The sequence below is a fragment of the Schistocerca americana genome, chromosome 5, assembly GCF_021461395.2.
Source record: "Schistocerca americana isolate TAMUIC-IGC-003095 chromosome 5, iqSchAmer2.1, whole genome shotgun sequence".
Taxonomy (NCBI): domain Eukaryota; kingdom Metazoa; phylum Arthropoda; class Insecta; order Orthoptera; family Acrididae; genus Schistocerca; species Schistocerca americana.
This window is the reverse complement of record NC_060123.1, coordinates 133,738,506-134,315,221: the sequence shown is the minus strand read 5'-3', so window position 1 is coordinate 134,315,221 and position 576,716 is coordinate 133,738,506. Positions and strand designations below refer to the sequence as shown.

General features: G+C 41.2%; 3 protein-coding genes and 1 pseudogene across 3 annotated transcripts in view; 2 read left to right on the top strand and 2 right to left on the bottom strand.

Annotated features, from left to right (window-relative positions):
* LOC124616748 (drosulfakinins-like) overlaps positions 1-17,691 on the top strand; it is a 19,341-nt gene extending 1,650 nt beyond the window's left edge. Inside the window, exon 2 of the mRNA XM_047145115.1 lies at positions 17,089-17,691. Within this exon, the coding sequence (XP_047001071.1) occupies positions 17,094-17,429 (336 nt within the window). The 5' untranslated portion in view covers positions 17,089-17,093 and the 3' untranslated portion in view covers positions 17,430-17,691. The remainder of the gene's footprint in view (positions 1-17,088) is intronic.
* A 42,263-nt stretch (positions 17,692-59,954) lies between these two features.
* Positions 59,955-60,072, bottom strand: LOC124617450 (annotated as a pseudogene).
* A 70,686-nt stretch (positions 60,073-130,758) lies between these two features.
* Positions 130,759-399,676, top strand: LOC124615301 (NFX1-type zinc finger-containing protein 1-like). The gene is made up of 15 exons (XM_047143088.1): positions 130,759-130,921; positions 175,985-179,561; positions 190,638-190,721; positions 204,887-205,158; positions 222,898-223,041; positions 246,831-247,020; positions 249,953-250,232; positions 256,689-257,010; positions 272,790-273,047; positions 284,387-284,615; positions 289,772-289,934; positions 326,240-326,351; positions 334,006-334,223; positions 350,097-350,368; positions 397,404-399,676. The coding sequence occupies exons 2-15, from the start codon at positions 176,021-176,023 to the stop codon at positions 398,099-398,101; spliced, it is 6,783 nt and encodes a 2,260-aa protein (XP_046999044.1). The 5' UTR covers positions 130,759-130,921; positions 175,985-176,020; the 3' UTR covers positions 398,102-399,676.
* Positions 399,677-467,863: 68,187 nt separating this feature from the next.
* On the bottom strand, positions 467,864-494,587 carry LOC124616238 (spermatogenesis-associated protein 17). Its single transcript, XM_047144542.1, has 3 exons — positions 494,566-494,587; positions 472,881-473,504; positions 467,864-467,937 (listed from the first exon to the last, which is right to left on the bottom strand). Exons 1-3 carry the CDS (start codon positions 494,585-494,587, stop codon positions 467,864-467,866), a joined length of 720 nt encoding a protein of 239 aa, XP_047000498.1.
* Between the last annotated feature and the right edge of the window lie 82,129 nt (positions 494,588-576,716).

Here is a 576,716-nt window from a genome sequence, read left to right as displayed (position 1 = left end):
AGACTAACCACTTACAGGCTACGTATTCCAAACATCCCCTATATTTCACACATTCACTGCTTCCTACATTAACAAACTGACTGATCCTAGATGACAAGATTTCAGTCCATCCTTTCGACTAGTCACATTTTCCTTCAGTCAACTTTCCCCACTTATCCTGGTTAACAATTTGTCTTATCGTATTCTGTCCATCTTGAGTTTTAACACCGTTCTACAACATTTCATATGTCCGCCCCAGTAGCTGAGTGGTCAGCGTGACGGATTGCCGTCCTCTGGGCCCGGGTTCGATTCCCGGCTGGGTCGGAGATTTTCTCCGCTCAGGGACTGGGTGTTGTGTTGTGTTCATCATCATTTCATCCCCATCCGGCGTGCAGGTCGCCCAATGTGGCGCCGAATGTAATAAGACCTGCGATATGGCGGCCGGACCTGCCCCGCGAGGGGCCTCCCGGCCAATGACGCCAAACGCTCATTTCCAACATTTCATATACCTTCAATTGTAATTTTCGCAGACTTTCCTCTCGTCATACTCTTTAATATCGCATTTCTTCAAATGGGTCAATTATCTAACTTCTGTCTTCCATACGTCTTCATTATTTGCTACCAGTAGAACGTTTCTTTCCCCTAAGCAAACTTTTTTTATTTGTAACATTCTGCTTTTAATATTTCCGTGTCGTAAGTCGTCGTTTATAACTTTACATCATAATCCATAACATTTCTTTATCTCTTCTGGCATATGCTCTTCAACGCAAATAATTAGTGTACTGTTATTCCTTGACCTACTCTATTTGTGTATATCCTACAGCAAAATTCTACGTTAGGTATCCTATACAACCTATTTTCTAATTCTTCTAAGTTCCTCTAACATTAGGTTGAAAGGACTGCCAGCTATAAACCTGAAAAACCGGACCACTTCTTCATGCGCCATTACACCTATTTAGGAATCGCTCGTCTCCCGACTGACAGAACTCTATTTTCAAATGTACTCAAAGGTTCTCAGAAAGTATTCATTGCACCATCAGGTCTACGAAATCAGTATTGATAGGTGATCTGAGACGAACTTCTTATCGAACTGTCGGGAGATAGCCCTGGCATTCGGCTGCTTCAAAGAAGGGAGGCTAATTACCGTGGGAGAAAGATTAGGGAAATCCAATGTTGTGCTCGTTACGAAACGTAAAACCGACGCACCCTTTGACAACATTTAATGCGCTACACATAAAAGTCAGCTATCATTCAAATATTTGGAAATAAAAGTGTATTGAGACATAACGAGGAACTACAACATAGGCTCAGATGCAGCGAAAGCAAGTCTATGTACGATTCATTAGAAATATAATGGGAAATTGCAATTGTTCTACAAAAGAGATTACATACGAAACAATTGTACGGTCCGTACTTAGGAAACTTCAAGTACCTTCCTTCCGGGCATTAACTCACCCCCCTTCCCCTCTTATTATCTGTGCAATAGAGAGACGTAATTAGGCAAGTAAGTGCTCGCTCAGAGGCGTACAAGCAGCCATCATACCACGGTCTATCCGTAAATGGAACAGGAAGAAATCGCAATAAGTTGCACAGTAAAAAATATTCTCTGCCACGCACTTCACGGCGATTGAGTGAATGTAGTAGAATTCAAAATTCCGTTGACGATGCCATTAGAGACGGGGCACAAGATCGGACTGGGGAAGGATGCAACCGCCGTATCTTTTTCAAAGCAGCCGTCCAGGCATTTAACTTTAGGGATTTAAGAGAAACTACGGAAAACGTGAATCTAGATGGCCGGTTGGGATTCGAACCCTGGATGTTCAAAAGCGAGTCCAGTGTCTTAAACACTGTCCCGCCCCGCTCGCTGACGAACTACGAATTCAGTCGGAAAGTAGAAAACAGCTTTTGTTTTAGGTAAAGTAAGTATTTACTTTTCTATAAGGATTAAGGTGTAATGTTTCGTCGACGAGGGGATCTTTAAAGAGAGATCACGAACTCGGACAGAGAAAAAGAAATCGGCCGTGACCTTTTGTAAGGGGCCATCCCGGGATTTGGCTTCAGTGGTTTAGGAAAACCATGAAAAATCGGGTTTAATGTTTGATACTCTTGAAGAATTACAAGTACGTTAACGATTACAGGCGAAGTTATAAAGGGTCAATTAAATAAACAGAAGGAAAAGACCAAAGATCAGTGCGGGTTTTCCTCCCACCCAATCGCTTTAGAGCCAGCTTGGTGTGATTCTTCCAGGAATCAGGTGAAAGCTCGCAAAGGGTAAGATTACAGTAGAAACTCGCACACCATTAAGCTTGTAGTCCAGTTAACCACTAACACGTCGTTCTTCGTTGGGTTTTCTGGAATTGGTTCAAATGGCTCTGAGCACTATACGACTTAACTTCTGAGGTCATCAGCTCCCTAGAACTTAGAACTACTTAAACCTAACTAACCTAAGGACATCACACACATCCATGCCCGAGACAGGATTGGAACATGCGACCGTAGCGGTCGCGTGGTTCCAGACTGTAGCGCCTAGAGCCGCTCGGCCACCCCGGCCGGCTTTCTGGTAATCTGAAACTAAAATTTTATCCCGTGGTCTCCTTAAGTATTGGTTGAAAAATCATAAAACGATCGGAAGAGACTTTCAGGGCGCGCCCTCCAAAAGTGAAAATACTACTCAGTAACTAAGTTTCCCATTTTCGTGAATTTATCCCCCTACGTCTTTCAGAAAATCTTGCATTTGTTCTTCTTAAGGCAGACCGTGCATTCTACTCCGGCTAAACACTGTTAATTTTTAATAAATAAATAAATTCTCATCGCACTTTCACCATTGCCTAGATTGCATCCCCGAAGCGCCATTTTGAAAAGCGTGAAAAGTGCCCATCTCAGACTATTACAGGCTCTTCACTGGACATAAAACATTTTCCAGCCACAAATTTTCTTGATTATGGAAACAGATGAAAGGCAGGGGGTGCGAAATGTCCTGAATAGAGTGAGTGAATCATAAATTTGTACTTCAGATCTCTATTTTTTTTTCATTCCCAAGGCTGATTTTGCTGATAAATCATGGTTTTCAAAACGCGACTGGTCCAAAATGTCTAGCGCAGGATTCGGCAGTTGTTTTTTTTTCTACCCTTTACAAAGTAATCGATAAGAAGAAGTTCTTTCAATACTAGAAAGCAGTGGCCACATCGTTTCCGGCAGATGAAATCGACCTCCCCGGTTTTGGTACAGAGCCATCAGCCTCTGACCACTGCTTTCTTTGTTCTTTCGTTTCTGGAGTCAGGTGGTGACCCCACGCCTCGTCCATAATTGAAGACAGGCGCACAGCTACACTTGCATTCTTTTGGGGTGGCTGTAGACTCCTTATAAACCACCATAAATTTCGAATTAATTTCCGTTAGCGATAAATAGCCAAAACTAAGAATTTTATGACGGTAAGGAATTCTAGTTCCGAACAATATTTCACTAAACATCTACCGTAAAATGTTGTATCAACAAAAACTATTTAGGGGAATAAGTTGGCATTTTACTTACGTTATGCTCCCCATGCACAAAATTAAAAATATGTTGATACGGACGACATTTTTTTGTCTCAGACGGTAATTTTTCACCTGTTCGTCATACAGCTAAATACTCGATGTCCTCCGCGTAGGAGTCATGTTCGCTGATATGACTGCACCTCTATGGAGGCGAAAGAACGGGATCAACTACCTGATAACATTAGTTCATTATATCGCCCTGCTACCCGTTGTAGTAACCGGAACACTAGTGAACATTCCTAATACATTGCCGTTTACGTTATCTAACTAACTGTTCGTAGCGTTCGTTTTGTTCTGTGTTCTTTCGTGTTGTAACTGTTTGTGGGTTGTATTTCTGAGGCGAAGAGAGGGAAATCGACGAAAACACTCTCAGACTGTCTGCTGTATCAATACACTGGTCATTATTTATGCACGCGAATTAGATCAGAGATTGGTCCACCTCCCTACCTCGCAAGCCAGCGGTCTGCGCTATACTGAACATACGAGCAGAGCGACTGGACCGTAATATTTTGACAGCCTAACGTTCCTTATTTAAACAATGGAACGAGTCATTATCCTCTTGATAAACACTGGGTACATCACTGCTTTGAAAGAGCCACTTCTTATTTTGCGACTTGGTTGACACATCATGGTGATAAAACCTGGTTCATCGCCTCAGATAATGCTATGTAAGTAGCGAAATTTGCCACTTTCGCTACAGGTGATACGAAGTGTCATTTGCTACCCGTTAAAGGAATATCATTCCCAGAAATAAAGAAGCTTCTTCAGTTTATATGGCCTTGCAGATTGGTTTTGATTATAGATGCAGACGGGCCTCAGTATTCCGTTCTTCTCTGGCTTTTCCATCAATAGCTTTGGTACTGTCGCAACATTCCCTTCAATTGGCGACGATGATGATGGATCTGAGTAGCTGAAGTTACTGCTCTGGAGCTAATTAAGCCGTCTAAGTTTGGTAAGGCCATGTTTATAGCCCTCTCCAAGCTGTAGAGGTAGCTCGAATCAACGCCAAACTGCCAGACACGAGAAGAGCTGTTCTTCGTAACTGCTCGCCACTATATTCCCATCTACTAAAAGATCTTTCGATCACAGCTAGTCCACAGTATGGGGATGCTGACAGGTAATAGCTCCAGTTCTTGGCTACAGTGCATGCATGAACATGTTTGTAGCCGACTGCCCGTACTGAATATCATGTTCGCAGACGCAGTAAATGCAGGCCGTTGTGTTGTATGGAGTGAGTGGAACTTTGCGGTCTCGTCAGCTTGTGGAGATAATTTCGACTGCTGGCGGAGAGGCTCAGCAGGGCAAAAAGTGCCGCACCGAATCTAGAGTGCCAATGCGTCAAAAAACAGAATTTATCTCTCCGTCGAAAGTCGGTGAAAACAGACAGTCTTGGAGGCTGCGCAGTCAAAGCCCGCAATACAGTACGCGATGCATTCCGTCTGGAGCTCTAGAACTTTCTTGCTGTAGCGTAGTGCCCATTAAAAAACTATGACACTCAAAGCAGCGCCTGGCATAATGACTGTGTATGGATGACACCTAGGTTAGACGCAGAAGCGGGAGTGGAGAAACTGCAGGCGACCATCGCGAAAGAACAGTCCTGCACTTCTGCCAGGCGACCGACGGCAACTGTACCAAAACATCCGCACCTACATCTACACTCCGCAAGCCACCCTATGGGGTTTAGCGAAAGGCACTTCTAATACCACACTCATCTCCTCTGATCCATGTTCCGTTCGTGAACCTGTGACGAAAGGAGCCGCTCTTCTTTAGATTTTCTCTGTCGCCTCTATTAATATTACATGATAAGGCTCCTGCTCTCATGAACAATACTCAAGAATCAGTTCATAGAGTGTCCTGTAAGCTATCTCTTTCGCGGATGAGCTACATTTCCTCTTCCTCACAGAGGGCGTTCTGCTCGACCTGGGCTATCCTGCGCTGCTCCAGAGCTGCTCGTACGGCCGGTGACAAGCGGTTTTCGGCCGCTCGAATCCGGTGTTCGTCCGAATGCTTGGCGAAACGGCGTCGAATAGAGTCCCAGGGTGACGTCCATCTTTGTCATGGTCTTCAGAATTGCTGGATACCCTTCGTTGAAGCTGCTCACTGCCAGCAAAGCCGCAGTCTCCACAGTCTTCGCACCAGAATGCAAATGAAATTACAATGAAATGAACACCCTTAGCTGCTTACAGGCGTTGACATACGGGGACAGATGAAAATATGTGCCCCGACCGGGAATCGAACCCGGCATCTCCTGCTTACATGGCAGACGCTCTATCCATTCTTTTTTTTTTAATTCTTTGTTGATCTCATTTTGTTCTAATTTGTTCGTTGTATATGTTCGGGGCGGACGTCTCAGGACATCCCTTCAGGTTGTTCGTTGATCCATTCACTCAGTTTTTTTATTACAGTGTGTAGCTAACCCTCTGACTGAACACGCTGAGCTACCGTGCCGGCTATCCATCTGAGCCACCGAGGACACAGAGGATAGCGCGACTGCAGGGATTTATCTCTGGCACGCCTCCCGCGAAACCCACATTCTCAACGTATTGTCCCGCACTACATTCGTAGTGCCCCCGCCCATTATACTCATTACTCGTGGCGCGTTGCCGATTCCCGTAAGAGTTCGGGCACTGTTTGTGCATTCGCACAGAAGAAGAAGATGGTCAAGTGGCCGGTGAGCCTTAACTTTCGGACATGTCCGAAAGAACAGATACCATCTTAGTAAATATATAGAATGCAAATGCTTGGGGGCTAACTTCCAAGCACACGCGTTCAAACTTTCATTTGAACTTTGTGTGTTTCCTCCCACTGATGACCACAGCTGTTAAGTCCCATAGTGCTCAGAGCCATTTAACATCCCACCGGTGACTGTCACCAGGGGCTGCTCGAACAGGACAAGAATGGACAAGGGAATAGGCTGTCTTCTTCTCACAGAAACCAGCCCGGTATTCCCTCAATCGATTTAAGGAAACCGCAGAAGACCGAAATCTGGTTGATGGACGAGTATTTACCGATTGTGTATCCTCTGGTGCCTTAACCACCGGTCACACTTCCCTTTGTGGAGAATTATTTTGCTAGAATCGCCGGAGAGTTTGTCGTTTAAACATTTTTATATTCAAAAGGCAGGTTAAAAGGTGATGCCAACTACATTCATACTAGTGAATTTTGACCCCTGGGCTTACCCTTATCTCAAAGCTTCATCGTCTGCATTTATTCGAACGTGTAAACGACTATTCGCTCGTCAGGCGAACTTTTCTGTGTGACAAAATACTGTCGGATTAGAATTGCTGATCACCGCGACACTAATGATAGGCGATCAGTGGTTGAGTCCACAGCTGGTAGATAATATCTGTACGTGTTTGTCGTACACTTTTTTGCCTGTGAGGTTGTCTACTAACGTGGCCACATGCGCGTGATTGTTACGAACTGACTGTGTGTAAAGTTATAAATTTGACTGGTAGCCTTACGACACAGGCCATGTCTTTGGCGATACCCTTACTTGTGAGACGGGCGGATCCCAGAAAGCATTAGTATGAAATCGTCTTTAAATGAAATACGACGCTACGGTCGGTAAGATCTCCCGACAGGCGGCTTTCCATTGTCTTCGCAGTACGTAAACCTCTCTTCCGACGTCTGTAAAACCACTTTCGAGAAAACCTGAAATTCGTTCAAAAATGGTTCAAATGGCTCTGAGCACTATGGGACATAACATCGTAGGTCATCAGTCCCCTAGAACTTAGAACTACTTAAACCTAACTAACCTAAGGACATCACACACATCCATGCCCGAGGCAGGATTCGAACCTGCGACCGTAGCAGTCCCGCGGTTCCGGATTGCAGCGCCTAGAACCGCATGGCCACCGCGGCCGGCCTGAAATTCGTGTAGCGTGGGAAACGCCTTTAGATAGGACGTTGATTCCGATGTCATTGTGAAGAGCTTGCGCAGCACACCTAGGACTCAAAGTAAGACAATAAAAATATTCACCGGAGTATATGGGAAAATCGGTATTAAGCTGAAAATTAAAAGATAATCAAAGATGTCGTGTCACGCGAGACGTAAATATACTCGGAATTATAGAAAACGCAAGTCGGAAGAAAGCTCGTGTCGAAAGGAATCCAAGAAGCCGGAAAAAGTCCAGGGCCGGGCGACGGTGAGAACTACGGCGGCATCGAAAAGGAAAAGGCGGAACGGCGCGAAGCGATTACGTAGCTGGCGCATCCGGCTTACGTAGCTGGCCCATCCGGCATACAGCCTCTAGCGACAGCCCGAACTTGGGATTTACTCGTACCTGTTCTGTGTTTGATAATTAAAGTACACATTAACACAAAACAGGTGTTACGATTTTATCCTTACTTTTGTCGAAAATTCTACGGCGCGGACAAGAACTACAGGTACAGAATTTTTTCCCTTCAAGTTCTTGTTCTGCCCGCAGTGCAGTCTGCTAATTGTAGGCAGTCGATCACCCAAAATTTGGTAATTAATTTTAATTCAATTTTGCGACCAGATGCCCTTCTTTTGCCGTAGGCTCGCTACCGGCTGCGTCGGAGTCAACCCAGATCCTAAGCTCAGGGGGGGGGGGAGGGGGGGGGAGGGGGGGGGGGAAATAGCACCAAACGGCGGAATAGTTCTGAGATTTCGCTATAGATGGTGCTGGGTACACTTCTTACCAGTTCAGAGTCCATGACGTGATCCTGCAGGTGCCTTTTCTCACTTATGCTCTTACGTACTTCGGATTTCTGACTTAATTCTGCAGCATTTCAAATACACTACTGGCCATTAAAATTGCTACACCAAGAAAAAATGCAGATGATAAACAGGTATTCATTGTACAAATATATTATACTAGAACTGACATGTGATTACATTTTCACGCAATTTGGGTGGATAGATCCCGAGAAATCAGTACCCAGAACAACCACCTCTGGCCGTAATAACGGCCTTCATACGCCTGACTATTGAGTCAAACAGAGATTGGATGGCGTGTACAGGTACAGCTGCCCATGCAGCTTCAACACGATACCACAGTTCATAAAGAGTAGTGACTGGCGTATTGTGACGAGCCAGTTGCTCGGCCACCATTGACCATACGTTTTCAATTGGTGAGAGATCTGGAGAATGTGCTGGCCAGGGCAGCAGTCGAACATTTTCTGTATCCAGAAAGGACCGTACAGGACATGCAACATGCGGTCGTGCATTATCCTGCTGAAATGTAGGGTTTCGGAGGGATCGAATGAAGGATAGAGCCACGGGTCGTAACACATCTGAAATGTAACGTCCACTGTTCAAAGTGGCGTCAATGCAAACAAGAGGTGACCGAGACGTGTAACCAATGGCACCCCATACCATCACGCCGGGTGATACGCCAGTATGGCGATGAGGAATACACGCTTACAATGTGCGTTCACCACGATATCGCCAAACACAGTTGCGACCATCATGATGCTGTAAACAGAACCTGGATTCATCCGAAAAATGACGTTTTGCCATACGTGCACACAGGTTCGTCGTTGAGTACACCATCGCAGGCGCTCCTGTCTGTGATGCAGCGTCGAGGGTAACCTCAGCCATGGTCTCCGACTGGTAGTCCATGCTGCTGCAAACGTCGTCGAACTGTTCGTGCAGATGGTTGTTGTTTTGCAAACGTCCCCATCTGTTGAATCAGAGATCGAGACGTGGCTGCACGATCCGTTACAGCCATGCGGATAAGATGCCTGTCATCTCGACTGCTGGTGATACGAGGCCGTTGGGATCCAGCACGGCGTTCCGTATTAACCTCCTGAACCCACCGATTCCATATTCTGCTAACAGTCATTGGATCTCGAGCAACGCGAACAGCAATGTCGCGATATGATAAACCGCAATCACGATGGCTACAATCCGACCTTTTTCAAAGTCGGAAACGTGAAGGTACGCATTTCTCCTCCTTAGACGAGGCATCACAACAACGTTTCATCAGGCAACGCCAGTCAACTGCTGTTTGTGTATGAGAGAAACTGATTGGAAACTTTCCTCATGTCAGCACGTTGCAGGTGTCGCTACCGGCTCCAACCTTGTGTGAATGCTCTGAAAAGCTAATCATTTGCATAAAACAGCATCTTCTTCCTGTCTCCTCTGGTTAAGTCACTTCGAATAATATTAAGTCCGAACCCTAAATCATCTCCCATTCTTTTAGTGCTCTTCCGTTTATCCTTAACCAAATAAAATTTCCATTCCACTTAAAAGAGTTACTACGTCTATTCTAAGGTTTAGCTGAAAGAACGTTGTCACCTAAAAATAGCAACACACACCGTGTCTCTAATCACTTTCATTCATATCTACAATCTTCTCGAGTTCCCGGTCGATTCATTGTTAAATGAGGTCACAACGCTGCCAGAAAAATTCCTCGCTTCATCAGGTACAACAAGAACGTCGTTACATGATTTACTGGTGCGGCTCCCAATGAGTCATGGCATTCGCATCTTACGAGCATGCACTTTGGAAGACTAACGGCACAGGCCTAGTCTTTGTCATACCCTTACTAGTGAGACGGTCGGATGCTAGAACGCATTGACGTGCAAACGTATTTCAATGAAATACGACGCTACGGTCGGGGAGATCTCCCGACAAGCGACTTCCAGTAAGCAAGCCTCTGTTTCCGACGTCTGTAAAACCACTTTCGTGAAAACCTCAAATTCATCCTAATATTCTTTTTCCTAACTGTCCTGTGCCACGTCTTGCCAGATTAACTTATGTAGTAATGCAAATGAATGGAGTTTCTGCACCATCATCGCCCGCCGAAACGCGTGCTGCCTGTGGGAAACAGAAGGCAGTTCAAGGTGATGTGCTGTGGCATTTCTGAGCGTGATTCAGCAAACTGCGGGAAGTCCGGTTCTGCCTGCTACTGGCTTTCAGACACGGCCAAGGTCGGCAGCCCGACAAGACGCTCTCTCTTTCTGATGACTGGCTGCAACAACGTGGGACGCTCTAGTGTCTAGACTATTACAAAAACCTACAACTTGAAGGAAAGTTATCTAGGAGTCGCTAGTTAACGTCCCGAGACCATTCTACCATGCTAGAAACTATCCTGAATGACCATACACGTAAGCGTGCTGTGCAAACCGCTTTTAAGACCACGCCTTGTAATTATTTATGTCTACATGGACTAAATTCACGTATGCCTCTCACTACCTCGTAGGTCTGGCACAAATTCTAAAGTAACACAGACATTCATCTTGAGTGCGACAAAAAGGAACTTTGAGTGAGTTGCACACAATACGGTAAAAACGTACTATTAACACATACTGTCGGACGTCATATTCGTTATTTCTGAGGATGGTTAATTCAAAGGGCTGTTAATTCAGAGGCTAGACAACTGCACACCGATACGTTACCTCCGTCCACTAGACCTCAAGTCTCGTCTGTGGCAGAGTTCAGTGCGTGTGAAATGTTCCTGTTACGACGCGAGGATCGCCTAAGACTACAGTATTTGTTGATACTAGACTGCTGGGTATGCTGGCTTGTTTAGTGTCAGTGCTGACCCGGAAATCCTTTCCGTCATGTTTCAGCAAGACATAGTCGAATGGTTGCTTTTGGAAGGTAATACAGCAGCGATTCTACGTGGCACAGATTCGATAAGTCCTTGCTGCGTTTCCGGAGATGTGTAGCAGCAGATGTCTACACACAGGTCACGCAATTCACGTAAATCACTGGCCGGTGGTTTGTGCGCGCAGAGCTCGCGATAGCGTCCCAGGTAGATTCCCCAGAGTTCGGATGCGGCGAACTGGGAAGCCAAGGCATCGACGCGACTTCACTACTATGCTCCACGATTCTGGCTTTGTGACAGGACTGGAAGATTCCATCGTTGACAGGGAATTCATCAAGCACAAAAGGATTCAGGTGGTCCAGAGCAATGTTGACGTAGTCCACACCTGTCATGATGCCTTCGATTACTACAACAGGTCCCTTTTAAGCCCAGCTGAACGCCCTCCACAGAATTGTACCGCCCCCCACCGCTTGCATCCGCGGCGCGGAGCATGATTCGAGCAGGGTGACGGCGTATCTTGACGATAGACCTGGTGTAACATGCAGCGTGATTCATCCGACCAGACGACTCGTTCCCATTGATCTACGGCGCATCTCGGTGGTCCCCTGCACACTGCAATCGTAATTGTTGTCGTTGGTTGACCATGGGAACACGTAGGCGTCGTCTGCGGTAGAGTCGCATGTTCATCAATGGGTGCTCGACAGTGTGCTCCGAGACGCTTGTGCCTGCACCAGCATTGTACTCTGTCGCTAGATCTGCCATTGATCGCCGCCAACCCTGACTTTTAGAGCGGAAAAATCTTCGACCACCACGTTCTGTGATCAGAAGTGGACGTCCAACACCTTGTCGGCTACTTGTGGTTTCACCATCCTTCGACCACTTTTCATGCATGCACACGTAGGTAGCCCGCGAACAGGAGACCAATTTCGCCTTTCCCAGGTGTTTGTTAGCAGGCAACGGGCCATAACAATCTACCCGCGAGATGACTGGGTGTTGTGTGATGTCCTTAGGTTAGTTAGGTTTAAGTAGTTCTAAGTTCTAGGGGACTGATGACCATAGATGTTAAGTCCCATAGTGCTCAGAGCCATTTGAACCAATCTACCCGTTTCAAAACACAATTATGTCGTGGACTTCCCCCTTTAGTGGCCCGTATCGTGGGTAGACTGATTCCATTAGTCCGTGCTCCGCTTGCAGAGTGTCCCAGGAGGAATGCTCAATATTCGGGGATATAATGGGAACGATCATCCAAAGCAAACAATTCTAGTAAACATGGGCTCTACAATGAATACTTTAAGAGCTATGAGGACTTCTTCATCTTCGATAATGTGCTTTCCATATTTTGAGAGGTGATATCATCATCATCATCTGTCCGCAGCTCGTGCTCGTGCGGTAGCGTTCTCGCTTCCCACGCTCGGGTTCCCGGGTTCGATTCCCGGCCGGGTCAGGGATTTTCTCTGCCTCGTGATGACTGGGTGTTGTGTGATGTCCTTAGGTTAGTTAGGTTTAAGTAGTTCTAAGTTCTAGGGGACTGATGACCATAGATGTTAAGTCCCATAGTGCTCAGAGCCATTTGAACCATCATCATCATCATCAGGATTTCCTTCCAGCGAGCAGGGTATGAACTTTGTGAACGATGTGCCTCCATTGGTTTCTGTCCTGGTCTAGCTTTTCCCTCTCCACTACATCCCATGTTACTCCTCTCCTCTTGCGATCTTCTTTAACCTGGTCTGTCCATCTCTTTCTAGGCCGCCCAATTGGTCTTCTTCCTGGTACCTAAATCTCCAAATACTGGCATGGTGTTTGAGTTGAGTGCATTCGCTTCACATGACTGAACCACTACAGTCTCAAAGCACTCATCCTCTGCTGTGTAGTCAATATCACCTGCAGGTCTCTCCTTACATATTCATTCCTGACTCAGTCTATCCTAGGTTCTTGTAGAGCTGACCTAAGGAACTTCACTTCACACGCTTGTATTTGACTCTCTTCTCTCTTATTGTCCGCAGCTCGTGGTCTTGCGGTAGCGTTCTTGCTCACGGGGTCCCGGGTTCGATTCCCGGCAGGGTCAGGGATTTTTCCTGCCCCGTGATGACTGGATGTTGTTGTGTCTCTTCATCATCATCATTATTCATCCCCATTACGGTCTGAGGAAGGCAATGGCAAACCACCTCTACTAGGACCTTGCCTAGTACGGCGGTGCGGGTCTCCCGCTTCGTCCCCTACGCTCCTCGGAGTGTGGGACCTTATCGTCATCTCTCTTATCTATGACACGGGCTTCTAGACTATACATCATGATTGGCAGGAGATAAGTTTTATACATGGTCTGTTTGGCTCTTTGAGGGACTTCCTTGTTCCAGATTAAATTTCGTACTTGGCGGAAGAAGCTAGATCCTTTCGTTATTGTGTTTAAGACTTCTAGTTTGGAACTTCCATTGCGTGATATGGTGCTATCCAGATAATTGAAGCTTAGCACACATTCATCCTTCTCCCCCTCCAGTATGATCTGACAAGGTGTGGCTGTCCTGCTCATCTTCATTGCCACTGCCTTGTTCCTACTCATAGTTAAATTGAATTTTTTTTAAATCTTGTGTTCCAGTAATCTAGTCTCCTCTGAATCTCCATTTCCGTGTCTCCAGTATGATGTGGCAAGGTGTGGGTGTCCTGATCATTTTCATTGCCATTGTCTTGTTCCTACTCAAAGTTAACTTGATTTTTTTAAATTTTGTGTTCCAGTAATCTAGTCTCCCCTGAACCACCATTTCCGTATCTCCCCAAATGGAAAAGTGTAATGAAGAGTAAAGGGGAGAGCGAACTGCCATGCTGAACACCTCTCTTTGTCTTAAACCATTTTGATCTTGCACATCCTGCTTGCACACTGCTCTCACAATCATCGTACAGCATCTGGACCTTTTTAATTAATGAATCAGGAACATTATGGTTTCCCAAGCATTCCCAGATTTTATCCCTTGGTACACTGTCATATACTTTTTCCACATCCACGAATACTACTACCCAATGCTTCTCCATTAACTGACGAAGGGAGAAAATGAGATCTATTGTTCCCCTATTACTTCTGAACCCACACTGTTGTTTCTCTAATTGGTGTTCTAGAATTTTCCACAATCTTTTTTCTATGACCTTTTCCATTATCTTAAGGCAGTGTGATTACAGTGTGGTGCCTCGGTAGTTGGTGCATTTCATTCTACTACCTTTCTTGAATAATGGTGTTGTAATTCCTTTTTTTCCATTCATACGGCACTTTGTTTTCCTTCCATATCACCCCCCAGCACCCGGTGTAACCATTGTATAACATGGATTCCTGCGGATTTAATCATATCCGCTGTCAGCTCATCTACTCCAGCCGCCTTCGCACTTTTCATCTGTTTCAGGGAATTCTCAGTTCCTAACCAAGAGATAGTATGGACCAAAACAAGAAAAAATGTTCAGTGAACATGGGCTCTAAAGTGGGCCTAAGAGCTATGAGCAGGTTTTCTTCTTCGGTACTGCGAAACACATCTGTTCTACTGAACAAGTGCTCGTAGCTCTTAACATATGCACTTCAGAGCCCACGTTTACTGGAAATTTTTTTCTTGCTTTGGTCCATATTATCACCTCTCAAAAGAGTGGCGCATTTCGTCACGGGATGCGTTAGTTGGCGTGAGAGCTTTACAGAGGCGTGTAACAAACTCCAGTGGTAGATGCTACAAAAGAGAGAAGTTATGCGTCGCGGAGACGTTTGCTATTCAAATTGAAAGAGAATACTTTCTGGGGAGAGTGAGACAACATATTGCTTCCTCCCATATACATCTCACGAGATGACCACGACGAGGGAATTCGAGAAATTTGAATACAGAGGCTTATCGACAATCATTCTTCCCAAGTGCCTTACGTGAGTGGAACAGTGAAGGGGGATCAGTTATTGGTAGCAGACGTACACACTGCCACACAGTATCATGTGGCTTGCGGAGTGCTTATGCTGATACTGATGTTGAATACGGAAAGCAAAGAGCTTGTAGTAGAAGAGACTGGTTTCAAGACGTGCTCACAGCTTTTAAGGTGTGTATCTTAGAACCCATATTTACCAGACTTTTTTTGCTGCGAACAATCGTTCTTGTCATCACCGTTATCATATACAGTTTTGGTCTAGGCGTCCTTCCCTGTTCCAATTTCAAGCAGATTGCAGCTGATCTTTCCATCTCTTCCTAGGACGCCCCACACTCCTTTCTCCTTTAGGTTTATGTTTGCATATTGTTGTAAGTATCCATTCTTCCGACATCCCTTGAACGTGCTCATGCCATTTCTTTCTGCACTCTTCTGTTTTCTACAGTAGGCGTTTGACACCCAGTTCAGTCCTTATTTCACTATTTTTTATCCGATCTATGAGCTTGTAATCAACTAGATGTCTTAGGAGTCTCATCCCTGCTGCCCCAATCCTCCTCCTCAGACTGGCGGTTAGAGTCCAAGTCTCCGACCCTTACATCAGAACTGGCACTCCCATCACATTATAAAGTTTTAGTACTGTCTCCTTTCTAGCTTTATTGAGGTGAGTGCGATTTATAGTAGCTACCAACTGCTTGAATTTTTGCTGTCTGCATTCAAAAATGGTTCAAATGGCTCTGAGCACTATGGGACTCAACTGCTGTGGTCATAAGTCCCCTAGAACTTAGAACTACTTAAACCTAACTAACCTAAGGACATCACACACATCCATGCCCGAGGCAGGATTCGAACCTGCGACCGTAGCGGTCGTGCGGTTCCAGACTGTAGCGCCTTTAACCGCTCTGCCACTCCGGCCGGCTTGTCTGCATTCTTGATCATAGTGTGCGACATATGAGACCTCGCATCTCAGGAATTTAAAAGTGTTTATTTGTTATCATCAATTATTATTTTTGTTCTTAAATGCTACTTAGCATGGACTGCCATTATCTTGATTTTACTTTAGTTATTGTCATATTATAATCTTTTGCCACCTTGGGCAGCAACCAAATTGTTCTCTGTAATTTATCTTTTGGGTCCGCTATGATTAGCGGAGTACGAATTAAAATCTATGGTGAATAAATAAAGACTTTGAGGTTTGTCGATGACATTGTAATTCTATCAGAGACAGCAAAGGAACTGGAGGAGCAGCTGAACGGAATGGACGGTGTCTTGAAAGTAGGATATAAGATGAACATCAACAAAATCAAAACGAGGATAATGGAATGTAGTCGAATTAAGTCGGGTGATGCTGAGGGAATTAGATTAGGAAATGAGACACTTAAAGTAGTAAAGGAGTTTTGCTATTTGGGGAGCAAAATAACTGATGATGGTCGAAGTAGAGAGGATATAAAATGTAGACTGGCAATGGCAAGGAAAGCGTTTCTGAAGAAGAGAAATTTGTTAACATCGAGTATAGATTTACGTGTCAGGAAGTCGTTTCTGAAAGTGTTTGTGTCGAGTGTAGCCATGTATGGAAGTGAAACATGGACAATAAATAGCTGGGACAAGAAGAGAACAGAAGCTTTCGAAATGTGGTGCTACAGAAGAATGCTGAAGATTAGATGGGTAGATCACATAACTAATGAGGAGGTATTGAATAGTATGGGGGAGAAGAGGAGTTTGTGGCACAACTTGACTAGGAGAAGAGATCGGTTGGTAGGGCATATTCTGAGATATCAAGGGATCACCAATTTAGTATTGAAGGGCAGCGTGGAGGGTAAAAATCGTAGAGGGAGACCAAGAGATGAATACACTAAACAGATTCAGGATGATGTAGGTTGCAGTAGGTACTGGGAGATGAAGAAGCTCGCACAGGATACAGTAGCATGGAGAGCTGCATCAAACCAGTCTCTGGACTGAAGACCACAACAACAACATGATTATCTTCTGAGTCATATTCCTGAATACAAATCATTCCTTCTGGAAAGCCGTGTGTGCTTTCTCTACTTGCAACTCGACCAGGCTCCATTCGGTCTCACAGTGGACAGTGGTCACAATGTTTCCGCTGCGCTTGCAGTTGTAGACGTGCTAGCGGCTGCTCAGCTGCGTTACCGAGGTGTGGATCCGCTGTGTCGCAGGCGAGATGAGCAGCCGCGCCGTGCTTCTGATGGTGGCCGTGACACTGGGAGCGTGGCTGAGCGGCGCCGCCCCCTCCGCCTCCGGCGCCGCCGCCTCGGCCGCCGCCCCCGGGGGCGCGCGCCGCCTCGAGGAGCTGCTGCTGTCCGCCCCCTACGACGACCCCGCGCTCGTCGACGACCTGTTGGAGGCGGCCTCCAAGAGGCAGCTCGCCAGCGACGACTACGGCCACATGCGCTTCGGCAAGCGGCAGCCCGCCGCCCCCGCCGCCGCCCCCGTCCCCGTGGCACCGCGCTTCGACGACTACGGACACTTCCGCTTCGGCAAGAGGAGGCCGCAGTGACGCGCCTGCCAGCGGCGCGTGGCAGCGGCCGCCAGCCCTGCTGTCGCTGCCTGCTGCTCGTCCCTTCGTGGCTCCACATGTTAAACAACCCTCCGTTCCACGTTCTCCTCTCTCGGCGGCGGAACATTCAGACCCGAATTCACAGAAAAGTTCCTCTAAGTTAACTTCCGTACAGTACTGATGATTCTTTCGTTGTCTGTCATCAAAACCTTTGGACTATGTTACCTAAGTTTGTTGTAAATAAATTACGTTTTTACCAAAATCTTAAGACTTTTCTCGTAATTTTTCTTGCAGTACTACTGTTCCTACTTGTTCCAGTCTCTTACCAGTGCTACTATGAGGACGAACTACGCGCTTCTCTGCATCGTTGTTCCCTATTTTTCAGTTGATACTTGCTGTCTTTATTTTCCAAAAGTATTTGCTCCATTCTTATGAGGAATCTATTCTTGCCTGACACGAACAGAATAAAGAAGTTTGGGTATTGAGGAAGTCAAATCAGTAGGAAAGACCGGGTAATTATTCAGAAAAAAACACAAAAGCATAGATAAGTGTTTACACTAAAACTACCGAGGATTTAAAAATACCAGAAAACAGAAAGAGAAATAAGTCATAGTTTTGTACGAGAAAACAAGTATATTAGCACACGAACATTTGCAATCGGCGCAGTACAGCTACGTTTATGTTTGTACAGGTTACTTTTACACTACTGGCCATTAAAATTGCTACACCAAGAAGAAATGCAGATTATAACGAGTAGTCATTGGACAAATATATTATACTAGAACTGACATGTGATCACATTTTCACGCAATTTGGGTGCATAGATCCTGAGAAATCAGTACCCAGAACAACCACCTCTGGCCGTAATAACGGCCTTGATACGCCTGGCCATTGAGTCAAACAGAGCTTGGATGGCGTGTACAGGTACAGCTGCCCATCCAGCTTCAACACGATACCACAGTTCATCAAGAGTAGTGACTGGCGTATTGTGACGAGCCAGTTGCTCGGCCACCATTGACCAGATGTTTTCAATTGGTGAGAGATCTGGAGAATGTGCTGGCCAGGGCAGCAGTCGAACATTTTCTGTATCCAGAAGGGCCCGTACAGGACCTGCAACATGCGGTCGTGCATTATCCTGCTGAAATGTAGGGTTTCGGAGGGATCGAATAAAGGGTAGAGCCACGGGTCGTAACACATCTGAAATGTAACGTCCACTGTTCAAAGTGGCGTCAATGCAAACAAGAGGTGACCGAGACGTGTAACCAATGGCACCCCATACAATCACGCCGGGTGATACGCCAGTGTGGCGATGAGGAATACACGCTTACAATGTGCGTTCACCGCGATGTCGCCAAACACGGATGCGACCATCATGATGCTGTAAACAGAACCTGGATTCATCCGAAAAAGTGACGTTTTACCATTCGTGCACCCAAGTTCGTCGTTGACTACAGCATCACAGGCGTTCCTCTCTGCGATGCAACGTCAAGGTTAACCGCAGCCATGGTCTCCGAGCTGGTAGTCCATGCTGCTGCAAACGTCGTCGAACTGTTCGTGCAGATGGTTGTTGTCATGCAAACGCCCCCATCTGCTGACTCAGGATTCGAGACGTGGCTGCACGATCCGTTACAGCCATGCGGATAAGATGCCTGTCATCTCGACTGCTCGTGATACGAGGCCGTTCGGATCCAGCACGGCGTTCCGTATTACGCTCCTGAACCCATAGATTCCATATTCTGCTAACAGTCATTGGATCTCGACCAACACGAGCAGCAATGTCGCGATACGATAAACCGCAATCGCGATAGGCTAGAATCCGACCTTTATCAAAGTCGGAAACGTGATGGTACGCATTTCTCCTCCTTAGACGAGGCATCACAACAACGTTTCACCAGGCAACGCTGGTCAACTGCTGTTTGTATATGAGAAATCGGTTGGAAACTTTCCTCATGTCAGCACGTTGTAGGTGTTGCCACCGGCGCTAACCTTGTGTGAATGAAAGCTAATCATTTGCATGTCACAGCATCTTCTTCCCGTCGGTTAAATTTCGCGTCTGTAGCACGTCATCTTCGTGGTGTAGCAATTTTAATGGCCAGTAGTGTACATTTGACGTGGTGACGTACATTGATCTTTATGGCAGTGGGAGGCACATGTTCAACGTTATGCGACATGTAACACTGATTGATGATATATCGAAAAATTGAAAAGTGTAAGATCCGATGAAGACAGCATACCTCTGTCGAAACCGGTCATTTGCTAAAATGATTATTAGCGATCTTGGGAGTACAGCTTAGTAATAAATTTAACTGAGAAAGGGAGGGTGAGGGGGATCGCGTACCACAGAACTGCCGATGCACCTAAACAAATCTCTCTTTGCTGTACGAATGTTGTCAGACATTGGTGACATAAAAAAATCTAGCGTACTATGCTTACTTTCATTCCATAATGTCATATGAGATTATTTTCTGGGGTAACTCACCCAGCCAAGCGAAAAATTTCCGAGCCCAAAAACGTGCAGTACGAATTATTTGTGGCGTGAACTCAAGAACGTCCTGCAGTGGGCTGATTAAGGAACTAGTTATACTAACTACCGCTTCACAATATATTTATTCCTTAATGAAATTTGTCATTTAAAACATTTTTTTTGTTTAAAACCAACAGCTCAGTTCACGGAATCAATACTATACTCTGATCAAAATACCGTAATTGTTGACACTTCAGGTGTTGGAGCTGGTTTCCTCCAGAGCTCACGCCCGAACCGTTCGCCGTTGCCAAACTGCCACAACAGTTGGTCAGCTCACTTCCAATTCCTTGTCCGCCATTCCTTCGGAGTGTAAACGGATCTCGAATCATAGGTCTGGCACTTTATTTCGAATTTCATCACACATGACAACCACACTATACACAAACACAGACACACGCACATACAAAACGATGCTTAATATACACACTTTTCATACAATCAATAACCAAACACTGCTGAATACTTACGCACAAGATGCGATTCAACGTCACATACTGCTACCATAATCACAGGACTTGGGTCATATTAGGTGAGCTTCGCACGACATTGCGTGAAGCCGAATTTCTGAAGGCTACAATTTCTCGCGGTGACTGTGTGAGCCCACAGTAATAAACAGGTCTACATAAAGCATCGTTGTAGCGTAGCGCAATGGATGGCGTAGTAACCTGATGTGTTGAGGGACGTAGGTTCGAATGTCATTAGACAAAGCGCATTATTTTATTTCTAAATCCAATCAAAATAGTTTGATTATTATTTTTATTCATTTAGTTGGTTTACATCTATTTTTTTATTTCTTATTCTTTGCTACAACATTTTCATCATGGTACTGACTTCTTTATTTCCTATTAGTTCTCTTCCTATCATTCTGCTTTAGTTTGGGATCTGTCTGTGTCGCTTATCGTCTGCAACCACGTGCCAATGTGGATTGCCCATCGGTTGGTAACGCAGCAGGATTGTTTCAGATAACCGATGACAGCAAGAAATTACAGTTGGCTTTTAGTGCTGAAACATTTTTTTTTTTCCTGTCTTGAGTGTGCTCGCAGTAGTTAGCTGTATTCGCCGTGAATAAAGCGGTCATGATTTTAGTTCTGCTGCAGGCTAATGACCGCCATTTTGTTAGATACAATGCACATCACGAGGTTGTGGTTAGCTTAGGGCTACAATATACGTCGAGCGGTTCTAGGCGCTACAGTCTGGAACCGCGCGACCGCTACCGTCGCAGGTTCGAATCCTGCCTCGGGCATGGATGTGTGTGATGTCCTTAGGTTAGTTAGGTTTAAGTAGTACTAAGTTCTAGGGGAATCATGACCTCAGAAGTTAAGTACCATAGTGCTCAGAGCCATTTGAACCATTTACAATATACGTCGTCTGCTGCAGTTCAGTCATTGCTGACTTGAACTCAGCCATCGCCGGAGTACTTCGCATTTCCGACGTACCTCTCAGCGGCCACTTCAACATTGCTCCGCGTTACACATCAACAGCATTTGTAAAGTGCCCAGCTGTCTTTGTGTGTCGCCTATAACCGAGCGGAAACCGGCGGCCGATGTGGCAGCACTGTAGCGGCAAGTGACAGACGTCAACTATCAAGTAAGTTTAATCGGATTATAGACATAAGAATAACTTTCACAAAGTTTTAAAGTCACTTATTTTGGTTCAGAAAGGTGCCCACTATTCAGCAACACATACTTTCAATAACTTGCCAGCAGCCATAAAAAGTTCAACCAATAATTCTGGAATAATAATAAAGTCCACTTTGAGCAGAGTCTAAAGAATTTATTAGTGGCCAACTCCTTCTAAGCCATTGATGAATTTCTTACTAGAATGGATTGATGCGTGTATATTTTTAATAATATTGCAAAATGTGAATATTGTGTACACTCTGGCTTCAATACAAATTTTTTTGCATCAATGCGAATTTTGTATTAAGTGTACCTCTAGTAACCGCACTTTCTCGTTGTGATCATTTCGCGAGATGCTGTAATCAGTCAAGAAGGTTCTTTTGTAAGCCGCTTCTTTTGTGGGTGATGAATCGCATTGCCTTAAGATTCTTCGAGCGGACCTCAACAGGGCATCTGACTCACTTACAAGTTGTATTATGTAATCATTCAGCATTGGCTCGGTCTGGACGGTTACTCCTAGGTATTGTGTGCTTCTTACTGATTCCAGTGGCTTCTCACTAATACCGTAATCGAAGAGAAATGGACCTTCTCGCCTCTTTATACAACATATGCTACATTTATTTACAGCCAGTCCCTTTACGAAGCGTTGATCCTATGCAGTTGTCCTTTGCGCAATTCGTTATTGCCGTCTTATAGACAACTGCATCGTCTGTGAGCATCCTACATCTACATCGAAACAAATACCTCGCAAACGCCTGCACAGTACATGGCGGAAGGCACATCGTAGAGGATTAATCGCTTTTCTTTCCACTCTGACCTACTGATCGAGGAAAACCTGACTGTGTATATGTCTCTGTTCAAATCTCTGTTACCTTTTATGACCGCGATGCTGGATATATGATGGGGGCTACGTAGTAGTCTAACAGTCTCCGTTGAATGCAGTTTCTCTAAATTCGCCCAGTAGTGTTTCGTGAAAGATACGTCGTCTTTTCTTCGAGTTTTTCCTGTTACATATTCGAATAGAGTTACCAACCTAATGCGGTCCTAACAGTGCCATAGAGCTTCTGACACTGTCTACTGGATCGTTTACACTTATCCGACTGCTTCATAAGTCAGACACAACCAATCACACAACACCATTTTACCAGTAGTGCTGTTTTGTAAACCATTTCCTTCGCGATTGAATTACATTTGTCTCAGCCCAGTATCCCATTTTGCTCTACGTGTTAACTGCACTTTTTAGATCGGTTGCTGCTAGGTATTTCACATTGGCTACTGTTTCCAGCAGTAGTGTAATAGTACAGTACAGAATTTCTTCTCCTATGTAAGCACAATATCTGAAGACCTGTGGAATAACCATATTTGTGAGGAGAGTAACAGTTTATGGTGGTTTTCCTTGAGAGTTATAGAATAACGAGATGTAGAGCACACCACAAATTCTCCGACACAACTAGGCGGTAATAGCATTCTCAATACATTTATTTAAACAAATATAGTAAGACAAAGATTTAGGTACCAGGTTTTAAATTGTAAGACATTTCCAGGGGCAGATGTGGACTCTGACCACAATCGATTGCTTATGAACTGTAGATTAAAACCGAAGAAACTGCAAAAAGGTGAGAATTTAAGGGGATGGGACCTGGATAAACTGACTAAACCAGAGGTTGTACAGAGTTTCAGGGAAAGCATAAGGGAACAATGGACAGGGATGGGGGAAAGAAATACAGTATAAGAAGAATGGGTAACTTTGAGGGATGAAGTAGTGAAGGCAGCAGAGGATCAAGTAGGTAAAAAGACGAGAGCTAGCAGAAGTCCTTGGGTAACAGAAGAAATATTGAATTTAATTGACGAAAGGAGAAAATTTAAAAATGCAGTAAATAAGCAGTCAAAAAGGAGTACAAATATCTCAAAAATGATATCGACAGGAAGTGCAAATATGGCTAAGCAGGGATGGCTAGAAGACAAATGTAAGGAGGTAGAGGCTTATCTCACTAGGGGTAAGATAGATACTTCCTACAGGAAAATTAAAGAGACCTTTGGAGAAAAGAGAACCACTTGTACGAATATCAAGAGCTCAGGTGGAAGCCCAGTTCTAAGCAAAGCAGGGAAAGCAGAAAGGTGGAAGGAGTATATAGAGGGCCTAACAAGGGCGATGTACTTGAGGACAGTGTTATGGAAATGGAAGAGGATGTAGATGAAGATGAAATGGGAGATATGATACTGCGTGAAGAGTTTGACAGAGCACTGAAAGACCTAAGTCGAAACAAGGCCCCGGGAGTAGACAACATTCCATTAGAACTACTGACGGCCTTGGGAGAGCCAGTCCTGACAAAACTCTACCATCTGGTGAGCAAGATGTACGAGACAGGCGAAATACCCTGAGACTTCAAGAAGAATATAATAATTCCAATCCCAAAGAAAGCAGGTGTTGACAGATGTGAGAATTATCGAACTATCAGTTTCATAAGTCACAACGGCAAACTACTAACGCGAATTCTTTACAGACGGATGGAAAAACTGGTAGAAGCCGACCTCGGGGAAGATCACTTTCGATTCCGTAGAAATATTGGAACACGTGAGGTAATACTGACCCTACGACTTATCTTAGAAGATAGATTAAGGAAAGGCAAACCTACGTTTCTAGTATTTGTAGACTTAGAGAAAACCGGCCGGAGTGGCCGTGCGGTTCTAGGCGCTACAGTCTGGAACCGAGCGACCGCTACGGTCGCAGGTTCGAATCCTGCCTCGGGCATGGATGTGTGTGATGTCCTTAGGTTAGTTAGGTTTAATTAGTTCTAAGTTCTAGGAGACTGATGACCTCAGAAGTTAAGTCGCATAGTGCTCCGAGCCATTTCAACCATTTGAACTTAGAGAAAGCTTTTGACAATGTTGACTGGAATACTCTCTTTCAAATTCTGAAGGTGGCAGGGGTAAAATACAGTGAGCGAAAGGCTATTTACAATTAAAAGGAAACCAGATGGCAGTTATAAGAGTCGAGGGGCATGAAAGGGAAGCAGTGGTGGGAAAGGGAGTGAGACGGGGTTGTAGCCTCTCTCCGATGTTGTTCAATCTGTATACTGAGCAAGCAGTAAAGGAAACAAAAGAAAAATTCGGAGTAGGTATTAAAATTCATGGAGAAGAAGTAAAAACTTTGAGGTTTGCCGATGCCATTGTAATTCTGTCAGAGACAGCAAAGGATGTGGAAGAGAAGTTGAACGGAATGGGCAGTGTCTTGAAAGGAGGATATAAGATGAACATCAACAAAAACAAAACGAGGATAAAAGTGTCAGGAAGTCGTTTCTGAAAGTATTTGTATGGAGTGTAGCCATGTGTGGAAGTGAAACATGGACGATAAACAGTTTGGACAAGAAGAGAATAGAAGCTTTCGAAATGTGGTGCTACAGAAGAATGCTGAAGATTAGATGGGTAGATCATGTAACTAATGAGGAGGTAATGAATGGAATTGGGGAGAAGAGGAGTTTATGGCACAACTTGAGTAGAAGAAGGGATCGGTTGGTAGGGCATATTCTGAGGCATCAAGGGATCACCAACTTAGTATTGCAGGGCAGCCTGGAGGGTAAAAATCATAGAGGGAGACCAAGGGATGAATACACTAAGCAGATTCAGATGGATGTGGGATGCAGTAGGTACTGGGAGATGAAGGAGCATGCACAAGATAGAGTAGCATGGAGAGCTGCATCAAACCAGTCTCAGGACTGAAGACCAGAACAAAAACAGTTTTAATGGAACATTTGTCAATGGCGAGAATATAGTAAAAGGTGGATTATTCTCCAGCGCATTGCTAAAAAAGACGAAACAACTTCATCCCTGATTATACATCACTTTCACGTGTTTCCTAATACGGAACCGAATTGTAGTCTAGAGTTTCTAGGTGACTTTCTACCATTTTCCTGTTACACGTAGGTCGACCTGAGAGTTTTTCGAACATCCACAGCTTTTCTTCCAGACAACGCTAGTTCTACACCCAAAAATCAGATGCGTAAGACTGTCACGCTACATTACGTTACGTGGTGGAAAGTACTTCTGATATTTAATCTGCGACTGTGGTCCATTGAAATGGGAAGAACGACTATTGGGAAAAACCTGTATTAGCTCTAATTCCTCCTTGAAGAATGAAGTATTTTATTGCCCACGAAATACGCCCTCCGATTTTTGCAACGGTACAGTTCCCCACGATACACAATGCATCTCTTCGAGCAACCACCACTGGGATCTGTTGAGCATCTTCATGACGACCTACCACGAAACGTGCTGCTCATCACTGCATCTTGTCTATTTCTTTTATTAATCCAGTCTCATAAAGGTACCAAGCTGACGAGCAGTACCAAGAAAATTAGCCGAATAAGTATTTGGTGAGTCGTTTTTTTAGTGAATAAGTTTCCCATCAGCAACTTTTCCTATCTGTCTTACTTGCTCATTACAGTGTAGGTCGATCCGCCAGTCGCAGCTGTTACGGCCGCCGGCGATTTACCGCCAAAAGTGTAACAGACCAGTTGTGGGTCTCTTCGCCTATTTATATGCAGTATGTTACATTTACTTGCGTCCAGGTCCGTATAGCAACCACCCATCCTCTGCAATTTGCTCTCTTCTTGTAGACGGCCACATCATCTACGACCTTGCATAGTAAAGTGATATATTCTCCAAAAGCTCAATCTAGCTGCAACGGTTTCAGTGCCTGTGATACCACACACGAATAATTGACTGACTGGTGAAATGCTCTGATGCCTCCTTAGAGATACATACCCCCAGCTAATCCACTCTATATGGGTTAACCTCCCTCTTATACGTCTAGGACAGTAACGTCCCCTTAGAAAATTATGAATGGCTGTGCTGGTAAACTTCTACGTTATTTGATTTTCAAACAGTTGAGCAAAACTGAACGTACTCAGACATTTCTCTCTTTACTTATTCTGATCATCACTAAACTAACACACACAATATTTTTTTAGCGCAAAGCAATCTGACTATTAATAATCCCAACAAAAGAATGGCCCTGACTAACAATAACCTGTACCTTTCATGAATCACTTCCACACAAAAATCTTCGTTATTCGGGCTACTACAATACAGCGAGCGCCAATACTGCCAGCTAAATAAAAGATTCTAACTACTGAAGGCACTAACTACTGATAGGCATTGATAGGCATAGTTAGCAAATGAAAGATGTTGATGGACAACAAACAATGTATTTACCTTAATGGTGTTCAAATCCACCACTGCTGGCGGCTCACCTCCAACTGCCCAACGATATGCGCTGTTCGCATCCAACTGCCCAACACTACAATAGCGAATATTCCAACAATGCCAACCAGCCACAGACTGCACACAGCACAGTCAGTGATTTTCATACAGAGCGCTACGTGGCGTTACCAACACAAAAATCCAAACAGCCTACTTACAGTACTTACACGAGGGGCTTTGAATGCGTAATGCAACACCTTTTTTTTCTGAAAGCAGGTTAGTTGTTTTATTCGGGATTACAATCGTCGCCGGCTGATACTCGTATCTGAGTTTTCATTTCTCTCCTGAGATTTCCTTTGTCACGGTTCAGGCGTGGAAGTGTCGTTGATGGCTTAGCAATCCAATCCTAGCGTGGAACACGCGGCCACAGACATTACAGCTGATGGAAGGTGGAGGACGTGGCTGAGCCTGGAGGAGTTTACGTCTTCGGCGTTTGTCATTCTCCATTCTCCGACGTTCCAGCTCAAAGTTTTGAAGAGCATTTGAGGTAACTGAGCGCCAGCGACTTCGATCGTCTGCTATTGTGGACCAGTTACTCGGATCGATGTTCACGTTTTTCAGATAGATTTTTCTTGTACTGATCCTTATAACGTTTGAGAGAGGCACCCCGTGGCCTTTTACCTGTGCTCACTTCGCTGTACAGCATTTGGCGTGGAAGTCTGTCATTTTTCATCCGCTGGACATGTCCAACCCATCTAAGTTGATGCCCAATGATAAGAGCTTCCATGGTATACATTTTTGCTTTCTCAAGAACAGCCGTGTTGGATATGAAGTCATCCCATTTCAGGTTCATGATATATCTTAGCTTCTGTTGGTTGAAGCGTTCTAGTTTCTTCAGATCACAGCAATATAACGTCCAGGTTTCGCAACCATATAGCAGGGTGGAAATGACTACTGCTTTGTACACCATCAGTTTGGTGTACGGTGTTAGGTCTTTATTCAGGAACACACGTCCAAATGCTACATGGGCAGCACGTAATCTATTTCCAGATGAGCAGTTAGATGGCAGTATGCTACCTAGATAGAGGAAATGGTCCACTTGTTCCAAGGGTGGGGATTACAATATATCATATTATTCCCCATTCTTTTGGCTACAAAATTTTCCAACGTAATATCAGTTCAACGCGACTGCCTTACGCCATCTTACTAGGAGGGCCTGTATGCCCGCATGGTACCACACTACTGGTGCAAGTAGCGGACAGAAGCCGTATGGTGCGAGATTGGGGTTGTAGGGAGGATGAGGAAGCACAGTCCAATGAAGTACTGTGAGCTCCTCTCGGGTGCGCAGACTTCTGTGAAGTTCGTTTGCATTTTTATGGCGACGAACACTGGTGAATTCGCTTCTTCAGTTTCCTGAGGGTAGCACAACACACTTCAAGGTTGATCGTTGCACCACGAAGGAGGACATCAAACAGAATAACTCCTTCACAGTCTCGGAAGGCGATCGCCTTGGCTTCAGAGGATGGACGTTTCCTCCGGAAGAGGCGATGACGACAGACACCTCACCCAACGTCTAGCTGTGCTTTTGTTCACTCTCAGGTCTCCGTAGACATTGTGCAAGCGCATATGAACATCTGCGATGCTCTGGTTTTTCGCCAAAAGAAACACAATGACAGCTCTCTGCTTGGAACCCACTTCCGTTACAAAAGCCATTTTGAAGGCTACTTATAGCGCGTATCAGAACTTCATGAAACTATAGCGGTTATAGCTGGAATATTACACAATGTCCCACAAAAAATTCCGCGTTTTTTCAACAGCAACTGGCCGAGTAAAACTGTTTTCTCATTGAACGACTCTCGAATTACGGCTCGCAGTTTCTGTCGCAAATTCCGATTACTTCCTATGTATACTGCTTTTTTCTCAGTACATCTAAAATGATTGTAATATGACATACGGGTGTAGGTGACGAATTGTTACTGCAATGTTCTCGGTGTTAATGGAATCGAATATTTTTCCATACAATACACCCCATCCCAATTAGCAGGTGTACAAGTTGCCTCTGGTATTGTACTCCCAGAATCGCGTTGCACACTTGCTAACGGATGGTACTGAGCTGTTCAACACAGTTCGCAGACACAACAGTGAGCTGACACCATCGTAACCTGCAGTGACTACATCTGTTTTAATCCATTACAACTATTGAAGGAAATTTCATTTGAATCGATTAAACTGAATTATTTTCGCGTAATCAACGTTCGATGATTGCTTAGATTTTGTGTTAAGAAACAGAAGGACAAACGTAAACAAATCAAAACGGTCCACTGTCGAACAGCGCGTGGGAAAAGTGAACATCTGAATCTACGTGTGAGCTATGATTCCTCTTATTTTATTCCGATGGTCATCTGGGAATCAACAAAATATTTTCGCATTTGAAATAAAAAGATGGTGACAACACTTTTTTTAAAAATATCTCACCACAACGAAAAACGCCTTTGTTTTACATGATTACCGCTCTCCCCCCCTTGCCCCACCTCGACTCGCGGGTTATATGAACGACACTCTCTTCTCTATTTTGAGATAATCCACGAAACGAGTTGTTTTTCTTTGAAATTTTTCGATTTTCTCCGTCAGTCCTATTCCATACCACTTTCTCCACAACTTTTTCTATGTAATCGTTTCAGTTAAAATTGTTCGTAATCATAATCCCTAGATATTCAGTTAATCGACAGTCTTTAAATTTGTATTATTCATCGTGTAACAGAAATTCCTTACATTCTTCTTAGTACACATATGGTGGAGCTGTAACCCATAGGCCGGGAACACACTTGGCGTTTTTGTCCGATCGGAATTGTTATCGTCGTCGCCGTATCAATAGTGGCGCATGGGATAGAACTGCGAGGCACACATTGTGTGGAAAAATGGACGATCGGACTATTTAACGCCGACGGCAGCAATGCAGCCGCCCACTGCCACTACAATCGACGGATTTTTTACCGTCTCCGCCGACGTGACTAAATGCGCGGTTACACACTCATCGTCCAGTCTGCCCCCGACCGCTGTTGTGTACACGTTGAGAGTGGCGTAATGGTGTGATTTAATCATGGCCGAAGTGGTTGTAATTGACAATGAGTTGTTGTTGTTGTTGTTGTGGTCTTCAATCCTGAGACTGGTTTGATGCAGCTCCCCATGCCACTCTATCCTGTGCAAATTCCTTCATCTCCCAGTACCTACTGCAACCTACATCCTTCTGAATCTGCTTAGTGTATTCATCTCTTGGTCTCCCTCTACGATTTTTACCCTCCACGCTGCCCTCCAATACTAAATTGGTGATCCCTTGATGCCTCAGAATGTGTCCTACCAACCGATCCCTTCTCCTAGTGAAGTTGTGCCGCAAACTCCTCTTCTCCCCAATACTATTCAATACCTCCTCATTAGTTATGTGATATATCCATCTAATCTTCAGCATTCTTCTGTAGCACCACATTCCGAAAGCTTCTATTCTCTTCTTGTCCAAACTATTTATCGTCCATGTTTCACTTCCGTACATGGCTACACTCCATACAAATACTTTCAGAAACGACTAACTCGCACTTAAATCTATACTCGATGTTAACAAATTTCTCTTCTTCAGAAACGCTTTCCTTGCCATTGCCAGACTACATTTTATATCCTCTCTACTTCGACCATCATCAGTTATTTTGCTCCCCAAATAGCAAAACTCCTTTACTACTTTAAGTGTCTCATTTCCTAATCTAATTTCCTCAGCATCACCCGACTTAATTCGACTACATTCCATTATCCTCGTTTTGCTTTTGTTGATGTTCATCTTATATCCTACTTTCAAGACACCGTCCATTCCGTTCAGCTGCTCTTCCAGGTCCTTTGCTGTCTATGACAGAATTACAATGTCATCGGCGAACCTCAAAGTTTTTATTTCTTCTCCGTCGATTTTGATACCTACTCCGAATTTTTCTTTTGTTTCTTTTGCTGCTTGCTCAATATACAGATTGAATAACATCAGGGACAGGCTACAACACTGTCGTACTCCCTTTCCAACCATCGCTTCTCTTTCATGTCCCTTGACTCTTATAACTGCCATCTGGTTTCTGTATAAATTGTAAATAGCCTTTCGCTCCCTGTATTTTACCCCTGCCACCTTTAGAATTTGAAAGAGAGTATTCCAGTCAACATTGTCAAAAGCTTTCTCCAAGTCTACAAATGCTAGAAACGTAGGTTTGCCTTTCCTTAATCTTTCTTCTAAGCTAAGTCTTAGGGTCAGTATTGCCTAACGTGTTCCAACATTTCCACGGAATCCAAACTGATCTTCCCCGAGGTCGGCTTCTACCAGGTTTTTCATTCGTCTGTAAAGAATTCGCGTTAGTGCTTTCCAGCTGTGACTTATTAAACTGACAGTTCGGTAATTTTCACATCTGTCAACGCCTGCTTTCTTTGGGATTGGAATTATTATATTCTTCTTGAAGTCTGAGGGTATTTCGCCTTTATTAATTCATTTTGTACAAGAAAGGCCTGTGCTCTGGGACAAAACCTTGGACATTTTTAAAGATAGGGACGCCACAAGGAGTGCGTAGCATGAAGTTTGTCTTCAACTCAGAAATGATTTTGGTAAGCTGGAAGACAGCGAAAGGAATGACCTTGGTAAGTACAAATAATTTTATCTATTTATTTTATAATGTTATTGAATTGCCCTTAACAGTCTTAAATTTATTTATTTCTTATTTGCAATTTTAAACTTACTAACAAATGCAAAGAATCAAAATTTTAGAAACAAATAAAAAACACCGTACATTACACAAAAAGGAAAACAAGACACTAAAGCATAATTACAAACCAACAAAGATCTTACAATAATACCAGCAGATAAGGGGACGGTCATAGTAGTAAGGAATCAATTACACTATCATCATCGTTTGAAACAAGGCTTGATAAAGATATTCTCAATTTCGAAATGTCGCCGGAGCAAAAGTAATAAAAGCAATTAACAAATCATTTCTATTATATTAAATAGATGTAAGACTATTAATGTCAGTTAAATAGCATTTCAACTATTAATTAATAGTCTTTAAATTATTTTTCAATGTCATTGCATTTATTTTACATTTTTATAGTTTCAATGCACATAGTACCTGTCATATGTCGAATTGTACTGATCAGTGTGACTGGAGTTATTTTTTATGCCAAGCGGTGTCAAATCTGTCCACAATGTGTGTGGTTATGCTTATGTTTCCTGGTTTCACCTATCTGGTCCTTACATTCTGACATCTACCAGGGAATGCTTTCAACACATGACACAAAGTACTTGCACGGAATGCTTCTCACGTTGTTGGCTTTCAAACCTCCTCTTGTACAGCACGCTATTCGGATGTTTTCAAGTCCTGTAATTGGCGTAGCATCCTCAGCTACGTACCCATCTCTATCTCTTAACACAATTGTGAAGCACAATACAGGCCTTGACAATACCAGTAGTAAAATCAGGTTGTACATTCAAGGGACGACGAAAAATTCGGCATTTGTTACTGAGTATTCCGAAAGCGCACTCTATGTACCTTCTTGCTCTACACAGTCTGTAGTTAAATAGCCTCTTTTCAACAGTCAAGTGAGTACCAGCGTAAGGTCTCAACAAATGTTTATGTAAGACAAATGCAGCGTCAGCAACAAAGAAATACGGTACTTCCGGGCTTTCTGTTCCTGGTAGGCACATCTCTTCCGGTAGATTATGTGAACCACGTTCAATTGATTTCCACAACCATTAAAACAACTGAATAATAATCTTTATAATTGAAGAACATAGAGCCACTTCTCGCTAGACACACGAGACGGATGTGCTTTGCATCTATGGTACCTATACAATGAGGTAAATTTGCTATTGATTCAAATCCCTTTGCTGATTCCTCCCAGATTTCTTTAGTGGTTGGTGGTATGCACTCACTTTGCAAAACTAGCCACAGAGAGTGACAGACCTCTGTAACAATCAATCTTGCTGTAGATATTCCAGTTCTGTACGAATAATGGAGGTCGGTAAAAGTGCATCCACTGGCCAAATACCTAAAAGTAAAACATTATTTTAGCGTCAATGCTACACATATATTATAGTTAACAATTCGTACTTTTTCGATATACTTCCTTATTTCGCCTTACAAATATTTTATTTTCGGATAGAGAAGTCATGAAAAGGTGGAAACACTTACGTGATGCTTTTATCAAATCACAAAAAAAATGCAAAGAATCAAAAAGCAAGTGGTTCACATGCCTCCAAGAAAAAAAGGTACATATTCAACAATGAGCTACAGTTTCTGCGAAAAATATACGAGAAAAGAGAAACAGAAGAAAGTTATAACAAAGGAGATGCAGACTACCATAGTGAAGAGCTAAGTGCTCCACCAGTACCTCCGGCAGTGACTACAGTTGAAGGAACAGCTGAAACATTTGCTTCAAAAGCAAAACCATCTACAAGGCAACATAAAAAAATGGGTGAAGTCAACTTAAAAATTTTACAGACATTACAGAAAAGAGAATCTGAGAAAAAAACGACAAACTGTCATTCTTCGAAAGTTTGTTGCCTCATGTAGACAAGTTTGATGACGCTCAGTGGCTTCAATGCCAAATGGAATTTCTTCAAGTCATTTCGAAAATTATAAATACATACCCCTCCATACCTCAAACCCATAATGTATACAACCAATCTACTTCCCAGATCCAGTAGTTTAATCAGCCATCAAATATTAAGTTTACACAACTTTTCAATGTTCCGCAGATGCCTCAACAAGTATTTACGACTACCATGCATTCTTCGTAGTTTACAAGTACTCCAGTTCCATTACAATAAATGACCTGCTCTCCAATCACAACTTTCCAGCCAATTCCAAATGTACCTCAGCATTACGAAAATTATTCTCAAAATTATCAGGGATGATAATATACAGTCTCGCAGCCCTTCAGTAACTTCACTATCTTCAACGAATGTCCTGCGAAACACTGATTTTGCTGAACTGTAATTCGTAATGATCAAATATTGCCAAACAAATAATAAAATGCTATAGCTTATTCTGTACAGAAGTATAAGGTTTTGTAATCTAAAAATTGTGGTGAATTAACTCCCAACTCTCAATTTTACTTACCTTAAAGTTATTGCCAGCATTTCCACCGGTTGAATATAACTCCTCAGTCTAGTATTTTTCCACTGAATATGATTTTTCAGCAGGTTGTGCAGTTCGTCGAGTGACGAGATTGACATCCTAGAATAATTGAAAAACTTTTCTTCGTCGTTTCTTAAATTAGGAAACAAAGCGTAGAAGGCTCCAACTTCCGTCTCCTTTCATTAATCGGGTGAAACCAAGTAAGTCTATTTTTTCGCTTCCTCTTCAATCGACGATATAACAATAATGCAAAAAGTTGTTCTCTATTCATGTTGTACACAACACTATTTATAATATGATAATACAATTAAATAGACACTTGTTGCACGGTGGTCAGTGATCGACTGATGTGGTGTCGGTATTTTTACCGCTCAGTGTGTGAACTCTACATTAATGTTATAGCGGCGACGGTCGAAATTCCGATCTGACAAAAACGCCCAGTGTGTTCCCGGCTATAGAAACGTGGCGAAGCTGCAACGGCTGTTCCGTCCAGTTCCAAACACAAAGAAAGGGATCAAAATAGAATTAATTCTGTAATTTCAGTGACATAAAAGTGTTGCTTACTAAAGTCCGAGTTGATAGATACCATTCATGGGTCTGTCAGTTAATTAATTAAAAGGGTATCAAATTAAATTAACCATTTTGTATACCAAGGCTGTTTTTCTCCGACCAACAGACCTCGCCAATAGTTTGCCTGCACAGAGACCTATCGGTTGCAGGGGATACAGTAATTTTCCAATTCTTCAATTAATTAATCTACTAGATTGAAACGTCCCCTTAGAAAAATTGTGCTGGTAAACCCCTTACGTTATTTGATTTTCAAACAGCTGAGCAAAACTGAACGTACTCAGACATTTCTCTCTTTACTTACTCTGATCATCACTAAACTGACACTCAATATTTTTAGCGCAACGCAATCTGACTTTTAATAATCCCAACGAAAGAATGGCCCTGACTAACAATAACGTATACCTTTCATGAAACACTTACCTCACAAAAATCTTCGTTACTCGAACTACTGCAATACAGCGAGCGCCAATACTGCCAGCTAAATAAAAGACTCTAACTAATGAAGTCACTAACTACTGATAGGCATAGTTAGCTAATGAAAGATTTTGATAGAGAACAAACAATGTGTTTACCTTAATAGTGTTCAAAAGTCATTATATATATATATATATAATGACATGACATCCAGTCTTACAAATTTACTATCTCTGATGGACACACGTCCAGATCATCCGCTCTCAAAACTCCGCCATCTCTCTCCCCACATCCACCACTGCTGGCGGCTCACCTCCAACTGCGCAACGCCACGCGCTGTTGACAGCCCACTGCCCAACACTACAATAGCAACTATTTCAACAATGCAAACCAGCCAGCCACAGACTGCACACAGCACAGCCAGTGATTTTCATACAGAGCGCTAGGTGACGTTAACAACACAAAAACCTAAACAGCCTACTTACAAGATATACAAGATACCTCCAAGTTTGGAGCCATTACATTCAATCAGTAGTGGCCATGTCGATACCTACGAAAAATATCCCAACTTAAACTTCTAATAGCCACACCACCCTAAACATTACCTCCCCCATCCATGGTTATGTTGGTTGTGGGGACCTTTTCGCCACCTGAGGGAGGTCACTTCAGGGTGGGGCGCGCAGCTTACAAAAGGGCTGGGAGATGTCCTCCGGGCTCCCACTGGAGTAGAGAGCCTGCATAGGGATACTGGCTCTCTACACTGGAGTGCAATCGGTTGGAGATGTTAGACGTATCTCTACGCGGATAGCAGAATGGCAGTTAGCAGCAACTACAGTGGTTGCTGCCTTGCAATGGAGAATGTTTTACTTTGTCGATGAAGCCACACCTCGCCTTTGGTTGCACCGCTTCAACCTATCAAAGTGAGCTCTCTGAGGGTTTCTTTAAGTTCGCACGGGGCCAAGTCGGGACTGCACGGAGGATGATCGATCGCAGTGAACCCAGGGCGTCGGACTGCTGCAGATGTCGCAGCGCCCGTTATAAAGTCTGGCATTGTGATGCTGAAGGCGGGGTGAGCCAAGTGTAGACCAACTCGCATTCGAAACTCGATGTCAGCCCGCTGTTTCTCACGTATCGACATAGTTACTAGCTACAATTCGTAGTCGTGTAGCGGCAGAGGGCTGCAAATGTGGAGACATGAAGAGAAAGATGCAGAATGTTTCTAGAATGAAATTTTCACTCTACAGCGGAGTGTGCGCTGATATGAAACTTCCTGGCAGATTAAAACTGTGTGCCGGACCGAGACTCGAACTCGGGACCTTTGCCTTTCGCGGGCAAGTGCTCTACCGACTGAGCTACCCAAGCACGACACACGCCCAGTCCTCACAGCTTTAATTCCGCCAGTACCTCGTCTCCTACCTTCCAAACTTCACAGAAGCTCTCCTGCGAACTTGCAGAACTAGCACTCCTGGAAGAAAGGATATTGCGGATACAGGGCTTAGCCACAGCCTGGGGGATGTTTCTAGAGTGAAGTTTGGAAGGTAGGAGATGAGGTACTGGCGGTATTAAAGCTGTGAGGACGGGGCGTGAGTCGTGCTTGGGTAGCTCAGTGGGTAGATCACTTGCCCGCGAAAGGCAAAGGTCCCGAGTTCGAGTCTCGGTCCGGCACACAGTTTTAATCTGCCAGGAAGTTTCATATCAGCGCACACTCCGCTGTAGAGTGAAAATTTCATTCTAGAAACTTCCCCCAGGCTGTGGCTAAGCCATGTCTCCGCAATATCCTTTCATCCAGGAGTGCAAGTTCTGCAGGTTCGCAGGAGAGCTTCTGTGAAGTTTGGACGGTAGGAGACGAGGTACTGGCGGAATTAAAGCTGTGAGGACGGGGCGTGAGTCGTGCTTGGGTAGCTCAGTCGGTAGAGCACTTGCCCGCGAAAGGCAAAGGTCCTGAGTTCGAGTCACAGTTTTAATCTGCCAGGAAGTTTCATGCAGAATGTGAGTGGCGTTTGTTTTATTTTAAAAGCTGTAAGTGTTTTCACATAAAAAATTCAGAGGCATTAGTTGTCAGCGCGCCCTCGTACTTGGAAACTAACTGGCTTTCAGTTTCTTAGCCAATCTTCAAGTGACAACTGAATGTCGCAAAGAAAGATAAATAGACACGCGACTTCCACAAGTAAGATTTACGCAGAAAATACTGAAGATACAAAAGTGACGGCATATAGAGTATTTACATAGGAAAATGTTAGATTTTTTATCACAAAAAATAGTTATGTTAACTGAAAAAGGAAACAAAATTTTTATGAGAAGAAACATTTAATAGTTGATGAAACACAAAGCTGAATTTACAACTTCAATCTAGTGTTTGTAATTAAAACTTAATTTGACAGAAGGGGGAACAAGGAAATTCGGTTTAGTCATTTAATACTAAGATGGCATTCTGAGTCATATGTTTGTTGATTCCCAATATTTCCAGCAGGGTCTCTGATATTCTTAACAGAATGTAAAACTTCGTTATTCTAAATAGTATGAGTAGTTTTCTGTTAAAAAAATGCTGGACAAAGACTGAACCTTTCTTTCTTACTCTCCAGCTTCTCTCGAGATAACCTAACTGCCACAGTTCAGTCTGATTGTACAATACGTACTTGTCCCCGGAGCTTGTATGTTTTTTTTTTTTTTTTTGTACACAGCACTGTGTGCCAATGGTTCAAATCGCTCTGATCACTATGGGACTTAATTTCTGAGGTCATCAGTCACCTAGAACTTAGAACTACTTAAACCTAACTAACCTAAGGACATCACACACATCCATGCCCGAGGCAGGATTCGAACCTGCGACCGTAGCGTTCGCGCGGTTCCAGACTGTAGCGCCTAGAACCGCTCGGCCACCTCGGCCGGCGTGTTTACTACTGAACAAAAATTTTGATATGCTGTTGGTATTATAAAATGGAGGTCTGCAGTCGCTAGACTTTAACTTTTTTGCAAGGTTATCTGGAATTTTGCCTGTATGTGATATGATGCATCGGTTTCTGTAACTACTGACTGGTTTCTGTTAGTCCGCGTACAAAGTGGCGTCATTTTACATCTTTTTTCGTATGTATTATCAGGACAGAGCTGGTGCCGTTATTGGAAATGTGTATCTGACTGTCTGTAGTTCTGTTTGAAAGGTAGATCCAGATAACTGAACATACATGAGGCGGTGCAACATCGAACAGAAAGCTGCATGTTTGTGGGTGTTTGGGTGCTCCGACGAGAAGTTTTCGCGTGGCTCTCTTTCCGCTGCAGCAGGAAAGGCCTCGAGCGCAGTGCGCTTGCCTGCGGTGGATGGCGGAAGGGATACGTCACGGGGCAGCGGCGTAGATGTCCTTCAGCCATAGCGAGGTCGCATTACACTATCTATAGCACAGCTGGCGCTGAGCGGCGCATCAGCCGTCCAACCGTCAGTGGGAAAAACAAGGCGGCAGCAGTGCCATGTTGCCGTCGGTTTCGCTTCGGAGACTGATTTGAGGCAGTTCTTCGTCCTCCTCTATCCCATACAACTTTCTTCTTCTCTAGATAGCTACTGCAACATTACCACGTATGTGAGAAAAGTACTGAGTCTGTCTTTTTTTATCTACAAATTCGACATATAATCCTCACGTTTATTCATGATGTTTTAAAAATAAGTCACATAAGATTTTATGTATACCGATGTATAACCCTTGTGTATGTAATTCGATGTGTAATTCTCATGTTTATATATGATGGTTTAAGAATAAGTCACGTAAGATTTTATTGCAGACTTCATAATTGTGCAACGAGGACATACTCTTGGCTTCCTAGTACAGTCGTTGGACTGTTCAATGGCGCTCCACACATATCAAAACAATGTCTGTAATCCGTTTACGAGCCAAAACGGTTATTAGTAGCCTGGAAACAGTAGTCTGCACCTGTAGTCTAATGAATTTGTGTCTAGTGATGGTTTAACGAACATGAGCACTCACAGATTATGTGGTTTTACGAAGTTTGAATACGTGTGTTCACACTGTGTAACAATGTCACGAGTGTATTTAACAGTATTGACAACGACATACAAACTACCTCTTGTATACGGCTGATATGCCCAAGCTACCCCCACCGGTCCACCTTCTTCAGTATGCTGATGACACCGCCGTCCTGGCTCTCTGTCCTACCCTTCAATGGTCCCAACGCACCCTCCAAACCCACCTTGACCAGTTCACCACTTGGTGTAACCAGTGGTTCCTTCGACTCAATGCCTTCAAAACCCAGGCAATCATCATAGGCTGCACCACCCACTCCTTCGTCTCCACAATTTCTACCTCACCCTTTATGGTCGTCCCATCCAGCTCACCCCCACCCTGAGATACCTTCGCCTCACCCTCGACCGTCACCTCACCTGGGCCCCTCACCTCCTGACCATCCAGCAGAAAGCCCATTCCCACCTCCACCTCCTGAAACTCCAGTCTGGCCAAACATGGGGATTTCATCCTTCCATCATCCTCCACACCTACAAATCCCTCATCTGTCCAATTCTCTGTTATGCTAGTGTTTCCTGGATCTCTGCACCCACTCACTTTTACAAGGCCCTCCACATCCTCGAACGCCATGCACTCCTCCTTGCCTTCCGTATCCGCCTTCCTTCCCCCACACCGCTCCTGTATGAACTGATCTCCTTCCCCCACCTCCTCCTTGTCATCCAACATCTCTACATCCTTTACACTGTCTGCAGTCTCGATCCCCCCACCCCCTGGTTTGCTCCTTCTTCTCCACCCCCCGCCCGTTGCTGCGGCTTTATCACTATATCCCTGCTCTCTCCACCTCCACACCCTCCATCTCCTTCTTCAGGGCAATTTCCATTGCCTCCCCCTCCCGGATGATGAACTTCACCGTGACATATACCCTTCCTTCCAACTGTAACCTGACCTTGTTCCCCCCTCCCCAGGGCCCCCTTTTTCCTCACCCCTCCTCCCAGAGCGGATTTTCCGATTTTCCTCCTTCGCTCCCGGAGTCCGTGCACCCGCTCCTCAGCTGTTTCCCTCTGCCCTCCCTTCCCTTCCCAGCCCTCCTTTTGCGCGCCCCACCTCATCCCCCTTTCTCTCCCCTCCTCCTCGCCTCCTTCCCCTTCTTCCCATTTCCCTTGTCGCCCCCTCCCATGCGGATCCTCCCAGGTTTTCATTTGGTATCGGTGTGCTACGTTAGTGTTGTGTTTCAGTGTCACTCTACATTGTCATCTAGTGATGTGGGTTTTAATTGTTTGCTCCACCTGTTTATTGTCCATGACAGTTCCTTGCTACACTGCCCGTCATGTGGCTGTTGTTCTATGGACTTTTGTGCTCTGGCCGTACTTTGCCTGGTGCCGTTTGATGTAGAGCGTGGTTCTTTTTTTTTTGTTTTTGTTCTTTTGTGTAACATACTTTATTAGATTTTGATCTCCGATTTACAGTCACCGCTTTGTATGTCTTATTTGCTTCTGTTCCGCCTTTTTTGTTTCTATATTCCGCCATGTTAACTCCTTTACATTGTTTTTAAATGTCTTCCTGTCTATTTATGTCTCTTGGCTGAAGAGCAGCTTTAACGTTTTTAAATGTTCAGATAATAAGTTGCCGTCTCTTTATCTAAGAATAGATGATGAATGCAGCTAGCCGCTATCTCTGTGTAATGTCTTGTCTGTATAGACACCTTCACACATAAATATATACAGTAAAGTAAGGCCCTCCCCGTTCTTGGCTGATCCGTGATAAGACAGGCGAAAAATTAGACTAATGGAGGATTATTAGTATTATCTCTATTTTCATTAGCTCCCTCTCTTTCTCTCCTTTATGTATGTACAGTTTTTAATATAATATTTCATTACGTGAAATCAGCCAAATAGGATCTTTGGTGGAGTCCTTCATCTTGGTAATCAGTGGCTGGCTTGCTTTAAGAGATCTTTACATTTATTATTACTGTTAAACACTGCAGTCAGTCGGGAGAATCAATCGTTTGGACAATTTGTTCCTTTTACGAAAGATTGCGAATTCCAGATGTGTACGAAGCCTTTTTGGACGATTTAACACAGACTCAGTGATTGCAGGCTCTCTTCGACACAGCTGAAACTTACCCACTAATTACAAGGCCAACATGATCATCAAATGATTCAGAAAAAAACTCATTCGTTCATTCACTCCAGAACAAAAAAGTCACGAACCTTATTTATGATGGAAATTGTGTATTAAATCCATCTCCATTACATATCCAGATCTCCAGTGATTCCACGCCTTAATTATTTTCCTTTTACGGTCTCTTTCTCCTCAAACAAATCGCTAGCGGCACAAATGTTAATTGGCTCGCTTTAGTGAGAAGAAAAGCAGAATATGTATTTCTCAGAAACACGTAAATCCCTCAACAGATACTCCAGAAGCTGTCCTAGTTACCACTCTAACAACCATGGAGAATGCATATATGCATCTCTGTTATTTCAAAGAATAAACGTACTAGAAAATACTGTAGCTTCGTCGAGCTGTCGCCGTATATATTACGAGAAAATCAGATCAGATAACTTTTCCAAAGTGAATGAATGTAAATGATTTGATTGAAAATGATTAATTGGTGCGTGGTAGAGGGTATTTTCTGTGGGGACATTACACAGCGATTATGCTGCTGCCAGCCTGCCCCTGATGGGGAATGGAAATGACAATAAAGGGAAAAAAAAGACATACAAATCCACCTGGAATTCCGCCCCTCCCACCTACTACAAGTCCCTCCAAATCCTCGAACGCCATGCACTCCGCCTCGCCTATTGCATCCGTCTCCCATCCCCCACGCAGATCCTATATGACTTGATTCCCTTCCCGCACCTCCTCCTTTTCGTCACCTACATCTACATCTACATACCATACGGTTCGTGGCGGAGGGTACCTCGTACCACAACTAGCATCTTCTCTCCCTGTTCCACTCCTAAACAGAACGAGAGAAAAATGACTGCTTATATGCCTCTGTACGAGCTCTGATCTCTCTTATCTTATCTTCGTGGTCTTTCCGCGAAATATAAGTTGGTGGCAGTAAAACTGTACTGCAGTCAGCCTCAAATGCTGGTTCTCTAAATTTCCTCAGTAGCGATTCACGAAAAGAACGCCTCCTTTCCTCCAGAGACTCCAACCCGAGTTCCTGAAGCATTTCCGTAACACTCGCGTGATGATCAAACCTACCAGTAACAAATCTAGCAGCCCGCTTCTGAATTGCTTCTATGTCCTCCCTCAATCCGACCTGATAGGGCTCACAAACGCTCGAGCAGTACTCAAGAATAGGTCATATTAGTGTTTTATAAGCGGTCTTCTTTACAGGTGAACCACATCTTCCCAAAATTCTACCAATGAACCGAAGACGACTATCTGCCTTCCCCACAGCTGCCATTACATGCTTCTCCCACTTCATAACGCTCTGCAATGTTACGCCCAAACATTTAATCGACATGACTGTGTCAAGCGCTACACTACTAATGGAGTATTCAAATATTACAGGATTCTTTTTCCTGTTCATCTGCATTAATTTACATTTATCTATATTTAGAGTTAGCTTCCTCAAATGGATACAGATCCTTTACACCTCCTGTAAGCTTGATCCTCCCCACCTGCTTGTCTCTCTCATCCTCTCCCACCCCACCCCGCTGCTGCGTCTGTACCATTGCATCCCACCTGCTCTCCATCTGCTGTCCACTGTGGCCGAGCAGTTCTAGGTGCTTCAGTCCGGAACCACGCGGTTACTACGGTCGCAGGTTCGAATCCTGCACTGGGCATGGATGTGTGCTGTCCTTAGGTAAGTTAGGTTTAAGTAGTTCTAAGTCTAGGGGACTGATGACCTCAGATGTTAAGTCCCATAGTGCTTAGAGACATTTTTTTGCTCTCCATCTTAACACTCTCCATACCCTTGCACAGTGTGGCTTCCACCAACTCCCCCTCCCTGCTGATGTCCTCATTCCTTCCATATACCCCTCCTACCACATCTAATCCTCCCCTTCCTCTCCCCCTTCCCCCCTTTCCTCCAGGGCTCCCTCTCTCTTCTTTCTCACCATCCTTTCTTCCTCCCCCTCCCCTCTCCCATTTTTCCCCTTCCTCCCCCCTCTCCAACCTTCCACACCTCACCCTTCCCTCTCCCCTCCTCTCTCCCTTCTTTTCTCCCACTGGCTTCTTCCCCATCCCTTCCTTCCCACCCCCCTCGCCTGTCCCCTACACCCAGTGGCAGCCCCCCCTCCTCCACCTCATCAAGTGTGTTCAGTGTTTTCTGTGCCGAAGGTCGTCGCCAGCGTTTAGTGCAATGGTGTTTTCTTCAGTTCTGTGTGTCAGTGTTATCTCGGTGTGCTCCTTCGTTCGAGTATCATACTGATTAGCTTCGTTTGTGTGCACTGTGGACCTTGTTTCTGAAACCAGTGCCTTCCAACGAACGCCTTCATCACTATTCTTGTGTGCGTCTTCTGTTTTTGACATTCATGTATTTCTGTTTCTATGTTTGCATGTTAGTTATATGTTTTTCCTGTCGGCCAAAGAGCGGCATCTGTACACAGCTGCTGGCTCACCTTTGTATAAAGGGAAAATACAATAAAGAAAAAAAAGACATACAAATGTGTCAGCTTACATTACGTTGACATGGCTTAAAGCCATAATATGTAAGTAACATGGCTACATAGTTAAAATGTCTTGTCTAATCGGCACGACGTCGAGATACATAATGCATCTGTAAAATAATTTTTTAAACACTCTGTATTTTTCAACAGCACTTGATAATGGCCTAATGCCAAAATTGCAATAGTGTAATAAAAACTTATAACAGTCACTGGAGTAAAGATGATATCCTTCAAAAACCACTTTAATATGTTTTAATGGACTATTTTTAGATCTAGCAAGTAAGCTAAATTGCTATTTCATTACCGACTACTGGTGATATTTTATATCGACAAAACGAAACGAGTTTGGTGACATAAATATGTACTTTTTTGGTCGCACAGACGAATTCAAATTAGTCTTCGTAATTATACAAATTAGTTCGGCGGCTGTTATCAAACTTTCCCCTGGACAGTGGTTCGCCTTTCCGCGCACTGCATCGTACTGCACCAAACACCAGTCGCACGCCTGCAAGTTCCTTTATCGGCTAATACTGCACCTTTGACACGAACTGTCAATCGCTGTGAAATTTACCGTGAACCCATTTGTTTGTTTTGAAGAACAAGCATTTTGCAAGCACGAATAACCTCTTCATTTTACTACTGTCGTTTTAGCTGCGCGTGCTGCGAAGTGTTGACAGTTCTGCTATTGGTTGTTTAAGACGTACGAGCGGTGTAACAGACAGGCAACGCTCGCCCAAAATCTAGCTAGTCCTTTTTGAAGTGTTCATTCTCGGCCACTGGATTCTATTCTGGAAAGATTCAGTTTAGGATCCTTTGGATTCAGACACTTCATAGCATCAGCAACAAGCCGTCAGCTTGGTCACAGTGCGTCAAATCCCCTTCGTCTTTTTTGGCGGGGTGAAGGAAGTTAGTTTAGGTTAAATCTATTTTGGATATGAAGTAGGCTAGGTTTTAGCCTCCTAGAGTGGGATCGATCCTACGGCGCCTCTATGCTTGGACATGAGTGCTGCATTGCGGCTTTTGCTATCAAAAAGACACCGACTGCTTGTGAATGAGCTATAGCTGCATCGAAAAGAACGCGGCGAATATTGAACACTATGTCAGTTAACGGAACAATCAGACACGTTTTATGAATATATGAGATGACGGGAGAAACGTCCTGGTACATACTCGAGAGGGTTCATGGTGACCTTGAACAGCAAGATTACACACTGTTTTGCCATGCCTATGTCAGTTATTGACTACTTCGAGTGAAAGACAAGCGTCAAGTTTAGAGTAACATACCGTACTCTGAACACCTAAAGCACCGAAAAGTGTAAACACATAACACACTACATTTGCAAACCACTTAATGTAACAGCATCACCACCTTAATGACATACAAACGCAAGTAAGCAGAAATTATAAACTGTAAACAGCTAATACCCACCTACTGCATCACAGAAAAGATCCTTGGTCCATAGCACGCTAACACGACAGTGCTGGCGAGCCCCTGCAACACAGCTACTACTGGTAACCCTAGATGCTCGACCAGCCGAAAAACAGGCAACCGCAGGGAAACCGTACTGTACACAGCACGCAAACCAACCACACACACCCCCTACACTGTCTGTGAGCCGATCTATCACCGATCGCACACTAATGTGTAACGACCTTTAACTGTTGCAAGGACGCAACAACTGCAGCAAGCCCCGCAACGAGCTCCAGCAACGACAAAGGTAACGATGCACGATACCTCGCACTAACATAACCACACCTTGTATGCACTGTCGCAGATAGCAACCCGCTACTGACCTTACTACCTGTCCTACTGTCGCAGAGTTTTTTTCTCTTGGCGCTTGCCTTGGCACTTTTTTTCCTCTGCCCTTACAACCGCTACCCTTCGAACGCTTTCGTCCACTTTCTATCTCCTGATGGACCAGGTTAATGAGTAATCTTACCCACACGCATGGATAACATCACAGCCCGCATCCTGTGACTCCTGATTCAAAAACTAACATGTTATACGGAGGTGACAGCAGAACTTTTGGTTTGGTCACCACGTTGGTGTGGGCGTGGAGGGGCCCCATCCTATATAAAAGTAACTATGAGCAGAAGATATTCACACTTCTCACTTGAAAAAATTATTATTTGAGGTTATAATTTACGCCTAAAATTTCCGATAAAGATTTTGCCTCCTTGTAGTTTCCAGTAAACCTACGAATCCATCCACAGATTGCGAACTATAGATCATGATAGTTTTCATCGTCAGGACGCCACAAATTCATTCTTTCTCGATAATTTCTCACAGCAAATATTTCGTGTGTGAGAACATCGGTCGATTTCACCGAAAAAAACAAACTGACTTGAATTTCACCGACTGTCGTCGGAAGTCTCGGACGACGAGATCGGCCGCGCACGTAGTGGCATCCTGATTTGAAAAGTTGAGCGGAATCCACCGACATCGGTGGCACTGTGATCGCAGCCCAAGACTCTGATCTGAACAGGGTAAATGACTCGGTTAACAAATGAATATACTCCTCTTCCTGTCTCTTTAGTTATCGACGACTTGATCGTATCTCTTTCCTTTACCGGTTTGACAGTTCTCGATTTTCGCATCATCTGCGCATTTAAGCTTCGCAGCTTTAAAACTGATCACGCCTTAAATCATTGTAATTGTTACTGGCCGAGACTACAATTCTGAACATCCAACTGACTGCACTCATTACTAACCGCAGCACAGTATGGAAAGTGTCCCGGCGTTCTGTCACAAGGCACAGGAATTATTTCCCTTGACGTGTCATCAAGTTCGGTGCACACATGAACATGTGCACTTTGTGCGCATTGTGCCGGTAGGCCAGTCATACCCGTTAATCGATGTCGAGAGGTATGCGTTTAAGGATTTTGATGGACAAACAGCTTTACCATGGGATCATAACGGGGATTTTTGCACAGTCAATATAAAACATAATTTAGAACTACAGAAAGGAAACTTCAACAGCGATTCATGCATCTAAATACTAACGCCAGTGATAACTGCAGCGCCCAGAAAAAATGGCTACAGTGAATTCGGTTTGATGGTTCAAATGGTTCAAATGGCTCTGAGCACTATGGGACTCAACTTCTGAGGTCATCAGTCCCCTAGAACTTAGAACTACTTGAACCTAACTAACCTGAGGACATCACACACATCCGTGCCCGAGGCAGGATTCGAACCTGCGACCGTAGCGGTCTCGCGGTTCCAGACTGTAGCGCCTAGAACCGCACGGCCATTCCGGCCGGCATTCGGTTTGAGCGGTGTGTAAAACAGCGTATTAGCAACCATCGTAAATGGCTGTTTCTCATCCACTGCTAGCTGTGGGTCTCTTCCAGACTTCTCCCTACACTACGATCTTTAACATTTGCCCTGTTGTTTCTTTTTTTTCTTTCACGTAGTCAATCCATTACCTCGTCCTCTAGCTCCCTTCTTTTCTCTCACCAACCCAGAAAATTCCTTTGTCCCTCGCACATCATTTTGTCTCGCTATGTACACGACCCATCTTCGTTTCAGTTTCGTAACAGGCACTTCTACAGCCTCCTAACACCATGTTGAACCTCATTTGCCGGACGCAGTGCAGCAACTCGAAGTGGCTTGGACTCAGAAACTGTTGGAAGTCCCCTGCACAAATACTGGGCGATGCTGCCTCCGTAGCCGTCCAAGATTGCGAAAGTGTTGTCAGTGCAGGATTTTGTCCACAAACTGACCTCTTGTTTATGGACCATAAATGTTCGATAGGATTCATGTCGGGTGATCTGGATGGCCAAATCATTCGCTCGAATTCTCCAGAATGCTCTTCAAACCGATCGTGAACAACTGTGGCTCAGTGACATGGCGCATTTGTCGTTCATAAAAATTCCTTTGTTGTTTGGGAACATAAAATCCATAAATGGTTGTATATGGTCTCCGATTATTCCGACACAATCATTTCCAGTAAACGATCGGTCCAGCTGGGCCAGAGGATCCAGTCCACTCCATGTAGATGCAGCCCACACCATTATGGAACCATCGCCAGCTTCCACAGTGTCTTGTTGACAACTTAAGACCATGAGTTCGTGGTGGTTTCACCACACTGGAACCCTACCATTGGCTCATACCAGCCGAAATCAGGATTCATCCGACCAGATCATGGGTTTCCAGTCGTCTAGGATCCACTGGATATTGTCACGAGCTCAAGAGAGGCGCTGCAGGCAATGCCATGCTATTAGCAAAGGCATATGCGTCTGTTGTCTGCTGCCATAGCCCATTATCACCCACTTTCGCCGCACTCTCCTACCAAATACTTTCACTGTACGTCCCACATTGATTTCTGCGGTCATTTCAAGCAGTGTTGTTCGTCTGTTAGCACAGCTCTACGAAAACGCTGCTGCTCTCTGTCTTTAAGTGAAGCCTTCGGCCACTGCATAGTCCGTCATGAGAGGTAATACCCGAAATTTGGTATTCTCAGCACACTCTTGATGCTGCAGATCTCGAAATATTGATTTCCTTAACGATTTCCGAAATTAAATGAGTACTGGGACAACCTATGTGTCACTCCACATTGCATTGTTGCCAAATTTGTTCAAGATGGCGGATCCAAGAAGGCAGCGATACATGTGACAATGTTGCAGTGACATAATGGCGGGTAGTTCAAATTTTGGCGGGAAAATCGGTCAAGTGGGTTACCTCCACTAATCTAATCCCTCTCCCCACACCCCTTTCCCTCCCCCAGAAAATGGCGGGGAGTTCATATTTTGACAGGGAAAAAAGAACACTTGAGCTACCTGCACTAATCTAATAAAATAGCAGGAAAATAGGTCATTTGGGCTACCTCCACTAACCTAAGTCATCCGACCACTACCTGTTCCTTGGAATTGATGGGAAAAGGACTCAGCCTCTGCTGGGCTGCTGGATAGGATGGATGTAAGTCTTTATTTTGCATGCAGTATTTATTTAAACAATTTGAGTTGTCATAGGCAATAGCTCCATCCAGTGTGTTCATCATGAGGTCTGGAGTCCAACTGATATAGTACACAGTACTGCCACCAGAGGGTGCTGTCGTCCCATGGCAGTCTGGGGAAGAATTGCGGGAAAAGGACTGAGTCTTTGTCCAGCTGCTGGACAGAGGAACTAGTGCACTTTATTTATTTTGGAACAATTGATTTAGGGATGGGTCTCTCATAGTTTATTTATTACACTGATACAAAACACTCGCCCTGATGTGCTTGGGGTCGCAGTAAATAGCCTACAGACCTGCAAACTACTCGTAAATCACCGAAATAATGCAGTACACTGATGTGCAGACACATAAACAATTCGTAAATTGTCAAAATAATGCATTTATAACGGTCTGCAGACCCACTCACTAATTGTAAACTGTCGAAATAATGCATTTCACAGCCCACTGACCTACAAACTACTCGTAAACCATCGAAATAATGCATTGCACAATCTATAGACACAGAAACTACTCGTAAATCGTCAAAATAACGCTTGTAAAACGCTATGCAAACACGCACACTAATTATAAACTGTTGAAATAATGCATTGTAAAGCCTACAGACCAGCAAACTACTCTTAAAGTTCCGAAATACAGTATCCTGATGTACAGACGCGCAGACAACTCGTAAATTGTCAAAAGAATGCTTGTAAAATGCTATGCAGACGTGCTCACTAATTATAAACTGCTGAAATAATGCACTGCACAGCCCACAGACATGTTCACAAAATAATGCAACAGACACATGCACTACTTGTGAAATTGTCAAAAAATAATGCATGTATAACACTCTGCAAAGACGCTCACAATGCTTAAACAGCCGAAAATAATGCAGTGCACAAACACTCATCGCATGCAAAAATGCCTTCAAACTATTGTCAACTGCAACATATCAGTGAACTGTTCCCCACAGAGGTTCCAAGGCATGCATGCCAGGGTGGTGCGAGCACTTCAGTTCATCCAGCAGGGCGCCTCTGGGCTGCGCACATGTGTTTACCATTGCTGGCACGATGATGCATAGCCTCTGTACCCGTGGTCCAGCGAAGACCTAACTGCCGAGTGACTCACCATAGCAAGTGCAACTAAAAGATTCTCAATGTTGTACTGACATCACATGCATATGTAAATAAGAGCCAAGTCTTCCTCTGGATGTGCTATAGAAATCATTTGCAGTGCTCCCCACAATAACACAGGATGCATTGTTCCTAGTGATGCTAATGGGACAAGAGAGATCTGTCTAGCCACATACGTGTTTATCGTGGCTGATGCATAGCTTTTGTACCTGCAGTCCAACAAAGACCTAATTGCCAAGCTAGAGATTTCTGCGTAGCGACTCACCCGTGCAGCTAATGGGCTATCAGTGTTATACTGAGGTCTCATATCTATGTAAGTAACAGCCAAGTCTCCCTCTGGATGCACTATAGAAATCTTCTGCAATGCTTTCAGGAACTGTTATTGAAAATAGTCCAAGATGACACCGAATGCATTCTTCCTGATGCCCCTAATGGCAGAGCGGGTCCATCACATATCAGCCCCTCAAGGAAACCGTTAAGGAGTTTTCGTGATGTCTCAGCTTGTCTGCATGGAAATTCGTGCCCTAACAGGAGCCGTTTACGAAAACAGCCCAGAATAACACCGAATGCATTCTTGCTGAAGGTCCTAACGAGACATCCTGTGTTACCCTTCCTGGAAATCATGGAGTCCTGCTTTCAAGAAACATCTCCGAAACAGCAAACGTTCTCACCGCTATGTAGAGGCTCCCATGTCCCAGCACAAAGGAGGTCTTGTGAATGAATGGAGCATTCTGACTGGCTCTTACCGAATTTACCTGCCAAATTACTGACGCTGCCGGTGTGGAAGCACTGTCTGCCTTTTTGTTTCTCTAGGCGAGACTTTCAGTGGCAAAACTATTTGTACAGATTGCTATATTGCACTGACAGTCAAACCCCACAAAAGTGCCCCACAGATCGTCAAATACAGAAACACTCTTTCAATTACACTGCTCTGCAACTGAGGACGGAAGCTTGAATATTTCAGCATGAAACCGATCTCCATGTACCATACCAATGTAGTAAACATACAATTCGTATCCTGCGCCATACAAAATCGCCCCTTCTGCATAATGCATATACCTATCGACTGCCAGACACTTGTACACGTACCGCGAAGACATATAGCATAAGCACATGCACTGTATATCCTCCTCGCAGCACTAGATATTTCCTGGAAGTTGGGTGGTCATCTGCCACAGCCGACGGTCACAAGTCATCTGCCGTCACACACACTGAACTGACTGTCCGCACTGTTATACAAAGTCGGGGTCGGTTCCTCTCAGCACAAAGGAGTTACTGTTTCTTGCCCAGACCTTCTTGCTTGCTTGCTTGCTTTCCACACCCATCTCCAGAATAGCACCGAATGCATTCTTCCTGATGGTTCTAACGAGACATCCTGTATTACCACTCCTGGAAATCGTGAAGTCCTGCTTTCAACAAACATCTCCGAAATGGCAGACGTTCTCACCACTATGTAGTGGCTCCTATGTACCAGTATAACATATGTAATTTCACATGGTTCGCCAGAATATTGTACCATTTTCGCAATACTTCTCGATATAAAGCACATAGCAATACCGCTTGCATAGCAGTGTCGCTTGTGCAGTGTAATTTCAAAAATATAGACTGGAAATTATTTCTCTAGAAACCCGAAACTTTAATGGGGTGAAGCGTGCTGTAAACCACTGAGTAACTAGAAACTTTTCTTGCCTACAAAAGCCTTTATGTGAAAACTCGAAAAAAATAGAGGAAACATATTTCCACTCTCAAATACCGATGTCGGTGATATAACAGATTCTGAATCATTCTTATAATTTACAAAGTAAACCAAGGTGTTTCTCACGTCTATAGAACCAGCAAATGTGTCCTTCACCTGAAACTTACTGGCAGATAGGCAAAGGTCCCGAGTTCGAGTCTCGGTCGGGCACACAGTTTTAATCTGCCAGTAAGTTTGATATCAGCGCACACTTCGCTGCAGAGTGAAAATCTCATTCTGTCCTTCATCTGTCTTTCACCTGCTAGATGTACACAACACACACCACAATCGATGTTCTCTCAACCCAATAAAGACAGGAAATGCGCAGAAGCAGTCAACTAGACAATTTACATGGGAGAGAATAATGGTCCAGTGCAAGCACACGTCATTGTTGAATCTTCTCGAGTTTCCATGTGGAACACACACAATCATGAAGACTGTACAACACTTACTTGTATTAGTTCGCTATTCGGCCGTCTAGAAGACGACACAGTTAGGTCAGGTACATTCCTGCATCTCAACAGGACTTTCCATTTGGACAGCTCCTGCTGTTAGCCGGAAACGTGAATCATTCCTGCCACAAGCCACCACCGCCGCGCGTCACGCACCCTGAGACAGAACAGTCCTAGGAAATAGGCTACATATATATTTTATCACTGTACTTACAATTAAATATTACGATCGCGGTCTCAATTGGACGACATTCGACAATGAGTGAAGTATCGTTAATACACCCTGCTGACGGCTGTGGCTCTGGAAATAGAAATATCTGTACCATTCTTATGACTTGAGATACTTTTCCCTTTGCTTTCACAGTATTCTACGCCAAATCCATGCCTCGCTTACGACTGGACATAGTCATTTTCATTGCACATGTCAGAACACATGCACACATACTTTATAAGCCTGATGCTCAAGATGAACCTATCACACATCCCCTACTGCTATGTATAATACTTCGCCTGTAACTGATTGCTGCCAACACGAAACAATACTAGGCGAAAATCAGCGATCGGTGGATGTGGTTAATAAGTTTTTCTTGCAACTGGTACCACAGTGACTTAGAAAGAGAAACGTAACTGTCTTACAAGCTGCCAGATGTTAAAAACGCGATCGCAACAACTATGTTACTGTCACAGGCGGTCTTGGTTCTACAGGTGCTCACTAGTATCACTAACCATATCCATGTCAAAAACTATGAAAGCCTTGTAAATCGAGATATGGCATTATCTCTAAACGAAGTAGTTTTTCCAGACAAACACCGCAACACTGAATATAGACGGCGATCACTGGAGTGTATATTACCAGACCAACAGTGCCGTTACGTGTCGCCGACAGGTTTAAGCACATAATAAAATCATCAAATTTAGAAAGTGATTCGGCTAAGGAACATGGTATGAAGCCGGTATTTGCAACTACCTCGTGCTGCCATTATATATTTCTCCAATATTTATAATGCATTCTGCCACGATGCCATGTCAGAGGTTCTGCGATATGTCCACTGGGTAATAGGTGATGGTTGATTGAGAAGAATCACAAACAGTAAATGGTATGCTCATTGAGATCGTAAAAAATGTACACTAGCTTTTCAGATCTCTAGTACTATGCTTTCCAGTAGAAATGATGTCTGTGATTTGGAATCAAGTCTTTCCATTCAACCACATGCCTGCATTGGATCCTATGGAGAAGTATTCTAATGATTACAGCCACTAGTGAATCACATTTCTGGCATTCTCATATCTCGAAACGAGTCACCTTTTTCGAACCTATCTGCTACAGTAAAATTTTATATAGTCCCTATGCATCTTGCAACTGCCACTCACTCAGACTCTGCACTGCCACCCTGCAGCCTTGTGCATGTGATAGTTCCAATTTAAGTCAGAACTGAGCAGACGTTGGAGTGAGCTATATCTACCACATTCTGAAGCCCATGTGACCCGAGTTAGTGCGACAGGACCGTGTATTGACCATTTGATGGAAATGTGAACGTGTTGTCGTAGCTATGCCAATAGCATATGATGTGTAAGATCAGTGCCAAAGGAAACCCGCTCCTGCAACTTAAGGTAGTATAAAGACAGTACGAGCAGTTACGGTGGTGTTTCACATCAGGAAAATTAGGAAGACTCAACATCATACAGGTACTGCAGACCGAAGCAGATCCACACCCCTCAGGGTCCATTCACGTCTATCACCCCAACATTCTATCATCGTTATTTCATACTACCAAACAGAGAAAAATTACGAACTATAAAAGCTCTGCTCTATTCATCCGGTACAGAACTCGACAACATTTTTAGCACATCTCTCTCTTCCCATACATTGAAAACAAATTCCGTATGCATGCTGGAATCGAGCGCATGTAACGATCCTATTAAATATACAGGTATTGATCCACTGGAGCAGGTGGCCAGTAATCGAAGTTGCTTGCTCAGATATGTGTAAAGTATCAACGACCATACTGTAGGAAGATGACCAAATTCCGCAGATTGTACTATCAGTCGCATGAGAGGCTCCCTATGACACTGTGTCGTTGTTTCTTCTTCTGCTGTAATACGCTTTTTACACAGCCATACTTTTTTTTTTACCGCAATGACTTCGAGATCTGTGTCAGGTTCTAAACTGACATTAGCACGTTGTAATCCATTGCCTGGCCGCAGCTCGTGGTCGTGCGGTAGCGTTATCGCTTCCCGCGCCCGGGTTCCCGGGTTCGATTCCCGGCGGGGTCAGGGATTTTCTCTGCCTCGTGATGCCTGGGTGTTGTGTGATGTCCTTAGGTTAGTTAGGTTTAAGTAGTTCTAAGTTCTAGGGGACTGATGACCATAGATGTTAAGTCCCATAGTGCTCGGAGCCATTTGAACCATTTAATCCATTGCCTCTCACAGAAAACTAGACATCGCACAGTGTAAATCATGTTGTTGCTGTTGCTACCACAACACACACTGGATGATTTTAAATAAAAGACAGTCATAACATAAGGAAACTGGAAGAGTTTTGCGGTGTTGAGGAAGTTTCCAAACTGCTAACTGAAGGTGATTGACGACCTTTACATATAAACTCATCTGTCACAGCAATAGAACAGCTGTTAACTCTGTGTTCCATTTCGATTGATTCCTCATATTGCAGTCATGTACGTGATCACTGTTTCGGTGCTAGCCACCCCGAGAAGGTGTTGCCCTTCCACCAAGACTCTTCCTCCATCTCAAACAAGTGATGTCAGTCAATCAATATGTGGCAATCAACTGCATACCAGTGAACGGATGGGATAGAAAAGATGTCGTTGATGTACTGTAATAATAAGCCTCACAGTTGATACTGCGAACAATTTTAGCAATTTTACAGTAATTTTAACACCGACCAATGATGTGATAGCATGCTTCTCAAATTCAGTATCGTCGCTAAACCGCCCCTTTTCTACTTTGCGAGTACCATTGCAAATGTAGATAGATGACTGTACAGTATATCCATTCATTGTTAATTCTCGAACATATACATCATCAAAATATACCCGACAGCGATGTACATATTTCTAGCACCTCGAGCATAGTGCATAATTTACGATCAATCTCTATGCGAATGAGAGTCACAGGGCATTCTCGCAGTCTTAGGATAGAGTTAGAGACTGAAAGATCCCTTTACACTGTCTTTGACCAACCCGCCCTGCAGCACCGTTACTGATTTAATCTGCAGCTGACCAGGAGTAGACCACTACATTCCACATCTCGTGAACGAGTGGAGCTTGCTGAGTCCACGCCCATCCAGGTGCACAAGATTTCTCCAGATCCGCGATGTCGAGGAGGTAGCACCTCTTATCGGTGTACAGTAGTAGATTTGAAAGTGTTGTGATGTAATAGCAGGTGGTTAAGAAGAACAAGAAACATGTGGTTTTTATGCATGATGGAGCTCCAGACGGATGGAGTTCGAAGCATTTTACATAAATCAACTACACTATCAATTTTAGTGTCTGGGGTCAGTACCAGGAGAGTATTGGTAAGAGAGAACATAAACACACGCACTCTTAAGGCTACACGGTTCTGCACTTAAAACAGGATATAATGTTAGATCTCATCAGTTTCCGACCTGTTAGTCATGTGGAATGCAGCGCTTTTAATATTCCAATGTAAGAAATATATTTCCGGCGCATGACATGCATCTTCTTGCAGGTTTCTCTACGATAAACTACGGTAAAATAAAATAAAAACTACTTCCTCGAAAGATCGATTCTCTGTGATACACAATATAGCTTTCCAGAGATGTATGGCGTCCACTGTTCGCATCTTATCATGGTTCAGAAATTACAGCCCCTTATAAAATGATCTTTAGTAAAGGAGAATACGTCTTTCAAAGAACGGCGTTCGACATGTGAAATTACACGTCATGCTGCCACTAACTCTGTAATCAGAACATCTGTCAAGCAGCTGTATACACGGGGATTGCAGTGCCTTACAAACACCTATCGCTAACTTAGAATAATTTTAGTTATGAAACTTACTCTTGATTTTATACCCAAGATGCGACAGGGGTATGGGGTACATGTCATAAATCTTCGTTTGTTTAGAGAAATGTGTCGCAACAGGATGGTCAGGTTTCATCACACATGAGATAGAAGTCCTCTGATGACCGAAAAGTTTGCTGTTAATGATCACAAGCACACAGTGCTCTAAGTCGCACATAGAACACATGGTTGTATACGAGTCGAATCCAAGCTGTGTCACACAACTGATGCATACTGACAGAACAACGGAAAAAATGGCCAAATGACCTGTAGAAACATCTCCCTCCCTCGCCAGAATGCATCAACAGTCCACCATTAAACTGTACCTCGTTACAGCTCCATCTCAACCGATCACTCCATCCACTCTCGGTTATCCTTTAATGCAGATGCATGTAAGTTTAGAGACAGATGGTTCTCTGTTTTACTGGAAAGCGTCAAATACTGTAGTCAACACATGTGTATGACAATTAGCTCAATAGACATACAGTAGAATGCAGCATCGATGAAAATAAAATTATAGTTTACCTGGTTCCCAATGCTTAAATGTCAACGTTTTCTCGTTTTCCTCTTGCTGTCACATACTCGTTCCCTAGTACAAGAATTCTTCTGCACCAGCGAGAAGACACGCAAGTACATCCTCAATTTCCCCGCTTTTCGGTGTATTTTTGCTCAAGTCATTTTTCGTAACTTTATCGATTTTATGTCATTTCTGTCCATGCGACCATAACATCATGTCTCGTTCCGTGTTCTAAAATTGCTGGTAAACGTGGTACAGCTGCCAACACCTAGTGTAAATGTACTGTTTTTCTGGTCGAATGGCGTAGAATAGCACTGTACTCGAATGCATCCAGCCACCTCCAGCCACACACTCTACACTTGCAGCGCGCATGTGCACCCGGGACCCACGGTAGACCTGAGTTAGTGTTCGAGTGTGGATCCGAAGCCTGTTATATCCAGAGCGATGTTGGAATGCGGATCCACAATATGCCACATCCGGGATAGGGTCTGAAGGTGGATCCACCACGCATAATGTACGGAATGATGTTGGGATGCGGATCCACAATATACCACATCTGAGTTAATGTTCGAGTGTGGATCTGCCACACAATTATACGTCCAGAGCGATGTTCAGAGGCGTATCCACCACACATTACATCTGGGATAGGGTTCGCAGGTGGACCAACCGCACGTTACGCAGAGTGCCGTTGGAAGTGGTCGCCGTGGGGTATGACGGAAGTGGGAGATGCTCTGTTGTCATCTGATTTTAAGTGACCAATGACTGAACTGCAGCAGACGATGTGTGTTGTAGCCCTGAATTTAAACTCGTGTGCTAACCTAAGCACATCCTTGTAATGTGCAACGCATCCAAAAAAACGTGATCAATAATCTGCAGCCACTTTACCCGTGGCTTTTAATACTAACCTCTGAGCGCAAACTGAAGACAGAAAATTTTCACAATATACTTATTGGCATAGCTATCTTCTGCAGCAAAATTTCAGTATTAGCAGTGAAACCAAATTGTAATTACTCATTGTCGTTGATTATTATCCTCACACTAGCTACACGTGGTGCCATATTACCAACTGATGAGCTGTCCTGGTTGGCATTTGGTTGCAGATTATAGACGACACAAGCAGATTCCAAACGAAAAAAGAATGATAGGAAGAAAAATAAGAGTAGACAAGAAAGTAAATACAATGATGAAAATGAGGGGGCGAAGTATTAGAACTTTAAAAAAAATTATATTTGCACCAATAAACTGAATAAACATGGTAATCAAAGTATTTTGATTATATTTAGAAAAACAAAAAAATTTGCTGCATTTGACGAGATTTGAACCTTCTATCTTCTACATATCAATGTTGATACGCTAAACACTACGTTTAGGCCACTACACTGCAAATGGACATCATATTTTTGACTCTGGTGTCCCTGCTGCAATGATTAATTGACAGCCTTCAAAAACAGGGCTTCACCCAACGTCGTGCGAAGCATATCTAATGCAAGTCGTTCTCTGTGATAAAATAATAACTGTATAAATGACTATGAATCGCGTCTCGTGCGGAAGGATCCAGTAGTGTTTGGTTAGTGCTGTGTTTGAAAGGTGTGTACCTCGTTAGCATCGTTGTATGTACGTGTGTGCGTGTTGCTTTTGATGTGGTTATCATATGTGATGAAATACGAAATAAAAAGGGCAGGCTCAGGATTCGGCATCCGAATGCATCATCATCAACAACAAAAAAGCCGGACAAGGAAATGGAAGTGAACTAATTGATGTGACAGTCTGGCTACGGCGACTGGTTCGGGCGTGACGTTGAGCGCTCTGATTGGAGGAAACCAGCTACAACGCGTGAAGTGTCAACTACTAAGTAATTTTAATTGAACTATAGGCATCTTTACGTGCTCACTGCATGCTCAGAACTGACAGACACTGTCCTGCACATCAGTGCAAAGCTTCATTGAATTTTCGCTATGGTTTCCATTTCACAGCCGATCGGACCGTAATAATCGAGTAGCCCTCGTATAAGTACAAATTACACTCTTAGGAATGAAAAAAGATAAAAAGTATTTTAATGCAAAGATAAGCCAAAAAGTGATAACGACCTGATTAATAGTGTATTGCTAATACAGTAGCGATTATCCGTGGCATGGATTCGACAGATCCCTTGAAGGTTTCTGGAGGTATGAGGCGCCAGATGTCTACGTACAGATCACGCAAATCCCGTAAGTTACAGGGCACTGGTTTGTGGGAGTGGGCTGGTGCCTTATAGCATCCCAGACGTGTTCCATCGGGTTCACATCACGTGAATTTGGTGGCCAAGGCATCAACGCGATTCCGGTCTTGTGAGACGGACTGTTATCTTGCTGGAATGTGCCATTGACGTCAGATAAGACGACAAGCCTGAAGGGCTTGAGGTAATCTGTAATAATGTTGCCGTACTCTGCAGCTGTCGTGGTGCCTTCGATTACTACCGTAGATCCAATGGAAGCCCAGCTGAATGACCCAATGGCATAGTAAAACCGTCCCACACCGTCCTGTGTCAGTGGCGCAGTGCATGTTTCACCTGGATGAGGGCTTGTGCAGACACGACCATCGACCTGGTCCAACAAGAAACGTGATTCACCCGACCAGGTGACGCATATCCATTGATCAATGGTTCTATATCCATTATCTCGTGCCCAATGCAACCGGAGCTGACAGTGTCGATGGGTCAACACGGAAACACACAAGGGCCGTCTGGTTCGGAGCCCTATGTCCAACAATGAGCATTAAACTTGCAAGTAGGACTGCTGAAATTTTTTTTAAAAAATCGGGATTCCGATATATCAGAAATTTAAAACGTATCACTTTGGTCTTCGACACATCGAAAAATTTGTTGGTATGCTGGATATATAGGCGGAGAAATATCTATGTACGGGCCAAAAACAAATATATGGTGCACATTGTAAATAGACTGCCAGTTTTAGTATTTCAGCACTGATTTATTATAAGAAATTCTGTACATCAACAAGCTAGAAGCATGCTTATCCCCCTTAGAGGAAGAACTGAAAGGAAAACGATGCACTTCATGCTCGGCGATAGCTACTTTGCTAACAATGGTAACTGCATCTAAGTGGCGCAATAATGGGTGTCTGATGGGTACGTCGTTCGGATTTGTTTGTAACACTTCATGTCGACTTCCCTGTTTTTTTCATTTCTGCAAATACCAGCGAACTAGCAGTCGTAGTGTCAAAATTGTGTGATGAAGGTAAACGTTGCAGTTTCTGCTGCTAGCACCGAGCACCGGTATTTGCCCTCACATGTCTCCACCCAGCGCAAAGACCAGTCTTGTCATTTAGATTTTTGTTGATCGGTTTCAGAAACTGTTTTTGAATAACACCGATGTGAAGAAATTGCTCGCTAGTTACGCTAAAAATTGTTTTTTTTTTTTAACGCAACTGGTGTACAATTTCTTCACACTCCGTCGTCAGGCCACGAGTGGCCTACCGGGACCATCCGACCGCCGTGTCATCCTCAGTGGAGGATGCGGATAGGAGGGGCGTGGGGTCAGCACACCGCTCTCCCGGTCGTTACGATGGTATTCTTGACCGAAGCCGCTACTATTCGGTCGAGTAGCTCCTCAATTGGCATCACGAGGCTGAGTGCACCGCGAAAAATGGCAACAGCGCATGGTGGTCTGGATGGTCTCCCATTCAAGTGCCGACCACGCCCGACAGCGCTTAACTTCGGTGATCCCACGGGAACCGGTGTATCCACTGCGGCAAGGCCGTTGTCGTACAACTTCTTCACATCGGAAATTTTGTTATTACATTCACCCCCCCCCCCCCCCCCCCCCCCAGTGCAATCGGACATCTTCTTGCTTCACACAGTCAATGAGAAAGATTGGACGTGATGAAAGCTGAAAAGTAATGACTCTTCCACCCAGTGAAAGTAATATAATCTACCACAGTTTCAAGAGAACAGTTTTCAATTATTTACTGAAAACTGCGAAAAAAATATAATATCAAAGAAAAATATCGGCTATTTCGAAATCGATATTTTGGTTGAAAAAAATACCGCCGATATGTATTGATATATTTTGGAATAATATCGATACATCGATATTTTATCAACAGCCCTACTTGGGAGTACACAGCATTGTACTGTGGCCATCACATCTGCCACAGATCGTCGCATTACTTATTCTACGGAGTGGGCAAGGCTCTAACCCCTACATTCAGTGATGAGGCGTGGATGTCCTACAGCAACTCGCCAACTGGTGGTTTCATCAACCTTCAACCTTGTTCCATAGATAGTAACGACAGAAGCACGCAGACTGCTTGTATAAATCCCATAGCGCATCCCTGCAATTCCACCAGGAGGCATTCATCTCGTGGTGGTGACTGGTCATGTTTTGTTTTCTTTATTTATATATTTTTTAACCTGATCTGATGAGGACCATCGAGCCCTCTACTATATCGGACCAGGGTTTCACACATGAAGTAATTTTTTACGACACAGTTACCTAAGAAATAACAATTTTGATATGACAGATGGTATTAAAATGCACATTTCTCTTGGCGGGACATCCACAACTGTTATTCATCCTCAACGATAAAATCCGCTACAGTTGAAAAAACTATTTCTTTCTAAAAGGGAAAGCACAGCCCGGTATAACTGAGGTTAAAATACTCGTAGGTTAAACATATAATAGGTTTAACATATTTTAACCTCAGTTATGCATCCAGTGTGGACTTACATTTTAATATGCATCTTAAGATGGGACAGGTGTTTCATTTAAGAAAGAGAAAAAACTACCAGCACGTGTCCTGGTTGACTACGCAGGGTCGTAGCCTATCGCGACTGTGGTTTAGCGTTCACAAATATCGCTGCTCAGGTTTGTCGGGAACTCACGACTCTCATACGAAAATGCAATCAGTGAGTTCAGGAGCGCCAAATTCATCATCATGCGGGATCTCACATGGCCCTAAGAGACTAGCGCCCGAGAGGGCAGACATTACTCTGACCTTCAGGATCGTAAAGCAACACCACGTACGTAGAGTCAAAAAATGGGCCTGCTCGCAGTAAGACACACAGACAGTGCCATGAGAACGAAGTCTTCCGCGACGGCAGTGTTGTATAAAACATTCTCGGAATTCTTACCATGTCAGTTCAGGGTGAAACCTGGAGCTTTCGACGATTTCCACCGTCTTTGTCAGGAGCAACTGACTGTCAAAATTGCTGCTATGGTAGCCTTATATAGCTCAAAGACGGCTTCTGATTGGTCGGTGAGCCGTGCTGCGGCTCGTGTTGGTGCCGTTTGTAGGTTTCCGCCCTCTATTGGAGGCCAGACGGTATCGTTTAGTTGGCATGATTGCGGTTGTTTGTCTTCTTCTCTTGTTGACTGGCGCCACTCGGATTCGCAAACGTTGCCTGTCCGCTAGTGGAAGCAACTGTGGTTATCGATATGTAGTAGCTGTTGCCCTATCTTTGGGGCGACGTCGTTGTTTTTCCGAGTCGTGTGAGTGGCCCAGTTCGGTTGGGGACTCAGGATGAGCCAGGTCCTCGCAGTGCCAGAACACTCCAGGACAGCTGGCAGCGCGCATGAACTGCCGGATGGAAGGGCTGTGGTCATGAGGGTGCACGACCTCGTCGTAAACCGGATCCAGCAAACTTTAAGAAGAGTGGATTTCAATCCAAATAGTGAAACCTCCACTATTGTGACATCTCGCGATTCTCCAGTGACTTGGGTTCGTGTTGCTGGTCGTAGTGTCGCCGAGGTGAAGAGCAGCGAGTCGAGTGCTTGGGGAAGGCGGATCTGGTTAGCTTTCCTCGACTTCTTGTTACTATTTAATGCGTTCAAATGGTTACGATTTGTTAAGTTCAACTAGCGGTAAATTTTTTTGCCTGGTGACCGCTAACATCCCAGATACCTGCCCTGGGGGTTAGTGTATGTAAGCGCAGTGTACGTTTCCTCGCCTTGCCGTTGCTGTCCGGTAAGGCGTGTAGTTTTGACAGCTTTCTTGTTTGTATGCCGGTTGGTGATTCTTCTACTCTGGTGGTAGTGATTCCCTTCTCGTTCCGAGCGCTCAAAACACAGTATTCTGGGGATGCAGTGCAGACCGCCGGTTCCGGCTTTGGCGTATTGTTCCATCGTTGCATTTGGTTTATCGGACGTCAGGTAGCTTCAGCAAGATTATCATTAGTCATTCGTTAGACTGCCACTAGTCTGAGTTACCATCTTGTGAAGTGATTGCAACTCTTGGCTGGCAGTCTCATCGCTCGCGAAAGTGTTTGTTGCCGGACCTTCTCAGAGGTCGATTCCTGGAGCATCGTCTGTGGCTCCTTCGTTCTTATAAGGCATGTGTGTTCTAAAAGGAGGTCTGATGGCCAGTAGATCGGTGTAACGCTCCTTCAGTCCACGCCTTCGGTGGGTATAATCTGCCTCACTATCCTTTAAGGAACTTATGTACTGGTCCTTGTATTTTACTATTGTACTTTTTATTACAATACCTTGTAATGCCTACATTAAAGGTTATATATGTCTAGTTAATAGTTATGGTCGCCTTCTGGAATAAATCTAGCAGTGTAGTGTTCAGTGGATGTTACGGGTTGTGTTACAAAGTTTACCATCATCTTCTTTCACCGGTTTGGAGATCAGTTGCTTCTCTTTTTAATTAACCTTTGCTATTTTATTTGCTGTTTTACAGCAGGTTTCTGAATTTTTTTTAAATTTACTGTTATTCTTGGCGTGTAAGGCCTTCAGCCGTGATTGCGATCACTTGCTTTAAAATTCTAATTTGATATTTGTATTTACCCAGTAAGCCTTAAAACCTTATTTACTGCCATTCCTGGCGTCTGATGCCTTCTGCTGTGTTTATGGCGACTTGCCTTTAATATTTCAATACCTAATTTGCAAGTTGCAGCGAGTTTTAAACAATTCTTAATTTATTGCCATTCCTGGCGTGTAAGGCCTTCTGCCCAGATCACAGAGTCTTGCTTTTAAAATATTATCTGCTGTATCTGTATTTAATGGTGACATGCTAAATTGTAACTCACTGAAAACATTATTATTTACACAGTTGTTTATTTCTTCATTAATAAAGTGTGGTATTGTTATTTATTGTTGAGTGTGGATTTACTGGTTTAAAATAAATTGTGTGTAACTGTAAAAGGCAACCAATAGTAACTGATTACGACCCCGTCCACAATCGCAACCGAATCCTGGCTTCCCTTGACTACCAGGTTCCAGTCGGTAGTTACGTCATGCTGTCGCAGATGGTGTCAAAGGCAGCGTTTGTGGCGCCACTGCTCCCGCCGTAGCATAAACATTCCGACGAAACCTCTGGCTCTTCTCTGCGTCGAGAGTTCGCTTCTATGCACCGCTAAGATTATATGCGCCGTCGTGTTTAAAGGTTTTCTCCCAACATCCTTATTTCTGCAGTCTCTTTCATTATAGAGCCTGTATATAGTATGCGGGTCCCTGGGACCGAACTTTTATTTTACTCATTCAGTATTTTATGCTTGTGAGGCTGTGCTCAGCAAGCGCGGATATCTCCAGTTCTCGATTTTGAATATGACGCTGATGTTTTGCACAGCGGTCGGAAACGGCATGGGTGGACTGACCGATGTAATTGCTACCGCACTCACAATGGATGTTGCAAATTCCAGGGATCCTGAGGGCGAGACTGGATTCTGAAATTAATGATCTGAACTATGCGTTCAGAAAGAACAGCTATGTATTATGTGGTACCAAGTCAACGTTCTCCAAGAAAAGAAAACGTGAAAGTATTGAATATCCACGTGAAGAGCCACCGACTGCATTCCTTCCCCTCTGCGGCCCTACATCCAGCGAAATAGGCAGAGTACTGGAAAGACGAGGCATTCGATATATTTTCCGACCTCCTAAAAGAAGACAAAGCAGACCCTACGCCCTGTTAAGGACAGTCTCCGCCTCAGGATTCCTGGGATTTACAACATCCCATTTGAGTGCGGAAGCCATTACATGGGTCAGTCCATCTGCGTCGTTTCCGACCGCTGTGCAGGACATCAAAGTCATATTAAAAGTCGAGAATTGGAGATATCCGCAGTTGCTGAGTGCAGGCTCACAATCAAACATAAAATACTGTGTGATGAAACAAAAGTTTTGTCCAAGGCTGGAACTCTGTAATTAAAGAGGTTGTAGAAATAAGAATGTGTGAGACAATCTTGAACCGTGGCGGCGGATACGAGGGTTGTCCAGAAAGTAATTTCCGATCGGTCGCGAAATGAAAACCGCAGTGAAAACCAGAAACGTTTTATTTGCAACAGTTAGGTACACCCTCCACCTACTTCTCTACATAGTTGCGGCTCCAACTTCGAGTTTTGTTTTCCAGTATCCTCGTCATAGGAAGCAGCCGCCTTTGCTTTCAGCCATTTATCTGCACTGGTCTGCAGCTCGTTGTTTGTGGAAAAACTTTTTCTTCATAGCCAGCGATTCTTGTGAACAGAGATGAGCCTCAGGGGGAGCCAATTACGGACAGTATCGTGGGTGATCAAAAAAACTTGAAGAAGATGTGAAGAGCAATAAGAAAATGTTCTATAAAGCGATGAAAAATAAAAGAAAGGCTTCTGAAGTACCAGTAAAGATGGAAACAGAGGATGGTACTGCGATTGAAGATCCAGGGAATATAAAAGATCTCTGGAAAGAACATTTTAAGAAACTCTTAAACGCTGAGAGCAGGTACACGAGGAAACAACAAATGATGGAGAAACTGAGAGAAGTTGGGAAGCAGAATTAGGGCAAATTACACAGGAAGAAATGGAAATAGCTGTGAAGAAGATGAATGGGGGGAAAGCCCCAGGACCTGATGAAGTGTCAGTGGACATGATAAGAGCGGCAGGTCCAATGGGAATGCAATGACCGTATAGAGTACTATCAAGTGTGTGGAGAAATAGTACAATAATTGACGATTGGAGAAGAGGAGACATTGTTCCCAACTTCAAAAAAGACAATAAAAGACTTTGTAAAAACTACAGAGGAATAACCCTTATGAGTCATACAGCCAAGATTTTTGAAAGAATTTTACTAAATCGAATAAGTCAAAAGATAGAAAAGGAGCTGAGTGAAGGACAGCATTGGTTTAGGAAAGGAAGAAGCACAGTCGATCCTGATATTTTCTATCCGCCAATTGATGGAAAAAAAGTTGGGAGTATAACAAAAGGGTGATAATGGTTTTTCTAGACATAGAAAAGGCACATAACTCAGTTAACGGGGAAGGACTCTGGGAAGAAATGAAGAAAATAGATATAGAAGATGGATACATTAATGTAATAAAGACAATGTACAAAGGACACAATTGTAGAATTAGAACGCCATTGGGGAACTCTGAATACTTCGAAATAAGACAAGGACTTAAACAAGGAAGTATTCTATCTCCTGCACTTTTCAATGTTGTGATGGAGGGAATGGATAGGACAGTTAAAGATACAGTAAAAGAAAAAGACAAAAAGATGATTTTTATGGGGCGATAAAGAGGTAGTGTACAGTTACAACTTGTTGCGTGGAAGGAAATAATGAAAAGGCATGGATTAAAAATAAATAAAGATAAGAGTGAAGTAATGGTATTTGGAAGAGACAAAGGGATCAACGGAAATATTACTTTGAATGGAGAACCCCTCAAAGTAGTAGACAGTTGCACTTATTTAAGGAGTGAAATATCTAGCGATGGAAGAATAATCAACGAAATTAATAGGAGGTTACAGAAGGGAGGCAATTTCTATCAAACAATAAAACACCTGATTTGGAATAAGAGAGTTTCAGAAAAAGCAAAACTCCTTATGTATGAGTTATTACTTCCCTATTGTCACCTATGGAGGAGAAACATGGACAATGACAGAAAGGGACTGGAGCAGACTGCAAGCAGGGGAAATGAAATTTCTCAGAGCAGTTAAGGGAAAAACAAGAATGGACAAAGTAAGGAACGTAGATATCAGAAAGGACCTTAAATAAGAAAGTATGAGAGAAGAAATTGAAAAAAAGAGATTAGGATGATACGAGCATGTTAAGAGGATGTGTGGGCAGAGACTCCCCAAAATTATGGAAGAATTAAAAATGGATGGAAAAAGACCTAGAGGGCGCGCAAGAATACGGTGGAAAACGGGAGTAAGAATATCTGTGGAAAGGAGAGGTGTGACCTGGCAGCAAGTAGAGGAAGAAAAGTGGTGGGAGGACCGAGCCAAATGGAGAGGACTCGTCAGGACTCAGACCTGGCAGTAGCTGGAGCGCGGTCCGGATATAGATAGATTGTGGCTGATCAAACACTCCCCCCATCGGAACAGCTGCAGGAGCGTCTTCATTGCCCCTGCAGTGTGCGGCCGAGAATAGGCATGAAGAAGGAACTGCTCGACAGTTGTGTTATGTGAACTGCATGACACAGGTGAAATCTCTAACCGGGCCCTCATACTTGGCGGGAGACGCTATTCCCTACGCATCTTTACGCGCTCACTGTTCACTCAAAACTGAAAAGAGTGACGCGACACGATCGACGGGCATATTAGAGACACTGCCCAACACATCTGTACAAAGCTTTACCGGGTGATCCCAGCGGTTTCCATTTCGCGACCGATCGGAACTTACTTTCTGGACAACCCCCGTATAATTGTAGCAATGCATGGAAGGGAGCTCTCGATGTGGAGAAGAGCAAGAGATATTCGTTGCAATGTTTGCGCAGCGGCAGGAGCGGTAACGAGCAGTCAGAAGCCGTCTTTGGGCTATGTAAGGCCACCACAGCAGTGATTTTGACAGTCAGTTGCTCCTGACGAATACGATGGTGGAAATCGTCCAGAGCTCGAGACTTTACCCTGAACTGACGCGGCAAGGAGTCCAAGAATGGTTTATACGAGGGCAGTTCAATAAGTAAAGCAACACAATTTTTTTCTGAAACAGGGGTTGTTTTATTCAGCATTGAAATACACCAGGTTATTCCCCAATCTTTTAGCTACACAACACTATTTTTCAACGTAATCTCCATTCAATGCTACGGCCTTACGCCACCTTGAAATGAGGGCCTGTATGCCTGCACGGTACCATTCCACTGGTCGATGTCGGAGCCAACGTTGTACTGCATCAATAACTTCTTCATCATCCGCGTAGTGCCTCCCACGGATTGCGTCCTTCATTGGGCCAAACATATGGAAATCCGACGGTGCGAGATCGGGGCTGTAGGGTGCATGAGGAAGAACAGTCCACTGAAGTTTTGTGAGCTCCTCTCGGGTGCGAAGACTTGTGTGAGGTCTTGTGTTGTCATGAAGAAGGAGAAGTTCGTTCAGATTTTCGTGCCTACGAACACGCTGAAGTCGTTTCTTCAATTTCTGAAGAGTAGCACAATACACTTCAGAGTTGATCGTTTGACCATGGGGAAGGACATCGAACAGCATAACCCCTTCAGCGTCCCAGAAGACTGTAAACATGACTTTACCGGCTGAGGGTATGGCTTTAAACTTTTTCTTGGTAGGGGAGTGGGTGTGGCGCCACTCCATTGATTGCCGTTTTGTTTCAGGTTCGAAGTGATGAACCCATGTTTCATCGCCTGTAACAATCTTTGACAAGAAATTGTCACCCTCAGCCACATGACGAGCAAGCAATTCCGCACAGATGGTTCTCCTTTGCTCTTTATCGTGTTCGGTTAGACAACGAGGGACCCAGCGGGAACAAACCTCTGAATATCCCAACTGGTGAACAATTGTGACAGCACTACCAACAGAGATGTCAAGTTGAGCACTGAGTTGTTTGATGGTGATCCGTCGATCATCTCGAACGAGTGTGTTCGCACGCTCCGCCATTGCAGGAGTCACAGCTGTGCACGGCCGGCCCGCACGCAGGAGATCAGACAGTCTTGCTTGACCTTGAGGCGATGATGACACACGCTTTGCCCAACGACTCACCGTGATTTTGTCCACTGCCAGATCACCGTAGACATTCTGCAAGCGCCTATGAATATCTGAGATACCCTGGTTTTCCACCAAAAGAAACTCGATCACTGCCCGTTGTTTGCAACGCACAGCTCCGTACATCGCTGCCACCTGTCGGAAGTCAATGAAACTATACGAGACAAAGCGGGAATGTTTGAAAATATTCCACAAGAAATTTCCGGTTTTCTCAACCAAAATTGGCCGAGAAAAAAAATGTGTTGCATTACTTATTGAACTGCCCTCGTACATAAAAACAGTGCGACGTCGTCTGGACCACGGCGACCATTGTTATGGCTTCTCTTCACTGACTGCAGAGAAGTGTGGCGATAATGGTGCCTCCAACAACACTGGACACAGCAGTGGTACTAAGTCGCCTTTTCAGACGAGTCCCAGTTCTGCGTGCAGCATCAAAACAAAATGGTTCAAATGGCTCTGAGCACTATGGGACTTAACTTCTGAGGTCATCAGTCCCCTAGACTTAGAACTACTTAAACCTAACCTAACCTAAGGACATACACACATCCATGCCGAGGCAGGATTTGAACCTGCGACCGTAGCGGTCGTGCGGTTCCAGACTGTAGCGCCTAGAAACGCTCGGCCACCCCGGCCGGCGCGCACCATCACAACGAACAAGTGAGAGTGCGGAAGCTCCAAGGGAAAAGAACGTTTCCAGACTGCATTCGTCGTCATCATACAAGCCCACACCTAGCACAATGGTCTGAGGTGCCATTGGATTCACATGATGACCACCTATGCTTAACATATCATTAATTAGGACAGCAGGTGTTACATTTCTGACTTGTTAATGTCTGTGGTTGTGCTGTATCGGTGAGGTATCTGTGACGTTCAACAAGATAATGCAGGGCCGCATGTTGCCTGCATAGTTCCGATCCACCTCTATAGAGAGCCAAGACATTCCCCCAGATCTCTCACCCAGTGAAACATCTGGTCATAGGTTGTCGAGAGATTGGCATTCCAGCACTCACCAGCCAATATCACTGATGAACTCTGCCATAGAACTGAAGCAGCACGGTATGACATATCAGTGTCTGCCATCCACGCTCAGTTCGGATAAGTTCTCAGCTGTGCTAAATCCACTGCTGCTTCCAGAGGTGGCAGCTCTACTAAATCGCACATGCTATATACATGCAGATCACCTGTAAATACCCTGGCTGTCAGTTGGTAAGGGCCCGCATCTCGTGGTCGTGCGGTAGCGTTCTCGCTTCCCACGCCCGGGTTCCCGGGTTCGATTCCCGGCGGGGTCAGGGATTTTCTCTGCCTCGTGATGGCTGGGTGTTGTGTGATGTCCTTAGGTTAGTTAGGTTTAAGTAGTTCTAAGTTCTAGGGGACTGATGACCATAGATGTTAAGTCCCATAGTGCTCAGAGCCATTTGAACCATTTGAGTTGGTAAGGAACAGAGACACTGTTGGACAGGAATAATCACAGACGATGATGAAACAAAGCACATACGTAATAGTGGTAGAGTGGTACATTTATAAAAGAAAAATGGTACAGATTTCATCACATGGGAAAGCGGGATAACAGACATAAATAACGGTCATATTTGAGCCAACATAAAGGTCAACATCGGACTCTCAGTAACGAATAGGCGCTCCTCAGGCACTAAATCACATTTTGTACCTATTATTCACGCAGTCTACCAAACTGTTCAGGAGACTTCGGAGATACTGTCACCATTACTATCTCAAGGCGATTTTCACTTCCTGCGCCGTTCAGGGAGGGTGTGTCCGTTGAGAGACATGCTCTATACAGGTTTAGATCCGCGGAGTACGTAGGCCATGCGTTCAGTGTCTTCACTTTCGAGCGCATCCAACACCTCAGCGGTCCTGTGTGCGCGGGCATTGCCGTCCGCTAACAGAAAGTCGGGACCTGCAGCACGGAGCCCCGCAATACCGTTGTGCTGTAACGGGACCTCGAGCGAAGATATGCCTGCCCACACCGCAACGCCTAGGCCATACCGATGATATTCGTGAATATTCTGTGGTGTGTAACGCGTTCCCCCCTCTCTCCACACTAACTGGTGGCCAGAATCACTTTCCACAGTGAAGCGGAATTCGCCGGAGACTATCACTCGGAACCACTGTTTCTGACCCTAGCCAACATGCTCCCTACACCGACAAACTCCTTCTCGAAGATGGCGTGGTCGATGTGGGCTGTGTAGTGGTTAATAATAATAAAAAAAGAGAATAAAAGAAAAGGAAAAAAGGTTGAAAATGTGGGAAGAAATGGTGAATAAAAAGGGGGTTTTAAAATCGTAAATGACCGTGCAAAAAGGAAAGAATGAAATGCAAATCGGACTTTGTATTACAGAAAAGCTATCGGACTTCGTTATTCGGAAAAGCTATTGTTGGGGTGGTCCGTGTGGCGTTTTTGAGCAAAAGTTAAACCAGTTTTCACTACAAAAGTTATTGAAAAGAAACAGAGAATAACAGAATGTAACTGACAGGGGGAAGTGGCGTAGACGAGAGATCATCCTTTACCAGATTAACTTATCTCCTTTCGGGCGGCGTCCACGTCTTCAAAAATCTCTTTCATTTCAGCGTGAAAAAATCTGCTCCGAAATCTTGCAATAGTCCAGGGATCACTAATTTATACCAATTAAAATCATCTTGATACTGTATGCAATTTAATTCACTTTGCTACTTCCATCCACCGAATTTCTTAATAACTTCCACAATGTCTACACATTACAATCAGATCAAGATTAGCCATTAAGTTTTTACGTCAGCATCCGATCACGCCTGCCTTAAGCTACGGCTATCAAGAGACAATTGAAACGAAATAAAAAAAACAAAAAAAGTTAACAATTTTAGTAGTTTCTCTGCCGTCGAGCGCTCATACCGCTGCGACGAGACATTTTTTATCTGAGGGAACGAGTGTAGCGCGGCGAAATTCAAAGTCCCGCTACATCGCCCCCTCGACTGTCACGCTAAAACATTTAGTGTGGCAGGCTAGTAAACCTAAAAGTCAATATATGCATATTTTCATTGGAAAGGCCACGTGCATCCATAGGGGATAATCTTTCCCAACACTTACTTTCTAAACCTATATACTAAATACAATTATTACAGTTTGGATCCTTTTTACTCAATTAATATATATGTACATACAGTTTGTGTGAACGAGCTGTTCGCCAGAGCAGTTAATGTTGTGTGCTCCCAGCGTTGGTTTCCCAATGCATCTCTGGCAGCACGTAGTCTTTGCGCATGCGCAGTAGCATCACTGAATTTCGCGTGCGGCAGTTTCAAAATCGCTGTGTTATGACAGTCTTCAACAGTATTCACTCTCACATAGTGTTCATTACAAGTTGTTATTCCAGCATAAATGGCGTGTTAAGTTCGGTGACACCATAAGATTGAGCGTGTGCGTGATCTGAAGCAACGTCCATGTCTTCTGTTACGACACAACGCTCCAGGTCCTTGTGCGTTTTCATGACTATTGTTCCCGGGGCATATATGGTCGATGTAGTTTTTAGCCTCCATATCGCCTACGACAGGTGCTGAGTTTATTGTCTCCAAGCATCTGAAGGCCGGCCAGGAACAACGGCGTCGATGTTCGCAAAGGTAGGTGTTTCACCACATTGTTTACACTTGCCAACAAACGTTCATTTGCAGTGTGAAAATCCTCATTATCGTCGAAGTAAATTGCAGTTTATATCGATTTAGAAACAGTTATTTGGTTTACGCGCCATAAGTTTCACAAACAACACAAAATTCGTCGTTTATAACGTTCACTGTTTAACACAGTTTGCAACACTTTTTGCCACATTTACATTTTAACAGTTCACTTTGTCCAAGCGTGTTTACATCGTTAATTATGAAAGCTTACATTTCGTGGTCACGTTTCAAAATATGTTATTTCTTTCTTTCTTTTGATTCCATATCTTGGCTGGCTAGTGGTTAACCAGGCTTGTAATGCCATTAATATTCATGTCCTTTTATTCATACCTGAAAGTTTACTGTCACACATTATATTCTTACATTCCATAAACAAACAATACCCAGCTGCAGTATGTGGTAACATAATGGAGAAAGAAAGAAAGATAGACTGGAAGAAACTATTCACTACCTAAAAACTGCCAAATCTTACTGCTAATACAAAAAAAAAGAGAACATAATACATTATAACGTTTGCATCACCTTCAAGGGGTGTGTGAAAGGAGGTCCTTACAATTTACCAAATCATGGGTAAATGTAAGTGTCCTTACGTCAAGTCTGTGTAGTGTAACATCATGACAGATTCTCTGTTTGTGTTCTGACTGTTCATATGACTTTAGTGTATTATACCTTAACAAATCCTTGCATGAGTGAATCGCATATCTGCTCAGTACTTCCTCAATATCTCCACTTCTTGTGGATACCGTCTATACAAATGGAAAATGTATCTCAGAGATTGTCTCTCTCATAATGTGTATTATATGATAACATATCAAATTTCCTCTCAAGAGTTCAACCATGAACTTTCTTCTACTTTAGTGAAGGTTAAACATCATGTATGTGGTGTATATATATCATTTCTTTCTATAAATCATAAATAAAGAACATAGTATTATAATTGACAGTAAAATGTCTCTTTCTCAGTGTCCGTTGCTTGACGTCGGCTGCACTGATGGTCACTGCTCCTTTGCACTTACCTTGCATAGCCTGAAAAGTCATATGTCTTTAATGTAGATGTAATTTTGTCATCTCTTCGCTTAAGTGGAGGTGTTGTACGAATCGCTAAACGGCCTTAATAACTCTATCTTTTGCTTCCTCAGGGTTTTCTGTCTTGTGTAAAAAAAAATTTTTTCTATACAAATGTATTCACATGAGGGCTGCGTAAAAACTATATTTCAACTTAAGTTCCTTAAAATATCATCTCCTGTCTGAACACGAAATATAAATGTTTTCTTCCACACAGTGGCTTAACAAAACTTAACAAAAGGTTACCAAGTTACACTTCTGAAATAAATTAAAGTAATGTGTTTCCAAGTTACCTTCTTATTACATTTCTTTCAACAGCTGTAATCATCATTATGTTCACTCTGCTTTTCTTGCATTCGTTCATTTTCAATGGCACTGTAAATAGATTCACCATTAACGCCTTGTACTCACGTGTTCTAACTCATCACAAATGTTTTCTTTCAAACTGAAATTCTTACGTAATCTTAAAGATGTAGACTGTTTACTCACTTCTCTATGTAGCACAATATTACCAAACATTGTCACTCATTCCTTACTCACATATTCATCATAATTATTATTATTATTATTACTGGTGTTTTGCCCTTAAAGAGCGCATTTGGACTAAACTACATGGCCAGTTCCTTTTGCTGCCTTCCTTGCTGCCCAAACTTCCCTCATTCGCTCGCTGTGTTTCTGTTTCCGGTCCTCTGTCCATGCTTCTTGTCGGCTTCGTGGCTTCGGCTTCATCTTGATTGCCTTTTTGGTTGCCCATATTTCTTTCATCTTCTGGCTGTGATCTTGCTTGCGTTCTTCGGTCCATTTTATGCCTGTTCGTTTGTCGCATTGTATCTCATGTAGTTTACTTTTCTTAATGATGTTTCTGAACTTTATTCTGTCGTTTATTGTGTCTGCTGTTATGTTGAGCTGGTTCAGGTCGTTTTCTACCTCTGCCACCCATTTGTTGTTTCTAGTGGTTACCCAGTCAAAGACTGTTTGGTCAGCCTGTGTGATGGCATTCTGTATAGGTGTCCATAGAATTGTAGTCTGCGTTTTCTAATCTTTTCTGTGATTGTCTCTGTATGTTTGTACAGTTCCTCTGTAGGTTTCTTGATCCACATTCCATTGTTGTTAGTTGCGCCAAATATTTTCCTAAGTATTTTCCGTTCTACTTTTTCTAATTGTCTGATACGTGTATGCCCTCGGATTAGTGTGGTCTCTGCTGCATATAGTGCCTCGGGGAGCACCACCGTGTCGTAATGGCGTAATTTGGCTTTTTGTGAGATAGATTTCTTGTTGTAATGATTCCACACTACTTTGTATGCCTTGTCCAGTTTAGTCTTTCTTTCTTCATTTGAGTCTCTGTTATGTCCACTCATTTGTAGTGTTTCACCGAGGTATTTGAAGTTTGCTGTTTTGTAAATCGTGCCATACTTTGTGTTCAGAGATGAGAGTTTCTTTGTGCTCATAAACTGTGTCTTTTCGTAAGAGATCTGTAGTCCAGTTTTGGAAGCGATTTCGTGCAGTTTTTCAATAGCGTCTTTTGTTTCCTTTATACCTTTCGTGACAATCGCCAAATCGTCTGCAAAAGCCAGGCATTTAATCTGTAGGTTTCCTAAGGTTATCCCCTGTTGTGATGTTTCCCATTCTTTTATGAACTTATCTAACACCAGATTGAAAAGGAGAGGTGAGAGGCCATCGCCTTGTCGGACACCTGTGCGAATTTCAAAGGGCTCTGATAGTACCCCACAGAACTTTACTTTGGAGGTCGTGTTGGTTAAAGTTTGCTCTATGATAGCCCGTGTTTTGTTGTCTACTTTGTATTCTGCTAGAATTTTGAAGAGAGTTTTCCGGTCGATAGAGTCGTACGCCTTTTTGAAGTCAACAAAGGTAATGATCAGGTTCCGTTTGTGTTGTAAAATCATTTTCAGGTTCCAAATTTGTTCCGCACAAGACCGCCCTTTACGGAAGCCTGCTTGGTATTCCCCAATCAAGTGGTCGGTTTGGCATTCTAGTCTGTTCAGTAAAGCTTTAGAGAGGATCTTGTATGTGACCGGTAGTAGGGATATTCCTCTGTAGTTGTTCGGGTTAGTCTTGTCACCTTTTTTGTGTAGTGGGTGTATCAGGGCAGTTTTCCAGTCGTCAGGAATTTTCATGGTCTTCCAGATGTCTTCCAAGATCCTGTGGATGTCTTTGGTGAGTTCTGGGTCTTGTAACTTCCAGATTTCCGCGATGATGCCATCTTCTCCTGGTGCTCTACGATTCTTGAGTGACTTTATTATTTCTTTAACTTCTTCTAGAGTTGGAGGTTCACTATCTGTATTGTATGTGCTCGTTTCTGTCATCATTTCTTCCATGGGGGGGTCCGTGTTGAGCAGTTTTTCAAAGTACTTTGCCAGAATGTCACAATTGTTTTTGGTATTGGTTTCTAGGGTTCCATCCGGTCTTCTGAAGCACAAGTTGGGTGGTTGATATCCAGTCATATTTTCTCTGAACGTTCTGTAGAAGTTTCTTGTATTGTTCTTCATGAAGTCTGATTCGATCTCTGTCAGCCGCCGTTTGTCATACTGTCGTTTTTCACTGCGAATGATTTTGCTTGATTGCTTCTGTGTTTTCAAGAAGTTCATCCAATTCTCTTGGGATTTATGACAACTAAATTTTTTCCATGCACTGATTCGTTGGTCAATAGCTTGGTCACATGTGTGGTACCACCAACGGTGTTTCCGTGTTCGTGGTGCTTGTGTTAGTTTCATGGCCTCTCGGATTCTTCGTGAAAGTTGTGTCCAGTCTGTCGTTTTCTCCATTTTAATTTTGTGTAATATTTGTGTCTGGTTTAAAGTAACGTATTCTGGATCTGGTCTAACAATTTTGTTCTTCTGGAGCTTTTTCTTGGGCAAAGGACGAATCCTGATCTGTAGTAGGTGGTGGTCTGAGTCGAAGTAGCCTTTACGGGTGTCTATGTTCAAAATTTCTTTTTGTGAGTCTTTCTGCACTATTACGTGGTCGATTTGTAGTTCTTGCTTTCCGCTGGGTAATTTCCATGTGGTAAGTTTTCGTGTTGGTTTCTTGAATTTTGTTGACATAATGGCGAGGTCGTGGCTTTTGCAAAAGTCTATCAGATGTTTTCCGTTTTTGTTGGTGTCCTTGTGTGGAGTATGTTTTCCTGTGATATGTCTGTATATCTTTTCTTTTCCGAGTTTGGCGTTGAAGTCTCCCAGTATTATTTTGACTCTATGTGCAGGAATTTTTCTGATAGTTTCTTCCATTGTCGTCCAGAAGTCATCAATTTCGTCCGGGTTTTTCCTGTTGTAGTCATTAGTTGGTGCATGTGCGTTGATTATTGTGTAGGATTTATTGGCTGATTTAGATTAGATTAGATTAGATTAATACTAGTTCCATGGATCATGAATACGATATTTCGTAATGATGTGGAACGAGTCGAATTTTCCAATACATGACATAATTAGGCTAATTTAACAACATACTTAAGTTAATATAACAACTTTATTTTTTTTGTGTTTTTTTTTGTTTTTCTCTATTTTTTATTTTATTTTTTTATTTTTTTAATACTTTTGTTTTTTTTCTTTTTTTTCTTAATTTATATCTAAAAATTCCTCTATGGAGTAGAAGGAGTTGTCATTCAGAAATTCTTTTAATTTCTTCTTAAATACTTGTTGGTTATCTGTCAGACTTTTGATACTATTTGGTAAGTGACCAAAGACTTTAGTGCCAGTATAATTCACCCCTTTCTGTGCCAAAGTTAGATTTAATCTTGAGTAGTGAAGATCGTCCTTTCTCCTAGTATTGTAGTTATGCACACTGCTATTACTTTTGAATTGGGTTTGGTTGTTAATAACAAATTTCATAAGAGAGTATATATACTGAGAAGCTACTGTGAATATCCCTAGATCCTTAAATAAATGTCTGCAGGATGATCTTGGGTGGACTCCAGCTATTATTCTGATTACACGCTTTTGTGCAATAAATACTTTATTCCTCAGTGATGAATTACCCCAAAATATGATGCCATATGAAAGCAATGAGTGAAAATAGGCGTAGTAAGCTAATTTACTAAGATGTTTATCACCAAAATTTGCAATGACCCTTATTGCATAAGTAGCTGAACTCAAACGTTTCAGCAGATCATCAATGTGTTTCTTCGAATTTAATCTCTCATCAATGGACATACCTAAAAATTTGGAATATTCTACCCTAGCTATATGCTTCTGATTAAGGTCTATATTTATTAATGGTGTCATACCATTCACTGTACGGAACTGTATGTACTGTGTCTTATCAAAATTCAGTGAGAGTCCGTTTACAAGGAACCACTTAGTAATTTTCTGAAAGACAGTATTGACAATTTCATCAGTTAATTCTTGTTTCTCAGGTGTGATTACTATACTTGTATCATCAGCGAAGAGAACTAACTTTGCCTCTTCATGAATATAGAATGGCAAGTCATTAATATATAATAAGAACAACAAAGGACCCAAGACTGACCCTTGTGGAACCGCATTCTTGATAGTTCCCCAGTTTGAGGAATGTGCTGATCTTTGCATGTTACGAGAACTACTTATTTCAACTTTCTGCACTCTTCCAGTTAGGTACGAATTAAACCATTTGTGCACTGTCCCACTCATGCCACAATACTTGAGCTTGTCTAGCAGAATTTCATGATTTACACAATCAAAGGCCTTTGAGAGATCACAAAAAATCCCAATGGGTGGTGTTCGGTTATTCAGATCATTCAAAATTTGACTGGTGAAAGCATATATGGCATTTTCTGTTGAAAAACCTTTCTGGAAACCGAACTGACATTTTGTTAGTACTTCATTTTTACAGATATGTGAAGCTACTCTTGAATACATTACTTTCTCAAAAATTTTGGATAAAGCTGTTAGAAGGGAGATTGGACGGTAATTGTTGACATCAGATCTATCCCCCTTTTTATGCAAAGGTATAACAATAGCATATTTCAGTCTATCAGGGAAAATTCCCTGTTCCAGAGAGCTATTACACAGGTGGCTGAGAATCTTACTTATCTGTTGAGAACAAGCTTTTAGTATTTTGCTGGAAATGCCATCAATTCCATGTGAGTTTTTGCTTTTAAGCAAGTTTCCTAATTTCAGAGGGAGAAGTGGGTGAGATTTCAATTGTATCAAATTGCATAGGTATGCCCTCTTCCATTAACAGCCTAGCATCTTCTAATGAACACCTGGATCCTACTATATCCACAACATTTAGAAAATGATTATTAAAAATATTTTCAACTTCTGACTTTTTGTTTGTTAAGTTTTCATTCAATTTGATGCTAATACTGTCTTCCTCTGCTCTTGGTTGACCTGTTTCTCTTTTAATAATATTCCAAATTGTTTTAATTTTATTATCAGAGTTGCTGATTTCAGACATGATACACATACTCCTGGATTTTTTAATAACTTTTCTTAATATAACACAGTAGTTTTTATAATTTTTGATAGTTTCTGGGTCACTACTCTTTCTTGCTGTCAGATACATTTCCCTTTTCCGGTTACAAGATATTTTTATACCCTTAGTAAGCCATGGTTTGTTACAAGGTTTCTTACGAGTATATTTAACTATTTTCTTGGGGAAGCAGTTTTCAAATGCATTTACAAAAATGTCATGAAATAAATTATATTTTAAATTGGCATCAGGTTCACGGTACACCTCATCCCAGTCTAACTGCTGTAGGCTTTCCCTGAAATTTGCAATTGTTCACTGTGATGGTGCTGATTCTTTCGTTTGGTGACGAAAAGTCGATTATGCTGTCCGTGATGGACCTGTGTACTGCAAATCCTGTGCCAAAAAGCCTTAGGTTTTTCAGTTGTCTCGATGGTTTTCCGTTGTATATTCTGAAATTCTCCGTGTTGAAATGGTCTTCGTCTGTGAATCGTGTTTCTTGCAGTGCACATATTTTGATTTGAAATTTTTCGAGAGTGTCTGTCAGTTGTTTCATCTTTCCTGTCTTCATCAGTGTGTTCACGTTGAGTGTGCCGATGTAGTGTTTGCGTTTGGTCTTGAGGGAGTTTGAGAAGCTCCGATTCTTCTCATGATGTCCGTGAGCCCCCGGAATCCGATGCTCACGACAATCCCAGTCTATTGACTGGAGCCCGGGGTAATGAGATTTTTCTCGTTGTACCGTCATGATGTTTAGTAGTTGGATGTATGGCATGCTGCCGAGTACAACCTGACTTTCCAGATCAGGAGGTTGGTTGAGGCCGCCACTGACATGTGGAGCAGACGCCTTTTGTAGCCGCCCACTCTGGGAACAGACGCTACTAGTAGTTTTGGTCCGCCCCGAGTATTTCATTTCCTCGGTACCACCTATATCTAGGAGGCATTCCCCTATCCGCCACCTGGGGAGGCGCTCGGTTGCGGGTCTACTAACCGCCCCGAGATATTCATCATAATATATATATATCCTTATACATTAAACAGATTCCTCATCAAACATTAATATATCACATGCGTGGGGCCATTTGGCACTTCCATTCTCATAAAACTCCAATAATATTTTCCTCAAATAATCTGTCTCCATCAACTACTTCACAGTAACTTATCTTCTTATATTAACTTAAATATTAACTCATTCATACTGATCATTCATTCTTACATCCTCATTCATTCTGCTACATACCTATGTCATTACTGATTTCAACAGCTATTATCTCCTGTCATTAGAGTGCCTTGAAATAACTAATTGTTGATTCACCTTATAATTTACAATTAACAACAAATGTAACCTGTGTAGATCTCATTCCTATATGAATATCTTTTCTCATTTAGTAAGTGTACTCGCCTGGGTTTACCTTCTCTTCATAATTATGTGTACAAGTGTAACTGCAGTATATAATTTCCATAAATGAATGTTTGTGTTCTTAGGCTGTATAACTTAATGTTCGTGTATTCAGTACAAATATTTATGATCTCGTTTTCACAGCAACTTGCTCATGTTCAACTTAGTTATCATTATATTATATTGTTTTAGTGCACAAAGGGTTTCAAATGTCTGTGGGGATGCAGCCCCCTCGGCTTGTGAGATAACGGGTATTCTAGGGAGTAACAACCTGGGTGAGGTATGCTTGCTATTCTGAAAGGACCTGAATATAATAGCTGCCATTTTCTGTTCAGTTGTTTTAATTTTGTAGACTTGGGATGTGAACGCAAAAGAGCAAGGTCATCAACCTGATAGGTTTGTTAATTCCTGTTTTGCTGTCATTTTGTCATCGTACCTGAGGAAACAAACCGTCTCAGCCGTTGCGCTCTTACAACACCTCACGACCGAAGCACAAGCGCTTAGCTCGGTCGTCGACTGTTTTCCGTCGTCTGCTGTGTTTGGCCGGGTTCATTGACCAGCTCCACTATGTTTACATTCCGGCCGGTTGGCGCCCACGCGTCAGCTGATGGCGCGCCGCAATTGTTATTGCTACTTCGTGGCGGGGAGTGCATAACTGTACTGGGGAACGGGGGCGGATTCCGTGGAGGGATATGATTTGTCATGCGTGAATTTTGTGTGTTCCACATATTCTGTCGATGATTGTTGGGATTGTTATTGTTTTGGTGGTAATTATGTCTTTTATATGTCATGTTCCTGTCAAAGTAGCCCGGGTTGTACCAGTTATTCTCACGTCTCCTATTGTTGTTGTTGTTGTACTGTCTGTAATTTTCATTTTGCTTGTAGTTACCATTTTGATATGGGTGATAATTATTGCTATTATCATTATTATTATTATTCCACGAATTTCTGCGGTTGTTCCTACTGTCATACACGTTTCCATTTGAATATGTTTCGCGCGCAGGCATCGTATTGTGTCGCGGCGCGGACGGATGGTTCCACCAACCACCGTCACTACGGTTCCTTTGGGGTGGGTGCTGATTTTGGTTACTAATATGAGTAAAATTTGAATGGCGTGAATCGCCTCTGTAAACTACGTCCATTTGATCTAAGAAGTTTAAGAAAGTCTTAACGTCATTCTCCGGTGCTCCTATTAATCTGTCTCGGTATGGAAAGGGTAAGTGGCTCTTTAAAGTGTCAATTATCGCTGGCAAGTCGGCTGGTTTGGACCAGTACAGTGTCTTGTCTAGGTACCTCTCAAAGTATTGTCTTAATGTCTCGTTTTTAGGGTCATAGGCCTCGGGGTTGCACACTTCTCTCCTTAGACTCTGTTGCTCATTCTCGGACCAGAATTCGTCCAAGAAGGCTTGTTCGAACTGTTCAAACGTAAGGCACCGCCGCTTCATAGCGGCACCCCTCTTAGCTGCTCGTCCTCTCATGAGATTGGTGACGTATCTGATTTTATCGACTTCTGACCAACTACGTGGAAAAACACCGTCAAATGATCTAATAAACACAATAGGGTGGACTTTGTACTTGTCCTCACTGGAAAATGTCTGGAAATGCCCATGTCTTACAAACGTGTCATCGGCCATGCTGGTTGGCATAACTGTATTGACGTAGTTTGTGTCACTTGCTACTCTAGGTGTCGTATCGTAATATTGCTCGTTTGGTGGAAAAGAAGGCGGCACATCGTAATTTTGATTGGAAATAGGTGATTCCACAATAGGTGTTCTGTCTGTGTCAATAGCCATGGTTTTAGCTGTTTTGTCGTTTCTTAGCGATGCGTTTGCACCAATCGAAACGCACCAATCGCCAAACACGGCACAACATTGTCTCGTAATTTTGTCACTTCGTCTTCTGTGTGTTTTGTCTCATCTTTAACATGTGTCTTTGCTTTTGAAAGTATGTCCTGTGTAATTGTTTCAAGTTTTTTGTCCAGATAGTCGTCACACAATTTACATTCATGTACAATTCTTTCAGCCATGTTGGTGTCGTTGTTTAGTGACGCGAGGTCCGCTCGGTCTTCTAATTTTTCTATCTTTTCTTTGAGGTGGGTCTGTTCAAGATCTACCATTGTGAGTTGTTGGGTAATATTTCCCACTTCTTCAGTCAGCTTTTCTTGGGTGGAGCTAGCTGAAGTGTGGGCCTGAGCTAACTCTTCCACACGAGTGTTCACTTCCTGCTGCACATTAACTATTTGAGTTAACTGATTCTCACATCGGGTGATATTGTTTTTTGTTTCGTGTGTGAATGTAACCAAAGTTTTTTCCTGTTTAGTGACTCGGTCGGACAATGTCTCAAATCGCTGGCTGAGCTGTAGAGTGGTGTTATTTAATTCTGTCATCTGTTTTGTCGTCCGTTCAAAATGTTCGGTCATAGTATGGTTTAATATGTCAATTTTCTGACTAACGTCTCGTTTCATGTCTGCAAATAACTCTAAAAGTCGGTCCAGTTTGTCAGTTTCCTGTGTCCAGTTTGTGTCACATTGCTGAATTTGTCTCATATTCGGTTCTGACATTGATGTTAACAATGGCGCTGACGATCTAGTCTCGCGTCCATTCCACATTTCGTCATTTAAGGTCGCCATCTGTGTATTATCACAAATGTTGCGAGTTTGAGGCAAAATCATTGCATTGATCTGTGAACTCGTCCATGGAGGGAAACGCGGACTTTTTTGTTGGTTGAAAGATGAATCTACTTCACTTAACTCATCTGCCGAAACTATCTCTACCTTACCACGTTCCATTGTAATAGGATGTATAATAGTAAGTCAAAAAGGGAATAATATAAGTCTGATTAATAAAGATTTGACTCAAATTTAGGTTGAAATATTTTCTCGTCAATGTAAATGATTGCTCTATTGCAAACAATGGTTGTGAAAGATGCAGCAGGGCGGACAAAATTTTTCGTAACAAATGACTGTTTGGCGGTCAAATTCACGATCTTCATATGCTACAACAGTACTATAATTACCACAAACTACAATAGAGATAAATAATTTTGGAAAAATCTAGAAGAAAACTACAGGATGTGTGGAAAGGGAAAAATGGATTCTGCAGTTGGCTATTGAATGCTTGAATGAAACATAGTTGTGTGACTCACCATTAAATTTTCTGTCCTGCAGCGGCTGGTCAATCACTTCTGCGTAAGTCGTATTTGTCAAAATATGGATTTTCTTAATACATCTCCATCGGATAATCACCAAAAGGTCTCAAAATAACAGTTTTGCATCAATATATGCCCATGTAAAGAAAAACAGATTGAATTAGTTACAAAAATTCTTTACAATATTGTTGCATGATCATTTGCTTAGGTACAATAAAGTTGGTGTTTTAGTTACCCTTTAAAGTTCAGGATTTTTGGATATTCTGTGTTGGGAAAAAAAAATACAAATTAAACTTTCAAATTTGCTCAAAAACGACACATCCGAAAATTGCGTCCTGTCATGGTCGCCAGTTGTAGTGGTTAATAATAAAAAAAAGAGAATAAAAGAAAAGGAAAAAAAGGTTGAAAATGTGGGAAGAAATGGTGAATAAAAAGGGGGTTTTAAAATCGTAAATGACCGTGCAAAAAGGAAAGAATGAAATGCAAATCGGACTCTGTATTACAGAAAAGCTATCGGACTTCGTTATTCGTAAAAGCTATTGTTGGGGTGGTCCGTGTGGCGTTTTTGAGCAAAAGTTAAACCAATTTTCACTACAAAAGTTATTGAAAAGAAACAGAGAATAACAGAATGTAACTGACAGGGGGAAGTGGCGTAGACGAGAGATCATCCTTTACCAGATTAACTTATCTTCTTTCGGGCGGCGTCCACGTCTTCAAAAATCTCTTTCATTTCAGCGTGAAAAAATCTGCTCCGAAATCTTGTAATAGTCCAAGGAATACTAATTTACACCAATTAAAATCATCTTGATACTGTATGCAATTTAATTCACTTTGCTACTTCCATCCACCGAATTTCTTAATAACTTCCACAATGTCTACACATTACAATCAGATCAAGATTAGCCATTAAGTTTTTACGTCAGCATCCGATCACGCCTGCCTTAAGCTACGGCTGTCAAGAGACAATTGAAACGGAATAAATAAAAAAACAAAAAACAAAAAAAGTTAACAATTTTAGTAGTTTCTCTGCCGTCGAGCGCTCATACCGCTGCGACGAGATATTTTTTATCTGAGGGAACGAGTGTAGCGCGGCGAAATTCAAAGTCCCGCTACATCTGCATTTAACAGGCTTCAGAGCATACAAACCAGCCTTACTTTATCTCCGAGAAATAGTTCTGGCACAGACAAGTGTACCGTTAGTGGTTGCAAGGTCTGCAGTGATCTGCCTGGGAGTGAAATGTTAGTTTCTTTTCGCCGCTAGGGCTACGCATCGATCCTCCTGCAGTGTGGCGATCCGTCTACGACCTCCGGCCTGCTTTGGCATAGCATTTACACCTTCAGCGAGAGTTCTCAATCACGAGAGGACACTTCTCGACACACCTGTCACTGTGGCCACACTTGACCGGTTTCGAGCCGTCCAACTGCTCTTTCACGATCGTAAGCACTCAAATGATGTCTTGCAGACAAGTTGCCGTGCCACACGAAATGTTGCGCTCATCGGTTCACACAACCTTCTTCAAATACCGTACTGCATGAACTGTCTAACATATACAGAGAGTTCCAGCACAGGCTTATTTGCAGTTAACTCCTCCTGCCCTCTACATTTGCTTTTACTATTATTGGTCAGCTGTTCCGTAGCAATTGTCGGTTGTTCCGTCGCGTTTGGCAAATGTTCCTTAGCAAGTGTCAGTTGTTCTTCAGCAATTGTCAAACGGTGTATAATCATTATCACCAGATGGCAGTTATAAGAGTCGAGGGACATGAAAGGGAAGCAGTGGTTTGGAAGGGAGTGAGACAGGGTTGTAGCCTCTCCCCGATGTTATTCAATCTCTATATTGAGCAAGCAGTAAAGGACACAAAAGAAAAGTTCGGAGTAGGCGTTGAAATCCATGGAGAAGAAATAAAAACTTTGAGGTTCACCGATGACATTGTAATTCTGTCAGAGACAGCAAACGACTTGCAAGAGCAGTTGAACAGAATGGACAGTGTCTTGCAAGGAGGGTATAAGATGAATATCACAAAAGCAAAACGAGGATAATGGAATGTAGTCGACTTACGTCGGGTGATGCTGAGGGAATTAGATTAGAAAATGAGACACTTAAAGTAGTAAAGGAGTTTTGCTATTTGGGAAGCAAAATAACTAGTGATGGTCGAAGTAGAGAGGATATAAAATGTAGACTGGCAATGGCAAGGAAGGCATTTCTGAAGAAGAGATTTAAGTGTCAGGAAGTCGTTTCTGAAAGTATTTGTATGGAGTGTAGCCATGTATGGAAGTGAAACATGGACGATAAATAGTATAGACAAGAAGAGAATAGAAGCTTTCGAAATGTGGTGCTACAGAAGAATGCTGAAGATAGATGGGTAGATCACATAACTAATGAGGAGGTACTGAATAGGATTGGGGAGGAGTATGTGGTACAACTTGACTAGAAGAAGGGATCGGTTGGTAGGACATGTTCTCAGGCATCAAGGGATCACCAATTTAGTACTGGAGGGCAACGTGGAGAGTAAAAATCGTAGAGGGAGACCAAGAAATGAATACACTAAGCAGATTCAGAAGGATGTAGGCTGCTGTAGGTACTGGGAAATGAAGAAGCTTGCACAGGATAGAGTAGCATGGAGAGTTGCATCAATCCAGTCTCAGGACTGAAGACCACAACAACAACAACAACAACTATAACGTATACGCACGATCAGTAAAATTTCGTTATTTGCTATCTTTCCTAATTTTGTAAATTTATTGGTCACCTGTGTACTACATTTATATGTGGGAGACGAGCCTACGGGTTGGGTTGTTTAGGGGGAAGAGACCAAACTGCGAGGTCATCGGTCTCATAGGATTAGAGAAGGATGGGGAAGGAATTCGGCCGTACCATTTCAAAGGAACCATCCCGGTATTTGCCTGGAGCAATTTAGGGAAATCAAGGAAAACCTAAATCAGGATGGGCGGAATCGGGATTGAATCGTCGTCCTTCCGAATGCGAGTCCAGTATGCTAACCACTGCGCCACCTCTCTTTTCGCTCGGCTGGAGACGAGCCCGTATCTGTGTGTGCGTGTGTGTGTGTGTGTGTGTGTGTGTGTGTGCGTGCACGCGCGCGCGCGCGCGTTCGTGCGCACTCATAGCTTAAGATGCGTCTGCCAAGATATTTTCAGTTCGTCTTCATACAAACACAGGCTGAAGACGCGAGCTGCTCAGACAAACACATTGCCTTTATCTGGGGTCAGAACACGGCCGTCTGAACGACACACAGACAGAAAGATAAACAAACTGCGCAGGCACGCTGTTGGACGCCGTTAGCTGGAGTCTCGCTCCTGAAGCAGACGAACTCTCTTTGGGAAACCAGCTAATACTTAGCGGAAGACCACGGATTACTCTACGAATACGGGAGTCTTGCAGGACAAATAGGAACTTTATGCGTCAGGAGCAGCCCTGATGTTACAAGAAGTACTACAGAATACTGAATAATACATATGTATAATCAAATTAATAATCGCTGTCCCACAGCCACATCAAGAAACAAAGTAAAACAAAAGTATAGGATTATTGTGAAGGAGGAGTAAATTGGTAACAGATTTGTCTACTGTGAAAAGAGACCGAAATACGATTTCACATGCATAAAGTTAAAAATGGGAGATTGTTTTCTTTATTCAGGTAGTTATTGTCACGGAAATGATGCGATCTATTTCATTTTATATCTCTTTGAAAATAAACGCAGAGTGTCTGTACGACAGACAGGAAAGTAATTTTGATTTGTGTCCCCGCCATATTAATGTCGTTGCTCTTCAGTTACACTACCAAATCTGGAGATTGTATTTACAGATGTTATAAATATTGTAACAATCAATAAATCATGAATAGTTTTATAAAACCTGCTTGGAAAAGGTACATGGATATTAATAAGTGATTGATCCATTTATTGTCATCAAACATTGGAAAAAAGTCGCTGTATTCAATTTGGAGTGCAAAAGAGGTTTGTATCCAGTATACGCGTTGAATATTAACCCTTGCAGATGTGGATTTTTTTTCTGGAGGAAGAAAAGTTTTTCTTTGTTTGGTAATGCTCTTACCTGATTTTTCAATGATTTTAGATACAAGATTTATACAAAAATATGTACCCATTTTCAAAACATACTTTGTACACTGGGCTTCATTTTATGGACTAAAATAACTAATTACGAAAGATTTTCTACTGCTATAAACAGAAAAATTATCATTCAAAAAATACTATGCAGAATAACAATAGCAATATTCAATTATACCGTGGAATATTCAATTATATCGTGGAATATAGTGAACCAACCACATCTGTGTTCTCTGGTGCTCACGAGCTGCTGCTGAGTGTCACATTGGCTTGCTGATATTTTCACAGTAGTGTCCGACAATTGGCAACATTTGTGCGTGTTGGAAAGACTGAACGTTGATAAACGTGTTCCTCAGGTTTCCATTGGGAGAAATGCTTTTGTTGACGCTAAAACACAGTACACAATTGTAGCTAGAGTGCCTGACAGGGTTAAGACGTGGAGATGGAGGAGGTTGGGTCCTTTCAATCTTAGGACTACAATTTGATTGTAAGTTAACCGTGAACAGTACTTCAACAAGCTGTTGAAATGTCTAAATAAATATTTTTTCCACGCAAATGCTTCACCAATAATTTTCCGTGCATATGACCAAGGCATCGTGTTATGATATTAACCAACGTTGTTTTGGGCACTGTTGCCAGTACCGCTTATCACAGCGGTGTACAGTATCTAAAACAAATATTTAATACACCACATTACTATAATCTTGTGCAACAGTGGGCGGAATGTTTCTCAATACCACAACATGGCAAGATCACATATGCGAGACAACTCTATTGAGTGACAATAGCTTTCAAAACATATGAGGAGAAAAAAATAGAAAAGCTAATATACTATGTTACTTTCTAACTATAGTATGACATACTATCACAATTTTCACTGGGTCCAGAAAGGAATAATGCTGATTACTTGTGCTCCAACAGGCTGTCAAAGAACTGGGAATACTAACTACCATCTCACAGTATATTTATTCACAAATGAAAATTTTTGTACGTACTGTATTAAATCCTTCTTTTGTCAATAGATAGCTGAGGTCACTAAATTAATATTGTTACCAAAAGCAATTGACATAAAGACTTAAAGGCAGTGAATACGGAGTTTAGGAATAGGCATTTTCATTGCCTTAGTGCCAGTAAGCCAAAATACAATATACTAGGAAGTAATCTCCAAACGTAAAAGGAAATATCCTGACTAACTGACTGTCTCATCATCGCCCAGCCCAGACTGCTAAGGATAGAAACTTGAAACTTGGAGAGGGTTTTGATCTTATACTACAGGCATCGTTTAAGAAGGGCTTCTTAGAAATTCCACCCCTAAGGGGATGAAATAAGAGGTGAAAAGTTTTTTGAAAATACGTCGCTATTAAGGCAATTTTAAAGCTAGAACTACAAAAATTGGTATTTGGTTTCTTGATCACAAATAAAAAAATACGTGCTTCAGCATTTTTGGAAATTTAACCACTATGGGGCTGAAATAGTGGGTGAAAGTTTTGTTTTTAAATAAATCATTATTAAAGTACTACCCACTAAAGCATTTTTAAAGTTACATCTATAAAAATTGCTATTTGACTTCTTAGTTGGTAATTTAAAAACATTCGGGTTTTAATGCTTATGGAAATTCAACTTGTAAGGGGGAAGTAGGTGATAAAAAATCTCGATTAGAAATAAAAGAAAACAAAAACGTGTTTCAGTATTTTTAGAAATCCAATCCCTAAGTTGATAAAATAGGGGATAAAAGTTGTTACGGAAATGTTTAATTATTAAAGAATTTTTAAACTAAGTCTGTGAAAACTGGCTACTCGGTTAGAAATAAGAAGATAAGTGTTTCAGTATTTTTTCGGATCTGAACCTCTAAGGGAATGAAATAGGGGATGAAAGTTTTATGAAAATATTTCATTGTATTACCACATTTTTAAAGCTAAATCTATGAAAATTGGTATTTGGCTTCTGAAGAAATATATGTTAGGGGACGAGAGTTTGTGTTGAAACAACACCAGAAGAGCTTAGAAGTCAAGAATAACAAAGAGATCCGAATCCAGCGACAAGAATCGCTATTTGATCAGAAGTATATCCAGAAGAAATCATGTTTCTAAGGCGTTAATTAGCGTCAAAATTTAAAAGATCTTGCAATTTGTGAACAACATAAAAATTCGATTAAATAAAAACAAAAGAACTCTGTGTACAAGAACGAAACAGCGGGTGCTAAGCTAGTATTTACGTATTTGTGAGAGCTGTTTTCTTAATCTTTAAATGAAAATAGTTTTTATGTTTTGTATCTGATTCATATTATGACACACGTAAGTTATGAGTCATTGCAAGTGACAGTTCTTAAATTTCGCAAGTAGGGCCCTTTGCTCTGTAAATGAGTATTCCACATGTTCTGTATTTAGGATTGCCTGCACTCTTTCTATGGGGTTTTCTTCGCGCGCTATATTTAGGATTCCCGGCTCTCTATGAGTTCCCTGCGCTCTGTATTTAGAAATCCCTGCGCTTTGTGTGAGATGGTTCCCCACACTATGTATTTAGGATTCCTGGCGCTCTGTGCATGGTGGTTCCCCGCACTCTTTACGATTTCAAGCACTCTTTGTGTACGGGTTTCCCCACACTCTGTATTTAGGATTCCGTGCATCTCTATGTACGGGGACTCCCCATACTTCGTATTACGGATTCCCTGCGCTCTGTGTTTGGGGGTTCTGCGTGCTACGTATTTGGGGCTGTGTTTGTAACTTACTTGTAGCATAGTCCTTGGAACAGTGGAAGAAGCTTTTTGCAGAATGGTTAGTCATGTGAAATTCGTGGTGTTTTGTGCAGACGGTGAATTCTGTGTAGAGGAGTTGCTGAACTGAGACCACTTATGAACGCGTTTTCGTGCATAGTCCACATACTGAAGTGACACTTTGGATTGGGACTTTTCATGTATCATCCTAGCATTGCACATGTCTATAAAACAAGAGCCATTGGATACTGGTTTCAAGAAACTCTTAACGGATCTGCTTAGATGTATTAAACTTCACAGGACAGGAGCCGTAAATGAAATGTCGATCTCCAGTCTCTTATTCGTAGTGTGCAAGAAGTCCACTAAAATTATCACCAACCACTTAGAAAACTCAACAGATTTTAACCAGTAAAAGGGATAAGCATGTTTCAATAGTGGATACAGTACAACGGATCATGAACTGTTGAAACGTCCCCTTTGAACAATTCTACACGAGACTGTGCTTAACCTGACACACAATATTTTGTTAGCGCAACGCAATCTGACTTTCAAAATTCCCTACTAAAGAATGGCCCTGACTAACATTAAACTATACCTTTCACAAATCACTTACCTCACAAAAATCTTCGCTGCTCAAGCTACTGCAATACAGCAAGCGCCACTACTGCCAGCTAAATAAAAGATTCAAACTACTGAAGGCACTAACTACTGATAGGGATAGTTAGCAAATGAAAGATATTAATAGAGAACAAACAATGTATTTACCTTAATATCATCACAAGTCATAATATATATATATATCAGTTCATGACAAATTGCAAACCTCCGCCATCTCTCACCCCACATCCACCACTGCTGGCGGCTCACCTCCAACTGCGCAACGCTACGCGCTGTTCACATCCAGCTGCCGCTGCCCAACACTACAATGGCAGACAACAATGCAAACTAGCCACAGACTGCACACAGCACAGCCAGTGATTTTCATATTGAGCGCTACGTAACGTTGCCAATAAGAAAACATAAACAGCCTACTTCCATAGAGAAAACATAAACAGCCTACTTCCATAGAGAAAACATAAACAGCCTACTTACATAGCCCCCATGCTCCCCACAAAAAATTTTACAAATTTTTTTTGGGCAGTGGCCAATAATGATTTGATAAAATTTTTCATAATTACAATAACAAAGAAATCAAAAGCACACACTTATTGATATTATGTTGGTCAAAAGCTCAAATTTTCTCACAATCTATAAAGACAGTTCTGATCATTCATCACAGTGAAACTGCCGTTTCTTTTCTCAAAGTCTGAGCAGTAAAAGACAATGCACATGGAAGTAGTGGATTTCCATGCCGTCTTGAAGAAGTAGTGTTGTCCTTCCAACGGAAAGACAGTGCTGACTCTTGACATGCTGACAGGTAATGTGCCACAACAGAGTAAACCCACAGCAGAGTCAGTCGACGTTTTGAAGAATATTGGTGGTCAGGTCATCACAGAGCAGACCCACTGTAGTCCTGGTAGAGATTGTGGTATTGGTGGGCCACCAGAGGTGCAGACCCACTGCAGTCCTTGTAGAAATAATGGTATTGATGGATCATCAAGGATGTAGACCCACTGTAGTCCTTGTAGAGATAGCCAGCAGCCATCTGTTGTGACTGTGCAGGTGCACAATCACCATTGAAGAGTCTTGCGGATAATATAGCAAGTCCATAAACCACCACTTGTGCACTCACAAAGTTTTTGAAATTGTCCTTAGAACCAGCAATGCTGTTATCCAGTCCCTTGCTGAGTTATTAACACACGTGCAAACACTAACAGTCCCTACTTCTCACATATTGTCCATATACTATGACCAACAGAAACGTGTGCAGTGAAATGTAACTAACAAGTTAATAATGTCATGAACTGGTGACAATTACAATTTTATAACATAAGAATACAATAACAAAGGTACACAATACATCATTAAAAACATAATAGTACAGATAACATTTGTAGTAATAGGGGCTTTACAAAAGAATAGAAATAACATATACATCAGTGTTACAGGAATTATGACATAAGTGAATATATAAAATAATGAGAATAGTTTTCGAAACATTAATTTCACACATGAGCATTAAATCAGAACAGAATAAATAATGTCTAAACATCTTTACAAAGAAAATAACATAGTATTTGAAAAATTCTACAACATAAATCTTATTAGCTAAACACATAAAGACAGGAAAAAGACAAATACACAAGGGTACACAAACATATAGAGGGATGACACCAAAGGAAAGGACAGGGATTGTTTTACTGCAGTATTTTGCATGGAGATCTCCCTTCTTTCATCATTATTCCCAAAAAGTCCTATCTAAGCCTGCTTTCTGTATTCTGTTCACATCCTCTGTCAAAAATAGTTTTTCTCCACTGTACAGTATCCTTTTTATTTTGCCAGACCATTTTCTGATAGCTTCTCAATGCATTTCTTATAAATTTATAATAGTTAGTTTCTTATATAGTCTACCCCCTTTTAGGCTAACTTAAATCTACTGAGCTCAGATGCTAAACTAAGGGACGAGGCAATGCAGCAGCACATAAAACAATTAATATAAACAGCAATAAAAAAAAATGGAAAATCGCAAAGCAAGCTACAGTAAATCTAAATTACCAAGCAATTCAACATTACAACTAATATGAGGCAATGCGCAGCTAGCAGAGTAACACAAATTAAAGTTCAGTAGCACTATGCCTGGCAAACAGCAGCTTATCTAAACATGACATAGCTCAAGCAGAAAGAAATATTACACTAAAAATGGCCATGTCTAATACCTATGTCACATCTTAACACTAGAGTGATGCATCACAATTTATTCTACAAAAGAAATTACCAAGTACTTGAAAAGAAAATTATGAATGCAGTTCCTGTGAAGATAAATGTCGCTTTGTGCTCCCTCATTTTTTTGAAAAAAATTATTATATACTCGATCTGTAGACAGAAAATTTTTATATTAGTACATCTATAAAATTTTATTTTAACCAATGCTGCAGTGCAGCTAGAAACTAGATATCAAATGAAATAAGCAACTATGTACAAAGCAAAGCGTAAGAACATCGTTCAATAGTCATGTGGCATTTCATAAGTAGTAAAAAAATCTCTCATCTAGAAAGACAGTAGTCATAGTCAGGTGTGTAGACAAACTATTTCTTGTCATTTCATTAGGCATTTCAGTAAATATCAGAAAGTACGATATGTTTCCAAGTAATCAGCGTGTCGGATTTGCGATGCTTTCTCTAAAGGAATGACAATGGCCAGGATAATGGCCTCCCTTTTTTTTTTCCTGTGCTCTGAAAGGCACGCGCTAATGGCTTTTTCTCCAGGCGTCTGACACAGCTGGGTGCCCACGACGCATTACGTGCAGGTGGTCACTTAATTTTCTTACGGAAATATTTACGACAACAGTTTCCGCTACAGTGGCAGTCTCATATAAAAATATTTCACAGGTCAAGAATTAGCGTTGCAAATCTGTAGAAAGAAAATCCTATAAATATAAGTGTCCAAATAAAATATTCGTCAGCATTGTGATACAGTCACGCATTTACGCACATTTCATAACTCTTAAAGTACGATTCTTGGTTTCCAACATACTTCTTATTCCTCATATACGGTAGCATCATCTTATTGATCATAAACATATCTCAACAGCATAGTACACATCGTCGTCGTAATAATAACATCATAACACCTCAGTCAAATCTCAAAAACGTCGTAGCTTTCTGTAATAATTTCAAAACCTAAAAAAAAATTCTCTGCTCATTTCAATAGTGTCATCTACCTCAAACGTACTTTAAAAATCATGAATCCATACCAAATATATCATTCAAAGCTCTCATAGTATCACAATGATTCCGAAAAAATATGAACAGTTTACAAAGTACAGACAAAATACAGTTTCATAAGTGTGAAGTTACCCAACTGTGTATTGCGTAAACATGTGTCACTGATGTAGTAAAAAAATGTTTATCTCTCAGTTAAATGATCAGATAGCTGTGTAATTTGTGCGTTAGAGAAATATGGTACCGATGTGTAAAGTTGTATAAGCAAATACCATATTAGCTAGGGTTCCTTGTGGTTGCCACACACATGGAACACAAAGTAAGCGTCTACCCCCCTGAGGATTAATGTAATTATACCCTCAGGTGTTACAGATTACAGCAATGGAATGAAATGTATCACGGAAAACTTTTGTATCATTGTCCTTGAAATATCTTTAAAAATAAATGATTTAAGTACGAAATTAATCACTCAAACACATGTACTGTAGCGCTAAATGTGCGTCTTGCTGTAAGATAATATCTGTGAAAGTGTCGTAGTTATTGTCCTCTGAAAGCTAAGTTCTGCAGAAGTCAATGTACTTACCTCATGATAAACAAAAGTGAAATGCTTTATGTATAGATATCTTAGTTATTATGCTTATTGGCGTGATGAAGAAAGTACTGTACAGTAACGTAATGTTGTGCCACGAAAAAGGCTGTCTCATTGTTGCTATACCACAAAAGTTACTACTAAAACATGTTTTTCTTTCCAGAAGAATTCAGAAAACTGTGCAGATATAAAACAGATACACCGCAAAAGCAACATTGTAAATTGTCACTCATTAGTAGCGTCGTGATATTATATGGCAAAGACAAAGTTAAAAGGCAGATTATCTGTCAATAAATGGTTTTACATGAGAAATGTGGTGCAATCCTTTACTCTTCCTAGTACGCAGACTTTCAACTTCAAAGCAATTATCATGTTGTTTACATCGGTAAAGAATGCTAAATCTTTTCTCAAGGCTAGCGTCTTTGTTATTTTTCCCTGAGCCAGCGGCCGCACGCAGCTGCCTGCTGTGCTAGTCATTGTCTGTCTCTTTGTTGGCGCGCGCCGTTATTGGGATTTGGAGACCTAACTTCTACAAATTCACCGTGACGAGAGGGCCCTGCTCTGTTTGAATCCCGCCAATTCTGATGCAATTCAGGTCTGTCGTTACGATCATATCGTCTGTCGTCATGTCGGTAGATTCCATAGTTTCTTTCTTGTCGGTCACGTGGTGGAGAATTTCTCCCTGAATCGTAACTGTGCGCCGAACTGTTGCGTCTGAAGTTATTCTGTCTCCCTTGATAATAATAGTTCTGGTTACCATATTGTCTGTTTCTATGGTTATCTCTGTCGTATTCATTACTACGGAAATGCGATCTTTCTCTGTAACTATTATTCTGCCACCGGTTGTCATAAGGGTGGTGTCTGTTTTGGTCACGATTTGTGTTGTAAGAATAGACTTGTCGTGTCCAGTTATTGTTTCTGTCGTCACGGAATTGTGACGGATGTGACCTGTAGTGATTGTTGTGTTCCTGTTTCCGCATTCTCCGACTGTCTGTGTCAATTTCCAGTTCTTGTAACAGTCCCTGAAAAGCCTCAATGTCTTCTTTGCAACGTCCTGCTAAAATAATATGTCGTAAACGCTCAGGCAATTTGAGTAAGCAAATGCGGATGAGTTCTGAGGGGCTGTATGGGTTTGAAAGATACTGATTATTATGCAACATGTCTTCAAAATATTTCACAAGACTGGAAAATTCAGATTGTTCGAAATGTTTCATCATTATGATACCATGTTTTACGCGATCTTGTGTGGCTTGAGACCAATATGCTGAGAGGAAGGCATGGTAAAATTCTCCTTCACTGTGGCAATCGTGAATGACCGATCGCATTCTTACAGCTGGTTCATTCTCCAAGTAGCCACACATAAATTCTAATCTGTGTTCTAACGACCAGTTGGGAGGAAAACAATGCGAGAATTGATGGAGCCATGCTTGTGGATGAATGTCGTTGCCAGAATTCTTAAATGTTTTGAATTTACGTGTAGTAATGAACAGCAAATAGTCAAAATCATCATGTCGGCGAGTCGCATATCGGTCATTGTTAGGTCGTGTCGGCCGTTCCATCTCAAAATTCGGTGCACATTGCCAATTTCTTTCATAACTTCCGAAATGCCCTGTGTTATTATTTTGTGTTTGTTCCGTATTTCTATGTCCCTCTTCCCGTATTGGAGCGCGAGTATCCTCTGAAATACGTAATTCTTGTATTACCTGTGTCAGCTGATCTTGTACTTCCCGGATTTCTCTTTGGTGTTGCGTATTAATGTGATTCTGATTTTGTTTGAATTTCCTAATTTGTTCGCACTCTTCAGTGTCAGTGAAGGCTACAGGTCTTGTGTCATTCAGATCATCATCTACCTTTGTAGATAAGTTAGTGACCTGATCCGAAAGTTCGGCTACTTTCCCCGATAGTGAACACATTTCCTCAGTGTGTTTTTCTGAACCAAGTTTCAGAGTGTCCATTTGTGTTGAAATCGAATCTACTGTGTCCTTTAAGTTTTCCTGAGTTATTGCAAGTTGCGTAACCGAATCGGTAGATGCAACTGAGTCAATTTTAGCCCACAAGGTCTCATGATTTTCATGAACAATGGCTTGCAGTTCTTTTATGGCTGCTTCGTGATTCTGTAATGCATTTTCATGCCGCGAAAAAATAGGTTGAAAATGCTCACAAATTTGTGTTTTTACGTCATTACAGACTTTTTGACATTTCGATTCAATGTTATGTAACTCAGTAGTTAAATCTTCACGTGTTTGTTCAAGCGTGGTGTGAAGATTTTGTTCCATTGCGTCTAACTGTTGCTGTGTTTGTCTCTGGTGTTGTTCCATTGTGTCTAACTTTTTAAGATTTTGTTCCACTGTGTCTAACTTTTGGAGCTTTTGCTGTGTTTGTCCCATTTGTTGTATTAATTGCAATAATAATGTATTGGTTTCTGGAATCTGTTTCTCTATGCCTTTTTGCAATGCATTTTCACCGGCAACATTCACATTTTGACAAGCAGAAAATGTGTCTTGACTCATTTGAGAAAACGGTGAGAACCCAAAACCTGAGTCTGCAGTATTTGCAAGATCGTGTCGTGTCATTTCGGCTTCCTGAGGCGAGCTATTGCCGACCGGTCGATCGATAATGCTTCCCTCTTCACTAATTGTTTCACTGTCCTCGCCATTGTTTGACGCCCGCTCCATTTCCCTGTGCACAGTTACCAAATTACTACTTTGAACATTAGTAAATTCATTACTCGGCGGCACTGATAAGCTACGCTCCTCATCACTATTATTTCTCAGTTTAGTTTGGAGCCTAGTGTTACGTTTTTCACACGCCATTATTGTCACAGTATTTCACACGACAACACAGAAAAACACAATTTGAAGATCAAAAATAAGAGAACACATTAACATAGCACTGAAAATAATATCTAGTTAATTGCAAGCGCAGCTGCGAAATACTTGGTGCAAATCTACATGCATGCCACAACTGTTTTACTATACAACAATGAAAGACTGCAACTACAAAGGAAGTTCTCTCTACAATTACGCGCTAGCAATAAACAAAAGCTACACTAAATACACAAACTACAAGAAAAAATCAGAAGATTCCAGTGAGGTATCCTAGGCTAAGGGTCGACATATGAAACGTCCCCTTTGAACAATTCTACACGAGACTGTGCTTAACCTGACACACAATATTTTGTTAGCGCAACGCAATCTGACTTTCAAAATTCCCTACTAAAGAATGGCCCTGACTAACATTAAACTATACCTTTCACAAATCACTTACCTCACAAAAATCTTCGCTGCTCAAGCTACTGCAATACAGCAAGCGCCACTACTGCCAGCTAAATAAAAGATTCAAACTACTGAAGGCACTAACTACTGATAGGGATAGTTAGCAAATGAAAGATATTAATAGAGAACAAACAATGTATTTACCTTAATATCATCACAAGTCATAATATATATATATATCAGTTCATGACAAATTGCAAACCTCCGCCATCTCTCACCCCACATCCACCACTGCTGGCGGCTCACCTCCAACTGCGCAACGCTACGCGCTGTTCACATCCAGCTGCCGCTGCCCAACACTACAATGGCAGACAACAATGCAAACTAGCCACAGACTGCACACAGCACAGCCAGTGATTTTCATATTGAGCGCTACGTAACGTTGCCAATAAGAAAACATAAACAGCCTACTTCCATAGAGAAAACATAAACAGCCTACTTCCATAGAGAAAACATAAACAGCCTACTTACACTGTTAAGTCGGGAACGATCACTTAAAACAGAGCAATGAGTACGATTTACTGCTTTGACTAGTACGATAGGATTTGAGATAGTTTTTGATTTGGTCTGAAAAAACTCTGTACTAACATTACTTAAGACCTTTCAAATACTTTTCTGCAGCTGCTAAAACTGCGTATTTATGTTGTCACTCACGTTTAGTTTTATTCATTTGGAACATCATCAGTGCTCTGGAATAAAACATATTTACAATTTTTTAGTTTTTGTTCTAAATTTCAAAACAGTTCGTGTCATAAGCTATTGAAGTGTGGGTTTTACTTACTGCATTTTGCAAAACCGAAGTGAAACTAGGCGAAAAGAAACAGCGTGAAACGCAGGAATACCTGAAAAAATGTGCACACAGGCAACACTTGCCGATGAAGGCGGAACCAGTTGAAAATGCAGTAACTGAACGTCACACCTCACTCGACTGTGGGACTGTTTTTACATCTTGAAACAAACGCGAAGTTGTAAACGTGTTTTGTTCCAGGCCACTGACGATGACGACGTCTTGCATGAGTGTATGGTAAAATAAAAAGTAAACTTTAGTACTTGCAAAGACGAATTTGAAATACATGAATTAATTCTACAGCATCAATGGACGCCGTGGCCAAAAATACAAGAATCTGTTCTGACAACCCTGAGGATCATGACCTTGATTCAACCTACGTTAGTGTACCAAAGGACATTTAGATCACTGCTATGCCTTCCGCAAGGTATAAACAGAAAAGTGGGAAATTCGGTACTTATAGAAGAGGCAAGATTTCACATCAAATCACTAAAACAATTACGCCCAGGGACGTATTTAAAATACGGTCTTTATGTGTCACACAACAGAAGTTAAAAGTTTCTTGCCCTTATACCGTGGCGCGCGCCCTTGTATAACCGTAAATGGCGTGCAACCAATTACGTTGTACGGGTTCATTCAGCTGTTTTTAGTGGACAGCCGGCCGCGGTGGCCGAGCGGTTCTAGGCGCTTCAGTCAGGAACCGCGTGACTGCTACTGTCGCAGGTTTGAATCCTGCCTCGAGCATGGATGTGTGTGACGACCTTCGGTTAGGTTTAAGTAGTTCTAAGTTCTAGGGGACTGATAACCTCCGATGCTAAGTGCCATAGTGCTCAGAGCCATTTGAACCATTTTTTAGTGGACAGCTGACACGAATTAAGCCAGCAGCTTCATCGCTCAAACCCCGTGTTCCCTTGCATTTAAACACCAGTGACGGGCGGGCGGTGAAACTTACGGGGGGGGGGAGGACGTCAAACGGGCCGACTTGGGGCAGAAGAGGCACCACAGGACATTTTATTTTCCACTGTCTATACTTTTACAAATAAATTCGTAAAACTTTGAAAGCATGATCAGGAACGATTCAAGATTCATACTCATAACAGTGGAAGCTCAAAAACGTAACAAAATACATTTTTTTACATGTGAAATTTCATCATTTTTCACTTACTACTGGCTGCATTTATTGCTATAGGTACACTTTTCTTCATAAGTAAGAGAGATTCTTCGATGAATTTTGTACAGCATACAAACTATAGTTACATGTGTATGAAACTCTAGAGTTAATTTAATTTATGAAAAAATGAATGAACTGTCACATTTTAAACTTCAGGTTAAAAAAAACTCAAATTTTATAGTTAATTATCTCGATTTTTACCACTGTTTTTAATAGATTTGGAAAATTCTAGAGTTTCATACACCCGTAAGTACTGCTTGTATGCTGTGTAAAATTCATCGAAGAATCTCTCTTACTTAGGAAGAAAAGTGTACCTACAGAAACAAATGCAGCCAGTAGATAAGTGAAGAAAAGATGAAATTTCACATGTAAAAAAAAGGTATTTTGCTACGTTTTTGAACTTCCACTGCTACGAGTGTGAGTCCTAAATGCTTCCTGGTCATACTGACAAAGTTTTATGAATTTATTTGTAAAAGTATAGACAGTAGAAATTAAAATGTCCTGTGGTGCCTCTCCTGCTCCAAGTCGGCCCGTTTGACTCCTACCCCCCCTTGAAAGGGCTGTTAAAGGAATTTTGGCGGTTTGAAGTGATTTCGATTTCGCAGAAAGCTCGTTTCTTTCATACATGATTTCATGAAAACCAGGACACATACCGTTCTTTTCTTTTCTTTGCGATGCCGGAAGCAGATTTTTGTGTTCTGAAGTTGGAGAAAACTATTTCCGGATAAATTTATTCGTTTACGAGATATTTCGCGAAATTTACAAGGATGACACTCGTCATGCACATGACTCCCGCTCAATTTTGTCTGACAGGGCAGGATTGAGATCGCGCCATTTTCAGCACCTTTCTGTTAATTCTCCAGCAGTTAGCTCCAATCATTGTTGGCTTTCAGTTTCGAAAGATACATTGTTTCTGAAATATTATTGTAGTCTGGTGGACACTAGTCATCCACGCGAGCACTGGTGCCACAGTCTGAAACAACCTAAGTCTGTATTACTTTATTGCTTTCCTAGATTCAATCGATCTTTCTTGTTCGTAAATTTGGACTAATTGAAACTGACTGCAGTTACCTTCCGTGTTACGTAGTATTCTCTTCATTTTTAGATTGTGGAAGAAATGTCAAAAGCAAAAAAAAAAAAAAAAAAAAAAAAAAACTCGGACAGAGTTTAGTAGAGATCCTAGTGCATGGTTGGAATGGTTCAATGAGCTGAGTGATGAAGATGCTCACAGTGATAGCGCCGAATGGTCGAACTGTTTCAAACGTTAGAATATATAACGCTGTGTACGAATAGTAAATGTATTATATTTAGATTTAATAAAAAACATAAAATCATTCATAAAGACCGTTCAAAGTATACAAATAGACCGTTTGCTTTGTGGATGACACCTGTCATCCACGCGAGTGACCATGTCACGAATTTTCGCGCGAGTAACGGAGGGTTAACAATGTACAGTGTCCGACAAGGCGATATACTGACTCGTGAAGTCACGTGACCCACCACGAGTGTTCAGCGGGAAATTTAAAAATCAAATGAACTATACCTACATGTGCATCCAACGCTCGTCTCCGCTCTCTGTGAGTTAGGACTTTTATACGACCCCTGTTCTCACGGACGATATGTGGACAGTCTGCATTGATACATCAACAAATCGGGCAACTTCATTCACGGTGTGGCAGTGGACACGTCGAAATACGACTGCTCCTTCCTTCCATTTTGTCACACCTCTATCATGGATGGAAAAAACCGACCATTTAAAACCGAAATCGGTATTTTAGTTCTGAATAACCGACATTTTTCGGTATTCGTTTGGTCTCAGTTACAATAGGCGTTTTTTTTTATTTTTTACTAATAACCGGGTAAAAAATTTTAGGTTTTCAAATAAACTTTTTAAAAAAACGGTTAAGTTGTACTCGTAAGACCTCCTTTGCTTTGAAATATTGTATTATTGTAGAAAATGGGGTCCGCAGCTCGTGGTCTTGCGGTAGCGTTCTCGCTTCCCGCGCCCGGGTTCCCCGGATCGATTCCCGGCGGGGTCAGGGGTTTTCTCTGCCCCGTGATGACTGGGTGTTGTGTGATGTCCTTAGGTTAGTTAGGTTTAAGTAGTTCTAAGTTCTAGGGGACTGATGACCATAGATGTTAAGTCCCATAGTGCTCAGAGCCATTTGAACCATTTTTAAAAAATGGGAACAGCGATCAGTGCTATTTTAATAACAATGCCGACAGAAACGAGCGACAAACACATAGTATAGGAACTGGTACAGCATTGCTGAGCGAATAACGTACTTGTTACCACCTGGCGTGCACTATTACATGGTACAGGTGTACACGCAACGTGCTGGACTTGTCCCATCTTGTCTTCATGGTAGTTTCTCGCTTTTGCTGGAGGACATCTATTGTGTCTCAGAATGGCACCATCGCTCGTCTGGAAGTATTTTACAAAGTGCGGTGCCAATGAAGTACAGTGCCCCATTTTCTTAGAAGATTAAGAGCGGGAGGAGCTACAACAAACCTGAGACATCACCTAAGGGGAAAGCCTGTGTCTACATAATGTGCTTTTATCTGCTTGTGGCATTCGAAAATGTAGAAATTAACATGTAAAATGGAGTTCTTCGATCTCAGTTTTCACCCGTTAGCCCAGACTATTCGTAATGCCCAAACGGTGATTACGATCCTCGATTACGACATGATGTTTTAAGCAGAGTTTCAAAAAATTAGAACAATAGGAGAATATTGATGATTTTTTGCATTATTTAACCACTTATCACTTCGAGAAAAGCAGCGAACGGCGGACGGACGAAGTTTTCTTTTATTTGCCTGTTTAATATTTTGTTTCTACGTATCTTGAAGCTGAAGGAGTCAAAATTTTTCATGCTTTGTTTATTACGGGAAATAACAGGAATAAAAAACCGAAAAGAAGTTATTCTAGAAACTGGTTATTAGTAGTGGTTTCAACACTCAGGTTAACGTGGCGTTGAAAAAACCGGTATAACCGAAAACCGGTTGTTGTAGCGATAACCGCCATCCTAGTGTTTACTAGAGCGCTGCATCCGCGTGCTGAGCCCGTGTCAGCGCCTTGTTCTTCATGAGTCACTTTGCACGTAGTGCGGGGACACAGGGCTGCCAGTTCGCTCCTTCGCCATCACGCGGGTGCGCACGCGCAGAACGGTGGGCAACGGTAGAGTGGCCCGGTCTATCGACGTTCGTCAGCGTTGCCAACTATACGATGAATTATCGCGATATACGATAATTACAACGTGAACACGATATACGATAGTACATTGCTGATAATTGCGGAATCTACGATAATTTTTGTGAAGATTTAAGATGAAAATAAATTGATACTTGTAGTAGTAAAGCAGGAGTAGGTTTAATAATGAATAAAAAAAATAGGAGTGCGGGTAAGCTACTACAAACAGCATAGTGAACGTATTATAGTGCCCAAGATAGACACGAAGCCCATGCCTGCGACAGTAGCACAAGTTTATATGCCAACTAGCTCTGCAGATGACGAAGAAATTGAAGAAATGTATGATGAGATAAAAGAAATTATTCAGGTAGTGAAGGGAGATGAAAATTTAATAGTCATGGGTGACTGGAATTCGACAGTAGGAAAAGGGAGAGAAGGAAACATAGTAGGTGAATATGGATTGGGGCTAAGAAATGAAAGAGGAAGCCGTCTGTTAGAATTCTGCACAGAGCATAACTTAATCATAGCTAACATTTGGTTCAAGAATCATAAAAAAACGTTGTATACATGGAAAAATCCTGGAGATACTAAAAGGTATCAGATAGATTATATAATGGTAAGACAGAAATTTAGGAACCAGATTTTAAATTGTAGGACATTTCCAGGGGCAGATGTGAACTCTGACCACAATCTATTGGTTATGAACTGTAGATTAAAACTGAAGAAACTGCAAAAAGGTTGGAATTTAAGGAGATGGGACCTGTATAAACTGAAAGAACCATAGGTTGTACAGAGTTTCAGGGAGAGCATAAGGGAACAATTGACAGGAATGTGGGAAAGAAATACAGTATAAGAACAATGGGTAGCTCTGAGGGATGAAGTAGTGAAGGCAGCAGAGGATCAAATAGATAAAAAGACGAGGGCTAGTAGAAATCCTTGGGTAACAGAAGAAATATTGAATTTAATTGATGAAAGGAGAAAATAGAAAAATGCAGTAAATGAAGTAGGCAAAAAGGAATACAAACGTCTCAAAAATGAGATCGACAGGAAGTGCAAAATGGCTAAGCAGGGATGGCTAGAGGGCAAATGTAAGGATGTGGAGGCTTATCTCGCTAGGGGTAAGATAGATACAACCTACAGGAAAATTAGAGAGACCTTTGGAGAAAAGAGAGCCACTTGCATGAATATCAAGAGCTCAGATGGAAACCCAGTTCTAAGCAAAGAAGGGAAAGCAGAAAGGTGGAAGGAGTATACAGAGGGTCTATACAAGGGCGATGTACTTGAGGACAATATTATGGAAATGGAAGAGGATGTAGATGAAGATGGAGTGGGAGATAGGATACTGCATGAAGAGTTTGACAGAGCACTGAAAGACCTGAGTCGAAACAAGGCCCCGGGAGTAGACAACATTCCATTAGAACTACTGACAGCCTTGGGAGAGCCAGTCCTGACAAAACTCTTCCATCTGGTGAGCAAGATGTACGAGACAGGCGAAATACCCTCAGACTTCAAGAAAAATATAATAATTCCAATCCCAAAGAAAGCAGGTGTTGACAGATGTGAAAATTACCGAACTATCAGTTTAATAAGTCACAGCTGCAAAATACTAACACGAATTATTTACAGGCGAATGGAAAAACTGATAGACGCCGACCTTGGGGAAGATCAGTTTGGCTTCCGTAGAAATGTTGGAACACGTGAGGCAATACTGACCTTACGACTTATCTTAGAAGAAAGATTAAGGAAAGGCAAACCTACGTTTCTAGCATTTGTAGACTTAGAGAAAGCTTTTGACAATGTTGACTGGAATACTCTCTTTCAAATTCTAATGGTGGCAGGGGTTAAATACAGGGAGCGAAAGGCTATTTACAATTTGTACAGAAACCAGAAGGCAGTTATAAGAGTCGAGGGACATGAAAGGGAAGCAGAGGTTGGGAAGGGAGTAAGACAGGGTTGTAGCCTCTCCCCGATGTTATTCAATCTGTATATTGAGCAAGCAGTAAAGGAAACAAAAGAAAATTTTGGAGTAGGTATTAAAATCCAGGGAGAAGAAATAAAAACTTTGAGGTTCGCCGATGACATTGTAATTCTGTCAGAGACAGCAAAGGACTTGGTAGAGCAGTTGAATGGAATGGACAGTGTCTTGAAAGGAGGATATAAGATGAAAATCAACAAAAGTAAAACGAGGATAATAGAATCTAGTCGAATTAAGTCGGATGATGCTGAGGTAATTAGATTAGGAAATGAGACGCTTAAAGTAATAAAGGAGTTTTGCTATTGGGGGAGCAAAATAACTCATGATGGTCGAAGTAGCGAGGATATAAAATGTAGACTGGCAATGGCAAGGAAAGCGTTTCTGAAGAGGAGAAATTTGTTAACATCAAGTATTGATTTAAGTGTCAGGAAGTCGTTTCTGAAAGTATTTGTATGGAGTGTAGCCATGTATGAAAGTGAAACATGGACAATAAATAGTCTGGACAAGAAGAGAATAGAAGCTTTCGAAATGTGGTGCTACGGAAGAATGTTGAAGATTAGGTGGGTAGATCACGTAACTAATGAGGAGGTATTGAATAGGATTGGGGAGAAGAGAAGTTTGTGGCACAACTTGACTAGAAGAAGGGATCGGCTGGTAGGACATGTGTTGAGGCATCAAGGGATCACAAATTTAGCATTGGAGAGCAGCGTGGAGGGTAAAAATCGTAGAGGGAGACCAAGTGATGAATACACTAAGCAGATTCAGAAGGATGTAGGTTGCAGTAAGTACTGGGAGATGAAGAAGCTTGCACAGGATAGATTAGCATGGAGAGCTGCATCAAACCAGTCTCAGGACTGAAGACCACAACAACAACAGTAGTTAATAATCTGTTTTCATATATTTAAGTCCATACTCCATTCAATATAAACAATTTCGTCTTTTTCTCTCGTCCACTCCCCACAACAGTCCAACGACTCTTAGCACTGTATATTCGCTTCCGGGGAATACCCTTACCGTCTAACAAATATTGTTTCACAACAATATGGGCTATTAGGGCTATGCCATCGCTATCAGTTGCTGGTGAAATTGGGACTTGAATCCACGGGTAGTTGTCTTTGTGCTCTTAAAAGAATATTAAGTTTTTGTTCTTAAAGGAAATTAAAGTTTGGTGTTCTTTAAATAAATACTGTAGTAGTGTACTCAAATATAAATAATGGAAAGTGACAACAGTGATGTAGATTCGCCGCGGACCCCACAGAAGAAATTGTGGCTGCGTGGTGAGCTGAAATTAAAACGTTTGAAACAAAAGTTGAGAAAGGATTGGTTGAGTGATTTATCTTTCAAGGATTGGCTACAACCCGATAGTTATGATGCATATAAAGCTCGGTGTAAAGTTTGTAGATGTGAATTCAGTGCTGAGTTGACTGTAGTGAAAAATCACGCTTAAGGGAAAAAACACTTAAAGTGCCATAAAATGTGTCGGGCCTCTACAAAAGAAACTTGACTTTTCATCACAATCAAAATCGTCTGATACATTTGATAAGCAGGGCAAGAGGGCTGAAATATTGCTATGTGGATTTTTGGCAGACCATAACATCTCTATTAATACAGCCAATCACTTAACATATGTAATTAAAAGTGCCTTTCCCGATTCTAAAATAGTTGAGAACTTGCAGTTGGGTAGAACAAAAGCCACAGGGGTGATAAAGAATGTCATAGGTAAATGTCATTTGGATGAACTGAAAGAAGTTTTACGGAGACTAAAGTTAAGTTTCATAATTGATGAATCTACCGACATTTCCGCTACGAAAAATTTGTGTATTTGTGTGCAGTATTTTGATGAAGATAGCTCCAAAATACATACTAAATTTTGGCAGTTGTTACAGCTGTCTGACGAGAAAAATGCAGAGGCCGCTCATGAAGATGCCACTGCTAATCGTTTGTACGATCTCGTACGTAAAGCCTTGTCAGTACATAATATTCCTCCTGAAAATTTAGTAGGATTTGCTTCGGATGGGTGCAACACAATGATGGGGAAAGATAATTCTGTTGCTAGTCGAATAATTAGAGATTTTCCTGATATTTTTATACAGAAATGTATATGTCATTCATTGCACCTATGTACAAGTGAGGCTTGCAAACAATTACCAAGACTATGTGAAGACACAGCAAGGGATACATATTCATTCTTTAAGCGTAGTTCAAAAAGAATAGCCCAGTTTGTGGAATTCCAACAGTTTTGTAATGTCGAACCTCACAAGATACTGCATCAGTCTCAAACAAGATGGTTATCTTTGTTAACTGTTGTTTCACGTATTCTAGAACAATGGAATGTATTGCAATTATTTTTCACTTGTAAGCGGGAAGAAGAAAGACTGTATGCAGCTGAACAGTTAGCAAAGGCATTCAGGGACAACTTTGTACGTGTACTTTTTATATTTCTCGAGTGGATTCTACCGAAATTTGTTTCTCTGAATCAATATTTTCAAAGCGAGAAATTAGTAATTTGCTCTTTGCATGATAGAATGTCTCCTGATTATATCAATAAAACTGATTTGACAGACATAGTTCCAGCAAACCCAGCCCAACTTGTGCCTTATACGCAAATGTATTTAGGTGTAGGTGTGATGGATTTCATGAGCCAATCTGAAAACATCTCACAAAAATCTAAAGTGACTGATTTCTACTACAGAGTGCAACAGTTTCTTGTAGTATCTTGTTGTGAGATAAAAAAGCGGTATGATTTAAACAATTCTGTTCTAAAAATGTTGAGTTGGTTAACACCAGAAATAGCATTGTCAAAAAGTGCTGCAAGGCTGTCAACGCTTGTTCCACGTATAAAGTCGGTTCAGAGGACTTCTCCAAAAGACAAAAGGCTTATGCAAATGATTGATGATCAGTGGGGAGCATTGCCACATGCAAAATTTCCCGAAAATCTACGGTCTACAGAGGTGGACGAATTTTGGGTGTTCATAAAGAACGCTAGGGATCTTCATGGTAACCAAGAGTTCCTCCAAATAGGAATCTTTGTGCTAGATATATTAGTTTTACGAAATTGTAGTGCTGATTGTGAGCGGGTCTTTTAAAAAATGAATCTAGTGAAGACACCATTGAGAAATAAGTTACATTCGTGTACAGTCAGCGCAGTAATGCTCACTTCCCAGCGTGTGAAGAATTGTGTACAGTTCGAACCAACCAGTGCAAAGATTGCATCAATGAACACGTCGAACATTTATGCCGAGAAGAAGGAATCTCATCGGGATAGTGACGCCGATGTGGAGTTCGACAACGATGCTTATTAGGTTGAGTTTAATTATATTATTATTTTTAATTATATTACGTACACAGTGCTACTTTTCGATCGGGGTTAGCGAATTTTCCTTGCATAAAATGCTTTGGACACTTCCAGGTTTATCTGGTTCTGAACGTATTTTTCGTACGTAGCATTGCGATTAGAGACGTTTTGGTTCGTAATTAGGAGGTTTTATGGATAAAAATTTTAAAAGATGAGAAGACTTTGCCATTCGCGATTGAAAACAAATATTGTGTACGTCATATTATCAGCATCATTGTTTTTGTTTTTTTAAGATTATCAATATACGATAATTTTAGATAAAAAACGATAATTTTAAATACAAAATGCCATAATTTTATCTTCTGGGGTTGGCAACGCTGACGTTCGTTAACATTCGATGCTGGGTGGTTGGGGAACGCCATACTGGATTCCGTAGTTTCGTATCGTAACTTGCGTTTTATGAAAGTATGTCGTTTCAGGGCAATGGCACATTTGAAAACACGTCATCCTTATTGCTATAACCGTTATAATTAAAAGTTACGTAATGAAATATTGACAGTTAAAGTCTTCATGAGGTCTAAGTTACAGTAAAAAGACAAGATTTCGCTAATTCATCGTAATATTCGATATTATGTAAATATAAGTGCCGGCACGGTAGCTCAGCGTGTTCGGTCAGATAACTGGCTGGTTCTTTTTTTTTAAAAAGAAAAAAAAAAACTTTATTGTAGGTTCGGATCCTGCCGTATCTGAAACCTTTTTTTTTTCATTTTCACTTTTCTGAAACCTTATTAAGTTAACAAAAGTATGTTTTGTAATACATTCAAACCTCGATATAACGAATTTCATGGGTCCATGAAAATTAAATTGTTGTACCATGGTTATTGTTATAATAAGGTTTTGTCATCGTGACTCAGAGCAAGGAGCCATGTTTTCGTGGCTGAGAAGTACATTACTGTAGTACTTTGCTCATAAAAAATAACATTAAAAGACAAATAGTGAAACACATTTCGTTCACTTCATTTATTAATACTGTACCAGTAGAATGTCTTACTTTTGTGTACATAAAATTCATTTACTTTCTTTTATTCTTTTTTCTTAAAGATTCTCTAGTGAATATTGTCACCTCTATGCAATCATTTGCTGCATTGAAACACTGGGGATTGAAGATGCTAGTTGCTGAATGGTTTCCAACTGACCTATTAGCTCCATCAGAGGAGGGGGATTCGCACTCATCACATCACTGTCATCGTCATCGTCAGAGTCTTCAGCAGGTGAATTACCCTTTTAACTCCTCGGTGATACATTCGTCGGTATATGCTTCAAACACCAACGCCTCATAATCCACTGACAAGTAGTCAACTACTGAAGCATCTATGGTTTTACCGTTAACTGCCGAATAAATCTCCAGATCACTTGGAATATCAGCACAGTGGGTTTCGCGATCGTCAGATCACCAGTGGTGTTAATTTATGTGTCCCTGACACGTTGCTGCAGAGAAGAACAGTTAGGCGTACTTTAGACTGCTTCCCTCCTTTACACTTTTCTTCTCTAAAGGCCATCGTCTCCTCTGGCATCAGTTGATAAAACTACCCCCTCTCATCTGCGCTGTACAAGTTTTCAGGACTGTATTTTTCCAACAGTTTATATAAGGTGTTTTTCCTCTAAAATTCTGCATCGCCTAAAGGTGCTGATTTTTCTTCTCCTGAAACCACTTTAAAAATTATCCTATGCCTGTCCTTAAATCTTTGCCTTATAATTACAATCGCCAAGCAACTTAGCGCAATCTAATGCTTTTCGACATATCAACGAACCATTAATTGGTACATTCTGCGCACGCCTCTCATTAAACCACCGCAGCGGAGTCCTGACCACATCGTCAGCAGAGACGTCTTCATACTTTTTCTTGAAGGGTTACATTTACCATCTACAAAACTTTCTTCAATTCCTTTTCGTTTTTTAAGGAATGTAGCTAACGTTGATTGTGCAAGTCCGTGTTTCCTCGCCACGTCTACTTGTTTCATTCCGTTATCAATGTCTTTGAAAATCTCCATTTTTGTCTCCAACCTTATTTGTTTCCGAGCTCCAGCCATTGTCCAAATCTTAGCAAATTCCAAAGCGTTTACATCAACTAAAAACATTCACAGATTGCTAAAAATCACACAAATAAGCTGCGTGTGAGCCCAACAAAACACTTCTGTCTGTCACTGAAGCTCAACAATGGACAAACTAAACACTCGTTCAAACAAAGGAGCTCTTTGACGTTTGCCGCTCAGCGCAGCCTGCCCGCGGCTGTATGCTATTCTCTTTACCGCTAGAATAAATATAGTACTGTAGCATCTAGCAAAGCTTCTGGAAATAAAGCGTCGAAAGTCTAGTATCTTAATAAACAATACCTACCGCTATAGTCAGCTTCTTGGAAGTAGGGAATGGTAAATTCCTCGAAATTTTGTCTTTGTTATAACAGGGCGTTGCTAAATTTACTTCATCGTTGTAAGGAGGGAGTAATTAACGTAGTATATATAGGAAATCATCCGGGGCCAAATAAGATTATCGCTGTACCCGGGTTTATCGTTGTATTGGTAATCGTTATACGGAGGTTTGACTGTATTCTATATTATGTAAATATAAGAGTGCTCTCTCCTCCGTCCCCGTCCCCCCTAATCACTCTCTCTCTGTCTCCCTCTCAAGAGTGAATTGGCATCGTAAGTAATTTACAAATTAATCTGGAAGCAAGCAAATGCGAATACATATTCAAAACACGTTGGCATGTGGTAAAACAAACTACCATTCAGAATAAAAAGCATACAAAAGACTGACACATTTGCAAATGTATTAAAAGGTAACTTAGTCTTAGCCTTCTATAACGTAAAAAGAAAATTGCTTGGATTGACAGTTCCGTCGGTTCTTAGTAGAAACCGATTCGTTAAATAAATGATAAATACTGTAGAAAGTTACGCCAGTGTTGTGTTTGCTTTCGTTCATAATGTGTAAAAGAAAATTTGCGCACTAGTTCTTTTAGCACACTTCTTCGCCAAACAAAAATGTCTTCAGTTAAAGTACGTCTTAAAACCACCAATATAACGTTATTCGTAATTTTGGTACAACAGATTTTAGCGATGTGTTTTCGAGAGACCTTGAATGTGTTGGTGTTTTGAAACAGCATTAATTCATTGTATATAAGATAAATGAGTTGCTGCTTTACTTAGTCTGGCAGAATGGCTGCCCATCCTTTCTAATTACAGAACAACTCCTGAAACTAGTTTCTAAAAATATTTTGTTGAGACACCTTAATGAACGCTGTGGAATATAAACGCTGGATTCAGCATTTTTTTAAAATTCTTTACACTTTGAGGGCTGATGAAGGAATATTAGGAAAAATAGCACAGCTTCTTGACACTTTATTTTAGATATTTATAAACGGCGTAACTTCGAGGCTAACGTACCCTGCAGTAGCGGAAAAGCGTAACCTTCAGTTCTTTCTACTTGAGATGAATGTTATTGTTTTGAAAGTCACGTTCGTTTCGCCTGTTACGAACCGAACGATCACGGAAATTGATAGTCAGCTCTTTTCGTCTTCGACACAGCGCGTGATGTCAAAATGGGGTCACCCTCTGCGAAGTGTTGTTAACTGTAACTTAGTCGCGCGACGCGGAACAGCGCAGATGGAGTAGTGTGTTCGTGAAGGTGATAGCCAAAATAATGTGAACACCTGTACTTATTTAGGAATGGTTTATTAATAAGGGGTTGGACCCCGATTTGCCTGTAGTACAAATGGTTCAAATGGCTCTGAGCACTATGGGACTTAACATCTATGGTCATCAGTCCCCTAGAACTTAGAACTACTTAAACCTAACTAACCTAAGGACAGCACACAACACCCAGCCATCACGAGGCAGAGAAAATCCCTGACCCCGCCGGGAATCGAACCCGGGAACCCGGGCGTGGGAAGCGAGAACGCTACCGCACGACCACGAGATGCGGGCCTTGTAGTACAGCTACGATTCTTCTTGGAATACTGGCATATAATGATTGCATAGTGTCCCGTGGAATGTTATGCCACTCTTCAATCAGAACCCCTTCTACCTCCTGTAGTAAGAGGGGAGGCGGAAATCTACTCCGGAGTCTGCGCTCCAATACCGCCCACAAGGGTTCGATAATGTTCAAGTCCGTGGACTGTGCTGGCCAGGGAGCACACTGCAGTTTAGTCGCATGCTCCTTATACCACGATTGTACTGTCGTGTGCCCGCATCTCGTGGTCGTGCGGTAGCGTTCTCGCTTCCCACGCCCGGGTTCCCGGGTTCGATTCCCGGCGGGGTCAGGGATTTTCTCTGCCTCGTGATGGCTGGGTGTTGTGTGCTGTCCTTAGGTTAGTTAGGTTTAAGTAGTTCTAAGTTCTAGGGGACTTATGACCACAGCAGTTGAGTCCCATAGTGCTCAGAGCCATTTGAACCATTTGTACTGTCGTGGCTGTGTGAATGGGTGCAGTATCGTCTTGAAATAATGCATCATTGTTGGGGAACAACATCTGAATCACCTGATCACCTAAAATGTTCACATAATCGTTGGCTGTAACACGGCCTTTGAGAGTAATGATGGGACCAGCGGAATACCATAATATGACTGTCCACACCATCGCACTTCCACCTCCATGCTTAACCGTTAGAATCAAGCAAACAGGATTGTAGGCTTCTTTTTGCGCTCTCCAGACGTAAACCCGACCCGGTGTTAGAAATAACAAAAACGTTGACTCGTCGGACCATATGACGTGTTTCCACTGCCCCTGACACCATGTTTTACGTATCTTTGTATGGGTCGTCGTCACTTTTAGTTTCGGAATAGCAGCCCGTCCATGAATATTCGCTTTGTGGAGTACTCGGCGGACAGTGCTAAGATACGGGGTCTCGAAGACGGCTATTAAGCTCTGCAGTAGTTTTGCATTGTTTTGACACAGTTCGTGTTTCTTCCCGTGTTGTCCATGTTTTACTGCTGGCGGCATGCTTCGTCCCACGCTTCGGTGTGGGTAGGCACATATTTTTCCACGCTTGTTACCTGTGTTTTACGTTCTGTTTTATCTTATTGTTCTAAGTCTTTTCTTGACATCCGTCTCAATCTGTTACTGAGCGGGCGCTGAAGACCTTGCCGTCGTGCGCCCATACAACCCTCTCCATCCATCCATCCAGCTCTCTGTCATTTAGTTTTGATTTACGCCCACTATTGCGTTTACGCGATGATGTCTTTCCATGTTTTGTGTAGGCTGTCATGACTGTTGAAACAGTTGCTCTTGAAACATTAAAGAAGTTGGCTGTCTTGGTTGCTGATGCACCAGCTAATCGGGCCTCCACAATCTGTTCTCGTATAACTCTGTCAGGTCTTTCATTGCACGTCGACCACGGCCTCTGAATGCAAATACGAAGTGTTCACTACGCGTAAACAACCAGCACTGACGCCTAGTCTGTACTGAACACGCAGAGTCTAGCGCGACACATGCCCTACCTCCGTTGTTGACCGTCAAACACAACCGTCCCATTGTGTATTGAACCGGGGACCTAGAAACGACGGAGAGGCTTCGTCCTGCCGTAGCCCTCAGTGGTACACAACCCAAGAACAGGCCACAGCAGTCCATCCACCCCAACGCCGCCCCACACCGAACCTAGGGTTATTGTGCGGTTCGGCCCCCAGAGGACCCCCCCCCCCCCCAGTTATTATGGTGTACGCGTCCGTGGAGACAGTGTTTGCACAACAATCGCCGACACACTGTAGCTGAGGCGGAATAAGGGGAACTAGCCCGCATTCTCCGAGGCTGATGGAAAACCTGCTTAAAACCATCCACAAGCGGAGGATACTAAGTTCACCCAACCTGGATATGATGTGACGTCATTATACAAAATTGTTAAGGCTTTCGTGGCCACTTGTTGACAAACTGCCTATTGGCTTCTGTCTCGGGTTCTTCGGCCGACGTTCGCCTAATGATTTTTCTGACGTTTCGCCAGCACGAGTGGCTGGCATTGTCAAAGCCTCACCCTCCATTGCCGGTGGTGAACTGGAGCCGAGCTCGCGGCCGCAGACTGTATGTACCTGGCGCGCCAACGTCCGAAGCCTTCTCCGCGGTCATTTCCGGTGCGGTTCTCCTCTTGCTACCTGCGACGGTCGTTCGCTGCAGTACGGGAAGCCAGGATCCGTTTACCTTAAGGCTTTCCTCTTTCTTGTTGAAACTGTTCACGTGTTTTTGTATTTCTACAGCTTCTCTAAACAAGCGCGTGTGATAGTGCTTCTCTACAGCCAGAACTTCCGTGTCGGCGAATTTTATTACGTGGTCGGTCTCATTCAGTGCGTGCTCTGCCACGGCCGATTTCTCCACCTGCCCCAACCTGCAGTGTCGCTTATGCTCTTTGATCCTGCTGTTAATGGTTCGTCCAGTCATTCCGACATAAACTTTTCCGCATGTGCATGGTATACGGTATACTCCCGACATTGCAAGTGGGTCTCTTTTCTCCTTCGCCGATCTAAGACACTCTTTGATCTTCCTTGTCGGTTTGAAAGTCGTCTTTACGCCATGTTTGCGCAATATACGGCCGATTCTGTCCGTCACTCTGGGAATGTATGGCAGAAAGGCCGTATCCGACATTTCTTTTTCTGGTTCCTTACTTCGCCGAGTGTTTGGCTCTGTTACACTTCTAATGTAATTTGTGGAGTACCCATTGCTCCGCAGAACAGTTTCCAGGTGTTGCATTTCTCGTTTGAGGTGTTGCGGCTCACATATTCGTCCTGCTCTCGTTACGAGCGTACTAATCATGCCTCTTTTCGGCTCGGGTGGTGGTTTGACAGTTTGTGCAGGTATCGGTCCGTGTGTGTCGGTTTTCGATACACGCTGTGTCCCGGGTTTTCGCCGTCCCTTATGACCAGCACATCTAGAAATGGCAGTTTCTTGTCTTTTTCTACTTCCATGGTAAATGTTATGTTGGCATGGAGGCTGTTCAAGTGCCTTAGGAAGTCACCGAGCTGTTCTTCACCATGGCTCCACACCACGAAAGTATCATCGACGTACCTGTACCACACCTTAGGTTTGCAAGTCGCCGAGTCCAGTGCCTGTGCTTCGAATTGTTCCATGAAGAAGTTGGCCACCACTGGACTGAGAGGACTACCCATGGCGACGCCTTCCAGCTGTTCGTAGAAATCACCATTCCACGTGAAATAGCTCGTGGTAAGACATGCATGAAAGAGCTTTTTGATGTCTTGCGGGAACATGGAACCGATGTGCTCCAGAGCGTAAATAACGAAAGAACATCAAAGCTGACCAGTATGTCGTTTGGTGCAAGTTTCAGTTCCTTCAGCTTCTCAATGAAATGTCCTGAGTCCTTAATGTATGTGTCGGTCTTCCCCACGTGTGGCTGGAGCAGAGAGGCCAAGTGTTTTGCCAGTTTATACGTTGGTGAGCCAGGAGCGCTAACGATCGGTCTCAGTGGAACGTTGTTCTTATGGATCTTGGGTAATCCATACAGCCGAGGTGGTAGGGCTTCTGTGTTGCGCAGGTTTCTCTGTATGTCCGCTGGCAGAGAAGACGCCTTGATTAATCGATTCGTATTCCGAGTGATACGCTGCGTCGGATCTGCACTTAGTTTTCGGTACGTCGTCGGATCTAATAGGTCTCGGATCTTTTGCTCATAATCTTCGGTCTTCATTACGACGGTCGCATTCCCCTTATCGGCAGGCAGTACCAAAATACTCTTGTCGGCGTTGAGATTTCTAATGGCTTGTACCTCTTCTTTCTTCAGGTTGCAAGCTGGTGGTTTTGCTCGGCGCAGTATCCTGGCTGTTTCAGTGTGTATTTGCTCTGCCCTTTCACAAGGAAGGGTCCGAATGGCTGCTTCGGTGTTGGCAATGATGTCCTCCATGGGTATAGTTCTCGGGACGATAGCGAAATTCCCTCCTTTTTGAAGAACAGACACTTCCTCTTCGGTCAATTGTCGTTCAGTGAGTCATTATGACGTATATACGCTTTAGTCGATTAACACACCTATCGACTTTTACGAACGTTCGAGATTCTAAACTGTCGTCAGCTAGTGGTTTGTTTTGACACGTGCGATTCTGATAACAACTCAGTGTGGCAGCATATATGTATTTCGCCAAAATAAAAGTAAAAGAGCTGGATATTAATAGAAATATTCCTGACCGTGGCCTTGAAAACACCACGGACAACACGTTTCGTAAAAAAGTGAAGTCTTCTTATGTCCCGACCAGATTAGATTGTGTGATTGTTGTATTGAACGCTTACGCCGAAAATAATATTTATTTATTATCAATACTTTAGTATGGTTTCATACAATTGGTCTTGCCAGTACATATTAGATTGTAGCAGCATACTCTTGCTGACTTTTTTTTCTTAATTTATATAGCTGAAAGAGAACGCGTGCAAGTTTGTTAGCTAAGTAATTTATATGTCCATCCCAAGATAGTCTTTTATCAACCATAATTCCAAGTAATTTTACACTCGGACCGCAGAGACAGGTACCTTAGTGTCCAGTGATGACTGGTGTGCAGAATGATTGAATTTCGAACTTAAAAAGAAAAATATGAGGCATTGTTGAAGAAAAATCGTCGACCGGAGATGAAATACGTGGGGAAGTGGATTTCTCAATGTAATCTTAACCAAAGGTTAGTGTCTTGACGCATCTAATGATTTTGGCTGCTGAGTGCTTCTTCTCACCGAGTACGAATAACCGACGCACTTCAGCTGGGTCAGAAGTACATCAATATCTGCTTGAGATTCACAATAACCACGCAATTGCCCGTCGTCATCGATGCTGAACTCTTTCAGCTTTTCTCTCATTAGTCTCTCGAATGCTGAACACATAATTAGAGACGAGCAAACGAGAAACAACGCACAGGACACAAACACAGTACAATACACGATTTAAACGCAAGGAAAGCAAAACACATTTAAACGAATGGCGCAGAGCACAGCGCCACCCTGTCACAAACTCTCGAAAGTTCACAAAAGTCGAATAGTCGATATACGGTTTCTATCGTTTTCGATGTAGCGTGTATACGTCATAATGACGTCACATCGTATCCAAGTCCGGTGAACTTAGCATCCTCCTCCACAAGCTGGCCGGCACACCGGACCTCGACACTAATCCGCCGGGCGGATTCGTGCCAGGGACCGGCACGCCTTCCCGCTCGGGAAGCAGTGCGTTAGACCGCACGGCTAGCCGGGCGGGTTGCCATCCCGTTACTACCACCGTTCACATTACTTTGCCTATCCCCTGTGGATTCGCAGCGATGTTCCAATGTGCACGCGCGCTCTTCAGTAACAATGGTAAACGAGAAACGCGGTCCGAACAGAGTCGCGCACGAACGAACCATTTCCTTTGATGTACCGACAAGCGCAGAACCTCTTCGCTGTTGCGCAGAACTTTGTGCTTGACGTCCACAGCGGACCTCTTTTTCTTGGTTTTGCGTGACGCAGCGCGGCAGGTGTGGATGCGGCTTAAGGAAACGGGAAACGTGGACTCTTTTCAGCTTTGGCAACATAGCGGCGCTAATGGGCCGGACATGCATCGAAATGCATTTCGAATTAGAATTTCTGTTTGCTGTCGATTTCCCATGCGTTCCGTAGAAAAAGTGTATCCTGTATTCCTGAGATTCATTGAGTAATATCACAGTTAGTGTAGTTATGTACAATGAAAAATGGTTCAAATGGCTCTGAGCACTATGGGACTTAACTTCTGAGGTCATCAGTCCCCTAGAACTTAGAACTACTTAAACCTAACTAACCTAAGGACATCACACACATCCATGCCCGAGGCAGCATTCGAACCTGCGACGGTAGCGGTCGCGCGGTTCCAGACTGTAGCGCCTAGAACCGGTCGGTCACAGCGGCCGGCTGTACAACGAAAATTAAAGTGATAATCGAATAGTGAATGTTATTGAACGTCACTGATTTAGCTGTGGAACAGTAGATTTGCGTGATAAATACCCGATGAAAGAATGCTCGCATTCAGTCTGTCGCTAAAATTCTTTAACGTTGAGACATATTTGGTCGGCCAGGGTGGCCGAACGGTTCTAGGCGCTACAGACTGGAACCGCGCGACCGCTACAGTCGCAGGTTCGAATCCTGCTTCGGGCATGGATGTGTGTGATGCCCTTAGGTTAGTTAGGTTTAAGTAGTTCTAAGTTCTAGGGGACTGATGACCTCAGATGTTAAGCCCCATAGTGCTCAGAGCCATTTTTTGAGACATATTTGGACAGAACAAATAAAAAAGCTTTACGCCGAGGAACCTTACGAGTGATTATTAATTGTCAACATTTTTAGAATTACCAAAAAGCTTCAGTCCAGCTACACAGTAGGCCCTTGTGAGTAAATCGAGCAAATCAAACAATTAGACACGTTACTGTCGATAAAGCTAACTGCAGTGACCGGAAAGAGAAGTAACTGCAAGGTGTACTGGTGAGGAAAACGTATTTTGTGTGGGAGCTCATTATCAGGTATGACAAGAGGCAGTGAAACGTGGCATTTTATCGTGAAAAGCACTGAAAAGCTGAAGGTTGATCAGTGAGGAATGGAGACACATATTTCAGTAACTGGGAAAGACAAAAAGTAAACAAATGTATTAGATAACAAATTGGACTGGAAGATATAACTGTAGATAAGGGAAAAAAGTAGCCAGGGCAAAACATCGATTATGAGAAACGAAAGGAACAATATACGGTAGACGAACAATGGAAGTTCTTTGATGGTTTCGAAGAGGACTACCTAATAGAAAACCTTGTGAAACTCAACTAGCTCTTTACTCGCGCGAAGTGTTGAGTGCTATTGACAAGGGAGTTCAAATTGATTCCGTATTTCTGGATTTCCGGAAGCCTATTAGACACTGTACCACACAAGTAGCTTGTAGTGAAATTGTGTGCTTACGAAATATCGTCTCAGTTATGTTACTGGATTCATGATTTCGTGTCAGAGAGGTCACAGTTCGTAGTTATTGACGGACAGTCATCGAGTAAAACAGGAGTGATTTCTGGCGTTCCCTAAGGTAGTGTTATAGGCCCTTTGCTGTTGCTTATCTATATAAACGATTTGGGAGACAATCTGAGCAGCCGTCTTAGGTTGTTTGCAGATGACGCTGTCTCTTGTCGCCTAGTAAAGTCATCAGAAGATCAAAACAAATTGCAAAACGATTTAGATATCTGTATACTGCAAAAATTGACAATTGACCATAAGTACCGAAAAGCGTGAGGTCATCCACATGAGTGCTAAAAGAAATCCGCTAACTTCGGTTACACGATAAATCAGTCAAATCTAAAGGCCGTAAATTCAACTAAATACCTAGGAATTACAATTACGAACAATTTAAATGGGAAAGTGTTGTGGGGAAGGCTAACTAAAGACTGCGTTTTATTGGCAGGACACTTAGAAAATGTAACAGATCTACCAAAGAAACTGCCTACACGACGGTTGTTCGTTCTCTTTTGGAATACTGCTGCGCGGTGTGGGATCCTTACCAGATAGGATTGACGGAGTACATCGAAAAAGTTCAAAGAAGGGCAGCACGTTTTGTATTATTGCGAAACGGTGGATAGAGTGTCACTGAAATGATACACGATTGGGGGTGGACATCATCAAAATAAAGGCGTTTTTAGTTTCGGCGGACTCTTCTCACAAAATTCGAATCACCAACTCTGTCCTCCGCATGCGAAAATATTTTGCTGACGCCGACCAACATAGGAAGAAACGATCTCAATAATAAAATAATGGAAATCAGAGCTCGTACGGAAAGATATGGGTGTTCGTTCTTTCTGCGTACTATACGAGATTGGAATAATGGAGAATTGTGAAGGTGGTTCGATGAACCCTCTGCCAGGCACTTAAATGTGATTAGCAGAGTATCCATGTCGATGTAGATGTGGAAGGGGGTTGATGAAAGAGCGTCATGGGTGCATACGCTGAAACCATAACCCATAGAACAGTCTGGAGGGCAGATATATCCAGCAGGAGTCATCGAATGATTACGAAGATGATGATCATGATCGTGAGTATCTTAATGAGGTCGTACACGCTTTCTGTTGCATATCTGGGGTTCTTGCATCGTACAGAGATGGCTGTTCGAACACTTTAGTTCACGTGGAATGAATTATCCGTTCTTGTCGCCACTACACCGCACATGTCTCAGTGGTCCAGTCATTCACCTTAACACACATTGCTGTGGTGCATTTCGATCGACCGTCTGCAAAGTTTCTAGTAGCGACGTTCCACGAAAACAGCTACAGCCGTATTGGCACGTGCCTCACTTATCAGCTCAGTAGATAAGGCACGCTGGCGGGGAACAAAGTGCGCTGCATGTCGCGAGTCTTTTCCAGCAGCTTCACTTCCACTCCTTTCCTCTGCATTTTATCTCTCTAGTACTTTGAGGTGTCTGCTTCCCCCTCATTGCATACACCGTGCAGCCGCAATAGTTTTCCACAGTCCGCCTGAAAGGGCTCTTTGTGATGTTCGGCTGTACTGAGCGTGCCGCGTACTCTCACGTTTGGCTAGGTGGTGTATTTTTTCTTCCGCCTGTGATTATCTTTGAGCTGCCGCATGGCTAGCACGCGTTCGGGTATCGACGTCGTGGGACGAACACTTGGGTGTGGCTGTATTGAAGAAAGGAATCTACGTACTTAGCGGTTTAATGGACTACGGCCGATGTATATGAGAGCTGCGAAACGAATCGCGAGTATTTTCATCATGATTTGATCACTGGGCATAGTTTGTAGCACGATGAATTCTAGTGCACCAGGATTCCATTAATTATTAAGAATAGGCCAAGTTTCTGTGGATTTAATAGTTATTTCTCATCGACAAGTGTACGTTTGTAATGGCTGCACGATATCTGTCGAACGTATGAACATTACGGGTAGAGTTTTATGATCACAAGTGAGAGGAGCAGTAAACCAAATTCACGTTAAATTAAATTTGGGAGGGCTAATCAACTATTCAGAAAGAGACAATGTGTCAAACAGATTGCATGTGCATGACTTCGAGTGGATAGGCATTAACTAACTATTTGAAAATTAACTCAAACTGTAGTGAAATTCAATGAAAAGACTGCCCTCCTTTTAAGATTTTCTTTCGTTAGTAATATACAATTTCATTCAAACTTTGATCGTATTTGCTAGAGGAAATTGTCATTTTTAACTTTACTCTGCAACGTAGGGTCAAAATAACCCGAGAGCGACAAACACGCGCGTGTATCAAACGGAGGTGGTGGAGGACAAGTATGTATTTAAAAATATTATGCATTCCTAAAATGTTGAAAATGACACATTGCACGTAAAAATGAGTTGGGTCAGAAATAATCGACATTGTAGAACATGTCCTGTCATTTCGCGTTGTTCACCGAAGGTTAACAACAAATATGATCAATTTCCGAGCCCCAATCAGTTCGTTACCTAAAGTTAACAAACCACAATGAAAAAAACTGCATAGCGAGCTTATTCTATTCATATATATGTACCAACGTCTGGACACAATTTAAAAATGTCATACTCACGTTTTCTGCCAGAATTATTCGATAGGGCGACACAGTGAGTTCGAAATGGTCGTAACTGTAGAGGGCCCGCATTTTGGTGGGGTTGATATTAGTGTTCCTTCTTTCCGATCAAGGTACGGAACCCGAAAAGAAGATGACAGTTGAGGCATCATGGTCAGAGATGCAATCACTACTGGTTACTCATTTATATCCTTGATGTTCACCTAAAATGTTGTTTATTAGTGTACTAATCTGCCGTGAAATAGTAGTGGGAAAATTAACAACGAAACACATGTTCCAAGCGCTAAGTAACATTTCCAAATCATTTCTTGTACGATTTTAATAAACACGCTACTACTCATTCTGTGCCTAGGACCTCAAATTCATTGGTAAGAGCTGCGTACACTATTCTCCGGGCGCTCATTGTGCTAGTGCGACTTTTTGTATATCCGTCCAGTGAAAGTTGTGTAGAAGTTCTTTTGACAAGATTTCTATTTGTTTTCGAGAATACTGAATCCGAATTTTCGACGTTCCACCAAATCTCTACCCGAGAATAGGTCAAAAATGGGAAAAAACCACGAGAAATGGGACGTTTCCGGGGGTTTTCACTTATAACGTGGAAACAACTCTGTTTTAGACAAAAATGACTATTTATGAAAATAAAAATGATACAATTTCTGCCAGCCGTTGTGGCCGAGAGGTTCTAGGCGCTTCAGTCCGGAACCGCGCTGCTGCTACGATCGCAGGTTCGAATCCTGCCTCGGTCATGGACGTGTGTGATGTCCTTAGGTTAGCTAGGTTTAAGTAGTTCTAAGTGTAGGGGACTGATGACCTCAGATGTTAAGTCCCATAGTGCTCAGAGCCATTTGAACCATTCTGATACATTCCCACAAAGAAGGTCTGAGTGACTTTTTTTGTCAGACCACGTGTAAGACGTTAAGCGCGTGTTGAAGTAAGCTCGATTTCAAATCTGAAGAGATGCGCCGTCTGAGCACGTGCCCCCCCCCCCCCCCCCGTCCCCTCCCCCCACGCCTTTACCATAAATTTGTTGCACATCCACTGTCGAGTCCCATCCTCCGGTACTGTTACAATGTTATTGGAGTGGTTGGTAGTTTATACTTGCCGGAGGGGTAAGATGTTTTTGAGAGGGCACTGACATCCCATTCCTGACGAAGAGAAAGCCAGTGCTGTGTGTTGACCTGCGTCAGCAGGTGCGTACGATTTCCCCTCGGTTGGTTGTTTGGAGCGTATTTACGAACCGTAAATGCTGTTTAAATGTATGAAATAATCGTACATAAAAAAGTCGTACTGGGAAAAATGCATCATCACTTAAGGCTGGAAAAGGGTTTGAAGAATGTTTTTGAAGCAAGTAAGAAGAGGAAGGATGGGACAGCTGCCCTTCTGAACGGCAAAATTGTGGGTAAGGCACACAAAAGAAGACTTAATAGCTGCTCAGACTAAGAGGGTTGCAGCTGGTTGCAACCGAAAAGAAACTCGGTCTAAAAAATGGTTCAAATGGCTCTGACCACTATGGGACTTAACTTCTAAGGTCATCAGTCCCCTAGAACTTAGAACTACTTAAACCTAACTAACCTAAGGACAGCACACACATCCATGCCCGAGGCAGGATTCGAACCTGCGACCGCAGCGGTCGCGCGGTCCCAGACTGTAGCGCCTAGAACCGCTCGGCCACCAGGGCCGTCAAACTCGGTCTGCTCAATCGGATTTTTGATTTCAAAACAAACTATTTTTGTGTGTATCCGCTGTTACGCCAAAATTTCTGACGCAACAAAACCGGCTCCCAGGCAGTCGACGGAACCTAGTGTAGTGAGTGTACAAGCTGGTGCTGCGAGAGACTTCAGAAACTTACTGAGAACGCTCAGTAATACGTCGCACCGAAAAAAAAGCGAGGTACACGTGCCGCTGAACTGACGTCAAGAATGTGAAAGCTCAACTGTTGAAAAAGTATGGAAGTGATATAGTGACTGCCCGATCTGCGAAGTAATCAACTGTTGTTTGTTTTAGAAACAATGTGTACAAAATTTACAGATTGTTGGTATCGCTCAAAAATCTCCAAAGGAAGAGCGTCGACGTGTGGCCAACTTGTTGAAGATATTCAGTCGCGGACTTACATACCACAAAATCTCTCTCCAGACCAGTCTCTTACAGAGAACGAGGTCCTCGTCCCGATGTCGAAGTAAGCTTGTTGTTAAAAATATTGTTCCAATAATTACACGAAGTCGAACGCGGTCCTCGTCCCTGATACTGTCCAAATCGACTAGGGATGAAGAAGATGCGGGGAAACGCGAATAAATGAAAACCAAAAGTATGGTCATAGTGCACAGCATGGCGGCAACTGTCAGACCCAACCCATCCTTGTCACCATTGTAATTTGGCGTAGCCACATTAATCTAAAAGAAGTACGGCTCTCGGAAACTAGTTGATGTACTTTCTGCTTTAGGATGCAGTGCTTCCTACGCAAATGCAGTACGTTTAGAGCTGTCAGCAATGATGGCAAAGGGATTGGAATTGGGCCCATTTCAGTTTGTCTTTGACAATGCTGCCTACAACTTGCAAATTCTTGATGGAAACAACGTTTGCATGAAATAGGGAGAATTCAGTGCACCACACCAAAGAGTGATGCATTTCCACAGGACCCTATAACACGACTAGTAAAAATAACTTCAGCAGAGGTGACTGGACAGTTCGGCTCTGCTGAAAAAAATGCTAATCTCCCAAGCTTTGAAATCGGGCTGACTTCAACAAGCGCTACGTGTCGTACGGTTGGTCTGACGAAAAACGCCACTCGGACCTATTCTGTGGCAAATTTTATCCTCTTCATTTACATACCGAGTCAGCTTTGCCGAAAATTGCGTTATTCTAGATTTATAGGTGGAAAACCTAAAAAAAAGTTCCATTTTTCGCGGTTTCTTTCATTTTTGATCCATTTCCGGGTCGAAATTTTGGTGGGACTTTGAAAATTCAGATTCAGCACCCTCGAAAACATATAGAAACCTTGTCAGAAAAGTTTCTACGGAACTTACCACTAAGAATCATCATTTCACGGACTCTTCTGTCCACGAATCAGTACGGGTTTTGAAAGCATCGCCCGTGCGAAACTCAACTCGCCCGTTTCTCACATGTTATACTGCACACTATGGATGAAGGGCAACAGGCAGGTTCCATATTCCTAGATTTCCGAAAAGCATTTGACACTGTGCTCCATGGCAGACTGGAATATGTTCCCAGATATGCGAGCGGGTCGAAGACTTCTTAAGTAACAGAACCCAGTACGTTGTCCTCCAGGGCGAGTGTTCATCAGAGACAGGAGTGTCGTCAGGAGTCCCCCAGCGATGTGTGATAGAATCGCTATTGGGATATAAGATGACTTGACACAGTTCCTTGTTAGTATGATGGCAGGAAAAGCGAACCGGTAGTGTTCGAATACAGCATTAGTAGTGTGCCGCGTGACAGAATCACGTTATTTAAATATCTGTGCGTAACGTTGCAAAGCGCTAAGAAATGGGACGAGCATGTAAGGGTTATAGTAGGGAAGGGAATGGTCGATTTCGGTTTATTTGGAGAATTTTGGAAAGTGTGATTCATCGGTGAAGGAGACCACATTTCGAACACTAGTGCAACTTGTTGTTGAATACTGTTGTACTGTTTGGAATCCGCACCAGGTCGGATTAAAGGAAGACACCGATGCAATTCAGAGACGGCTGCTAGATGTACACTATTGGCCATTAAAATGGCTACACCAAGAAGAAATGCAGATGATAAACGGGTATTCATTATACAAACATATTATACTAGAACTGACATGTGATTACATTTTCACGCAATTTGCGTGCATAGATCCTGAGAAATCAGTACCCAGAGCAACCACCTCTGGCCGTAATAACGGCCTTGATACGCCTGGGCATTGAGCGTATAGGTACAGGTGCCCATGCAGCTTCAACACGATACCACAGTTCATCAAGAGTAGCGACTGGCGTATTGTGACGAGCCAGTTGCTCGGGCACCATTGACCAGACGTCTTCAGTTGGTGAGAGATCTGGAGAATGTGCTGTCCAGGGCAGCGGTCGAACATTTTCTGTATCCAGAAACGCCCGTACAGGACCTGCAACATGCGGTCGTGCATTATCCTGCTGAAATGTAGGGTTTCGCAGGGATCGAATGAAGGGTAGAGCCACGGGTCGTAACACATCTGAAATGTAAAGTCCACCGTTCAAAGTACCGTCCGTGCGAACAAGAGGTGACCGAGACGTGTAACCAGTGGCACCCTATACCATCACGCCGCGTGATACGCCAGTATGGCGATGACGAGTACACGCTTCCAATGCGCGTTCACCGCGATGTCGCCAAGCACAGTTGCGACCATCATGATGCTGTAAACAGAACCTGGATTCATCTGAAAAAATGACGTTTTGCCATTCGTGCACCCAGGTTCGTCGTCGAGTGCACCATCGCAGGCGCTCCTGTCTGTGAAGCAGCGTCAAGGGTAACCGCAGCCATGGTCTCTGAGCTGATGGTCCATGCTGCTGCAAACGTCGTGAAACTGTTCGTGCAGACGGTTGTCGTCTTGCAAACGTGCCCATCTGTTGACACAGGGATCGAGAAGTGGCTGCACGGTCCGTTACAGCCATGCGGATAAGATGCCTGTCATCTCGACTGCTAGTGATACGAGGCCGTTGGGATCCAGCACGGCGTTCCGTATTAAGCTCCTGAACCCACCGATTCCATATTCTGCTAACAGTCATTGGATCTCGACCAACGCGAGCAGCAATGTCGCGATACGATAAACCGCAATCGCGATAGGCTACAATCCGACCTTTATCAAAGTCGGAAAGGTGATGTTACGCATTTCTCCTCCTTACAGGAGGCATCACAACAACGTTTCACCAGGCAACGCCTGTCAACTGCTGTTTGTGTATGAGAAATCGGTTCGAAACTTTCCTCATGTCACCACGTTATAGGTGTCGCCACCGGCGCTAACCTTGTGTGAATGCTCTGAAAAGCTAATCGTTTGCATATCACAGCATCTTCTGCATGTCGGTTAAATTTCGCGTCTTTAGCACGTCATCTTCGTGTCGTAGCAATTTTAATGGCCAGTAGTGTATTACCGGTAGGTTCGAACAACACGCAGGTATTATGGAGATGCTTCGGGAACCCAAATGGGAATGCCGGAGCGAAGGTGACGTTCTTTTCGAGAAACACAACTGAGAAAATTTAGAGAACTGGCATTTGAAACTGACTGCAGAACGGGTCTACTGCAGTCAACATACATTCCGAGTGAGGACTCCGAAGATAAGAGAAATTATGGCTCGTACGGAGCAATATAGATAGTCGTCCCTCTATTTGTGAGTGGAACAGGAAAGGAAATGGCTAATACAGGGTACCATCCGCGGAGTATGTGTGTAGATGTAGATATCCCATAAAACAGGATTTTTCTGTAACAGAGGAATTAGTGAGCTGTTCCGATTTCATCATAAATTTTTCCACAGAAGTACACACAGTAAACACACAATGTAGCAACTGTTTGCCGTCTGGTTGTCGCCGCATTCTCCGAAGACGAGACGGGATCCGTGGGATAAGAGGGGCGGGATCCTGCCCTCCCACTCCCTAAGAAATTTTTTCAAAGTAAAGGCGTTTACAGGTCCACGTACCGGTGTATTAGTTTCCATTTCTCAGCTAATTTCCGGAAAATAAAGTATCACAGGGCCAAAGAGTCTCTAAAATGGCACGGAATTAAAAAAAAATTACGACCTACCCTAAAGCAAGACACTTCTCTTTCAAAGACGTTGCTAGGTGTTCTGCTGCCCTAGGCGAGAAACGAAAAATTAACGCCTCCTCCTCTTTACTGCCACCGGTCTCCCCGATATCCCCTCCCCCGCCCCCCTCCCAGTGACTACCAACATCAAAAAGGCACAACAATGCAAACCTCCTATTATTCTTTTAATCATTAAACTAAGGTGACCAGACATCCTGATTTTCTGGGGATAGACCTCAATTTTCATGTTTTGCCCTCAATTTCTTTAAAACAGATGGAGGGAAACAAATGTCCTCAGTTTCTTATTTTTGGTCCTCAATTTTTGGAACTTCCAAAAATACAGTAGAGCGTCGATTATCCGAACGTCGGTCAACCGAACGACCACTTAACCGAACTGAGTACTCGCTCGCACCTGTTACTCTCCCACCCTACCATCCACCATCCCCCTCACTCCCAAATCAAGCAATAGATTGCCACGAATGTGATGAAGAAGACGTTCATGACTGGATGAATATCGATGATGCAGATCCAGGACACCAAATCATGCAGGACAGCGAGATTGTAAACATCGTCACTGATAAAGATGATGCCGCCAGCATCTCATCAATCAGTGCTCCAGAAAGTGAAGATGAAAGTATACCAATAGCTTCTGAGGCGTTCACTTGTTTAGATACTGCCTTGCGATGGTCTGAATCCGAAGAGGAAAGTGACCAGTTTCAGATATCTGCAATGAAAAAAGTACGCGACTTAGCTGCTCGTAAGCGTGTAGGCTTGCTTAGACAGACCAAAATAAAGGATTTTTTTAAACGTTAATTTTGTATACTGTGTGTATTGTTCATGCAAAATGCGTATGTAATATGTATATATTTTTGTTTAATAAACTGTGCCACATACTATATATTCCTACTGAAGTTGCCTTTGTATGTTACTTTGTAATACTAAAAGAAATGCCTGTTTTTATGAATAAATTTACTGTACAGTACTTCTTTTTGGCAAATAAACATGTGCAGTTCGATTATCCGAACAAACCAGTTTTCCAAACACCCATGTCCCCCAATTACTTCGGATAATCGACGCTCTACTGTAATTGAAATAGGAAGAATGTGTTGAACGTTTTAAAACAGAACTAAGCCGAGTATACCAGTGCAACAAAACTTGGCATCAGTTATTTAATTGGAAGAAATGGACTATATATGCATAAAACTATTTTCTGGTGCGAATAAATTTTTCCCTGAATTTAGCGCTATACTGATGGAAGACATGCCGAAGCATCAGACTAGGTTCTCTGGATAGTCGTAGTATTATATCGTTTCTGTTTTAATTGAAATAATTTTAGAATGAGGAATAAATCTCATCTTATTCAGCATCCACTTTCTAGCGATTAAACAAATAAATGACGCTTTGTTTGCATTTTCTGTTGAGACTTATACAAATTTTATTGGTCGACTCGATGGCACAGTGGTCTAAGCGATTGGCTTCGGATCATTCTTCCGAGATGGGTCCGTGTTTGAATCTAGGTGAGGCATGGATGTTGTGTTTGTCTAAATGTACTGGTTCTTTCCCTTCCCTGGTTCCCTGGAGTCAGTGGCCCGAAATTAGTAACAGGTGATTGCTTATAGCCCATTGAGTTGCTCACGGTGCTAGTCAAACTGTAAAAAAAAAAAAAAAAAAAAAAAAAAAAAAAAAAAAAAAAAAAAAAAACCTTTGTTAAGTACAAAGTTGTTTCTTCAAGCGAAGTTACTGGACTTTGAGTATGCCTTCTTCTGTGCAGTAAGTGTTTGAGTAAGCCGGCACGGTAGCTCAGCGTGTTCGGTCAGAAGGTTAGCTCCCTCTGTAATAAAAAAAAAACTGAGTTAAACGATCAACAACGAACTTAAACGGATGTCTTAAAAAAATGTTGTGAATTGGATTCGCGGACATGCCATTAACTATCTATTTGGACAAACTGTAGACTCTGTACTCGATTTTTGGACATACCTCAATGGCCGTCATTATGTCGTTGTTCGTCACCCAAAATATAGACAATATTTCTCGAACTTCCTTGGGAGTGCTTTCCACGACCCCTCTCGCAGCTGGAATGTGTTAAGCCAAGAGAGAAGAAGGTTTCCTGTTTGAACCAATGAACAATTCTGAACAATTGAACGGAACACATGAATTTCGAGAAGACGTCACTCAACATATTACCAGGGGCGCAGAAGGCCTCTGATCAATTACACAACAAAAATAAACAAAAAAAAAAAATTGAGAAAAAGGAAGATTTTGTTTTGTTTGTAAGGATAGCCCTAGCCTTGATTTCCCATATTTCCCCTGGTATATAGGCAGCTCTCTGGGGTAGGTTTAGTCAGGAGCCAACGCCTGAAGTGGACCAGATTTTTTTGTTATAGGATGAAAAGTTGCGGTGGCACTTAGGTTTTTTTTTAGTTCCATTTTCCTAAGGGGCTTTAAAATAAGAGAGGAAAATATACACTAAGGGGAAAAAAACAAAAAAAATTGAGTGGTAGTCAAACTGTAAAAAACCCTTTGTTAAGTACAAAGTTGTTTCTTCAAGCGAAGTTACTGGACTTTGAGTATGCCTTCTTCTGTGCAGTAAGTTTTTGGGTTGAGATTTTTTTCTTGTGCGGAATCACAACGAAATTTCAGTACGAAATGAAAACGTAACTTGGTTTTTATGTGCTGCCCCCTATGAACATCATTTAAAAATTTTCAGAAGGATGATAGTATTTTTTTCTTATTTTACACTTATTTCACATTAAAAGTATCACTCAGAATTATTGTACGTTTACTGGACAATCGGTTCCTTGCTCTAATTTTTGGCAACACAGAGCACTTGCCCCGCTCCAGCGCTCGACAGAAATGAATCGAGGTTCCGTTTCGGACTCTATAGCGGCCGGCTTAAGTTTTGAGATAGGTAGAGACAATGTGTTTACTTGCGTCAACGTGAGCAAAGACTTAAGCAACTGTTCCCTATACTTTTGAAAACAAATCCGTGTTCTAATTTTTTCTCCTCATTTGCTCAGTTTTTTGCTGTTTAATTTGAGATTAATTTTTTACGCCCCTAAAATTTTGCCAACTTAAGGCGGCCGCCGTGTCTTGCTTTGGTAGAAACGGCCCTGTTCTCAGTTGCTTGCGTTTCAGCCTCTACATGTGAATGGATTTCCGGCCTCATTGTCAGAAGAGAACATTCCTGCCAAGTAAAGTCGCCGATTATTTGTGCCCGCTCCCAGAACTGAACTCTGAACACTATCTGTTAGCGGACTGTGCCGCTGCGTCACACAAACAACAGACCACTGCTGGCCTCCGTAGTCGCAAGGAAAGCTAGCTGTTGTGCTCCGGCCACTCCATGTAGCGTGTGGAAACTCCCATATAACGCTGCAAAGTAACGAAAAGCCAGCGATTTGTCTTACGGGGAGAACATTGTGTATGAAATAACTATTCAGCATCGCGTGGTACTGTCTTAAGATCGATTGCGTTGCTTGTGAGCCAATAATACCGACCTTATTACCGTGTTCACCTTTTTATGTTGAACAAAATCAATAAAGTTGAAATAAGTAAGCCGGTGTATAGAGTTATGAAAAGTGGATAAAAAATTGTGGAACGCTTTTTTTGTGCGTTGCGTAATAACTGCGTTTCAGCGTAGCGGTACGTCATTGCTGTACTTCCCCTACTTCGTTAAGTTCGTCTCCATCTCGAGGCGATGTGTGTTGCAGCCGCAGTGTTGTGTTTGTGGTCGAACAGAGCGGTTACAGTGCAGTGTGCTCAGAGTGAAACAAATGGGCAGTTCTGATTATTCCAGTACAGCAAAAGAAATACGATATCAGTACACAAGAGTTTGATGTTATCGTAGTTAAATCCTAGCCTACTGCAGGTAAGAAAATTTGCATTTGTTGATTGATTACCTCCACTGCGAACATTCTCAGTGTACTGTACTTTATTAGCATAATTTAACATTCATACTTCGAGAGTCGATTTTATAGATACTGCCTTTGTTTCTGTATAAACCTTACTTGTTAGAGAACAAAGTATCCTGATTTCTCTTTCGGAAATACGTTTCATATTGTAGGCAGGCAACATGACCTTGGTTTGCACGTGTATCTGAGTGTTGTAACATGTAATGAAGGACATTGCCTATAGTAGGTAAACAAGAACCAGTGCTGTACGTTTGTTCTATCGTACCGGTATTCGTTTGTGTTTCTTTACAAATGACACTTTTGTTTCTAATCTGAACATTGCTGTGATCACTGACAGTCCCCTCTCAGGCTTTCGGGAACGAACAGTATACTTAATCAAATCTTATGTTTTTATACAAACGCTGTAGTTTACCAAATGATTACGTAACATTATCATGCTTAACGTAAAGTGTAGTCTCTACGAAAGAAACTTGTCTTTGTGTTATTTTTGTGTATACCAGTATTAGCAGACATTATTTCAATACATTATTACATGTTTGCAAGTTACCAATTATTTCAGTAGATTATTATATGTTTGCAAATTACTTGTACTTAGCGTCGAGTATGTGTAACAGGTTGTTTTACATTGTGCATCGTGATATCGTACTTGAATATTGCAGTAATGATTACTACTTTATTTGAAAAATGAATTACGGTACGAATCAGATTTTTCTTTGCTGATTTAGAAATTGTGGTTATGCTTCGGGAATGAAATTGACATCTACGCATCAAGAATATAGTACCTAGTACCAGTAAATTCATAGGGAAGTGGCAATGTCATTTTTTATAAAAAACATAGCTTAATGTGTCATCAATTGTCATTAAGTTAGTAATTTTGTAGTCTCGTTTATCATTTTTTTCTATGCAATGTTCCCATATTCATTCACTTCATGTAGTAGCTCATGTTCTGTTTATGGCTTGTTTTTCAGTAGTGTCTACTGGCAGTTTAGTATCAATGTCAGCTACACATGATGATGTAGTAATATGTTAATTCATTCATACATTATACTGCACATATCCCACCATGGAGTACAACCTTAGGGATAGTTACTTGCATGTTAAAGTGGGTCATGATTGGGATCTGAATATTATGTGAAACATGTTTGTTTACAGATGATGTACATTTTCTCAGTGAAACTGGCAGACCATTTGCTTGATTGTATATTACATTAATCGTGAGGTGCTCATAATTTTTGATACTGTGATTTGTTTTTCACTAGCTTAAATATTTAGAAATCATTGTGTGGGGCTGGAGTAGTTGTCAAACATGCATCAAACAAGTTAAGGTATAAATTTAAGAGGGAGTTGCAGCTATTAAATGGTTCAAGTGTGGTATTGGAATGCCCTGGGAGTCTTGGTTTTGGTGACAGTCTGATATGTACCACAGCCTGAGGTGAATGTTAGGTTGAAAGGTGACAGTTTGGTTCCAGGTTGGTGAAGCTAGTGTATGTGAAAGGTTAACAAAGGTTGTGGTAACAAATTGACAGGTAGAACATGGTGAAGCTAGTGTATGTGAAAGGTTAACAAAGGTTGTGGTAACAAATTGACAGGTAGAACAGCCTGATGTTTATTTCTGTATACTTTATATTCTGAATCATTACTATATGGGTAGGTAGGCACACTACATAAATTCAGACATGCTGAAATTGACAGGAAAACTTTGAAATAGGTACTGCTTCCTTAGTTATATGAGAGGCTGTCCATCCTTTATTACTAACTTGATATTTTATTTCAGTACAGTACATTGTTATTCATCACAGAACATCTTCAAAGCCATAAACATAAAGACCTGTTTAGTATGGGCATTATTACCTGAATTATCATGAAAGTGATTATTGTATTCCTAAAAAACAGGTGATTTGTTTCAAGAGTGGCTAATAAAGCAAAACTTCAGTTTTATTTTGACTTTTCCAATTTTTTGTTTGTTGGTAGCCGGTTAGAGACCATCTCACCAGTTTGCAGAATCTCACTTTGTACCCTAGACAACGAGGTGAAGGCTAAATGAAATGAATTTTTTGTCATTTATTAAAAGATTTTTAATTTTAGCTACATATGCCATGGAGAGTAAAGGTACAAGAAAGTGCTTGTAATAATTCCTAGGTCTAGCCTGTACAAGGTGTAAAGTTATTTACTTTACACCATGTAAAGTTATGTACTTTAAACTATATTCTGTAAACTCTTTGACGGAGTGAGCATTGAGCCATTGGGGGACATAAAAAAAAGTGAAAATTTGCTAGCTTTTCAAACAACTCTCTTAAACTAGCAAGTTTTTATTCTCCTTTTGTGGTCTGCCTGTGTGTGTGTGTGTGTGTGTGTGTGTGTGTGTGAGTGAGAGAGAGAGAGAGAGAGAGAGAGAGAGAGAGAGAGAGACTCAGTGCTTCTACTATTGAGTGAGTGATCTCCTTTACTCCTAAATTATTTACATTCTATCAGAACATTCCTTCCCACATTTACGCTATGTTCTTATTGCTGATGCTCACTGAATAAGTACTTCATTTACTTGTTCTGCATTGTGTACCAAATTTTATGAAATATTCAAATTCTTGTGTGGTAGCTAGCTAATATAATAAGAGGTGACCGAATTTGACATTCACATTGGTGAATTGCATGGAGGGCAGAAAACAATCAAATATATGCATACTCATAATTCTTCATGGTTGTCCAGCATGAATGAGAGTAAAAATATTCTACACCCACAATAACAGTGGCAGTTATCTGTTCGTGATCCTGGCTGTGGTGCCAATTTTATTGGATTCTGTTAGAGGACTTTGAATTGAATTGAATTTATTTGATCCTGTAAGATTACATTGTGTACAGTAAATGTACGTGTAATATAGGATATGTCAAAGTATTAACATTCTTTATCACTTATTTTTCTACACCTTTAGCTTACATTTTTACGTCACTGATAATGAGTAACAATATACACAAATTTAATGGCATAAGTATTCTGCAACACGGTAAAACTCTTTTTCAATGAGATAGTCTTTAAGTTTCTTTGGAAAGTCATTGTGAAGTACACTATCTTGCAGGTTTTTGGGCAGACTTCTTAGTAGTCTGATACCAGAGTACTGGGGTCCTTTCTCTAGCATTGCCAGTCAGTGGGGTATGCTCCGTACTTCATTGTTCCTTCTTGTATTGTGGGTGTGTACACTAGCATTTGTAATCCAGTCCTCACTACCTTTTGTGATGTACATTATTGTTTTGTACATATACAACGATGAAAAAGTTAAGATACCTAAATTCTTGAAATAGTTTCTGCACGTTTCAGAGGTCTTTCTTCTTAAAATGGTCCTAATTGCTTGTTTTTGTAATGTGAACACTTGGTTTGTCTCTTGTTTGTTTGAGTTTTCCCACACAGTCACTCCATACTGTAAGTATGGTTCGAAAAGTCCACTGTACTAATGTGGATCAGTGAAGTTATTCTCTCATGCATTTGCAGCAAATATAAGAAAAGTCTAGGATGTATTTAACCAATCAGTAGATATTAAATCTTAGCACACCACATTATTTGAAAATTTGTTTAAACTATAAAAACTGTATTTGTCTTCCGGACCACACATTCAAACAATGGAAACTCTTGGATGGAATGTAACAGTTGTTAGATCATACATTCAAGTGGAAATGGATACATGAAGTGTAACTAGTTATGTACTAGCCACAGTTTCTGTGCTCATAGTGACAAACTATATTTTATTACAAAGTGGTTTTAATTAAACTTTTGCTATGTATTGTATGGGTGCCCAACTTTATATATATGATGTTCACGCTGTGTGCTGCAGGACTTGAGTTGTTCGTGTGTTAGTGCCAGGACTGGTCGTAAGGTACTTTTATGGTGACATAGGGTTGAAACACAAATCTCAGGTTGCAGACAGTCTACATGGGTGTGGACAAGATGAGGAGGAATTTACTCATAAAGCTGTTTAATCAAAACAACAGCAGTACTGCTGCTCCACTTAAACAAGTATTGATGCGTAAAGGAATATGATGAGGTCTTCTTTCTGCACTGGGCATGAAGAAAATGATTCAGAAGTTCAAAAACTAACTGACCCAGAGAGAGGCCGACAGCCAATCGTGCCACAAATTGTTGATGGTCTGTTGCCATGACTGAGAATGCTGGATGCAGTGTACGATCTGCAAGCAGCACGCGAGCTGTATTAAGACAGCCAACATCCTACCTGAGATATTTTGAGCTGCAGTAGAGCAATCTGTAGTGTGGTTCCAGGCTGTCATGGGTACAGATTGCCATCATATTGACACTGCTTGTAACATGAAGTGTAAACACAATATGCACTTAACAAACATTACACTTCTGTGTGGAAATTAAAAGGCATTTCTTTCAATGGTTTATTCATTATTTCTCTTTCACATTCCTTACAAATGTTTCCACAAAGTTTCATTGTTCTTGTTCTATGACGACGTGTTTTTCATGGGGCCCCTACGATAACTACCTTGTATTTTATCTGGTGCAATGTGTACAACATATGAACACAAGCAGATCAAAGAGGTTGACAGCATGTTAAATTTCTGGGCTTACAACTTGATAGTAAATTCAGTTGGGAAGAGCATACCACAGAATTGCTGAAGCACTTAAACAAGTCTGTATTTGCAATGTAAATTATATTAGGTATGGGAGATATAAAAAAACTTCCATACTTTGCTTACTTTCAATCTATTGTAACATATGCAATCATATTCTGGGGTAACTCATCAAACCGAGCAAATGTTTTTAGAGTGCAAAAAGCACGTAATAAGTCTCCATTGTGGTGTAAATTCAGGAACATAATGGAGAAACCTGTTCAAGGAACAGGGTATTCTAGCCACTGCTTCTCAGTATATTTATTCCTTAATGAAATTTGTTCAAAGTAATGTCCATTTCCAACCAGTAGCTCAACACATAGTATCAGTACTAGGAATGAGAACGATCTGCATAAAGACCTAAAATCATTTACCTTGGTCCATAAAGGGGTCCACTATGTAGGACACACATTTTCAATAAATTTCCAGCAAACATTAAAAGCTTGGTTTCAGATAAAGCACTGTTTAAACAGAGTTTGAAAGACATCTATCAACTCCTCCTACTCTATGGATGAGTACCGTAACAGGGACTGTAAGACCAGAATACCACATTGAGTAAAGATGACTGTTATATTTCAGTTTTGATGCACCTTGATCATGGCAGTCAAGATTGTATTTTGTGTATGATAAATTTATTAAAAGTGCATAACTGTGTTTCATTATGACAGTGTATTAATTCTGTACATATTAATAGTTCCAGTTTACTATAGCTAATGTATTCACATATTTTGAAGGTCTCCTGACAAATGATCAGGGAAGTGAGTTTATATTAGATGTTATGTATTTTTTATTTTGTAGGCCTTCTTTCTGACAAGTTCCACACTCTCAAGAATCATTACATTGTTGGGTCTTTGGATTGAAAACTGAAGCTAATCTAATCTAAATTGTGTATGATCAAGAGAACATTGTACCATAGACCATCCTAAAGACAGCACAATGTAAGACACTGACCTCACATTGGGGAGGATGGGAGTTAACTCTGTCTACATTCTGGTGCAGGCTATGTGTGGTTTTCCTAAATCCTTTCAGGCAGATGCTGGTGGTATGTTTCCTTCAGCAAGTCCACTGCTGACCACCTGTCCTATTCTTGTAAAAGCATATTTACACATTATATTTGAATGTATATTCTGAGCTATCTTTTTTTCATTTTATTGTGCTGAAAAATCCTTTTATCATTGAGAGACGATTCCTGGATCAGTAAATAAAATAAATCTGAAGACTGCAGGAGTTACAAAATTAGTAATTCTAAGAAAGTGTACAACATTATCCTAGCTTTCAGTAATAGTTTTATTTTTTTTCTCACGGAGGTTTGGGGAATGTTAGAAAGATAGGCAGAACACTCCATCCTCAAGGCGAGAGGGTCCCACATGTGAGCAGTTGACCTTTGTGGAGTTGTGAAGCCTGCTGTGTTTGCGCCACTGCTTATCATCATGGTATGATGTCTGAAGGTGGTCAAAAACTGACTGAAACTGTTAACTACAAAAATAAAGGTTTCTTGCAGTTGAAACTGTTTATGTTCATTTTAATGAATTCAATATATTGTGTTTTATGCAGTGATTTCTTCTACTTCTTGCCATTTTGCCTAGTTGCTCTTGTCCTTCCTTCACTATTTCATTCCTCTCTTAATTCTCCCTTTCAAGACATAGAAATTCCAGATTGGAACATCAACAATATTAGGAAAACTATAAATAGCTATTCACCTTGAAGACGACATGTTGAGTCGGAGACAGGCACAATGAAAAGACTGTTATAGATTATTTCTTTTGGCCAATGCTTTCTGTGGCATAGAAAATACACACACATTCACACAAGCAAGCAAACTTTGTGCACACATGACCGCTACTACCGGCAGCTCTGACTGGAATGCCCCCTTTCAAAACCCTTCACAACCATTGAGCCTTTCAATTTATCTGTGTCCATGTCCATAATTTTCTACCTTTCTGTAACTTTTCAAGCTCTTAATGTGAAGCTCATAAGCAATAAATTAATTAAAGCTCATAAGCAGCTGAAAAGCTGGTTTTGAAATCTGTCTTACTTTAAAATAATCAGTCTGAAACCTTTCAGTGTCTCTAGGTCTTTTATACATATAAAACTGCCTTCCGCGATTCTTAAACCAAGTGTTGGCAAGTATTAAGTTATGCGCTGTTCAGAATTTTACTGGGTGTCTTCCCCTATCATTCCTTCCTCCAGTCATTGATCTACTACTTTTCCTTCTCTTAATTTTATCAAATGAGAGTACACCATCACAATTGAATTTTCAACTTCTTTAAGTGTCTAAATAATATAATTGCCCCATTCTTTCAATATCTTTATCATCTGTGGATCTAGTAGGCACATAAACTACTATTATTGTGGTTGGTGATGACTTCTTGTCTGCATTGGCTATGATAATGTGTTCAGTATGTTGTTCATAGTAACTCGCCCACATTCCTATTTTCTTATTCATTATTAGATCTACTCCTATTTGATTTTTTATTTACAGCTGCACACAACTGACCACCTTCCACCTCACTTCACTAATTTGCACTACATCAAAATTCAAGCTAACCCTCTCATTTTTAAATTCTCGAGCCTGCCTCTCAGATTAAGGGATTTAATATTTCATCCTCTAACCCGGAGAATGTCACTTTTATTCCTCCCCAGGCACATAAACTACTATTATTGTGGTTGGTGATGACTTCTTGTCTGCATTGGCTATGATAATGTGTTCAGTATGTTGTTCATAGTAACTCGCCCACATTCCTATTTTCTTATTCATTATTAGATCTACTCCTATTTGATTTTTTATTTACAGCTGCACACAACTGACCACCTTCCACCTCACTTCACTAATTTGCACTACATCAAAATTCAAGCTAACCCTCTCATTTTTAAATTCTCGAGCCTGCCTCTCAGATTAAGGGATTTAATATTTCATCCTCTAACCCGGAGAATGTCACTTTTATTCCTCCTGATGACGACATCATCCTGAGTAATCCCTGCCAGTGATCTGAGTGTGGGTCTATCTTACGTAAGAGTTTGCCGTCATCCAAGATATTAATTATGGTTGTAGTGAGATATGCACCTGCCAAGACGGCTGGTGGAAAGGGGGCACTAACTGTCCAGAAAAAAGACATTTTCAGTGTCATTTCTACAGTATCATTTTGTCCAAGTAGCAACATAAAGAAATGACTGCTAGCGAACAGACACCTATCGTTAATGTGGTTTATGTGGTAAAAAGTACTCGGTTGACACAACTGCCCCGTACACAATTGGCTTATCTTCAACAGTAGAGTTCTTGCAGTTATTTCCCTATGATATGTGGGGTCTCAAAGGTCGATGAGTGGGTGCTGAAGCAAATATGCTGTTTGACTGAAGGGTTCCAGTTTTCATCAATTTATGATGATTGAGAACTGCAGCAAGATGTCATGGTGGCGAAAGCTAGCAAGAAAGGAGGAGAGACTATGTAATTTACTTGCACCACCAGCCATTACTTTTTCTGCTCCCAATTTTAGGTTGGTTCGATTTGCTGTGTGTATAAAAAATAATTAAAGGATCAGCCTTCTGTGGCTGATTAATGATAGTGTGGGAATTGCAGTCAGGCACAATGAAGACACACAGGCCTTCAGTCACAGTCTTCTTCAGAAAAATAAACACACATCATTTGTTCATAAAAGCAATGACACTTCAGGTGCACGTGATCACCAACTGCAGCAGCTCGGACCAGATAAGTTTGTTTTAATTCCATAGACCCAAAAAATGAGATCTGTGGAACAAAACCTGAATATAATCTCCAAAAATTGTGCCTGTCTGCAACTTAAAATGGGCCATCTTTATGGTAAGTAGCAATCTGCATTTTCCTACAATGTTGATATCCCAACCTAAAGTTTCCATTGTTTGATGTTGCTGGAATTGTTAGTTGTCATCCCTATAAAGAGCTCAAGTTCACTCTCCTGCTGATCATTGCCTGCACTGCTGAAGCATCTGCCTATGTGTGTGTGAGTAAAAAATTGCAGAAAGGAAATGGTAATTGTAAGGGGGGGGGGGGGGGGTTGCAGCATCTGCAGTTGTGCCAGGGTCATAGGATCATCTCAGAATGGGCTACCATCATATTACAATAGAGCTGCATGCCATATGGAAAAATAGCAGCTGTAATTTCCCCTTGTTTTCAGCCCTTCACAGTACCAACATAGTAAGATTGTTTTGGATAATGTTGCAAGGCCATTTCAGTCAATCATCCAGGCTGTTGTCGCTGCAGCAATTGAAAAGGTTGTAGCTCCGCTTTAGGAATCGTACATTACTCTGGCTGCCCAAAATACTCCTCCATGTGGTTGTGCCAATGGTAAAGCCATATGTATCAATGAGGCACACAAATTACCATAATGTTGCAATATTCATGGTTTCTACATATTTTAAGCAGTCTGAGAACACTTCCATCTTACATGATTACAATACTCATGTTTCACAGTTCTGCACACTTATGTTCCTTCCTTGTTTACCATTGGGCACAGTTTTATTGATCCTCTAAATCACTCTGTCATAATCCCAAAGAAAATGTCTTGGACTGCCAATTTTGTGCAGTTGTCCTGAAATAGTAATTATTTGCATATCTAGGCCTGTAACAGACTTCATGCAAATTTCAATATTTATTGTATGCTTTCTTCAGGGTGTTGTAATTTTAATGGGTTGCGTTGTATTTACTTTTTGATTTTATGTAAAGATTCATGTAATTGAAGTGGCATATACATGTCCATTGTGTGTACAACACATAAGTCTGAAACAGACTGCCAGTGCTCTGAATTTTATTTGTAATGCAAATATTTAAAACAGTGCCATACATGTGAGCATAGTTTGCATATGGGGTAGTGCAGCACAATATACGTGAAGATTGGGCACTTTTGTAATGCTGTGGATTACCCCTGTCACTACATAATAGTAGTAGTAAAAGAGTAGAATCTCAAAGCTTTGAGTTGATTAGCAGTAGTTGATTGGTGTTATGTTTCAGTCAGATAACATAATACATAGTCCACCAATGAAATAATGCAAAGGTGCAACACAGTTGCAGCCATGGTTTATCACTATAAATTAAAATGTTCCCATGATTCATAAGTTATCAACAGCAGAGACACACAGATATCAGAGGGTGAACAGTACTGACTGCAAAATTTTCCAGTAATGGTTCTTGCATACACGGAAACAATGAGGGCAAAACTGCAAGTTTCCAGGTCTGCACAGCATAGATAAACAGGAAAGTGCAAATCCACAGAACTCCATATGACGACACTGTCGATACGGCAGTGTGATTGCCTCTACCCAAGGAGTGACAAGTCGGATCTTGGTAAAAACATAATTAATGGTTGAAGGAACCACTGCACGTGAAAACCCAAGTGTGATGACATCTTGCTGCACTCCTCCTGTCCGACCTCACATCACAACGTCGTGCTGGCTTGTTTCAAATTCTCTGAGCGAGTGATCATCTACGAAAACTGCAAGTTAAATTTGTATTGCCTGTCAGGGCATCAGTGAAAGAAGGCACTGGGCAGACAGAGATAAAATGAACTGGAGTCTCCAGGGCTCAATAGTGCACCTGCGCGAAATGTGCAGATTCTGATTTTTGATCTCGGTACAGCACACTGTTTTAATCTGCCAGCAAGGCCCCTGCAGGTCCGGGGGTTAGATTAGGTCGGAGGTATTACTGCCTGTCATAAGAGGCGACTAAAAGGAGTCTCAAACGTTTCAGCCTTTACGTGATGGTCCCCTGTAGGGTTTTGACCTCAATTTTTCAAAATTTTCCCGAAGAGCAAGCCAATCGGGGAAGGGTGCCTTACACGGTGCATCGTGTCCATCATGCACTGAGACCTGTCGCACCCTTCGTCAACGAGGATCTGCACTTCGGCTCATTCTCCAACTGTTGGGCGAGGTCACCCTCCTGGGTGCATATTTTTCCATCAACTGTGGAGTATCGTTTTCTATGCTGATGATGATAATGGACTTGTTTGCTTGGTTGCACTTGATATCCAGCACGGTAGCCAGTCTGTTGTGGTGGGGCCACCGTGTACCCTGTTGGTTGTAGTCCACTGAGCACATGGAGATCTCTCTACTGATGCCTGCGCTGTTAACTCCCCACAATGCCGAGGAGTAGATGTCAGCCACCCCGGGGCATCGGGACTCGCAGCAATGGCCATCCTGCCAGGTGGCCTGTGCTACAGCTGGGTGGTGCCTGTGGGGAGGGCCCCTGGTCGGAGTGGGTGGCGTCAGGGCAGATGGCACGCCATGAAGCGTAGTACGTCATCTTGCTGGTGGTCCACTGTCAGCAGTCTCTAAGTGGGCAAAGTCTAACTTTAATGCTACAAAATATGACCCCAAGTCGTTCCCCTCCTGGCCACACCATGGGAGGAACGCCACGCTAAGGATGGCAGCGGACCTTATTCGCCCCGGTACGTTCAAGACCTGATGGAGAATATTTCATGATGAAGAAGCCTCTGTTTTTTGTTGAGTAGAGGTGGCAAAAAATAACGTAACTGATAGAAATAACCGGTTACTGAGAAGTAACGGTTACTGCGATAACCGTTCCTCTGATTCTGGCAGTTATTTCAATAACTGTTTAGTGTCAACAGTGCCTCGCGCCATCTGTTGACCGAAGATCGTACTGCGCATTTAGAGGCGTTCTATAGACCATGGGAATAACTGTGAGACTGCGCGCCATCTGTTGATAAGAACTGTGTACTATTTCGTGGGCCTTCGTTACTTTTAGCATAAACAATTAAATAAAGTTAATGTCCGAGCCGTGGCTGATAGGAGCTGCAGTACAGGCATTAACAAGTACGGTCGTTCCCTTAAGTCACCGCCTTACGTGTTAATTTAGCTTGGACGGGTAGTACAAGGAAAGTTACTAAGGAATTCGAGCGACTATGGAAATAACTGTCAGAGCCGGTATTCTCCTCTGGCAGTTATCGTTATTGGCTCGTAGTTCTAGTTCTCTGGTTGTTATCGGGCTACCACCACAGATAACCTGGAAGCTGGTAACGGAATAACTGTGTGTCTAGACGTTCCTGACTCGGTGACTCCAGTTAAAGGTCGTAGTTCCAGGTGATATTTCCAGAGAGGATAGTAACTGGAGCGAACAAATATTTTCGTACTGCTACGGAAATAGCCGCTGGCCATCACGAATGACAAATAACATGTCAGAAAGTATAACATAACACAGTGGAATATAATAATTATTATCCTCATCATTTGTCAGGAGATTGTCAAAATACGTGAATATATCACAGTAACTGCTAATATTTACAGAATTGGTACACTGACAGAATAAAACACAGTTACATACTTTTAATAAATTTATCGTACACAGAATACCCGATCTTGACTGTTGCAACCAAGTGCTGTCAAAACTGAAATATAGCAGAATTTTTACCTAAGCTGGTCCATCAGTCTCTGTTACGATATTCATCTACAGAGTAGAAGGAGGGGTCACTGGAAGCGTCTGATTCCACCCGTCTGCTTCGACGTCAAGGTGTCGTGGTGTGTGAATGTCATTACGGCACGGTGTTTATGAGTTGGTTTTTGTGTGTGTGTGTGTGGGGGGGGGGGGGGGGGCTGTCGATCTAGGTTGCAGTGCCGGAATTTGCTGGTGGTAATTAATTTTTTTTTTTTCTAGCTGTGATGTTTTGTGTATTTATGAAGTATTGAATGTGATTTAATTTATGTAGGGATGATTGATTTGTGGACTTTTGGGATTGTGGTTTTATTTTTCGCAGTTGTAGGTGTTGATCTTTTGGCATCAGTAGCTGTGGTGGACCTATATAGGTCACCGGATAATGACCGATTCCCATTTTCATAATTGTGTGTGTTGATGTTTTAGTATCGTCATCTGAGGTTGACCTATGTAGGTCAAGGGAAATGTCTGATTCCAATTTTCGTACTTTTAGTTGTGGGTATTGGTGTTTTGGTATGGTCACCTATAGTTGACCTATATTGTTCAAGGGAAGTGTCCGATTCCTGCAGATTTTTGTTGGTGTAGCAGAATGCTGTATTTTTTTTCATTTTGTTCTTCATTTTGTGTTTTGGGATCATGGTGTGTTTTTTTTACTAGCTTGTCCTCACCCTAAAACCCCCAACTTCCCGCAGTTGTCCCATTGGTTTGATTGTATTTTTGGTGGGAAATGTTATTGTATTATTTATATGTATCTTCGTGTTTGTTGCCATGTATATGTAGTGGCGTCATAGACACACTTAAAATAGACATTTCCGGCATATTGATGATGGGTGGAATCAGACACTTATGTATCAAATAGTCATTCAAACACACTGTAAACCGTGCCTTATCTGAAACCAAGTTTTTAATGGTTGCTGACTTGCTGGCAGCTTATTGAAAATGCATGTTCCTGAATATTGGACCCCTTTTGGACCAAGGTAAGTAATTTTAGGTCTTTATGTAGATTGCTGTTCCCATTTCTAGTACTGATATTATGTATTAAGCTATTGGTTGGAAATACTTGTAACAAATTTCATTAAGGAATAAATATACTAGGAAGCAGTGGTTAGAATACAAAGTCCCTTGAACAGGTTCCTACATGATGTTCCTGAATTGATGCCACAAACGATTTTTATTACACGCTTTTACATGCGAAAAACTTTTGCTACGTTTGATGAGTTACCACAGAATATGTTCCCTTATGAAATAATAGAATGAAAAAATGTGGTATGCCCTTCCCAACTGAATTTATTATCGAGTTGTAGTCCCAGAAATGTAACACTGTCAACCTTTTCGATCTGCATGTCTTCATATGTTATAAACATGCTGTCGCTGGAGAAATCGAGCAGTTTGCAAATCTGACATAAAACTTGGATTAGCGTACTCACACTTTCCCCAATAGGACTAGCTTTTACAGCACAGGAGTAAACGAATCTGTCACATTACGTATATTTTTTGTTGTATTACAAGGCTGTACACTTTATTCTATTATGTGAGCAGCACAAGAAATTAAGCTTCGAATTTAACCTACAGTACTCAGTTTACATATTACTTCATACTTAAAAACGCACGTTGTTAACATTTTACTTAAACATTGCTTTGGCGAAGTTCCGCGTACTTTCTGTCGCAGCTGCGAAGATAATATTTCTAATTGCGACCGATAACCTACAAACATCGAATCTGAAACACTAATAATCGTTCTAACATCAACTAAAATGTACCCGGAGTTAATAAGCTGAGGTTATGACACGATTCATACGACATTCCTGCTATTTCACACTATTCGCAGTTATACTGATAACTAAACTGATGGATTCCAACTATGTCGTTATTTAACTGTCGGAGTTATCGGTATTCGCTAGCGAAAAATAACTTGGCAGTTATTAATAACCGTTAACGATAACGGTTATCAAAGAATAACTGGAACTGTGATAACGGTTACTCCAGAATAACCGTTTGGCCCACCTCTATTGTTGAGCATTTAAAGAACAAGTTTGGGGATGTTGAGGGCTTGTCCAAAATGAAATCTGGGTCAATTTTGATCAAATCGGCGTCCTCTGTCCCAGTCACAGGTGTTACTCCCTTGTGACAAGCGGGGGGACATTTCTGTAACCATCACGCCCCATAAGAGCTTAAGTATGGTCCAGGGTATAATATTTCACAGGGACCTTCTTTTGCAGAGTGACAGAGCTGCGCATCAATTTAGAACAGTGAAGTTTACATTTCACACGTTGTGTCCACCGGTGTCCAAGGGAAAATCAGGTTGCCATCGGTGCCTTCATCTTGGCCTTTGAGGGTGATACATTACCCGAGAAGGTCAAGGTGATGGTCTACCGCTGTGATGTAAAGCCCTATATCCCTCCCCCAATTCGGTGCCTTAAATGCTGGAAGTTCGGCCATATTCTTCCCGCTGTCACATGTCGAGATTGCAGATGCCCATCACATCCCAATACTCCATGTGCCCCGCCTACCATCAGTGTCAACTGCGGAGAGCACCATTCACATTGCTTATCTGACTGCAGGATTCTCCAGAAAGAAAGGAAAATCGTGGAGTACAAGACCCTGGACGGAGTGACCTTCAGTGAGGGCGCCACTACAACAGTTCTGGCACCATCAGCTCTGCCAACCCCAGTCACCTCTCAGAACTGGAAGACTACACCTGCCCCCTTGATGGTGGGGTGCCCTGTAGCTCCTGCACCACCTACTACAGGAGCAACACCTCCTCCCCTCCCCCTCCAACCATTGGGGTTATCAGTCCCCACTTCTGCACTGGAGAAGCGTAAGTCTTCTTTGATCCTCTCACTAGGAAGGGGTCCCATGGGCCTTGGGTCACTCCCTTCCTAGGTTTATGCTAGTGAGAAATATGATTATAGTTCTTTACGCACATGCTCAGTCCTGGAGACTGAATCAGTGAAGTCCTCTCAGCCAGGGAAACCCAAGGAGCAGCCAGATAAATCCAAAAAGAAGTTCGCCAAGACCAAGGGAATTGCAGTGGCACCCACACCACCGCCACCTACAAGCTCTGCATCTGCCGATTAGGTGGAGATTCTGGCGTCTGCTGAGGACCTAGATCTCGCTGGACCCTCAGACACAATGGATATAGACTGCTCAGGCAATAAGATGGTGGCAGCAGGTGACCCTGAAGCGTAAACTGTCTCATTGACTGTTCCATGCCTTCCCAGTCTCAAGATGATGCCATCCTCCAGTGGAATTGTGACATTTTTTTCCGCCATCTGGCTGAGCTACAGCAACTTTTAAGCTTTATACCTGCTTTTTGCATTGCCCTCCAGGAAACCTGGCTCCCAGCAATGCGGACCCCTGCCCTCCGCGGCTATAATGGATATTACAGGAACCATAGTGACTATAATCGAGTGTCAGATGGAGTTTGCGTTTACGTTCTAAACTCAGTCTGTAGTGACACTGCCCCTTCAAACCCCTCTTGAAACTGTGGCTGTCAGAATAAGGATGACGCGGGGAATAACTGTCTGCAATGTATATCTTCCTCCAGATGGTGCAGTACCCCTGAATGTAGTATCTGCACTGATTGATCAATTCCTTAAACCTTTCCTACCTTTGGGAGATTTTAACACTCATAACCCCTTGTGGGGTGGCACTGTGCTTACTGGCCCAGGCAGAGATGTCAAAACTTTACTGCCTCAGTTTGACCTTTGTCTCGTAAATACTGGGGCCACCACACATTTCAGTGTGGCTTATGATAGTTACTCGGCCATTGATTTATCAATTTGCAGCCCAGGACTTGTCGCATCTATCCACTGGAAAGCACATGACGACCTGTGTGGTAGTGACCATTTCCCCATCTTCCTGCCACTGCCCCTCCATCAGGCCCATGGATACCTGCCCAGATAGGCTTTAAACAAGGCGGACTGGGGAACTTTCACCTCTGCTGTCACCGTTGAGTATCCCCCACACGGGAATGTCGTTGTGATGGTTGTGCAGGTGTCTACAACAATCCTTCCTGTGGCAGAAAATGCAGTCACTCGCTCTTTCGGGTGCCCCCAGCAAAAGGCAGTCCCTTGTGGTCGCCGGAAGTCACTGAAGCAATTAAGGAGCGTCGGTGAGCTCTACAGCGGCATAAGCGGCACCCTTCCCTGGAGCACCTCATAGCCTTTAAACGGCTCCATGCCCGCTTTCACCAACTTATCAAACGACGGAAACAAGAGTGCTGGGAGAGATACATCTTGACCATTGAGTGCCGTATGTCACCTTCCCAAGTCTGGGCGAGGGTCAGACGTGTTTTCAGGTTCCAGATCTCAACATGTTATCCCAGTGTTAACATAAATGGCATGTTATCTACCGACGCAAACTCAATTGGTGAGCACTTTGCTCGAGCCTCTGCATCTGAGAATTATTCCCAGCCTTTCGCACTCTCAAATGGCGGCTGGAACAGAAAGTCCTCTTGTTCAATACACACCATAGTGAATCCTATAACTACCCATTTACAGAGTGAGAGCTCCTCAGTGTCCTTGCACATTGCCCCAATGCTGCTCCTGAGCCAGATCGGATCCACAGTCAGATGATTAAACATATCTCATCTGACTACAAGCAACATCTCCTCGTCATCTTCAACCGGACCTGGTGTGATGGTGGCCTTCCATTGCAATGGTAGGAGAGCACCATCATTCTGTTGCTCAAACCCCGTAAAAACCTGCTTGATGTGGATAGCTATCACCAATCAGGCTCACCAACGTTCTTTGTAAGCTGCTGGAACGTATGGTGTGTCAGCAGTTGGGTTGGGTCCTGGAGTCACGTGGCCTATTATATGAGTGGGGTCTCCAAGGCCTGCTTTCGATTTTTATCCAAAATTTCCTGTCGCTTCGTACTTTCTGTGTCCAAGTTGGTGCCTACGATAGTCCCCCCATATCCAGGAGAATGGGGTCCCACTGGGCTCTGTGTTGAATGTATCTCTATTTCTAGTGGCCATTAATGGTCTAGCAGCAGCTGTAGGGCCGTCCGTCTCACCTTCTCTGCATGCAGACGACTTCTGCATTTCGTACTGCTCCTCCAGTACTGGTGTTGCTGAGCAGCGTGTACAGGGAGCCATCTACAAGGCGCAGCCATGGGCTCTTGCTGAGCGGCGTGTACAGGGAGCCATCCACAAGGCGCAGTCATGGGCTCTAGCCCACAGTTTTCAGTTTTCGGGGCAAAGTCATGTGTTACGCACTTCTGTTGGTGTCGTGTCGTTTATCCGGACCCAGAACTTTACCTTAATGATGATCCACTCACTATAGTGGCGACGTATTGATTCTTAGGACTGGTTTTTGATGCCCGATTAACTTTGCTACCTCACCTTCATCAGCTTAAGTGGAAATGCTGGCAGCTCCTCAGTGCTCTACGCTGCCTGAGCAACACCAACTGGGGTGCAGATCGCTCTTCACTGCTGCAGCTCTATGGAGCCCTTGTTCGATCCTGCCTTAACTATGGGAGTGTGGTTTATGGTTTGGCGGCGCCCTCAGTGTTGCATTTACTCGACCCAGTGCACCACTGTGGCATTCGCCTAGCGACAGGAACTTCTAGGATGAGTCTGGTGACCAGAGTCCCGGCGGAGGCCGGAGTCCCTCCATTGCAGGTTAGGTGTGCAGAACTGCTGCCCAGTTTTGTTGCACACATTCGTAGTTCTCCTGAACATCCGAATTACCGTCTCCTTTTCCCACCCACGGCGGTTCATCTCCTACATCAGTGACCCAGTTCAGGGCCTTCATTTGCAGTTCGTGTCCAATCCCTTCTTTCCGAACTGGAGTCCTTGCCTTTACCTCCTATACTCAAGGTCCATTCATGTACACCTTCATGGTGTACACCTAGACCGCGGCTTTGCCTGGACCTTTCACATGTCCCTAATGACTCAATTAACCCTGCGGCTCTCGATTCTTGACATGTACCGCGGCCATGAAGTGGTTTACACTGACGTCTCGATGGCTGATGATCACGTTGGCTTCGCATATGTCCATGGAGGACATATTGAACAGCATTCCTTGCCCAGTGGCTGCAGTGTTTTCACTGTTGAGCTGGTGGCTCTATCTCGTGCTCTTGAGACTATCTGTTTGTGCCCTGGTGAGTCGTTTCTTCTGTGTACTGACTCTTTAAGCCACCTACAAGCTATTGACCAGTGCTACCCTCATCATCCTTTGGTAGCGACCATCCAGGAGTCCATCTATGCCCTGGAACGGTCCACTCGTTCAGTGGTGTTTGTCTGGACCCCAGGTCAGGTTGGAACCCCAGGCAATGAACTTGCCAATAGGCTAACCAAACAGGCTATGCGGAAACTGCTTATGGAGCTCGGCTTCTCTGCAACTGATCTGCGTTTAATACTACATCGCAAGGTTTTTGCAGCTTTGGGAGACGGAATGGCATAACCTCAGCACTCACAACAAACTGCGTGCCATTAAGGAGACTAAGATTGTGTGGAAGACCTCCACATGGGCCTCTCACAGGGACTCTGTGGTTCTCTGCCGGCTCCGCATTGGCCACGCTGGGATGACAGACGGCTACCTCCTGCGCCGTGATGACCCACCTCAGTGTTGGTGTGGTGCCTGGCTGACAGTGGTCCATATCTTGGTGAGCTGTCCTTCTTTGGCTGCCCTGCGATGGACTCAGTTATGTGGCTCGTTGCCATTAATTTTAGCTGACAACGCCTCATTGGCTAATTTAGTTTTACGTTTTATACGAGATGGTGGGTTTTATCATTCTGTATAAGTTTTTCCACATGTCCTTTGTCCCTTTGTGTTCTGTACTCTAATGTTTGTAGGCTGGGTGTTTTAATGTGTTGCTGAGTGGCTGGCTTTTCCGTTTTATTCTCGTGGTCTACCTGTTTCTTGCTTCTCTTTGTGGTTTTCTTTTCTTTTTTGTCCAAAGTAGTGTTGGTTGTCGTGTCGTTCTTCTGGTTCTTCCATTCTCCTGTTATTGTGCTGTACATCTCCTTTCTTTTCTTTTTGCCCTTGTGTAATTATTTTACCAGGAACAAGGGACCGATGACTCACAGATTGGTCCCCCCCTCCCCCGCCCCCCCCTCCTCTAAACCAACCAATGTGCTGGCAAGTTTCAACATCATACGTAATTTAGCACATAAATATCTTACAAATGTAAATGTAAATACATTTGGGAAAACGGTAAAGCTGGAGGGTAACATGTTGACATCAGGTAGTAGTTATAAAAATTGTCATTAAGGATCCAGTTAGTTCCAGATAAACCTGGTTAGTATGTTTTTACTGTAGAGTTTAGCTCCAGTTTGAAGTATCGTTTATTATCCAGGGCCACTGGGTTCTAATTTTTTTCCATTTAATATTTGTGAGTAATATTCTGCAGCTTTAAAGCTAACTTTTGACAGTTTGACCATGCATCCCCGTAGGGCTCACCACTCTTCGGTGAGCACATGCTTGGCTACTACGGGCCCCGAACCTTTGCAGCATTACTTCCTCTTTCTGTGCTGCGAACCCCACTAGGGGGCTCACCACTCATCGTGAGCACATGCTTGGCTACAACAGTCCCCCAGCCTTTCTGTGCTGCAAACCTACAATTAGACTATCACTTTCTCTGACTTTTCATCGGATTGTCCTTTTGGTGCAGATTTGGCTTGGACTTGGTTCACAATTTTGGTCTTGATTTCTAGTTTCACTTCTGGCTGTATCTTCACCGTCCATGAATGATTATATGGTTCCCATCATTTGGTTTGCCCTGCTATCTTGTCCGAATTTTTCGGAAGTGCGTGCTGTGCAGGGAAGGTCACCAGCTGTGGTGTATACTCCGCATCTTTGCCCTTCAACCCTATTACACTTCTTTCCTGTTGTAGTACACCCAAAACTGAGCACAACAGCCATCCCGTTGTGGGGTTGTCATCGAATACCTGCACAATGGTGGCCCCCTGACCACACAGGGATCTTACAGGGATCTTACTGCTGGTGTCTGCACTGCACACTCCAAACGTATGCCGTAGAGTGTATGCCCATCATCACTGGGGCCCAGGGACCCTCGGCAACAGATTACTGGCCAGGTAGCTGTTGCTGTGGCTGGGTGGTGCCTGTGAGGACAGTCTTGTTTGGAGTGAGTGGCATTGAGGTGGATATTTCGCGTATGAAGTGACGTAAGCTCCCTCCTGCTGGTGGTCAATCAGCCACAACAGTCTCTTCAGATGGAAAGGTCATATACAATTCAACAAACTAGGCCCCAATGCGTTCCTTTCCCTTGCCACATCGTGAGAGGAATGCAGGAGCAAAAATATTTCCCAAATGCCTGCTCTGTACCAGGACTGACAAGGACACCTCTTTGGTGACAAAGCCCTAATTTTTGTTGGAAACATCGAGAAAATGCAGGCATCTGTTAAGATGAAGAGCGGTTCCCTCCTCATTAAAACGCCATCTCCTGCCTAGTCACAAGGCACTGCTCTCTTATGAGAAGTTGGGTGACATTCCTGTGACGGTCACTCCCCACAAGACTCTCAGTGCGGTCCAGGGTGTTATCTTTCACTGTGATCTTCTGCAATCTGATGATGTGCTGCGGTCCATCTTAGAGCGATGGGCTATGCACCTCATTTATCGTGTGCGTATGGGGCCAAGGAATAACAGACTTGCTACTGGGGTCTTCATCTTGGCTTTCTAGGGTGATACGTAGCCTGAGAAGTTAAGGGTGATTGTCTACCGGTGTGAAACGCTACATTCTTCCTCCTCTGAGATGCTTTAAGTGTGTGAAGTTTGTACGTATGTCTTTCCGTTGCACCGCCGCCTGTGTTCGCAGTTGAACGTTCCTTGTGCCCCTCTCCCCATCTGTGTAAACTGCAGTGAGCTCCTTTTTCTCTGCTCAGCATATTGCTCCGTTTTTAAGTGTGAGAAGGAAATCCAAGATTATCAGACCCTGGACAAACTCACATATCTAGAGACCAGAAAAAAGTTTGAGTATCTAAATCCCAGACAAATGATATGATCTTATGCTATAGCTGCAAAGTAGTCGTCTTCTGTTCTTATGCCTCTTACAGTGGGCCCTTCTTCTGCTTGCACTGCACCCACTTCCGGAGCATTGGCTCCCCACCTAGCGGGGACATCAGTCCGTATCCCCCAGCCTGAGGCAGCTCATCCTCCTGCTTCTCTAGCTAGGAAGAGGTCCCTTGTGACTCTACCTTCCACAGTTCGTGCTGCTCCACAGCCAGATGCCAGCCGATGGCCAAAAGAACAACAGCTGCTGGGTGTCGAACTTCTCATTCCTCCTCTGTACCTGAAACCAATTCAGGGAAATGTTCTCAGTCCTTGTCTTCAAAGGAGAAGAAGACCAAAAAGAAGTCCTGCAAGGCAAAGGAAACTCCAGTGGCCCCCACACAACTGGGCACTGCATGTACTCCTGTTGTGCCTGAGGTGGAGAGCTCAGTGGTCCCTGAGGGACCAGATCTCCCCAGGCAATGTCTCATAGAACCTGTGTCAGTGGATCCCCTGACATCTCAGCCGGTGGCAGTACATGATCTTGTGTTATAACCTGCACCCCTCGCCCCGGTCGCTTTGTATCCGCACGCTATTCGGATAGTCTTATTCTCCAGTGGGATTGTAACAGATTTTTTCAGTGCCTGGCTGAGCTATGGCTGCTTTTAAGCACATAAGTTTCATTATGTGTTGCCAACCAGGAAACAGGGTTTTCAGCAACTCGGTCTCCTACCCTTCGTGGCTACTGAGATTATTTTAAGAATCAAACTGACCATGAGAGGTGGACTCTATATACAGTGATCTTGTGCCTCTTGATATTCCATTGGAGAGTGTGGCTGTTTGGGTACGGGCACTATACACAGTGACCTTGTGCCTCTTGATATTCCATTGGAGAGTGTGGCTGTTTGGGTCCGGGCACAGCAGAATTTTACGATCTGCAATGTTTATTTACGTCAGGATGATGATGATGTGTCCCACAGTGTACTATCTGCTTAACTCTCTCAGACTCCCATCATTCTTAATCATTGGTGACTTCAATGCCCATAACCTATTGTGAGATAAAACAGTGAACACTGGCTGTGGTAGACATTAAAACTTTACTGGCACAACTAGATCTTTGCCTATTGAATCTGGTGCCCCCAAACACTTCAGTGGGCACATGGCCATTGATCTTTCCTTTTGTGGTCCTGGACTTTTACCAGCTATCCACTGGAGGGCCCACAATGAGAAATGTGGTTCTGACTGCTTCCTGAGCTTCCTGTCCCTCCCTCAGCATTGCTTCCCTGGATACCCAAATGGGTTCTCCATAATCCTGACTGGGATGGATTCATCTCTGCTCTCCATCACAAGGCAGTATCAATGCAGCTGTTGAGCATACAATGGCAGCCATTCTTTTGGAGTCAACCAGGCTATCCCCCCTTCCTCGGGATCCCGCTGTCAGAAGACAGTGCCCTGGTGGACCCCAGATATTGCTGCAGCCATTGCAGGTTGTAGGTGGGCTTTCCCACGCCATAAGTGGCACCTTTCACTGGAGTACTTCATTGCTTTTAAACAGCTTTGTGCCCATGTCTGCTACCACATAAAATGACAAAAGCAAGAATCCTGGGAATGGTATGTTTCCACCATGGGATTACGTACTTCTCCATCACAGGTATGGGCAAAGATCAGACGATTCTATGATTTTCAGTCCCTGCTGGTGTACTAAGTATCTCCTTAGGTAGCACCATTTATACTTATACAGACACTGTCACCGAGAATTTTGTTTATCATTATGCTTGTGCATCTGTGTTTGGGAACTGCCATCCCACCTTTTGGCTCATAAAACAGCAGGAGGAGCAAATGCACTTATCTTTTGCTACCCACCACCTGGAGCCATATAATGCTCCATTCAGTGAATGGGAACTACCCTGTGTCCTAGCCCACTGTCCACGCATGGTCCCAGGGCGAGACTGCATGTAAACCAAATGCTGAAAATGTTGTGGACTGGCAAGACAGCCAATCCACAGTGACGGGTAACCGAAAGGCACGCGCTTATACTCACGCAGGCTGGCGTGAGGTCTGAAACAGGATACGTAATGAATACTATAAAGAAAAGTACGTAGCTGCTGGAATACTTAACTTTAATCCACAATTGGTGAACATTGGTCTTGTTGATACAGTATATGCGTCATTAGATACATAGCAAAGGATAAATGGCGCCTTGCTAGGTCGTAGCAATTGACTTAGCTGAAGGCTATGCTAACTATCGTCTCGGCAATTGAGAGCGTAATTCTCAGTGAACCATGGCTAGCAACGTCGGCTGTACAACTGGGGCGGGTGCTAGGAAGTCTCTCTAGACCTGCCGTGTGGCGCCACTCGGTCTGCAATCACTGATAGTGGCGACACGCGGGTCCGACGTATACTAGCGGACCGCGGCAGATTTAAAAGCTACCACCTAGCAAGTGTGGTGTCTGGTGGTGACACCACAGAAACATCTCTCAGTGGATTGTCAGTGTCACATCCTTCCCCTCTTTAAGTATCTGGAATGAGGGTGACTGCCCATCTAAGTAGTGAGAAAGTGCAATAGTTCTGATACTGAAACTGGGTAAGAACAGTAAGATGGACAGCTACTGCTCAATCAGCCTTGCCAATGTTCTCTGTAAGTTGCTTGAACGTATGGTGAGCAAGCGACTGTGTTGGATCCTTGAGTCTTGGGACCTTCTGGCTGCATCTCAGACAGTTTTCGCAGAGGCCGAGGCCGCTACACTGTTGATATTTTCGTTCACTTGGAGTACACCATCTGGATGGCCTTTGCACCTCGTCAACATCTCACTGCTGTCTTTTTTGACCTACAGAAGGCTTATGACACGACATGATCCCCCTCTTTCTGGTGGCCACCCATGGTGTAGCGGTGGCTGTGAGGTCTTCGGCATTGTCCTCCTTATATGCTAACAATTTTTGCTTTTATTATCGTTCCTCCAGTACGGTTGCTGCTGAGCATCGCCTACAGGGTGCCATATGAAAAGTGGAGTCACGGACTCTCACCCATGGCTTTCTGTTTTCAGCCACCAAGACTCATGTTGTGCACAACTGTCATCATCGTACTGCCCGCCCACACCCAGAGCTTTATCTAGATAATCAGTTACTTCTTGTATTGACACACACCACTTTCTGGGACTAGTTTTCATTTTCCAGTTGAGGTGGCTTCCCCACCTCGCCAACTTAAGCGAAAGTGCAGGCAACACCTCAATAAACTTCACTGCCTCAGTAACACTAGCTAGGGTTCAGATCACCCTTTTGTGCCTCTACAAAGCTCTGATTCTTTCCCGTCTTGATTATGGGAGTCTTGCATAAGTTTTAGAATCACCCTCAGCGTTGCGGATACTAGACCACATTCATCATTGTGGGGTTTGACTTTTGACAAGAGCCTTCTGAACTGACGTGTGAACAGCCTACTAGTCAAGACTGAAGTCCATCCATTACCTGTCAGGCTGAATTACGCTATACGCCTTTGTAGCTTCCCTGAGCATCCCAACTACTATGTCCTCTTTCCTGGGAGGAGCTTCACCTCTCCCAAGGGTAAGCCAGAACAGGGTTTACAATTGCTGATTGCCTCCAGTGTCCTTGTTTGGAACTGCAACTTCCTCCACTGTCGCCTCTGGTCAGGGAGACACATCTGCCCCCACGGCTCTTGCCCCGACTTCAAGATTTGCCTCGGAAGTCTCCTCTTTGGTCAAAAAGATTCTGTCGACCCCATGATTTTTTGCCGCCTGTTCTTGGCTGTCCTTGAGAAATATCCGGTTTGGGAAGCGGTATTCACTGATGGCTCAACAGTCGACAGATAAACAGCTTTGCGTACACACACGCACAGTGTAGTGAACTTCACTCTCTTACAGGTGGCTGCAATGTCTTCACTGCAGAATTGATGGATATTAAATTAGCCCAAGGCCATGTTCGTTCTTGCACTGGCAAGAGCATCACTACTCTGTAGTGAATCCCTTAGCAGCCTTCAGGCTAAAGACTGGTGCTGCTCTCCTCACCTACTGGTTACGGCTATCCAGGATTTTCTCTCAGACCTCCATGAAGCTTGGTGGCCAGTGGTTTTCAGTTGGACCCACAGGAAATGAACAAGCTGACCAGTTAGCTAAGCTAGGCACCAGAAAGCCTATTCTGGAACTGGTGGCCCCAGAACCAGACCTTCGGTCATTTGCACCTTTTGATTGCTGGAAATGTGGAACTCAGAATGGGGTGCCCTGATCTCCTCAAAGGAGTACAATTAATGACACCATGACCATGAGGAAGTCTTCCCTGCATGATTCTCGCAGGGAATCTGTCATCCTCTGTAGACTCCTCATTGGCCATACTTGGCTGACCCACGGCCACATTCTCAGATGTGAGGATCCCCCTCACTGTTGATACGAAGCCCGCCTGATGGTGGCCTACTTACTCATAGACTGCCCTAATTTGGCTGCTTAGAGGCGACATTTCGATCTTCATGGTGGGCAAAATGTAACACCAGGTCAGCCTAGTTGGTGTCATCTGCTAGCATCAGAGGGCATCAAGCTTTTGACCTCCATGTCTGTGGTGGCTCCATCCATATCTTTGTCAATATAAAGCTCGCTAACCATCGACAGTACTTGCTTGTTGACAGCTGTCATCTCTTACAGTGTTCCCATATGGTCTGGTTGTGGTGGCACCACCTGCTTTTTATTTTCTCATTTCGTTTGTCCTCAGTTTCAATGTACTGCATTGCTACACTGTCCAAAAATATGGTTTGTGGATTCTGTCACTGACTGCTTTAAATGATGTAGCTGACATATGCACAGTTACATTTTACAGTACTTTAATTTCACTGATGACAACCCCCTAATAATACATAGTTGTATGGCCAGTGCACTGTTCTTTAACTTTTGATAAGCCTCATCAATAGTTAGCAGGCGAAACTCCACATACTGCTACAATATTTTCCTGTTGAACATCTACGAGCAGCAAAACCTAACCACAAAGTTCACAGTTCTGGAACATTAATGAGGTAGATATGGAGCAGACACTCTCCCTGTTTTTACACACAGCCAAATTTTTTTACACTTGATCCACAGTTAATTTGAAGCATTGTTGTTGTTCTAACCAGCACAGGTTACTCGTCTGAAACTCGGCCATGAACTGACTGTCTCGTGATAAAAAATCGGGTCCTTACGTATCATCACAGTAATCCGTATTGAAACTACACATTGTTCTCAGTTAAATTTACAGAAATTACAATTAAAATTTGACCCGTTAAATTAACTGAACACTTTGAAAGGTTCATTCCTTTTAACAGTTTCTCCTACTACAAGGGTTAAGCTGAATTATTTGTTTAAATCATGAAATTAACCAATATAGTTATGTAAACAATACTCCTGACAAAACTGTTAATTACTTTGGAATTAATTAAGGGCTGGCTTTGCTAACATGTTTTCGAATAGAGCCAAATAGATACTTTAATATTACTAGCATTTCATCTTCCAAATGTTTACAATTATTACAGAACTTATTTGTTTATACATCAACAGAAGAATTGTATTTGTTTATACATCAACAGTAGAATTGTAAGTTACGAAACAATCACTGATTTTGTCCTATAACAAAAGATACTAACTAGGAATAGCCAAAATAAATTAGAAAATAAATTACATGCATAAAACTAAACACAAAATTAGATCGGGTGTTATTTACCTTATAACTGAGGGCCAATCTTTCTCTTTTATGAAAATGCAGATTATGCTCACGTATGTTTATAGTAATTACTCAAAAGTAACAAAATGAATTTAAGGAGGCAGATGGCAAAACAAGAGGTGAATTAAAATTATCCCAGCTTGCTTCATCACATGGTCACCTTTAGGTGACTTACCTGCAGTGATGAAAATTGCTGCACCCAGTACGCTGAAGATCTCCCAAAGGTCTTCACAGACAGGCATTATCACCAAAACATAGTCCACAATCTTCACACACGCCAAATCTAACTGCAAAGGAGCATCTCCCCATCATCCAATATAATTCTGGACTGGAGCCACAGAATCATTTCTTTTGCTATGCCTTCGATTATTTTTTTATTCTGCCCCAAATGAGAGGCATCGTATCCACAGTCCTTCTCAACTCTCCTAAATTGGTATTATGCCACCCACCCAGCTTTCACAACATCCTATGCTGCTACCACTGCCCACACATTGCAGTGTTGCCATATCTCTATTTAAGACCCAGGTGCTGGAGCTGCCCAATTCACCCACCCAGGACATTCTAGTCTAGTCCTATCAGAGACAGTGCCACTAGTGTAAGCAACCATGTCTTGTACCGGCTCTGCTGCAATTTCTGCACAGCATTGTGTGTGTCCATGACTGCCAACTGGCTGTCCATACAAATAAATGGCTACTGCTATGCTGTGGCCAAGAGGAGAGTTGACAACCCAGTGATGGAACACACCAGTGAGCAACACATGCTAGAGTTAATATAGCTGCACATACCTGTGTGTGTGTGTGTGTGTGTGTGTGTGTGATTGGGCCCCCCAGACACTTTTAGAGCTGAATCTGCGTACAGGCTTGGGTATGACTTCAAATGAACATTAATTCATTCTCACATTATGTTCCATAAATCTCACCTTGAAGAAGAGCCTCAAGGGATGTAAACTGATTCCCATTATATTTTAACAGGTAGAAGCAGCTGCAGCAAACTATTTCTGTAAAACATAGTCAAGCAGCCACTGCAGAGTACTTCTGTTAAACGTAGTTGTACTAACAATAAATTATGATTGCTGCTAATCAACTCAGCATGTCAGTTACATGAAATTACTTTTAGATTATTGTCTGAATCCATGATGAATACACACTAATGACCACATGCTAAATATCATACTAATCCACCATGGGAATTGCATTCGTGCAATATGTCGATGCTGCTTGGCATGGATGTAACAAGTTGTCGGTTGGTTTCTGGATGTATTTGGCACCAGATGTCTAGGCACAGATCGTGTTACTCCCGTAAATTATGAGTCAGTAGTTTGTGGGTGCAGAGCTGTTGCCTGGTAGTGTCCCATAGGTGTTCGGTCAGGTTCATATCAGGCAAAGTTGGTGAGTTGACTGCTGTGCACCTCAAATCACTGTAGTACAATTCTGGCCTTGAGACATTGATAATTAGTTTGCTGGAAGGTGCGATTACTGTCAGGGAAGATGCCAAGCATAAAGGATGCAAGTGATCTGCAGTAATGTTCCGATAGTCACAGCTATGATGTTGCTATAGATTACGGCCACATGTTGCGTGGAAGCCCAGGTTAATGTTCTCCCAAGACACAATACTGCCCCTACTGGGCTCTGCCTGTGGTGGTATGAATGTTTTGAGTAGTGTACAGTGGCATATCCGGACGTGGCCATTGACCTGGTGTAACGAGAAATGTGATTCATCCAACCAGGCAACATGTTTCCATTGATCCATGCTCTAGTCTTAATCATCCCAAGCTCACCACAATCTTAATTGACAGTGTTTTTGGGTGCTGAAGGATAGTGTGGTATTGTTGCACAATCAGTACCACACAGGGGGCCATCATCAACAAAGACTCCGAAGATGGTAGCACAAGTGCAGCAGCTGTCCACCAACGGTTGCAACTGCAATGGGCACCATCCAACACAGAGCGACACCAGACCAACGCCCCCTGTGCGGCAGCACCACCAGGGTTCAAGACTTGGACCACGTATAGAGGCAGTATCTGCGATGGGGGTTCCAGTTGCTCGCCAGTGACACCCCAGTTATTCTTCGGGGCTCAGCAGGTGTAGTCCACGATTATGCCAGTGGAGCCACTTCGCAGTGCAGTGACATACATCGCTATTCGATGTTTATCTCACCTCATAGATTTTAAGTCACAACTTGGACAGTTAGCTTCGTGGAACTTCTAACTTTGGTCAGGCACAATAAAACTTGGTACAGAGACTTAAAATTGTGCATCTCAACACTGTCCACTGCACTACATGCGGATCTTCCGTTTATAAGTCGAGCATGCTCAATATAACTATTTTACAGTGATGTTTGTTGTTCATTCCATGTATGATTTATTGCTCGAGTTTCCATGCACCTTCCTGAACAGAACTGTACTTTGTGCATGTGTCTACTACTTGGACACACATTGTTTGGCTCCAGTGTTAAGCGCCATAAGGAATAGGTTTCTTCAAGAGTCCCGTGTTCAACAGTGTCTGTTGGTGTGCTCTGTACTCTGTCATCCGATCTACCACAGATTGCTGTGTATATTGGTTTATGGAGCAGGCAAAGCTCTGTACTCCACGTTACCTGATGAAACGTGGACATCCAACACAAGTGCCTCCTGTATGTAGGAGGGTAAAAGAACAGATCTGCAAAATAACGTCAGTCTGCTGCAGAATTCTAGAACATATTCTGAGTTCGATTATAAAAAAGAAAATTTCTGGCAAGAGAAAATTTTTGATCTAGAAGTCAATATGAATTTTGAAAGCATTGCTCATTCAAAACTTGACCTTTACTTGCATGACAGTGTGTGAACATTGGATGAAGGGCAACAGACAGATTCCATATTCTTTTCTTTCCGGAAAGTGTTTGACATAGTGCCACACTGCAGACTGTATGTGAAGGTCCAAGCTTGTGGAATAGAGTCTCAGATATGAGAGTGGCTTGAAGACTTTTTCGACAATAGAAACCAGTATACTTGCTGGGGGGGGGGGGGGGGGGGCAAGTGTTCATTGGAGACAAAGGTATTGTCAAGTGTGCTCCAGAAAAAGTGTGACACCACCACTCTTGTTCTGTATGTACTTCAACATTATGCTGGACTAGGTGAACAGCAGTCTGCGACTGTTCGCTGATGGTGCTGTAGTGGACGGGAAAGTGTTGTCATTGAGTGAGTGTAGGAAAACACGATAACTTGGATAGAATTTGTATTTAGCATGACGAGTGGCAGCTTGTTCTAAATGTGAAAAAATATAAGGAAGGGGAAACTAAATCAGGTCAGGTTACACGGAGTAACCAGTGTTCCTATGTAAAAATCAATTCCCTATGCCAAAAGAAACCAATGGAAATTTGCAATGCCTTGTGAAAGGTGCAAGGGACTGGTTTCGTATCATGGTAGTCCCCTTTTTTCCGTGATATTTGGTTTTGCACTGAGGACAACCCAAGAAGTGGATTGCCATCAACTGCAACAGACTACACCTCTCAGGTTATTGTTAAAGACATTTTTAGAGAGGTTAGATGAAAAAAAAGAGGAAATTGTATAAGTGGCCAGACTGACTATCACTTCAGTTTACAGAATCGTAACTGAAAATTTAAGGGTACAAGTTGTTGCCAGATGGGTTCCACACGCTCTGAGCAAAGAGCAGAAAGCACATTGCAAAAGAATCACAGAGGAATTGCTTCATTGTTATCAAATAGGAGAACAGATTCTGAAAGGGATTATTGCACTTCATGAAACCTGGATATGAGATGTTGAGCCAGAACTGATGTCTCAATCACCACACTAGGAAAATTAAGACTCTCCAGATGCCCAAAAAATTCTGCTACCAGCAATCAAAGGTGAAACTGATTAGGGTCTTTGCGTATGACATGAATGAAGTCATAGTTCAAATAGAGTGCCCCAGGAGGATGTTTATAACAGGCGCATACTACAAGCTGTTTCTGCAAAATATTTTGCACCAGAAAATTCGTCAAAGAAGGTCTGACATGCATGCAGCTGGTGACCTCATTTTGCATGATAATTAAAGACCTCATATTTCCCTAGCAGTGAGAGAAACGCTTGACAAATATGGATGGACAATACTTCCCCACCCACTATACAGTTCTGATATGAGCCCAGGAGACTTCGACTTGTTCCCAAATTGAAAGAGCAACTTCATGGAAAATGTTTTGATACAATTGACGAAACTTCCAGTGAGGTGTCCTGAGTAATCGGGCAACTCAATAGTGTAGGTGTGCTATTCGAAATACAGGAGTTGCCAAAACGTTTGAAGCTGTTGTAATAAAGAATGGAGATTATATGGAAGGCTTGTAAAAGTATTGTGTGGAAGGCTTGTAAAGATATTTTGTAAAATAAATTATTTTCTTCAGTTCTATCTTACAGTGTGCAGAACTTTCTAAATGACCATCATAGATGAGTGGGAAAGGATTCTGCAATGTTTGAAAGCATTGATGATAGTGTGCTGCCTGACACTGTCATGTCAGTTAAATATGCAGGCATAATGTTGCAAGGCGATATGAAGTGGAAAGAACATGTAAGCTCGATTGCAGGGAAGGCTCTGATTTATTTGGAAAATTCTAGGTCATAGTAGCTCATCAGGAGACTGCATACAGAATACTAGTGTGACCCATTCTGGAGTACTGTTAAGAGGATGTATGATTTCCAGCATATCAGACTGAAGGAAGACATCAAAACAGTGCAGAGGCATGCTGTTAAATTCATTACCAGTAGATTCGATAAACATGCAAGTATCATGGAAATGCTGCATGGACTCAAAAGGAAATCCCTGGAGTGCAGAAAACATTCTTTTTGCTAAGCACTATGGAGAAAATTTAGAGAACTAGCATTGGCAACAGATAGCAGTAAGATCGTACTGTCTCCAGCCTAACATCTCATATAAACACCGTAAGACAAGGTAACAGTAATGGAGGCTTGTATGGAAGGATATAGACACTTGTTTTTTCCCTCGCTCTATTTGCAAGTGGAACAGGAAAGGGAATGACTAACAGCAGTACAAGGTACCCTCCGCTACACACTATATGGTGGATTGTGAAGTATGCATGTAGATGTAAATATAGACCTAGTCACCTGCATGTGGTTTTACTACCCTTCATCAGCCGTTTTCCTTAGACGCTCATGACAGTAGAACGCATAACTATTGCCATTCAGCTTCACCATTTCCAAGACGCTCATTCCATGGCAGTCGGCTGTAACAATAAGCCCTTCTTCTATATTGCTTATGTCAGTGGATTTACCCATTTGTGACACACATCATCTGTAGAATGATTCCCTGTTTGTCTCTGGTCCACTTAAATACTTGACGTACTGCTTGTCACATATTCACAATACCAATGTGTGTATCTTCAGTAATATTAGCCACACAAATATCAAAGAATGATGCGAAGAGCACAGAAACACACATTTTGACACTGACCAAGCATTGTATCTCAATAACTGTTTGTTAATATTTTTGTTTAGAGGGGGTAGTCATAACATTTTAATTACCACTTCAGAAATATAGTTAACTGATGTAATTATCTTTTTTTGTTGATAGTTAAAACTTTATGACCATTGAATCATAAATTTATTTTGTTTGTGAACCATGTCCCACAAGTGTGAATTTTTTGTGGATGTTGGTTTAGTATCCTTGACTTTTTCTAAATGGTACATTTCAGATATTCCCCGGCTGTTTGGAAAGCTTTTTATTTTCAGAAGCAGCTGTGGACATTTAACTTTGCTTCCTTTGTATTGAATGTTAGAACTTTTATAGTGGGGCTCAAGCTGTCTGTAAATCATTAGCAAGTGTGAAGAATTTTCTGGAAGACCACTGAATGTCAGTGAACATATTATTATGGAATGATTTGGAGTTACAGTGAACATGGTTCTGGTGGCATACATGAATACTTTGTTATTGTTTACCTATCTCCTTCACAATTATTTTTGTCTCTCTCAAACATGCAGTGAACAGATGGTTAGAAATGGTGATCTGAACTTTCTTTTCAAATGAATGAACATTGATTTAAAGTCATTGCGTGTTACCAATCATCATACACAATATGACCCTGCAGCCTTAAATTAGTTATTTCAGGTAGGAGCAAGACAACACTGACTGAAATTCAGGGTGCAGTGTGGCAATATGTGATCATCCTCGTAGTTTGTGAGCCATTGTGTGTGACATTGTACCACCATTAGGAGAACAGAGAACTTTAATTAACAGGGTTGCAGTGTAACCCAATTATTCCCCTCTTGGGTTCTTCTTGCTGTCTCTTCCCTGTAACTTATTTTGCAAAATAGATTAGTCTGTGACTTTTAGGCTTGAGTCTCCTCTTGTTTCTCCTAATTGTTGACAATAATGTGAGCTGTTTGTGGAAGGAAACCTTAGATTCCACAATACACATAATATACAAAGATATCTTGCACCACCTCACTCTGTGGACAATTACTCCAGCCAAAAAGCCAACACGGGAACCAAACTGTTGTGGCGACGTCACTATATATTCCCTTGTCTTTAGTCTGTTACGCTGGGTTGCTACAGCCATCAATTTCTTATTCCTGCATCTCCCCAGAATCCTTGCATGCAAGTTAGCATTTCTAAACACCAAAGTGGGAAATTCTACTTGGAGACTTCCAAAATGTTTTTATTTTCAGGGTTCTGATAGGTAACAAGTGCTGAGAGTTATGTTCTTTTACCAGTATTGTGCTTAAATTTTTAATCATACTTTGTACTGCTGTGCAGAACAGTCATTACTCAATGATAATGCTTATATAAACACTGTCAAGAGTATTTTTAAATCTCTTGAAGCTACAAATAAACTTCCATTTCATCCCAATATTTACACTCAATGACTAAAGTAAAAAGTTATCATCATTATACTGAAATACTTAGCAGTATTGACAGTTTTACAGTAATATGAACCTCAGCAGTTCACATTCCATCACTTCAAACAATGCTGTGTTACTCTGTTACAAATAAATGATAATAAGGAGTTGCTGAATGCTAGAATGATACTCCTATCACACTGTTTAAGAACATTCTGCTACTTCAGAAAGTATGTATGTACTTAGTTGAAGACTAAGCCCATTATTCTGGCATGACACTGACTTTCCACGTAAATAAACAAACAGACTCGAGATGTGTGCTGTCGAACGAACCAGAGCAGTATGGGAGCAGATCTACCTACCAGCAGTTGCCAATCGTAGGCGACAATGAGGGAAGTGGCATAGTGCAAGAAAGTTAAATGGCTTTTAAATTTTGTAACTTAAACATAAGCTGGCATGACAATGTGCAAGTAGTGTGGGGGTGCTGCACGAATTTTTGTAAGTGATAACGTTTTCATCTGTGACCATGACAATGTTGCAGTACACACATATAGTTCTTGAACATAGTTCATCACACAAAACAGTTGTTTACCCATTCTGCTTCAGTTGTCAGACTGGAGTTCTCATAAACAAATTACATTATTTTGGGACTCAGTCACATAACATATGATGTCTCTTGTGATGCTGTCATAAAGAGAGATCCATCTAGAGACTGCAGACAAGTGTGGCACAATATGGGGCAGAAACATGGACACTGAGTTGAGAGGATGAAAAAAAATGTTGTAAGCATTTGAGATATGGATGTGGAGGAGAATGGAGAGAATAAGCTGGATGGAAAGAGTGAGTAATGAAAGAGTATTGAAAAGGTTTGGTGAGAGTTGATATCTGCTGAAGGTTGTAAGAGAAAGGAAAAAGAACTGGTTGGGACATTTGTTAAGTAGGGAGTGCTTGCTAGCAGATACTTTGGAAGGATTGGTTTGTGGGAGAAGACTGAGAGGAAGGAGGAGATACAAGATGATAGACAACATGAAGGGAAGAGGAAATTGTGCAGACCTGAAGAGGATGGCAGAAGACCGGACAGCCTGGAGAACTACCGTAGCCGGCCGCTGTGGCCGTGCTGTTCTAGGCACTTCAGTCCGAAACCGCGGGACTGCTACGGTCGCAGGTTCGAATCCTGCCTCGGGCATGGATGTGTGTGATGTCCTTAGGTTAGTTAGGTTTAAGTAGTTTTTAAGTTCTAGGGGACTGATGACCTAAGATGTTAAGTCCCATACTGCTCAGAGCCATTTTTAGAACTACCGTGTGAAGACCTGCCTTTTGGCAGAACACATGATGATGATGATGAAGTTCGACATTTTCTTCTTTAGCATTGTTCATTAGGATCCATTGAATGTACTGTTGGGCATATTCCTTTGAGCTGTGGTTGGCAACAAGGTCTTTCTGCTCTTGCTCTTGCTCTTGCTCTTGCTGGTGCTCTGATGTCATATCACTGGCTGCTGCACACAGCGCCACCTGTAACCCAACAAATACCTCAAGCAGAGTGTACACAAAAACAAACAGAGATAAATATCTTTAATACATAAGTGAAACATGAGTTTTCAGAATAACATCATATAACACGAATCAGTACCAGAAATAATGCTACAACTCTACGTGTTTGCTCACTCATACATGTTATCAAGGGAGTAGTAGAAATTTTTGTGTGATTCATGCATATTTCAGAATTTTAAGTCTCAAAATTTCTGCATCCTTTTATCCGCTGTCCTTATGAATGAGTGAGTATAAGTAATTCTATATTTATAAAATTACATAAACCGTTGCATACTTTATACATTTCTTTTTTTCATATATACGTGACACCTCTGTTGCTAGATTGACAGTCTGTTTAAAGAAACAGATCAAAGAATCCTCTTTCAGTGTGATATTAACATAAAATTATTCTCTTTTTTATAGCTATAATTAAAGTGTTCACCTTAACAATGTGTCTGTAATGTCTTGCCGATTGAGTTAGTTAAATTATGGTATAGAATAATGACATCTTCGTCAAAAGATCCATGTCAATTATTACAATTAACTGCTGAGGGGTTCTTGATCCAAATGTCCAGTGTCCTGCAAGTATGTGACAGCTATTTGTTATTGTAGACTGACAAATTGTCTGTGAGAAACTTTAGGAGATCATGAGGGCCTCACACACTAATTATCCATAGGCATACATCATCTTGGCTAATGAGTGTGAGTAAATTCGCTGCTACTTTTTTCTTATCCTTTTACTCATATAAAGTAGTAATACTATATAAATGCATCTGATATTCACCATATAGACTGTAAGTCAGCTGGTGATATTACACTACCAAACTTACATTTACTGTGGCTGCCCTGTAGAAAATATAAACGTCATATATGTAGATAATAAAGCAAATATACCCCCTAGAGAACTTATCGTACTAGAGCATGAAACTAAAAAGTTGTATGCAAATTTTAGTTCAGAAAAGTTACCTAAATTCTGAACATTACGTTAAGAAAGGACATTGTTACATTAGAACATGGCTTACATAGGAGAGAGACTTGAGAAGAATTTATGCTTCTTTCAATCTTTTAGTAATAACATTGACAAATTGTCCCAACAGCAGTGGCTATGTGAGTTGTTATCCCAAAAAACAGAGTTTCTTGTCATAAGGGATACTTCCTAGTTCCTTACATAAGTACTAAACGATACACTGGTTTCCAGAATGTGAACACACTGTCTGAGCTGTCACTTCCATACATCTCTTATACACAAACCATAAAACACCTCCATCAGAGCTAAACCCTTTTAAAGGTAATAAAGTAGATTAGTTCATTGATCATCCTTAAACTCCATGTTAAGATTAACTCTGGACCTCCACACCCATGTATATCATGCTGTATCACTCTTATTGCCACCCCTTAGCCAGGGCACATGCATACAGTATTCTCCTACCAACAACAAACAATGGTATTAGAAATTAAGTGCAATATTCTCTCTCTCACCATGTGTAAGCATATGTCGGAGCTTGTCTCATAATCTCCAAAAATGTCAGCTATGCATTATTTTTACCTTTTTCATCTACAAAAAGGCCTATATGTTATCCATCCATATGTCCAGTATGTCTTCAGAAGTTTAAATTGAAATTTCCTTTAATGTACATTTTGAAGTTTGTAAATCAACTTGAGCTTCGATTTACTTGGGTATGAACAACTTCATCTCCTGAATACTGTACATCCCTTTCTTCTTCTGCAAAATTACTTTCGTAGTTACAACTGCCTTAGGATGAGGCATACTTATGATAACGAATGGTCCCACATATAAAGAATAGAATTTCTTTGTTACTTTTGCTTTTTAAACTTAGTTTGAGGCTTCTCACCAAAAATGGCGTAATCACAAGGAAAGTGGTCCAGACTGTATGGAGGATTGCCGACAACCTCCCATTTGAATTTCTGCAGGAGTGCCACGACTGTGTTGGCCGTATGAGGCTTTGCATTTTCGTGGAGCAGAACGACCTCACGTGTGAGATTGCCTGGTTGTTTTGATTTGATCGCTTGGCGAAGGGTGGTCAAGGTTTGCTAGTAACGCTGGACATTTTTTGTTGTCCCATGCTGCAGGGAGTGAATCAGAAGGGGGCCATTTTTGGTCTCCTGAAAAAGGCTCTGAGGGGCAAACGATTCACCTCGGACGATGACGTGCAGATGTACGTGCAGAACTGGTTAACATCGCAGTCCCGGGAATTTTGTGAGACAGCCATTCACTGCTTTGTGTCACAGTAGGACAAGTGTGTCAATAACCAGGGTCAATACTGCTAACATACAGGTACTGGTTTCTGTAATTATGCCTCCGGCTCATTTCTTTTTGAATGCCCCTTATATAAGCTTTCGCTACTCTCTGTCATTCGCCAAGTCTCAGTTTCTGAAGCAGGAAAACTGCATAATCTCTTCTAATGAAATGTCATATCTTTCTGTTAGTCCACACAAAAGTTAATGTTAATACATACTATGCTGCATTGTAGGTACACATTAAATAGAGAAAACTGTATGTCATCATTACTGATATTGCCTGTTTGTAAAGAAAATCCATGCGTCTGTTTTTCAATCACGCAGATGTCTCGATCACTCTATGATTGAAGTCTTTATTATGATTCACAAACTTTTTCTTAGTTGCAGGCATTGCCAGTGCCAAAAGCCTGTTCTCTGTCATTGTGTTTCAAAGAAAGATTTTTATCCTTCTTCATTGTTGAGAAAAAATGTTCAGGTTCAATTGTTGGATGAGGTGTTGTTACAATTATCCTCATTAGTTCACTAACTGTGGAAATGTGTCTAGATTCCAGTTGTTGTGTAGTAGATGCTGCAGCATTGTAACAGTACCACTTGCTCGTTGAAAACTTTTTCTGCTTTAGAGTACTTCTAGCTCTGTTCTCAGTTGCGCTTTCGATGACCATGGGTACGTTTCAGCAATAATGTTAAGTTCTCCCACATGAAAATTGGTCAAAAATAGCGAAAATGAGCTCACCTCTAACAATTCTGTCGCAAGGTGATTAGTGAATGAAAATCTTCCATTCTTACGACTTATTATGGCGTCACAAACTTCCTTCACACCTGCTACTTTATTTTCTGATTTTCTTTTCTTCTGAATCTGTTGTTCAGAAGATGACAAAATTTCTTAAATGGCTGTATTTCTTATTCCTGTAATAACATCTTCAGTGTCCAATAATATTGTTTAGCGGTTATTGCTTCAAGATTCCAAGTTGTAGTTTTGTGAAGAGTATGTCTCCATGTGGCATAATCCCACAAAAAAAAATTTCTAGCCAAAATAAGAACTCAGGGTCTTTCAAATTGGAGGGGAGGTTGTAACTTTTCGTCTGGTTTTTGTCATCTGCATGATCAGGGAGGGTAATTTCTTCTAAACACTTGATGAGACTTTCCTTGTTCTCTTTAACTGTGTTGACTACCAGAATGTTAAACATCCATCTTGTAGCTCCTATCTGTGGTAGTCTAGTTTGCACAACTCTGTCTAGCACACTTGTTCCGTGGGGCGACTGGAAGAAAAAAGCTGGAAAGCTGGAGAGATCGGGCAAAAAAAAAAAAAAAAAGAAAAAAAAATTAATAAATAAATTAGCAGATTTGTTTATAGATACAGCTTTTTGCAGGACCAGATTAAATTGATTAGCATAGCAGTGAACCTAATAAGCCCTACCATATACCTGCTTAATCCTTGCCTGAACACCGTTAATGCCTCCGCTCATAACAACAGCTCATCATAGCATTGTGCAATCACAGCCGATTCACTGTTTCCTGTCTGTACTGTCACCCACACAGTACACAAGCAACTACAACACAGACTGTCATTTCTGGAAATGATTGAATTCAGGTAGTAATGGCTACCAACAGAGTCACCTGATTACAGGTAAATGAAACCAACTAAACTGGTGCACTCTCCTGTTAGGAAAAGAAAAGGATTACTGTATGATAAAATCCAAAACTTAGTATACTACAAGTAATTCAGAAGCCCACAAAATAGATTTTCCTGCCAGTACAACTATAACATATACTGACGTCCAATTTAATTTGGGTCAACAGAAGCATCCGATTCCATCCGTCTGCTTTGACCCATGCCGTAAGGGTGTTATGGTGTGTGACGTCATTACGTCACGGTGTTTGAGTTGGTTGTGTTTGTAGATGTCGTCTTGTTGTGTTTCATGGTGCCCTCTGAAGATGTGTGTATGTGCTGAGTACAATGTGTGGTATTGGGTTCATTTGAGCCTTGGTGTTGAATGTGTGAAGTCGTTGGCAGTGTTTGTAATTCCAGACGTAAGGTTTGAAAGTTTTTTAAATGAGTTATAAATTATTATTATTATTTTTTTTTTTTTTTTTTTTTTTCGTTTGGTGTTATTGGTTTGTTGTTTGTAATGTGGTAAGATGTTTAATTTGTGCGCATGTGTGGTGGGGGTTGGGGTGGAGAGGGGGGTGTGTGTGGCTGACCTAGTTTGCAGTGCCAGAATTTGTTGGTGGTAAGCAATTTTTTTTTTTTTTGTCTATTCTCGAGTTATGATGTTTAGTGTATTTATGGTTTACTGAATGTGTTTAATTTATGTAGGGATGTTTTATTTGTGAATTTTTGATGTTTTGGTTTTGGTTTTATTTTTCATAGTTGTAGGTGTTGGGTTTTTTTGGTATGAATAGTTGTGGTCAGGGTCATGATGTTTAGTGTATTTATGGTTTACTGAATGTGCTTTAATTTATGTAGGGATGTTTTATTTGTGAATTTTTGATGTTTTGGTTTTGGTTTTATTTTTCATAGTTGTAGGTGTTGGGTTTTTTGGTATGAATAATTGTGATCAGGGTCAGTGGAAATGACCGATTCCAATTTTCGTAGTTCTAGTTGTAACTGTTGGTGTTTAGGTATCATCACCCATATAGGTCAAGGGAAATATCTGATTTCAATTTTCGTAGTTTTATTTGTAGGTTTTAGTGTTTTGGTATCGTCACCTGTGGTAGGGCTATATAGGTCAAGGGAAGTATCCGATTCCTGCAGATTTTGTTGGTGTAGCGGATTGTAATTTTTTTCTCTTTTCTTTTTGTTCGTCATTTTATCTTTTATGATCATGGTTTTTTTTAGCTTGTCCTCACCCTAAAACCCCCAATTCACGCGGTTGTCCTGTTAGTTTGATTGAATTTTTGGATGGAGATTATTGTCTTATTTATACATATTTTTGTGTTTGTTGCTGTGTGTATGTAGTGACGTCATAGGTGCCGTATTGGAGAAGCTTAGAATACCCATTTTGCATGTTGATGATGTCATGGGTCAAAGCAGACAGGTGGAATCTGACACTTCCGTAATCCCTTTAATTTCACCATTTCTCGAGGGAATTGGCATATTTGACGAGTGTGCTACCATCTAATGGGATTTATGCCAGTGGCCAAGTGAATGGAGTGTGGTACCATCTAGTGCAGGCTGTTCCAGCTCGTGGGCTCCGCTGTGAGCCGCGGAGCGCTCCCTGCTCCAGGGAGCCGCGTCGCTCGCTGTGACCAGTCAAGTGGGCCGGCACGTGGCACGGCTGGCTGAGGCAGGCGGCAAGGCAAGGGTTTTGATGTGCCAGCTGCATCTTACAAGATCGAAAACCTCGCACTCTTATCTGCTAAGACGTGGTGACGTGCTACACCAGGAAATACGATCTTCAGGAAATAAATAAGAAACAAATGTTTTACAAGAAATTGCATACTAAATTTATTGGGCCTCTGTAGTTTGAAAATTTCTTTTCATTGCAAGATCGGAAATATCAGGCGTCAAAGTGTTCGCAGCGTTAATGCGGAGGATGGCCTTCATTGTTGCATCCTGAAGAAGCGATCGTTCCTTACTTTATAACTGTTTTCATTGCTCAGAAAAGCTGCTCACATCAAAACATAAATCCAAACATGCATATGATCTGAGCGACATTGTTGTGAAGTTTGGGAAATGTTTTTTCTGTAATGAACACTACCATCGTGACAAATACAACGTGATGTAGTACCTCTCTTTCAACAAAGTTGAATTTTGCAAATCAATAATCTCCAATTGAAGCGACGATGACAAGTCATCGGTGGAAACTGAAAAAGGAGTGCTGAATACCTTAAGTTCCATTTCCAAACTAGTGAGGTCTCGGAATCGTGTTTCAAACGACGTGATGAGCTGCTTTAACTTTGCTTGGTAATCGCAGAAAGTAGTACCATCAGGTAGTTTTAAAGAAGCAAGATGATTGAAGAACGTTAGATGTCCATTACTCATCTGTCTCTCAAATAAACGTAACTTTTCCATGAACATTTTGATCTGGTCGTGTATGTCAATGATTAGCTGCCCTTTGCCCTGCAATGACAGATTTAAATTATTCAGATGCATAGTTATGTCATCTAGGAACGCCAGGTCTGATATCCATTTTATATCTTTCAGACAGCGCATTTCTTCCCTTTTCATTTCGAGAAAATGGGTATTTCCTCACTAATGGCAAAGAAAACATCAAGAACTTTTTCCCGACTCAGCCAACGAACTGTATTGTGATAAGATATATCCCCATACTCCGCTTCCACATCTTTCAGGAATCCTTTGACGACGCACAAAATTCACACAGTTCACGACATCTTTCATTACACCACCTAGCTCTACTGTTTCAGCACACAGTGCCTCTTGGTGCATTACAGAACACGAACTATGTTTCATGTTTTGAATACCCTCCGTATTACGAATCCGTTTTTAAACATACATCTACTGGTATGTCGTTCTTAAGCCTGGCTACCAGTTCTCTGCGTGCAACGCCTTCTACCTGACTGTATTTAATTCTGTATATTGTACCTCTTCGCAGAATTAAATACTTTATGACATACAAAACACTGCGGTCGGCCATCCCTCTCAATGAATAGAAAGGTATCCTCCAATAGAGGTACAGAGCTCCCGCGGCTAGTCATAGCTGTCATTGAGCACGGATTATTACGGCTGCATGCGGCCAGGGGGCAGTGAGTTCGCTTTCCCCCTCCACGCGGGCTCCGAGCTGCCGCAGTGAGCGCTCCGGCTCCCTGGAGCTCAGTTGGAACAGCCTGATCTAGTGGGATTGATGTAGACTTGTGATTGAGTGGTAAGGCCTAGCTGTGCACGCCATAACCCAAACACATTGTTTATGTGATCCACATGTATTTGAGCCATAAGGGAATTAAATCATGCCAGTTGTGCATGCGCAGAAGTTCCTTAAAATGTCACAACCGACAGTGTGCTTATGCTTCTGATGCCAAGTTTCGTGGAGTCTAGGGGGATAGCACTGTGGCAAGCATTTTAGATTTAAGTGACATATATTTCAGATTACAGCATTTAAATTATGTTTAACAGCATTCAAAGAAAAATAGCCAGTAAACCTGCAAAAAGTATCAAAAGTTTCGGTGTTCATGTGCTCTTACACAGCAGCTGCTGCTGCTTCTAGGGGTGAATGATTAGATTAGATTAGATTAATTATTCATTCCATAGACCCATAAAAGAGGGAATCCTCCTGGGTGTGGAACATGTCAGATAAAAACACATTACAAAAATGTAATTAGAAAAACTTGTTTAAATAATTTTAATGATCCTCAGTAAATAAACAGTAAAATTATGTATATGAATTAAATTTAAACTTTTAATATTTACAGGTTTAATACTTACATCTGCTTTCATTAAATCCACCATTGAGATATTTGCTAGTTTCTTGGCTATTACAACCAAGCATTGTCAAAAATTAAAGTAAATTATTAATTTCAGTGATCCTCAGTTAAGAACTGTCAGATTATGTACAAGATTTAAAATTAAACTTCCCTATTTACATACTTAAGACTTACATCTGCTTTCCATACATCCATGATTCACACAGTAGGTAGTACTTGGGTGTTACAACCAAGTATTGTCAATTTTCATTAAAATGGTCTACTGCACTTGTTGAGAAACTCATGGATGGAGTAGAAGGAATTGGCCACCAAAAATTCTTTTAAATTATGTTTAAATTGTGCCTTGTCTGATACTAAACTCTTAATGGTTGCTGGTAACTTATTGAAAATATGCATTGCTGAATATTGGACTCATTTCTTGGCAAGAGTAAGTGATTTTAAATCTTTATGTATATTGTCCTTATTCCTAGTATTGATACTGTGTACTAAACAGTTAGTTAGAAAAAGAGATGTATTATTTACAACAAACTTCATAAAGGAATAAATATACTGAGAAGCTGTGGTTAATACGCCCAATTCTTTGAATAGGTTTCAACATGATGTTCTTGGATTTACACTACTCATTACTCTTACGATACGCTTCTGTACTCTAAAAATTTTTTCTCTGTGGAGTTACCCCAAAATATGATACCATATGACATAATGGAGTGAAAATAAGCAAAATATGCCAGTTTTTTTATATTTATATCTCCTATGTCTGACATCATTTGCATTGCAAACACAGACTTGTTTAGGCGCTTTAGCAGTTCGTTAGTATGTTGCTCCCAACTGAATTTATTATCAAGTTGTGATCCCAAGAATTTTTACTCTCAACCTCTCCTGTTTCCATGTCATCATATTTTATACACGCGCCAGAAGGAAATCTCTTGGAAGTTCTGAACTGCATATAGTGGGTCTTTTCAAAGTTTAATGGCAGTGAATTGACCATGAACCACTTATTAACGTCAGTAAAAATTTGATTAGCTGCCCTTTCTAAATTTATATTTGATTTACTATTTATTGCAATGTTTTTATCATCTGCAAATAAGACAAACTTGGCATCTGGTAATGTAATAGATGACAGGTCATTAATATACACAATAAACAGTAGTGGACCTAGTATGGAACCTGGGGGAACACCACATGTAATTTCTTTCCCAGTCAGATGATGTCTGATTGCCTACTGCTGAAGTGTTACGTAATGACACCTTTGTTTTCTATTAGTATGGTATGACTGAAACCATTTTGCAGTGCTACCAGTGACACCATAATATTGTAATTTACTTAAAAGAATGCTGTGATTCACACAGTCAAATGCCTATTAGTTTTGAGCACTCAAACTTCAGTGGCATATGCCTATGCCATAGCACGCAGAATACACACTTGAAAATTGGAATTATTTCCTGAAACATACCATGCAACATATAAATAAAAAGAGAATCATGAGTGCCAGCAGGGAAAGTTAATTATGATTAAATCTCTTATTATTATTATTATTAACCCTATGAATTACAGCCTCAATTTGCATTTAAGACGTAACAACCAGATCGCAAGTTTCCTGACTACAGTGTTGTAAAATTTTAGTTTCAATTATTTTTGTCTAGGGATAATATTTTACAATGATATTAGACACATCATCACATTTCAAGTTTTATATAGAATAAACAAAATTTCTTACAAATTCAACATTCATTCAGAAAAACAAAATTTTGTGAGTAATACTGATTACAGATAATCAACAGTAACCAGACAATGTAGGCACATCAAAAGAGAAAAAAAAGGTATATGTAATAATGATAAATACTAATAGCCTGCATTAATTTACATAACAATTTTGCAGATGTAAGAAGAGCAGATGTTATATGTGTATGTCTTACTGCAGTACAGCACTAAGACATTTATACAAACTGAAAAGCTGTGTTTAAACTCATACTTTCACTAAATGCACAATATCAGAATACACAATTTTCCACTTAGTCAGTCCACTCCCTTCTGTATTTTCAGCACTGCAGTTGGTCTTATTTTATTCCTTTCTCAGGAATTTAGTTTCTACTTGAAGCAGTGCAGTGTCTTACACCATTCCCAATTTTAATTTATTTTTGTTCTATAAAATTGCCCAAGTGTTTTCACGTTATGCCAACTTGCAGAGACAAGATGTTCTATCATGTTTCTTTTGAAAATTCTCAATTCCTTTATGCTCTTTATACCAAGTTGCAGCCTGTTATAAAATAAGTTTCATGATTTTCTAAAATCCCTGTTTGTCATTTTAAACTTTGCATTATTTTTTTCCCTTCTTTTTCAGGTGTTTGACTAAGAATTCTGGCACCAGTTTGCAAGAATGGGAAATAACAACACAAGACCCAGCTCAAATAGTGGACATACTGCACAATATAGTGTCCCCAGTAGCACACAAGTAAATAACAGTAGGCAATTTGGATCAGCTTTTCCACACACAACTCATTACGTTGTTTCAAACAGAACATCAGGAAATACTGTCTACAGTGCACAGAGTAGTGTTGCAGATACAATATCTAATACAAGAACAGGAACAGGACTAAATAAACCAGTAGCTGGTAAAACTCAGTCTTTTGAGCCAGACTTAAACCATCCTTACCAGAGACTGCAGTCAGAACTGGCAGAAGAAGCAAGAGTGCATCATGTCCACAACCAGCAAGAGCCGATGTCATCATTTAACAGAGACGCTGCAACTAAAGTAGTTAGTGACATCCCTGTAAAGAGCAGTCAGCATCTTGCAAAAGGCCCGTCTGATGGGTTCAATGAAACTTTATCCCGTCCTTTTCCTGCAGCTAAATTTGTGGGAGCACAAAGCTCAACACAAAACAGTCAAGTTCCCAAAGTTCAGAATGTTACAGGGAAGTCATTGACGGCAAACTTTGCACCTTCAGCACCTACTTTCAGTGAACTTCACTCAGAAGTTCCAATGGCACGTGTAATCCCTTCTGTTGTGATGGCCAACAAACAAAAGGAAGATTACCAGAAATCTATAAAAGAAAATTTTAACTGCTCATCTCGGGGACAGTTAGTGGGAGAAAATGGACAGTCTACCAAGATAAATGTGATTCAGCCACATTCTTCAGGGACAGGCAACATACTCAAGCAGAATGAGGGTATCCGGTCAAAAGACCTTGTAAAAGAACAAAGTGCAGATGTGTCAAAGACTGTTATTTCTGACCATGAATGGCAACAACGTATTAGTTCCCTCAGTTCAGAGCTTACTGAGAGCAGTCAGTCACAGAACAATAATTATAGTAGTGCAGAGAGTCGAGCAAGTCATGGTAGCCACAGTTCAAGAACGATAGTGGGAGACACAAGACAGGGTCAAAGTGGCAGTTATTTGAACAAGGGATTTTACAATGAAAACAAAGTAGGAAATTGTGACTTGAGGCAGAAGTGTGCCGAACCCAGATATTTCATTGGTTATCATCGGTTGCTTGAGTTTGTAGATGGAGATCCTGAAGAGGCAGTTATAGTTCTTGCAAATAAACACTCCGGATTTTATGAGCTGCTGAAAGACAACTTGAAACCAGATTGGTTGGTGTTGGTAGTGAAATTGCTTGCCAACATATGCAAGACTAATTTATCTGACAAGAAAGTTGCAGTTCTTTCCGAGACCTGTTCACTGGGCTTTCATGAGCAGCTGTCATTATATCTGTCTAGTTTATCGCCAAAGCAAAATGAAAGTGATAAACTTCATCTAAGAACTTTTATTTATAATTTAATAAAATTATATGCAACTGTAGTGGAATTAATTCCAAACACTGGTTGCGAGCTAGCGATGTTGGCTACAATTGATGCTGCCATTAAGACTTCAGCTCAGTATCTTGGAGCATCTTACACTGATGATATATTCAATAACCTTGTAGATTTGAAAAACCAAATCAAACTGTCTGGAGACAATGAGAGAAAAGGGCTGCAGAAAGAAATAAACCTAGCTGAGGAACTTTCTGCAACTAACTTCAGAGAACTGTGTGTTCTCCCAACAACAAGTGAGCTTACGAGCAATCGAGAACCATTCCTTCGAGCCATCTTAATGCAGGGAGCATATACAAATGCAGAGCATTACTTAGATGTCCATTTTAGGCTTCTGAAAGAAGATTTGATAAGGCCACTACGTGAAAACATTAACAGACCTTGGAAAGGCAAAACTCCAAGATTTAGAAATTTGAGACTGTACAGGAAAGTGTACTTCACACGGTGGACAATGGTAGGAGGTAAAATAGGCCATATAGTGAGCTTTGACCCCGATAATTATATGGAAAAGGCTAAACTGACCAGTTGTGGAATGCTGCGGAGTGATTCTCTTCTCTGTTTCTCAAATAATAATTTTAAAGATGTATTATTTGCAACTGTGATGTGTAATTACGATTTCATGTTAAAAAAAGGATACGTAGTTGTTTGCTGTTTAGATATGGAAGAAAGTAGAAATAATGAAATGTATAGCTCTCCTTATGTGATGATAGAATTGAAGTTAAACTTTAAGCCTTATTTCCATACACTTAAGGCCTTGCAGAAAATGCAAGTAAATGAATTTCCGATGCCACAGTATATTATCGATGTTGTGAACCAGAGAATGCCTCCAGAATATCTGTGGGATGCACAGAATGGGAGATCCAAACTACTGAAAATCGATGGAAAAGATGTTGTTGCCACAGATATTGAATCTTGGCCAAAGGCATCTCAACTTCAACTAGATGAGTCTCAATACAGCGCATTTCGAACAGCTCTGACAGAGAAATTTGTTCTCATTCAAGGACCACCTGGAACCGGCAAAAAGTTTTTAAGTCTTAAAATAATGAAAACCTTTCTTGAGAACAGACAAGCATGGAACTCCAAGAAAGCACCAATACTGGTTATTTGTCTTCGAGATCGTACCCTTGATCAGTTAATGGAAGGCTTCTTGAAGTTTACTCCAAATATAGTTCGCATTGGAGGGAAAACCATGAATGAACAGGTTACCCAATTAAACCTTGCAGAAAAACAAAAATTGATTAAAAGACGTGGTCCCAACTATCACGTATTCTGTCACTTGAGAAATAGTTTATCAGCTGTTGTTTCCTCATTTAAGAAACTGGAGCGTGACATAAATGCTATAGATAGCAATTGTGGTATTTTGTCCATCACATCACTTGAGTCGTGTATGTCAGAAGTACATGTTAACTCATTCAAAAACAATATTAATCAAGTAGACAATTCATTATTCCTTAAATGGCTAGAAGAAGGGATCTCTACTACCTCAGCTAATGAGACAGAAACACCAGCTTATATTGATTCCTTGGAAGAAACTGTCAGTGTCAGAAGCAACAACATAACGTGTGACATTACACTGCCTGATGAAACTGATGACGACTTAGGCCTAGAAGTGGATCTGAAAAAGTCAATTGAGCTTATAAATTTTGCTTTGGATTTCAAGGCCTCACAAGAAGCTATTGATGTATTAAGAGAGACCATAAGAAATATAAGGGAAAAATCAAGTGAAGAAGGTGTGTTCAATTCAGTGCAGAAATATGAGGAAGAGTTGAGAAGACTTACAGTTAAGTTGAAATATTTTCAGAACAGTCTGCTGGCAGATCAAAAGTTGAATGAGAAACTGGACCCATTGCATAATTTGTCAGATCTGTGGGCCATAGACTCAGCAGCTCGATGGTCTCTGTATAGGCAGTGGGTTTCAACACTGAAATGTAGACTGTTGGAAGAATTACAGCAATTAGCGTCAGATGTTATTTCGAAATCGAAGAAATTTGAGGAGTTTAAAGCAGTGGAAGATTATGAGCTACTCTTGAATTCAGACATTGTTGGCATAACTACAGCTGCAGCTGCCCAGTTTCAGCCTCTGCTGAAGAGACTGGAATGTAAAACAGGTAAGTGCCATATGGATGAGGCCAACAGTTGACGCCTATCTTTTAGATAAAAATGAGTATATGTAATTTGCTTGACACAGCGGTGAATAAAATGAAGGTCCTGTTATTTTTGTACAGTTAAATTTGTTGTGTCTGTAGCTTATGAGGTAGCTTAACACATCAAACATCTGCAAAATGAGTAAAATATTAGCACATTTGATTACAGTGGGTGTACAGGTCCCAGGAAAAATGTTGGAATTGTTTCACCTGGGAAAAAACCATAAATTTTTTAGAATTCCAGGAATTTTTAATTGTTTTAGTGATGTTGCCATTGGCTGACTACATTACACATCCTGTGCTCTCCATATCTGCTGCCATTGGCCAGAGAGATCACATGACATGAGCTACGATTGGTAGACAGAAGTGTATCACATAGCGCAGTATATAGATTTCAGAGGAACTTCGGAAGCTACCTTGCTGTATTTGGTGGAATTTGTATTTATACCTGCGTAATATGAAAATATGCAGTGTACGTGTTGCTGCGCATTAAAGATCTTTCCAAAACACATTGTTTTCTGCTGGGTTTTGTTTCCTAAAGTGCCGGGGAGTCCTATGCTGGTGTATGAAACCTTTACCATTCAAAGGATTGGTAAATTTTACCCGTTCCGAGGAAAAATATATTGTCACTTAAAATGGAAAAAAAATGTACTTTCACTTGGGGAAAACATATTTTCACCTGGGAGAAAGTGTATTTTTAACTGGGAAATACTAATTTATCCCCCCCCCCCCGTCCCTGCCTGCGTACACACCCTGAATACAGTATGTAAAAGTTAAGCATGAGAAATATAAAACTTTGGTAATGCCACGAGTCCTTCAGTAGTGCTGCGATAGTTCAATTTGTGAACTGTTCGTCGTACAAACTGGTTTACTTGCTAGCAGTTATAAGATACAATTCCTGGCTAGCAGTTGAGATTAAGTGTTGTGCTATATCAGTGTATTCTCACTGTAAGTGTAATCGGCCGAAAGGTACATCTTTTGGATATAGCCAGAAAATTGTAGGTCTCTCACTGAGGTTGACTCTGTCTGGGTTATGACTGATGGACTGCTAAGAGCCTGTGCAAGAATTGGTCCAGAACTCTGGTGGAGTGAACTGCCGACTTTTCGGATTGCACCACCCTATATAGTCAAAGCGTGGAGGCATTCATGCAGATCCAGTTCTGCACGTGTGACACGGTGGAGGAAATAGGTCCCTTTCATGGAAGACTTCTGGTGTCCCCTGTCCTGCTGTCTGTTGCCGTCGTCGACACAGTTTAGGGAGCCAACACCGTGTTTGTATCCAAACCTGTGATGCTTCAGTGTTCGAGGGGTTGCCGATCTCTTTACGTGAATGGCAGGTACATGGCAAAATCTTTGGCAGGATTACAAAAATCATGAGAACAGAATTTAGTTTGGTACATGGCGAAGTTATCATTGGAAACTGAGGGGTTAAAAGGGTTGCAGCAGTGCGTTGCGGGAAGCATCCTGAGCGGGCATAGTGCAATAGGTGGTCAGAAACGAAAAGCAACGTGTTTTCCCTCAAGTATAAACTATGAAATTTGGACGTTGAGTCTTGAAAGTGTGAACAAATCGCCTGGCTTCACCTTTCAATTGTGGAGAGGACAGCATCGCACGTATATATTCAGTTCCATTTTGTAGACAAAATTGCTGAAACACCAACAAAGAAAACTGCGGACCATTGTCTCAAACAATTGTTGGAGGCATAACTTCGAAACAAAAGACAGAAGTGGGTGCTTTGGTAGTGCTAGTGCAATCCATTGATAATCGATGGGAGAAACTTACAGCGCTTGTGAATGAAATTGATCAGTTTGAAGACAAGAAGCCTCTGTTAAATCAAATTCCAGAACACTTCCCATAAGTAAGTGAGACAGCGTGTCCATGTTTACTTGTTGTGCTTTAGAGCGATAAAGACTGTTAGTTGGAACGAAGTGATGATCATCATTGCAGCTTCTGTGCAGTACGATCAGGCACATCTTTTATTGGATGAGAAGAGCAGCCAGTGGCTTATGATCAGTGAAGAGAGAGAAATTTCTACAATGCAGGTATTTGGTGACATATTGTATGATGGCTAAAGCTTCATTTTCCAGCTGACTGTGGGGCTTGTTCAACGTCTCCGACATAAATGTGTAGGGCATGCAGTTTTTCCAACCTTGTGAGATAAAACTACCCCTAGTCCAATTACTGATGCATTAACTGCAAGCACAACTTGTGTTCGCAGGTTAAAAGTGACTCGATGTGGCATCTAAGCAGTGCATTTTTCAAGTTTTGAAATAAATTTCTGCTTCTTTAGTCTGTTAGAAAGAAACACTTTTACTTTGGAAGCAATACAAAACAGCAGCTGTTTGTGCTGTGTTCGAAATTAACATAATGACCACATGTCAGGGGAGACTTACATGACTGGATGGTAAGTCTCCCCTGACCCGCAGTACTGTGGGACTTTCTCGAAATCTACCTCTTTTCCTAGACCTCTCCAGTCCTTTTCCTTCACCCATCTTCCTTCCCCTTCAACCCTTCTGCCTGATGAAGGAGCCACTGGCTCCGAAGTTTGCCTAAATTATAACCTTCTTTTATGTGTGTGTTCTGCTGCCATTTGGTGAGTAGATTTTTTTTATCTATCCAATTAACAATGACTTTGCTGGAAATCTATCTGTACTTGATAAAACATCAAGTGATGGTGAAGGCTTAACTTTGTATTTATGGGGAAAAAGGTGACAAAATGCTGGAAGGCTATGATATTTTAAATATTGGAGAGAAAGTTGTGATGAAATTGGCAAACTAGGTTTTACAGGTATATTATTTACATGGAAAGATACTTCACATCCACCGAGCTTTTAGTCTGCTTCATTCTGAGTGAGTTTGTTAGGCAGTTGGAAAGATACAACTAACAAGAATTTCAGCAGAGATTAAGCTCCAACCTGACAATAAAATGAGAATCAACAGGCTGTGGTGCACCTGTGAGGAGTCCATAGGAGGAGACAGACAGATTTCTGTTGACAGATAGTACTGTGACAGACTAGCAAAGGGTGGTCAATGAAAGAAATGGATTGCACTAACACTAGCACTACCAAAGCACCCACTTCTGTCTTTTGTTTCAATTTTTATCTCTGTGGATTCAATTTTCTTGTCAACTGTAAGAAATATACCACCTCCATTTCCCATTAGCCTATCATTTCAGTACAAGTTCAGATTTACCCCAAAAATCTGATTGCCACAAATTTCAGTTTACTTAGTATTATGTGCGCTCACTGCTTTTTAGGGACACTTCGAACACTGGCATGTTGTTGCAAATACTATGGTAGTTGATCACTTGGTTTTTAATACTTTTGTCTGTAAAAAAAAAGGGAGGGGGAAGGTGGCATTTCTTCAGATTTTACACTAATAGTTCCTGGTCTCTACAGCTGATCCGATCAAAAGTTGCCCATCTAAATAGCCCTTGAATGCACTCCACACGCTGTCAGCTATCAGAGTAATCTGGGTCGCATCATTTGATGTGTAGGTGTACCCAGCCCCTATAGCAGGATCCTAGCTTGTCACAGAACATTAGAAGTCTCTAGTTCAAACCTTCCACTGGACTCCAACCCAGGGGACCTCAATCAATTCTGAGAACAATGCTGCAGATTGTGAGTTCCGTTAAAACCCAGTGAGGGAGGTTGGTGTTCGCAGTTATCTCTGACAGTTGATGGAATGATAGAAATATTATCTTGCACCATAGAGGAGAAATATGACCTTGCATCGTAGAGGACAGGCAATATGTGTGGTTTCACACTGTTACCCAGTAGCTGCCAGACTACCCTGTTAAAGATGTTGGATGAGGTCTCCAGACATAAGCACTGAAGGCATTACATAATTCTTCCCTTTCATTGCTGTCATTCCCTGAAGGATCCCATTATCCACCTTACGTTTGAACTCACAGTGATTAAGAGACACTCACTCTTTTGAATTAGCCTTCCCTTAACATGGTATACAGTAGCTTTCTGACAGTTGAAGTATATCTCAACAGTTTGGTTTCAGTTTCACTTGAGGACAGTACCATGAAGTTGATGGTTAAGTGATGAGTGTAAAAGCTCGATTTCTCTGTAGAGCCACTATACCTACCATTGACACAGCACACATAGTAAGTGAATAACAGTATTAAATTCTGTATATTTTTCCCATGTGGAATGTTTCCCTCTATTATATTCACAGTATTAAATTCTGTAGAGGAAACAAGCTCAACAGGACAGGTTAGTGCTGGGAGTACCTTTGGTATCTGTTGTGCATGTTTATCAGCAGCCGTTCCAAAACACTACAGCTTCCGATCACATGTCAGCACACAGAGGGATAACAAATAACTCATTCTGTGCATAACATCCACAGTGGTGCTGCTTTGTGGCTGGTGTAATGTGTTACAGAATAATAAATAACTTCAAACCAAGTATAATGCTTTTAATTTTGGAGTTTGTTGTGGTACAAAGAATACCAATTTCCTCTAAAAACTAAAGTGATGTACATCCAACAAAGATATTTCTGTTAGGATAAGAGAAAATTCTGTAATAAAATTTGCAAATTCTCTTAAAGTGCCTGGATCATTGTCCCTCCCTGAAGTTATGATCGTCAACAAACTCTACAATAGAGGAAACTAATGATAAATGCAGACAATGTAATCTCCTGTTGAAAGGGAAATCTAAATGTAACACTTTATGACAGTTACAATGTACATGACAGTAACAGTAACTCGCAAATGGCGATTTACTGCAAAATGTAAATATGGCATTCGTAAATTCTGAGGTTTTTTTATGAGGGTAATACTGTCGAAATTATGCAAAGCACAGATACAATTAACATGAAAAGATGGTTTAATTTTGATGTGATTTGTAGGATCTAGGTTTTGAAAGTGACATTTATATGATACATACGATACTACTGAGACACAAAAGAAGACTAGAAGTCATCTTATATGCGATATATTAGCTGGTTTTGTGAAACCTGCATATGCCGCAGGTGCAGTTTACGGAAGGAGTATCAATTGAATTTTCAGTCACATCGTATAGGGAAATGCACTCTCTAATCTCTGCAGTCAACTTCTTCTATCTCCCTAATGAAGGAACCTGATGTTCCAAATTTTAGGAGAGTCATGTTCTATTTTAATTGTAGCTATCAACTCGTGTATAATCTGTATCTCATGAAAGTAAGTTCTGGGCAGAGATTGTTGCCAGGTTGTTATGTTTGTATGCAACTGGTTGTGTGCATTTTTTTCATACAGTAATCAAAATATCTCCATTATTCTAACATAAATGTGTCAGAAGATAGAGTGTGCCTTATTTGACTTGCCCTCATGATGTAACTTACCAAACGAAAGCGTTGGCATGTTGATATATAAGATGATGTAACTTACCAATTACCAAACGAAAGTGTTGGCATGTTGATAGACACACACACACACACACACACACACACACACACACACACACACACACAAAATTCAAGCTTTCACAACCCACGGTTGCTTCATCAGGAGAGAGGGAAGGAGAGGGAAAGACGGAAGGATGTGGGTTTTAAGGGAGAGGGTAAGGAGTCATTCCAATCCCGGGAGCGGAAAGACTTACCTTAGGGGGAAAAAAGGACGGGTATACACTCGCACACACACACACACACACACACACACACACACATCCATCCGCACATATACAGACACAAGCAGACATTTGTAAAGGCAAAGAGTTTGGGCAGAGATGTCAGTGGAGGCGGAAGTGCAGAGGCAAAGATGTTGTGGAATGACAGGTGAGGTATGAGCGACGGCAACTTCAAATTAGCGGAGGTTGAGGCCTGGTGGGTAACGGGAAGAGAGGATATACTGAAGGGCAAGTTCCCATCTCCGGAGTATATCCTCTCTTCCCGTTACCCACCAGGCCTCAACCTCCGCTAATTTCAAGTTGCCGTCGCTCATACCTCACCTGTCATTCCACAACATCTTTGCCTCTGTACTTCCACCTCGACTGACATCTCTGCCCAAACTCTTTGTCTTTACAAATGTCTGCCTGTATCTGTATATGTGCGGATGGGTGTGTGTGTGTGTGTGTGTGTGTGTGTGTGTGTGTGTGTGTGTGTGAATGTGTGTGCGAGTGTATACCTGTCCTTTTTTCTCCCTAAGGTAAGTCTTTCTGCTCCCAGGATTGGAATGACTCCTTACCCTCTCCCTTAAAACCCACATCCTTTCGTCTTTCCCTCTCCTTCCCTCTTTCCTGATGAAGCAACCTTGGGTTGCGAAAGCTTGAATTTTGTGTGTGTGTTTGTGTTTATTTGTGTGTCTATCAACATACCAACACTTTCGTTTGGTAACTTACATCATCTTGAAGCTGTAACTTAACAAACGAAAGTGTTGGTATGTTGATAGAGACAATAAAAAGCAGACAAACACACACACAAATATCAAGCAAAAAGGACAGGTATACACTCGCACAGACACACACATCCATCTGCACATATGCAGACACAGGTAGACACATGTAAATGCAAAGAGGTTGGGCAGAGATGTCAGTCGAGGTGGAAGTACAGAGGCAAAGATGATGTTGAATGACAGGTGAGGTACGAGCGGCAGCAACTTGAAATTAGCGGAGGTTGAGGCCTGGTGGGTAACGGGAAGAAAGAATATATTGAAGGGCAAGTTCCCATCTCCGGAGTTCTGGTAGGTTGGTTTCAGTGGGAAGTATCCAGATAACCCGGACGGTGTAACACTGTGCCAAGATGTGTTGGCCATGCACCAAGGCATGTTCAGCCACAGAGTGATCCTCATTACTAACAAACACAGTCTGCCTGTGTCCGTTCATGTGACTGGACAGTTTGTTGCTGGTAATTCCCACATAGAAGGCGTCACAGTGTAGGCATGTCAGTTGGTAAATCATGTGGATGCTTTCACACGTGGCTCTGCCTTTGATCGTATACATTTTTCGGGTTACAGGACTGGAGTAGGTGGTGGTGGGAGGGTGCATGGGACAGGTCTTAAACCGGGGGCGGTTACAAGGGTAGGAGCCAGAGGGTAGGGAAGGTGGTTTGGGGATGTCATAGGGATGAACCAAGAGGTTACGAAGGTTAGCTGGAAGGCGGAAAGACACTCTTGGTGGAGTGGGGAGGATTTCATGAAGGATGGATCTCATTTCAGGGCAGGATTTGAGGAAGTCGTATCCCTGCTGGAGAGCCACATTCAGAGTCTGATCCAGTCCCGGTAAGTATCCTGTCACAAGTGGGGCACTTTTGGGGTTCAGTCCCGGAAAGTATCCTGTCACAAGTGGGGCACTTTTGGGGTTCTTCTGTGGGAGGTTCCGGGTTTGAGGGGATGAGGAAGTGGCTCTAGCTATTTGCTTCTGTACCAGGTCGGGAGGATAGTTGCAGGATGCGAAAGCTGTTTTCAGGTTATTGGTGTAATGGTTCAGGGATTCAAGACTGGAGCAGATTTGTTTGGCACGAAGACCTAAGCTGTAGGGAAGCGACCGTTTGATATGGAATGGGTGGCAGCTGTCAAAATGGAGGTACTGTTGCTTGGTAGTGGGTTTGATGTGGACGGATGTGTGAAGCTGGCCATAGGGCAGATGGGGGTCAACGACGAGGAAAGTGGCATGAGATTTGGAGTAGGACCAGGTGAATCTGATGGAACCAAAGGAGTTGAGGTTGGAGAGAAAATTCTGGATTTCTTTACTGCGAGCCCAGATCATGAAGATGTCGTCAATAAATCTGTACCAAACTTTGTGTTGGCAGGGTTGGGTAACCAAGAAGGCTTCCTCTAAGAGACCCATAAATAGGTTGGCATGCGAGGGGGCCATCCTGGTACCCATATCTGTTCCCTTTAATTGTTGGTATGTCTGGCCTTCAAAAGTGAAGAAGTTGTGGGTTAGGATGAAGCTGGCTAAGGTAATGAGGAATGAGGTTTTAGGTAGGGTAGCAGGTGATCGGCGTGAAAGGAAGTGCTCCATCGCAGCGAGGCCCTAGACGTGCGGAATATTTGTGTATAAGGAAGTGGCATCAATGGTTACAAGGATGGTTTCCAGGGGTTTAACAGATTGGGTAAGGATTCCAGGCGTTCGAGAAAGTGGTTGGTGTCTTTGATGAAGGATGGGAGACGGCATGTAATTGGTTGAAGATGTTGATCTACGTAGGCAGAGATACGTTCTGTGGGGGTCTGGTAACCAGCTACAATGGGGCACCCGGGATGTTTGGGTTTGTGAATTTTAGGAAGTAGGTAGAAGGTAGGGGTGCGGGGTGTCGGTGGGGTCAGGAGGTTGATGGAGTCAGGTGAAAAGTTTTGTAGGGGCCTAAGGTTCTGAGGATTCCTTGAAGCTCCATCTGGACATCAGGAATGGGATTACCTGGGCAAATATTGTTTGTAGTGTTGTCTGAAAGCTGACGCAGACCCTCAGCCACATACTCCCGATGATCAAGTACCACAGTCGTGGAACCCTTGTCAGCCAGAAGAATGACGATGGATCGGTCAGCCTTCAGATCACGGATAGCATGGGCTTCAGCAGTGGTGATGTTGGGAGTAGGATTAAGGTTTTTCAAGAAGCATTGAGAGGCAAGGCTGGAAGTGATAAATTTCTGGAACGTTTGGAGAGGGTGATTTTGAGGAAGAGGAGGTGGGTCCCGCTGTGACAGAGGACGGAACTGTTCCAGGCAGGTTTCAATTTGAATAGTGTCTTGGGGAGTTGGATCATTAGGAGTAGGATTAGGATTATTTTTCTTCGTGGCAAAGTTATATTTCCAGCAGAGAGTAAGAGTGTAGGACAGTAAACCTTTGACGAGGGCTGTTTGGTTGAATCTGGGAGTAGGGCTGAAGGTGAGGCCTTTGGATAGGATAGAGGTTTCAGATTGGGAGAGAGGTTTGGAGGAAAGGTTAACTACTGAATTGGGGTGTTGTGGTTCCAGATTGTGTTGATTAGAATTTTGAGGTTTTGGGGGGAGTGGAGCTGGAAGTAGGAGATTGAGTAGATGGGAGAGACTTGGCCTGTGTGCAATGAGAGGAGGTTGAGGTTTGTTGGAAAGGTTGTGAAGGGTAAGTGAGTTGCCTATCCGGAGGTGGGAAACCAGAAGATTGGATAGTTTTTTGAGGTGGAGGGTGGCATGCTGTTCTAATTTGCGGTTGACCTGTAGGAGGATGCTCTGAACAGCCGGTGTGGATGTGGGAGAGGAAAGACTGAAGACTTTTATTAAAGATAGGAGTTGACGGGTGTGTTCATTGGCTGAGTTGATTTGTAGGTGAAGGATTAGGCGGGTGAGGGCTATGGATTGTTCAGTTTGGAACTGATATAGGGACGGATGGAAAGAAGGGATACAGCCAGAGATAGGAACTTTAAGTGTGAGGCCTTTGGGGGTAATGCCAAATGTGAGACAAGCCTGAGTAAATAAAGTATGGGAGCGTAATCTGGAAGCTTAGGTCTTCGTGGCATATGAATCAGCTCCAGTCCTGAATCCCTGAACCGTGGCATATGAATCTGCTCCAGTCCTGAATCGCTGAACCATTACACCAATAACCTGAAAACAGCTTTCGCATCCTGCAACTACCCTCCCGACCTGGTACAGAAGCAAATAGCTAGAGCCACTTTCTCATCCCCTCAAACCCGGAACCTCCCGCAGAAGAACCCCAAAAGTGCCCCACTTGTGACAGGATACTTTCCGGGACTGGATCAGACTCTGTATGTGGCTCTCCAGCAGGGATACGACTTCCTCAAGTCCTGCCTTGAAGTGAGATCCATCCTTCATGAAATCCTCCCCACTCCACTAAGAGTGTCTTTCCGCCTTCCACCTAACCTTCGTAACCTCATGGTTCATCCCTATGAAATCCCCAAACCACCTTCCCTACCCTCTGGCTCCTGCCCTTGTAACTGCCCCCCGGTGTAAGACCTGTCCCATGCACCCTCCCACCACCACCTACCCCAGTCCTGTAACCTGAAAGGTGTACACAATCAAAGGCAGAGCCACGTGTGAAAGCACTGACGTGGTTTACCAACTGACATGCCTACACTGTGAAGCCTTCTATGTGGGAATTACCAGCAACAAACTGTCCATTCGCATGAACGGACACAGGCAGACAGTGTTTGTTGGTAATGAGGATCACTCTGTGGCTGAACATGCCTTGGTGCACGGCCATCACATCTTGGCACAGTGTTACACCGTGCCCCCACGTGGGAAAAATATATCTAGAAACAAAGATGATGTAACTTACCAAATGAAAGTGTTGGTATGTTGATAGACACACAAACAAACACAAACACACACAGAAAATTCAAGCTTTCACAACCCACGGTTGCTTCATCGGGAAGGAGAGGGAAAGACGAAAATATGTGGGTTTTAAGGGAGAGGGTAAGGAGTCATTCCAATCCCGGGATCAGAAAGACTTACCTTAGGAGGAAAAAAGGACAGGTATACACTCTCTCTCTCTCTCTCTCTCTCTCTCTCTCTCTCTCTCTCTCTCGCTCGCGCCCCCCCCCCCCCCCCCCCCCCCACACACACACACACACACACACACACACACCCATCTGCACATATACAGACAGAATCAGACTTTAGTATTACTTGCAATATTGTGCTCCATGCTCAAAGTTTGTAAAATTTTGAATGCCCAGATGCCCTCCCTCACAATAAATGGTGGTTGAAAATTTGTAAAACTAATGAAAAGCCAAGAGATTCCACAAACATTCCATTAGGGGGAGTTTTATGTAGGACAAAATGATAGTTTGTACAGGATATAATTGATTGTTCATCTTTATTGAGCAAATTCTTATTAAAATGCTGATACTTCTCATAAAGCGTAGGACTGTATACTATGAAATTACATTGTACTTTTGATGTGTCTCCTGTACTGTAATCGTGTTACTAGCAAATGTGAAACAAATAATTTGCAGTTCATTAACATATTTATTGAACTTCATTCTCATTTTAGAGTAAAAATACAGCAACTGATTGATGCAGATGGTTTTGTCATGGTAGTTTTGTCTGGATTTTTAGATTAGACGTGTAATTTCTGTTGCAGTCATTGTGAGGTGTGATTTATTACTTAACCTTTGTTCGCAGCTATTGTAGAAGAAGCAAATGAAATACTGGAATCACAAATTGCAGTTTTTCTTACAAGTCATTGTCAACATCTCATCATGATAGGTATGTCAATTACATATATATATATATATATATATATATATATGTCTGCTTGTGTCTGTATGTGTGGATGGATATGTGCGTGTGTGCGAGTGTATACCTGTCCTTTTTTCCCCCTAAGGTAAGTCTTTCCGCTCCCGGGATTGGAATGACTCCTTACCCTCTCTCTTAAAACCCACTTCCTTTCGTCTTCCCCTCTCCTTCCCTCTTTCCTGATGAGGCAACAGTTTGTTGCGAAAGCTTGAATTTTGTGTGTGTGTGTTTGTGTTTGTTTGTGTGTCTATCGACCTGCCAGCGCTTTTGTTCGGTAAGTCACCTCATCTTTGTTTTTTATATATATATATATATATATATATATATATATATATATATATATATATATATATATATATAATTTAAATTATAGTGAAGTATTTATACTTTTTTGTTTGTCATTAATCAGTGTATTAGCACTGGAGTCGGGGCACATTTTTTGAGTTACTCAGGTAACTCAGATTGTCTTGAAAGAAAAATGTATTGGTTTCAAGAAAAGTGAAATTAGCTTGTTTCATCAGGACATAGGGACTTGAAATAGTAAGACAGATGAGCGTCTGGAATTTGTAGATGAGTGGAAAATTCAGAAATTGTTGATTTTTGTGTTCTTTTCTGAACGCACCGTGGGGAAAGATAAGTTAAATATTGGGTATTATATACCAGGAACATTTTCGTGTAGAGTTAACCAGAAAAAAGGATTTGCAACATGTGTAAAAGTTAAACAATACATCCCTTGTAATTGTAGCAGTTCCCCACTAGGCAATTTTTCAGCTGTTTATAAGAAAAGATGCTTTATTTAGTTACTTGTTGGGCAAGAAGAAACTGTTAGTACTTCGTGGAGATTTCAATTTAGAATTCCTAAAAGATTGTGATACAAAAAATTAAATGGAATCATTATTTGGTTGCTTCAGTCTGGGTTCAGTAGTAAATTTTCCAACTTGCTCACAGCAAGGTAGCAGGACCTTGATTGATAATTTGTTTTTTATAAACAGTGCACTGGCAGAAAAAATTAATGTGTACTGAATTGTTAATGGACTGTCTGATCATTATGCGCAATTAGTAAACAATTTAGCACCTTAGAGCCCTGAGGCATGTTAGTACAAAACTGTGAGGGTTAATAATGAGAACAGGGTTAAGTGTTTTAACAATAAGTTAAGACATAGTTTGGGATGAGGCATGTGTAGAAAAAGATGCTAATGTGAAATTGTGTATGCCATAGGGTCAGTCCACATAAAATCGCCTAATTTTGGAGCATTTTCCTGCTCAACCATCACACAGTTTTATGAAATTTTATGTGAACGTTTGCACACATCCCAAACAAACGTTAACGTTTAATATTCGTGACAGTAATACTGGCCTAGATAGTAATTTGTTTGACTTCGTACGCAATACTGCGCAGAGCAAGCATGAATTTCTGGTGTATTTGAGCTGTTACATCTCGTACGAAATTTTGTTGAAAGAAATGAAATTTGCCATGTTGTACAACTTTATGTACTGTCTCAAGAATAATAATAAAAATAATTGTACAAGTGATATTCATCCAGAAAATTTTAGGCAAAATCACCCGAAAAGTATGGTGTGCAAAAAAGTGTCAAAGTTTGGCTGGTATATCTCAGGGACTACAGGTATGACGAATGTGGTACTTGATATGTTGTCACCTAATAACAGGAGACACTCTGATATAAAGTTTCATTTGTGTACCACTTTCCAATACTGAATTTATTAAGTGCAAAGTTTAAGATTTGTAAAAAGGTCAAAAACACAGTATTTTTGACCCAATTTTGTAAAACCCAGTGTTCTAATAATTCTCCAAACTGGATTCATTAGGAAGACCATGGTTTGAACCACAAAACAAAGTATGTTTGGTTATCCAAATGCTAGATAATTTGAATCAAAGTTGGATGCGAAAATGATGTTACGTGGCCATTACGTTGCTTGTATGTATGATGATGAATTGAGTGTTGGCAACATTATTGACATATCAGTGGAACAGAATGATACTCTGACGAAATTTATGCATCTTCAAGGCCCAGATTTTTCGTTTTATTGGCTTGAAAGACAGAAAGCTTGTTGGTTACCAGAACCCCACCTCATTTCCATGGTCTCTTTGCTTTCAATATCGTCATCCCGCCGACAGCATCAATTTCCAGAAAATGTACTGCAGAAAGTGCCTCAAAAGTTTCGAAAAATGTAAGCTGAAATATTGATAAGTTTAAAACCAAAATCGATATTACTTGCTTTCCATTTATGAGAGATAATAGCAAATGGCATTGTAAGGAGACAGGTACTACCACAAGGCTTTGGAACCTAAATTAAGAAACAAAATTACGGATGTGGGAAACAGGCTGAGGAAATCAACTGACGGCTGGTATTGCGTGACCCTTTGGTGATGGGGTTGCCACATCATGTTCTCGAACGGATAGTTACAGTGTCACCATGGACCAACACAATATCGTGTGCTATTACTTCTCCATTTGAAAATAGAAACAACATGCAAATAAACACAGACAATAGGTTGATGCATTGTAGCCTGTTGCTGTGGTCTAATCCCCCATATTTGCTCATCATTTTCAGGTATTGTTGGTGCCCATTGGAAAATCAAACACGCTTTTCTGAATGCTTAAAAAATACCCCTTTCAACTACGATTAGTTTGAAATTGATTATGGAAATCAAATTCTCAAAAAGCAAGTTGAATGTGATCTATTTTTGTAATTTTTACGGAAATCAAGTTTCAATTGATTTTGTAGAAATTTGGAAAGCAGTATGTGAATGATATTTTTTACAGTGGGAAATGTCGGTACATTGTTGTGTCCCAAGTTTTGTCTTTATCATGCCTTTTAATCAATGAGGTATAATAAGCCAAAGTTAAGACTTAATTTGCAGTGCATTTTTTCTTGTAACTTTGCCTCAATGTGAGTTGCAGTGTAGCCATTGTCAAAAATAAATTAAACCCACTGTTCTGGAGGGGTGGGGTGTCCTTAAAACACGTTGTTTCAATTGAAACTGGTTTTTGAAGCTTTAGTAGAAAATGGTAGTTATAAAAGGAGTGTCAAATTCACCCAATTTTCACCAGTTCACAAAAATCATCTTTTTGATGAATTTGTAGTTTTTTGCAAAATACTAGGTGAATGAAATTCTGTATTCCACGTCATTATGCTACCAATCTATTGCGTATTAAGTTTTGTGATCAGAAGGCATTTACTCTATGAGATATAAAGAGTCAAATTTTATATTGATTTGTGCTGTGATTTTCGCACCCAACTTTTATTCCGAGTGTCTAGCATTGTTAGCCTGTAATGGATAATCAAATACACTTTGATTTGTAGTTCAAACAATGGTCTTTCTAATGAGTCCAGTTTGGAGAGTTTAATAAAATTTTTTTTTTTTTTGCAAAATCAGGTTAAAATGCCACATTTTTGACCTTTCTACAAAATGTTTTAAGTTTGCACTGGATTTATTCAATATTGGAAAGTGGTACATAAATGAAACTTTATATTAGAGAACCTTGTGTTGTTAGATTAGTATAGGCCAGGTTTCACCTTTGTCATACTTTCAATTCCTGAGATATAAGCCAAACTTTGACACTTTTTTGGGCAATTTGGCCTAAAATTTGCTTGCTGAATATCGCTTTTCATTATTAGTCTTAAGAGAACAAAAAAATTGTACAAGATGGCCAAATTTCATTTTTTCAACAGAATATTGCCTGAGATATAACAGCTCAAATTTGCCAGAAATTCATGCTTGCTCTGTGCGAATGCATGGATGGAGTCAAACAAATGACTATTTCTTGTCTGGTATTGTTGCGAAAAACATCAAACTTTAGCAGCGTTACTTGTGGAGATGTGCAAATCTTCACATAAAATATCAGTAAAATCTGAGATGGTTGAGTGGGATGGTCTAGATGAGCTGACATGGAATGTCAATATTTGAAAGTAGCGTTCCTGAAAACGTGAGTGAAAGGATGAGCACTGTTATTTATACAATGAGAACCACTGGTGCCGTTTGAGTCTGGCAGGCTGCTTGAATTTGCACGTTCTGTGGCATGATTGGCTAACGTCAAACCTAATTAACTTGGAAATGTCACAAGTCTAGGATTTTTTTACTTAAAATTATTTCTCAGCCATACCTACCCTGCAATGTTCTTACAATCTTTTCAGACTGTTTCTGACTACCCTATAAAACGGCCAAAATAAGCCAGGATCTGACATTGCTTGCATTCTACTAAAAATACTGTAATATTTTATCGAAAGTCATTAAAATGTCCAGAAATATGTGTGTCCTGACAGAAAGTAATAATGTGGATAATAAGAATGTAACTGTGGGATGTTAAAACTGGAGACAGGACAACCACTATACATGATACCACAACAGTGAAACTACATGACATTGTTGTGACTGATAATTCACAAGTTGCAAATATTTTTAACAAGCACTTCCTGAATGTACCAGCAAAAGTAGTTCAGTTGAAGAAGCAAGAGAATATATTAAAATGTCATTTCATAAAATTTAGGCAACTATTTGAAGTAGCATCAGTATCCTTCACTGAAATTGATAGAATTATAAAAAATTCTAGAAAAATGCAAGCTCATATGGAGTTGATGAAATTTCAAACAAAATTCAGGAAAATTGTTCTAACATAATAAGTAATATCCATAGTGATATATATAATGCATCACTGGCACGGGGAATTTTTCCAGACATCACAATATGCTCTTGATAAAACTATTTATAAGAAAGGTGACAAGACACACAAAAATAACTATTATTGAATTTCCGTAATGGCATCATTTTCCTAAATGTTCAAAAAACTAATACACTTGAGTACTTTCACATTTAAGTGGAAACAATGTACATACCATATCTCACTTGGAATTTCATAAGGATTGCTTGTCTGACAGCACTATGTACACACTCACCAAACTTTACAAGCGGTAAATAATATAGTATCACAGTTGGCATTTTTTTATCTTTCCAATGTGTTTGAAAGCATAGATCACATTACTCCTTTAGAAAAATTTATGTTTGAGGGAATTGATGGCTTTACACATAAGTAATGAGTTTGAACCATACTGAGCAAACACATTGCACAAAACTGTGCTTAACAATTCAGACAGTGTTGGAAGAATAGAAAATTTTAGTGACTGGAGAGAAACCACAAAGGGAGACCCATAGTGTTCAATTTTGAGTCCTCTTCTATTTCCTTATTTATGTGAAATACATTCCACTTAACATTCATCAAGCAGAATTGATACTTTTTGCAGATGATACTAGTATTATAGTAAATCCCATTAGAGAGAAAGCAGCAGAAGGGTTTGTGAAAGATGTTTTACAAAGAGTCACAACTGGGTCTGTAAAAATGCCTCCCTCAAAATTGTGAGAAATTGCACTATATTTAGTTCCCTACAAAAAATAAAGTCTTGCCAACAAATGAAGCAGCATATGAACAGGAACCAATATACAGGGTAGAGTGCTCCAAAGTTTTGTATGCTCATATTGATGAAAACTTAAAGTGGAAAGATCATGTTACTGAGCTGTTCTAACAATTTATGTTCAGTTACTTTTGCTCTTTGTATAATTGCTAGCCTTGAAAATGCATGGATCAAACTCCTGACACATTTTGCATATTTCCACTTAATACAGAAAGAAAGTATTGCACAAAAGTGAGCTGCAAGATTAATATATAACATTCACTTTGGTCATCAAGTAGGTATCTCTTAAAGGAGTTAGGCACAACCAAAGTACATGCACTCATGTTAAGAAAGAACAGAATACCTCGAACGTCTAGACATAGGACTTTCATATTCAAAGGATATGTACAGTGGTATGTTCTGCAGAAATAATTAGCATTCAGTCACCTCGGTTCAGCATGTGTCCCGTTGCCTAGCAGGCAAAGGATCTGCCATGGGCCCTGATAACTTGTTCCATCCGTGATGGAATCAACAAGTATAAGACGTAAATGGCATTCTGTTGTATAGACATCCATGTTGCATTCATGTGGTTCAAAAGTTCATCTGTGATCATTGGCTTTGGGGGTAGAGCACTGCACCCATCATTTCACCATGTTGTTGTTGTTGTGGTCTTCAGTCCTGAGACTGGTTTGATGCAGCTCTCCATGCTACTCTATCCTGTGCAAGCCTTTTCATCTCCCAGTACCTACTGCAACCTACATCCTTCTGGATCTGCTTAGTGTATTCATCTCTTGGTCTCCCTCTACGATTTTTACCCTCCACGCTGCCCTCAAATACTAAATTGGTGATCCCTTGATGCCTCAGAACATGTCCTACCAACCGATCCCTTCTTCTGGTCAAGTTGTGCCACAAACTTCTCTTCTCCCCAATCCTATTCAATACTTCATTAGTTATGTGATCTACCCATCTAATCTTTAGCATTCTTCTGTAGCACCACATTTCTAAAGCTTCTATTCTCTTCTTGTCCAAACTATTTATCGTCCATGTTTCACTTCCATACATGGCTACACTCCATACGAATACTTTCAGAAATGACTTCCCGACACTTAAATCAATACTGTATGTTAACAAATTTCTCTTCTTCAGAAACGCTTTCCTTGCCATTGCCAACCTACATTTTATATCCTCTCTACTTCGACCATCATCAGTTATTTTGCTCCCCAAATAGCAAAACTCCTTTACTACTTTAAGTGCCTCATTTCCTAATCTAATTCCCTCAGCATCACCTGACTTAATTAGACTACATTCCATTATCCTTGTTTTGCTTTTGTTGATGTTCATCTTGTATCCTCCTTTCAAGACACTGTCCACTCCATTCAACTGCTCTTCCAAGTCCTTTGCTGTCTCTGACAGAATTACAATGTCATCGGCGAACCTCAAAGTTTTTACTTCTTCTCCATGAATTTTAATACCTACTCCGAGTTTTTCTTTTGTTTCCTTTACTGCTTGCTCAATATACAGATTGGACAACATCGGGGAGAGGCTACAACCCTGTATTACTCCCTTCCCAACCACTGCTTCCCTTTCATGTCCCTCGACTCTTATAACTGCCATCTGGTTTCTGTACAAATTGTAAATAGCCTTTCGCTCCCTGTATTTTACTCCTGCCACCTTTAGAATTTGAAAGAGAGTATTCCACTCAACATTGTCAAAAGCTTTCTCTAAGTCTACAAATGCTAGAAACGTAGGTTTGCCTTTCCTTAATCTTTCTTCTAAGATAAGTCGTAAGGTCAGTATTGCCTCACGTGTTCCAGTGTTTCTACGGAATCCAAACTGATCTTCCCCGAGGTTGGCTTCTACTAGTTTTTCCATTCGTCTGTAAAGAATTTGTGTTAGTATTTTGCAGCTGTGACTTATTAAACTGATAGTTTGGTAATTTTCACATCTGTCAACACCTGCTTTCTTCGGGATTGGAATTATTATATTCTTCTTGAAGTCTGAGGGTGTTTCGCCTGTTTCATACATCTTGCTCACCAGATGGTAGAGTTTTGTCAGGACTGGCTCTTCCAAGGCCGTCAGTAGTTCCAATGGAATGTTGTCTACTCCGGGGGCCTTGTTTCGACTGAGGTCTTTCAGTGTTCTGTCAAACTCTTCTCGCAGTATCATATCTCCCATTTCATCTTCATCTACATCCTCTTCCATTTCCATAATATTGTCCTCAAGTACATCACCCTTGTATAGACCCTCTATACACTCCTTCCACCTTTCTGCTTTCCCTTCTTTGCTTAGAACTGGGTTTCCATCTGAGCTCTTGATATTCATACAAGTCGTTCTCTTATCTCCAAAGGTCTCTTTAATTTTCCTGTAGGCAGTATCTATCTTACCCCTAGTGAGATAGGCCTCTACATCCTTACATTTGTTCTGTAGCCATCCCTGCTTAGCCATTTTGCACTTCCTGTCGATCTCATTTTTGAGACGTTTGTATTCCTTTTTGCCTGCTTCATTTACTGCATTTCACCATATCCCACACATTTCCAGTTGGTGACAAGTATGGTGATCTGGGGACCAGGGCAAAAGGCTGACATCCTGTGACACCAAAAAGGCAAGTGTTCATGCAACAGTATGTGGTCATGCATTGTCTTGCTGAAAATGGCATCTGGGTTTTTGTGCAGAAAGGTTATGGCTGTGTGCTGCAGGATGTCATTTAGGTAGGTCACACTGGTCACAGTGCCCTGGAAACAAACCATTTGTGATTTGTGGTTGTACCCAGTAGCACCCCACACAATAAGGCCTTGAATTGGCACTTGCGTGAATGCGGCCATCCTATTCATACAAACAGAATCTGGATTCGTCTAAAAACTTCCTGATGCCATTCCTGTCCCCAGTGACATTGTTCCATACACCATTGCCGTTTAGCATGTTTCTGCACATATGTCAAAGGTAGGCAAAGAAGTGGATGACGCACACATAACCTGTGTGTGATAAATGGCGATGGACTGTCAATCCTGATAATGTGTGGTGTGTTACGCTGTTCCATTGTTGATCCAGATCTGAGGAGGACACAGACCTGTCATGCAATGCCATTTGGATGAGGTTTCAATCTTCTCAGGGGTTGGCCTGGGTGAAGTGACATGAACCATCTCTTGATGTTCTGTAGCCTTCCGTGAACCATTCTACACATGCCCTTTGCACTACCGAAACAGTTCATCCCATACGAGCAGCAATTTCCTGGAGGGATGCATCACATTCTCTGATGCCAATAATGCACCCTCTTTCAAACTCACTGAATGGATGGTACAGTTAGCGCATATGTCTGCTCAAGTCACACAGATCCACTGCCTTCTGTTTATAGTTGCAAAGGGAGCTGCAGACACATTTTACTGGTTGGTGATGGTGCGCCACGATATCGATGTTGACTTTGAACTTGTGGGCTGCAATGGTTCAAGTGCTGATCTTTTCTGCAGAGCATACTAATGTACATGTGCTGTGAATAAGAATGTCCTATCTCTAGTCATTCAAGGTGATCTGTTTCTTTTTTTTTCCTCTGAAGATGAATGTGCATTCGCTAATGAAATTCATCATAAATAATCCATCACAATTTCAGAAGCATAGTTATGTCCATACCCTGAACACTAGAGGAAAAAATGATCTTTACTAGCTGTTATTGAAGCTGGCAGTAGCTCAGAAACTAGTTCAATAGGTGCAACAAAGATTTTCATCGTTTGCCAGATAATGTAAAATGACTGACTGTTAGAACAACAGGTTTTATATCTAGCCTAATATCATTGCTTATAGACAACTTCTTGTACTACATGGATGAATAAAGCAAAGTTTTCAAGTGTAGTGCACGAATAGGACTAAAAAAATATGTTCTTCAGTGTTAACAGTAATCATATACACATATCCTGTAAACTGGCCTGTTCCGTATCATTTCGAAAAGAGAATTGTTCAAATGATCTACGGAACGTGTAACAAATAAATTAAACAATTAACTGTGTGAGCTCAAAAGGCCAGCATTAGCGGCCTATCGAGAATCTACATTGTAAGTTCTCAGTTCTGTAGAATCTACTTCAGGAAATGTATACTAGATTTGTTATTCTTCTGCACACTTAACAATACCACTATAATTAAATCATTGAAAAATAAATGTACTCGTAGGCTAAATAATCTTTTGTTTTCTCACCAGGAACCTTTAATGCCTTGGACAACACATTTTAGTTAAGTATGTTTAGTAACATCAGGCATCCAGTTGTCCTATCATACATGGTTGGGAAATGTTCATATGATGTCATTTTGAATCTATTTGTTTAACCATTTCATTGACTGATTTGTTTTAATAATTCAAACATCTTTGATAGGAGACTCAACTACTCAGCATAAGATACAACAGAAATGATTAAAAGGATATACACATGTAACTCACAGGAAATGGTTTACTTGTCTCCTTATTAAAAAAATTTAAACAATAAACGACAGTTAATGAAAACGGAAAATTCGTGAAGTTAGCGTAAATGATTACAAAAGCACTACTCCTTGTAATATTCTTGGGTAGGAGCCAAGCAGTTATGATGGAATGGGTGACAAACTTCACTGAAAATTAAGTTTCATGGTAGTTTAGAGTAAAAGATGACTCTGACAAGTAAATTGTGCAGTATATTTTGCTTCCGTCTATGTAGAGTAACATAATTGTCATAAATAATTTGTGCCAGTGGAGTCCTACAAGGACTATAAAACCTATCATCCCACATGGAGCAGTGAATGTATATATGATTAATTTACCATTGATCCACATTCTCCGGAGAAGTTGACATTGTAGAATTGTTGCATAATTTTAATATTAATCACATGTTACAATAATCTACATGTTATTCAATTAAAACATCCCTATAATAAGATATATGAATAGTTAGTAAATAGAAATTTCAGGATTGAAATAATAAATTAAAATGTGTAAAGGTGACCACACAACTACAGGTGATTGATGTGTGGCTCAGAGACACATTTAACATGAGCTGAAAGTTTAGGGTTCATTGAACCACCTTCACAATAGTTTAGGGTTCATTGAACCACCTTCACAATTCTCTATTATTCCAATCTCGTATAGCGCGCGGAAAGAACAAACACCTATGTCTTCCCGTATGAGCTCTGATTTCCCTAATTTTGATCATGGAGATCATTTCTCCCTATGTAGGTTGGTGTGAACAAAATATTTTCACTTTCAAAGGATAAAGTTGGTGATTGGTATTCTGTGAGAAGATTCCGTCACAATGAAAAACGCCTTTCTTTTAATGATGTCCAGCCCAAATCCTGTATCATTTCAGTGACTCTCTCCCACATATTTTGCAATAACACGAAACGTACTGCCCTTCTTTGAACTTTTTTGATGTACTCCGTCAGTCCTATCTGGTAAGGACCCCACGCTGCGCACCTGCATTTTAAGAGGGTGGACAAGCATAGTGTAGGCAGTCTCATTAGTAGATCTGTTACATTTTCTAAGTGTCCTGCCAATAAAACGCAATCTTTGGGTAGCCTTCCCCACAACATTTTCTGTGTGTTCCTTCCAGTTTAAGTTGTTCGTAAGTGTAATTCCTAGGTGTTTAGTTGAATTTATGACCTTTAGATTTGACTGATTTATCGCGTAACCAAAGTTTTAACGGATTCCTTTTAGCACTCATGTGGATGACCTCACACTTATTGTTATTTTGGGTCAACTGCTGATTTTCGCACCATTCAGATAACTTTTCTAAGTCATTTTGCTATTTGTTTTGATTTTCTGATGAGTTCATTAGTCGATAAATGACAGTGTTATCTGCAAACTACCTAAGATGGCAGCCCAGATTCTGTCCCAAATCATTTATATAGATAAGGAACAGCAAAGGGTCTATAACTTTACCTTGGGGAATACCAGAAATCACTTGTTTTACTCGATGACGTTCCGTCAGTTACTATGAACTGTTGCCCCTCTGACAGGAAATCACAAATCCAGTCACGTAACTGAGGCGGTATTCCATAAGCACACAATTTCACTACAAGCCACTTGTGTGGTACAGTGTCAAAAGCCTTCCGGAAATCCAGAAATACGGAATCAATGTGAAATCCCTTGTCAGTAACATTCAACACTTCATGCGAATAAAGACCTAGTTGTGTTTCACAAGAATGATGTTTTCTAAACCTGTGTTGGCTGTGTGTCAATAGACCCTTTTCCATTTCACACACACACACACACACACACACACACACACAAAATTGCCCGTTTGTGACTGACATTGTTTTTGGTTGACCGGAAAGGCAAAATGCAAAAGGGAGGGGGAGGGGGGGGGTGATTGGGAGGGATGAAGATGGGGTGCAAAAGGGTATAGAGGAGTACAAATTCACGGATGCACGGAAGAGAGGGACTGTTGGATTTCGGTGACGTAATGAAATTGATGTTAATGTTACACGGCACCTTTCCTACTAATTGCTACAGGTTTCACTTTATACTATGTAGCGACACTGCAGTTTTTTGTCCAATCCCTACATCACGTCATAGTGCAGAAGGAACACCTTGATGCTAAGGAATTTCAGGACACTGTTATCCACCTACTGGTCTGAAGATATGGCTGACGACACAGCCGACCTACACATCGCCCCACGTTTTGTCAGTGTGTGACACGACTGCAGGGTGGACACATTGATGCAGCATTGCGCAAAACACAATTAAAGTCTGTGCAGGGGAGGAATGTTTTGGGATAAGGAAGGAGATGAAATTGTAATGGTTATGGAGAGGGAAAAGGACAGCTAAGGAAGGTGACTATGAGAGATATTGGCCAGCGGTGTTGTGAGAATGGAGGATTTCCTTAAGGAAATTTTCCAACTGATAGTTCAGTGGTGCTGGTGCTTTGGAAGGTGGTGTGGGAGGTCTGAATAATTCAAAAGCCATTGATGTTATACCAGCTGTTGGAAGACACTGATCTTCCGATGTGCATCACATTCAGCAATTAGTTGATCCAGTTAACTGTTAGCTGCCATTTTTAATGAAAATAAGCAGGTACCTGAGAAGTCCAGTAAACCTTGAGACAGTCTTATCTTTTCATATGAGATGTTAAGCCATGTGTAAAAGTAAGTACACCATGTATCATATACCAGCTGTGCTGCCATTAACTGTGCAAATGTCTATGTGAATATTAGAGTTACACCTGCTTAATCTGAGGCTTGCCAGAATCTTGACAACTCAGCTGCTGAATATGCTGCTTATTCCTGTGCAATTTGGATTTTCCCTTCAGCACCAGTTCTTGGAGATTGCTGTAGAGAACTGTCCCTCCAACAGATCCTATTGTCTCTTATTCTCCCCGGTCTAAACCTGCATTGGTCTCTATTCCCATTGCCCTTGTATGCAGACCACTTACCTTAGCCAGGTGCGGTGTACCCCTTCTTCTGCCGTTGTTTCTCTTTGACCTCCAGCGTAGCGTGTGCTGTAGGCATATCTGAAGGTTAACATTGTGGAAGTCTGGTGAGTTAGGGGTGGTAGTATGGATATGACATACAAGGTCACATTAAACATATTGAAGTTTATTTAATATCATGAACAACAAAAATGTCTTAAAGGGACTTATGAATATGAGAGGTAGAATCATAATTTGAACAGTGTGAGTGTAAGAACTAAAATCGTAATAACTAACATTTAAAAATATTAATTTAATAATTGCCACAAATTGATTAAATTTACTAGATGGAAGTTTACATCCACCCACCCTCCCTCCCACTCCCCATTCCCTCCCCACTGCTCATCCTTTTAACTCTTCTTCCACATTTGTCCTCCATCCTAACATTACTACTGCTTCCCTCAGCATCCCCCCTTTCCACCCACCAACACACTCCCACTTTCCACCTCCCCTCTTTCCAGACCCTCTTCTCGCCCTCTCCCTTTCCACTCACCACCTTTGTCCTGCTATCTGTCACCCTCATCACCAATCCTTTCAATCCCCTCTCCACACACTGTGTCCATCATCCTCTCCTCCATCCATCATTGCTTCCCTCTTATATTACAAGAAATAGTCTTAAAAAGTCCAGGGGTTCTCAGATCCTCGAGCTGGGAAAATGAAGATGAAGTAAATGATGAGGGGATTAATGTAAACACAAATTTTCTGCTGATTTTGTGTCATTTGCCTAATGTATAGCTAAACTTCTAAACAAATCAGAGCCTTCTGCCTCCATCACATGTAGCATTCATGAGAATAATATAAGAGAGGTTGGGGAATGAACACAGGCACACAGACAGCTATTTTTACTCTCTCAAATCACGAATGAAGCAAACTTCATAGGAGCTAATATTGATATGAAGTAAGCTTCACCTGGTTTTGGACTATAAATGTTGAGGAGAAATGTACAGAAGAAATTTTTTGCTCCTTCCCTGTGTATTGTAAGCTTTTTCTTCACTCAGACTGGACCTTCCATCTCTTAACCATAATGAAGATACCTAAAATTATAAAATCTAACATTTGTGTGACTAATGTCTTTATTTATGTCTTGACGTGTAGTAAGAAGATTGACTTCAAAATAATTGGTTGAAAACATGTAATTTATTGGTGTTGAAGATGAGGAAATATCTCTTAGAACTTTACATTCTTAAAAATATAATTGTTGACAGTACTCTGTGTAAAATGTTCTGACGTGTATTTGTTCATAGTTCAAACAGTTATGTTTATTATTAAATAGCTGAAACTTGTTTTAACTTTATTATGTTGCAGGAGATAGTTTGCAACTACGAGCTTCTACATCTGTTTATGAATTGCGTCAAAAGTATAACCTAGATCTGTCATTGTTTGAACGAATGTTGAACAATGGCATACATTGTGAGATCTTAAAGACTCAGCACCGCATGCGATCAGAGTTTGTTAGACTTTTAGTGCCTGCTATATATCCTGCAATAAAAACTCACACCTCTGTTAAAAAATATGAAGAAATTGCAGGAGTTGTAGGCAACTTGTTTTTTATAACACATCAACAGACAGAAGAAGAGGTATGTGAAATATATGTGCATCATCTTATAAAGTTAAGCTGTGTGCCATGAGTGGCGGAATAGTTGTGTATTATTTTTAATGTTCTGTGAAGACAGGTTCTCATTTGCTGCACGCCATAGTTTCTTTCTTCCTTCCTTCTTTTTTTAAAGTCATATTGGAGTTTATTGAGCACTCCGTAATGCTTCCACGTCAACAAGTTATCCACCCCTCCTTTAGAACATTTTCAGTACGTCAAGTCAGTCTGGCTGAGGGAGGTGGCACGTTGGTTCGCACATTGGACTCTCATGGGGAAGGATGGCTATTAAAGTCTGCTTCCAGCCATCCACATTTAGATTTTTCACAATTTTCCTACAATGGTCCAGGCAAATGTCGAGATGGTTCTTCTGAAAGGGCTTGGCTGATTTCATTCCCCATCTTTGAAACAGTCTGAGCTTGTACTCCATTTCTAGTGGCCTTGATGCCGACACCACATTAAATCCTAATGTTTCATCCATCCTCTTTGCAATCAGTCAAATCTGATATATGGCCTACACAATTTGTATTAGAGATTAGCTACCTCCTGTGGAGCCCGCTAATGAAACTCGGACCATTATTTCCCTTTCCTGCCATGAAAAGTATTTGTTCTATTTTCTATTGTTCATATAGATCACACTAAGGTTTTGGCTAGCACTTTGCTTTTTGCTCTTGGAATTTACAACTGCTTTTTTATTTATGCCAAAAACTAATGTTTAACTGTTAATATAAAGTAAGCGTGGAATGTCAGATCCCTTAATCAGGCAGGTAGGTTGGAAAATTTAAAAAGGGAAATGGATAGGTTAAAGTTAGATATAGTGGGAATTAGTGAAGTTCGGTGGCAGGAGGAACAAGACTTTTGGTCAGGTGAATACAGGGTTATAAATACAAAATCAGATAGGGGTAATGCAGGAGTCGGTTTAATAATGAATAAAAAAATAGGAGTACGGATAAGCTACTACAAACAGCATAGTGAACGCATTATTGTGGCCAAGATAGACACAAAGCCCACGCCTACTACAGTAGTACAAGTTTATATGCCAACTAGCTCTGCAGATGACGAAGAAATTGAAGAAATGTATGATGAAATAAAAGAAATTATTCAGATAGTGAAGGGAGATAAAAATTTTTATAGTCATGGGTGACTGGAATTCGGTAGTAGGAAAAGGGAGAGAAGGAAACGTAGTAGGTGAATATGGATTGGGGCTAAAAAATGAAAGAGGAAGCCGCCTGATAGAATTTTGCACAGAGCACAACTTAATCATAGCTAACACTTGGTTCAAGAATCGTAAAAGAAGGTTGTATACATGGAAGAAGCCTGGAGATACTAGATGGTATCAGGTAGATTACATAATGGTAAGACAGAGATTTAGGAACCAGGTTTTAAATTGTAAGACATTTCCAGGGGCAGATGTGGACTCTGATCACAATGTATTGGTTATGAACTGTAGATTAAAACTGAAGAAACTGCAAAAAGGTGGGAATTTACAGAGATGGGACCTGGCTAAACTGAAAGTACCAGAGGTTGTACAGAGTTTCAGGGAGAGCATAAGGGAACAATTGACAGGAATGGGGGAAAGAAATACAGTAGAAGAAGAATGGGTAGCTTTGAGAGATGATGTAGTGAAGGCAGCAGAGGACCTAGTAGGTAAAAAGACGAGGGCTAGTAGAAATCCTTGGGTAACAGAAGAAGTACTGAATTTAATTGATGAAAGGAGAAAGATAAAAAATGCAGTAAATGAAGCAGGCAAAAAGGAATACAAACGTCTCAAAAACAAGATCGACAGGAAGTGCAAAATGGCTAAGCAGGGATGGCTAGAGGACAAATGTAAGGATGTAGAGGCTTATCTCACTAGGGGTAAGATAGATAGTGCCTACAGGAAAATTAAAGAGACCTTTGGAGAAAAGAGAGCCACTTGTATGAATATCAAGAGCTCAAATGGAAACCCAGTTCTAAGCAAAGAAGGGAAAGCAGAAAGGTGGACGGAGTATATAGAGGGTCTATACAAGGGTGATGTACTTGAGGACAATATTATGGAAATGGAAGAGGAGGTAGATGAAGATGAAATGGGAGATACAATACTGTGTGAAGAGTTTGACAGAGCACTGAAAGACCTGAGTCGAAACAAGGCCCCGGGAGTAGACAACATTCCATTAGAACTACTGACAGCCTTGGGAGTGCCAGTCCTGACTAAACTCTACCATCTGGTGAGCAAGATGTATGAGACAGGCGAAATACGCTCAGACTTCAAGAAGAATATAATAATTCCGATCCCAAAGAAAGCAGGTGCTGACAGATGTGAAAATTAACGAACAATCAGTTTAATAAGTCACGGATGCAAAATACTAACGCGAATTCTTTACAGACGAATGGAAAAACAGGTAGAAGCTGACCTCGGGGAAGATCAGTTTGGATTCCGTAGAAATATTGGAACACTGGAAGCAATACTGACCCTACGAAGTATCTTAAAAGCTAGATTAAGGAAAGGCAAACCTACGTTTCTAGCATTTGTAGACTTGGAGAAAGCTTTTTACAATGTTGACTGGAATACTCTCTTTCAAATTCTGAAGCTGTCAGGGGTAAAATACAGGGAGCAAAAGGGAATTTACAATTTGTAAAGAAAGCAAATGGCAGTTATAAGAGTCGAGGGACATGAAAGAAAAGCAGTGGTTGGGAAGGGAGTAAGACAGGGTTGTAGCCTCTCCCCGATGTTGTCCAATCTGTATATTGAGCAAGCAGTAAAGGAAACAAAAGAAAAACTCGGAGTAGGTATTAAAATTCATGGAGAAGAAGTAAAAACTTTGAGGTTCGCCGATGACATTGTAATTCTATCAGAGACAGCAAAGGACTTGGAAGAGCAGTTGAACGGAATGGACAGTGTCATGAAAGGAGGGTATAAGATGAACATCAACAAAAGCAAAACGAGGCTAATGGAATGTAGTCGAATTAAGTAGGGTGATGCTGTGGGAATTAGATTGGGAAATGAGACACTTCAATTAGTACAGGAGTTTTGCTATTTGGGGAGCAAAATAACTGATGATGGTCGAAGTAGAGAGGATATAAAATGTAGGCTGGCAATGGCAAGGAAAGCGTTTCTGAAGAAGAGAAATTTGTTAACATCCAGTATTGATTTAAATGTCAGGAAGTCATTTCTGAAAGTATTCGTATGGAGTGTAGCCATGTATGGAAGTGAAACATGGACGATAACTAGTTTGGACAAGAAGAGAATACAAGCTTTAGAAATGTGGTGCTACAGAAGAATGCTGAAGATTAGATGGGTAGATCATAAAGAAGGGATCGGTTGGTAGGACATGTTCTGAGGCTTCAAGGGATCACCAATTTAGTATTGGAGGGCAGCGTGGAGGGTAAAAATCATAGAGGGAGACCAAGAGATGAATACACTAAACAGATTCAGAAGGATGTAGGTTGCAGTAGGTACTGGGAGATGAAGAAGCTTGCACAGGATAGAGTAGCATGAAGAGCTGCATCAAACCAGTCTCAGGACTGAAGACCACAACAACAACATAAAGTAAATAACATATAGCTGCTAAAACAAAATTGAGTAATTTACTAATTGTTTTCTGGCCGGTGTGGCCGATCGGTTCTAGGCGCTTCAGTCTGGAACCGCGCGACTGCTATGGTCGCGGGTTCGAATCCTGCCTCAGGCATGGATGTGTGTGATGTCCTTAGGTTAGTTAGGTTTAAGTAGTTCTAAGTTCTAGGGGACTGATGACCTCAGATGTTAAGTCCCATAGTGCTCAGAGCCATTTGAACTAATTGTTCCTTCCCTGCTTTTATGGAAGATATATATTTTATGAAAAAAGATTGTCAGCCATCTGTATTTTGGTTTTTTGTTTCTGATAGTTATTTCAGAGTGAAAGCTCCATCATCAAGGTTTCCTAGATTCATGTGAGGCTTGTCATAAGGAATGAAATAATCACAGCAGAGGGAGGTTACATTTTTATGCAGATTGGGGGGGGGGGGGGGGGGCGGAACCTTACAAACGCTAGTAAAAAAGTAGACTACAGTGACATAAAATACCTGTATATTGGGAGAATCTGCTTCACTGGTGGTCCATTGTGATATTGCTTTAAGTTGTTTCATTGCACACACAGCATAAGCAAAGTGATGAATGGAAACATTGAAAATAAATGTCCTATGTGATCAAAGAAATTTGCTTGAAGTAATTCTACTCCATAGCCTGATACTAAGTATAGCTTTTGTTGCCAACATACGTTGTCCTCAGAGTTACATGGTAGTAGTGTTATGTGGCTAGATCCCAAGTGCCATGCGGATTTGTAATGTTGTTGCATTCTTGTTGCAGACAGGCACTTCAGTTTTTTTTTTTTTTTTTATAAGCATCTTCACAGTTGGCTTTGATAACCCGAATGAACTTGTCTCAAGCTTGAAAAGATAAATTCAAGTGCAATTTGTTGGTTTGCAACCAGTGCCACAGCTCTTGTGTTTAATATGTAAAGTGTTATTTTTAAAGAAAAACTAAATTTATATTGTTTTTAACATTAGTTGTTTTATATGAGAGAAATGCCAGAAAATTCCACATTATTGTTAATCTTCTTGTTACGGTTAGTTTTGTGGAGTGATGTAAGCACTGTGTGTCATTCTGTTTTACAATTTTTTTTTTATAAAATGAATGTATTTTGTATGTGCTGTACTCATTCTTTAGGACAGTTTGTTTCATAGTTTTTAAATCCTGTATCTCTTGGACAGTGTGTATGTGCAAGTGCGTGTGAGTAGTCTCTGTCAGATACTGAGTGGACAACTACTTTACCCCCAGAATTGTTTCCCAAGAGGATGGCATCATAATTAAACCATTTAGGTGTAGAATATAATGGCTGCAGTTTCCCCTAGCTATTAGCCATTTGTAGTGCCAATATAGCAAGTCCGTACAGACATTGCTTCCTTGTCCATGGTGCAGAATGGAGTTATGTACACTAATGGTAAGATTTTCAACAAGTACGTGTCTAATATAAAGCAATAAATGAGGACTTCCTATCACTTCAAAAGAAAAACTTGCCTTGTTAGCCACTTTATCTTCAAATGATTTGAATATCTACATGCAGGAGTTGAGTGAGGTTCTTTTAGCTATACAGCAAGCAGCAGTTCTTGTTATAAAGTTGCATGATGAGTAGTAATGTACTGTAAACAAGACTTAGAAGTAAATGTAGTAAATATTAAGATGCTGACAGCAGATCAACAGTAGCTATGTGGTAAAACTGAGGCAGTGGCTTTTTTCAAAGCAGCAGTTTTCTTTCTGTTTGAATTGATTAAAATTATGTAGCATAGGCATGAATAGCATTAAGTAGTATTGTGGTAACTTATTTTTAGTATAGTACACAATTTAAGGTTCTATGATTTCTGTGGCTTTTGTTGTTGTATACCTTGACTATTTCTTGATTTGCTCTGTGGAACATAATGTATGAATGACTGTTGCCCTTCTAACAATTGAAAAGGCTGCTGCCCTTCTTATGGAACCATATGTTTGTCTGGCCTCTCCACAGATACCTGTCCACTGTGATTGCACTTACGGTATGGCCATCTGTGCTGTTGATGCACACAAGCGCCTATGGCAGCATCCATGGTTGCTAAATGCATAAAACATGAGATTCTAGAACATTTAGAAATTTTCAGGTGTAGAGCTATGCGACTGTATCATATACTTAATGGAAAGTCACCAGTGTTCTCAATCCTCAGTACTGTTTTTTCCAAGTGAAACCGTGACATTTTGTTAAAATATTTGGAAGGCATTGGAGAAAGATAAAAATTTACCCAAAGTTCGACACTTGGAATGTAATCACTCAAAATGTAGAGCATGCCAAAACAGATATATGAACTTATTTCATTTTAAAATTGAGTGTAGATAACCATGCTCCACAAGCATTGCACATCGTTGATGCTCAAGTTAGACGAGGAATCCCTGCAACAGAGGGCAGTGTCCAATCTGGAGGTATTTGAGGAGGATTGCATTTCATCTTCGTGTCAGAAAGGAACAATGCCCCACCAGATATTGTGTTTTACCAGCTACGTTTTACCATCTTGCGACTTGCAGCCACACCTCGCAATGGTGCACGGTCCTGCCCCTCGGCACTGAGACGATAGTGAGTACAAGGACTTCGTATTTTATCATTATGGGTGTTGTGCACATCTCCTTAACTGCTGCATCTGCTTTGCATTCACGCGTCCTAATACCCACTAAAATATGAGGTCCGTTGAAACAATATTGGCTGTTTGATCATAAAAACATATATTCATTAGGAAAATATTCTATTGGTTGTTTTAGCTTTCTACAAATGTACTTCACTTTTCCATGTATTTCACATTAACTTCCAAACTCTTTTCATAATTTTGCACCAGCTTCTGCAAACTGTCTACTACGAATTTCTCCGCCTGGCAGATGAACCAGTTTATAGTGATTGCCTACTTGTCACCTTTAAACTGTTGATTATCATGGTATCATTAAAATGCAAGAGGTAATAGCAACTGGGTGTGGGGTTGGGATTGTAGGATATATGGTCAAAAAATCTCTCAGCAGACATGCTGAATCACATCATGAGTATTGGTAGTGGATGTGTGGATACATTTTGCTGTGGAAGGTGACTGTCCAAGATGAACAGTTTCCTGTGCCATCTTCTTTGGATGGCACAACTCAGTCTGATGTGCATTCTGTAATACATTTCAACTAATTGTAGATCCACATTCCATGAAATCTAACTAAACAGTGCCCTTTTGATCCAAGAAAATGGTACCCATCATTTTTCAAATGAGGTAATAAAAGTGCTTGAATTTTTTGTTTTCTTTGAGGTCAGTCGTATCACTGCATTAACTGTTGTTTTGATTCTGTGTTGGTTTAACACATTCGTAGTCTTTAGTTCATACTACAGGTGCAGTTCTAATGTGGAGCTCAAGATCACCCAAGCCATGTAGCTGTCAACTGTGAAATGGGACTGTCTGAAACTGCTGATATTTTCAAAACCACCCCTAGTCATTTAAAGGTGTTAAATTTTGTGTTGATAGTTTTTCAGAATCCAACTTGGGCGAACAAAAACATGAAATTTTTTTCTTCAAGGAAACAATTCTTAGAATATTATGAAGGCAGCAGGCAATAATTATTAAATTTTTTCATTTGTGTGGACATAGTGTCTGTAGTTGCTTTTTAAATTACTAAAGGTATTCAAAATCTGTGTTGATTTAAAACATCATTCATTTCCGTGTGGATGTGACCGCATTTTACACTCATGTTCAGAAGAATTAGAACACCTCAAATGATTAGGGAGAGGACTTTCATATACACAGGACATGTACATTAGTATGCTCTGCAGAAATGATTAGCATGTCAGTCAACTCCGTTCAGCATTTGTCTAGTATGCACCACCTTAGGTTCTGATAACTTATTCCGTGTGTGAGGGCATCAACGTGTGTAAGGTGTGAATGGCATTTTGTGGTATAGCACCACACACCATAAGGCCTTGAGATGGCACTGTAGGATTTAAGCAAATGCAATCCCTATGATACCACTCGCCCTGTCCTCAGGGAACCAAAATGCGGCCATAATTTTGAAACCAACAGAACCTGGATTTGTCCAAAAACACTATCCGGTGCCATTCCTTTCCTCAGTGATGTCACTCCATACACCATTGCTGTCTAGTATTTTTCTGCACATTCATCAAAAGTAGGCAGAGAAGTGGACAATGTGCACGTAACTCGGGCCGTAGTAAACGAAGATGGACTGTTATCCCTGATAGTGTAGATGTGTTACACTGTTGCTCCAGAACCGAGGAGGATGCAAATCTGTACTGCAATGCCATTCGGATGTGGTGTCGATCCTCTCGGGGGCGGGGGGGTCTGTGTCGGTGCGACGTGACCCATCTCATCATGTTCTACAGCCTTCTGTGAACCATTCTGCATGCACCCATTGCACTGCCGAAACGCTTCGTCCCACACGAGTAGCAGTTTCTCAGATGGATGCATCACATTCTCTGATGCCAATAATGCACCCTCCTTCAAACTCACTGATTCGACAGTACGATTCGTGAATACATCTGCGAGGCATCATGCACATCTGCTTAAGTCACACTGATCCATTACCTTCAGTTTGTAGCAACAGCAAGAGCCCCGGGCAAATTTTACCGGAAGATGCTGTTGCTCTGCGATATCAAATTTGACCTTGAACCTGCGGGCTGACATGGTTCAAATGCTAATCATTTCTGCAGAACATACTAGGCACATATCCTGTGAATATAAAAGTCATGTCTCTAGTTTGTGAATATAATCGTCATGTCTCTAGTTGTTCAAGGTGGTGGTTTTTTGGACTTGCGTGTATTTCAAAAATGGTTCAAATGGCTCTGAGCACTATGGGACTTAACATCTATGGTCATCAGTCCCCTAGAACTTAGAACTACTTAAACCTAACTAACCTAAGGACATCACACAACACCCAGCCATCACGAGGCAGAGAAAATCCCTGACCCCGCCGGGAATCGAACCCGGGAACCCGGGCGTGGGAAGCGAGAACGCTACCGCACGACCACGAGATGTGGGCGTGTATTTCATGTCATGAAATGTGTAATGCTGCAAACCAACATGAAGTTAGGACCAAAATATCAGTGCAAAAGACAGGAATACCAGGAAAGCATGCAACCAGACTTTCCTGTGTAAGCAGAAAACAGACAAACATAATTCTTTCTATTATATTTCGATGCTCCAGAACTTTTTAGTTTGTATTGTTGCTTGTATCATCTTTCATGATGTGTATTACAACATTTATAGCTGATGGGTGCATTTTGTTTTAAAACTCATTGGATATCGTGTGAGAATTAAATAACTTAAATGAAGAATAGAGGTCTAAAGGTTGTAAATTTAACAAACATGAAAATTTTAAAAAAGCTGGAAAAAGTGCTGGACATAAAGGTGAGGAATGTATTTCCTCAGTAGATTTGCTTTAACATCTAAAAAAGTTTTGCATAACCTTGGTTCTGAGAGTTCCAGAACCTGTACAGATAATTGGAATAACGATCAAAATAAACATCATTTCTGCCCATTTTATTGCTCATGAAAGCCACATTGCATGTCGTACCACCATACAGCGAGACCTTCAGAGGTGATGGTTCAGATTGCTGTACATATCAGTACCTGTAATACCTAGTAGCACGTCCTCTTGCATTGACACATGCCTGTATTCATCGTGGCCTACTATCCACAAGTTCATCAAGGGACTGTTGGTCCAGATTGTCTCACTCCTCAGCGGCGATTCAGCGTATATCCCTTGGAATGGTTCATGGTTCATGTCGTCCATAAACAGCCCTTTTCAATCTATCCCAGGCATGTTCGATAGGGTTCATGCCTGAACACGTTGGCCACTGTAGTTGAGTGATGTCGTTATCCTGAAGGAAGTCATTCACAAGATGTGCATGATGGGAGCGCGAGTTGTCATCCTTGAAGATGAATGCCTCGCCAATATCTTACCGATATTGTTGCACTATTGGTTGGAAGATGGCATTCACGTATTGTACAGCCATTACGGTGCCTTCCAGGACCCCCAGCAACGTACGTTGGCCCCACATATCATCACCCTGAAACAGCAAGGTACCCCCACCTTGCTGCACTTGCTGGACAGTGTGTACAAGGCGTTCAGCCTGACCGGGTTGCCTCCAAATACGTCTTCGATGATTGTCTGCTTGAAGGCACATGTGACACTCATTGGTGAAGAGAACATTATGCCAATCCTGAGCGGTCCATTCAGCATGTTGTTGGGCCCATCTGTACCTTGCTGCCTGGTGTCGTTTTTGCAAAGATGGACCTCGCCATAGATGTCGGGAGTGAAGTTGCACATCATGCAGCCTGTTGCGCACAGTGTGTGTCTTGACACGACGTCCTACGGCTGCACAAAAAGCATTATTCAACATGGTGGTGTTGGTGTCAGGGTTCTTCCGAGCCATAATCCGTAGGTAGCAGTCATCCATTGCAGTAGTAGCCCTTGGGCAGCCTGAGTGAGGCGTGTCATCGACAGTTCCAGTCTCTCTGTTTCTCCTCTATGTCCGAACGACATCGCTTTGGTTCATTCTGATACACCTGGACACTTCCCTCATTGAGAGCCGTTCCATGCACAAAGTAACAGTGTGGACGTGATTGAACCGCTGTATTGACCGTCTAGGCATGGTTGGACTACAGACAACACGAGTCGCGTACCTCCTTCCTAGTGGAATGACTGGAACTGTTTGGCTGATAGGCACTGCTCATGCATGGTTGCTTACATCCTTGGGCGGGTTTAGTGACATCTCTGAACAGTCAAAGGGGCTGTGTCTGTGATACAATATCCACAGTCAACGCCTATCTTCAGGAGTTCTGGGAGCCGGGGTGATGGAAAACTTTTTTCGATGTGTGTATTAAAAACGATACTCCAGACAATGAATGTAGGAAAAAAATGTGCAGAACCATTTCCAGAAAGAGCAAGAATGGAAAATGATCAGTAAAATCAGTATTTTTCACATTGGTCAGTTTTAGTCTGTATTTTTCAATTTTTAACTGTAAATGTGTTATGTGCATGACGGATTGAAAAATTAGAAAATGCTATTGATAATTCCCTGGGTTAAACGATTCTTAATCTCCATATTGTGAATGTCGTCCAAATGATGTGAAGTTAATGGAAGACAATTTTAAAAATCTGTCAGAATTTTCCTCTAGATGGGTGACATTAGAACCACCTGGAGAGAGACTTTTAGAACTATGGTCAGCTATTGATAAATACAGTCTTCAGTTCATACCACAGCACAAAAGCAGTTCTTTAAAAGAGAAGAATGTTGTTAAACTACTAATACAAAAATGCAGAGAAACTAGCTGCAGTTCTTCCATTTGGGTAGAATGAAAATGCAGTAACTGACTAATGGAAACTATTGACATTAGAAGAAGAAAAACAAGGCAGTCATAAGAACTCTATGAACATTTGGAGAATCAAAATCCCTTACTGTTAAGAAAATTGTGAAGGCTACAGTTGCACTTACGCGTGGCATAATTCATGCCTGGTGTACAGAAATGTAATAATCTCATATATGTATACGGATGGCATAGTTTATATTTTAAGTTTTCTAAATAATGGTAGACATGGTTCTTTGTGATTTGCAGTGCACATATTTCATATGATTTTTTTCTGTATTTTTAGTGTCTGCACTATGTTTATCGAGTTACCCCAAAAAACAATACCATACCTAATAACGGATTCGAAGTAGCTGCTTGTTTATGCTACTTTTCGTGTGTCCATGTCATTTGCAGTTGATAATATTTGCATTGCAAACGCAAAGCTGATCAGTTTGTTTGCCAGCTATTCAATGTGTTCCTGCTAGCTCAAATTTTTATCTACATTTAAACCTAAGAATTTCTTCTATATCTTGGTTGTTGTGTACAATCTTAGTCTGCACACATTTTGACTGTTTGGTTGTGACGTGCATCACATGAATCTTAGATATGTTTGGATTCAACCCATTGAGCTGCAAAACCAAGTTTCTAAGGTACTGAGGGTACTGATCACAGATTTAGGAATTTTTTCTGAATTCTGATCTTCAACTAAGACAGAAGTACAAGGTGCATTTTTTAAGTAAGTACCATTTTGAAATTTAAACAAGACGTGCTAAGATATCTCAATAATTTTATTTTTACATGAAAGCCTGTACCTTAATCTACTTTTCTACATAATTTCCATCCATATTGAGGCACTTGTCATAACGTTGTACCAGTTTTTGAATAACCTCCTCATAGAAGTCTGCTGCCTGATTTGCTAACCACTGCATCACCACTGTTTTGACTTCGTCATCATCTTGAAGATGCTGACCTCCCAGGTGTTTCTTCAAGATGAAACATGGGTGGCCTACGTCACACCAGAATCAAAGCAACAGTCCATGGAATGGGGGCATTCAGATTCACCCAAAAAAGTGAACTTTAAGCAAACAAATTCTGCCCGGAAAATCATGTGCACAGTTTTTTTGGGACAGAAAAGGAGTATTGCTTGTGGAATCTGTGCCTCGTAATGAGACAATTGATGCAGCAGCTTACTGTAAGACATTGCACAATCTGCGCCATTCAATTCAAAACAAAAGATGTGGCAAGTTGAGCAGGGGCATTGTTTTGCTGCAAGACAATGCCCGTCCACATGTGGCGAATCAGACCAAAGATCTCATCACATCTTTTCGATGGGAAACTCTAGATCATTCTCCATACAGCCCCGATCTTGCACCCAGTGACTGCCATCTGTTCCTGCACTTGAAGAAACACCTGGGTGGTCAGAGTCTTCATGTCGAAGTCAAAACAGTGGAAGATGCTGACCGCCCAGGTGTTTCTTCAAGATGAAACATGGGTGGCCTACGTGCAGTGGTTAAAAAGTCAGGCGGCAGACTTCTATAAGGAGGGTATTCAAAAACTGTTACAACGTTATGACAAGTGCCTCAATATTGACGGAAATTATGTAGAAAAGTAGGTTAAGTTACACACTTTCATGTAAAAATAACATTAATTTCAAAACGGTACTACTTAAAAATCATGCCTCATATCATCCTGTGAACAGAAGTGATGGGGAACTGATATTTAACGGTAAGTCATTAACGTAGAAGAGAAATAGGACTGGGCCTAATATGGAGCCTTGTGGAACACCCTGAGATATTTTTGCAGACAGATAAACAATATTCACCATTTGAAGAAATACTAACACTTTGCTTTCTGTAAGATAAGTAGGATTTGAGCCATTGTAGGGCACTGCCGCTAATGTCATACTTTTCGAGTTTGTAAACAAGCAATGCATGGTTTACAGAATCAAACGCCTTTGTGAGGTCGAAGAAAATTCCTGCCACTTTATTTCTCTTGTCTAATGATGTACTTATTTTCTCAATGAAACTGTTTACTGTATCTATGGTGTTTTTCCCCTGCTGAAAACCGAATTGATTGTTTAGAATAACAGTATATTTTGCAATGAAGTTTTGGATTTCTGCTACAGGAAGTTTTTCAAATATTTTAGATAGGACTGGGAGAATCGAGATAGGACTGTAATTTCCCATGATCTCTCTTGATCCCTTCTTGAAGAGTGATTTGACTTCAGCATATTTCAGTACCTCTGGGAAACAGTCCTCTTCAAAACAATGATTTATTATTTGAGCTAGTGGGTTTGCAATTCTATTGTGTACCACTTTAATAACTTTGGTGGGTATTCCAACTCAGCCTGCAAATTTTTTGTTTCTTAATGTTAGAATAGCATTTTCTACATCCTCCACAGAAGAATTCTGTAAAGTTTTCGGTGTTTTCACCTAGGCCAAAGAGATTTACTTTGTTGTGATAATCTGTTAAATCTACATCAGACTTGACTACATTTGTAAAGAATTCATCATTAAAGTACTCTGGTATTTTAGTTGGATTTACAGTAGTATTGCCTTCAATGTCAATTTTTGAAATTTCTTGGTTACAGGCCTTAACACCTAACTCAAGATTTAATGACTGACCACACAGCCTTTGTCTTATTTTTATGATTTAAAGTTAGCCTGTTATTTGCCAGTTGTTTTGCTGCCCTGACAACTCTTTTAAATATGGTTTTATAGAGTCTTAATATATTTAATGAAATCAATATCTTTATTATATTTTAGTTCTCTGTGTAGTTGCCTTTTCCTTTCACTGGAAATTTCTATGCCCTGGTAATCCACTTTACTTTATTTGTTACTTTATTGCTGCAGAGCCTAGGTGGAAATCTTTCATTAAAGGCACCAAGAAAACAATTTACGAATTTTGCAAAGTTTTTGTCAGTGCAGTTACAATGATCAACAGGCCATGTTTTCTCTTTTAGCTTATCACTAAATGTCAGCAAGTTTTCTTTGCTAAAGTTCCTGCTCATATGAGTTCTCATATGTGAAATGTTCCTGTTGCCTGTGGCAGTTCGATGAACAATGCACAATGATCTGAAATACCTGGATCTAGACAAAGTTTATACACATCTTCATATACATAATTAGTTAGAACTTTGTCAATACATGTTGCCGATTGCCCATTGTCTCTGGTAGATTCTAAGAAATTCAATTTGAAACCATATTTCTTTACTAAGTCAGTGAATGTTGAAGCGCGGCTACTATCACATGTGATATCGACATTAAAATCAGTAGCTATTACATTTTTTTTCTGTGCAAAGGTCTTGTAGTGTAATTTGAAGCTTAGATAAGAATAGTTCTGTTGTTGATGTTCGTGGAATTCTGTTTCTTGAGATTATTATAACATTTTCTAGTGAGTCCGCTATTTTTACACAACAGCTCTCAAACACACATTCTTCATTTAAATAATTAAAACAGTTTCTGGTCTGATAATTTGTATCACTATGTAGAAGTGTACATGAGCCTCCAAGTGACTTGTTCCTTCTGCAGGAGCTACTTGCTAATTAGAAGTTCCCTATTTGGTTTAGAATTTTAATTGTGTCCTCAGTAAACCAGTGCTCATTTAAACAAACAACTCTAATATTTGCAGATTCTGACAGAATGATTTCCAATTCATCTATTTTGGAGCTTCTATTGTTAGAAGCATCAGTGTTTAAACCATTTATATTCCAGTGGATAACACACCTACTTTGACTGTTAGTTAAGGGCTTTAGCACATTTTTTGCCAGAATGTTTCCATTGCACTCATCTTCAGTTTATCCAAGTTACCAGAATACATTACAGGTCTATTCATTTGCTTGAAGATAAAATCATCCGTTCCTAACTCCATGTTTTGATTGCTAACTGCATGGACACAACATTGGTATTACAGAAAACAATTACTTGTGGGATCTGTTGTTCATTGGCACATGAAAAATATAATTTATCACCCGGTTGATATGTGTCTTCTGCACAAAAATTCACGGTATGTGGAGCATATTATGTCTAGTGGGACATGAAGAAAGATTATCAGATAGTAAAGATGTTCATATATTGAACAAAAAATGCATTGAAGGTAACAGTTCAGCATTAATGAAGTCATTCACACCAGCTTTTAAACAACCTACTTTGAAGGCACAATACACTTAATTGGAATACAGCATGAAAAACATTTCATGATACATGTTAGGGCATTTGCATAGAGATATTATTTATGTACAGCATATACTATGGGAAAATACCAAGAAAAGTATTGTCAACTTTGCTGATTCGTTACATCACATTCTTCCGTGTTATATGGCTGCGGTCCATGGAATTCTTCTATTCCTAATGTTTCGTCCAATACTACGTTGGACATCCTCAGAGGTATGGCTGGTCCTGCTGAGTCCTGCCGACCAGCAGGACCAGCCGTACCTCTGAGGATGTCCAACGTAGTATTGGACGAAACATATGGAATAGAAGAATTCCATGGACCACGGCCATATAACCCGGAAGAATTATCAACAATACCATCCAGTCGTGAAAGCCTTCATTGGATGTTACATCACAATCTTGTAGGAATATTTTTAGGAAATGAATAAATTTCTCATATACTGTATGTACATAGTAAACTTATCATTTTTTTCTGTAAATTTTCCCTGAATATTGGAACTGAGTTGGCATTTACAATTCTGTGAAATTTTGGTTTTCTTGTCTTATCTCTCACTTGATTGACTATCGATGCTTTATTGATACTGTTTGACCATCATAGTCAGTAGAGGGTAAAAACTGTAGAGGAAGACAGAGATTGGAATTCATACAGCAAACAATTGAGGATATAGGTTGCAAGTGGTATTCTGAGATGAAAATGGTGGCACATAGGAGAGGAATTTATGGAGGGTCGCATCAAACCAATCAGACAAACCATTTGCTATGGTGCTCACATGTATTTCATGAAAGCTAGTTGGATTTAGAGTATCAGTCACTGCTGCACTATGTTCTCCTTTTCTTTTTGGTAATCTTAGTGTGCACATGTGTGTGTATGTGTGGGGGAGGGGTATGGGAAGGGGGGGGGGGGGGGGTTGGCAAGCCAAACCTGGGTGTCAGCAAATCAAAGTGCAGTGACCAGAACTGCCAGATGCAAACTCTGAATATGGATTTTACAATACAATCACTTTCCGGTTGTTCTACCCTTTCTGATTGTTTAATGAAGTTTAAAATATTTATTGTTTGGGACTTACAGTCTTTATGAACTGCTGTCTTGTATGTGTCCATATCCATTACTGAAATACAGCACTCATCGAACTGTTCAGTGTTATATTCACTGAGATCCACGTTCCAGAACTTTACTATTCTTTTTCTATATTTAGTCTTATTTTGCTCACGACCTAGTGGGAGTGACGTGCTATTAGGTGCGAGCCCATTTACCCAGAACAATGAAACTTCATTAAGTTTATGAACAAACGCAGTAATAGTCTCTAGGTGCAAGCTTATTCAGTCACTGTACACTGGAATGTCCTAGTAATGGCTGTAGGTGGCTGCAGTCAGTGGTAGACTGAAGTCCTGCAAGACAGAGAGCTCAGAATCCGTGATGAAGTTGACGACGCACAGTGGAGGTGGCACTCTGTGATGACCTGGTGGTTTGATTTGCAATATGTGATGTGCCCTGCAGTCTTCACTTGTGGTAGAGTAGAAGTCCATATATGTGGTGTCTCGTTAGCCGATAGCTCGGACATGGGTGTCAGAGGCAACACCCCACAAAGTAGTACAGAGGAAGCTCTCAGTGAGGACGCAGGGGTTGAACACACAGCTGGCAAAGTGCTCCACAGTATTCAGCGGAGGACTTGAACTGAAGGGACCATGAGGTGTGACTGGTGCATGATTGTTGCAACTATGTGTCTAGTTATTTGGGAACTCTGTAATTAGCAAACTTTTATGCTAAAAAGGGCCTAGTGAAAATACTGGAAATCACAGCGATTCAACAGACTGGTTATACTGACTGCATTGGGAAATTAGTCAACCCAAGTAACCTCTTACCGGAATATTCAGGTGAATACGTGAGGTGTGACCATTTGAGGGGCATCACATCAATTGCCTACATTCTGTTGCATGATTGCTGGAGCTCTGCATATGTGTGTTCAGCATAGCAGCCAGTAAATAATACAACCAGTTGTGGAAGTCTTCATTGTATGATTTGTTACTGTGTTCCCACCACAAGTATCTTCACTGTCTTGATGCCGTACAACTTCCACAAAACCATCACATTTCTTGGAATACTCTCTCATCACATCTCACAGAGCAGAAACATGTTTTTTATTGATTGTTTTTTGTGTACCTCTTGTCTCTCGTTATTTAGTATGCATTTCTAAATCTAGATTATTGAAATACTGTTTTACCTTTCCCAAATTCTGTTTTGTGAGGTTCAACAGTCAAACCTCCAGCAAAAAAAGTAATTGTGTTTATTCTTACTGAGAAAGAAATGAAATGGTGATAAGGCATTATTGGCCTTGAGACTATGTCTAGGGTTGTTTGGTCACTTGGTGCAAGTCTTTCTATTTGACGTTTCTTCAGCAAGCTGCATATTGTTGTGATGGAGATGTTATGAAATGATTAGGACAGCACAAACGCACAGTTACCAAATGAAGGAAATCTCTGAGCCGACTGGGAGTCACACCCGGGATCCCATGATCTAGAGGCAGGGCTTCTAAGCACTGTACCACAAAGCTGAGGGCATTCTTATAGAGAAATACCAATTGATAATGATAACGGCTCTTTGTAATAACCAATAAATGTTTGTTGAATGTCTTTGTAAGAATATTGCAGGAATTTGTGGCATCTGGAGTTTTCTTTTGTTTTAGGTACCTGGCTTAAAGAGCTACCGTAACCCACATGAAGGAGATTTCCTTGTTGCCCTCTGCAGGCACCTCATTCTACAGGGACATTCTCCAGAAAATATTACTATATTAACAACATATGTGGCTCAGGTGTTTTATATTCAGCAGGTAAATTTTTTACATAATCCTATAGTGTGTATTTTTTCCTGACACTACAGCCATTTTGAAAGGATTAGTAGAATAGCATAGAGTAAAGGGCAATAAAGCTTGCTATTTTTGAAGAATAGTACAGTTTTGAATTAGTTTTAAATTAGATTTCCAGAAAATTATATATATGAATAATAAATTATTTCATCCCAATCACAAAAACTTATGAAATTTGTGGCAGCCCAAATTGAAATACATATTATAACTGAAGCCTGATCCTACATCATCTTACAAAGATTAATCTGTGCGAGCTGCGCCTAGTAATCTTGAAGTTCAAATAAAGCATTAAGTCTGTTTAAGATTACAGAAAAACACAATTAAATTTTGACAAAAAACTGTTAGTTTCATGACAATTAGTTGCCATTGGCTGGCAGCTGTTCCATTTCCTTCTGTAATTTCTCAGCCTAATTGCAAGAGCACCTGCCCATAAAATGCATTCCCTACTGATGTCATGAGATGGTTATTTTAATAATTAAACAGATTTAAATGGCATGAATATATCATGAATGGGGAAATAACTTAAAAATTAGTTACTTGTGTTCACTGAGTAGTAAAGCTGATGACATTGCTAGCTTTCAGACAAATCCTCCTTCAGAATCAATAGAATAAACATACACATTCACACAAATCCATCATGACTGTATTGTCCCAGATTGCCACATTATATGGATACAACATATCACACGTGCACTGATCCTGTTGTGACCATCCCCACAAATCAGCTGCAAAGGAGCATTCCACTGATAATCCAGTAGAAACTTAACAACAACCTTGGTCATAAAATTATGAACATCCAGCTTCCAATCCTTTCTGTCCCTGCCAAATTGGTATTCACTGCTCATCCAAACTATAAAATGTCCTGGTACATCCATATATCCCATCTTAACTCCCAGTCTCTTAACACATGGAACCCGTGGAACATCCAGGAGCAAGGCCCATCTCAGGCACTCATCCAGCACATCCTATTCCATTCCCATCATAGAGAGGTCCTTTCCCATTAGAGGGATGGCCATATGTGAAAACAGCCATATCATGTAGCAGCTCTCTTTAACTTCTTCACAGTATTTTATTTGGGCACGATTATCAAGCATCTGTCCATTCCATTGAATGGCCTCTCCCAAACTGTGGCTGAGAGCACAGTTTGAAGTGTAACAACGTGGATTTGATCCAACTGCCATTCTGCTCTTTTTAGTAGTATTTATTTCTTTTCTTTCAAATAATTCCACAATGGTGGCATGTACAGAAATACCAAATTCATATTTACGTAATAAATGTGGTAATCTTATTATATACATCCTAATTTAACTGTACATCCCAGGATTGCCAGGATGATGAGAGAAGATAACTCCAGTAGCCCCAGACCCATCTGAAAGCAGGAGTGAAATGCAAAGATGAATGAACTAAGCCATTTAGTATCCTCTCTAGGTGGCAGCTCAGAACGAGAGAGAGAGAGAGAGAGCGAGAGAGAGAGAGAGAGAGAGAGAGAGAGAGAGAGATTTTTCAGTCATGGCTCCGGGAGCCTTCAGTCTCACGGGTCGAGTGATCTGATGACTGATTTGTCTGGCAAGGCAGCTTTGAGCTTTGCTGGCGATGATTTGGTCTATTCTGACATGAACCTGTCGATTGTCGTCACATCAGCTGAAAGGCAATGGGGGGGGGGGGGGGGGAACTTGCATTTGGGGCCCGGGTATATCTAGTACGTTCCCTCCCCTCTCAACATCAGCTGAAAGGCAATGGGCAATGTAGGTGGACTCTTTGTAAAATTTAAATAATGAAAATTACTTGCATTTGGGGCACCTTGTACATCTCCTCCCCTTTCTCTGAAAGAGTTCATCGCCATTTAACTTTATGATCGCAGTGGGGCCGTAAATCTAGGGGGTAACAATATTTGATCTTCATTTAACAATACAATATTTTAACTTTATTTAACAACTAAAACCTTGAATCTGAGTATAATTGTTATGTCACCATTGTCTGACTGCAGTTATTGACACTGGACTATGACAGCGACAGCATTACAAAGGTAGCTGGAGCTGGTTTCAGAGATGGCTTTGAGGAGTACAAACAACTGGAACGCTTGAACTACAAGGATTGATACATGTGTACAAGTCGGGATGGTTAGATTTGTAGCAGTAGTAGAGAAGGTAATGGTCCAGATGTAGTTTTTAATAGAATAAAATGCTGACATTGAAACACTTCCTCGTCAGACTGGGTTTGGTCAGTTTTAGAACAGGGCAGGGCCCAGTGTCCTTACAGTGACTGGGTAGCCAACCAGGTGGCACTGTTTGCCAACCTGATGAGAAGGCAGATCGGAATCGTGGAACAGAATTTTGGTACACAACAGTTTGTTTTAGCTGTAATCAGGGGAAATGGAAGCATTGTAAGTCATATTTATTTAGAGGTCATCATCACCAATGATTATGGCCTGTAAGTAATGTTGTAACTATCTAATTGGCCCAATAAAAGTCAAACAAACAAACCATGTCAGCTACCTGATTAAATATTTCTGAGCATCAGCCAGAATGATGTATGAAGTGAAATAACTTTGACTAATAAAATTATACAATGATGACAGCAAAAAATGATGCTTCTCATTCTATTGGTATGTCTTATAAACAAGAAATACATCATTTACAGCAAACACCTTGAGGATTATTCCTTCGATCCAAATTTATGTGATTGCACAAGTGAGGTGATAAAGTCCAAATCAGTTGAATAGATTGATGGTAAGAATAACCCATGATAGTAAAACAACATCAAATGGACACAATCCCCCCTGCGGGTCCAGGGGTTAGAATAGGCCCGAGGTATTCCTGCCTGTCGTACGAGGCGACTAAAGGGAGTTTCACACATTTCAGGCTTTATGTGATGGTCTCCTGTAGGATTTGACCTCCATTCTTCAAAATTTTTCCAAAGAGCGAGCCAATTTGGGAAGGGCGCCTTACAAGGTGCATTGTGTCCATTGTGCATTGAGATCTTTAGCCCACTTTCTCATCGTTGCATTGCAGTCCTGCCCATTTTCCATCTCTCGGGCGAGGTCACCTCCCTGGGTGCATTTTCCACGATGCACTATGCAGTGTCAATTTCTGCATTGGTGGTGGGGCCGCCATGTACCCTGTTGGTTGTAGCCCTGTGATGCCTGCGCCATTAACTTCCCACGTATGCCGAGGGGTAGATGCCCATCCCCCTGGGGCATCGGGACCTCCGTCAATGGCCATCCTGCCAGGTGTCCTTTACTGCGGCTGGGTGGTGCCCGTGGGGAGGCCCCCTGGTCGGAGTGGGTGGCATCAGGACGGATGACACACTATGAAGCGTAGTTCATCATCTCTTGCTGGTGGTAAAACACCAGTAGTCTCTAAGCGATCACGAGCTCCAATTCAATGCACAGAAGTATGATCTCAAATCGTTCCCCTCCGTGGCCACACCGTTGGAGGAACGTCAGGCAAGGGTGGCAGCAGATGTTATTCACCCCAGTACCTTGTATGTTTGAGAGCTGATGGGGAATCTTTCATGACGATGAAGCCTTGGTTTTTTGTTGAGCATTTAGAGGACAAGTTCGGGAAGGTGGAAGGCCTGTCCAAAATGAGATCGGGGTCAGTCTTGATCAAAACAGCATCCTCTGCCCAGTCGTGGGAGTTACTCGCTTGTGACAAGCTGGGTGATGTTTCCGTAACCATCATGCCCCATAAGAGCTTAAATAGGGTCCAGGGTATCATATTTCACAGAGACCTTCTTTTGCAGTCCAATGAAGAGCTGCTCACCAATTTAGAGCGGTGAGGTGTACATTTCGCCCGGCGTGTCCACCAGGGTCCGAAGGATAATCAGGTTGCCACCAGTGCCTTCATCTTGGCCTTTGAGGGTGATACATTGCCCGAGAAGGTCAAGGCGATGGTCTACCGGTGTGACGTAAAGCCCTATATCCCTCCCCCGATGCAGTGCTTCAAGTGCTGGAAGTTCGACCATGTCTTCCCGCTGTACTTCCAGCGTCACATGCCGAGATGGTGGACGCCCATCACATCCCAATACTCCATGTGCCCCGCCTCCCATCTGTGTCAACTGTGAAGAGCACCATTTGCCTTGCTCGCCTAACTGCAGGATTCTCTAAAAGAAAGGCAAATCATGGAGTACAAGACCCTTGATAGATTGACCTACACTGAGGCTTAAGAGAAAATTTGAACGCCTGCATCCTGTGTGTATGGCATCGTCTCACACCGCCGCTAAAACAGTTCTGGCACCATGAGCTCCGCAAACCCAGGTCACCTCTCAGAGCCGGAAGACTACACCTGCCCCCTTGATGGTGGGGGCCCATTTCCCTCCCTGTTGCTCCTGCACCACCTACTTCTGGAGCAACCCCCCCCCCCCCCCCCCCTGCCCATCCCCAACCATCAGACACATCCGTCTCCACTTCTAAGCAGGAGAAGCGTAAGTCTTCTTCAGCTTCTTTCGCTGAGCCAATGAAGTCCTCCCAGCCAGAGAAACCCAAGGAGCAATGAGAGAAATCCAAAAAGAAAACCCCTAAGACCAAGGAAATTGCGGTGGCACCCACACCACCGCTACCTACAAGCTCTGCGGCTGAGGATGGGGTGGAGATTTTGGCGTCTGCTGAGGACCTAGATCTCGCCAGACCCTCAGACACAATGGATATAGACTGCTCAGGCAATAAATCGGTGGCAACAGGTGGCTCTGTGGCATAAACTGCCTCATTGAATGTTCCATGCCTTCCCAGTCTGACGATGTCATCCTCCAGTGGAATTGCGACTGTTTTTTCCACCTGCTGGCTGAGCTATGGCAACTGTTAAGCTTTACATGTGCTCCCTCCAGGAAACCTGGTTCCCAGCAATGCGGACCCGTGCTCCCTCCAGGAAACCTGGTTCCCAGCAATGCGGACCCCTGCTCTCCGCGCCTATAAGGGATATTACAGGAACTGTAGCGACTATAATCTAGTTTCAGGTGGAGTTTGCGTTTATGTTGTAAACTCAGTCTGTAATTAACATGTGCCCCTTCAAACCCCTCTTGAAGCTGTGGCTGTCAGAGTAAGGAAGACATAGGAAATAACTGTCTGCAATGTATATCTTCCTCCAGATGGTGCAGTACCCCTGAATGTATTAGCTGCACTGATTGATCAACTCCCTATACCTACCCTACTTCTGGGAGATTCTAATGTCCATAACCCCTTGTGGGGTGGCACTGTGGTTACTGGTCCATGCAGAGATGTCGAAACTTTACTGTCTCAGTTCGACCTCTGCCTCTTAAATACTGGGGCCGCCACACATTTCAGTGTGGCTCATGGTAGTTACTTGGCCATTGATTTATCAATTTGCAGCCCTGGACTTCTCCCAACTATCTGAACAGCTTTTTCCAGATGGCAACACCTGATTGCCATCTTTTTTTGACCTACGTAAACCATACGACACGACTTGACAACATCATATCCTTGCCACATTGTTTGAATTGGGTCTTTGAGGACCACTCCCGATTTTTATTCAAAACTTCCTGTTGCTCTGTACTTATACGTGTCCAAGTTGGTGACTCCCGTAGTTTCATCCATATCCAGGAGAATGGAGTCTCGCAGGGCTGTGTATCGAGTGTCTCTCTATTTTTAGTGGCCATTAACAGCCTAGCAGCAGCTGTTGGGCCCTCAGTCTGTATGCAGACGACTTCTGCATTTGTTACTGCTGCTCCAGTACTGTTGTTGCTGAGTGGTGCCTCCAGGGAGCCATCAACAAGGCGCAGTCATGGGCTCTAGCCCACCGCTTCCAGTTTACAGTCAGAAAGTCGTGTGTCATGCACTTCTGTTGACGGTGTTCCGTTCATCCAGAACCTGCACTTTACCTTAATGATGATTCACTCACTGTAGTGGAGACATATCAATTCCTAGGACTGGTTTTTGACACTCGATTGATGTGGGTCCCTCATCTTCGTCAGCTTAAGCAGAAGTGCTGGCAGCACCTCAATGCCCTCCGTTGCCTGAGCAACACCAATTGGGGTGCAGATCGCTGTACGCTGCTGCAGCTCTACAGGGCCCTTGTCCAATCCCGAATTGACTATAGGAGTGTGGTTTATGATTCGGCAGCACCTTCAGCATTGCATTTACTCAACCCTGTGCACCACTGTGAGGTTTGATTAGTGACAGGGGATTTTAGGACGAGTCCAGTGACCAGCGTACTGGTGGAGGCTGGTGTCACTCCACTGCAGATCAGACATTCGCAACTGCTCACCAGTTATGCAACACACATTTATAGTTCCCCTGAGTATCCCAATTACTATCTCCTTTTCATGCCCGCGGCAGTCCCCCTCCCGCATCAGCAGCCCAGATCGGGGCTAACGATTGTGGTTTGTGGTCCCCTCTCTCCGAACTGGATTCCTTCCCTTTACCATCTCTATTTGCAGTCCGTTCATGTACGCTTCCATGGTGTATGCCTTGGCCGCAGCTTCATTTGGACCTATTGCATTGCCTTAAGAACTCTGTTAACCCCGTCGCTCTCCGCTGTCACTTCCTCTCGATTCTTGACGTGTTCTGGGGCTCTGAAGTGGTTTACACTCACGGCTCAATGGCTGATGGTCACGTAGGCTTCACATCTTTTCATGGAGGACATATTGAGCAGCACTCGTTGCCAGTTGGCTGCAGTGTTTTCACTGCAGAGCTGGCGTCCATATCTTGTGCTCCTCACCACCCTCTGGTAGCGTCCATTCAGGAGTCCACCTATGCCGTGGATCCTAGGACACGTTGGAATCTTCGGCAACGAACTTGCCGACAGGCTGGCCAAACAGGCGAGCGAAAACCGCTTCTGGAGATAGGCATCTCCTAAGCTGACCTGCGTTTTGTCTTACACCACAGGGTTTTCCAGCTTTGGGAGACGGAATGGCACATAATAGCATGCACAACAAACTGCGTGTCATTAATGAGACTATGAATGTGTGGAAGTCTTCCATGTCGGCCTCTCGCAGGGAATCAGTTGTTCTCTGCCGGCTCCGCATTGGCCATACATGGCTAACACATGATTACCTACTCCGTTGCGAGGACCCACCTCAGTGTCGCTGTGGCTCCCAAATGACAGTTGTCCACCTCTTGCTGGACTGCCCACTTTTAGCCGCTCTGCGGCAGACTTTTAACTTTCCCAGCACCCTGCCTTCGGTGTTGGACAACAATGCCTCCACAGCAGCTTTAGTTTTACGTTTTATCTGTGAGAGTGGGTTTTATACTTCTATGTAGTTTTTAGCGCATGTCCTTTGTCCCTGTGTGTCCTCCACACTAGTGCTTTTAGGGTGGATGTTGTAATATGTTGCAGAGTGGCTGGCTTTCCCTTTTTATTCTCGTGGTTGGTCAGCTACTGTAATCTGCTTGCATGTTTTACTCTCTTCTGTTTCTAGTATCTCTCTGTTGTTTCCTTGCCCGGTTTTGTTCCGTTTAGTGTTCATTGCCTTCCCTTCATTCTTGTGGCTTTTCCTTTCTTTCTAGTTTGTGTTATATGTTTTGTCTCTTTTATCTCACACTTGTGGCATTGTTTTATTAGGAACAAGGGACCGATGACCTCGTAGTTTGGTCCCTTCTCCCGCCTTTAAACCAACTAACCAACCAACCAGATTGACACAATAATGATAATATAATAATAATAATAATAATAATAATAATAACCCACTATCCAACATGCTAAATAATACAAATTATGGATACAATATTACTGGAACATACCCACACAAAATCACACATTTGCTATACATGGATGATCTAAAACTACTGGCAGCAACAAATCAGCAACCCAACCAATTACTAAAGATAACAGAAGTATTCAGCAATGATATAAATATGGCTTTTGGAACAGACAAATGTAAGAAAAATAGCATACTCAAGGGAAAACACACTAAACAAGAAGATTACATATTGGATAACCACAGTGACTGCATAGATGCGATGGAAAAAACAGATGCCTATAAATATCTAGGATACATACAAAAAATAGGAATAGATAATACAAATATTAAAGAAGAACTAAAAGAAAAATATAGACAAAGACTAACAAAAATACTGAAAACAGAATTGACAGCAAGAAACAAGACAAAAGCTATAAATACTTATGCTATACCAATATTGACCTACTCATTTGGGGTAGTGAAATGGAGTAACACAGACCTAGAAGCACTCAATACACTTACACGATCACAATGCCACAAATATAGAATACATCACATACATTCAGCAACAGAAAGATTCACATTAAGCAGAAAGGAAGGAGGAAGGGGATTTATCGACATAAAAAAACCTACATTATGGACAGGTAGACAATTTAAGAAAATTCTTTCTAGAACGAGCAACAATCACGCATTTAAATACATCGGCTACACCACTGCAATTTCATAACTAATTCTACAACCCTTTAGATCACATAACATCAACAGATACGAAGAAAGTAAATTGGAAAAAGAAAACACTACATGGCAAGCACCCGTATCATCTAACACAGCCACACATCGATCAAGACGCATCCAACACATGGCTAAGAAAAGGCCGTATATACAGTGAGATGGAAGGATTCATGATTGCAATACAGGATCAAACAATAAACACCAGATATTACAGCAAGCACATTATTAAAGATCCCAATACCGCAACAGATAAATGCAGACTTTGCAAACAACAAATAGAAACAGTAGATCACATCACAAGCGGATGTACAATACTAACAAATACAGAATGCCCCGGAAGACATGACAGTGCAGCAAAAATAATACATCAACACCTTGCCTTACAGCATAAACTTATAAAACAACACGTTCCCACATACAAGTATGGACCACAAAATGTACTGGAGAATGATGAATACAAATTATACTGGAACAGAACCATTATAACAAATAAAACAACACCACATAACAAACCTGACATCATACTCACCAATAAAAAGAAGAAATTAACACAACTAATCGAAATATCCATACCCAATACAACAAATATACAAAAGAAAACAGGAGAAAAAATTGAAAAATACATCCAACTGGCTGAGGAAGTCGAGGACATGTGGCATCGGGATAAAGTTGACATTATACCAATTATACTATCAACTACAGGAGTCATACCACACAATATCTGCCAGTACATCAATGCAATACAGCTACATCCAAACTTATACGTACAACTACAGAAATCCGTAATTATTGATACATGTTCAATTACCCGAAAGTTCCTAAATGCAATATAACATATACCGTACAGTTAAAAGGAAGCCACGCTTCATCAAGGTCCGCGTCACTTTCCATTTTTGACCAGACATAATGTCTGAGAAAAGAAAGAATAATAATAATAATAATAACTACTCTTTGAAAGTCTCAAAACCAAGCAGTTCATAGGACAGATACAAAGTAATAATTTTAATTAAAGAAAACGATCCCAAGTGAGATCACAACATTACAATAAAATAAAAGCTATAATTGGAAGGACAAACAGCATTGGTCGTATTTTTTTGTTGTTTTATTATCCGCAAAATCGATTTTCGGTCACTTAGTGACCATCCTCAGTGCTGTAATATACAATTAAAATTTGTAGGCACATGTGATTGTTCTAAGCTTGTTGTTACCAGTGCCCAAAAATTTTAATTGTATATTACAGCACTGAGGATGGTCACTAAGCAACCGAAAATCGATTTTGCGGATAATAAAACAACAAAAAATACGACCAATGCCGTTTGTCCTTCCAATTATATCCATTATCTGGTTGTGGTGCACAGAACACTCCATGGAGTCGCCAATCAATAAAATAAAAGCTGTCATAACTTTTACAGTGGAACTTGGCCACGGCACGTGATCAGCTGGAGTGGCTATGTCTGTCCTACTACATAAAATTGCACTTGAAACACCAGTATCTAGTCATTCTCGGCATTAAAGTAGCAAGTAGCATGAGCACGGGAACCACTGCGTGAACAGTTCAGTTATGTAAAATATTGTAGAATGTCTTAATATGGGCAGTAGCTCAAGCTAGTGAGATTTGGTGGTGCTCGTGTCACATCAACTAATTCAAGGACTTCATCAATTCAGTATTGTTAGTATCCAGAAGAACTGATTAGGTAGGGAGTGCATGGAGAGAGAAGTTAAATTTCAGGATAAATAACAGAAATGTTTAGATAATGGCATTACAAGTTCCTTTCAGCTGTGGGGGGAACTGAGATTTAGGTTCGTTATGTACTAACAGAAAGCTCTGAATAGATGTTTGCTATTTTGTAGCATTATTCGGTATACGTAGGGAGTGAAATTCCAATTTCAACAAACAGTTGAAACCTGAAGAGTGTACGGGACGGTGTACAAGTAGCTGATTCTTATACAGTGGAATAAAGGTTGCATTAATTCTACCAGTGGAACAGTTGAATTTGAGAAATGAGAAACTGTTTTCAATACCTTCCTAGAAAAAATGGAGTCCACGAAAGACACTGAATAGCACTGCCAGTGCCTATTTGGTGAGCAATATCATGGAGCGGTGCTGTGTTGCTCTTATTCAGCAGCAGTCAAACAATAGGTGGTTTGGTTTGGCGAAGAATGGGATCTCATAGCTGCAGATTTCTTCAAAACAATACGGCAGTCTCCTACACAATGAAGGCTCGTAGTCTTCACTTTTGTAATACAAGCTTTCAAATTCCATGAACTTTGAACATAACTTCACTCTATCACACAGTGGTGAGAACTATACAGGGTGAAGCGAAATTCACACACTCGGGCTTTGCAGCGCGACTCCTTACATGTCAGCGATAGAAAAAAAAAGTCCCTCACAAAATTTCATCCAGCGAGTACATCCAGCAGGAAAAGGATGTTCAAGGGTGGCAATCTGGCAACACTGTAACCACATGTATGGTAAATACCTCTGTCAGCACATGTTACTTGCCCTGTGTAGTTGGTGCAGTGGATAGAGTTTTGGGTTAGCATGCAGGAGATCAGTGGTTTGATTCTGGTTTGAGGCATATGTTTTTAATTTAGTAAATGTAGTCCAGGTGGTATGGTAACTGGCATCTTAATCGTCAACCACAACTGGAGCGCGTCCTCTAGAAAACATTTGCATTTACATACTACAGTCGCAGAAATAGAAGATTGGTGAGCTTTTAAAGCAGCACTTTCCAGGTCGTGGGCGTGAATTAATTCGCACCACTTCATTTACTAGATGCGAAACCTGTTTTTCTTATATCCTTCTCCAATGGTACCATAAATTAGTACCAAGTATTATTCTCGCCTCATTCAGGTCCATTACATTTCGTTAGGGCCTTACGTTACCAGTAGGACTAGCAACGTGCTTTGTGAATACTTTTAATGGTTCCAAAAAGAACAGGAAGCTGCCGCTGACTTTGTGAACACCATAATATGGCCATAAGAAGCAGCATTCACTCTTGAGTGTGTCTTCAATACGCACAATGCCTACCATTGGTGTGAGGTTAACCTGTGTGTCACCTGCAACCGTGGATACCAAGTGTATCAGCAAATTGAGCACTGATGTGAAACTTCCTGGCAGATTAAAGCTGTGTGCTGTACCGAGAATCAAACTCAGGACCTTCGCCTTTTTCGGGCACGTGCTCTACTAGCTGAGCTACCCAAGTACGACTCACGACCTGTTCTCATAGCTTTACTTTTCTGTTAGCATTTAGAATAGATTCATCATAGTTCAATTTTACACCGAGTACAAAAGTCAATCCCTGCACAGTAAACAACCAACACCGAACACAAACTGCTATTTGTGGAAATGCTTCAATTAGTAGTAATGTCTACCAGCAGGGTCACTTGACTAGAATACAAATGAGGTGCTGAGAGCCACAAAGGTCAAAAGCACACCGCTGTTGCTCCCACATTTAAGAAACCAGTGAGACAGCTTTCTGTGACAGTTTATACCCACACTGTGGGTCTACAGCACAGATGAAAGTGACTCACCACAAGATGAACAGGTGTCAGAAGCATGAATAAATGCTACAGCCTCACAATCAACGCTGATGTGCTTTAGGCCCTTATGATTCTCGCCGCCTCAAATGGATTAGTTTGATACAATTTGTAACTTAATATTCTATAACTCATTCAGAAACATACAAAATATGTTTACTGTTAGTACAACTTTGACATATACTGACATCCAATCTAATTTTACTATATAGTGAGTGAATTAGCATATCTGAGGCATGTGCTATCATCTATGCCGCTGTGTGCCACTACCTGGTGGCACTGATGTAAACTTATAGTTGAGTGACGGGCTAGCTGCGCACATCATGTACCGTCCACTTTGTTTATCAAATCGGTACATATTTGGCCTGTAAGGCAATTACATCACACGAGTTGCGCATACACAAAAGCTCCTTAAGATGTGCACAACTGAATGTATGCTCGCAACCCAGATGCCAAGTTTCATGGAATCTAGTAGAGCAGTAGCGTGGTAGATGTAAGTGATTTATCTTTCAGATTACAGCATCTATGTCACATTTAACAGCATTCAAAGAAAACTAACCAATAAATCTGCAAGGTGTTGAAAGTTTGGGTGTCCACATGCTCTTGTGCTTCTACACAGTAGCCGCCACTGCTTGTATGTCAGGATCCAACTCCAGATGTCACTGTGGACTGTTGGTGGGCATCACATTGAACTACACACATTGCAACAAACAAAAAGTCTTAGGCGGCATCTCTTGGGCAGAGTCGGACCCTGGCGGTGCAAAGCTCACGAATTGCACTTGTTGATCAGTAAAAGGCACGGCAGCGTTGGTCAGTGAGACAGTGGCAACGCCTATTGTTAGGGTGGTGCTGTGTCATTATACCTGTGACGTGGCCTTGTGCAAAGGTGGCAGAGGAGACAGGCGAGGTTGGTTGGCCTCGTGCAGCTGCAGTGGGAGCAGTGGTGGCTCTGTGAGTGTACTGTTGCAGGCAGCCTGCTTGAATGAACTCATCTGTTGCGTTGTGGCTCACAGCCGTACGGCCCTGCAGAATGGTTTCATGCATCTGCTTATGGCTTAGTAAGATGTATGCAGCACGTCAAAGCTGAAAACAGGGTGAATTCGCCATCCCAATTCTGGAGCCACTTTGTACATAACAACTGTTATTCCCACAGCGTGGTTAGTTCTGAATACAACATCTTCATTGGAAATACATCAGTAATTGAATTTGTTACAATCCCATGTAGCCAGAAGAAAGTCACGAACTAATCAGTAAAGCAGAGGAAACTGACATAGTTGTTGAATTGTCAAAATTTCATGTTTCAGCAACCACTTTAACTTTTCCAAAAACTTACTAATTAAGAAAATATCCACAATAAGTTTTACCACATCTTTAAATACTTTCATCATTCAAACCTTGTTTGTTTCCCATATTTGATGTTATACTTTTATTGCCCTATTTTTTCTGATTTTAATAGTTGTTTGGTTATCTGATTAAGCCACTAATTAAGAAATGCCTAAGCAGCAAAATTATGAACACAGAAATTTTACATGAAACTATTGAATTCACCACATGAGTACACAGTGTATCATTCAAAAAGTACCATTAAACCAAATTATTGTTAGAACCAGTGGACAGACATCACATCTTTATAGGACCTTTACATTTTTATGTATGTCAGTCTTTAAATACCTCTTCCACACAATGAATCCTCACTCTGTGAGCTGCAGTAATTTGGTTAGTATGTGTGTAGGTGTGTAAGAATTATATTATCTATGAAGAAACATTCATCCAAAACTAGCAACATCAATTTTTGTCACGTTTCATGTTCCTATTGATGACTCTAAGTACCTCGGCTATATCATGAGTTGTTACCTGTACTACTATTATTTATTTTCGTCCATTTTCGTAAAACCAGTCAGGCAGCAGCCACTGGCCTGGACAGAGCAGCAACAAGGATTTTTTTACATTTTATGAGTTCATAACCAGGAGCGAATTATATAGTGTCATCTGTGTGCTTTTGTAGTTAAATTTTTTGATTTTCTGTGTGCAAATTTAATATTGAATAAACACAGTTCTCGTGTTTTCGCTTGTGTCAGAAAGTAAATAGATTTTGTGGTTTATTACAAGTTCCTAATCTGGAGTGAATTATTTAGACTCACCTGTGTGCTTTGGTAGGTAGTTTAGTTTTTGAATCTCAGTGTGTTAACCTGATTTATTAGACACACTTCTTGCACTTCCTACAGCACCCACAGTAGAGTTCCATAGCAGGTGTTGTCGATAGTCCTTCGTTTGTCAGTGAGATGTAGTTTTTCATGTTCGTCAGTATGGATAGGGATTATGATTGCTGTGTGCAGATGAGAGCCGACTTGGTGACACTTTGCTCTCAGCTCTAGGCTGTGATGGCTGCGGTTACACAGCTTGAGGCTGCATTGGATGAGCATCACTGTTATGGGTGGGCCAGGGGGATCCAACGGATGTCCAGCACAAGCCTTGAGTCGGCCAAGTGGTCTGCACCTGTGGCCAGCCCAGTTACTGCTCGCACTGAGGTGGACGCCTGACCCTTGGTAAAGTGGGAGGTTGTCTTGGGGATGGCAGGCTGTGAATGACTTCCCGGGGAGGGCCAAACACGATGCCTCCCCTATTAGTCTGACAAACAGATTCCAGGTGCTGTCTGTGGCTGACACTGTCTGTCAGCCAGATGCAGTCTCTTGTCCTGTTTCGGAGGAAACCTCTCAGCCTGCAAGGTCCATGCAGTCCCAGAGTTTGGGATTATTGGCAGTTGGGAGCTCTAATGTTAGGTGCGTTATGGGTCCCCTCGAGGACACGGCTGTCGTGGAGGGAAAGAAAGCCAATGTGCACTCCGTGTGCATACCAGGTGGAGTCATTCCAGATGTGGAACGGGTCCTTCCAGATGCCATGAAGAGCACAGAATGCAGCCATCTGCAGGTGGTGGCTCACATCGGTACCAATCATGTGTATCACTTTGGATTGGAAGAGATACTCTCTGGTTTTGAGCAGCTATCAAAAGTGGTGAAGGCTGCCAGTCATGTTCCTGAGATGAAAGCAGACAGGGCCGATTGCAGACTTCTCGTACAGAGCCGAGTGGAGGGTCTGAATCAGAGTCTCAGACTGTTCTGTGACCATGTAGGCTGCAAGATTCCTCAACTTGTGCAATAGGGTGGTGGGGTTTTGGGTTCTGCTAAATAGGTCACAAGTGGTTCTGCTAAATAGGTCACAAGTCCATTACATGTGGGAGCAGCTACATGGGTAGCGGCGGCTAGGTCACACATCCATTACATGTGGGAGGCAGCTATATGGGTATCAGGGGCTGTGTGGCATGGACTGGGTGGTTTTGTAGGGTAGAGGGTTTCAGGGAAACACAAAACGGGCTTCTTCAGTCTCAAAGGAAGCAGGTCAAACACAGGAAGAATGTAGATCTAGGAACCAATGGTATAACAGTTGCAAATTGTCGTTGCTGTGTTGGGAAAGAACAAGAGCTCTAAGCGAAGCACTGATGCTCAAATTGTTATGTGCACTGAAAGCTGGCTAAAGCTGAAGATAAGTCCAGCTGAAATTTTTGCAAAGACCCTAACTGTTGTCAGAAAGAATAGGCTAAACACAGTTGGTGGTGGCGTGTTTGTTGCTGTTAGAAGCAGTTTATCTTGTATCGAAATTGAAGTAGGTAGTTAGTTCTGTGAGTTAATGTGGGCAGAGGTTATTCTTAGCAACATTCTTAGCAATCTGAATAAATTAATAATTGGATGCTTTTGCCGAGCTCCCAACTCTGACGTACAATTACTGAAACATTCAAAGGAAACTTGAGTCTAACTTCGAACATGTAGGCTACCTAACTCATACAATTATAATTAGTGGTGACTTTAATTTACCCTCGATATGTCGGTGAAAATACATTTTTAAATTCTGGAGGCAAGCATAAAACGTGATCCAAAAACATGCTAAATGCTTTCCCTGAAAATTATTTTGAGCAATTAGTTCATGAGCCCACTTCATTAATAAATGGTTGTGAAAACACATTTGGCCTTTTGGCAACAAATAATAGTGAGCTATTAGTGAGCATCAAAATGGATACAGGGATTAGTGAACACAGGGTTGCCGTAGTGAGACTGAATACTGCAACTGCTGTGCAGGGTAGCCGTGCAGTCTGAGGCACCATGCCATGGTTTGCACAGCTCCTCCCTTCGGAGGTCAAAGTCATCCCTTGGGCATGGGTGTGTGAGTTGTCCTTAGCATAAGTTAGTTAAAGTGAGATTAAATTGTGTGTAAGCCTAGGGGCCAATGACCTCAACAGTTTGGTCCCATAGGACCTTACCGCCAGCACCACCACCACCACCACCACCACCACCACAGCAGTTGAAATACTATTGGTGACAGTGCTGTCCAAGCAGAGTTAATGAACACAGCCTTCCAAAATTCCTCCAGCACACAAGAATTCAAATCAAATACAGCTGCCAATGTGAGTAACTCAGAAATGGATATCCTCGGAGTAGTGAAGCAACTTAAATCACTTCATAAAAGCAAATGTTCTAGTCCAGACTGTATACTAATTACATTCCTCTCAGAGTATGCTGATGCGATAGCTCCATACTAAAAAATAATATACAACTGCTTACTTGATGAAAGATGGTACCCAAAGACTGGAAAGTTGGACACCAATATTTAAGAAAGACAATAGGACTAATACACTAAATTACAGACCCATATCTTTAATGTTGATATGCTGCAGGATTATCGAACGTATGTTGTGTTTGAATGTTATGAATTACCTTGAGAAAACAGTCTATTGACACACAGATTTAGAAATCCTTGTGAAACCCAACTAGCTCTTTCCCCACATGAAGTGTTGAGAGTGCTATTGACGAAGGGTTTAACTTTGTTCCATATGTCTAGATTTCCAGAAGGCTTTTGACACTGTACCTCACAAGCGGCATGTAATCAAATCACATGATTATGGAATATTGTCTCAATTATGAAACTGAATTCGTGATTTCCTCAGAGAGGTCACAGTTCGTAGTAACTGGTGGAAAGTCATCGAGTAAAACAGAAGCAATTTCTGGCGATCCCCAAGGTAGTGTTATGAAACCTCTGGTGTTCCTTCTGTACATAAACAACTTAGGAGACAATCTGAGCAGCTGTCTTAGGTTGTTTGCAGATGATGCTGTCATTTATTGTCTGTTAAAATCATCAGAAGGTGAAAACCCATTGCCAAACCATTTAGATATGATATCTTACGGTGCAAAAATTGGCACTTGATCCTAAATAATGAAAAGTGTGTGGTCATCTACATAAGTGCTAAAAGGAATCTATTAAACTTTCGTTGCACGAAAAATCAATCAAATTTAAAGGCTGTAAATTCAACTATCATCAAATGATGATGGCGTCCTCTTGGGTAAAATATTCCGGAGGTAAAATAGTCCCCTATTCGGATCTCCGGGCGGGGACTACTCAAGACGATGTCATTATCAGGAGAAAGAAAACTGGCGTTCTACGGATCGGAGCGTGGAATGTCAGATCCCTTAATCGGGCAGGTAGGTTAGAAAATTTAAAAATGGAAATGGATAGGTTAAAGTTAGATATTGTGGGAATTAGTGAAGTTCGGTGGCAGGAGGAACAAGACTTTTGGTCAGGCGAATACAGGGTTATAAATACAAAGTCAAATAGGGGTAATGCAGGAGTAGGTTTAATAATGAATAAAAAAATAGGAGTGCGGGTAAGCTACTACCAACAGCATAGTGAACGCATTATTGTGGCCAAGATAGACACGAAGCCCACGCCTACCACAGTAGTACAAGTTTATATGCCAACTCGCTCTGCAGATGACGAAATAATTGAAGAAATGTATGATGAAATAAAAGAAATTATTCAGATAGTGAAAGGAGACGAAAATTAAATAGTCATGGGTGACTGGAATTCGGTTGTAGGAAAAGGGAGAGAAGGAAACGTAGTAGGTGAATATGGATTGGGGCTAAGAAATGAAAGAGGAAGCCACCTGATAGAATTTTGCACAACTTAATCATAACTAACACTTGGTTCAAGAATCATAAAATTTTGCACAGAGCACAACTTAATCATAGCTAGCACTTGGTTCAAGAATCATAATAGAAGGTTGTATACATGGAAGAAGCCTGGAGATACTGACAAGTTTCAGATAGATTACTTAATGGTAAGACAGAGATTTAGGAACCAGGTTTTAAATTGTAAGCCACTTCCAGGGGCTGATGTGGACTCTGATCACAATGTATTGGTTATGAACTGTAGATTAAAACTGAAGAAACTGCAAAAAGGTGGGAATTTAAGGAGATGGAACCTGGATAAACTGAAAGAACCAGAGGTTGTACAGAGTTTCAGGGAGAGCATAAGGGAACAATTGACAGGAATGGGGGAAAGAAATACAGTAGAAGAAGAATGGGTAGCTTTGAGAGATGATGTAGTGAAGGCAGCAGAGGACATAGTAGGTATAAAGACGAGTGCTAGTAGAAGTCCTTGGGTAACAGTGAATTTAATTGATGAAAGGAGAAAATATAAAAATGCAGTAAATGAAGCAGGCAAAAAGGAATACAAACGTCTCAAAAACGAGATCGACAGTAAGTGCAAAATGGCTAAGCAGGGATGACTAGAGGACAAATGTAAGGATGTAGAGGGTTATCTCGCTAGAGGTAAGATAGATACTGCCTACAGGAAAATTAAAGAGACCTTAGGAGAACAGAGAACCACTTGTATGAATATCAAGAGGAAACCCATTTCTAAGCAAAGAAGGGGAAGCAGAAAGGTGGAAGGAGTATATAGAGGGTCTATATAGGGGCGATGTACTTGAGGACAATATTATGGAAATGGAACAGGAGGTAGATGAAGATGAAATGGGAGATATGATACTGTGTGAAGAGTTTGACAGAGCACTGAAAGACCCGAGTCGAAGCAAGGCCCCGGGAGTAGACAACATTCCATTAGAACTACTGACGGCCTTGGGAGAGCCAGTCCTGACAAAACTCTACCATCTGGTGATCAACAAGATGTATGAGACAGTCGAAATACCCTCAGACTTCAAGAAGAATATATTAATTCCAATCCCAAAGAAAGCAGGTGTCGACAGATGTGAAAATTACCGACCTATCAGTTTAATAAGTAACGGATGCAAAATACTAACCCGTGTTCTCTACAGACGAATGGAAAAACTGGTAGAAGCCGACCTCGGGGAAGATCAGTTTGGATTCCGTAGAAATGTTGGAACACGTGAGGCAATACTGACCTTATGAGTTATCTTAGAAGAAAGATTAAGGAAAGACAAACCTACGTTTATAGCATTTGTAGACTTAGAGAAAGCTTTTGACAATATTGACTGGAATACTCTCTTTCAAATTCTGAAGGTGGCAGGGGTAAAATACAGGGAGCGAAAGGCTATTTACAATTTGTACAGAAACCGGATGGCAGTTATAAGAGTCGAGAGGTACGAAAGGGAAGCAGTGGCTGGGAAGGGAGTGAGAAAGGGTTGTAGCCTATCCCCGATGTTATTCAAACTGTATATTGAACAAGCAGTGAAGGAAACGAAAGAAAAATTCGGAGTAGGTATTGAAATCCATGGAGAAGAAATAAAAATTTTGAGGTTCACCGATGACATTGTAAATCTGTCAGAGACAGCAAAGGACTTCGAAGAGCAGTTGAACGGAATGGACAGTGTCATGAAAGGAGGGTATAAGATGAACATCAACAAAAGCAAAACGAGGCTAATGGAATGTAGTCGAATTAAGTCGGGTGATGCTGAGGGAATTAGATTAGGAAATGAGGCACTTAAAGTAGTAAAGGAGTTTTGCTATTTGGGGAACAAAATAACTGATGATGGTTGAAGTAGAGAGGATATCAAATGTAGACTGGCAATGGCAAGGAAAGCGTTTCTGAAGAAGAGAGATTTGTTAATATCGAGTATTGATTTAGCTGTCAGGAAGTCGTTCTGAAAGTATTTGTATGGAGCGTAGCCATGTATGGAAGTGAAACATGGACGATAACTAGTTTGGACAAGAAGAGAATAGAAGGTTTCGAAATGTGGTGCTACGGAAGAATGCTGAAGATTAGATGAGTAGATCATATAACTAATGAGGAGGTATTGAATAGGATTGGGGAGAAGAGAAGATGGGGGCACAACTTAACTAGAAGAAGGGATCGGTTGGTAGGACATGTTCTGAGGCATCAAAAGATCACCAATTTAGTATTGGAGGGCAGCGTGGAGGGTAAAAATCGTAGAGGGAGACCAAGAGATGAATACACTAAACAGATTCAGAAGGATGGAGGTTGCAGTAGGTACTGGGAGATGATGAAGCTTGCACAGGATAGAGTAGCATCGAGAGCTGCATCAAACCAGTCTCAGGAATGAAGACCACAACAACAACAACAACAACAACAACAAACTGAACTAAATGCCTAGGAATTACAATTACAGACAACTTGAATTTGAAAGAACACACAGAAAACGTTGTGGGCAAGGCGAACGAAAGACTGGAATTTATCCTCAGAACATTTCAAAGATGCAACCCATGTTGTGAAGAGACTGCCTGCACTATGCTTGTCTGTCCACTTTTTTTTAGAAACAGGGGAGAGAGTGTCATGGTGGGCATCATTAAATCAAAGGCATTTCTCATTGTGGCAGGGTCTTCTCATGAAATTTAAGTCACCAACTTTCTCCTGTGGATGTGAAAATATTTTGTTGAAGCTGACATACATAGGGAGAAATTGTCATCATATAATCGGGAAACCAGAGCACGCATGGAAAGATATAGCTGTTCATTTTTTCCGCTTGTTGTTCGAGAGTGGAGTAGTAGAGAATTATTGTGAAGGTCATTTGATGAACCCTCTGCCAGGCACTTACATGTGATTTTCAGAATATCCGTGTAAATACAGATGAATAATGAAGTGTGATAACTTTGGAAGTATTCTTTTTTCAGAGATTTGGCGGTTAAGGGATTTAATGATAAATTTTATTTCAAGCTGGGTTTGATACCACTGCCTGTGAAGTCACATTCTTCTAGTAAGAGGACACAAACACACAAAACAGTAAAACAAATTTTTAGATTATTTCAACATTCTTGGTGTATTCCTCTGATTTTATTCTGTTCAGTTATTGAAATAATCACACCATCTCTGAAACTACCAATGATTACATATTAAAGTCAAGTGCTCTTGTGATAAACATTAAAAATTAGTTGGGGAGAACTGGGAAATAATTCACGAAGGCTGACAGATGATGGCTACTAATTACCATGAAAGTGAATAACAGTTTTGTGTTTTATTAAATTAAAATTTAGTATAGGGTAAGTCAGTAATGAAACAGTGTCTTTTACTCCAAACAGATTTAATGTTTTATCTAAACTTTTAAGATTCGCAGTCAGAGCTACAACAGTTTAATGTGGGTAAGAAGTTCTGAAAGGAGACAACAGATCTGGCCCACCATAGATACAATTTTTTCCTTGGATTACTGGAAAATTTACTCATCAACCTTACTGAAATAAGATGGCACACACAAAGTAAAACAACAATCTGTGGAGGAATATTGCTCCGGTTTGTCCTTTGTTTCACAAACAGCATATCTCCCATTAAAACACGAAGACAGTCAAAAGTACATATAACTTAGCACACTGTGTGTGTAATAATGATGATATAAATTATGAAGAATTTGATAGAAATGAAATTTATGCTAGTCATGTGAAACTGAATGAAGTATGAGAGAGTCAGTTCAAATTCATGAAATCCTCCTGCCCCCCCCCCCCCCCCCCCCCCCCCTGCTTACACACACACACACACACACACACACACACACACACACACACACACACGTACGTTAACTTGGTATAGTATATTGTGCAGAAATCACCAGAACTGAGGTAGGAGTTCATAAATCTAGGGGTACTGGATCAATGTAGTGCATGGTGAGGAAATAATAAATAGGATAGAAATTTCAAAATTTATAGGTGTTGATACCAACAAGAATTTACACAGGAAAAAGCACATTTTGCAACTCCTAAAACATGCAGTCTTCGCATCTTTTTGTTAGCTGTTCTCAAGTTTTCTGCCTGGGTGAAAGATTATGCACTCAAAGATTGCTGTTGTTTCGTCTGTGTATTGAAATATTGCCAACAGTGTAATATTAGCAAAACCTGACTATTACAGATTTCCATTCTTGACCTCCATTTTTCTTTATTTGCCTTAAGCAACTCAACCTTCATTTTAAGTGAAATAGTGGTATGTTTTGTATTGATTTCTTCATCACGCAATTCATAGTTTTACACACAGAAGTTTTCAAGTTCAAAAACTGATTGAGTGTTTTCACAGTGGCAGTACCCAAAGACCAAATAGCAGCAGTAGCAACCGATGTTCGCTTTGTTTGGCCTAACTAAATAAATAATCTACAAATGTCTGCTTGTGTCTGTGTATATGCGGATGGATATGTGTGTGTGTGTGTGTGTGTGTGTGCGAGTGTATACCTGTCCTTTTTTCCCCCTAAGGTAAGTCTTTCTGCTCCCGGGATTGGAATGACTCCTTACCCTCTCCCTTAAAACCCACTTCCTTTCGTCTTTCCCTCTCCTTCCCTCTTTCCTGATGAGGCAACCGTTGGTTGCGAAAGCTTGAATTTTGTGTGTATGTTTGTGTTTGTTTGTTTGTGTTTCTATCGACCTGCCAGCGCTTTTGTTTGGTAAGTCTCATCATCTTTCTTTTTAGATATAAATAAATAATCTAATATACCTGGATGAATTTGTGACAGCTGAAAGCAGGTATACAAGTGTATGAAGAGTTGATTGGTTTTTGTTTCATGTTGAAAGAAAGTAAATATATGAAATTGTGTAGTATTTTGCTGGGACTGAACTGGTATTTATTTTGTTTTTATTTATTTTTTCACATTATCCAATTTTTCATTTTATAAATTGTGACATCCAATTTTTCATTTTATAAATTGTGACAATATATTACACTATACAAGACATATCGTGCAACTGGAATGTCCAGTTGGAGAGAAAACAGCAGTGAATAACATTCTGGGTAATCTGTGAGCAGTATTGTGGACTGGTGTGATCTTGCACCACTGTAAACTGTTTCTGGATGTTTGAATATGCATCTTCCCATCGACAGTTCATTCACTCACTGTTTTCAGGTAACAAATGTTAAATTGTGCATCGAAATGGTTCTACAGTAGCTTGGTATCCCATATGGTTTCCTTACTGCTGTGAAGTTAATACTGGCAGATGACATCCTTATGGATGTGGAAATATTGTGTTCAGCTGACAGTTCATGGCATAGTAGTAGTATTGTAAAAAAAGTAACAAGAAGTAGTGAAAATATGTGGACAGACTACAGCTGAGTAGGAATAATGTTATAATTTGCAAATTGCAGGGAAATCGCTCATGTTTTTTTATGTAGATTTTTTTCCATAGCAGCAAGAAAAGAGGATGTTTATTAGTTTCGGAAGTGTCTTGACTAATAGAATACAAGGAGACTGGTTGTCTTTGTAAAATGACCCAGAGGCACAAGTGGGGAAAACTCTGCCTCTCATATAAGACTGCTCTTTCTCTTAACATGTCACTGGTGTGTTTCGTAAGAAAATTTCTTATCACTCTAGGAAAAAATTTAAAAAAATTACTGTGGCAGTATTTGGCTTACAAACCATCTTAAGTTCCTAAAGTCACTACAGTTGTTCTTATCTTAAAGGGTTTCCTATACATTTACTGGGACATCATTGGAAGTCAAATTCTTTTTTCCATTTTGCAATTGGTGTTAATTGTTTTTACTACAAGAACAGTGACTCACAGTATGTAAAAATGCAGATGAACGTTTCTATACTATTTTGTCAATTTCTTTCCCTTTAGAAGCTGAAGTCAACTTCACTGATAAAAGAAGTAAGAATTGTATGTGTGGACAATTTCAAAGGTGAAGAAAATGACATCATCTTATTGTCACTAGTGCGAAGCAATAAGGATGGTAATATTGATTTTTGGAAGGTAGAAAACCGAATTTCTGGCGTCCTTTCCAGAGCAAGGAAAGGATTTTACATCATTGGTAAGTCAGAATTCACTCTTCACCATCCCTCTTAAGTAGCACTCTACGCATTTGTATTTCAGGCTTATAAATAATACACCAAAAAAGTATTTTTTATTTAAAGAATTGTCAAAGACTAAGAATACTGCCTTAGGGAAACACAGCGACCATCTTGTAAACAAAATTATTTTATCATATTTTTCAGCCTTTAGTCACACAAATGGTGTTGTAATCAGTTGTGACTTCTTAACAAGGTATCATTAGATGGTCTGAATGTATCACGTAGTAGCTGCTCCATGGCTGGGATGAGGGGGAAATTTTGTCCAAAAGACCTGGACTGTTACAAAAGCAGTTGCTGCATATTAGCATCAGTTTTTTTTAACTGGCTGTTGCATTTTATTCCAAAGTTTTCTGTTACATTTTTCAAGGGACTTCAAATAATGGTGTAAAATACGGGAAAACTTAAAATGTGGGAAATAATGTTTTAAGCTGTAAAAGTTACGTGTAGGATCCTCCCATTTTTGCCCTTTACATGTGATATATGTACATAATAGGCATCCAAATACTAGTCAGGGACTTGTTTATTATCTAATATAAAACTGCTGATGTAACTGGAATTGTGAATCATAATTTATGCTTTTGAAAATACTACACCTGTCATTCATTATTTAAATAATGAAACACTGCACCAGTTACGAATTTTTTCATGCTTAGTGATGTGTTTCAAAAATGTTTCTCATTGTGAAGTGCAAATATTTATGTAAGTATTTTGCTTGGTGATTGTATGTGTGTTGTTTACCATCTCTTACACCATAGTTGTCCTTTTGAGGTTATCAGGTACTGTGTATCCTCAATTAATTGAGAAAACCACACACACACAAACTATCACTCTCATTGTTTGTTTGTGAAACATCACAAAAAATACTTGTAAATACTGCATTTGATTATGAGAATAAATTCTTGAAACTTGTCTGCTAAGCATGAAAAAAATACATAATTGGTACTGTGTTGAAACCAAAAACATTGAGCAATGCAAAATGAGCAAAGATGTGGATTATCACTACAAGTGATCAAATGACAAAACGTGCTAAATGCGGTTTGACAAAGGTGTCATGACGAGAATAAAAATCACAAGGCTCTGTATGTGCAGTGAAGACAGCATGGAAATTGTTGTGATTCGTCATGATCTTTTTATTCAAATTAACCTAGTTACTTCCAAGTAGAGCTTGGCAGTGGCATGAGATACAGCATGAATTGTTCTGACTTTTAGCCATTTACCGGTTCAGACCCACTGACAATGGGCAGAGTGCCTTGATGTCAAGAAACTGTAAACTCGTAATGTTTGTAAACACTACTTGACAACCAACTCCATAACAGCTTCATTTAATGTCAATTTCTCCACAAACATTAATTCATAAAGTGTAAATAATGGCAAAATTACAAATATGTTAACACGAAATGGGGTGCAAATTAACGTAGTGGACATGGGAAATTTGATGGGAGTGGTAAAAGAAGTCATGATTGGTGGGAAAACATTAATTCTGGGAATGTAACAGTTGGGTTATAGTGTATTTCTATTTATAAGCCTGAAATAATTGAATAGTGTTTCATTATTAAACTGATACAACATTTCTTTTATGTGTTGTTAACCACGTTACATTGCAGTCTATAAACTTTTAAAGAAGTTTGATGTCACGAACTTGGTAAATGAAACTGGTTCATTGACCTTTGATTCTCTTAGGGGAATTCTTGTGGACGTATTTCAGAAAGGTTACTTGTGTTGCTTTGCTGTAGCATTATGTAGTTCAGGGACATAACAAATGGGATAAAATTATGACCTGTTTGGTATGTTATTAACTACTTTGCTCTCTCCTTTTTGGGCACCTGGTATTTGCAAATTCCTGCAGAACCCATTCTAACGAGTGTATATCATTATCAAGCATCAAAAGTTAACAAGGATTTTAGTGCATGAAAAATAAATAAATGTTGTATGTGTATTGCATATCTTGTGCAGCATATACAGTCTTAGTAGCCCTATATGTAAATATCAAGCACTTGTTCAAACGCATAATGCTCAGTCAGCTCTAGAAGGTCCTTCTGATGATTAATGTGGACCTCACTTCTGACAGTGCTTCGTGTATATGAAAAAAGGCCAAGTGACACTGTGGTTTAGAGTCCACCCTAAATAGTTAATCTTAAAGACATTTTCAACTTTGTGTTCCTGTCCTCCTCAGTTGCGCGTATTACTACGGTATATTGATAATTTTCACTTATGGACCGTCTGACAGCAACTGAATAAAACACAATTTTAGTGCCATACGCGTTTCGCCTTTATTTTCTGCAAGGCATCATCAGTGGCCTGGAATGTGTACATATGTTAGCTATTTTATTTACATTTTTGTCACTGTGCCTATGGGTTATAACAGTTCTGGTGGTTGGTATTTCCTATTAAGTAGTAATGTTTTGAACCTGTAAGTACAGTTCAAAACATTACTACTTAATAGGAAATACCAACCACCAGAACTGTTTATAACCTATAGGCACAGTGACAAAAATGTAAATAAAATAGCTAACATATGTACATATTCCAGGCCACTGATGATGCCTTGCAGAAAATAAAGGCGAAACGCGTATGGCACTAAAATTGTGTTTTATTCAGTTGCTGTCAGACGGTCCATAAGTGAAAATTATCAATATACCGTAGTATTAATCTTAAAGCTTTGTAGATACATCTGTAAGGAAATGGGGCTTTTCCACTCTCACAGAACTAAACATAGATACAGTGATCTTAACTAACAATTATCATGTAATATGATTCTACTGTAGTATAGCAACAAACCTCAAAAATATAGAGACCTCGGTAGGATTTGATTTAAGAAGGCTTCCTATAATACACATAAGTTAATGTTAATGGCAGCTAACAATAGCAAGCAATATTGATTTTTGTTTACAGGCAACATGGACTGTTTTACTTCAGTTAGTGATACATGGAAAAAAATAAACAATGCATTCAAGAGTATGGCAGCTATTGGACCCAGCCTTGCACTACACTGCAAGTTTCATAGTGAACAGCTGAGTTATGTATCTTCGGCAAGTGATTTTGTGAGCTTGCTGGAGGAAGGATGTCAGCTTCCGTGTAATGACAGATTGCCATGTGGCCATACTTGTCCCCTTTCTTGCCATTTAGAGGACCGCGATCATTCAAAGGTCAGGTGCACAAAATTGTGTGAAAGGTATGTATGACAACAATGTATTAAAAAAGTCAATTTATCCATTACAATATTATCTCAATCAAACCATCCATTTGAAATTCAGTGCTGAGTGAAAGCCTCTTCCACACTATCCTGTGCATTTCAGCCTTCCACTACACTACGTGCTTGCATCCACGTTGTTCTAACAGTTCTTTTTTAATGCCATCTATTAAATTACTATTTGGCTATAGGCGTGGTTATTTTCTTACTTCTTGGAATCCAGCAAAGTATTTCTTTGGTCAAACTACAATCAGTTTTCGTGGCTACAAGTCTAGCCCACCTCCATTTCATCTTCATTGTATATGCGAGTGCAGGCTTTCTCAGCGAATTTCATATATGAAGTCTTCACAGGTTGTCAGCCGAGTAGCATCGTTGTCTCGTAGCAACGTTTCGATGGACTGCGTCTCCATCATCTTCAGGCAAAGTGTCGGGATATCGTCAGTCGTGGGCTTGTATCTCTGCCGGACCGCTCTCCACTTCCCGCGGCCGGCCAATCACGCGCCCGCGGAATTGCCCGATGCGCCTGGATCGGCCGGTGGTGGTGGTGGTGGTGGTGGTGGTGGTGGTGGTGGGGGGGGGGGGGGGGGGGGGCGGCGACACGTGTGCGGGGTTTGAGTCCCAGCGTCCATCTCAATCTGCTCTGTCCGCGGCCCTTGGTGGAACGGAACGTTCTTCTCTGATTTTCCTGATTGCAGGCTCCCAGGCTGTGCTGAGATGGTAGCCACTGTCGCGGTTGATTAGGTTGTCGTGTAACCGTATTTCTTTGATTACTGAGTCCCAAAATCCATTTGTACTGCATATTTTCTTTGTGTCCTCGAAATCGAAGGTGTGCTTCTCGTTAGTACTATGTTCCGCCACAGTAGATTTGTTGGTCTGACCCAAGCGTACATGCCTAATGTCTTCACTGCGGCGCTGTGAGATGCAACGCTACGTCTGTACTATATGTTGCATCCCACATTCGCATCCGATTTTGTGCACACCGGGACTTGAACTCTGTGCACGCGTGCCCCCCACCACTGGCCGATCCAGGCGTATCGGGCAATTCCGCGGGTGCGTGATTGGCCGGCCGCGGGAAGCGGAGAGCGGTCCAGCAGAGATATAAGCCTGCGACCGACGATATCCCGACACTTGTCCTGAAGATGATGGAGACACATTCCATCGAAACGTTGCTATGAGACGATGATTCTACTCGGCTGACAACCCGTGGAGACTTAATATATGAAATTCCCTGAGAAAGCCAGCACTCACATATAACATACATCTACGGGGAGGCTATACATTGCAGTTACAAGATGCTGCAGAAGCTACGGAGCGTGAAGGGAAAGCTGCTCAGCAGGTTGGCCTTCTTACTCCGATGTCGGGATAAAGAAGTGATGCCTAAGTTCGCCAACTTGCGGCATCCTGTCAATACCAACAGGACGAGACACATCTTACGACAGGCGAGCGCGGCCCTAGTACGAGAACACATCAGGGTCACAAGACTGGAACTCGACAAGAACGCTAGAAGTCTGCTTTCTCTACACCTCCGATTGGCTTCCTGTCGCCCAGAACACACCTGGGACTGGATAGAAGGCAATACCTTTGCCAATGGCGAATGGTCCAAGAAGAAAGCCACCGAAAGGCAGTGCAAGAAATTCCTTCATCTTCTGGAAGCACGACAACAGAAAGAAAAACCATCTCCTAACAAACAAGGTGGTCATTAATCTAACAAATAAAGAACTGGATGGGCCGACACAAGAGGTGCTGTCCAAGGGCATAAACTTCACCCCAGTTCCGAACACCCTGCCGAAATGGGACATCATAAGTGGGGTAGAGCAAGCCACAAGGAGACTACCTAAAGAAGCTGCAGAAGAAGTGAGAAGAGATGTCTGCAGAGTACTAGACAAAGCAAAGATGCCGAAGAATAACATTTCGGTGGCGGAACGAAAGGCGCTACAGGCACTCAGGGAGGACCAGGACACAGTGGTCTTGGCAGCGGACAAAGGCAATGCTACGGTGCTGCTTAAATCCGAAGACTGTTGGCTGAAAATTGACGCCCTCCTGCAAGATCCTGCCTATAAAAGACTGAGGAAGGACCCCACCACAACAGTGACCCGCAAGACTGTTGAGATGCTCAACAACTCGGGACTAGAGAAGGATATCATCAGGAAGCTTTACCCGAGGGCACCGGCACCACTACCTCTGTATGGCCTCCCAAAGGTCCACAAAGAAGGTGTCCCATTACGACCTATTTTAAACACTATTAACTCGCAGACATATGGTATTCCTAAGCATTTATCACAGATGCTAAAACCCTTGGTGGGTTACGGACCACACCATGTGAAAACTCGGCTGAGTTTGTGAAAGTACTACAGGGAATGCGGCTGGAAAATGAAGACCTACTAGTCAACTTTGATGTGACATCCTTATTCACACAACTACCAGTAGAAGACTCCCTGGCTTTACTCAAAGAACACTTTGAGGAGGATCTCGTCAAGCTCTTTTGCAGTGTTCTATTTAAAGTGTGGTGGGAAGTTCTACGAACAGATAGATGGTGTAGCTATGGGCTCCCCCTAGCACCAGGCATAGCCAACCTATACATGGAGCACTTCGAAAGGCTAGCACTGGATACTGCTAAACACAAGCTGAAAGGTTGCTACAGGTACATTGATGATACCTTTGTAGTTTGGCCACATGGCAGGGACAAACTGCTAGAGTTCCATTAACGTCTCAACAGTATACATGGAAATATCAAATTTGCCATGGAGATAGAAGAGAACAGAAGCTTACCCTTTCTAGATATCCTGATCACAAGAAACATGGACGGCACGCTGGGACACACAGTGTATAGAATAAAAAACACACACGGACCTCTATCATAACGCCAATAGCTGCCACCACCCTGCGCAATGCAATGCTGTACTCAACACCTTAGTGCACAGGGCCATGTCCATCTGTGATAAGGAAAGTTTGCCAGGAGAATTGCAACACCTAAACGACACCTTCAAGAAAAATGGATACAGTGCGACACAAATAAGGAGAGCTCTGAAGACAGACCACAAGAAGAGAGACTGGATGAAGACGAAGCAATGGGCTGTGCGTTCTTGCCATATGCGGGTCCTCAATACAATGCACTTAGCTTTTCTCTCTTATTAACTCATACACAATGTTTTGACAGCAATCTCTGTCTTGTTTAATACCCCATCTTCCACCTTTAAGCTCTCATGTTTTCAAATCTTGCTTGGTGCAATCCACAACAATCAGTCTTTCTTCCTCATCCCATCAGGTTAGTATTCCCTGACCCAGGGTCCTGTGTGGCTTTTCCAAACTCTACCCTTTTCCTGAACCTCACCAGCTTTTTGCTTCACCCTTTTCCTTTCCCTTCAACCCTTCTGCCAGAAGATGGAGCTACTGGCTGCAAAAGCTTGCAAACTTTAATACTTTTTATATGTGTGTTCTCCTGCCGCCGCTTGGTGAGTAGAATTTTTATCAATTCAGTTACATGATATTTTCAAAAATTGTGTTCACCCCCCCCCCCCCCTTCCTACCTCCCATTATTCTACTTTCATTACCAAGCTTGTGTATGGTATGGAGTCAAATGCATTTTGGAAATGCATTTTGGAAATTAATGACTACTGCATGCACTTGATAGATTTTTTTTTTTATTTGTGGCTCTCATGGCGTCATACGAGTAAAGCTGGCATTGTGTTCTGCAAGGTCAATGTTTATGAGCTCAGACTATGTTATAAGTTAGATTCTATGACAGATGGATGTTAGTGGTATTAGATAACAGTTTAGTCAGTCACTTTTGCTAGTTGTCTTGTAGATGGCCAGTATCTGTCCCTATATTCTAACTACTGAGCACAGTGTTTTGTTTGATGGCTCTACGGTACATTATGGTTAAAAGAGTGATTAATTCACAGCTGCAAATTCTGTATAGATTCTGGTAGGGATCCATTTGGCCCTGGTGATTTGTTGAATTTCAGTTGTTTCTGACCACCTTGACATTATATTCACTCTTCTTTGCAGCGAATTAAATTGGCTGGTACTCGCAGAGTCTCCTTTGTAAAGGAACATCTGAAAATGGATTTCTACTTTGATTTGCTATCCTGAATTGTAGTTCACGTGTTATCTTTGAGGATCTGGACATCATCTTTGGTGCCACTGACAGTCCTTACATATGACCGGAATTTCTTCAGATTGTCATTTATCTTTTGATACGATTCAGCTACAGCAGTAACCGAAAGCTTCATGCATTGCCCTTTCGACAGCCAAATGAATTTCGTTTAGCATCTCTCTGTCTATAGCTCTGTGCTTTGCATTGCATCTCATATGTAGTAGTCTCATTCCCTTTTATAAGTTTCTCTTTCTTCTCTCTCTCTTCTCCCCCCCCCTATCACAAACCGCTCTGCTAGGTATGTATATAAACAGTATACAGTAGTTGATCAACTTCTTTTTAAACCTTAACCTGAGTTCTCTGACATGCCTCTGCCCCGAGATAAATGTTTCAGTTTCCTCCTTGAGACATGTCCCTACTGTCTATTTGTTTAGTCTACTGAGTGTGTAAATTAATACAAAGTGCAAGTGTCTAATGGCCTCTGATACAGTTTCAGTGTTTACATTCTCAAAGATGCCATTAGATGCAATATTTTCCCATCATGATTGGGAGTCTGAACTCTTTGTTCTGAGTAGCTTTCAGGTAAAGTGTGTGGTATTGTTTCACAGCTTATCTGCACTCTTACATGTTTTCCCAATAAATAAAAGATGATTGAAGTCTCCTCTATGTGCCATTATCCAGTCCTTTAGATATGCACTCAGATTCATTCCAAAAATCTCGCTACTGTGAGCTTAAGAGTTTAGCCAGTGCACTGTACTTGCTTTCTGTATGTGCCCTGGCACTTGATTTTGAATGCTTTAGCACTTGACCACTAGCATTTCAATACTTTAGTTTTGGGGGAGGAGATGTTGGTGCATATCTTCGAATTTTATACTAATACTGAATGAAGGGGCTTCTCCTACAGATATCATGAACTGAATTTAATGGAGCGCCACCTGATCTAACAAACATTTTAGTGCATCTGACACACAGTTAGCTGCAATGTTAGCCACATTTGATGCGTAGTGCACACATGGGCCATTTAGTGGGATCCTACTGCCCCCAACATTGTGGTTTAAATCTTGGAAGTTTAAGTAAGGGCTTGTTACAGAGTGTCCATGATGTATGCCTCAAAGCCTTCCACCCAACTTTGAACCAGGGACAAGTGATCAGTTCTGGGGACAATGCTAAGGATTGTATAAAATTTGGTTAACAGGACACCTGCAACTAAGCACCATAGAATTACATAATACACTGCTTCAGTTGTAAATAGTTTTATTGGCTCAATCATGACCGGTTTCAGGCTACCATAAGACAGTCCTCCTCTAGTTTTGTGATGGTTGTAGAATTTTGAAAAGGCTTGGATGTTCGCACTACAGTTTTTGTCTGTTGTAGGTTAATTTTATCCTTTGAACAAAATTGATTACTGAAAATACCTGGTTGTTGTCACAAATATAAGTCAGTCTCTCTCTCTCTCTCTCTCTCTCTCTCTCTCTCTCTCTGTGTGTGTGTGTGTGTGTGTGTGTGTGTGTTCCTTAAGTGATTGTAAATCTGATAATCATTTATAATTATTTTATAGTTTCAAATGTCCTCTGTGTGAAATATTGCAAGACTCAAATCCAAATGGCAGAATCTCTGGCATTTGCAATTTTTTTCTTTCCTTTCATTAGTTACTTGTAATGATATTTCCAAAGAGAGGGGATAGAAATTTCCTAATGGACGTTTCGTCTTTAATCCACTAGCAAAATAAATGCACTTGTTGTAAATAAAGCACTGTAATATTACTGAAAATGTGGTAAAATTTTAAAAATTATTTTATTCTCAGAACTGGAATGCTCAGTGCATACCTTTATCAACTACCATATTTCAAAATGAGTCAAAGAGTTTCAAACTTCAGAAACAAAAGGGAAACGGCAAGCTATCATATGTTGTTAGAAGTACACAAATACTGGAAGTCAGTACAGTTCTTTTTTTTTTTCTTTCAGATATGTGTGTTTTTATCTTACCAAGTTGGTGTAAGGCAACACCATTTGATATTAGCAAGTACAGATTAGCATATAGATACAGCCAAGGGTTTGTTGACATGAGCATGAACAACATCGTGTACAGTTTGTTGTCCTGCAACCACAAGGACACTCACTTTTAATTGAAAATTCCAATCATAAATATGTGAATTAGTCACCACTGTTTGTTTTCACAGGGTGGGTGTGATGCAGAGTTTCCAGTAAATCTGTTTCAAAGGTTCAGGGTCATTATTGTGTATAATTGATGACTGTTTCTGTCAATTGTTAGTTGTAACCGGTTACATCAAAACAGTTTCTGTGTAACAGTCTCTGTCATCCTTTGTTATTTCACATTTTCAGATCACCAGCAGGCTGCAAGTTTGGTCATCAGTGTGAGAAACAGTGTTATGAAGAGTGTGGTGTCTGTGGCATCTGTGGAAATAAAGTCGTGAAGATATTGCCTTGTGGCCATACTCTAGAAGTGGAGGGCAACATAGATGCAGCTAAGCAGCTATGCACAGTTAGCGTTCTTATTAAGCTTCCGTGTGGCCACGAAACTGTGAAGCCCTGTCACCAGAAAGCAGAAAAAATCGTCTGCCCACATCCTTGCGAGAACCGCTTACGATGTGGACACCAGTGCCTTAGAAAATGTCACATCAATCATGATCCAGATCATTTAAGAGTAAGTATGAAAAGTGTCATGTTCTGGTGCCCATAAGAATTTTTCAGTGCTGTGTCCGTCTGTCACAATGTCTCCACTGTGCAGCCAGTGAGAGACCAGTGGTTTCAGAAATGTTATCAAGTCAGGTTGCCACTGTGTTGATGTTGTGTTAAGTATTATTAAACTGTGCTGCAGGTCCATTCGCAGTGTAAAGAATATGTAAGACTGAGAGGACCTTGTGGAAATTTAGTTACTGTTGCTAGCGCACCAACAGTGAAAGCCAAGTATCTGGGTCTGGCACAGTTTTAACGTGTCCCAAGTATTCATCACTTGGGTCACTTACTCAAAGAATAAAGAAATTCATAGTGGCTTTCTGTAAGTGGCAACGGATATTTCATCATTGTCAATCGTATTCAAATGCCCAGTGTGCCTATAACCACCAGGACCACTTTTACAATCTGACATACTAGAGCCACTGAAATTCAAGTGTGAAAGCTTCTTCAACTGCTGGTGCCTGCAATAGCAATGTTGGTGGTCCATGCTTCCTTTTTCTTCATTATCGTTATGTCAGGAATAAATAATAATAATAGTAATAATAATAATAATAATAATAATAATAATGGTTTAAGTAACAAGGAAGCTCTTTCATTAATTGATACTTTTCGTGGATTATTCTGCCGACTTCATCATGCCTTTTCAAACATTCTGTGGGTGCCAAGGTTTTACATCTGGATGTAATGTGTGATACTGTCTCCTTGTGACCTCCCAATACTTGCTGTTGCTATCATCTGTTCCTTGTTCTTTAAGGATGTATGTTCAGCAGCTCCTTTAAGTAACAAGGAAGCTCTTTCATTAATTGACACTTTTCGTGGATTATTCTGCCGACTTCATCATGCCTTTTCAAACATTCTGTGGGTGCCAAGGTTTTACATCTGGATGTAATGTGTGATACTGTCTCCTTGTGACCTCCCAATACTTGCTGTTGCTATCATCTGTTCCTTGTTCTTTAACGATGTATGTTCAGCAGCTCCTTGTTATTACCTGGATGTTGTATCAGTGTTAGACAACCATAAGTTTCTGCATGTAAACTGGCATAGGTCAACCAGTTGTTTGAGGCTTGCAAATCAATATTATCCTAGATGAGGTATTTCCTGGGCATTTCTTTTATGAGCCAGCCTATTATCTTCGTATTAATGTAGACGTTGTGACAGTTAACAAATGTTTCTATTAGACTGAAAGGTTTGTAATTAATGTCAGCTGCCACTGTTGCTTTATGGATTGGTGAATTGCTGTTGTGAAAATACTTCTTCAGATTCCAACTTTGCTTTTTGTGCAGCTGCATAATATCTGTTAGCTCCCCGCTTCCTTTCTCATGTGGGATATCCAGTTTTTCAACAGCTGATGTCTCGCAAAAGGCGTCATACTTTGTGACAGTCCTCTGCATTTTCCCATCTTTCTTCCAAGTCTGTAAAAGTATGTGCGAAAATTTACAATTTTTTATTGCTGAATTTCAAACTTAATTGAATTATTCACTTAAAGGATAATTAGAGAATGTTAAAAAAAGGTTATATTAAAACCCCAAATATACTTATGTTTATAAAATAACTCCACAAAGAATAAAATGTCTTAGGACAAAATATGTTACTTGAATATCTTTCAAAACTGTTTGTAGTGTTTTTGATAAACAATAAAAATTATGATAATACACTCTTGCACAACATTCACCTTCCTGTGTTCGTGACTGTGTAAAGGCTCTGTAGTGTGGTACAATACATAGAGGTACATCACATTCTTCACACACCCACATATATTGCTATTCCCTCTTATTTTTCTTCTCATTTGCATCCTGAACTTGGCTGCACATCCCACAGATTCTGGTAGGGTCCTACTTCTTTGCAGTAGCTGGGATAATGATGGGACATGATGGTCAGTTAGACAGATGGTATTAGTGATTGTTGATGTATGGCCATGTGCTTTTGGAGAGATATTCAGCTTTCATCTGCTCAGTCACTGCCACATGAAAATCAAGAGCATTCTTTGTGCCTCCAGATTTCTTGTACAAGCTGAATGTATTCCAGAGAACCAATTCAAGTACTTTGACAAATATTTTTGGTAGTATTTTTTCACTCCTTTCTGTGTTAATGGATTGTTTGCTATATGTTGATCAACTTTAGCCACTCCTCCCATTGTGTCTGTATGATATTTTATTTATTTTTCATTTCTGCATTGTGCATAATGTTCAAAATAGGGCACATCGTGCTGCCTGTTTCATCTTGTTTGCTATAACTTTAACCTCTTAAAAGCAACAATATCTCACTTTTTAAATTTCTTACAGTGATAGTTTAATGGCATATCTTTCCTAGAAGGCCGCACAAGCCATGTATGTTAGTTTTCTTTGTAATAAGGTGGTTTGCCAGTTGGGGAGAGATGTAGAAATTATCAGCTGTAAGCCAGTAGTCTTTGATGAGAAGGGGTTTCATTAGGGTCAGTGCTATTTGAAATTGTGCCCTTACATGTATATAATATAATTATAGACCATACTTAGACAGACTTGGACTCTCACAATATGTAGGTCTTCCAAATCCTCTTTATTGATATATATTGAACCCAACCTAATCTCCATGTATATAACATGAGGCTCCAGGCTTTGGTGCCATTCATCTCTGGAATACAAAGATTTTTCAATTTGTTATTGAGATTTCTCCTTTCTTCTGGACGCATTCCGCACTCCTGTCAGCCATCTGTCCCTCAGACTTCCTCTTCGTCTCTTTCCTTCCAGTTTCATCTCATGTATCCTCTTTCCCTCCATTCTCTTTAACATGTCCATACCATCTCAGCCTTGATTTCTCTGTCTCCTCCTGTAATGGTTCCACCTTTGTTAATTCCCTGATCCTCTCAGTTCTTAACCTGTCTATCTTTGTCACTCCAGTAATGTTTCTCAAGTATTTTGTGTCACTAGCTTGGACTCTGCTTTTCTCTCTTCCTTTCATAACCCAGGTTTCTGATTTAAATGTCAAATGCAAATGTCAGGATCGGGACATAGTATGACTGGTATGTAACCTTTCTACTGATTTGGGGTACATCCTAGCTCCATATCAGGCCTCTGACATTCTTCCGAAATTCTTCTGCTTTTCTCCCCCACTCGTTTATTTACCTGCCGTTTTTTCCAGCTTCCTGTGTTAGGCTTCCCAAGTACTAGAAACTCTCCACTCTCCTCAATCGTTGCCCCCCCCCCCCCCCCCCCAATTGTTATTTCAGTTGTTCCTCTCTCCTTCTTTCTTGTTGTGATAATCAACTCAATCTTACTTACACTAAATTTCATCCCATATTATTGTACTGTGTGTTCCCTTAACGTCCAACTGCTCTTGTACTTAATCCTCCTTATTCCCCCAAATCATCAGATCATCTGCAAACACCATAGCTTTCACCTTCCTTTCATCAATTACTTGTGCTACTGTGAACTCATTTTATCATCCATCACTAAAATGAAGAGTAATGGTGAAAGTGCACCTCCCTGCCTCAAGCCATTTTTCTGCTCAATCCAAGCTGACCTCTCTCCTCCCACTTTCACACAGCTCACGCTTTCATGGTACATTTGCCTTATCCTAAAACTAATCTGTTTTGCTACTCATCTGTTCTCCAGGTCTTTCCACACTTTGCTTCTATGTACACTATCATACGCTTTTTCAATTTCCAGGAAGGTCATTAGCAGATCTATTCCATATTCATAGTGCTGTTCCTACAGTTGTCTTACAGAAAAATAATAGACCCACCATGAACCTTTCTGTTCTGAAGCCATGTTGTTGTTCTCTCATTCTTCCTTCTAATTTTGCCCAATTCGTGCTACCAAAATTTTCTCAAAGATCTTTGCACAATGACTCGTCAGTGTTATCCCCTGATAGTTCTTGCACTCTTTCTATTTCCCTTCTTAAAGATTGGGACAATTATTCCCTTCTTCCAGTCTTCTGGGATCATCTTCTGTCTCCACGCAATTTACATTACTCAATACAGCCATTGTATCTCCACCTCTCCTGCTGCTCTCGCCATCTCATCCAGACCTGGTGACTTCCCTCCCTTCATCTTGCCCAGTGCCTGTTCCACTTCTCCCCAAATAAGGTCTTATTCTATTTGCTGTTCCTCCTCTTTTTTTCTCCTAGACTTGTTCCTCCTCATCCAGGTCTCCATTCGGATTCAGGAGTTCTTCAAAATACTCCTTCCACATATTCTTGAGTTCCTCCTTATTCTCTACATCTTGTCCACTTTTGTTCACCATTTGAGCATAATCTGTCATACCGTTCTTCCTCTTACTTTTAATCATCCCATGTAACACCTTTTTTGAACCTTCACTATCCTCCTCCATCATTCTGGTCCACTGTTCAATCCACTTTCTTCTTTCCTCCACCACCACTGTTTTTGCTTCTTTCTTTCTTGCCTGATACTCTTCTCTTGTCTCTACTGTTCTCTTCTGGAACCATACCCTATGCTCCCTATTCTTCTTCTGTACTATATCCTTTGTTTTATCATTCCATCATTCCATCTCTTTTTATTGCTGTCCTCCCACATATTGCTCCCGCCGCACTTACTGATGTTCCCTTGAATCTACCCTATTCCTCTTCTACCGTTTTTGGTTCATCCTTTCCTTTACGACTTGTAGGCACTGTAGCCTGCTTTCTTCCTGCTTCAGCATCCATACCCTTATATGTCTTTCTACAGGAAGTAGTCAACTATTAACTTTCTCATTACGTCTTGGCTGTACCAGGTAATCTTGTGGCTCTCTCTTTTCTTGAACCAAGATTTTCCAATCAGCAAGCCATTCCTTTGACAGAACTCTAATAGTCTTTCACCTACCCCAAATCTCATCACTGTTCGTGTCTATCTTGAGCATATCTGTTAGTCTTAAGTGACTGCAAAATTGACCAACTTAACATCAATTACTTTCTTTATATATCGCATCACATATTAAGTGTCATTTTGTTTGAAGTCTGAAGACAGTCTAGTAAATGGAAATCTTGGAGGTATGGGAGGCAGTTCTGTTGTTACGTCGACTTCATTCTATTTTCTGATACTGGAAAAACTTAACATCACTTGAATCACTTCCTTGATCTGTCGTAACTTCACTAACACTGTCGTGTCTGAAGCGTCATTTTCTGACCCTTTAAATTCCATATCAAACAATGAAATATCCAGGATGGAATAATGACAGTAGTATGAAAAAAGATAGGTGCTGATCGCCATACAGCGGATATGCTGAGTATCAGGTGCAACAAAAATGCTTTCAAACAAAGCTTTCTGCCAAACAGGCCTTTGTCAAAATTGGACAACACACACACACACACACACACACACACACACACACACACACACACACACACAGAGACAGAGACAGAGACAGAGACAGAGAGAGAGAGAGAGAGAGAGAGAGAGAGAGAGATATTACAGTACTGTGATGAAAAACATTCTTGTATCTTTACAAACTCAATGGCAGAAGCCTGGTTGGTCAGTTAATACAATGCGGACTCTAAAACCAACAATGTACAAAATAACCCTGGAGATTAATTTACTGCATGTGACTGAGGAAAGTTGTGATGAATAGCGTCGTAAACTTCTATTTCTTTATGTAAAATGTGCTATGAACAACATATCTTAAATAAAAGTGGTGGATAAGGTTACAAATGAAAAAAGTGATGTTGAGATAGAAGTCACTGATTATGTCTAATACACACATCAAAAAAGTTTTGAATCACCTTGGTTCCGAGATTTCCGGAACCTGTACAGAAAATTGGAATAGAGATCAACATAAACATCATTTCCTCCCTTTTTATTGCTCATGAAAGCAACACATTGCATGTTGTACCACCATACAGCAAGACCTTGAGAAGTGGTGGTTCAGATTGCTGTCCACACTGGTACCTTTAATACCCAGTAGCACGTCCTCTTGCATTGATGCATGCCTGTATTCGTCGTGGCATACTATCCACAAGTTCATTAAGGCACTGTTGGTCCAGATTGTCCTAATCCTCAACGGTGATTCAGCATAGATCCCTCAGATTCAGCATAGATCCCTCAGAGTAGTTGGTGGGTGACGTCGTCCATAAACAGCCCTTTTCAATGTATCCCTGGCATGTTCGATAGGTTTCATGTCTGAAGAAAATGCTGGCCACTCTAGTCGAGCGATGTCATTATCCTGAAGGAAGTCAATCACAAGATATGCATGATGGGGTTGCGAATTGTCATCCATGAAGACGAATGCCTCGCCAATATGCTCCTGGTATGGTTGCACTATCGGTCGGATGATGGCATTTACATATCATACAGCTACCTTCCATGACCACTAGCAGCGTACATCGGCCCCACATAATGCCAACCCAAAGCTGCAGGGACTCTCCACCTTGCTGCACTCGCTGGACAGTGAGTCTAAGGCGTTCAGCTTGACCGGGTTGCCTCCTAACACATTTCTGACAATTGTCTGGTCGAAGGCATATGCGACACTCATCGATGAAGAAAACGTGATGCCAATCCTGAGCAGTCCATTCGGCATGTTGTTGGGGCCCATCAGTAGTGCACTGCATGGTGTCGTGTTTACAAAAATGGACCTCACCATGCACGTCGGGAGTGAAGTTGTGCCTCATGCAGCCTATTGTGCATAGTTTACATAAGCCATAATACGACATTCTGTGGTTGCACGAAAAGCATTGTTCAACACGGTGGCATTGCTGTGAGGGTTCCTCCGAGCCATAATCCGTAGGTAGACGTCATCCACTGCAGTAGTAGCTCTTGGGCGGCCAGAGTGAGGCATGTCATAGACAGTTCCTGTCTCCCTGTATCTCCTCCATATCCGAACGACATTGCTTTGGTTCACTCTGAGACACCTGGTCAGTTCCCTCGTTGAGAGGCCTTCCTGGTACAAAGTAACAATGCACATTCGATGGAACCGCGGTATTGACTGTTTGGGCATGATTCAACTACAGACCACAGGAGCCGTCTTCTTGGTGAAATGACCGGAACTGATGGGCTGTCGGACCCCCTCTGTCTAATAGGCACTGCTTATGCATGGTTGTTTACATCTTTGGGCGGGTTTAGTGACATCTCTGAACAGTCAAAGGGACTGTGACTGTGATATAATATCCACAGTCAACGTCTATCTTCAGGAGTTCTGGGAACCGGGTGATGCAAAACTTTTTTTGATGTGTGCAGATAAGAGTATAATACTTGAAACAAATGTACAGCTGTTTTTCATCAATTTTTTAAAGGATATGTAAGGGCAAACATAATGTCTAAAGAGAAATGTAGCAAAAGGTGGGAAATTATAACTGATTGTTTGTTACAGTCACAGCTGTGTTATGTAGTGTAGGTGATTAGATTTTCAGCTTGGCTGCAATGTAATAAATAAACTTTGTCACCATGTAATGCTGTGTCAGCATAATAATACTGGAAGGAATATCCAGTAGTTTACATCCTTACCACCGACACCAGCTTTTCTGAATTGCACTGGTGGGAACTTTCCCTGCAATACATCCTATGTTCCCATAACTCTCCTGTCCTCAACCTTTGTCCTCATGCATCCAGCCTTTTCCCTGTTCCCATTCCAGCACTACACAACTGTCATTCCACCACCATACTCGGTCTCTTTATTTCTCTCATTCTCCACTACTTCCCCCCCCCCCCCCCCCCCCTTCCACCTTTCACCTTTCCACCTCTCCCCTGCCCATAGTCTAACCTGCAGCACTTTGCTGTCCGCCCCCGCCACCATACTATCCCTCCCCTTCCCGCTCCAGCCTCCTCCTTACCCCCATCCAGTTGCCACTCCCTTCATGCACAGGCACTGCTGCTCGCATTGTGGTTTCAGTTGCCTGAGACTTCAGTCGTGTGTGTGTGTGTGTGTGTGTGTGTGTGTGTGTGGGGGGGGGGGGGGGGGGGGGGGGCACGCGCGCACACACACACACAGACACACACACACACACACACACACACACACAAGATGTCATTGTGAGAGTCTTTTTTTTGTGCCTATCTGCGACTCAGCATCTCCGCTATATGGTGAGTATCACTTTCCCTCTCGTAATATTATTGTGACAGGATAAAAGTTAGCTCAAAATCAGTATAACGCAAGACAGGTGAAATTGTACGAATTTCTTTCACTTTTAACGTGGCTGGCTCACATTCAGCTATTCAGACAAAAGGGGTTCCATTCTACAGTAACTACAGTAACTTTGTGAGCAGTTTCATGGTGGCTACATAGTTCTACCTGAAATGATAATAGTAAAAGGGTCATTTTTAACGTGACAACCAATAGGGCATTGTGTCCTCAAATTCTGTCACTTGAATAGTACAAGGGTCATTTTTAAAGTGACAACCAATAGGGCATTGTGTCCTCAAATTCTGTCACTTGACATCTGTTCATGGTCAGCCACTTTTGACCAGTCTCTCCCTACGCCGCCATTACATTTCCCGTCTCTACTGCTGTCAGTTGTTATGGTTTGTACTGCTTCACTTTTTGCCGTGTTACTTGGTAATCTTGCCAATTATGAAGTGTGCTTAGTTATTTGGTTGTTAAATGCGAAACAAGTTCATCCTGCTGAAATTCATCAGAAGCATTTTGTAGATTATGGTGCAGATGTAATGAATAATAAGACGGGGTGTAAGTTGTGTAGGCATAAAGTACAAAACGTTTATGATGAAAAACGATCTGTGCAGCCCACTGTCACGACTGAAAACTTGACACAAAAGTTTGATGAGGCCATTCACAAAACAGGCACTGCTCTATTGGACATCTGCATCAGAAATTTTCGCAAAAATTCAAGATCAGCAGTTTTTCACAGTCTTACTGACAAACTTCACGACAAAGAAATGTGTGCAAAATGTTGACAAAAGAACACAAAACAAAGTGAATGGCACATTTTTTGTCCGTTTTGGACCACTATCACAAGGATGGTGATGAGTCACATTGTGACAGGTGATGAAGCGTGGATTGTGCACAGCACTCCTGAGAATAAACATCAATACAGTGAATGACATCATTCAAACTCCCTGATGAAACCACAGAAATCCAAACAAGAACCTTCAACACGGAAAATCATAGCCACAATGTTTTGGGACGGGAAAGGCGTTCTTCTGTTAGACTTCTTGCCAAGAGGAATGACAATAAAAGCTTAGGCATGATATTCAAAATCACTGGCAGGCAGTGCTCTATAGCGGCTCTGTTCTGCCTCATGACAATGCTCAGCCTCACATTGTGCGTAGAACAAAGACATAACTGGACAAGTTTCATTGGGAATTACTGGATCATCCACCATACCGCCCTGGCTTAGCACAATCAGACTTACATCTGTGTCCAAAACAGAAGGAATTTCTTGGTGAAAAGTGCTTGGGAAATGACATGTTGAAAGAAACTGTTACTAATTGTTTGAATGGTCAGGAGGTGGAGTTCTTTGATGCTGGGATCCAGAAGCTGATGCCCCGACCTGACAAATGTTTAAACGTTCAAGCCAACTGTTGAAAAGTGAAAAAAAGTATAATTATAGTTTGTGATGCAATTTACGTTCATAAATAAACTTTCTCTTACTTCATTACAAATTTGTTCTTACTTTAAAAACGACTCTTGTAATATGTTAACACAAAATTGCAATCCTATAACATTCCTTAGTGCTGGAAAATTGTTCACTGTGTCTGTTGGAGTGGGTATTGTCTTACATCATCTACTGAAATTCTGTTGTTGTTGTTGTTGTTGTTGTTGTTGTTGTTGTGGTCTTGAGTCCTGAGACTGGTTTGATGCAGCTCTCCATGCTACTCTATCCTGTGCAAGCTGCTTCATCTCCCAGTATGTACGACAGCCTACATCCTTCTGAATCTGCTTAGTGTATTCATCTCATGGTCTCCCTCTACGATCTTCACAAATCTAATGCCACTCCTCTGACCCCATAAGTTTCTAACTTATGTAGAAGAATGGAGTGATTTACAGTATCAGAAGCCTTAGATAGGTCTAGAAAAGTGCCAATAACTTTGTTTCCATCATCAAGTTTATTCAATACTGCTTGAGTAAACGTGGCTATGGCTGTTATTGTAGACCTGCCCTTCCTCAAACCGTGTTGAGAACTTTTTAATATATTGTACTTAGAGAAAAATGATTCCATTTGATCAAGAAATAGCCTTTCCAACAACTTACTAAGTTCTGATGTCAATGAAATAGGCCTATAATTTTGTACATCAGTAGTTTTTCCCTTTTTATGCACTGGTCTTATTTCGGTGACTTTTAACAAGTCAGGAAATGACCCCTGTCTGAAAGAGCTGTTTATTAAATATTGCAGTGGCTTTATTAACTCATTACTGCATTCTTTCAGAGATTTGGCTGAGATGTCATCCCAGCCACCAGATATACTTGCTTTTAAGTTGGAAATGGTTCTCAGGATTTCCTGTTCTGTAACACACCTCAGGAAGAAAGAATTACTGACATTACTGGGATTTAGCACCTGCGGTGGGTTGATCACATCCTCCTTACTCATCTTACTAATTTGATCTATGAATCTCTCTCATACATCTTTTGGGTCACTAACCAATTTTTCATTTCCCCTTATTATTATGTTGTTACCCAATGCCTTGTCATTCCTCCCACTTTCCTTTACTATATTCGACGCTGTTTTGGTAACATTACAGGATTGACTCATCTGTTGTGCATACTTCTGTGCCTTTAATGTCTAAAGTGCTTCCCTATAGGTTTTTCTACAGGCTTTGTATTTAGACTGAAAGTACTGCAGTTTGGTGTCTTTAAAAAGAATATATAGATCATTCTTTAATTTCATCACATTAGGGGGGAGTTTAAGATTCCTGGAACTGTCAGTTTTCTTTAGTATTTTGACCCTTGGGCATACTTGATTTAGACAATGGGTTAATGTTGTATAAAATAATTCCCTCTTTTCATTAATGTCTTCTGTTCATATAGGCCTACCTGATACCAGTTTGTGTGTCAGTTTTTCTGTTAATGCATGATACTCAAGCTTTCTTTTATAAGTAAATTGTTCCTTATGAGATACTATTTCTTTGTCAGTGTGAAGCTCTAGGACTAATGCACTATGATCCAAAATGTGGTTCTCAACAGTTCCAACTACAAGGTCCTCCTTACTTAAGTTTGTAATAACATGGTCAATATGTGTCTGAGAGTCACCTGTAATTCTTGTTGGTGTTCAATTCACGTGGTTGTAATTATAGGACTGTAATATATCAATACATCTAAGGTAACTTACACTATTAGTTAGGGAGTCAATGTTCACATCCCCTATTATTATAGTCTGTTTTTTATGAGGTGAGAGTTTATCAATAAGTTCCTCTAAATGGCAAAAGAATTCTTCCATGTTACTGTTAGGGGATCTGTACAGGCTAGCTATTATTAAACTGCTATATCTGAGCTTTATTCTTATGGCAGCTATTTCAAAGACCATCTCACATGCAAGTTTATCTATCCAATCAATTTTGCTGATATGAAACTTCCTGGCAGATTAAAACTGTGTGCCCGACCGAGACTCAAACTCGGGACCTTTGCCTTTCGCGGGCAAGTGCTCTACCAACAGAGCTACCGAAGCACGACTCACGCCCGGTGCTCACAGCTTTACTTCTGCCAGTGTCCCATTGTACCAGTTATTTGGGTTTCTTTCTGTTCCATTCACGTATAGAGCATGGGAAGAATGATTGATTAAATGCCTCTGTACATGCTGTAATCTGTTTCAGTGCCTCTGTGCTTACTGTAACTAACCTAACATTTCCCTTGCAATTACTGTGGGAGCAATATTTAGGGGGTTACAGTATATTCCTAGAGTCATCACTTGAAGCTGATTCTTGAAACTTTGTAGGTAGTGTGGCGAAATAAATAAAAAAAATTTTGATTTTATTGTGTTTTTTAACTTCAGAATTTTTGAAAGGCTTTTTTACGGATTGTATTGACCGGCTTGAATGTGGACAAATACAGTGCTGCGTGAAATATGCCTGTAATATAATTTACCATTCCGATTAATTGCATTTTGAATTCTACGTCATTGTTGATTTAATCAGAGTTCTCACCTTAGACGTAGAATTAGTCCTTCTGCCACAATATTAATTCGTCAGTCGCCATCGAAGTTCTTCTCTATGTTGACCGTGTGTATCTTCCTAAATCGGCATCGGTTCACTTCACGAAGACGGTGGAAACCAAGGAATACAATGCTACGTTGCTTTAAATAATTTTCGTAACACTTCGATACTTCTCACTATTTTTTATTCACAAGACAATAAGACTTGCTCTGCTCGTCGCACAAACCATAATTACTAACAATATGGCTGCCTTTCCGCAGACACCAAAAATTACGTCCATCCTCCACGAGGCAACAATCGAAAGTGTCCCTTAGCTCCTTCTTGGAGTATGAAACAAAAGAGAATCCAATGTGAACATTACAAAGATTATAACCTACATGCCTCTCAATTTAATCTTTGGCGCAGCCTTTAAGGTATTGTATGTCTCTGTGTCGGAATGTGTCATTACAGTAGGCTTTTTCAGGATAGCTTACATCTTTCTTCAAGTCTTGACAGTTCAGTTGCTTAAGCATTGCTGTGACATTTTCCCACAGATCAAACAAATCTTTGACTATCTGTGCTGCCCTTCTCTGTGCATATTCAATATTTCCTTATTCCTTATTAGTCCTGTGTGGTGTGGGTCCCACATATTTGAGCAACATTCTAGAACTGGTCACAGAAGTGATTTGCAAGCAGTCTCTTTTGTAGACTAATTGGACTTCCTAGCATACTACCAATAAATTGAAGTCTACCACCTACTTTACCTTTACGACAGCCTGTGAAAATACCATTTCATATTCCTGCAAGATGTTACACCTAGGCACTTGCGGGAATTGGTCAATTCTGTCTGACTTGTTGATATTATAATCATAGGACATAATGTTTTTACTTCTTGTGACATACTCAGTTTAATGTTTATGAACATTTAAACCAAGTTGCCAATCTTTGCACCACTTTGAAATCTGATAAAGTTCTGACTGAACATTTATGTAGCTTCTTTCAGACAGTACTTCATTATAGATAACATCATCATCTCCAAAAAGTTTGAATTTACTATTAATATTGTCCACAAGGTCATTAATCTCCAGTATGAACAGCAATGGCCCCAATATACTTTCCTGGGGCACAGCCGAAGTTACTTCTACATCTGACAATGACCTTCCATTCAATATAACACACTGCATCCTCCCTACCAAACGATACTCAATCCAGTCACAATTTTCACTTGGTACCCCACTTGATGGTACTTTACAATAATTGCAGATGTGGTGCTAAACCAAATGCTTTTCAGAAATCAAGAAATACCGCATCTACCTGACTGCCTTGATCCAAAGCTTTCAGTATGACATGAGGAAAGAGAGAGTTGACTTTTGCACAATCAGTGTTTTCGGGATCCTTGCTGGCTGGCATGGGGGAGGTTGTTCCGTTTGAGATGCATTATCTCATACTAATATCTTTATAAATGTTAAAATGCAAAACTTCTTACGTTAAGTATGTGTGATAAGCCTACTAGAGCTTTTGCTTTCAGCAAGTACTATGATTGTGTGTAGCCCTGAAAATACTTCAATCTCTGTGTTCTACAATTGACATAAAATCACTGAAAGCTGAAACATCAACGTCACTGAAGTCATTCATGTTATCAGATTATTTTACCAAGTCAGAACTACTTTGTTGTCTTCATACTGTAGTAAACTATATCTCATTCCATAGTTCATTGAAATGTGCATCCATATATCCACTGATGTTCTATGATGTTGACTGATGTTCTGTGATGTTGCTCCCCATTTTACTAAAGAATTCCTCGCATTACTTACCTGTTGTGAGGATATAGTTGTAGGATTTGATGAAAGTTTAAACACTATTGCACAGAAAACACAGCTGGACATCAGTATAAGGTTTTGTAATTCAGAATCACTTCAATATCAGAACTATACTTTGATTCTGGATTTTTTTCTTATTTATTTATTTATTTATTATTATTATTATTATTATTATTAATTTTTTTTTTCAGCACACTTTTGTTGCTGATTTGTTGGAAGGCCTAGAATCTTCTGTTGGAATGCCTAATTTGATTAAAATTTTACAAATGTTTTAGACGATATTAATCCAAATTTGCAAATGGAATTAATAGATCTACATTGTAATTCTCATCTGAGAGACAAGTTCCTTTTGGCAAAACGTATAATTGACTTTTATCACGGCTTTCCACAGCAACAGTTTCCTCGTCTCCATCGTGAAGCCGTGGAGATAATGTCAATGTTTGGCTCGACATACATTTGTGAGAGATTTTTTTACTGTTATGAAAATTTACGTAACTGTTTGCGTTTGTCTGTATGTATTGTTCCAGACATTAAATGTATTGTAACCTACACCTGTGATAATTAAATAAAACGTATCGTAGATAATAGGTACTCTTTCAAACCATGATTTCCTTCAAGCACTCCTACTAACCTTATACCTTCATTCAGTAAAGCAAGCTACGAAACAAAACTCATTACAGAGGAAGGAGTGGAGAGACGGTATGATGGGGAAGGGAAAGAAGCGGGTGGCCAGCTTGCCCCTGTGTGCACGCAGAACACATGTTAACTGCACGCGTGCAAGGGCACTGCACACATGTGGGATTCCTGCCCGCCCCTGCTGTAGTTCATGGGTTGTCAGAACAATTTGAAATTCTTGTGTTCAGAAGTTAACTACGCCTTAAAAAGGGCATAAGAAATCATTGCCTAAAATAATATCAAAATCATGGTCATGCTTCCAAACCACTTCCAGTGTCAACTTTCGCTTCCTTCCATCCATTTCCAGTTCCGCATTTTGTGAACCTGTTGGTTAAATTACCTTTTTTCCCCTCAATCCACAGAGTCTTCAACATCGTAATGTTAATTCTTATGTGCAAGTAGATTTAATGACCATTTATTCATAAAGATAGACTGTCTGCTATTGAATTTACTTTGCAAAGTTAAATTTATGACTTGAAAGCTCCTACCTCTCCTACTGGATTCACTTTGCAGAAGAGGAATAAGGGGCAGTGGCAGAATCATTCCCATTCATGTTTTCCATATTCACATTCCTTCAAACACCTTGTTAACCTATTTGGTTAGCCGAGCGATGCCATAAACATGGAGAGTTTGCTGTCTTATGTCTTATCCTTCTACAAAAGGGACATGTTGGTGCTGTACACCCGGAAGCCTTGTGACGTGAGTGTTTGCAACAAGTGCAGCACATTTCATCAATGAATACACATCTAGTGGTGTTTATCCTCAGAGGATTGGACCAATTGTTGCGTCTCTTCACATAGAAAGGCGAGTCGTACATAGGTTATGAAATAGTATATGTACTGAACACAATTTGGTAAAAGAGAAATAAGAGTTATTGATTAGGTTGATATGGCTCTTTTGTTACTAACTTTACACAATTCTCACTTGGTGTGTCTTTTACCAGCTTTGGTTACACTTTCCAGAATGTTGTTTCATTGACCACCGTACCTGAAAATCCACAGAATACTGTGTGTGTGTGTGTGTGTGTGTGTGTGTGTGTGTGTGTGTGTGTGTGTGTGTGTGTGTGTGGGCGCGCGCGAAAAAAAAAAAACACACACACACATACATTATAGTTGTATTGATTTTTTTTTTTGGGGGATGTTGTTGACAGTGAAATTAATACCAGCATATTAATTGTGTTCTTTTATCAAATGCGCCTATGTCATGCTTGCTATGTTTATGATGAGGTTTTCGTAATTGGTGCCACTATAAATCTTTCTCTCTTTACAGTACCAGTGCAGGAAAAAATGTGGACGAAAGAACATTGGCTGTAGAAATGATCATATGTGTCAGAAATTATGTTATGAAGACTGTTCTCCCTGTATTGTTAATGTAAAACAGAAACTTGCTTGCAATCATTTAGTGGAGATTCCATGCAAACAAGACCCGAAAGAAGTGAAATGTCAGATGAATTGTACGAAAAAGCTACCATGTGGACATCCATGCAAAATGCGTTGTGGTGAACCCTGTGGGAACTGTCAAGTGGAGGTTTGTAATATTTTGTTTACACGTATTTTTATTTGAGTTATATGTAAGATGAATATGCAGTTTGATGGCATTCACATTTCGTTTCTCAAACAAGAGAGGGAAGGACAGTGCCACCTTACACAATTTGTTCATTTCTGCACTTTTCCATTCTTGTTGTATTGCAGAACGTGTTTTGTAATAGTTGAAAGAAGTATGATGTACAAAATGGCTTTTGGTGTTAGCCAGTATCTGTTGTAAACATTTTCCTCGCTATGTTTCATATAATCTCTGCTTGTAAACGTATTGTGCTGTTCCAGCCCTGTGAAAAATTCTTCAATATTTTATAAGTTAACTGATACAACAAGGCAAAGACACAACAGTTCTATAACTGTAAGGGTCATCAAACATGTGAAAGTCAAATGTTATCTGAAAGAAAGAAAACTATTGTTCTCAATCTTTTTGCAGTTAACTAGTGACAAAAATTTAGTAAGTAAAATCTATCATAGGATAGGTTTGTAGGACAACACAGTTGATGTCATACATGTGTCATTTTCTAGTTGTGCTCAGTTGAGTAAAAGTGTGTTTACTTCTTTGAAAAATAAAGGCAGACTTTAAGCTGTGTTCTTTATCTAAGTATGCACAGACATGTACATAATCTATGCTGGCAAGCAATGACATAGAAAGATCTTTGTTGTACTTGACAGCTTTGATAAAAGACACTTTTATTTTTTATGTGTCTCATTAAAAAGCTGTCAAAATTTGTTTTGTACTTTAATGAGTATAGCAGTTTGTCATGATGTGACCGACTTCAAAGTGGTCTAACCACATGCACATTATTCTGAAATACATTACATAGCTTGTTAGTGTTGTGAAAGCATGGGGGCTAGTGTCTGGTTTATTTTTCAGCCTGAAACTTGACAAAAGATGAAAAGAGAGAATGAAAATGTGGCTACACGGTCTAATGATAAACATTGACTAGAGCCCAGATTCTGATGTAATACCAACACACTAAATGCGTACACATTTATGTCATGAAAATGGGTAAATACAGTAAAACCTCATTTTTATGTTCCCACATTTAAGATTTTCCCTCTTTTTACATTAAATTTTCTCAGTCCCAACATTATTCTCTCAGTACAGTGCTTTCCCATAATTAACAATTCCATATTACAACATTTCCTGCATTTTAAGTTTTCTTCAAGATTGTCATGTGCTTTAACAACGCAAAGTTATTGATCGTGTAATATAACATTAGCGCAGTAAGCAGGATTTTCATGCAAACTATGTTGAGTCACTATGATCATAGCTAACAATAGTGACTGTAGCAACCTTCTTTCTGCTTATTGCATTGTAATACAACAGCTTTAATTTAATTTCACAATCATTTAAACAAATAAACACCACTTTTCCCTCCCAGGGAACACCGCCTTATCGTAAGCACCTTCAGTGGCGGGCAGGAGGGTTTGCGTGCTCCGATGAAGCTGAGAGCTGTGCCAGCGGTATCGTAGCTACTGGTAGGGTCACCCAAGCCAGATTGGTCTGGACGGAGGAGACAGACGAAATGTGTCCTGCAACATAGGGTGGGGGGCCTCTATAGGTATAGGGAAGCCAACCATCCTAGGGGAATGAACCCTAAAAAAATCCAGGTCTTCCAAGATGGGGGTTGGGTGTGAGGCTAACAACCTCACCCGAGGAAAGAAAGCTTGTTACGGAACCTAAGGACAAAGAAAGCCAGATGGATTTAACAGATAAACGGCCTTGGTAACAGAAACGGCACATGAACTGGTATTTAGTGGCATGGATAAGGGGCAGATCAAGGACCAGATGGCTAGACAACGTGGAGTAGGACTTGAGAAGGATGGGAGTGAGAAGATGTAGAGGCAAGGCAGCCAGCAGAGAAGAGTGGGCAGAGGTTGTCAGGGACTCCAAGGCCCTTCAAGGCCTGTAGCATCAAGGAGTAACAATAGTAGTAGTAGTAGTAGTAGTAAACACCACTTCTGACAACGGCTGTCTCTCTAATGGGCTTTCACGAATCGTTACTTCCGCATGAAATGTGCTAATCCGCACTAGGTGCTTAGTCTTAGGTTGTTATGAACTAATGTCAGACATGAACATTCCTCCTCAAGATACTCCATAACATGATGACAATTACTGCCCTCTTTTTCACCCAGCATGTCCTTGAACCAAGTTACCCCTTCATCGGCAACAAGCTGTAGGTTTCTTGCCTGTTGTTAGTTTATGAGGACTGCCAACGTTAGTGCTTTAACCAAAATTGTGTCGCAGGTTTTATTTACCACAGGTTTACAATGATCACCAATAATAAGTCTTACATTAAAAAATGAATATCTTTTTAATGTGGTTCCATGGAAGCCTTTTGCTTCTGTGTTTTATTTATACCATTGGACATGATCGGGACAAAGAGGAAAAGCTGCCTGTTCGTTTGTATGTGTCAGCACTCAGCCACTGATTTTTGATTATTTGATTATTATGAAGGCAGTGGACTGCTAACACACAAATGCAAATTTACTTCTTCATTTCGATCATGTCCACTGGTGTAAAAGAAACACAGAAGTAAAAGTCTTTCGTAAAACCACATTAAAAAGATAGTCATGTTCTAATACGAGACTTATTATTGATGAGTGCTATAAAATTATGGCACATAAAACTTGTAACACAATATTGGTTAAAAAACTAAAGTTGGCAGTCTTCGTAAACAGAGAACAACAGGCACAAAATGTACAGCTTTTTACCGACAAGAATGTCACTCCATTACATCTAGTAACTGACCCACTGAGAATTCTTTGTGCCTCTAAAGCAGGCAATCATTCTGGTGACCCTAAAAAGAAGGCTGAAAACCTGTAAAATGTACAAAGAACACCCTCACCAATTGATTTTGAGAAACAGCACATTCCATTGTTAAATTAAATTGGTGAACATTACAATACACGTAATGAGCATTAGGATCCACTGTTCTAATTTTTGCCTACACACCAATATTACAGCAACTAATTACAGCTTCACTATTGTATATTTGTGCGTTAATATTGCCTGTTGTATCTTTGAACAAAAGATCTATAACATTCAATATGTATGTTGTTAGAGCAGTAGCACTATACACTTCAGGATCAAAAAATCTCCAAAACCCTGGTAGACTACTCTTTTAATAGCACAAGACTAATACTATGTCTTTCCTGAAATATCTGTTGACTCATCCACTATCATAGCAGAAAACTCGATGTGCTTCATTTCTTCCAAAATAAATTCATGGAAAGTTTCCAACATATAGTCCAGTAGCTGTTTTGGATGGATTTTGATACATTGGTAAGAAAATTATCATACGATACATGTTCTTGCCTGCACTGTCAATATCAGAAATTAAAACTATTAAACCCAAAAAGACACCAGGATTTTTCAATGTTTCTGTCTTGTCACGCCCTCTCAAAGTCTTTTTGGAAGCACCACAGAATTTTATACAGTCAATAATTCTAGAGAGCATGTACTTGTTTTATTTGTACTTGCTGATTGTGTTTCACTATGTTGTTATGATAGGTGCGACAACGTTGTTGCGATATTAGCCTTACGCAATGCTCTAAGATCAAGCGAGTCGTTTCTGTGTTTGATTTCTCATGTGTTTTCTTATTAATGTATTAATATCTCCTGGATCTTTTCACCTCCCCTGTACACCACACATAGCAAAGAAGTGCATTGAGAAAATCAGACCTGCAGATTCAACTGTTTCGTACACTTGTCACAATAAATTTACTTGTATGCTTTATTTATTTTTTAATTTTTAACGCCATGTGTAGCCATTTGTCATACAAGGGTAGTAATCGTAACAAAAAGGAATAGATTAATTATACATATATGAATTGAATTGTTGAAATATATTGCATCTGCATCAATAACATCTGATTCTAAGATGACTGCACTGCTTTGTTATTTGTGTGAACATCACTATGCATACATTGATATTGATCATCATGGTGCGGTTGTGGCAAAAATGATTATCAAAGTACAAAGCTAAAAGACGTAGAAAGATATGATAAATATGTTCAGTAAACTAGGTAAAAAAGTAGTAGTGTCATATTTCAATGAGGAACTTGAAACTTCTAGCAGAGGGCAGCAGCATGAATAGGAGTTATGGCTCAAGTTTAAAAGAATAGTTGACCATGCACATATATGTACACAGTTGAATAGTTCATAATGGGAGGCATCCTTCATGGTATATAGACACTATAAACAAACTTCTAAAGAAACAGAGACTACTGCATAATAGGTGTAACACAAAGCATAAGATTGTAGGTAGAGAGCTGCTGAATGAGACATTTTTGGCTGTCAAGAGGGAAATGCGTGAAGCCTCCAGTGAGTACTGTAGCCTGTTAGTAGCTGCAAAGTTAGTGTCCAGTCCCTACTGAATTAGACAGGAGCTGACAGTGAGGGTAGCAAAGCAGAAGCTGAAATGCTTAACTCTTGTTTTCAGAAGTTCCTTTACAGGGGAAAACCCACTAAATTGCCCCAAATTAATCCTCATACCACAGAAAGGTGAGTGACTTGAGTATTAGTGTCAGTATTGTTGAGGAACAGCTGAAATCATTAAAATTGAACAAAGCTATAGGGCTTGATTGAATCCCCATCAGATTCTATATTTAATTTGTGGCCGAGTTAGCCCCTTTACTAACTATATCGTAGATCCCTTAAAAAAACCATGTCCAGTAGTTGGAAGAAAGTATAGATAGCACCCAGCTACAAGGAGGATAGAAGAAGCGATCCACTAAACTACAATCCAATATCTTTGACGCTGATTTGTTATAGAATCTTACAACATACTCTGAGCTCAAACATAATGAGGTATCTTGAACACAATACGTCAATAACTCACACTTTTATCATATGAAATACTGAAAGCTTTCGATCAAGGCAGTCAGGTACATGCAGTATTTCATGGTTTCCAAGAAAAATTTGACTCGGTACCACACCTACACTTATTGTAAAAAGTACAGTCGTATGGGGTATCAAGCGATATTTGTGATTGGATTCAGGGCTTTTTGTTGTGGAGCAAACATGGATGGAGACTCATCATCAGATGTAGAAGTAACTTCAGGTGTGCCCGAGGGAAGTGTGTTGCGAGACTTGCTGTTCGTGTTGTTTATTAATGACCTTGCAGACAATCTTAATAGTAAAGTCAGGCATTCTGCACATGATGCAGTTATCTGTAATGAAGTACTATCTGAGAGAAGTTGCATAAATATTCAGTCATATCTTGATAAGATTTCTGAGTGGTGCATAGATTGGGATCGTGATTTAAAGTTCAGTAATATAAAATTGTGCACTTCACAAAACGACAGAAGCGTAGTATCCTGTGACTATAGTATCAACAAGTCGTTAGAATCGGCCAACTCATACACATACCAGGGTGTAACACTTTGTATCGATATGAAATGGAATGATGACATATGCTCTGTTGTGGGTAAAGCAGGGTGTAGACTTCGGTTTATCATTAGAACACTGGGGAAGTGCAATCAGTCTACAAAGGAGATTGTTTACAGATCATTCATGTGACCCAATCTAGAACATAGCCCAAGTGTGTTGGACCCGTGCCAAATAGGACGTAACAGTGGATATTGAATGGATACAGAGAAGGGAAACACAAATAGTGTAGTATCATGTCAAGAGAATTTGATATTTCATTGTATTCTCTGTCTTATGACGCATGTGCGAAAGTTGTGCAAGTGTCAACGCAGTGGAATTTTTTAAATTTTGTTTAAACCTGGTAGTGGCCAAATGTTTACTTCGCATATGTTTTGAAATGTAATGCATAATTGTTTTTTATGTCTGATCTGGACAGACTAAAAAGCTATACATTGTTTTATGTGTTAAAAACTAAATGCTAAAAATGGACTGTTGTGCATTGTATCTCTGGCTTTGTTAGCCGATTTGGAAGTAGTAGTTTTTTTTTTTTTTTTTTGGGGGGGGGGGGGTTGTCGTTGTCTTCCTAGGGGGTAGGGGGAGTAGAGAGAGGTATATATTGTTGTATGAAAGGGATAGTCCGCCATTGCAATCAGAATTGTGACTTTATAGTTTGGTGTCTGTAAAGAAAAGGTGGAAGGATTAAAAATCATTGTAATTCGAAAGAGTTCATCTTGATGAATAAACAGTGAATATAATCATCACCAAAGACAACAAAACAGGAAAAGGTAATTCATTCTTTTAAAAACACGACACTTCCCATTGGACATTATATATGCTTTAAGTTTTACCAGCAAGATTTACATCCTGTGGTGAATATAATTTCAAGCGCCTGCATCGAATTTGTAACAACTTGGATGATAACCAGTGACGAGTGACACTCCCGTCTTTTCTCAAAAGCAACATTCAGTAGCCTGGACGTGCATTTAGTCTTGCTACAACAATTAAGGATCTGCTGCCCTTTTCATTCCCCTCCTGTTTTTATTTGAGATTATGCAGAACCATCAATACTAAATTGTCAATCGCCACAGCTGTGAAGTTACGCGATCGGCATCGCCGAGATTCAGAAGAATAATTCTTCCTCCAGTGAATCTCTATTGCTGTAGATACGAAAATAATAACAGTAATAATAATAATATTAATAATAATAATAATAGTAATAATAATAATAAACATCCAAAACACAGTGGTCACTTTTGTAGATTTTAAAAAGGCCTACGGCTCAATAGACAGGGTAGCACTCTGCAAGACGCTGGAAGAATTCAGCATTAACAGAAAGACAAGAGCAATCATTCGGGAAACATTAACTGACACAGTCTCCAAGGTTAAATTTATGGGGGATATCTCGGAACCATTTGAAATCCAAACTGGAGTGCGACAGGGTGACGGACTTTCACCATTACTCTTTAATATCATTCTTGAAAAAATTATCAGGACATGGGGAAAAAGAAGTCAAAGGAATCCAAATTGGCATTAGAAAAGATAATAGATTCAATGGGAAGTGTTTAGCTTTTGCGGATGACCTTGCAGTCCTCACAAATAATAGAAGAGAAGCCACTAATGCCATAGAGAAGTTACACGAAATTTCACAAAGAACTGGCCTGCAAATCTCATAAGAGAAAACCCAGTACATAGAAAGAGTGCCACAAGACAAATTGTCCATTGTGACAACCCATGGGAAAATCGTACAAGTACCACATTTTAAGTACCTGGGAGAAATCATCCAGCCATCAGGGATCAACCTAAAGGCCAATGAGGAAAGAATAAAAAAACTACAGAAAGCATATAAACTCACGTGGAACTATAATAACAAAAAGTCCATATCCATTAACGCAAAATTGAGGCACTACAACACTGTTGTACTTCCGGAGGCACTGTAAGCATCCGAAACAACACAAATAGGTGGGCAAACTAAAATCAAAGAAATAGAGAAACAAGAAAGGAAAATTCTCAGGAAAATTTTTGGCCCGATACAAGAGCAAGGAATCTGGAAGAAGAGCCCAACATCAGAATTATATAAATACACAGACAAGTTTATGGATACAATAAGGAAAAGAAGAATGCAGTTCTACGGCCATATCCACAGGATGAATGAAGACAGAATTTCAGAGCGAATTCTTAAAGTCATCGACTCAGGCAGGGGAAAAACAAAATGGATAAAAGAAGTTGAAGAGGACCTCAGACAAGCACACATAACAGTAAATGATGCAGAAAATAGAACTGAATTCAGGAACACAATCAAAAAACAAATTTCACACCACAACACCGAAGAGACCAGGATGCAAATGTACAATGGAGCGAAAGAAACAACACAGTGAACACATGAAGAAAATTTGGGCTCAGAAGAAACATAAACAATCAGCATAAAGGAATCAAAGTTCAACGCTCTTTTAAATGGGAATAATCGAAAATAATAATAATAATAATAATAATAATAAATAATAATAATAATATTTATGTATATTATATAATATTTACATTTATTATTATTATTATTATTATTATCTTTCCTTTTTCAGACGTTATGTCTGGTTAAAAATGGAAAGTGACGCGGACCTTGATTAAGCGTGACTTACTTTTAACTGTATGGTATATGTTACATTGCATTTAGGAACTTTCAGGTAATTGAACATGTATCAGTAATCACAGATTTCTGTAGTTGTATAGATACGTTTGGATGTAGTTGTATTGCGTTGATGTACTGTTGGATATTGTGTGGTATGACTCCTGTAGTTGATAGTATAATTAGTATAATGTCAGCTTTATCCTGATGCCCCATGTCCTTGACTTCCTCAGCCAGTTGGATGTATTTTTCAATTTTTTCTCCTGTTTTCTTCTGTATATTAGTTGTATTGGGTATGGATATTTCGATTAGTTGTGTTAATTCCTCCTTTTTGTTGGTGAGTATGATTTCAGGTTTGTTATGTGTTGTTGTTTTATCTGTTATAATGGTTCTGTTCCAGTATAATTTGTATTCATCATTCTCCAGTACATTTTGTGGTGCATACTTGTATGTGGGAATGTGTTGCTTTATTAGTTTGTGTTGTATGGCATGTTGTTGATGTATTATTTTTGCTACATTGTCATGTCTTCTGGTGTATACTGTATTTGCTAGTATTGTACATCCACTTGTGATGTGATCTACTGTTTCTATTTGTTGTTTGCAAAGTCTGCATTTATCTGTTGCTGTATTGGGATCTTTAATAATATGCTTGCTGTAATATCTGGTGGTTGATCCTGTATTGCAATCATGAATCCTTCCGTCTCACTGTATATATTGCATTTTCTTAGCCATGTGTTGGATGATACGGGTGCTTGCCATGTAGTGTTTTCTTTTTCCAATTTACTTTCTTCGTATCTGTAGATGTTATGTGATCTAAAGGGTTGTAGAAGTGGTTATGAAATTGCTGGTGTAGCCGATGTATTTATATGAGTGATTGCTTTGTGTATTTTGCTAGTTTCTGCTCCTTCTAGAAAGAGTTTTCTTAAATTGTCTACCTGTCCATAATGTAGGTTTTGTATGTTGATAAATCCCCTTCCTCCTTCCTTTCTGCTTAATGTGAATCTTTCTCTTGCTGAATGTATGTGATGTATTCTATATTTGTGGCATTGTGATTGTGTAAGTGTATTGAGTGCTTCTAGGTCTGTGTTACTCCATTTCACTACCCCAAATGAGTAGGTCAATATTGGTAGACCATAAGTATTTATAGCTTTTGTCTTGTTTCTTGCTGTCGGTTCTGTTTTGTTAGTCTTTGTCTATATTTTTCTATTAGTTCTTCTTTAATATTTGTATTATCTATTCCTATTTTTTGTCTGTATCCTAGATATTTATAGGCATCTGTTTTTTCCATCACTTCTATGCAGTCGCTGTGGTTATCCAATATGTATCTTCTTGTTTAGTGTTTTCCCTTGTCTATGCTATTTTTCTTACATTTGTCTGTTCCAAAAGCCATATTTATATCATTACTGCATACTTCTGTTATCTTTAGTAATTGGTTGACTTGTTGATTTGTTGCTGCCGGTAGTTTTAGATCATCCATGTATAGCAAATGTGTGATTTTGTGTTGGTATGTTCCAGTAATATGATATCCATAATTTGTATTATTTAGCATGTTGGATTAGTTAGATGTGAGTGTGTTGAGGTGAACTTCTTTAGCCAGAAATTTGCTATTTTATCTTTTCCAGGGGCTTTCATTAATTGCTTGGGGGACTTCATGTTGCAAAATTATCACTTCAGGCATTTGTGGTATCATCTTGTATGTGTCTGTTTCTGCTTGTATCCACTGTGCATGCCTGTTATATTGTACCAGGTTTGACCATATGTTGCTCCAGAAGTGTTCCATGTCTGTTATGTTTGGTGGATTGTCTGTTTTAATGTGTGTGTTATCTATTGTCTGGTAGAATTTCTTTTGGTTTGTGTTGAATGTTTGATTTTGTTTCCTTCTATTTTCACTTTTTTTGTATCTCCTAAGTCGTTTGGCCAATGCTTGTAATTTCTGCTTCTTTTTGTCTGGATTCATTAGTTCTGTCCTGAACCAACTAATCGCACTACGAGGGGGGTTAGCCCTATTAGTGGTTTGCTCTTTTCGTCGCATTTTACGTCTGGCAGAACGTACCGGAGGCCTATTCGTTTCCCGGGCCTCCACAGGTTTTATTATTATTATTATTATTTTCAGAGAATCTTCAATATTTTTGTTAGGAAAAGTCCTGCAGTTAACTTCACAAACATTCGTAATATTCTCTTTTTTTTTTATTTAATTTTTTTTTTTTTTTTTTATTTGCACTGTCACCCAGTACAGTATACATTCATTTAAGAGAGAATTAGTACTCTATTGCAATTAACTTGGGGGGCGGGGGGGAGGAAAGTGAAAAGATAATAGGCACAGGTTTGTTTGGCCCATGAGAGAGTGTCACAGGGATGCTGAAGAAACTGATTATTCAGTTTCTTCAGCATCCCTGTGACTCTCTCATGGGTCAAACTCTTGAAGACAGACATAAACTATCCCAAGGAAGTCTACTGACCAAGTTTCAAGAACTGGCATTAAATAATGACTCTAGGAGTATGCTACAACCTCCTAGACATCACTCTTATAAGGACCATGAGGACAAGACTAGAATAATTACAGTACACGCAGAAGCATTCAAGCGCCCATTCTTCCCATGCTCCATACATGAACGGAATGGGAAGAAACCCTAATAACTGGTGCAATAGAATGTATCCTTTTCCATGCACTTCCCAGTGGTTTGTAGAGTATGGATGTGGTTATAAATGTCTTAAAGAGTTACAGTAGGTTGGATTTGAATATTGCTGAGCGGTCTAAGGCGCTGCAGTCATGGACTGAACGGATGGTCCCGGCGAAGGTTCAAGTCCTCCCTCAGGCATGGGTGTGTGTGTGTGTGTGTGTGTTTGTCCTTAGGACAATTTAGGTTAAGTAGTGTGTTAGCTTAGGGACTGATGACCTTAGCAGTTAAGTCCCATAAGATTTCACACACATTTATATTTTTCTAATAGCCCTCTGAGACAGTAGCGTAATTTTATGTAGCATAAAAACCAGAGAAGGGCAACACAAATAGGCACAGGTTTGTTTGACCCATGAGAGAATGTCACAGGGGAAACATTACATGTGGAAACATGTAATATAGTGAAATATGTAATTATAAAATCAAATATCATCAAATGCATCATCACTGGGAACATGATTTGTGAACATCTTCAGTTTCACTCGTCGGGAATCAATGAAAACCACTCTCTACTTTCCCACATTTGTATAGGAAATATTCCATCCAGTTTTGTATCTCAAAAGTTTATAGATTAAGGGTCAGAACCTTTTCAGTTAATGAATATTAAATTTTTCTTGAATGGCAGTTTATGAAATGTGCTGTATAATTGACAGGTCCAGAAGAAAATTAAAAAATGTGGGCATTTTGTTATGGAGAAGTGTTCACTTGCTCCAAAACCCAATAAATGTAAAAGCCCTTGTGAGAGACAGCTTCCATGTGGCCATAGGTGTACTAGAATGTGTGGGCAGAGCTGTACAACCACATGTAATGTAAGGGTTCAGAGGACTGAACCAGGAGCTTGTGGACATAAGCTAACTGTTCCATGTCACATGAATAAACCAGGTAAATCGTGTTCTTTGAGTATTACTTTTATAATTTTTGATATCTGATCCTTCCCTGTGTCTTTTGGAGTATTATTTAGAGAATAACATTAACAAATTCTTTTTAGCCACTACATCAAAAGGTACACTATAAAAATTCATTCCTAGAGTTGTCTGTACTTCACTGTTTCCCTTACTTAATTTTTTTTCTGCGAACTTTTGATCTATCAGTTAACAAACTTTGTGCATGGATATGTAAAATAAAATGAAACTGGAGAGTATTCATTTTAAATTGGATATTGTCACTCGTGAACTGCTCGTTATTAGAAACATTTGGGGCCACAGGGGTCATTTCTTGTGGCTTTAGGCAATGCATATTGTGTTTATAGAATGTGTAAAATTTCTAAACTCTGTACAAATTATTGTTCTATATTTTAAACTACAGCTAAAACACAAAAGAAACTGGTGCTGTACAATGTTATGTGTGTTCTGTGAGACATATAAAAAATAATGGAAGTTCATGATCAAAATATTTAGACAATTGTTTTTTTTGTACATGCAGTTGGAAGTAACCACATTGAAAACACTACGTTTCTAACTGAAGTTGTCCACAGTCTAATGAAAGAGAATAGACTGTTTCTTGACAGGACCATGAAAATTCAAAGTGAATGAGAAGAGCTAAGAATATCAAGAAAATTGGAAAGCATTTGAAAACAAAGAAAATGTGATTGCAGTATGACACATGGAAGTAATCATATCAAAGTAAAAGTTAGTTTTTATGAGACAGCATTGAAGTTGGGTGGATCCCTCACTAACAATAACATATAGCACAGAAATGGTGGGAGAAGCCACAAAACAAGCACTAGAAGAAAGAAGATACAGTAATTCTGCAAGTCCCAGATGCATTCTATTTATAGTCTAGTTTCTAATATTGTCAACCGCGACAAAGATTCTGTGTCAGAGTGATGATAAAATGCTGTCTGGTTGTCAAATTTGGGATATTGTTCTAACAATAAAGTATCAAAATTGAGGCAAGCCTGTTAAGATTATGTACAAGTAAGAGCTTAGATGAATCAAGTGGTGTTCAGTTTAAGTAACACTTTTAACAAATTTACAAAAAAATAACTTGCATGTGATCAGTAAAAGTTCTAATGACTTTGCCCAAAACATAGGCTCAACAACTATTATGTTTTCTGAGAACAACTCTTAAACAATGAACATACATCAATCAAATTGTCCTTGATGGTCCCTACAGAAATAGTTAATAATTAAAGATATATATCATTGTTCTGAGCATTCTTACAGTTGTCACGTGCAACACAAGTTAATAATCTTTGTACAGAAAAACATTTTCAGTACCAAACAGTGTGGATTTCAAAAAGAACTGTCAACTGTATAGCGTATATCTATAATGACAGATGATATATTAAAGGCACTACTGCAGAAATTGATTTTATACGACAAATTAAAAATGGGATTCACACCTGGGTACCTCCCTTTTGCAAATGATGCCCAGCTAACTACACAATATGACACCCACTCATGGACAAAATGCAAGCCTTATCTTGTCTTGTAAGAAATCATCATCATCGTCATCTTGGACAGTTTCCAGCCTCTGGCCGGGTCTCTATGGAACATAGGCTTCTCCGTCGTCTTCTGTCTTGCCACCATCTCTGTGTCTTCACCTTGGTTCAGTCTTCTCCTTTCTTTTGGACGCATTTCTCTACTCCTTTCAGCTGTCTGTCTCTCGGTCTTCCTCTTGGTCTCTTTCTTTCCAGTTTAATCCCGTGTATCTACCTGGGTATTCTCTTCTCCATTCTCTTAACATGTCCATACCATCTCAGCCTTGATTTCTTTATCTCCTCCTGTAATGGTTCCAAATTCATTAACTCCCTGATCCTCTAATTTCTTAAATATTGTTTCTCAAGAATTTCATCTCACTAACTTGTAATTTGCTTTTCTCTCTTCCTTTCAGAACCCAGGTTTCTGAAACATATGTCAGGATCAGGACATAGTATGACTGGTATATAACCTTTTTACTGATTTGGGGTACATTCTTGCTCCTTATCAGGCTTCTGACACTCTTCCAAAATGCTTCTGATTTTCTCCCCCTGCTCTTTTATGTCTCTGTCGTTTTTTCCATCTTCCTGTATCAGGCTTCCTAGGTACTTGACACTCTCCACTCTTTTCAGTCGTCCCCCCCCACCTCCCCCACCCCCCCCCCCCCCCACCCCATTGTTACTCCAGTTGTTCCTCTCTCCTTCTTTCTTGTTATAATCATCTCAATATTACTTATACTAAATTTCATCCCATATTCTTGTACTGTTTGTTCCCATAAGTCCAACTGCTCTTGTACTTAATCCTCCTTATTCCCCCAAATCATCGGATCATCTGCAAACACCATAGCTTTCATCTTCCTTTCACGAATTTCGTTTGCTACTGTACTCATTATATCATCCATCACTACAATGAAGAGTAATGGTGAAAGTGCACTTCCCTGCTCAAGCCATTTTTCTTTTCAATCCAAGCTGATCTCTCTCCTCCCGCTATCATACAGCTCACACTTACATGGTAGATCTGCTTTATCCTCCAAATAATCTGTTTTGATACTGCTCTGTTCTAAAGGGCTTTCCACAATTTGTTTCGATGTACGCTGTCATATGCTTTTTCAGTGTCCAGGAAGGTCATTAGTAGATCTGTTCCATACTCATAGTGCTGTTCCTGCAGTTGTCTTACAGCAAAAATTAGATCCACCATGGACCTTTCTGTTCTGAAGCCATGTTGCTCTTCTCTATTTCTTCCATCTAATTTTGCCCGGATTAGTGCTTCCAAAATTTTCTCAAAGATCTTTGCACAATGACTCGTCAATGTTATCCCCCGATAGTTCTTGCACTCTTTTCTATTTCCCTTCTGAAAGATCGGGCAGTTATTCCCTTCTTCCAGTCTTCTGGGATCATCTTCTGTCGCCACACAATTTACATTACTCGATATAGCCATTGTATCCCCACCTCTACTGCTGCGCTCACCATCTCTGCACTTAGCTCATCCAGACCTGGTGATTTCCCTCCCTTCATCTTGCCCAATGCCTCTTCCACTTTTCCCCATGTAAGGTCTTTTTCTGTTTGCTGTTCTTCTCTTCTTTTCTCCTCGGCTTGTTCCTCCTCATCCAGATCTCCATTCGGGTTCAGGAGTTCTTCAAAATACTCCTTCCACATATTCTTGAGTTCTTCCTTAATTCTCTATATCTTGTCCACTTTTGTTCACCATTCGAGCATAGTCTGTCATACTCTTCTCTTGTCTCTACTGTTCTCTTGTGGAACCATACCCTAAAGGCTCTATTCTTCTTCTGTACTATATCCCTTGTTTTATCATTCCACCAGGGTGTTTTCTTTCCATCTTTTTTTATTGTGGTGTTACCTTAATGTCAATGATATTCCTATTCATCTTACTATCGTGCAAGAAGTAGTCGCCTATTGACTTTCTCTTTAAGTCTTGACTGTACCAAGTAATCTTGTGGCTCTCTCCTTTCCTGAACAAAGAGTTCCTAACCAGCAAGCTATTCCTTTGACAGAACTCTTCTTTCACCCTCCTAGTTTCAGCTGCCCCAATCCTCTGTTCCAATCACACTTTCGCAACCTTGTCTTTCTCTTCCAACGTGTGTTTAACCCTTTAACTGCTAACGTGCGCACCTTTGTTCCTGTCCCTGTGTGTCCTGAACGTGCTTTCACACGCCGCCAGTCCTTCTATCTTCACCAGAGCCCCACTAGCCGTCACTTTTCAGGGTTCCTGTTGGACCTTCACAGCTACCTTAGCGGTCCTGGGGCACAGACAGTCCTCACTGTACCTCGCTCCTGCAGGCAATCTCCTACTTTATGCCATTGCCCATCTCCCATGACTTCGATGAGGGGTTGGACTTGTGGGAGATCAGAAATCATCATCATTGGAAATATTTGGTTGTGATCCAATCATGAACCTGCTGCCCCCCCCCCCTTACCAACACACACACACACACACACACACACACACACACACACACACACACACTCTTGTGCCCCTACATTGTACTGGCTGGACACAACCAGCCAGCGCATTGTACTGGGCACCCTATTGATGACTCTTCGCTTCTGCTATCAGGAGAGTGGTCTCCTCTCCTCCTGATAATATGCTTTCTACCAAAACCATCTTACTTTATCTGAACTAAGGTGAATCATTAATCCTAGGGCAAACACTTTAAAATTCAGGTTGTGATCCAATCCTGAACATGTTGCCTCTCCTATTCCACAATAATTCACCTTTTGTGTGATGCTATCTTGGTTCACGCATTCAAAATTATTAGTTAAGTCACAAAAAATTTCCAATAATGATTGCTGGAGATATTTTGTGACCTAACTAATAATTTTAAATGTGTGAACCAAGATAGCATCACAAGAAAGTTGAATTATTGTTCAATAGGAGAGGCAGCAGGTTCATGGTTGTGCCCCTACATTGTACTGGCTGGATGCAACCAGCCAGCGCTTTGTACTGGGCACGTGTGTGTGTGTGTGTGTGTGTGTGTGTCCTCTAGCTAGACAAAGGACTCACCTTAGTTCAGCTGCTTTTCCAGTATGCATGGTACTGGTGTGTTGCAGGGCTATTTTTTGGGCTAATGTAACATACTGGGTTGCTGCTCTGGTCTTCAATCATAAGACTGCTCTGATACAGCTCTCCATGTTAGTCTATCTTATGCAGGCTTTATCTAATAGCTAATATCATCTAATAGATAATAAAATACACTTTGAACACAAACTGAAGTAATATTTGCTTGACACCTCTTTCCATTCCGTGTAGTAATATCTCAGTGTGGGAACGCAGACACCCCCCCCCCCCCCCCCCCCCCCCCCACACACACACACACACACACACACACACACACACACACACACACACACACACACAGAGAGAGAGAGAGAGAGAGAGAGAGAGAGAGAGAGAGAGAGAGAGAGAGAGAGAGCAACTCACTATATGTTAATTAAAGAAAATAGCTTATGACTGTTGTGTAGGTGACCAGTGTGTTGCCAAACTTTGTTCCACAGCATAGGGAGAGGTTGCAGTTATGATCTGTGGAATATAAATACAACTTACAACTAACTGGAAATACTTTCTCTTAAGATGAACAGTTTTTTTCTTTTTTTTCCCCAGAAATTGTAATGCTAGGAGAAGTTTCAGCATTTTGCAGTGAACCATGCAATGCTCTTCTGGACTGTGGACATGTATGTTCTGGAACCTGTTCAGAATGCTTCCAAGGTCGGGTTCACCTGAGATGTACTAAAGAGTGCGAAAAAATTTTGATATGTGGACACAAGTAAGTTTTACAATTCCAAGTAAATTATATTGTTTTCATTGTTTCTGAAGTATGCATGTAGGAATTTTCATTTATACGGTCAAAAATCGGTTACCGTGATTTGAAGAAAACAGGAAAGTTTCCAAGAATTTGAATTAAACTTTCCATTGTTAGCAGAATTGCTAAAGTGTATCCATAATATAAATTGAGAGAGTTAATCAATTTATCTCAATCTACAATTAAATGAGTTTCAGTTTTATCGATTTGTAGCCCTCCAGCCTCATCTTTCAGTGTACCTGTTGAGGTACACCAAACAAGTGTATGCATAATACAGTTGTATTATGTATTACTTAAGTATTAATTTCCTTGATCTGTTTTGGTTGTGAAATCAGTTAATGTCCTTAACTTTCATACCAAAAATGTACATAAATTACACTTTCATATATTCACAGGAAAGAAACATTTGTAAAACATATTGTCCAATCTGTATATTTTGAATATCATGTGAAGGTGTTGACAGTCAGCTTAAACCTCAAATTAACAAGATGCATCTGAGATTGTTTGGGCAAGACACAGTAACAGGGTTTGTCATAAAATGATACTTACATTCTTCTATCGTCCACCAGACTGATGTGTGTGACAAACCTTTAGAGAAAACCGTAGTTCACTTGTACAGAAGTTCTCCAATCACACTCTACTCATTGGTGGAGATTTAAATCATCCAACAATTAATTGGGAAAATACAGTTTTGTTAGTGGCTGGAATAAGACAGCTTGTGTACCATTACAAAATGCCTTCTCTGAAAACTATTTAGAACAGATAGTTAGGAACCCCACTGAAGATGGAAATACACTGAAGACCAAAGAAACTGGTACACCAGCCAAATATCGTGTAGGGCCTCCGCGAGCACACAGAAGTGTCGTAACACAATGTGGCATGGACTCGACTAATGTCTGAAGTAGTACTGGAGGGGATTGACACCATGAATCCTGCAGTACTGTCCATAAGTTTGTAAGAGTATGAGGAAGGGGTGGCAGTCTCTTCTGAACAGCAGGTTGCAAGGCGTCCCAGATATTTTCATATCTGGGGAGATTGGTAGTCAGCGGAAGTGTTTAAACTCAGAGGAGTGTGTTTAAACTCAGAGGAGTGTTCCTGGAGCCACACTGCAGGAATTCTGGACATGTAAGTTTTCGCATAATACTGCTGGGATTGCCCAAGTCTGTCAGAATGCGCAATGGACAGAATGGATGCAGGTGATAATACAGGATGCTTATGTTCGTTTCACCTGTCAGAGTCTTATCTAGACGTATCAGGGGTCCCACATTACTCTAACTGCACAAGCCTATACCATTACAGAGCCTCCACCAGGTTCAACAGTTTGCTGCTGACATGCAGGGTTCATGATGAGGTTATCTCCATACCTGTACACGTCCATCTGTTCAGTACAATTTGAAACGAGACTAGTCCAACCAGACAACATGGTTCCAGTCATCAACAGTCCGACGTCGGTATTGACGGGCCCAGGCAAGGCGTAAAGCTTCGTGTTGTGCAGTCAAGGATACACGAGTGTACCTTTGTCTCCGAAAGCTGATATCGATGATGTTTTGTTGAATGGTTCACATGCTGACACTTGTTGATGGCCCAGCATTGAAAATGGAGCAATTTGCAGAAAGGTTGCACTTCTGTCACATTGAATGATTTTCTTCAGTTGTTCTTAGTCCTGTTTTCGGGCCACAGCGATGTCGGAGATTTGATGTTTTATCATATTCCTGATATTCACGGTACATTCATGAAATGAACATGTGGGCATCATCGAGCAGTGTGTCAGCAGTGCGCAAGTAGCAGCAAAGGGCTTATTTAGCGTTCATATAAGTGTAGTAGTCAAGTTGAAAATTTGTTTGAGGGTTCTTAGCGCACTTGCTTGGTTAAATCCGTCAAATCAATGTGTAGTTTCGTAATTAGCAGGGCAGATTTGCATTTTAATATCTGTGATGTGTAAAGTCGTGTAGTCGTCTGTCATTTGTTTATTTCTTTCAAATACTCTTTGTACATTACTGACAGTCCAGTTAGCCTTCTGCCACCGAGCAGTGTGTCGGCAGTGCGCAAGTAGCAGCATTACTACATTTACTAGGCAGCCTTGTATTTTTAATAACCGTTTAAATTTTGTATCGAATTGTTTGTGCTCTCTGTAGATTAGTTCAGACGTTCTTATAACAACAGTATTTAGCATGGATAGAGACTGCGACTGCTGTGTTCGGGTGCGGGCTGAGTTGGCATCCCTTCACTCCCAGCTTCAGGCATTGTTGGCTTCGGTCACACAGCTTGAGGCTGTTGCCAATGGGCTTCACTGTGTGGGTCCGGACAGGGGTTTGTCGAGGACGGCCAGCTCGTCCCACGCATCCCCCATCGGACTTCGGCTGTTGCTGCCCGGGATACTGCCCACATTGAGGCTGACCCGTCACCCGTGGTAGAGTGGGAGGTCGTCTCGAGGTGTGGCAGGGGGCGAAAGACATTCTGGAGGGCTGAACGGAAGGCCTCTCCAGTTTGTCTGACGAACCGGTTTCAGGCTCTGTCTCCGGCTGATACCGATCTTCGGCCGGACATGGCTGCATGTCCTGTTCCAGAGGTTGCCCCTAAGTCTGCAAGATCTGGGCGGTCGCAAAGGGTGGGCTTACTGGCAGTTGGGAGCTCCAATGTCAGGCGCATAATGGGGCCCCTTAGGGATGTGGCTGCAAGGGAGGGCAAGAAAACCAATTTGCACTCCGTGTGCATACCGGGGGGGAGTCATTCCAGATGTGTAAAGGGTCTTTCGGGATGCCATGAAAGGCTCAGGGTGCACACATCTGCAGGTGGTCACTCATGTCGGCACAAATGATGTGTCTCACTATGGATCGGAGGAAATCCTCTCTGGCTTCCGGCGGCTCTCTGATTTGGTGAAGACTGCCAGTCTTGCTAGCAGGATGAAAGCAGAGCTCACCATCTGCAGCAACGTCGACAGGACTGACTGCAGACCTTTGGTACAGAACCGAGTGGAGGGTCTGAATCAGAGGCTGAGACGGTTCTGCGACCATGTGGGCTGCAGATTCCTCGGCTTGCGCTGTAGGGTAGTGGGGTTTCTGGGTTCCGCTGGATAGGTCAGGAGTCCACTACACACAGCAGACAGCTACATGGGTAGCAGGGGTTGTGTGGTGTGGACTGCGCAGTTTTTTAGGTTAGATGGCCTTGGGCAAGTACAGAAAGGGCAACAGCCTCAAAGACTGCGGGGCAAAGTCAGGACATGCGGGGACCAAGCAGCAATCGGTATTGTAATTGTAAACTGTCGAAGCTGCATAGTTGCTGAGATAAATTCTACCGAACTTTTTACAATGGCACAGATGTTGTTTAGAAAGAATAGATTGCATGCAACTGGTGGTGGCGTGTTTGTCGCTGTTAGTAGTAGTTTATCCTGTAGTGAAATAGAATTGGATAGTCCCTGTGAATTATTATGAGTGGAGGTTATACTCAACAGCCGAGCTGGGTTAATAATTTGCTCCTTTTACCGACCTCCCGACTCAGCAGCATTAGTGGCAGAACAACTGAGACAAAATCGGGAACACATCTCGCGTAAATTTCCTCAGCATGTTATAGTCTTAGGTGGAGAGTTCAGTTTACCAGATATAGACTGGGACACTCAGATGTTTAGGACAGGTGGTAGGGACAGAGCATCGAGTGACATTATACTAAGTGCACTATCCGAAAATTACCTCGAGCAATTAAACAGAGAATCGACTCGTGGAGATAACATCTTGGACATACTGATAACAAACAGACCCGAACTTTTCGACTCTGTAAGCGCAGAACAGGGAATCGGCGATCATAAGGCCATTGCAGTATCCCTGAAATAGAAGTAAATAGGAATATAAAAAAGGGAGGAAGGTTTATCTGTTTAGCAAGAGTAATAGGAGGCAGATTTCAGACTACCTAACAGATCAAAACAAAAATTTCTGTTCCAACACTGACAATTTTGAGTGTTTATGGAAAAAGTTCAAGGCAATCATAAAATGTGTTTTAGACATGCACGTGCCGAGTAAAACTGTGAGGGATGGGAAAAACCCACCGTGGTTCAACAACAAAGTTAGGAAACTGCTGCGAAAGCAAAGAGAGCTTCACTGCAAATGTAAATGCAGCCAAAATCTCTGTCAGACAGAAGCTAAACTGTGGATACGTGCGTAGCGAGCACGGGACCCCGAGCTAATGTGGCCCTCCTTCCTTTCTGGGCTGCATACCTTCCTTTTCCACATCCTTCCCTATCCCCCATCTTCGCCACCCCCGCCCCCTTCCCCCCCCACCCCCCCCCACCCCTCCCCTCACCTCGGCCTCTCTCCTTCCCTTTCTCCCCCTCTGCGAGTATGTTTTGTGCCTACGTCCGGAGACGGACGCTCGAAAAAGTCACACATTCTTCGCTTTCTGTGCTTGCACGTCTTCATCCTTCCTTTGTCCTTCTCTTTTCCTTACCTCTTCTCTCTACCCTTTTCTCCGCTGCGGCGTTTGAGACCTCTCTTCTTTCCTTTCCCTTTCTTTGTTTTTTCCCTTTCTCTTTTTTCCTCCCTGTACGTGTCTGAAGGCCGACCCATGCATTTTCATGTGTAGCTGGTGACGGGGTAACGCGTAATTCCCCGCCGCGGGTAGACAAGTAGGACACGTATGTACCCCCAGGTAACGGCCAGCCCCAGGGAGGGGTGATTACCCGAGCTGATACCTTCCAAAAGTGCCAATTAGTCCCTCCGTCCGTTTCTTAAGAGGTGTGACCTGAGGTGTGAACAATCACCTAAGGCGGGAGTGCCCTCAGAGGGCCCCCACAAGGGAGGAGCGCGCCATCAGAGACGATGGTAATCATGGGGGATACTTTCGCAATGGTTTCCTCCTCTTCTACTATGTCTGCTCTCAAGCGTAAGTTCAATGAGTCTCAGCCACAGAGAGTCCTTCCATCGTTGCCACAGTTCCTTGTTGTTTCTTGGTCTGACAAAGGTCACGACTTCTCCACGGTCAACCCTTTCATTATTCAGAATGGTGTCGACGCAATTGCAGGTTCTGTAAAGTTGTAAAGTCTTGTTCGAGATTACGAAATGGCACCTTGTTGTTAGAAACAGTCAGTGCCCTCCAGGCACAAAAACTGCTGTGTACTTCACTGCTACACACATTCCCTGTCGGGGTGGAAGCGCACCGCACTTTAAATTCATCACGTGGGGTCGTTTATAAATGCTCCCTCGACGGATTGTCCGATGAGGAAATTCAACACTACCTGTCTGACCAGGGCGTAACGGTTGTTCATAGAGTCATGAAAAGGGTTGACACCAACATCATTCCAACCCGTACTGTCGTCTTGACATTTGACAAAGTTCAACTGCCATCGAAAATCAAAGCGGGCTAGGAGATAATTTCCGTTCACCCTTACATACCAAACCCTACGCGTTGCTATCGGTGTCAGCGGTTCAATCACACCAGCCAGTCCTGTTCCAATCCGTGTTACGTGTGGCAAGGATGCCCATGAGGATGCTTGTCCACCTCCATCCCCTCATTGCATCAACTGTATGGGTGACCACGCTGCTTCCTCTCGAGATTGCCCCATTTTTAAAGACGAAAAGCTCATTCAGGAAATCAGAGTGAAGGAAAAGGTGTCGACCTTTGCTGCTCGAAAATTATTCGCCAGTCGAAAGCCCACTGTGCCTCAGACAGGAAAATACAGCACAGTCCTTGCCTCTCCTCGGCCAACAAAGGAGGCAGGCACGCAGACTTGTGATCCCACCTTTAGTGCCATGGTCGTCAGATTGGTGAGCACAAAGATCGCCCGTTCAACCTCCCCACTTTCGCCTGCTCACTCTATGGCTCACCCTTCATCGGGTTCTGCTAAATCTCGAGCCCAAAAGTCAGACACCAAGACTTCGAAAAAAGAGCATACTCGTGAAGATTTTTTACATACCCCAACTTCACAACCATCGGTTCCTCCTTCATCTAAACATCATGTTTCCAAGAAGGCTACTAAGAAACCCAGTTCCTCTCCTCCGCCAAGGCGTGTCTCATCTACAGCACCACCTGGTGGTAACCGCCCTCGGCCGTCTTCTGTGTCGCCGAGGCGCACTGCTGGCGGCCGATCAACCGGCCGATCGCTGGTGGCAGGAGCTGCTCCTGAACAACCTATGGATCAGGATCTTCTGCCTTCGGCTGAATGCTGTTCCATGCTGTCGGTCGCAAGCTCTGAGCAGTCGTTGAGTTGACGGCAACCTTGGTCCCATCCCTCCATTTTCTGTTCACGCTATGTCCATTATCCACTGGAATATCCGCGGCATTCGAGCCAATCGGGATGAATTGTCGGTCCTCTTACCATCCTACTTGACAGTAATCTTCTGTCTTCAGGAAACAAAGCTGCGTCCCCACAACCGCTTTGTTCCCCCCCCCCCATTTTTAGTCCGTCCGATTTGATTTCCCCTCTGTTGAAGGCACTCCAGCACATGGAGGAGTTATGATTCTTCTGCATGATACTCTCCATTATCACCCAATCCCCTTAAACACTTCCTTCCAAGCTGTCGCTGTCCGTCTTTCCCTTTCTGGATACACCTTTTCTCTTTGTACTGTATACATTCCATCATCCACACCAATGGCACGAGCTGATCTCCTCCATCTTCTTGGTCAGCTTCCACCCCCCTGTTTGCTGGTTGGGGACTTCAATGCCCACCATCCGCTTTGGGGATCTCTACATCCTTGCCCGCGTGACTCACTATTGCTAGACGTCTTCCACCAAGCGGATCTTGTTTGCCTCAACACTGGGGACCCTACATATTTGTCTGCCTCCACGATCAAATTTCTCTCATTTGGACCTTTCGGTCGGTACTGTTCCGCTAGCTCGGCGCTTCGAATGGTTTGCCCTTGATGATACACACTCGAGTGACCACTTTCCATGTGTCCTTAGACTGCAGCCTCAACTGCCATATATGCACCCGCGACGCTGGAAGTTTGCCCAAGCCGATTGGACACTTTTTTTGTCTCTAGCGACATTCGATGACTGTCACTTTCCTAGCGTTGACGATGAGGTCACACATATTACAGACGTTATTCTTACAGCTGCGGAACGTTCAATACCACGCACCTCCGAATTGCCCCGGCGCCCCCCAGTTCCTTGGTGGAACAAGGCATGCCGTGACGCAATACGTGAGCAACGACGTGCTCTTCGCGTTTTCTGCCACCATCCTACTTTGGCCAACTGTATCCGCTATAAGCAGTTCCGTGCGCGATGCCGTCGCGTCATCTACGATAGCAAGAAGGCAATCTGGAACTTCTTTACTAGCTCATTTAACACCTTCACTCCCTCCTTGGAAATTTGGAGTCGGATTCAACGGTTATCTGGCGCGCCTAGTTTCTCCCTGGTCTCTGGACTCACTGTCGCGAATGATACATTAGTGGACCCCGTCGCAATTTCTAACTCATTGGGTCAACACTTTGCTGAGATTTCAAGCTCTTCAAATTACCCGCCAGTATTTCTCCTGAAGAAACGTGCAGCGGAAGTGCAACCTCTTGCTTTCTCCTCTCAAAATCGCGAAAGCTATAATACTGTTTTCTCCATGCGGGAACTCCAACGTGCATTCTCTTCTTCTTGCTCCTCCGCCCCAGAACCGGATGGTATCCACATCAGAATGTTGCTGCATTTATCAAACCATAGTCTGCATAACCTCCTTCGCCTTTATAATCGAATTTGGACCGACAGTACTTTTCCCAGACGATGGCGGGAAGCTATCGTCTTTCCTGTTCCAAAACCTGGAAAGGACAAACACCTCCCCTCTAGCTATCGCCCCATTTCTCTCACGAGTAGTGTATGTAAGGTTTTGGAGCATATGGTGAATTGCCGTTTAGCTTGGTGGCTGGAGTCCCGCAGTCTTTTAACACCTGCCCAATGCGGTTTCCGAAAGCATCGTTCTGCAGTTGACCATCTTATTACTCTCTCCACTTATATCATGAACAATTTTCTCCAGAAATGCCAAACAGTAGCAATATTTTTTTGATCTGGAGAGAGCATACGATATCTGTTGGAGGACAGGCATCCTCCGCACACTGTTCTCTTGGGGCTTTCGAAGTCGGCTGCCCCTTTTTCTTCGCGCATTTATGGCAGAGCGCACATTTCGAGTGCGGGTGAACACTACTCTCTCCTGTACTTCCTCCCAAGAAAACGGGGTACCCCAGGGCTCCGTGCTAAGTGTTGTACTGTTTGCCATTGCCATAAATCCCATTATGGACTGTCTCCTTCCCGATGTCTCAGGCTCCCTCTTTGTGGACGATTTAATTTTTGGCGTCGTACGGAGTTTCTTCCACCCTCCTTACATCTAGGACCTGTCAACCTTCTGTTTACGGACGTCGCTAAATTCTTGGGTCTTATGTTTGACAGGAAACTGTGCTGGTCCTCCCACATTTCCTATCTTTCAGCTCGCTCTCTGCGATCCCTCAACACCCTCCGTGTCCTGAATGGTACCTCCTGGGGAGCGGACCGAGTGGTCCTTCTCCGCCTCTGTCGCGCCTTAGTGCGCTCGAAATTGGATTATGGAAGCATAGTTTACTCCTCTGCTCGGCCGTCTATTCTTAGGCGTCTTGACTCTATCCACCACCGTGGATTACGTTTAGTGTCTGGAGCTTTTTACACCAGCCCTGTGGAAAACTTTTATGCTGAGACTGCTGAACCTCCACTGTCCAATCGGCGAGCAGTCCTTCTGAGTCGTTATGCTAACCATCTGTCTTCCATGCCTGCTAATCCGGCTCATGACATTTTTTTCGATGCCTCTTTGGATGTAGGGTATGCTGGCCGCCCTTCCTCCCTACTACCACCAGGAGTCCGCTTCCGTCAACTGCTCCATTCTCTTTCCTTCCGCTTTCCTAAAACCATCTTGAGAACTTGGGGTACAGCACTGCCTTCGCTCCGTCTACGGACCTGCCTGCTCCGTGACCTTTGTCAGTTTCCCAAGGATGGTACCCCTTCTCTTGTTTATCGTCGGGCATTTGCTGCTCTATGTGCACAAATGAAGGAAGCCACATTTATTTACACAGATGGCTTGAAAACACCGTTAGGTGTAGGGAGTGCCTATATTGTTGGCGACACCCCAAATCAATTTCGGCTTCCCGACCAGTGTTCGGTTTATTCTACGGAGCTTTATGCTCTTCTCCAGGCTGTCCGATACATCCGTCGCCATCAGCGGATACAGTATGTTATCTGTTCAGATTCTCTCAGCTCTCTCCTCAGTCTTCAAGCTCTGTACCCTGTCCACCCTCTGGTCCACCGGATTCAGGACTGCCTCCACTTGCTCCACTTGGGGGGCGTCTCTGTGGCGTTCCTCTGGATCCCAGGACACGTTGGTATCTGTGGAAATGAGGTGGCTGATATAGCGGCCAAGGCTGCAGTCTCTCTTCTTCAGCTAGCTATTTGCACGATTCCCTTCGCCGATCTACGGAGTGTTTTATGTCGTCGTGTTGTTCTTTTATGGCACACAAGACACTTCCCAATAATAAATTGTGGGAAGTGAAAGCTCTTCCCTGTGCTTGGACCTCTTCCTCACGAATGCGTTGTCGGGAAGAGGTAATTTTAACTAGACTCCGGATAGGGCGCTGTCTTTTTAGCCATCGACATCATTTAAGTGGTGATCCTACGCCACTCTGTCCCCACTGCTCTCAGCTGTGGACGGTAAGACACCTTTTACTTAAGTGCCCCTATTTTACTCCGTTACGCGTCCGTCTACAGCTGTCGCCTGAAATATCGTCCATTTTAGCAGATGAGACGCGCTCAGTCGATCGCGTTCTCGAGTTTATTAGTGCCAGTGAGATGACGTCAGTGATTTGATGCTCTTTTTTGGGGCAACAACCCCCTTCTTTAGTGGTTTTTTTAAGCTTTCCTTCTATTTTTAGTTTCTCCAATTTTTTGAGTTTCGTTCCCATTTCTGCCTTTTCCTAAGTCACAGACTGGGCGCTAACGACCGTAGCAGTTTTGGGAAAAAAAAAAAAAAAAAAAAAAAAAAAAAAAAAAAAAAAAAGAAGACACACACTCTGGGATGATAATGGCATAGAAACTGAGGATGTGACCCATAAAGCTGAAATACTAAACACCTTTTTCCAAAGCTGTTTCACAGAGGAAGACCGCACTGCAGTTCCTTCTCTAAATCGTCGCATGAACGAAAAAATGGCTGACATCGAAATAAGTGTCCAAGGAATAGAAAAGCAACTGAAATCACTCAACAAAGTACAGTTCACTTGACCTGACGGGATACCTATTCGATTCTACACAGAGTACACGAAAGAACTTGCCCCCTTCTGACAGCCGTGTACCGCAAGTCTCTAGAGGAATGGAAGGTTCCAAATGATTGGAGAAGAGCACAAGTAGTTCCAGTTTTCAAGAAGGGTCATCGAGTAGGTGTCCAAAACTATAGGCCTATATCTCTGACATCAATATGTTCTAAAATTTTAGAACACGATTTTTGCTCGCGTATCGTCATTTCTGGAAACCCAGAATCTACTCTGTAGGAGGCAACATTGACCGGAAACAGTGATTGTGTGATACCCAACTCGCTTTATTTGTTCACGAGACCCAGAAAATATCACATCTACATCTTCATGATTACTCTGCAATTCACATTTAAGTGCTTGGCAGAGGGTTCATCGAACCACAATCATACTATCTCTCTACCATTCCACTCCCGAACAGCGCGCGGGAAAAACGAACACCTAAACATTTCTGTTCGAGCTCTGTTTCTCTTATTTTATTTTGATGATCATTCCTACCTATGTAGACTGGGCTCAACAAAATATTTTCGCATTCGGAAGAGAAAGTTGGTGACTGAAATTTCGTAAATAGATCTCGCCGCGACGAAAAACGTCCTTGCTTTAATGACTTCCATCCCAACTCACGTATCATATCTGCCACACTCTCTCCCCTATTACATGATAATACAAAACAAGCTGCCCTTTTTTGCACCCTTTAGATGTCCTCCGTCAATCCCACCTGGTAAGGATCCCACACCGCGCAGCAATATTCTAACAGAGGACGAACGAGTGTAGTGTAAGCTCCCTCTTTAGTGGACTTGTTGAATCTTCTAAGTGTCCTGCCAATGAAACGCAACCTTTGGCTCGCCTTCCCCACAATATTATCTATGTGGTTTTTCCAACTGAAGTTGCGTAATTTTAACACCCAGGTACTTAGTTGAACTGACAGCCTTGGGAATTGCAATATTTATTGAGTAATCGAATACCAATGGATTTCTTTTGGAACTCATGTGGATCACCTCACACTTTTCGTTATTTAGCATCAACTGCCACCTGCCACACCATACAGCAATCTTTTCTAAATCGCTTTGCAACTGATACTGGTCTTCGGATGACCTTACTAGATGGTAAATTACAGCATCATCTGCGAACAACCTAAGAGGACTGCTCAGATTGTCACCCATGTCATTTAGATAGATCAGGAACCGCAGAGGTCCCAGGACGCTTCCCTGGGGAACACCTGATATCACTTCAGTTTTACTCGATGATATGCCGTCTATTACTACGAACTGCGACCTTCCTGACAGGAAATCACAAATCCAGTCGCACAACTGTGACGATACCCCATAGGCCCGCAGCTTGATTAGAAGTCGCTTGTGAGGAACGGTGTGAAAAGCTTAACGGAAATCTAGAAATACGGAATCAACTTGAGATCTCGTCGCTAGCGGCCATTACTTTGTGCGAATAAAGAGCTAGCTGCGTTGCACAAGAACAATGTTTTCTGAAACCATGCTGATTATGTATCAATAGATCGTTCCCTTCGATGTGATTCATAATGTTTGAGTACAGTATATGCTCCAAAACCCTACTGCAAACCGACGTCAATGATATAGGTCTGTAGTTCGATGGATTACTCCTACTACCCTTCTTAAACACTGGTGCGATGTGCACAATTTTCCAATCTGTAGGTACAGATCTATCGGTGAGCGAGCGCTTGTATATGATTGCTAAGTAGGGAGCTATTGTATCAGCGTAATCTGAAAGTTACCTAATCAGGTATACAATCTGGACCTGAAGACTTGCCTGTACCAAGCGATTTGAGTTGCTTCGCAACCCCTAAGGTATCTCCTTCTAAGAAACTCATGCTAGCAGCTGCTTGTGTTTCAAATTCTGGGATATTCCATTCGTCTTCCCTGGTGAGGGAATTTCGGAAAACTGCATTCAATAACTCCGCTTCAGCGGCACAGTCGTCGGGAACAGTACCATCGGCACTGCGCAGCGAAGGTATTGACTGCGTCTTGCCGCTTGTGTACTTTACATGCGACCAGAATTTCTTTGGATTTTCTACCAAATTTCGAGACAATGTTTCGTTGTGGAACCTATTAAAGGCATCTCGCATTGAAGTCCATGCCAAATTTCGCGCGTCTGTAAATTTTAGCCAATCCTTGGGATTTCGCATTCTTCTGAACTTCGCATGCTTCTTCCGTTTCCTCTGCAACAGCGTTCGGACCTGTTTTGTGTACCATGGGGGATCAGTTCCATCTCTTACCAGTTTATGAGGTATGAATCTCTCAATTGCTGTTGCTACTATATCTTTGACTTTGAACCACATCTCATCTACATTTGCATAGTCAGTTCGGAAGGAATGGAGGTTGTCTCTTAGGAAGGCTTCTAGTGACACTTTATCCGCTTTTTTAAATAAAATTATTTTGCGTTTGTTTCTGGTGGATTTGGAAGAAACGGTATTGAGCCTAGCTACAACGACCTTGTGATCACTAATCTCTGTATCAGTCATGATGCTCTCTATTAGCTCTGCATTGTTTGTGGCTAAGAGGTCAAGAGTGTTTTCGCAACCATTTACAATTTGCGTGGGCTTGTGGAGTAACTGCTCAAAGTAATTTTCGGAGAAAGCATTTAGGACAATCTCGGAAGATGTTTTCTGCCTACCACCGGTTTTGAACAAGTATTTTTGCCAACATATAGAGGGAAGGTTGAAGTCCCCACCAACTATAACCATATGAGTGGGGTATTTATTTGTTACGAGACTCAAATTTTCTCTGAACTGTTCAGCAACTATATCATCGGAGTGTGGGTGTCAGTCGAAGGAGCCAATTATTAACTTAGTTTGGCTGTTATGTATAACCTCCATTGATACCAATTCTCACGGAGTATCTACTTCGACTTCACTACAAGATAAACCACTACTGACAGACACAAACACTCCACCACCAATTCTGCCTAATCTATCTTTCCTGAACACTGTCTGAGACTTTGTAAAAATTTCTGCAGAACTTATTTCCGGTTTTAGCCAGCTTTCTGTACCTATAACGATTCAGCTTCTGTGCTTTCTATTAGCGCTTGAAGCTCAGGGACTTTCCCAGCACAACTACAACAATTTACAACTACAATTCCGACTGTTCCTTGATCCAAGCATGTCCTGTATTTGCCATGCAGCCTTTGAGATTGCAGCCCACCCCGTACTTTCCCGAGGCCTTCTAACCTAACAAACTGCCCAGTCCATGCCACACAGCCTCAGCTACCCGTGTAGCCGCCAGCTGAGTGTAGTGAACTCCTGACCTATTCAGCGGAACCCAAAACCCCACCACCCTATGGCGCAAGTCAAGGAATCTGCAGCCAACACGGTCGCAAAACCGTCTGAGCCTCTGATTCAGACCCTCCACCTGGCTCTGCACCGAAGGTCCGCAGTCGGTTCTGTCAACGATGCTGCAGATGCTGAGCTCTGCCTTCATCTCGTAAGCAAGAGCGGCAGCCTTCACCAAATCAGATAGCTGCTGGAATCCAGAGAGAATTTCCTCAGATCCAAAGCGACACACGTCATTAGCGCTGACATGTGTCACCACCTGCAGCTGGCTGCACCCTGTGCACTTCATGGCATCCGGAAGGACCCTTTCCACATCAGGAATGACTCCACCCGGAATGCACACGGAGTGCGCACTGGATTTCTTCCCCTCCTTGGCCGCCATATCCCTAAGGGGTCCCATTACGCGCATTGGAGCTCCCAACTACCAATAAGCCCACCCTCTGCGATTGCCCGGACCTTGAAGGCTGGTAGATGCCAATTTGCTTGACTTCTGGAAGGCGTTCGATACACTTCTGCACTGTCACCTGATAAAGTAAGAGCCTACAGAATATCAGACTAGCTGAGTGGCTGGATTGAAAAGTTTTTAGCAAACAGAACACAGCATGTTGTTCTCAATGGAGAGATGTTGAAGTAACCTCTGGCGTGCCACAGGGGAGTGTTATGGGACCATTGTTTTGCTCAATGTATATAAATGACCTAGCAGATAATGTCAGAAGTTCCATGCAGCTTTTCGCGGACGATGCTGTGGTTTACAGAGAAGTTGCAGCATTAGATAATTGGAGCAAAATGCAGGAAGATCTACAGCAGATAGGCACTTGGTGCAGGGAGTGGCAACTGACACTTAACATAGACAAATGTAATGTATTGCGAATACATAGAAAGAAGGATCCTTATTGTACTATTATATGATAGTGGAACAAACACAGGTAGCAGTTACTTCTGTAAAATATCTGGGAGTATGCGTACAGAACGTTTTGAAGTGATCATATAAAATTAATTGTTGGTAAGGCGGGTACAAGGTTGAGATCCACTGGGCGAGTCCTTAGAAAATGTAGTCCATGAATAAAGGAGGTGCATACAAAACAATCGTTCGACCTATACTTGAGTATTGCTCATCAGTGTGGGATCCGTAGCAGGTCGGGTTGACAGAGGAGATAGAGAAAGTCCAAAGAAGAGTGGTGCATTTCATCACAGGGTTATTTGGTAAGCGTGATAGCGTTATGGAGATGTTTAGCAAACTCGAGTGGCAGACTCTGCAAGAGAGGTGGTCTGCATCGCGGTGTAGCTTGGTGTCCAGGTTTCGAGAGGGTGCATTTCTGGATGAGGTATCTAATATATTACTTCCCACCACTTATACCTCCCGAGGAGATCACGAATGTAAAATTAGAGAGATTCGAGCAGGCGCGGAGGTTTTCAGGCAGTCGTTCTTCCCGCGAACCATATGCGACTGGAGCAGGAAATGGAGGTAATGACAGTGGCACATAAAGTGCCCTCCATTACACACAGTTGGGTGGCTTGCGGAGTATAAATGTAGATGTAGATGTAGATGCTGTGTCCCAACTCTCGTGCACCAACTATAACACCACTATCTCTAGTGTCAGTGGTGTTAAGAAACAGCTGAAATCATTGAAATTCAACAAAGCTCCAGGGCCCAGTGGAATCTTGGTCAGATTTTATGCTGACTTGGCGGCTGAATTAGTATAGATCCCTTGAACAAAAGGCAGTGCGTAGTTCTTGGAAACAAGCACAGGTCACACCCGTCTTCAAGAAGGGTAGTAGGACGCGTCCACAAAACTGCTGTCCAATATCCTTGACATTGTTTTGTTGTAGAAACTTACCACATATTCTGAGCTCAAACATATTATGAACAGAATGACCTCCTCAGAGCCAACCAGCATGGATTTCAAAAACATTGATGATGTGAAACCAAACTCTTACTTTTCTTACATGGCATACTGAAAGCTTTGGCTCAAGGCAATCAGTACCGCAACTATGTTTATTGTAAAAAGTACAATCGTATGGGGTATCAGTGGAATTCGTGGCACTATTGAGAAGTTTTAGGTAGAGCTTGTCATCTTGGACAGTGTGTCATCGTAAGACGTAAAAGTAACTTCAGGTGTGCCCCAGAAAGTGTGTTGGGACACTTGCTGTTCATGTTGGAGACAGTATTAATAGCAACCTCAGACCTTTTTCAGATGATGCAGTTATCTATAATGAAGTACTACCTGTAAGAAGGTGCACACATATTCAGCCAGGTCTCAATAAGATTTCGGAGTGGTGCAGAGATTCGCATTTTGCTTTAACTGTTCAGAAGTGTAAAATTGTGCTCGTGGTTAAAGCAGGTGGTAGACTTCCGTTTATTGGTAGATTACTGGGGAAGTGCGATCAGTCCACAAAGGAGATTGCTTAAAAATCACTCGTGTGACTGGTTCTAGAACATTGCTCAAGTGTGTGGGACCTGTACCAGCACGAATGGTCACATGTTTGTCTGATCTGTGGGGGAGTGTCACAGAATTACTGAAGAAACTGAACTGTAAGACACTAAGAGAGACATACAGCATCCCAAGACAGTCTATTAACAAAGTTTCAAGAACCAGCATTAAATGGTGATTCTAGGAATATACTGTACTACAACCCCAATAACTGCACGCACAGAAGCATTCGAACAGTGATTCTTCCCATGCTCCAAATATGAATGGAATGGGAAGAAACCCTAATAACTGGTCCTGTGGGACATGACCTCTTCTGTTGTACCTCACAATGGTTAATTGTTGTCATGTACTTATGCCCCAGAAACAAAGATGAAACCCTACGATTAAACAGGATAACTTCTTATTCTAAAAGGCACAGAAAAAATGTAAAAGTTTTACCATTCTGAAACACTATGGTGAATCCGACTGTCAAGAGTGAAGTATAAATCCATCTGACAGTCTCATGTTACAGGCTGTGAGCACCCAAATTACAACATGGATGTCATGTTGTGGTGTCACTGCAAGACACCACACTGGCTAGTTTGTAGGCTTCAAATCAGTGGTGTTCCATCAGTACACATCGGACCCGCGAGTCACCACTGTCGATGCTAGCAGACCGAGCACCACCACGTGGCTGGTCTTAAGAGATAAGCTAGCACACTGCCCAGTTCTACAGCCAACCTTAATAGGAATGGTTCACTCGTTATAGCTTCAGAGATCTCAATTGCAGAGACACTAGTTTGCATAGCCTTCAGCTAAGTCCGTAGCTATGACCTAGCCAGGTGCCACATACAGTTTATGCATTGCCAATTGATCTATATGTGGGAAGCAATCAGAATTGTAAAGCAGTATTCGCAGTTCAGTCTATAACTGCACTTGTAAATATTATTTTACAAAGTCAAGATCAACGTTCATCACTGATGCTGAATTAAAGCTAAGTATTTAATTGTATTTCTGTCTACGAACTTCTAGTCACCTAAGATGTTCCAGATACATCCCATTAAGTATAGTTCATTGATCCTCACGTCAGCCTACGTGGTCAACGCGTGCAATAATGACCATCCCTTGTGATCAGACTAAGAGTCAAATTGTGTGACTCAGCTGGGTCACCCTTTTTCCATGAGGCCCATAGTTACACTTCATACACAACACGCCACATAGGGGCACTGCATCTATGAGATGTTCCATTGTGACAGGTGAAATTGATACTATTCTATGTGTGCTACATGAACTATTTGGTCACAATCTAAAATTAGATGTGTTGTTGGCCTTTTAGAACACAATAGCATGTACAACAGTGACAAATGAAACAACTGTATTTAACTTGTTTCATCAAAACTACTGGATACACAAACACAAAACGGAATGGTACTGTCACGTAAAATGACGAAGTACTGTTGAAGAGATACAACAGTTTGCTCAAGTTCTAACACTCTGGCATTGCAACAACACGGGGGTCATACTGGGTAACCACTGGATCCAAGTGTGTACTGTATTATACACATCATCCTCCATCCAAAAGGCCATATGACAAAACTCTGGCGAATTTAAAGACATGAACTGAACAATGTAGTAGGAAAATAAGGTTAAAAAATTACATTGTGCATGGTTATTTAAGATCCATTCACCTACTAAAGTGTGAACTGTGCAGCTGAGACAGGTAACAGATACATCTGCTAGAGAGGCTGTGTGTGTGTGTGTGTGTGTGTGTGTGTGAGAGAGAGAGAGAGAGAGATCAGGAATGAACTGTAATTACCAGCCATCTGCCAGCTTGGATGCTCATAAGTATGGGTCTCGCTAGATGTGGTCAATTTATACATGGATATACCAGTACAGGATACAGTTAAGCAGATAAAAAAAAAAAAACTTTTACATTCCAGTAGAATGACAGTATGTTAAGTATATGAATTTTCTTACTGGAGCTGACCCTATTTCCGGTTAGAGAATAATTTCTTTAAACAGCAGTGTGATGCTGCTTGGAATCTAGCGAACATTGCTTGAAAACCAAGCACAATAGACGTGATCATTCATAAAAATTATGAACATCCTGAAATCTACAAAACCACTTTTTTTAGATAGTTAAATTGCCCTTGCAGAAAATGATATAACAAAAACTAAATATTCTTAAAGGCAACAACGGTTACAACCTTATAATAATGGGAAACTCGTATAGAGAAATGATAAGAAAGTGCCTAAGTATACATCGAGAAATTACTCTTCAAAAAGCTGACATGAAATGTAAAATTTCAAAGTGCACAGCAACTGTACATACCTGAACAGATCAAAAGAGGTTTTCTTGGATCCAACATAGAAGTACTAATTTGCACAAATAAAACTTTATCTTCGAGAGTACTTAACTTATTACAGAAATCCAACACACTTTTCACAGTCATTTAATTGTATAGAAAAAAATCTACTCACCTAGTGGTGGCAGAACACATGCATAAAAGATGGTTGTAATTGGTAAGCTTTCGGAGCTCCTCCTTCAGGCAGAAGGGTTGAAGAGGAAGGAGGAGGGGTTAAGGAAAACGGTTGTAATTGGTAAGCTTTCGGAGCTCCTTCTTCAGGCAGAAGGGTTGAAGAGGAAGGAGGAGGGGTTAAGGAAAACAACTGGAGAGGTCTAGGAGAAGGGGTGATAGATTTCGGGAAAGTCACCCATAACCGCGGGTCAGGAGAGACTTAGGACTGATTGTTTGGAACTGCATAGGACGAGATTTGAAAACCTGAGAACTTAAAGGTGGAAGATAGGATAATATGCAGACAGAGATTACTGCTCAAACATCATGCATGAGTTAATAAGACGAAAAGCTAAGTGCATCGTATGCTACAAAAGTGGAAGGGGGTGGTGTAAAATGGTAAAGATAGACAATGAAAGATGTAGAAAACTAAAACGGAATGAAGCAATGAGTAGTTACAGTGAAGAAATGCTGAGACAGAGGAAATTAACATAAATTAAGACCAGGTGGATGGTTAGAACCAAGGTCACGTTGTAGTGCTAGTTTCCACCTGTGGAGTTCTCAGGAATTGGTGTCTGGGGGAAAAAAACCAGATGTCACGTGTGGTGAAACAGGCACCGAGGTCACGAATGTCATGTTATAGAGCATGCTCTGCAACAGGATATTGCGAGTTGCCTATGCCCATTCATCCTAATTGATAATTTGGTGGCAGTCATGCCGATGCAGAAGGCCCATACAGCTGGTATATGATGTGTCATTTCACAGGTGGCTCTTCTTTTGATAGTTTTGCCAGTTACAGGGCTGTTATTGGTGGTGGTAGGAGGGTGCATAGGACAAGTCTTGCAGTGGGGACGGTCACAGGGGTAGGAGCCATATTGTAAGGAGATGGGTGCAGAGGGAGTATAGTGTCTGACGAGAAAATTGCGGAGATTGGGAAGGCAACGGAAGTTTATTCTAGGGGTGGTGGGCAAAATTTCAGACAGAATGGATCTCATTTCAGAGCATGATTTTAGGAAGCCATTAACTCATTCCAGACTGGATAATACTGATTCACCAATGGTCTGCTCCGAAGCTCTTTTCTTTTTTTTTTTAAAAAAAAAAAAATACCAGGATAAGATGTGATGGCCTGGGAAATCTGCTTTTTAACCAGGTTGGTTCGATAATTACATGCAGTGAAGGCTGAGGTGAGAATGGTGGTGTATTGTGGTAAAGAGTCTGCATCCGAACAAATTTGTTTGTCTTGGATGCCAAGGCTGTATGGGGGAATGTTTGACATGGAAAGGATAGCAACTATCAAAATGTAAGTACTGTTGTTTGTTGGGATGTTTAATGTGGACGAAAGTGTCTAACTGGCCTTTGGTGAGGACAAGATCAGCATAGAGGAAAGTGGCATGGGATTCAGAAAAGGACCATGTGAAATTTTAACTGGGAGAAGGTATTCAGAGATTCCAGGAATTTCAGCAGGTCAGCCTCACAATGAGTCCGTATGGCAAAGATGTCATCAATGTATCTAATCCAAACCAGGGGCTGAAGGCTTACGGATCCCAGGAAAGCCCCCTCCAAGCGACGCATGAGAGGGTGGCATATGAAGGAGCCATACTCATTCCCATTGCCATACCCCTGATATGTTTGTATGTCTACCCCTCAGAGGTGAAGTAATTGCTGGTAAATATAAAGTTGATTAAGATGAGTAGGAAGGATGTCACAGGTTTGGAAGCAGGTGTGTGCTGACTGAGGACAGACAGACAATGTACTTGGAGGATGTTGGTATAGAGGGAGGTGGCATCAATGATGACAAGAAAAGTGTATGGTGGGAGTGGGATGGGCACGGATTTCAGATGATCTAGGAAATGGTTGGTATCTTTGATGTAGGAAGGGAGTCTTTACTATGGGTTGCAAGTGTTGATCAACTAAGGCAGATATATGTTCAGTGGGTTCTTTGAAGCTAGCAAATATAGGATGGCCAGAGTGATTCGGTTTATGGATCTTAGGAAGAAAGTAAAAGGTGGGGGTGTAGGGATGGGATCTTGATGGCAGATTCTGTATGTAGAGGTGTCAGGTAGGTAGACCTTCACTAGTTTACTCCTTTTGGTCAAGTACCGCATTGGTAGATCCTTTGTCCAAATCTCGTCTGATGTAACCCCCAACAATCAGTCTTTTCTTCTCATCCCCTACAGTAAGTATCCCCTGACAATTGGTTCTGGGTGACTTTCCCGAAATATACCCCTTCTCCTAGACCTCTCCAGTCATTTTCCTTTACCCCTCTTCCTTCCCCTTCAACCTTTCTGCCTGAAGAAGAAACCACTGGCTCCAAAAGCTTGCCAATTACAGCCATCTTTTATGCATGTATTCTCCTGCTGCTTGGTGAGTAGATATTTTTATCTATCCAATTAAATAATTTTTTCAGTAATTGATTGTTTTGGTTGTTACAGTTTCACAGTCAGATATATACATGATTACAAGTACCAAGTGTAATAAACTGCATATAGGAGGAACAGGCAGAGTGTTAAAAAAGTGATTCAATAAACATATAGCTGTTGACAACAGTAATCACTCTACCCTCACAGAACATCTGAAATTGTAAAACACACAATTATAGATACCCGAGACAACTTACGTATTCTCCACATACTGGACAAAGGAAGAACATTAAACATTCTAAAGGAAACAGAAATTTGTAGTCATTCAATAATAAACACAGACAGTCTGCTGAATAAGCAGATAAGACTCAGAATATGTTAATCATTAAATCTGTACCCTTCTTTGTGTGTGTGTGTGTGTGTGTGTGTGTGTGTGTGTGTGTGTGTGTTATATCACAACAAAGCTTGCATTTAATTGTTTATAAGTAAAGTTGTCTTGTGAGTGGTAGATAATGTAAACTTATTCTAATGAATGCAACCTGTGCCATATAGTCAGTATATTTGAGATGATATAGACACAGAAGTGGCAACGAAATGACACTCCACTTTCTGGTGTAGAATATATGAGACTGGCATCAGACTCATAGGAAAACATCATCCACATAGCTCAGACAAGTGTGAGTTATTGCACAATCAAAGTAACAACTCATGACCCAATTTGCTGAGAATAATAACTGGCATTGTGGTTGACAATGGAAGCAAGACTGAAGAAAAATCAAGACATTTTTATAGGATTTGTCGACCTGGAAAAAGTATTTTGTAAAATGGTGCAAGATGCTCAAAATTTGTAGAAAAATAGGGGTAAACTATATGGAAAGATGGGTATATACAATATGTACAAGAACCAAGAGGAAACAGTACTGGAAGACTAAGGACAAAGTGCTCGGATTAAAAAGGGTGTAAGACAGAGATGTAGTCTTTCATTTCTACTGTCAATCTATACTCTGAAGAAGCAGTGGTAAAAATGAAAGAAAGGTTCAAGAATGGTATTAAAATTCAAGGTCAGAGGATATCAGTGATAAGATTCACAGGTATGTTGCTATCCTTAGTGGAACTGGAGAAGAATCATAGGCAGTGTTGACTGGAATGATCAATCTAATGAGTACAGAATATGAGTTGAGAGTAAATCTAAGAAAGACAGAAGTAATGAGAAGTGGCAGCAATAAAAACAGCAAGAAACTTCACATAGGAATTTAGGATCGTGAAGCATATGAAGTTAAGGAATTCTGCTACCTAGGCAGCAAAATTACCCATGATGGATGGAATAAGGAAGACATGAAAAGCAGGCTAGCACTGGCAATAAAGGAGATTCCTGACCAAGATAAGTCTACTAGTATCAAACACAGATTAGTACTTGCAACCTATGTCCTTAATTACTTGCTAGATTAGTTCCAAACTCTGTCGTCTTCCTCTACAGTTTTTATCCACTACAGCTCCCTCGAGTACCATGGAAGTAATTTCCTGAAGTCTTAGCAGATGTCTTATCATCCTGCCCCTTCTTCTTGTCAGTGTTTCCCTTATATTCCTTTCCTAGCCAATTCTGCAAGGAACTTCCTCATTTCTAGTTATTCAGCCCACCTAATTTTCAAACAATCTTCTGTAGCACCACATCACAAATGCTTCGATTCTCTTCCGCTCTGGTGTTCCCACAGTCCATGTTTCACTACCATACAATGCTGTGCCCCAAACGTACATTCCCACAAATTTCTTCCTCAGATACTGAGGACTGTGGGAACACCGGAGTGGAAGAGAATCGAAGCATTTGTGATGTGGTGCTACAGAAGATTGTTGAAAATTAGGTGGGCTGAATAACTAAGAAATGAGGAAGTTCCTTGCAGCATTGGCTAGGAAAGGAATATAAGGGAAACACTGACAAGAAGAAGGGGCAGGATGATAAGACATCTGCTAAGACTTCAGGAAATTACTTCCATGGTACTCGAGGGAGCTGTAGTGGATAAAAACTGTAGAGGAAGACGACAGAGTTTGGAGCTAATCTAGCAAGTAATTAAGGACATAGGTTGCAAGTGCTAATCTGAGATGAAAAGGTTGGCACAGGAGAGGAACGTTCTTTTTATATATGTATATGTAAACAAAGATAAAGTAACTTACCAAACGAAAGTGTTGGTATGTTGATAGACACACAAACAAACACAAACACACACACAAAACTCTTTGCCTTTACATATGTCTGCTTGTGTCTGTATGTGTGTGGATGGATATGTGTGTGCGCGAGTGTATACCTGTCCTTTTTTCCCCCTAAGGTAAGTCTTTCCGCTCCCGGGATTGGAATGACTTCTTACCCTCTCCCTTAAAACCCACACCCTTTCGTCTTTCCCTCTCCTTCCCTCTTTCCTGATGAAGCAATCGTGGGTTGCGAAAGCTGAATTTTGTGTGTGTGTGTGTGTGTGTGTGTGTGTGTGTGTGTGTGTGTGTGTGTGTGTCAACATACCAACACTTTCGTTTGGTAAGTTACATCATCTTTGTTTTTAGATATATTTTTCCCACGTGGAATGTTTCCCTCTATATATGAGAGAGAGAGAGAGAGAGAGAGAGAGAGAGAGAGAGAGAGAGAGAGAGAGAGACCTTCTTGACTGTCTTCATTACAAAGCTTATGGATATATTGTTAAATTGAGCATGCATTGATTTACAAGACATTTATGTCTACAATTTTATTGCCATAGTTTGGATCATGACTTTCCATTGTGGCTAGTAGAAATGCTCTGTGTTGTTTTAATATTTATTGGTAATTATAAGCAACAACATTTGTGTCATGTGTGTTTCAAAGTTTAAAATGGGAAGTTAGAGTAGGGTATAATGTCCTATCAACAATGAAGTCATTAGAAATGGAAAATTTTAAAATACTTCCTTACATGTTCTTGTAGTCTAAAATTATTCTCTGTATGCTACACCTTTATCTGATTAGGGTCTGAGGGATAGCACATGGGCACAAGGTCATTTCCCAGCAAACATATTCTGTGGCTGGCCACTTTGTGAGTGGGGCTGTGCATCACTGGTATGACAGGTCAGGTGGTAGCAACCCAAAATACATATACTGTTTAATCTCTATGTTTTTATGGTGCGTTTTATTTCATGACAATTGATGACAGAGAGATAGGGTTTTAAGAAAAATATATGACACATTGATATGATTAATTTCTTTTTCTTTTTTTCTAATTCTTTAATTATTTAGGTCTTGAATGCATACAGTCTATTGAAAAACCTGTTCATTGCTCATGTATATTCTCAATAATAGATAACATTAGGGAATGTAAGTTCTGTTTCGGGGTAAGCCAACAGAGGGAGCATTAAGTTATGTTAAATTAGACAAGTTGCTTCACTCAAATTGGATATTATAGTTATAACATAATTTGACAGATAAAGCAGTGGCAGTAGAACACACATCTAAAGGTAATAGAAATCTGTAAGTTTTTGGAGGCAGTGACTCCAAAAGGTTGCAAATTTCTGTGCCTTTAAATGCGTGTTCTCCTGTTGCCACTTGGTGAGTTGATTTTTTATCTATCCAGTTACATTATGTTTAAAACATTATTTTTGTTGATATACACTGATGCCCCATAAGAAACTCATACAGGCATTTGTATTCAAATACAGAGATGAAATGTAAAGAGGAAGGATATGGAGATGTGATCGGCAAACCCTATATAAGACTGAAAGTATCTGGTGCAGTTGTTAGATCAGTTACTGCTGCTACAATGGCAGAGCATGTAGCGATGAAGTGGGAATTTTCCCATACTACCACTTCACGAGTGTACTGTAAATATCAGGAATCCGGCATAACATTAAATCTCTGACATCGCTGTGGCTGGAAAAATATCTTGTGAGAACAAGACCAATGACAACTGAAGAGAATCATTCAACGTGACATAAGTGGAATCCATCTGCATATTGCTTTAGATTTCAATGCTGTGCCATCAGCGTGTGTCGGTGTGCGAACCATCATCGATATGGGCTTTCAGAGCTGAAGGTGCACTCGTGTACCTTTGATGACTGCACGACACAAAGCTTTACGCATCGCCTTGGCTTGCCAGCACCGACATTGGACTGTTGATGACTGGAAACATGTTGCTTGGTTGAATGAGTCTTGTTTCAAATTGTATCGAGCAGATGGACATGTACGGGTATGGAGACAATCTCATGAATCCATGGACCCTGCATAATGTTCAAGCTGGTGGAGTCTCTGGAATGGTGTGGCACTTGCGCAGTTGGAGTGATATGGGATCCCTAATATGTCGAGATACGAGTCTGACAGGTGATACATACGTAAGCATCATGTCTGATCACCTGCATCCATTCATGTCCATTGTGCATTCCGACAGACTTGGGCAATTCCAGCAGGACAATGCAACACCCCACAAGTCAAGAATTTGCTACAGGGTGTCTCCAGGAACACTCTTCTGAGTTTAAACACTTCTGCTGGCCACCAAACACCCCAGATATGAACTTTATTGAGTATATCTGGGATGCCTTGCAATCTGATGTTCAGAAGAGATTTATTTATTTATTTACACACCAAGTTCTGTAGGACCAAATTTGGGAGCAAATCTAAGGTCATGGAATGTGTCAGTACATGAAATTACAACATAAAAGTAACATCAGATAAAAATAAATGTTTATGAACCCGAAAAAAGTCAGTCCATAAGTTTAAGCAATCAACAATGTGACAAGAATCAGCTTAGTTATTGAAGGAACTCCTTGACATAATAGAAGGAGTGACCTGTGAGGAAACTATTCAGTTTCGATTTGAAAGCATGTGGATTACTGCTAAGATTTTTGAATTCGAGTGGTAGCCAATTGAAAATGAATGCAGCAGTATAATGCACACCTTTCTGCACAAGAGTTACGGTAGTCCACTCCAAATGTAGGTTTGATTTCTGTCGAGTATTAACTGAGTGAAAGCTGCTTATTCTTGGGAATAAGCTAACATTGTTAATAAGATATATAATAGAGGGAAACATTCCACATGGGAAAAATATATCTAAAAACAAAGGTGATGTGACTTACCAAACGAAAGCACTGGCAGGTTGATAGACACACAAACAAACACAAACATACACACAAAATTCAAGCTTTCGCAACCAACGGTTGCTTCATCAGGAAAGAGGGAAGGATGTGGGTTTTAAGGGAGAGGGTAAGGAGTCATTCCAATCCCGGGAGCGGAAAGACTTACCTTAGAGGGAAAAATGGACAGGTATACACACGCACGCGCGCGCACACACACACACACACACACACACACACACACACACACACACACATATCCATCCGCACATACACAGACACGAGCAGACATTTGTAAAGGCAAAGAGTTTGGGCAGAGATGTCAGTCGAGGCATAAGTACAGAGTCAAAGATGTTGTTGAAAGAGAGGTGAGATATAAGCGGCGGCAACTTGAAATTAGCAATTTGAAATTAGCAGAGGTTGAGGCCTGGTGGATAATGAGAAGAGAGGATATACTGAAGGGCAAGTTCCCATCTCCGGAGTTCTGACAGGTTGGTGTTAGTATCCAGAAAACCCGGACGGTGTAACACTGTGCCAAGATGTGCTGGCCGTGCACCAAGGCATGTTCAGCCACAGGGTGATCCTCATTACCAACTAACACTGTCTGCCTGTGTCCATTCATGCGAATTGACAGTTTGTTGCTGGTCATTCCCACATGGAAAGCTTCACAGTGTAGGCAGGTCAGTTGGTAAATCACGTGGCTGCTTTCACCCGTGGCTCTGCCTTTGATCGTGTACACCTTCCGGGTTACAGGATTGGAGTAGGTGGTGGTGGTGGGAGGGTGCATGGGACAGGAACAGCCATGGGTACCAGGATGGCCCCCTCGTACACCAACCTATTCATGGGTCGCTTAGAGGAAGCCTTCTTGGTTACCCAGGCCTGCCAACCCAAAGTTTGGTACAGATTTATTGATGACATTTTCGTGATCTGGACTCACAGTGAAGAAGAACTCCAGAATTTCCTCTCCAACCTCAACTCCTTTGGTTCCATCAGATTCACCTGGTCCTACTCCAAATCCCATGCCACTTTCCTTGATGTTGACCTCCATCTGTCCAATGGCCAGCTTCACACGTTCATCCACATCAAACCCACCAACAAGCAACAGTACCTCCATTATGACAGCTGCCACCCATTCCACATCAAACGGTCCCTTCCCTACAGCCTAGGTCTTCGTGGCAAACGAATCTGCTCCAGTCCGGAATCCCTGAACCATTACACCAACAACCTGAAAACAGCTTTCGCATCCCGCAACAATCCTCCCGACGTGGTACAGAAGCAAATATCCCGAGCCACTTCCTCACCCCCTCAAACCCAGAACCTCCCACAGAAGAACCCCAAAAGTGCCCCACTTGTGACAGGATACTTTCCGGGACTGGATCAGACTCTGAATGTGGCTCTCCAGCAGGGATACGACTTCCTCAAATCCTGCCCTGAAATGAGATCCATCCTTCATGAAATCCTCCCCACTCCACCAAGAGCGTCTTTCCGCCGTCCACCTAACCTTTGTAATCTCTTAGTTAGTTCATCCCTATGAAATCCCCAAACCACCTTCCCTACCCTATGGCTCCTACCCTTGTAACCGCCCCCGGTGTAAAACCTGTCCCATGCACCCTCCCACCACCACCTACTCCAGTCCTGTAACCCGGAAGGTGTACACGATCAAAGGCAGAGCCACGTGTGAAAGCACCCACGTGATTTACCAACTGACCTGCCTACACTGTGACACATTCTATGTGGGAAAGACCAGCAACAAACTGTCCATTCGCAGGAATGGACACAGACAGACAGTGTTTGTTGGTAATGAGGATCACCCTGTGGCTAAACATGCCTTGGTGCACGGCCAGCACATCTTGGCACAGTGTTACACCATCCGGGTTATCTGGATACTTCCCACTAACACCAACATGTCAGAACTCCGGAGATGGGAACTTGCCCTTCAGTATATCCTCCCTTCTCGTTATCCACCAGGCCTCAGTCTCCGCTAATTTCAAGTTGCCGCCACTCATACCTCACCTGTCATTCAACAACATCTTTGCCTCTGCACTTCCGCCTCGACTGACATCTCTGCCCAAACTCTTTGCCTTTGAATATGTCTGCTTGTGTCTGTATATGTGTGGATGGATATGTGTGTGTGCGTGTGCGCACGAGTGTATACCCGTCCTTTTTTCCCCCTAAGGTAAGTCTTTCCACTCCCGGGATTGGAATGACTCCTTACCCTCTCCCTTAAAACCCACATCCTTTCGCCTTTCCCTCTCCTTCCCTCTTTCCTGACAAAGCAGCCGTTGGTTACGAAAGCTAGAATTTTGTGTGTATGTTTGTGTTTGTTTGTGTGTCTATCGACCTGCCAGCACTTTCTTTTGGTAAGTCACATCACAGGGAGGCCAGCGTCAAAATATCCAGGCACGTGAACAGGGGTCATCAAGTGGTTTGTGAACTTACACCACTTATTGCCTGAACAGCCCGTTTCCGAGTCAAAAATATCCTTTTAGAATGGTATGAGTTACCCCAAAATATAATACCATATGACATAAGTGAATGAAAATAAGCAAAGTAGACTAATTTTTGTGTCAAATGATCACTCACTTCAGATACCATTTGAATAGTAAAAATAGCAGCATCAAGTCTTTGGAGAAGATCCTGAACATGGGCTTTCCATGACAGCTTACTATCTATCTGAACACCTAGTAATTTGAACTGTTCGGTTTCACTGATCATATGCCCATTGTGTGAAACTAAAATGCCACGTTTTGTTGAATTGTGTGTTATGAAGTGTAAAAACTGACTCATACTGTGATTCAGCTTTAGTTTATTTTCTACAAGCCATGAACTTAGGTCGTGAACTGCACTATTTGGAACCGAGCCAGTGTTGCACACAACATCCTTTACTACCAAGCTAGTGTCATTAGCAAACAGAAACATTTTAGTTACTTGTAAGACTAGAGGGCATATCATTTATATTAATAAGAAACAGGAGTGGCCCCAACGCTGATCCCTGGGGGCATCCTCCACTTGACCCTACCCCACTCAAACCCTACATCACAGCCATTCTCAACACTGTGAATAATGACCTTTTGCTCTCTGTTGCTAAAGTAAGAAGTGAACCAATTGTGAGCTACTCCCCGTATTTCGTAATGGTACAACTTCTGGAGCAATATTTTGTGATCGACACAATCAGATACCTCAGGTGAATAAAAAAATATGCCAAGTGTTTGAAACCTTTTGTTTAACTCGTCTAGTAGCTCACAGAGAAGAGAGAATATAGCATTTTCAGTTGTTAAACAACTTCTAAAGCTGAACTGTACATTTGATAGCAAATGATGTGACATAAAATGATCAATTATCCATACATACATAGCCTTTTCAATAACTTCTGCAAACACTGATGGTGTAGAAACAGGTCTAAAATTATCTGCATCGTCCCTTTCCTCCATTTAATAGAGCGGCTTTACTACTGAGTACTTAATTGTACAGAAAACTGACCATTCCTAAAGGAAAAATTTCAAATATGGCTAAATACAGAACTAACATGTTCAACACAGTACTTTCTTATTCTGCTAGGCACTCCATCATAACCAGGAGAGTCCTTAATCTTCAGTGATTAAATTATTGACTCTGTCTCCCTCTTGTCTGTATCACTGAGGAGTATTTCAGACATCAATCTCTGAAAGGCATTTGCCAAGAAAGTCGTATGATTCCCTGTAGAAACTAAATTTTTATTTAATTCACCAGCAATGCTCAGAAAATCATTGTTAAATAATTTAAGTATATCTGATTTATCAGTAACAGAAATATTTTTACTGCGAACTCACTATATCATCAGTCTTGTACTGCTGACCAGACACTTCCTTCACAACTGACCATATGGTTTTAATTTTATCCTGTGAATTAGCTATTCTATTTGCATACCATATACTCTTTGCTTTCCTAATAACGTTTTTAAGCACCTTAAAATACTGTTTGTAATGGGCTACTGTAGCTTGATTGTGACTATTTCTACCATTTTGATATAATTGCCACTTTGTTCTACAAGATATCCTTATTCCACTAGTCAGCCACCCGGGCTGCCTATTGCTGTTAATACCCCGTTTAGATTGTTCTAATGGAAAGCAACTCTCAAAGAGGATGAGAAATGTTATATGGAAAGCATTATATTTGTCATCTATGTTACCAACCCCTATAAACATCCTGCTACTCTTGTTCCTTGACAAGGTTTAGAAAACTCTCAAATGCTGTTGGATTAACTTTCCTACATAGTTTGTAATTAAATGTGGCATTTGTTTGAGTACTAAAGCCTTTAAGTGTTGAAATGTGTGCATCATGGTCTGAAAGGCCATTCACATTTTCACTAACAGAATGCCCTTCCAGTAATGAATGAATAAAAATATTGTCTATGGCTGTGCTACTGTTCCTCTGCACCCTAGTTGGAAACAACACAGTCTGATTCAGATCATATGAATTTATGAGATCTAGCAACATCCTTTTTCTTGCACCATCATATGCAAAATTTATATTGAAGTCACTACATATAACTAATTTCTGGTACTTCCTACAAAGTGAATCAAAAACCCTCTCTAGCTTGAGCAGAAATACTCTGAAGTCAGAGTTAGGGGACTTACAAACAATAACAATTAGAAGTTTAGTTTTACTAAATTCAACTGCCCCTGCACTACATTCAAATATCTGTTCAGTGCAGTACCATGATATGTCTATTGACTAAAATGGAATACTGTTTTTTACGTACATAGCCACTCCCCCATCTCCGCCCTGCAAGGAACTCCTTGAAAAAATGGCCAGCTAATCTGTATCCTGGTAAAGGAAGCCTCTGATCTGCACCCCCTCATACTCTTACGTGTTTATGACAGCCTAGCAGGATTTGTGGTGTCAGTTCCCTACAGCACTACTTCAGATATCAGTCTAGTCCATGCCACATCATGTTGCGGCATTTCTGTGTGCTCGCGGGCCCCTTCATGACACTAGTCTGTTGTACCAGTTTCTTTGGCTCTTCTGTGTAGTTTATAATTAGGATACCAAATATATACCTGTTTCATGCTATTCAATGTGGAATTACTTTGTAGTCCTCTCTCCACAGTGTATCTGCAACTTCTCTCAGCTGAATGACTAAAGGAGAGTGGATCTTAAAACACCAGTGCCCAACATAATTTCTGACATTATTTTATTATTGTATCGTTTGGTGTATTTGTCTCTGGATTTTGTGCAGTTGGCTTTTATATGGAAGATGATGTGTAAAATATGGAATGCACTGATCTACAGTGGTTTCAGTGTGTGATAATACTGTTGTTGCCAGCACGTTGCAGCTTGATCAAACTGTAGTACTTCTTCGATAGTACTTCACCATTTTACATGATAACACCATTTTTATTTGTGTTTGTGTTTCGTCTGAATGTTGCACTTTTCAAAACGGGTGTAGACGCATATCAAGAGCAGATGATGTTATTGTGTGTGAATCATCATGGTTTCTGGTTGGTTTTAGTGACTTGTGTAGTCATAGGCAAACAGTTAAGCAACACACCTAATTTTAGCCCATTATCACAAAATTCATGTAGTGTACAGGAAATAATGTCTGTTTAACTTTCACGGATGGAATGTCTCATAGATGCGTTGCCCTTATGTGAAATGATACCATGTTGTTAATTGGCTACTCAGCATGTAATGTGGGGCTGTTAAATGAATTTCTACAGTGCTTTGATAGTGAGACCCCACTATCAATTAAACTGGTATGACTTACATTTCTGTGTTGTTTTATGAAGTTACCCCATTTAATCACTAGGTTTTAACTTCGTTTCTGGCTCGGCGGCATATAAGGACACTGAAATGTGTCTCACACACACAGTTATAAATTTTTTTGTTAATCTAGTATGTAAACCGCTTCCCAACACCATCAGAAGGTACTCAGAATACATAGATTCAACAATATTGTTGTATGAATGTTTCTTGCCTGTGAATATATGAAATTGTAATTTATGCACATTTTCTGGAAGAGGTCGAGGAAGTTAACACATAATTTGTAACTAATGCCATATTATTGTGTATGCAGTGGTTTGTTGTTGTTCTTTAATGTGAACACATGCATCTAAAAATAAGGCTGGAGATCTTAAAGTCAATGTGTTCTAATGAAATTGAAGATCACTTAATTCTAATCTGATGCATATTAATTCTTCCTATCAACTAATTATATTTTCTTAGTCTGTATAAACTGCAGAACACCAAGCATTTGAAGTTGTGAAATGTGTAATTATTCTTGATGTCAGTTGCTTCCACTGTATATAATTCCAGATAAGTTATTGTGCTTCTAATAATCTGATGAGAATAATATACTATGCAAATTGCAAGAAGTGTTTGCTTAATTTAGAAAGGATGTCCGTCTTGCTCACAGTTGTGATAGGAAGGAAGCTGGCTAATATGTGATTTGAATCTATGAACATTATCATGTTTAAGTGCTTTGCTAGATCATTTTTGTTGATTATGATATTTGGAACAATTTTTTGTGTAATTTGAATATCATCTATGAGTATAAATTAATTACTGAGCAAACTACTTAACGCTTCAGCTGAGCTTTCAAGTGCAGCAGTTGTTCTTGATGCAGAAACACTAAGTTTGAATCTCGTTGGTGAAAATTTTTTTCAGTGACGACACGAAGTCATTGTCATTAGCTTAATTCGAACTTACACGTAGTGTCACATTTTGTGAAGCCAGTCTTTACACTGTCGACCGTGATCTATCCATGAGACAAGGCAGACAAGGTCGTCATTAATTTTAGCAAATACCTTGCATCTTTCCAGAGAGAGAGAGTAGGCTACCTAAATGGCTCCATGTTTTACAGAGATGACATTACCCACTTAAACTTACAACTCATGACATACGAACTCGTAAGATTGATGTTAAATTTCATTGGTTCTAACAATAAAAGAATTGGTACAATATATCTTTTGCCGGTGTAAATGTTGATGCCTATGGCCTTCTTTATCTGTAACATCGTACTGCTCTTTATTTGATAATCTCCAGTAAATAGATCGTCATAACCAGAATCAGGCCCAAATCTGAAAAGCATGTCAGCTATGAAATACAATACTTGGAACTGAAAGCATGCTTATTAGACTCCAAAGTACAGCAAGAATGGAACTGACCTCATGGAAAGAGAGTGCAATTATGTATACCAGCATAGAATATTCCTGAATGCCAGTATTTAGACAACCATTGAATATTCCAGGCATACAAACATTACATACATAAGATATTTAAAGAATGCCCATACAATTTGCGGTGGAGGGTACTTCGTGTATCTGTGTCCCCTTTTCCTGTTCCAGACACACATGCTTCACGGAAAGAATGACTGCAGGTTGACCTCCGTGTGGGTTCAAATCCCTATGGTTTTATCTCCGTGGTCTTTTCTTGAGATAAGGCATAGAAGGAAATTATATAGCAGTTGACTCTTCTAGAAATATACGCCATTGGAACTTTAACTATACACGGTACCATGATGCAAAATGCCTCAATTTCACATCTACTAAATGAACCTGTAATGAAAAGTTTTTTATCTACTCTTATTTCCTCTACCAATCCTATCTGGTACAAATCCCATACTGATGAGCAATATTCAAGTATTGGTCGAACAAATGTTTTCTAAGCTACTTCCTTTGTTGATGGACTACATTTCCTTATGATTATTCCAGTGAATCTCAGTCTGGCATCTGACTTATTCGCGAATAATTTTATGTGGTTGTTCCACTTCAAATTGCTCTATATGTGTACTCCTGGATATTTTATGGAAGTAACTGCTTGCAGTGATTGTACTGCAATTTTGTAATCATACAATAAAGTGCCTTTCTCTCTATGTATTCAGAAGACATTACAATTGTTTATGTTGAAGGTCAGTTGTCAATCCCTGCACCAAGCATTGATCCCCTGCAAGTGTTCCCATATTTTGCTACAGTTTTCTAGTGTCGTGATTTTTCTGTATACTATTTTATCATCCGCAAAAAGCCCCAAGGAACTTCCAACGCTATCTAGTAGGTCATTTATATATGTTGTGAAAAGTGATTGTCCTATAACACTCCCTTGGGGCATGCTCAAAGTTATTTTTACATCTTGAAGACTTCTCTCCATTCAGCATGATGTGCTGCTTTCTATTTACTAGAAACTCTTCAGACCAGTCACACACAACTGACCAAGAAGGAGAGTACTGTTAACACTGAGACAAAACATTATGACCGTGTGCTTAATAGTTTGTCTGTATTTGGATTAAAATACATCACTAATTCTGCATATTAGGGACCCAACAGTTTTTTTGGTAGGTTTATGGAGGTATGTGGCATTAATTAGATGTGTATGAACAGGTTGTGTAATTTGTGTAAACAGCAGGCCACTGTTTTCGTACACGGTAATGGCGCCCGATAGCGACCCAGATGGATTTCATAGGTGAATTTGGTCTCTGAGACATGAATGTGACTCCACTAGAATGGTCATGAAACCATTGTTGCATGGTTCTGGCTCCAACATGGACAATTATACTGATGAGAAATGACATTGCCGTTGGGGAAGACATAAAGTGTGAAGGGATGCAGATGGTTTGCAGCCGTCAGTGATTACTACCACAGGTCCCGTGTAAACGAAGTAGGAGAATGTCTCTCATAGCATAATATTGCTCCCAGCAGCCTGTGTCCATGGTGCATTGCACATTTCAAGCTGGCATTCATCTCGATGATGGCATTTGTGGGGACGACCATAGACCTAATAGCAAAAATGTGATTCACCTGAACAGCCAACATGTTTCCATTGATCAACTGTCAAATCCCAATGGTCCCATGCCCACTGCAATCATAATTCACCATGTCGTGGGTCAACATGTGAACACATAGGGGTGGTCTGCTGCTTTGCTCCTTATTCAACAGTATACGACGAACTGTGTGCTCCGAAACACTTGTGCGTGCACCAGTAGTGTGCTCTTTCAATAGAGGTCCCACAGATCACCATTTATCCTACTTTACACAGCAGAAAAGCCTCTGAAACCCACGTTTTATGAAGAGTCATGGCTGTCCAACCATTTAGTGCCCTGTGGTAGTTTCATTGTCCTTGTACCTCTTTCCGTAGATGTGCATATCAGTAGCACATGATCATTCAATCGGCTTTGCCGTTTGCGAGATACTCGTTCATAGGGTCTGCGTAATAATAATCTGCTCTTTGTCAGAAGTCGTTTATCTCAATGGATTTCCCCATTTGCAGCCCACATCTTCGCTTGGGTGATCCTCCGTCTCTGTCTGCTCCGCTTACGTACTTTTGTCTTTTGTTACCGAGTCACATGCCTGCAATGCCACCAGGAGACATCCAGTGTCATGGTGGGCAGTGGTCATAATGTTTTGGCTTATCAGTGTATTTATGCAAACATAGAATATTCCAGAATGCTAGTATTTTTACAACCATATAATATTCCAAAGATACAAACATTACAGCATGAGGTATTTTAAGAACCTTTCGGAAATGATGAGCACTGAACAACAAATAATTGCTGGACGTAGTCTGAACCAGCAATGTGCATTACACCAGCCTGTGTTGCTAACCTCTGTACCACAATGTGTACACCACAGTTCGTGGCAATAGTTAAAATAAAATCCATACTTAGGTAGCAAACTCCCCAGACTTAACAAGCAAAACCACACCTAAAAGTACACTATTGACTGCCTGTTAAGCTAGGATTTCAGTGCTTTCTTCTTCTGTATAGTTTAATACTTTACACACAAATCTCTCACAAAACTAACATTTTCTCTGGAAATAAACTTCTAGTAATGTGGATACCATAGAGTATTGTGTTAGTGGCTAACAACTGTGGTGACACCAAAATTGCCAATCCGTAAAATATCAAAATTGTAATTTAACTGTGTAAAATCCAAGTTGGAAACAATATGAATTAGGATAGATTACTACTCACCACATAGAGGAGGCATTGAACAGTGAAAGGCACATTTAAAATCAGACTGTTGGATAAGCTATTGGAGAAAGTCCTTCATCAAAAAAGGCCCCCCCCACTTAACACGCGCACACACACCTGGCCACCGCTCTCTCTCTGCAGATGGAAAAATAGCACACTATCTATCAGGTAGATCACTTGTCATTTATATTGTGATGCTGCACTGAAGGCTCACTCACAACTAGAACTAGATGGTTTAAACGTTGTAATTGTGCTGTGAGGTGTTGCACATGAGCTTTTGTCTGTTCACAATAAATTTCTTAATGTATATTAAGTAGTAATTGATGATGTGACTTTTCGTAATATTTTACCAATGAGTTTTCTTTCATCTCCCTCTCCCCCTCTGAAAAAGAATTATTTTGTATTAAAAATATATTTTCAATCTTTTAGGTGCCCTGTCCCGTGCTCTCAGAGTTGCCCACCATGCACAAAAAAATGTTCACACAGATGCAGGCATTCAAAATGTGCAAACCAATGTGGTGAGCCTTGTACACCATGCAGAGTAAGTATTGGCTGAGGATCCACATTCGCATTAATGACAGGAGCTGCTTGCCCAGTAGTATGGAACTAAAAAAAATTAAGTCTGATATTTTTTTATGGGGTCATATGAGTGTAGTTTGAAAAGTTCGCAGAATTGCCACCAGCTGTCAGCAGTAGCACAGCGAGACTCAGAAGTAATAACAGGTCATCCTTCATGAGTGAACATATGATGCATCAGTGCTCTGGGTAGAGATCTGTGGTATGAATGTGTGTGTGTTGTTGGGCCCGTGAAGTGATTTGTGAAGATGGAAAAAATAAAGAATCGAACAGTGATTAAGTACTTCATAAAGAAAGGTATCAAAGCAAAGAAAGTTTGTCATAATTTTCAGAACACACTGGGGGATTCAGCCCCTTTATATTTAACTTTTGCCAAGTGGACAAAAAACTTTAAACTTGATCAGGTCCACTTAGATGATGATCCGATCCGCATAGCGGCAGACAAGATGTGCCACTGCCCAAAAATTGTTGCAAAAGTGTATAAAATGGTTGTGGGGGATTTCCTGCTGAAAGTGTAAGAAATTCTGATTCTATACTGATGTCATCTGAACAGTCATATCACATTTTAACATTGGAACTGAGTATGAGAGAATTATCTGCTACTAGATTGGTGCTGCAGGATCAGAAATACATCAGAATGGAAATGTCCTAACAATTTTTGACCTTTTGAATGTGACAAAGTCATTATAGGAGCATGTGGCTATTAAAAAAAAAATTATTAAAAGATCTGTAAACAGCTGGAAGCTCATAAAATAAAGGTTATTTGATGTTACTGGAACATTTTTACTTTTGCATTATGTGTTTCAGGTGCTGCCCACCTTCAGATGATCTGCAGATAAGTAGTAACAGAGATGTATTTTATTTACAAGTTGACACCGATACATAAGCATATTAAATAAGAAACGTGTTTAAAGGAGCTGTTGTGACTCGCCGATCATTCAAAGCGCCGCCGCGCAATTACGCGCGTCCTCTACGCGCAGCGCTGTCTGCCAGCCATGCAGCAGCTGCGCCACCTAAGCGGCCAGCCGAGCAGCGGCCGCTAGACTGGGACTCAGTGCTCATTTGAATGTTACCTTGTTCACATGTCTTGCTTTGTCAACTTGCTCAGTGACTTATATGTATTGTGTCGTTCTGAAATATATGTGTTAAACTTGACGTTATAACAATTGGCGACGAGGTAGTGGATTTTTCCTTTCCACCATTGACCCACAGGATTCCATGGCTACTGTCGAGCAACTATTGCAAAATCTCCTTGAACAGCAAACGCTTCTAACAGCGGCGATTCGCGATTTCGTCGCGGTGTCAAATGCGGGGCGTTTCTCGTCGTTGGCTATACCTCCTTTTCCTCCTTACGACGAGACGGCGGAAGACTGGTCTGATTATGAAAAACGTCTTCGACAGCACTTCTTGGCATTTCATGTCATGGACGAACAACCATGTAAGTCTCTGTTCCTTTCCTGGATTTCACCTCAAACGTATCAGTTGTTGTCGCAATTGGCTCCTTTGAAGGATCCTGCATCTTTGTCCTTTGCTGAAATGTGCTCACTTCTGTCTGTCTCTATTTTCAAAAGCAAACGCATGTGGTAGCCTCTCGTGTTGCCTTTTATCATTGTCAAAAACAACCGAATCAATCCTGTTGTGCTTGGGCTGTTGAACTTCACGGCCTCAGTCGAAAGTGTCAATTTGTTACTGACGTTCACAAAGAATCCTATGCCGATTCCATGGTACAGGATGCTATTATCCGGTCGGCGCCCGACAAAGAAGTTCGGCAACGTGCCCTTCAGTTGGCGAATCCGACTCTAGATGAAGTTCTCTCCATTGCGCAGTCTTTCGAAATTTCTCGTGCCGCTGGGGCGCAAATAGAGGCGTGAGGTGATGTCGGGGAAATACAACCTCTGTGCGCTGTTGACGATGCGTGCGGCGCGTACCCGCCGGCCGACGTGGCCGCAGTGCGCTCCCACGCGCAGCCTCAGCCTAGCCGCAAACAACCCGCTAAGAAACTGCAGCAAAACCCCCGGCAACTTCCATCATGTCCACGGTGTTTTACGAAACATTCATGTGAGGATTGTCCCCAACATTGGGCTGTGTGTCACAATTTCAAAAAGAAAGGTTATGTGTCTTCCGTTTGCAAATCCAACCGCATACATGATGTTCATGAACATGACGCTGATTCTGATTCTGTGTTGTCTGTCAATTGTACTTCTTCCCTTTCAGGGAAGTTATTCCTCACTGTCCAAATTCTTGGTCGAGATGCAAGTGGATACCGGTTCTGCTGCCTCTATAATTAATTCTCAGACGTATCTTCAGTTGGGTTCTCCACTCCTGTCACCTGTCACTAGGCAATTACAGACGTACAATAAACAGAAGATTTCTCTCTTGGGACAGTTTACTGCTGAGGTATCTTACAAATCCATCGTTCCCACTGTTCCCATATTTGTGGTCGACCAGAGCAATGCAGAAAATCTTTTTGGTTTCGATGCCTTTCGCGTTTTTGGGTTCTCCATAGATGACTCCGTCAATATTGTCTCTGATGCTATTCCTTATGCTCAACTGGATTCCTTGTCGACGACATTTTCGTCCCTCAGGGGTCTTGCTTCCTGTCACTTCCAGTGAGTGGTCCTCTCCTGTCGTCGTTGCTAAGCCAAATGGTGATATTCGTCTCTGTGGCAATTTCAAAGCCACTGTAAATGCTCAATGCCTCATCGACACTTACCCTATGCCCCGTCCTGAAGAACTGTTCATTAAACTTGCTGGAGGCCAGTATTTTTCTAATATTGACCTGTCAGAAGCTTATCATCAAGTTCCTCTCGACACTGCTTCCTGGCAGTTTCTGGTCCTTAACACGCCTTTCGGCCTCTATCAATACCAACGCTTGCCATTCGGGGTTGCTAGCGCCCCTGCTCTCTTTCAGCAATTCGTGGAACAATTATTGCTCCCTGTCCCTGGGTGTATCAATTACATGGATGACATTGTTGTCACTGGCTCCACCACTAAAGAACATCTTCAAAATCTCCGCACACTTTTTCATGTCTTACAGATTGCCGGTCTTAAGTGTAATCTTCAGAAATCACAATTTTTTCAGGCATCTATCACGTACTTGGGGTTTCAACTCTCTCGGGATGGTATTCGTACGCTTCAGCAAACTGTCGCTGCGATCGATGCCCTTCCTCGCCCTACATCTGTTAAGGAACTGCAGGCCTTCTTGGGGAAAATAGCATACTATCACAAGTTCTTACCGTCTGCGGCTTCGGTGGCTCAGCCGTTGCATCGCCTGTTGCATAAAAACGTGCCTTTTCTATGGTCTGCGTCATGCGAAGTGGCTTTCCAGAAATGGAAGACTGCTGAAACAGGTCCCGTGCCTGGCTACCAATCGACCTGGCCAACATCTTGTTCTTGCCACAGACGCCTCTCAATACGGGGTCGGTGCAGTCCTTGTGCACCGTTTTTCTGACAGTTCGGAACAACCCATTGCTTATGCCTCCAAAACGCTCACAGATGCCCAACAGAAGTCTTCTCAAATTGAGAGAAAAGCTTTGGCTATTATTTATGCTCTTCGTAAGTTTGGTGTTTTTCTCTATGGCTCAAAATTTCATCTTGTTGTGGATCACAAACCACTTGTTTCCTTGTTTCATCCATCAACGTCACTTCCCGACAAGGCTGCACACTGCCTCCAGCGTTGGGCTCTTTACTTGTCTCGTTTCAATTATGAGATTCATTTCCGGCCAACGGCTCAACATGCAAATGCTGATGCTCTGTCTCACCTTCCCATGGGTCCTGATCAGGCATTCGATAGGGACGAACTTTTGTGTTTCCACCTGGATGTTGCCGAGCAGCGGGTTGTGGACGGGTTCCCCATCACAGGGGACAGGCTGGCGGCTGCTACGGGTTCTGACCCTACCCTCTCCCGGGTCTTACGCTGTATTCAGAAGGGTTGGCCAGATCGCCCGTCCACTAAGACTTCTGATCCGTTGCGGAACTACTACACTTTGCGCTACCGCCTCACGGCTAGGGATGGTGTTATCCTCCTCTCCACTGACAATGCTTCGCCATGTGTTGTGGTACCTGCGTCTTTGCGTGCTTCGGTCTTGCGCCTCCTTCACCAAGGGCACTGGGGTGTGTGTCGCACAAAATCTCTGGCGCGCCGTCATGTGTATTGGCCTGGCATCGACTCTGAAATAGCACACATGGTCGCTGCCTGCGGCCCTTGTGCGTCACAGGCCGCTGCCCCGAAGTCACCTTTGTCACCGTGGCCTTCGCCTGAGAAGCCCTGGGAGCGCATCCATGCTGACTTTGCGGAACCCTTTTTAGGTACTTATTGGCTCCTCGTAATGGACGCCTACTCTAACTTTCCTTTCATTGTCCGTTGCACGTCGCCTACCACCGCGGCAACCACCAGTGCTCTCGCCCGCATTTTTTCTTTGGAAGGCCTCACCTCTACTCGTGTTACTGATAATGATCCACAATTTGCCTCTTCCGAATTTGGGGATTTTTGTGCTCGTCACGGCGTTATGCATGTCACGGCCCCGCCGTTCCATCCACAATCCAACGGTGAGGCTGAACGACTGGTCTGCACATTTAAGGCTCAGATGCGGAAACTTCTGACTTCTTCTGCTGCTGATGATGGCGCACTTCTCCAGTTTCTGGCGTCTTACTGTTTCACCCCCATGGGCGACCACCGCCCGGCTGAGCTCTTACATGGCCGACAGCCCCGCATGCTACTTCATCTTCTGCGGCCTTCCACCTCACGGCCGCAGGTGCCTTCACTTGGCCGGTTCACCTCCGACAACCTCGTCTGGGTACGGGGATATGGCAGGCGGCCAAAATGGAGCCCGGGCCGCATCTTAAGACACCGTGACAGACGCCTGTATGAAATCCAGACGGACACAGTGTTGCAGTGCGTCATTCGGACCAGCTTCGGCCTCGTGTGCCAGCAACACCTGTTCCGAATGCCGCTACACCACCTTTGGCTCTACCTGACACTCGGGATCTTGGCATCTCTCAATACTCACAACGCAGCCTTCTCACCGTCATCGCGATGCCAGCACGAGAACGGACGCCACCAGGAGACGTGCCCATGCAGGAACCGGATGACCATTCTCTGTCAGAGCAAATCTACTCGCCTCCTCCTCCAACGGACGCCAACACATCACCCATGTCTCCTGTCATATCAACTGGACTTGCCGCAACGGGCAGATTGGTGCATGGGGCCCCAGCAGATTCGACCCCTACGTCTCCTGTCATCTCGACCTGTTATCATCAGGGACACTTCCGTCCGTACGGGAAGCCTCCTCCTCGAGACTTTACGGTGAGTCAAACAACACCCATGGACGTTAGCCATCTCCAGGACACCTGCATCAAGACCAGTGCAACAATTTCAAAGTGGGGAAAAGTGTTGTGACTCGCCGAGCATTCAAAGCGCCACCGCACAATTACGCGCGTCCTCCACGTGCGGCGCTGTCTGCCAGCCATGCAGCAGCTGCGCCACCTAAGCGGCCAGCCGAGCAGCGGCCGCTAGACTGGGACTCAGTGCTTATTTGAATGTTACCTTGTTCACATGTCTTGCTTTGTCAACTTGCTCAGTGACTCATATGTGTTGTGTCGTTCTGAAATATATGTGTTAAACTTGACGTTATAACGAGCCAAAGCTACACTGTAGAGACTTGTTAAAGAGTACATACATCGAGAACAAAGTGAATACAATGCATTAAAGCCATTTAAATCATGAATAAACATATCATGAAGACACAATAGTCGTACAGAAACTCTTAACCTCACTGTACATTACTTGTAGATGACTATATGTAACACATACCTCCACACATGTAAGCATGCTTATGCTAGGTGGTGTAAGTGTATAGGTTCTTTCATACATCAGTGCAGAGGTGTGATCAATTGTATTATCTTATACAATGTTTGTTTTCAAAACCAGATAAGTGTATAAAATGTATAGTAAGTCATACCTTTCATGCCAACAAATAGGCAAACACAGGTCTAGTACAAATAATTAAAAGTAATATTTATTAAGAAACGAGCTAAAACTATTAAAAACACAAATAATGCAGGTATCATAAGATTTTATTTTCTCTTATAAAATGAAAGTATTTGTACATTATAGAATTGTTGTACACAGACAAAATTAAGAACACATTTTTTTCATCTTTCTATTGTAACAGATCCTCAAAAATATTGAAAACCCATTTTGCATTTTGAGCCAAAGGGGGGGAGATTGGGCATTCTCGTATTTGTTGGCATGAAAGGTATGGCATACAATACATTTTATACACTTCTCTGGTTTTGAAAACAAACATTGTATATGATAATACAGTTGATCACATCTCCACATTTACGTATAATAGAACCTATATGTTTACACCATCCAACATTAGCGAGCTTACCTGTGCAGAGCTGTAGCTGGTACATTTACTCGTCTAGAAATTTAGAAGTGAGATTACAAAAGTCTCTCAAAGACAATCATTGGTCATCATTTTATGTCTGTTTACAATTGACAATGGTTTTAAAGCCTTGTATTCACTTTGTTCTCAGTGGTATGTTATCTTTAAGGAGTTTCTCCAATGTAACTTAGACCCTTTTTATACACTCATTTATAATTTAATATGCCTGTGTATCTGTGCACTTATAACAAAAAGAAACCTCTGCAACTATTTATTAACAGGTCTGAGTATGGGCAGTGCCCGAAATCTGTAATTGAAAAACAAAAACGTTCCAGTAACATCAAGTGATCAATATTTTATGATCCACCAGCTGTTTTAAATTTCGTTAAAAATGTTTGATCTATTTTCAGCACATCCAATAAATTTTTTTGCACTGGTTTGTGATGACAGATGAAATTTGGGTTCACTACTACATCACAGAGAGAAATCAACAGTCAGAGCAGTGAAAACATATCCAACCAAAGAAAGAAATGGTATTACAGTCAGCAGGAAAGAACATTGTGTTAGTTTCCTGTGATGCGAGAGGAATTTGATATATTACCTTCCTACTGGTAAACAGTTATGGGACAATACTGCGCTAACCTCCTGGACCAACTACAGCAAAAGATACATGAAAAAAGGCCAGGTTTGGCAAGGAAGAAAGTTACTCTTCATCATGATAATGCACACCCGGCCAGGTTTGGTAAGGAAGAAAGTTATTCTTCATCAAGATAATGCGCACGCAACATAAGTGGTGTTGTCATTGGCAAAGATGCGTGAACTAAGATACAAATTATTGGCCACGCCAGCCATATTTGCGTAATTTGCTCCCATCAGATTTCCATCTTTTCCCCAAGCTGAAAATTCGCCTCGGTGGATGTAGATTATCTTCCTTCACATTTGTCAGGTATTTTGCAGGTTTGGAGGAATCTAATTTTCATAATGGAATCGAGGCATTGGAACAATACTGGACCAAGTGCATCAGTGTATAGGGAGACTACTTTGAAAAATAATGTTTCATTAAGCTATTTTGTTGCCTTCTATTCCATTCTAAGAACTTTTCAAACTACCCTCTTATTTGCTTAATATCATTTATTTTTCAATTTTTTCTCAAAGTAATATTTTTTATCTGTCAAATATCTTTATCATATTAATAACCCTCTTTTCTTGTGGTCTTTACATAAACAGGAGAAATGTGGTTGGCAGTGTGAACACCTGAGATGCACACGTCAGTGTCACGAACTGTGTGACCGCAAACCTTGTTACAAACCGTGTAAGCTGAAACTTAAATGTGGACATAACTGTATTGGATTCTGTGGTGATCCTTGCCCACCACTTTGCCGCATTTGTAATCACAGTGAAGTTACCACCATATTTTTTGGCCACGAGGCAGACAGAGATGCAAGGTATGTTTTTCAGTTTAAGATGTGCTTTTTCTTACCTTGTTTCCTTCCTTTGATACATCCCTCCCCCCTCCTCTCTGTGACATTTCTGTGCTATTGCTGTGCACACTGGAAGCAGAATTGGAAAATAAATGGAAATGAGGAAGAGAGTATGATTATCGTGTATTATACTGGGGCCTATAACAGGGTGTATACGACCCGGGACAACCGCGAGATCCGGGAAAAACCTGGGAATTTTTTTATCCGGGAGAAAACTGGGAAAAACCCGGGAATTTTTTAGAATTCCGGGAATTTTTCATTGTTTTAGTTTTCTGTTATTTTTTTGTAATTTTGACTGGTAAAAACCGATACTCTAACAATGGATATTACTGTATCCCGCTACTGCAGAATAACACTTCAACAACAATATAAACGAGAGAAAAAAACGGAAGTTACTTAAATTGCAAAGGAAATGCGCCATATACGACGACGATACAAAGTGCTCATGCAAGCGTGTGCCAACAGCAAAATCTGTCAAAGGCTTTAAGAAGACCACGCAATGCTTCATAACAACAAATTACCTCCGATGAGCGTGAAGTCACAACTGTTAACAGATTCGTTTTAGCGGTTACGAGCGGGCTGTTGTGCATGCGTAGTTGAGTCGCGTTTGAGCAGTAGATTCTCACGCTTCTAGCAACAGGAATGTAGTTGTTGGCTGTGCAAGCAGTCGCAGCAAGCAGCTAGATGCTACCGGGAAAAGGGGGCGGCAAATTCATATTCTTGAGGAAAAAAAAGCTTGATTCACAAAGTGCTTAGCATCCAGCGCACGTTGGTCTATCGATTATTCATATGATTCTGAAACGTATCCATGTTGAACAATTTTGAACACGTTTAAGTTGATTTCTGAACGAATCATAAGTTGACTTTTGAATGCATACATAGTGTATAAGATGTCTCTGTCAGGAGGATCCTCGTTGCATCTAGAAATAAACTTTCCGCAGACAAACGGAGACGGGGATATACGAGCTGAGCGGAGTAAAGCCGAACGGATGAATGCCAATCGTCGTCTGATTATGTGGTTGATTGGGTTTGCGAATGATCAGCGTTGTTATAATTACTAGCGAAATCCATAGAATCAGACTACCAGAATGGAAATAAACGACTAACAGGAATAACAGATGAGAAAGATTACGTGTTATCTTCTCGGCGTATCCAAGAAAATGAAATTTTGACAGAAAATTTTTGCCCACATCGCTACACTAGTGAGGACCATTTGTACAGGCCCCAGCTAGCAGCCGTTTAAGTTCTATTCTGGAAGTAACGTGGAAAACGTGTTGTACGAACACGTAACAATGCCTAACCGGAGAATAATCGCGGGATAACTAAACCTGTGATTCTGGCCGGGTTAGCGAAGTTAATCGGCGAACAGATTTTGACAATGGCAGGAATAGCTACAGAATTGGTGATGACAAGATTCTTTGTTAGAATGAGGAAGGAGAAGAAACGGGGACATCACACAAATTATGGAAGAATAAGACAATTCCAAATTTATATAAAAATTTTGTAATACTACTTTTCGATCTCATGTTTGAGACACAGGTGCGTATGAATGAAATGTGAAACTATTTCCTAACATAAAGCTTTTTGTTTGTAGTAGGCCTCATAGGCATTTGATATTGGTACTTTGTGAATTATATTTTGTCATGTTATAAAAATGACCATTTGTGCCAAAACAGTCTCGTTTATTTGGTGTGTTATAAAATTGCTGCCGTATTAGAAAGGCCTATTTTGTTTTATCTAGCAGACAGTGACAAAATAGATGTAATCAGATCGAGAAACCACACCAGTCTTGGGTATTATTTGTATTAACAGTTTTTTCAGTATTAGACAACTACATTTCGATTTTTCATGAAGCAAAACGTTTGATGAACTTTGATGAGGTAATACTTCTTTCGCAGAAAGGAAAGCACGCCATGTAAAGCTGTAGCAAGATTAGGTAGTAAAAAATGCTAGGAGCTAATTGAAGAAATGTGTACTTTATTGTTTGGCCCTTGTCTTTATTGGTTTTATGTATCCTATATTTAATTTTATGACACACAAAACAGCAAGTTGTTAGCTAATAGGCAAAAAGAGTGCAAATTTTCTGAAGAGTTCTTGTTCTCCCAATTACAAATAATCCCATTCGCTATTAATTGCAAGATTTTTTTAGAGGGCAGGCTGTCAAACCGGCTGACTCGGAGCAGGAAAGGCATCACAGGACATTTCAATTTCCACTGTCCTGAATATAGTTTGATGGCATCCATTACAAAATATACACGTTTCAATTCCACAGAGCGAAATACATTGACGTGCGATAGAAGAATGCTGTCTGAAGAGACATGGCACTGCACTTTGGCTCACTTACGACCAAACATCATGTCTTACATATCCTCGAACGCATATGTTTTGTTTTTCAGACTTTTCAGAAAGATGTGCGCTACAAGATGAACATATTTTTGAAAGTTCGTCTTTTTTTTTTTTTTTTTTTTTTTGATCCGGTTAGCAAATATCGTAGATCAGGGGCTGATGCGCAGAGCAGTCTTGAGTTAGTGGTAGTGGGTAGTCTCCACGTGACCGGTGTTTACATTTGGTGATTTTGCTGTCTCTCCTACGTTTACTCTCACGTCAAATGAAATCAAAACGGATATCTGTGGCCGGGAGCTATCAAGTGAATTAAAACACATTCACATAATTATGGAAGGCTAAAATATGTTATTAGTTTCAGGTTTTATTTTATTTCCAACTTTCCTGACAGTGAAGTTATTTTTGTCTGTTTGCTAAAGAAATTTGACTCTTATTAACCTTTTCCGCAGAGGCAGTCAATGTATTTGAAACGAAGTATTTAATTCCACAGTACTGGCTAGTTTCAACTGTTCGTTGCATTTCAAGTGCACGTTTTCATCTTCTAGCACGTTTGTCATTATGCCATAATAAAGAACCAAACACGATGTAATACAGTCCTGGTACTCCAAGAAAATTTAAATCCCGAAAACCACACTGAAAAACTTAATATCAAGTCGAGCTCTACTTCACGGGGAATCTGGCCATAGGAAAGTGCACTTTAAGTATGCACCTAAAAAGTTCACATTTAAGTATGGTTCACGAAATTCCGATGCTCTTGGAGTATCGTCTGATGTCATGTTTCTTTTATGACATAATGTATTATCTTTCAATGTTTTATGCGTACGTACATACAGGCTTCCGACGTCATGGTAGCTGCACAAGCGCGGTGTCGCGTGTTATCTGCACTCTCAGGCAACTGCTGAAATGAACCTATTTCTAACAAGTCGCGGGAAAATATTGTGAATGGTGGTTTGAAAGGCGTTACTTTCAAAGTAAATATCCTTTTGCGTAAGTTGAACTATGTACCATGAATTTCTTAAATCACAGAGCGTTTTACTCTCACTTAAAAATCAACTCTTTGATGACGAGCCATTTAGAAGAATTTTGAACCCTGAAGATAAGACATTTATGTCACTATTAAAAATTTTACTGGCACATTTGTGTGATATATCTTAAAGTGTAACACGCGCAAAGAAGATCAACATTGTATGCAAAGGCTTAGCTTCTCTTGCAGCTTATTAACCTTAGAGACCAATATTATATATGAAGGCTTTGTTTTTCTTGTAGCAACACTATATACTAATTTAAACAATTAACTTCCTCTGTTCGTGTGTTCGTGCTACGTAACAGTGATGTTGCTGTTGGCTGACTACGTCACGTGTCCCATGCTCTGAATATCCGCTGTCATCGGCTGGCGAGATCACGTGACATGAGCTATAACTGGCTTACAGAAGCGCATCTCAATCTCGGTTTCAGTGATTCGGAAAGTAACATGCGGTGTTTGGTGGAATTCCAATGTATACTTTCGTAATACGAAAATACGCAGCTATCATTTTGTTGGTTTATTCCCGGAGTTTCGTTTTCTAAAGTGCCGGGAATTCAATGGCCGTGTATAAAATCATAACCTTTCAAAGGACTGATAAGTTTCACAGGGAAAATTTTCACTTAACACGGAAAAAGTGTTTTTTCACCCGGGAGAAAGTGTATTTTTAACCGGGAAGTCCGGGGAAAATCCGGGATTTTTTTTTCCTTGTCCACGTATACACCCTGTATAAATGACGGAGAGGCTTTGTCCCACTGTAGCCCTCAGTAATTCACAACCCCGCACAGCAGTCCACCGACCCCACCGACGCCCCACGCCGAACCCAGAGTTATTGTGCAGTGGCCTTCCCACCCCTGCCCCATCCCCCGAGAACGTCTCATATCAGACGAGTGTAACCCCAAATATATTGTTTGCGTGGTAGAATAATTATGGTGTACGTATACATGGAGACAGTGTTCACACAGCAATCGCCTTGAAAACCATCCAGAGGCTGGCTGGCATACTGGACCTCGACACTAATCCACAGGGCAGATTGGTGCCGGGACCGGCATGCCTTCATGCTTCGGAAGGAGCACATTAGACTGCACGGCTAGCTGGGCGGGTCAAGTATGATTATACTTGAATTGTCGAATTGAGAACCGTGCTTTTGGTATAAATATGACAGCTTGAAAAGTTTGAACAGCAGAATCTAAAAATTAGTTGCCCTTAACTGCGAAAGATCCCTTGTTTGACTTATATAGTTGCAAGTTGTTGGCAGTAGTACTTTCAATTTCATTACTGATCACAGACAACATTGTTAGTGTTGTTACAGAGTGGCCTTTTAAGCCATAAATGTGTTGTCAGGGCAATATTCATGTATGTCTTTCTGCACATAGCTTATTAGTAATAGTTGTGAATGGTCATGAAATTTTGTATAATTAGTCCCTTACTACTTTTGAAATTGAGAAGAGAGTAAAATAGAAATAGCCAATCCTCCTGTTGCAAAAAATGACCGTTACCTCTGTAAGTCAGAAATAATAAAATGCTGAAGTTTCTCTTTAATATGTGTGTACTAAAATCATGCCAAATGACCCAATAAAGCTCTGAAAATTTCCTGTCTGATCGCAAAAACCACAACCTAGGTCAAATGAATGGAGGCAAGCCACCAGTCAATGCTTGGGAATATAAGAAGAAAAATATTGTATTATAGTCTTACATTCAAGTTGTCTGAAATTTGTGAAACTCTGTAATAAAAAATTATGAAGACCTGGGGAAAATTAATTGTAAACAGACTGCCAGAAAAGTTAAGAAAAGGTATCAGGCTTCAGATTTACAATGCAAAACCACATATGGGGCATATCACAGAAACACAAGTAAGATAGATGTGGAAGCATCCACCTCTTAATTACATCTGATGTTTAGAAGCCATCTCAATTGATTTTTGTATGTGGATGTTGGTGTCTAGATTAACGAAAGATTGGGTGACATCTTTCAGGTCCATAGAGCAGCCACCTGATCTGATGATATAAATTTGCATGCAGTGGGCAGATAGTTCCAACACACTATAAAGTAGCTATCATGTGACTTACAGTATTTTCATGTTACATGCTGCTCTGCCCTGCATCACATTGTGAATTCCACTGACATCTTAGACAATATCCGCAATGTGTGATTTGGATGCATCGAAACTTAAGAACAATGTCACACTGATGGTATATTGCTCTCCAAGCTCTAGGATAAAAAATTTCGTAATAGAACCTGAAGTACTAGATGTTTCTAAATTAATATCAGGGTTTTAAGGCTTCATAGTATTATTATGTTCACCTTATGATTGTATATAATACATAAAATGAAAGAGCATCTCATCTAAAAACAGTTTTTCTTACAACTGTTCAGTGTGAGTACCATTCATCACACAGCACAATTTTGTTGATAGGAGAGTTCTTCCTAGACTTTGATCAGTGTGTGTGGAGTAATTATTGCAAGAACTGCTTCAGTAGTGTTTCTTAAGTTGGGTACATTAGCTGTTAGTGGAGGCATGTACATGTGATCCTTTATCAGCCACTATAGGTAAGAATCATATGGTTACTTTTTGGGTGAACGTGGCAGCCATGCGAAAAAAGTTGTGCCAACGAGGCCCTTGCAGCCATGCCAGAAGTGGGTACAACGTTGTTTGACCGATAACTTACTGAGTTATACCAGTGAGGCGGGGCGCCATCTTTCTGGCAAATAAATTTCTGTAGTTCAGCTTCTTCCACTTCAGGAAAGAGCCTTCAATTTAGGGGAGCCCCATTGAGCTGTATCATCTCATGAGGATTTGCTGGCTCCCAGATGTGCACATTGTGTGTTTTCACATTTCCCCTTCATCACTGAAGACGACACAATCAAGAAAATCTTCATCATGCAGCAATATTTTGTTAGCAAAGTTGGTGCACAGCCTGTAGAATGTAGGCTTTAAAACTTATAACAACTGCAGATTATAAGGACATAGTTGTGTCTCCTTCAGTCTCCACTCAGTCAGCACTTGAATTGGTGCTTTGTGACCAGCCTTCCAAACTGATTTCTGGTGGTATGCCTTAAAGACTCGCTTGTCATCATCTTCCATCTTCACTGCTAGAGCGTTCTAATGGAAGACACAGGAAACAGCACATGCACACAGGTATACAAACAAAACTGAGTTTGTCTTTCATTTGATTTATTATTTATATGTCTAAGTCGAATGTAACAATTGCTAAAAAGCCTTAAAAACCAGATATTCATTTTGGAACAGCCTATACTACGTGGCAAAGCTATTAAAGAATTCCTATATCCAACATAGCTGATGACCTACATATAAGTACATAGAAATGGAGCATCTGTACAAAATGCTTTATGATGTTGTAAACACATGTAATATGAAGTTGCATGTAATTAGCCCACCGAAGAGCACTGCATCATCAGACACGATAATGTTTTTGCAAATGTACCTTCATATAAACTGGAAGTACACATAATTAACACAGTCATTTCAGATCACCATAGTCAGTTAACTGAAGTACAGAATAAGAAAATTGAAACTGAAACTGGAAATGTAGTTGTAGACTGAAGATTGTCAACTTAATGGAATTGTTATTCTGGTTAGAAGACTGGAAAGCTGCATATCACAACGATGCGGAGGAAAGCTGGAAAACTTTAATTTCAACATTACGTCACCTTGTAAACATAGCTTGTGTCCAAAGGTCTGCAGAACAATAAATGAAAAATATAAGAAGAAATAGATCACCAGAGAAATCATGAAAGTTAGAGAATTTTTTTAAAAAATTGGATGAAAGACTTTGGAAATGTCAAAGTCAAGCAGAGTGAGAAATGTACAGGGATGAAAAGAAAGAATATAGCAAGATGACAACAGAATATAGCAAGATATTAAGAGCAAGGAAAATCTGGATTGTTTGAACATGAGATTGGAATTTAATCATATATTTCTAAGACAGTATGGTCACACATAAAAAACAGGAATGTATCAAATAAGACAGAAAGTGGGAACATAGTACTTAGATCACAAGTGACAGAAGTGAGTGATCAATGTGAAGTGTGTTTCATTTTAAATCTGCATCATTGTAAATATAGCAAACAATGGCAACTTCAGGTAGGAGTATCTACAACATAGGAAAAGATATATTGCTATTTACCGTAAAGATGAAGCGTTAAGTTGCAGACAGGCACAATTAAGACACTTGCACGTAAGTTTTTAGCCTCAGGCTTCATCATAAAAACAGAAATACACACAATTTACTAACAGAAGCGAGCACATATCATGCACACATGAAAGCCAACTCCGACAGCTCGGGCCAGTAATAGTTGCATTCTGGCCCAAGCTCCCTGAGTTGGCGGTCATGAGTGTGTGAGGTGTGCTTGCTTCTTTGAATGAAAGGTGTGCGTTTCCCTTTTTCTGATGAAGGTTGTGGCAGAAAAGGCATGTGTAAGTGTCTTTTTAATTGTGCCTATCTGCAACTTAACATGTTATTTTTACAATACGTAGCTATCTTATCTTTTCATGAATTGTTGTTTATGTAAATATAGTTCAGAAGTTAATGAAACATTGACAAAAAAAGGTTATAGTTTCACTAGAAGTAATGGAATATCTTTTCCTACACGTGAGACAGAACTTGCACATGTAATGAGATCACTGAAGCAACAAAGATACTAGCAATGTTCATACACAGCAGTGTTCACTAATGGTCTTTAAGGAGACACTGTCGGTTCGGCTTGGCGACCAGTTAGTAAGCAGTTGCATTTCTATTGCCCATACACATCTCCACAGCCATCGTTCACCCGTCATCTATGGGTCACCCCTGTCATCTGTGGCTTGTGATGCAGAGCTGTTGCCTTGAAGCAGTTTTGTATAGCATTATTTTGCCATGCATAGTGTGTTTTGAGGTCGACAGAACACTGGCATTTTGGAAATGGTTCTGCCCTTGACCCAAAAGCCAATGATTGTGCCCTTTTGGACATTGGATAAATCACTGTCTCCTCATTACGGTGATGACTATGCAGTTGCAGCATGCTTTATGAACTGTCCACAGCTAGTGCTGTCACTTGCTGTCTGTAAGTTGTTATTGCAAGCTGATGTTGAACATGGATGGTAGTCACATAAATGTGACTGGCCAGTATAACAGAAGAAAGAGAAGTAATAGTGAAAGAATACTTTAAACCTAGAATAAGTCGTGACATAGTAGTGGTTTTTGCCAACATTATTTTAGATTCTGGACATGATACATCTGTTGTTGACCAGAATTTTCTGGAAGAATATTATCTATTACAGAAGTTACCAATGTTACCAGTTACTGGAATTGAAATAGTTGCAATTTGTGGAACAGTGGGTAAAAGTTTCAGGGAAGAATTATTTGTGAAGCTTAGTATTATTAATTACACTTCCAAATGTACAATGTTTGTTGTTAGGGAGACTAAATATTCCTATTTTACTAGGTATAGATTGGCTATGAGAAACTAATGTTTTTACAGATTTTTATGAAGGTAAGATGTCCTTTCCTTATGGAGAAATCATAAGGAAGGTACCCTTGTGATTGGAAATGGCCATGTCACAAGCATTGGAAGCAAGACCAATTGCAGAAGCATCACTTTTAGATAATTGCAGAAATAATTCCCAACATAAGTACTTTGACAATGAACAAGAAGATATAGTTCACATAGGCACTCTACATATCTCAGTAAACTTGAATAAGATGCTCTGTTGCAGAAACCCAAAACGAATTTTTCAACATAACCAGGGGTCATTAAAGATTTTATATGTGCATTAAAGATAAAAATCACACGAACTTTTCTGTATTGAATCTTACCCTAGGATGCAGTATGAACGGAAAGTGGAAAAACAGGATATTATATAAACTTTTGATAGTTGTTTCTACGACCTATAAGTAGTAGTTAAGATCCTAGATGGGTCCGTCAGTTTAGTGTTAGACACCGTAACTGTAAGTACAGTTGGCATTGGAGGAAGGGACAGGGCAGAGCCAACCTTGTGTGAATGCTCTGAAAAGCTAATCATTTGCATATTACAGCGTGTTCTTCCTGTCGGTTAAATTTTGCATCTGTAACACGTTATCTACATGGTGTAGGAATTTTAATGGCCAGTAGTGTAGGTGAATTATGAACTAGGTTTTCAGGAGCCAGGTATGTCCGTACAATGGACTTAATATGAGCTACTGGCAATACCGTTATCCACAGAATCTTGAAAATGTACAGCATTTCTATTCAAAGCTATATTACATTGTAAATAATATCTGTCGTTTGTGTTTAACGTGCGTGTGTTTACAGGAATGTTACACAAAGTGGTAACAGTCTCTTAAAAAAAGAATATTAATTTTCATCAATTATTTAGTCATATTATCCCAGTCTTGGTAAGAGCGCTTCAATGCTGTAGATCAGCTATTAACCAAATTCCATTAACAAAGAATTACTATTAAGTTGTCTAAATCACAATTTGGAAGGGCAGAAGTGAAATTTCTGTGACCTATCATAAACACAAAATAAATTATGCCAAATTCTCTTCAGTTAGTGTGAATAAGATAATGTTGTGAACCTACAAGTAAGAAACAGTTAAAATCTTACCTAGGGATAGTAGGCTTCTACAGAAAGTTTTTAGCAAAATCAGCATTAAATACATCCCACCTATTTTGACTTTTGAAACAAAATAGACAATTGAAATGGACTTTAGATTGTAAAGTGGTGTTTGAAATCATCAAATAAAGTTTAGCCAGTGCTCCATAACTTTTCCATCCAGATTCATAATACCCATTTCACTTAGCATGGGAAGTATAGAGCAAAAAAATTTTTTTTGTGTGTGTGTGTGTGTGTGTGTGTGTGTGTGTGTGTGTGTGTGTGTGTAATGGAGATATCTACACAGACAGTATATTGTGTATGTTCATGCAATAAGGTACGTTGTATTATACTATTCAGTGGAAATTTTATTTGTAGTAGTTAGTGGAAAGTGTAAATAACTAATAGATTGAAAAGGAATACACTAGAAGGATGAAATTTTTACAATTTAGGCACCCAGAATCAGTGTTTTCCTAGCAGTGTATTCTTGAAATTTCGTGTGTGTTTTTCTGTTTGAGGAGATGCCGAGTTGCAGACAGGCATAACGAAATGATTACTGAATAAGTAAGCTTTTGGCCAAAAGACCATCTTCTGAATTAGACAACATACACATTCACGCGAACCCAACTGGTGAACACACGACCACTCTTTGGCTGCTGACTGTGAATAACTGCGCGTGATGGGAAAAGGCAGTCTGAGTGATGGGGTAAGGAAGCGGCTGGGATGGTGAGGGGGAGCAGAGTTGGGGTGGGGGGCAGTCAAGTGCTGCTTTTAGTGGCATACGTGGTCAAGGTGGAGAGAGGGGAGGTCAGCTAGGTGCAGGTGGAAGGCTAGGCAGAGGGCAGGGGCAAGTGCCCGTTTGTGGCACATCAGGAGGGTAGCAAGTTGGTAACGTGTTTGCGTCGCTTGGGGCAGAGGGCCTATGTGAAGACTGGCCATGTTCCCCCACCTATTTGCCCCGTGAATGAGTGAATGCTGTTCCTTCGGCAGGGTTTGAGCTAGCACACATGGTTAGGGCTTTGCTACTTATCGGAAGCTCCAGTGTGAGGTGCATTATGGAGCCCTTTAGGAAGATAGTATCCAGGGCTGCAAAGAAAGCCAGTGTGCACCCTGTATGTCTGCCACGGGGCCCCATCCGAGATGTGGAGGTGGCCTTGCCCATGGCTATTGAGTGTGCAGGGTGCAGTGTCCAGTCATCTGCAAGTTATGGCTCATATTGGCACCAACAACACCTGTTGTCTAGGTGGAAAATGTGTCTACAGAGGTTGAATTTGAGTGTGACAGTGAAGTTCCCTGTTGGTGTATAACAGCTCTAGGGAAACCAAGTTAATTATTGGATGTTTTTACCAGACATGCGATTCCACTGTGACAGTTCTAGAGCCATTCAAATAAAATCTACAGCAAGTAGCACGTAAGTACCCAGATCATGCAGTACTAGTTGGAGACAACTTTAAAATACCCAGTATAGACTAGCGTGCAGATGAATCATATTTTGGGGGTGGGGGTACAGATGAATAGTTGTGCAAAGTACTTTTGAACACTTTTTCTGAAAACCTGTATTCATCAACTAGTTTGGCAGCCCACACTCAATAGAAATACACTCCTGGAAATTGAAATAAGAACACCGTGAATTCATTGTCCCAGGAAGGGGAAACTTTATTGACACATTCCTGGGGTCAGATACATCACATGATCACACTGACAGAACCACAGGCACATAGACACAGGCAACAGAGCATGCACAATGTCGGCACTAGTACAGTGTATATCCACCTTTCGCAGCAATGCAGGCTGCTATTCTCCCATCGAGACGATCGTAGAGATGCTGGATGTAGTCCTGTGGAACGGCTTGCCATGCCATTTCCACCTGGCGCCTCAGTTGGACCAGCGTTCATGCTGGACGTGCAGACCGCGTGAGACGACGCTTCATCCAGTCCCAAACATGCTCAATGGGGGACAGATCCGGAGATCTTGCTGGCCAGGGTAGTTGACTTACACCTTCTAGAGCACGTTGGGTGGCACGGGATATATGCGGACGTGCATTGTCTTATTGGAACAGCAAGTTCCCTTGCCGGTCTAGGAATGGTAGAACGATGGGTTCGATGACGGTTTGGATGTACCGTGCACTATTCAGTGTCCCCTCGACGATCACCAGTGGTGTACGGCCAGTGTAGGAGATCGCTCCCCACACCATGATGCCGGGTGTTGGCCCTGTGTGCCTCGGTCGTATGCAGTCCTGATTGTGGCGCTCACCTGCACGGCGCCAAACACGCATACGACCATCATTGGCACCAAGGCAGAAGCGACTCTCATCGCTGAAGACGACACGTCTCCATTCACGCCTGTCGCGACACCACTGGAGGCGGGCTGCACGATGTTGGGGCGTGAGCGGAAGACGGCCTAACGGTGTGCGGGACCGTAGCCCAGCTTCATGGAGACGGTTGCAAGTGGTCCTCGCCGATACCCCAGGAGCAACAGTGTCCCTAATTTGCTGGGAAGTGGCGGTGCGGTCCCCTACGGCACTGCGTAGGATCCTACGGTCTTGGCGTGCATCCGTGCGTCGCTGCGGTCCGGTCCCAGGTCGACGGGCACGTGCACCTTCCGCCGACCACTGGCGACAACATCGATGTACTGTGGAGACCTCACGCCCCACGTGTTGAGCAATTCGGCGGTACGTCCACCCGGCCTCCCGCATGCCCACTATACGCCCTCGCTCAAAGTCCGTCAACTGCACATACGGTTCACGTCCACGCTGTCGCGGCATGCTACCAGTGTTAAAGACTGCGATGGAGCTCCGTATGCCACGGCAAACTGGCTGACACTGACGGCGGCGGTGCACAAATGCTGCGCAGCTAGCGCCATTCGACGGCCAACACCGCGGTTCCTGGTGTGTCCGCTGTGCCGTGCGTGTGATCATTGCTTGTACAGCCCTCTCGCAGTGTCCGGAGCAAGTATGGTGGGTCTGACACACCGGTGTCAATGTGTTCTTTTTTCCATTTCCAGGAGTGTATCTTAGACTTGTAGCTGAAGACAGGCTGGATCTTGTCAATATGTCAATGTAAAGATGGGGGTTTAGTGATTGTGATGTCATTATAGCGACTAAGGTTACAGAAGTTAATAAATCTGTCAAAAAGGCTAGGAGAGTGTTTCTGCTAGGAAGAGCAGATAAGCAGCTGTTAGCATCTCACTTAGACAGTTAATTGACATCATTCAGTTTCAGTATGAAGGATGTAGAGGAATTACGGGCAAAGTTTCAGCAGTTGTAACTTATGATCTGGAGAACTAAGTGCCTAGTAAATGGATTAAGGACAGAAAAGGCCCACCACGGTTAAACAGCGGAATTTGGCAAATACTGAGGAAGCGGAGGCTGTTGCACTCTCAGTTCAAAAGAGAAAACACAAATGATGACAGAGAAAGGTTAGTAGAGATTCATGCATCTGCAAAAAGATCTGTGCACAAATCATACAACAACTACCACTGTTTCACCTTAACAAAAGACCTGGCAGAGAACATGAGAAAATTTTGGTCCTATGTGAAATCACTAAGTGGATCTAAGGCTTCCATCCAGTCACTCAGTGACCAATCTGGTGTGGCAATTGAAGATGGCAAAAGAAAGTTGAAATTTTAAATTTTGCATTTAAGAAATTACGCACGTAGGAGAATTGTACTAACTTAGTTATATGACGATCAGACTGGCTCCCATGTGGACGACATTGTAATAAGCATCTCAGGCACAGGCAAATAACTGGAAGAGTTGAACCCAAATAAGTTGCCAGGTCCAGATGGAACCCAATTTGATTTTAGAGAAGAGTACTCTATCACATTGGCCCCTTACCTAGCTTGCATTTGTTACAAATCTCTTGCCCAGAAGAAAGTCACAAGCAACTGGAAAAAAGTGCAGGTGACTTCTCTACAAAAGAAGGGTAAAACAATGGACCCACGAAATTACAGATCAATATGCATAATGTCAGTTCACTGCAGAATCCTTGAATAAATTCTCAGTTCAAATTAATAAATTTTCTTGAGCCCAAGAAGCTTATGTCCATGAATCAGCATGGTTTTAGAAAGCATCTGTCATGTAAAACTCGGCTTGCACTTTCCTCACAAGATTTACTGTGAACTATCGGTGAAGAGCAACAGGCAGATTTCATATTTCTAGATTTCTGGAAAGCATTCTAAAAGGTGCCCCATTGCAGACTCTTACTAAAGATAATCATATGAAAAGGTCCACAGGTATGTAAGTGGCCCAAAGATTTTTGGTAAGTAATAGAACCAGTATGTTGTCCTTGACAGTGAGTGTTCATCAGAGACAAGGGTATCAGCAGAAGTGCCACAGGGAAGTGTAATAAGACTGCTATTATTGTGTATCTGGCAGATAGGGTGGGCAGAAATTTGCAGTTGTGTGTGGATGATGCTGTGTTGTACAGGAAGATGTCAAAGTTGAGTGACTGTAAACAGATAAAAGAAGACTTGGAGAAAATTTCTAGTTGGTGTGATGAATGGCAGCTAGCTGTAAATGTGTGAAAATGTAATTTAATGTGGTTGAGTAGGAAAAACAAACCCATAATATTTGGATACAGCATTAGTAGTATCCTGCTTGGCACAGTAACAGCATTTAAATATCTTAGCGTAACATTGCAAAGCTTTATGAAAGGGAATGAGAGCATGAGAAGATTGTATTGGAAAAGGCGAATAGTCAGCTTTGGTTGAGTATAGCTCAAGTTTTCGGGATCTGTACCAGTTCAAAGGCGGGCTGCTAGTTTTGTTATCAGTAGGTTTGATTAATACAGAAATGTTATGGAGATGCTTTGGGAACTCTGATGGGGATCCCTGGAGGGAAGTCAACATTCTTTGCAAGGACCACTTTTGAGAAAATTTAGAGAAATTATATCTGAAGCTGATTGCAGGAAGATTCTACTGCTGCCAACATGCATTGAATGTAAGGACCATGAAGAATGGTTCATAGGGAGGCATAAAGCCACTTGTTTTCCTCCCACTCTGTTTGCGAGCGGAACTGGAAAGGAAATGAGTATTAGTGGTACAAAGCATGCTCTAGGAAGCATCATACAGTGGCTTGCAGAGTATGTATGAAGACACACACACACACACACACACACACACACACACACACACACAATATGCATGACCTCTTGTCTGGCTGAGTGGTCATGTGTGTTGAGTTGTGTTCACATTTGTGTGTGTGTGTGTGTGTGTGTGTGTGTGTGTGTGTGTGTGTGTGTGTGTACTTCAGAAAAAGGCCTTTTGGCTGAAAGCTTACTTGTTTCGCAGTCTTTTTACTGTGACTGTTTGCAACTCAACATCTCCACTATGCTGAGTAGCAGTCTGTATTTTCATAATATTGTAGGTAAAAAGTCTTTTCCGATTTTCTCTCCTGACTTTTGTCTAGAATGGATGTGAAATGGATGATGCAGAGTAGAGACAAGAGGAAAGATAGTATAAAGTTTTGAAATGCGATGGTACAGCATAATACTAAAGATCTATGGGTAGACCAAGTAACTAGCGAGAATGAACTACATCAATTTCAGGTGTAAAGGTCATTATGGTACATTTTAACTGGAAGAATGGGTAGGTTCATAGGAGATCCCGAAGCATCAAGGAATAGTAAATTTAGTTAGGTCTTCTGATCTAATATTACTAGTATCATATGCTGCCATTTTATTAGAATTACTGTCTTGTCACTGCAAACTTAAAAAAACCTACTTGATTTATAAAAAGCAAATTTTATCACTTTTTCTCCTGGTAATACTGTTTCGTAGTTGAAATATGAAAGCATCTTAACTGCAGAGGAACTGTTAAACCAAGCATTTCGCTATTTCTAATTACATTGTTATGGGCACATATGAAGGTAATTAGTGTGTTTATAAGAAATTTTGTTTCAGATTTGTTCTGCTGGAAGACTGTAATCATGTTATTGAATCAAAAGCTCTTGAAACCTGGCTGAAACAATCAGAAGACGAAATTACAACAAAAGTCTGCCCACGTTGTAAAACACCTATTACAAAAACTCAGAGGTACTTGAATGATGTAAAGGTAACATTGGAAGACATTTGTAAAGTAAAAGCAAAGGTCTTTGGAATACAGAGTGAGATAGAAAGCAAACGATCAATGCTTCTTCATCAGATAACGCAGCTTATGCAGCACTCACCATATGGTAGGTACAGTATTTGAATAAGCATGGCTTAAAATAGTGGCAAACAGTGTTTAAGAATTATATTATGGACATAGATTTCATATCAGAAATGGCTACTGGCACTTAAAAGTTCATGGCGATAACAGATGTGCAGTAATACAGCCTGACAAAGCAAGTGTAGCACCCAGAAAATGTACTTGGATCTCATTGAAACTTCATACACATATGCACCATTGGTGGACATGTAAGTGATTAAAAGTCAGGATTCATTGTACTGTTTACAAGTCTGGTTGGGTATACAAGTGGTGTGAAGGGCATAGAGGTGCAATATACTCACCCTGAGGCAGCATTACCAATACCTGACCAGAGATTGAAACAGGCCTAATTGTGGGTGTACGTTTTTTCCAACTGGTTACATCACGCTGTAACAATATGAGTCAAGATAGATGTAACGGAACTTGAATAGCGTATTTGCCTCTATTGGTTACGGTAGAGAGATTGATCTTTCGGTCCTGTCTGTATATTAATGCATATTGCATGAATAAAGGCGATTTTTTACTATTTGGTTGGTCATAATAATAATAATAATAATATGCTTTTGAATACAATTAAAATACAACGGTGATAACTGTTCAGTGTTATTGGAAATAATATGTAGTAAATTAATGAGTAAGGTAGCCGATCCTATATGTTAGTGTTGCTGTGGTCTTGAGTCCTGAGTCTGGTTTGATGCAGCTCTCCATGCTACTCTTTCCTGTGCAAGCTTCATCATCTCCCAGTACCTACTGCAACCTACATCCTTCTGAATCTGCTTAGTGTATTCATCTCGTGGTCTCCCTCTACGATTTTTACCCTCCACGCTGCCCTCCAGTACTAAATTGGTGATCCCGTGATGCCTTAGAGCATGTCCTACCAACTGATCCCTTCTTCTGGACAAGTTGTGCCACAAACTCCTCTTCTCCCCAGTTCTATTCAGTACCTCCTCATTAGTTATATGCTCTACCCTACCCATCTAATCTTCAGCATTCTTCTGTAGCACCACATTTCGAAACCTTCTATTCTCTTCTTGTCCAAACTATTTGTCGTGTATGTTTCACTTCCATACATGGCTACACTCCATACAAATACTTTCAGAAACAACTTCCTGCCACTTAAATCCATGCTCAATGTTAACAAATATCTCTCCTTCAGAAACACTTTCCATGCCATTGCCAGTCTACATTTTATATCCTCTCTACTTCGACCACCATCAGTTATTTTGCTCCCCAAATAGCAAAACTTCTTTACTACTTTAAGTGTCTTGTTTCCTAATCTAATTCCCTCAGCATCACCCGACTTAATTCGACTACATTCCATTATCCTTGTTTTTCTTTTGTTGATGTTCATCTTATACACCTTCAAGACACTGTCCATTCCGTTCAACTGCTCTTCCAAGTCCTTTGCTATCTCTGACAGAATTACAATGTCGTCGGCGAACCTCAAAGTTTTTATTTCTTCTCCATGGATTTTACTACCTACTCCAAACTTTTCTTTTGTTTCCTTCACTGCTTGCTCAATATACAGATTGAATAGCATCGGGGAGAGGCTACAACCCTGTCTCACTCCCTTCCCAACCACTGCTTCCCTTTCATGCCCCTTGACTCTTATAACTGCCATCTGGTTTCTGTACAAATTGTAAATAGCCTTTCGCTCCCTGTATTTTACCCCTGCCACCTTCAGAATTTGAAAGAGAGTATTCCAGTCAACATTGTTAAAAGCTTTCTCTAAGTCTACAATTGCTAGAAATGTAGGTTTGTCTTCCCTTAATCTTTCTTCTAAGATACGTCGCAGAATCTTTCTTCTAAGATACGTCGCAGGGTCAGTATTGCCTCAGGTGTTCCAACATTTCTACAGAATCCAAACTGATCTTCCCCGAGGTCGGCTTCTACCAGTTTTTCCATTCGTCTGTAAAGTATTCATGTTAGTATTTTGCAGCTGTGACCTATTAAACTGATAGTTCGGTAATTTTCACATCTGTCAACACCTGCTTTCTTTGGGATTGGAATTATTATATTCTTCTTGAAGTCTGAGGGAATTTCACCTCTAATACAGATGGTAGAGTTTTGTCAGGACTGACTCTCCCAAGGCTGTCAGTAGTTCTAATGGAATGTTGTCTACTCCTGGTGCCTTGTTTCGACTTAGGTCTTTCAGTGCTCTGTCAAACTCTTCACGGACTATCATATCTCCCATTTCATCTTCATCTACCTCCTCTTCCATTTCCATAACATTGTCCTCAAGAACATCGCCCCTGTATAGACCCTCTATATACTCCTTCCACCTTTCTGCTTCCCCTTCTTGGCTTAGAACTGGGTTTCCATCTGAGCTCTTGATATTCATGCAAGTGGTTCGCTTTTTTTCCAAAGGTCTCTTTAATTTTTCTGTAGGCAGTATCTATCTTACCCCTCGTGAGATAAGCCTCTACATCCTTACATTTGTCCTCTAGCCATCCCTGCTTAAGCCAGTTTTCACTTCCTGTCGATCTCATTTTTGAGACATTTGTATTCCTTTTAGCCTGCTTCATTTACTGCATTTTTATATTTTCTTCTTTCATCAATTAAATTCAATATTTCTTCTGTTACCCAAGGATTTCTACTAGCCCTCACCTTTTTACCTACTTGATCCTCCACTGCCATCACTACTTCATCCCTCAGAGCTACCCATTCTTCTTCTACTGTATTTCTTTCCCCCATTCCTGTCAATTGTTCCCTTATGCTCTCCCTGAAACTCTGTACAACCTCTGGTTTAGTCAGTTTATCCAGATCCCATCTCCTTAAATTCCCACCTTTTTGCAGTTTCTTCAGTTTTAATCTACAATTCATAACCAATAGATTGTGGTCAGAGTCCACGTCTGCCCCTGGAAATGTCTTACAATTTAAAACCTGGTTCCTAAATCTCTGTCTTACCATTATATAATCTATCTGATACCTTCTAGTATCTCCAGGTTTCTTCCATGTATACAACCTTCTTTTATGATTCTTGAACCAAGTGTTAGCTATGATTAAGTTATGCTCTGTGCAAAATTCTACCAGACGGCTTTCTCTTTCGTTTCTCTCCCCCCAATCCATATTTAGCCACTGTGTTTCCTTCTCTCCCTTTTCCTGCTCTTTAAATTCCACTCACCCATGACTATTAAATTTTGTCTCCCTTCACTACCTGAATAATTTCTTTTATCTCATCATACATTTCATCAATTTCTCCATCATCTGCAGAGCTAGTTGGCATATAAACTTGTACTACTGTGTTAGGCGTGGGCTTTGTGTCTATCTTGGCCACAATAATGAGTTCACTATGCTGTTTGTAGTAGCTTACCCTCACTCCTATTTTTTTATTCATTATTAAACCTACTCCTGCATTACCCCTGTTTGATTTTGTATTTATAACCCTGTATTCACCTGACCAAAAGTTTTGTTCCTCCTGCCACCAAACTTCACTAATTCCCACTATATCTAACTTTAACGTATCCATTTCCATTTTAAAATTTTCTAACCTACCTGCCCGATGAAGGGATCTGACATTCCACCCTCCGATCCGTAGAACGCCAGTTTTCTTTCTCCTGATAACGACGTCCTCTTGGAGTCTGAATGGGGGACTATTTTACCCAAGAGAACGCCATCATCATTTAATCATACAGTAAAGCTGCATGCCCTCAGGAAAAATTATGGCTGTAGTTTCCCCTTGCTTTCAGCCGTTCTCAGTATTATCACAGCAAGGCCGTTTTGGTTAGTGTTACAAGGCCAGGTCAGTAAATCATCCAGACTGTTGCCCCTGCAACTACTGTATCATTGAGGCACGCAAGCCTCCCCACCAACGGCAAGGTCCATGGTTCATGGGGAGAGCCGATCCTATAAGAAGAGGCAAAGTTGGGCATATTGAGGTGTTTTGCTTTATATCGACGAAGCCGATGATACGGCGTCATTTTTTCGTTTACTCTTAGAAATAAACAAGTAAAGAAGTGCTAATTGTGCGTAGTGAAAAAATATAGGGGCGAGTTTTAAATAACTATGATATGCGATCAGAGTAACAAAAGGACATTTAGTTGCACGAAATCGCGGATAGCGAAGTGTGGTCATTAAATTGAGTATACCTACAGGGCGGTCAATTCCGGGATAAATCTATAAGCATCTCACGAGGGACGCGGTATTGAGACTTTTTTTAATTATATCACGGAGTGCTGGCTCTAATTTATGAAAAGGAGAAAAACGTTAACTTTTACGCGAACCCTTAATAATAGCGGACCGGAGAGAAAAGTGTGTAACTTTGTTACGCCTAACAAACATTCTTGGAGGGCGGTGACTAAACTAGAAGAGTCAATTACAGAATACTGTATCATCATCATTGACTGTTGGTGTCGAGCAACCAAAACTGTTCATCAAAGGGTTTCCATGGAACTTGGGAGTTAAAGGTTCAGACACTTGCATATACTCCACATCAGAGTGTGAATGAGTGGTGAATGCGAAATGAAACTGTGAACAAAGTTACATTAAATAAAACAGAAGAAACAAATCAGTTTGATCGTATCTGTTATTATTCCATAAACTGTAACATTTCTTATCATTGTACGAAGTCTTTATAAAGGGATCTCGTTACGATTTAAGTTTTGGGGACCTGGTCAAGACGGGGTAGTTCGTAGATCCTAACTACTGCAGCTATTCTGGAATCAGGTGCTACCGTGACCGTTGTGTCTTGTCAATGACTTAAGGTTACCATATCTCCTGCTCTAAGATCGACGCGCCTTTTCACTTGGTATAACGGTGCCTCACGGTAACAACGACAACGCCGACGACGAAGGAAGATATGGTAGAACTCAATATCCAGATTTGTGGGGTATTTGGAATGCTACGGCATACTCTGCATCTGTTGTGATTGTGTTTGACTGCAACGAGGGAGGATCATCATATTGTGCACCGAGCACATCGTAAACCCTTACATTGCGCTTGCCATCTGAGAATGAGCAATGGACTCCCTGCAACATTCTCTGACATCCTGCACCATTGGTTGGAGACTACCAGCAGCCTAATTAAGGAATTACCATTGCGTGCGTAGAATGTCGTTTACCTATGACTGCATTTGGAGAGGAACTGTGACTGGAAAGGATGGGTTGGTGATGAATGGTGTCACACTATGTTTTGCAATAGTGCTTGTGCACTATCCTGGATGACCATGTCAGTGAAGAGGCACAGCAGTGTTACACCTAGTATCATGGTGTGAAGAGTCATTGGGTACGACTTCAGGTTGCAGCTGATAGTGGTCGGGGTAGCCCTGATGGCACAATGACACATCAGTCATCTTGCTTCCTCATGCATTACCTCTCATGTGACAGTATTGTGGTGCCATTTATAAACAGAACAATGCAAGTTCACACAAGGCACTCTTCTGTGTGGCCAGCAAGATCCCCAGATCTGCCCCTGGTCGAAGGTGTGGGATGAGCTCCAACGTCAGTTCCATCCCAGTGCCAGTAAGACATAAAGGACCACTTAACTAAAGTTGCGGGCCAGCTTGCCTTAGGTTGAGATGCAATGGCTTTCATGACACCTGACTTTTATGACCCTGTCCCAACGGAATCTCAGTACATGCATCCAGGCCAGAGGGGTACAATGTCATACTGTTTGTAACCACTGCGATCCTCTCAACACAGTAAGTTTCATTTACTTTCCCCCTCCCCTTCTAAGTGCTTCACCATTTTGTTAGGAAGTATAAATAATTTTTAATATTTTTGATTGTTACTCTTGTCCTACATTTCCTTTTGAGAATCTGTGAGATCCTTAATTTTAACATACAGTACATTTAGGAATTTTAGTCATCAAGTTTGCTTCATTATGAATTGGGAAATGAATGGTAAGTTGGGCGAGGGGGGGTTGGGGGTGGTCGGGTACTTCGAAATAAAGACTTCTAAATAAAATTGCGTATTAACACTTCTTATACGTAAATAAAAATTCAAATCACTAGTTGTTAAATGTAATTTGGGGTTCCTGAAGTTGCTAACAATTACACCAAACATACACAACATTGAAAGTGTTTCACATAATAATTGAAGTCCCATTACTGTCCTATATTTTTTTCTGACTTGTAAATGCAACATGTGCCTCCGCTTCGCGTGTGTGAAAATATTAAGTTTATAATCCCCCTACCTTGTTTTGAATTAACTTAGCCATCTATTGACAACTGTTCCTGAAGGTGTATAAGTTTAATTCCCAATCTTTCCTAACCCATGCATGTAAATTATAACATTTTACAACAAAAACCAAAGTGTTATGTCATTAAAGGCAATCATTTCATTTGGGTGTAGTTTCACGATAATATCAGAAATTGGAAAGGTGCAAGATGAAAATAAGGTGTCAGTTAACAGTGCTACCCCAAAAGAGCATACTTTGAGATGATATGTGATTGGTTAAATTCAAAGACTAATGCAAAACAGTTGATATAATAGATAGTGCTTTCTGGTGATACATAGTGAACTACTTGTTACCAGCATGTGCTACATTTGAAATCTACAACAGATAAAATGATCAGTGTAATTCTTACTGAATTTGAGGGTTAGCACTTCTGCCAACACCTTCAAGTATTAAGGATTCCATAAACGATAAAACATTTTGTTAAAAAATTATGCTTGTCAAATATTTGGCTGTGTACGGTGCAGTTTGATGTGTTTGCGAGAAATTTTGATTGACATAAAGGTTGACAAGATGGCAGCGGACGTTGTTTGTGTCCATGTTTCACCACATGTTTAGTGAAAAATTGTTTTATTATGATTTATCTCACAGTATCATGAGTATCCATGACTGTGACAACAATGATCATGTGTAAAAACAAAATAGCACTGACAGTTACCAAAATAATAGAGGTTCATCATTGGGGTAACATCTAGCCTTGACTGTCACCCTGGTAGAGCTTTGTGTGCTATACTAGACTCTCATAGTCTGTTTGAAATATTTTTTCCATAACATCTCAGTGTATGATAGTGCTGTGAGTTACTGAAGTCTTTCTCTACATTCTGTCTTTTTTGTGAAATGGTTTAAGTATGTGACAGAATTTTAATGTTCATTGGCTTTGTATGTATCTAGGGACAGCCTCACATCTGTTGCATTACCCTGTTACTGTTCCATTGACTTCCAATAACTTCATTTTATTGTAGACAGGATTATGGTTGGTGAAATGAATACATGTCCTTAACACAAGCTGAGTTGTATTCAAAAATTAAAATGTTTATTCAACCCTTGCTTGGACACTGTGAGAGCAACAACAGATTCATTTGCAAGATTGATCAAGAATGTTTTAAGTCCAGCTCACTGTGTTGCTGTTCAAGAAGACCGGTTGTGAATAACTTTTCAGTCAATGAAGCTATGCTGAAATTTTACAAGTCTCTAAATGCGACACAGCAATTCAGAGTTATAAGTCCCCGATTGTATATGTCAAGAACGTCTCAAAGTTCCCAAACTCCTACAGAAATTCTAAAAGTCCCACCCAATTGTTTAGCTTACCTGCCATGCAGCGGGCCTAAGTTCGATTCCCGTCCATGTTGGAGATTTTCTCCGCTCATGGACTGTTTGTTGTGTTGTCGTCATCACAGGTTCGCAAGTAGCCCAATGTGGCGTCACCTGAAATAAGACTTGCACACCTGGTGGCTGAACCTCCCTGGATGTGGTCTCTTGGCCAACATTGCCACACGATCATTTCATTTTTTTTGTAAAAGCCCCTAGACTTATAACCCAAAAAATTTTAAACAGTTCAGTCCCAACTGACATGCTTCTTGTCAGCATATGTATCATTAAGCACCAGCCTATCAAAGCTAACTGACCAGGTCCAGCATTTCCACTGTCCTTATAGTCTCATTGCCATTGCAAAATCCACAAAATTTTACATACTTGGCATTTTACTATGAAAACTACATCTCTTAAACACCTAACATGACTCGTACTTAAGCGATGATTTCTTTGAGCTGTTAATAAACCTGTTTCATTGTCTTTTTATGAGAAAATCTAGTACACTGTCTTTTGTTGTTTGCATATGGACATTATAATGAGTAAAAATCGAGTTTTAGCCGGCAAACACATTTTAAAAAAAAAAAAAATAATAATAATAATAATTGTAAATGGCCACAGTATACATACATACATTAATACTTGTTCCATAGATTATGAATATGACATTTCGTACATACATTAATACTTGTGCCATAGATTATGGTTATGACATTTCGTAATGATGTGGAATGTGTCACTTCAACTTATGTTTTCTTTGCACAAAATAATTAATTTTTTTCCACTTACTACTACATATCTAGAAATTCATCTGTTGAGTAGGAGGAGTTGTCATTCAGAAATTCTTTTAAATTGTTTTTAAATGTTGGTTGGCTATCTGTCAGACTTTTAATGCTTTTTGGGAAGTGACCAAAGACTTTTTTAGCAGTATAGTTCTCCGCTTTCTTTGCCAAAGTCAGATTTAACTCAGAATAATCATCCTTTCTCCTAATGTTGTAGTCATGCAAGTCGCTGTTATTTTTGAACTGGGGTGGGTTATTAATAACATATTTCATAAGTGAATACATTTCTTGCGAAGGTAGTGTGAATATCCCGAGTTCCTTAAATAAATGTCTGCAGTGTGATCTTGGGTGAGCTCCAGATATCATTCTGATTACACGCTTTTGTGCAACAAATACTTTTTCTCTTAATGGTATCCCATAATATGATTCCATATGAAAGCAGTGAACAAAATAGGCTAATTTACTGACATGTTTTTTCACCAAAATTTGCAATAACCCTAATAGCATAAGTAGATAAACCTAACCATTTCAGCAGATCATCGGTGTGTTTCTTCCATTTCTGTTTCTCAACAATGCACACACCCAGGAATTTTGAATATTCTGCCTTACTAACAGACTTCTGTTCATAGTCTATATTTATCCATGGTGTTATGCCATTTACTGTACAGAATTGTACATAATGTGTTTTCTCAATATTTAGTAAGAGTTCATTTGCAGATAATCACTTAATAACTTTCTGAAAGACATTATTTACAATATCCGCAGCTGATTGTTGTTTGTTTGGTGTGATAACTACTCTTGTATCATCAGCAAAAAGAACTAGCTTTGCATCTTCATGAATAGAGAGTAGCAAGTCATTAAATATCCCAATGGTTGATGTTCGGTTATTCAGTGCATTTAATATTTGATCAGTGAAATCATATAGAGCATTTTCTGTTAAAAAGTCTTTCTGAAACCCAAATAGACATTTTGTTAATACTTCATTTTTACAAATATGTGATGCTACTCTTTGAATACATTACTTTTTCAAGAATTTTGAATAAAGCTGGTAGAAGTGAGACTGGGTAGTAGTTGTTAGCATCAGACCTATCCCCTTTGTTATGCAATGGTTTGACACTAGCGTATTTCAATATATCTGGAAAAATGCCCCGTTTCAGTGAGCTGCTACATATGTGGCTGAGATTCACAATTGTCTGTGGGAACAAGCTTATTGTACTCTGTTGGAAACTCGCTCACCAAGACTTGTAGAATACTTCTTGTTGCCCTAGAATCATGAAATTTGGCAAGCAGCGAGGTTTCTCCGTACAAGCAATGGAAAAAAATCTGAAAATTGTTAATTTATGATTACATAACACGAAAAAATCATTTAGATTCTCTTTTTCTGAGATGGGTGAACTATCTGTATACAGAACCTCGGTGTGAGAGTTCTACTAGCACTTATACAGATCTTTTTGCAGTACAATATACTTCTGTTACTATACGTTTTGTTATCTTCTCTGGTAACTCCCGTACTTACTGTAGGTGCAGCCTAAACGTCAGTGCCTTTACAATCCCTCCTGCAAGCCAGACAATTTGTTTACTAGCAAAAATCAAAGAAAATAATGAGACGCTCATCAATATGCCAGGGACCGGTCAAATTGAACCCATCCCTTTTGCTGTCCAGACTTGTCACAATCAAAACCATAATTCCAGAGAAAACACTGACAAATACAAATAAATTAGTAGTGTTCATGTGGGATAATGCTAGCACAGACTTCACATTCTTGTTACAACTATTTGTGGCTTTCAGATATAAAAGAATTTAAACCAAAGAAACTACATAACATCCAAAGCCTGTCCCACCGAAATGTTGTTGTCCACAGCTTGTGGTCTAGTGGCTAGCGTTGCTACCTCTGGATCATGGGGTCCCGGGTTCGATTCCCAGCTGGGTTGGGGATTTTCTCTGTCCAGGGACTGGGTGTATGTGTTGTCCGCATCATTCCATCATCATTTGTGAAAGTGACTAGATTGGTTTGTGTATAGATTAGGAATTTGTACTGGTACTGATGACTGCGCTATTGAGTGCCCCACAAACCAGACACCATCATCATCATCATCATCCAAAATGTAGTCGTAGCTCAGAATACATAGATTTTCCATAATTAGTGTCATGTGCAAGCTTTCATCTCAGCACCTGTACTTACCCACTGTAAATAAAAAATTGCAAAACCATTATTTTTATGCACATTGTAAATGACAAAACCATTCCTGGCTGGAAGTATCGAACAAAGGTGAAAGGATTGATTATTATTATAATGGATACAAAACAACAATAAATCATTAATGACTCAGACTCGTAATAAAAAATTATATAATCATCTGACATGTCCACTCTTGCATAGTCATTCCTCAAGCACCAAAATTTGGGTGTGCATCCATAAAGTCACCCCCCCCCCCCCCCCCACCCAGAAATAGATCAGAAAACCCTACATCAGTTGCAACATCAAACAAATGTAAGATTCCCGTTTTTCCTATTGCTTGCTTATCATGCCGTGATAAAGTAAGTAAACACAAGCACTTTAAACAAATTCCTGATTCTGCAGTTTAAAAATTAAATCATCAAATTCCCATTCATTACCATTGGCTCCAGTAAATTCTCCTTAGCAAACAACTTCCCTACAAGTTAAACAAAACATACTTAACACTAGATAGTAAATAAATACCTTACCCCATTCTAAAATGTCCGCCCCTGGTAGCTGAGTGGTCAGCGCAACAGAATGTCGATCCTAAGGGCTCGGGTTCGATTCCTGGCTGGCTCGGAGATTTTCTTCGCTCGGGGACTGGGTGTTGTGTTGTCCTAATCATCATCATTTCATCCCTATCAACGCGCAAGTCACCGAAGTGGCTTCAAATCGAAAGACTTGCACCCGGCGAACGGTCTACCCGATGGGAGGCCCTAGTCACACAACATTTTATTTATTTACATTCTAAAATATAACCTTAACCTGGCAACTACTTACAACAAGACAAATCTCAGTAAATATAAACATGCAAAGGTTCACTTGATTTGACATCTATAATTTCTCATATACCTACTGCATTTAAGCCTGGGTCCAGTCATATTTCTGAGTCCTCTAACTTCATAATAGAACTTTCAGTACATAATAACAACTCAATTACTCGCGTCGTAACATATCAACTGTTCAAACCATCTGCAAGGACTTGCACTGATTATGATGTAGTGATTACTAAAAATATGTATTGTATCCCTCACTCTTTCTTTTAACTCAGAATTTTCATCAACGCCATCGTACATATTCTAAATTTAAGTACAGAATTGTAATAACAGTTAGCTAATAACAAACAGCAACTATTTTCTGTGTCTTCTGTCAGAATACTGACACCATGTACACTTTTGAACAAGACAAATAAGTTTCCTCACATTGACCCACACACAAACTAGCCACCAAGTTCCCTCCTCCGAGTATTCATTTAAATTTCATTTTCCCTGCCATCTCCAGCACTTAGTTCAAGTGTTTTGTGTCTGCAGCAAATGCTTGCCTCTTGTTTTCACAACTATTTATACCTAGAAATACATTAACATTCAATTCAGATTGCAAGAAAAGCTCGATTATATTGTTTTCCTCCCACATAGACATCTAATATAACTTCTTTCTTCACTGATTTACTGTAAAACCTAGTTGAGTTTTTTTTTATTTTCTCCCTTGTCACAGGAAATTTTACAGTATTTTTGTGTTTAATAAACTAATAAAAGTTTTCTCATAGACTACATATAGTATTGCTAGCATTTAAAAGAGAAACCTCACTTACATGACCTTGCTAAGCACCAAGGGTAATCAAATTTTGTTGTTTTGTTCTAGTAACAAAGGAATACAGTTCTTATAAAAAGTTTCAGATCATCACTTTTGCCTATACTTTTGATACGTGAAATCATATATACATCATTCATGCTTGAGTCTGTTTTAGGAAGCTGTGTAATGCATTTAAAGTGCACTGTGTAGGAATATAAAAGTATCCATAATTGTGGCATTAGTCAGGAGTGTTCCTGTACCTCAGTTTCACCACCACTACTTCCAACATTTTTAATATTATTACTACCAGACTACAGTGTGCTGTTCACTGTATCCGCATCATCAACCACACAAAACTTCTGAAAATTTCTGTTACAGTGTGTGTATCTGAACACAACTAACGTCACTATTAGAGCATCAACTTTCTTGTACATCTCCATCCTCAAAAACATCTGACACAGGATCCTCCACCTTCACACAACTTACACCAACTGTAACAGGAGATGATTCCAATGCATCTAATTCAGTATCATTCATGTTGCCATTCACATATTCATCCATCTTATCACAGTCACATTTATTTTATCTCGTATCATAGCTATTTTAGATTATGAATTTTTATATGACATTAAAGTGGCAAACTTCCCCATGAACCATGGACCTTGCCGTTAGTGGGGAGGCTTGCGTGTCACCGTGATACAGATGGCCGTACCGTAGGTACAACCACAATGGAGGGGTATCTGTTGAGAGGCCAGACAAACTTGTGGTTCCTAAAGAGGGGCAGCAGCCTTTTCAGTAGTTGCAGGGGCAACAGTCTGGATGATTGACTGATCTGGCCTTGTAACACTAAACAAAACGGCCTTGCTGTGTGGTACTGCGAACGGCTGAAAGCAAGGGGAAACTACAGTCGTAATTTTTCCCTAGGGCATGCAGCTTTACTGTATGGTTAAATGATGATGGAATGTCAGATCCCTTAATCGGGCAGATAGGTTAGAAAATTTAAAAAGGGAAATGGATAGGTTAAAGTTAGATATAGTGGGAATTAGTGAAGTTCGGTGGCAGGAGGAACAAGACTTTTGGTCAGGTGAATACAGGGCTATAAATACAAAATCAAACAGGGGTAATGCAGGAGTAGGTTTAATAATGAATAAAAAATAGGAGTGAGGGTAAGCTACTACAAACAGCATAGTGAACTCATTATTGTGGCCAAGCCCACGCCTAACACAGTAGTACAAGTTTATATGCCAACTAGCTCTGCAGATGATGGAGAAATTGATGAAATGTATGATGAGATAAAAGAAATTATTCAGGTAGTGAAGGGAGACAAAATTTAATAGTCATGGGTGAGTGGAATTTAAAGAGCAGGAAAAAGGAGAAAAGGAAACCTAGTGACTAAATATGGATTGGGGGGAGAGAAACGAAAGAGAAAGCCGTGTGGTAGAATTTTGCACAGAGCATAACTTAATCATAGCTAACACTTGGTTCAAGAATCATAAAAGGTTGCATACATGGAAGAATCCTGGAGATACTAGATGGTATCAGATAGATTACATAATGGTAAGACAGAGATTTAGGAACCAGGTTTTAAATTGTAAGACATTTCCTGGGGCAGATATGGACTCTGGCCACAATCTATTGGTTATGAACTGTAGATTAAAACTGAAGAAACTGCTAAAAGGTGGGAATTTAAGGAGATGGGATCTGGATAAACTGACTAAACCAGAGGTTGTACAGAGTTTCAGGGAGAGCATAAGGGAACAATTGACAGGAATGGGGGAAAGAAATACAGTAGAAGAAGAATGGGCAGCTCTGAGGGATGAAGTAGTGATGGCAGCGGAGGATCAAGTAGGTAAAAAGATGAGGGCTAGTAGAAATCCTTGGGTAACAGATGAAATATTGAATTTAATTGATGAAAGAAGAAAATATAAAAATGCAGTAAATGAAGCAGGCTAAAAGGAATACAAATGTCTCAAAAATAAGATCGACAGGAAGTGCAAAATGGCTAAGCAGGGATGGCTAGAGGACAAATGTAAGGATGTAGAGGCTTATTTCACGAGGGGTAAGATAGATACTGCCTACAGGAAAATTAAAGAGACCTTTGGAGAAAAGAGAACCACTTGCATGAATATCAAGAGCTCAGATGGAAACCCAGTTCTAAGCAAAGAAGGGGAAGCAGAAAGGTGGAAGGAGTATATAGAGGGTCTATACAGGGGCGATGTTCTTGAGGACAATATTATGGAAATGGAAGAGGAGGTAGATGAAGATGAAATGGGAGATATGATACTGTGTGAAGAGTTTGACAGAGCACTGAAAGACCCGAGTCGAAGCAAGGCCCCGGGAGTAGACAACATTCCATTAGAACTACTGACAGCCTTGGGAGAGCCAGTCCTGACAAAACTCTACCATCTGGTGATCAAGATGTATGAGACAGTCGAAATACCCTCAAGACTTCAAGAAGAATATAATAATTCCAATCCCAAAGAAAGCAGGTGTTGACAGATGTGAAAATTACCGAACTATCGGTTTAATAAGTCACGGATACAAAATATTAACCCGTGTTCTCTACAGACGAATGGAAAAACTGGTAGAAGCCGACCTCGGGGAAGATCAGTTTGGGTTCCGTGGAAATGTTGGAACACGTGAGGCAATACCGACCTTATGACTTATCTTAGAAGAAAGATTAAGGAAAGGCAAACCTACGTTTCTAGCATTTGTAGACTTAGAGAAAGCATTTGACAATGTTGACTGGAATACTCTCTTTCAAATTCTAAAGGTGGCAGGGGTAAAATACAGGGAGCGAAAGGCTTTTTACAATTTGTACAGAAACCAGATGGCAGTTATAAGAGTCAAGGGACATGAAAGGGAAGCAGTGGTTGGGAAGAGAGTGAGACAGGGTTGTAGCCTCTCCTTGATGCTATTCAATCTGTATATTGAGCAAGCAGTGAAGGAAACAAAAGAAAAATTTGGGGTAGGTATTAAAATCCATGGAGAAGAAATAAAAACTTTGAGGTTCGCCGACGACATTGTAATTTTCTCAGAGACAGTAAAGGACCTGGAAGAGCAGTTGAATGGAATGGACAGTGTCTTGAAAGGAGGATATAAGATGGACATCATCAAAAGCAAAACAAGGATAATGGAATGTAGTCGAATTAAGTCGGGTGACGCTGAGGGAATTAGATTAGGGAATGAGACACTTAAAGTAGTAAAGGAGTTTTGCTATTTGGGGAGCAAAATATGTAGACTGGCAATGGCAAAGATAGCATTTCTGAAGAAGAGAAATTTGTTGACGTCGAGTATAGATTTAAGTGTCAGGAAGTCATTTCTGAAAGTATTTGTATGGAGTGCAGCCATGCATGGAAGTGAAACATGGACGATAAATAGTTTGGACAAGAAGAGAATAGAAGGTTTCGAAATGTGGTTCTACAGAAGAATGCTGAAGATTAGATGGGTAGATCACATAACTAATGAAGAGGTATTGATGAGAATTGGGAAGAAGGGGAGTTTGTGCCACTACTTGAGATAGAAGGTTTCGACATGTGGTTCTACAGAAGAACGCTGAAGATTAGTTGGGTAGATCACATAACTAATGAAGAAGTATTGATTAGAATTGGGGAGAAGAGGAGTTTGTGCCACTACTTGAGAAGTAGAATGGACCGGTTGGTAGGACATGTTCTGAGGCATCAAGGGATCACAAATTTAGCATTGGAGGGCAGTATCCATATTACTACTAATTTCATTATTACACAATCTTGTAATATGAAATTCCTTTTCCTGGCTTTTAATTTTCTATGAACTCTACCTTTAATTATTTTTATCAATAAAATAAAATTCCATCTCTTGGTCCAGCTCATATGACAATTTTTTGGTCCACCCAGTTGGAACAGTTCCATGTTTCCCAACTGCTGTCCTTGCTGCTACCCCCTATTAGGCTCATAACGCTCCTGCCTATTATCTGGCATCTGCCTGTGCTCATTCCTGTTATTATTTTCCTAATGCTCTCTTTCTTATTTCCTTCATTAAATCTTCCTTCTGTTTCTTCTCCAGTTCCTATCAGTATACCTGTTTCTATTATTATTATGTCTCAATTCTTATCCCAACTTATCATTCTGGTTTCTTTGGCTATTATTCCGATTATGTACCTAGTTGTGTCTATGACACATTGCGTGGTCCATTATCTCAATAAAGTCTAAGAAACTATCAACAGTCAGCCGGGCAGTATATAACTTCCTCTGTAGTGGCTTTGGCAATCTCCTTTTTAAAGTTGAGTTTTCTGTCAAAGTTCATTTTGAAGCGCGATTTGTATGTCAAAGATAAACTAAGTTTGTTTCAAACAAAATTTTTAATTAGGTACTACCTAATTAAAAACTTTGTTTGAACAATTAGTAAGTATTCAATAGTTCAGAGTTTTTTTAAATTATGAAATAGTTCAGCGTTTTTTCTGACACTCACCTCTTCTCTTATCCCCTACCTCATAGTACCAGCTGAGCATGCAGTTTTGCTTCTCAGAACAGATCAGGTTTTGTCATTACAAACCACAATCCTTTCATCGATTTCAACTAAAGCGTGTTTTGTCTCTACTACACTTGAATCACACTTCTGTTTGTTCAGATCAATCTCTCTCCTCAGTTCAGTTATCACTGTTTCAACCCTGGACAGAAATTTCTGTTCTGTTTCATCAAACTTAACATGCAGATCAGCAATTTTATCGTCTTGTTTCCCAAATCTTGTCATCTATTTTGTTTATTAAATCTTTTTCAAACTATCTATTTGATTGTCTATTTCAGTATTCAAATGACACATTGAATTGTCCATATCGTTTTTTCAAATTGCTCATTGTATTAGCCAAATTAACTAAGATTACTCACTGAATTATACCAGTTAATTTTTCAAATCATCCATTGAACTGTACACATCATTTTTCAGATACTTAAAGATTATGTAGAGTGACGTTTAATTGGTTTAGCATTGAACTAAACATTCAGGTCATTGATACTTTTCCTAATTCATCAGGCTTTTGTGGACTCAAGGGCTCGCATCCACCAGCAACATATTTGCAGTAACTAAGTGACGTCTTTATTTTATGCTCCATCGCTGTGGGTAACAAAATCACAGAAAAATAACAAATGTTATTCAGCGACCCACAACTCATCCCCACTGTCTCATTCAGTTCCCTGGTGAAGAGAATAGATGCAGTGCTCATGCATGTTTCCAGCCATTTCCTGCCACTGCCACTGCTACTGCCATTGACAGCACATTGTTCTGCAGTGTTCTGAACTTACTGGTCACCTCCTGGACATGTTGGAACACTGACTGTGCTGGGAGCCACTCAGGGATGTTATAGCATGCTCCAGAAAATGTTGCTTGCTGATGTCTGTACTGCTGCTGCTTTCTGTCATTACAGTCACCAAATCCTACACTGCCTACCAAGTCAGTTTGTTTCACAAACTAGTCCAGAACAGAAGACCAAATGTGCAGTGCACTGCAGTCTCTTCTCTACACTCTTTGTAAAAGGGCTTAATTAAGCATACAATCAATTTTTAAAGTTCATTGGCTTCATATGTGTCCGAGGGATGACCACCTATCTGTTGCATTACACTGTTATTGTCCTGTTTATTTGTTATAACTTGATTAAATTGCAGGCCAGATTATGGTTGGTGAAATGAAGAAATGTTCATAACTCAATCTGAGGTTTGTTCAGAAATTAAAATGCTTAAGGAACTCTTGCTTAATACTGTGAGAGCAATGACAGATTTATTCATGAGTTTGATCAAGAATGTATTTATTCCATTTCACCATGTTGCTATTAAAGATCAAAAAATAACTTGTGAGCAACTTTTCAAAGACAGCAAAGCTATGCTAAAATTTCACAAGTCTCTAAACATGATACTGCAGTCGAAAGTCCACATACACAACTGTCAAGAACTTCTCTACTTCTGCAAACCACTGTGAAGTGCTTGGCAGGGGGTATGTCCTATTGTACCAGTTATTAGGGCCTTTTCCCGTTTCATTTACATATGGAGCGTGAGAAGAATGAAAGAATTACTGCTTAAAAGCCTCTGTATGTGCTGTAATTAGTCTCTGATCCTGTCTTCATGACTTCTATGGAAGTGATATGTAAGGGGCTGTAACATATTCTTAGATTCAGCAGTTAAATTTGATTCTAAAAACTTCCTAAGTAAGTTTTCATGGTCTGTCTTCAAACGTCTCTCGGTTTAGTTCTTTCAGCATCTTCACAACACTATGTCATGGGTCAAACAAACTGATGACCATTCATGCTGCCCTTCTTTGTACCATTCAATATCCTCTGTTGGTCTTATTTGATAGAGGTCCCATATCTTCAAGCAATATTCAAAGGTGGGTTGCATGAGTGTTTTGTACACAGTCTCCTTTGTAAACTAATTGCATTTCCTAGTATTCCACCAATGTACCACAGTCTGCCACCTACTTTGCCTGTGTTTGAATGTGTTTCATTGTGTCATTTCATTTCCCCCCAAATTGTTCCACCAAAGTCTCTTTATGAAGTGACAGGTTTCAATTGTGCCTCATTGATATTATAATCATCCGATTCTTCTTTTTATATATATATATATATATATATATATATATATATATATATATATATATATATATATATATATATATATTGTGCATAATTTTATTTTTTTTTTGTAGATTTAAAGCAAGTTGCCTATCTTTGCACCACTTCAAAACTGTAACCAGGTCTGACTGAATATTTCTGCAGCTCCTTTCAGACAGAACTTCCCTTACAGATAACTGCATCAGCTGTGAAGTGTACGAGGTTATTATTTATATTGTCTGCAAGGTCATTAACATAAAACGCAAACAGCAAGGGTACCTGAATTTACTTATACATCTGAGGTGCAAATAACTCAAAAACCAAAGTCACCAGCAAAAAATCACAGAAAAGTTTTGCGAAATTCAAGCTGTAATTCATGTACAATACATAGTATAATGCTAAGTTTCCAAACACCTGCAAAACTTCTATGATTTCCTTGACCTCCCACTCAAAAAATTTTAAACACTGTAGTTACACCTAAGGTGATGCTCTCCAGCGTACATCGTTATGTACCAACCTTTTGAAATTAATTGACCTAGGCCAGCATTATCGGTGTCCTTATGCACCTGATCTGTCATTGCAAAACCCACAAAATTACACAAGCTGTGGGTATTACTGTAACAACTACCCATATAGGCTCTAAACACTTTGTATACACTTGTTTGCTGATTCATTTGAGCTGTTAAAATATGCCAATTTCATTGTCTTTTTATCAGAAAATCAGCATGATTTCTTGTGTTAGTTGAAAGTGAACTTAATTAAAATTGTGTTAAACTTGTCACTCCTCTAAGTGTCACACTGGGTGGGACAAATAAGTGACCTGGAGAACAGAGTTCCCAGGGCACAAAGAAACACAACAGAGGATTGGAAATAATAGTACTAACCTGACGATAGCAGATGTTGAAAGTGACAGCCATACATCCCTTGGCACTTTTGGGCCCTGGTCAGCAAGTTGCTGAAGACGGACATCTACTAGATTTGCTGCAGTCTCATCCGAAGTTTTCTGCTGTGGTTCTTGTAGACTATGGGGGTTGTTGCGATACACTTTAGAATTGAGGGTTCCCCACATAAAGTACCCACACATTTGACAGACCAGGTGACCAGCTAGGGCCACGGCCGGACTGATCTCTGCTAAGAACTTTGGCAGGTGTGAAGATTGTGATGTGCTCCAAGGTTTGCCTGGCTATATGGGAAGTTGTTCCATCCTGTTGAGCCGGCCGCGGTGGTCTCGCGGCTTAGGCGCTCAGTCCGGAACAGCGCAACTGCTACGGTCGCAGGTTCGAATCCTGCCTCGGGCATGGATGTGTGTGATGTCCTTAGGTTAGTTAGGTTTAAGTAGTTCTAAGTTCTAGGGGACTGATGACCACAGATGTTAAGTCCCATAGTGCTCAGAGCCATTTGAACCATCCTGTTGAAAATAACTGTGAAGACGTGAAGATTGTGTGAACGTGCTCCAAGGTTTGCCTGGCTGTATGGGCAGTTGTTCCATCCTGTTCAAAATAACTGTAGGTCTTTTCTTCCTCCATTAATGCTGCCACAAATGGTTTCAAAATATTGGCAATGAAACGCACTGAAGTCAGCTTGTGATGAAAGAAGATGGGACCAATACTGCGGCATGCAGACAGGAAACCAAGCTTCATCAGACATAAAGAACGGATCCATGCATTGTGAAAAAGAAAGTTGCCACTCACCTTACAGTGGAGATGCCGAGTCGGAGATAGGCACAACAAAAAAAGTGTCACAAATAAAGCTTTCAGCCAGTAAGGACTTCGTCAAAATTAGACGACAAACACACACAAATGCAGTTCACACACACATGATAGCAGTCTCAGGCAACTGAGGCCACACTGTGAGCAGCAGCACCTGTGCATGATGGGAGTAGTGACGGGGTGGGGGTAAGGAGGAGGCTAGGTTGGTTGGTTGGTTTGGGGGAAGAGACCAAACAGCGAGGTCATCGGTCTCATCGGGTTAGGGAAGGACGGAGAAGGAAGTCGGCCGTGCCCTTTCAAAGGAACCATCCCGGCATTTGCCGAGGAGGCTAGGGAGGGGAGGGGGAGGGATAGTAGGGTACGGATGGCAGACTGATGTGCTGTTGGGAAGCACGCAGGGACGAGGTGGAAAGAGGGTAGGGCAGCTACAAGCAGTCAGGAGGTTAGATGGAGGGGGAGGGGGGGGGGGGGGTGCGGAAAAGGAGAGAAATAAAAAGACTGGGTGCGATGGAGGGATGGGGGCTATGTGGTGCTGGAATGGGAACATAGAAGGAGCTTCATGGGAGAGGGCAAAGACTAGGTGAGGTTGAGGCCAGGAGGGTTAAGGGAGTGTAGGATATTTTGCAACGAAAGTTCCCACCTGCGCAGTTCAGAAAAGCTGGTGTTGGTGGGAAGGATCCATAAGGCACTGGCTCTGAAGCAATCATTGAAATGAAGGATGTCATGTTTGGCAGCGTGCTCAACAACAGGGTTGTCGACTTGGTTCTTTGCCACAGTTTGTTGGTGGCCATTCATGCGGACAGATTTTGTCGGTTGTCATGCCCACATAGAATGCAGCACAGTGTTTGCAGCTTAGCTTGTAGATCACGTCACTGGTTTCAAAGGTCGCCCTGCCTTTGATGGGATAGGTGATGTTTGACTGGACTGGAGTAGGTGGTGGTGGGAGGATGTGTAGGACGGGTCTTGCATCTAGGTCTATTACAGGGGTATGAGCCATGAGGTAAGGGGTTGGGAGCAGGGGTTGGGTAGGGATGGACGAGTATATTGTGTAGGTTCGGTGGACTGCGGAATACTACTAAGGGAGGGGTGGGAAGGATAGTGGGCAGGACGTTTCTCATTTCACGGCACTATCAGAGGTTGTCGAAACACTGGGGGGAAATGTAATTCAGTTGCCCCAGTCGTGGGTGGTACAGAGTTACAAGAGGAATACTCCTCTGTGGTTGGACAGAGGGACTTTGTGAGGTGGTGCAAGACTGGAAAGATAAGGCATGGGAGATTTGTTTCTGTACAAGGTTGGGAGGATAATTATGGATTGTGAAGGCTTCAGTGAGACCCTCTGTATATTTCGAGAGGGACCGCCCGTCACTGCAGATGCGACAACCATGCGTGGCTAGGCTTTACGGAAGGGACTTCTTGGTATGTAACAGATGGCAGCTGTGGAAGTGAAGGTACTGCTGGCGGTTAGTAGGTTTGATATAGATGATAGTACTGATGTACCTATCTTGAGGTGTAGGTTAACATCTAGGAAGGTGGCTTCTTGTATTGAACAGGACCAGGTGAAGCAAATGGGGGAGAAGTTGTTGAGGTTCTGGAGGAAATTGCAAAGATGTCGTCAGTGAATCTGAACAAGGTGAGGGGTTTAGGATTCTGGGTGTTCAGGGATGCTTTTTATAAACGGCCCATGAATAGGTTGGCTAGGATGGTGCCATGCGGGTGCCCATAGCTGTACTCTGGATTTGTTTGTAGATAATGCCTTCAAAGGAGAAGTAATTGTGCGTTAGGATACAGTTGGTCATGTCAACTAGGAAGGAGGTTGTTGGTTTGGAATCTGCCGGGCATTGGGAAAGGTAGTGTTCAATAGCGATAAGGGCATAGACATTAGGGATGTTGGTGTAAAGGGAGGTGGCATCAATAGTGACGAGCAGGGCACAGTTGGTAAAGGGACAGGAACTTTGGGGATTCAATGGAGGAAATGGCTGGTATCTTTTTTATATAGGAGGGTAGCTTCCGAGTAATACATTGAAGGTGTTGGTCTACGAGGGTAGAGACTGTCTCAGTGGGTGCACAGTAACCGGCCACAATGGGGCATCCTGGGTTGTTAGGTTTATGGACTTAAAGGAAGCATGTGAAAGGTAGGAGTGTGCGGAGTTGCAGTGGGGGGGGGGGGGGGGGGGATGCTTTGGGATGGGCCTAAGGATTTGGGGAGTGACTGGAGATCCTGCTGGATTTTTGGAATGGGGTCACTGTGGCAAGGTTTGTAGGTGGATGTATCTGACAGCTGGCAGAGTCCTACCAGGTAATCCTTGTGGTTCAAAACAACTGGTGGAGCCTTTATCTGCAGGTAGGATTATAAGGTCAGGATCAGTTTTTAGTTGGCAAAGTGCGGTTCTTTCTGCAGATGTAAGTGTAGTTGTATGTTGAGGGATTTGGGGAATGATGGTGAGGCAAGATTCAAGGGTAAGTAATTCTAGAAAGTTAACAGGGGGTGATTTGGGGGCAGTGGGAGCGAACTGAGTTGGGCAGGGTTCAACGTTGGTCTTTGGTTGAGTCTGATTAGTAGGGTTGGTGGCGAAAAAGTGTTTCCACTGTAGGGACCGGGAGGAGGAGAGACGATCTTTAACAAGTCCTGCATGATTGAATTTGGGAGTGGGGTAAAAAGATGAGACCTTCGGAAAGGACTGATATTTCTGTGGGGCTAAGGCTTCTGGAGGAAGTAGAGATGCATGTGCAGGTACATATGGCATATTCGATTGCATGGTCGACATGATATGCTGGTCTCTTGCGACAGGTGTTGGCTTAATTTGATAGGGCTTTGAAGCATTTTCTGGTGAACTGCAACCACATTTCCTGACGCGCGGGCACATTTCAGAATGTTTTTTGACTTGTTCGAAACAGATCCTGCCTGACACCATTTTTGGACTAAGCATTGCATGGCACTTTTTGCTGGTACTTTGATATCTTTAAACTCCTCAGCAAACAACTGACGACTCTATTTTCAAGACTTTGTTGTCTCTTGACCTTCCACAATGAAGACGCACTGCTCCACTGTGAGTACCATTGTCCGCTTTGCACTGCTCCACTTTGACACAACCCGCGCTATGCTCTGAACCAGTGTGGATCATGTGGCAGGCATACACATGGTGTGCACATCATGGGGTGTGGTTATATGCACACATTTACATCCAATCGTATCCACTCTTCTGGGAAACTTTTTATTTGCCCCACCCAGTACAGGAATTAGGACTTAAGTTTTGCCAGTTTTTTGTGGTAACATTAGATTTTGCTGGGGTCCTTGGGTTTTGGGTTATTTACATTCCATTCAGTGAAATGAACATTATCATTATTTGCTATTGATTTTAACCCTATTGAAGATCAAATGTCTATAGATTGTTATCATAGTCTAGTATCTAGCATTCCAGTGCATTTATTGTTTTGAAATTCGCTTAGCACTAAAATGTGTTCTCTCAGAATAAAAGTTGTAGCTCATTACCCAGAAAAATAGTAAATTCTGAAGCTGCTTTCTGATATGTTGTCCAAGCACTATGCATTGAATCATCGGCATGTAAAATATTATTATATGTAATGAGCGAATGTTTAGACATGCTTTCTTGCCTCTTTTCTCTCTTCCATATGCTGCCATTGCGTATTCTGTCCTCTTTCGTGGTATGGATTTCCTTGCATGAGGGCCATGAAATAATTTGCCGTATCCGAGTTTGTGCCAAGACCCCCACCACGCACAGGTCAGCAGTGGCCACTTGTGAAGGGCAGATTGTGCACTGTTTTAAATTGCATCAGTTATTTAAACAAAAGTAGTAACTGAAGGCTCAGGGGATGCCTCCACTTGCAGTGCAGATATTTAAAGCTAATGACAAATGTAATTAATTTCTGTATACCTTTGTTGCCATGTTTGATAGGTCTTCCCACTGAATAACTGCAGGCAGATTGCAGTACTAATAAGCACCTAGTTTATGTAACTAATGGCATTATAATTGTACAGAATTGCCAGTTTAGGAAGTGGGTGACATGATTAGGATTATTCAAGTGTAACACACCTGGGAGGAAAAGGGGATGATCGGCAGTACTAATAAAAGCTATCCTATAACACTAGAGACTGTACAACATCTCTAGACATAGGAACGGGGCTGGATATTTAACGACCGTGTGGCTAAACCCGTGTACCTGGTGGCGGGGTTGATCTGCTGCTCTCTGCACTGCCTGCTAGAAGTGTCCTGTAGCAACTATTGTCTAGCAGGGAGAGGAGCCACTCAAACCAGCAATAACAAGTTGATCTGGTAGAATTCACTGTATTCCGCACAGGGTGGGGCTGCACTGTTCACAATTTACATTATTCCACAGTAGACACAATCAGTATCTGTACTCCAAGGATGTGTCCGTTGTCACGTATAAGGTTGCTGTCTAAATGATGGCATCCAGCGCAAAAACACGGTGCATAGAACACAAAATAATCACTGTTCAACAGATGTTTTATCAGTCTACGATTGGCACAGTTCTTCCAACAGTACTGAACAATTCAATAGCTTATAACACAAGTGTGCGCATGACTGAATCGCAACACGGATGCTCCATAAAATTTCGGGTATGATATACGAACGAGATAGTACTTGCACTCGTGATAGTCAGCCAGTCAAAACAATATGTGTTTCTTTCACTTAGAACTTGCAGTTAGTATCATACCAGTCCACATTATTTGTCCTAACCATCGCGATGTGGTTGAGTTTTGTTCCCCCAACTCGACATAAGAAACTGAGAAACAGTACCTTTTTGATAAACATTGATACTGCCTCGTGAACACTGAAACTCGAAACTTGTTTGGCAAACATTTTCAATTACTTCACCATAACTTGTAAGATATGTGCTTCAGCCACGGAATCAACACAACACTCCACTCACACTCCACGAAGGCTTGCATGTCGTAAGAGGTGACTAAAAGGAGTCCCTCCCCCTCAAGGGGATAGTTTGTGCCTGCGTCCGGTGCCGGACGGTTCCATGTCTTATATTTGTGGTCATTTTGGTTTTTTGCTTATTCTGGTTTCTTCCTTCCTTTGTTTGTTTCCTTTCTTTGTCCTTCTCCCTCTCTCACTGTCTTCCTTACTTTTTACCTTGCCTTCTTCTCCTTGCCTCCTTCTCCTTACCTTCTTGTCCACCCTATGGTCTCCGCCTCGGCGTTTGAGACAGTCTGTACTTTCTCTCCCTCTCCCTTTTTTTCTCCTCTTCTTTCCTCCCTGTGCGTGCCTGAAGGCCGACCCACGTGTTCGCATGCGTAGCCGGTGACGGAGTAATGCGTAATTCCCCGCCCTGGGTAGACAAGTAAGGCACGCATGTACCCCCCGGTAAAGGCCAGGCCCAGGGAGGGGTTATTGCCTGAGCTGACACCTTTCGACCATGCCGATTGGTCCCTCCGTCCGTATCTCGGGAGATGTGACCTGAGGTGTAAACATTCACCTAAAGTGGGAGCGCCGTCTGAGAGGCTCCCTACAAGGAAGGAGCGCGCCATCGGACACCCTGGAAATCATGGGGGATTCCTCCGCAATGGATTTCTCTTCTTCTTCTTCTCTCTCGACTTCTGCCCAAAAACGAAAACTTGACCAGCCACCAGTGACAAAAGTACTACCGCCTGCCCCAAAGTTCCTCGTAGTTTCTAGATCTGAGGTCGGAAAGGATTTTTCATCTGTCAACCCTTTCATTATTCAGAAGGGCGTAGATGCCATAGCCGGACCTGTCAAGTCTTGTACCAGAATGCATAACGGTACTTTGTTAGAAACTGAGAGCGCCTTTCAGGCACACAAACTCCTTCGGGCCACACTCCTGTACACGTTTCCTGAATTCGTCGCGTGGTGTGGTGTATACTAGATCACTCGACGGATTGACTGACGAGGAGATTCAGTCTTTCCTCGCTGAGCAGGGCGTGACGGCTGTCCATAGGGTCATGAAAAAGGTAGACAATGACCTTGTACCAACCCGGACACTTTTCTTGACCTTTGATAGTGTTCAGCTGCCGATGTGCATCAAAGCGGGCTACGAGGTTAATTCTGTTCGCCCCTATGTCCCGAAACCTACACGCTGCTACCAGTGTCTGCATTTCAATCACACCCGCCAGTCTTGTTCTGATGCGGCTAAATGCGTCACTTGTGGCAGGGACACCCATGTGGGTGGCTGTCCACCTCCGTCTCCTCGTTGCCTGAACTGTCAGGGTGACCATGTAGCGTCCTCCCGCGACTGTCCCATCTACAAGGATGAACGCTGTATACAGGAAATTCTGGTCAAAGAGAAAGTGTCCACCTCGGCTGCTCGCAAGCTATTTGCTAATAGGAAGCCCACACTGCTGCCAGCGGGGAAATACGGTACTGTCCTCGCCTCTCCTCAGCCTACCAGGGAGGTGTCGACGCAGACATGCGATCTGACCTTTAGCGCTATGGTCGTCTGTTCGGCCAGTGCCAAGATCGCCCGGTCAACATCTCCTCTTCCTCCCGTCACCCCTAAGACACAAGCACCTTCATCAGCCTCTGCCAAGACTAAGACCCAGAAGTCAGATGCACGGGCCTTCAAGAAGGAACCGTCCCGTGAAGACTTCCTACGTGCCCTGAACTCCCAGCCATTGACCAGTACTTCGATTAAACGACCTTCGAAGAAGGCTCATAGGAAGCAAAGTTCTCCTTCTCCACCTCGGCACGTTTCTTCTCCTGCGCCACCCAGCGGTTGCCGCCCCAGGCCGTCATCCGTTTCGCCTGGCCGCACCGCTGGTAGCCGAACATCTGGCCGTTCACCAGCGGAGGAAGCTCCTCCTCCCGGCCATCTTCACAGGGTGGCCGATGAACCTCTTGAGAAAATGGGCAGTGACACTCGGCCTATTGATAGCGGCAGCAGTGCTTGCTCAAAAGCGGCCCTCAGCAGATTTCGAGGTGACCCCTTCTTGCTTCTCCTTTTTCTTCTCACGATGGCACTTCTTCATTGGAATATTTGCGGCATTTGCTCCAACCGAGAGGACTTAAAGTTGCTGCTACGCTTGCACTGTCCGCTCGTAGTAGCTCTCCAGGAAACGAAGCTCCACCCATGCGATCGAATTGACTTGGCACACTATGCCTCTGTGCGTTTTGACCTACCCCCTGTGGCAGGTATTCTGGCTCATGGAGGGGTTATGCTGCTGGTCCGGGATGATATCTACTACGATCCCATCACATTGCGCATCGATCTGCAGGCAGTTGCCGTCCGAATTACTCTCCCCACTTTAACATTTGTACCGTTTACACTCCATCATCGTCTGCCGTTACTAGGGCAGACATGATGCAAATTATTGCTCAGCTACCTGCACCATTTTTGTTGACTGGAGACTTCAATGCCCACCATCCTCTTTGGGGCTCTCCAGCATCCTGCCCGAGAGGCTCCCTGTTAGCAGACCTTTTCAGCCACCTCAGTCTTGTCTGCCTCAATACTGGCGCCCCTACTTTTCTTTCGGACACAACTCACACCTATTCCCATTTAGACCCTCTATGTATGTGCTACCCAACTTGCACGCCGGTTTGAGTGGTACGCTCTTTCTGATACGTATTCGAGTGACCACTTCTCTTATGTTATCCATCTCCTGCATCATACCCCATCTCCATGCTCAACTAGTTGGAACATCTCCTAAGCAGACTGGGGGCTCTTCTCTTCCAGGGCGACAGTTCAGGATCAAAACTTCGCAAGCTGCGATAGTCAGGTTGCACACCTCACGGAAGTCATTCTCAATGCTGCTGATTATTCCATCTCTCATACCACTTCTTCTCCACGTCGCGTACCGGTCCCCTGGTGGACTGCAGAATGTAGAGACGCTTTACGTGCTCGTCGACGTGCTTTACGCACCTTTAAGTGCCACCTTGTGATGGCGAATTGTATTAATTGTAAATGGTTATGTGCGCAGTGTCGTCGTGTTACTAAAGAAAGCAAGAAAGCCAGTTGGGCTGCTTTCACAAGCTCCTTCAACATTTTACTCCCTCTTCTGTTGTCTGGGGTAGCCTGCACCAGCTATCTGGCACTAAGGTCCACTCACCAGTTTCTGGCTTGATGGTCGTGAATGACGTTCTTGTGGCCCGAGGACGTCTGCAATGCCTTCGGCCGATTTTTCGCCGAGGTTTCGAGCTCCACTCATTACCACCCTGCCCTCCTCCCCGAAAACAGGCAGAGAAGGCAAGACCGCCTAACTTCCGCTCCTCGAATCATGAAAGTTATAATGCCCCATTCACCATGCGGGAACTCGAAAATGCACTTGCCCGGTGACGGTCCTACGCTCCGGGGTCTGATTCTATTCATATTCATATGCTGAAGAACCTTTCTGCTGCGGGTAAAGGTTTTCTTCTTCGTACTTACAATTGCATCTGGATTGAGGGTCATGTTCCCACATGCTGACGCGAATCTATTGTGTCCCGATTCCTAAGCCGGGGAAGGACAAGCACTTGCCTTCCAGTTATCGACCCATTTCCCTTACCAGGTGATGGAACGAATGGTTAACTCTTGTTTGGTTTGGCTGCTCGAATCTCGACGCCTACTTACCAATGTACAATGTGGATTTCGTAGGTGCCACTCTGCTGTTGACCATCTGGTTACCTTGTCGACCTTCATTATGAATAACTTCTTGCGGAAGCGCCAGACAGTGGCTGTGTTCTTTGATTTGGAGAAGGCTTACGACACCTGTCGGAGGGCGGGCATTCTCCGCACCATGCATACATGGGGCCTTCGCAGTCGCCTCCCTCTTTTTATTCTTGCATTTTTAATGGATCGAAAGTTCAGGGTATGTGTGGGTTCTGTCCTGTCGCCAGGAGAATGGGGTGCCACAGGGCTCAGCTTTGAGCGTCGCTGTCTTCGCCATAGCGATCAATCCAATAATTGATTGCCTCCCAGCTGATGTATTAGGCTCCTTTTTCGTGTACGATTTTACCATCTGCTGCAGTGCGCAGCGTTCATGTTTCCTGGAGTGCTGTCTTCAGCGTTGTCTTGACCGTCTTTACGCCTGGAGTGTCGCCAATGGCTTCCGCTTTTCTGCCGAGAAGGCTGTCTGTATTAACTTCTGGCACTACAAAGAGTTTCTCCCACTGTCCTTACATCTTGGTCCCGTTGTTCTCCCATTTGTGGAGACAACAAAATTTTTAGGTCTTACATTTGACAGGAAACGTAGCTGGTCTCCACATGTCATATTTGGCTGCCCATTGTACCCGTTCCCTAAATGTTCTCCGTGTTCTCAGCGGTACTTCGTGGGGAGTGGATCGAACCGCCCTACTTCGCCTATATCGGTTGATCGTCTGCTCAAAGCTGGATTATGGGAGCTCTGCACGGCCGTCCATCTTACGCCGCCTCAACGCTATACAACATTGGGGGTAACATTTTGCGATCGGAGCGTTCTATACTAGTCCCGTCGAGAGTCTTCACGCTGAAGCCAGTGAATTGCCACTAACCTACCGGCACGATGTACTGCTTTGTCGGTATGCCTGTCGGCTACTATCAATGCCCGACCACCCATCTTACCGTTCCTTTTTTGATGACTCTCTCGACTGTCAATATGGGTTGTATGTATCTGCCCTGCTACCCCCTGGAATTCGCTTTCGTTGCATCCTTCAGCACCTTGATTTTTCACTCCCTGCAACCTTTAGAGTGGGCGAGAGCCAAACGCCACCTTGGCTCCAGGCTCAGGTTCGCGTTCACCTTGACCTCAGCTCGCTCCCAAAGGAGGTTACCCCAGCTTCGGTATACCGCTCGCGGTTTGTTGAACTGCGTTTGAAGTTCATTAATACGATCTTCATTAAACAGTAGGCTCTAAGACCAATGACGGTGTCGGGTGTTCTTTTATTGTCGGAGCACACAGTTTCAAATACCGGCTCCATGGCCATTGTTCGGTCTTCACAGCTGAGCTATTTGCCCTCTATCAGGCTGTTCTTTACATCCGCCGCCACCGACATTCTGCTTATGTCATCTGCTCTGATTCCCTGAGCACCATCCAGAGTCTCAGTGATCTGTATCCGGTTCACCCTTTCGTGCACCGGATCCAACACTCTCTTCAGCAGCTGGCGGATGACGGTTCTCCGGTTACCTTCATGTGGGTTCCTGGCCATGTCAGTATCCCTGGGAACGAAGCTGCATATGCCGCGGCCAAGGCTGCAGTCCTCCAGCCTCGGACAGCTTCTTGTTATGTGCCTTCATCTGATTTTACGAGGGTCATTTGTCAGCGCATTTTATCGCTGTGGCATGCCGATTGATCTACACTTTCTGCAAACAAGCTTCAGGCCTTGAAACCTCTCCCCACGGCTTGGACGACCTCTTCACGCCCTTCTCGCTGGGAGGAGGTCTTTTGGCCTGGTTACGAATTTGATACTGCCGGTTCAGCCATCGCCATCTGCTGACGGCTGCGCCGGCGCCGTTCTGACATGTGGGCAATTGCTGACAGTAAGCCACATTTTAATGTCCTGTCCGAATTTTAATACACTGTGCATTGATCTTTGCCTTCCATGTACTCTGGATGAAATTTTAGTGGATGACCCAGGAGCAGCTGCTCGCGTTCTTCGTTTTATCCACTTGACACACCTGTCTAAGGACATTTGATTATGCTGTTTTCTTTTAATCCCTTGCCTGTTCATGTGCCTTTTATAGTGTTGTCCTTTTTAGTTGCTGTTTTAACCTTGTGCCTCACAGTGCACTCATAACTTAGCCTGGGCGCTAATGACCACTGTAGCTGTGCGCCCTTTAAAAAAAAAAATCCATGAAGGCTACGCCATTACTCCACACTGTTGCTCTGCATTAGGCGACTATCAATAGTCAACGATATAATTCTTAGCTTACACAAAGTTAATAAGAATGCATACTTAACACACAAATGGTTTGTTTATTGAAAAAGGTGTGTATGCATACATAGGGAGAGGCATCATGGGAAACTTCAGTCTCTTGGTTGTCAGGATTTAGGATCAGCTCAATGCCAGTGATGGAGAGTGATCAGCCTCTCAGATCTCGTAGGAGGCCTCATAGGTAAAATTTGCATGATCTGTTTGTTGGGAGCTGGTATGTTGCCTATGTAGTGCAACACCAACAGAGTTGATGCATTAACGCATTAGCATCTCTCCCAATTTCCACTACCATATGATAATTACAGCCCGCACTGGATCTCTGTGATTAGCTGCACCGTATAAACACCCAGTACATAGCATGTCTTTATCATCACAAATATTTTATCGGTAATGCCAACTGTACACAGTATGGTAAGAATGTTGTGTTTGTCATCTGAAACTTAATGATTCGTACACTATATGGACAGAAAATTGCTTTTGTGACAAAGTTACAAGAATGAGTCTTCAAATATACCGCATTTACTCGAATCTTAAGCCACACTTTTTTTCCGGTTTTTGTAATCCAAAAAACCGCCTGCGGCTTAGAATCGAGTGCAAAGTAAGCGGAAGTTCTGAAAAATGTTGGTAGGTGCCGCCACAACTAACTTCTGCCGTCGAAAATATGTAGCGTTATACAGGCTTGCTTTGCAGGCACAAAGATGAATACTGGCGCCAAAACTTCTGTGTCAGCAAAAATATCATGTCATGTTTATATTCGTATTCTTCTTATGGCTAATAGTGATACAGTCAGAAATGAAGCACGGCAATTTAGTAGATTTTTAAATCTAAGATGACTAATTTCTGTGCAGAATGTAATGTAATGTAATGTACTAAAGCGGCGTCTGCAAAGATTTTAAAACGGGGAAACATTTTCGCTAAACTCTCGTTCAGAACATCTTCTATCATACGCTCTATTATTTGGTTCTTGTTGATCATTACCGAAGAAAGCAGCAGTGTAAGTAACAACAAATAGCAGTCTCTTGCCATTGTTTCACTAATGAGACAATTCCTCTCTCTCTTTTAAGCCACGGTAGTACGCAGAAAAGCAAGCCATGCCGTGAGCGGCGACCGGCCGTGAACACGCACTATCAGAATGCGACAAACAATGCATGACACTGTACAGTAATGCATTTTCAGCTTAGAGTGACGTCAACACCTTTAACAAAGAAAATGGCACTTATCAGATCAAAGAAAAATAAGCAATCAATTCAAACCAGACGAAGCATGTGAAAAAGGAAGGATACCCTTATCAATACGGACGGAGCGCCTGATGCATAGCAATGGCTACCTTGTAAAACATAACTGCTAAGCTTACGACTCGAACCAAACTACTGTAGTTGTATCGTCATTCATTCGACTCATATTAAAATGGACCAACTTTGTTTCGATTTGGAGGTGCGGCCTAAAACTTTACTCTCCTCTTGAATTTCGAGTCTCAAATTTCAGGTGCGGCTTAGATTCGGGAAATTTTTTTTCCCTTTATTTCGAGTCTCATTTTTCAGGTGTGGCTTAGATTCGAGTGCGGCTTAGATTCGAGTAAATACGGTAGATCTCTCCTGAGTAGATAATAGACTCGGGCTACCACTTCATTTTGTAATAGGTTTTATTTTTGTCTTGAGCATTAATCTTGCTAAAATTATATTCTGAATGCTTAGCACTCTTTAAACTTACGTGTGGCTTTTAGACTGTAATTCATTTGTCTTTTTGACATCTGTTATGTCTAAGACAGACACATTCAGTCTCTCTTCATATCTGTAATATTTTCCTATTTACTTAACTTTCTTAACCTTCTGCTACTCAGTCAAGGGTTTATTATTATTATTATTTTGCACAACATTGGAATTTGCCTTTAAAATTAAATATTTCATATCCTTCTCCTGTACTTTTCTAAAATTGAAACTCCATTATTACATATATTGTACTTTGCAAATGGAAATATTAAACCAGCTGGTGGCATATTTTCTTTAGTCTATCTTCTAAGTACCTTTCTAGCCAGGAAGACATACAAAAGGACATATGGATGTGGCTAGAGGTAAGTATGAAAGGAAAAAGAGGCTCAGAATGTTGAGACCACGGAAGAAAAGAAGGAAGGCCCACAAAGACAAATACACTCTCCATCCCCCATACCAGGACTCCTCTGAGGGGAGGGGTACTTCACTGGCAGAGGATGGACATGTGTCATTTCTACAGAATGGATGCCACCGGCATCACCCCAACAGATCCCTAAAATTGGTCTCAACACCTAGGTGTTGAATGTGACAGGAGGCAGTACTACATGCAGAACACCATGGTTTAACCAGAATATTAAAGAGTGAGCTATTCAGAGGAAGACAACATTTCTAAAATATAAAGCCGGTCTAAGTGAATATAGTTACATGGGGTATTAGATCATTTGTAATAGGGTGAACGCAGATATTTGAAAAATAAAAGGATTATTGGAAGCATATACAAAGTGTATGGGATGAGACCCTTATGGATCACAAAAGAAATTATGGTGGATGCTCTTAATTAAGCAGAAGAAAGATATTAATGAACACATTCAGATATGAAATGTAATCAAAATTCAGTGGAAAAATTATTTTACAGTGTAAGGACATAACAAAGGTGGAAATATAACGAATAATCAGAGCACAGAAAATGACAATCATATAGATTTCTCATTGGAGGAAATGTGAACTGTAATAAAAAAGCTTGAGAATAGAAAGACTCCATGGCCAGGTGGCATGTATAATGAATTGATTAAATATGGGAGGTAAGTATTATATCAACAACTTCATATTTTATTTAACAGTATCACGAAGGAAGGTAGAATATCAAGAGAATGGAAGAAAAGTATTAGAGTTCCAGCGTATGAAAAGGGAGATAAACAAGTATTAGGGAACTACCCTGCATGATACCACCTTAAAACTGTTAACATCAATAATTAGAGACAAAATACAGAATGATACAGAAATAGCAGAAAAAAGCAAGTATTCAGGTATGTGTGCTATGTTGGCTTGTCTGAATCCTTTGATAGGATTACGAAAAAGGATTTTAAGTCAAACTGTAATTGACAAGAGTGTACCATTGGGTTTAATGGAAGTCATAAAAGATACATACACAAGTAATAAAATTAGAAGCAAAACACAGACAGGATCATACTAGATAAAGGAATTAGACAAGGAGATTTATTAAGTCCACTTGTAAGTGGTCCACATCATTGATGCCATAAGAAAGAAACTAAACAACAAAGTAGTAAATGTTACATGGCTTGCTGGTGATGCTGTACTGACAGCAAATAATGAGGATAATTTACGAAGATTACTCCACCCATTTAATAAAACAGCTAAGTAATATAGCATGGAAATCTCATCTAAAAAGGTATAGTAATATCAGAAACATCTATGTAAATTAAAAGTAGATGGTGTCAGTTGAATGAGTGATGATCTCTAATTATGTAGGTACTGTTATTACCAGCTACAACGACATTAACCTTGGAAGTGAAAAATCAAGTGACAAACACAGTACAGGTAGCTTTATGCCTGCAAAATACTGTATGGAGAAACAAATTCATGACAATCGAGGGAAAATAAAAATATGTACAACAATGGTGCAACCTGTTATGACATATGCAGCAGAAAAAAAGGATAAAACAAACAATAAAGCCAGTGAAAATGAAGAAGGTAGTAAGACAGATCCAAGGTGTAACCATATGGAACAAAAGAACAAATGTACGGATTAGGGAACAATTTTGAATACAAGATATAAATAAATGGGTGAAGACAATTTTTAAAAAAATTGGATCAATCATGTGGAAATGATGGACCCCAAAAGACTAGCTAAAATTGGTAAACATGGACAACCGTGAGGGGAAATGACTACCAGGATGACCACCCAAGAGATGGGACAGCAGTTGGTCCAGACATCCCTGGAATGAGGCATACAAACAAGGACAATCCTAATCAGCATAAGAAGAAGAAGAAGAAGAAGAACCTGCTGTTTTAAACTAGTGTGGATTATGCATTCTCTTTTAGAAAGTGTTCCTTGACTTTTTATTGTAACACAAGCTTACTTTTTTTCTTCTCTCTGTTAAACACTGCAACCTGTTAGTGAAGCCACAGTTATGAAGCCTATATAGATAGATGGTAATAGTCAAAAAAGTTATAAGCAGAGTACACAGAATAGTAAGAGGGTAGGGTCATTGTACAGAAAACGAAGTATGAAAGAACACAGTGGTTGACTTGAGACCTTGTAGGTGTCAACTTCAAATTCACAGATAATATGAAACCCCTGAGGGACTTTGTGTGGGTTATTGATATTTTTATCATATCAGTGTTATACAGTCCTTTATCATTTTCAGACTTTACCATTTTCAGATGACAGATCTCTTGAAAATTTTTCTTTGGATGTGGAATGTCCAACACTCAATAAGGTCCTTCATACTTACGAAAAAAAAAACTTACTAGTCTCCATTTTTAGATCAGAATTTGAATGATCAGCCATAGCAAACACCATATCACTTATTTTAATATTAGAAGTTGCAGATGTAAGATCATTGTGTCTCGTGGCTTAATTTGCATATTATACATTTGTGAATATTATCCCTTTTCTTCAGTTATACCCTTGGACCATTTCAACAGTTTTGATAAAGGCTCTCCTATAAAATTCCTGTTAAATATCTCTTCTGGCGAAAGCCCAGCAGTTAAATGAGGCATTTCATTTAAAATCACTTGGAATTCAGGTATCAGTTATGCCCAGGTAGGTTGGCTTGTACAGTATGTCTGGCAAAGTTGGCAAATTTCCATCACAACTCTTTTAAGATGGGTTTGGTTGGGGATAGTATTTAGAAAGTTTAGTATGTCTTATTCCTTCTGAAGCTAGAAATTTCTTAAAATTTTTGCTAACAACATGCTCTCAGATGAACTGTTCGACCATGGTGCACATCCTTTTAACTCGGAGAAGGCATGAAATGGTGCTCACTTGTCTTCACGTTGGACACTGCCCACTCAGCACATGCTTCTCTCGTGTGGCAAGAAAATCTGCTGGAATGCAGTGCTCGTGGCATCACCTCATGGAGCATCATGTTTTAACACTGTGTGTGTTTTTGATGCTGATACGAGGAAGGCTTTTGGTCTAATGAGGGCTTACCCTCAGTTTTAGACAATGATGTGACAATAGCAAGAAAACTTGACATTTTGGTCACACAGGACTCCTGCCCAATTCAATTGGACAGAGATTTTAAAGTGATTCTAGGTGACTGGTTCATCCTAGTAGATACACTATCAACCTGCCATATTTATGTCATAAATTGATATGTTAATGCAGTTCATTATATTATGAGGGTTGCACAGAAAGTAATGAGTGCACCAAGTTTCCATCACTTATGACGTAGCTGCAGGACAGTTTCAAAATGGCGCCTGTAGGTGATGTACAGTACAAGCAATGTGCCGTCATTGAATTTCTCTCTGCAGAGGGAGAAACTGTGGGGAATATTCACAAACACTTGTGCAAAATCTATGGAGCATCTGCTGTCGACAGAAATACAGTTAGTCACAGGGCACAGAGGGTGAGGTCATCAGGAGGTGTTACGGTGCAGCTCCACAGTTTGCAGCGGTTGGGGAGACCATCCATGCCTGTCACACCTGACATGTTGCAGTGAGCTGATGTTGCCATTCATGAGGACAGACACATTACAACTCGGCAGTTGGTGCTGCATCTGTCAATTAGCAAAGTAAGTGTGGATGCAATTATCCGCACTCTTGGATATTCAAAAGTGTGTGCAAGATGGGTCTGGCAGTGTCTAATGGTGGATCACATAACACATAAAAAGCATTTGTCTGAATTTGTTGCAACGTTTTGAAGCTGAGGGGGACGCCTTCTCGTCCTGGACTCTGATAGGTGATGAAACATGGGTTCACCATTTTGATTCCAAAACTAAACGACAGTCGATGGACTGTCCCCATTTCCACTCCCCAAAGAAGAAAAAATTCAAAGCAACTGCTTATCGTCACGATCAACATGTCCTGGAACTGTGAATGTGTGATCCTCATTGATGTGATGCCAAGAAGTGGTACCATTAATTCAGAATCATGTGTCAACATATTAACAAAACTTGAGACATGGTTACAGCGACTTCAGCACCACAGCAACCCAGGAGATGTTTTGCTGCAACACTATGCTCAGTTTCACACTCGTCTGAGAACAACTGAACACATCGCAAAACAGGGTTGGACAGTGTTAGGCCGTCCACCCTACAGCCTGGACGTAGTTCCCTTGGACTTCCAGTTGTTTGGGCCATTAAAGGATGCCATTTTTGGAAGACATTTTGAGGACGATGAGGAGGTGATTCACACAGTGAAGCACTGGCTCCTCTACCAGGACAATGATTGGTATGGCACCGACGGGGTATACATGCCCTTGTTTTGCACTGGAGCAAGGCCATAGAATGGGATGGAGATTATGCAGAAAGGTAGCGTGTGTAGATAAAACACCATTCATTCATGCGTGTAATTCTCTTAATGTTCAATAAAGAATTGATGAAGAAAAAAAAAATGGTGCATTACTTTCTGGACAACCTTTGTATTAATGCTGTTGAACAGAATGTACAGTGTCTTGAAAGGAGGATATCAGATGAACATTAAAAAAAGCAAAATGTGGGTAATGAAAGTTACGGTGAATTAAATCAGGTGATACTGAGGTAATTACATTAGGAAATAAGACTCCGAAAGGTGTAAATGAGTTTGCTGTTTGATCGGCAAAACAGCTGATGATGGCCAAAGTAGAGAGAATAGAAAATGTAGGCTGGCAATGGCAAGAAAAGGTTTCTGAAGAAGAGATATTTGTTAACATTGAATATTGATTTAATTGTTAGGAAGTTTTTTCTTGAAGGATTTGTCAGGAGTGTAGCCTTGCATGGAAGTGAAGTGTTGACAATAAGGAGTTGAGGCAAGAAGAGAATAGAAGCTTTTGAAATGTGGTGCTACAGAAGAATACTGAAGATCAGATGGGTAGATGGCATAATTAATAGGAGTTACTGGTTAGAATTCGGAGAAAAGAAATTTGTGGCATGACTTAAGTAAACGAAGGGATTGATTGATAGGAGATGAAGAGGCTTGCAGAGAACAGAGTAGCATGGAGAGTTATCATGTATGTTGGCAGTATGAATAGATATAATGGTGAATGTTTGAGAAACCTGTTTATGGCTGGGACTGTAGTTAGTCGGCTTTTACTTTTCATTTTAACAACAGTGGCTACTTATACGGCAGTACTGTGACCTCAATAAATGGCGCCGATGACCTCACTGTTTACAGTTTTAAATGAATCCATCCATCTATTGTCAGTAAGTAACCTAGGTTTTCCAGTATCCATAAAATAACTTTTTAAACAATTTATTACTGTGACAGTATTTATTAATTTAGTGGAATAGAATTTGGATTATTTACAATAATCTATAGCTACAAAAAAGGAAGCAACTCTCATACTACCTTTTGGTAAAGGCCCAAATAGAACTTTTGCTGTTAAATCATTTAATCTCTTAAGTATTATTGGACATCTTCATACTCAAGTTTTACTCACTTCCTTCAACCTCTGACATGCTAAATAATATGTAGAATTTCCATTACTTTTATCTGTAGCATTTGAAATTAGGACACAATTACATGTCTAATACACAAATGTATTCCTAAATGCACCTAACCTAAAGTATAACACACAAGTCATTAACTGCTGTAGTAGGAATACACTTTCTACAGCCCTTTGAATTTTAGTTTATCTTCCAAATAAATTCTTTTTCCTGTAGTAAACATTTTGTTTCCTCCTCTTGAGATAATGTTCCTTGTTCCCAAGATGTAATTATGGGACCACAATATTTATCTGATCTCAACCTATCTTGCATTTTTGAGCCAATGATCTTATCTCATTATTTCAATAATTTACTGACATAAAATTAACTCTAAATATGACTCCAGATCCTGCAGTTCTGTATTTATTAGTCATACCAAGTGGTAACTGACACAGTGCATCAGGGACCACCTTTTGTCAGCCTTTAATGTGATTAATCTCCAATTTATATTCTTGTTTTTCATCCTGAACGACAAAGCCTGATGGTGTGTGTGTGTATTATTAACATAGAATCCCCTGTTAGTGTTGGAAATTTTTGCAGACTCAAGATGTTAGAAGCTCCTTCTCTGTTGCTGAATAATACAACTCGTGTTTATTGAGACTGCAACAAGCAAATTCCATAGTTTGGTGTTCACTTCTTTCTGGGTCCCATTCTCTGTGGAACTATTTATACCCAAGACAGTATTGCAACATGTTTGTGATCAACTTAAAACTCTTTGTTCATTTTAGGGTGACACAAAATTTTAGCATCCAGTAGGACTTGCTTAACATTATTGACAATTCCATCATCCGACACCCATTTAGCTTCTCATTTTCATATTCTACAAATATGCTAAGAACCCAGCTAAACGTAAAAATGCACTTTACTATTTGACACTTAGTTTTGGAACAATCTTTGAAGGCTCTTATTCTTTCAGGATCAGGTTTTATTACTGTAATTTGTATAATACAAAGGGTGATAGGAAAGTTTTGCAATACAGCTTTATTTATGTGTTTATTCGAAGTAATTTCTGCCACATTGAATACACCTCTACATCCTCTGAAACCAATCCCTAAAGTAGTTCTCCCAGGTTTCTGTAGGGAGTAAGGCACACTCACTGTCCCAAGCCCTCAGAAGGTCCTCATCACTTAAAAACTGCCCATCTTTGAGTTTCAGTTTCACATGCGGGAACAGTGCAAAGTCCGAACAGCAAGTTCTGGACTGTAAGGAGGGTGCTCAAGAAGTTTCAGCCCTATATTCTGCAAATATTCGGTGCACGCTTTGGCACGGTGAGCTGGAGCTTGTCATGATGGAGGAACCAAGTGTCCATTCTTGACTTTGATCACAGGTTCTTCAAAGATTGATTGACTTTGGGCAGGCACTGCTCAGTGTATCACATGCTCCACAATTCTACTCAATTTTAAAGGAACAGTTATAATTTTCTTCTGATCGAGATTTTCTGACAGCTACGAGTGTGTTGGTCATTTTCAAATACCCAATCTTTAAGTCGAGTCTTAGTTGGCATATCATAGTAGTACAGCCAAGTCTTGTCACCTGTCATGATGTTATTCACATACTGAGATTGTAACTCGAAAGCTTCTTTCACATCTCCTGGCACTAAGTCGCATGTTGCATCATCTTCTGTTCTGTCAGTCTATGCGGCACCCAGACACAACTAAGTTTCTTTACTTGCAAGTGATCATGCAGAATTGAACGAATTGCTGGTGCATTTAGCCCCAAGGTATCCTCTATCTGCTTAAAGATTACTCACCTGTCTTCGTCTAGCATTTTCCTTTTAGCACCAATGTTTTCCTCCATAACTGATGATTGTGATCTTCCCATCCTCCCAGCATAACCCAGAGTGAAATTTCATGTTTGGAATTCTCTGTACCTGAATATGGTTGTACAATGTGGATACAGAGTGCAAGGGTCACTTCTTCAAAGCACTAGTCTATGCTTAAACTGTGCGTGAAGTTGTACCGCAAAACTGCCCGAATCTCACTCACGACCATGATGCCATAGCAAGCACTTCGAACTAACCCTGCTAGTTAACAACTGCACCCATAGACTTGGCATAGCAGCTGCAATGTTAGTATGAAGTATTCTCAGAACACAGCAACAATCAGCCACTTATGGCTTATTGTTGTGTCGTATTGCAAAACTTTTGTAGTACCCTTTGTATGGCCTAAAAATGTTAATTCTTGTCTCACAAAATGCGATTTAGAAAGTTTTATTGTTATTCCTTTTTCTTCTAATCAGCTTAAAGTTCACATTAGTAGTTTACAATGATCTTCACAAGAATTAAAATTAGAAGTAAATTGTCTATGCACATTATTAGATCAGGTAATAATTCACTGTTCAAAGACCTGTCTAAAACCTAAATAAAACTGGTACTGGAATGTTTAATCCAAAAGTTAATATCTGAAATTGGTAAGATTTACCTGTGAACAGGAAGGCAGTATTTGATCTGGATTATTTAGCTGAGATAAACAACCTAGCTTTCTCACATTTAGATAAATAACTCTTCTGTAGCTGCAAGTCCATGTATTTCAGTCTCTGAGTGTTCTGGCATTCAAAACCAAGTGAAAGCCTCCCACAGTGTCTAAATAGTCTATCACTAATAGTTAAAGGAACCTAAAACTACATTCTGTAACATCATAGTCGGTCATCTTTTGAATTTATTTTCGAACTGCAGCCCAAAGGCTCGTTGGATGGGGATAAGGTATTAAGAAAAAAGTTTATTGTCCTTTACCTTAAACTTACGTAAGTACTCTTTAATTATAACTGGTTTGTCTGAAACTACATTCTTACACTTTAATAAGATATTGCTTAGTAGAGCCTTTTGTTCTTAAGTCAAAATATTTTATTCTAGAGGTTTTGATACCATATTTTTCAGTAATCCTTGTTCAGCCTGTTCTTGATGATCTGCATCACCATTACCACCAGATGCTACCAGATGAAGACACTTCACTACTTATTACAGATGTTTTAGAACCTGTGACTGTTAATTGAATGTAAATACATAAAATTGCAGCCAGTCACTTTTTTACATAGTTCCATGAACCAGTTTTCGAACCTTTTCAGGGTTTATCCTCAGATGGTTTCCTGGATGTTACATCATTATTTTAGCACAGTGCTGCGTGCTGGCTCTGTGACAAGAAGAGGGAACATGCTTTAATGTTGACTATTGTTTATCTGTCGATATGAATGCAAAATTTAGTCTTGTACTTTTCGATGGCCAGTTGATGCATCACTTAACACACTTTTACACAATCTGTACTCATTTACACTATGACAGTGAAACTTTGCCAGCATCCAGCATGTGCTATACAACTGTTGCTTGTTACAAAGATCTTGCCAAAAAGATATAGCATAGGCCTACTTTGCTCAGAGATGTAGTTTATTCTTGTTTACATGCTTTAAAGTCGTTATAAGGGCAAATATTTTAATCAGACTGTCGATAACATGAGAACACAAAATAAAATAAATAAATAAATAAATTACTACAAGAACAAACTTCAAGTCATCTGATGTCTTATTTCCATTCGTATATTAATGTACGAATTTATGAGCAAATATTATAATCAAGATTGGATTAATATGAATGCTCAGGAATAAAATAGTACAGAATTACAGTATTTGCAGTGAGACTCTGCTTTTTGTATGACCATGACCTTTGTATTTAAATTTAAAACAATAACAAACCTTCAAATGAACTGCTGACTTATTTCCATTATTACATTAAACTGATCTGGAATATTAGTAAGAGTAGCTTTTGTTTATTTTAGCTAAATGTAATATGTATAAAAGTTATAGTGGTTGTAATGAACTGAAGCTGTATTTATGAGCATAGACTTTATTTTTAAAACCAAGAAAAATTTGTGCTCTCATGTTATCGCCAGCACGCAGCATTAAATAATGATGTAACATCCAGGAAACCATTTGAAGATGAACCTGAAAAGGTTCGAAACTGCTTCATGGAATAATAAATGACTACTCAACAAAGTGACTGGTTGCAGTTTTATGCATTTACATGCTTCACTCATTGTCATTCTTCCTTAACCTCCAGTAAATTATTTTGGAAAGGTATATTAGTTGTCCATTTACTTTTCATACAGCCCCTTTTCTGTTAGAATCCAACAAAACTTTGTTATCCATCAACCATTTAAATTAGGAATTACAAGCATTCTTTAGTAGGAAGTATATGTATTAATTGTGAAAGACATTCATCTAAATTGATCTAAATTTGTAAATACTTTGACATGTCCTATATCCATGTCAAAAGAGATCTACGGATGAATAAAGCTACTGCTGCTACTACTACTACTACTACTGCTACACTAACTGAATCTTCCAATTCATGTTTTTTGGTTCCCTTTATTTCCTTTAATTCCACTGACATACATCCCTGTTAGTGGTAGTAGAGTACATGAAAACATTTTTTTCATATGCTACCTGTATGTAAATGAACATCCCCCTTTATTCTAACAATTTTGCCAGCTGTAATAGGTCATACATCTTCCTTTTCATGTTCCCTTCTTTGTTCCTCAAGTATAGATGTATTTGTAGAAGCTCAGAAGTGATTGTAGTTTGAACTCGCCCAGATTTATGTCGCCTGTTAAAAGAAAAAATGTCACATGGAAGCAGGTACATGAATGCAGCAAGGACTTCGAAACCGTAAAAAATAGATTATGAAAAAGCAAATCCTTGTATTATCCAAAGATGTGTCTGCCACTTTGCCTAGCCTCAGACAGCTCATAATATGAAAGTTGTAAATGGAGTAAATTCTGGACATGTGTATGCCTCTACTTGTTCTGTACGAGAACCTAAAGCTCTATTTGCACATTCTAAAGCTTGTCCCTGCTCCAGAAATTGTGTTGTCTTCTTATGATAGATCTGGAAAAAGTCTGGCTGTTGATCTATGTGCATATTCATTGTGTATTTGTTGGATTAAATGGTTGATTTCTAATACGAAATTTGTTATTGACTCTGTTATTTTGTTTCTTAATTTACAGTAATTATTTTCACTTTTGCGTTAAAATTGTGGACAATACTGATTTCCATTCTTATTGTGTGATAGATAGATTTTCCCTTGAGCATAGTCCCCTTGATCCCTTCTACAAAAGTTCATTAGCATTTGTATAGTTGTGATACCATATCTCATTTTGCGACTGTTGAGGTAAACTATGAACTAACCTTCACCAAATGAGTTTTTCTCTGTGTGGCAGTCTTAGTACATTGACCTTGTCAAATTCCATTTTATACACTTCTTATAACTGCACCAACTGCCACTGTGGATCCAACAACTCAAGTTCTGATATTTCTTGTGTGCTTGATGACCAATATTTCATTTTAAATTTTCCCTCAAAGTCATTTCATTAAGTGAATCTTCCGATAGAGCTGTTCCCTCCTACACAGCTTCCCATTCTAGGTAGCTAACAACAAAATCTACCTCTTTTGTGTCAACCCAACTTTCTGGTAGTGATGTTGCAAGTGCTCTTAAAAATATCCAGGGTCAGCGTCCCCTTCTATTTTAAGTTTAGAAAAGTGTACGGGGACTGCAGACATGTACCTGCAAACAAACAAAAATTTATTAAGTAACTCTGTACTTACTTAAGTGGTGATTAAAATGTTATGACTACCCCTTGAAAGTTTCAATATTTCTTGTCTAAATCTTTCTGCTGAAACAAAACATCTTGTTAAATTTTGTGATGATGTAACTACGTAAATCCCTTATAGCCACAATTTACTATATTAATTTTAATGTTGGATCCCCTTTCTGAAGTCTGTGTTTCTTTGTAGCTAAATTTAATTTTGTTTTCATCTTCGGAACCTTTTATTTACAATGTCTTGAACACTCCGTAATATTCATTTTCTTCCCTGTATTCACCCTCATCTAGCACCAGATAGGACAGATCATCCACCTTGTTCTCAATCCCTTTTACGTGTTGTTTATTGTAAATGAATTTCTAAAGGGACATGGTGTTCCTCATTAATCAGCATCTTGAAATCACTTACAGCTTTATAGTCAGTTAATACATAATCATCCCTACCTTCCCAACTTTTGGAATCTAAATACCATACGCAATACCTCCTTCTCAGATGTATGATATATCAGGTTGTGCCGTAATAGCATTTTGTTGGCAAAATCTGTAGTTCCATGTTCACTCACTCCATTTACAACTTCCATTTTATGAGCTGGCTGCAGCTAGGCAAAGTGTCAGGGATGTATTTGGATGATACAATAATTAGCTTTTAAAAAACTATGTTTTATGACTTCAAAGTCCAAATTTGGGTGAGTTCAAACTACAGTCACTTACTGAGCTACAGATACATGTATACTCTACAAACTACTGTATAGTGAATGATAAAGAGTTGTTGCCATTGTACCCATTATCAGGGCTGCTTCTCATTTCTTTCATATATATAGCATGGGAAGAATAATTGCTTAAATGCCTTTGTGCGAGCTGTTACAGAATAATCTTATCGTTGCGATTCCTATGGGACCAAAATGTAGAGGGTTGTAATATATTCTCTTTTTTTAACTTAAAGCTGCTTCTTGAAACTTTGTAAGTAGGCTTACAAAGAATAGTTAGCACCTATCTTCAAGTGTCTTGTCAGTTCAACTTTTCCAGCATCTCCATGACACTCTCCTGTGACTGTTAGTGCTGCCCTTCTTTGTATACATTGATAATGAGAAACACAACCTCTGAATTTCTCACGTGACCTGAAATTAATGGATAGAGGCAGTCAGGTAGGTGCAGTAATATTTAACTTCTGAAAATCATTTGACTCAGTACCACACCAACACTTATCTATGAAAGTATGATTGTCAAGGGCACCATGCAAAATTTGTGCTTGGGTTAAGACGTTCTTGGCAGGTAGGACAAAGCATGTTATCCTGGAAGGAGAGTTACTGACAAAAGTAGAAGTAATGCCTCAAGAATGTGTGGTGAGAGCCTTACTATTCATGCTGTTTGTTAGTGACACACCAGGCAGCATTAATAGTAACTTCTGACACAGTTATCAGTAATGAAGTACTGTCTGAAAAAAAAAAGCTGTACAAATATCTGGTCAGATCTTGATCAGATTTCAAAGTATTTTAAATATTGGCAGTAAACTTTAAGTGTTCAAAAATATATAAATGCGCACTTCACAAAACTAAAACATTTAGTATCATATAACAAGTAATATCAATGAGTCACAATGGAAATCAATTAACCTGTGTGTAACAGTATGTAGAGATATGAAATAGAATGACATTGTCAAGTAGAACTAACAGGGAAGGGTGGCACAGATAGTCAAATAAAATGACATTGTCAAGTAGAACTAACAGGGAAGGGTGGCACAGATAGTCACATGTTTATGTAAGTCTGCAGGCTTCCATGGCCATTGTTATTTTCTTCTAGGTTGCAAGACAGCACCATGTTTCTTCTGCTTAGTTGACATTTAGACCCGTCTGCTGGGACCCTCTTTGGTTTCTTGTGGTTTTCAGGTAACTGTGTATCGGGTTTTACTCACAAGGGAGCATCATGGGAGTATTTACAAAATTTAATTGGCAGACCCTTGAAGATGGGTGACAGTTATCCCACAAAAGCCTATTTAACAAGATATTCTTAAGTGCCCTAGGTACTTCTCCTCTGAGGTCAGTGAAGATGTGACTAGATAAATTGCAGCACGCCTAGAAGTATTTAAATAGTCATTCTTCCCACACTCCATATACGATTGACATGTGAAGAAACTCTTAACATGTTGCCCCATGCTAAGTATCCTCTGTTGTGCACTTCACAGTAGTTTGCAGAGTATGTAATTAGATGTAGATACTATGTTCTGAGTGCACCAAAAATTTTTTTCTGATCACTCATATACAGAGCTTACATTTGCCAGCATTCTGTCTCTTGATACCTTTCTCATTTTAGCAATAATGAAGGATCTATAGAAATAGTATTAAGTGGGTTAACCCTGGATAAAAGACATTAATTTAGTAAATTATGGTAGGAGTAAATATATCAACTCACTGTTTAGTTGGGAAAGTTCACAATCTGTATCGTTATTAGTTACCTTTGATCTTTGTCTGAAAGCTTAGCAACATTTTCAGTCTTGATTATGTGCCTGTCAACAACTCAACATGTAACTGTACTGTGAATTATTACCCTTTCTCCTTCCCTATGTATTTCATAAGTAACTTTCCATCACCATATTTAGACATTAATTTAGTGTGTTTCTGTTGTTTCAGTAATAGGCTCAGCTAAACTGAAACAGCATTTAGATAACCTGAAACAGCAGATGCTGCCAGTCCAAGGACAACGCCGCAATCAGTTGAGTATTATGGATACGGAGTCATTAGAACTGCACATAAAGTTCATGCAAGAAATTGTCATGACCATGAGATATGCATCAGGAGGTCTAGACAGCCACTCCATCACAAAGGTTGAACAACAAGTGCTGTTTCTCATGAATATCATGGAATCCAGGGGCAGATATTTAAGCAATCAAGAGGTTAATGATATTAACTGTGAACTTAACAGGTTCAGTTTGTTCCTACACCTCTGTCGTTTAGAAAGCACAAAAATGTACAAAATGCACTGCAATAATGCTCATGTACAGTATCAGTACGATATAGCTCGAAAAACCGTGTGTTCTGTTAAAAAATTTACAACAGATCAAAGCACCATCTTCAGACAATCATTGGGAAATCTTAACAGGATTCTGAACAATGCTATTGTATTACCTACACAAGAAAGGCAACAGATTGTAAAAGCTTTGAATCTGAAGCAAGGTCACTGGTATAAATGTCCTAATGGCCACATCTATGTGATTACAGAGTGTGGACGAGCAATGCAGGTATCTAGGTGTAATGAATGTGGAGAAAAAATTGGTGGGAGACGACATACCCTGCTTTCATCTAACCAGGTTGCAACAGAGATGAATTGAAATTTTATGCTTTTTTGTTACAGAGTTTTATAGGATACTTAAAAATCCAAAGTTATCCAGCAAAGTGACTGTTCACACTGATACATGTTTAAAATTGTCACAAAACTGGAATTTCATCATTTATTGTATTTTATGAAGTTAGTGATTGCACACTGTTATCAACTGGAGGGTATATGTTTGTGATTAGTTATCATGTGGTTTTTTTCTGATGTGGGTCCCACTGCTCAGTGAATTGCAGGAACCATTGATTTTTTTTCCAGTAATTTATTTTGAATTTGGTCTGTTGATGAGATACTATAGAAAAAAGTATTTGCAATGTAACAAAGTGAAAACAATGTGTGATGTTCATGAATTGGTGTGTATGAATCATAATATATACATAGTTATTATGAATGTCATGACTATAATAGTTTATGATATATGTTTATAATATATGACAACAGTGATGTTGTTAAACAACTGTGCATACATGTAAAATCTTTGAGGCTCTCCTCCGTTTATAGGGTATCATAATCAAATGAGAAAATTGAAATTTACAAAAATGCTTGAAATAAACTTAAGAAAATATATTTGACAGTGGAGTCACATTTCCTATAGTATGCAACTAACTTGGATGTTGCAGTGGAACTCACTTTGTATTGAAGGAGGCATCAGAAAGTAATAGTCCATTACAATGTACCCATTCTGCTAGTTTCTTTGACAAATTCTGGAGGTACATAGCATACGATGTTTTATCCTCAGTGCTGGCTGGGGTGGCCAAGCAGTTCTAGATGCTACAGTCTGGAACTGCGCGACCGCTACGGTCACAGGTTCAAGTCCTGCCTCGGGCATGGGTGTGTGTGATGTCCTTAGGTTAGTTAGGTTTAAGTAGTTCTAAGTTCTACGGGACTGATGACCTCAGAAGTTAAGTCCCATAGTGCTCAGAGCCATTTGAACCATTTTTTATCGTCAGTGGTATGTACAGGATGTTTGTGAAGCTGATAGGGATTTTCTGTTTCATTGAAACAGTAATTTTGTTTCCTGACATTCGTGTTATGATGCCAATATGCTATGCTGCCATCCATATTGTTTTAAGGCAACTAGCTGACCCTTATTTCTGCCATATTTTCAATTTCGAGGTATGTAACTGTTACTTGTGCAGTTTTCTTTGTGTGCGGCTTCATACCCCAAGCCATATTGGCAAATGGAACAGCAAGAATGTCTGTGATTGAAATTTACACTATGTTAGGTGTATGTGCCATTTGTGACAACTGTAGCTTCAATTTTGCACAGCTGAACCTGTTTTTCTCAGAATTTAGCAGTCAGACTATCACTGTTGTTACAAATCATTTTCACAGGTAATATACACCCAATATCACTGAATTATAATAAAATAATAGTCATGTCTCTGGTGTCAGGTCACGTCTAAGCAACTGCTGCACTCCAGACACGTCAAAAATACATTCAATAATTTGTTCCTGTTTGTCAGTTTTGTCTCTGTCTTACTGAAATACAAGTAAAGCAATGTATAACACCTATATTTTTGGTGTAAAATATATGTAAATGTGGTGAAATAAAGTTTGTGAATACTTGTCATTCATTCACTAATTCCTATTGGCATAAAACTCATGCAGATACTGTAATTGTGGATCCATGTGAATATCACAGCAAATGTATAAAGAATGTAATTTTCCACTTATGGTTTTCCCGTTAAACAGTAAATCAAGCATGTGAACCATACTAAAAAAGTTTGAATGTTGATAGCACATTAACAGGCTGATCAAACAGCTCATTGTGACTTGACTTCACACTGAGTGGTTGGTTTGAGATTTAGGTGTATAATGACTAGGTTCTTAGGGCCCAAAAAAGATTTACTTGAAATGAATGTGGTTAAAATATATTGAAATAAAATGGAAAAGTCAATATGCAACAATCATGTGCATGCTGATCATCATGTGACTGTTAAAACCATGTGCCATTTAAGGGTGATTTGACTACAGCTTGCTGTAATGACACCTACCATTCATTCCTTCACAAGATGGAGCTTCTCAGCAACAATGCTAAGGCTTGCAAGTAGATAACACTGCAAACCTAATTAGTTCTCTTCTTGGCTACTTAGCTGATGGAGCTAATAAATTAATTGGTCTTGATTCCCTTGGGTGGTACACATTATTAGACTTATATGTTTAAACTTTTTGCAAAAAGTCCTTCACAAATAGAGAAAAAAAAAAAAACACACACACACACACACACACACACACACACACACACACACACACGACCATTCTCTACTGCCGCTTTGACCAGACACAGTATTCATGGATGTGGGCACGTGTGTGTTTATGAAGAAGACTTTTTTTGACAAAAGCTTAAATGTGTAGCAACCTTTTCAGTGTGCCTGTCTGTGAGTCAATGCCTCATCTATGTGGTTAAGAGCAACATTTCCTTTCCTATCACACACACCCATACAAAACCTTCTGCAAAAATCCAATATGCCAACACTATATACAGGTAATAAAAAAAACACACACACACAAAATTGGCATCATCATGTCAATAACTTGTGCAGGTAAGCTGAACTCTCCAATACCAACGAACAAGTAAATCTGCAAAAAATCTGGTATTGAAAACATCACCTAACCTTTCAGGATACAGTCTTGAAATTGTCATGGTGATTCAAGCTAACATAGAACTTATTGGAATGCACCTTGTCCACTTTCTTTTTTTCTCCCCAGTAGATTTAAAAACGGCTTGGAACTCTTTGATAAGCAGGGTAGAGAGTCCTTTAATTAGTATTAGAATCATTGTCTCCCATCAGATACAAATTTCCTTATGTGAAGGAGAAATGATTGGAAAAGTATATGACTGTGGATCCAGTTGGAATGTTTGAACAATTTGCACTATGAAGAACTTCTTTCTAATTGATAGTGGTGATTCTGCAGATTTGGTACAACCTGAGCACGAAAATTACTCTGCAAATTTTGATGACTAACCTGAAGTCCTGTATCGCACTAGCATTTCATATTCCATATCCCACTATGAAAGGTAAACATCAGGGATCTAGAAGGAATCAGGTTAGGCATTAACAAATTAAAGCACCTGTTAGAATCTGCATTAATAATTAAGATAGTTTAATAGTTACATAGTGTTGATTATAGTGGAAATTGGAAGTTGCTGCTTCCTCAGTAAAATTAATTACCTGCTGTTTATCTCTTTTTTTTTTTTTTCCTACCTAAAAATCTACTTGACCACAGTGATACCGATCATATAACAATAGTTATGAATTGCTATTGAAATAGCAAAACATGAATTTTACTTAAGAGATGAAAAAATTTAGAAATAAAATGGATGAAATCTTTTATAGAGACACAAAATAAGGGTACTGTGCAACTTTATACTTTTAGGTTGTTTCTGGTAGTGAAAATGGTGACAACAGACAGTTGTATAAAGATTAATTATTTGTTTATTAACTAGGTGATGAGAAATGACACACATGTCATTTCAGCAACTTGCAAGTCACTAGTTATCGAACCAGGGAAAGGGAATATACAGTTTAATGTGGAATAGGAACCATGTGTCATTTCTTGTGAATCTTCACATCATCAAGTACTGAAAACTAGGTTCAAGGCAGACAAAAAAATCTGTGGTCCAACTGAATTTGATACTGTGACCTTTCGGTTTCCAAGAATGCACTTTACTGCCATACCAGCTCACCCAACTGGAAACTACTTGCTCCATATACTTCTTGCACTCCTAATATGGTTACTTCATAGTCTTCCTCTCGCCCCCCCCCCCTCACAAAAAAAAAAAAAAAAAAAAAAAAAAAAAAAAAATCACAAGTTCCTTCAGCAGTAATAAAAAATGACACTGCTGAGTTAACAGCTTCCCAGAACAGGTTCATTTACAAAAGTTGCTGTCAGAATAGCTGTGGCACTTCTTAAGGAGAACACATGTAAGTTGTTGTTCTTGCTTTTCATTCTTTCTTTTTACAGCTTGGGTAAGCAACCTTCTCCAAGATTTTTTTCTGCCACTCTTTGTTTAAACAGCGTCTGTAGCAAATAATACTATAACGTACTATATGTCGTTCACTGTAGTTTAACTGGCTGTTGTGTGCAGGTCTCAGATCTGATTCTGCTTCATAAATGTGTATTCCGTGTACAGTTGTATTTTGTTGATGACCCTTCATAGCTGATTATTGATTCTGGATTCTGTATTACCCTACCGTCCATACATTACTGCATTGTTTTTGGCTTTGTTATACTGTAGTAGATTAATTATTTTTGCAGCTCTTCCTGTTCCCATTTAATCACAAGCTACAAATATTTCTCTATGTAGTTAAAAATAAAAGACCTAGTTAATTACCTGAATTTTCCATTGCTCATAATTGAGATATCTGGCAACAATATGGAATATGAATCAATTCTACAATTGAGGCATTGACATGGGGGAGGTAGTAAGTGCCAAAAATTCTCCCCCTTCCGTGGATAAAATAACAGCCAAGGCGATCAGCACAGAGAAAGCTGTTTGTCCAATGACAATTAGAACAGCTTGAAATATTCCTGGTAGATGGCTTCTCTACAGAGCTCACAGTTCAGAGAAGGTAGTAAGTCCACTTTGCACCAACCAAGTTCCCACATTTGTTGCTTGGAAGTGATAGTGAACTACACCTACACAAAGCGGAAAAGGCTACAAAAGTCTAAACTGTTGACAACATCGAATCATGTATGCCCTCCAGCACACCACCCACATGTACCAACATGCAACAAGCTATTTTCATCCCTTCATTAATACATTCCAACATATTTTACTGTCAGCAACTTTAAAATTATAGTTATGCTTTCACCATGGTGATGTAGGACAAAATGTCATGTGCTTGTGGCTTGAGGGCATTGGTGGATGTGGTGGAAATGGTGTCATTTCTTCTGTCTGAAAGTTCTTTCCTCCTGTATCACTGCAAATCAGAATTTTCAGATATGGTATGGTAAAGTTGCAGGCAAGAATAATAATCAAGTAATGTTAATGTTTATGCTTTTATGCCATTGCAAAGAACTATTCCAATTCTGTGGAATTAAAATTCCTGATTTCTGGACATTCATAGATGCCCTGTGACAGGGAATTTGGCATAATTGAAAAGAGAAAAACACAAGTGTAACACTATGGTTCCAGAAGAAGTAGATGAAATGATTCAAAGTGCCAAAGCTTTTAAGCCCTATGAAATATTTAAAATTAAACCAGAAGACTTTATTGACGTTGCTGCTGAAGCTGATAAATGTTTAGTACGAATCTCTCTTCAAATAAGAACTCTCAACTGGATACGAACTTCAAGAGATTATTTTCCAGTTATTTAAAACAAGGCAGTCGTGCAGCCAGCTTGAAATGTGGAAGGAATGTAACATATTCAAAAGGCATCAAGTCATTATCAGCGCCATCACCAGTCTTCAGAGTTTGAAGTCCCAGGGAGAAGAGTTGTTCTCAATGTGGCAAAAAAGAAAGACACTGTCAATGATGCACTTTCTGGACAAAAAGTATCGTGCATCTTGCAGGGAAATTTGTGCGTAGCAAAAGACTTTTGCAAAGGAGCGCTGATGGTGTGAACTTTCTATTCCGATAATGTAGGAACTATGAATTTATCAACCACACTGTGACTAATCGTTAAAATTGATTTTACAGTATGTTGTGTGAGTGGATTTCTTCAATTTGGAAGTATCAGAGTAATCACAAATAGCTTTTTTCCTTCTGCAGAAAAAATTTAATTTTTGTTACGTACTACCTGCCCCTATTTCAACACCTCAATTGTAGTACACTTTCTCAGTGAAAAATATATTGTCATAGCTGTGTTGGGGAAAGAATCAGCTCCATGCACGAACAGAAAGCTTTGAAGAACAAACTGTAGATACTGAAAGGTGTCCAAAGCTGAAGATTAGTTAAGCTGAAATTTGTACGAAGTATGTGACATTGTTCAGAAAGGATTGAGAAAATAATGTTGGTGATGGGGTGATTTTGCTGTTACAAGTAGCATATTGGGGTGGGGGACAGGGGTACCTGCCCCGGGCAGCCATTTCAGGGGGCGCCAAATTCATATTCTTGAAGAAGTAAAAAACTGTTTCACAAAGCGCCTAGCATCCAGCGCACATTGGTCTATCGATATTCATATGATTGTGAAAGCATCCCTGTTGGTTTTTGAGCAATCTGGTTGATTTCTGAATGAATCATAAATTGATTTTTGGATGCGTGCATAGTGTACGTGATGTGTCTGGCAGGGGAATCCCCGTCGCTTCAAGAAATAAAAAACTTTCCTGTTGACAAAAGGGGGCGGGGCTACACAAGATGAGCCGAAAGAGCGAACACTAGTCGCTGTTCGTTTATGTGGTCGATTGGGTGCGCGCATGATTAGCGTTGTTATAATTATTAGCGTAATCCATAGATTCGGATTAGCAGAGAGGAAATAAATGACTAACAGGAAGATTACATATTATCTTCTCGGTGTGTCCAAGAAAATTAAATTTTCATAGAAATTTTTTGCCAGATCGCTACACTGCTAAGCGTAAGTTGTACAGTCTCCGGTTAGCAGCCGCGTAATTTCTATTCTCTGAGTAGCACGAAAATGCGTTGTACGAACACGCAATAACTCCTAGCCGGAGAATAAAGGTGGATTCACACATAGCAGAACGTCACTGTTACATTCATCACGTCAAAATATTCTCCTCTGCGGTTCAAATGGTGGCATTCACACACGCCATCTATGGAGCTTCATCGGCATGTCACACTTCTCGAGAAGAATGTTTCGATGGGCCATAGTGTAGCCTACTTGGCGAGCAGCTGATACATTAAGTACACAGTGTGAACTATACGGAAATATTCCCCACTGACTGCTATTGCGAAAAGATCTTAATATGTGCTGGAAGACACTACTATATTAGTACACTAAAACGGCGCATTCTAGACATATTGTAGCCAAACCATCAGCTTTTGTCAAGATGATGTTGGACGCCAAAATCTTGAATTTCTCTAGGTAATTTTTATTTGTATCTTGCTGAAGAGGTAAAAAAGCTCCTTATAAAGAGTGTTCTCCTTCACAGTCTCGATTTTTTAATATTTTTCGGATCCAGACTTCTTGCTGTCTGTTCCTCATCATCAAGTGTAACAGCAATCATTGCAAAGTGCTTTAAAACATAGTCTAACATATTAGACTGTGTTTAAACTAATTCTGGTACGAAGATGTACCATGAACTGAGAAATAGCGCCTCTGGTGCGTATTCTACGAGGCTGAGTCAAATGAAAACCTTAAATTTTTTTAAAATATTATTTATTGTGCAGAAGTGGTACAAAGCTGTATTACTTTTCAACATAATCTCCCCCACGCTCAATGCAAGTCCTCCAGTGCTTACAAAGTGCATAAATTCCTTTAGAAAAAAATTATTTTGGTAGTCCGCCCAACCGCTCATGTACCGCGTGGCGTACCTCTTCATCAGAACGGAACCTCTTTCCTCCCATTGCGTCTTTGAGTGGTCCAAACATACGGAAATCACCTGGGGCAAGGTCTGGTGAGTATGGTTAATGAGGAAGACACCCAAAATGCAGGCCTGTGATTGCTACAACTGTTGTATTGGCAGTGTAGGCCTTGCATTGTCATGTTGCAAAAGGACAGCTGCTGACAACAATCCACGTCACTTTGATTTGATTGCAGGCCGCAGATGATTTTTTTTAATTTTTTTTTTTAGGTGATCTGGAGACAGTGGTACCTCCAGGCATGTAATGTTCCAAAATGACGCCTTTTTCGTCCCAAAAGAGAGTCACCATAAACTTCCCTGCTGATGGTTCTGTTCGAAACTTCTTTGGTTTTGGCGATGAGAAATGGCACCATTCCTTGCTCGCTCTCTTCGTTTCCGGTTGGTGGAAGTGAACCCAGGTTTCGTACCCAGTAACGATTCTTGCAAGGAAGCCATCACCTCGTTCAAAGCGCCGAGGAAGTTCTTCACAAGCATCAACACGTCATTCTCTCATTTCAGGAGTCAGCTGCTGTGGCGCCTATCTTGCAGACACTTTGTGAAACTGGAGCACATCATGCACAATGTGGTGTGCTGACCCATGACTAATCTGTAAACCTGCAATGTCATTCAGTGTTACTCGGCGGTTTTCCTTCACTATGGCTTCAACTGCTGCAATGTTCTGTGGAGTCGCAACTCGTTGTGCCTGACCTGGACGAGGAGCATCTTGTACTGAACTCACACCATTTGCGAATTTCCTACTACATTCGTAGACTTACTGCTGTGACAAACATGTATCACCGTACTGAACCTTCATTCGTCGATGAATTTCAATAGGTTTCACACCTTCACTACTCAAAAACCAAATAGCAGAACGCTGTTCCTCCCTGGTGCAAGTCGTCAGTGGGACGGCCAACTTTATACTGATACTGCGAGGGTATGTGTGCATCTGCACTATGCTGCCACCTACAGGCCATTCTGCACGCTGTTTGTAGCACACGTACCAACTTACAGGATAACAGTGTGAAATTTGTTATTACAAATTTAAGGTTTTCATTTGACTCGTATGTACGAGCTGTAAAGTCACGACATTCTTTCGACGTTGATGTGCTGTGTAGTGCGAATGCTCAAGAATTCCTCTGACCGTCGACGTTAAAAAACATGATGTTGACCTTCTGGCAAGTGTGAATTCACCTTAAATGGCGGGCTAACTAAACGGTGATTCTGGCAGGATTAGTGAAGTTAACAGGAGAATTTCTTTCTTTCGCTTACGCCATAGGCCCACAGTAATCGCAGGGTCGGCGTGGTTACAACGGATTTGGCAGTGTTAGTGTTAGGGATGGCCGGATGCCCTCCCACCTGCCACCACGTACCCCCCAGGATGGAATCAGTGTACCCCAACCATCTGCATCTAGTGTAAATCGCGAAATAGTGTGGACGTGTTTCAAATATCTGCGACGCATGTAACTGAGGCGGAATGTGGGGACCAGCCCAGTATTCACCTAGTGGGATGTGGAAAACCGCATAAAAACCACATCCAGGCTGGCCGGCATACCGGCCCTCGTCGTTAATTCGATCCGAGGCCGGCGCGCCTACCCGAGTCCAGGAAGCAGCGCGTTAGCACGCTTGGCAACCCTGGCGGGTAGTGAAGTTAACAGGAGAATAAGTTTTGATAATAGCATGAGTAGTTACAGAATTAGCTATGACAAAATTGTTTGTTAGAACGAGGAATGAGAAAAAACCGAGACGTAACACAAATTATATGAAAGAATATGACAATTCCAAAGTTATATAAAAATTTCGTACAGCAGCAACTACTACTACTACTATTATTACTAATACTACTTTTGGATCTCATGCTTGAGAAACTGGAGCATATGAGCACAATGTGAAACTATTTCCTAACATAAAACTCTTTGCTTTTAATAGGTCTACTAGGCAGTTAATACTGATACTTAATGAATTATATTCTATCGTGTTATTTATGTAAATGAGGTAGATAAAAATGACAATTTGTGCCAAAACAATCTCGCTTATTTGGCATGTGCTACGTAACAGAATTGTCGTAATCAAATCGAGACACACACCACTCTTCAGTACTATTCCTAATAACAGTTCCTTTTAGTATAAGACAACGGCGTTTTGATTTTTTGTGTAGCAAAACGTTTGACGAACTTTGATGAGGTAACAGTTTCTTTCACAGAACAGCACGCCGTGTAAAGTTGCAGCAAGAGTAGCTAGAAGAAAATGCTGGGGCCTAGGGATTGAAGAAATGTGTACTGTCTTGCTTGTCTCTTGTCTTTACTGGTTTTATTTTTCCTATATTTAATTTTATGTCAAATAGGCAATAAAGAGTGGAAATTTTCTGCAGAGTTCTTGTTCTCCAGAGTTCTTATTCTCCTGGTCACAAATAATCCCACCTCGTAATAACTGTGAGGTTTTTTATTATAAGGGTGAGTGGGTGGTGGTGGTGGGGGGAGGATGTCAAATCGACCAACTGGCAGTAGGTCAGGTAGACTGCGAGTAGAAGAGACACCACGGCACTTTTTAATTTCAACTGTCCTGAATATATATTTAAAGGCTTCTATTACAAAATACACACATTTGAATTCCGCAGAGCGAAATACAGTGACGTGAGATGGAAGAATGCTGTTTGAAGAAGCGTGGTACTGCACTTTGGTGCACTTAAGACCAAATAACATGTCGTACAGTCCCTCGAACATACTGTTTTATATATCAAACTCTTCAGAAAGATGGGCGCACAAAACGAACATATTTTTGAAAAATCGATTTTTTTGTATTTTTTACGTACTATGCCAAACGCTCTAATGGCCGGGGGGGGGGGGGGGGGGGGGGGCACTGTCAAGTTTTTGCCCCTGTTCGGAAATATCGTGGATCCAGGACTGGTATGGATAGATATTATATTTAGCACCGTAATAAACTTAAAATTGGTTCCTTTTAATAACCTCCCGATTCAGATGATACAGTTGTTGAACAGTTCAAAGACGATTTGAGGCTTATTTTAAATTTCTCAGGCAAACTGGGAGCATTATGGTGAATATGAATTTTAGTGACCCCAAGATCGTTGTAGCAATATTGACCATCGCAACATCCAAATCCACCAAAAATAAACACAAAATATATCTATTTAAAAATACAAATAAAAATTTGCTTGACACCATCCTGACAGTCAGCTCCCATTCTGTCTAACTATAGACCAGATGTGGCTTAAATTCAAAGAAAGTTGTATTATCAGCAGTAAGAGATAGAAGTTACCCCTATGATACACTTAACAGGTCAGAATACTGTTACAGAAGCAATGCAGAAAGCTTGCACGTTTAAAAGAACATAAAATCCACAAGATTGCTGAAGTCCTACAGAAGTTCAGAATTTAGTGTGGATTTCAGTGTGAGATGATTTTAATATAATTTCCACAACGAAAATCCAATCTCAGTACTTGGAAGAAACCCCAAAGAGATTCTGTTCATGTGAAGTACACCAGTGGCAAGACACATCGGTACCTTCACCTCACAGCAGCAATGCGGAGTTACTAAATATGGTTTTCCGAAATTGCTACACCAAATAAGACGAAGTACATGTTCCAGAATTCAAATCAAGAATGACTTCCAACTTAAGTAACTTAGAAACAGATACGCTCAGAAAAACTTAAATCGCTTAAAAAGGCAAGTCATCTGGTCCAGGCTGTATACCAATTAGATTCCTTTAAGAAGATGCAGATATAATAGCTCCATACTTAATAATCATATAAAACCATTTGCTCGCCGAAATTTCTGAACCGAAAGACTGGAAAGTTCTACAGGTCATCCCAGTACTCAAGGAATGAAGTAGGAGTAATCCACTCAATTACAGACTCATACCACTGATATCAATTTGCTGTAGAACTATGGAACATACACTGTGCTGGAACATTATCAATTACTTCGAGGAAAACGATAAGTTGACATACAATCGCCACAGATTCTGAAAATATCATTCTAGTGGTTCACTACTAGCTCTTTATTTTCACAAGGTAATGAATGCTATCAACAGGGGATCTCAAATTGATTCCATATTTATAGCTTTCTGAAACAGTTATGATTCTGTTCCTCACAAGCTGCTTCTAATCAAGTTGCATGCCAGTATTAATTGTGCAACTCGATTCATGATTTCCACTCAGAAATGTCACAGTTCGTAGTAACTCACAGAAAGTCATCAAGTAAAACAGAAATGATATCTGGCGTTCCTTTAAGGAAGTGTTAGAGGCCCTCTGCTGTTTCTAGTTTATATAAATGATTTAGGGACAGTCTGAGAAGCCATCTTACATTGTTTGCAGATGATGCTGTTATTTACTGTCTAGTAAAGTCATCAGAAGATCAAACTAATTGTAAAATGATTTAGACAAAATATCTCTATAATGCAAAAAATGGCAATTGACATTAAATGATGAAAAATATGAGGTCATCCACGTGAGAACTAGAAGGAGTCCAGTAAATTTTGGTTATACGATAAATCACACATTTCAACTAAATACCTAGGAATTCCCCCCATGAATGCGTACCGTAGGTGCAACCACAGTGGAGGGATATCTGTCGAGAGGCCAGACAAACGCGTGGTTCCTGAAGAGGGGCAGCAGCCTTTTCAGTAGTTGCATTGGCAACAGTCTGTATGATTGACTGATCTGGCCTTGTAACACTAACCAAAACCACCTTGCTGTGCTGGTACTGCGAATGGCTGAAAGCAAGGGAAAACTACAGCCATAATTTTTCCCGAGGGAATGCAGCTTTACTGTATGGTTAAATGATGATGGTGTCCTCTTGAGTAAAGTATTCCAGAGGTAAAATAGTCCCCCATCCAGATCTCCGGGCGAGGACTACTCAAGAGGGTGTCGTTATCAGGAGAAAGAAAACCGACGTTCTACGGATCGGAGCGTGGAATGTCAGATCCCTTAATCAGGCAGGTAGGTTAGAAAATTTAAAAAGGGAAATGGATAGGTTAAAGTTAGGTATAGTGGCAATTAGTGAAGTTCGGTGGCAGGAGGAACAAGACTTTTGGTCAGGTGAATACAGAGTTATAAATACAAAATCAAATAGGGCTAATGCAGGAGTCGGTTTAATAATGAATAAAATAATAGGAGTGCAGGTAAGCTACTACAAACAGCATAGTGAACGCATTATTGTGGCCAGGATAGACACGAAGCCCACGCCTAACACAGTAGTACAAGTTTATATGCCAACTAGCTCGGCAGATGACGAAGAAATAGATGAAATGTATGACGAGATAAAAGAAATTATTCAGATAGTGAAGGGAGACGAAAATTAAATAGTGATGGGTGACTGGAATTCGAGAGTAGGAAAAGGGAGAGAAGGAAACGTAGTAGGTGAATATGGATTGGGGGGAAGAAATGAAAGAGGAAGCGGCCTGGTAGAATTTTGTATAGAGGATAACATAATCATAGCTAACACTTGGTTCAAGAATCATGAAAGAAGGTTGTATACCTGGAAGAAGCCTGGAGATACTAGAAGATATCAGATAGATTATATAATGGTAAGACAGACATTTAGAAACCAGGTTTTACATTGTAAGACATTTCCAGGGGTAGATGTGGACTCTGACCACAATCTATTGGTTACAAACTGTAGATTAAAAATGAAGAAACTGTAAAAAGGTGAGAATTTAAGGAGATGGGACCTGGATAAACTGAGTAAATCAGACGTTGTGCAGAGTTTCAGAGACAGCATAAGGGAACAATTGACAGGTATGGGGGAAAGAAATACGGTAGAAGAAGAATGGGTAGCTTTCAGGGATGAAGTAGTGAAGACAGCAGAGGATCAAGTAGGTAAAAAGATGAGGGCTAGTAGAAATCCTTGGGTAACAGAAGAAATGTAGTAAATGAAGCAGGCAAAAAGGAATACAAACGTCTCAAAAATGAGATCGACAGGAAGTGCAAAATGGCTAAGCAGGGATGGCTAGAAGGCAAATGTAAGGATGTAGAGGCTTATCTCACTAGGGGTAAGATAGATACCGCCGACAGGAAAATTAAAGAGACCTTTGGAGAAAAGAGAACCACTTGTATGAATATCAAGAGATCAGATGGAAAGTCAGTTCTAAGCAAAGAAGGAAAAGGAGAAAGGTAGAAGGAGTATATAGAGGGTCTATACAAGGGCGATGTACCAGGTGATCAAAAAGTCAGTATAAATTTGAAAACTTAATAAACCACGGAATAATGTAGATATAGAGGTAAAAATTGACACACATGCTTGGTGTGAAATGGGATTTTATTAGTACAAAAAAAAGAAAGAAAAAAAGTTCACAAAATGTCCGACAGATGCGCGTCGTTTGGTGATGATCATGTGCTCAGCTGCCACTTTCGTCGTGCGTGGCCTCCCAGGTCCCCTGACCTCAGTCCGTGCGATTATTGGCTTTGGGGTTACCTGAAGTCGCAAGTGTATCGTGATCGACCGACATCTCTAGGGATGCTGAAAGACAACATCCGACACCAGTGCCTCGCCATAACTCCAGCCATGCTTTACAGTGCTGTTCACAACATTATTCCTCGACTGCAGCTATTGTTGAGGAATGATGGTGGACGTATTCAGCATTTCCTGTCAAGAACATCATCTTTGCTTTGTCTTACTTAGTTATTCTAATTATTGCTATTCTGATCGGATGAAGCGCCGTCTGTCGGACATTTTTTGAACTTTTGTATTTTTTTGGTTCAAATAAAACCCCATGTCACTCTAAGCATGTGCATCAATTTGTACCTCCCTATCTACATTATTCCCATGATTTATTCAGTTTTCAAATTTATACTGACTTTTTGATCACCCAGTACTTGAGGACAATATTATGGAAACGGAAGAGGATGTAGATGAAGATGAAATGGGAGATATGATACTGCATGAAGAGTTTGACAGAGCACTGAAAGACCTGAGTCGAAACAAGGCCCCGGTAGTATACAATATTCTTTTAGAACTACTGACAGCCTTGGGAGAGCCAGTCCTGACAAAACTCTACCGTCTGGTGAGCAAGATATATTAGACAAGCGAAATACCCTCAGACTTCAAGAAGAATATAATAATTCCAATCCCAAAGAAAGCAGGTGTTGACAGATGTGAAAATTACCGAACTATCAGTTTAATAAGTCACAGCTGCAAAATACTAACACGAATTCTTTACAGACGAATGGAAAAACTGGTAGAAACCGACCTAGGGGAAGATCAGTTTGGATTCCGTAGAAATATTGGAACACGTGAGACAATACTGACCTTACGTTGTATGTTAGAAGAAAGATTAAGGAAAGGAAAAACCTATGTTTCTAGCATTTGTAGACTTAGAGAAAGCTTTTGACAATGTTGACTGGAATACTCTCTTACATGTTCTAAAGGTGGCAGGGGTAAAATACAGGGAGCGAAAGGCTATTTACAATTTGTACAGAAACCAGATGGCAGTTACAAGAGTCGAGGGGCATGAAAGGGAAGCAGTGGGTGGGAAGGGAGTGAGACAAGGTTGTAGCCTCTCCCCGATGTTATTCAATCTGTATATTGAGCAAGCAGTAAAGGAAACAAAAGGAAAATTCGGAGTAGGTATTAAAATCCGTGGAGAAGATATACAAACTTTGGGGTTCGCCGATGACATTGTAATTCTGTCAGAGACAGCAAAGAACTTGGAAGAGCAGTTGAATGGAATGGACAGTGCCTTGAAAGGAGGTTATAAGATGAGCATCAACAAAAGCAAAACGAGGATAATGGAATGTAGTCTAATTAAGTCAGCTTATGCTGAGGGAATTAGATTAGGAAATGAGACACTTAAAGTAGTAAAGGAATTTTGCTATTTGGGGAGCAAAATAACTGATGATGGTCGAAGTAGAGAGGATAAAAAATGTAGACTGGCAATGGCAAGTTAAGCGTTTATGGAGAAGAGAAATTTGTTAACATCGAGTATAGATTTAAATGTCAGGAAGACGTTTCTGAAAGTATTCGTAGGTATTAAAATCCATGGAGAAGCCATGTATGGAAGTGAAATATGGATGATAAATAGTTTGGACAAGAAGAGTATAGAAGCTTTCGTAATGTGGCGCTACAGAAGAAAGCTGAAGATTAGATGGGTAGATCACATAACTAATGAGGAAGTACTGAATTGGGGGGGGGGGCGGGCGGGGGGGAGAGGAGTTTGTGGCACAACTTGACTAGAAGAAGGGATCGGTTGGTAGGACATGTTCTGAGGCATCAAGGAATCACCAGTTTAGTATTGGAGGGCAGCGTGGAGGGTAAAAATCGTAGAGGGAGGCCAAGAGACCAATACACTAAGCAGATTCAGAAGGATGTAGGTTGCAGCAGGTACTGGGAGATGAAGAAGCTTGCACAGGATAGGGTAGCATGGAGAGCCACATCAAACCAGTCTCAGGACTGAAGACCACAACAACAACAACCTAGGAATTACAATGTCAAACAACTTAAACTGGAACAATTACGTAGATAATGTGGAGAAGGCAAACCAAAGACAGAACACTTAGAATGTGCAACAGGTGTAGTAAAGAGAATGCCTACCCGATGCTTGTCTGTCCCCAGGTCGAGCAATGCTGTGCAGTATGGGAATAGGATTTACAGAGGACATTGAAAAGTTCAAAGAAGGGCAGTTCATTTTGTATCAGCCTGAAATAGGCGTGGAGCATTACACATATGACACATGAGCTGGGATGGCAGTGATGAGAATAGAAGCATTTTTCATGGCTGCAAGATCTTGTCAAAAACTTCGATCCCTAACTTCTCCGAATGAAAAGAAAATATTTTTTGTTGAGACCCACCTACATAGGAAGAAATGTTGTTGTTGTTGTTGTTGTTGTGGTCTTCAATCCTGAGACTGGTTTGATGCAGCTCTCCATGCTACTCTATCCTGTGCAAGCTTCTTCATCTCCCAGTACTTACTGCAACCTACATCCTTCTGAATCTGCTTAGTGTATTCATCTCTTGGTCTCCCTCTAAGATATTTACCCTCCACGCTGCCCTCCAATGTCCATGTCCTACCAACCGATCCCTTCTTCTAGTCAAGTTGTGCCACAAACTTCTCTTCTCCCCAATCCTATTCAATACCTCCTCATTAGTTACGTGATCTACCCACCTTATCTTCAGCATTCTTCTGTAGCACCACATTTCGAAAGCTTCTATTCTCTTCTTGTCCAAACTAGTTATCGTCCATGTTTCACTTCCATACATGGCTACACTCCATACAAATACTTTCAGAAACGACTTCCTGACACTTAAATCTATACTCGATGTTAACAAATTTTTCTTCTTCAGAAACGATTTCCTTGTCATTGCCAGTCTACATTTTATATCCTCTCTACTTCGACCCTCACCAGTTATTTTACTCGCTAAATAGCAAAACTCCTTTAAAACTTTAAGTGTCTGATTTCCTAATCTAATTCCCTCAGCATCACCCGATTTAATTTGACTACATTCCATTATCCTCGTTTTGCTTTTGTTGATGTTTATCTTATATCCTCCTTTCAAGACACTGTCCATTCCGTTCAACAGCTCTTCCAAGTCCTTTGCTGTCTCTGACAGAATAACAATGTCATCGGCGAACCTCAAAGTTTTTGCTTCTTCTCCAGGAATTTTAATACCTAGTCCGAATTTTTCTTTTGTTTCCTTTACTGCTTGCTCAATATACAGATTGAATAACATCGGGGAGAGGCTACAACCCTGTCTCACTCCTTCCCCAACCACTGCTTCCCTTTCATGCCCCTCGACTCTTATAACTGCCATCTGGTTTCTGTACAAATTGTAAATAGCCTTTCGTTCCCTGTATTTTACCGCTGCCACCTTCAGAATTTGAAAGAGAGTATTCCATTTAACATTGTCAAAAGCTTTCTCTAAGTCTACAAATGCTAGAAACGTAGGTTTGCCTTTTCTTATTCTTTCTTCTAAGATAAGTCGTAAGGTTAGTATTGCCTCACGTGTTCCAACATTTCTACGGAATCCAAACTATCTTCCCCGAGGTCCGCTTCTATCAGTTTTTCCATTCGTCTGTAAAGAATTCGCGTTAGTATTTTGCAGCTGTGATTTATTAAACTAATAGTTCGGTAATTTTCACATCTGTCAACACCCGCTTTCTTTGGGATTTGAATTATTATATTCTTCTTGACGTCTGTGGGTATTTCGCCTGTCTCATACATCTTGCTCACCAGATGGTAGAGTTTTGACATGACTGGCTCTCCCAAGGCCATCAGTAGTTCTAATGGAATGTTGTCTACTCCCGGGGCCTTGTTTCGACTCAGGTCTTTCAGTGCTCTGTCAAACTCTTCACGCAGTATCTTATCTCCCATTTCGTCTTCGTCTACATCCTTTTACATTTCCATAATATTGTCCTCAAGTTCATTGCCCTTGTATAAACCCTCTATATACTCCTTCCACCTTTCTGCCTTCCCTTCCTTGCTTAGAACTGGGTTGCCATCTGAGCTCTTGATATTCATACAAGTGGTTCTCCTCTCTCCAAAGGTCTCTTTAATTTTCCTGTAGGCAGTATCTATCTTACCCCTAGTGAGACAAGCCTCTACATCCTTATATTTGTCCTCTAGCCATCCCTGCTTAGCCATTTTGCACTTCCTGTCGATCTCATTTTTGAGACGATTGTATTCCTTTTTGCCTGCTTCATTTACTGCATTTTTATATTTTCTCCTTTCATCAATTAAATTCAATATTTCTTCTGTTACCCAAGGATTTCTATTAGCCCTCGTCTTTTTACCTACATGATCGTCTGCTGCCTTCACTACTTCATCCCTCAGAGCTACCCATTCTTTTTCTACTGTATTTCTTTCCCCCATTCCTCTCAATTGTTCCCTTATGCTCTCCCTGAAACTCTCTACAACCTCTGGTACTTTCAGTTTATCCAGGTCCCATCCCCTTAAATTCCCACCTTTTTGCAGTTTCTTCAGTTTCAATCTGCAGTTCATAACCAATAGATTGTGGTCAGAATCCACATCTGCCCCTGGAAATGTCTTACAATTTAAAACCTGGTTCCTAAATCTCTGTCTTACCATTATATAATCTATCTGATACCTTTTAGTATCTCCAGGATTCTTCCAGGTATACAACCTTCTTTTATGATTCTTGAACCAAGTGTTAGCTATGATTAAGTTATGCTCTGTGCAAAATTCTACAAGGCGGCTTCCTCTTTCATTTCTTCCCCCCAATCCATATTCACCTACTATGTTTCCTTCTCTCCCTTTTCCTACTGACGAATTCCAGTCACCCATGACTATTAAATTTTCGTCTCCCTTCACTACCTGAATAATTTCTTTTATCTCGTCATACATTTCATCTATTTCTTCATCATCTGCAGAGCTAGTTGGCATATAAACTTGTACTACTGTAGTAGGCATGGGCTCCGTGTCTATCTTGGCCACAATAATGCGTTCACTATGCTGTTTGTAGTAGCTAACCCAGACTCCTATTTTTTTTATTCATTATTAAACCTACTCCTGCATTACCCCTATTTGATTTTGTATTTATAACCCTGTATTCACCTGACCAAAAGTCTTGTTCCTCCTGCCACCGAACTTCACTAATTGCCACTATATCTAACTTTAACCTATCCATTTCCCTTTTTAAATTTTCTATCCTACCTGCCCAATTGAGGGATCTGACATTCCACGGTCCGATCCGTAGAACGCCAGTTTTCTTTCTCCTGATAACGACGTCCTCCTGACCGAGCGAGGTGGCGCAGTGGTTAGCACACTGGACCCGCATTCGGGAGGACGACGGTTCAATCCCGTCTCCAGCCATCCTGATTTAGGTTTTCCGTGATTTCCCTAAATCGTTTCAGGCAAATGCCGGGATGGTTCCTTTGAAAGGGCACGGCCGATTTCCTTCCCCATCCTTCCCTAACCCGAGCTTGCGCTCCGTCTCTAATGACCTCGTTGTCGACGGGACGTTAAACAACACTTACCTAACCGACGTCCTCCTGAGTAGTCCCCGCCCGGAGATCCGAATGGGGGACCATTTTACGTCCGGAATATTTTACCCAAGAGGACGCCATCATCATTTAATCATACAGTAAAGCTGCATGTCCTCGGGAAAAAATACGGCTGTAGTTTCCCCTTGCTTTCAGCCGTTCGCAGTACCACAACAGCAAGGCCGTTTTGGTTATTGTTACAGGGCCAGATCAGTCAATCATCCAGACTGTTGCCCCTGCAACTACTGAAAAGGCTGCTGCCCCTCTTCAGGAACCACATGTTTGTCTGGCCTCTCAACAGATACCCCTCCGGTTTGGTTGCACCTACGGTACGGCCATCTGTATCGCTGAGGCACCTCCCCACCAACGGCAAGGTCCATGGTTCACGGGGGGGAAGAAATGATAATCGTAATAAAATAAGACAAATCAGAGTTCCCACAGAAAGATTTAAGTGTTACTTCTCCCAGTTGTGACGGTACAAACCTCCGTTACTAGATGAAGATTTCTAGTATGCAAGGATTCCTTTGTGGAGAGCGAGCGCGCTACATGGTGCGCGATTCGTGGAAGAGCGTGGCGCGCCTGCGCGAGATTTGCAACGGTCGGTGGGATGGTCTCCGCCGCCGGGCGACCATGTGGCCCGCAGCTTGGGACATTGTTTGGTTTTTCGCGCATTACGCGAAAACTATGTAACTTACGGCGAAGAGCGATGCGGCAGTGGATTGTGGTCAGCTATATGCACCTTCTGAAAGATTGATCTTTATTTCAAGGCACGAGACGCAAAAGTTACAGTAACCTCATAATCGGTTAATGTCACGAATACTGGAAGATTAATAAAAATAGTAAATACCAACTTACAGGGAATAGCGATCACTCATAAAAAATGTTTCGTCATACCGGATCGAGTGTCGTAGTCAAATGTTAAGATTCATAAATAATTAAGTCCATAAAGAGCAATAAACGAAGTTTGAGGTAAAATTCAATAGAAAATTCACGACGTGCGAGAAGGGCACTATATAATATTTTGGGTGGCATCTCACGTATTTTAAACTAGTTAAATTATACTATACACTTAATCTGCAATAGTTTTCATTGTTTGCAAATTATTATTAACATTTATCGCCCATAATTAATTAATTATTATGAATATGAAGATTCTGAGCAGCACAATGTATAGATCACTATAGATTACGTCTAGAAACGGTGCTATACACAGTTCTATGTTAAAACTTTGCAGCACACATGTAAACAAACAAATTTGCGCTAAGTGGCGAAATTTTGCAGAAACTAAAACTTGATTTACGGGCGATAGAATAATCCCAGAAATTAATATAACATAATAAATAAGATGTACGTTTTAGCGCGGTTGCGATGGTGTACTTATTGCTGTCGAGGGATGTATGTATCAAAATTTGTAACCCTAACTGGTGAGATTGGCACTTAAATAACCAGGGGGTTGATGTCCGAGCCTATATAAGCGAGCGGCCGTCTTGGCCAGGATGAGTCGTTGGTCAGTCGTTTTGGAGGGTGGCCGATGTGGTCGTTTGAGAATTTCTTCTCGCCCCGATTTATTTCGACAAAGAGTATTGTTTAATGGTGCAAGTGTGCAAGCATATATTTGGTGAACTGGAAGTGCTACGATTATTTGTGTGAGTGCGAATTACGAGGTATACATCGGCGTAAGTGAACATATGACGATCTGTGATTTCGCGCCAAAACTGCTAGAACAAAGAGGACAGTGGGACTTGTGGTTCTGTTCGAATTATTTGAATAAGTTTCGTTTATAGCAGCCTACATTACTGCTATTGGGGGCTCGGAGTCAAATTATTATTAAAGTAAAACTAAACCGTCTCACGAGTGCTAATTTCATTGTGTGAAAGATAAGGACAACGCCAATAAATAGTGATTGAACTGTGTCGTAAAAAACTGATTTTGCTATAACAATCGCCTAATTTTTGTTCCCTAGCATAAACTGCACTCATGAATATTAATTCAAAAACTATAACTAATATGCGGGTGTGGAACAGTGTACTAACGCACTAAGTGTGGAAATCATCCGCTGAGACTTACATGATAGCAAAACAACATTTGTATATGCACATTCGTGTGAACACTCTGCAACCGTACTTCTTCTTTATTTACCGCCCCATCGCACAGTCCACTGTTTGAGAGTGGAACAATTGAGGAATAGACTGAAAGTTGGTCAATGATCCCTGGCCTGCCAGGCACTGAAGTTGAATTGCCATGTAGTCATGTGGATTGTCCTCTCTCATACTTAACAACTTTTAGATTAATAACTCGATAAGATTATAGTTTCTTCTCTGCTCTCTAAATCAAAAGACATAGTGCCTAGGATGTGTAACTTTATATCATTTAATCTGAAACTTGGACTGCCTCACTTTCCATCTTGGGTATGACCTTTCTTCGATAACTTCTCTGTAATAAATGCTCCTTTTCCAGTTGCTAATGATAGAAGATAATTTGCTCATGTCATGTTCCTTTTCTGATACGTGCAGCCATTCGAACACAAAATGACTTGTACAGGATTTTCCTTAAATTGGCCTAGACAGCGTGTCCATGATACAGACTACAAATTTCATTGCAACACTCTCTTCTTCAGCATTATCTATCCAGTAGCACAGTTCATCACGACTTTCCAGACTGAACACTAAAATTATGACCAATCAGTTTTGTTTTATAATGAACTGCTCTTGCCATACCAATAAAGAGCTAATTCCGTGGTCTATAATTCCATGGTGTACACAGAGCAGAGCTGTTACATCTGCATTACCCTTTTTCTGGCGTCTTGGCTGCCGTTTCTGTTCTCTGTGGTGCTTCAAGATGTCTTCCCTCAAGTTACCGAACTTGTAAATGCAACACATAGTGCACTGATATTCCTTGGGGAAAATAGGCTAAGGTTATTCTCTTCAAAATTCTAGCTAAAGGTAGAAAAACTCTTCACTTCAGATTTTTCTATGCAGTCTGTAAAGACGTATTTAGCATTGTTCTGTAGGCACAAGGTACCAGTTAGAGGAGAATTTCTTGTAGTAATGCAATGGCAAATTAGTAAGTCTGACAATGAATTTTTCAGTTTTTTTAGTTTGTTTTATTTAAGAATGTGCCATTTTTCAAACAACTTACAGGGATTCAGCCAAGTAATATTTACAGCGACCGCTGATATTTCGGCAGAACACCCCACCATTTTCAAGGCACAAACTGCAATGGACAGGCAGGCGATGTACAAGCAAATTTAAAACCTTGGTTCTTGGAGTAATTCAGAAAGGTAACAAGCACACACTGAACACTAGTGCCACTAGAGATGACCAAAGCCAGAGGTACTGACAGTGAAAGATTACGAACTAGCAGGTGAGGTAACAATGGCTCTGTCCTCCTGTTTTTGACAAAGAAGAGAGCAGGATTCCAAGCAGAGTTTAAACAAAAACTTCCATCCCTGTTTACGAGGTTGCTCGCTAATTTAATCGCAACAGCTTTTTTAATAACATATAGCTGGACATGCATGCCAATATCTTGGTACTTTTCTATAACATAGGGTGACCGGTACCCAAACAATGTTCAGCAACAACAGCTCTACTTGGTTGCTGTAATCATGTGTGCCATTTATGCTCAGTACATCTGTCCTCCACGGTCCTGATAGTTTGATCAATGTATGCCATGCCACAGTTACAAGGAATACGATATACACTCGCCATGCCACAGCTACAAGGAATACGATATAAACTCGCCTTACGCAAACCAAGATCATCCTTAACAGAGCCCAAACGCACTCTAATTTTAGATGGAGGTTGGAAAACACATTTCACATTGTATTTCCGTAAAATACAACCGATCTTGTTGGAAGTGCTTCCTGTGTAAGGCAAAAAGGCAGAAGACTTAGCTGTCGACTCAGTATTATTATCAGTCATCCCATGCACACTTGGTCAATAGCGCAACGCATGTTCAGTCTTGTCTTTCACTAAAACCGTTCTGACGAAATGTAGCTGCAAGATGGGCCAGCTCAGCTGGTAAAGTCTCAGTGTAGGAAATGACACGCGCTCTGTGTACCAAGGTACGAAGAACCCCTTCACACTGAGCTGGATGGTGACAAGTATCAGGCTGTAAATACAAGTCAGCGTGAGTATGTTTCCGGTAAACCACATGTCCCAATGATCCATCAACCTTCCTCCTAACGAGAATGCCAAGAAAGGGAAGGCAACCATCCTCTTTCACCTCTATCGTAAATCAAATGTTCAGGTGGATTGAGTTCAGATGTTCTAAAATGGCATTCAAATTCTCTGTACCATGAGGCCAAACAACAAAAGTATCATCAACATCTATGAAGGAGCAGGCAGGTTTCAAAGGTGCTGACTCCAATGCACGTACCTTGAAGTCTTCCATAAACAAATTTGCAATTACAGGAGACAACAGGCTACCCACCGCAACTCCATCTGTCTGCTCGTAACACTGGTCATTAAATAAAAAGTGGATGTAAACACATGTCGAAAGAGATTAGTTAATTCAACACTAAACCTAACCTCAATTAACCACAACGAATCAAACAGAGGAACCTGAGTGAAGAGAGAGGCAACGTCAAAATTTACTAAAATATCAGAGTCATTCAATCGCATTCCCTCCAAACAACATAAGAAATCAGCTGAGTTCCTGATATGATGTTTATGGCGACCAATTTGTGGGCTTAACAGAGAAGCAAGACAGTTAGCTACACGATGTGCCAGAGCGCCAATACTGCTCACTATAGGACGGAAAGGAACCCCTTCCTTGTGTACCTTTGGAAGGCCATATAACCTAGGGGAAACACCACTATAGGTGTTAAGTCTCTTGATAGTATCCTGTGCCAAACCACTTTTCTTCAGGAGGCTGTTGGTCTGTCTCTAACAGTTTTCATGGAGCCAGCATCAATCCTACAATATGCTGAGTCAGATAATTAACATTGCATCTTTTGTACATAATCTTGTTTGTTCAAAACAACGATGGCATTGCCCTTGTGTGCAGGTAAAATAACAATGTCAGTATCAACATTGAGAGAGTGTAAAGCAGCCCTCTCTGCAGCTATTACGAGGACATTACTTTTGGGTGGATGAGCCCTAGTCAACACACGAAGTGCATCCCTCCTAACCTCCTCTGTAGTGTCAGGAGGTAATTCGCAAGCTGCCTGTTCAATTGAACTAATAAAATCAACTACTAGCGAACTCTTCAGTGTGGGTGCAAAATTTAAACCCTTCCCTAGCAAGGATAAGGTTGCGTTGTCAAAAGATTTGTCTGAGAGATTTATCACAGAACGTCAAGGTATAAAATCAGACTCCGAGCGATGGAAACTTTGGCAAGCAGTAACAGAATTGTATTCCCAATCAGCTTGAGTCCATGAGGCACCGTCCGACCAATCCCAAATGAAATCAGACAATTTCGAAGCAACTATTAAATGGAAATGAAACAATTGTTTGGAAATAGAATCCAAACGTCGATGAGTAAAACGAATCCTTTCACACACAAGAGCCAAGCCAGAACGTTGCTTGATGCGATTGGCGGCAGGAGAATTAATATGGTGGACAACCTTAGCAAATGTTGGGACACGATTTTCATTACGACACCTCAATAGAAAAGACAAAGCACACCGCAGTCTAACTCGACAGCTACGAAGTTTATCCAAATTTCGTAAACACCGTTACATTTTCTCCCCTTAGAGGTAAACAATGTGACTCCTGAGTTTCTCCTGGCGTATAAAATTTTCAAACAACTTACGAGAATTCAGCCAGGTAATATTTACAGTGACCGCCGATATTTCAGTGGGATACACACCGCCATTTTCAAGGCACAAACAGCAACGGACAGTGATGTACAAGCAAATTTAAAACCTTGGTTCTTGGAGTAATTCAGGAACCACACACACACACACACACACACACACACACACTAAACACTAGTGCCACCAAAGATGACCACAGACAGAGGTATTGATAGCGAAAGACTATGAACTAGCAGGTGAGGTAATATTGACACTGTCCCTCTGTTTTTTGACAGGGGAGAGAGCAGGATTCGAAGCAGAGCTTAAACAAAAACCTCCGTCCCTGAAACTGTGTGCCGGACTGAGACTCGGAACTCTTCGGAAAAGTTTGGAAGGTAGGAGGCGAAGTACTGCAGAAGTAAAGCTGTGAGGACGGGACGTGAGTTGTGCTTGGGTAGCTCAGTTGGTACAGCACTTGCCCACGAAAGGCAAAGGTCTCGAGTTCGAGTTTCGGTCTGGCACACAGTTTCAAACTGCCAGGAAGTTTCATATCAGCACACACTCCGCTACAGAGTGAAAATCTCATTCTGGACCTCCATCCCTGTTTACAAGGTTGCCCGCTAATTTATTCTCAACAGCTTCCTTAATAACACTATCCCAATAGCTGGACGTGCATGCCAATATCTTGGTGTGTTATATAACATAGGGTGACCAGTATCCAAACAACGTTTACCAACAGCAGATATACTCTGCTGTAATCGTGTGTGTCATTTATGCTTAGTACATATAACAATACATATCTTGATCAGATGTATCATCTGCAAAGAGAGTAAATTGGATAGTTGCTTTTGTGGAGGGTGGAAGGACACTAATACAAATAAGAAAGTGCAAGGGGCCCAGCATAGAACCTTGCGGCACTCCTGTAGTTACTGCCCCCAACCAGATGAGGCTATTGTGCCATCTCTATGATCAAGCGATACCCTCTGCTTTCTATCAGTTAGGTATGATCGAAGCCACATTCCCATTGTGCCACGTAAACTGTAATAGACAGCTTTTGAAAGGGGGATTTCGTGGTTCACACAGTCAAAGGCCTTGGTTAAATCACAAAATACAAAACTTAAGCTAATCTATTGTTCAGTGCTTCTAAAACATTACTGGTAAATGCAAATATACGAGGGCTGTTCAATAAAGAATGATCATAATTTTTATGGTCATAATTTCTCGTGCCAAAATTTAATCTTATGATGTTCTGTTAGCTTAATGTGCAACAAACACGCCATAGTAGTTTCACTCCTGGTTCCCACCTGTGAGAGGCAGGCAAGGTCAGACATGTTCAGTATCACCTACCGCTGCAATGTAGGCAACTCCTGAGGAACAATACTCGGCTTTGAAATTCTCCTTTTTTCTCAACTAATCTTCAGCTGAGTTGTACCCGGTGTTCCAGTTACTGCTTTTATGGAAGAAAACATCAACACTGCTACTGTCATTGTGAGAGAGGATCAACGAATTGCCTTAAGATCACTTTCTGAAATACTGAACATTTCATTTGGTTCCACCCACATGTTGGTGACAGAAAAATTACACATGACACGTGTTTGTGCGTGATGGGTTCCAAGACTTTTGATTCCTGAACAAAAGGACATTTGCATGTTTGCATGCAGTTAAAGTTGACGTTAGAGGAAGATCCTGTGTTTCTTTCAAATTTCATCACTGCTGATAAAACTTGGCTACATCAGTTTGATCCTGAGAGCAAACAGCAAACCTCAGTGTGGAAATCTCCTTCATCACCAACCCCCAAAAAGCAAAAGTGGTTGCTTCTGCTGGGAAATTTGCAGTAATCTCATTCGTTGATGTCCATAGAATAGTTCATCAATAACTGGACAATACTATAGGAATGTCCTGAAAACATTGTAAGTCGATATCAGGTGCAAAAGACCACATTTCCGTGGAGCAGGCGGGATGCTGCACCAAGATAATGCGTGGCCACATATTGCTAATGTTGTTGCTGAATATCTTGCAAAAATCGATGTGAAGTGAACCCCTCACCCTCTCTGTAGTCCGGACTTTTTTCTATTCCCTGATATGAAGGGACGCCTTCGTGGGAGGGATTATCAATCATCAGAAGCAGTGGTGCAAGGCTGCAGAGGCGATTTTGAAGGACCACTCAAAAAATGGTTTCCAGCATGTATTTGAAGGCTGACCGAAACGCTGGGACAAGTGCATCGCATTCATGCGAGACTACTTTGAGAAGGACCATCAAAATTATGAGGGTGAGTAAAGGTAAGTTGTAAAAAAAAATTATGATCATTCTTTATTGAACAGCCCTTGTAGCATCATCAGTTGACAGGTCTGCTTGGTATCCGAATTGACAATGGCTATGAGCCTTGTGGATGTTCGGGTGCTCCAAAATTCTCTTATGTATAAGTTTCTCAAGAACTCTGGAGAAACTTGTTAAAAGGGAAATCAGGCGGTACTTAGAAGAATCGGTTTTTTCCCCTTTCTTGAATAGTTGTTTCACATCTGCATACTTTATCCTGTCTGGGATGATATCTTGCTACCTAGAAGCAGAATTCTTCTTTACCTATTCTGATTTGATCACGAGCCATCTTTTTTCCTTAAGCTAACATTCTGCTGCAACCTACATTTAACTTGTGCTCAACAAGGATGGCACCAGTAACAACAAAAATTACCTTTTCGTTGGATGGTTCAGGAAAAACGAATAAGATCATTATATATAGCATTAATTACTCTTATTTATGCATTGTTTCAGTACACCTACTCCTGTTGTCAATTATGAATTTACAGAAGAACCTACAATTAAGTTGATATTTTACAATCTATAAAAGAAATCAGTTCAGTACAAATGACCAATTAAGTTGAAATTTTAAAATCTATGAAAGAAATCAGTTCAGCACAGAATGACCAATTAAGTTGATATTTTAAAATCTATGAAAGAAATCTGTTCAGCACAGAATGGTCAAAGTTTGGCATTCTGGTATAAATCGCAATAATTAAGGGTCAGTTACAACAAAGCAACTGAGTTGTTAAGACACAATTTTGGGAATTGCCAACATGATATGTAGAAAACATAACTCTTTTCTTATCACTGTCAAGCATTCATATTTTTTATTTTCAGATGAGCAACAAATTCTTCCACAGAAAAAAGATTGTCTTGTGAATTACTAAACATCTCCATGAAATAAAGCTATGACAAGAATTAATAATGAACAATAATAAAAAATAATGTTCTTTCTGTGCATGTGCATTTGCTATTACTCAGTATTGTTTACCATAACCACTGTGTTCCAGTTAGGCAATATTTCATTCTTTTCACTTAGGCAGAATTTACAGCTATTTGCATGCTTGTCTTATGTGATATCGTTTCAGCCTCATTTTGGTTCTAAGAATTAACAATTCATTATTCCCATGGTAACAGCAGGTATCCTTAGAATTGAGGATACTAAGTGACTGAAAAATCAACAAAAAGACCCTTATGTGGTGCTGTTTCTTTAAAGACTTTATGTTGTGTAAAAGTGGAAGTCTGTTCACAATGAAGATTGTTACACTACAAATTTACATTGGGTCCGGCTATATTATAACCTTAAACTGAGCTAACACATAGATAAACTAATCAAGACTCTCATGTCTGCATCTCCAGCCACTCTCAGCGAATCGCTATAAAGTATGGGTTTTTTCCAAGCCCATTTGTGTAGGGAATATGGAAATTAAAATCTACCATTAAACCCCAGATTCTTTAAAGAATCAGACTCCCACATGTAAAACGCCTTCAAATATTTAATTACTTTGTGAATGAGTTAATGTGTTAAATATTTGACTTTAATTCTAGAAGTGAGAAAAATTTAGGAAGGTTTGAAACTGTGGTTAAAGCTTGTTCGAAGTCACTAAGTGCTCTCATTACGAAAAGCTGAATGAATAAAGTCTTGGTAATTTGCGCTCCATTTTAAGCAGAATATAGTTTTTCATGCATCTTCCTTGTTTATGATGTCACACAATGATATAATTTTATAGGTACATTCAGTGGTATATGGTGAAACTGTCTGCAAACTGTGAGGCAAAAAGAGTTAGTAGTGAAGACGTAATAAATTAAAATGTCATACCTGATGTTGAAGTTTGACTGCATGTACTTTCTCAGTGTGTGGGGGGTGTCAGTGAGAAGATGATTTGTAAAGGTTTGAAATCATGTGCAGAATTTACTGGAAGTCGCTAAGTGCTCTCTTTCTTAAATAATGGATGAATATAGTGTGGGTATGTGCGTGCCATCAGTTATACTGCCTCAAGACGAACGTACAGTTTTCCACTTTAATACTTGGTTTGTTGTGTTAAGGACAGAAGTAGGGCAAAATGCATTCTTGTACTTAAACATATATATCACCAAAAATTATACAGCTGAAATAGTAAAGTTGAGACTATTGTGTACAACGTAATACTTGAAATTCTATGCCTTACCATTGTTTCTATTATGTACCTTTTCTCGAAAACTAACCAAGCTATGAAACTGGAATTTCACAGTTTACATCTGCATAAGAGGCTAATAAAATGTGTGGAACAGATTTTTGTTTAAGGTTATAATTGGTTTGTAATTAATTTTTCAGTTTTGTGTGACTGCTCTATATTTCTCAAACTTTAAGGGAGAGGTATTCTCAGAGGAGATTACAGAAGCGTCCGATTCCCCCCCCATCTGCTTTGACCCATGACGTCATCAATATGACGGAAATGACCATTATAAGCGTCTCCAATATGGCGCCGATGACGTCACAACATAAACATGAAAAGAAGGGCAGCTCGTTTTGTATTATCGCGAAGTAGGGGGGATAGCGCCACAGACATGATACGTGAGTTGGAGTGGCAATCATTTAAAAAAAGGCATTTTTCGTTGCGACGGGATCATCTCATGAAATTTCAGGGATTACGGATGTGTCCGATCCCACCCGTCTGCTTTGATGCATGACGTCATCAATATGGCGGAAATGGCTATTCTAAGTGTCTCCAATATGATGCCTATGATGTCACTACATACACAGGGCAACAAACACGAAAATATGTATAAATAAGGCAATAACATCTTCCTCCTAAAATACAATCAAACTACCGGGACAACCGCGGGAAATTGGGGTTTATTGGGAGGGGAGCTAAATATAACAGTAAAAGAAAACAAACCACGATCCCAAAACACACAAGAAGACGAACGAAAAAATAACTACAAAATCTGTAGGAATCGTACGCTTCCCTTGACCAAAACACCAACGCCTACAGCAAAAACTACGGAAATTTGAATCAGACATTTCCCTTGACCACTGCTGAGGATACCAAAACACCAATACCTACACATAAAACGATTGGAATCGGTCATTTTCCTTGACATTTATGGATCAACCACAACTATTGATACGAAAAAACGAACACCTACAACTACGAAAAACAAAACCAAAACCACAACACTTCAAAAATTCAAAAGTCAAACATCTCTACGTAAATTAAAAGACATTCAATACACAATAGCCCGCATCTCGTGGTCGTGCGGTAGCGTTCTCGCTTCCCACGCCCGGGTTCCCGGGTTCGATTCCCGGCGGGGTCAGGGATTTTCTCTGCCTCGTGATGGCTGGGTGGTGTGTGATGTCCTTAGGTTAGTTAGGTTTAAGTAGTTCTAAGTTCTAGGGGACTGATGACCATGGTGCTCAGAGCCAATACACAATAAATACATAGAACATTACAACAAACAGTCCCAAAAAACAATTACTATCACCAACAGACACAAGACGTCATCTACAAACACCACCAACTCAAACTCCGCGCCATAGTGACGTCATACACAACACCTTTACGTCACGTTTCAAAGCAGACTTGTGGAATCAGACGCTTCCGTTGCGCCCTAAAAAGCATCTGAAACTACAGTACTCCCCTCCTCAATATACTCTCCAGGAACCCCACCAATTCCCTCTTAGTATGCCCCTCCAAAACACTGAAAACACAAAAAGCAAACCCCCCCACCCCCCCCGAAATAACAAAATAACTGACCCCCACACCCATAAACCAGCCACAGACTTACCCCTCCCATACTTCCTCTTCCCAAGCTGTGATTTGTCTATCTCAACCACCAGCCCTGGCCCACCCAACTAACCCCTATACTTTACATACTCAAAACACACTTCCCTACAGAAAGAAAACCAATCTAACACCGTCCTCTCACTCACTCCAGTCTCATGTGCACAAAAACTAATAGAGGTCCTATGACAAAAATAGTTAGTTATCAAAACTATCTCTCTCATGGCCAATGTAGATTTCTCGAACTTGATACCGCATCTAATGCAGCGCCAAACGTTCTCCTTTCGACACTGCCACATGTACCCGTCCCTGGTCCGAGATGCTGGAGCTCTCGCGAATGTCATATTTTCTCAGCAGACACTACATTTGACACCTATCGAAAACACAAACACATAGACAAAAAAATTAATTGATAACTCACTGAAAACAATTTCAAACCTTCAGTCACAGACACTGCCAACAACTCCGCTCTACCAACACCAAAGCTCAAATGAACCCAATACACTACATAACACTCAGACCATACACACACCACCACGACCACCAGCAGAGGGGCACCATCAAAAACAACACAATGACATTAACAAACATAACCAATTCCACCGTAACACAACAAGGCGACATCTACAAACATAACTAACTTGTAAACTAAAGTCCGTGCCGTAATGAAGTCACACACCACAACACCCTTACATCACGGGTCAAAGCAGACAGGTGGCATTGGACGTCTCCGTTGAGAAAAAATAATTGAATAGTGCTGCAAAGGATTATTTAGTAATTCTTAACAACTATGCCGAATTTCAGTATGTTAGCTTTTGTAGTTCCTAAGAAAGGGTTCATTATAGCTCAAAAAAGTCAGTTTATGACAATTAGCATTCAAAGCTTTTATTTAAATTTTTGACAATATTACTATACCTCTAGTGACTAACGCTGTCCATATCCATAATCTTTGTTCTCTTCCTTGTCTTCCTGGAGCAATCTCTTCCCCTGCCTCCTTTGCCTAGCCAACTTTGGCATTTTTTCTTCTGCTACCTGAGCTTTGTCCAGTCGCGCTTCATCGATTCTTCTGAGAAGGGCAACTCCCGATTTCACGTTCATGAAATTTAGTGGTAAGATGGCCCAGTGAACAGCCTGTCGAAGAATGAACATAGACCAAGCATGAAAACAAGAAGAAGGTGTACTGAACTGTGGAAAACAAGCAAAACAGAAACTGTGACCTGTGCAAGGACAATAAGTAGAATACAGAGGAGGTCAAAACAGTGACAACGTCATGAATAAATAGTCCCAGTGTTGGACTGTCAAGCGGGTAACCCGTGCACAAACTCCTTCATGTCAATGTTGTTGTTATTAAGCATCTGAAAGGTAATGGCTTTTGAATGAGAACCGTAAACGTTTGATGACAAAGCGATAAGTCAACCAAATCCTTCACCGGACCATGGCATTAGTGACAGATGTTGTGTGTGTGTGTGTGTGTGTTGGGGTTTATGGGCGCTCAACATCGAGGTCATCAGCGCCCTGACACACATTAAAAGGAACGAATGTGGAGAGACCTAATAAAACTGAAAAACACATTCAAAGAAAACAGGAAAAGAGGGAAATTACTAGTGACAGTATGTGTGTCATATGATATGCATCTGTTATTGATGCACCTAATTTGCACGCCTGGTAAGTGAGTGAGATATGCCTCCTTGCCCAATTTAGGTGTTCATATGAATCATCACGCCCTAGGTAATGATATAATAATGGCGTGTGACGAGAGCTTCCCGTCGGGTAGACCGTTCGCCTGGTGCAAGTCTTTCGATTTGATGCCACTTCGGCGACTTGCGCGTCGATGGGGATGAAATGATGATAATTAGGACAACACAGCACCCAGTCCCTGAGTGGAGAAAATCTCTGACCCAGCTGGGAATCGAACCTGGGCCCTTAGGATTGACAGTACATCGCGCTGTCCACTCAGCTGCCGGGAGCGGACTAGGTAATGGTGAAAATATAATAGTATGTCACATAAGTAGCAACAAATGAATGCAACAGTTTCACAATCACACAGTTTCTCTGTGCTCTGTCAAAATATACTTTTAAAACGTTTTTGAAGTTATGTTCCATTTTGGAAGTTTTGACACTAGAATTCCTTTGTTGTAACATAGTTCGCATTACTTTATTTGTTGTTTTGATTTCTGTGAGACGTCTATGTGGTATCTTGCGTGCACTCATGTTCATCACAATTATTTGCGACAGTAACGTACTGTACCTTCAAGCTAAGTCGACACTTGGCGCGGAGGTCGATGGTAGCGATACCAAATGGAAAATGCCTTTACGGCTGCTCTCATCAGCCACCGCACCGAGTGTCAACCTAGTTTGTGCGAATAAAATTCTTACCACATAATTCATATTCTATAACCAATGTACAGTATGACAACGGCCAAGACTACAGAAAGAGAACAAACATTTCAATGACCAGAAGGACAGTTCATAATGTTGTGAAAAAAAAAAAAATGAAAATAAACGACATAAGTGAGTTTTGAACACAACTCGTCCTGTTTATGGTCCACCACCATAATCACCTAACCACATCCTCAGTTTGTTCAATAATTGTCGATACTGCAGTTGTTAAACTTGAACTTTTCACTGTTTTTATTTTGCCTTTTTTTCACAATTCAGTACACCTTCTTCCTGTTTTCATGCTTGAGTTGTGTTCAGTTTTTGATGATCTATCCACTGAGCCATCTTAGCACTAAATCTGTGGGGGGTTTGATGGGGAATTGCCCTTTCAAGTATCTTCAGTGTGAACGCACTTGGATGGAAGCCCAGTCTCTCCAGGCATTTAATCCTATCCACATTTCCACTAGCGAACACTGGACATGCCTCAAAATTTCGTCACGTTTTTGAATATGTGTCCACTGTTACGATACATTTCGAGCAAAATAGGTTGCTATATAATAATAATAATAATAATAATAATAATAATAATAATAATAATATTTATTCAACATAAAATACAATCCCTATAAATAATACAGCTTCAGGATATCATACAGATTATTCTTCTGAATACATCAGTTTATAAATTACAAACTAAAGATTTGTTTGTACTATGAAATTTTACATTTTGATGCATTTTACGTTTGGTAATATACAATCACAATATTACAAATATTGTTGTTATCAACATAATATTAGTTGTAGGTTACTAAAATCTATGAGCTTGACATACTTACGAAGCACTTTTCATATAGATATAGTACTCGTCTAGGGAATAAAAAGGGTTTTCAATTAGAATTCTCTTTAGCTGATCTTTTAATTTGTTAGTAGAAAGGACTGTGAGATTTTTTGGTGAGGCGTTGGCTAGCTTCAGCCCAGCATGAAGTGCATTTATTTCATATAAAGCTGCTCTGTGGCTATTTACATGGTATCTGAACTTTTGCCTTGTATCGTACTGGTGCAGGTCACAGTTGAAATTTGGATTTATTGTTTTCATGAGCAATTTAACTTTCAATATGTATAAACCTATAATGGTAACCACACCTAATTTTGGGAACAGATTCCGACATGATTCTCTAGGTTTGGCACCACACATAAGTCTGATAACTTTTTTCTGTAGTATTAATAATGTGCTTAGGTTGGCTTGAGTTGTTGCACCCCATATTTCTATGGCATAGTTTAAATTTGATGAGAATAGGGCATGATAAGCACTTTTTAGTACACCCATATCCTTACAATATTTGCTAATCATATTTATAGGAAATACATTCTTTGACAGCTTACAGGCTAAGGAATCGATATGCATGTCCCATTTGAGGCTCTCCTGGATCGTAACTCCCAAGAACTTCGCCCATTTTTCTTTTTTTTTACAATGCCATTTCTTATGGATAATTTCATGCCAAATTATATTTGTTTCCTTGTGTTCGATTCCATCATTTCAGTCTTTGAAGCACTTACATTTAGATGTCTTTCATTGAAATACTTGACTATTTCATTAGTTACACTGTTGCACAGCACCTCCAGACTGTCATAGACTTCATGTTTACACACAATTGATCTTTCATCTCCATACAATATTTTTTTTACAGTTAGGAGAACAATACTGTATTTCATTAACATAAATCAAGAAAAGAAAGTGTCCCAAGACAGAACCTTGAGGCACTCTATATTTGATATCAGTAATTTTAGGTTTGAAAGACCCACTGTTTGTTTTAAGCAAGACAAATTGTTGTCTATTGCTCAAATACGATTTTATTAGTTCATAGCCAGTTCCTCTAATACTCAGGTTCCACAGCTTGTCAGGTAATATGGTGACGTTGACACAATCAAAAGCTTTTTCTAGATCAAGGAACACTCCAGTTACATACTCATTGTTCTCTATGGCAGTTATTATTTTGTCTATTAACTGTGTGGTGTCACCGCCAGACACCACACTTGCTAGGTGGTAGCCTTTAAATCGGCCGTGGTCCGTTAGTATACGTCGGACCCGCGTGTCGCCACTATCAGTGATTGCAGACCAAGCGCCGCCACACGGCAGGTCTAGAGAGACTTCCTAGCACTCGTCCCCAGTTGTACAGCCGACTTTGATAGCGATGGATGACTGACAAATTACGCTCTCATTTGCCGAGACGATGGTTAGCATAGCCTTCAGCTACGTCATTTGCTACGACCTAGCAAGGCGCCATTACCAGTTACTATTGATGCTGTAAAACATGTACCGTCAAGAGCTATGTTCACCAATTATGGATTAAAGTTAAGTATTCCAGCAGCTACGTACGTTTTTTGTTAGTCTCATTTCTTTGACCTGTTCCAGACCTCACGCCAGCCTGCGTGAGCTAAAACGCGTTCCTTTCGGCTTCCTCCCATAGTGGGTTGGCTGTCTTGCCAATCCACAACAAATTGTGCTGTGGCTACTGAAGTTCACTTGTTTTTCATAAAGCCATTCTGATTTTCAAATATTAAATTGTGTTGACTCAGGAATGACATTAGTCTGGTGTAAATAACTTTCTCAAGTACCTTAGAAAATGCAGGTAAGATTGAAATGGGATGGTAGTTTTCAATTTTAGATTTATCACCTTTCTTGTAAAACGGGGTTACTTGTGCTATCTTTAGACTATCTGGGAAACAACCTGATGCAGCTACATCATTTACTGCTGTGGCCATGGCATCAGATATGTTGTCTATGCATCTTTTCAGGGTACTGGTAGACAATCCATCATAACCTGCTGATTTTGTATTTTTAATGACTTTTCTATTTTTCTGATTTCCTTGCTATTGGTTGGGACCAAGTATATGCTTTGTTTGATTGGAATGCCCTTATATCTATACTGAAGATTCTTGAAATGGTCATTGACAGATTTTGCAACAGAGGAAAAGTACTCATTAAAAACATTTGCAATCTGACATTGACATTTCATGGTATGCCCTTTATGGTTTATAGTAAAATCACTAGTTGATCGTTGTAAATCCCAAATCTATTTATTACTTCCCAAACAGCTAAACTAGAGTTAGTAGAGTTTCTTAACATTGTGGCTACATATTTACTTTTAGTTTCCAGCAGCGCTTTTCAGCAAACTGTTGAGATCTTTAACATTTTCATCATTGGTGATTCTTTTTGTCACATATTGTTTCTCTTTTCTATTGATATGAGGATTTTCAGCTTCTATCAATACCTGTATTGTGTGGTGGTCAGAAATGGCAAGCTTCAGAACTGATACACTGCATGTAAAGTGGGACATGTTAGTTATAATGTTCTCAATGCGTGATTTTATACTCATTTATCAGGAATGTTAAGTTAAATTGAGCTAGTATTAGCATTAGTTTTTTAGATATAGAGTCATTGGACAGCAAGTCAATGTTTATATCTCAAGCTAGTATTATGTTCAATGGTTCAAATGGCTCCAAGCACTATGCGACTTAACTTCTGAGGTAATCAGTCGCCTAGAACTTAGAACTAATGAAACCTAACTAACCTAAGGACATCACACACATCCATGCCTGAGACAGGATTCGAACCTGCGACCGCAGCGGTCGCTCGGCTCCAGACTGTAGCGCCTAGAACCGTACGGCCTATTATGTTAACCCAGCCATTTTTTTGGCATTGTTTACTATCAATGTCACCAAGTAAGTCATTAAGAACATCAGAGAAAACATCTAGGCTACCAGATGGAGGTCTGTATAGGTCGATAATAATTAAGTTCTTTCCTCCACTTACAATTAATTGCTGCTAGTTCTATTACATCTTCAATGCTGAAAGCACTTACATCTGTTACACTATAATTACTACCGCTGGCTGCGAAGATAACTACCCCACCGCCACGTTTCTCTTTTCTACTGAAGACAGAGCAAAAGAACATGGAGAGTGGCTTACATACACTAATTAGCTCACCTGCGTATCAGTGTTCACTTATATCTAAAACATCAGGGTTATCAATTGCTGCAATGGTATCCAACTCAATGTGCTTATTGCTAAGACTTTGAAAGTTCTGCTGAATTAATTTGAATGTGGGTTTGGATTGTTGAGCACTTGATGGACGTGTCACCCTACCAGACTGATTGTCTGTAAGACTACAAGGGTTCCGCTGTATGATATTAGGGTGTAGTTTCTCCTGCTGGACCATACAGGGAGATTTAGAGCTACCAGGCTGTCCAGCAGGGTTTGCAAGTTTCCCTGGCTTGTCAGCAGTAGCTGTTTGATGTCCTGTTTGGCTGGGTTGTGCCATTCCATAGCAATGCACTTATTTACACTGTTTTGTGTAATGTTTCGTTTGATTTCATGAATAATTAATTTACTTACAATCGGTTTACCTCTAAATATGAAATACGTTTGTAGCACATTTACTAAAAAAATGTTGTAAACAAAGGAACAAGCAAAGATAATCTTTCTCACAGCCGTCTAGACTCATCTGCAGTTTGTTTCGATTGAGTGAACGACAAATTAACGCACAAAAAATTTCTAATGTAGAGAAGGTGTGGATCATGGCGTAGAAAGAGGGGGAACGGCAGGGACAGACGCCCAAACAAACTTCTTTAAAACATATTTCTAGTCAGAATTCGATTATGAAACTTTGCGACGTTATTCTTAAAGAATCAATCTAATACATTACATAATTTAAAAAATCTAAATTTTTCGCAATTTTGCGAAAAGATTATGCATTTTAATGAGTACATTATGGCAGCATTTTAAATTCTGTCAGTCATGAAGCGAAATATTGCAGATAAACATTTTATTGCAGTAGAAGTCGTCAGGTAGGCAACCTATAGCTGGTACTGGGTCTAAGCTGGTCCTCATGAGCTATATTGAATTTTTCTTAAGAATGTTGGAAGTTCTCAGTAGCCTATCAATAGATTGGAGTAATCCATTTCATTTGCTTACAGCTGAGCTGGTGTTACCATTGTTCTATTACATATCTCTACACATTGTTATTACCACCCCTTTGTATGATATAATTGATTTCTAATAGTAACTCATTAATCATGCAGTTAAATGCTTGTATAGTTTTATGTTTCATTACATGAACAACCTTACATTTCTGTACTTGAGAATCATTTTACCAGTGTAATGTTTTGTGTATATCTAACTTGATTATCATGTAAAACTTCCTTATAAATAACAATATCTGTGAAAAGATGAAACGTTGATTTGCAGACAGGCACAAAAAAAATACTGTTACACATTTAGCTTCTGGCCAAAGCCTTCTTCAGGAAAGGAAACATGCAAATTCATTCACAAAAAATGGTTCAGGTGGGTCTGAGCACAGATGGGACTTAACATCTGAGGTCATCAGTTCCCTAGACTTAAAACTACTTAAACCTAACTAACCTAAGGACATCATACACATCCATGCCCGAGGCAGGATTCGAACCTGCGGTCGCGCGGTTCCAGACTGTAGCGCCTAGAACTGCTCTGCCACCCCGGCCGGTTTAAGTGTAATCATTGAGTGTAGAAAAGAATTAGTGGTAGGAAAGACTAATGAAAAGGGTATCGAAAAATGGTCAGTAAGTTGTCACATTTTTCGCTGTTAACGGGCATTATGAGTATAAACTAACTCGTTCGACATTACAGAGAGAGACCGCATTTATAATCCATTTAACAAGCAAACAATTAATCATCATCTGCGAATAACTCCAGGGAATGATGACCAATAACATCGAAAACCACCGTTACCTCGACCGGTAATAGTTATTGTCATTTTAGGGCCTTATCCAGTTCGTTCCTTGAAAATGACAGCGGTTTACATGTGGAAATATCGGACTTATGACGAATTCATCCAGCTGCATTCTCGTGTGTTATTAGAGGTACAACGTGTTGGGAGAAGCTTAATTTCTCCTTGGGCAATATGTTGAACATTATAGTCTGTATAATTCAAAGGATACAAAGTCTTCAAAAAGGCTAGGAAGTCCCAATTATTATGCATGCAACTGATATGTTGACGAACACATTTTTTAAACCACGAGTCTTTAAAGCTAATAAATATTACTACTTTGTTCCAAAGTCTACATCATAATACCACCATCACTACTATTTTAGTCTGTTTCCGAACAATCTGATTATAAATTTACCATGATAGGTTCAAGGCTTATATCCATCATCACTTCCCTGTCAAATTATTCTTTCCAAAGATTTTCAGCATGCCGCACGGATGTGCCCACGCTACTGGTGGGATGTTGTCTATTGCCTCATGCACAAGCGATTCAATGAATGTTATCGCCCACATAGCCTTATCCTTTGCCCAAATTAATTCCTTGGGGCTACATTTAGAGTGATACTGCGTGACCCCATTTGTGTGCAAGGAAGTCAACTTTGCACATTCTGTCATGTGACTTGTATAAATTAATGAGTTGCAGGAGATCGGCACGAGTCTGGTTTATACTGTGCTTAATATTTTTATTTTTAAGCCACGGAAAAATATTCACTTTTCTGGTGTTTATACTTGGTGTTTTCTCTGGAACAGCTGAATTATAACTGTCAAGGACCAACTTAGAAGCAAGGTATGACAAGAATTGTGAACCACATCACGAAACTGACAGCATTCATTTTTGAATGGTAGTCACTTCTATTTTTCTTACGCATAAATACAAGTTTACTCTCAGAAACAAAACCAGAAGAAGAGTCAGCATGCACAATAATTATTTGAGAACCTATTCCTATGAAAACTTTAAAACTGCCAGTACCATCACTCATTTTCCAGCAAATCTTCCTGGAATGATTCTAGTTGACCCATGTTTCATCAAGATAATACACTGTTGAACTACCTCCTTCACTTTTATCGTGGATGTTTATATGAGATGTAGTACCGTGTTGCACCTATGTCACTTTTTTGAACTAATTTTATATGAGATGTAGTACCGTGCTGCACCTATCTCACTTTTTTTGAACTAAAAACTCTCTCCTTAACATATCAGGAACCAACGGCTTTTTAAAATTCTTTACATTGATGAAACGTTTACCATTGAAGCTATTTTTCTTTTTTGTGATGTTAGGCATTTATCATTCACATGGAGCACTTTAAACATCGTTGTTAAAATTATCCATTTGTGTCCATTTGTTTTACAGGTTCCTTGCGATTTCAGTGCTTTCCAGGCGACACGAAACCAACTTTTTTACGGTTCCTACAGCACTGACCCTTTCGTTTACAATTTTCTTTACATTTCTCTTGCCGACACCACATGGTTCTGGAGTCCGTCCTTGTGTCTTCAGCTGTCAACAGTAGGAGACCTGTTTTCAAATTCACATTTGAAAAAGTTATAAATGCGATAAGTAATACCCCTCGCCTGCTTGTGAAGCGCTTCACATTTATTGCCGTCACCTGGCATTTTTTAACCACACTTAAACATTTACAGATATACATTCACACTAATACAGTACAAGAAAAAAAGAAGAAAACTACTAGTTGAATGAACAATTTGGCTATAGCGAAATATGGCAACAGTGCAGCATGTAGGACCGAGGTTCTCACTGTCTAGCTGTAACTCACTGCTAGCCGCTCCGAAATAGAATGATTATTATTGGCTGGCAGTGGTTAGTAGAGGGGGATGCGCAGAATGAAAATTGGGCCGCCTTCCAACATGACGCGGGCTTTAGGCTGTTGTAAAGGTTGGGTGGAGGAGCAGGGGCAGGATGTTTAATCGTGTCCATTGTCTCTGATTTTGCCTAACAGATTTTCTTCCATCTCACAATCCTGCGATGTTTTCCTGTGTCACTGTTCTCTAAAGCACTACTCTTCTCAATACCTATTCTTTCCTGTGTTTATTCAACACCTTCCAAACTGCATACCCTCTGACTTCAGAGCCACTTTTTATCAACAATCTCGTCCGTGCACAATACACAGGTGACTGCATGGATTGTTGGTGCAGCATATGATGTCCAGATTCTTCCCATCAAAAATTATAATTATTCCTATTGATCTTTCCTCCATAATTCTCCCATTTTATTTTCCACACCTACCCATGAACTTGTGAATCTCGACCTAACCAGTCCCTCTTCCCCCTATCTGCCCTTATTCAAACATATGCATATTTCCATACTTCATCTGTTTCTTTTCCCCACGTTTTTTATAATCCCTGTGACAAGGGGTTGGGATTGGGAGTGATATACAGTTGGACTATAGCTTGCATCACATAAGACAACGCTTCCGTGCATAGAGGTGGAGCACGGGAGGGGTGAGAACTGCATATGGACGGCATCAGAAAGCGGGTAAACAAAGTCCACGTTGCCGAACTGCGTTGCTGCGACAACAGTCAGGCTCGTTTGCCTACAGTAGATCGTATTATACGTTCAGATCTATGAGGAGAATACTAAATATTAAAACCAATTATCTGTGCGTATTTTTACGTAGTTTCGTGAATTTTTGCGAATTTTACGTGTTTGTGAGTTCTTTTACATATCAGTGCGTATTTTTAAGCGTGTTTTCTGTTGTCAGCTCATCCCACAACCATCTAAACCTTCATTTGCCCCTTTCCATGTCATTCCCATTTCCCGTCTCCCATCCCTGCCACAATGGACTCCTGCTCCATCTTTCTGCACCAGTTCCTTTTCCTTGACTAAAACCCAGTCCCACATCCTGTTCATTTCCTTTCTCTGCATTCCGCTGCTCCTTTCACAATGACCTCCACCTTTTCAGACTCCATCAGTCCCTAGCCCTCATAAATCTGGTACTGCAAAAACACATTTCCATGGCACAAGCTTCCCTGAACCACCTCTACTCCTTTCACAAGACACTCCTACTGTGCAATCCCTACTACATACATCACATCTCTGAAACTGAATCACTAAACAACCTGAAAAGAAATGCTGACCTAATCATCGTACCTGCAGACAAAGGTTTCACCACTTTTGCTATGAATCGTTGTGACTACCTGGCAGAAGGCATGTGCCAATTTTCGACCCCTCCACTCTGTCATAGTGAACCCTTTCCACCTCTAAACCCTACTTAAAGCCTTAGGTACTTCCCAGAACTCTTCCCCTGAATCCATTTACCTTCTCATCCCTATGACGTGCTGCACACCGTTTCTACATGCTCTCAGAAATCCTCAAACCCAGCAATCCTGGACACCCCATTGTATTAAGACACTGAAAGAATTTCGGCCCTCATTGACCAACACCACCAGCCAGTTGCCAGTAACCTAGCCTTCCATGTCAAAGACACCAACCACTTCCTTCAACGACTCCCCACCATCCCCACCTCTTTACCTCCTGGATCCCTACTTGTCACTGTTGATGCTACTTCCTGATGCAACAATATCCCTCATGCCCATGGCCTTGTCGCTGTTGAATTCTACCTTTCACAGTGTCCTTTGGGCTTCAAAACTACTACCTCATTCCTCATACACCTTACTAACTTCATCCTAACCCATTACCTCCTTCGAAGGAAAGGTATACAAACAAATCTGTGGCACACCCATGGGCACCCACATGGCACCCTCCTCTGCCAACATGTTTAGGGCCATCAAGAGGACATCTTCCTAGCCTTTGAAAACGATTAACCCTAGTCTGGTTCATGTCCATTGATGATATTTTCATGGTCTAGACTCAGGGCCAAGACATCCTATGCTGAAGGTCTCACCAAGGCCTTCACAGGCAGGCACTGTCCCCTTGACCTACCCTAGATCTAGTCCACAACCAAATCTCCCATGCCATTTCCCCACAAGCCCCAAATCCTTCCACCATCCCCAAGAAACAGGTAGAAAGGAGTGCCTCCTTCATCACCCAGTATCACCCCAGATTGGAACAACTGAACCACATCTTCCATCTGGGCTTTGATTATCTATCACCATCCCTCTTAAAGTAGTATTTCAACACCAATTCAACCTCCACAACACCTTAGTCCATCCATATGCCGCTCCCTACCACTCCCTACAGTGCTGCCACATCGGCCACCGGCTACCGCTCGCTTATAGGCGACACACAAAGACAGCTGGCACTTTACAAATGCTGTTAATGTGTACAAATGGTTCAAATGACTCTGAGCACTATGGGACTTAACTTCTGAGGTCATCAGTCCCCTAGAACTTAGAACTACTGAAACCTAACTAACCTAAGGACATCACACACATCCATGCCCGAGGCAGGATTCGAACCTGCGACCGCAGCAGTCACGCGGTTCCAGGCTCTAGCGCCTAGAATCGCTCGGCAACCCTGGCCAGCTTCTCCTTCAAAGCTCATCTCATTATATACAATGTAACTGTGTTTAAATTATTACTTTTTCTGTCCCTGCTCTATGTATTTATATGCAAACCACAACTTTGTAATACAGAAGTGAGTTTTCCATTCTGTACTGTATTTTTAATGTATACTTTCCAATTTTCATGTTATTTGTTCTGTCCATGTTCTGAACATTTTAAAACAGGAGTGTGTTGCCTTTCCTGTTTTATTTTAGTAATGAATTTTTAAATGTATATGATAGTTTTGAATTTCCATGTTATTTGCTTATATTTTCCTTTCTCGTAATAATGTGAACTTATTTCGAAATACTGGGCAATTCTGAATTTTTCGCAAGGTATCCACCTACATTCTTTTCTGTTTCTTGGCATTACATATGTATTATATGAACATTTCTATCATTATAATATCACTGTCACAATAATTTTAACCATGTATCATCTCCCCTTAATTTTCGAATTATGCTATATCATCATGTGCTTCTCTCTACACAATGTATGATCTGCAGGCTAAATAAAAAATTACAAACTAAAACAGTCATTCTTTCAGCACTCCATATATGGATGACAAAGGAAGAAAGCACAATGGAAAGTACCCTCTATCATGCACTTTTCTAAGGTTTGCAGAATATGAATATAGATGAAGTTGCCATGACTCCATAAAATTCTAATTTACTCAAAAGGAAATTGTGGTTTTTCGGAAACAAGCATATTCAACAGATCTTGAATAAACTTGTAGCCTGTAATTTGTCTAACGAATTAAGTACATTTTCACTAGTGGGCTTCTGAGTATCTAAGCCGGTTAGAAATCCAAACTGTGACTTTCATATTATGTTATTCATGTTCAGACGGGTAAGAAGCTGCTTGTAAGTTTCAAAAAGATGATGATGGTGATTTTTATATGATGTCATAGCTGTTCACAGAGGACCAAATGGATTTTATGTTGTACTGGACTTGTTCCCTAATTAGTCCAATAGTGATTAAAGTCAAAACAAATTTAAAAATAGATATTTGTGATTCACAATTGCGGCACAGTGAATTGTCACTGTATGCAGAAAGAAGGTGTGGCTTCTTTGAAAATCTACTGAATTTATGCATTGCCTTTCCTCAGTTGTCTAGTGAACTGATGATTCAGAATTTATTTTCACGAACGTCATTAAAAGCACACGTTTATTAATCACAAGTGTTTGTGGCAGTAGTAAGAGTCCAACTAACATAACTGCTGTCAGGACACTCCTTATTTTGTGTAACAGTTTGCTCATTTATAAAAAAAATAAACAAGCATTTCTATGTTACGGGTCCTACCCCGACCAAGTCACAACATTCCTTTTCTGGTCATTGTTCTGACCAGGTAAGGCCTTCTTTTCCACGTCTCACGTGCAATATTCATTAATTGTCGTCAGCTTGAACTGTCGTAATCAACATGGCGGCCATAAGGTGATATTAGCGGCAGTTTTTTCACCCGGGCTAAACTACAGATCAATGTGTCACCATGATCAGCGTTTATGCTTTCACTTTGACTTCACCAACTCGCAACCAAACTGTTACCTTCAACCCCAACCTTGATTTCGGTCTTGGCTGCAGATCAGTCTGCCGCCAACCCGAAGCTTTTTTCCTTCCACTATCGTTGGCTTCGGCTACTACAAACCAAACTGTGAAAATACAACTCGAAAGGTGCCATTACCGCAGCTATTAACATTACTTCAGTCGTCAAAGCTGACGACTAGTATCGAATATTCCTTTTGACCAAAAATTTTTTGGTCTTACATCTTTGTGTGAAATATCCTTAATTTAGTTTTGCGGACATCTGGGATGCAGAATTGTGTGCCGACTACTAAAAACAAAGGGCTGTTGGAGGGTAAGTGGATATGAGTAGTAAGGCAGTTGCATGTCAAATGACATATTTTTTCCAGGGCCGCCCCCTCTCCCCCCGACCTACCACCGCAGTGTTCTTTTACGCAATGTCATTCATGCATGACGTCTTATTTTCAGCTGTCCCACTGTTTCAAACGTCTTTTTGATGTACGTACGTCTTTAAGACCAGTGCCCACTGTGAGGCACCAGTGAGTGAAAAAGAAGTGAAACGTTTACAGTGTAATACATGTTGAGTTTTAACTCCAAATTTAATTATGCAACCAAAATTAAATTATGTCACTCGCAGTATATAACGAAGAGCAGAGGGGGCCTGTAGCAACCAGTACAACTGAGTACTAGACTGTAAACGGTATCGCCATCGCTTCTGCTGTACAAAGTGTTACGTCGTAGGAGAGCGAATGACTTACATATGAACACTTTATTGGTTGGAAAAAGTGTGTAAATCGCCAGTGCCCATTTAGTGCGTCCGTAGTACATAAAGGAAAGACGGCTATGGTCAAATGTCGAGAAAGGATGGTTTCCGACACACCACGACTATAATTTATGGTTCAAAACAAGCAGTATTCAAAGCGCTTTCATTTATTATAGTGAAAAGTAACAGTTGTATACTAAATACGAGTCAGCCTGTCCTGGCTAACAACTATAACAATTTTATTAAAGTTAAGGAGGCAAAACAATGATTAATACAATTATTTTTATTCGGAAACGAAGATTTACAAGACTTGCGAAGTTTTTGGAACGCAAACAGTGTGAAATTCGACGAATCTGGATGAACAGTTCGTGCAATGCATTTTAGTTGCTTTGTCTCCAAGATCTACATGATTATTCTACAATTCACACTTAACTGCCTGGAGGAGGGTTCTTCGAACCATCTTCTGACTACTTCTCCACCGTTCCACTCTCTAACAGAGCGTGGGAAAAATGAGCACTTAAATCTTTCTGTACGAGTTCAGATTTCTCTTATTTTATTACGATGAACGTTTCTCCTTGTGTAGTTTGGCGACAATAAAATATTTTCACATTCAGAGGAAGAAATAAATGATTGAAATTTTGTTCAAATGGCTCTAAGCACTATTGGAATTAACATCTGAGGTCATCAGTCCCCTAGACTTAGAAATACTTAAACATAACTAAGAACATCACACACATCCACGCCCGAGGCAAGATTCGAACCTGCGACCGTCGCGGCCCCGCGGTTCCGGGCTGAAGCGCCTAGAAACGCTCAGTCACAGCGGCCGGCTGAAATTTTATGAAATGATCTCGTCTTCGTTTTAATGACTGAACCCCAACTAGCTTATCATATCCATGACATACTCTCCCCTATTTCGCGATGATATGTACTAATCGAGCTGCCCTTCTTAGGACGTTTTTGTTGACTTCTGTTAATCCTCTCTGGTAAGGAACCGAAACCACACAGCAATACTCTAGCGGATGAAGGACAAGCTTAGTGAGGCAGGCTCTTTAGTAGACCTGTTGTGTCTTCGAGGTGTTATACCATTAACAAATGGTTCAAATGGCTCTGAGCACTATGGGACTTAACATCTTAGGTCATCAGTCCCCTAGAACTTAGAACTACTTAAACCTAACTAACCTAAGGACATCACACACATCCATGCCCGAGGCAGGATTCGAACCTGCGACCGTAGCTGTCCCGCGGCTCCGGACTGCAGCGCCTAGAACCGCACGGCCACCGCGGCCGGCTGCCATTAACACGCAGTCTCTGGTTTGTCTTCTCCACACATTATCTATGTTGTCGTTCCAATTTAAGTTGTTCGTAATGGTAATTACTAGGTATTTAGTCGAATTGACAACCTTTAAATTAATGTGATTTATCGTGTAATCGAACTTTAACGGTTTTTTTTCGCACTCATGTGGATGACGTCACACTTTTCGTTATTCAGAGCCAATTGCCACTTTTCGCACCATACAATATCGTGTCTAAGTAATTTTGCAAGTGATTTTGATCTTCTGACGACTTTACTATACGGTAAATAACAGCATCATCTAGAAGCAATCGAAAAGATCTGCTCAGGTTGTCTCCTAAATCGCTCATATAATTTAAAAACAGCAGAGGGCTTACAACACTTCCTCTGGGAATGCCAGATATCATTTTTTTTACACGGTGATTTTCCGTCGCTTACTACGTACTGTGACATTTATGACCGGAAATCACGAAACCAGTCGCACAGCTGAAGCGATATTCCATAGACACGCAATTTGATTAGAAGTGGCTTGTGAAGAACGGTATCAAAAGCCTTCAGGAAATCTAGACACATGGAATCAGTTTGAGATCCCCTATCGTGCGAATAAGAAGCTACAGTAGTTATGTTTTACAGGAACAATATTTTCTGAATCTGTGTTGACTGTGTGTTACCTTCGAGGTTATTCATAATGTTCGACCACCATATATATACCAAAATTCTATTGCAAATCGAAGTCAACGATATGGGTCTGTAAGACAGCGAATCACCCCTATTTGCTTTCTTGAGCCCTGGTGTGACCTTTGTAACTTTCGAGTCTTTTGGTCCAGATCCTCCGTCGAGAGAGCGGTTACATATGATTGCAATATATGGGGCTATTGTATCAGCATACTTCTAAGTTTCTCATGTTGGCAGCTGTTCTTGAATCGAATTCTGGAATATATACTTCGTCTTCTTTGGTGAAGGAATTTCGGAAAACTGTGTTTAATAACTCCGCTTTAGTGGCTGTGTTTAATAAATCCTCTTTAGTGGCACTGTCATCGTCGCTATCGCGCTGTGAAGGTATTGATTGTATATTGCAGCTGGTGTATTTTGTATTCGACCAGTACCTTTTTGGATTTTCCGTCAGATTTCGAGACAGAGTTTAATAGTGAAAGCTATTAAACGTATGTCGCATTGAAATCCATACCAAGTTTCGACTTCAGTAAAACATCGCCAATCTTTGGAGATTTCATGTTCTTTTATATTTGACATGGTTTTTTCGTTGCTTCTGCAACAGTGCTCTGATATAATTTGTGTACATGGAGGATCAGTAAGATCTTTTATTAATTTATTCGGTATAAATCTCTCAACTGCCTCGGACACTATATTTTTGAATTTAAGCCACATCTGGTATGCACTTAGTAGGTCGGGAGGAAGTGGAGACTGTCGTCATGAGAATTTTTATCTGCTTTTTTCTCGCTACAACGACCTTGGGGTCACTAACCCCTGTATCTGTGATGATATTCCCTATTTGCCTAGAATTATTTGTTACCAAGAGGTCAGGTTTGTATTCACAACCATTTCTACACTGACTAGGTTCCTGAGCAAATTGCTCGAAATAATTGCTGGAGAAAGCGTTTAGTACATTTTCTAACGATGTTCTACACCTACCACCGGTTTTAAAAATGTATTTTCGCCGATGTATCGGATTCAATTGCGCTGAAAGATAAGCTACTTCAAACAGACAAACACGCCACCACCAACGTATTTAATCTACCCTTCCTGACGACCGTTAGGTGCTTTATAAAAATTTCAGTTCAACTTACGTCTGGCTTTATCCAGCCAGCTTTCGATACCTGCAATGATTTGAGCTTCCGTGCTTTCTGTTAGTGCTTGGAGCTCTGGTTCTTTCCCTACAATGTTACGGTAATTTACAACCATTACATTGATTGTTGCTGTATCTACCCTCATACCGTCTTCCTCGTGCACGCATTGGGACTGAAGCCCTTTCTGCTGCTTAAGGTTTGACAGGTTTTCTCGTAGGCATAAATCGTAATTTATGTTTGAGCATGGCTTTAACACTGAGAAAAGAAAGGGAATAAGGGAAAATTTGAAAGAAGCTACAGACAAAGCAGAAAAAATTAATTTAGAGGTCCGTGACTAGAAGAAGAGCAATGTAACTAATGATAGACTCAAGGGAGAGGGAAAAATGCCATACACCTTCCCACGTGTAATCGCCCCTTGATCACGTCTGGATTCAAAATACTACGCATGTGTCGGGTTGTGCATATTTTACGTATTCTTTCTCTGTTTATTACGAAATGTTTCTCTCAGCAGTACCCCCTGTAGGTATTTAAGAAATTGTTACGCCATCATACGCTGACATTTATCTTTATTTCTTTGTTACAAAGTTTTTCGCTTGTTTAGAGGCTTTCAAACCCGACGGAACTAGATTCCAAGTGTTACATGGCGCAGGGTAAACGTAGAATTGTCAACGCCACCAGCGTGGTGACCAACTACAGCGCTACATTTTTCAGCTGTTCCACAATACCGTAGAAAATTTCCTGTAAGACACTAGATTTTATGAGTGGTTTGTATTTTCCAACTTATACTCACACTTCTTCGTATATACAAAAACGTTGTCTTGTTTAATTCATCTTCTTGGAACTATATTAAAATTTAACGTTTTGCTGCTCCTAAACATCTGTGCGGTGACACTGTTTTCCCCCTGCCACTAACTAGAACTGGCTATAATTCTTTCATGTGATGACTGATGCACAGTATTGAAAGCCTGATGCACAGTATTGAAAGCCATATTACTTGCCTCTTGTATCTTTGAATTTCTTCTTTCACATGAGATTTTTCTGTTTAACTGTAAATCATATTAACATACTGGCACAACAGCGGAATAGCAATAATGGTCAAATGAACATCACATCAGGGTATCCTTGCTCATTTTGTAGTCAACTGGGCATCTGTGCGTCTTTAGTGACACAGATGCAAAAAAAAATGGTTCAAATGGCTCTGAGCACTATGGGACTTAACATCTGAGGTCATCAGTCCCCTAGAACTTAGAACTACTTAAACCTAACTAACCTAAGGACATCACACACATCCATGCCCGAGGCAGGATTCGAACCTGCGACCGTAGCAGTCGCGCGGTTCCGGACTGAAGCGCCTAGAACCGCTCGGCCACACCGGCCGGCACAGATGCAAAATACAGTAATAAATGGTGTTCGACAGAAATACAGGCTTTCCAAAACAGTCAGTCCCTGACAATCTGGCGCAGAGAGCAGTCCGATATACATAATTAGTTAGTATGTGCTATGTATTTGTTACATATAGTGCAACCATATCGGTAGCATATTGGCGAGGCATTCGTCTTCGTGGCCGACAATGCGCGCCTCCATCGTGCACATCTTGTGAGTGACATCCTTCAGGATAACGACATCGCTCGACTAGAGTGGCCAGCATGTTCTCCAGACATGAACCCTGTCGAACATATCTGGGATAGATTGAAAAGGGCTGTTTATGGACAACGTGACCCACCAACCACTCTGAGGGATCTACTCCGAATCGCTGTTGAGGAGTGGGACAATCTGGACCAACAGTGCCTTGATGAGCTTGTGGATAGTATGCCACGGCGAATACGGTCATGCATCAATGCAAGAGGACGTGCTACTGGGTATTAGAGGTATCGGTGTGTACAGCAATCTGGACCACCACCTCTGGAGGTCTCTCTGTGTGGTGGTACAATATGCAATATATGGTTTTCATGAGCATTAAAAAGGGCGGAAATGATGTTTATGTTGATCTCTGTTCCAATTTTCTGTACAGGTTCCGGAACTCTCGGAATCGAGATGATGCAAAACTTTTTTATGTGTGTATATTGTGCCTGCTCTTCCGATTTTTACTGTCAGCTTGGTCTGCTGTGTAAGCACATATTTCCCACGAATAAGTCTTCAAAAAAACCATTAGTTGAATGGCTTAATAGGCAAAGTAGTGTTACGACCCATTACCGTTGGACCCTAATGATACGGTTGTCAAGATTGTCACACTGTCTAAGCCTAAGCTACCCTTGACTTGTACAGAAATGTACTCCAAAATGCTAAAACTCGCTAAGAGTATGTTGACTGGACAAGCAAATTAAGTTACAGGGATTTCAATGAAAAATTTGTATCAATGAAGCGCTAGTTTGGTGAATGGCGAGAATTAGGTCGAGTCTGGAAAGACGATATGTCTTTGGCTGTTGATCATGTTGGTAAGATGGCTGACTTGGGTGGTATATTTCAGTCGACAGCGCTAAACTTGCAAAATGTGGTGAAAATAAAGTCGATTCGTTAAAATCTTTCAGACTTGTAGACTTTGGCCCTGGAAATTGTTTCCAGCTGCACGAGCGTTTGAGAAAACCTGTTGTTTCCGCGCGTCTCCCTAGCACTATCGTTTTTGAGAAGCGTTGGAAATCCATGGGACAGGTGAAAGGTCTGACGGATTCACAAAAGGTCTTACTGCCGGAAAAAAAGATCTGTTTCATCTCAGACTTTCTGTTGCGGAAGAAAGGAATATAAGAAATTGTGATTACCTTCTGCCCCCTATTATGGCACGAGAGTTGATGAGACTCGGTTCTCTGCCGCGCGGGGTAGCAGTGCGGTCTGAGGCGCCTTGCCACGGTTCACGCGGCTCCCTCCGTCGGAGGTTCGAGTCCTCCCTCGGGCCTGGATGTGTGTGTTGTCCTTAGCCTAAGTTACTTCAAGATAGATTAAGTAGTGAGTAAGCCTCAGGACTGATGACCTTAGCAGTTTGATCCCAAAGGAACTTACCACAATTTTCAAAATTTTTACTCGGTTCTGGTCGGTCTCAGCCTCCAGACCATGGAAAAAGGCGCCAGACACGCTTGTTTTCCGGAAGTCAGGCCTCGGTTGTGCAGATTATATCATTCGAAAATACATACTCACTCTGAAGACGCTAGGCAATCGTATAAGCATTTACCGTGGACAGAGGTTGAACGTGTCTGGATCTACGGAGCCAAAAACAAGGTACAAGGAACTAATTGTTTTCCTAGGATGTGTCGTTGTTGACTGTGACTGTTGCTTCTGATGTGAAATTTCATGAATGGTCTGCCGCACGGTCTTCTAGGTTTCGTAAGCAAGGTCTGATTACTTCATGCTGTGCTGTTGACTTGATGGGAGGAATGAATCCCAAGCTCTAAGGTACAAGCGGACGGTAAAAAAAGTGCATGCTTTACTATTAATTGCTTTAGACATTTGAACATCTTGCTGAATTTTCCATGCGCTCGAAGTAGGTGCGTCCATTTGATTCAGTAGATTTTCGGCTGTACTGTCTGTGTAAACAGCCGGACTCTGGGTATCATAAGATGATTCACTGTAGGTTGTGTAAACAATGGTTTCATTCTGAATGTATAAAACTCACCATGTCATAGCCGGCCGCTGTGTTCGAGCGGTTCTAGGCGCTTCAGTCCGGAACCGCGCTGCTGCTACGGTCGCAGGTTCGAATCCTGACTCGGGCATGGATGTGTGTGATGTTCTTAGGTTAGTTAGGTTTAAGTAGTTCTAAGTTCTAGGGGACTGATGACCTCAGATGTTAAGTCCCATAGTGCTTAGAGCCATTTGAACCATTTCACCCTGTCCTATACTGCTTGGCAAATTTCAGACCACGCGTGGGCCTGTGAGCAATGCGAAAAAAGAAATAATAATTTGTTCAGATAAATCAACGGTCTAAATCTCGCACAATTTCGCACACAGATGAGTAGCACGTGATGACACCACCGTTTCCACTTTTCCATCAGGGTGTAAAATTGACGAAAAACCGCATCTGCCTCCAAAATATTTGTGGTATCAATACGTGTTTAATGCCGTTCTGTACTGTGAATGTAGAGTTTAATGGCAGCCTAAAACGTCTTTTCTTAGCTCACAGCAACTTGGTGGTTAGACCTTGGAGCACGTCGACTGAGGTTAGATACAACTGGCTGTGCAACATCAGAAAGTTCCTATAAATGACGTCCTGGATGCATGGGGACATCTGCATGCGAACTTTTTGTTCCATTTTGAGGAAATTTTCGTTACAAAGGATTTTTAGTACGAATGGCTGGATAGAGGCATATCTTTCTGTAGGCACATAGGCGACAGGTTTGATACCAACTTTGGTGCAGCATTAGAAAAATGCTTGGAGCCTTATGCAGATGTATGCGCCAGCTTCTTTTCAGACACAATTAAAATGGACCCGGTCACAAATACGTATAACGTGTTTTTATGATGCCTGTAGAGCATACATGCATCGAGAAGTCGTTGGGCAATATCCTCATTATCTTGGTCTGCCAAATGACAGCTTACCTTCGTTTAGAGATAATTTTCTAGAACTGTCGTGTTCGGAAAAGCATTTACATTACAGTACTGACCTGGGCACTATGTTAGTTGTCTTCCAAGGTTTAAGATAGTATTACAACAGTTTAGCAAATAAGCTGTTTAAAAGTGCTTGCTTTCTATTTGGATGCTGAGGTATTATTTATGTAGGCCTAATCTAATTTGCATCTTGTGTAAACATATTTTGTGCTGTTCTAAAGTATTAATTAAGGATATTGTGCTACCGTTCTTGCTCTGCATGCAGCATTTAATTTTTTATGACTTCATGTGAAAATGCTGCGTTTCACAGAAACATTTAGTATTTTGTATTTGTTGCTTTTGTTTTTAACATTGTTACACGCTTTTCTGCACACTTGTCTTAAATTTGTGCATTTGCTTCTCATTTCGTCTTTCATCATTCAGTTGTATTTGTAGCCTAGTTCTACTTTGCTTGGGTAATTTAATGTAGGGTGTATAGATTTTGATCAGTGTTTTTCCACCCCCCCCCCCCCTTCCTGACTACAGGTTTAGTGATATGTGTATCTGAAACCGTCCGTCATTTCCGTACTTGTGGGTGTGGTAAGACCTACAACCTCCAAGGCAATATTTAAGCAAAATTGACCTGGCAATTTAAACATTGCATTCGCCAGTGCTGCTACCTATGCATTTATATATAAGTTAAGTATTACAGTAGTCGTGCAATAGTAGTTACAACAGTATTCCAAAATGATTCTATTTTAGGTAAGATATGATTGTTTGGCACAACTTGACTGGAAGAAGGGATCGGTTGGTAGGACATGTTTTGAGGCATCAAGGGATCACAAATTTAGCATTGGAGGGCAGCGTGGAGGGTAAAAATCGTAGAGGGAGACCAAGAGATGAATACACTAAGCAGATTCAGAAGGATGTAGGTTGCAGTAGGTACTGGAAGATGAAGAAGCTTGCACAGGATAGAGTAGCATGGAGAGCTGCATCAAACCAGTCTCAGGACTGAAGACCACAACAACAACAACATGATTGTTTGCTGAACTTACTTTTATGAAGGCCAAGTAGACGCCCTAAGTGAACTAGCCTGAAAATTTGAGATCTTGATGGAATGAAAATAAAAAAAAATTCTGGATTGATTCATTCTCTATTTTTGCTAGGGTTATTGAGTTCTGGGCTGTAGACTGTAGACGCACAACAGGGGCACTATTCTGTATCGTTCATACCGATCGGTGCAGCAGGTTAGCCTCAGTAGTGACGTCATTTTCGTTTGTTTACCTGTAAGCTTCTGTGACCCATTACCGATCGGTCCTCCCGTCGATTTTTCGACTGTACTGAGAGGTTTTAGGTTTCGGTATGGCCCACTCGTTCGGTTTGGTGTGATTTATTTACACCTATAATTTGTTATTTAGCTTCAAATTAGTGATTGTGTTACTGAAGAATCACCAGTGCACATCCAAGTGGAAAATGAGTTCGTAATAGACTGTTTTCGTTTGTTAGAAATATGGTTTGTATTGTTGTTACTGTGAATGATTATAACATCATAAAACAGTTTTGGTTAATATTCTCACAAAATAGCTTCTATTTATATGTAATTAAGAGTTTAAAAATTATTAAATTTAAAAATGTCAGCTTTCCTTGCATATATCACATGGGTGTTAGCTGAAATTACTAGTGACTTCGTGCACTGTTTTCTGCAAATGGTTTACATATTAATTATCGAAATGCGCTTAAAACTTTTAAGCAACAATAGAAATGAATTTTGTGAAGTCTGATAGAGGAAACCTTCCAAAATTTCATGCATTTACGGCTTACGTCCGCATCATTTCGCAACGAAGTCAGCTCTGCCTCAACTGGAATTATGTGGAATAAGGCGCTTAGGGCAAGAGTTATAGTTAAGTGGGTAAGGCAACGAACTGCAGTGTCAAAGGTCATAGGTCTGCCCTCTGCTGGGTATCAAGATATTCTTTTTCCTCTTCCTGTTAGTAATACATTCTGAGACTTCATTTCTTATCAAAGTTAAGTATTTTTCTGAAATATACGTTGTTATTTACACATAAGAGCGCGCTTTCTCAGTAATGAGTATCTTCGATTTCGTGACTGCCATACGTTTAAGAAATGAAAGATGAAATCGCTGTCCGTGGAACAACTGACAGTGACATTTATATTTTTTCTTGTCACAAATAACACAACATTTTTTCTGAATATGTAGCGATTTCCGAGATGAAAAATACCTGCCATAATATTTTTAGACTATACCAGGGTGCGATTTGTGCTTTTACCAGTGGGGGGGGGGGGGGGGGGGGGGGATTTCTTAGGGGGTTAGTAGAATTATATATCTTACTAGCTTGGACCGTGGCGTTACGCATGGTTAAACAGCTATTTATAAATGGATGTTAATGCCGAAACTCACTATTGATGCGTATGCACTATCAGAAAATCCATCCCTCGTTATATCTTTAAATGTACATTATAGGTAAAGCTTATTTACAAAATCGTTTACATAAGGTTACAGTTATACGAGGGGAATTCAAAAAGTAGAGGCACATTTGTGAAAAGTTGTACTTATTCTGATGATAGAAAACTGAAACATATTAATAGTATTAATAGTAAGACTGTATTAAAAACATTCAGTGTTCGGCTCCACAAATTTAAATTATATGTAAAGTTTTACTCCAGTGCGTGGGAAATAAACATCCCAGGTTGGGATGCATAAACTAAAACCAGAGGAGGGGATGGTCTGATGCAGAGGGGGGGGGGGGAAATCCCCCTCATCCCCCCCTGCAAATCGCACACTGGACTATACCACCGTATATGAAACATTTTGATTCATCAGATGCATGTTATATAAACTACAAAGAACTTCAATAGCTGCACTCGCCACACGCTCTCGAAAAGGTGTATTTTAAATTTTGTTTTAAGAACTAAATCGTTGATGTATCAAATAGTGAAGTAGGCTACTTCATCATTTGGATCTCTAGGAGCGAGTTACAACCACCTTCTATGCATCTTCTTATTCTTTGACACTCTCTTAAACATTTTTCAGGTTCATAGTGGTATGTTTCATCCAAGCAACTAATTGAAGGCAGTTCGCTTATTGCCATATGCGTTTCGCTTCTTTTATTTGTGAAGCGTCTTTCATTTGTGAAGTATCTTCACAAATAAAAAGAAGCGAAACGCCTTCAAACTGCCTTCAATGACTGAATGTGCCTCCATGAATTTTGAAGCAACTAAGGAACGATGGAAAACAGTAAAAAATGACGAATTTTTCGGGTGTTTCTATAGACGTGTTTGAACTGTGTGGTACTGCACTCCATTCCTAACTCATATTCCAAACGTAAAATACAAAACAAGATGTCGCTATGAATGAGAATAAAATGACATAATGTGACATTTGTGACAGTTTCCAGAACACAGTCAATATCCTATCGTTATCATGCAATCATGTAAGCATGTGGTCAACGAAATTTGAAACACTCTAACCACACTTTTCGGTTCTGTGAAGAATAGCGTGCCTGCGTCGACTGCTAACCGTTTCGGGTTCGTGCCGCTGTGGCGCTGCAGTGCGCACGCCGATCTGAGGCAGTCTGCTTCTGGCACGAGGAGAACTAACAAGAGCGTCTCGGTTCGCTGGAAGTGTTTACAACAACGTGTGTGGGATGTCGGATGGGTTCTGGACCCCTTATTTGTTTCGAAGGACCGGGACTGATTGAAGCCCATACCTTCTGTCTGAGATGTGGGGATTGGAATGATGGGTTTGGAGTGCGTCATGAGTGGTGTTGCATGATAAAGTGGTAGGATGATAAGGGATGTGTTTAATAATGAAATGAGTAGTGTTTCATGATTGAATGTTAGTCGGATTGTTTGTTTTTTTTAGACGTGAAATTGGCGCGTGAGCGTCATTTTCGGGTATTTTGCTGTGGGGTTGTCGGGAATGATTCCTAAGCTTCTGATGGTTGGATGATTAGAAATGGAGGCTGAGGAAAAGAATTTTTCTGATTTTGTTTTGATGAGTTGGGAGATGGGCTCGATGTTTGCCAAGAGGTACAGGTGTCTGTTTGGCAAATAGCGGGACGCATTTAGTGCCAAGCGCAAGAATCTATTTTGCACTGTCTCGCGTCCGTCGGCCGTCGTAATTTAATATATTATTATTGTTATTATTATTTTTTGATTGTTGCCGACTTACGTGGCGGGCCTTCATAAAAATGATATTTAAGTTGAACAATGTAATAAACTTTTCATATAAATTTCCTCGGCTAGTCAGTTGACGTTAAAGCAAAAGATCTTTAGTTATTAATTACAATTGCGGCCCACACACGCGCGAGAGTATTTTTCTTACCTCCGTTGACCATTGTATTGTAGTCGGAGTCCTGGCTCTGGGTCTCGGCTATGCTACTGAAAATAAGAATCTTAAACCTAAGTATTTCTGCAACTTCGTGCGGCTGTGGAGAAAAATTAATATTATGCTAATAGCGGGCGAGTTTTCCGCTTCCGCTAATTTTTCATAAGTTAATATCGCCACGTAATGGCGTCGTTGGCTGCATCGGCCGCTGCGATTGTTGAGCTGTAAATTACTTGAATGCAGGTTAATTCAAGGAAGGCGGACATGAAATCGGGATCACCTCTTACAAATTAAAAGTGCACAATACATTTAAATCAGTATATTATATGCTTAACTCATACAAATATGCTTACAATCGTCAGCACACGCAAGATGTCCCTCTAGGCACATTCAAGACAAGCGAAGAAGTAAGGTCGACTAAAAAAATTAACAAAAGAGTGTAACTTGTCGTCTCTTTAGATCATTCTGTCATACATTATTTCTTTGCAATCTAAACCTACACAGAGAAATTATTATTTTACGGCTACATGATAAAATTTGGCACTGGGGACGCTATATTGCCCCCCGAAATGTTTATGTCATAAAAAATGTTCGTGTTTTTTTTTTTTTTTTTGACATAAATATTTCCTCTTTCATGTCCACATTGTCCACACGCAGATTTTTCTTTCACAGTTTACATATGTCACATCGTATGTTGTAATTACTGAGGTGTGTTGCACACAAAGTGTAATACAGATGAAGTTATCTACATAACAATATAATATACAATTGGTTACGTATGCAGTCATGTACAAAAGGACATAGAATACAACTAGTTTTATTTTGGTTGCTTCTTCTTAGGGTTGCAACTTTTGCAGTGTTCAAAGGTATACAATCACGAGTTCGTCCATAAACTTGAAGTCCCAGGGGTGTCAACTGTTCGCTCCCCATTTGGCGCGGCCGTAGGGAAACCTGGGGAAAACCTCGGCGGAGCGACAGACTAACTGCTTTGGTCACTTCCACTTAATTGTTTCTGGAATGTCATTGGAGTACAGGATGTGCAAACAAATATTTTTGTTGCACTATGCAAAAAATGAGGTCATTATAACAATTGATTGCGGTGTCGTTGATGATCTACGCCGCGACGTTTGGCTCGCGACGGCGTCGGTTGGTGTGTTCGGTGCTCGGCGTTCGCGGCGACTGCGGAGAGGTCAACGCCCGCTCGACGCCAGCGTGTGTCTCGCCGTCGCGGAAAGTCAGAATCAGCTGATCGGCTGCACCGTTGGCGATGCGCTTCTGTCTCGCCCGGGCGTGGCGGAGTGGGATGATATCCGCCCCCCGCTCTTGTTGGCAGGAGTCAGCTCTGCTACGCATCTCCGATGTAGTACATGAAACACACACACAACCAACGTAATATTTGTTTCCCGCTTCAGATGGTTACACTAGTGGGAAAGGAGCATTTATTAGTGCGGCAGTTGTTGTTAAGTTTTCGCCAGTTTCCGAGTGTCAAGCTAGCACTGTCTTGCAGAAAACATGACATGGACCTTCTCCCGTGAATGCAGTTTTGATGCAATACTGTTTCCATTACACGTCAGTTTTTGTCTTGATACAATTATTTATGTTTTCGCCGCACTCGCAGGCACTGGTGAGTGTCCCAATACGAGCTTAGCACAAACATTCGCCGTTTCTGCGGTCGCTGTTTTGCAACAGTCCACGCATCGCATTCCAATCTCGCATTATTGTGCTCACTGAAACTACAGTCTGTCCCAAAAATATTGACTGTGGGTTCACTTCACGTTAACAGTTCACATTTATAGGCAAATTCACAGTTTTTCGTGCGTAATATTGGCGTTTGGCGTCCTCACCGCTGTTGAACGTTCAATACTAGCACCTCACTGTCCATATCACAGTTTCACCTTCACAGTTTTTCACACTGTTTAAAGTAACTGTTTCGATTAGTTCACAAACACTAATGTATTTCATTCAGTCTGAACTGGATTTTGGCTTGTGCTGGATTTTACCAGTCTTTCGCACTAATTATCACTTTTTATTTTCCACTTAGAGTCGTACTTGCCTTCAGATTTTTTGACTATACAATTGTATTTCCGTCTCATCTGAGGTAAGTCCCCATGTCATGTCTGCCCACTCATTGCGTACTTGCTCTCCAGAGCCAGGCTCGACTTTACAAAACTTTGCCTCTCGCATTATTGTAGACATTTTATAATCTAGGCCTAGCGTGCAAGTTCCTAGATTAATGTTAGATTTGTGACTTTTATTTACACTACAAATTCGTGCAAATCTCTGCCTTAGCAGATGGCAATATATTTTAACAGTGCTTAGCGGTAGTCGCGTTTACTGATTTGCTTTGTACTTTGTCCACAACACATGAGGTACCTTGGGTGATGTACACCCTGCACTCATGTTGTTTAGTAAATTATGATTGAGCATATTTCAAGATCAGTATAGACATAAATACATAGAACAACATATACACTATAATATTAAATTTCATAAGTTGCGTTACTACTACAGTTCAAAAATATTCATGACACACTAATGAAAAATTCTTTCATCATTACATGCTGGTGAATTTTTTTTTTTTAAATATTTTTAAACCATTTTTCAACATGAAATTTTTAACATATTCTTAAACCTACGTTCATTTTTTTTCTTCAAAATGCAATTGTTTAAAAATACTATTATTCCTTAACATCTACAAAATTGAATCGCACTAATCTTGTGTGCCTCATTGTCTTTAAATGTTGCACTAAAATCTTAACATTTACACACAGAAAAAATACACTATAAACTTAACCTACTACACACAAATGTAAAAGTTACTCTACTGAGCGAACTTCTTTAAGTCTTTGTAAGTATTTTTCTTGTTTCCTTCGTAATTGCCTCCTTCTTTGACCACGGGATGGTGTAGTTTGCGTGACAGAAAGTATCGTGAGGTACCACTTCGATGTTATAGGTGTAGCCCTCGATAACACCGGGTTTTTCCGAAAACACATTCTCATAATCTGTAAGTAGCTGAGTCAATTCGTTTTGTTGTGCTTCAGTCAAATGTTCTGACTCCCTAACTTTCATGGCTATCAGTTTCCTTTTTTCCTCTTTGTCTTCAGTAATAAAATCTTTAAAATATACTTGTCTTGTACTTAAGTCAGAATATAAATTCATTACCTGTATTCCTTCGAATCTCGTTTGAAAGCTCCGGCAATATTTACCGTGCACTTCCCGTGTCCTCAACAACGGCAAAATTACACGTCTATCCTCATTCATAAGGCTTACTTCCCCGCACAAGAGGTCGATTTTTGCGTCCCTCTAGCGTAAAAATTCCATCCCCAGGATGCAAGCAACACCTAATCCCCTAACTACTAGGAACGAGCTTTTCATTGCTTCATTTCCTACCGTAAACTCGACTTGCACCTGGTGCTTTATGATATGAGATTGTGCACCTATTGCACCTGTTACACGACAATTCTTCACTGGCAATACTGGTATTCTATTATTTTGACTCAAGTACTTGTAAAAATTTGCACTCATGACATTGGTTGACGCACCGGTATCGACTATTATCTGTATTGGTGCTCCATACATATCTGCTTGCAATATAGCCTGCACAACACTTTTGTCGGTTCGGTTACACTTCTGCGGTATGTCTACAAGTTCCTTTTCTATTTTTGTTCCTTCATTGTATCTCAGCATACAAAGTTTATGGCTGTCATCCGTGAATGTGCCCTCACTACACCATCCTGCAGCCAACAACGGAGAGCGTATTGTGGCTGTCTTTAGTTTAACGGATGAGCATTAGTGGGTTGACAGTTGTCTGTCACTTCCACTAACCTCACATTGTGGTTCTGGTTGTTGTTGTTGCTACTGTTGGGTTGGCCGCCCTGCCTCCCCAATGGTGTATTTTGATATTGTGTATGGCTCTGGTTTTGTGGTGGTCGGTTGTAACTTCCTGACATGTTCTGTGATGGACCTGGGTTGGCGTTCCATTGTGGCGCTGTGTTTTGTTGCCACTGTGGTGTCGGTTCGTTACGACCACGCCACTGGTTTCGGTTGTTCCGCCATTGCGGATTGCCGTTACCATTATATCCATTACTCATGCGTCCATCATGATGTCTCTTTCGATTTTCACGATTATAACCGTTGCCGTTATAACCATTGCCATTGTTTGTGCCTCGATTCTGTTGCCGGTGCTCTTGCCTATTCCCGTTACCATTTGGTACTAAGTTACTACCATTACTGTGGCTGCTATTGTAATCGGCTTTGTGTTGATTATAGCCTGCATGGTTCCACTTGTTTTCGGTTTTCATATCTTCGATCAATAGGTCAACAGAATCCACTATTTCCATGAATTGTTCTATATCGTATTCCGGCACATTGATGAAATATCTTTTAATTTCACTGGGCAACTTCATTTTTATTAATCTGATTATGTCACGATCGGACATTGGCTCGTCCCAGTACCTGGTTTTGTTTATATACTTTTCGAAATATTTGCGTAACGTTCCCATCTTAGGATTGTACATTTCTGGACTGTACAACTCCTTTCGTAGTCTTTCTTGGACGCTATCGGACCAGAATTTTTGCAAGAATGCAACTTCAAACTGTTGCATCGTTAGACATTTTTCGGACACGTCGGTGGCCCACAGTGCCGCGTCACCTTGAATAAAGGAGACCACGAACTGTATTCTTTGTCTTTCCGTCCATGTCCTGGGAAACACATTCCTGAAGCTCTTAATAAATACAACAGGGTGGACATTTCGTTTTTCGCTATTGAAGGGTTGGAATGTCCTGTGTTTTATTACATTGTCCTCTTTTTTGCACATCTGATTGCTACATTCTGGGACATTCATCACTTCGTGATGTGCGCTGCACGGTATCGCGTGTTGCTCGTGCTCATAATTCGCATTAGGTTGCGGTTGCGCACTCGCACCCTGGCTACCGTCAGCGTTATTATAGTAATCAGTACGCGGAGTCGGATTCATGATCTGTCCGCCACTGTTTACATTGCTTTCCAACGCAGACAGTCTCCGCGCGACCTCCTGTTGCCAATTTGGCAACTCCGCTGTCACACGGGATTTGATCTCTGTTAATTCGGCATGTAGTGCAGCAGCGCTAGCGTCAATATTTACACTCGCGGCCGCAGTCGCTTGTTCTACAGCTGTTTTTACGTCGCTTTCAATCTTTGCAGATATCTCGCGATCCTTTACTTCTAGCCATTCATTTAATTCTTTTTCTACTTTTTGAGCTTGCACTTCCAAATATGCGTCAATACTTTTCCGTGCATCTATCTCCACATTATCTACGCGGTTGGTTAAAGTCTGGACATTATCTTCAAGCCTAGCCTGCGATATCTGTAATTTTTGCATTTCTCCGGCTAAGCTTTGCACAAGATCGGGGATCTCTTTGCACGCATCCCGCATCTCGGCTAGTTCGGTTTGGATCCTATCTAGTTTCGCTTCATTGCGCTGCTCTTGCTCACGTAGCATCTGAGCCAGTTTTTCGTCTCTTTGTTTTTCCCTCTGTTCTGACATTCTTTCCTTTTCCCTTTCTTTCAGTTCTATTTGTTGCTCTTGCTCATGGAGCATCTGAGCCAGTTTCTGATCTCTTTCCCTATCTCTTTCTTCTAACCTGCGCAGAAATTCTGCAAATGGGTCTGCAATCGGTGAGCATACTGGTGCCCCGCTTAATCTAGCACTCGATTGGCCCCCCTGCCCAGGCAGTGGAGTTGTTACTCTATTCCCATTCTGCTGTGGAGCGTCATTCACCGTCCACAGATCCTCGCCCCCCGCTCCGGAAATTATGTTATCCGAGGCGGTGGCTTGGGATTCGTTTACGTATTGCAAATGATCCTCACTTTCCATATTAACAGAATTTTGTTCTTCTGGTACGGATGCTTTAGGTTGTCCTATCTTACCCATACTAAATTCACTTTAAGCCACTGACAAATCTTTAACACTGATACACACACGATTAATTATCCCCTCCAAAAATAAACACATGAATACACAAAACACCGAAGGTATCTCATGTGCACATGGGTTCGATATTCCGCACAGAGCTACACAGGATACTTGCACAATAGGCCTTACCTTACTTATTTTTCTTTCTCGCAATCCTCTTTCTTTTCTACACTTTTTCCTCTCCAGATCTCCTCAGGGTGTGGTTTTGTTGTTGTACATGTAAAAGAATTCATACAAGCATTAATATTTTACAACAGTTAGACACATACATAATTACATTCATTACAATAGAATCATATTAATCGGGCCCCAAAGTTGCGGCGCCAATCTCGCGTCCGTCGGCCGTCGTAATTTAATATATTATTATTGTTATTATTATTTTTTGATTGTTGCCGACTTACGTGGCGGGCCTTCATAAAAATGATATTTAAGTTGAACAATGTAATAAACTTTTCATATAAATTTCCTCGGCTAGTCAGTTGACGTTAAAGCAAAAGATCTTTAGTTATTAATTACAATTGCGGCCCACACACGCGCGAGAGTATTTTTCTTACCTCCGTTGACCATTGTATTGTAGTCGGAGTCCTGGCTCTGGGTCTCGGCTATGCTACTGAAAATAAGAATCTTAAACCTAAGTATTTCTGCAACTTCGTGCGGCTGTGGAGAAAAATTAATATTATGCTAATAGCGGGCGAGTTTTCCGCTTCCGCTAATTTTTCATAAGTTAATATCGCCACGTAATGGCGTCGTTGGCTGCATCGGCCGCTGCGATTGTTGAGCTGTAAATTACTTGAATGCAGGTTAATTCAAGGAAGGCGGACATGAAATCGGGATCACCTCTTACAAATTAAAAGTGCACAATACATTTAAATCAGTATATTATATGCTTAACTCATACAAATATGCTTACAATCGTCAGCACACGCAAGATGTCCCTCTAGGCACATTCAAGACAAGCGAAGAAGTAAGGTCGACTAAAAAAATTAACAAAAGAGTGTAACTTGTCGTCTCTTTAGATCATTCTGTCATACATTATTTCTTTGCAATCTAAACCTACACAGAGAAATTATTATTTTACGGCTACATGATAAAATTTGGCACTGGGGACGCTATAACTGCTTGAACTTTTTTGATGTTCTTGTTTGAAGCCAGTGACCAGAGTTCTGAACCGTATAGTATGGATGGTAGCACTACTGATTTGTATAGTTTTAACTTGGTATTTACTGATAGTCCTTCTCCTTTGAGGAGGGGGTATAATGTACATATGTGCTGTGACCCTCTGTTACAGATTTGGGTGACATGTTCGCTGAATGTCAGTCTTTTGTCAAATATTATGCCTAAGTATTTTACATGATCATTCCATTCTAAGTTTACGTTGTTAAATCGAATGGCTACGTTGGGGCTCATTCTCCTGTGGGTGAACATAATAGCCTGTGTTTTGGCACTATTTATGGTTATCTTCCACAGGTTTGCCCAGTTCTGGATTAATTGTAGGTGATCCTGGAGTTTCCTGGCGATGTACAGTAAGTTTTTACTGCTCCTGTACACCGCAGTGTCGTCAGCAAACAGTGACAGGTGGCCCCCTGGTTGCTTTGGTACGTCATTTGTATAGTGAGAGTAGAGAGCTGGGCCCAATACTGAACCTTGGGGCACTCCAGCTTCTATTTGTCTGATGTTACTTTGGGCACCTGATAGTTTTACATAAAAAGTTCTGTTCCTAAGGAAGGATGCCAGGATTTGAATGATGTGTTTGGGACAGCCTTGTAGATTGAGCTTGTAGATAAGGCCCTGGTGCCAGACCTTATCAAAGGCCTTCTCTATGTCAAGGAAGACTGCCCCTGTGCTGTGCCTGATACTTTGAGCTCTGCATAGTTCGTCAGTCAGTCTCATCGATTGGTGAATGGTGCTGTGTTCACCCCTGAAGCCGAACTGTTCCTGTATGATGATGTTGTTTTCTGTGCTGAATTTCTGGAGCTCCTTGTAGATGAACCTTTCTAGGACTTTCCCCAAGAAACTCAGTAAGGAGATTGGTCTGTGGTTCTGGGGGAACACCCTTTTTCTTCAAATTTTGTATATCACTGTAAAATTGGGTCTTTTGAAATGAAAAGGACTAACAAGGGAACGGTCAGACTTGTCATTTCGAAACCTGTGTTGCTTTTTTTACCACTGTGAGTTAACATTGCAAGAAGTCTGTATGCAGAATTTTAGCTGCTGACATGACCTGGAAGTCTGTAAACAATTTTATGAAGTAAGACATTATTGTCGCATGGTTTCCGCGCTTATAACTGCCTCTTGTACAACCCTGACCTCTCTCGCTACGTTATACCAACGCCATCTAGGGACAAGGTGGCGTTAGCTACGAGCCGCTCTCTTGCCACAGCAGTCAGAGAGCTGATTCCCCCCAGTGAAAGCGATCGTATGATAATTAAACATTCGTTGACAAATATGGCTGATATGTAATCTACAACATTCTTTCCAAATAGCTATGAAAGAGACACAAATAAATATACGGTTTAGAAGACGTCCAAATTTTATTTCTTGTAATTATCGCAAAAATGCGAAATATTGATACAATGTTCAAAACATAGCTTTTTCTGTGCACCAAGAACATACTAGCAAATACGACATATGACAGCCCTGCGAATCACAGACGTTGTTAGATGTCCGTAGACAAAACTGGGCTGGTGTTAGGAATGAATCAGGCCTAGTATCAGTATATTTCGAGGAGTACCACGCATATTTAATCAGATTCTGAAACCGTGGGGTGGAAAATTGATAATGTACTACTGATTGCAGCTTGACAATACTGTCACAGTGATAGACAGGAAGTTGCAGTGATCTGCACACAATAATTTTCTCTGTTAGTTTTCTGTAAAATGCCTTCCACTGACGGAAAAATTCTCTGTCTAAAGGTTGAATTACGTCCGTCGTACCGGGTGGAATCTGAAGTACCTCTACTTCTTTGTCAGGGTGGGGGGTCTAAATACAGCTTTTAATGAATCAGACCTTTTATGACCTGACCACGAATCTAGAAGGAGAAGAGATTTGTTCCCGCAGAACGGAAGAAAAGCATGACGCATGAAAAGTGTAACGTTTTCATTTCCCATTTTTCCAGGCTTCGATGCGTCTACCACAAGATTGTTTGCGTAGAACGTTGTTCTTTTGACACGTGGTCGAAAACGTCCAGTTGGTTCCTGAAGACACACACATATAGTTTAGGCAGCAGTGAACCATCCAGACTAATTATAGGCATTTTAGTGTATGAATGGGTGAGTGCAGTCGTGGACTGCGCAATCGCCTCAATATCTTTTTCCCCTTTGAATGACAGTGTTCTTTTCGCACGCATTTCTTTTTGAAAACCTGACTGATCTGCATTGTGCACGTACGGTTCACTAAAACTAGCGATCTTATTTTTTGCATTCGTAAGAAAAGCTTCTATCATTTCGATTTGTGTCACTTCATTTTCCGGCCTGTTTCTCGATACAAATTTTGTTATTTTTCTTGCTACAATTTTATGTGATCTTTTGAAGCGACTAATCCAACTTTGAGAAGCTGTAAATTATTTAGCGCCTATCGCGTTGGCAATCTAATGCCCAATCACGCAAAGTTGTATCGCTGACACTACATGACTGTTGCCTGGCATCGGTAAATGGCTCAAAAAGTCGCGCATTTATCTCCGTCGCAATTTCCAGTCGACTTTTACGTCGTCCAGCGACTTCCTTTTTCCATCTATACAATTCACGTTCAGAATACTTATTTTGAACAGTACTGATACGTAGGCGTTTCTTACCACTTTCGATCAACCAATACGTCACCGCTTTTTCTTTGTCTGATAAGGTAATTGTAGTTGCTGGTGTTACTTTCGGAGATAATTGATGATGGTTCGTGGCACTATCACTCGAAGAGCCTTCATGAGTGCAACTTTCGTCGGTGTCTTCGCCGTCTGTAGATTCACAGTCTGCAATATCGAGTGTTTCAGTTGTTTCTAGCCACAAGTCTGCGCCATTTACATGCTCGTCTAGAAGTTTAACAACCATGTCGCACAACACACAGTCTTCACGCGTGTTTTCTGTTGATTGCTTCATTTGGCGTCTGTGGTATATCTCCATGGCAAGCAGCAAAACATTTACAGGGTTCGCCATCACCTGTGACGGGAGATTGAATGTTCATCGTAAAGTGGCTTGTGGACCATAGATGAACATGTACAGCACATCTTTCACATCTCTAACCAGTTTCAGGACGGTATGTTTCGAAATACGTACCAGAAATGAAAAGGACGCGCATGCCACAGAAGCGAATATTCGTTTCCCCTTTCCACCAAAACCGTGCAGCGATGTTCCTCTTTAGAGAACGCCGCGATAAGCCGGCCGCACTTCCTGACCATGAGCACAACGCTCGCGACTCGCCATTTCCAGGGGTGGCCAGCCGTCGCTGCAAGCGCCAAGCAGAAAACACAGCCATGTTCGTGATATTTTCCGGTGACTTCCAGTCCATGTCAGCAGCTACAATTCTGCATACGAATCTTTTGCACAGTTAAATAACAGTGCTAAAAAAAGGCAATACATGTTTCGGCATGACAAGTCTGACCATTCGCTTGTAAGTAACGATGACACGTATCTTCATAAATGTAGGTTCCTTTTTTTTTTTTTTAATGTTGGAAATCGTTCACACTTTCACACGCTTAGCAGGACACCGATCGAACGCCAGAATTCTTTTACACATAACCGCGCGTGAATTGGGGCTGGCCTTGAAGCTGGAAATTGAGTTTTGATAATCGTCAATATCTCTCACAATTCTGATGCTTCCCACAGAATCATTGATGGTATAATCAGAAGAGCCTTTGTGTAATTGCTCTTTTAGTTACATATGACAGTTTCTATTTAAAAGAAAGTAGCTACTGACAGTGTCGTAATGAAGCATTACATCGGTGAGTAGGGCGATGTATACCTTGGATCCTAAATTCATCTGGAAGCTTCTTGTTGCCTGTGTGACATAGGTAACCTTGCACATGAACATTCTACTCGTCCTGAATTAAATAGTTTACTCAGTAATGCTGCACGAGTGAGCAAGGGCGCATTTGTAGATGCGAGGATGACCTCCGCTTCGATCCAAAATAAAGCGACTTTTCGGTCAAACGACTAACCGCCGATCCACAAAGGGGTAATGAAACATCCTATCATCCGACAGAACCGACCGACATCCTGACCAAAAAAAAAATCCTGTGTCTGCTAATGAATGTTGACGTGTTCAAACTTGTGTGTGTGGTAGTATGTGAAAAGTTCCATAGACACAAGTGCATGCTTGAAATAAGATAGGCCAAATCAGAAATTATTTGGATGAAAGAGAGAGTCAAAGGATGACAAAGCTAACATTTTTACACCAAAGTAAATTTTTCTTTTTCATGGATTGTGGTATAATCAGCAATATTTTAGTGTTACTAGGCGTATCTTTATCGGTTTTTGTCCCAAAAAGTCCGGACAGTTTCCACACCTGTTATAAGAAATGATGTGAGAACGGAGGTAACGCCGAAATGTCCTGTTACATGATTTTATGCATGACCTGGTACATTTCCGCTTATAGTACTTATTGTTAAGTGTCTGAACTTTGGCTCAATCTATAAGAAAACTCGGGGAATGCGCTTTACATATTTGTTGTGAATATTGCATCTATGTACTTACATAACCAATGACGTTACGTGTGTGTGCAGATCATTCAGAATTTACTTCAGATTTTGTAATAGGATCAAATAGTAAGAAATGGTTTTTCTTCTTTTCAATATGATCTAAAAATAAGTTCCATAAAATAGGGTTACTTGAAACAGTGGGGGAAGTTGAAACGATATGCAGTTATCTTGTTTCTAATATTGCCGTCGTCGTGTGGGTAATATACCTAACTGTTTTGTGTATGATTCTGAACCAACATACGACGAACAGTAACTTCAGCAAGAAACTGAGATAAATGAATCAAGTTACCATCTGTAGATATCGTTTATGTTGCTGACGATTTTAGACCTGAAAATTTTTCTTTGAAAAATTTTTTCTACAAGCCAACATATGAAATTCCTGGCAATTTCATGAAAACATATGCATAGACTATCCTGTTTCTGATGATATCACATTGATAATTCTTTGTTACCTCCTCAGGGTTGTTTAAATTTCTTTCTTTAAACATAATTCTGTGCCCATTAGTGGGGTACTTTGGAACAACTACAAATGTTTCATTTTCACTCAAAAGTATTGATGAAGATGATCACTGTTGCGTTGACTACAGTACAGTAATGCTCGAGAATTGAGAATAAATATCGCCGAGGAAAAAAGTCACATTATATAATTTTTCAGAATTTGACAATGCAAATGTGATTTTATTTTATTGTAGTGTCCCTCAAGTGCAATGAAGGCTCAAAGAAGGAAGTTTCAAAGGGGTTTGTTGATCAGATTAAAAAAGAAAAAAAAAAAAAAAAAAAAGAAACGTTGGTGGCTGTGGCTTTCTGTAGTCATCAATAGTGTGAAGCAATTTAAAGCGCCATAGCTGCCACCGCATGTGACAGAAGTGTTCAGTCCTTCATTCTACTACAGTAATTAATAATATAATAAAATAATTTCACAGCAAAATTATTTTTATAGCTTTTTAAAAACTTGTCTACATTGTTGCTACTTACACCTGACGTTTTTACATTATGATTTAACATAAGAAACGGAAATGTTTCAAGAAACCACCTACCATTTTCCTGTAAGTAATAGTAAATATTGATCGATATGTTTATTACCTATTGGCAAACCCAATTGGGAGAATGTTTCAAAGTTTGAAACACATTTTATTATGTGTACGTTCATTGTTGTGGTGCAGGATGGCTTCAGAGTTCAAAAGTGTTTTAAGTAACTCCCAACGACGATACCTCTCATCTAGACAAGGTTAAATGCGGCCCGAGTCTTTGATACGAATGCACTGTCACACATGGTCACGGGTGTACGATGGATATCCTAGTTCACAACTTTTGAAGTAACAGAGCACAATACAATTTTGGTCTAATAGCTTGAAAAAAAATGGTTCAAATGGCTCTGAGCACTATGGGACTCAACTGCTGAGGTCATTAGTCCCCTAGAACTTAGAACTAGTTAAACCTAACTAACCTAAGGACATCACAAACATCCATGCCCGAGGCAGGATTCGAACCTGCGACCGTAGCGGTCTTGCGGTTCCAGACTGCAGCGCCTTTAACCGCACGGCCACTTCGGCCGGCTAATAGCTTGAACATTCAGGGTTTCACAATCAGTTTCATATTTTTGTAGCACCATGGGATTTCGTAACAGTCCCCAGACCGTCCTAGTGATCATATGCTACAGTCTATATATTCTGTTTCTGCTATACAAGATGGCAAAATTTCCATTTTCTTGTCTGAGGAGTGCTTCATCCACACCTTACTCTCGTTCTATGACCTGTAAATTATTTCCCTTATGCTTATCAATCGCAAATAATGAAGTGAAAAGATTTGCATCGAGAATCACTAGAATCTCGCGGTAATAATAAATCTCTTATCTCGGCTAGTGAGGGCATGCGGAGGATGTCGTATCCGTAAATCCATGATCAATATAAGGAAACAATCTGTATAATGTTTTAAATGCCTTCGTGATGGTTCTAAATTCGTGCCGTTACAGTTCACAGGTTTTCTGTTAATACTGAGTGCGAGAATTAAAGCAAAACACCAAATTTTCATGATTTTATAATTAATGGTATCTAAACGATATTTTTTCAAAATCATTACAACACATGTAGCCTATGTGCTAGCGAGTGTTTTTGAGTACACGAAACAGTTCAGTTTCTCTATGATTATTTCTGAATTATTAAATACAGTGAATCCACCTTCATGGTGGCAGACGCGCCCAGACCGTAAATATCCATGTGTCGCTGTTGCCACAGTATTTCGAGGCAGCGCAGTATATTTCCAAGGTTTATGATGTTCTCAATACCATAGCGCATCCTCGAAATGGTGTCAAAAGTATTGACCGTCTAGCAGCCGCTTTAGTTTAAATTCATTGAAGTCTATGTGGCTTACTTGCCTCTTAACACAAGTATCAAGTTTTATATGTAAAAGCCGATCACAATCGACTTGGACTGCAAAAGTAAACAAGTATAAAATGGAAGGCTACTTTGATGGTATTGCGTAAAGTCATTTAAAAAATATTCAGAGTTCCCAACAATCAACATTGGGCTTTGGAAGAAGAATAAGACTTCTGAGGCAACCTTTCAACAAGGTCAGCAATCTTACAATGCGGGTCCCGTCTTATAATTTGTTCAAGTGTGTTAGACACATACCAAATAGGATGAATATATGGTATTGAACATATTCGAAGAAATCACAGGTTCTTTGACTCATAGCAGAACATCGCAACATACTGAAAAACTTGGATTGACAGACGCTTTAAGATGGATACCAATTATACTATGAAAGTTTACTTACAAAATTCCGATCGCCTGAAGAGTGAAAAATCTAGGAATTTAGTACAGACCCTATGAATCATTCTCGTAGGGAACGCACAGAAAAGATTACACTAACATGCTCAAAGGTATTTAAGCAGTCATTCTTTCAGCACTTCATACGCGAATGGAATGCTAGCAACTGCAATAGGTGAGACAACGGAAAGTACCCCCTGTCATGCACTTCTCAGAGGTTTGCAGAATGTGGACATAGATGAACCTGCTAGGACTTCATAGTATTCTAATTTACGTAAAAGGATATTGTGATTTACGCAAACAAATACATCTGAGAGATCATGAATAAACTTAGTAGCCTCTAATTTATTGTCTAATGAATGAAGTACATTTTAGAAACCTAAATTGTGATTTTCACAATACGTTGTTCATAGTAATAATCTGCTTGTAAGTTTCGAGAAAATTATTAATGATTTCTGTTTGACGTCATAGATGTTCACAGAGGACCAAATGAACATGACTTTGTACTAGACTGGTCCCCAATTTGTTCCAATAGTAATTGAAGTAAAAATAAAATTTAAAAAATACGTGATTCACCGTTGCCACAATGAGTTGTCACTGTAAACTTAAAAGGGGTATGGCTTCTTTGAAAATATACTGAATTTATTTATTGCTTTCCCTCAGCTGTATAGCGAAGTGGTGATTCAGAATTTCTTTTCACTGACTTCATTAAAAGTATAAATTTATTAATCACCGGTATTTGTGACATTAGTGAATGTTCAACTGACATAACTACTGTCAGTACATACTTTATTTCGCATAATAGTTTGCTCATGGGTCTATAAAAAAAACAGCAAGCATTTTTACGTTCGGGGGTCTACCACAGAGCCTAGCCACACCATTTCATCATTTCTTGTTATTATTCTGACTAAGGTCTTTTTGCCAATGTCTCACGTGCAGAATTACAACGTTACTTGTCGGATTTTACCAGTGACGTATGAATCATGGGACATGCGTCGTAAACAACGTGGCGACTATGAAGTGATATCAGTGGCAATTTTTTTCATCGGTGTGTCACCACAACGAGGTGTTTTGCTTTCATATTCGTTGGATTCGCTGTCAACCGAACTGTGACAATATGCACCAAAATGTCCCATCACAGCACTGATATTACTTGTCGTCGGATTTGATCAGTGGCGTATGGAACATGGAACATATATCGTAAACAACATGGCGACTATAAAGAGATATCAGTGGCAATTTTTTTTCAAACGGGCTAAGTTACATATCAGTTTGTCGGCACAACGAGGTGTTTTGCTTCCATATTCGTTGGCTTTGCTGTCAACCGAACTGTAACAATACGCACCAAAATGTCGCATCACAGCTGTCATTAACATTACTTCACTGGTCAAAACCGATGACTAGTATCTAATATTCCTGTTGACCCAAATTATTTTGGATTTACATCTTTGCGTTTATAGTGAAATATCCTTAATTTATTTTTTTCCAGCATTTGCGATGCACAGTTTTATCTGACTAGTAATAAGAAAGGCTTGTTAGAAAGCAAGTAGGTATGAATAGCAAAATATTGATAGCTGAATATTAAATGTCATTTTTTCATATGATGAGTGATGTACAGTAATGATAGCCATGTAATTTTCCTCTTACACATATTTTTTAATTTCTTTTTTCACATGAGAGGTTTCTGTTAAACTGTAAATCATTAACGATCTGGTACAAAAAACGACAGTAATCATGGCAAAATGACCATCACACCAGGGTATCCTTACTCATTTCATAATGAACTAGGAAACTGTGTCTCTTCGGTGACACAGACGCAAAGTAGAACGACAAGAGGTTTCGGTAGAAATACAGGCTTCCCAAAAACTTATGCTCGTAATTGCACCATTCAGTAGTGCTACTGTGACAATACATTAGCCTTAATTCTATAATAAAGCACATAACTGACTTAAGGTTTCCAGTTTTGTATCTTTCATGGAGAAGAATTATTACATCTCTTTAAGAAAATTTCCAGAGCACATGTTAAGGGGCAAAAGGAATCTTTATCGTACACCTTAATTTTATCAAATAATTCTATTGGACGTAAAATATTGACGAAATCGTTGTCACACACATTCTTGGCAGGATCAGTTTCCCTGAGATTGAACTTCACAGGTTGGTATTGGGCTTGCTTCATAATTAGATGATTGTCATTGTATCTGACGCGTGGAAAAGAAAATCGGTTAACTTTAGGTTGAGCACACTTAATTCTGTTTGAGGGGTCTTCGTATTTACCCTGACGAATCACGCTGGTATTATGCAGCTTTTCAATTTCTTTGCCATAATCAATTCCATACTTCAGGGCGAGTGAAGATGAAATCATCTTACTGGCTTGTTTCCTCTGAGCACGTAAAAGTTTCACATATTTTGTATAAGAAAGACTTTTAAGTTGTTTCTCAATGGCCGATAGTTCTGTGCCTGTATTTTTACTATATATACCGCGTTGGTTGGTAGTTCTCACCAAATGATGTAGTTTAAACAAAATAAACAGCACCCACTGCTTAGCTTCATTCTCAAGCACATCCATTACCGCTGTTTCGAATCTGTCGTTATTCTGTTGCATCTTGTCGAGTAATTCTGCGTCCTTTTCTACCGCCTCTTTAACTCTTGCTTTGAACTCGTAATAATTGAAGATTCGTGTTCGAACAACATAACCTCGCCATATTTTCTGTATTTGTGTTGCCGATGTACAGTAATGCTGCCAGTACATATCGTTTACCGCTTTCTGGAGGAGATGCATATACAATTTTCTGCCAACATACCCGCGCCAGTGTCTCTGAATAGTTACTGCAGCAGCATTTAACCGACGAATATGCTGTCTTTCTAGGAATCCGCGCACTGTTTTTTGAATAGTTAAAGCTGAAACATATTCAGCTCTTCTGTTTTCTTCAGCTTCATCTTCTCTCTTCTGGATCTCTTTATATATTGTACTTGCGTCTTGAATGTAAGGAAAAACAGATGCCATAGTGCACCGGTACTAAACTGCGGTAGCTGAAATTATATTCAAGCAACGATGTACTGCGATTCGTACTACGAATAGGAAGAAAATTTGTGCAAGGTATATGAAATCTCAGAATTTAATGTGCTTCTAATCACGATGCCTGTAGCGAACGCCAACTTCAGTATGACTATACACTCACACCATGTACGTGGTGTTCCAACACATCACAATAAAAATTTCAAAGATATTGTATTTGACGTTGTTTGCAAAGACTTCTACAACGAATAAAACATTAAATAATCTTTGAGACTGCCCTGTATGCAGTACTGTAATTTACGTAATGAAACATAGCATCATATAAAGATATTCATGAAGGGCCAAAATAAAACAACCAGGAAAGCTATTATAGATAAGCAAAAATTGAAGTAAATTTATTTCTCTTCGAAACTATGAGATGAATAAAAAAAAATAGCTAGCAGCAGGGCCATCTTACCGGACGATACGTTAGAACCAGTCACGTTCAAGTCCTTCAAGCATGTTGAGTTATAGGTGGAAAATAAAAATGGCAAGGCTCATTTCATTTAGCCATTGCAACTAAAGAAAACATGTACGAGAGACTACGAGTCGGGTGAACACCAGCAGCAAGAGATGAACCAAAGAGGCAGCTTCCAGCAACCAAGATCTACACTTATAACCTGCACACAAATTGGGAGAAACATCGTAAGGCCGGCCGCTGTGACGGAGCGGTTCTAGGCGCTTCAGTCCGGAACCGCGCTTCTGCTACGGTCGAAGGTTCGAATCCTGCCTCGGGTATGGATGTGTGTGATGTCCTTAGGTTAGTTGGGTTTAAGTAGTTCTAAGTCTAGGGGACCGATGACATCAGATGTTAAGTCCCATAGTGCTTGGAGCCATTTTTGAAACATCGAAAGAAAGATCTGGGCCTACATTAGCGAAGATTTGAAGATCCACAAGAATTAAGAAAACATCGGATTCTAGTTCTGATTATTTTTGCAGATAAGCGGCAATGGAATGTGACAATGATTCCACTTAAGATAATAATGAGTAGTAATCGCCAGGAAAGTAGAATAAAGTATTATGTGTACGAACATTGTACAGTCGATCACTAATAAGCTTGTAGAGATTGAAATATTGTTTACGACTGAACCGCTACTATGCAAGCAACGTACCAAATAGTTTCGTATACACGCGCTCTGCGAACTGCCAATTCTAAAGCCGGCCGCTGTGTCCGAGTGGTTCTAGGCGCTTCAGTCTGGAACCGCGCGACCGCTACCCTCGGGCATGGATGTGTGTGACGTCCTTAGGTTGTTAGGTTTAAGCAATTCTAAGTTCTAGGGGACTGATGACCTCAGATGTTAAGTCGCATTGGGCTCTGAGTCATTTGAATCAATTCTAAATGCACGCGCTTGGAGTACTCAAGCGGTGGGCGTGGTATGGGGGGGGGGGGGGGGGGAGACTTCCAGGGCTAGGTGTCGAAGTGTGACTGTAGTGTCCGCCACAGTAACGCCTATCTTCGCGTGGAGTGTGCCGTTTTCTTTTTTCTTCACGTGCCAAGCTAATATAGGCGTTGACAGTCGTGTGCTACGCTTGCAAGTGTGTAGTTTTGAATATCATGTCCTCAAGAAAGTTAAAGATCGTGCTGCTGCTTGTGCCGCATATGTTTATTTGAGCTTATAAAAGCATAAAGAGAGACGAATAGCGGTATGGCTTAAAAGGCGACGAGAGATTAGATATCGTTATGGATATATGCCTCTATTACGTCACCACCTCCGTGAAAATGCTCTTGCTGATTGTAATAATGATTTATGGATGGACAATGGCACATGCGAATAATTTTAGCTTAATTACGCCGATGACACCGAAACAAGATATCGTTTGGCTGCATGCTCACCTCCACGTGAACGTTTGGCAGCCACGTTCCGTTGCCTGCAACTGGATGGTAATTCAAGACGTTTAGTTCTCTACTTCAATTTCTGCAACGTCGTTTTATTAGATAACACGACAAACTTGTCGATTATTTTATACATAACTAAATGAAGAATTTTTAAAGGTAAATAGACACTTTTATTCAAGTAATTAAAAAACAGATATCTGCAAGTAAATAATGCACAGTTAATAAAAACTAGCACTTTATTTTCAAAACAATAAACGGTTTTCACAGACCGACAATTTTCGCTTTAGAGAGGCGAAAGTTTTAACAGTGAATGTAAACTGCAAATAATTTCTTAGAGATGCAAAAGTACCTTAATCGAAAAACGGAACAAGTGATTCTTGATTGTTCTGCGCCTGTGGTTTTTTAATTGTTGTTAACTGGCTGTGCAGAGATCATTGTAGCACTCCAGCAGTTTCAGATTGCACATGGAGCCGGAATTTTGATTCGTACTGCTTGCTGGTAAGTAATATACGCTCTGAAAACAATCTAAGAACCAACAAATGAGTATAACTTCATAAAAATTGGATGATTTATTGAAGAGAAAGGGCGTCACAAACTTGGCAAGTCAATAACATGTTGTTTCATCTCTGGCCCTTATGCAAGCATTTACTCGTCTTGGCACTGATTTACAGAGTGAGGGATATTGTGCCAATTCTGTCCAGATGGCGCGTTAGACCGTCAAATTTCCAAGATGGTTGCAGCACCCTGCCCATTAAGCTCCAAACGTTCTCAGTCGGAGATAGTTTCAGTGACCATGCTGGCCATGGTAGGTTTGGCAAGCACAAAGACAAGCAGTAGAAGCTCATGCCATGTGTGGACGGCCATTACCTTCTTGAAACGTAAGCCCAAGATGGCTTGCTATGAAGGGCAACAAAATGGGGTGCAGAATATCTTAGACGTACCGCTTTGCAGTAAGCGTGCTGCGGATGAGAACGAAGGGGATCCTGCTATGAAGAGAAATGGCACCCCAGTCCATCACTCCTGGTCGTCGAGCCATACTGTAGGCGACAGTCAGGTTGGTATCCCACCGCTGTCTGTGGGGTCTCCAGAGACGTCTTCGGCCTGGAATCTCATTGACTTCAGTGATGAGTGCTACTTGGAACTGAGCCCTGGTGAACAGTGAAGAGTGACTGGAGACGCCCCAGATACCGGTGGGATACCAACCTGACTGTTGCACACCGTGCTGCCCGACAACCAGGAGTGTGTCTGGGGTGCCACTTCTTTTCACAGCAGGCCCATTTGGTTCTCATCCGCGTCACCCTTACAGCACAGCGGCACATGTACGATATTCTACACTCAGTTTTGTTGTACTCCATGGCAATCTCTCCGGGGCATACATTTCAGCAAGGTAACACCAGCCCGCACACGGCGAAAGTTTCCACTGCTCGTCTTCGTGCTTCCCAAATCACACCTTGGCCAGCTCGGTCACCGGATCTGTCCCAACTGATAAAGTCTGGAGCACTATGGACAGGACCTTCCGACCACCTCGGGATTTTGAGGATCTAACGTGCCAGTTGACCGATTTGGCACGATGTCCCTCAGGAGGACATTCAACAAGTCTTATCAATCAGTCCAAACCTGAGTAACTCCTTGTATAAGAGCCAGAGGATGAACAACGCGTTATTGACGCATTCTCTGAAAATTATTTCGAGCAGCTAGTTCATGAACCCACGCGAATAGTGAAAGGTTGTGAAAACACACTTGACCCCTTAGCAACAAATAATCCTGAGTTAATAACCAGCATCAAAACCGATATAGGGATTAGTGAACACAGGGTTGTCGTAGCGAGATTGAATATTGTAATCCCCAAATCCTCTAAAAATAAGCGAAAAATATACCTATTCAAAAAAGCAGATAAAAATTCGCTTGACGCCTTCCTGAGAGATAATCTCCACTCATTCCAAATTAATAATATAAGTGTAGACCAGATGTGGCTTAAATTCAAAGAAATAGTATCGGCGGCAATTGAGAGGTTTATACAAAATAAACTAACAAACGACGGAACTGATCCTCCTTGGTACACAAAACGGGTTAGAACACTGTTGCAGAAACAACGAAACAAACACGCCAAATTTAAACAGACGAAAAATCCCCAAGATTGACGATCCTTTACATAAGCTCGAAACTTAGCGCGGAGTTCAATGCGAGACGCCTATAACAGTTTCCACAACGAAACTTTGTCTCGAAACCTGGCAGAAAATCCAAAGAGATTCTGGTCGTATGTGAAGTATGTTAGCGGCAAGAAACAATCAATGCCTTCTCTGCGCGATAACAATGGAGATACTACCGAAGACAGTGCTGCCAAAGCAGAGTTACTAAACACAGCCTTCCGAAATGCCTTCACAAAAGAAGACGAAGTAAATATTCCAGAATTCGAATCGACAACAGCTGCCAACATGAGTAACGTAGAAGTAAATATCCTCGGAATAGTGAAGCAACTGATATCACTTAATAAAAGCAAGTCTTCTGGTCCAGACTGTATACCAATTAGGTTCCTTTCTGAGTATGCTGATGCATTAGCTCCATACTTAACAATCATATACAACCGTTCGCTCGACGAAAGATCCGTACCCAAAGACTGGAAAGTTGCACAGATCACACCAATATTCTAGAAAGGTAATAGGAGTAATCCACTAAATTACAGGTCCATATTGTTAACGTTGATATGCAGCAGGATTTTAGAACATATATTGTGTTCGAACATTATGAATTACCTCTAAGGAAACGGTCTATTGACACACAGTCAACATGGGCTTAGGAAACATTGTTCCTGTGAAAAACAACACAACTAGCTCTTTATTCACATGAAGTGCTGAGTGCTATTGACAAGGGATTTCAGATCGATTCTGTATTCCTAGATTTCCGGAAGGCTTTTGACACTGTACCACACAAGCGGCTCGTAGTAAAATTGCGTGGTTATGGCATATCGTCTCAGTTATGTGACCGGATTTGTGATTTCCTGTCAGAGAGGTCACAGTTCGTAGTAATTGACGGAAAGTCAAAACAGAAGTGATTTCTGGCGTTCCCCAAGGTAGCGTTATAGGCCCTCTGCTGTTCCTTATCTATGTAAACGATTTTGGAGACAATCTGAGCAGCCGTCTTCGGTTGTTTGTAGATGACGCTGTCGTTTATCGACTACTAAAGTCATCAGAAGATCAAAACAAACTGTAGAACGATTTACAAAAGATACCTGAATGGTGAGAAAAGTGGCAGTTGACCCTAAATAACGAAAAGAGTGAGGTCATCCACATGAGTGCTAAAAGGAACTCGTTGAACTTCGGTTACACGATAAATCTGTCTAATCTAAAAGCCGTAAATTCAACTAAATGTCTAGGTATTATAATTACGAATAACTTAAATTGGAAGGAACACATAGGAAATGTTGTGGGGAAGGCTAACCAAAGACTGCGTTTTATTGGCAGGACACTTAGAAAATGTAACAGACATACTACGCTTGTCCGTCCTCTTTTAGAATACTGCCGCGCAATGTGGGATCCTTACCAGAAAGGACTGACGGAGTACATCGCTGATACAGGATTTAGGCTGGAAAACATTAAAAGAAAGGCGTTTCTCGTTGCGACGGAATCCTCTCACGAAATTCCAATCACCAATTTATCTCCTCCGAATGCGAAAATATTTTGTTGACACCGACCTATATAAGGAGGAACGATCACCACAATAAAATAAAGGAAATCAGAGCTCGTACGGAAAGGTGTAGGTGTTCATTCTTTCCTTGCGCTATACGAGATTGGAGTAATAGAGAATTGTGAAGGTGGTTCGATGAACCCTCTGCCAGGCACTTGAATGTCATTTGCAGAGTATCCATGTGGATGTAGATGTGGATGAAAGCTGAGTAACTCCTTGTATAAGAGCCAGAGGATGAACAACGTGTTACTGACTTGCTCAGGTTGTGAAGCTCTTTCTCGTCAACAAATCATCCATTTTTTTCTGAAACTGTAATCATTTGTTAGTCTGTACATTTACGTTACATCTACCGATTGATTGACGTCATAGACACACTCACCGCGTGATTGGCTGCTGATTTACACGCAGACACGAAAGGTGCACACACACTTCGAGTAGTCTATTTTCACCAGAAATTCACTCGAGTAAAACGCGCTTTAGCGAGGCTCTCTGCCGAGACCAGTGTATAAGCCTGGCTACACGGCACACCAAAGTCAGTAGTCACATTTTTGTGGCGCGCAGTTCCGTCCCGTCTTTCTGAGCTGAGATGAAGTGTGCTGGCGGGCGCGATGTAGCGAATGGTGTGGCGGACCGTCCACAAGGAGGCGACAGATGCGTGCCATACAGAGGTGCTCCCCGATGCGCCGCAACGCTATCCGCAGCTATCAGAAAGGAGCTGGAAGTGTCGAGAGGCGGCAAGGGTGCTAGCCAATGAACAACGCAACCGTTCGTGGACCGTGGCGCAGCCTTTGAGCGCCTAACGCTCATCCAAGAAGAGGTGGATCACTGACTCGACAATCGTCGTAAACAAATTGAGTGCTGTCCATCTTCTCCAACTTCTTGCGTACGTTAATGCCAACAGATTCATATTCTGTCGTTCAAGATTTGCATAAATTCTAATGCCACTTTGTGTGCACTTAACTTCCATGTAGGCAGACCACGCCATTGTATACGGGGAGCCGAATGGGATCACTGGAGGAGCTAGCGTTTGTTGTTTCGTGAAGTGGAAATAAGTTCTAAATCAGCGGAACGGACGTTCATTTGGGAATTATTGGAAGTACATAGGAATTTACCAGCCTTACAGTGTGTTAAATCAAATGAGTATAGTATTCCCCGACAGCAATATGATCACTTATTGTCGAAATGTAGGGAAATGTAAGTAGAAGCGGAAGGGCTTCAGTTAGTAAAGAAATTAAATTCATTAAGGAAAAATAGTCCCCTATTTGGATCTCCGGGCGGGGACTACTCAGGACGTCGTCGTTATCAGGAGAAAGAAAACTGGCGTTGCCGGCCGGTGTGGCCGTGCGGTTCTAGGCGCTGCAGTCTGGAACCGCGTGACCGCCACGGTCGCAGGTTCGAATGCTGCCTCGGGCATGGATCTGTGTGATGTCCTTAGGTTAGTTAGGTTTAAGTAGTTCTGAGTTCTAGGGGACCGATGTCCACAGATGTTAAGTCCCATAGTGCTCAGAGCCATTTGAACCATTCTTGAACCAAAACTGGCGTTCTACGGATCGGAGCGTGGAATGTCAGATCCCTTAATCGGGCAGGTAGGTTAGAAAATTTAAAAAGGGAAATGGATAGGTTAAAGTTAGATATAGTGGGAATTAGTGAAGTTCGGTGGCAGGAGAACAAGACTTCTGGTCAGGTGAATACAGGGTTATAAATACAAAATCAAATAGGGGTATTGAAGGAGTAGGTTTAATAATGAATAAAAAATAAGAATGCGGTTAAGCTAACACAAACAGCATAGTGAACGCATTATTGTGGCCAAGATAGATACGAAGCCCGCGCCTAACACAGTAGTACAAGTTTATATGCCAACTAGCTCCGCAGATGGCGAAGAGATTGATGAAATGTATGATGAGATAAAAGAAATTATTCAGATAGTGCAGGGAGACGAAAATTTAATAGTCATGGGTGACTGGAATACGATGGTAGGAAAAGGAAGAGAAGGAAAAAAAAGTAGGTGAATATGGAATGGGGGTAAGGAATGAAAGAGGAAGCCACCTGGTAGAATTTTGCACAGAGCATAACTTAATCATAGCTAACACTTGGTTCAAGAACCATGAAAGAAGGTTGTATGCATGGAAGAAGCGTGGAGATACTAGAAGGTATCAGATAGATTATACTAATGGTAAGACAGAGATTTAGGAACCAGGTTTTAAATTGTAAGACATTTGCAGGGGCAGATGTGGACTCTGACCACAATCTATTGGTTATGAACTGTAGATTAAAACTGAAGAAACTGCAAAAAGGGGGGAATTTAAGGAGATGGGACCTGGATAAACTGACTAAACCAGAGGTTGTAGAGAGTTTCAGGGAGAGCATAAGGGAACAATTGACAGGAATGGGGGAAAGAAATACACTAGAAGAAGAATGGGTAGCTTTCAGAGATGAAATAGTGAAGGCAGCAGAGGATCAAGTAGGTAAAAAGACGAGGGCTGGTAGAACTCCTTGGGTAACAGAATAAATATTGAATTTAATTGGTGAAAGGAGGAAATATAAAAACACAGTAAATGAAGCAGGCAAAAGGGAATACAAACGTCTCAAAAATGTGATCGACAGGAAGTGCAAAATGGCTAAGCATGGATGGCTACAGGACAAATGTAAGGATGTAGAGGCTTATCTCACTAGGGGTAAGATAGATACTGCCTCCAGGAAAATTAAAGAGACCTTTGGAGAAAAGAGAACCAGTTGTATGAATGTCAAGAGCTGAGATGGAAACCCAGTTCTAAGCAAAGAAGGGAAAGCAGAAAGGTGGAACGAGTATATAGAAGGTCTATAAAAGGGCGATTTTCTTGAGGACAATATTATGGAAATGAAAGAGGATGTAGATGAAGATGAAATGGGAGATATGATACTGCGTGAAGAGTTTGACAGATCACTGAAAGACCTGAGTCGAAACAAGGCCCCAGGTGTAGACAGCATTTCATTAGAACTACTGATAGCCTTGGGAGAGCCAGCCCTGACAAAAGTCTACCATGTGGTGAGCAAGATGTATGAGACAGATGAAATACCCTCAGACTTCAAGAAGAATGTAGTAACTCCAATCCCAAAGAAAGCTGGTGTTGAAAGGTGTGAAAATTACTGAATTATCAGTTTCATAAGCCACGGCTGCAAAATACTAAAACGAATTCTTTACAGACGAATGGAAAAACTAGTAGAAGCCAACCTCGGGGAAGATCAGTTTGGAGTCTGTAGAAATGCTGGAACACGTGAGGCAATACTGACCCTACGACTTATCTTAGAAGACAGATTAAGTAAACGCAAACCTACGTTTCTAGCATTTGTATACTTAGAGAAAGCTTTTGACAATGTTGACTGGAATACTCTCTTTCAAATTCTGTAGGTGGCAGGGGTAAAATACAGGGAGCGACAGGCTATTTACAATTTGTCCAGAAAGCAGGTGTTAGTTATAAGAGTGGAGGTGCATGAAAGGGAAGCAGTGGTTGGGAACGGAGTGAGACAGGGTTGTAGCCCATCCCCGATGTTATTCAATCTGTATATTGAGCAAGCAGTAAAGGAACCACAAGAAAAATTCGGAGCAGGTATTAAAATCCATGGAGAAGAAATAAAAACTTTGAGGTTCGCCGATGATATTGTAATTCTGTCACAGACAGCAAAGGACCTGGAACGTTGAACGAAATGGACAGTGTCTTGAAAGGAGGATATAAGATGAACATCAACAAAAGCAAAACGTGGGTAATGGAATGTAGTCGAATGAAATTGGGTCATGTTGAGGGAATTAGATTAGGAAATGAGACACTTAAAGTAGTAAAGGAGTTTTGCTATTTGGGGAGCAAAATAACTGATGATGGTCGAAGTAGAGAGGATATAAAATGCAGACTGCAATGGCGAGGAAAGCGTTTCTGAAGAAGAGAAATTTGTTAACATCGAGGATAGATTTAAGTGTCAGGGGGTCGTTTCTGAAAGTAGTTCTATGGTATGTAGCGATGTATGGAAGTAAAACGTGGATGATAAATAGCTTGGACAAGAAGAGAATAGAAGCTTTCGAAATGTGGAGCTACCGAAGAATGCTGAAGATTAGATCGGTTGATCACATAACTAATGAGGAGGTATTGAATAGAATTGGGAAGAATTGTAGTTTGTGGCACAACTTGACAAGAAGAAGGGATCGGTTGGTAGGACATGTTCTGAGGCATCAAGGGATCACCAATTGAGCATTGGAGGGCAGCGTGGAGGGTAAAAATCGTAGAGGGAGACCCAGAGATGAATACACTAAGGAGATTCAGAAGCATGTAGGTTGCAGTAGGTACTGGGAGATGAAGAGGCTTGCACAGGATAGAGTAGCATGGAGAGCTGCATCAAACCAATCCCTGGACTGAAGGCCACAACTACAACAACAAGGAAAAATTAGAAGCAAGAACGGAAGCAAATTACGAGTGCTTAGAAAAGTTAAGAGCCAACACTTTGGTACTATGATGCCAGTAACTTTATGCAAGGGCAAAGATGCCCAATGCCCCGCCAGCAGCAACCGGCAGCCTCTTCCAGGCGCTGTCGGACGTCGAGATGGGTGTCCAGACACAGACTGGACATCCGGACACCACAACTGCAGCCCAAGAAGGAGACATGTCCTGAGAAGTGCCCAGTGCTAATCGTCCAAACCAAAGCCACCGCCAGTCGTTCTTCAGCTGAAGAACGACTACAGAGGGTTCGTGCAGCGCCTCGAGCAGTGGACGATTACAGTGATCACAGTGAAGTCTGTGGGAGCTGACCTGATCAGAGAATCTCTTTCTTTCATGGAAGATTTTCAGAGGTCTACGAGTTTGGTGGCGGCGCGGCACCTGCCGTTCTACACCCTGTGGCAGGATGCTGGCAAGGGCGCAAAGATTGATTGAGCTTGGTTGCAAGTTTAAACACAACATATTTGTTGTAAACAGATAAATATAAAATTTTCAAACTTAACCAATAAAAGGCACACTGATACAATTATTCCAGAATCATAACTGGATGTGAACTTTGAATACATAGTCAACTTTCACAGTTTGAAACCCGTACAAGATGGCCGTCACAATTCTCTATGATTCCGCATGTGCTATGGTGTCACATGCCTAAGCAAATTTCTAGAATAGACAGCTTTACACGAGCACACAATGTTCAGTACGATTACAAATCACGTTCATGAGAACGCTATGTACTCAAGCACCCAGCTCATAATGACATTCCACTCAGTTCTCCACCTGAGCACATACATTTCAGATGAAAATGATCCCTTACATGAAGCAAAATACATTTTTTAATTCCAAGCTGAGGTGTACTTTAGCACAACCCTTTAAATTTCCTTAATTTCAACTTCGCCCTAGAGAAGATCGTACACAAGACCTTCCAAGAGAACGAAGGGATTGAAATCGAAGGAAAGAGACTGACATACTTAGCCTGTGCAGACGATATCTGTTTGCTCCCTAGGCCTGAAGAGGAGTTGGAGCAAATGACCAGAGCATTCAAGGAGGCTGCCACCAAATTTGGGATAAACATAAATGAAGCCAAGACAGAGTACCTCGTTATGATGCGTGGTCAAAGTCAGACTGCTGGTCATCTACAATCACTGCACGTGGGAGACCAGTCGTACAAGAGAATGCATGAATTTAGATACCTAGGGGCACTTTTGACTGAGAACTCGTCGTGTAAAGCAGAGATAAATGCCATAATACGAGCAGGAAACCGATCTTACCAAGGCCTAGCACAACTGCTTCGTTCCAAATATCTCTCCAGGCAGTTCAAGATTCCACTATACAAAACCCTGATCCAGCCTGTTGTTCTATTTGGCTGTGAGACATGGAGTATCCGGAAACAGGACTTCCATAAGCTCCTCGTTTTTCAGAGAAAAGTGCTTCAGAAGACCTTCAGTCCGATTCTGGATGCAGACACTGGGGAATGGACGATCAGACACAATCAAGAGTTTGAGGAACTATACCAGCAGCCCAAGGTAGCAGGAACCGTCAAAGCCAAACGAATGCAGTGGGCCAGCCATGGAAGATCACAGATGGCCTTGGAAACTCCTAGATTTCAGAGCTACAGGAAAGAGACCCCCCCAGGGAGATCTAAGAAGTGTTGGAGGGATGGCCTCCATGAAGATTTAAACCAGACATCAATATATGTGGACGGAGGGCGGATAGCAGCAATGGACAGAATACAATGGAGGAGGAAACTTGTAGCAGCGTGTGGTCCACTGGGTCTGATCATGTAGAAGAAGAAGAAGAAGAAGACAACCCCTTAAATTTACCTTCAGAGATAGAATGCAGAAAAATGGATAGCTTAGCAATCAACTACTGCAGTTAGCTCTTGCCTGAGAGCCAAGTTCGTAACAGGTCACTAATTTCAACTCCTGAAGGTGATCGATGTCCAAATATATATTAACGTAAACACTGTTAAAATAGACACACTTTAGCAATGCAGAAGTTCAAGAAGGATTAGATGAAGTTTATCAAGAAAGTGCCTTTAGTAATTGCCTTCTTGAATTTCGTCAATGGTAGATTGGTCTGTTTAGCTAAATGTCGCCACATCACATTACATTGATTCCAAAATGGGATGACCTTTTGATACAAGCACAAACCACAGTACAATACGTGAGCTGAAACAGATTAAACTTCAACACATCATGGAAAGTCCAATGCATCTAGTTTATCGGAGTTTTACGCTTCCGGGAAACACAGTTTTGCAACCCTTCAGAGTACAATTTTCACATAAGCTTCTACTTTACACTTATTTCACAAGCTGCAAAACAGTATTACTACAGTGCACCACCGGAGTACAGGCATTTTCACTGTATATCCACTGAACAATCATCTGCTAGGAAACCTGTTGATATCGTGGTGGCCTTAGCATACAACAAGCTAGCCAGGGTTCCAAAGTCACGTGTCTATCTGACGCGAATCACACGCCGACGTGATAGCCACAACATGCCCGCCGACTCTGGTCCGTAACTGTCACCCTCCATATCGTGCTTCGCGCTCGCTAGATAAACACCTCGCTCGCTAGTGATGTACCATGGCTCGCAGGAGGAAGTAGTGCCAACCTCGAGCGGCTTGCCACCCACGGCACAACCCATGCTGACACTTCTTATGGAAAGCGGTCTTTCATGGCTTCCCCTGTAGCATGAATGTAGATCACCCACGTGAAGAACAGGAAAACGTCGGATTTGGCGTGCGTACTGTGATGGGTGTCAAATCTCCCAGGATCCAGCAAGATTCACTGTTTGTCTTAGTTGTCCTCCCAGATAATCCAGAGAACTGAGAAGTCTTTCAAGTGATGGTGGTGTCTGCCACCACTGTCACAGTGGGAAAGCTGAAACAAAAGTGAGGTCTGTCTCAGTACTTCCACTGCCAGGAGGAAGGCCATGTAGCTTGCCACTGTTTGCTTCCCAGTGCTTGTGCAAAATGTGTGAGTGACCATCCCAGTGGGCAGTGCCCACACGTCAAGATGCGCCATAGTGATTGGGACAACCAACTGGTTTTAACAACCGAAGGTCCAGTCTATTGCTTTTTCGTTCAGTCGATTTTTTAAATCAAATAAACAAATGAAGCAAATGTGAGGTCTGTTTCAGTACTTCCACTGCCAGGAAGCAGGGCATGTAGCTTACCACTGTTCCTTTCCTGTCGCCTATACGAAGTGTGCAAGAGACCATCCCAATGGGCAGTGTCTGCACCCAGTCCTGTATTTGTGCATGGGCCACATGGCCCCGGGCGGCAAATTCTTAGGGGCTGCAAAATCTTACAGGCAGCAAAATTTTGAGCATACAAATTTATGCGTGCAGAAAAAAAAACACATTGCAATGGTTGCGGGAATTATTATTAGGTTCTTTCGAGTTAGTTCGAAACCGTTTAGACTGCTCTAATGCGTTCGATTGCACCTTTTCCCCAGTTGCTGTGGTTTCTAACGGATCATTTGCTATTTTATTTGTGGCTAATGGATGGCCGAAACTGTCTCCTACTGACGAGACGATGTTCTTCTGATGGTTCCAAAGCATTTAAAACCGTGCCCCAAAGAGATCATGGCGCATGCACATAGCATAGTTTTCTGAAGCAAGCAAAGGTGTCAATTAGCGCTATGGGTGGCCAAACTACGAAACACGCAAAAAGCGTTCGAGTTTGCAAAGAAATCGAAACGAGCGCAACAGTTTCGATTGTTTGTGATACCTTAACTCGAATGAATCTGGAGGGGAAATCATAGGTAGGCGGGTGTGATCTCAACATCACGCAATTGACAGCACTGCCTATGCTACCTTAACTCGAATGAATCTGGAGGGGAAATCATAGGTAGACGGGTGTGATCTCAACATCACGCAATTGACAGCACTGCCTATGCATGGTTTCTGTGTGGCAAGGCACAAGCGCATCATATGTAGCGTTGGAAATGGAAATGTCGTGTGGCTACGGCCTCCCGTCGGGTAGACCGTTCGCCTGGTGCAGGTCTTTCGATTTGACGCCACTTCGGCGACCTGCGTGTCGATGGGGATGAAATGATGATGATTAGGACAACACAACACCCAGTCCCTGAGCGGAGAAAATTGTGGCTTAGTTTCAGTTTGGTGCTTTTATTATTGTTTTTGTGTATTTTCCCCCCGTTTCATTAATCTGGTGAAGTTTTGACATTACGTAATCGTGAATATGGATGGTAGGAAACGTCTCAGTGGCGCAGGCCACAGAAAATTAGTTGAATGAAGGAGGAAGGGGGAAAAGGAAGTATTACATCAAACGCCAAAGCTACAAACGTTTTTCGTTAGCAAAGGACTAGATTATCAACCTGCAAATTCTTCCTCTCTTGCGAACTTGACACCTACAGATAATTCACAGTGCAGCAGCAATTGTGGTGAAAGGCTCACGATCGTCAATCTTAAATTGATAACAAACGTACGAAGAATTCCACAGCAAGATCAGCTTGGTTCCTTAAGGAATGGCAATTTGATGATGTGTTTAGAGCTGACAGCTGAATTTGATCCATTCTTAGCAGGTCATATAGCTAAATATGGAAACCAGGGTAAATGAAACACCTCGTATTTATCATTTAGCACTTACGAAGAAATTATCAATCTTATGGGGAAGACTGTCACAGAAAAATCATGCAGGAGATAGTTGATGCAAAGTATTTCTCCGTTATTGTGGATTCTACACCTGATGTTTCACATTGTGATGAGTTAAGTTTCATTGTACGATACGTAAATAAAGATGGTCAACCACAAGAGCCGTTTGTGGAATTTATGAGAAATGCTGGACACATTGGGAAAGAACTGGAAGATGCTGTATTTATGTTCCTCAACTCCCATGGAGTGACCAAAACTACGAAAATGCTGCAAATGTGGCAGGGATCTACTCTAGCCCACAAGCCCAAATCAAGCCATTCAATGATTTGGCAATTTTTATCCCCTGCTCCACTCATTCCCTGAATCTGGAAGGATCAAGGGTAGCCACATGCTGTAAAATGGCTACATTTTTTGACGTGCTACAAACGATTTACAATTTTTTTCGACATCTGCTCAACGCTGGAAAAATCTACAGACAATTTTCGAAGATGGAAGCTTGAGTTTAATAAAGTCTCTCTGCATTACAAGGTGGTCAGCTCGAGAAGATGCCTGCAAAAGCTTAAATGCTAGTTGAGATGCAGTCAATAGACCCCTAAAATGCATTTCTGAAGAGAAAACCGAGACAGATGTTATTAAATAAGAAGCAACAAGGATATTGTAGCAACTTAACTCTAAAAATATTGCATTCATGGCAACAATATGGGGGAGTATTTTGGAACGTTTCAGTGCAGTGAGTACAGCACTACAGTCAGGAGAAGTTGAGATATCTGCAGTAGTGAAACTTTATGCTTCACTTCCGACTTTCATAGATGAGATGACTAAATCTTTTAAAGCGTACAAAAAGTTGGCAGAGAGAAAACTGGAGACCACCCTGACCACGCAACATCTTCTGCAAGTCAATGAAACTCGAGAAAAACGTGCGAATAAACGAAAAAATCTCTTTGACGACTCAGACTCTGAGTCAGAAAATGAAACAGTGGTTTACAAATCTGAAGGTGACATACTGAAGACCAATTATTTAATTATATTGAACAGACTATCCGCAAAGCTCAATGATCGTCTTGGTGTCTACAAAGAGTTTTCTGAAAAGTTCTCTTTCTTATCCAGTTGGATGAAAATGGACCCTGATGAAGTCTATAAGGCTGCAAAACAGCTGCAGCGTATTTACTCAGGGGATATTGAGGATTCTTTTGGAACAGAATGTGTCCTCTCAAAAGCTTCCTTTTGAGTTCTGGATAGAGAATGGTCCTTCTTTACCAGTCTTAAATAAAATGCAAATTATTTCTTCGTAAGTGCTAAATGATAAATATGAGGTGTTTCCTTCACCCTGGTTTTCATATTTAGCTGTATGAGCTGCTAAGAATGGATGAAATTCTGCTATCAGCTCTAAACACATAAAATTGCCATTCCTTAAGGAACCAAGCTGATCTTCATCTTCACGAAATGGCAATCCCACTGAGGAAAGTTTTTCACTACAGCCACCACCCTCTGTAGTAAATTTCTCGAATACTTTACTTCTTCTTGTAGCTGAGTAATAAATTTTTATCAACTCTGGATAGAGTGTTTCCCCTTTGCCTGAAACTTACAACACAATCGCGATGTGCACTGGAATTTTCGTGTTCAGTTACCCTTTGATTAGCGTATTTCCAATCACTAAAGCCACCTGTAGCGGACTGGGATGAATCCTCAAATAGTTTACATGGTGCACAGTAAAGTGATCCCTGACTGGGTGAGTAAATAAAGTAATAGCGTGCACAGTGTCTCCATTCAACAATTTCCTTTCACAAAAATCTCTTTGATATTTGTCCAAACACAGAATCGCTCTGCAAATTTATTTGACCGCACCAGCAACGAACTGCTCTGCTGAATGATCCTTCTCAGTTCTTGGAAGGGTTAAGAACTACTTGCGTGCTTCTCAGACTCCAGATCGTTTGAATCACTTGGCTGTATTAGCAGTAAAAATGATCTGACTGTGAAACTGGACTCTGAAAATGTGGTAAATGTGTTTGCTGATAATATGGCAAGAAAAAAGTTGTTGATGTAATAATCAATTACCATAATTCCACACAATATTATCCTTTTTTGTAGATTTCTTTTTTTAAATAACGTGTTTATAATTTTGTTGCTAAATGTTTTTCAAAATTGACTAAGTTTGGTGTTGGGGGCGGGGGGGGGGGGGGAGGGGGGGGGAGAGAAAAAAGTTATTGGGCCCATGAGCATAACATTTTTTAAATACGGGCCTGCCTGTACATCATGGTGCACCTTAATGGTATTAAGAACCACCTGGCTAATCGCTTTTTTTTTCCTTCAGTAGAATGAACAACCGAATGAAACTATTCTCTGTGACGACGTCATCTATATGAATGTTTTTCACTCATTCTCTGGGTATAGGTCGTTTCACTTAATAGCCAACTGACACAAACCTCTGATGGTTACGTCAGTTATGAATCTTTTCATTCACTCTCCGGGTCTGAATGATTTCACATGCATACTTTTCAGCGTTTTCAGTTATACAGGGTGGTTTTAATCAAACTTCTCTACTGAGAAGGCCCCCATGAAAAACGAGCGATCGTAGAACAATTAAACTTTTTGGAGTCATTTGTAAAGACATGAGGAAGAGGAATAACGAATAAACCATTCAAAAAATTAATTTTAATTTGCACTTGAGTGGATAACATTTGTTAATTGCATAAAACTTCTTGCAAAACCCCCTGTGTGTTTAAAATGTTTACCCTACCCGAGTAAGTTAATCAAGAGCCATACACGCTGACTAATGCCATATTTTGGCTTCAAAAGTGGTTCAAATGGCTCTGAGCACTATGGGACTTAACTGCTGAGGTCATCAGTCCCCTAGAACTTAGAACTACTTAAACCTAACTAACCTAAGGACATCACACACATCCATGCCCGAGGCAGGATTCGAACCTGCGACTGTAGCGGTCGCGCGGTTCCAGACTGTAGCGCCTAGAACCGCTCGGCCACACTGGCCGGCTATTTTGGGTTCCTAAAGTGGAGAATGGCACACTACTAAATTTGATATTAATGGAAGGTGTTAACAGAAACGCATGTCAAATGAACGCATTAATTTATTCAATTGGACACATACATTAAACGCATCTGATCATGAAAGAACTTCATCTGTTATAACGAGTGACACGAAATAAACTTGCTGGTCTTCAGTGTTACATGAAGGTCAATGACAACGTGCCCTTTAGAAGCAAATGACTTCCTAAAATGACTCACAAGCTTCTATTCCAACAAATACAAAGACTGTTGGCCTGACAGAGTGAGGAATGCGTGGATCTACTAAAGCAATGCTGTACTTGACACAGATAACTGAAATGGCCTGAGCAAATGCAGGCCAAGGGTTGGCCTATGATGCTCGTGCTGCTAATAATGCTCACCATAAATATTCAGCATGAGACGTCCAGAAAGATGCAGCCATGTCTGCATCTCTGCAGTGCAGGGCGAGCGAGGTCGTGCTTCCCCCAACACGAACTCTGGACAGTGACCTGCGGCCAAGATGCGCACCAGATCCACGCCTCCTTGCCTCTTGATGAAATCTTCGATTCATCTGCGTCACCGTCCCACGACCAACTTTCTATATTGTAGTTGGATCACACAGTCTGCTATTTTCTTCCCACCATATAGTGAACGTCCACCAATCACTGAATAAGAACACTCAGCCAGGCATTGTCGTGATTCCTTGTTGCACAAAAATCCCACGAAGAAAGCACGCCACATTGAAACACCAATGACTTTATGAGTTGCCCTTACTTCTCAAAAAAGCTACTGCTTTGCTCCATCTTCGTGGCGTAACAAACATTTTTACCAACCGCGCGTTTTTGCGCCAGCAACTAGCCTCGCATCAGAGGTCCTCCGAAAGTAAGAAACTGCGCCCGACACTATATAGGCTGTTATTTTTCTGCAGCCTGTGTTTCTTTAGGAAAGCATAAGATTGTTATGTGTTCAAACCACTCTCCAGAACGTAGGGATGTTCCTTCCCTGGCCTTTGCTCGGCCTCGGGGCTGGGGATTGCTCATAAACACACAGTAGCTTGGAACCCCTCACCATCACCACAACCACCCCCACCCCCCTCCCAACCCCCTGGAGCTTGCCCGGTGAGATGACGTTCACAGAGACAACACCTGAGGCTCCTTACTTGTGCGGGTGCGAGAAACTGCTCTTTTCGTTACGTCAGACACTGGTGTATCTGTCCCGGATCGGGCGTGTCCAAAAAGAACAGACGTCACATACAGATATAATTAAGGCGAGGACGGCCAATGATATATATATATATATATATATATATATATATATATATATATATATATATATATATACCCTGGGGCTAAGGGATTGAAGGATAATGTACGCTGTAGTGCCGGACAAGAAGAGGAGAAATGATTGATGATGGGCGTCGGGCGTCCTAACATATCATGAAGGCCTTAAAATATTGTTCTAGGTGAACTAGGAACGCCAGCCATTGCTCCATGACATTATCGAAGGCCCATGAGAGTGGGCAACAGTGTGGGCATGGCAAGGACAGGCAGTAACTGGATGTATGGACCACTGCAGGAGAAATTAGGTGGTGTGCTGCATCGCCCGCATCTCGTGGCCGTGCGGTAGCGTTCTCGCTTCCCACGCCCGGGTTCGATTCCCGGCGAGGTCAGGGATTTTCTCTGCCTCGTGATGGCTGGGTGTTGTGTGCTGTCCTTAGGTTAGTTAGGTTTAAGTAGTTCTAAGTTCTAGGGGACTTATGACCACAGCAGTTGAGTCCCATAGTGCTCAGAGCCATTTGAACCATTTTTTGGTGTGCTGCATCGACTGTAACAGGAGCAATTACAAAATCAGTGCAACACAACCGATGACATCTCCTCAACATACACAGTACTGAAATCAAGTAACGATGCCACCTGTCTTGCATATAGCAGACGAAAATTTTGGACGAGCTCCAAACATAATCTTCATTGTCAGTTTAGTCTACAAACTTCTACCAACAAATAAAATGAACTAAGCTCCAACAAACACAGAACCACCATCAGGTAATGTGAAGAAGAGTCTCAATGCCACCAGCTACGTATGCTGGATGAGTGAAGGAGATAAGAACGGTACACAGTTTGACACTAAACACACTTCAACACACTTGAGAAACAGACTTGTCTCTATGTGTTTTGCCTATGGCCGAGAAGTGGTATGGACTACCAATTAAATGTGCAACTGTTTATTATTGGTATAAGAAACACATCTCAAACACAGTGTCTGTGGACAACTGTCCACACTACTAAAGTACAGCCAGAAATATCACTCCTTGCGGTTGCTTGGGATGCTCTACACATTTTAGTCCATGAGTCATAGCAGGTGGCAGAGCAGAAGGAACTAAGGATGGTCAACGGTAGGATCCAACCAACCTGGCACTCGTAATGTGCCTTCAACTATGGAATACTTCCAGGACAGTGAGCATCAATGGTGTCAGAGATGTATCTCAATGATGATAACTGTCGGTGGGAAAATGATACTTCCAGTGCGTCAGGCATCAGTGGATGCTGGAGGTGATGGCTCAAAGATGTTAGCTACCAGTGGGAACACATGCATTGTGGTGTGTCACCTGGGTGTTGTGTATGGTGTCCTGCATAGCATCTATAGCATCAGCAACAGGTGCTTATGGCAAGGATGGTGACACTGTTCGGTGAGCTGCTTGGATGACTAGCGTGAAGCCCAGAGTGTTACAGCCTGCAGCATGGTCTGGTGGCAGCCTAAACCCTCTGCAGCAGACGGATACCAGTGTGATACTGAATGGACATGTGATGTGGCATAAGAAAGTGGTGCCTAGACTACAGCACTCTCTACTACGGTAGGCAAGCTCCCTAATGGCGAGGTTGGCGCCTCAGGACACTGTGGAGGCTGTGTGGAGCTACTATATAAATAGCCCAGGCTGTGGGAGGTTAGTGTTTTAAACAGCTCAGTCAGTTATGATGGCGTGAGCTGTTCACTCTGCCCTCCTGGAGAGGCAGCAGCCCATAATACCCGCCTGGTACGCACAACAGTATTGCCCAGACAGATACTGTTTTCTCAAAATGTAGTGGATTATTTACTATGAATATTATTAGCAAATACATGTATTGTGGTTCTGCAGTTAAAAGGTTATGTATGCAATACATTAACTGGCCATCATTGCCCCACAGTGGTATCTGAGAGTGATGGTAGTCACCATATGCCATCTGACCATCATTGCCTTACAGTAATATCTGGGGTAATGGCAGTCACCAAATGACAATTGACTATCATAGTCCCTAAACAGTACCTGGAGTAATGGCAGTCACCATGTCAACTGGCCATAATGGCCCCAGCAGTATCCAGGGTAATGGCAGTTGTCATATGTCAAATGAACATCGTTTCCTCACAATGATACCTTGAGTAATGGGAGTCACCATATGTCAACTGACCTTCATTGCATGACAGTAGCATCAGGGGTAATGGTAGTAACCATGATCAAGGGATAATGGCAGTTGATGCTTATCTATAACATGGTAATATATGGAGCATTCTGTTGTAAAATGGCGATGTGTACATCACTTGGTACAAATTTATCGTAACAAATTGGTGTATGGGGCACTTCGTTACAACTTTGCTATAACAGGGACAATTTTTCCAATTTTTCTGTGACATTGTGAGCATGGGAACGTTTTTACAATTTTACTGCAATATGTCACTATTTAGCTGTGATTTGTCCATGTATAGGGTAATTTGTTACAATTTTGTTGTAATATGCCAATGTATGGGGGCAATGTGTTGCAATATTGCTGGAAAATGATGATGTATGGAGACCTAATTGTGATTTAGTCTCCAATATGTGATAGCATAAGTTAGCATTGTCAGCAGATGAGTACAAGATAAAGTTAATGCTATAGCTTGGAGTTGCTATAATGTTCAGATGACTTTGAAAAGTAATTGAAAGTCAGTAGCTGCAGGCATAGCAACCCTCATTTCCTACTTCTACAAATATGAATTACTATCACTCAATATGTTATTTCATCAAAGTGTCATGTTCTTTCCACTGTGTCACAGAATAAGTTAGCATTGTCAGCAGAAGAGGTCAAATGGTTTGCACCTCAAGGTGAAGGAGTCACTATAATGTTTAGCTGACTTTGATATCGGTTTTAGCAAAGCAAAGACGAGTTTTTGAAAAAATAATACCGACAGATCAGTCATAGGAATAAATTTGTTTACTTTGGTGAAAAGATCCAACTATTCTCGCTAAAAAGTGCCCTTAAAGCCGTATGTAAGATCTGCAGTGATGTCATGTTACACAACAAACTTTAAGTATTTTGATAAATAATACAAACACTTTTTTGTTTCTTTAAAGAGTGGTACAAAGATCGAAATAAGCGTATCAACACAGCAAGTTATATCAGTAGTGCCAATATGTAAGCCATATGTATTTTTAAAAAATGGTACACCAAAATTAAGTGAGGACAGTAGTGTCACATGTGTTTTCTAATCGAAACCTTTACGTAATTTGATAACAGACACACTGAAACGTCCCCTTTGAACAATTGTACGTGACTGTGCTTAACCTGACACACAATATTTTTAGCGCAACGCAATCTGACTATCAAAGATCCCTGCAAAAGAATGTCCCTGAGTAACATTAACCTATACGTTTCACAAATCACTTACCTCACAAAAATATTGGTTACTCGAACTACTGCAATACAGCGAGCACCACTACTGCCAGCTAAATAAAAGATTCAAACTATGGAAGGCACTAACTACTGATAGGCATAGTTAGCAAATGAAAGATTTTAATAGAGAACAAACAATGTATTTACCTTAATAGTCATAATATATATAGCAGTTCATGGCAAATTTCAAAACTCCGCCATCTCTCTCCCCACATCCACCACTGCTGGCGGCTCACCTCCAACTGCGCAATGCTACGCGCTGTTAACATCCAGCTGCCGCTGCCCAACACTACAATGGCAGACAACAATGCAAACTAGCCACAGACTGCACACAGCACAGCCAGTGATTTTTATACAAAGGTGGCATTACCAATAAAAAAACCTAAACAGCCTACTTACATAGCCCCCATGCTCCCCACAAAAAATTTTACAAATTGTTTTGAGCAGTGGCCAATAATGATTTGATAAAATTTTTCATAATTACAATAACAAAGATATCAAATGCACACACTTATTGATACAATGTTGGTCAAAAGCTAAAATTTCCTCACAGTCTATAAAGACAGTCCTGATTCATCACAGTAAAATAGCAGTGTTTTTCTCAAAGTCTGAGCAGTAAAAGAAAATGCACACAGAAGTAATGGATTTCCATGCTGTCTTGAAGAAGTAGTGTTGTCCTTCCAACGGAAAGACAGTGCTGACTCTTGACGTGCAGACAAGTAATGGGCCGCAACTGAGCAAACCCACAGCAGAGTCAATCGAAGTTTTGAAGAGTATTGGTAGGTAGGTCATCACAGAGTAGACCCACTGTAGTCCTGGTAGAGATTGTAGTATTGGTGGGCCACCGGAGGTGCAGACCCACTGCAGTCCTTGTAGAAATAATGGTATTGGTGGGCCATCAAAGATGCAGACCCACTGTAGTCCATGTAGAGACGGCCAGCAACCATCTGTTGCGACTGTGCAGGTGCACAATCACCATCGAAGAGTGTTGCAGACAATACAGCAAGTTCATAAACCACCACTTGTGTACTCACAAAACTTTTTGGAATGTCCTTAGAACCAGCAATGCTGTTATCCAGTCCCTTGCTGAATTATTAACACACGTGCAAACACTAACAGTCCCTACTTCTCACATATTGTCCATATATTATGACCAACAGAAACGTGTGCAGTGAAATGCAACTTACAAGTTAATAATATGATGATCTGGTGTCAATTACAATTTTATAACATAAGAATACAATTACAAAGGTACAAAATACATCATTAAAAACATAATAATACAGATAACATTTGTAGTAATAGGGGCTTTACAAAAGAACAGAAATAAACATATACATCAGTGTGACAGGAATTATGACATGAGTACATAGATAAAAGATCAGAATAACTTTCGGAATATCAACTTCACACAAGAGAACAGAACAGAATAAATAATGTCTAAACATCTTTACAAAGAAAATAACATATTATAAATGCAAATTATATTTGAGGATAACAGTATTCCTCATCATAGTGAATGTAGCTTAGTACTAGAACAGAAAAAAATTTCTATGAAACAGTACACAGAGACAGGAAGAGAAGAAATACACAAGGGTACACAAACACATAGCATAATAATACAAAAGGAAAGGACAGGGTTTGCTTTACTGCAGTATTTTGCAAACAAAACTTTCTTTACTTCTTGGAGATCTCCCTTCATTCATCATTATTCCCAAAAAGTCCTATCTATACCTGCTTTCTGTATTCTATTCATATTTCTTTCAAAATAATTATTTCTCAGTGCACAATACTCATTTTTGCCAAATCTGTTTCTTATATCTTCTCAATGCGTTTCTTCCAATTCATCGCAACTCATTCTCTTATATAGTCTACCCCCTCTTAAGCTAACTTAAATCTACTGAGCTCAGATGCTAAACTAAGGGACGAGGCAATGCAGCAGCACAAAACAATTAATGCAAATGGCAATGATAAAAAAATGCAAATGCTAAAGCAAGCAGGATAAATTAGCAGAGCAATTGCAATATTACAACTAATATGAGGCAATGAGCAACAAACAAGAAAAATAAATCGGTAGTAAACTGGCTTAGCAGAGTAACACAAATTAAAATTCAGTAGCACTATGCCTGGCAAACAGCAGCAGTGAATGCTATAACATATACCTAAGCATGACAAAGCTCAAGCAGAAAAAATAGTACACTAAAGACAACAATGCATATAAGGGAAACGTCTATTCACATCTTAATGTCTGTGTAATTAAAGTGGTGCACCACAACTATTTCTACAAAAATAAATTACCAAGTACTTGAAAAGAAAATTATGAATGCAGTTCCTGTGAAGGTAAATATCTTTTTGTGGCTCCCTCATTTTTTTGAAAAAATTATTATTTACTCGATCTGTAGACAGAAAATATTTATATTAGTACATCTATAAAATTATATTTTAACCAATGCTGCAGTGCCACTAGAAACTAGATATTAAACAAAATGGGCAAAGCAAGGCGTCAGACGTCATTCACTAGCCATATGGCATTTCATAATGCAGTAAACAATCTTTCAACTAGCAAGGCAATAGACATAAAATGTTTCTCATCATTTCATTTCAGTAAATATCATAAATTAAGAGCCCCACGGTGTAATCATATGTTTTCAAGTTCGAGCGTGTCGTATTTGCGATGCTTTCTACAAAGGAATGTCAATAGCGAGGATAATGGCCTCCTTTTTTTTTTTGCACCTAATGGCTTTCTTTTGTCAGACGTCTACCTCTCAGCTGGGCGCCCAAAACGCATTACGCCAAGGTCACTTACCTTTCTTGCTGAAATATTTACGACGGCAGTTTCCGCCACAGTGACAGTCTCATATAAAAATATTTCACAGGTCGAAAATTTACGTTACAAATGTGTAGAAACAAAATCCTGTAAATATAACAGTGTCCAAAAAATTTTCGTCGGCATTGTGGTATATTCAAGCATTTACACACATTTCATAACTCTTAAAGTACGATTCTTGGTTTCCAACATCCTGTTCCACAAATCAGAGTCCCTAACCACTACTCATTATTCCTTACCTCATTATACATATACATATTCATCAACACTTCTTCGATATTTCATCATGAGAAATACGTAGCATAATAAACATTCCTCAACAATGTAATACACATCGTCATCGTAATAATAACATCATAACACCTCAGTCAAATCTTAAAAACGTCGTAGCTTTTTGCAATAATCTCAAAACCTAAAAAAAATTCACTGCTCATGTCAAAAGTGTCATCTGCCTCAAACGCACTTCAAAAATCATGATCCCATACCAAATCCATCATTCAAAGCTCTCATAGTATCACAATGGTTCCGAAAAATATGAGCATTTCACAAAGTACAGAAAAATACAATTTCATAAGTATGAAATTATCCAGCAGTGTACTTGTGTGAACATCTGTCACTGACGTGGTAAAAAAATGTTTGTCTCTCTCAGTTAAATGATCAGCTAGCTGTGTAATTCATGTGTTAGAGAAATATGGTACCGATGTGTAAAGTTGTATAAGCAAATACCATATTAGCTAGGGCTCCTTGTGCTTGCCAAACACATGGTACACAAAGTAGGCGTGTACCCGCCTGAGGATTAATGTAATTATACCCTCAGGTGTTACAGATTACAACAATGGAATGAAATGTATTACGGAAAACCTTTGTATTATTGTACTTCAAATATCTTTAAAAATAAATGATTTAAGTACAAAATTAATCACTCAAATACATGTCCTGTAGCGCTAAATGTGCGTCTTGCTGTATGATAATCTATGTTGAAGTGTCGTAGTTATTGTCCTCCGAAAGCTAAGTTCTGCAGAAGCCAATGTACTTACCTCATGATAAACAAAAGTGAAATGCTTTGAGTATAGATATCTTAGTTATTACGCTTATTGCCGTGATGAAGAAAGTGCTGTGCTGTAACATATTGTTGTGCTACAGAAAAGGCTGTTCCCTGTAGCTATACCACAAAAGTTACTACTAAAATATGTTTTACTTTCCAGAAGAATTCAGAAAAACTGTGCAGATATAAAACAGATATACCGCAAAAGCAACCAGGTAAATTGTATCACACATTAGTAGCGTCGTGATATAGTCGTGTAGCTGTCAAATAAACTAACCACTGTGTCATCTGGTATCTCTCAGAAAGCACCTTGAATCCATAATGTATTTTCAAGTAAACCGAAATGTTGCATTAAAATCTCATTAGCAGTACTGGTAAATGTTCTAAGTATGTGAGCCTTATAGTCGTTACGTAATCATGCAACAAACAAGCAAGAATGCACACACACAATAACACTGTGTCGTCTGTTCACAATAACAATGCATTCGTAATTTCTGTTTAAATAAGTTCTCTTGGTTCTTGACTGGATATTTAACTTCAAACATTGTTTCATGTTAACAGTTTCTTAAGTCTGACAAAGCATACTAGAAATGTGAAGTGAAAAGTTTTATGGCAAAGACAAAGTTAAAAAGCAGATTATCTTTCAATAAACGGTTTTACATGTGAAATGTGGTGTAAACCTTTACTCTTCCTGGTACGCAGAGTTTCAACTTCAACGCAATTATCATGTGGTATACGTCGGTAAAGAATACTGGAATTTTTCTCAAGGTTAGCGTCTATGTAATTTTTCTCTGAGCCAGAAGGCGCACGCGGCTGCCTGCTGTGCGAGTCATTGTCTGTCTCTTTGTTGGCGCGCATTGTTATTGGGATTAGGAGACCTAACATCTACAAATTCGCCTTGCCGAGAGGGCCCAGCTCTGTTAGAGTCCCGCCAGTTCTGATGAAATTCACGTCTATCGTTATGATTATATCGTCTGTCGTCATGTCGGTAGTTCCTGTAGTTTCTTGTCTGTCGGTCATGTGGTGGAGAATTTCTCCCTGAATCGTAACTGCGCGCTGAACTGTTGCGTCTGAAGTTATTCTGTCTCCCTTGATAATAATTGTTTTTGTTCCCATATTGTCTGTTTCTATGGTAATCTCTGTCATATTCATTACTACGGAAATGCGATCTTTCTCTGTAACTAGTATTACTCTGCCAGTGGTTGTCATATGGGTGGTGTCTGTTTTGTTCACGATTTGTGTTGTGAGAATAGGCTTCTCGCGTCCAGTTATTATTTCTTTCATCGTGGAATTGCGACGGATATGAACTGTAATTGTTGTGTTGCTGTTTCCGCTTTCCGCGATTGTCAGTGTCAATTTCCAGTTCTTGTAACAGTCCCTGAAAAGCCTCAATGTCTTCTTTGCAACGTCCTGCTAAAATAATATGCCGTAAATGTTCAGGTAATTTGATTAAGCAAATGCGGATGAGTTCTGAGGGGCTGTATGGGTTTGAAAGATACTGATTCTTTTGCAACATGTCTTCAAAATATTTCACAAGACTGGAAAATTCAGATTGTTCGAAATGTTTCATCATTATGATGCCATGTTTTACTCGGTCTTGTGTAGCTTGAGACCAATACGCTGAGAGGAAGGCATGATAAAATTCTCCTTCACTGTGACAATCGTGAATGACCGATCGCATTCTTACGGCTGGTTCATTCTCTAAGTAGCCACACATAAATTCTAATCTGTGTTCTAACGACCAGTTGGGAAGAAAACAATGAGAGAATTGATGGAGCCAAGCTTGTGGATGAATGTCGTTGCCAGAATTCTTAAATGTTTTGAATTTACGTGTAGTAATGAACAGCTTATAGTCAAAATCATCGTGTCGGCGAGTCGCATATCGGTCATTGTTAGGTCGTGTCGGCGGTTCCATCTCAAAATTCGGTGCACATTGCCAGTTTCTTTCATAACTTTCGAAGTGCCCTGTGTTATTATTTTGCGTCTTTTCCGTATTTCTAAGTCCCTCTTCCCATGTTGGAGCGCGAGTGTCCTCTGAAATTTGTAATTTTTGTATTACTTGTGCCAACTGATCTTGTACTTCCCGGATTTCTCTTTCGCATTGCGTATTAATTTGATTCTGATTTTGTTTGAATTTCTTAATTTGTTCATACTCTTCTGTGTCAGTGATGGCTGCAGGTCTTGTGTCATTCAGATCATCATCTACCTTTGCAGATAAGTTAGTGAACTGATCCGAAAGTTCGGCTACTTTCTCCGATAGTGTACTTATTTCCTCAGTGTGTTTTTCTGAACGAAGTTTCAGAGTATCTACTGTGTCCTTTAAGTTTTCCTGAGTTTTTGCAAGTTGCGTAACCGAATCGGTAGATGCAACTGAGTCAAATTTAGCTTGCAAGGTCTCATGATTTTCATGAACAATAGTTTGCAGTTCTTTTATGGCTGCTTCGTGATTCTGTAATGCATTTTCATGCCGCAAAAAAATAGGTTGAAAATGCTCACAAATTTGAGTTTTTACGTCATTACAGACTTTTTGACGTTTCAATTCAATGTTATGTAACTCAGTAGTTAAATCTTCACGTGTTTGTTCAAGAGTTTGTTCCAATGAGTCTAACTTTTTAAGATTTTGTTCCACTGTGTCTAACTTTTTAAGATTTTGCTCCACTGTGTCTAACTGTTGCTGTGTTTGTCTCTGGTGTTGTTCCATTGTGTCTAACTTTTCAAGCTTTTGTCCCATTTGTTGCATTAATTGTAATAACAATGCACTGGTGTCTGAAACATGTTCCTCAGTGCTTTTCGGCAGTGAATTTGCACCGGCAACATTCACATTTTGACAAGTGGAAAATGTGTCTTGACTCATTTGAGAAAACGGTGAGGACGCAAAACCTGAATCTACAGTATTTGCAAAATTGTGTCCTGTCATTTCGGATTCCTGAGGCGAGCTGTTGCCGAGCGATCGATCGATAATGCTTCCCTGTTCACTACCTGTTTCACTGTCTACGCCATTGTTTGCAGCCCGCTCCATTTCCCTATGCACAGTTACCAAATTACTACTTTGAACTGAGAGGCACCCACGTGCCTTGCTCATACTGTGGCATCAAGCAGTCAGGCCTGCAAGATGAGTGGTCTGCCAAGCGAGTGGATTCATTCTTATTTATCGAGTAACATGAACTCTAGTACTCACACTTAAGTTACAAGTTATCCTCCTATATGATTAATACGCAACGGAAACACGTATCTGACTATCAGTAATTTACAGAACTCTGACTGTACACTACGCACTGGCAATACCACATTTTCTTTTTGTCTTTTATTTAACGGCTTTTGTCAGCACGTGGCCACCGCACTGAATATGAATTGCGCACACATTATAAATTCGGGACATTATGACAACATACAATTCGAAGGAAAAGTCCACCAATCTTTTTCTTTTCACTATCTTATTTATTCCGATAAATTCTCTAACGTAAACACACAAATTCTATAACCTACAACAATAACACATGAGAAATTCCGCCCAGTGGGCATGGCTTTACATTGGTGAATCTCTATATTATGGTCTCGTAATTATTTTTAACACTACAGAGCACTTTCTGGATAGGATGGTGGATCTTTTATTATACCTCACACTTCGACTCTCACAATCATCATCACTAAACTTTCCTCCAGACCGAGCGGTACTGAAGGAACAAGCATAACCCACTAATGTTTTGAAACTACCTCGCTACTCTCCCATGCAAACCACACATACCCAAATTACATGACATACACCACACTACAACATGAAATACTACACAGAGAATGGTCACAACATTATCACTTTCAGCTTTCCCACTTCAATTAATATTTATCCCAGTTTCACACGACACAGCCCCACTTCGTAATTCTGCTGTCCTACTATGAACTCTGGAGATATTTCCACGTCTTCCTGTGCAATGCAAGCCAAGTGGCGTTGCTGGATAGACGGCCGACTCACCTTGATTCTCTCTCAGAGTTTAAATCTAGCGTCACACGGAATCATATCACGCAAAGTAACATTAAGAACATATTCATCACACACGCGAGTCCTCAACTGATACCATGGACGAGTACTTCTCTTTATCCTGTGTCTCATACACAGATTGAGACTCACACAGTACTCACCACGTGGGAGTACTCGTCTCTAATTTCAAGTCCTGCACACGCCATTTCTTAAATATTTCAACTTATGGTACACACGCTATTTCTTAAATATTTGAACTTATTGTACACACGCTAGTAATTCAGCTTAACTTAAGCACATGGAAGTATTTCAACTTATTGCTAGTCACGTGGTTTCATTGTGACCATTGGTCACTTCTGAAGATTACTACAATCCCTTTAATATTACCTGCTGACATTAAATTCTCCCCACAAAAGTTCCTGAAATAGAGAAATTATCATTTCAAACTACTCTTAAATATTCCACATGCATACCATGTCTCCACTCTTTCATCATTACGAAGCACAACTAAAACAGATCTTAACAGCACAAGATCCAGCGGCAGAGTGCTGAAACATGGCCGTTCTCTAGGTCCTCTCCCATCTCTGTCGAGGTGGGGGAAGCACCTTGCTATCGTATTGGTCAGCCACATTTCAGGCGCTCAAAGCTCTGGTAAATTTCATCTCTTTGGTCCCACCAAAAGTGGCCAAAGGATCGATTCAAAGATGATCATATATTCACATTCACTATCTGCGGATAGCAGACGACCATACATTCATTCATTTCACAGATCTCACCAAACTGGATGTAGGGATTTACTTTGTGGGAGTGCACATGTGATCAATTAAATAAATAAATTGTCATTCTTTCCCACATTGGTATCCGGCTTCGCTGTATTAATTGAAATTGAGTTATTTTACAAAAAAAATGTGTTCTTCTGACAAAAATAATGAAGTATGTTGTACCTATTTTCAATGTCGGGCGGTTCTGTACCCTTTCACCACCGGCTACCCATGCAGAAAAAAATGGCACGGTACTATCCTTGCAATGTGAGGGTAGTTCCGAACATTTTTTTAAGAAAGCTGTATTAGAACAAACGTAGCAATAACCAGGAGGAGACCTTAGCCCCTGGTGACCTCAAATAGACGACCAAATACTGTTACTTTACCAAAGTATTGACACAGTTGTCCCATTATTGTACTCTCCACAATCCGGAGTAACGTACACATACAAGTTTGCAACAATCCACATGACAAATTAAACATTACATCACACAAATAAAAAATAATATTGAGATAAAAATTTGCTTAGTTTCTAGGATCTTCGTTATTTTTATGAGTAATCCAAACTTCACTAATTCTATGACAAATAAAAAAAATACTAATTGTACTCATGAAATTTTAAGTAGCTCACCATCCAAACACAGAACAAGTAATCTGACATTCATAAATTGCGTTGTAATAATCTTTACACGGCAATGTCTAAATACAAAACAAAATCAACAAAAGAAAAAATTTCATACACTAGTTACATTTAGAATGTCAGGGTCCATACCATTACTCTAAAATATACATCAAACTTACAGAGAAATAAAACTGAGAAGAAAAATAATGAAATATACCACAAGTTACATAGTGGTTACGTAATATAGTTCGTCTAAGACATCATGTCATACCTCATTAACTATCATCACCTAAGCAATTGCCACAATTACTCGGCAGTGAGTTTAACCTTATCCTTATCCACCAGTACAAATACCTGCTGCTGAGCTAGTCAGTCCATCAACTTTGATCAATACATGCAGTAAATAGTTTAGCATAAAGTGCTTGAATCCACCAGTAGCTCTCGTATCTTACTCTACTGCTCATTTCCCTGTTGTCACACATTTAGACGACAAGAACTTGCATTTCGACTAGCCTTCGTTACACTTTAATGTGAAATATCACCACTGTGATAATAAAATAAGTGGCTTCAGTCAACACACCAACAAGATCATTACTGTCCACGACATCAAAATGCATCAATTAATCCGATATTTGTTGTGCAATGCAAACTCTTGTCCCCTGTGACAACCTTACTGATCAATGCTACAAGAGCCACTACGTTAGTATTACGCCACTGGCTAATAATTAAAGCATCATTGTACCAAATATTCTAATAAACATGCTACGTGAACTTGATAACCCAGAACAATCCAAAAAAAAAAAAAAAAAAAAAACACTAACTATTCTAAACACAAATGTTAATGAAATACAATTACACTTGCTGTCCCTTCAGGAATGAAACACATAAAAAAATTTACACAATTACAAGTACAAATACATTATTCCCTATCTTGCGAGTCACACAGAATCATTTCATTCTGTGATTTCCTTGGGGTCAAAAAAGTTGCTGACAGGTTCCCTAGAAACACTGTCTCGGTGTCAAAGCTCTCCCATGGTTACCTGGACGAAAGTCTTTAAGTCCCTCAAATCGGCATTTTGAACACGCACTGAACAGTAAACTGTATCTCACATTAAACACAAATGTCATAGTCACTCTCAGTACCATCCACACGGATCTGGTCGTCCAGAAATGGCCCTACAACTACTATTACCCACGGTTCTGTCCTTTCAGTTCATGGTGAATTAAAAGTCGTAAGTTCCAACAAACAGCACTTATTCCCGCACCAATTAAAGAAATGTCTCCTACTACAGACGCAAATGTCAATGTCCCACTTTAGTTTCTTGCGTTCATACAATAATTAGTCACCAAACGACAACTGTCCTCTTTAAGTATACCAAGCGTCCCACATGCAATTCACAAAGCACACTTAACCAGTCACTGCTAAAGGTTTATGGATCCCACCGTTCAGTGGTCAAGACAAAACAAAACAACAAAATCTTTTCCACCAGTCACAACGTGGGAACACCAGTCTTTCACTTTCCACCTTATGGAGACATACGAGCAGTCATCTTGCTTCACGGCTCCACAGTCCAGTACTAGTTAATAGTTGCTGGTAACAAATGCCCGCCGGGCTCTGCTGCGCGTCGTCCATTCTGCTGTGGCGCCGCTGCGCGCGCCGTTGAGCAGAAGAAACCACCCGCTGTTGCCTGCGCGGGATACTTTCACCAGTCGTAAGGGTGGCGGAACTTATGAATGGCCAGTGGTACGTGCGTGTCGCCCCAGGCCGTTGACCTGTTTTAGCGGGCGCGTGGAATGTACCCCAACCGGCAGTGGAGTGGGGAGTGCCGCGGCTCTGTCGCCCGTCGCCATGGCGACGTCAGCTCGGCCCGCTAGTGGGATGGGCGTTACGACACCCAATCAGTCAGACCCTTCCGTGCATCTCGCAACATTACAGACAAAAGGATATATTTAAATACTCATTGATTACATGTATGATCTATTAGATACATTGGTAATAAAAGAATCTTTGTTCTAAAAAAACATAAAATCATACCCCCTAGTTTTCTACACATACAACATCAACATTTATCCCTTTTCTATATACAGCCCACACTTGTGCTATTCATTGTACCTGTCGTCCCTCATACAACACATGAAAGTGTAAAAAAAAACAAAAGGAGTAATAAGCAATCTATACCGCTCATAATTACAATATCAAATAGTAGGCTACTCTAACACCCTATCACAGTGAAAATATTAGAAACTGTTGATTCTAAAACTACAATATACAATGAACTTTTGTGCTTGTGACAGACTGAAATTAATACCCCTTGAAAGTCTTCTAACAAAAAAAAGTAAGAAATAATCTACACAGCTCTCAATTACCTACCACATGTTATTAAATAGTAAACTACTTTAACATCCTAACACAATAAACATTTTAGAAACTGGTGACTCTAAATCTACAACATACAATGCACCTTTGTGCTTGTGACAGACTGAAATTAGTATCTCTTTATACATTTTACATTTTATTATATATAACAACATTTCTAGGACACGTATGTGCCATCCACATGTCAGATGCTGACCTGGCATCGAGGTTCATCCCAATCAAACAATACACAATAATGTTTTAGTTATGGATCGGTAGCTTCCACTTTACAGGAGTGTGCGCATTGATCACACTACTCTACGACTCTCACTCACCAGACATCACATTTTCCTTCTCATTCAATCCATTAATACACTAACAGAATAGGTCTAGAAGTCAGCTAACCTTAACACCACCACACTCACGACAACATACCATACCTTTGCTCCCTTATACTCAACTACATAACACATGAAGCTGTTTCGGAGATAGCTTTCCAGTCTCTGAATTCGTCCTCTCACTCTGGCACCTCTCTCCATCGGCTTACCTCCGCATTCACTTCACCGATTATTCCTCCAGCTAAATATCACTTAGAATTGCGACATTTCATCTAAGAACAAAAAATACACAAATTATTCATCCTGCAAAATAACTGTACACCTTCTTGGTACCGTTTTGATTAGTTATACTGGTACCAGGCTTCAACAACAACAACAACAAAAATTATTTTTGCCAAATTGCATATCTTATGGTAAGAATTAGATTTACACTTATATTACATCTTACATCAGTATTCCACAACGTTCACCATCTGGATCTCATACTCCCTTTATGTCCTTTCACGTTGTGCAGTTGTCCTCATCTCTTCATTCGTATTTCGGCTCTCCGTCCGTCCATTACTCCATCATTTCCTGGTCTTCCTTCGCCATTGGCATCAATCTCTATTGCAGCATACACAGGCCTCTCTGTAACACACATCTAAGACACCTCCACATTATTAATTCTACTCACCTTTATTTACCACTGTTTCATCGCGTCGAATCTCTCTTTATTAATCACACTGCTCCACGTCACTTCTCTCCTTATATATCACCTTTATCCCCTACTATTTATCACGTCGCTTCTCTATCTACCATCTTTATCCACTCATTAATCATCACGTCGTTTCTGCTTGATCCTTATTCGTATGACAAAAAACACGTACATACACCACTTTGTCGACTCCTGTTCATGGCTCATTCGACCAGTCTATTCCGTCATACTTCCTGACATCCCGCCTGAAAATTGTTATGTTCGATTTGACCCTGCACAACGTTACACACCACAAATAAATACGCTGACTATCTACCATAAATTGCCTACTTTCGATCTATCCTTCACTTTTCCATAATTTGATGTTAGAAATGTGATGAAGCCCACGCGATTGTTTTTCCCTTGATCGTCTCAATCAGTACAGCATTTTCATGGGCAATACGCCTCACTCTGTATGGTCCACTATACACCGTAAAGAATTTGCTAGTTAGGAATCTGTGCTTACATGAAAATCAAATGTGTGCAGAGAATATACAAGCTGGGAGAGATGGGACAGCCCAAGTGTTAGAAACTTTGGTGCTAGTGGTCTCTTTCACTAACACCAGATTCCGAACAACCATACGCAGCATCTCATTATAACTGTCACCACGACTATGACATACTATAGGTCAGATGGCATCTAATTTAAAAACTTCGATCACATTACTGATGTTACCTGTAACAGCAGTATAAACGTACCCTATTCCATACACATCACAATGTTTACTTTTTACATTACGTGTTAAGTACCTGCAATAGTCAAATTGCACTAATTATACTGGACTCATTGGCATTATTACATAACATTTTAGCAACTGGTTTGTTTTGAGGAAACAGTCCTTTTACTTTAGTGTTCCAAATAAAAATTTGCAAATTTTGCTCTGAGATACCAGCCTAACAGATTCCATTACTGGTGTTTTATTCTCTGATCAGAAGTATGGTATTTGCATTCCTACATATCAGTAGAGTATGTCTGCTACATAGACAATTTTCAGTGCCAGCTGGATGTGTTTTAAGGGAAGATGCTAAGGGCTGATATGTTGGATTAGTTTCTCCTATCCTTCAATCCATTATGACAAGAATGAAATGCCTGGATTCCATGCTCTCCTGTCATTCTGATAGTTTCTGCCGTTCCTATCCTCGACACTATCTGACCTATAAGTCGTGTCTCCGCTCACGATATTGCTCTCATTATCCAATTCTTGCAACAAGTGCTGAAATGACGCAGAATCGTCTAAGCCTCTGCCTGCTATCGCTATATCTCTCTGCAATTTCACTGGCAACTTCGTTATACAGATCCTTATGAACTCCCCAGGTTCGTATGGGACATCCAAATACCTATTTAGTCTCAGCATTTCCTGATAGCACGCCACTGGATCTCTTATACCACCTTTGTTACAATTTGGCATCATCAATATGCTTTGCGTAACCTGTTCCTGCTTACTTTTCGACCAGAATTCATTTAAAAACTTTTTATGTCACTGGGAAAGCGATCAAAAATTTTTGTTTCAGTATTGTGGATTTGTTTATGTGCTAAAGACAACCTTAATGTGGAGAAATGGATGTTATTTCTCCTTCTGGTATTGTAATTATGCACCTTATTGTTACTTTTGAGCTGTAGTGGATTATTTACAACACATTTCATGAGGGAATAAATATACTGCGAAGCAGTAGTCAAAATGCCCAACTCCTTAAATAGATGTCTACAAGATGATTGTGTTTGAGCATCACATATTATTCTTACAGCACATTTTTGCCCAATGAAGACTTTCTTTCTTAGAAATGAGTTACCCCAGAACATTATTCCATGTGACATTATTGAATGAAAATATTCAAAATATGTGAACTTAGTGATTTCTCTTCCCAAGATATGCAATGATTCTAAGCGCAAAGCGACTGAACTAAGTTGTTCTTGGAGTTCCAAAATGTATTTTTTCCAATTAACATTCTCATCAATATGGATCCCTAAGGATATTGAAGTTTCCACTCTATTTATTATACTTATCACTGGTGTAGTACCGCTAGACGTGCAGAACTGAATACACTGTTTGTTTCTAAAATTGTGGGTGAGACCATTCATAAAAAACGAGTCAATGATACTTTTAAGAACTCTGTTTGCCATTTCTTCTGTTTCTGCACTTATGCTTTGATTGATTAAATACTAGGGTCATCTACAATGAGAACTAATTCTGCTTGTTGTATACTAGATATAAGATCATTTACATGTATGAGGAACAGTAGTGGACCTAAGATTGAACTTTGGGGAATCTCGTAAGTGATTTCTCCCCAGTCAGAATGATATCCCTGGACTATATTGCTTGAATTACTAAGTTTCTGCATTCATTTGGTTAGACATGACGTTATCCAGTTGTTGGCTATGCCATTAATCCCATAAAATGTCACTTTATGTAGGAGAATACTGTGACTCACACAGTCAAATTCCTTAGAGAGGTCACAGAAAATAATACTTGGTGCTGTTTTATTATTTAATGCTTGTAAAATCTGGTGAGTGAACGTATAAATGGTATTCTCAATAGAGTAATCCTCTGTTGTGATCTGACAATAAGCTTCACACCCTGCTAAATGGTTCCATACATATCTAGAAGAAAATATGATGCAAATTACTTTGCAAGCACATGAAGTCGAAGAAGGGGAAGAAAAATAAAACGAATCACACGAGTACATTCTGCATCAGAATAGTTTTCTTCACCATCACCACCGCCACCACCATCACCACAAACAACCTGACATAGACCCTTCAGCAATATGTAGTATTGGCAGTTACCAGACTAAGTAATGTACCAACATTGTTTAGATTATTTGTTTAAATTTTATAAAAAATATACGTAACATATAAATCCCTTGTCAACTAAACCTTTCTGTAATATTAGGCTTCGCCACCTTACAACTAAACTGTTAAGTTGCAACCTAACGTAGACCTTGGGCTAAGCTACAGATCAGTCTGTCATCACAATTAGGTTTTTTTTCCTTTCAAATTCGTTGGCTTTGCTAACTCACAACCAAACTGTTACTTCCCAACCTAACCTAGACGTTGGGCTAAACTACAGATCAGTCTGCCACCATATACAATGTTTACATCATGTGTCGCACTGTTAACTCCACAGCTAAAAAGCCTGTCAGAATATGTGAAGTGTGTAAGTGACATTATTTCCAGGACTAAAATGTATGAAAAAATAGGTCAGCAATGCACAAAATATTTATGTTAAGTGCCACAATGTTATTCCCACATCTCACCTGACGACTACAGTGTGACTGAACTCTCAAATTAAGTGTCATAATGCTAGTTCCATGTCTAAATTGTTCTGTACCTGTACAAAAATATGAGGGTAAAATTATATGCTATGCAGGTAACTGACATTTCATTCTAGGCCTAAATGAGGCTATGAACAAAAATGAACTCCTCAAACACCATTTTAGGAGGAAAAGTAACTTACAGTATTTCCATATCTAAAGTGTATGACAAAAACACATAAAAGGTATATCTCACAGTTATTCCACATCTAAAATGCATGTCAAAAATACATGAACTTCATCACCAAAATAATGTTGAAGTCAAGTGTCACAATGTTATTTTCACATCTAAAAGTCTGTCAAAGTACATAAAGAATGTAGCTTACAGTATTTCCACATTTAAAATAGATCTTAGGACTACTTTATAATATGTTACTTGTGGTATAAAGATGAACTTTCTTCACCTGATGTTTTTAGGAGTTTTTCAGTAATATTTCACCTCACCAAGCTCCATTTTAGGGGGGAAGAATATAATACTGAAAATGGTGCATTCTGAAGAGATCATTGGAATGTTGTATCACTTAAACTGCATATTTACGTAATACACAACCAGAACTTCGCAATGCAGCAAATACGAAATATAAACACAACTAAACATGATCAAAGACAATTGTGGACAAGGTTCCACATAGAGATGAAAGTTCGATATCTCGAAAATACAGTATTTACACGAAAATAAAATTATTTACCAAATACAAAAAGATTTCAAGTACAAAACACATACACGTTGCTTATCAAATTCTCTGACCACAAACGAAAATTCGATCTTTGTACTAAAATAAAAGTGTTGTAAGTAGACTGTTTAGGTTTTTTTATTGGTAACGCCACCTTTGTATAAAAATCACTGGCTGTGCTGTGTTCAGTCTGTGGCTAGTTTGCGTTGTTGTCTGCCATTGTAGTGTTGGGCAGCGGCAGCTGGATGTTAACAGCGCGTAGCGTTGCGCAGTTGGAGGTGAGCCGCCAGCAGTGGTGGATGTGGGGAGAGAGATGGCGGAGTTTTGAAATTTGTCATGAACTGCTATATATATTATGACTATTAAGGTAAATACATTGTTTGTTCTCTATTAAAATCTTTCATTTGCTAACTATGCCTATCAGTAGTTAGTGCCTTCCGTAGTTTGAATCTTTTATTTAGCTGACAGTAGTGGTGCTCGCTGTATTGCAGTAGTTCGAGTAACCAAGATTTTTGTGAGGTAAGTGATTTGTGAAACGTATAGGTTAATGTTACTCAGGGACATTCTTTTGCAGGGATCTTTGATAGTCAGATTGCGTTGCGCTAAAAATATTGTGTCTCAGGTTAAGCACAGTCACGTACAATTGTTCAAAGGGGACGTTTCATATGTCGACCCTTAGCCGAGGATACCTCACTGGAATCTTCTGATTTTTTCTTGTAGTTTGTGTAATTAGTGTAGCTTTTGTTTATTGCTAGCGCGTAATTGTAAAGAGAATCTCCTTTGTAGTTGCAGTCTTTCATTGTTGTTGTGGCATGCATGTTAATTTGCACCAAGTATTTCGCAGCTGCGCTTGCAATTAACTAGCTATTATTTTCAGTGCTATGTTAAAGTGTTCTCTTATTTTTGCTCTTCAAATTGTGTTTTTCTGTGTTATCGTGTGAAATATTCTGACAATAATGGTGTGTGAAAAACGTAACACTAGGCTCCAAAGTAAACTGAGAAATAATAGTGACGACGAGCGTAGCTTGCCAGCACCACTGTGTAATGAATTAACAGACGTTCTGAAAGGGTACAGTACCTCCCGACGTTGAAAATAGGTACAACATACTTCATTATTTTTGTCAGAAGAACACATGAAAGGAACATGTGTTATAGAATTGGCACACTAAAAACGTATGCCTATAAAAGACACGTAGAACTTCAGCAGCGACGCCATCAGGATGAAGTTACTTAGTCCTTTTCAGTTTTAGGATCTCTTTCCTCAACTCCTCTTCCGAAAATGGAAAAACTATACCATCTCCCTACTTTTCATCCGCAATTCTCTTTGTTCATCAAATTCGGCCTCTGCAGTGTCTTCTGTAAAGAGAGTGTTCACCAGTAATTGTGCATATTAATGCCAATTTTTTTTCATGGAGCTGTCTTTTCGTTTTAGAGTTGATAACATTGTCAGAGACTTTATCTTTTGACAGACGATTTTATATGGGTTACGCCATAGGTCAAGATGTAGGTTCTGTGCTGCGAATCGTTTCCAGCTCTTTATTTTTGCCTGCCGCAGATGGTCTTTAAATTACTGCGTAAGGTATCTGTATCTGCCCAGTCTACAAGCTCTTTCTTCCGCAGTGCGGCCTTTCTCGTGGAATCTTCTGGCCTTTCTGAGTTGTTCTCAGTCTTTGGAGACCATCACTGCATCGTACTTGTGAAATCCAGCCTGTTTGTCTTATGACTGTTTTTGCTCCTTTCAAGGGTTCCTTGAGATTTTGTGTCCACGTTGTCATCTACTTCCAACCCACCAGGTTAGCCGAGAGCGCTAATGCGCTGCTTCCTGGACTCGGGTAGGCGCACTGGACCCCGATCGAATCCGCCCCGGGGATTAACGTCGTGGGCCAGTGTGCCGGGCAGCCTGGATGTAGTTTTTAGGCGGTTTTCCACATCCCACTAGGTGAATACCGGGCTGGTCCCAACATCCCACCTCAGTTACACGACACACAGACATTTGTAACACTTCCGCACTATTTCATGGTTTACACTAGATGCAGAAGCTGAGGTACACTGATTACATCCTGGGGGGTATGGGGTGGCGGCAGGAAGGGCATCTGGCCACCCCTTTAAATTAACCTTGCCAAATCCGTTGTAACCACGCCGACCCCGCGAACATTGCGGGACGAAGGCGCAAGTGAAAGAAAGAAAGTTGTCATCTACTTCCACCGGTTCTGGAGAGTAGCAAATATTCCCTAGGTGGTTCCAATCGGCTTTCCTTGTGTTAAATCGTGTCTTTACATGACTAATCCATTGTCATCTATGAGTTCATTGCTACGAAGTCAACTGGACACTGCGACGACGTCTGGAGCACCATGTTCTGTCAATGCGGTGACCGCTGTTGCGACTTCCTTTGGTGGAGCAACAGAGAGAGACTTGGCAACAGTGTTGCGCCCAACGATAATACTGGACACAGGAGTGGCATCACATCATCTTTACAGATGAGTAACGCTTCTTTGTACAGTGTCAGGAGTGTAAACGTTCAAATGGTTCAAATGGCTCTGAGCACTATGGGACTTAACTGCTGTGGTCATCCGTCCCCTAGAACTTAGAACTACTTAAAGCTAACTAACCTAAGGACATCACACACATCCATGCCCGAGGCAGGATTCGAACCTGCGACCGTAGCAGTCGCGCGGTTCTAGACTGTAGCTCCTAGAATCGCTCGGCCACTCCGGCCGGCGAGTGTAAAGGCTCCAAGGAGAACGAACGCTTACATATTTCATTCATTGTATCATCTTGTGTGATGGTAAGGAGTGTCATTGGGTATACAACGCAATCACCTCTGGTTCACATCGCCAGTACAGTGTACTGCAGCAATTACATTTCTGATGTGTTACAAGGCCGGTGGCTGTGCCCTATATTAAGGGTCTCTGATGTGATCTTTCAACAACTTAATGCAAGACCACAGGCTGCTCGTGTTGTCCTGACCCACCTTCATACAGGGGAGGGTATTCTACGGCTGCTCTGGCCAGTACATTCTCCGCATCTCTTAGCCACTGAAAACTTACTGTCATAGACTGCCGCGAGACTGGAGTGCCAGCACCTACCAGCAAGCAACATGGAATGGCGCATCCATATCTGGTAGGCAAGCTCATTTTGACTCGATAACCAACTGGGTTAGTGCTATTATGGCTACCAGAGTTGACAGTTGCGAATACTAAATTTGCGCCGTGTATGCTTCCAAATCACCTATAAATTGAATAATGTTTCCTTCCTACTGTACTGTATGTGCTCGATAAGTATAATTTCTTTATTTGTTACCCAGCCAAGTGTTGCAGTTTTAATGGTCAGCAAGGTATTGTGCAGTTTTGTTAATGAATAGTGTATCTGTTCTAATGTAAAATAGGGTTCAACATAAGGCAATCTTTCACTGTTGGAGTATTGACAGTACGCGTGCCTATCCTCTGCGAAACCTTCTAGAATCCAGAGCGAAATCTTCTAATTTCCAGAGTCGATTAGTGACTGTGTCACCGCTGACGTGTTGCGGTTCACGTGAAACGACGCCATGTTCGCGGTGTGTTTGTTGCTCTCACTGCGTGTTAACTCCACACATCCCGGCTTTGGTGAAGCCTCTCATCAATCAACAGTTGTCCGCGACATTTTGCTCACTGGATTCTTCGACACGTCTTTAGAAGTCCCAGATAAGGTTCCAGCTGACAACGTGGAGACGCTAAGCTGCGACTGCCAGTGCGCACCGCCAATGTTCTTCTCACACCACAGCCGTCCTGTTGCGAGAAAGGGAACTGGACTAAAAAATCAAGGGACAGTGAACTCAATTACGTCCCATTAACGTGCTCATCCACGATCACTATACGCTGTGAGTATCCATCTCATGGATGCCCATTAGAGCGGTCCTTATTTTTCGGACTTTCCAACAGTTTAGATGCCACTCCACTATTCTGTTACAAAAAAAAAAAAAAATTTTAGCTGAGCGAAATAGCTGCAACGCGTCCCCCAAAGGCCACGAAGTACAGAAATTTTCACCCAGAAAGTAATTTTTCAGATAATCACTTGTATACATTAATGACAGAAATTAATGCAAGTTACATTAATTTAATTAATACCCAATCCTTATGCGCACTGGCATGTAGTTTGCAATTGCTAATGTAATATTAAAAAAATGGGATGCGAATTATTATCTGATGTTTCTTACTTTTATCAGACTTACACTAACGGTATTATTATTATTTTGGAGTTTTTATAACTTCAGCAGTTTTGTTATGCAGTGTACTTGGTTCAATTATTTTGTAACCAAAAATGATTATTTCGTGGATGATTATTCAAATGCTATTTCAAATAATTTGTGCTTCTAGTGCGAACGTACTTTTATAATGTATTCTTCCTAGACTTGTAAAATGCCATCAGCTTCTTCCGATTATCCATCCCACAAATTAAGATAACATTTCTAAGTTGCCTTTCTTTTTCTGCGTTGCCTGTAAATCAGCTGGAGCCACACACAGAGCAGGGATATCAGTGGAGTGAGCACAGCATGTGCTTGTCTTGCCAACGTCAAACAAAAGTAATCGCTTATTTGTGGACGGCAATGTTTCCTTAGATTTTGCACTAACAACGAAACTTTAATAATCTACATATTGTCTCTGTTTTCACAGGTTTATTTATTAGCAACGTGTAGTAATCGTTGCTGTTAAGCGTGCAAATCGAAATGCGTTAAAGGAGGAAAAGTTACTCTTCACAGATGAGAACTCCAAAGATCTAATTGCAGTTAATATATCAGGAAGAACCACTTCGTGTGTTGAAAATATTGAGAGAAAGTGTATTGATATCGCAGGGCTAATTTATGTGGCTGGATCGTCGTATATTTACGAGACAAGTTTTAGATCAATTCCATAGTGTGGGAGCGTGCTGACAGTGGATCCGCTGAATGTACACATATTTCTAGCAATTTTCTGTTGTATATTAGATTTATACACAATTGTCTGAGCCATTAACTCCGGATTGTACAGATCTGCAAACAACTATGCATATTTCAAAGTAGTCAGAAAGGAAACTGCAGTGCTAGTACAGTACTCATGTTATGGAGAATGATTATCTACAATTTATAATTTAGTTGCCATAAAATGACCTAAGATTAAATACGTTGCTCCAGAAGGGAAAAACGGAAGAATTTCATCCCTTATAATATTTCAAAATGGGATAAATCGGTAATTTGCTGGAGTTCACAGCTCCAACTTTGACATTTTTTAGTACACATTGACTTTGGCATAACACGATGCCATTTCGCAATAACACCACTGCATGATTTATTAAAGCAGAGACTGGGCTATACGATCAAGTGGAGTACAAAACCTAAAAACTATCCATGGCTACCTCTTATTTTCCTACAGCAGAAGAATTTTCCAAACGTGAGCTGTAACACTTATCGCAAACAATGAAACTGCTCTTATTTTTGTCTCTAAAAAGCTTTAAACCAAGTCACTTTCGATATCGAATGCACATTGTTAAGATGCCTTTGAAACGCATGTAACAGAATAGCTCATACTTTTGAGGTGGAACTGTCTGTATTATCGATGTAATCTAATGGCTTTTACGGGCAAACCCTAGGCAGCACCATAGTTACATGACTCTATAGACGATGTATGTTGGAGACAAAAATTCTATACTGTGAATCACAGTGCTCACTCCATACACATTCCTGTATTATGGAGCCAAACTAGCCTCGAAACTGTAATTTCTAAACTTTTCCTTTACAGTCTCTTGTAAAGCCTACAGCAAAGGAAAGCGAAGCTTGGAGATTCAGAGAGTTTCAAATTTTTTTTGGCAGAAAGCATGAATTCCTACTACAATATCTGGCCACTTCACTGATATGTTATTCAGACTCTATGTTGAATGGAGAGGTTTGCAGTAACATTTAATTAGAACTATAGATAAGGAAAAAGAAAACAAATATTTTTGGAAGTTGCGGATGATTCTCTGTCATGGCTCGTTATGAAAGACGAAGAAAATAAGAATTTCCTAATGCTTCGACGCCAAAGGGGGAACGGGTTACATGGTTTGTGCAGATAAAAAACTAAAACAGAAGGAGGGAAGAGTACTAAATCCCAATCCAGTGGAAACCGATAGCAAAAAAAGGATTTTGAAGAAAAGGAACAATGATTTGCTGCTTATCTGCTTGGTGCACCAAAGACAGATGGGTTTAACTTCAGCTAGCGAAAGCAGTGGTGCTGGTGAAAAGTCGTGTGTCGTAGTCCAGCAAAAATCAGCAACAGCCGCAGCAGAAGCTACAGCTCCACGTACTCTAAAGGTGATGACATGTTCATGTAGACTGGCAATAATAGCATCTTTTCAAGGCAAGGAGAAATTGCTCGGAGTTTCCGAAACCGTTTCGTCTTCAGAAGAGCAACATGTGGATGTTTTCCAAACAGTGGTGTGGTGGCGGATGACCGTCAAAATTCAGAAAGATAGTTACACGTTCCATAGATGATTTTGCACAATAGATTGTAATGATATGTATGGAACGGGACATGTTATATCCACATCGCAAATTAATTTGTATACACAGCTACACTCTGAACATTTGTAAGGTGTTCTTCTACTTGTTTTTCGAAAGGAAACTGATGCACAGATGTGAGTTAGTAATTCCTACCCACTACCTTTTACAAATTACAGTAATACAGCAATAGAAATTCTTCTACGGAACAGAAGGAATTGTCAAGGAGAAATTCTTGTGTCAAGCTTTCTTCATCTGAAATGGCATAAGCTCTTCTCGCCAACGTCCGCAGGACCCCCGTACGATGGAATGATGGATGACAGCTAGAAGCATGCAGGTAACGGTCCGTGTGCGTAGGCTTTCGATAAACACTGTGTCCCAGTGTCCCATCATCCTTTCTGTACACCAGAACATCCAGAAACGGAAGCTTTCCATCACTTTCCATCTCCATGGTAAAGTTGATGCTAGGATGCAGGGAATTAAAATGATCTAGGAGGCGGTCAAGAGCTTCTCTACCATGAGGCCACACCATAAACGTATCGTCAACGTACCTCCAGAAACGGTTGGTTTTAAGGACGCCGTCTTCAGCGCCATATCCTCCAAATCTTCCATAAAAAGGTTGGCGACTATTGGGGACAATGGGCTCCCCATAGCCACTCCGTCAGTCTGTTCAAAATATTTGTCATTGAATAAAAAGTACGTTGACGTCAGCACGTGGCGACAAAGCCTGGTTGTTTCCTCATCCAGTTTCTCACCAATTAATTGCAAGGATTCTTCCAGAGGAACCCGGGTAAAAAGCGACACGACATCAAAGCTCACAAGCAAATCGCAGGGACTAAGAGACAAGGACTTCAATCTCTGAATAAACACAATAGAATTGGGAATGTGATGTCCGCATTTACCGACGTGAGGGCCAAGAACAGATGCTAAATACTTGGCTAGATTGTAGGTAGGAGCACCCAAATTACTCACGATCGGACGAAGCGGGACCCCTTTGTTATGAATCTTGGGTAGACCGTACGGTCTCGGTGACACGGCAGCACCAGGACGAAGTTTTTTGAGAACGTCGTCAGGTAAAGAACTCGTCTTCAGCAGTTCCTTTTAGCACTCATGTGAATGACCTTACACGTTTCATTATTTAGGGTCAATTTCCAAGCTTGACAAGTTTAATTCCATGCAGTATGGCGGCTCTTAAGTTCTGCTTGTGATGTAGAGTCATTCCAATCGGAGAACCTCCTAGTAGCAACAACAGCGCCGTTAGCATCGGCAGAGATGAAGCACTGAAATGGAACGGTTATGACGATGTTTCTTAAGGAGCTAATAAGCGCTCCTGATTTGACTCTAGTGATCCTACCGGTATGTATTTTAGACGAGTGTGTTCGTTATAGTTGCAACATAATGGTTAATTTCTTCTTCTTTTGTTGCAGATAGGAGCGGGCCATCACTCTGCATCAGGTGGGACTGACGGATGACATCGAAAAAGTACAAAGAAGGGCAGCTCGTTTTGTATTATCGCGAAATAGGGGAGATAGTGTCACAGACATGACGTGAATTGGAGTGGCAATCATTAAAACACACGTGTTTTCCTTTGCGACGGGATCTTCTCATGAAATTTCAATCACCAGTTTTCTCCTCCGATTGCGAAAACATTCTGTTGTCACCCACCTACATAGGGAGAAATGATCATCACGATAAAATAAAATAAATCACGGCTCGCACAGAAAAAAATTAAGTGCTCGTTTTTCCCGCGTGCCGTTCGAGAGTGGAACGGTAGAGAGACAGCTTGAAGGTGGTTCATTGGACCCTCTGCCAGGCACTTTATTGTGAATAGCAGAGTAATCACGTAGTTGTAGATGTAGAATGAATGAGTGTACGTTAGACGATTTGGTGGGGTTCATTGATGCAGCCGCGGATGGCAGACGGCTTCCAGGAGGGTTTTACAACGACGTTTCTGTGATGGGAGTGGATAACTGCAGCCCAGTGGAATAACTGTACACTACAGACCGCAGTCTGTGACAAATACCGAAATAGTAGTTCTTTGTATTCTGCAATAATACGTTTTTTACACATACTTGTAAGCATAGATACCTGCATACAACGTTTTTATGCATGATACTTACAAATACGTTTCTAGTTGCAGATGTGGCCAATGTGTGTGGATTCTGGCTCGCGCCTGGAACACCACCATCACCACCGCGACTTGACATGAAGTGATGAGGTCTTTGGCCCAGCCCAGTCGTTTGACGATCCTCACTGTGCCCGAAAACACAAGCGCAGCCATGTCAGTCAACATCAGTGTGGTATCGGCTGATGACACCAGCTTGTTTGCCAAGGCAACTATGCTCTCTGCACCGTGGACATAACCACAGTCATCGCCACTGGACAGCACCACATCGCTCTGAGCCCAACTGCAGCAAGCCTAGAGCGCACTCTGTTATGGATTATCATATAAATCACACACCCTCACTGCACTAGTCTGTGGTTGCTAGCACTTTTGGAGGCAGGATCTTACAGGCTCGCATTGGCAACACTAATCCAGGATATCGAGGTCCTGAGACTTTCCTTAATGCCTGAGAGGCCATTTTGGAAAGGGATCTCCCTGGATCTGTCAGTGGCCGATGACTTCCCGTAATTAAGTGTAAGGCAGTTCTGTACTGTGAACTCAAGCACCCTCCCCCCCCCCCCCCCCCCACCAAGGAGGGCAGTGAAGCAGTTGGGGAAGGGAGCATCGTCCAAATTCGGGAGGCTAGTGGGCTAGTGGTGTGATATTGTGGGGCGAGTTAATCGCAGAGTGGTCTGTAGCATTTACCAAGCGTGTCATACTAGACGCATTTTTTCTGAAATGCAGGAAAGGGGATTTGCTAAGGCACTCTGTCGAGTACTCATGTACACATGTATATTTTTGATTCACTTAGTCCGCAGCTCGTGGTCGTGCGGTAGCGTTCTCGCTTCCCACGCCCGGGTTCGCGGGTTCGATTCCCGGCGGGGTCAGGGATTTTCTCTGCCTCGTGATGACTGGGTGTTGTGTGATGTCCTTAGGTTAGTTAGGTTTAAGTAGTTCTAAGTTCTAGGGGACTGATGACCATAGATCTTAAGTCCCATAGTGCTCAGAGCCATTTTGATTCACTTAATGTAGAACCCAGTTTCATTGCTCTTTTGGAAGACATTGGCGCTAAAAAAATAAAAAATAAAAATAAAAAACAATAAAAGTTTTAATGTCCAGAATACTTCTAAGAGAGATTAATTCTGCTTTGCGTGGTGACTTATGGCTGGCAATAGAAATTACCTGACAAATGCAGTGCCTACAGGTAGATACAGAACATTAAATGCCTGTGGGAATTACAATCTCAAAAGCATCTCATTCCCTGTGAAACTCTGGGACCTACCAAAATTCGAGAGGCAGACTCCGGGCAACCCAATTCACGTGCATAGCTTGGATATAGATGATGCCAAGCCATAAGATGAACATGGGCACAGTGGTTAACAAACTGGACTCGTATTCAGGTGGACGACGAATCCATGGGGCTTTTCGCGGATGATGCTGTAGTATACAGAGAAGTTGCAGCATTAGAAAATTGTAGCGAAATGCAGGAAGATCTGCAGCGGATAGGCACTTGGTACAGGGAGTGGCAACTGTCCCTTAACATAGACAAATGTAATGTATTGCGAATACATAGAAAGAAGGATCCTTTATTGTATGATTATATGATAGCGGAACAAACACTGGTAGCAGTTACTTCTGTAAAATATCTGGGAGTATGAGTGCGGAGCGATTTGAAGTGGAATGATCATATAAAATTAATTGTTGGTAAGGCGGTTATCAGGTTGAGGTTCATTGGGAGAGTGCTTGGAAAATGTGGTCCATCAACAAAGGAGGTGGCTTACAAAACACTCGTTCGACCTATACTTGAGTATTGCTCATCAGTGTGGGATCCGTACCAGATCGGTTTGACGGAGGAGATAGAGAAGATCCAAAGAAGAGCGGCGCGTTTCGTCACAGGGTTATTTGGTAACCGTGATAGCGTTACGGAGATGTTTAATAAACTCAAGTGGCAGACTCTGCAAGAGAGGCGCTCTGCATCGCGGTGTAGATTGCTCGCCAGGTTTCGAGAGGGTGCGTTTCTGGATGAGGTATCGAATATATTGCTTCCCCCTACTTATACCTCCCGAGGAGATCACGAATGTAAAATTAGAGAGATTAGAGCGCGCACGGAGGCTTTCAGACAGTCGTTCTTCCCGCGAACCATACGCGACTGGAACAGGAAAGGGAGGTAATGACAGTGGCACGTAAAGTGCCCTCCGCCACACACCGTTGGGTGGCTTGCGGAGTATAAATGTAGATGTAGATGTAGAAATCCGTGTCCTACCATCCTGATTTAAATTTTCCGTCATTCCCCTAAGTGCTTCACGCAAATCCGGGAATGGTTCCTTTGCAAGTGTACAGCCGATTTCTTTCCACATCCTTGAAACAATCAGAGTTTGTGGTCCGTCTCTAATGGCCTCATCCACAGCTTGTGATCTAGTGCCTAACATTGCTGCCTCTGGGTCACAGGGTCCCGGGTTCGATTCTCGGCCGGGTTGAGGCCTTTCTCAACCCGGGGACTGGGTGTTTGTGTAGTCCCTATCATTTCATCATCATCATCATTATCATCACCATCATTATTCGTGACATTGGCTAGACTGGATTGTGTAAAAAATGGACATGTACGGGCGCTGATGACCGCGCAGTTGAGCGCTCCCCAAACCACGCATCATCATCATCTAATGACCTCATTAAGGATGGAACGTAAATCCTAATCTTCTCTCCTTCCTTTGGGTTTCTTGCAAATGCATTACACAGCAGACATTCGTGCTCAGATGTGGTGCTTATTTGCAGTAGTGTTTACGGAACCATTAAATGAAACAACAAGTTTACTGTTACCAGTCACTGCTTTATTTTTTCCACGACGCGTTTCGAAGGTTTAAACCTCCATCATCGGGTGGATTTACATTAGTTAGTATTACATATGTGTGTATGTTGTGTTACGGCTTTGGAGGAACTTGTGGCACTGGCTAGTGGAGAAACAAGACACTATTTCAGAATATGGTTTTGGATGCTTTGAAACGTCCCCTTTAGAAAAATTTATACATGACTGTGCTTTCACTGACACACAATATTTTGTTAGCGCAACGCAATCTGACTTTCAAAATTCCCTACAAAAGAATGGCCCTGACTAACATTAAACTATACCTTTCACAAATCACTTACCTCACAAAAATCCTCGCAGCTCAAGCTACTGCAATACAGCGAGCGCCACTACTGCCAGCTAAATAAAAGATTCAAACTATGGAAGGCACTAACTACTGACAGGGATAGTTAGCAAATGAAAGATATTAATAGAGAACAAACAATGTATTTACCTTGATATCATCATATATAAATATAGCAGTTCATGACAAATTTCAAAACTCCGCCATCTCTCTCTCCACATCCACCACTGCTGGCGGCTCACCTCCAACTGCGCAACGCTACGCGCTGTTCACAGCCAGCTGCCTAACACTACAATGGCGAGTATTACAACAATGCAAAGCAGCCACAGACTGCACACAGCATAGCCAGTGATTTTCATACAGAGGTGGCGTTACCAATAAAAAAACCTAAACAGCCTACTTACATTGCCCCCATGCTCCCCACAAAAAATTTTACAAATTTTTTTTTGGGCAGTGGCCAATAATGATTTGATAAAATTTTTCATAATTACAATAACAAAGAAATCAGATGCACACACTTATTGATACAATGTTGGTCAAAAGCTAAAATTGTCTCACAGTCCATAAAGACAGTCCTAATCGTACATAACAGGAGAATAGCAGTGTTTTTCTCAAAGTCTGAGCAGTAAGAGAAAATGCACACGGAAGTAGTGGATTTCCATGCAGTCTTGAAGAAGTAGTGTTGTCCTTCCAATGGAAAGACAGTGCTGACTCTCGACATGCAGACAGGTAATGGGCCACAACAGAGCAAACCCACAGCAGAGTCAGTCGAAATTTTGAAGAGTATTGGTAGGTAGGTCATCACAGAGCAGACCCACTGTAGTCCTGGTAGAGATTACGGTATTGGTGGGCCACCAGAGGTGCAGACCCACTGCAGTCCTTGTAGAGATAGCCAGCAGCCATCTGTTGTGACTGTGCAGGTGCACAATCACCGTTGAAGAGTCTTGCGGATAATATAGCAAGTCCATAAACCACCACTTGTGCACTCACAAAGTTTTTGAAATTGTCCTTAGAACCAGCAATGCTGTTATCCAGTCCCTTGCTGAATCATTAACACACGTGCAAACACTATAAGTCCCTACTTCTCACATATTGTCCATATACTATGACCAACAGAAACGTGTGCAGTGAAATGTAACTAACAAGTTAATAATATCATGAACTGGTGACAATTACAATTTTATAACATAAGAATACAATAACAAAGGTACAAAACACATCATTAAAAACATAATAATACAGATAACGTTTGTAGTAATAGGGGCTTTACAAAAGAATAGAAATAAACATATACATCAGTGTTACAGGAATTATGACATAAGTAAATACATAAAAGATCAGAATAACTTTTGAAACATCAACTTTACACATGAGCATTAAAACAAAACAGAATTAATAATGTCTAAGCATCTTTACAAAGTAAATAACAGAGTATTAGAAAAATTCTACAACATAGCTCTCATCAGCTAAACACATAAAGACAGGAAAAACACAAATACACAAGGGTACACAAACATATAGAGGGATGACACCAAAGGAAAGGACAGGGTTTGTTTTACTGCAGTATTTTGCATGGAGATCTCCCTTCGTTCATCATTATTCCCAAAAAGTCCTATCTAAGCCTGCTTTCTGTATTCTGTTCACATCCTCTGTCAAAAATAGTTTTTCTCCACTGTACAGTCTCCTTTTTTTTTTTTTTTTTTTTTCCCAGACCATTTTCTGAGAGCTTCTCAATGCATTTCTTATAAATTCATCATAGTTAGTTTCTTATATAGTCTACCCCCTCTTAAGCTAACTTAAATCTACTGAGCTCAGATGCTAAACTAAGGAACAAGGCAATACAGCAGCACAAAACAATTAACACAAACAGCAATGACAAAAAATGCCAATTTGCAAAGCAAGCAGCAGTAAATCTAAATTAACAAAAAAGAATGCAAAATTACAACTAATATAAGGCACTGTGCAGGAAACAAGAAAAACTAGCTTAGAAGAGTAACACAAAGTCAAATTCAGTAACACTATGCCTGGCAAACAGCAGCAGCAAATGCTATGACGTATACCTAAGCATGACAAAGCTCAAGCATAAAAAATATTTCAGGAAAAACAACAATAAGGGAAATGTATATTCACATCTTAATGTCTATGTAATTAAAGTGGTGCACCACAAGAAGTTATTCTACCAAAAAGTTACCAATTACTTGAAAAGAAAATTATGAATGCAGTTCCTGTGAAGGTAAATGTCATTTTGTGCCCCCTCATTTTTTTAAAAAAATTATTATTTACTCGATCTGTAGACAGAAAGTATTTATATTAGTACATCTATAAAATTTTATTTTAAGCAATGCTGCAGTGCAGCTAGAAACTAGATATCAAATGAAATAAGCAACTATGTACAAAGCAAAGCATAAGAACATCGTTCAATAGTCATGCGGCATTTCATAAGTAGTAAAAAAATCTCTCATCTAGAAAGACAGTAGTCATAGTCAGGTGTGTAGACAAACTATTTCTTGTCATTTCATTAGGCATTTCAGTAAATATCAGAAAGTACGATATGTTTCCAAGTAATCAGCGTGTTGAATTTGCGATGCTTTCTCTAAAGGAATGACAATGGCCAGGATAATGGCCTCCCTTTTTTTTTTCTTCCTGTGCTCTGAAAGGCACGCGCTAATGGCTTTTTCTCCAGGCGTCTGACACAGCTGGGTGCCCACGACGCATTACGTGCAGGTGGTCACTTAATTTTCTTACGGAAATATTTACGACAACAGTTTCTGCTACAGTGGCAGTCTCATATAAAAAATTTCACAGGTCGAGAATTTGCGTTACAAATGTGTAGAAACAAAATCCTATAAATACAACAGTGTCCAAAAAATTTTCAGTGGCATTGTGATACATTCACACATGTACACAGATTTCATAATTCTAAAGTACGTTTTTTGGTTTCCAACATCCTTTTCCACAAATCAGAGTCCCTAACCACTACTCATTATTCCTTACCTTATAATACATATACATATTCGTCGACACTTCTTCAATATTTCATCATAAGAAATACGTAGCATAATCAAATTCCTCATATACGGTATCATCATCTTATTGATCATAAACATATCTCAACAGCATAGTACACATCGTCGTCGTAATAATAACATCATAACACCTCAGTCAAATCTCAAAATCGTCGTAGCTTCCTCCAATAATTAAAAAAATTCTCTGCTCATGTCAAAAGTGTCATCTGCCTCAAACGTACTTTAAAAATCATGAATCCATACCAAATACATCATTCAAAGCTCTCATAGTATCACAATGGTTCCGAAAAAATATGAAGAGTTCACACAGTACAGACAAAGTACAATTTCGTAAGTGTGAAGTTATCCAACGGTGTAATTACATAAACATGTGTCACTGACGTAGCAAAAAACATGTTTATCTCTCAGTTAAATGATCAGATAGCTGTGTAATTTGTGTGTTAGAGAAATATGGTACCGATGTGTAAAGTTGTATAAGCAAATACCATATTAGCTAGGGTTCCTTGTGGTTGCCACACACATGGTACACAAAGTAAGCATGTACCCCCCTGAGGATTAATGTAATTATACCCTCAGGTGTTACAGATTACAGCAATGGAATGAAATATATCACGGAAAACTTTGTTTGTAATTCAAAAATCTTGAAAAATAAATGGCTTAAGTACAAAATCTCTCAAATGCGTGTCCTGTAGCGCTAAATGTGCGTCTTGCTGTAAGATAATTCTGTGGAAGTGTCGTACTTATCGTCCTCCGAAAGCCAAGTTCTGCAGAAGTCAATGTACTTACCTCATGATAAGCAAAAGTGAAATGCTTTGCGTATAGATATCCTAGTTATTATGCTTATTGGCGTGATGAAGAAAGTACTGTACAGTAACGTATTGTTACGCCACGAAAAAGGCTGTCTCATTGTTGCTATACCACAAAAGTTACTACTAAAACATGTTTTTCTTCCCAGAAGAATTCAGAAAACTGTGCAGATATAAAACAGATACACTGCAAAAGCAACATTGTAAATTGTCACTCATTAGTAGTGTCGTGATAACATCGTGTAGCTGTTACATAAACTAACCACTGTGTCCTCTGGTATCTCACAGAAAGTACTTTAAACCCAGAATGTATTTTCAAGTAAACCAAAATGTTGCATTAAAATCTCATTAGCAGTACTAGTATGTGTCCTAAGTATGTAAGCCTTATAGTCGTTCCATAATCGTGCAACTAACAAGCAAGAACGTACACACACAATAACACTGTGACGTCTGTTCACTATAACAATGCATTCGTCATTTCTGTTTAAGTAAGTTCTCTTGGTTCTTGATTGGATATTTAACTTCAAACATTGTTGTATGTTAACAGATTCTAAGTCTGACAATGCATATTAGTAATGTGAAGCGAAAAATTTTATGGCAAAGACTAAGTTAAAAAGCAGATTATCTTTCAATAAATGGTTTTACATGTGAAATGTGGTGTAAACCTTTACTCTTCCTAGTACGCAGAGTTTCAACTTCAAAGCAATTATCATGTTGTTTACATCGGTAAAGAATGCTAAATCTTTTCTCAAGGCTAGCGTCTTTGTTATTTTCCCTGAGCCAGCGGCCGCACGCAGCTGCCTGCTGTGCGAGTCATTGTCTGTTTCTTTGTTGGCGCGCGCTGTTATTGGGATTAGGAGACCTAACATCTACAAATTCGCCTTGCCGAGAGGGCCCAGCTCTGTTAGAGTCCCGCCAGTTCTGATGAAATTCACGTCTATCGTTATGATTATATCGTCTGTCGTCATGTCGGTAGTTCCTGTAGTTTCTTTCTTGTCGGTTAAGTGGTGGAGAATTTCTCCCTGAATCGTAACTGCGCGCTGGACCGTTGCGTCTCAAGTTATTCTGTCTCCCGTAATAATAATTGTTTTGGTTCCCATATTGTCTGTTTCTCTGATTGTCTCTGTGATAGTCATTACCGCGGAGAGGTGATCTTTCCCTGTAATTATTACTACTCTGCCAACGGTTGTCATACGGGTGGTGTCTGTTTTGGTCACGATTTGTGTTGTGAGAATAGCCTTGTCGCGTCCAGTTATTATCGAGGAATTGTGACGGATGTGACCTGTAATTGTTGTGTTCCTGTTTCCGCATTCCGCGATTGTCAGTGTCAATTTCCAATTCTTGTAACAGTCCCTGAAAAGCTTCAATGTCGTCTTTGCAACGTCCTGCCAAAATAATGTGTCGTAAATGTTCAGGCAATTTGATTAAGCAAATGCGGATAAGTTCTGAGGGGCTGTATGGGTTTGACAGGTACTGATTCTTGTGCAACATGTCTTCAAAATATTTCATAAGACTGGAAAATTCAGATTGTTCGAAACGTTTCATCATTATGATGCTTTGTTTTACTCGGTCTTGTGTGGCCTGAGACCAATATGCTGAGAGGAAGGCATGGTAAAACTCTCCTTCACTGTGGCAATCGTGAATGACCGACCGCATTCTTACAGCTGGTTCATTCTCTAAGTAGCCACACATAAATTCTAATCTGTGCTCTAATGACCAGTTGGGAGGAAAACAATGAGAGAATTGATGGAGCCATGCTTGTGGATGAATGTCGTTGCCAGAATTCTTAAATGTTTTGAATTTACGTGTAGTAATGAACAGCTTATAGTCAAAGTCATCATGTCGGCGAGTCGCATATCGGTCATTGTTACGTCGTTTCGGCGGTTCCATTTCAAAATTCGGTGCACCTTGCCAATTTCTTTCATAACTTCCGAAGTGTCCTGTGTTATTATTTTGTGGTTGTTCCGTATTTCTAAGTCCCTCTTCCCGTATTGGAGCGCGAGTGGCCTCTGAAATACGTAATTCTTGTATTACCTGAGTCAGCTGATCTTGTACTTCCCGGATTTCTCTTTGGTGTTGCGTATTAATTTGATTCTGATTTTGTTTGAATTTCCTAATTTGTTCGCACTCTTCTGTGTCATTAAAGACTACCGGTTTTGTGTCGTTCAGATTATCATCTACCTTCGTAGATAAGTTAGTGAACTGATCCGAAAGTTCGGCTACTTTCTCCGATAGTGAACACATTTCCTCAATGTGTTTTTCTGAACCAAGTTTCAGAGTGTCCATTTGTGTTGAAATCGAATCTACTGTGTTCTTTAAGTTTTCCTGAGTTTTTGCAAGTTGCGTAACCGAATCGGTAGATGCAATTGAGTCAAATTTAGCTTGCAACGTCTCATGATTTTCATGAACAATAATTTGCAGTTCTTTTATGGCTGCTTCGTGATTCTGTAATGCCTTTTCATGCCGCGAAAAAATAGGTTGAAAATGCTCACAAATTTGAGTTTTTACGTCATTACAGACTTTTTGACATCTCGATTCAATGTTATGTAAGTCAGTAGTTAAACCTTCACGCGTTTGTTCAAGAGTTTGTTCCAATGAGTCTAACTTTTGAAGCTGTTGCTGTGTTTGTCTCTGATTTTGTTCCAGTGTGTCTAACTGTTGCTGTGTTTGTCTCTGATTTTGTTCCATTGTGTCTAACTTTTTAAGATTTTGTTCCACTGTGTCTAACTTTTTGAGATTTTGTTCCACTGTGTCTAACTTTTTGAGATTTTGTTCCACTGTGTCTAACTGTTGCTGTGTTTGTCTCTGGTGTTGTTCCATTGTGTCTAACTTTTCAAGCTTTTGTCCCATTTGTTGCATTAATTGTAATAACAATGCACTGGTGTCTGAAACATGTTCCTCAGTGCTTTTCGGCAGTGAATTTGCACCGGAAACATTCACATTTTGACCAGCAGAAAATGTGTCTTGACTTATTTGAGAAAACGGTGAGGATCCAAAACCTGAATCTACAGTATTTGCGAGATCGTGTCGTGTCATTTCGGCTTCCTGAGGCGAGCTATTGCCGACCGATCGATCAATAATGCTTCCCTCTTCACTAATTGTTTCACTGTCCACGCCATTGTTTGCAGCCCGCTCCATTTCCCTGTGCACAGTTACCAAATTACTACTTTGAACATTAGTAAATTCATTACTCGGCGGCGCTGATAAGCTACGCTCGTCGTCACTATTATTTCTCAGTTTAGTTTGGAGCCTAGTGTTACGTTTTTCACACGCCATAATTGTCACAATATTTCACACGATAACACAGAAAAGCACAATTTGAAGTGCAAAAATAGGAGAACACATTAACATAGCACTGAAAATAATATATAGTTAATTGCAAGCGTAGCTGCGAAATACTTGGTGCAAATCTATATGCATGCCACAACTGTTTTACTGTACAACAATGAAAGGCTACAACTACAAAGGAGATTCTCTCTACAATTACGCGCTAGCAATAAACAAAAGCTACACTAAATACACAAACTACAAGAAAAAATCAGAAGATTCCAGTGAGGTATCCTAGGCTAAGGGTCGACATATGAAACGTCCCCTTTGAACAATTATACATGACTGTGCTTAACCTGACACACAATATTTTGTTAGCGCAACGCAATCTGACTTTCAAAATTCCCTACAAAAGAATGGCCCTGACTAACATTAAACTATACCTTTTACAAATCACTTACCTCACAAAAATCTTCGCTGCTCAAGCTACTGCAATACAGCGAGCGCCACTACTGCCAGCTAAATAAAAGATTCAAACTATGGAAGGCACTAACTACTGATAGGGATAGTTAGCAAATGAAAGATATTAATAGAGAACAAACAATGTATTTGCCTTGATATCATCATATATAAATATAGCAGTTCATGACAAATTTCAGAACTCCGCCATCTCTCTCTCCACATCCACCACTGCTGGCGGCTCACCTCCAACTGCGCAACGCTACGCGCTGTTCACAGCCAGCTGCCTAACACTACAATGGCGAGTATTACAACAATGCAAAGCAGCCACAGACTGCACACAGCATAGCCAGTGATTTTCATACAGAGGTGGCGTTACCAATAAAAAAACCTAAACAGCCTACTTACAACTTTTGACAAAAAATTAAACTGATATCTAATGGTAAACTTTAATAAGTAAACTAGAGTACCTCCAGTGGTCACAGGTTCCTTTTTCTGTCGTAACACTTCACATGTATACTGCCACATTTGTAAACAAATATGGCGTCTGGAATCAGCTGGCTGCAAGGTTCATATAGCAGAAGAGAAGACATAATCGCAAAGTGCAAAGAAAATACATCGTAACAACATAATTACAGAATAATCGTTTAAACCATCTGCAGGTGTTTGTTTTGAGGTGTCAAATATATGTGTGTGTACTTCAGGTGGTATATAAATCCAATTTTGAAAGGTTAAAACAGCTAAACATTCGTACTCGTTTATGCAATCAGGTGAAATGTTAAAATGGCTTAAACTTCATACTTGCTAATAACAATTAGGTAAAATGTTACAGGCTTGAATTACAATGATCATATTGGCAACAGAAGTAAAATCATACATAGATGACACTCTTAGAAGAAAGAGAGAGAGAGAAAGAGAAAGAGAGAGAGAGGAAGGAGTGATTATATGAGAGCAAACATTTACATGGCAAGGAGTCTTAAGATTACACGTTGCATATATTAGCCGCCTAAAGGTTGGGGTAATACACTGGGTAATGTTATAAAGTATGCAGATAAATATACATTTGTGCCAGTAGTTGATGTACATACAGTTTTAAGCTGACAAGGGGTACAAGCTGTTGGTGTGATGGATTATCTGTGAATGAGGTCAATCTCTTGCACTCTTGGCAGCTGTCAATATTTATGGTAAATATTAGGATGTGTGCACATGTGTGTGTGTGTGTGTGTGTGTGTGTGTGTGTGTGTGTGTGTGTGTGTGTGTGTGTGTGTGTGTATGTGTGTGTGTGTATTTTAAGAGTGTGGGCAGTTGCTGAAAACAGAGATGATACTATTGTAAATATTGTCATTTTTGCCATTTAAGATGGATTCTGGTTGTTTCATTTGGTGTTTGTATATTTGGAGTGTTTCAAGGATGTCTAGTTTCCTGCCTTTTGGTTGGATGTGTAGGATGCTAATACTTGTGTTGTTAACATGGTGTTTTGTTTCACGTAGGTGGGTAGCTATTGCTGATGTGTGGTATTTTTTGTTTTTTAGTGCTGCCATGTGTTCCTTGAACCTTATCTCAAATGATCTGCCTGTCTGGCCTATGTAGAAGCAGTCGCAGTCCAAACATTCAATTTTGTACACACCTGTGTGATGAAGTGGGTCTCGTGTGCCGATGTTGTGGGGTAGCTTCTGTCCAATCTTGTTGTCTGTTGTAAAGGATATGCTTATGCCTTTCCGTTTGAAGACATTAGCAATCTGGTATGAAATGTTACCCAGAAAGGGGATTGTATGGAAGATGTTATTTTCTTTTTGTTTTTTGTGTTGTGATTGCTTTGCCATTATTGAGTGTTTTAGAGTGTCTACTATGGAGCTGTTATAGCCATTTTCAATAGCTGTTTGTTTTATTATTTCAATTTCTTGATCACATTTATCTTCTGAGAATGGTAGCTGGATAGCTCTATTAATCATGTACCGGTATGCTGCCATTTTGTGTGCTGCGGGGTGGCAAGAGGAGTTGTGGATTGTAGTATGTGTTGTGGTAGGCTTCCAATAAATTTCAAACTGATGTCTGTTATTCTTTATTGTAATGGTAAGGTCTAGGAAATTTATACTGTCATCTTTTTGGTGTTCAACTGTGAATTTTATGCTTTCATGGGAGTTGTTGAAAAACTGATTCAACTCACTGATGTCATCTTTAGTTCCTTTGATTAAAATTATGATATCATCTGCATATCTGTAGTAGTAGATGATATTTTTGAGAAGGTGGTGATTTGAATTCAAGATTTTGTCTTCTAGGTTACTTATAAATATTTCTGCTAACAATCCGGAAAGATTTGAGCCCATTGCCAAACCATCTGTTTGTTTGTAGATTTTATTGTGTGAATCCAAAACCATATTCTGAAATAGTGTCTTGTTTCTCCACTAGGCAGTGCCACAAGTTCCTCCAAAGCTGTAACACAACATACACACATATGTAATACTAACTAATGTAAATCCACCCGATGATGGAGGTTTAAACCTTCGAAACGCGTCGTGGAAAAAATAAAGCAGTGACTGGTAACAGTAAACTTGTTTCATTTAATGTCAGTAACAGTCACGGTAAAGCCTAACCTAAAAATGTTCGCATTTAAAGTTTATGGAGCCAGTTAAACGAAGGCTGCTGTACAACAGTCGCTCGTTATCGCCAACCACTGTTATGTCACACATGTTGGCAGAAGTTCCAATGCCGACGACGCCCTACTTCTACCGACTAGATCCGATCATTGGCCGTACAGCACAAACGAACACCCCTTCAGCAAATTAAAAGCAATATAACACAATGTGTTGCTTTATACTAGCGCCTGACAGCTGTTAACCGTTATTAGAATTTTGAAGGAATAACCCTTTGACTAATGTGTTTTATCATGCCAGTAGCCGTTTCTGATTTCCCTAGGAAGGCTAAATTTCTGAAACGGAACGCTCACCACAGATATCCTCCTTAATAGAACTGTGTACACATTTAGCAGTTTCATCTCTCAGTCAACCGGTAGCATCATTTCATTTTATTATAACTTATTAGCAACGTCCGGAGTTTGGTGACATGTAATCTTTCTCATCTTTCTTCCGTTTTCAGCTACGCATTGTTCACAAGTACTGAAATCCAGAATACTGTGCCTATAGAAACGGAAATTTTATTTTACATTTTTCGTCATCCAAGTACCGTACTGTATTTAATTTTTTAATAATGATGCAATTTTTAAGATTTTGCTTCATTTGTACATGGTCACGTTAAATGTCCACTTGCATGCACTGAACCTTCATTCGTCGATGAATTTCAATAGGATTCACACCTTTGCTAAGCAAAAACCGAATAACAGAACGCTGTTCTTCCCTGGTGCAAGTCGCAAGTGGGGCGGCCATCTTTATACTGATACTGCGACGGTATGTGTGCATCTGCACTATGCTGCCACCTACAGGCCATTCTGCACGCTGTTTGTAGCACGCTTACCAACTTACAGGATAACGGAGCGAAATTTCGATTTGTTATTACAAATTTAAGGTTTTCATTTGACTCACCCTCGTACATACTAAAAACATAACGTGCATAGCCTCACGAGTATACGATCAAGTATGAGACTAAGACTAACGATGTAGTATTCTTGACAAACTATTGCGCAGAAGAAGCAAGCACTTCATGTCGCGAATGCGGTTGGGGCTCAGTGGAACAACCCAGGTTAACCAACCTGAGCGTCACCCCGACATATCGAAAACGTCCCCGCGCGCTTCTATCAGCTCGCTAACACCGGTTTGGCGATCACTGTTCTATAGTAACACAACAACGACAAAATTAATGCTAGTACCGTGGCTGAATTTTTTACCCTTGCTGTATTTTTCTCTTGCTTTCTTCATCAGTTAAATGCTATAATCTGATAATGACTTGTGGCAATAGACGTAAAAAGACGTCAGTGAGCTATTAGTGTTGTCGTATTTGTGCTGATGATTTATTTCCGTTGGAGATAATTTTGTTTTCTCAGCTACACTGCAATGTAACATACTGTATAGCTATGACACAAATTACGCCTTTTATTTTCATTTAAGTTTTACTTACGGTGCCTATATCAAGATTCGACAGTGCCAGTGTCGTCTTATCCTCAGGTATTAAAAAATTGCAACCATTGTTAAAAACAGAGCTTGTAATTTGGTCGCCGGCTGGGATCCAGCGGCAATGATAGCTGGAGGAGAAAGGTGGAGATTGATATTTTGTGAAAAGATCGCACCACAACGAAATACGCCATTGTTTTAATGTCCGCCACCTCAAACCGCGTATCATATCCGTGACACACTCTCTCTCTCTTAATTCGCGACAGCTCAAAACGAACTGCACTTCTTTGAACTTTTTCGATGTCTTCCGTCAGTCATGTATGGTAAGGATCCCATAATGCGCAGTAGTACTCCAGCAGAGGACGGAAAAGCGTAGTGTAGGCAGTTTATTTAGTGGATTCGTTGTAATACAAGTAATACAAGGTGCGTCAAAAAAATGTATACACACTTTGAAGCGTCATAGAAAATTTAATTTCCCGTTCTACAATGTTAAATTTCTGGAAATGGAAAGCTAAAAATCCAATTGGAAAAATAAATGTACTTTACAAATGTGATTAATGTTCAAACTGGTGGCCTTCAGCATCAATACATTTCTGAGTACGAGTCACCACTGATTCCGTACATCGTACCAAAGTGTCAAATGAGATTTCTGCGCACACCGCCTGAATCTCAATCCAAAGTGTGTCCAGGTTACGTGGTTTACGTTTGTACACCTCATCTTTTACTGTGCCCCATAAGAAGAAATCCAATGGCGTGAGGTCTGGAGAGCGTGCAGGAAACTCGATTGGTCCCCTGCGTCCTATCCACTGGCCTGGCACATTGTGATCCAGGTACGCTCGTACGTCCCTATGATAGTGCGGCGGGGGGGCCATCTTGTTGGAAATAAATCTCATCATTACCGTATAATGCACGAATGGCAGGGAATATGGAGTCAGCAGGCATTGTTAGGTACATTTCTCCAGTAACAGTACCTTCAAAACGGAAAGGTCCAATGAGTCCCCTTGCAGACAAACCACACCACACATTTACACCAGGCAAATTCACAGCCTTTTCAACTGTATTGTGAGGATTATCTTCATCCCAGTACACACAATTGTGCCTATTGACAGTTCCATTGAGTTTGAATTGGGCTTCATCCGACCAAATTATGCTACGCTTAAATCACGGTTCACGTCTCACGCTTCAAAGCTCAAACGCACGTCCGCCATGTTGCAGTTGCTTCCTTGCCACTGCTGCCACCTGTTGAAGAAACATAACATTACTTTCTCACAGATATTTAACCCTGTAGAACGGGAAATAAATTGTCTATGACAGTTCAAAGTGTGTATACATTTTTTTGACGCACCCTGTAGTCTTTGCATCACCTTCCCCTCAGCATTAAAACATCTACATGATGGAGAGTGTGTGTTGGGGCGGGTTGCTCTCTCACTGAATGAACTTAGAGCGATCAGGTTTCAGGTTGTGTGGCCCTTCACTCTGCGACGGCAGATACTGGTTTAGCCGATGAAAGCAGCGTTGACTTAAGTCAGCTAAATACCTACCAACCAAAGCCCACATAACTCCAGTTCATGGGCAGCATCTGGAAGTTCAACCATCGGGCGTTCGGGGTTCTTGCATGACTTGTCTGAAAAATGTCTAAAATTTTCCTGTGAGCTGGTTTATTGTCTTTAAAACACAGAAAATGGCTATCAAGTCCTCATTTAATATCCAGACACTAATTATGCAATTTTACTGACTGTCTCTGTAACAAGTTAACACTCTAAAGCAGCCAGAATATTTTTAGTCCGACCCGATATTTGAAACGTCCTAAACAGTCACTGACCCACGACTACTTGCAAGTTAACACAATAAGTCGATCAGTAGTCTTGTGGTACAGAAGGGCTCGCAATAATGTCTCGTAATTTGCACAAACCACGCCACACGGAGTTTTCTCCTAAAATAAATTACTCAGAAAGGTCAAACATGCTCAAAATAGTCAGCACTGTAGTTGCTTTGCTTCAACTACACGAGAACCGATCAAACGCGCCGATTTCTTCATTTAGGTGCAAATTTGATCAGCGCTATTTAACATAGGTGTTAACCAGAAGACGGATCCCGAGCGAGTGTATCGACTCAAAGAGCTGTGGCACAAAACCCTACTCCAACGCGCGGGAAATGCTGAATTCCTATTGGCTAGTATATTAAGCAACCAATCACATCATCTGGAGCACTTCTATATTCGCGGTATTTCTAATGTCAGCCAGTCAGATTACCACAAGTAATTTAGACTAGAAATCACGTAATTCCGAAACTAGATAAAATTTAATGAACACAAAATATGATTCCTTTCCACAAAATAAATTACTAATAGACTAACTCGCACATAGTCACAAATTCCCATATTACACAACAACTTTCTCACGCTCACATTTACACAGATTTAATAGAATATCACATTCTCACTTTACGTACATCCTCCATCCGATCTCTCAGTCTCTCCAGAAGACTCACACAGCCAAACCACAATGAAATAATAATTTTACAGTATACTGTTAATTACGTCAGAAATCTGTGGCAATGAAACTAAAGAAAACTCCAGAAATATAGATTATATGAACCCATCATCATGGTTGTCGTTTCAATTGATACTATAGATGAATACATTACAATCCCTACTCAGTTTCACAATGTCAGCACGATTATTATGCGTTTCAGGTAAAAATTTATATCTCCGAAAGTATTGAAGTTATTGATTTGAATTTTTAGCAGTGTAGCTCTGTTATCCATAGAATTTGGTACACTAAGTATAAAAAACATCGATTAATATTTAGTAGTACTTCTTCAGATTCGTAGAGAGTACGTGTAATGTATTGCACGCAGCGATAAGCAAGTACACGGCTCTCCTGGCCCAGTAGGCGGCGTCACCTGTGCGATCTTCTCTGGTGCAGTGAGGAAAATTACACTGACTTATATATATATAAGTCAGTGTAATTTTCCTCACTGCAATCTACAGTAGTAAGGTTGAGACGAGTTCAATGATTCATTGAGTCTGGGCAGAGATCTGCTTAAAATGACGTGCCGGTCAACCTGAGTCGCCGCGAGTGGTGGGGGGTGAATTTAGCGTCGTGTGATGGCGCGTGTGTGGGGCGCCCCCTCCCTCCCCCCCCCGCCCCCCCTCGAGCAATCCGTCACAGGCAGCCACACTGCTGAAGACGGCTTGCTGCGCGCCTGGTACGGCCGACAAAGAAGCCGTGGATGCTACACCTAATATTTATGCCACTTTATCGATATTTTCAGATCATTTTAGTGATAAATTTCCAGGTCGGATGCGAGATGGCTGCTCCCCGAGCTCAAAAATCTTGCGTGGGAGGTTGATAGGATTTATCGCAGCAACGTTCCCATGACCGAATCACAGGAGAATGGTGGCTTATACGAGCAGGAAACTCCTCGTAGAGACCACTCCATCTAACAGGGAAGTTCCACAGGGCAGCTCACAACGCGTGCAACTTGAAAGACAAACTGCGACGGCACATACCCCTCTTCTTCCATAATTTGAGTGGGTACGATGCTCAGTTTCTTGTTGAGAACTTGGCTGATTTCGGCTGGAAAGATAATAATGTCAGTATCGTTCCTGACACCGTTGGAAAGTATATTTCATTTTCCAAGCGAATCACGCAGGAAATGACTCTCCACTTTCTGAATTCGCTATATTTCATGCATGTGTCTCTTCAGAAATTTTCTGAAAATTTAAATGGCTCTGAGCACAATGGGACTTAACATCTGAGGTCATCAGTCCCCTAGAACTAAGGATATCACACACATCCATGCCCGAAGCAGGATTCGAACCTAGGACCGTAGCGGTCGCGAAGTTCCAGACTGAAGAGCTTAGAACCGCTCGGCCACACCAGCCGGCAGAAATTTTCTGAAACGATGCGACAGGACGACATGTACATCACCGGAGTCGTATATCCTGATGATCCAGCTTGCAACGAGGAAGGGGATAGTTCCCTATGAATACCTGGATTCGATGGAGAGATGCCTCGAAACCACTCACCTGACATAAGCACATTCTCCAGTAAACTAACAGACACTGCTATAATGGATCCAGAGTGTGAGCACGTGGTGAAAGTTTGGCAGGGGTATATCCTAGATAGTACATGAGCGCTAGTACACAAATGCTCGCAGACATTTTGGGCTGTATGCCCGGGCACATGCTCTCTGGATCCTGTCTTCTATTACATCGAGCCAGGGCTTCCCTACGACGCAGTGTTAAGAAGTGTACGCATCGAACTGTTGATCGATTTTGGCGTGCTGCTCTTCTTCCAATGTAGGATTTTCGGAGGATTTTGCTAGGGTGTGCACAGATATGTCAAGACGAATAACCCGCGAATGAGCTAGGAGGAGTACAGACCACCAGACAATTCAAGTTACATCCATTACTTGGAAGTGAACAACCGCTATGGGTATGTCCTGCAACAAGCTGCCATTTCATGCGTTCTGATGGCTGTCCAAAGACGAAAACGTCAGATTGAAAGATAAGATCCAAAATGTATCTGCTGATTCTGGTGAGGGATATGTCCGCAAGGTAGAAGTGACATATATCACGCAATTACATGATGTGCGTAGTGGCTGTCCACTGTCTCCAGAGCGCGTAGTCCCTCGTAATGGCTCTGTCCCAAAGGTGATGACAGCACTGGGGAGTAAGCGGAGGTGTACTGTGTTGTACAGAGACCTCCAGTAATCTTTCAGTTTGGAGATGGAGCGTGTTGGAATCACCCGAAGCATCTCCTCCGAGCAGCATCACTGGATGAAGCAGTACATTCGTGTGAACACCGCGAAGGCCTATTGCGACATGTGACTTAGAAAAAGATGTTTACAAATTAATGACCAATTCAGTTTTCGTGAAAAAAAGTTGAAAATGTTAGAGAACACCACGAAATTAATTTATTTTCCTGACGGCGTTGGGGTTCACTTTGGCGCAAGAGAGTCCATCTCCAGGCCAAATTTCAAGCAGGCCATAACTAGTCGCTGTGAGGTTGGCAAAGATTTTCGTGAAGGGTATGTAGCATGAATTCATTGGTATGTGTATTCTGGCCCTCTCCAAACTCCACATGTACCGATTGCATTATGGGTTTGCGAAGCCAAACTTCTCTGATCCTAAATTACTTTATATGGATACAGACAAGTTTCATCTACTGTGTGAAAGGCTGCAGTTCATATGAAGCAATTAGTTACAATCTCAAAGCGTTCAACACTTCTGGATATGCAGGTGATAATCCTTATGGAATAACACCTCAAAATAAGAAGGTTCATATGAAGCAATTAACTACAAATCCAAAGCATTGAACACTTCTGGATATGCAGGTGATAATCCTTATGGAATAACACCTCAAAATAAGAAGGTTATCGGCCTTTTAAAAGATGAGGCAAATGGTTCACAGATTGTGGAGTTTGTAGAGTTCACATTAAAAACGTATGCATATCACATAGATGCAGGTGCCATCTAAGGGTTGCCTAAGGGTGTGAACCATGCAGCCTCAAAGGCTCTCAGACTGAGGATTACAGGAGGTTCCTGCTAGAGAGCGCTGGCGCTGCTCTGCATATGGTGCGCCAGATAGCCTTTCGATTGTAAGGTCATAAGGTTCATCTGCACTGCAGCTGAAAGAAAGGCCGCCACATCATGTCGACAAATGGTTCACCTGTTGGGATGGGCCTGGGACCCACCTGATTGTGTGAGTAGCTGGATAATTTATTTGTAAGTAGTGAATGTGTGTGGGGTACAGCTGGATGAACCATTTGTCATAGTATACTTATATGAGCATGTCCGAAAGAACAGACACCATCGATGACCTGCAGTCGTCTAGAACGAAATTAGAATTAATTTAATACCTTCAACTACTGACGGGCGTTGATATATATCAACGGGGACAGGTGAAAATGTGTGCCCCAACCGGCAGTCGAACCCGGGATCTCCTGATTAGTTGGCAGACGCTCTATCAATCTGAGCCACCGAGGGCACACAGGATAGTGCGACTGCAGGGACTATCTCGCTCGTGCCTCCCGCGAGACCCACATTCTCACCTTCATATGTCCACACACTACATTCGTAGTGTCCCACCTCAACACACTCATTACTCGTGGAAGACATTCTTACCAAGTCCCGTAAGAGTTCGGGGAATGTGTGTCCGAAAGAACAGACACCATTGATGACCTGCAGCCGTCTAGAACGAAATTAGAATTAATTTAATACCATCAGACACATGTTACCTGCAGCCAATGTAATAAATATTATATCGGCCAAACAGGCAGAAATTTCAGAACTCGAGTCAAAGAACATTTAGACTGCTACAGGCTTGATAAATGTAACAAATCAGCAGTAGCAACTCACATTAAAGACACAGGCCACTCTTTGAAAACCGAAGACAACCTCGAAATTTTACACAAAATAGGAAAAAGTAAAAGATTGGATATCATGGAAGAAATGGAAATTTTCATACATAATACAAAGCATGGAGATAACATTCTTAATGAAATAACCAAATTCAAAAACTCAAAATTCTTCAACAGTCTGAAGCCAGTTCTAACTTAATAGATTCAAGATATGTCAATGTAAATAACTGACTACAAATCTTTCAGTACCAAGAATATCGATACAAAACCCAGTTAATCGTTACAGACTCACATGCTACAGTCCGCCAGGCTCCGCCATTACATCAGTGATGCAAGTGAAACAGCAAGATGATGAAATCGTAAGTGATCAATTGTCATATAAAAGCCTTTCACACTATTTTCGTAACACATAACTGATGCAAATTTATCTGCATTCTATACAGGCTGTGATATCATACATAGTCAACCACAAGGATGAAAACCAGCAGAAGACATCACTGATTTCGATTTCTAGCCATACACTGCCCCCCTCCTCCCCCCCCCCCCCCCCCCAAATGCCACACCGGCCGCTACAGTAACAAACAGTGGACAAAGAGTTCTAGATAAATCTAGTTTAAGACTTTCTTTTTAAGTAACATTTCTCTGTATATATGTATGTATAAACGCCTGAAAATCAACAGAACATGTTCGAAACGCGTTGTATTATGTTAGATTAAACATAAAATAAAAAGTGACTGGTAGCAGAAATTGTTGTTGTTGTTGTTGTCTTCAGTCCTGAGACTGGTTTGATGCAGCTCTCCATGCTACTCTATCCTGTGCAAGCTGCTTCATCTCCCAGTACTTACTGCAACCTACATCCTTCTGAATCTGCTTAGTGTATTCATCTCTTGGTCTCCTTCTGAATCTGCTTAGTGTATTCATCTCTTGGTCTCCCTCTACGATTTTTACTCTCCACGCTGTCTTCCAATGCTAAATTTGTGATCCAGGGTGTCTACGACCCGGGACAACCGGGAGATCCGGGAAAAACCGGGGATTTTTTTCATCCGGGAGAAAACCGGGAAAAACTCGGGATATTTTTAGAATTCCGGGAATTTTTCATTGTTTTAGTTTTCAGTTAAATTTTTGTAATTTTGACTAGTAAGAACCGACACACTAACAAAGGATATTACTGTATACCGCTACTGCAGAATAATACTTCAACAATAAAACATAAACGAGAGAAAAAAACCAAAATAACTTAAATTGCAAAGGAAATGCGCCATATACAACGACGACACAAGTGCTCATGCAAGCGTCTGCCGATTGAAAATGTGTCAAAGGCTTTAGGAAGACTATGCAGTGCTTCATAACAACAAATTGCCTCCAAGGAGCGTGAAGTCGCAACTGTTTACACTCGATTAGTTTTAGCAGTTGACGCGCGGGCTCATGAGCATGCGCAGTAGAGTCATGTTTAAGTAGTAGATTCTCCCGCTTCGGTCAACAGGAATGTGGCTGTTGGCTGTGCAAGCAGTCGCAGCAAGCAGCTAGATACTTCCGGGAAAAGGGGGCGCCTAATGCATATTCTTGAGGGAAAAAAAACTTGTTTCACAAAGCACCTAGCATCCAGCGCACGTTTGCCTATCAATTAGTCATATGATTTTGAAACGCTTCTCTGTTGGTACTTGAACACATTTTAAGTTGATTTCTGAATGAATCATAAGCTGACTTTTGAATGCATGCATAGTGTACGTGATGTCTCTGTCAGTAGAATCCTCGTCGCATCTAGAAATAAACTTTCCACAGACAAAAGGGGACGGGGCTATACGAGCTGAGTGGAGTAAAGCCGAATGGATGAATGGCAATCGCTGTCTGATTATGTGGCTGATTGGGTGTGCGAATGATCAGCGTTGTTATAATTACTAGCGAAATCCATAGATTCATACTATCAGAATGGAAATAAACGACTGACAGGAATAACAGGTGAGAAAGTTCATGTATTATCTTCTCGGTGTGTCCAAGAAAATGAAGTTTTGACAGAAAATGTTTGGCCAGATCGCTACACTAGTAAGGACCAGTAGTACAGTCCCCGGCTACCAGCCGCTAAAGTTCTATTATGGAAGTAACGCGAAAACGTCTTGTACGAACACGTAACAACGCCTAACCCGAGAATAATTGTGGGAGAACTAAAGTAGTGATTCTGGCAGGGTTAGTGAAGTTAATCGGCTACAGAATTGGTGATGCCAGGATTGTTTGTTAGAACGAGGACGGAGAAGAAACGAGGACATCACACGAATTATGGAAGAATAAGACGATTCCAAATTTATATAAAAATTTCGTAATACTAGTTTTCGATCTCATGCTAGAGAAGCTGGCGCATATGAATGAAACGTGAAACTATTTCCTAACATAAAGCTTTTTCTTGTAGTAGACCTAATAGGCATTTGATATTGATACTTATTGGATTATATTCTGTCGTGTTATAAAAATGACCATTTGTGCCAAAACAGTCTCGTTTATTTGGTGTGTTATAAAATTGCTGCCGTATTAGAAAGGCCTATTTTGTTTTATCTAGCAGACAGTGACAAAATAGACGTAATCAGATCGAGAAACCACAGCAGTCTTGGGTATTATTTGTATTAACAGCTTTTTCAGTATTAGATAACTACATTTCGATTTTCCATGCAGCAAAACGTTTGACAAACTTTGATGAGGTAAAAGATTCTTTCACAGAAAGGAAAACACGCCATGTAAAGCTGTAGCAAGATTAGAGAGAAAAAAATGCTAGGAGCTAAGGTTTGAAGAAATGTGTAATTTCTTGCTTATCTCTTGTCAGTATTGGTTTTATATATCCTATATTTAATTTTATGTCACACAAAACAGCAAGTCATTAACTAATGGGCAATGAAGAGTTCAGATTTTCCGAAGAGTTCTTGTTCTCTCGATTACAAATAATCCCATCCGCTATTAATTGCGAGATTTTTTTTTTTAAGAGAGGCAAGCTGCCAAACCGGCCGACTGGGAGCAGGAGAGGCACCACAGGACATTTCAATTTCCACTCTCCTGAATATAGTTTGGACGTGCAGTAGAAAAATGCTTTATGAAGAGGCATGGAACTGCACTTGGGCATACTTAAGACCAAATAATATGTCTTACATTTCCTCGAATACATGCGATTTATGTTTCAGACTTTTCAGAAAGGTGTGCGCTGCAAGATGAACATATTTTGAAAATTCGATTTTTTTTAGTATTGACCCGGTTCGCAAATGTCGTAGATCCGGGGCTGATGCGCAGAGCAATCTGAGCTATAGTGGGTAGTCTCCACGTGACCCGTGTTTGCGTTCAGTGATTTTGCTGATTCCCCTTCGTTTACTCTCACGTCAAATGAAAACAAAACGGATATCCGTGGCCGGGAGCTATCAAGTGAATTAAAACACATTCACATAATTACTAAAGGCTGAAATATGTCATTAGTTTCAGATTTTATTTTATTTCCACCTTTCTGACAGTCAAGCATTAATCGCCTTGCGGAACAATGAAGTTATTTTTGTCTGTTTGCTAAAGAAATTTGACTTTTGCTAATCTTTTCCGCAGAGGCAGTCAATGTATGTGAAACGAAATGTTTAATTCCACAGTAATGGGTAGTTTCAACTGTTCGCTGCATTTCAAGTGCACGTTTTCATTTTCTTGCACGTATGGCATTATGCCATAATAAAGAACCAAACATGATATAATACAGTACTGGTGCTCCAAGAAAATTTACATCCTGAAAACCACACTTAAAAGCTTAATATCAGGTCGGGGTCTACGGTACTTCATTGGGAATCTGGAACTACGAGTGTGCCTTTAAGTATGCACTTTAAATGTGCACATTTTAATATGGTTCACGAAATTCCGATGCTCTTGCAGTATCATTTTTCATTGATGATCTTTTACACGTACGTACATACGGGCTTCCTACGCCATGATATCTACCCAAGCTCGGTGTCGCCTGTTACCTGAGCTCTCTGGCAACTGCTGAAACGAACCTATTTGTAATAGGTCGCGGGAAAATATTACGATTGGTGGTTTGAAAAGCGTTACTTTCAAAGTAAATATCGTTTTACGTAAGTTGAACTACGTACAAGAATGGACCGTGAATTTATTAAATCACAAAGCGTTTGACTCTCATTTAAAAATCAGGTGTCTGATGACGAGCCATTTAGAAGCATTTCGAACCCTGAAGATCAGACATTTATGTCATTATTAAAAATTTTACAGGCACATTTGTATAATATCTCTTAAAGTGTAACACGCGCAAAAAAGATCAACAATATATGCGAAAGCTTAGCTTCTCTTGCAGCTTGAGACCCATATTTCATGTGAAAGCTTTTCTTTTCTTGTAACAACACTATGTATATTAATTTAAACTATTAACTTACCCTGTTTGGCGCGCTACTTAACACTGATGTTGCTACTGGCTGACTACATCACGTGTCCTATGCTCTGAATATCCTCTGTCATCGGCTGGCGAGATCACGTGACATGAGTTACGAACGGCTTACAAAAGCGCATCCAAATCTCGGTTTCAATGGTTCAGAAAGTAACATACAGTGTTTGGTGGATTTTCTAATGTATGTTTTCGTAATTCGAAAATACGCAGCGTACATGTTGCTGCACATCAAAGATATTTCCAAAACGTGTCTTTTTCTCTGAGCTTCATTTTCTAAAGTGCCGGGAAATTGTACGCCCGTGTACAAAACCATAACCATTCAAAGGAGTGATAGGGGAAAATATACTGTCATCCGGGAGAAAGTCTGTTTTTAACCGGGAAATCCGGGAAAAATCCGGGAATTTTTTTTCCTTGTCCACGTAGACACCCTGTGATCCCTTGGTGCCTCAGAACATGTCCTACCAACCGGTCCCTTCTTCTTGTCAAGTTGTGCCACAAACTCCTCTTCTCCTCAATTCTATTCAATACCTCCTCATTAGTTATGTGATCTACCCATCTAATCTTCAGCATTCTTCTGTAGCACCACATTTCGAAGCCTTCTATTCTCTTCTTGTCCAAACTATTTATCGTCCATGTTTCACTTCCATACATGGCTACACTCCATACAAATACTTTCAGAAACGACTTCCTGACACTTAAACCTATACTCGATGTTAACAAATTTCTCTTCTTCAGAAACGCTTTCCTTGCCATTGCCAGTCTACATTTTATATCCTCTCTACTTCGACCATCATCAGTTATTTTGCTCCCCAAATAGCAAAACTCCTTTACTACTTTAAGTGTCTCATTTCCTAATCTAATTCCCACAGCATCACCCGACTTAATTCGACTACATTCCATTATCCTCGTTTTGCTTTCGTTGATGTTCATCTTATATCCTCCTTTCAAGACACTGTCCATTCCGTTCAACTGCTCTTCCAAGTCCTTTGCTGTCTCTGACAGAATTACAATGTCATCGGCGAACCTCAAAGTTTTTATTTCATCTCCATGGACTTTAATACCTACTCCGAATTTTTCTTTTGTGTCCTTTACTGCTTGCTCAATATACAGATTGAATAGCATCAAGGAGAGGCTACAACCCTGTCTCACTCCCTTCCCAACCACTGCTTCCCTTTCATGTCCCTTGACTCTTATAACTGCCATCTGGTTTCTGTACAAATTGTAAATAGCCTTTCGCTCCCTGTATTTTATCCCTGCCACCTTTAGAATTTGAAAGAGAGTATTCCAATCAAGATTGTCAAAAGCTTTCTCTAAGTCTACAAATGCTAGAAACGTAGGTTTGTCTTTCCTTAATCTTTCTTCTAAGATAAGTCATAAGGTCAGTATTGCCTCACGTGTTCCAACATTTCCACGGAACCCAAACTGATCTTCCCCGAGGTCGGCTTCTACCAGTTTTTCCATTCGTCTGTAGAGAACACGGATTAATATTTTGCATCCGTGACTTATTAAACCGATAGTTCGGTAATTTTCACATCTGTCAACACCTGCTTTCTTTGGGATTGGAATTATTATATTCTTCTTGAAGTCTGAGGGTATTTCGACTGTCTCATACATCTTGATCACCAGACGGTAGAGTTTTGTCAGGACTGGCTCTCCCAAGGCTGTCAGTAGTTCCAATGGAATGTTGTCTACTCCTGGGGCCTTGTTTCGACTCAGGTCTTTCAGTGCTCTGTCAAACTCTTCATGCAGTACCGTATCTCCCATTTCATCTTCATCTACATCCTCTTCCATTTCCATAATATTGTCCTCGAGTACATTGCCCTTGTATAGGCCCTCTATATACTCCCTCCACCTTCCTGCTTTCCCTTCTTTGCTTAGAACTGGGTTTCCATCTGAGCTCTTGATATTCATACAAGTGGTTCTCTATTCTCCAAAGGTCTCTTTAATTTTCCTGTAGGCAGTATCTATCTTACCCCTAGTGAGATAACCCTCTACATCCTTACATTTGTCCTCTAGCCATCCCTGCTTAGCCATTTTGCACTTTCTGTCGATCTTGTTTTTGAGACGTTTGTATTCCCTTTTGCCTGCTTCATGTAATGCGTTTTTATATTTTCTCCTTTCATCAATTAAATTCAATATTTCTTATGTTACCCAAGGATTTCTACTAGCCCTCGTCTTTTTACCTACTTGATCCTCTGCTGCCTTCACTACTTCATCCTTCAGAGCTATCCATTAGAAATTAGAAATCAACAATTATCCCACACAGTCACGGTTCACAAATATAGCCATTATGGCTGAAAATAATAAAGCTTCGACTCTACGGGGGACATTTTTAGTGAGATGCCTGTCGAGGAATGGGAGCTAATTCTTGCTCAAGAACCGTAACCATAGCAGACTGTGATGCTGGACGCTGGGGTTTGAGCGAAGTGTTCCATTAGATTTAGATAGGGGCTCTGGGCACACAAGTCCATTTCTTGAATGTTATTGTCCACAATCCATCGCCTCACAGAAGCTGCTTTATGATAGGGTGCATTTTCGTGCTTTTACAAACAATGGATGCACTTCTGTAATACGTGGCCACTTCCTTCCGTATTTCGTACAATAATGTGACCACAAGCTAACCACGAAAAACACTCTCATTCCGTAACACCACCTCCTACACACATCACTAATGGCACTACACACGACGCCACCTGACGTTCTCCAGGTGTTTGCCAAACCCAGACCCTTCCATCCTATTGCCACAGGGCGTAGCGTGATTCTTCACCCCAAATCATTCGTTTCCAGTCGTCGCTTAGCGTCCACTGCAGACATGTACGGCTTTTGAGGAGTTTTTCGACCGACGTACCCCATTCCTTTTTAAATCCGTACACATAGTGATTGTGCTAACTGACTGAATGTAGCAGTTTGGAACTCGTGAGTGATTCCTTTCGATTTAATACGATTTTTTTACAACCACCCTACGCAGGGCTCGACGGTCACTGTCCGTATAATGAGGTCTGTCTGATATTGGTTTAACTATGATTGCTCCTTTGCTTTTCCACTTTGCACTCTCATCACCAAGAGTCGACTTGAGAGGCGTTAGAAGAGCTAAAATATCCCTGAGGTATTTGTTATTCAGTTGACATCTAATTACTAGTCCACCTTCGAAGTCACTGACATCTCCTGATAGAACGATTCTGCTGCTGCTGCTTTTCAATTGAAAACAAGCTTCTCTTTATGCCGGCAGGCTCTCTTCTCGTGACATCTGGTGGTCAACTCCGCATATCATAGGTGTGTCCGAATATTTGTGATCAGAGAGTGTACTCGTCCGTCTCCATAAACCAAACAACGTATTCCGAAGTTCTGCTATTTAATGTCCCAAAACAAAAATTAGCAGAGCCAATTGAGTTTCTAAGGATCTTGTTGTCTGTCTTCATGTAGTAAAATGGAGGCGCAAAATGTCTGAAACCACTGATCAGATACTCTCTGTCGACTACTCCCAATATTTTTTCACCTGTCCCACGTGGTGGCAGGGCCTTTGACATCCCTACCCACGTCTGCAGTCTCTGGATCATGGGGTCCCGGGTTCGATTCCCGGCCCGGTCGCGATTTTCTCCACCCGGGGACTGGGTATTTGTGTTGTCCTCATCATCATTCGGGAAGTGCCGAGACTGGAAAGGGAAAGACATGGAACATGCACGGGTGCTGATGACCATGATGTTGAGTGCCCCAAAAACCAACACCATCATCATCATCATCATCATCTCTACCCACGGTACAGTAGCCTATTAGGGCCATAAGTGTCTAACGAGCCACGTGGACAGTGGTAAGCCTTGTCAACAGTCTCAGCACAGATCTGAGTGATTCCGAGTCTGAACCTGGAACCCAACACACACTGATAGCAAGCCAACAGAACCGTCAAATTTCTAGCCAGTAACAACATTAACAATGGAATGCAAGATGGGCGCTGAGTGAGACACACAGGCATACCTCTTCCACAAAAAGTAGTTATTTAACCTTAGAATACTAAAGGGAAAATGTCACATTGATACACGTACTAGACCATCGTAAAGATTACTACTCCATATTTTAGTCTAAGGAAGCCATAATTTATAGGTTACGCATTTGTTACGTACAATTATTAGATTTCAAAAACTTCCAAAATAGTATAAAATGTCCTGTTTCATGTCCGACTGTAATTGTAAATTTTACAGGGGTTTAGTTGGTTGGTTGGTTAGGGGGAGGGAACCAAACAGCATGGTCACTGGTCCCATCCGATTAGGGAAGCAAGTCGGCCGTGCCCTTTGAAAGAAACCATCCCAGAATTTGCCTGAAGCGATTTAGGGAAATCACGAAAAATCTAAATCAGTATGGCTGGACGCAGGTTTGAAAAGTATTTAGTAAATTGGAGTTAAGAGTAAACGACGTTTAGTTTAAATTTATTTTGTTTCGCATACTTGCTACATGGTCTGCAGTTGTTACTTGAAATCCCAATAGTCGCGACGTGGAAAAACATTTTGCGTCTTACAAACATACAAAGGAGCGGTCTAAGGCGCTGCAGTTATGGACTGTGCGGCTGATCCCGACGGAGGTTCCAGTCCTCCCTCGGGCATGGGTGTGTGTGTTTGTCCTTAGGATAATTTAGGTTAAGTAGTGTGTAAGCTTAGGGACTGATGACGTTAGCAGTTAACTCCCATAAGATTTCACACACATTAAAAAAAAAAAAACAACATACAAAGCTCTATTTACATTTTCTTCATAATATAAATTTCTTTGAAACAAGGCAGGTACTACTTTCAGTAGGATCCTCTCTCGCCTCAAAAGTGCAATTTAGCGTTTCTAAATCGTATTTAAGAACACATTTGTATTAGTTACTACTTGGAGAAACGCGATGTAGAGAAAAACGTCAGAGCTATGAAGCATTTTAAGCCATATCAAGAAATCATTCAAAACAAAGGAAGTATTTCTGAATCAGTACAAATAGTGCCAACAGCACAAAACACGTTAGTATCGGTTGTCTTTGGTTACAGCCAAACTCGCGTCGTTGACAAACTTAACACATTCTTTCAAGTTAAACTTAGTTATTGCATTTAAAAAAAACGCGACTGCGTATGTGCTACTTGTTGAATTTCTAACCACGTGCAGTTTTTCTCAGAACGAGGTCAAGCGACTGGCTGATTCACAGACTACGTCAAAACACATTTACAGTGTAATGGCTTTGTATGCGGCTTGTCTTTGGAATTGCAAGTGATTGATCACCATGTCACAGGAGAGGCCATTTAATCCTGACGCAGAGGCTTTGCAAAGGCCAACGTGTATCTTAGGAAAATGTTTGTTGCTCGAGTTACCAATCCTTAGTATTAATTTTTTTTTAAGTTTCTTAAGGAGGAATTACAACAGGAATGCAGCAGAAATTCCATGCTGGCGCCGGAGAGATAAGTTTTAATAAGGGCACAGGAATGACAAAGATTACTTTGCTTCATGTATGGCATGGAAATTTCATTTCTAAGTGAACACACAGATTCTTGAAGCCCGTCAGTAATATTTTATGTACAGCGTGTAATCGTTTTGAAGAAACGAACTTTCTCTGTGTTAATAAGATCTGCGTTAATAGCAAGCATGCCTCTTGCATGCTGCATAGTAACTTATTTTTCATTTATCTTGTGCACAGACGCGCTTCGCCTTAGTTACAAGGCGTCTTCAGTGGGTGTCCTCAAATACTGCACGATTTTTTTTGTTTGCACGTATAGGTTATAGATTTAAAACATCTCACTGACGTTTTTATAATAAAATGATTTTTAAGCCAAACAGCTTTCTCTCATGTGACAAATTGGTTGAAAGTTTTTCACTGTTTTCAACACATAGCACTTTAACTTCCGTTTTCTGTGTCTAGAGTGTTGTTCGTTTCTGTGTTTCCAACTTTCTCAGGTTTTGCTTTCAACTGTTATTTCTGTGACTATGTATGTGTTCATGTAAATAATGTGTGTGTGTGTGTTTGTGAGTACGTCTGTTTTTCACATTTATTTATAGACTTGTGAGAGAGACATGCGATTTTTGATCATCTATTTATATGTTTCTGTTGTTATGGTATCAGCCCAATCCGCACGCCACAACAACACAGTGCTGCCCTGCCCCAGGAAATCCTGGGCCTAATCTCAATGAGGAACCGCCTCAGGAGACACTGGCAGCGTACCAGGCGCCAGCACTTCAAACGGCACATTAACAGGCTCCAGGGTATAATCCGGGAAAAAATACAAACATTCAAGACACAACAGTGGGACCAGAAACTCGAAGGGCTAGACACCACGCGGCCTGGCGTGTGGCAGCTAGCCCGACACTTCACCAGGGAGAAACTGTACACCCCCACGTTACAAGGGCCAGACGGACCAGCATATTCTGCGGAAGAAAAAGCGGAACTGATGGCCCTCACACTCGCAGCGTCATTCACACCGAACCTGGATCCCTCAGACCCAGCGTTCACACTTGATACGGACCAGGAGGTCACACGCATCTTGGCCCAACCAGCGCGCAACAACATCCGACAAGCTAGTACAGCAGAAATCAAATGGGCCATCATGCATACCACCGCTAGGAAGGCCCCTGGTCACGATGGCATTCAAAACCGTGTCCTCCAGGAGTTCACGGACAAAGCTGTAGACTACCTAGCACACATTACGAATGCCATACTCAAACACCAACACTTCCCCGCCTTTTGGAAGACGGCCAAGGTCCTGATGTTCAGGAAGCCGGGGAAAGACCACTCCCTCCCACAAAATTACCGACCCATCAGTCTGCTGAGCGCGCTCAGCAAGATCGTTGAGAAGGTAATATTAAAACGACTCACCAGGCACTGCATCACAAACGACACCCTGAGACCGGAGCAATTCGGTTTCAGGAATCACCACTGAAAACACAACAACTCCTCCGCGTCGTTGAATACATAACACACGGATACAACACAAGCAAGGCAACTGGGGCGGTGTTCCTGGACATCGAAAAGGCTTTCGATCGTCTATGGCACAACGGCCTAATACGCAAACTCAGTGACGCAGGGTTCCCCGACGGGCTCGTACGTCTCATACACTCATATCTCACGGACAGGAGTTTCAACACTGACGTACAGGGCAAACAATCGACACGACATGGTATACAGGCAGGAGTACCCCAAGGAAGTATCCTAGGGCCCTTACTGTTTAACCTCTACATCAACGACCTCCCAGCTACACATAACACGACGGTAGCAATCTACGCGGATGACACTGCCATCCTTGCGCAAGATTGGAAGCCGTCTAACATTAACTCACGACTACAGACCGCACTCAGAACGGCGGAGCCTTGGCTGGTGAAATGGCGTGTTAGAGTAAACGTCGACAAGTGCGAGGCCGTTCTGTTCACTAGAAGACCGAAGCAACTGCGCAAACATCAGCACTGCAACCCAATAACACTACACACACGCCCAATACGTTTCCGCGAGAAGGTCAAATACCTCGGTGTCTGGCTGGACAGGAAACTACTCTGGGGGGACCACATTCAACACGTGACCAACAAAGCTAACGCGAGGCTCAAACAACTCTACCCTATGCTTAACAGGCGTAGCACACTAAACAGGAGGGTGTCTAGGTCCATGTACATGACACTTATTAGACCCCTGATGACGTACGCAGCCCCTGTCTGGGGATACGCTGCTCCAACTCGCCTGCGCCGTCTGCAGCTCATACAGAACAAAGTACTCAAAATCATAAGCAACGCTCCGCGCTACACACGCATCGCGGACCTTCACCGGGGATACCGGCTAGATACTATCTTGCAGGTATTCCAAAAACTCTCCACACGACTATACAATAACACGAGACACTCGCGCAACCCGTTTATCCTTTCTCTGGGTAACTACGACCACAACCATAGATGGAAGCATAACAGACCAAAGACATTACTGGCTAGGAACTGAACATCTATGGTCTATAGAACGCTAACACGACAGTACTGGCGAGCCCCTGCAACACAGTTATTACTGGAAACCCAGATGTGCGACTAGCCGAAAAACAGGCAACCGCAGGGAAACCGTACTGTACACAGCACGCAAACCAGCCACACACACCCCCCTACACAGTCCGTGAGCCGATCTATGACCGATCGCCCACTAATCCACAACGACCTTGAACTGTTGCAGGGACGCAGCAACTGCAGCAAGCGCCGCAACAAGCTCCAACAACGACAAAGGTAACGATGCACGATACCTCGAACTAACACAACCACACCTTGCATGCACTGTCGCAGATAGCAAGCCGCTACTGCCCTTACTACCCGTCCTACTGTCGCAGAGGTTTTTTTCCCTTGGCGCTGGCCTTGGCACTTTTTTTCCTCTGCTCTTACAACCGCTACCCTTCGATCGCTTTCGACCACTTCTATCTCCTGATGGACCATGTTAATGAGTAGTCTTACCCAGACGCATGGATAACATCACAGCCTGCATCCTGTGACGCCTTGATTCAAAACTAACATGCATACGGAGGTGACAGTAGAACTTTTGTGTTGGTCACCACGTTGGTGCGGGCGTGGAGGGGCCCCATCCTTTGTTAAAAAAAAAAAAAATGGTATCAGCCCGAATACTGGTTTGATGCAGCTCACAAGGGAAGTCTATCCTGTGCAGGGGCCTCTTCACCTCTGTGTAACTGCCACTACCTGCGCCCATTTGAACCTGATCACTGTAGTCACACCTTGATCTCTCTTTGCAATTTTTACTCCCCACCCTCACCCTTCCCTCCCCAGTAGCAAATTGACAAATTCTGGATGCCTCACGGTCTGACCTGTCAACCGATTCCTTCTTTTAGTCAAGCTGCGCCATATTTTGTTTTCTCCTCACTTTTATTAGCACCTTCTCATAAGTTATTCGAATAATTTCCAACTTTCTTCTGTAAAACCATATTTCAAAACCTTGCATTGTCTTCTTGTTTAAACTGTTTATCGTCCACGTTTTACTTCTATACAAGATTACCCTCCATACAAATACCTTCACAATAGACTCCCTAATACCTAAATTCATATTCGATGTAAGCAAATTTCTCTTTTTCAGAAACGCTTGTCTTGCTCTTTTCAACCTCTCTACCTCCGCCATCATAAGATATTTTGCTGCTGGAATGGCAAAAATCATCGTTTACTTTTTGTGTCTCATTCCCTCTTAAAATTTCCTCAGCACTACTTGATTTCGTTCGAGCATATTACGTTACCGTTGTTTTAATTTTGTTGATATTCATTTCATAACCTCTTTTCAAGACACTATCCACTCAGTTCAACTGATCTTCAAAGTCCTTTGCATCTCCTACGTGATTTCAACGTCATCGACAAACCGCAAAGTTTTTATATCTTTTCCCTTAACTTTAATTGCTCTTCCAAATTTCTCCTTGGTTTCCTATAGTACTTGCTCAGTGTACAGACAGAATAACATTGGGGATACGCTACAATCCTGTGTCACTCCCATCTCAATTACTGCTTCCACTTTCCTGTCCTTTGACTCTTACAGGCCGGTCGCTGTGGCCGAGCAGTTATAGGCGCTTCAGTCCGGAACCGCGTTGGTGCTACGGTCGCAGGTTCGAATCCTGCCTCGGGCATGGATGTGTGTGATGTCCTTAGGTTCGTTAGGATTAAGTAGTTCTAAGTCTATGGGACTGATGACCTCCGATATAAAGTACCATAGAGCTTAGAACCATTTGAACGATTTGAATTGGACTCTTACAACTCCACTCTGGTTCCTCTACAAGTTGTGAACAACCTGTTGCTCTCTGGATTTTATCGCTGCTACCTTCAGAATTTTAAACATTATTCCAGTCCATATTATCAAAAGTTTTGTGTAAGTCTACAAATGCTATAAACGTAGGTCTGCCTTTCTTCTGTCTATCTTCAAACATAAATTTTGGGTCAGCATGACGCCGTGTGTTCCTACGTTTCTTCGGAACCCGAACTTATCTTCCCTGAGGTTGGCTTCTACCAATTTTTCCATTTTCCTGTAAATAACTAGTGTCAGTATTTTGAAACCATGATTTATTAAATTGATGGTTTGGTATTATTCATAACTGTCAGTATCTATCTTCTTTGGTGTACAAATTGTTGCATTCTTCTTGAATTCTGAGGGTGTTTGGTCTGTCATATCTTGCATACAAGGTGGAAAAGTTTTGTCATGGTTGGCTCACCCAAGGAATCCCATAATTGTACGGAATGACGTGTACTCCAGCACTCTTCTTTCGACCTAGGTCTGCCAGCGTCCTGTATAACTCTTCCCAACATCATATCTCCCATCTCATCTTCATCTACTCCCACTCCCCTTTATATAATATTATCTTCGAGTATGTTTCCTTAATACGCACCTCTTTGCATGCCTTCCACTTTTCAGCCTTCCCTTCTTTAGTGCTGACTTGCCACCTGTGCTTTTGACATTCATAAAGCTGCCCCTCTTTAATTTTCCTATAGTCACCATCCATCTTTCCATTCATGTGCGTGCTTCCACAGCCTTGCATTTCTCGTCTAATGATTCCTGCTTTGCCAGTTTGCGCCTCCTATCAGTCTCATTTTTTTAGATGTATGCATTCACTTTTGCCTGTTTCGTTTGCTGCATTGTTATATTTTCTTTCTTCAATTAATTTATTATCTCTTGAGTTATCCAATGATTTTTATTTGGAACTACATTTTTGCTCATTCCATCACCTGCTGTTTTCATTATTTCATCCCTGAAGACTATCCGTTCTTCTTCAAAATGGTTCAAATGGCTCTGAGCACTATGGGACTCAACTGCTGTGGTCATAAGTCCCCTAGAACTTAGAACTACTTAAACCTAACTAACCGAAGGACATCACACACATCCATGCCCGAGGCAGGATTCGAACCTGCGACCGTAGTGGTCGTGCGGTTCCAGACTGTAGTGCCTTTAACCGCTCGGCCACTCCGGCCGGCCGGTTCTTCTTCTGTTGTCTTCCTTACCCTTACTTCAATCATGATTTTTAAGCCACGTATTAGTAGCGATTAAACTGCGCTCGGTGCAAAATGCAACCAGATGGCTTCCTCTTTCAGTCCACATTCTCCTATCGTTTTCGTTTACGTCCTTTTCCTACTATCGAATTCCCGTCCCCACATCGCTATTAAATACTCGTCTCCCTTAACTATTTGAATAATTTCTTCTATCTCATCATACATTGTTTCAATCTCTTCATCAGCCGTGGGAATAGCACACATATAAACTTGAACTGCTATGGTGGGTGTCGGTTTCATGTCTATCTTGGCTATTATAATGTGTTTACTATGCTCATCATAATAGGTTACCTATATTCCGATTTTCTTATTCATTATTAGACCTGCTTCTGCATTACCCTTATTTGATCTTGTGTTGATCACCATGTACTGATGTGACCAGAGGTCTTGTGTTTCCTGTCACTACACTAACTGCCACTATACCTAACTTCAGCCCATGCATTTCAGTTTTTAGATTCTCTACCCTGCTAACCAGATCAAGAGATATAAAATTCCATGCACCGACCAATAGAAAGGCAGTTTCGTTTCTCCTGATTAGGCATCCTACTGAATATTCCGCGCCTAGACAATGGAATGGGGGACTGTTTTACCTTCGGTAAGTTTATAATGTTGTGTCTGTAGTTGGTGAGAGGTAGCTGTACAGGCCGTGAACACTCCAAACATAATTAGTGAATAAAATATCAACACATTTATTTACAGTATTTACAGAATATTAATATATACATAACTTTCGATCACTGTGAGCACTTAATACATGAATAAACCATCAACACAATTATTTACAATATGTACAGTTTCAGGAAAAGCATTAGGGAACGATTGACAGGAATGTGGGAAAAAAATACAATAAAAGAAGAATGGGTAGCTTTGAGGGATGAAGTAGTGAAGGCATCAGAGAATCAAGCAGATAAAAAGACGAGGGCTAGTAGAAATCCTTGTGTAACAGAAGATTTATTGAATTTAACTGATGAAAGGAGAAAATATAAAAATGCCATAAATGAAGCAGGCAAAATGAAATACAAACGTCTCAAAAATAGGATCGACAGAAAGTGCAAAATGGCTAAGCAGTGATGGCTAGAAGACAAATGTAAGGATGTAGAGGCTTATCTCACTAGGAGTAAGATAGGTATTAAAAAGAGTAGGAATTAAAATCCATGGAGAAGAAGTAAAAACTTTGAGGTTTGCTGATGACATGTAATTCTGTCAGAGACAGCAAAGGACCTAGAAGAGCAGTTGAACGGAATGAACAGTGTCTTGGAAGGAGGATATAGGATGAACATCAACAAAAGCAAAACGAGGATAATGGAATGTAGTTGAATTAGGTCGGGAGATGCTGAGGGAATTAGATTGGGAAATGAGACACTTAAAGTAGTAAAGGAGTTTTGCTATTTGGGGAGCAAAATGATGGTCGAAGTAGAGAGGATATAAAATGTAGACTGGCAATGGCAAGGAAAGTGTTTCTGAAGAAGAGAAATTTGTTAATATCGAGTACAGATTTAAGTGTCAAGAAGTCGTTTCTGAAAGTATTTGTATGGAGTGTAGCCATATATGGAAGTGAAACATGGACGATAAATAGTTTGCACAAGAAGTGAATAGAAGCTTTCGAAATGTGGTGCTATAGAAGAATGCTGAAGATTAGATGGTTAGATCACATAACTAATGAGGAGGTATTGAACAGAATTGGGGAGAAGAGAAATTTGTGGCACAACTTGACTACAAGAAGGGATCGGTTGATAGGACACGTTCTGAGGCATCAAGGGATCACCAATTTAGTATTGGAGGGTAGCGTGGAGGGTAAAAATCGTAGAGGGAGACCAAGAGATGAATACACTAAGCAGATTCAGAAGGATGTAGGTTGCAGTAGGTACTGGGAGATGAAGAAGCTTACACAGAATAGAGTAGCATGGAGAGCTGCATCAAATCAGTCTCTGGACTGAAGACCACAACAACAGAAAATTAATACATACGTAACTTTGAATCACTGTGAGTATCTGTTCCACCAATGTCTCTCATATGTTTGTTGCTGCACAGACCTTGATTTTGAATAGTGTGGTGCAATGTTCGTAATAGTCTCACTTCGAGTCTTCCGAGACCTGAGGGCAGAACTCGTTGTGTGGCTCCTTAAAAAGAGGCGCACACGAATACATTTGCACGCGTTAAATAGATGCGAAGACGGCGTCCTCTGGTGGAATCCATCCATCAGAATACGGTGGGCCCTGCAGACACCATAGCTTGCCGTGGGCAACCTGCCGGCGACGTTTTTAACTCTTAACAGGCGTTTTTCGTTTTGTTTTGTTTTGGGACACAAAAAGCAACTGGAGTCATACGCGCCCCAGTCAAAACTATAGAACGTGAAGACAGAGAGGAGTTAAGAAACGACTATACATCAGTCCGAAGTGACATAAGAGAAGACAGCTAAAAACATGGACCTGGAGAAAGGGTTAAAAAAGACACCATACAGAAACAGAGGTCCAAAACTAAAAATTAAATAGCCTTCGCCATATTGCTGTGGCGGATAAAAAGTAAAACGCGGTTGACAGCCAGCGCGTCATTTGCTAAAACGGCCGACAACTCAGAAGGCAAACCCAAGCTGGAGCGTAAACGGTTAAAATGGGCATTCTGTCAGGAAGTGGCGGACAGTTAAAACTTGGCCGCAATGTGTACAAAGTGGTGGGGCAGCGTCACTTATCAAATGACGATGGCTAAAACAACAGTGCCCAATACGCGGTCTAGTTAAAATTACCTCCTCCTGGAGGAAGGGCCGAGAGGAGGTTGTTCAAGCCATTGGGAGAGGCTTAACCCTAGGACGCCTAAGGGGGGGGGGGGGGGGGTGGTTCGTTGAACCCATAATTTTTTTATGTCCCCTGCTTTTGCCCAAGTAACTTTTATACTACATATTCCCTTTGAGTTATTGTTTGTTGGCTATTTAATGAAACGTTGGTGTCAATATATTTTATAGAAAATTCCTGCTTTGAAAGAAAAAATAAATAAACTTATTATGGGTCCAACCCCCCCCCCCCCTCAGGCTTCCAAGCTATAGAAAATTTCCCTTAGTAGTGAACAATGCAAGTTAGTTTCTTGTTGGTTGGTATTCTTGATACTCACAACAATCGGTTTACTTTCAGAGGAAGTGATTGTTGATGTCACTCAGCTGTTATTTATCTTGTAAACTTGCAGTGAGTTAGTGCAATTCCCAACACGTAGGCCTCCAGTAACTTTGGTGTCCTACACAGCAAAAACGAAACCAAGTAAAAACTTACTGATGTTGTCAACTATGCACCAAGATAAAGACACTGTTGGAGGAGAGAAGAATAAAACCGAGATAAATGCATATTATAATTCCACTAAAGGTGGAATTGATACCATTGATCAAATGGCGCGTATGTACACCTGCAAGAGGGGAACAAAGAGATGGCCTCTATCTATATTTTACTCTCTCATCGACATTTGTGCTATCAATGCAACCACCATATTCATCCAGCTACATCCAAGATGGAATGAAAACAAACACGACAAACGGAAACTTTATCTTCTGCAAGCTGGGATGGAACTAGTTAAATTGCAGGTAGAAGAAAGAAGTGCCAAAGCAAGAGGGTTATCTAACCGAATTGTTCAATCAGTGGAGACTATTCTACAAAAGAAAATCAAAGAAGTGACAACAGAAGCACGTCAGCCTCCTGCAGGGTAAGGTCGATGCCATATTTGTGTAAGAAAATCTAAAAAAAAAAAAGAAGCAACAATCTAAGTAAACCAAAACAGTATTGTGGACAGTGTCAGAAACAAGTGTGTAATACACATTCCGAAAAAATTGTGAAATGTGTCTCTTGCTTTGAAGAGGACTCATAGTAGTATGAACACATCTGTATTTTGTATTGTAGTATGTCAATTTTTTATTCACTCAATCCAATATTTACAACACTTAACAACATTTATAAACCGATGCCTTAGTTAAAATACATAAACCATTTTGAAAGTTGTAATTATTCGTCAGTAAACTTATTAAATAACCGTGGGGTCGCCGAACCCCCCGCTTAGGCATCCAAGTTAGAAAAAAAAAGCTTGGGCGTCCTAGGGTTAATAAGCCGCAGCTTATTCCCGTGAAGAGAGAACAATTGGCGATGCCAAAGGGACACCACCTCCTGACAGACGGCAACATAGAGATCATCGGAAGGAATATAGGAACTAGCGGTTTGAGGTACGAGGACTGCCGCCTTGGCAGCAGCGTCAACAGCCTCGATTCCTGGCAGATCGACATGACCAGGGACCCACAGAAACATCACACTGGCTCCACCAAGAGTGAGCAAGTGATGGTTTTCCTGGACCCACTGCACTAAGGGATGGGCGGTGTACAGCGCACAGAGACTTTGAAGGGCACTGGGTGAGTCTGAGCAGAGGACACAATTGAAACTTCCCCTTTGTACGTAAATAAAGACTGTGCTGGTAAAAGTCTACGTTATTTGATTTTCAAACAGCTGAGCAAAACTCAACGTACTCAGACAGTTTTCTCTTTACTTATTCTGATCATCACTAAACTGACACACAATATTTTAGCGCAACGCAATCTGACTTTCAATAATCCCTACAAAAGAATAGCCTTGACTAACAATAACCTGTACCTTTCACGAATCATTTACCTCACAAAAATCTTCGTTACTCGAACTACTGCATTACAGCGAGCGCCAATACTGCCAGCTAAATAAAAGATTCTAACTACTGAAGGCATTAACTACTGATAGGCATAGTTAGCAAATGAAAGATTTTGATAGAGAACAAACAATTATTTACCTTAATAGTGTTCAATAGTGGCTACGAAGGCTTTCCCGGCGTAATAATTGATAATATTCTTCTCGGGTATGCAGCCGGATCATAACGTCTTCATGACAATATATCCGCGGTCCATCTGGCCGCCATCTTCAGGTGAGAGTGCTGGTGCACGAACTCGCCGGAACTGACTTCCCAGTGCATGCTGCGGCCCCTATATAGGCCGCAGAAGACCCACAACGCGTGCGCGAGAAGGTGCCGTAACTGCCCTCTAGCGCAGTAAACATACCGCGCCGCCAGTGGTGGAAATAGGCGAATTCGAGATATCGCTGTCAAAAATTAAAAAAATTGTCATTCCGACGATCGAAACGCAGACCGTTGTTTTTTGATGTCAGATAACACCGGGTCCCAAGTCTTACTTAAAAGATAACCCTTGTCTCTATTAATTAGATTGTCAGATAAACGAATCTCTATGGATTCTTTTAAAACACAGTCCCAATAGCGAGATGCAGGGGCAACCATTTGTGTCTCGTCATAGAGCATTCTGTGTCCCTCGGTGAGACAGTGCTCCGCCACTGCAGATTTCTCAGGTTGAAGCAGCCGTGTGTGCCGCTGATGCTCAACACATCGGTCCTGAATGGTCCGAATTGTCTGCACATCACTTTCCACCTCCATGGTAAACTTGATGCTAGGATGCAGGAAATTAAAATGATCTAGGAGGCGGTCAAGAGCTTCTCTACCATGAGGCCACACCATAAACGTATCGTCAACGTACCTCCAGAAACAGGTTGGTTTTAAGGACGCCGTCTTCAGCGCCATGTCCTCCAAATCTTCCATAAAAAGGTTGGCGACTATTGGGGACAATGGGCTCCCCATAGCCACTCCGTCAGTCTGTTCAAAATATTTGTCATTGAATAAAAAGTACGTTGACGTCAGCACGTGGCGACAAAGCCTGGTTGTTTCCTCATCCAGTTTCTCACCAATTAATTGCAAGGATTCTTCCAGAGGAACCCGGGTAAAAAGCGACACGACATCAAAGCTCACAAGTAAATCCGAGGGATTAAGAGACAAGGACTTCAATCTCTGAATAAACACCATAGAATTGGAAATGTGATGTTCGCATTTACCGACGTGGGGGCCAAGAACAGATGCTAAATACTTGGCTAGATTGTAGGTAGGAGCACCCAAATTACTCACGATCGGACGAAGCGGGACCCCTTTCTTATGAATCTTGGGTAGACCGTATAATCTCCGTGGCACGGCAGCACCAGGACTAAGTTTTTTGAGAACGTCGTCAGGTAAAAAACTCTTCTTCAGCAGTGAAAGCGTCTTCCGTTTTATCCGTTCAGTTGGGTCGTCCTGCAATGTTCTGTATGCTGAGTCTTCAAGTAAGAGATCCATCTTTCCCAGATAGTCATCACGTGACAGAAGAACCGTTGCGTTGCCTTTGTCTGCTGGTAAAACTATGAGATCTTCGTCTTCTCTAATGGACCGGAAGAAGATGCTGTCATATGCAAATGAATAGCTTTTCAGAGCATTCACACAAGGTTGGCGCCGGTGGCGACACCTGCAACGTGCTGACATAAGGAAATTTTCCAACCGATTTCTCATACACAAACAGCAGTTGACCGGCCTTGCCTGGTGAAACGTTGTTGTGATGCCTCGTGTAAGGAGGAGAAATGCGTACCATCACGTTTCCGACCTTGATAAAGTCGGATTGTACCCTATCGCGATTGCGGTTTAGCGTACCACGACATTGCTGCTCGCGTTGGTCGAGATCCAATGACTGTTAGCAGAATATGGAATCGGTGGGTTCAGGAGGGTAATACGAAACGCCGTGCTGGATCCCAACGGCCTCGTATCACTAGCAGTCGAGATGACAGGCATCTTATCCGCATGGCTGTAACGGATTGTGGAGCCACGTCTCGATCCCTGAGTGTGGTGGGGACGTTTGCAAGACAACAACGATCTGCACGAACAGTTCGACGACGTTTGCAGCAGCACAGACTATCAGCTCGGAGACTATTGCTGCCGTTACCCTTGACTCTGCATCACAGACAGGAGCGCCTGCGATGGTGTACTCAACGACGAACCTGGGTGCACGAATGGCAAAACGTCATTTTTTCGGATGAATACAGGTTCTGTTTACAGCATCATGATGGTCGCATCCGTGTTTGGCGACATCGCGGTGAACGCACATTGGAAGGGTATATTCGTCATCGCCATACTGGAGTATCACCCGGCGTAATGGTATGGGGTGCCATTGGTTACACGTCTCGGTCACCTCTTGTTCGCATTGACGGCACTTTCAACAGTGGACGTTACATTTCAGATGTGTTACGACCCGTGGCTCTGCCCTTCATTCCATCCCTGCGAAACCCTACATTTCAGCAGGATAATGCACGACCGCATGTTGCAGGTCCTGTACGGGCCTTTACTGGATGCAGAAAATGTTCGACTGCTGCCCTGGCCAGCACATTCTCCTGATCTCTAACCAACTGAAAACGTCTGGTCAATGGTGTCCGAGCAACTGGATCATCACAATACGCCAGTCACTACTCTTGATGAACTGTGGTATCGTGTTGAAGCTGCATGGGCAGCTGTACCTGTATACGCCATCGAAACTCTGTTTGAATCAATGCCCAGGTGTGTCTAGGCCGTTATTACGGCCAGAGGTGGTTGTTCTGGGTACTGATTTCACAGGATCTATGCACCCAAACTGTGTGAAAATGTAATCACATGTCAGTTCTAGTATAATATATTTGTCCTATGAATACCAGTTTATCATGTGCATTTCTTCTTGGTGTAGCAATTTTAATGGCCAGTAGTGTATGTTCCAAGAAAAACTGACAAACAAAAACTTTTTTTTTATCGAAAACACATTGGTAAGGTATAAACTATAGGAATAGAGCATATATTTATTTCTGTAGGAAAGCTGTAAAATATTATAAGTCTTGTAGATTTGCAATGCACTGAACACATAATTTTCATCTTCACTTTGTGTATCTTGCGTCTCATATTCATCATAAAATTCATCGCCAGGAAGTTCACTTTCTGTTTCGTGATTACTAGGAACAGCATTTTCGATGTTAATGTTGCTCTCGGCCGGCCGGTGTGGCCGAGCGGTTCTAGGCGCTTCAGTGAGGAACCGAGCGACCGCTACGGTCGCAGGTTCGAAATCTGCCTAGGGCATGGATGTGTGTGATGTCCTTAGATTAGTTTGGTTTAAGTAGTTCTAAGTTCTAGGGGACTGATGACCTCAGATGTTAAGTCTCATATTGCTCAGAGCCATTTGAACCATTTTTGTTGCTCTCGGGATTGCCATCTTGATCTGAACAGTCAGCATCACATTCCTCAATCCATTTTAGTACACATTCATCAAAGTCGGGATCCGTAGCTTTAACATTATCTGAATTCGCGGAGATTCGCGGACATATTCAATAAACCAGAAAGATTACACTAACTGCGTCACAGAGTCCCGGGGACTCGTAAGTTCGTTGTTTACATTGCTAGCCTCGTTAACAGACTGCGGTCGCCTAGCACGCGATGTCTCTTTCGACCATAGGAAAGTAATGAACAGGGTATGCTTCCTGATCAACAAATACGAAAGTTACTACAATTTCATAATTCCCTGGAGTCCCAGAGCACCCGCAACGCCTGTTAAGGGTTCAATGATGCATCTCAGCAGAATAGTGTGGTCGGAGCGCAGCGCACCTTGTGTGGTCGACACAGACACCGTCGATGCTGCGTTCCTCCCCCTCCCCCTCCCCCTAAAACAGCTCACCGTCGGTCGCATGCCGTGTGAGAGCGGGCAACGACTTAGGAAATGGAATTCGATGCTGTGCGATGGCGGACAGTGTCAATCAACCCGCATCCTGACATTTGCCATCTGAGCCGTGGTGAACATCAGCGGAAAAAATGGAGATACGTCCATCTAGCAGCACAGGTGGGGGCAACAGTGGCGCTGCTGAAGATTCCGAAGACTGTGAGGCTGATGCGGGCTGGATGTCCGTCGATATCGTTGAGAACGGCGACAGCTTCCGTGGCTGTGGCAGCGGGTGCGTTGCAGAGATAGGAAAAGTCGACCAGTTAAAACCGATACTGGTGTTTTAGTTCTGAATAACCGTATTTTTCGGTATTTGTTTGGTCCCGGCTACAACTGTTTTCTAACAAATAATCAGGTTAAAAAACCTGTATATAAATTAGCCATAGCAGCGGCGTTAAAATTTGTTTTTGAATAATACTTTAAAAAATCGAATAATATTTATTCTTAAAATTTAAATTGCTTTGAAATATTGCTTTATTACAGAAAATGGGAAAAGCGACCCGTGCTGTTAAATACTAACAACGCTGACAGAAATGAGAAACAAACACATTACATAATTGGAACAGCATTGCTGCGACGAATATGTACGAGTAGCTGTTGCCGTTTGGCGTGGCCTATTAGACGGTACTCGTTTACCTGCAGCGTGCGAGGCCTACCCACCCCCACCTGGTCTATATGGTAGGTTCTCGTTATCGTCGCAGAACATCGGTAGTGCTGTAAAACGGCACCAACTCCAGCCGGGAAACATTTTACGAAGTTTGGCAGCAATGAAGTACAATACTCCATTAGCTTCAGAAGGATTTGTCTATTATTTTTACGAAATAAAAGAGAACGGAAATTATGGCAGCACTTTTAAATTAAAAAAATTAACAATTCATTCGCAGTTTATGATAAAAATGGAAGTAGCTGATGTGCTGCCTATGTCTACATGATATGACTTTCTGCTTGTAACTCTTGGTAAAGGATACCTGAACACACTTTTTTTTAATGTCTGTTCAGTGAATGTGAATTGCCACAAATATACTGAGGTGGCAAAAGTCGTGGGATACTTCCCAATATCGCGCTGGGCCTCCTTTTGCCCGGTGTTGTGCAGCGATTCAATGTGGCATGGATTCAACAAGTCGTTGGAAGTACCCTACAGAAATACTGAGCCATCCTGCCTCTGTAGCCATCTATAATTGCGAAAGTATTGCCAGCGCAGAATTTAAAGCACGAACTGACCTCTAGATTTAGTTCCATGTTGGGCAATCTGGGCGACCAAATCACTCGCTCGAATTGTCCAGAATATTCTTAAAACCAGTCACGAACAATTCTGTCGTTGTTTGGGAACATGAAGTCCATGTTGTTGTTGTTGTGGTCTTCAGTCCTGAGACTGGTTCGATGCAGCTCTCCATGCTACTCTATCCTGTGCAAGCTTCTTCATCTCCCAGTACCTACTGCAACCTACATCCTTCTGAATCTGCTTAGTGTATTCATCTCTTGGTCTCCCCCTATGATTTTTACCCTCCACGCTGCCCTCCAATACTAAATTGGTGATCCCTTGATGCCTCAGAACATGTCCTACCAACCGATCCCTTCTTCTGGTCAAGTTGTGCCACAAACTTCTCTTCTCCCCAATCCTGTTCAATACCTCCTCATTAGTTATGTGATCTACCCATCTAATCTTCAGCATTCTTTTGTAGCACCATATTTCAAAAGCTTCTATTCTCTTCTTGTCCAAACTATTTACCGTCCATGTTTCACTTCCATACATGGCTACACTCCATACAAATACTTTCAGAAACGACTTCCAGACACTTAAATCTATACTCGATGTTAACAAATTTCTCTTCTTCAGAAACGCTTTCCTTGCCATTGCCAGTCTACATTTTATATCCTCTCTACTTCGACCATCATCAGTTATTTTGCTCCCCAAATAGCAAAACTCCTTTACTACTTTAAGTGTCTCATTTCGTAATCTAATACCCTCAGCATCACCCGACTTAATTCGACTACATTCCATTATCCTCGTTTTGCTTTTGTTGATGTTCATCTTATATCCTCCCTTCAAGACACCATCCATTCCGTTCAACTGCTTTTCCAAGTCCTTTGCTATCTCTGACACAATTACAATGTCATCGGCGAACCTCAAAGTTTTTGTTTCTTCTCCATGGATTTTAATACCTACTCCAAATTTTTCTTTTGTTTCCTTTACTGCTTGCTCAATATAGAGATTGAATAACATCGGGGAGAGGCTACAACCCTGTCTTACTCCATTTCCAACCACTGCTTCCCTTTCATGTCCCTCGACTCTTATAACTGCCATCTGGTTTCTGTACAAATTGTAAATAGCCTTTCGCTCCCTGTATTTTACCCCTGCCACCTTTAGAATTTGAAAGAGAGTATTCCAGTCAACATTGTCAAAAGCTTTCTCTAAGTCTACAAATGCTAGAAACGTAGGTTTGCCTTTCCTTAATCTTTCTTCTAAGATAAGTCGTAAGGTCAGTATTGCCTCACGTGTTCCAGTATTTCTACGGAATCCAAACTGATCTTCCCCGAGGTCGGCTTCTATCAGTTTTTCCATTCGTCTGTAAAGAAATCGTGTTAGTACTTTGCAGCTGTGGCTTATTAAACTGATTGTTCGGTAATTTTCACATCTGTCAACACCTGCTTTTTTGGGATTGGAATTATTATATTCTTCTTGAAGTCTGAGGGTATTTCGCCTGTTTCATACATCTTGCTCACCAGATGGTAGAGTTTTGTCAGGACTGGCTCTCCCAAGGCCGTCAGTAGTTACAATGGAATGTTGTCTACTCCGGGGGCCTTGTTTCGACGCAGGTCTTTCAGTGCTCTGTCAAACTCTTCACGCAGTATCGTATCTCCCATTTCATCTTCATCTACATCCTCTTCCATTTCCATAATATTGTCCTCAAGTTCATCGCCCTTGTATAGACCCTTCATGAACGGCTGAAAATGGCCACCAGTTATCCGAACATAACCATTTCGAGTCAATTATCGGTTCATTTTGATGAGAGCCGTTTGGTCTCAGGCGCCTTGCCACGGTTTGCGCTGCTCTTCCCGTCGGAAATTCGATACCTCCCTCGGGCATGGGTGTGTGTGTTGTCTTTAGCGTAAGTTAGTTTAAGTTACATTGAGTAGTGTGTAAGCCTAGGGACCGATGGCCTCAGCAGTTTGGTCCCATACGAACTTACCACAAATTTCCAAATTTTTGACGAGGCCATCCAGTCCATTCCATTTAAACACATCCCACACCATTAGGGAACCACCACCAGCTTGCACAGTCCCTTTGGTTGTAAAGGTTATTAAATTAAAATAAATGACAATTAGAAGCAGAGACTGACCTCAACCCTTGGCCCTTTCCACAATCCTTTTACCTGTTCTGCCCAGCGGGTTTAGTGGGCATTTCACTGTGGTGTCTAGGGTCAGTAACAAGAAGATATCGGTAAGAGAGAAGTGACAGTAGAACATAAATACATGCACTCCGAAGGCTGCATGGTTCTGCACCTAAACGTGCTATAATGTTAAAGCCATGTGGTTTCTGACCTATTAGTAATGTGGAATGCAACGCTGTCAATATTCCAATGTAGGAAATATATTCCCAGTGCATGACATATGAGGTTCATTCAAATGAAAGCTGGTCAGTGCGTCTACCTTTGCCTTAAACATAAGGTGGCACCACGTAACTGCGGCTATGGTGGTGCCACCTATTGGTACAGAGACTGACTCCTGCGCACTGTTTGATGTTGCATAGCGCCAGTGTGGTTTCACGCTGAAGTGAAAGTGGTCACACAAGTTGTTGTCCACTACCGAACATGCAGGCAAGTAAGCAGAAACAACGAGGAGTGATTCGATTTTTGGCGGCGGAGGGAGTCGGAGGCCGTGAAATGTATCGGCAGATGAAGGCTGTGTATGGTGAGTACAGTGTCAGTCGTTCACGTGTTTTGGAATGGCGCGAACGATTCCTTGAGGAGCGCGAGTCACTGCAAGGCGATGCTCGTCCTGGACAGGCTCATGATGCCGTCACACCAGAAATGGTTGTGGAAGTGAATGCTTCAGTCTTGGGCAACCGCAGAATCACAGTGGACGAGATCCATCGGTTACTGGGTATTAGTGTGGGCACTGTCCACACCATAATGCATCAACACTTACGCTTTCGAAAAATCTGTGCGCAGTGGGTTCCGCACCAACTGACCGCCGAACAGCGCGATACTCCAATGGCGCTGTGTTTGAGTCATCTGCATCGTCATCATTAAGAGGAATGTATTGTCACAGGTGACGAAATACGGTGTCACCATTTTCAACCGGAAAGCAAGCGTCATAGCAAGCGGTGGAAACATGTGACTTCTTCACCACCTCCAAAGAAATCAAAGGCCGTGCACATCAGTTCCGGTAAGGTCATGATGTTCATTTTTGGTGACAAGGGCTGACAAGGGCCCACTGCTTGTCGATTTCCTGGAAGGGGGAACCACCATCAATGCCCAGCGTTATTAAGCCACTTTACAGAACCTTAGACGAGCAATGAAGTCGAAATATCAAGACATGTTGTTCAATGGCGTTATCCTCCTCCATGATACGAGGTGCATTCAAGTTCTAAGGCCTCCGATTTTTTTTTTCTAATTAACTACTCACCCGAAATCGATGAAACTGGCGTTACTTCTCGACGTAATCGCCCTGCAGACGTACACATTTTTCACAACGCTGACGCCATGATTCCATGGCAGCGGCGAAGGCTTCTTTAGGAGTCTGTTTTGACCACTGGAAAATCGCTGAGGCAATAGCAGCATGGCTGGTGAATGTGCGCCCACGGAGAGTGTCTTTCATTGTTGGAAAAAGCCAAAAGCCACTCGGAGCCAGGTCAGGTGAGTAGGGAGCATGAGGAATCACTTCAAAGTTGTTATCACGAAGAAACTGTTGCGTAACGTTAGCTCGATGTGCGGGTGCGTTGTCTTGGCGAAACAGCACACGCGCAGCCCTTCCCAGACGTTTTTGTTGCAGTGCAGGAAGGAATTTGTTCTTCAAAACATTTTCGTAGGATGCACCTGTTACCGTAGTGTCCTTTGGAACGCAATGGGTAAGGATTACGCCCTCGCTGTCCCAGAACATGGACACCATCATTTTTTCAGCATTGGCGGTTACCCGAAATTTTTTTGGTGGCGGTGAATCTGTGTGCTTCCATTGAGCTGACTGGCGCTTTGTTTCTGGATTGAAAAATGGCATCCACGTCTCATCCATTGTCACAACCGACGAAAAGAAAGTCCCATTCATGCTGTCGTTGCGCGTCAACATTGCTTGACAACATGCCACATGGGCAGCCGTGTGGTCGTCGGTCAGTATTCGTGGCACCCACCTGGATGACACTTTTCGCATTTTCAGGTCGTCATGCAGGATTGTGTGCACAGAACCCACAGAAATGCCAACTCTGGAGGCGATCTGTTCAACAGTCATTCGGCAATCCCCCAAAACAATTCTCTCCACTTTCTCGATCATGTCGTCAGACCGGCTTGTGCGAGCCTGAGGTTGTTTCGGTTTGTTGTCACACGATGTTCTGCCTTCATTAAACTGTCGCACCCACGAACGCACTTTCGACACATCCATAACGCCATCACCACATGTCTCCTTCAACTGTCGATGAATTTCAATTGGTTTCACACCACGCAAATTCAGAAAACGAATGATTGCACGCTGTTCAAGTAAGGAAAACGTTGCCATTTTAAGTATTTAAAACAGTTCTCATTCTCGCCGCTGGTGGTAAAATTCCATCTGCCGTACGGTGCTGCCATCTCTGGGACATATAGACAATGAACGCAGCCTCATTTTAAAACAGTGCGCATGTTTCTATCTCTTTCCAGTCCAGAGAAAAAAAATCGGAGGCCTTAGAACTTGAATGCACCTCGTAATGCCCGCCCATACACGGCCAATGCGGTGAAGACGACATTGCAGCAGGTTCGGTGGGAAACGCTGGAACATCCGCCATACAGCCCCGATCTTTCACCGTATGACTTTAATGTGTTTGGACCTCTAAAAGCTATTCGTGGACATCGATTCGCAACGGACGACGAGGTGTGTGACTGGGTCCAGGGCTGGATCAGACAGCGGCCTACTAGCTTCTTCAAGGATGAAATCGACCGCCTAGTGTCGCAATGGGATGAATGAGTCAACTGTTTTGACGACTATTTTTGAGTATGTATACTGTGTATAACTACAATTTTGAGTTAATAAAATGTTACCTTTACTTTACACTAGTGACCGGGTTTCATTTGAATACCCCTAATACATTCTACCTGCAAGTTTCTCCACGATAAACTACGGTGAAAAACTGTAAAGTGATAAAACTGATACCTTGCATACCAAAGAAAACGCCGATTATTTGTAACACAAACATTACATAGTTTTCCAGAGGTGTATGACGCCTGCTGTTCACGAAGTTCAAACTCAATTACAATTCGGAAATTATGAGATGTTCACAGCAGTCCTGTAAAATGATTGGGGGCAGCCGAAATGCATACGAAGAAATAGTGACATATTACAAGAAAATAATAAACACCACGATCAATAGCCAGAAGAGATGTAACAGTCTTCACGCAGTGCACCACCGCCACTGTTAATCTTGCTCTTGCACATTGAAGTCATTGTCAGATGTTAGGTATTATATTGCTCATGTGCAGGTTATATTGCTATTTCGCCTCGACGCCACGTCTCTAGAATACCTCCTCTCTCCACTGTTAAGGTGTGTATATGTAGCATCAATCTACTCTCCTCCTCCAGAACACGCAGTTTTGTTGATTTTGCTCAGTACTCATTTCATGGTATTTTTGTATAGTTTTATGTATTCTCAGTCACTTGCCGTAATTTTACTACATTTTCGTGATTTTATACATTTCATCGTAGTCTACCGTATCTTCCTTCGCCGTCGGCGTTGTCGTTGTTACCCTGAGACACCGTTATACCAAGAGGAAAGGCGCGTCGATCCTAGAGCATGAGATATGATGACCTTAAGCCATTGACAACACACAACGGTCACGGTAGCACCTGATTCCAGAATAGCTGCAGTAGTTAGGATCTACGAACTATCCCCTCTTGACCAGGTCCCCAAAACTTAACTCGTAACGAGATCCCTTCAAAGCAGATTGTCATAACGATCATCTATAAAGGCTTCGTACAACGAGAAGAAATGTTACAGTTTATGGAATAATAACAGATACGACCAAACTGTCTTGTCTCTTCTGCTTTATTTAACATAACATCGTTCACAGTTTCATTTCGCATTCACCACTCATTCACCGAAACCCTTTGATGAACAGTGTTGGTTGCTTGACACCAACAGTCAGTGATAATGATACAGCTTTTCTCCTTTTTATAAATTGAAGCCCGCTCTCCACGATATAATTAAAAAAAAAAAATCGGTCTCAATACCGCGTCCCTCGTGAGATGCGAATAGACTTATCCCAGAATTGACCGCCCTGTAGGTGTGCTCAGTTTAATGACCACACTTCGCTATCCGCTATTTCTCGTAACTGAATGTCCATTTGTTAGTCTGATTATACACTGTAGCTATTTAAAATTCGCCCCTATATTTTTCACAACGCACAATTAGCACTTCTTTACTTGTTTTTTTTTTCTAAGAGTAAACGGACAAAAAAAAAAAGGCACCGTATCATCGGCTTAGTCGATATAAAGTAAAACACCTTAATATGCCCAATTTTACCTCTTCTTATAGGATCGGCTATCTTACTCATTAATTTACTACATATTATTTCCAATAACACTAAACAGGTATCGCCGTTATATTTTAATTGTATTCAAAAGCATGTTACTACTATTATGACCGACCAAATCGTAACAAATCGCGTGGCGTGCGTTTTTAACGATAACTTTACGCTATTCAAGTTCCGTTACAGCTATCTTGACTCGTAATGTTACAGTAGTTCCCACAATTTTTACGTATTTCACATCAATTTTTCGTGCTTATACTAGGTTTTTCTTGAATTATATCGATTTTATGCTATTTTTCACATTTTTCCACTGTTTTCAATATGTATGCAGTCATGTTGCTGACATACCCATGTGCTGTTGGATTTTCTACCAAAATATTGCCCATCTTATACTCCAATCTACTAAAAATTGCCCTCTCCCCGATGATCCACGTGCATGCACTTTGCACTTTGGATAGGACGAACATGAAAAGTATAGAAACAGTCCATTTGTACCTGTATGAAACTGAAGACCCGATTTATGTACAAGATGCAGCTGGGGAATGGAGTACATCGCATAAATTTTCGTTCACCTGGAGGAGGGTACTGCAACAGGTTTTCAAACAATGGACATGTTTCACCACTAATGAGTTGGAAGTCCTCTGATGACCGTGGTATGGAGAGGTTTGCCTTTAACGATAGCGGGTAGATAGTGCTCTAAGTCACACACAGAACATGCTGTTGTATACGAGTCGAACGTAGGTTATATCACACAACTGAACAACGGAAAAAATGGTTAAATACGCGATAAATGACCGCAGCAACATCTCCTTTCCCTGTAAAGCATCATCAGTCTACCAATAACCCACACCTCGTTACAGAGCCATCTCAAGCGATCACTCCATCCACTTTCTGTCATCCTTTAACGCAGATACAATTCAGGCTAGAGGCAGATGGTTCTCTTTTCGAGTAAAGCATCAAAGACAGTAGTCAACTTGCATGTATCACTATTACCTGAATAGGCATACCGCAGAATGTTGTTAAAGACTATACAGCAACTGCTTGTAAGGTATCTGTTAGTCGACACTGCAAGTTTGTGATTGGTGGAGAGCACAGAGAAATACGTTGTAAATGCTGTTTTTTAAGGTTTAAAACACCTAAACAACCTGCACAGAGTCAAACAAGCGATCCATTCCGTAGTTGTATGTTGGAGTCCCACAGCTGTTCATACAACGCTCTTTGGCTAAGGATGCTTCACAAAAATCTAATAGGCAGTTGCCGATAACTTTGGGGTCACACCTCGGCTTGTGATCCGACATATACAAATTTATTACTCTACATTTGGCGGTCCTCCAACTTAAAACAATCTGTTCCAGCCATCTTATCGCTGCCGACGAAAAACGACAGTGTCCCTTGTTTCTATTGCTTCCATGCCAACTTTTCTCGTATTCTTCTTACTGCGACATACTCGTTCCCATGTAAAGGATTTTCCTGCACCAAGCAAAATACATGCAAATGCCCCTTCAATTTTCCCAGCATTTTGGCGTATTTTCCCCTCAATTTATATGCATTATCCTCGCCGTTTTCCGTAATTTTATCGGTTTTTTTTTTTTAGCTTCTGCTCATGCGATAATGATGTCATTTCCCGTCACCTATTCTAAAAGTGCTTCTAAATGTAGTACACTTGTTAACACCTAGCGCAAATGTACTATTTTTTTTCCTGGCTGGACGGTATAGTATAGCACTGTACTCGAATGCGTCCAGTCTCCTCCAACCACATATTCTACAGTTACAGTACGTTTACTCTGTTTCCCATGACACTGTTGCAGGAAGGTTTGATCAAAGACAATGCGGGGAGATGTTTCAATCTCAAACTTTATGCTAAGAATGCGAGAATGCTCTGTGACTCCCAACTGCATAAGGAAACATGGGCAATCGTAATTGTAATAATTGTAAATTATACGCTAGGATCAAAGTGCTAGAAACATGTAGATCGGTACATGGGCGTACCCAGCGAGGGCCAGAGGGGGGGGGGGGGGGGGGGGGGGGGGTAGCTGCCCCCCCCCCCCTAGAAGATATTCGCAGTTTTTCACTAGTTTACTGTTTTATTTAATAAGAAATGCTGCATATTTTCTAGGATTGTACAAGTGCATTCTTGCATTTAAAATGTTTACTAAATGCAGTTTTTCACTGGTTTACTGTTTTATTTAATAAGAAGTGCTGTATGTTGTCAAGAAATGCTGCTTGTTTTCTCGGATTGTACAAGTGCATTCTTGTATTTAAAATGTTTACTAAATGCAGTTTTTCACTGGTTTACTGTTTTATTTAATAAGAAGTGCTGTATGTTGTCTCGCGTCCTTGTTTCCTGAGACTAGTATGACCTGCCCCCCCTCCCCCCCTCCCCTCCCCTCCCCCTCCCCCAGTTCAGATCCTGGGTACGCCCTTGGATCGGTATAGGGCGCTGTCTGGTATACTTTGGTGTATATGTTGGAGAACAATGAATGGATGTACTGCAGTCATACACTACTGGTCGTTAAAACTGCGCAGATGATAAACGGGTATTCATTGGACAAATATATTATACTTGAACTGACATCTGATCATATTTTCACACAATTTGGGTGCAGAGATCCTGAGAAATCAGTACCCAGAACACCCACCTCTGGCCGTAATAACGTGCAGTAAGAGTAGTGACTGGCGTATTGTGACGA

Coding starts and splice junctions, on each gene's coding strand:
- LOC124615301 (XM_047143088.1), top strand. CDS start 176,021: ATGGGAAATAACAACACAAGACCCAGCTCAAATAGTGGACATACTGCA. Junction 250,233..256,688: donor TGCACAAAATTGTGTGAAAG/GTATGTATGACA, acceptor TCACATTTTCAG/ATCACCAGCAGGCTGCAAGT. Junction 334,224..350,096: donor GAGGCAGACAGAGATGCAAG/GTATGTTTTTCA, acceptor ATTTTGTTTCAG/ATTTGTTCTGCTGGAAGACT.
- LOC124616238 (XM_047144542.1), bottom strand. CDS start 494,587: ATGGTGACTGCCATTACTCCAG. Junction 473,505..494,565: donor GGTGACTGCCATTACTCCAG/GTACTGTTTAGG, acceptor AATATGTTTCAG/CTTTAACTATTCAAAAAACA. Junction 467,938..472,880: donor TACCAGCGTGATTCGTCAGG/GTAAATACGAAG, acceptor ACTTATTTTTAG/ATCATATTGAAAAGAAGAAA.